The 450,499-nt window shown below is 46.9% G+C and overlaps 14 protein-coding genes and 3 long non-coding RNA genes across 80 annotated transcripts; 8 read left to right on the plus strand and 9 right to left on the minus strand.

Moving 5' to 3' along the window:
* The first annotated feature begins 9,834 nt into the window (after nucleotides 1–9,834).
* Nucleotides 9,835–28,396, plus strand: SMTNL2 (smoothelin like 2). The gene is made up of 9 exons (XM_071447690.1): nucleotides 9,835–10,834; nucleotides 16,754–16,844; nucleotides 17,555–17,797; nucleotides 18,480–18,533; nucleotides 19,586–19,661; nucleotides 21,691–21,861; nucleotides 22,430–22,547; nucleotides 23,862–24,013; nucleotides 25,952–28,396. Exons 1-9 carry the CDS (start codon nucleotides 10,430–10,432, stop codon nucleotides 26,076–26,078), a joined length of 1,437 nt encoding a protein of 478 aa, XP_071303791.1. The 5' UTR covers nucleotides 9,835–10,429; the 3' UTR covers nucleotides 26,079–28,396.
* Nucleotides 28,397–29,296: 900 nt separating this feature from the next.
* TEKT1 (tektin 1) lies at nucleotides 29,297–36,560 on the plus strand. Of its 6 annotated transcripts, XM_071447655.1 has the most exons (10): nucleotides 29,298–29,860; nucleotides 30,005–30,115; nucleotides 31,351–31,430; nucleotides 31,993–32,236; nucleotides 32,609–32,774; nucleotides 32,954–33,082; nucleotides 33,515–33,658; nucleotides 34,898–35,120; nucleotides 35,702–35,898; nucleotides 36,189–36,560. In XM_071447655.1, exons 4-10 carry the CDS (start codon nucleotides 32,047–32,049, stop codon nucleotides 36,346–36,348), a joined length of 1,209 nt encoding a protein of 402 aa, XP_071303756.1. In that variant the 5' UTR covers nucleotides 29,298–29,860; nucleotides 30,005–30,115; nucleotides 31,351–31,430; nucleotides 31,993–32,046; the 3' UTR covers nucleotides 36,349–36,560. The 6 variants fall into 6 exon arrangements, with proteins under 6 accessions (XP_071303758.1, XP_071303756.1, XP_071303755.1 ...); XM_071447657.1 differs by lacking the exon at nucleotides 31,351–31,430 and having other exon boundaries at nucleotides 29,297–29,860; XM_071447654.1 differs by lacking the exon at nucleotides 30,005–30,115.
* Nucleotides 36,561–36,930: 370 nt separating this feature from the next.
* On the minus strand, nucleotides 36,931–42,375 carry FBXO39 (F-box protein 39). 2 transcript variants are annotated; one of them, XM_071447649.1, is made up of 4 exons: nucleotides 42,245–42,375; nucleotides 39,383–40,583; nucleotides 38,433–38,609; nucleotides 36,931–37,388 (listed from the first exon to the last, which is right to left on the minus strand). In XM_071447649.1, the coding sequence occupies exons 2-4, from the start codon at nucleotides 40,394–40,396 to the stop codon at nucleotides 37,260–37,262; spliced, it is 1,320 nt and encodes a 439-aa protein (XP_071303750.1). In that variant the 5' UTR covers nucleotides 40,397–40,583; nucleotides 42,245–42,375; the 3' UTR covers nucleotides 36,931–37,259. The 2 variants fall into 2 exon arrangements, with proteins under 2 accessions (XP_071303750.1, XP_071303751.1); XM_071447650.1 differs by lacking the exon at nucleotides 42,245–42,375 and having other exon boundaries at nucleotides 39,383–42,075.
* Nucleotides 42,376–42,527: 152 nt separating this feature from the next.
* Nucleotides 42,528–50,199, plus strand: PIMREG (PICALM interacting mitotic regulator). 2 transcript variants are annotated; one of them, XM_071447659.1, is made up of 6 exons: nucleotides 42,528–42,650; nucleotides 43,632–43,957; nucleotides 44,761–45,092; nucleotides 45,829–45,924; nucleotides 46,758–46,804; nucleotides 48,003–48,121. In XM_071447659.1, the coding sequence occupies exons 2-5, from the start codon at nucleotides 43,661–43,663 to the stop codon at nucleotides 46,786–46,788; spliced, it is 756 nt and encodes a 251-aa protein (XP_071303760.1). In that variant the 5' UTR covers nucleotides 42,528–42,650; nucleotides 43,632–43,660; the 3' UTR covers nucleotides 46,789–46,804; nucleotides 48,003–48,121. The 2 variants fall into 2 exon arrangements, with proteins under 2 accessions (XP_071303760.1, XP_071303759.1); XM_071447658.1 differs by lacking the exon at nucleotides 46,758–46,804 and having other exon boundaries at nucleotides 48,003–50,199.
* Nucleotides 49,830–87,757, minus strand: PITPNM3 (PITPNM family member 3). Of its 3 annotated transcripts, XM_071447640.1 has the most exons (20): nucleotides 87,301–87,755; nucleotides 79,745–79,950; nucleotides 78,846–78,941; nucleotides 74,905–75,012; nucleotides 73,634–73,710; nucleotides 71,416–71,651; nucleotides 70,223–70,412; nucleotides 68,922–69,041; nucleotides 68,097–68,278; nucleotides 66,628–66,797; nucleotides 64,919–65,089; nucleotides 63,664–63,858; nucleotides 62,747–62,895; nucleotides 61,008–61,124; nucleotides 60,193–60,309; nucleotides 58,893–59,041; nucleotides 57,724–57,873; nucleotides 56,711–56,894; nucleotides 56,196–56,324; nucleotides 49,830–55,809 (listed from the first exon to the last, which is right to left on the minus strand). In XM_071447640.1, the coding sequence occupies exons 4-20, from the start codon at nucleotides 75,005–75,007 to the stop codon at nucleotides 55,501–55,503; spliced, it is 2,748 nt and encodes a 915-aa protein (XP_071303741.1). In that variant the 5' UTR covers nucleotides 75,008–75,012; nucleotides 78,846–78,941; nucleotides 79,745–79,950; nucleotides 87,301–87,755; the 3' UTR covers nucleotides 49,830–55,500. The 3 variants fall into 3 exon arrangements, with proteins under 3 accessions (XP_071303741.1, XP_071303740.1, XP_071303742.1); XM_071447639.1 differs by lacking the exon at nucleotides 79,745–79,950 and having other exon boundaries at nucleotides 87,301–87,756; XM_071447641.1 differs by lacking the exon at nucleotides 79,745–79,950 and having other exon boundaries at nucleotides 55,667–55,809; nucleotides 56,196–56,268; nucleotides 87,301–87,757.
* A 1,083-nt stretch (nucleotides 87,758–88,840) lies between these two features.
* KIAA0753 (KIAA0753 ortholog) lies at nucleotides 88,841–101,581 on the minus strand. Of its 6 annotated transcripts, none has more exons than XM_071447644.1 (16): nucleotides 101,502–101,581; nucleotides 101,051–101,191; nucleotides 99,657–100,266; nucleotides 99,051–99,157; nucleotides 98,701–98,763; nucleotides 97,643–97,858; nucleotides 96,340–96,550; nucleotides 95,079–95,275; nucleotides 93,782–93,933; nucleotides 92,948–93,037; nucleotides 92,678–92,774; nucleotides 92,279–92,452; nucleotides 91,166–91,247; nucleotides 90,396–90,516; nucleotides 90,031–90,255; nucleotides 88,841–89,933 (listed from the first exon to the last, which is right to left on the minus strand). In XM_071447644.1, the coding sequence occupies exons 2-16, from the start codon at nucleotides 101,138–101,140 to the stop codon at nucleotides 89,816–89,818; spliced, it is 2,553 nt and encodes an 850-aa protein (XP_071303745.1). In that variant the 5' UTR covers nucleotides 101,141–101,191; nucleotides 101,502–101,581; the 3' UTR covers nucleotides 88,841–89,815. The 6 variants fall into 6 exon arrangements, with proteins under 6 accessions (XP_071303745.1, XP_071303746.1, XP_071303743.1 ...); XM_071447645.1 differs by having other exon boundaries at nucleotides 92,687–92,774; nucleotides 95,079–95,278; XM_071447642.1 differs by having other exon boundaries at nucleotides 95,079–95,278.
* On the plus strand, nucleotides 101,566–103,798 carry TXNDC17 (thioredoxin domain containing 17). Its single transcript, XM_071447664.1, has 4 exons — nucleotides 101,566–101,749; nucleotides 102,494–102,575; nucleotides 102,846–102,921; nucleotides 103,513–103,798. The coding sequence occupies exons 1-4, from the start codon at nucleotides 101,608–101,610 to the stop codon at nucleotides 103,579–103,581; spliced, it is 369 nt and encodes a 122-aa protein (XP_071303765.1). The 5' UTR covers nucleotides 101,566–101,607; the 3' UTR covers nucleotides 103,582–103,798.
* A 961-nt stretch (nucleotides 103,799–104,759) lies between these two features.
* Nucleotides 104,760–107,048, minus strand: MED31 (mediator complex subunit 31). 4 transcript variants are annotated; one of them, XM_071447663.1, is made up of 5 exons: nucleotides 106,902–107,048; nucleotides 106,477–106,554; nucleotides 105,868–105,964; nucleotides 105,251–105,417; nucleotides 105,023–105,144 (listed from the first exon to the last, which is right to left on the minus strand). In XM_071447663.1, the coding sequence occupies exons 1-5, from the start codon at nucleotides 106,909–106,911 to the stop codon at nucleotides 105,119–105,121; spliced, it is 378 nt and encodes a 125-aa protein (XP_071303764.1). In that variant the 5' UTR covers nucleotides 106,912–107,048; the 3' UTR covers nucleotides 105,023–105,118. The 4 variants fall into 4 exon arrangements, with proteins under 4 accessions (XP_071303763.1, XP_071303764.1, XP_071303762.1 ...); XM_071447662.1 differs by lacking the exon at nucleotides 105,251–105,417 and having other exon boundaries at nucleotides 104,760–105,144; XM_071447661.1 differs by lacking the exon at nucleotides 105,023–105,144 and having other exon boundaries at nucleotides 105,151–105,414.
* Nucleotides 107,049–114,941: 7,893 nt separating this feature from the next.
* LOC139599877 (Na(+)/citrate cotransporter-like) lies at nucleotides 114,942–131,003 on the minus strand. Of its 3 annotated transcripts, none has more exons than XM_071447564.1 (14): nucleotides 130,704–131,003; nucleotides 128,503–128,607; nucleotides 127,273–127,380; nucleotides 124,823–124,951; nucleotides 123,942–124,078; nucleotides 123,320–123,534; nucleotides 121,855–122,026; nucleotides 120,594–120,716; nucleotides 119,843–120,055; nucleotides 118,941–119,062; nucleotides 118,555–118,673; nucleotides 117,254–117,415; nucleotides 116,127–116,264; nucleotides 114,942–115,380 (listed from the first exon to the last, which is right to left on the minus strand). In XM_071447564.1, the coding sequence occupies exons 1-14, from the start codon at nucleotides 130,707–130,709 to the stop codon at nucleotides 115,252–115,254; spliced, it is 1,878 nt and encodes a 625-aa protein (XP_071303665.1). In that variant the 5' UTR covers nucleotides 130,710–131,003; the 3' UTR covers nucleotides 114,942–115,251. The 3 variants fall into 3 exon arrangements, with proteins under 3 accessions (XP_071303665.1, XP_071303666.1, XP_071303667.1); XM_071447565.1 differs by having other exon boundaries at nucleotides 130,601–131,000; XM_071447566.1 differs by lacking the exons at nucleotides 128,503–128,607; nucleotides 130,704–131,003 and adding an exon at nucleotides 128,265–128,309.
* Nucleotides 131,004–133,683: 2,680 nt separating this feature from the next.
* Nucleotides 133,684–268,062, plus strand: LOC139599885 (uncharacterized). Of its 14 annotated transcripts, XR_011682331.1 has the most exons (10): nucleotides 133,684–134,102; nucleotides 135,066–135,215; nucleotides 218,315–218,361; nucleotides 222,045–222,179; nucleotides 245,798–246,015; nucleotides 250,917–251,115; nucleotides 256,675–256,752; nucleotides 257,718–259,051; nucleotides 260,822–260,871; nucleotides 261,468–268,062. It is a non-coding gene; the product is annotated as an uncharacterized lncRNA (long non-coding RNA). The 14 variants fall into 14 exon arrangements; XR_011682339.1 differs by lacking the exon at nucleotides 222,045–222,179; XR_011682333.1 differs by lacking the exons at nucleotides 133,684–134,102; nucleotides 135,066–135,215 and adding an exon at nucleotides 216,888–217,175.
* Nucleotides 180,087–199,104, minus strand: WSCD1 (WSC domain containing 1). Of its 3 annotated transcripts, none has more exons than XM_071448089.1 (9): nucleotides 198,696–199,104; nucleotides 191,535–192,215; nucleotides 188,658–188,772; nucleotides 187,985–188,172; nucleotides 185,304–185,425; nucleotides 183,165–183,330; nucleotides 182,503–182,667; nucleotides 181,629–181,829; nucleotides 180,087–180,611 (listed from the first exon to the last, which is right to left on the minus strand). In XM_071448089.1, exons 2-9 carry the CDS (start codon nucleotides 191,947–191,949, stop codon nucleotides 180,259–180,261), a joined length of 1,725 nt encoding a protein of 574 aa, XP_071304190.1. In that variant the 5' UTR covers nucleotides 191,950–192,215; nucleotides 198,696–199,104; the 3' UTR covers nucleotides 180,087–180,258. The 3 variants fall into 3 exon arrangements, with proteins under 3 accessions (XP_071304190.1, XP_071304188.1, XP_071304189.1); XM_071448087.1 differs by having other exon boundaries at nucleotides 198,377–199,104; XM_071448088.1 differs by lacking the exon at nucleotides 198,696–199,104 and adding an exon at nucleotides 198,111–198,332.
* Nucleotides 260,770–274,730, minus strand: LOC139599886 (uncharacterized). The gene is made up of 2 exons (XR_011682340.1): nucleotides 273,614–274,730; nucleotides 260,770–261,560 (listed from the first exon to the last, which is right to left on the minus strand). It is a non-coding gene; the product is annotated as an uncharacterized lncRNA (long non-coding RNA).
* Nucleotides 274,731–279,402: 4,672 nt separating this feature from the next.
* Nucleotides 279,403–335,177, minus strand: RAP1GAP2 (RAP1 GTPase activating protein 2). 27 transcript variants are annotated; one of them, XM_071447820.1, is made up of 27 exons: nucleotides 334,978–335,177; nucleotides 329,704–329,820; nucleotides 329,014–329,046; nucleotides 318,332–318,367; nucleotides 298,719–298,803; nucleotides 295,951–295,986; nucleotides 295,702–295,746; nucleotides 295,241–295,273; nucleotides 294,706–294,915; nucleotides 294,201–294,304; nucleotides 293,641–293,719; nucleotides 293,217–293,270; nucleotides 292,887–292,970; nucleotides 291,919–292,019; nucleotides 291,157–291,286; nucleotides 290,807–290,962; nucleotides 290,258–290,329; nucleotides 289,771–289,857; nucleotides 289,424–289,558; nucleotides 286,680–286,817; nucleotides 286,469–286,587; nucleotides 286,224–286,337; nucleotides 285,644–285,761; nucleotides 285,015–285,141; nucleotides 283,794–283,873; nucleotides 283,586–283,621; nucleotides 279,403–282,843 (listed from the first exon to the last, which is right to left on the minus strand). In XM_071447820.1, exons 1-26 carry the CDS (start codon nucleotides 335,175–335,177, stop codon nucleotides 283,613–283,615), a joined length of 2,502 nt encoding a protein of 833 aa, XP_071303921.1. In that variant the 3' UTR covers nucleotides 279,403–282,843; nucleotides 283,586–283,612. The 27 variants fall into 27 exon arrangements, with proteins under 27 accessions (XP_071303921.1, XP_071303920.1, XP_071303929.1 ...); XM_071447819.1 differs by having other exon boundaries at nucleotides 329,014–329,049; XM_071447828.1 differs by lacking the exon at nucleotides 334,978–335,177 and adding an exon at nucleotides 331,919–332,077.
* Nucleotides 316,312–319,064, plus strand: LOC139600011 (uncharacterized). The gene is made up of 2 exons (XR_011682382.1): nucleotides 316,312–316,406; nucleotides 317,670–319,064. It is a non-coding gene; the product is annotated as an uncharacterized lncRNA (long non-coding RNA).
* Nucleotides 335,178–337,690: 2,513 nt separating the features above from the next.
* CCDC92B (coiled-coil domain containing 92B) lies at nucleotides 337,691–354,179 on the plus strand. The gene is made up of 4 exons (XM_071447842.1): nucleotides 337,691–337,855; nucleotides 343,128–343,281; nucleotides 345,325–345,372; nucleotides 346,907–354,179. The coding sequence occupies exons 1-4, from the start codon at nucleotides 337,811–337,813 to the stop codon at nucleotides 347,560–347,562; spliced, it is 903 nt and encodes a 300-aa protein (XP_071303943.1). The 5' UTR covers nucleotides 337,691–337,810; the 3' UTR covers nucleotides 347,563–354,179.
* A 499-nt stretch (nucleotides 354,180–354,678) lies between these two features.
* On the plus strand, nucleotides 354,679–387,535 carry CLUH (clustered mitochondria homolog). Of its 2 annotated transcripts, none has more exons than XM_071447536.1 (26): nucleotides 354,679–354,865; nucleotides 366,004–366,200; nucleotides 367,718–367,889; nucleotides 368,051–368,194; nucleotides 368,402–368,529; nucleotides 369,140–369,294; nucleotides 370,101–370,226; nucleotides 371,088–371,235; nucleotides 371,943–372,035; nucleotides 372,256–372,950; nucleotides 373,487–373,704; nucleotides 374,257–374,361; nucleotides 375,106–375,206; nucleotides 376,615–376,767; nucleotides 377,408–377,470; nucleotides 378,152–378,396; nucleotides 379,157–379,241; nucleotides 379,731–379,884; nucleotides 380,169–380,308; nucleotides 380,414–380,494; nucleotides 381,069–381,194; nucleotides 381,679–381,800; nucleotides 383,023–383,116; nucleotides 383,902–384,036; nucleotides 385,040–385,113; nucleotides 385,689–387,535. In XM_071447536.1, exons 1-26 carry the CDS (start codon nucleotides 354,751–354,753, stop codon nucleotides 385,855–385,857), a joined length of 4,038 nt encoding a protein of 1,345 aa, XP_071303637.1. In that variant the 5' UTR covers nucleotides 354,679–354,750; the 3' UTR covers nucleotides 385,858–387,535. The 2 variants fall into 2 exon arrangements, with proteins under 2 accessions (XP_071303637.1, XP_071303638.1); XM_071447537.1 differs by lacking the exon at nucleotides 354,679–354,865 and adding an exon at nucleotides 360,449–361,337.
* A 1,598-nt stretch (nucleotides 387,536–389,133) lies between these two features.
* On the minus strand, nucleotides 389,134–413,881 carry PAFAH1B1 (platelet activating factor acetylhydrolase 1b regulatory subunit 1). Of its 3 annotated transcripts, none has more exons than XM_071448153.1 (11): nucleotides 413,702–413,881; nucleotides 400,656–400,864; nucleotides 400,148–400,232; nucleotides 398,921–398,995; nucleotides 397,878–398,084; nucleotides 397,391–397,559; nucleotides 396,407–396,509; nucleotides 395,475–395,703; nucleotides 393,986–394,087; nucleotides 393,203–393,359; nucleotides 389,134–392,655 (listed from the first exon to the last, which is right to left on the minus strand). In XM_071448153.1, the coding sequence occupies exons 2-11, from the start codon at nucleotides 400,685–400,687 to the stop codon at nucleotides 392,582–392,584; spliced, it is 1,233 nt and encodes a 410-aa protein (XP_071304254.1). In that variant the 5' UTR covers nucleotides 400,688–400,864; nucleotides 413,702–413,881; the 3' UTR covers nucleotides 389,134–392,581. The 3 variants fall into 3 exon arrangements, with proteins under 3 accessions (XP_071304254.1, XP_071304256.1, XP_071304257.1); XM_071448155.1 differs by lacking the exon at nucleotides 413,702–413,881 and adding an exon at nucleotides 413,628–413,646; XM_071448156.1 differs by lacking the exon at nucleotides 413,702–413,881 and adding an exon at nucleotides 413,185–413,330.
* Nucleotides 413,882–450,499: the final 36,618 nt, after the last annotated feature.

Here is a 450,499-nt window from a genome sequence, read left to right on the forward strand (position 1 = left end):
AGGCTGGGGCTAATATACCTCTGACTGTGCCCACCTCTCATTCCCAGGAAAATGGAGGGGGCAAATCCCACCAAGTATAAGAGCCCTCAGAGGCTTCTCTGACTTAAATTCAAAGGAGTAAAGAGCATGATATTGAAGAAAACTCTTCAGCAAAATTACAGCATTTTCTTTTTTGCAGCCACAGCTTTGAGCAAAAGGGCAGAAAACTAGTAAGAAATAAAATTTTACATTTTGGTAGTATAGCTAGATAAATTCAATAATTTATTGTTGACTTAAATAATTATTCCTTAGTGATTACTAAGTAGTGCTCCACGTGCGACTAAGTAGGGTGGAGAAGAATAGTAATGATATGAATGGTGTAAGTCTCATTAGGGCCTCTAATTAGGGCTATCTACATTATAAATGAAAATAAGCATTCTTTTGGTTTTGGGAATCCTGCCCATATAAGGGATCTGAAAAATTGTACTTTTGTACTGTTTGATATTTTGAAATGGGGTAATTGTGATATTTTGGAAATTGATATTCTGGTATTTTGAAATGGAATTATTTTTGTATTTTAGAACTTGGTATTCTGGTATTTTGACGTGGGGTTATTTTGCTATATCTGAACTTTTTATTCTGGTATTTTGAAACTAGATTACTTTGGTATTTTGGAACTTGGGTGAGGTTAAAGTTCTGGTATTTTAAATCTGAGACTTGGTTTGGTACCTTGAAATTGGGTTTCCTATTTTTTTGAAACTAGGTTGTTCTGGTATTTTGAAATGCAGTTTTTTATAGGCTGGTTTGTTTGGTATTTTTGTAGGTCGAGTTTTTAGTTTTTGTTTTTGTTTTTTTTTTTGTCTGGGAGTTTGGTGTTTTTGTAAGCTGGGCTTTTAACATTGTTGTAACCTGTGGGTTTGTTATTTGATAACCTGAGATTGGCAGGGGTTTGGGCACTCAAGTTCAGTGTCCTAGTTTCATTTAACTTCTTCCACTACAATTAACCTGGCACGGGAACTATTAAATTGCAGGATATACTATGTGACGCTTCCTGAAATAGATACAAATTCCAGCTACAGCAAAGCCCACCACCCCATTTAGAAACCCTTCAGCAAAAACATTGCTGGAAAAGCAAAGCTGATGTCTGGTGACCTGGAGCTCCAGAGGATTGAGGGAAACATGGGGAACGAGCAGACAGTGAACAGCTTCCACTGGTTTTTGTTTCAATTGCTACTGCAAGTGTAGCTTCTCCGCAATTTCATGTCCAGCGTGTCTCTTCCAAGCTCAACAGATGAACAATCGAGTACTCCAGGACTGGAAAGAGGGTGTCTTCTGCTACTTGGCTACAGCTCCAAGAGGAATCTGTAACATGCTGACGTTTAGACTCAAGGACTAAAAGCTGTGTCTTCATGACTGAAGAGAAAGAAATGCAATGGGAATCAATCAAAGGAACTTCACATATCTCTCTCTGCTTGGCTCGACTGGCAGAGGTGGGATGGGGAGCTGCTCTGAACAACAGAGGCAGCTTCACTCAGCAGAGAGACCTGTATGCCAGAGATTTTTTTGCTTGTATGTTTTTAAAGGCTATTTAGTGGTTTAATGGGATGTTTCATTGAGTCATGACCCATAAAATCACGTTATAGCACACCTGTGAGTGCTTGGGACTATTCAAAAATGCAAATAGCAGAGGGAAACTCAAGGTGACCCCCTTTTTCTGTTAGGATGCAACTGTGCACTTTTCCTGCTGTGGCACAGAGGGCTTTGTGTTACACCTAGCACTAGGGCCACTGGAGCGGCCTTGGGTCCCGCAGTGACACTGTCTGCTCCGTGTCTCCCCGAGAAGCTGGCCTCGGCACGGCAGCAAAAGACATTTGTGCGGGAGCTTTGCAGAAGCAAGGCAGAGAAGACTGTGTCCCAGTGGTCTCCGCCCATGGCAACAGCACCTTGACAACAGCAGACTCGAGGACCCTGGCTTCTTTGACATCTCATCCAAGTTTTCACTCACTATTTTCAAGGACTCTCAAATGCCCAAATCATACCACAGAAAATTGATAAACGGTGAGGAATAAATACAAACTGGAGCATCCTAAGGCAGCACTTGACCCTGGCTTCTGCCATTCCAAACTCCTGTCAGAGGCATCAAAAGGAATTTGAGCTGACCGCACAGCATCTTCCCTGCTCCAGCCCATCGTGTGCAGCACGGCCAGGTATGGCAGAGTCACAAACAAACGCAATCTTGATTCCTCCCAAAACATAAGGCCAATCCGACACAGGATTTCTGTGAGACCAGGAGTTTGTGTGCACAGATTAGTCTGGGTGGGGCAGTGGTTTTAACTGCATCTCATTTGGCTGCACTGCCCTCATCCAGAGGCAAGGCTGCTATGAGCCTCAGACAACAGTACCTTGCTGCAGGTATCAGGCTTGATCTGGCACGGATTTAATCCCTGAAGGAAGAGGCCGGCTTCCCCATTGACGAGATGGCTCGCTTCCTCAGTGCTTGGAGGCTCCTCACTGGCGACAGTCCTGTGGAAGGAAGAAAGCCCACTGCTCTCTGTTTGGGACAGTATCACCTGGGGCCACAGGACGGGTGGTGCTTGAGCTGCGGTAGCTGCACAGGGTGAGTGGGGCTGGGTCACGCAGTGGGTTTAGCTGCGTCCTGCAGCTGCTTTCTTCGTCTTGTATTGCATTGCATGTAATGATTACGGTTATTTTATGGGTTGTAGGTCTGGATTAAGAGGCTCTGACCTACCTTGGGAAGTCTTAATGTCCATAGCTCTGTGGGGTTATATAAAGCAATTGAGTTGCAAAATGTAAATGTAAAAATACTTGGGGAGGAGATTTTTCTTTTAAAACCAAGTAACTGTCATTTTCACACAATTGCTGTGGCTATGGTAACCTTTGCTGGGAGCAAAAGTGGGTGATTCCAGTGAGGAAGAGGCCTTAGGAGTTGCTGCAGAGGGAAGTAGCGCTTATTCTGATCCCTGACACACCCTTCTTGACGTCACTCTGTGCTGTGCCTTGGCTTTAGACAGAGTCCATGCAATCTAGGTTCAATAGTATTTAGCTTGTGCTGTCTCTTGGACACTGAAAGGAGTTTGCAGGCTGTTTTGCTTGCTGTCCCTTTAGCTGTAAGTGGCCTATTTTGGGATGGGGCTGTTAAACCCAGTATTTCCAAGAACTTTTTCAGTGTATCTTCAGTGTATCTGTCTTGACTTCCACGTTTCCACAAGAGACACCTGCTGAAGTTTGTTGTGTGAGCGAAGGATCCTTCTTACAGAGGCTTTTCTGCATTGCACATTTAGTTAGTGTCTCCACTCTGGAGGGAACCTTCATTTAGAGCCAGTTATTGCCTTTCTTAGAAAAACTGTGACATGGTCAAAGACTGAGCTTACCCTTAGAAGCACAGCATGACTGACAAGGCTATCTGTGGAGCACGTGCCATCTCCAGAGAGGATTCAGTGACAGTTACTTGGGTTGTAGGAAGACAGCTGGTGACAGCTGGCAACTTTTTCCTTTTATCATCAAGGCTGTCAATGCTGCTGTTCTTGCTTTAGTTCTGTTTCTATGCATGTCAGTTCCACAGCTGTGCTGATGAAGTGCTGAGGAGGAATTCACTCACTTGTTATTTCATTCTCTTCCCATTAATGGGTCTACCTGGCGTAGACAAGAGGAGAATTTGTTTGGGGTTTCTTCGTCTTTTCTTCTTCCCTCCCCCAGCCCCTCCCCAACACTTTTGTGATTTGATTGATTAGAGGTAATTCTTCAACTCAGTCTTCACTCCTGATGCTACAGCGTCGTGCTTACTAGGGAAAGCTGCAAGTAATAAATGCACGTTGCATTCAGCTGTCAGGAATAGTTTCCAATCTGTCCATCTGTGGCACAAAATTAGAAAGCGGTCCTTCCAGCATGCAACTCTGCCTCGCATTTCCCCCAACCAAATTATTCAGTACATAAGTTGTCCATTTTGGCATCTTCTCTTCTTCCCAGCCAACAAAATACATGTGAAAAAATAACTGCCTGCAGGCCATAAAAGTGTAGCTGCAAGTAATGATCAAAAGCTGATCTTCCTGATCTTTTCACAACTTTCTTGCCAAACTCTTTGGCTCCACTGGATATCAGTTCTCTATGGGAGAAGGAGCCTATTAAAAGCCACACAGACGCACTAGCTAACAAGGGCAGAATAGCCTTTCCTACCCTCAGCCACAGGTTTTGTTAACCCCTCTGAGCTGCAACTAGCATTACTGCATTTTATGTGCTCCTGCTGTAAGGCAGCCCCTTCTAGGTCATAAATCACTGTGTCATCACAGAACGACCTTGCTGGCCCTGTTATTGTTATTAGGTCTGGAAAGATGAGTTACTGACCTTTACCGAGCGCTATTTCTGTTGACTGCTAAAAACCTTCAGAGAAAAGTTGCGTGTTCCTTAGTTGTGTGAGCCAGGCTCTTTAACTGCCTGTGAGCTTTCTGAATCTTGGCAAATCTTCAAAGATCTCTCAAAGGAGATCCTAGTTTACTCTGCATGTACTCTAAAGAAAGCTAAGCTTCAGGTCCTGACTACTGGTACTAAGTACTACTAGTTAATCCCATTGACAGAGCTTCTGGTTTGCACACAGCAGGAAAGCAAGCTCCCCTGTAGAAAGAGGCATACTGCTGTTGCCCGTGATTGTTGGTGTGAGCAGCCTAGTGCTGCTCTATGCTGTAAAGAAGCTCATTAGGAATGCAGTAGCAGGGTGGGAACCTAGTCATTGTATATTCCACAGGTTTCAGGATAATTCTTGTCAAATGTCTGCTATTCTGCTGTGCATCTCAACACTTCTGGGTATTGCTTGCAAAGTTATTTTGCAAAAAATTTCCAACGTGTACCAAACAGCACAGGATACTCGTAAAGGAGATGCCACAATTATGTAAATTATGGAAGAAAACACTACCTTTCTAAACCTGTCATGAGGAATGGTGGCAGGGGAATTCTAGAAGGATTTGATGCTGATGTTCATGAAAAAGTTTTAAACCAGAAGCTTATGAAAGGTCCCCATATTTTCTCTGATTTTAGGGCGAAGTATGAGGAAGTTGGATAGGTTTACTTCTATTGGGGAAGTCCTAAATATTCCTTTGCTAACGGAGGTAGCTTAGGGTGCTGAGAGACGCAGTTGGCTAGGTGCACTGCCCTGGCATCCTCCTTAAATGGTTGTTGGGACACTCGCTGAAGCAGCAGAGAGGTAAAGCTGAGGCCTGGTGCCAGAAAGCCAGTTGGGAACTGTACAAAGCTGAGTTCTCATTCAGTGGTTTAACCGCTGGTGCAGTAGACAGATCACCTCAGAAAATGCCTCTGTTTTTGTCCTGCCTATAAAGAGAGGAAAAAAGTCTTAGCTTTCTTAAGGAACTTAATGATGCCTTCTGCTTGCAATAAGAAGCATATGCATCTGAGAAATCAGTTATGAGTTCGGCTCTATATTAAAAGAGTCGAAGCAAGGTCATTGTTGAACACACTACTGCTGCCGTCCACATCTCCGTGTTCATTGCTCTGATAATGAATAATAGTTGGGGTAAAATATTTTTGATGAAGCAAAAACCAAATGTTTTCCTCTGCTCCTTTTTGTGAATGGTCTTCTAAGCCTAGATATATTGCCTACCTTTGTTGCCCATTTTTTGGCATGCAAGGGAGGAAAAAATCCAGTACTTGGTATGGGCAACCCTCAAAATCAAGACCAAAGCCTGCGTTCTGATTTTAGAGAGATAACAGTAAATATCAGGTAACTTCAGGAATTTAAAGAATAATTTCACATTAGTGCTAATACAGCTGAGACTGGAAGTTGCCCTGTTAACTTTTAAATTACCAGCATAGCATGTGCGTATTTACCTCAAGTAGGAGCTTCATATCTTTCCTTCCATTGAGCTTAATGCAAGGTCTGGGTTCTATCTGCAGTAAAAGTCTTTCTCAGCCCTTCAGAAACCGTACTGTGATCATTACATGGCTGCCCTTGGCAAATGTCTGACTCTATTGTCAATTGCTAAGTACAGTCAGCGATACAATGAACATTAATGTGTTACCTGTGTCATACAGGCCAAAAGGCCACAGCAGCAGCCAAGGGCTAAAGCTCTCCTGCTGAAGGAAGGAAGCTGACTGGTCTCTGGTGCAGTATCAATTTTGTACAGATTTGAGACAGAATGTAAGCATGTTTTAACACTTGGGATCTCCCTCCTAAAAGGAGGCATAACGGGATCAGTTTCCTGTAGAACAAGAAAGATTGTAGCAAGCCAAGAAGAATAAGAAGTGGGAAAACCAAAGCATTCAGGAAAAAGTGAATCCCAGACAGGAAAAGAGACAAACATACGTAACAGTCAGGCCTCTATCCAAACTGTGGGAATTTTACATGGTACATAGGCATGTGTTGGAGGCTTTAGGAAGGGTGGTTGAGGAGCTCATCAACCAGCATTATCAGACAGGAAAGCCATTACCAAGCCCTGGCCTGATAAATGGTCATACATCACTGATGAATTCCATAACATAATGCAAAGTGAGATAGCAGAGTACCTAGCAGAAGATTACGCAGGAGGAATGAGCAAAACCAGCCTGCTACTGATGTTTTGATATTCCTGAAAATCTCCGGATGGTCGGTAAAGGTGTTTCTTAGAATGAAGACTGTAATTAGCTGATTTGGGGACATTTTAGCTGGAGTTTTGTATGTCTTGGCAACTCCACAGGGGAAGTACCACAGCCATGAAAGCATGCAGCAGCACCCCAGCTGGACAATGCTAGGGTGCTGCTGCCTTCCCATAGTGTTGGGCAATCCTACTCCTTTCAAATGCAAAACCCAAGGGTGAAATAATGCAATAGCAGGTTTTCATCCTCCTAATAAAAGATTTGCTTGTGAGACGCTCAGCCCGAATCACTCCCACAGCGCACCAGATACCCATAAGTCTTGCGGTTGCTTCTCATTTTTACCCACTTCTGCCCTGATCTCAGAATTTCAAGTGGTGTTACCTCTTATCAGATGGGGTGAGCTGAGTGCTCTGGAAAATAAATAATAAGCCACATTGTAAGATGCTGTGCTTGCTGAAGCAGGTGCTAAGGAGGAGATGTGAATAAGGAACTGGTTTGTGTGAAGTGACTGTAGAATTTTTCCACTTCTTCTGTAATAGAGCGCTTTTAGACAGGTGCTGACAAAAAATGTCCTATTGCTGAGGCCTTCCCCTTGGCTGGCAGTCTCGTGTAAGCTGGAGCTAGCCCAGAGTATCAGGTTGCTTTATGCCGTGAAAAGCTAGAACTCTGATCTGGAAAGAATTGGAACTGCCCGTGGAACGCTGTCAGACACATGATCGCACAGTGATTGCTAAGGAGAGGATGACCAGGTCTCAGATACCCGAGATCAGTATTGAGAAAACAAGGTTTGCAGCCATGGCAGCGACTGTTGTCTCTTAAATGTTACCCTTTACAGGGCTTGGCATCCTTAGGTGTAACGGAGACTGTTAGTTCTTCTTGTGGTGAGTGAACACGGCCAAAGGAGCTGCATACCTTGCACAAGTCAGGGAATGGCTGCTCCTATTGCCGCCTTTGGGTGGGTGCGATTGCACGTAGGTCTGCGGACACGTGCCTCGTGCATATGCTCTGATACCTTCTGCCACCGTGATTTCAATGTTACAATAATTCCTGGTACAAGTGAGAACGACACCAAAAAGCTGCCTGTCAGTTATAAGAAACAACTGAGGCTTCTTGGCTGTTAGCCTGCTTGGAGTGATTGTTGTCTTCGGCTGTTTTCAGTAAGCTTTGCAAATTAGAACTAATGACTGAGATAAGTCACTAAGAATGTTAACTCATGTTTTATATTTAGAAGGTTTATCCTTCCTCAGCGTCCTAAGGTGATGTTATGATGCTTGTATCCCCTAAAAAACTGTTGTTTCACATGCAGACGGGCTGTGAAACTTCATCTGAGCAGTGATTGTACCCGTGCACTCAACTGACCCGATTTCAGAATGGGCTTTTGATATTTAAACGATCCAAAATCTTTCTACGTCTAAGATACCTCTTTAAATCCTTGTTGCATAACTACCAGTGGATTGCTTAGCTTTTAGATTAATATGTTTCAGTAGGTTGTGTTTTCTCAAGGTCTGAAATGCGTATGCTTTTAACACAAGTCTAGAAAGAACTTATCAGGCGAGGACTTCCCAGCTCATGGTTTGGCTTCTGAATGCACACGGGTACACCCACCTACATTATACGTGCATGTGTCTTTCTATGGAGACATGTAGGAAAGGAAACAGAGTTTGTTTTAATGAAATTACACGTTGCTGCTGTTCTAGGATAGTTTTCAATTTTTTTCTAGCACTCCAGATTGATTCTAAAAAGTGATAACCACAAGTGCTTAGGGAACTATTGAAACACTATGAACAGAAATGCATCCATTGATCTTGGTCTTTGGTTTGTGGCTCAGACCTGAAAAGAGGCCCTTGACTGCCTGTACTTCAAAAGAAATCTTATTTCCTAATAGAGTTTTGCTGAAGAAGAAAAACCATCAGATATTGAGACAGAGAATCTAGTGTGATTTGGGCATCAAGATATTCTAAATCTCTCAGTTTAAGCTCTGAGAATCTGAGCATTATCTTTCCATCTTTGAATCACTGGTTTGGGCTTCACTTGTGCTATTTATATCCAATAACTGCTTTGAGAGGCTTTTGGAGAGTGACATATTCCCATGCTCTATCCACCTGCAAGAGGTCCAAAGGAGAAGATTTCAAAGGGAACAGAAAGGTGGGTATGGTTTCAGACTGTTGAAGTATAAAGCTAATTCCTTGTTTGCAACAGGACAGAGAGACAGACGGAAAGTTGTACTTCATTTTTTTGTGAAATTAGGATGTACGTTAACTGTTGGTATGCTGACCTGTACTGTAAATTGCTCTAAAAGCATGAATGAGAGGCAGTTTTAAGAACACTGGCAGTTTGTGATTACTCTATGGTTGCCGAGTCTGTAAACAGCCAAACAATTTGATTTGCTTAGCTCTGCTAGACCTAGCTGAGAATAGGTTGGAAATTTTCTTTCAAAACACCTTTTGTCAGAAAACAAAAATGTCTACTAGATAGTTGTTCTGTGGCAAAGTAGAAATTTTCTTTAACAAGTAAAAAAATTGTAAAAAATGGAAATATTTACTAGAGAAGAGTATTTTCCAAAGAATTACACTATGAGTACCATTAGCTAATAGCTATGAGCTGTCAACAGTAATAACCACACACACACACACACGTATTGTTTTTCGATAAGGTTGCATATGTTAAGAAATTGCCTGTGAGCTAATGGTAATTGGATTCTGTTATTATTGTTTTAGAGTTTTACACATACTGACTGGGGCAGAATGCCAACTTTCCCTGCACATTCCAGATTTACAGGCTTAGCTACTTGCTGCTGCAAGTAGGCTACTATTGACAACTGTTAAATGGTACCAAAGAAGTTGTAGCCACCTGACATAAAGTGCTGTCATGTATAGCTACCTGATGATGCAAATTTGCTTAAAATATTTCTCAGATTTCCTTTTTCTGCGGGGCTTTTTTGTCTTGCGCTGCAGTAAAGAATACGCTTGAAAGGGTTCTGCATCGTGGCTCTGGTTAGCTTGACAGAAATGTGTCGCATCCACCACGCACCCAGATTGGATCAGCTGGACGACTTGGCAGCTCAACACTAATGCCCATGGAATTGCACCTACTGTGGGAAACGTGTAAGTGTGAACATGCTGGTTACAAGTTTCTGCCCATGAAAGCGTAGAAATTTGGCAGTTTGTCTAAGGGTGCATGTGCGTGCATTTCCGTCTCTACGCCCTCAAAGACCGTTCTCTCCTCCCCTCGCCTCCGTGTTCCCCGCTAAAGAGACAATCTGTGCATACTTTCACATCGTCATCGTCCAAGCAAGCCGGGAAAGACCTGGTACTAACCCCTCCTCCCCTCGCTCTGTCTCTCTCCGATTCCTTCCCGACCCACATCTCCCATTTCTTCCTTGCTCCACACCGGCGCTGCCGCCCGATTCGAGCCGTCTCGCTCCCGCGGCCCCGCCCGCAGCCCCTCTCGGGCTAAAGGCCCCGCGCAGCTGTGAACGATCCCGTGGCCCCGCCCCTTCCCCCTGCTTGTTCCACCATTCCCTCCCGAAATTCCATCTCCCCCTTTGAAGAAGTGCACGTTGAGCGGGGCACACCGGGCAGCAGCACGACCCGCACCATCCGCGCCGCTTCTGTGCGGCGGCTGCCCCGGGCGCGCCCCGCCGTGCCCCCGCGTCCCAGCAGAACGGGCCGTGCCCGGCGGCGCCGGGGGCCGGGCTTAGGGCTGGCCTAGGGGCCGCCGGGAGGCACGGGGAAGTCTCGAAGAAGTGGAGAGGCTGACGGCGGAGGGGGGGGGACGGTCCGGCGCCTGCCGATAGCCGCTGCCGACCTTCCTGCGTCCCTGCCCGCGCAGCCTGCGGTGCGCGGACACCATGGCCGGCGAGAGCGAGGATTTGAACAGTCGGGAGGGGCAGACTGTCTGCGACGGCCTGGAGCGCTACGAGGACACGCTGCGGGGCGCCGTCCGGGAGATCCATGTGGACATCCAGCTGTTCAAGCAAGGAGTAGGCCGGCAGGTGGAGGAGGTGCTGCGCCTCGCCAGCCCCCTGGCACACGCTGTCTCTGAGCTGCAGCAGGAGAACCGGCGCCTCCGGGTACAGCTGGAGCGCCTGTCTCGGCAGGTGGAGGCCCTGGGCAGGTCGGCGGGGCTGCCGCAGGAGTGGGTGAACGAGGCGGCAGAGAGCCCCCAGGTCGTGGGGCCCGGCTCGCCGGCGCAAGGCTCGGCCGACGGTGCCTTCTCCGGTCATGGCAAGCGAACGGTTGCTGGCCGGAGCCAGGTAAGCAGCCAGGGAGACGACAGGAGGGAGGGCCAAGGGCAAGCATGAAGGGATGCTTCACGGGTGTTGCCAGACTGTGTTGGCACGGGATAATGTTTAGGTACACGGAGTTCCTCTTTTGCCAGGGGTCAGTGGTATTTTGGGAGGTGCTGTGAGAGATGGTCTTAGCTGTGATACCATCTAGAGATCTACCTGATTATGGCCCTCTTTGGTCAGACTGGGAGCTTGGTTAGAGTGGTAGCAACCTGTCAGTGCCCTGTGGTTAGAAATAAGAGGAGATGGGGCAGTCTAGGCTATCGATGTACGTGTGTACGCAAATATTTTTGTATCCTTTTTGGACTCGATTTTGGCAAGCTTGCAAAGGGGAATAGCTTAGCATATAGCAGGCAGTGGTTTCCATAAGATAACATCCCACAGTGAGTCAGTTTTGCTGTCCAGCCACTGTCCCTCACTGCTGCAGCTCGTCCCTGAGAGGTTGACACAAGCTTTCGTGGTGTCCGTGACCTAAACTTGCACAAGTGTAGTTATCCCTCCCACTGATAAAACTTTCTGCAGTGTAATGGAGCACTGTAACTTGGTGCACAGAAATCCCAATAGTGGAAAGCTCATCTGGTACCGAGATGTTTTGTGTAATTCTTTTTCTGTGTCTGTCTCTGTGATAAGAATTGAGAGCTCCTGTGCCACCCTTGACGCCAGGAGAGCGCAACCAGTCAGTGATTGGGTCACATAAAACTAAGGTACTAGAGACTTGGCTTTCACAGATGACAGCCTGTTTCACGTCCTTTTGGTTAAGCATGTCTTAAGGGGGTTTTAAAACTGTTGGAGCTTTAAAAAAACTGGTCTGTGGTCTGTCTAGGCTTGGGGTTAAAGAAGAAAAGCTTGGAAGTTGCATTTACTAGAATTGGTAGGAATGAGCAGAGTCTGTATTGCATTCCAGCCCTCTTCATTCCTACTGACCTGTGTATGGGATCATTGGGCTTCCTACCTCTGGGCAAATGGAAAGGTAAAACTGTTATTTGATACATTCTAGCAACTGCTGCCTTTCCCCTGTGTGACAAAGGTAAGCAGCATCCATACAACTTCCGACTGCTTCCTTTTTGTTCTGCGGAGCTATCCACACTTGCTTGTATTGCAAGGAATTGAAATAAGATGAGTGATACAGAAGGGACAAGGGATTGTGGTCCCTCACTCCATTTCACTCACTCCATCACCACTGTCTACGCTGTGGTGTGCACTTCACAGTCTGTGAAAGTCTTGCATCAATGTTACGGCCAATATCCAGCTTTAAGTATCGGTCTGCCTTAAAGCACAGTATGAGCTTTTGTTTGGATGGGAACCTTCCTGCTTTGCTTTGGGGGTTTAAGGAAGATCACTTAAGTGCTGATCGTTCTTCAGTGCCCTCCCAACAATTTAGGTTGGAGAAGTTCCCAAGTTAGCAGAGCTGACCGAAAGGGAATTTCAGTACTGAGAAGTATGGGAGGTGCAGCTACAGCTATACATGCCAAATTTGTGCAGTGAAAACATGAGTTTGTGGGTCAGGTTCTGATGTGGCTACATGCAAATGACAAAAGACCAAGCCTTGGTTGCTGGGACAGTTGCTCAGATTTTCTGTAATGAACACTGTTCCTGCAGCTGATTCCAATTTCTGGATATAGGACTGAAGAATTTGAAACAGAATACCATAAATGGCACTGTGTATGTTTACAGACACACGAGCACCTATAATAAAACTGGTGACGCTTCTAGTTTTAGGAAATACTTCTATAATGTGAGACACGAGAAGCAAATAATACTGGCCTGGAAATAGTAGCAAATCAAGATGTGCTCTTTTGCTCCTGAAAAGATTTATTGGTTGAGTTCCTTTTTACTGTGCGGTCGATGCAGCATTAATTGAATATCAGAGATTTTGAGCATCTTTGGTATCTCAGCCATTATTTTCTAATATTGCTAGATTATTTTTCATGGTAATTTCATTTGGGAAAAAAATGAATCCAGGGAATTCCAAGCATAGTTCAGAAGCAAGGACACAAATCTCCTTTTAATTCTAATCTGGGCAATTTCTGCTATGATGTCCTTGAAAGCTGATATAGAGCAGTCTAAATACTGGTTTTGGTGGAATTTTAAATGGCCGTTAGCTGCTCTGATTTGGAGGTGAGTCTTTCTGTTATTTTGATACCAGACTTCAACTCAGCTCTCTTAACCACGCCAGAGTCTTGAGAGCTGCTTTCACAAAGGTGGAAAATAGGGGATATTTGAAGAGGTAGTTTCAAAGATCTGGATCCTGGAGCCATACCTGCGCTACTGAGCATTTACAAAGAAAGAGTTTTGATCTTCCTTTTGTTGGTCTGATTTTACATTTTGGCAAGAGCTTCATAACTTAGGATATTTCCATAGTTTTTGTGATTAAGCATGATGCCTTTGTTAAGAGGGAGAACTAAAAGTACTTTAAGGGTGTCCTGTTTTAAAACCATCAGAAGAGTTTCTGTATAACTTGGACAGACAGCTGCAGAGAATCTGCCTGCAGTGGTCAAAGCCACAGAGAGATAGATAGCTGGCTATGACCACCTATGAAGGTCTAAACAAGTATTATTACCCATTGGGATCTCTCCCTGATGACCTGATGGCACCCAGCACTTAGGCAGCCTGTGAGTAACTGCATAAGACGTGACTTGGGTCTATATAATGACCTAAGTATTTCCAGCAAAGATGGGCTGAGAGAGCTGGGGTTATTCAGCCCGGAGAAGACTTCAAGGAAACCTCATTGCGGCCTTCAAATACTTTGGGGCTTACAAAAAAGAGGGTGAGGCACTTGTTTTTGTATGGGCAGATAGCAACAGGACAAGGGGCAATGGTTTTAAACCACTGAAAGTGGGCGGGTTTAGATTAGATGTTAGGAAGAAACCGTTCACTCAAAGGGTGGTGAAGCACAGGCTGCCCGGGAAAGTTGTGGATGCCTCATCCCTATCAGTCTTTGGGGCCAGGTTGGATGGGCTCCTGAGCAACCTGATATAATGCATGGAATCCCTGTGCATGTCAAGGTGTTGAAACAAGATGATCTTTATGATCCCTTCCAATTTAAACCGTTCTATGGTTCTATAATGACAGGGAGATTACATGATTACTAGAGCATTACATACTCTATTTCCAAACTATCTTAACTCCTCTGTTTGATAAAGGAAATATTTTGGTTTATCTTCTTTATTATTCTCTTATACTTCCAGAAGTGTCCTTTTGGAATGGTGACATTTCATGGTTGCCTTGATCCTATCTAGACTATTTTTGTTGTTGTTTGTTTTAATTCACTGTGGCATAGCCACAGGCACCTGCTGAAGCTGCTAAGAGAGAATTGTCCCCTCCTATCCATTTATATCCAGTATATCCAGTATTCCTGTTGTTTTTCTTCAGTGCAATAGTTTTTCTAATATGTTCATAGTGTTCAAGGCTTTTTCTTCATGTAGCAGGGTCAGTTACAGATAGAGGATACTTGTATTGTCTTGTGGACAATGGCTTTCTTGTAGTAGAATTAAGGGGTAAATGTGGTACACTTCTTTCTGGTGTCTAGCTGGCTTGTTTCCATTTCCTCAAAATTTCATTGTTCCCAGTATCTGATATCTCAGTGATCTCTATATATGCAAGGAACAGAGTGTGGAACTTTGCCTGGGTGGCAGTCAGTGGCAATATTACTGTTCAACAAAGTGAAGCAACAATTTCACCTATCATATTTAAGAATGGGATGTACTTCTCCTAGAGAAACAGCATTTCTAGAACCAGAGATTTGTATTGTGACCCTTGTGGTAATTGGTGGTCTTATGAATGACACTGAATGACTGAAATCTGTCATTTGAGTGAGAGTAATATCATGTGTCTGTCATTCTTCTAGAATTTGACCTTGTTGCAGACAAAATCTTGAAGAGACATAACAGACATGTACCTTAGAGGTTCAGCGGGGAAATAACAATTGTATTTCTTTTTTTTTTTTTTTTCCTAATCTTGTGAGCTGGTGCTTATTTTTTCTGAATGCATTGAATTTTTACTACTGGCTTGCGATAATTGCAGCTTACAGTTAGGGATCTCCAAAGTGTAACTTCTTTGCAGCAAAGGAGAAATTCCAGCCGCCCTATAACTATGGAAAGTATTATCACCCTCCTTACATGAAAACCTCTGACCTACACTGAGATTAGTTCTACAAGCCAGCTTTGGATAAGGCATCGAAAATATTAGTGTTAACTTTCTTTTCTTCAACTTCATCAGTTCTTCATTGTGTTGTTGTCACATGAGTCGTACAAATGTGTACTTCTTATTGTTAAGAACAGATACGTGTAGTTATCCCTCTGCTATTTATAATCTATGTAACCAGCACTGACAGAAGTAGTATTTCTAAACACGAGTTTGTCAGAAGCTTGGCATCTCCACAGTGAATTCTGAAAGTACTTCAGTCTGACACTACTAAATGCCCATCAGAATCTGATCTCAGATCCTCCCACTGTTCTGTCAGCACATGGGCCTTCTTCCCCATCCTCCAGCCTGGTATCAGTTTCTTCTTTGGCACTATTAGCCAAACCGTAGCAGTCAGGTTTGCATGAAATAAGGTAACGCAGCACTTGACATTGCATTAGAAAGCAAGTTCAGTGTGTAGAATGCTACGTGACCTTTGCAACAATCATGTCATTTGACAATTTTACTCACCCACGCCTCCCCAGCTTATAAAAGTAGATTCATGTTTACAGCCTACACAGGCATTCTTCACATTCAGGTCATAATGTGACATGAATGGCTAAACAGTTCTAACTGTGTATCATGGGTATATTCTAGGGAGCTGCATTAGCTGTGCTTTACATTTCAGTTCTGGATTTGAGCAGTAATTGTTGACTGGGATCTCAGTTGCACTAAATGCAGCAATAAAGGTTCTGAACCCCTGATTCTGCCTGGTTTCTGTAATTAGTATTTGTTTAATTTGTAATTTTCTCAGTCCTGGCAGCTAGTGATAACCGAGTTTATTCATGCACAGTCCCTTTTCCAAAAGTTTCAAAATAGGGGGTTTCTCCCAGAAAATTAAAACATCTGGATATTACTATGCAATCAATGAACATTTTTGTGGACTGTGTGTTGGGGAATTTCTCTCTACTACTTGTAGCTTGAAGCTAACTTGCTTCTTCTTGGAAACTTAACTGCAGTAATCATGTATCTGTGAAGCAGTTTCTTCTTCCTTTACTTATGCAGCCAAAAATCACATAGTTCCTCACAGTTTAACATGCCCCTTCAACCCCCAAAAAACCCCATCCCCACCAGACAAAAAAAAACCCAATCAAACAAACAAAACCCCTCAACCCCCCCCTTCCCCTTCCCCCAACCTTCTACTAAACCCACAAAAAAATTCCTGGCTGATTTTTCTGGAATTATATTGACAGCCATTATGAGGACAATTTATGCTTTTGCCAGAAAAAAGCTATAAAGCTATCCTTACAAACGTTACAGATTATAAAATAGCTGTAGTGTCCTGGGATTGAATTTACTTTGTAATGCCTGTACAATATGTTTTTATACTGTATTTTCTTTCTGCAGCAAACAGAAAAAAATGCATAGCATTATTCCATGCAATCTCAATCAATTTCTCCACTGTTACATCAAGTCTTCTGTTTATCACCATTGCAGTGGGTGGCGATACCTTTATCTAACAAAAGATAACACTTCCTAGGTGCTTGGGGTCCGTTAAGGACACACGTGTGAAGATTGATTTAAGTTAGGCATTGCCAATGCTTCATTGGCAGGCTAGGCTCCTGGGGTTAGGTAATTGTTCCTTTCTTATTTTGTGGTCACTTGCATGAGGAAGACCTGTTCTTGGCAGGTGTTTCTGGATATTCTTCTCACTTTTGCTGCTGTTTGAAATTTAGCTGTCAAGTCTGTTTTCTTTTCTGACAGAGCGTAGACCTGGATGACCACCAGAAACCTGAGTTTAGAAGAGTTTTTAGTTCTTCCATCATTGAAAATGGGCATCGATCTTCATCATCAGGTAGGAACAGGGCATGAAATGAAGCAGCACTGCTTGTAAAATACCTGATCTTGGCAGTCATAGAGCAGGACTCACATTTTGGAAGGGTTAGAATCTACTATAGTTTCAGGATGGATATTGTCCGGTGCCACCTGTACTTTATTTCATAATTAGGAGTTTAATTTCTAAACTTTGGCTTTACTGTTAAGCATGTACTACGGTGTTTCATAAATTGGAAGCTATTACTCCTGCATTAACTTGAGACACGAGCGATAAGACCTTTTGTGGTGGGTGCCGTTGTAGTCTTCTGTCCCAAAACATGTTGCAAGTCACCCATCCGCTTCTGTCATCCTTCAGTGGACGAAGGACTTACCATCTCCACTTTAGAGAGAGTCATACAGTGTTTCATAAAACCATGAACAAAAATGCTGCTTCCTTAACTGGGGCAGGAGATTGTGAGTGAGGGCTGCGCAGAGGAAGAGAAGCTTACCAAATGCAAATGCTAGTATATTAATGATCTGAAGATATTGCTCCTGCTGAGATTCACGTAGAGTACGTGTGATCGCTGCAAGGGTCACTTGGGCTAGGGTTGTTTCTGCTATGTAAATGGTATAATGTTTCAAAGGGGAGTAAGTCCAGTGACCTGTAAAATACTGTTGCATGAACATTGGTTTGTAGCTTTGTTACAAACTGCAAACAAATTTACTTCCTCTCTCCCATTTTCTACTCAGGTCAGGCAAAAGTCGCCCGTGAACTGACCTGTTTTCAGATGTCAGAATCTTCGTCCCCCGAAGCCCATGCCCCTGCAGTCACTTTACAGATGCCCCACCTTCCTGTTACTGCAGTAACCAGGACATCTGAGAAGTTTTCAGGAGAGAACATCTGTCCAACAGGAACAACTAATACATCTTCTTGCCTGCTGGGACAGGGCAAGAGCGCAAATAAAATGGGAGTAAAATCTTCCAACCAGCCAGGTAAAAGAGAAAAATAACTTGCTGATGCCGCATCCCGTTTCCTTTCTTCAACTGGTGCTATGAGTATTGTCCTGTGACCTAGTGGTCGTTATGAAACCTTGCTTCTATGGCTATATATCCCATTGTGGGACATTCCATTTTGGAATACTGTGGGTCCTAGCTGGAGCCTTCAGCTGTAATGTCACATCTGCAGAGAATTTTTGTGCCTAATGTATTTGAGTTTTTAGTGAAGTGTATCTGACAGCGCAGTTACTGAATTCAGTAAGTTACTGAATCTCTTAAACGTGCCCAGCTCTTTTCATTAAATTTGTGGACATTTTTAGTGCTTTAGGACTGGAGGTCCTGTGTGAAGTTAGGCAGATATTTGGCCAGCAGGTTCCAATGTCATTTGGAAGAAGGAATGACTGACAGCAGTCTGACACATATACACATGTCAGTGATTGCAGAATCTTAGTTATATTGAAACTGAGTTTAAAAAAAAAATTCACATAGAAGCTGTTCATCCTTGGCTGTGACACTTACAAATTGGACTATATATATGGGTCAGAAATTACAGAAGGAGACTGGGATGGGATTGCTAGCAAGAGATAGGGATTATTTGCAGATTATTCTTTCAGTTTTTATCTTACTAAAACTAAAAATGTAGCAAACACTTCCTTTGTCTTTGTTTGTGCTGATACAGTGAAGGACTGGAATTCAATTACCATGAGAACAATGGATTCATCTGCCACTGGAGGTGAGTATTCCTATCTGCATGCCCTTATGTAACAAAAATTGAGAGCGATTCTGGGCTCTTTGGGGGATCTGAGCATGTAGTTTTGACTTGTAGGTACACGGTAATACTAACATTGCTAACAAGTATGTATGCAGACTCATAGAATCACAAACACTTGTTCTACTCCATCAGATTCTCAATGAGTTCAAAGTGAGGGGTACTTACCCTTACTTGCACAAGTGACGTACGTGTGTAACGTTAGCCAATCTCTGCAGTGGAAACCATAGATGCCAGAAAAGTGAGGCAAGCAGACAGCTTGAGCAGTGAAGATTTCAGCTGATCAAGTGAAAATTGTGACTGCACACAAGGCAGTCGGAAAGTGGCATGCCCACCCACATATACTGAAGCAAGTTACTTTGAGCAAGATAAAAGTAAGGCGTCTCCTTTGTCATATAATGTGGTAAAGGACAAAATGCTTTAAGGATTTCTGATTTCAGTTGAAATAGATGAGTTGAGCTCTCTCCAAAAGTACCTCTGATTGCTGTCACCAAGTTGTTACTGTCTGCACAATGTACTGGCATTTCACAGTGGTCTCAAGTGTCGGTTTTTTTAGCAAAATATGTAGCCCTTCCAAACTAAAATTTCCTGGTAGAAATGAGATAATTTAAATTATGTACTCAATTACATTAGACTCCCCAGGGCTTGTCTGCTAGAATGACTTTTGCAAGCACCACTTTTTCCTTTAACTGAAATGTCAGTGGCAGTGTGCCCTGCTCTGAGGGCCTGAAGTGATCTGACCTTCCAACTGCAGTTTTATCAAAGGCATCCTCTTGGAGTCCTTCCTGGTATGCCTACACTATCCTCGCTGCAGTTTTACAGAGGAATTGAACTGCTGGGGAAAATCCTTCCCCAGCTTGTTAGCTCAAATGGAAGTCAGAGGCCTGCAGTTTTACAGTGTGGTGAGTAAAAATCAATGCGTGTCTATCCATCAGGAAAGCACATGAGGAAAGTTTCTATTTGAAAGCACATGAGGAAAGTTTCTGCACTAACGCATCTTTTCTGTTTTTATATAGAGAATGCTACTTCTGTCACCAAGCCTGTCTCAACTGTGAACTATGGGCTGCGTAGTGGAGCCAAAACTGGTGAAAGGTATGCATTTTTCATGACATTTTGTTAGGCCATTGTGGTCAATGTAGTCTCAAGGGACAGATGTTCTGCTGACTTGGAAAACGGGTGAGTCCCAGATGCCATTTTAAGCACTGGATGTATAATTGTACATTAAACTACTTGCCCCATGATCTCTTACATTCACATAGGTAGTTCATTTAATGTATGTATGTACATACATTAAATTACATTAATGTATGTAACGTATGTGCTATGTCCATCAACATGTAAATGGGCATATTCCTCTTAACCACACTTCTACTTTCAGCGAATAACCAATCAATGTCAGTGACTACTGGAATCATCACACTATCTGTACTAAAACCATCCTAGTGATGTACTGTACATAGTAATTTTCATTCAACACAGCAGTGCTTATATACATACCCTGAATGTTCTCAGGTGAAACACACCAGGTTATTTATTGATTGTACTTCTCATGGGAAATCAGCAACCTGCTGTATATATCATGTTATATGTCTAGTTTGAGGATCACTCGTTCCCCCTAAACCCCCTGCATGCCTTGCTCTTTTGTGCCTCTGATTCCTATATCAGGGCCATATCCTGGTTAATCCTCACACCTTTCTTTTCAGGAGGCATCTAGTAGGCTGTACATCAACATCACGCCTGCGATTACAGCTTTGGATAGCCTTAGCACATTTGGCTCCTTTTTTGGTGGGGGGTGCTTCTTCAGGCTGTCCCACCAGTGCACCAAAGAGCAAATGAGTCACTGGTGGTATATTTTAAGCATGTTAAAGGCTGTGAGCTTTCCTCTGGGCTAAGTGGAACAGAGATGAGAAAGGACAAAATTTTACAGAGCACTTTCAAGTAGACCTAACTGTGAATTTCCACACTGTTTTAGTCTTATTGAATAAGATTATTAGTGCTTGATAGTGGTGGATTTTTGTTAGGAGGAGGAAGCTGTCAGATTGTTTGAAAACAGTTTTAAATATACTAATCTGTGTTGAAATTAGTACCTTGGGTTTATTTTTGGAAACCAACATATGATTACCAGCAAATATCCTTAGTTTGGCTTGGCTAGACTAAATTCCTTGCTGAGGACTACTACACATTCTCTATTAACTCAAGTTGCAGTTGCTTAGTAGAGAATTACATGGTATCACAATTATTCCTGGCATATACAGACATGCTTAGCATGCAAAATATCCATCAAGAAAAGAATTGGAGAGAAGAAAGTTTAAATCTCTTAAATTAGGCTTGTATCTGTCTTGAAAAGAATCGCAAATTAGGCATTACATTTCCTCCGAGGTAGTTCCAACATCAGCACTTCAGCATTTGAGTCATGATACAGTGAGCACACTCGAGAACTTGGTGTCATACCCGACCTCCATCTGTACCAGAAATTAACGCGTGACACTGATGTCATTGTTCTTTGCCTGTTTCCCCATCTCTGTGATATGGAGTAATTCCAAATGCAATGTTTGGCTTGCTTCATTAATGCCAATGAAGCAGTATATGGCTCAAACAAACACAAATTAGAATATATTTCTCAATCATATATACAGCTTGCAGTCAGTCAGTAAAGCAACACTGTCAGAAGGTCAGAATTCAGTGTGCTACAAGTAAAAATTTCAAAAGTACTTCCTGATTTATTCTTCAAGTTTCATTTTAAAAATGTCACAGCCTCCAAGAACCCTGAAGTTGGAAATCGATGGGATTTAGTGCTCCTGTGTGGCCACAACTTTGTTTTTTTGTCTTTTTTTTTCTTGAAGGTTTTTAATTGTTGTTCTGCTCAGTGCTATAAGGTGCTTGTGGCTTGTCCAGCTGTGTCCTATTTGTAACAGTACCTTAGGTGCTTCAATACTTAAGTGTTGTTGTGTGTCAATAATAATTTTACTTTTATTAACATTGCTTTTGACTCATGCAGGTCTTCTTGAAATGGATCTTTTGGAAGGTTTAGAGACAATAGTTGAACCTTTATGCTTGCTCTTGTCACTGCAGAGAGTTACTCTTTCATTTGCCACATACTTTTCACGTTATGTTTCTCCAGTGCCATTGACAGTTGCTGTGAGGTGACACCCAGCTCTCCCTCCCCTCCTCCTGCTGTGCATCGCCCAGTTGAAAGGAGGCGAGAATTGGTGCGGTCTCAGACGCTCCCACGGACTTCAGGAACACAGGCCAGGAAAGCGCTTTTTGAAAAACTTGAACGTGATGATGGAAAGTACGTCTCAGTCCTTGTCTCCAGAATGGTTTGTTAATAGAAAACTAATTTGTCAGTTATTACCAGCAGAGTACAGCTGGGTGGGAGAACTCTCTCATTGTAGGATTTGGAGCTAAGGAACAATACGAGGCCCCTAAAGTTTCACTGACTTACAGACCAAGTCTTGGAAATTCACAGCTACAGAATTCTCTGACTTTGGAGTTGGTCAGCTGAAGCAGCAGGTTCCCTTTTATCAGGGAAGAGTTCTGTGAAAGTTGCCTTCTCCATCATTATAGGAGACTGCAAATACAGTGTCTTTCTGTTGCCATTCATTAAGATCAAAATATGGACACTTCTTGATGGAAGTATGATTTAAACAAAAGAGGAATTGGAATTCTGTCTTCCATTTAATTAAAAAAAATAAAACTAAGTTTTTCTTGCAGGACCAACAAGTCGAGGTTTCAGCAACATGTTTCTCAAATATCACCTAGACAGGGGCTGACCTGAGCAAAGTTGTATAGATGTTCCTGACAAAGAGGTTTAAGTTTTTCTAGAATATAATTTAATCTGGTATCTGTTAATTTTCCAGAGGAAAAGGAGAATCCAGAGCTAAGCTGAAGAGGTCGCTGAGTTTTGGGGTTGCCAGCGCTAGCAGCATTAAACAAATTTTGTTAGACTGGTGTCGCTCAAAAACCATAGGATACAAGGTAAAGATATGGTAGTATTTTCATCTCTCTCTTTTTTGTTTCAAGAGAATTTGCCAAATTCCGTGCTCAAAGGCTGAATGTAAAATATGCTAGAGAATTAGTTAACTTCCTCAAAGTCATCAATTTTTGTGTGGGTAACATGAATATGGTTTCTGTAGGCAGCAATTTAAGACTGTCAGTGACTGCATGAACGAGATTCTGTATGTATATTAAAGCAATGCATTAGTGTTTTTCTAAAAGCCAATCTTTTTGTGCTTATGGATAAAAATTTCAGTATACGCTCAGACTTTTTTTTCTTAGTTGCAGGCTGTAATTTTTTATTCACATTATACATGACAAGTTCTGAATACATGGAGACTATGGCCATTTTGCTACATGCAGACCCAAGTACTCTCTTAGTATTCGACAAATAAATTTGTAATAAATGGTTGAGTTTCAATCATACTTTGAGTAAATTTTTGTGAGGTAGCATCAGTGTTACTATAGGAATACAGCAGTTGAGATTTTACTTATTTTACCTGGCCTTTAAACTGGAACTGTCAAAGAAATACAGAATTTTTTTCCTAGGGATTTTTTGCATGTGTTTAGTATGTTTTTCAACATTACTAAATGTGCATAATTATTGCTAAAGTGTAGAGTATAGTGTAAATAAGCAGAATTAATTAAAATTACGGTTAATTGCTTATCAGAAAAGCTGGGACTTGAATTTTATATGATGAGAAAGCAGCATGAGACAAATATGTTTCTTTTCACTGTGGCATTTGAAAGGAACAATAAGAATTTGTTTTGAGAATCAGGTTGTGCAGTAGGCATGATTTTTCTTATATTTCTACCTATCTGTGTGTAAACAGATATTGAATTGGGCAAAGCCAGCAAGCATAGTCTTTATCTAGTGTTATTCACTAAATGAACTGTTCTTCAATTTTAAATCCTCCATAGGGTGATTATGGTTATATATAAGCAGTGTCCTTAGTTTTCCACAGATACTGAGCTGGTGCATCAGGCCTGCTCCAGTGCTCACTGATGTTGATGAGATTCTTCACAGTATTTTCAGTGGGCTTTGGATCAGGGACCTTGACTATATGTCTGCTTTGCATCTGGGTATTGCAGGCAAAGACCTTTTATTGCTTTTTAGTGCCATTTTTTCCCCAGAATGTCAACAATGAAATGGACATACAAAGATGGGAAGAAGAAAATAAAGCCTGTGCTCTTGCTGGTGGGAAAGAATGATAGAAAACTGCATTGAACAAAAGCAGCTGCTCTTATTTGTTCCCCTGTGCTGCATTAACATGTGTATTTTTTTCATCATGACAGCACATTGATCTGCAGAACTTCTCCTCAAGCTGGAATGATGGGATGGCATTCTGCGCTCTTGTGCATTCTTTCTTTCCTGAAGCTTTTGATTATAATAAGCTTGACCCAGCTAACCGCAAGCAGAACTTTGAGCTGGCCTTCACAACGGCTGAGTGAGTACATTAGTGCTCTGGGAAGTGCTTCCAGTTCAAGTCTAATGCACCTGAGCAGCAGTGAAGAGTTTCATTATTATTCTTTTTGACTCTCTATTGATGCCTTGGGAGGCTGCCTAGAACAGAGGCTAGACAGTGTTAAAGGAATAAAGTAGGTATTTAGTAAAAAGGCCTTCAAAGGATACACCTTGGACAGTACAAGAGCCTGGCCAAGGCTACACCCGAGATGGATGATGGATCACACGTTTTCACACTTTTGTAAGTTTTGGTCCATTACATATTGGGGTTAATTGTCCAATTACAGCTTCAGATTACGAAGCCCCATCCTCCCAGATTGCTATCCTCAATTCGCTGCTGTTTATACTTTTTGGGCCTGAAGCTGCAAGGGTGTCCTTGGTTCTCGGACTGGGAGAGGATTGTTTTGTCTGACTAAACTGTGAGGAGAACTTGCTAACACATTATATGAAGTTCAGACTTGTATACTCATGCAGTACAGAATCTGGAAAATATGAAGCTAAAACTTAAGGCATCAGCATTACTAGCTTGCATGTATCATGCCAAAAAAGACAATAAAGCTCTGCAGAGAGAATGCATAGAACATGTGGGAAACTTCATCTCTGTTCTTCTTGAAAAAGAACAAAGGTTGAATTCAGTGTAAGTACAGATCAAGACTGAGAGCTTCTCAGTATCTCAACCAGGTAACTGCATTTCTGAAAACAGGCAGAGCTAATACCCTCCGTCACAATATCCAGATTCTTTTTTATGCTGTATAGCAGGTAATTAAATGCTAACTAATTTGTTAAAGTCATTATGAATGTGAACCTGCCAGTCAGAGATAGTAACATTTTTGAGCTGATATCAATGTGATTCTTAGGGTAAGACCTCTCCATGTGCTATGCAGCTGGGTTTGGTACACTTTTTCCAAATGGTAATAGGCGGTACGAACACATGGCTAATGAGGTAACTTAAAGAACTGGATTTGCCATTGCCCATTCAGAAAAAGCCTTTCACATTTCTTGACATAATGTTGTTTCTCCTTATTACAGCCTCTAGCAAAGGAATTAATTTGGGAAATACAAGTATTTTTATAAGTACACATATATATAAAAAAATTTTGTTGCTTGTCAGTGAGTTGAAGGAGATTCTGTGATACATTTAGGTGATTGATCTCTAAAAAACTGTCTACAACTCTCAAGGGAAAGCTGCAGTGTTCTTCTACCTCAGTTTATATAAACAGTAAGTTTAGGGGAGAACAAAACACACCATAAACACAACACTAAGAAACATTAGGTGAGAGAAAATTACAGAAATTACTATTCATAGCTGTGATTGCCTTTAAACTGATTTGAGTGTCAGTAAAGGCTATTTTCTCAGCTATTGCTGTTCACCCCAGTACTAGCTATGCTGATACAATTGAACCCTGCCCTTTTGATTTTTCATCTTAAGCCTCTGCAGATCTGTTCCTTTCTGCTGGTCCAGATCACTCACATCTTGAAGATATGGGCGTGGTGGAGAACAAACAATACACAGCCACATGGGCCTTCATCAGCACATCTCATCTCCTCCTGGGTTTTTCCATTGTTTTGGAACTCCCTATATATAGCCAAGAACTGAGACATGGGCAGAGTAGTGTGAGATTGGGTTACATGCTACAGATACAAGGAATGTGAATGATAGTGAAAAAAGCACCACCACTCCAGGGCTTTAGATCAGATCCCAGTATAAAGCAAGAGACAGAAAGAACAGGAATATTCTGTGGTCATAAAAAAAAAACAATGTCCAGCCTGACCTTGCTCAATTCATTGTGAAATGAAATGCTGCCAATAAACCTCACGATTTCTTAAATATTTCAATGGTGCTCAAATCAGAGCATCAAATGAATTCTGGAAGCAGTTATGTAACTCTTGATTTGTTGTATCTGTTTTATTGTTAATACAGGAAAATGGCTCACTGTGACCGTCTGATAGAAGTGGAAGACATGATGGTGATGGGTCACAAGCCAGATCCCATGTGCGTCTTCACCTATGTCCAGTCTCTGTACAGTCATCTACGATGTTTTGAATAAAACTATCGACACCTCTCCAGCCAGAAGGGTCAAGTACAGCGTGCTAATAGGAAGACTGACATTTTGCAAATGGAACACAGTATTATTTCTTGCTTTGCACTGTCCCTTTGCTAACGTTCAGCTGTGTAGCTGGCTGACTGAAGTATTTCTGAGCAGTGCCCTGAAGTGTTGATCACATCACCATGTCAGTAATATGGAAATAGGTTTGAGAAAGACAAAAAGACATTGGCAAAAGCAAATATTGTCATTTCGGTGCTAGTAGTAGATTGGATTTTTAGGATTTTTATGTTTAAAGATCACAGGAAGCAAATCTACTTCTCCTGTCTGTAAGGTTAGGGACAATTTTATGCAGTGATTCTGGTATGAAGGTGTTCCATCTTAAAATGCAGGTAAAACTCCAGAAGATAGCACCTTCAGTTTCACTTCTCTGTTGAACATAGTATAAAAGAAACGGCAGACGGACAAGGAAAATTCTGTTTAGCAAATAATGACCTAGAGTACTCAACCATTAGAGCAATCATGCCTATCCTCCAACCCTACCCCTCCACTCTAGCATACACACACAGAGATCAAACAGGCATTGTTTTGTTCTCTTAAATCATAAAGACAGCATAACCTCTTGTCTGATGAGTGTGGTGACGGATTACTACGTTACATAATGGCATTTGTCTGTAATGGTCAAATCTAATAGTATTTGCTGAGAGGGCTGCTAATGCCTCTGCTGGCAGTCCTGGATTGATTTCTTGATCAGACTAGCAACAGCTGGGACTCCTCTTTGTCTGAGATCGTGTGCTTGCATGGTTTAGGATTGCAGGAAAGGTAGGAGCTAGCAAGGTACAAAAGCCTTTGAACAGTTTTAATAGAAACAAGCCTGTTTCTGTAATGTCCTTTTACCTGGACTCAGGGGGAGAGCAGCTCTTCAGTGTGGACAAGAGTGAACTCTTTTCAACTTGTTCAGTACAGATGCTGATTGAGGCAAATGAACAATGCACAAAAATATATATGAAAGATGTGGGAGTTTTGAAATAGTTTCAAAAGCCTTACACTAGTTTCAGTTTTCAGTTAAATTACTATTAAAACCACAGTACAGTTAGATTATTCCAGATTTACTGGACTAAAAAAAGCCTTCTAAAATTATTTCTTCCCTAAGAATAGGCTCATAGAAAGAAAAAAAAATGAAAGCCACAAATCATCTGCTCATGCTAGAGAATGTTTTTTAACCTGCCCTTGTGCTTTTTGTAGATATTTAGAAAGATTAATTTGGTTCTACATTGATGTGTAGATATTTAGAAAGATTAATTTGGTTCTGTGTTGATGACCATTTATAATAAAATATGTCAAGCACTCTTCAGATTTATTGCATCTTTTTAGAATGATGTGACAGATAACCAAGTAAAATCAGTGAAAGCACAGAGCTTTTACTTAAAAGATTTTTGTTCCAGTCATGATTCTCTGTGCTCTGAATTTCAGTTAAAAAAAGTACATAAGTTCAGCTGCATTTGAAATATGATTTTTCTTCAGTCTCCCTTTCTAGTCTAGTTTACTTAAAAACCATGAATGAAGCACCAGCTTTGTTAGCATATAAATGCCATTGCCTTCAGTTCTTTACTTTGTCTTGAATTATTATAATTCTGAGGAGTAAGTGTGTGCCTATAGCTCTGCCAAATACATTCTAAGGATAAACATATCATACTTATGTTTTGGAGGAGTTTTGGTTAAGCATGAGGAGAAATCTGTCCAAAACTGGCACATACAATACACCTATTTACATTCTTACAGTAGAGTACTTTTTATTGAGTCCATCATAATTACCATGAGAGGGTCAATACTGCCTTATACATCGCATTCCTTCACAGTCCGAGGTCATAGATGATTTTACTGTGTGATATGAGTGCTGAAGACGCAGGTAAGTGCTTGGCCAATTTAGGCCTAATAGCATATAATTATATAAAGGAACTTTTAGACTGTAAAATTATTGCTAATTCAACAGGGTGAATCTACATACTTTCTGTAATTTAGCTTGTTTTTGCAGCTATCCACAAGGTATTTGTACAGGTTATCTAAAGTCTTCCCACTTCAGAGAGGTGACTAAAGATATCTGGGACTTAACAGCCACCTGTTTGCAGGAAAGTTGAAGACTGTAAGTTGAGTTGATCTATTGGTGGTTTGTGTGTAAGGGTTTAGGGAGATAGTGCTATGACATACTTCTAAAAAAACTTACAGCTTTCTGCATTAAGAGGTCTGCTCTGTATGAATAACCTCAACTATTTGATTGTATGATTAAATTGAAATTAAAGTATATAATGTATGCCAATTGATTTTTCAATATTTTTATTTTTTTAATGCAGAGCATGTGTGTATGTGTATATGACAGTGTGTTTAACATGAATGATAAAAGAACAATCTATTAAGTTGGCGTAGTATATATTTTACACAAATGGACGGTTTCTTAACTTTTCTAATGTTTCTGTATTACATCTAAAAGTATCTCTACGGTTGTTTATTGTCAACTTGATCCTACTTTTTAAGGCTAAATCAGTTTGTTCTGTGCAATATTTTCAAGATAATGTCAGCAGAGACATCATCTACTTTTTAAGACTATTCTGAAAGGCTGCCAGAAGCTCTCTGATGAGCCTTCTGGAGACTGAACAGCCCTAGCCCTCTCAGCCTTTCTTTATGGATTATTTTGGACTCTAGTGGAACACCACTGTTCAGACCTATTATGTTAGTCTGCTTTAGGATTTCAGCAACATTGAAAGAAAGTAGTTGATGATGCTGCAGTGTGAGCTCAACCTAGAGAACTCTCCTACTTCAACACAGTGGCAGCAGTTCTGCTGATTGATTCTATGACGAATAAAACTATTTATGGTATTTTTCATACACCCAACAAGGAATATGGTAACATACTTAATTTAGATCTAGTCTCATTAATGCTGGTTGGTTAGACTCCTCCACAGAAAACGTGAGACGTTTCCTGACTGAGGACTTGGCCATTTCACAAATAGTGACCCTATTTTCTACATCCAGACAAAATTTACGATGTGAGGAACCGCTCCTTCGTAAAATCCTTTTTAAAGGCATTGCAATGGAACGTGGTAAGCTGGTGTTAGCTTACCCCTACTGCTGTGCAGAAGAGGAGTTCCTTTTTCATACGGCCGTAACTGGGCGCTTACACGCGCTGTGGAAAGGCGGCGCGGGTGTCGGCGCGGCGGGCGGTGCCTCCGCCGCTCTCCCGGGGCTGTTCGTTAGGGCGGGCGGTGCCTCCGCCGCTCTCCCCGGGCCGTTCGCTAGCGCGGGGCTCGGCGGGCGGTGCCTCCGCCGCTCTCCCGGGGCCGTTCGCTAGCGCGGGGCTCGGCGGGCGGTGCCTCCGCCGCTCTCCCCGGGCCGTTCGCTAGCGCGGGGCTCGGCGGGCGGTGCCTCCGCCGCTCTCCCGGGGCCGTTCGCTAGCGCGGGGCTCGGCGGGCGGTGCCTCCGCCGCTCTCCCGGGGCCGTTCGCTAGCGCGGGGCTCGGCGGGCGGTGCCTCCGCCGCTCTCCCGGGGCCGTTCGCTAGCGCGGGGCTCGGCGGGCGGTGCCTCCGCCGCTCTCCCGGGGCCGTTCGCTAGCGCGGGGCTCGGCGGGCGGTGCCTCCGCCGCTCTCCCGGGGCCGTTCGCTAGCGCGGGGCTCGGCGGGCGGCGCTCGGCCGGGGGGCGCGCGCTGGGACCGTCCCGTCCGGTGCGCGCAGCCCCGGCGGCCGTGGAGCCGTTTTCTAGCCCTGTGAGTCGGTAGAGAAAACCATCTGAGGTAAAACTAAAGGGTTTCTTTCGTCGTAAAGTTCATATTGCAGTATGGGTTGTAAATTTCATATTAACAGGTTGAAAGGAAATTGTCTTACGGTAGCTGACATTGGTGAATGGATTTGTGGTTTGTAACTTTAATTTGTGGCAGTGTCGCTACAATCTGGGTCAGGACAGCATGAGATACTGGGTTTTCAGCATGAAGTCCCACAATAACGACGTGGAAAACCACCACTGGGAGTTTGTTTCCTCAGCTTTCAAGGTGACTGAGCACGTTTTCAGAAACATGACAGCTGTTCTTTTTTTTTTTTTTTTTTTTTTTTTTTTTTTTTTTTTTTTTTTTTTCTTTTTTTGAGTAATGTTACTTCTTTATCATTTTGTGATCTTTTGGAACATTGTCGGGTTTCACTCAGAGAAACTGATCTATCTAAACTATAGCAGAGCCATACGGAGGGGACACAATTGTACCGTCTAATGTCAAGCTCTTTATCTCCTTCATCTCTTCTGTCTGGCTCCCAGAATATTTTCTCCCAGGAAAGAATATTGTTGACATAAAGATAGAGCATACTACTAAGGATATTTTACGACTGACATTTTAGATAGCTGGATACTTAATATGCCTCTCATTTGTTTCACAATCTTTATGCATTTCTACAACAAATCAATTCAGAATTACTGTCCACAGCTCTGGGAACTATGAAAAAAATAATGTACAGCGAACACGTGGGTTTCTTTCCCGATAAATCTTAACAGGAAGGGGGTGAAATGAAGCGGACTTGTGTGTGCTGTGCCTCCTCCAGCCGGTGCCACAGCACCAAGCTGCTAGCAGAGGTAGCTGCGCTAGTTCCCACAGCAGCCAGTTTGTTTGCCTTCCGCGCAGTTCGAGCCGCCTCCTGCAGTATTGAGTCACACATTTAAAAAGAACCTGTGCTGCTGCTGAGGAGGCTGAGAGACTCTTGAGGGGTCTCTGAGGCTGAAACACCTTCCTAGGGAAGGGGAGCTGAGGACGTGGCACTTTGCCAGGCTTTGAACTCCAGTTCAGTCGAGGATGGAGGTCAGTCGAGAGTTGTGTGTGAGGGCGAAGGAAGTCGATTTAAGGGTGGCTGTGCTGAATGGACTGTGGGCAGAGCTGTGTGTTGCTGCGCAGTTGTATGCATTTGTGCTCACAAACTGTCTCAGGAACACTGGATGAGCATACTGCAATAGGAAAATTTATAATCAAACTACTTTGTGCAAATTCGGGGCATTGGTTTCACCCTCCACTAAACAAGTTCTCCTCAGTATGCTTTGTTCTTCTTCTTTAATCCTTTCTGGACTTTCCCATATCCTCATTTGCCTTCAGCTTTTCAGGTCCGATTTTGATTTGGGGTTTTGGGGTTTGGTGTTCTGTTTTGTTGGTTGTGTGGTTATGGTTGTTTGTTTTTTTTTTTTTTTGGGGGGGGGGATGTTTTGGGTTTATTTTTGTTTAGTTTTTTTTTTTTCCCTAATCATCATTAGAAAAAGAATCACCTAATCAAGCATTGGAACAGCCTGCCCTGGGAAGTGGTGGAATTCTCATCCCTGGATGTGTTCAAAAGGCATGTGAATTTAGAACTTTAGGATATGGTTTAGTGGTGAATACAGCTGTGCTGCATTAACAGTTGGACTCAATGATCTTACAGGTCTTTTCCAACACTAATAATTCTGTGGTTACATTTCTTTTTATAGTCTAGATTTTATCCATTTCTCCAATCATATTATTGAAAAGTGTTTGCTTCTCCAACCTCTCTGAGGCTATTTATCTTTTATGTTTGTTCACTTTTTTCTTTTGTTTTCTGTGATTGCTTGTTTAGTAATTCCATCTTTCTCCACAGGTCTCCTTTCTCTTCTCCTTCCTATTGCATAGTCCATCCTTTCCTGTCAGATCCATTTCTCTCCTCATAAAGTCCCCTCACAAATTCTTCTGTTTCTTCATTCTCTCACTCCAAACATTCTTCCCTACTCATCAGCAAAGACTTGGGGAACTTTGAGCAAAAACTCTTTTTTTTCATATCAGTGTCATTTTGCAGGTAAAAAGAACAAAATATTTCTCATCCTTATAGACCTGTCTTCTCCCCTTCTTGCTTTGGCAGCCAAATATAATGCTATTTCTGTTTTCAGGTTTGATATTCCAAAAACTGACCTGCATTATATCCAGAAACTTTCCAAATAACAATGGCCAGGCTGTTGCAAGATCCATCTAAACTTCATCCCTCAGAATGGTACACTGCAAACAAGATGCAGTGTGCCAGTACAGAGTCCCAGAAATCCAGGTCAGAATGCATGATAGCTGAGAGTTGGAGGCTGGTGGATGAAATAGAAAAGACAACTCAAAAAACCCAAAGTGATGTCAACAAGAAATTAGGTAATCCCATGTCTTCTGCAAGAGTCAAAATGTTTTATTTGAGCTATATTTTCAAGAAGGACTTAGCAAATTAGTTGATAATGAATAGGAGTATATGTCAATGCCATGCTTGTTAATGTAATGAAAAAATCAAAAATATTTTATAAAATATTTTGAGGCAGACTCTTTATTTTTATAACGAAACACATGAAATCTCTCTTAACCAAACCTCCTGACACAGGGTTGCTAAACTGTTTCCACACAGCCCACAGCACTACAGGTACTCCACTATAGAATAAGTCTATTTTTAGCCATACCTAAGACCTGAGCTGCAGTCCCCTTGCTCATAAAATGGGCCCATAATAATACATGTTTGTTATTTTGATTCTACAGAACAGAGACGGGAAGAGATAAAATTCTGGAAGCAAGAATTAGATAACAAGCTAGAACAAATTGTTCATGAGACAGAGATTTTGTTGACTTTCAAGAATAGGCTGGAGAGAGCTTTGGAGGGTTGCAAAGAGCCCCTTGTCGTTGCCCAAAAGTGTCTCCTGTACAGGTGAGCATTCAAGGAGACAAAAAAAGTCTAGGTAGTGAACCTTTAACAAATAAGAAAAAAGACTGCAAACACAGTCTGATTTAGGTGTTACAGCACTGAGGAAAGTGGAACTTTATCATCTTCTGTTCGATGCAGGCATTTGAACAATGTGGCTGATGGTTTTTCCTTTTTTCATGTAGGCAGAGGCGAGTTGGGATTGACTTGGTGCATGATGAAGTGGAACAGCAGCTGCTGAAGGAAGTTGAAGTCCTCCAGGGGATTATTGCTTTACTTGAACGTACATTGGAACAAACAAATGAGCAAATCAGGTGCAGAGGCAGAGAGCATAACAGAACACTAATTAGATGAAAGTTAAGACAGCCATAATACTGAGAAGTTGTCAGGCTGAACACAGGTCCTAAGTTATCTTCAATGCTAAACACTAGCAGGAGGTCAGTCCTAATTCATACCACTCAATCAGTAGTGGTGAGAGGTTCTGCTTCTAGAATACAAAGTACTTGCACTTGATCCTTGGTCTTCTCATGATCCAGTCCTGTGCCTTTAATTTCAATGAGAATTGTACCATCAATTTCTAAAAAGGCAGCTTCATACTGTAGATTTTGTGACTTGACAACTAAGAGTTCTTACACGACGATTTCTGTAACAGCATTTTAATTACCTAATGCATGTATGCATGCATATTAAGGACACCTGTGAATGCCTACACATGGTCTTAGAGTTTTGGTTGTTTTTTCTCCTAGACAAAACCGTTCAGCAAAATATGACCTGGACATGGATCTGAAGGACAAATTCACAGCTTTGACGATTGATGATTACTGTGCTAGCTTGACAAACGACACTCCTCATATTATATATGCTGATAATGCAATGAAACTGGAAGGAAAGTAAGTGGTTCTTTAGTTCAACAAACATATGATAATTATACAGATAATACGGGCTGTCCCAGTAACAGCAAGATTAGTTTTGTGTAAAACAGGCTTTATCTTTTTGCCATCTTATTCTTATACTTCTGTCCATCACTTCTGTATCTGTGTAATACGTCTGTGAAATAAACCACAATAATTATGCTCCCAGTGAACTGCAGTTTTTTTAAAAGTTTTTGAGGCTCACAGTTAGCTAAGGAAGAATTTCACATATTGCTTAAACACAGAATAGATTACTGATCTTACCTTCTTTCCTCTCCCGGGGTGTCCCAGTGGGGAGAATGCTGGACTGGGACCCATGAGGTGTCTAGTCAGTTTCTGACTTGGACATTAAGCTGTCAAATGTGCCCATTCTGCATGGGCTAGTTAGTGTGAAAGGTTTAAATGCAAAAATAGCTACCACAGAAAAATGGGCTGAAAAGAGGAACTGTACTAGGAAAGCGGTATGTGCAAGAGCCTCATAAAATTACTGTTGCTATGTAACAGCTGGCAAACTTGCAACACCAAGAGGCTGACAGCTCTTGCTGCCAGCACTTAAAACTGGTTATGTAACTCAGACCACACCCAGGATGGTGTTGCCTGCTATGTGCAAATGACAATTACAACTTTATATATTCACCCAATGAAACAAGGAACGAACCCTCTGAAGAACTTCTCAAACACCCGCCTGCAAGCCAAAGCTGCACAAGCATAACCCTCTAATTCTGGGGATTACCTCCTGGGGCTGGGCTTCTCAACTGTTGTTCCAGGCAGGTACTGTAAGTGTCGTATAGGTGAACTCTGTGAGAGAATAAGTGCATGTGTTGTGTAAATAGTTGCCTGCTATTAATAGTAACAGCTTTATTAATGAAAGATGTTCTAAGAAATATTGATTATTATGTGTGTTTCCCACCATGTTAAGTCATAAGTTCCCCTTTGCCGGGAGAAAGTAACAGCAAGGCTCCTCTATCTCTCTAGCAAATTTGTTTTCATTGAACTTTCATCTACTTCATTACAAAATGATTGTGACAGAGTCTTTCTTTTGTATCTGTAGCACTCCCTGGACATATGGCACTTACTGGGACATGCAGTTTAAAGTGCTGCTTTGTTCTTGATTTTGTGGCACAATTACAGATTTATGAAGTCATAGAGGGCCTTCTGCTGGTGACCTCTTATTTTGATTCTGTCTGTTGGTGACCTCTTATTTTGATTCTCTTTCAGTTTTGTTAGCCCTGAGGACTGGATAGATTTCACAAATATAAATGTTGAAAAGGCTGACAAGCAGCGAAACAATTCTTTGGCACTGAAGGCACTTATCGATGGCATCCTCTCACAGATAGCAAATGACATGCGCAAGCATTGTGAGATGGTGAATAATGCTTTTAGAAATAGGGTGAAGGAAGTCAAGGATGCCAAGCACAAGCTAGAGACACTTCTTGCAATGGTAAGTCATAGGGGACAGTCAGTGAAAAAGTGGAAACACAAGGCTTCGGTTATCTACCAGTTTACCCAATCCAGTGGGTTGCACTTATCTGCCATATTTTCCTTTTTGTTCCCTTCTCCATAAAAGTAATTTTAGATTTTTTTTCTTAGCTCTGTGTGCACCACCAAAGAGACGAATTTCTAGAGTCACTCATTCAATCTAAACGTTGCTGTAGCCATCAGTGAAGATAGGATTTTTCTTGTGATTTTTAATTGCATGAGGCTCCTATAGCTTTTTCGAGATTGTGATGTAAGAGCCTGATAACAGCAGGGTCAATATGCTCAAAATTTGACACATGAAAACTGAGTTTTAATATTAAAAAATATTAATTGCTGAGCATAAATTTCTGGATTTACCCAGAACCGTGTCATCTGCTTTCCAATGAAGGAATCATACTCCTGGCTAAGCTTTGCAAAATATTATTTGATGAAATAACAACATATTGATTGCTACTGTGATTGTTGCAACTATTAAAGTAGATGATGATGGTTTCACACATTGTAAGAGGCAGTGTGCAGAATTTCATTGTTGGATTTGTTAAGGTGATGGATGAGACTGCCTCACAGGAGAAGAACATTGCAGCCTTAAAGAAAGCAATCACTGATAAGGAAGCACCTGTGAAAGTGGCTCAAACCCGCTTGGAAGCGAGGAACCATCGCCCCAATGTGGAACTGTGTTATGACACGGTGCACAGCAGCCTGATGGGTGAAGTTCAAGAGATTACCAAAAATATTCAAAGGCAAGTGGAAATTATGCAAGAGGAAAATCTGTGGTATTGGTTAATTTAATGTATTAGCATAACAACGGGTCCCAACTATTCTCCCTGAAAAGCTGGGAATTGCTTTTCTCTTAAGGGCAGGACACTTTAAAGGAAGTTAATGGATAGACTTTAAGGGAAGACAATGGATATTGTCTCTGTGAATCCCTTTCCATCTTTCTTTTTCTTGCTCAGAATTCCTAACCCTTATGAGAAAAAAAACCCCTACCCATGTGTTTTCAACTAATGCCTGCATCTGTTTTCCCTGTTAGATTAAAGGATGCATTGGCACAGGCTCAGACAGAGCTGAAAGGCCTTAGCCGCCGCCAGCTTTCCTTGGAGGAAGAGATCAAGGTCAAGGAGAACACACTGTACATTGATGAAGTGCTGTGCATGCAAATGAGAGAGTCTGTTTGCATAAACAATTACTGAAGTCATTATACTGGGAGACTGTGCTCCAAAGAAGCAGCTCCTGCTGAAATTTTATTTCCAAGCTTCCAAATTTATTGGCTTGGCTCAATGCTGTCTAGTTGCACAAGGTAATTAAAACAGACCTAGTACTTACAGCTGTTTCAGAACTATCTATGCTCTAAAATGTTTGATGAAATCTTCCACTTGGCAATAAAATTCAGAATAATGAGAAATGCCCCTTCTTCCATGTTTCTCTCATGTGTAACTAATGATATGTTTTGCCATTGAAAGGTGTCAAAAGGCAACTGTGTGGAAGCCAGAGCAGGAGTGTCCTCATAAATCACTTATTGGACAGCTGGGCAAGTGGGAGGGGTGTCTCTCAGGACTGGCCATGCGATGTTTTGTTTTTATCTTAGCATCTGCTGCTAAGAACTAGACAGTATGGCCAACTTAACAGGACCTAGCTGATACACTAGATAGTGCACCTGTCTGCATCTGAATCAAGTCAAGGCTGACTTTGGGAAAATCACTTGCTCACCCCATGCCTAAGTTCCCCTATTCGTAAAATGGAAACAATGAGATGGGCTTCAGTGGTAAAGTGTTTGAAGCTCTGCAATGAGAAGTGCTGAAAAAAGGGGAGGGTCTTATTTTTTATCAGAGATGCCTGTAAGGGTGGAAAAGGGATCACTGCTTCCTTTCGTTCTGGCAAGGAAAACCAAAGCAAGGGAAAGAATAAATCATGCTGGAGACAAAAGAGTCCAGTTCCCAAGTCCAACATTTTAATGCATGGAGTTTAAAATTGTCCCTTGCTTCTCACTTGCTGGAATGATAACTCCCTTTTGGAAGCACTGCTGTCAAAATTCAAATCCCCTACTAAAGCACTCCAAAGGATCCATTAATGCAGATGTCACTGGGTGTTCTCTTCCTGTAGTTTATACCATTGGGTAGGTGATGACAAAATAATTAAGTTCTGAGTCAATCAGGTACTTGAATTTCCTGTAAATATCAGCCAGCAGCCGCTCCTCCTCAGTGCTGTCATCTTGGGCCGTATAAATCCTGACCTGTATGCACAAATAGCAGTCATGTCTCTCAGATATAGGGAGCTCAACCCATTACAGTTCACGGCAACAAGAAGCATCTGTGACTAAGAAGGAATCTAGAGAAGCAAAATTCCTTGAATTGGAATAGAATCTTTACTCTCTTCCCACTCCCAGCTGACTGAAAACATCATCTCCTGACAAAGAATTTTTGGGAGGTGTTGGGAGGAACAGGTTAAATAGTGGAAGACTAGCAAGAAGGATTGTAAATCACTCAGGTGACCTTGCAGATGGGAATAGCCCTTAATAAGCCAGTATGAATGCCAGCCAGTGATCCTCTGGCACGGAGCGAGTTTAACTGTGCCTCCATCCCCACTTGGGTGTGTCTGCCTGGGCGTTGCTTTGGGGATGCCTTAGTGAGCAAAAGAAGGGAAGTAAATTTACTCTTTGTCTTTTAGCTGTGGTTTTGTGGTTGTCCCTGCTGTCTGCCTGTGCTGACTCAGACAGGAAGAACAAGGTTCTTTTTACCCCCCAGAACTGATGCATCCCTGGGATCTGCACAGATATGTAAGGACCTACAGAATTCATATTGTAGCACAGAAAGTAGCATGTCAGCATGGTTTACACCAGCTACAGTTGCGGCTTGGCCCCAGTTCAACACAGGACCCCTAAAAGGTGTAATGTGTTTGTATTTTTGCAGTTTAGTGGGATTCAGTCCACCTTCCTTGGTTATTATGTCTATAGCCACCTTCCTTGGTTATAGACATAAGCACTGAGACTGAGAGGTAACTGACAAACCCTGGAAGTGGGAGAGGGCTTGAACTAGAGGTGACAGAGGGAGTGCCAGTCTAGGAAGGGCTTCTGGAATTTTCAGGACTTCATAATAAACTTCTATAGCATCTGTATGTGGCTAAGTAGGGTTGGAAAGCCTCCTTTTTTTGGTACTAAGGCATAACATAGGGAAGATAGTTAGATTAACATTTCTGTAAGTGATCTTTGCTTGGGCATGGGGACCTTTGGGTATAGGAGCAAGAATGGGAATGGGAGTTTTGAAGCACAAAGTCTTACCTTTATGGTAGTCAAAATGCATTTCCTTTCTGCGCGGTTTTGTAGCAGCCTCTCCATAAAGCTGACACTTAGAAATGCCCAGACTTTCAGAAATAACAACCTCTTGCATGATATAATAAGCTGTAGCAGCTCATTGTCCAGCAACTCATGGTCATTGTTTAATTCAAGTGTTAATTTCTTGGAAAAAAATGAACACTGTTAGTACTACTAAACAGATGTTGCATGCAGTAACTAGAATTCAACAAATAGTTTTCCAAGTTAACAAAAAAAAGTCTGATCAATTTTCTACCTTGATATTAGCTGACAATCTGTTTTGCATTATGACAGCAGTGTATGTGCTACAGTAAATCACTCTCCTGTTAAGAGGGGGTGACCCTTATGAAGTTAGAAAACGCTGCACCTAGAGTCATACCATGATCTTATCTGACATAATGAAAATTATTCCAGAGACAAGAGTAGAGCCAATGATGGTTTCTAGAAAGCTTTACATGGTGTTTATGGTGTTTATTCGCAACTCTGCAATGGAAACAGGACTTACAGAAAGCTGTCAGCAGCCATCAGGTGTAAGGCCACTTGTTTCCCTCTGGCGTGCAAAGACCTGAGGCTCACTTACAAGGGTCAGCTGTTGCAAACCTTTGATGACACATCCCTTGTGACACTGAAGTGCTTTGACATGGGCACTAGTTAATTTAGATATGCTATAGGACATTAGTGTATTGCCAAAATAAGCAGCCTGATAGCATTAATGGAGGGTTATAACTGGACAAGGATAATTTCATTAACGACATTATGGATGAAACACTGAAATTACTTATGAAAACTGCCCTCTGATTGTAAAACCAAAGCGGTCGGGAACTTCTGTTGCTGACTGCTGTTCTGCAGAAGGCCTACATGATTGCTTTGTACAGCTTTGTGATACTGCAGTAGGGTGTGTCTATTGTTTCCCTTACCTGCAGACCATGCCAGTAAGCTGGGAGAAGGTTGGTGAGAGTAGGTCTCATTGTCCAGTCTGGGTCACTAAAATAACAGCTCCGTAGGCTGATGCTCCTAACTGGGATCTCCTCTAGCAGGATCCTAGCTAGGTGATCATGCTTCATGACTCTTTCAAAGAAGAAGTTCACATTCAGTTTTGGGGCTCTCTTGGCCAAGTTTGCCCATGACATTCCTGAGACCACTTGCCCATGAGGGTCATGGATATGACACTTGATATTCAAGGTGCACAGGGAATGAGAGCTGCGCTCACGTAGGATGTCCAGCAGTTCATCAGAGATGCAGTTGTAATTAAAAGTCAGGATGGTCAGCTTGTGGAACTTAGACATAGTTTGGTGGAACAAGGCACTGCTGTAGACAGAAAGGTGGAGACTGAAGAAATCCTCAATATTGATTTCAGATATAAAGCTTCTATTTGTCAAACTGCTTAGAGAATTCAGAAGCTCACAGCCTTCTTCCAAAGTTATTCTTGCTCCTTTTAAGTTAAGATAATCAAGTTGATTGCTCATTCTTTTCAGGAAGGCAGATAAATTCTTGATAAACTGAGCCCTAACCACATTTCTCCAGATCAAGCAGTCTAATTCTAGGTACTTGATGCTCAGGGATACTAGGTGACTATTACACTTACCCAGGTGTGAAAGAAGACCTCTCATAATCACTTGAAATTTTTTGATAAAGGGAGTATTGTAAGGATTCGATAACTTGATCTCAAGGTGCTTCAAATACTTGCCAAATTTCTTGGTATACCACAGTGCACTTTGAAACTCCAGTGTGCGTGCCCTTGATGGTTGGCCATAAAAGGTGATGGTTCTGCATCTCCAGAGAGATCCAGACTGCATGGCACACCTCCATTTTTTACAGACCAAGGCAGCCCGAGATCTGTCTCTGTCATCTAACCAATGGAAGACATGCCTCAGACAGACATCAGGTAGATAGGCCCAGAAGCTTTGCTCGGGTTGACTCTCATCTTCCATTGAGAGGATTTCTCTTCTGGATCTTAAATCAAACCAACATGCAGAAAGCTGTGGGTAGATTTCTTGCCAATCCCAACATAATAGGCTTCTAAACAAATGGATGAAAGTTTGTTTCTTCACAATCAAAACCAACAACCTCTGTACTCCAGCTGTCAAACGAGCCCTTGAGTCTAAAGTATAGTCTTACCTAAATCAAAAGAAAAAAAGAGTGAAGAACAATCACAGTACAAACACAGGACACATATTTTAACTTTTGGGCCTTCAAGTGAAATGGTATCAAATGGCACTTGGTGCCATGATCTAGTTGAAGTGTTAGAACATGGGTTGGACTCGATGATCTTAAAGGTCTCTTCCAACCTAGAAATTCTGTGATTCTGTGAAATGCTGTGACAGTAGCCACATTGTCTGCAAAACCTTTGGTTGGCATCAGCTGCAATTAAATTGATCATGGTCTGTGATCTGATGCCTAGCATTTAAAAGTATTCAGTTCTTTGGGCTGTATACATTTGAACAGGACCATCAGTGCAAAATTAGCACTACTGACTTTTCATAGTCATCTGGGGTACCATTCCATGACAATCAGTACCCTGCCTTAGATTAAGGCTGGATAAAAAAAGTTGAAATGGATGAAAACAAGAAGTGCACCATAAGAAGAAGAAAACATGCAGATCCCTGAGAGTCTGTTTACAACTACAAAAGCTCAGATATTTCTATTTTAATTGTATAAACAGGCATGAAAGGACAGGTTGATAGCACAATTAAGCTTCAGTCTGCTGTTTGTCTTTTTGCCTACAGTTCTTATGTCACATAGAATCTCTCTGCCTGTACACACACTCTTTTCAATTAGCACCGTTTCTATTCTTAGGGATTCTTCTGCCCACTCTTGCCATTCAAAGTACCAACCCACACCCCCAGCTATCAATAAAACCCTTAGAAACTGATCATGTGGTCTGATTACTACCTGTCTCTCTCACTCTCTCTCTCTCTCTCTCTCTTATTTAGCACCCCCAAGAAGAGCTCTTTGTTTTGCAGAACTATTAGTCATTTAGGAGGTCTCTAGATCAATTTCCAAAAATCTAAACCAAGTCTTAAAATATGGTGGCTGAAGCTCCAGTTTGCTAGTGAGAAGAACCTGAAACTTTTGCTATAGAGAGTGGGGAGAACACAGGGGAAGAGGTCTAATACTTCAGCTACCTTGAAGCCCTGAAGGCAATGGACAGAGGAAAGCAGAACAGAATATAGGGCTGCAATACATAGAAACACGTCTGTTAATAAAGGATGTTTATTACACTGTACTCATCAATATTAGTGTGTGAATACAAAGCAGGACAAACACCATCATGTGGAACTTTTTTAAAACCAGAGTTCTTATGAATCTGTAAAAAGTATGTTTGTTTATAAGCCAGTGGTGTGATTCAAGAGGTATCCTGCGGTGTTGGGTTGGCTTTTCCATCACTATAAGCGAAGTCTTAGTTAAGGAGGTGTTCTAGCTGTCAGCTCCGAGTTTAACTTGGTGGGGGGAAAACAAATCTTTGGGAAAAAAACGCTGCTACAGTTCTTTCTAGAGCAATTTTTTTTTTTCAGGCAGAAGTAATTTCAAGATAAATGAACGCTTTGCATGTCTTGTTTGCCACTCGGGTAAGAAAAAAAAAAAACAAAACAAAATAAAATCCCCCACTGCTGAACATATACGTCCTTTGCCCTTGGCCCTCTTTGCTTCAGAGGGCATCCCGGATGGTTTACGATCCCATACGGACAGTTACACTAGCTGTCTCCTCCAGCAAGAGCTGCAGAAGCCCGTGGAGTAAAAGCAAACAAAAACCTTCTAAGACTTTGACCGATAATTACCAGAAGTAACAGGAGGTGTGGCTTGGATACCCAAGTGGGCAACCCAGCCCGAGTCCTTTTACTAGTCCAGCTGACGCGGATCTCTGGGCCGAGATCCGCGAAGGCGCCCGAGCCGCGGGCGGGCGGGGGCGCAGCGCAGCCCCTGCGGTTGCGCCGCTGGGCCGGACATTCCCCTCAGCCGGCGCGGGCCGCTCCCTCAGCGCCGGCTGCGCCGCGCGCGCCCGGCCGAGTAACGGCAGCCCAGCGCGCGGGACCCAGCCAATTGCGGCGGGCGGCGGCGGCGCCAATCCGGGGGCTCGGAGGGGGCGGTGCGGCGTTCAAACGCGGTGGCGGCGCACAGAGGAGCTGCTGCGGGGAGGTAGCGGCTCCGTCCCGATCCGGGTCCCGGTTCCGTCCGGCGCGCTGAGTGAGTACTGCCCCGAGCAGCTGCCAGAGCGGCCCAGTCGCGGCTCCCTTTGTCGGAGCCCGTCTCCTCCGGCTTTGGCGGCACTTTTCGCGCTTGTTGCTGCTGTCCCGGTAGGCGCAAAACCACCACCGGCTGGTCCCGCCCAGTCCCGTTAGCCCCATGTGGCGGCGCGGCGGATCTGCCGCGGCTGTCGGCGGGGAGCACGGCCAGTGCCAGCAGAGCGGGGTGCTCGCGGCGAGAGCGGCTCGGACGAGGCGTGGGCCCGGGTGTGTCCAGGGGCCCGGCCGGGGGCTACCCCAGAGCGCCGTGGCCTCCAGAAGAAAGAAGGCACCGCGCTGTCCTGTGCAATACCCGTTTAATAAACAGATCATTGTAATCGTAGGACAGTAGCGGCGCTCTCTCTCATTTCAATCGTATTCGTTAACAAGTGAAAATCAAGAATGGAAAGTATATATGTTTAAATTATCATATGTCATATAGATAACTAGCATTTTAGCCCTTCTCACGAAAGTCTTCTGCCAGTAATAATCCTGTCTGTTTCACGAGTTACGTATCCACAATCATAACTGGGACTGAAGCAGAAGCCTTCAGCTAAGTACAGCAGGAGACAATGGCAGCTGTGTAAACTTGTCTCGCTGTGGAAGGTTGTTTTGATTAAAGAAGGCAAAAATTTGGGATATCAGATATTGATCTGAGATATAAACCAAAAAGATGCACTCATAGAGCATTCTACCTCTCAAACTAGAGTTTTCCAGTGGAATTGCAATACAAGGCTTCTTGGTGGACTTGAGCAAACCTAAATAGCCTTAAAAATCAACCCTGTTCTCTTTCAAGACTCCAACTAAAAGTCTGCTCAGCTCTAGTTTTCTTGTTTCAGGCAAGTGTAACCAAATAAATTCTGCAACAGTTTCCATTTCTCTTTTTTTACACTGCTTTGTACCTTGTTTTGAGTAAGCTTTGCTCTCATTTTCATTGTTTTAGAAATAAAGTTGACCAAGAACTGGAACAAGATGGCATCTGTGCTCCAAAATGTCAAAGCAACAGTGGCGTGGAGGAAACACCGGCTCCTAGCTGACCTCAATGAGGATGAGAGCCCTGTGCCTGATAAATTCAAGAGAAGGGCCTCTCTGAGTTCTCTCAATACCATTCGCATGTCTTTAAGGAAACGGGTACCATTAAAGCCAGTCGAGTTGAATTTTCGAGTTGATAAAACCCCAACTAGGGAAAGACTGGAATCAAGGCAGAGGTGCCGAACTCTTCAGACTATTAAAAGAACAGCAAAATATGCTTTTGGAACAGTGTCCCAGGTATTTTGTCTTTGCAGTAGAACATAGATAGAGTTTAGTTTTTGCTTCAACTCCAGTACTAGGATTTCTGAATTTTGTACTGAGTGCTGTATTCCAGAGAGTCCATTCCCACACACTTGCACAACTTAGTGTTTGTCTCATAGCTACTAACTTTTAAAATCTTTAATATCTTTTTCTAAAGTATAGACAGGCAAATTATGGATCTGGCAGAACATGGAGGAAGGTGAAAACAGTTTATTTTGTTATAAGAGCTTTTCCCCTCCTGTATTTAATCATATATGGCAGAACAGCCTTTACACAGAGGAAATTGGGTAGAAATTGCCATCATTTGCAAAGAATTGTTACTGAGAAATGTGCAGCATTTTGGATTTTTTTTCTTTTAGTTATTCTCCTGTACCCATACCATTTACTCGCATGTTCTTCATTATAGGTAATCTGAATTTAGACTGACAAAACCTGCTACAAGGTAGCAGGGTAGCAGATTCAAGCTTGCACTTCCCTTTCTTGCAGACCTTGGATTTTTAAATGCATGCGTTCTGTGTTGTGGAGCCTGAATTTTTCCAGCATAAGAGCAGCAAGAGCTTTGTCCAATGCCTGCTCTGAAGTCCTTGATGAGTGTCAAGGGTTAGGGAAGCAAGAGATTCCCTATGCAAATGAGTAGAGGTTGAGATGCATTCATGTTAGTTGAAACCTGATACGAACATGGAAGCTAGTAATTCAGCCCAAATATTCCTAGCCCTCCTGGTTCCAAACTCATGGCTAATTGAGTTCATTTAGCCTAACATGTCTAATGCTTCTTTCAGAAAATACAGAAGTCTTGCCAAAGCCCAGTTCGCTCAATGGTGACCTGTCCAGCTGAATCCATCAGCAGAAGATGTGCGACCAGTTCTACCAAAAAAAGAACTGCTACACCTCAAACACCTTGCTATAAGAGTGTTACTCCAGCAGCCAGTTCCAAAGGCACTCCAAAGTCCTGCAAAAGGGCCTTGCTTGGGCCAACAAGGGTGTCAAAACATAGAGAATGGAGGGATTTCTCATCCTGGCTTGGTAAAAATGGTTTCTCTCTCCGGAGATCCAGAAGAGCAGCAGCACTGAAGAGCCCTTATTCATCTCCTGCTCCTTCCAGCAGAAAGATGTAAGTCACATTCTTTTGTAAACTTTTTTTTAAATTTTTTTTTAATTTATTACACTGATTAGAGTATCTGATAAAGTGAAAGGCAAGGTATGAAGTTTTCTATCCTATTCCCCTGAAGCTGTGTGCTGCTTGAATAGTTAAGAAAGTAGTTCCAGCTCCCTGTATAGACAGGGACTGAGCTATGCGTAAAGCTGAAACATAAAAAGTAATTTTTTCTTAGAGACATACCTGAGTTTTTTGCTGGTGCCTTTTGGGTAAAGGAAAATGCTCAGTATCTCACTCTGATTTAATTGTAACTTTTCCAAAGCTGCTATTTGTATTCCAAAGATACCTGGAATACCTCTGCTTATACTGAGTTCTTTATATAATGTAGAGAGATTCCTGCCTCAAAGAACAAACACAAATTAGATCAAGAGTTGGGAGCTAGGGAAATACTTAATAATGTGCACACAGGTTTTTCTTTTGGTCGAAGTCACAAGAAAGGTTAAAGTTAGAAGTTGAATCCAAGCCTTGTGAACCTGAATCCTATGTCTCAGTTGGAAGATAGCTGTTCGGGGGATGAATGGAGACGTGAAGCAGTTGGCCAATGGAATTAAGAGTATAATTTCCACGGCCCTAAACTTCTCTGGGTAAAGTCTAGAGGTAACAAGAGTGGTACTTCAGGGAGAAGGCTTGAGTACTGTCACCTAGTCAGCCTGTCCTGTTTGATCTGTAGCAATGACCATTCTGTTTGCAGAGAGTTTGACTGTGAGCTGGAACTGGTCTCCTCAGGGATTTGCCAGTTGAAGCGTATCTCCCAAGCATTTGATGATGCCATTGTGAAAGAGGAGAGGTAAATACTGCTAAGTGTCCCTCAACTTTACCTGCCACCTGAACATAGCCAATTGCAGGCCAAGTAGTCCCTGTAACTCAGGATTAGGAATAGTTGCAGAACTTTTTCAAGTGTAATGTAAATATCCGCTTTTTCTTAAAGATACCTGGGAAGTTTAAATCTGCAGTTGGATTTGCAGCTTCTAAAACCTGCCAAATGCTCTACTTGTCTTCAGTTTCCTTGTTGTGGAAGTCAGATTTTTATCAGAAGGAGCCTACCTTTGACCTTGTGTGAGAACAATACCTCCCTGACTCTTGTGTAAAAGAGGTGCCAATCCAGACTGGGGGAGGAGGTGGGAAAATTCCAGTGTACTGGTGCAGTCACTGATGTCTGCACATCCATTAAAAAACCCTTTTAATAGGTAGCATTATGTTAACAAACAGTCCATGGTACCCAAATGAAGAAACCTCTTATAAAACACCTTGGTTAATCCACAAGGTGGTAGGCTGCTGTATTTGTGAAGGTTATGCCATTCTGAATTAGACATATTAAGAAAATAAAAATTAAAGGTCAGAAATCTTGTCATAGGGTGATTCCGTAAACTTCTTCCTCTCTTAGACCATGTAAAGTATTCAATAACTAAATGTCAAGCACCTCAAATTCTCTAAAGAGAGTTTAGCATCAAGTACTTTACTTACAAAGAGGTAAGGGCTTAACATCTCAGATAATTGCAAAAATTTGTACCAATGGGACCATGTCTAGATAACTATAGGTTAAAACTTGTATCAAGTTAATTTTATCATACCCACTGAAAGTTCACTAAATCTCACTCCTAATATTCTCCCATCTGCTAGTGATGTGACAGTTTCTCTCATTCGTAACTGAAGATTGTAGCAACCAGGTAAAGCAGTTGTTTACTTACCTTGGCTATGCCTGCATGCATCTGTGGGGAGAAAACCTGCTGTTTATAGAGAGAAAGGCTTATCTCATGCTTCTTTCAGGCAGTATTATGTAGAACCACAGGGTTCTTCCTTCATATTCACTGTGGCCATCTGTGCTACAGCAGATCATTGTGCAGTTGTAAAACTTCACCTCTAAATTGTGGATTAGTGAGTCCTTATGGGTTCACAATGAACCTCCTATGCAAACATCAGCTTTTCTCACTCCAGACCAAAAATGACTAGTACTAATCTTTTTGTCACTCAGGTTCAGTTCTCACTGGTTACTAATGATCACAGAGCATGAGAGAACCAATCATTATCCTGAGCTGTCTGATTTTACAGCCTTTCTTTTCCATCCCTCGAATTTTCATAGCAGTTTAGTCTATGCTATCACAATTAACAGCAGCTCATAATTGTATTGGTGGCATTTTTAAACACAGCAATTGTACCCAAGTGGATGTGACATAAATATCTTCACCCATTATGTTGGAATTGTTCTTTTCGTTAGAGGGAAAGGTACATCCTGAATACTATGTCCCATTTTAGCAATGAAGACAGGTGCAAGACACTTCGTTGAACTTTTCAAGAAAAATGAGAGCAGTTTCAAATGCTGGACTGACGGTTTGAACAGTCATCTGTACTGCTTCCACAATTTGGTCCAGTACTCCTGCATGTGTAGATGCATACACTGTGCTCTGTTACTGCCTAGTTGCCTCCTGGAATAATTGTGAAATGAACTTTTTTGGAGGTGCCTTTAGTCTTACATGAGACTTTCTCTTCTGGTATCCAATTGCCATGAGTTTTAATGTTAGTGCTTCGTTTTCATTTTTTTCATGATGAAGCAAATCTTGATCTCAAATGATTGTTTCCAATTCAAAGTATTGTTCTAATGTTTTGCATTTTAATGAATTAGATTATATCACAAGAAATGCTCCTGTTGCTAGTTAAAATATCACAGTACTTCATTGGTGTACTTGCCATTTACGTTCACTGAAGATAACAAAATATTTTCTTGCTAGTGTTTAGAACAGTTACACAGTGAAAGTGTACCAGACCTCTTCCTTTCTCCCATCTGTTTTCCAGCAATTTGTGGGATAACCAGTTGATTAACTCTACTGACTTCATGCTGCTAATGGTAATCCTGTTGTTCTTCTTCAGGCAGCAAGCAGTATCAAACTACTACTATCTAACGGCACGACATTCACAGTCTGTACATCGATCCCTGAAACCATCTCAAGCTATTAAAAGGCAAGCAAAGAAACTCCATCAAGCACTTGGTACCTAGACAGAGATGGCTGTAACTATTTTTTCATGTTTCCAAGTTTATGAGCATATATAAGGGAGAGGTCTGAATAGCACCTGAAAGGCTGCACTCTATACACTTACTTGAGCCATTACACTTTTTTTTAAATGAAACAGCTCAGGACTTTCCTTGCTTTCTCTTTTCTAGTAAAGAGAGAATCAAAATAGTACCAACCACAGTGTATTATCCCTGCTGAGATGAGGGAACTGTATTGAAACCGTATTTCATGAGGCAGTAAGTACTTAGAAAATGATGCTGAACTGGCCAGTAAGAATGGCCAAAGCAAGGGTGTATGATAGACTTATGAAGGATAATTCTAGGTAAGAGTAGTGCTTAAATTGGTATCCAGCAGCCACGAGATTTAGCACAAATACTTTCCATGCAAAAAAGATTGGTCTATTATTTTGAAAGCCTAACTTGTTGGGGTTTTTTTTGTTACTAGCAAACTAAAGTTATTAATCATGTTAGCTGGAAGTTAATAAAACAGTAGTGGCTTCTTTGAGTTCTAAGCAAAACTGCCATTCCAAAGCAACAGGATTCTGTGGAGTCATTCATGCCACAAGAACAAAACCATTTTAGGAGTCTTACTTCATGGCCTTAAGGATTAGCAATCTAATCCTATCTTAGGTGGTTTGGCTCCAGACAAATCAGATCAACTTTGTAATTTCTTACTGATGCTTTAGATAGCATCTTGGCAGTTGACTTAAACATCGCTTTTGTGCTGCATCTGTCTTTTAGTTATACACAGAAATTTGTTTCTACAATTAATGTAACATCCTGTAACTGCTCTTATTAGCTAGTATCACAGTGGAAGTATTTTGATTATGTATACTTAGCATTTGATACCTTATTTTGCTTCTAATTACTTTTAAAAAAATTAACATTCATTTGACAAGCCTTTTTTGGTCTGTCATTCAGTATAACAAAGTTTAGTCTTTCACATGAAAACAAAGATTTGTCAAGCTTTTAGAATTCAATAGCAGGGCTGTTTTCCATGGTAAGCTTTGTGCAGGCTTCTCCAATTATGTTCACTCTAAAATGAACTTTCAAACAAAAGACTGATTTGGGAAACTTTGCTCTACTTGGTAATTTTTAAAATGTGCATGTGACCTAGTAGCTCCAGTGTTACTAAAATTTTAATGGTATCAGGTATAAATATGAAAAGCATTCAATTATGATTTATGTATAAGTATTGATTTCTAAACTTGCTCCAAATTTTTCTTCTTTTTCTTGTCAAATGAACCCATTTTAAAACATTTAAACAGTTAATGAGGCCTGGAAATATGAAAGCAACCCTTCCAGCCTGAAGACTTCTAGACTTTCAGATGACTTGAGAATTTTAGCTTGTGTTATTTCTTCATCTAGTGTTTGTGTGTGTTTTGTGAATTTTTTAACAACTTTTCTATATGGAAGTATAAGTATAGTATCTCTAAGTTGTCCTTTGTATGTCCTGAAACTACTTCTATAAAGCTTTCACAAATTCTCATTAGTGAAATGCCTTTTTCTATGACTTTTGAAAAGGAAGGAGGGTTGGAGGTTTTTGAAAAGTTGACCTCCAATCCAAGTATTATTTCAGACAGATCAACCAGCTTCTATTTATAATGTTTCCACCAGCTACTTGGACATGTACAATCATGATCCAATATTTCTCAAATTACTGGTAAGAAAAATCAGTGACACTGTTTGTTTAAAGGCAAGAACGTTTTATTTAAGTGGCTAATCTGTTTTAAGATTTTAAAAACCAGCTCACATCAAAATCTATAGCAGTTGTAGAAATCTTACTCCTTATTTCATATTAAGAAATTCATTATTGTACATTTTTGAATCTTTACAAGGCAGCCATAAGAAATATAAACATTTGTCACCAGATAGAACCTTCTCACTGACAATATTTAAAAGTATGCACTTAATAAAACTATAGACTGAAAGAACACCTACAATTTCAAGTTTCCTTGCGTGAATTCAGTTGTAAGGGGACTGCCCCTTTTCACCCCAACAAATAGAAAAAAAAGTTATGCATAAGACTTGGGGTTCTGTGAGAGGACTGCCATTCTGGGCTGTATACCAGTCATCCAGGTATAACACTACCTTTCAAACTTGCTATCTGTAAATCATGTTTCAGTGTTGCAATCTCTAATATACCATCTCCCACCATGTCACATTAAACCTGCCTCTCTCTTTTTCCCCTCCTATGTTCTATACGTCCATACAAATGACAAATGAACTGTGAAATTCATCTCCCCCAACTCCCCAAAATTCCATTCAGTTTCAAGGATAGCTTATTGAGATTAATACAAGTAGTTGGTAAACTGTAATAATCTCTGTTTGGGCTTGACCTAAAACGAGTGAAAGAGCCAACACATGACTTCAATTCCAGTGTCCATGCACATGATTCTAGCTGTTCCAGGCCTTATTTCTGAAAAACAAATATTTTCATCCAGAAAAATGTGTTATTACTTCCATTCTTTATGGGGGTTTTGAATTTAGGCTTATCTATAGGAACATATCGTTACCTTGAGTGACTAAACATAATGGAAGTCTTAATTACCTTCACAAACCCACAATTTCTGCTTAAGCTTTCAACACAGACCATGAGGAATCACTGCTCTTAGAGAAGCTGAGAAGGTAGGCTGGAAAGTTTTGTGTGTATAGGAATTCTATCCTGTAACAGCTCCAGATGAGGATCAAAGTGCCACTTTCTCCCCTGAATGCCTGACATGAACAATTCATCGCAGAAATCTTGAGTTCAGATGCCACAAGTCAATCTCTAATCAGAAAAATCATAAAATTGTGGTGCATAATCATCATCTCTCCATTATCAAGCCAATGAGTTGACTAAAAAGATATCCATGCTCCAATCAGCTAGTCCTATGATGATGTACTCACCTTTCTGCAGCCTAGATGGCAATAGGAAAAAAAAAATGAGGAAAATCCTACTTGTTCAGTAACAACTGTTGGACCTACACATTTTAAAACATAAAATACCTACTGGTTTCAGGTATTGTTTTAAATGCTTATAAAAAAAGCTTTTAGCAAGTTTAAAACAGAAATGGTATAGAAAGAAGGGAAAAAGTTTTCCCTCTCTAAATTTATTCCATAAATTATACTAAAGATTCCATGATGATACTATAGATCTAAGTACTGAGGATTTGTTCAATACACGCATTAGTAATGTCCTGGCTAAAGAAAGACTGCAATGTATAAACAGGACAACTTGTTCACTACTAATGGTAAACAAAGGCTATTTTGCAGAATACTGGGGCTTCTGAAAAAAATGTCTTTGTCCTGCATAAACCAGGGTGTGTAATGTTTTTCCCTCTAGTTTACTGATAATTCCACTTCTACATAATCAGTGAAAGTTTTAGCTGTTTGGAAGTGACTTCCCTAGGTATAGAGGAAAAAGTGAAGTAATCTGTATAAATTAAGACTAGTTTAATGTAAACAAATAAAAATGACAGCTCTCATGAACCCCAATGAATAAGGATTACCAGTACTTTGTCATTTTTACACCTAACAGAATTTTATGCTGAATAGATACAAACCATGCCACAAAACTAAACAGGAATACTTTGGTCGAGCAAAAATCTATACCAAGAGCACTAGTGTACGCAAACAAAAATGTTATTCAAAATAAGCAGATTTGGATTAACATCACTATTCAATTCTGCAATCTATACAATGATATCGTGTTCCAAACCTACCTAGCTAGACAACAAAATTGAACAGACAGCCACTGTTGCTGTGTTTGAGTTGGTTTTGTTCTTTTTTTTTTTTTTTAATGTGTATTGGTTACAAATTTGCTGTGAAAGCAGAACCAAAACTAGTGTCTTCCAGTAGCTATACACACATACACACAGACAAAACCAAAACACCACAGCTGTGAAGGTGTGTTTTCACAATATCTCAAATAACTCTACCACTGCTATTAATCACAGCCATTTTTTACAGTAATTTAAAATGGATCCATATCAACAGGACAAAGAAGTAAATGCTTCCAACTGTGGCATACTTGTACTGTACCCTTAGTACCCACTGGACTAACAATTTTGCATTTTACAATTTCATTTATGCTTCCTCCATTCAGCACGCTAAAAGAATGTGCTTTTCTGTTACACACTGGAGGCACTAAACAAAAGATGGTGCTGAAACAACTGATGAATGTAATGTATGTTCTGTGGGCACACCCACCTGACTTCACTCTCCCTTTCCCTTCTGTGTATGCTAAAACACTTTCATAGTCTGTGTAGTTTAAGTTAAGTGCTGACTGCACAGAAACTGCAGCAATGAGGACTTGAAATCAAGAATAAGATGACTGTAGGATCAAACTTACCCTCAGCAAATGGCTTCCTAGGGGACTGATCTTCCATGAAAACACAAGTGGAACTGAAATCCAATTGCAAGCTGAATGCCTGTGAATGCCTGGATGCAGTTCCATGTGGACAAAGCGTGTAACTAAGAAGCCTGTGTCACTATTTTGCCAAAGTGCACAGCTGGAGTGTGGGATCACAAGATAAACCATTCTAGCCATGAGCAATCAGCAGTGCTGGAATTATGCAAATGCCATATAAGCTCTCATAAATTGTATGAAAAAGTTAAAGGGAGAGTATTTTCAGCTTGATTTTAATACCATGTGTAGAAACTTTGAAATTGTTACCACACTAAATCATATACGCACATGCACGCACACACACTTGTTTTACTGCTATTAGCTCCTAATATTCTTAAGGGAAGCAAGCACAGTGACTGCTGTAAAGGTGACCCAGCTATTAATAGAAATACACAAAATCGGAGTCTTGATGACATGAAATCCTGTAAAATGACATTATGTCTCCAAGAGTAAAAGACAGCCCTTTATAACCTAGGAGATTTTTCTAACCTTGTACTTAGACACTATTTCCTTCAATACAGTCACAGAATTACACACAGATCCCTCTTCTGAAAGGAAGTAGACCTTTCTACTACAGCAATTGAAAACAAAAAAATAGGTTTTCAAGTCTCTTGGGTGATAGAGGTAGATGGCTAAAACAATGGTAGCTTTGAACAGGAATAGCGATTACAGTCAGGAGACATGCTAAACAACATCCAATGATTAAAAAGAACTATTCGATCAATCAATTTAGACCCCTCATCAAACTTAACATTTTCCTATTAAGTTCCTCTCACAAGCCTTGTATTCCCATGCCTATTTAAAACTAACAAGCAGGAGTGTGCTAACAGTAAATTCACTAGAAGGAGATGGAGGCTGGTGCACCTGTGCAACCTCTTCACAGTGCAAAGCAGAGAAGAAACAGACTATGTGACTAGAATTAATACATGCAGTGGGCTGAGACAGAACATGGAATAATTCCTCCAACTTCATGGGTTCAAGAACTATGATACTACTGGGAAAGCATTTGTAAATGCTAAGAGTGTTTCAATGTAGTTTGCAAGATATCTTTCATTTAGCTTTTGTAGCAACAGCACAAAACCCTAGCCCCTTGTAATGTATTTACCTGCTCCCAAAGAGTGTTTGCTACCAAACATTTTACATCTTTCCTTAATCTTCAGCAGAGATAACCGCTTCCCCTAAAGGAAGCAATAGGAAAAAAAAAACCAAAACAACCAACTACTGATGTGCCAGAGATATTTCAGGAAGTTTGAAATAGGTAACTGACAATCTTGCCAAGTAATGTCTGAAAATATAAATCAAACATCTCCACTTATAACCTATTTTGCTGCCTCTTAAGGCAAAAGCTACTCTCTTACACCATTCCAAAAGTCCACTGAAACTTCATGGTTAACAGAAAGTACTGACTTACTTTACTTCTGCACTGTCTCAATAGTTTTCCATTGCATTTATTGTTTTACATGTTAACTTTCAAAATCATTAACTGACTTGGTGAGTGACTCTGTCTGGTCTAGCAAAACCTGAAAGGGGGATGGAGAGGCACCACACCATCTCTACCCCAATTCCCTGAAATAAAAAACAAACAACAAACCTGAAAAAGGAATGTTCTTTTGACTTCAAGCTTTCTCAGTGTCAATAGTATGTTTTTAACTCTAAAAAAAAGGGGGTAGGGGGTTTTATGTGCACTTGTAACTTCATTGTAGGTTTTAAAACATGCGTCAGTTCAGTCATTAAAATTCTCTTGATGAATTTCCATGGAAGTATCTGCATGAAGAATCTGCAAACTGCTACTATGTTAAAGTAACTATAACGCTCTAGAAATATTACTACTTAGGGAAAACATCACACATTTTACTTCTAGTAAGTCCATTGAGAGATCAGAGAGAAATTTAAATCAGCAGAGAAATGTCTATGTGGCACCTGTATTTTTGCATGTCCACTCTTTGAAGCTCAAATGCTATCATTCTGAATGCTACAGATTGTCTTAATGCAGAAGTTGCTGTTAAGCATGAGAAGGTAAACAATTTATCAATTTACTTAATTAGTTTTTTCCCCTCCAGTGTAAATATTCTAGTTCGAATAATTAAAAAGCAATTGCTCTGAAGTTTGCAGATCACTCAGTAAAACGGTTTCTTTTAGCTTGCCCTCTTAGGATCTGACTCTCGGACTGAGATCATCAGAGCCATCTTCTTTGGAGCAGTCCACACAATTTTTGCACAGTCATTGAGTTCCACAAACAATGTGATCTTTGTACAGTTGCACACTACTTTGGTTACAACAACACTAACTGTGTTCAAACTGTGGCTGACATATTTAGTTTTAACATGAAGTTTTTATGTTTGGTTCACAAGTGAAGTTCTTGCATTTATTTGTCCAGTGCCTCACACAAATGAGAGTGCCCATGTTGGAGTCTGTTGACCAACACTGTAGGCTGAAAGGAAACCTTGGGTTTAAGGCACCCAGAAAGCATCTTGTTGTAGAAGTCCTAACCACCTGTTATTGTAGCTTCTGCTGCTGCTTCCCTTTTATCACTTTTATTGAAAAGTGAAGTGGAAACAGACATGACTACTTAATGTTTAAAGTGTAAACCTCCTCTGTAACCTGCAGGACCTACCCTTGATGCTGGTTTGGGTGCAGCTAATTAGCTGATACCACAATCCTTCTGAGTAAAATCAGTATCTTTTCCTCTTACTGCACATATTATATTTGTTCCCAAAAATAACCTGTTGCTATGATGATAAAACTTGTGATAGTTTTAGATTGTTTTAAACTTCCCCAATAAACATGATAAGAGGAAAAGACTGGAAGTGCCCCAGTTGGTGTAAGAAGGCAGATTTCAGAACAGGGAAGACTCCAAGGTACAAATTCCTGTCCACTTCTCTTAATTTGGAGCTGCCTAAATACTACCTTTCAGGCATGCCTACAAGTTTTATGGGGTGCACCCAAAATCTACAGTCCCAATCCTCCTAGGGAATAGATTCAAATTTGTGAACTCCACCTCGAACCCAAGCAATGGAAGGAAAATGCCTCTCATGATCTTTGTCTGATTCAGGCTGGCTCTGAGCACGCTCTGGCTTGGGGTTTAAGGAAGGTGGGTCAGGTTGCTGCACAGACATAGTCCTGCGGAGGTGGTTTCTCTTGCGCAAAAACTCAGGCTGCGAGTGGAGGCCAAAGCTGCCTTTTCTCAAGATCATCCGAGAGTTGTTTTTTTTGGGTCGTGAATGGAGACTGAACTCCAGCGAGGCCAAGTGGGCTGCATAACCTTCACTGAGGAACTGAAATAGGAAGAAAAGAAGGGAGTGACAAATTACTGCTGCCTTGACCAATGAGTGCTATGAGATATTAAGTTTTGGTCACTGGCATCCCAGTTAGACACCTACAAAAATACTAATACTCCTCTCCCCTCAATTTTTTTTTCAAGTGACCCATTTCATTTTGTCATTCAGAAATATGCAATGCATGCACTTGTAGATACAACCTGCAACCACTTGATTCTCTTTACTATTCACCCTTCCAGAAAATGCCTCGTTTGTAACCCCAACTGCCTTTCTTTGAAATACCGTTGCTGCTTTGTGTATTTGTAAGTTTGCACATGCATTCACTTGCATGCATTGCCTTGTCTTCCCTAGGACTTCCTGACTGAATAGCAAGAGTTACTTACTTGGCACTGTGCCTGGTATTTCTTTGTGGATCGTCCAACTATGTAGATCTGGGATGGCGACAGAGCCAAGACACTGTACACAGAAATATCCTTCATGGAACCATATGCGGCACAGATTTTGATGTGGCACTGAAACAAACATTACTTCCAAAGTGAACGCACTATTGAACACCACGCAACTACAAGGCTGGTGCTTGATTTACAGTAAAGCAGCATAGGAGTTCCCTGTTAACAATTTCAATTTGTAAACCCCAGAAAGCTAAATCAATCTGCCTGCATGTGAGCAAGAACTACAGCTATGTGCACAGGAAAGGACAAGCAGGTGATCTACTGATTTTTCATGATTGGAGGTCCCTTTGGATGTTTTATCAGCTTTCCTTACTCTTTTAAAAGTGAGGAGTGGCAAAAAGACTTTGTGATGTTCAGTAAGACTTACTGTTCAGAAAGGAGGGAGATCTCTACTGAATTGCATTCCCTGAAAAGAGGTTTTAAGGCTACAAATAGGTTTCTAGTACCTCTTGCATGAGATTCCGGAGAAAAATGGTCTTTTGTCGCAGTGGGTCATGAACAAGTCCATCTGAGAAGAAGATCATCCCTTGTGGGAAATTGTGTTGGGACAACCATGAAACCACACGCTGTTTCTGCATATCTGGACGGCCGGTGATATAGATAATCAGATATCCCAGGTCCTGCCAATGCCTGTCAGAAGAAGCAGTTAAATTATATAAGTGCAGAAAGAGCAACAATGCTCACAGGTCAGGTCAGCATCTTTTCTCAGACCAGTTAGAAGTCATATGAAGTCCTTCAACAAGTGGAAAGCAGCATGCCTAAGTCTCTGCTCCAATCCAGAAACTAAGTAATAATGTCTACACCTTGGGGGAGATGGAGGAAAGCAAGAGACATTAATATACAAAATATTATCTAAAATATAAGAGCCATTCAAAAATATACTTAGAATAAACCTTGCAACACATCAGGTACTGCTACTTTTGAAATCTTTAATGAGATTTCCTGTCATTTCAGCTGTAAGGAATGGAAACCCTTGAAAACTGACACTTTACATTCTCATGCAAGTTCCAAAATGAGAACTGCCTTTTCCCATCCAGGCCAACATTAACAGACCTGCAAGAAATAATTAAAAGGCCTTTTCATTTTTCCTCCAAAAAACATTCTTGCATTCATGGCACCTGATATTTTTTAAGTACAAATATGTCCTTATTTGAAATTAGTGAAACACAAAATACACATGGAATCATTATTAACTCACTGCACACGCTTCAAGATCATATTCCCAAGAGGCAACTTTTTGTCTTTAGGCAAATTATACTACAAATTTCAATGTAATCCACAGCATTCTAATATTTCTCTGAAATTCAGGCAGATGTGCTGTGCAAGAAAATATAGAAATGTATCTGCAGAGAATCTTGGCCCTTAGAAAATTGCTGTCGGTTTAGTATAACAACCCTTTTTCCTTTCTAGTGTATTCAAACAGAAAGTCAGAGATGTGAAGTGTTCAAATCTCATTTACCTGACAACATCAACGGCCCCCGCTCGGACTTTGGGGTCACTTCCCATAATTGAAACACTTGCTGCAAAGGAGCCATCAATGCTGAACACAACACATTCCATTCCTCGGGGCAGTACAGTCAGGTAACTTGCTGCACTGCTCTGGTCCCCTCTGCAGAGTCAAAGCAATAAATTAATTTAAAAAGCAAAATGTCAGAATGTATTTTCTGCATGTTCTAGTTAAGATTTGAAATTAGATCTTTCTAGACCTACAGCTGTAAGAATCACTGTCAAATATGGCTTCTGATTTCAGTCTTATGTGGGACAATCAAAAATAACACTTTTAGGAAATAGTTTTTCAAAGAGACATTTGGAAGCTGATCTTAATAAGAAATCACATGCATACAAATAACCAAAAGAATTAGAAAAAAAGCCCCGCAAAACACCTTGAAGTACTCTTAATTACTACTCAAACTTTCTCCATAAGCTTAACAATTTGTAATATGGACATTAGCCACCCTCTATTCTTGCAAATATCCCCCCTTGCAATGGGAATGCCAGTTGAGAAAAGTAAAAAACAAAAAACCAAAAGCACCAAACAAATAAAACAAAAACAAACAACCAACCGAAAAACAATGCAGGCATACATCACTCTTGTCATGGAAAGACATGTGAAAACCATTTTCCCCAAGAGAATCGGATGTTAAAAAATGGATACATGACAAGGAAATCCAAAGCTCTTCTCATACCATCACCTCATGTTTCCTAAAGCCTGTAATCTAAAGACCACATAAATGTCTGGTGATGAAGATTCCTACAAATATGTGCTCACAGCCTAATGAAAAGAGGGCAATTTATTTTATTCCTCTTTGAAACTTACTCCTGCACTCTAAATCTTCATTTTTGAATATAATTTTATTTGTGTTTCAGTAACTATTTTCTTGAATTGATTGCCTTTTTTATTTAACTGAGGTAAAACATTTTCTTCTTCTCAAGTTGCACTACATGGGACTGTAAGCTGACTTTGGACTTTGTTAACTGGTGGATAACAACACATTCTATTTCAGCTCAATTCTCCTCATTGATTTAATCTCCCAACCAGGGATTCAAATGACGTTTTTACTCACTTTTGAAGTTCTTTCCTGATCACCACAACCCATCACAGCTTTAGTTCCAGTTTGGAGTTATTACCTGACCACCATTTTGATGGGATACACACCAACTCTCAGTCTCTTCTGTTCAGGTATATTGTAGGATATTCGTCCACTGCTGTTGGATATCTCTGTGTCAAAATACACCCACCTACCCGAAGATGGTTCAGTCATTATGAAGATATCCACCTGCAAAACCAATGAAACAGTAATCTAGTGTGATAGTCAACAAAACACCCCCTATGTGCAAGGCCTGCCAAGCCTAGATAATATTAGTATCTCCAACCATGTCTGGTAGTAAAAGCTTTCAAGGAAGTTTGAAGGAACTTCATTAAGAACTTCAAAGAGAGTCCTCTCAATAAGCAAATGCTTTCTAACATACAAGAGTTTATCGTCTTCATAATTTAAAGCCCTGATCTTAGCACTGCACATGTCAAACATAGAGGTCAGAAATTTGGGAAGAGCCCTAAACTAGGAAAAAGACAATTTTATCTTGCATAGCTATATTACCTTTTCACACGCTAAACCTACAAAAAAACCTCCTGCATCTGGTTCTTGAGACAAAATCTTTCTCAAATCATAATCTCGCCTACAACCAAAACAGTTCAAATTATCAAAATATTTAATCAATATGGTTTTCTTCAACTGAAATATTTAATCAAAATTAACATAAACTATATTAAAAACTTTGCTAGACCTGAAACAAGCCAAGTGAAGCCTACGTGCTTCAGTTTTGCCGTCAGCTCAGCAGCATTGCTCTCTTAGTTTGCTTAGAAACTCCTACAATCTCAGTGAATATGAAAAAATGTGCTCGCTTGATGCTTGGCTTTATTAGCTGTAAGCCTGGCTTCTGCAGGCAGTTTCAGGAATGACTGTTTCAATTGTGTCACATTACTACTAATTTCTAAAACTAATCTTTACTTGCCCATGTGTAAGATACAGCAGCCACCTAGCTTCTAGAATGCCTATTCTTTTATCTAGTTGTTTTACCTGGATAGGATGATACATGGGTTTTTTTTACTGCTTTGTCAACTACTATAAAATCCTTTTTCCTTCTTCCTCGGAAAGTTAATTGTCTCCAGTAGGTGGTACAGCTGGATGGCCGATTCAGAAACCACTGCACACTCACCACTAACCACTAACCAAAGGAGATACCCATAATCAGGTAAGAGAGATGAGAGCTCAGAAACAGGTCAGCCATCAGTAAAGCCCACTTTATAGCATATTTCTGCCTGAGTAGTAGGGGGTTAGTGACATTTCCCCTCACTGTAAGGCTTTCTCTGACATTGTACATGTGTGCCACATTCAACAACTAAGAAAATGGATTACCCAGACTTCACCTTTTCACCTGTTAAAGCCACCATGTCCAGAGGTCCATACATAAAGCGCCCAACCAGTACCTGAGGACCATCTTCTGCTGCAATGACATCATTAGCTCGGTGATTAGCAGTCACATTCTGAAATAAGAGCAGAAGATGAGAAGGGTATGGTTCATTTTTGTCACAAGGCTGCTGTCTCTATTTTGTTATGAACAGTGACACAGAAACACAGTCCTGGGCAGTATGTCTGAGGTACATGAAGTGCAGTGCATTCCCATTTCAGCTGGAGCCTGATTTCCACTTATGGTGGGTTTCTGAATAGACTTTCTAGAGAGAATACTCAGAACGACCAAATAAGAGAGAACATTTGAGAGAAAGCCAATTCTTTTTCACTTCAAGTGGTGCCACAGAGCCACATCATTATGCACAGGGCACATGCATTTTAACTGACATTATTAATTGACTTAGCACCTGAAGAAATTAGGAAATATTTCTGCTTGGCTTATGGATTTGTCTAGCATAAAAGAAAGCTCTTTGCATAATGGAAACTTAGGGCCTGTCTGTTATTTAAAGAAAGAAATATAAGAATTAAAGAATAAATATTAAAGAAAGAAAGAAAGACTTTCTCCCAACATGAAGTGATAAACCAAGATGAAATTGCTCATATTCCCTAACCATTGATCTGCCTGCCTCTGGATTAAGTCATCAGTTTTCAGCTCTTTAGTGATATTCAGTTATGTAAACTCTTACTTGGGGAGATCAAACTCCATTTAAATTTCTGCCAAACTCATCTTCCATCTTCCATGGCTGCCATATATATTCAGTGTTAAACTTACCCTCAATTTGACATGGGTCCTTTTGCGTAGCCATTTTTCTCGTGGATTGGATGGACTTAGTGTTTCTGGATCCAGGTTGTCATTTTCCTTGAAATTTACATTTTCATACCTCATCACCTGAAATTATATTAATATTTTAATAAACAGCTTGAGGCCTGAGGAGTCCTGGTACTTGGCAAAGAAAGAGAAATTACACTGCTGCCCCAATTGAGTGACACTGCAGAGGCAAAAGCACAATGGAAGTAGAGTGGTAAAACCATATATTCACAAAACCTGCACAGACAAAGAAACTGCTTTCACTCTGTTGCCCAACACTTAATTTCAAATACTTATTGAACAGCTTTTCCATTCACAGCAGAGCCTGCACATGCCTCCAGAGAAACAGTGACAACATTAGGATGGTATCAAGAGACAAGTCACATTGTCTTGATTATGGTCTGCAAAGTCAGTAAAGCAGCATAAAACCACAGAAGCATTTTTAATGTCCTTTATGTGGCAGACATCAGATTCCTGACTTCATCTATATTGATTTTCTACACATCTACTCAGAGAAAATGCTTCTTATCCCTTTTGGGTATAACTACTTCAGTAGCTGATAGGTAGGGACCCACAAGGACCCACTGAAGTCCAACTGAACTTGCAGAACCTTATTATGTCATACACATTCTTACAACCTAAACATCATACATTACCAAGAAACTTTCATGTCCAACTCAGATTTCAGGACACAACCTACAGAATTCAGAATCTGGGTGTGGGTTAAGCCACATTTCAATTGAAACCAGAAGCCCTGTCTCACTGAAATCTGTGGGTTGTACCTGCAATCACAAATAGCTATTTTGAATGAGAAATACATTAGCAAATTTTTCAAGTTGAACAGCTGGTTTTCTGTGCTGAAGTTCTACAATCTCAGTACCCTTGCTAAGAGAGTGATCTAGAACTCTTTTAAAAGATGTCTTATATGAAGTCCCTTGAGTAAAATCATGCTGCAATCACAGTCAGCAAAGCAGCTGGTTTACAACAAATTACAGCAGTGTTGAGAAGTAAGCATGGTTTTTAACAAATTGGCATAAATTCTATTCACTAGAGGTAATGTGCAGGCAATATATGCACCCACAGGGCATTCCGGAGCCAGCAGTCTTATTCTTAACCCCCAACAAGGGTAGAAGGTCCAGACTGTATTGGAACTAACTAGTCCTTTATGTAGGGCTGTAAGCTCACATACAGCTTTAGAGATATGTTCTAAATGCTTGAAAGGCTTATTAAATTCTAAAAGCTGTAATGCGCTTACAAGATAGGAAAGTGTCCTGTAAAGGAGAGACTCGACTTTCTTATGGAAGCAGTACTTTCAAACTGGTTTACTATCAGATTTGTGCTAGGAGTTTGATACTTAACAGGGAAAGATATAATTATGTAAGGCAGGAGGTAGCCTAGTCCTTCAAAACCAGGACAAAATTAATATATAATACAGGATTAGACTGATCTGGGACACAGGAGGGGTGAGACATGCATAAAGGCACAATATTACTGGTCACAAAGTCAGCAGTGCTAATGGTGGGCTCACTGTCCCCTTTACCTCTCCAACAAATCCAGATCTGTCACTCCTAAATGCACTTGTATGTGATGCATCCACACTTAGCTACCTAACTGACCAAAAGATTTAAAGACTGACCCTTGGAAAATGCAATTAACAAGCACAAGGTTATCTGTTGCAGAGAGAAAAAAAAAAGATCAGTTACCTGTCTTAAGATGAAGGCCACAACATCTGTTGATTCCCAATAGCTGGCATGAAAGAGGTGTGGCAGGGCCACCGTTGGAAAGGCTGTCAGCACATCTGGGCAATACAAGGCATAATCTATTCGTTTTGTTCCCCACCACTTTGCAGTAACTACAAAAAATGAAACAAAATAGCATAACATTTTTATATCAATAAATTTCTTGCTGTCTTCATTTTAAGCTAGATAATGGAATCACGTCTTCTGCTTTCTTAATCTTGATATTTTAAGTCTGTTAAATATCTATCATTCACAAAAGTACAGTTTTTACTGACTGCATCATCACCTTAACTGCCTAACATCTAAAGAGTTCTTCTGGGTCCAAGTTTTGGGAAGCAGAAATCACCTCAGCATGATCCCCACTGCTTTCTAGTCCATGGAAAATGTACAGTGAAAGATTATTACTTTTATAATCATGTTATAGAGTAAGAATTGCAAATGCCTCCTGAACAGTGATGCAAATATTGAGAGAAAGAGAGATACATGCATACAGACATATATACACACACATGTGACTATAGTCCATAGCAGGACAATATACTGATTTATAGCACTTCTAATTATGAGTAACAAATCTTATTTGCCTACGCTGCTTCATGCCTAGAACATGATCATAAACCCCTGTTACTATGAAACTCCTGTGGCTATTTATGAATAACACCATAATATAAAACTGACTTATTTTCTATTACTTTATCTATCTAATTACAAACAGAAAAGAAAGATAACTTGTGTTATGTAAAATTGCAGAAACTTGGGCTATTCTCATTCTCCCCAAATTCCAAGCAGATATATTTTCTTTTCATAATCAACTTTTTCACAGAAACAGTGCAAAAGGAAAGGCTGTTGCCATATCCAATAGCACAGGGCACTTCACTCACTGTTGGTGAGGCATGCTGATGGCAAGCTTTCAGTTGACCCGGAGTTTTCACTGTTTGTGCTGGCCAAGCTCAGCTTTCTTGTTTTCCCTTGTGGTTGATCAGATGTATTTGGAGATCCAGGACTCTCCTGAGAGAAAGGTATGTTCAAAGAGCTATTCTCAAGGAACAGACCACTGTGATTGTGGAGAGCATCACCTGCAGGTTACAAAAGTGAAAATAACAATTAAAAAAAAGGATGCACACCATGGTTTTGAAACTTTTGCATCCGTGTATATCTTATTTCCTTATTTATTCATTTATTTTTAAATACAGGGCTAATGAACGTTTTCCTGAATAATATCTCATTTAATGCCCATGGATGAAACTTCCTCCCTCAGAGTGTGAATAGCACGACACAGCATGACTGCATAGAGAAAGCACACACCCTACTGCCATGAACGTGCAATGGCAGCTGGGTGCTTTGGGCCAGGATCTTCCAAACTGGGTAGTGATGCTGGGATGCTACTTTAGTTCACACTCAACCCTACTCATTTTAAAGTAATTTTCTGAAAACTACATAGTCCTGGGAGTCTGTGATACTTCTCTGGTCCTCTTTCTGACATGAGCAAAATGTTCTTTTTTGTGTAACGTGACAAGTCAAAGATACTTCATGCCTATATGATTTTACCTTATTTTCTATTAAGCCAAAAAAGCACAATTCCTTCTACTAGCACCTTGCTCATCCACCCCTTCCTCTTTCTTCCCCAGAAATCAATCCATTTCTCTTTGGTTTTCTTTTCCTGGATTCAAATCTTTATTACCAACATAACTATTGCTTAGTAATCCACCCAGGAGAAATGCAATCAAGACTGCTCAGTAGTCTGATTTGTCCTAGTAGATATCTACAACAAACCAACCATAAGTGACCAAAAGAAACAACATATGAAGATCTAGGCAAAGGCCAACTAATTGAAAAAATAAATTGTTTAAAATGATAGTCAAGGACATGGAATTTTCCAAGTGATACTTCAACTAGAACAGTGGTATCGCCTTCAAACTCCTCTTTAACACAACTAGTATCACAAACCTCATGCATAAGAAAAATTTTCCTTAGTAATTTTTGGTTCCACACTTGCTAAATATGTCTGTGCTACTCAGTCCCAGAGTTTGTTTTTAGCATGCTGGCACATTGCTATTTCAAATTCTCTTGAGCTGTATAAGGAGAGGACATTTAAGAGAACAACAGGAATGAGAGCTATGAAAACAGGCACTATACCTAACTGGTGAGATCTTCCATCCCCTAGTGGGTATCTCTGGTACCGTGGGACACTGAATGGAGGAAGAAGATGGAATCTTTTCTCCAACAATGGTTCAAGTCTGCAGGCAGAGGGGTCAGCAGAGTGAAAGAAGCTGTAAACTTGGCTGCAGGCTGGTCGGACCTGGCATACTTGGATGAGAACAAGACAGAGAAAAAGAGGCCAGTATTGCTGCTTTACAAATTTCAAAGAGTCTGTGCAGAAACACAGTTAACAGGGTATTCTGCAAACTCACAGCTGGCCAAATTGAATTGGCCAGCACACATTGAATTGATTAGCACACAGCTGGCCAAACTGAATTGTTTCTTATTTCATATGTAAAGAACACTTCACTGCACAGGAGTTTAAAGAGACATCACAATCTGAAATGCAGGCACATATGAAATGTAAAGAGCAGCAGAAGAGAAACAGAAGGAAGTGAGAAATGAAAAAGAATTTTAAAATCCTGTAAATACATTATTGAGCATTATAGCTGTGATGCTCAGCACTTCAAATATATACCAGCAAAACAATCTGATGGGCTTTTGTCATCCCGAGGACTTAAACCTAGGGGATAGCAGAACCTTCCCTTATATTATAAAAACTAATTCTAACAAAACAAATAAATACATCTGAATTTTACTTGTCACATTTTCAGGTAGCTTTCTACCATTTATTTCAGTAAAGAGGGCACCTTACTCTTCTCAACTAATTTCCAACTGTCTGCATGATAGATTTAAATGTGTCTGTTTTCCTCTCAACAGTGTCACAATTATCACTTTAAAATGGGATTCTTTTATCATATGCACCTCTAAAGACTAATTATGCTTCAAGTAGACACTGCTCACCTCAGAATGTGTTTGAAATGCCCATCAGTTGAGCTGCTTTCAAAGCATATTCCTTTGCAGAATATTCAAGGAAGAATGGAAGTGAGAGCTAATTTGAAGAAAATAGTTTAAAATCCTAGTAATTAACATGAAATTTTCCTTTCAAAGTGCCTGGAGGGTAACAGAGCAGAGACTGTGGAAAGGACTGGCTAGGAAAAAAAAAACCTTGGAGCTCTGAGTTGTTGTCTCTTCTCATTATTGCAACAGATTTTCTCCCTCACCTGTTAATAACTGAATGCATCATTTCCTATAAAGATGCTGCACTACGAAAAGCTCATACCATGCAAAGAGACAAAGCATGTGCTGAATAATGAAAAGTAAAGTAATCTTTTAACTGAAAAACTTAAAAATTCCAGATGCTTTAGAAATAAAATTTAAAAAATCCTCTATGTGTCTGATCAGTAGGCTCTGTGACTAGAGAGGAAGAATGGCTCACAAGCAACACACCCAAGGGCCAAACCCACCCGCGAAGCCAGACATGAACAAGAGGTAATGCTGAACCAAGAAGAGATGTCATTTTTTGGTATTGTTTTCAAGGACTCATCCTTGGTGAAGTGTGAGCTTCATGATGTATGACACTGGGTATATAATTAACAGCAGAACTTAAGATACACTTTTTTAAGTGAGCAGTGACCTCCCTAGAGCAATCCTCATCACCTACATTAACATTACCATCTCTTAAAGGAAGAAAATTACCTCAGTCCCTGACTTTAACTAGGCTCCTTTGTTTTCCTCCTTGTTGTGTGAGCCTCTTTGTTTACAAAGGTCTTTATGCATCTTGCATTTTAACCCCAAGAACTTACCATCCAGACCAGGCAGAACTGTGCTCCTCATGGCCAGCACCAAACCAAGCGGTGATCCAAAAAGGAAGAAATCAGACACCTCAAATTCAAATCGGCCCAGGTTTACTTCTGAGAAACTGGAATCCACGGGAGGAAGTTCTGCACCATCTTTCAACACGCTTGAGTGGATGCTGAACAAATAAAATATTGAATCAAAAATAATAAAGAGGGCATTCAGAAAAAAAGAACAGTACCAAAACAAGATACTTAGAAAGTTCTAGCAAATGGCATTTAGATCCAAGCCTTAAAATTGTAAAATGATACTGCAGTATAGCAGCCATGATTTTCAGTGTGGCTATTCAGTAAATTTACTGCCTTCAACAATGCAAGAGTTTCCTGCAATTATTCTACACAATACTTGGTAAAGTTTTGCAAGGACCATGAATATTTAAGTTTACTGTTTTAAATATAACACTGTATTTCTCCTATAAAAGTTCCTAAATGTGACTGACCAAACAAATCTTCATGTTTTCAGTTGCAGACAAGAGAAAAACAACCATTCTGTCTCAGAGGAAAAACAATCTACAACACATTGATATCCAGAAAATGCAATGGTTTCAAAATAAATGCAGAATAGTCAAAGAAAACAAAGCAAAGGACATTCCATCACAGCAAGACTATAGAATTACCTTAACCTGCTACTAAGAAAAATGCCAGACTTGATGTAAAGCACAGTAGTAAGTCTGCACTATACTCAACTTGAGCAGAACTGAAACTTCAACACACAGTAAGTCTAGCTCCTCTGCATCACTCACAATGAAATACAGGAAATAAGAAGATAGATAGAGGAAACAAAAGCCTGAATAGGTCAGGTAAGTAAAAAATCAAATAGCTTAGAACCACCAGGAACAATGAGACAAAGGGAATGGTTATGTTCCCATCCCATGTATATCAAAGGTTTTTTAGGATAAAGGAAAACTAAGTTAACTTCTCCCCCCAGTTCCCTCCTCATTTAAGCCAAATGTTTATGCAGGGCTTTTTTTCTGTTGTTGTTTTAAAGCTGATCTGAATAGCTTATAGATCAACGGGAGCACCTAAAGCAATCATCTCACTAGAGAATAATAAAAGTCCTGAAAGTGAAGTCAGAGGGATTGTTAGAAAGAAATAGGTAACAGAAATTTACAATTATCAAGTATTCACTCATCTTGTTTTGAGTGGGGTGTACTGAAAAAATAGAACTTTGTGCATTCATTTTTGCATGTTCAAAACCCTCACAACTGAATAAAGATCAAATAAAAAACTCTCCAGATGTGAGTATGTTCATACTAGACCCACTAAATCCATAGTTTTCTTTGAGGGAGAGACAAGAACTTTAGGCAAACCTCCAGAAACATACCACAAACAATAACAATGCCTCTATGCTCTGCTGCTAGCAGGTTCCTTTCAATGGCAAGCCCACTTCTCTGACTCAGTCATCAGGCACTGGTTACCTGGACAGGAAGGCATGATGCTGGGTTATGGTATCACACTCATAAGTGGATGAGTCACTCTGCTTCCGAGGCAGCTGTGGCCTTTGCTTCTCATCCTCCAGGATTCCCGAGATGTCAATATTGCTTTTGCTCAGGTGTTTGCTGTCACCCAGACTGGAGTCCTCTGCTAAGAGTGGATTATCCTTCACAAAATTAACAGAGCAAAGGGAAGATTTAGACAGATAACAAAATACAAAGAGCTTATATGAAATGCCTGCATTTATACATATGATCTCAATCCAACTGGGGAACGAGAGGCTGGAGAGCAGCCACACAGAAAGGCACCTTGGAGGTTGTGGTCAATAGCAAGTTGAATACAACTCAACAGTGTGCCCTGGCATCCAGGAGGACCAACTGCATCTTGAAGTGCATCAGGCACAGCACTGCTAGCCAGTTCAGGGAAGGTGACTGTCCTACTATGCTCTGGTGTGGCCACACTTTGAGTCCTGTGTGCAGTTTTGGGCACCACAATAACAAGAAAGATAAAAAAGCTATTAGAAGGTGTCTGAAAGAGGGCTATAAAGATGGTGAAGGGTGTGGAGGGGAAGCCATATAAGGAAACAGTTGAGGTTTCATGGCTTGTTCAGGCTGGAGAAAAGGGGACTGAGGGGAGACCTCATAGCAGTCTATAGCATCCTCATGAGAGGAAGTTTGATACATGGGTAGAATCCCATTTTATCATGGTAATTTACCAAATCCTTAAATTTCTTCTGGTTTATATGAAACTGATTTCCTCCATGGAATGCATCTATGGGGTTTCAGCTCTGTGTATTTTTTTCTTTTCACCTGGATGCTGTTGATGCTTCCTCTCCTGCTACTGTTCCGACTCTCGTAAGCTGTATTAGAATTATAGCAGATGGCATCAAAGCCCAAAATTCCTCCAATGCAGTCACCTATAAGACACACCTGAAAAAAATTTTTTTTTAAGATGTAGCAAGTGTTTTCAGAAGAGACAAAAAGCATCACAGTACTGCAGAAAAGTTTCTATCTTACTTCTTCCCCTTCTTACTGGTTTCTACACTTTGGTTTATATTGCAGCTACCTTTTTCTACTTTCTTTTATCACCAGAAATATGCCCTATGCAAAGAATATCTGTGCCAGGAACTATTTTGATGAGTGGGAGTTAATTTGTTCCACATACAATATAAAATCAAAAAAGGCAATCTCTGATCTAATGAACTTGGAATGCAAATTGATAGAAGAGACAAAAATATTATAGGAAATATCCACATAGGGTGCATGCCAGGATATATGATATTCAGTCAGTACAGGGCTTATCTAAGGAAGAAAGCAAAGCACTTTAGAGAGCACAGAGAAGTCACTTGCATTTTAATTGTGCTGGTAGCTGATGGTGAAAATTCTGTGGCATATACAGAGGTCAACCAGTAAGTACAATATATTATTTGTAAACCACAAGAGAGAAACTTTTTTGTAGCTTTGCCAAGGAAAAAAATCATAACACTAAAGTTCTATTGAGAAAGTTTTCATATTATTTTTGTAACTGGTATCATTCTTCTTTACATAATTTCACCTTTCATAATGTTCTGTCACTGCAGCTGGGCTGGTTTTATGCTTTAACCAAGAACAGTTTACTGTGCACAGTAAAAATGGCTTACAACCAAATTATAGTCTAAAAATACTGATATATCACAGCATAATCTTATTAGTGCCATGGAAAAGAATTTGTGTAATAAGACACATGCTTCCCTTCAAAGTTCACACTGTACTCTATATTAAATGTATTTCCTTTCTTTTTCTGAAGTGTGGAGGTCACTGTACTTAAAAGAAGTGCATGTTTCTGGCCATTGTAGATGGCCCCATTACAAAATAATATCAGTAACTCACATAGGGTATCAATATCATATTTCTATGTAAATCCACGTGAGATAATGCACAGGATTCCAAAAGTGCCTGTCTTGTGCTGGACACAGAGAAGGCATTTTGTGTATATGATCCCATGCTAACATTCATTCATCGTATTTGTAGTGTCCCACACTCATAACTCAAACCCCTCAACAAAATGGCTTAAAACCAAACAGCCTTGCTCTGAAGAAATTTTACTTTGATGTAAGAGAAAATAGTCCTACCTGTCCATTAAAACCAGCCCCATCAGTAGATTTGAGAAACTCATTATAAACTTGATTGGCTCTACTGATCACCATGGCAACTGCATCCTGGTACTGAGGAGATGAAACAGCCAGCAAAGGCAAGGCAGCCAGTGGGATGTGGTCTTCACTGCTGCTGAGACAGCTCTCATCATAGCTGTAGGGATTTAGGCTAGAAAAGGACATGTTATCATCAGGAAAACTGCAAGAGGCAGCGCACAGCATCAGAGAATGAGAAATTACTAACAGAAATGGGTTGGGCTACTGCAGTTCACAATAAGCAAACACAGCAAGGATCATTTTCTCAGAGAATTCAATTCCTTAGAAAAACCAAAGCATTACTGCTTCAGGTGAATGGGATCACACTAGAAGGCACTTCTGTAGTTCAACGCACTTGATGCAATTGTTCTACATACGACTAGACATAATTTTAAATGGCAATGACATGATTACATTTCAGCTTTTGTTCCCCCCCCATATAATAACTCACTGCACCAGAGAGCAGAATCCAACCATCACAATGGAATAGTTTCTGAGAACACAATGACAGGTGTATTGTTCAAAAGCATATTAAGACATTTTTCCCAGTGTCCAATGTTTTCAAAAAGATGAAACAAAGCTGCACACGATCTGAAATCATGAGCTTCAAATGTAACCCTGGGCACTATACTGAAATAAAAATACTGTAAAAGCAAGTATCACTTAAGGAAGCCCCAGACAAAACCAAGAGAAGCAACTCTTTGCTTAGAAAAACAGAAACCAAGAAAATCTGATTCTCTTCTCCCCTCACCAGAGTTCAGCAGTTAATCCTGGTTTGCACTTGTAGAAGAATTGATGCAGGAGTATGTGTTTCTTTCATCTTTCTCTATCGTGCCATTTAAAATACTTATGTCATGGAAAGTAAGGTTACTTCAAAATATTCTCTCATTCAATGACTGAATTTCAAGACTGAAAAAGCAGCTGAGGAAGAGCCACTTCTGAAGTGGATACATCCAATAAAAATTTATTTTAAAACAAATTAATCCACTTTGAAAAGGATGAAAGATCGCTGCAAGTCTTCCAGTCAGCAGAAGATTAAGAATGAATCACAAAATTTCATTTTGAAATATATAGATCACAGAAAACCATTCAAAACCACAATGCATAACCAACACTGGGAATGCAAATCAACTTACCTGGAAACAAGAGAGAAAGCTGCTGAACAAATTGCTGGGCAGGGAACAAGTCTCATTAAGATGTGGCCCAAAGAGGCAGGGAAATGGGCTCGGGTCACTTTCTCAAACACAGAACTGAAGGTGTTGATGTCTGCCAGCTTGCTGCTGTGGTCCCCACTTCCAGTGTCTAATATGTTCCCCCCATGTAGGATCAAAATTAACACATGAGTTTTGCAGTTTTGGTGTTGAACTCCTTCCTGTGAGAAAAACACGAAATAGGAAAGGAGGAGGCATTTTTACAGGCTTTGTTAGTTTACCTGGTGTCAACATTAGCAGTGATTTTTTTTTTCTGCCACCCCCATTGTGATAATTTTTTGATATTTGCTTTCACTGGAGTGGGTGGGGGCATGTGTGTGCATGTGTGCATGTCCTGTGCTCCATTTAATTCAAGTATGTCTGAATCATGCAAAGCCCACTATGCTCTGACACAAACTCTGTGCAGCACAGATGTAGGTTTCAGATCAACAAAGATTAAGACAGCTTTGTGTACATCAGAAGTTACTTTAAATACTCTGAGATTGGAGAAAAAATTCCAAACTCCACAGGCAGCATAAGTTATTATCTGTCTAGGTATCCTAGTGATTGCTTAATTTACTGGCAAGGTTCTCATTCAAATCATCACAAGTCCAAAAAAGACAAATTCCTCTATCAATGAAAACATTCAGCAAAAGCAGATGATGCAGTTATCTCAGGCTTTTGAGACTGGTAGCTTCTTATTAAAATGAAAGACACTTACTGAAAAAGTAAAAAAAATGCATTATTGCTGATATCCATAAAATTCACAAACAAATTTATGAATATGTGAATAGATGCATACACAGACAATAATCAGCATGTTTTGTAGATAACCAACATGTTTCCTGCTTGAAACCAGAAAAGCATTTTGAATGTCTCACAATTTCACCTTTTTTTTCCTCTTTACCCCTTGATATTCACGTGCACTCCAAGAACTCAGTAATACATGAAAAGGTTAGATTTTTTTGTTGTTAAATCTTGACTGCTATTTTCTTCTTCACTTTGGATGACAGGATTCCTGAAGATTTCTAGTTCCTGACCAAATATGAACACACTGTAAAAATAACAGTAATGTTTTTTGACTAAGGATCATTTAATGCTAGATTGGGTGATTTACTCAGAATCAGGCAATGTTCTGGACAGTTTATTCTTAAGTTCTGGAATGAAAGAAATTGATAACTTTAGCACTTGTATTATGGTGACAGAGAAATGGCCGAAAATGAGAAAATTGTAGGTTATTCCACTGTCTCTGTTCAGCCCATGAATTTTAGTATCCAGTAGAAGTACTAATTCTGAAGGCTTTTTGCTGACCTGACTTGTAACTGCTTAAATACAGGAGAATCATGTAAGCATTTTTCAGGTTCCACTTTTCCATGAACCGATTTACAATTTCCTTCTCCGTAAGGTTTCATTCCAGTTTTCAGAAGAGAAATTTAATTCCCTTTAAAAGCTAAATATAGTTCCTTCCATGGACAATGTCTGCTTGTAAATAAGCACCACCACTGAGGAGTTGATGAAACTGAAAGCTTCAAAAAGAAAAAAATCAAGTGGGTCAATATTGCTGAAGTCAATGGTATGAGAAGTCTCTCAGCTGAATTTAACTGGTATCTTTTACAGGAACACTCAAAGAGAATAAAATTAATTTGTCTCTCAGGAGTAGCTCAGCCATGACTTAGACAGGTGGTCAAGGACTAATTGACTGCAGTCAATCAATGACTGTCATCATTTTATGGGGGTTGTAGGACTGAGTTCTTCAAAAATGGTAAAGTAGATATTTCCATTACCTGTCCTATGTGTGGACAGAGGACCTGAATCAGTTTTCTGGAAGGACCACTCGTTGAGATTCTTTCCTGCTTCTAAATAAAGGCAATTCTGTTACTATCAAACTCATGACTGCTGCTGAATCTGCTTCACAAAACCTGCATTTCCAGTCAAGTACTAAGCAGACATAATAATTTTTCTTGAGAAAACTGAGTCCTATTTCCATGTAAGTATGCAATGTCTAAAAATCTTGTGACGATTTTCAGTGAGTACATGTGCACCTACTAAACAAGGGAAAAACACACTAAGCCATCAGATGAGTTTACAGTTACATAACACAATATGAGAGTATTTCCACATGTCTACTCCTTGAAAATCAACTTGTTTTAGGAAACAATCTCACCTCATTGTCCTCATGTATTTCAATACTGCCTTGTGCAGGGAACCTTTGTTTTCTTAAAGAGGTTCTATATAATTCACCTGAAAGGAAAAGAGACATATTAGTCACATAAATATTTGTCTGTTACATCTTTTACAGACATCTGTGGACGTAAGGCCCATTTATGATTTCAAGACAGAAAGTTCTGTTCACAGGAAACCCTGTCGACAAACAGAACAAAACACGTTCACCAGTGATTCAGAGACACTAAGCAAGTTCTGCATCTCTAGCTTTGCCTGAAGTAACTTGTTGCCCTGCCTCTTCAGGTGGAGTACATCAGATCTCAAGATCACCACAAGAAGAAAGCCAGGTGAAAGGAAAAACACTGAGTGATTCCACATCCTAAAGCAGGCATGAAAGGCATGGGTTTGATACATGACCAAAAAAAGAAAGTTTGTACCCTGAATCTAGAAGACAATTCATATGACCACTCCTAAACTTCTGAGATCATGAGGTAAAGTTTGAACCCATACTAAGAATCAAGACAGGTCCTCTGGTTTTTTTTATTACACAGACCATTTCAAATATCCCTAATATTTTGCCATGCTAATTAGGGAGAGATTTAGAGGGGAAAAAAAAGAAAAAGAGAACTTGTGTTGGCTACAAAGCATAAAGGGGTGATAGTCCCAAAAGAAAACTGCTATTTCCATTATCACGCTCTCATGAGAAATGATGCTGTTTCTTGCCATCTGCTTCACTATTGCTAGCCCTTCATAATGACAAATCTGTCATGAGAAATATGTTCACATGAAGGCTGTGACATATGCTTTCTATTAACAAATGAGAAAGAATACTGTAAATATACTGCAGATGCAGTTTTGCAGACTGCACTGTTTATAGGAAAATAATGGCATGCATCACTGAGTCCAATCCTGCTCTGAAAATCACAGCATGAGATAGTTCCTGTGTTAAGTTCCACAGTTTCTTCATTGAATGAGTCTTACACATACACATGCCACCAGATCTCATAAATTTCTACTACAGAGCACAGGAGAAGAAAAACACACAGGATTTAGCTGTGGATCTCAACTCAAAATGCTCCACAATTCCAGTTAAAAGACCAGGCGAGATGGAAAAAAGTATGATTTCCAAAAGGGAAGGAGTTGGCACCTAGTGACAATGTGCTTATGAACAGAGCTGCGGGAATAAAGAACTGACATTTCACTGTGAACTGCTTCAGTAGTCAGATGTTTTTGTTAACTCTTAAGCATTATGTAACACAAGCTAAACATTACCTTGATTTTCTTCAAGCTTCCCAATTGTTTCTATCTGCTCAACAAGGTCATTTGAGTTCCACTGGCTCATGCCTATGAGAATAGCATTTTTTCCTTCCACCATCTCTTCTGTAAGAGGAAAAAGAACAGAATAAAAAAAAAAGAGAAAAAAGACAGGGTGAGAACTAGTAACCAAGAGAGAAATAAACACTCATTAGAACCCCTAATGGGAACATGTAACAGGTTATGCAGGACTATCCAGGAAAGCTTCTTGCCTACTCATATGCTTTTTAGCAATCCTATATGCTTCACAGATTATGTGCAGGAAAAACATGGAAAAGAGAGGACTGTCTGAATCTTTCCTCTCTTGAGCAGCCACTGCAAAACAAAGTCAATAATAATCACTTTGAATGTTAGAGTAGTTGGCTGGTTTTGGGGTTTTTTTATTAAACTTTTTTATTAGAAGAACACTGCCAGGTGTGTGCAGCAGGCACGAAGACCAGTGAAAAGAACTGAAAACAAATGAGAGGGCTGTTATGGAAGACTTTTTTTTCAGCTTAAAGGCTGTGGGGCAGGCATGTGGGGAGATCGGTATAGGGGTGTTTGCCTGTCTGCTGTTGAAGTCTGATAAAACAGCCAAATGGGAATGTGCAGGCTTCTCTGAGCAGCTTTTCAAATCTGAGGAAAAAAAATGTTAGTCAACCATGGAATTTCATATTCTGACAATTTTGTGATGATGTATTCAGCTGTAACTTTCATCTTCTGTGATCAGAGGTATGTTGCAGTTAAATTATAAGGTAGTTTCCTGCATCAAATGTAATTTTACATGTTGACACTGTAAAATTCCTGCCTAACTTATGGCATGTCACATGGAAAGCAAGAAACAAAGGAAAGCCAGGCAATATAAAACAGTAAAATATTACTTCTCCCTCTCCACATGGATTTTACTGAATTAAGTAGTTAGCCATGACAGATGAATCAACAGTCAAAACATGTACAGCTGTTTCATCTCAAACACAGGTGCTTGATTCTCTGTTTACAAGGCAGCCAGCCAGAAACTTCTTTGTTTGAGAAACTGAGATTTGACCCCAGCTGTTTTTCAGCATACAAAAGCAGCTCACTAATGTTATGTTTTAATGGTGCCTACTGCAGTGCCCACTGTTTCCTACTTCAGCCTGTCTATGAAGTACAAATTACAGATGGGTAGATGTGGGATAGCTTCCAAATTCTCCCATGAAGAAATCCCATAGTACTCAACTCCAGCTGCACTTTGCAGCTGCAAGAATATCAAACATTGATGAAGCACTCTGTATAAATTACAGAGAATGGGTGAGGAATATAGGTAAGAAACACTGCAGAAAATTTTATGCTGGAGACAGAAAAAGGGTATCAAGCCACCTCATTTTTAGGAGGTGAAAGCCACAGTCTCTGTCCTGGACAGGTCTCTCTCACTCCAGCAAAAACTCCTCTTGTTTCTTTGGTGCTAAATTTAATCTACTGATAATGCCAATTACTTCAGCCCACACATATGTTTTCCTCTACCAAAGACACAAGTTCCCTTATCACCAAGAGAGCTTCTGAGTGTAGAAACGCTTTCTCCCTCTTTTGCTAGTATTTATGCTTCTGTGTACATTTAGTTTCCTGACACTTAAACACTTTATTTCTGAAAGGCTGGTCAGGAGAAAGCAGAGATGATACTAAATTAGGAGGACCTGTGGACTGCCTCAAGGGTAGTGAAGCCTTGCAGAGAGATACGAATAGACCACAGAGCTGGGCAACCACCAGCCATATGAAATTTAACATACGCAAGTGCTGGATTGTGCACCTGGGATGAGGTAATCCTGGTTAGACCTACAAACTGTGGGGGAGGGAGCTAAAGACAAGCCATGGGGAAAGAGACCTGAGGGTTTAGGTTAATGGCAAATTGAATATGAGTCAATGGTGCATCATGGCAACTAGAAAGGCCAACAGTGTCCTGGGGTGCATCAGGCACAGCACCCTAGCCAGCTGAAGGAAGGTGACTGCCCTGCTCTGCTCTGGCGCAACCTCACATGGAGTCTTGTGTTTAGTTTTGGGTGCCATAATACAAGATCTAAAGCTACTAGAGAGCATCCAGAGGAGGACACTCAAGATGCTGAATGGCCTCAAGACCAAGATTTATGAGGAGCAATTGAGGTCCCTTGGTTTGTTCAGTTTTTTGAGGGGAGACCTCATCACAGTCTGCAACTTCCTCAAGGTGGGCCATAGAGAGGGAGTTGCTGATATTTCTCGGGTGACCAATGACAGGATATGAAGAAATAAAAATCTATCTAAAGAAAACTTAATTTGAAGAGCATTTTTGCAAGCTAACTATCAAGTAATCTAAACTTGGAAATACTTGTGTTAACTCAATATGGACTATGTCCAGCAAATTCAGCCTACAATGCATATCTTGCCAGGTCCAAAAATGCAGGCACCAAACTGACCTTCAAAGCACTACTGGACAATGGATCTTGATGATTCAAAAGAATATTCCATCAAGCACAGTAAGTGATCATACTGCCAAAGACAGAATCTAGTCAGACTTTTGATCTATTCACACCAAAGAAAACTATGCCATCTAGAATGTCTGAAACATCATCATTTTAGTTCTCTTTATGGAGAAAAAAACTCAAGTATGATTTGGTGCTCAAAGTTACAACTGCAGCTTCACGCGGAATTTGGAAACATTGCTGAAATCATCAAAACAGCTATTTTAAGCACATGGTAGAACATTGCAAAGCACAAAGGCATGTGGAGGAAGATCAGCATAGGGTATATTTATTTTCTATTTCCAACTCTTCCATTCATTAAAGCTTAAGATTTAAATGCAGCTTAAACAATTTGGGTATCCTATTCTCACTGAATACCCAGTGGGAAAAGATCACCATCTCTCATTCTCTTCATGCTTAGATGTCTCCCATGCACATTTAATTTTGATCCACAGAAGCAATTTATCACGTATTATTATCTCTCACTAAAAGTCTGTTATTAGGGGATTAACAACACAGCAACAGATGTTGTTCATTATCTTTACATAGTGACTTTTTATTTCATTATAAAAACTATAGCAACTGTCATTACAAGCATTTCAGACTACATGGACTACTTTTGACATTAAAACTTAGGTATTTAAGGAAAGCTCTTTCAGAAAAAGACAAGTGAAATGTGTTAGAAGAGTGTAAATTTTTGTTCCTGGAAACAGAACCAAAACCAGAGCTCCAGCCTCCCACTGGAGGTGGGAGTTTGTGTATGCACACAACCTTCAGATTCTTCTCCCACTTCAGAACAAAACTTGGCATGCAACCAACCATGTCAAGATTCAGGGCCTCCCAGATGACGTAGGGAGTGCTGCAGGTACCTCAGCTGGTTAGAGCACAGTGCCATAGTCACAGGTTTGATCCCCATATGGGCTATTCACTTAGGAGCTGGGCTCAATGATCCTTGTGGGTCCTTTCCAAGTCAGAACATCCTGTGATGAAATCCGCAAGCATTCAAATACTGCTCTTTGAAGGAGCAGAGATCCCAGTCCCTCCAGAAAAAGTTTTGATAGAGTGGAAAACCTAAGACATTGGTCTTTAAAGCTGGCCATCAGTAACATGGACACTGATGGCCTTCATCAGGAACTATGAACAAGAACACTCCCATTGTAACCTCATACACCGTCTGAGCTGGGAAGGACCAGGGTCAGACCCCATGAGCTCTGCACTGGTGGTGTTTTGCTGCTTCTGATTCCAGACTCAGCTCAGGGCAGCTCACTCATCCACCCCAGCACCTCAACAAACTCCGGTAAATTCAGGTCCATGCACAAATCCCGGATAGAATTGATGGGAGGTTTTGTCTGATGAGGACAATGATGTCAGTTCACCCATGAAGGAGTTTAGTTAGTTGTTGTAAAATTGGGGGAAAAAAATGGGGAGGGGAGGACAAAAATGTGTACTCACCCCGCGCATCAAAGAATTCATCATCGGAGCTCTCTACAGAGTCTCTGAGAACACTCTGCACGTGCCGCTGAGCACCACCAAATCGGCATGGGCCAGCTGAAAATACAAGGAGACCCACATTAACACAAGGGAATGCCCACCTCTGCTCCAGAAAAGACCCTGACCCAACACATTAATGACCAGTTTGTGTAGGTGCCTCAGGAGGATGATCATCAGGCACACTTTAATCTCAACTGTCAGCCAGCCAGAGCTCTCAGGATGGCAAAAAAATACTTCCACTTAATGAAAGTGATTAAAACAAGTTTGTGTTAAAGATATGCCTGAATTCAGCTAATGCAGTGATCTCAAAAGATAAACTCTTTTTCTGTTGAATGCATCTGACTGTTCCATTCCAACACTCAAACTGCACATTGTTTCTAAGACACAAAGCAGCATTTCCCCAGGACACGACAGTAGCTCCCACTTAAATTCAATTTGACTCCTAAAATAAGTGCCATCTTATTTGGCTCACAGATTTGCAGACAAGCTACTTAATTCTCACTCACTGAACTGGTTTCATCAGAGCTCTGCTGTACTGGGGCCTGGGGCTTTCACTTGAAGCTTGCCATTTGAAGATAGGAAGGGAAAACCACATTACAATAGGTACAGTAACAGATATAGTCATGACAGCTTAGATGGTCCTCATGGATTATCATATTCAAACTAATTTGTAGTAAGTAAGCCAGATTTGTCTAGGTATCTGAATTCTCCTTACATCTAAGCAACCCAACACTAGAAAGAAGCAGTGAAATATATTCCTTATATTAACAACAAAGTCTCCCCACAATCAGTGGAGAACCAGGGATCAAATCCACCATACCCCTAACAACACTATTGTAGAAAGGACACTCATTACCCACCAGAATAGTGTCCTTCGTTTTATTCATTTCCGCAAATGATGACATCAGACCTGATTCTAATATCCTGAGCCCCTGGCCACAAAAGCATTCTTCTTCTCTCAGCAGTAAAAGAGCAACTCAAACAGAGGATGCATCCTTCTGTATTATTCTGGAGAAAACATGCCACTAGGTCACAGCCTTTTGTTCTTCATTTACTCCACCTATAGCTGAATTAATCAGAAATATAAGTGAAGGGTGGTAAGAAGCAGCAGATTTTAGCTGGCCAAGATGTGAGTAAAAACAATAATCAATTAATAGCATTTTAATAGGGTTAAAAAAATTGGTTATTAAGAAGTAAGTAAAAATAATAGTCAATTAATAGCATTTTGATATGTTTTTTTTTTAATGGCTATTAAGGAGTCAGTATTCATTACAAGAGTACAGCATGTATTGGGAATATGTCCAGTGATATCTGGCAGCTACTGGAGCCCCTCCATTCAGATACATATCTATCCTAAAATGCACCACTACAGTCATCAAAATAGTGGTAGAAAGAACACTATTCTGAACTTCAAATGAAAAAAAATCTGCATGGGGTCAATGCTTGGAACAGAAGGCATTCCAAAATTCCAAAAGCACAAGGTGGGAAGCACCACAAAATACCAGAGTGATGAATGGAGGGTTGGACCGAAAGAGGGAGGGAGCAAGGGAGGGAGCAAGGGAGGGAGGAAGAACAAAAGGAGGGAGGAGGCTATAAAAATGAAAAATTGTAAAAACTTCAAAGGTACTCCAAAGCAAACAGCAATTCCCTGGAGAAGAACTGCCACTAGCCTGGCAGAAAATCAATAATAGTACTCACCCCACAAAAAAAGCCCATGGTTCCAGGGACCTTGGAGTTTGATGTAGAATGTGAAGGGAGGGCAGGGAAAAGTGTGACAAATATCCAGGCATAAATTCTGGCTTATGAGAAAAGATCTTGGGAGCATAAGTTTTATTATATTGCACTGGGAACGCTTCTAGATTTAGAAGCAGCTTAAACATAACCACAGTCAGCAGCACAAATATGCGTAAAGCTCACAGCTCTCCACATCTAGATTGATTTGCTGGCTGGACTGCATTGCATTGCCCTAATACATTGGTCCTATTGAGTCTGCTTTCTTTTGTGCCAGCAGATTAGCATTAGGCTAACCTTCAGAGGACTCTATTAACATTTCTTGATTTTATTAGACACTGGCATTTCCCGGACTCACTGATTTGATTTACACTGTCAACTGCTGCATATCTTATTTTATAATTTTGTTTCAGAGAATGAAAAGTCCAGCCCTACTTCAGAGCACAGGTGAGCTCCTCGGTAATGACTTTATGCTTCTACAGCAGTGAACCTACCCTTTATCAGATCAGTCAGCTGACTCTTAGCAGATTTCAGAAGCTTTTGCACCCGGGTAGCAACTTCCATTTCATTTCAGTTGTTCAGTATCACAATTTCTGATCGAAGAAGGGGAAAGCATGGAGAAATGCCTTGAACACTACATGACCAATTTGTGAGTCACAATAGTTGAACTGGAAGCACATACAGTAGTTCCCCACAAAGCTGTCGGGGCGGCTTGTGGGGACAGAGGGATAGTAGGATATAAGAGTAACATTTCCCAGAGGTGGAAGGAGAGCCCACAGAAATGCACAGGTGCTTTTCTTCTAGAAGAAGCGGAAGGAAAGTTTCCTATCTAACCTGTTCTCTGCACAGGACTGCAAGTTGTGACAGTCACCTGTCACAGAGGGAGCTGGCAGGGGCTTGCCCTGGGCACAGAGGCACAGTAAAAGCAAGGGAGAATACAACAGCAGAGCCATTGTTGCAGAACTATGAACAGAAGCTCAATGCTCTAGTTAGGCTAGCACTAACCTAAGTAATTGTAATTAAGAATACAATCATGGATTTTCCTCAGGAAAAAAAAAAAAAAAAAGTCTTTTTTTCTTCAACAAAGAACAGCTGGAATTTCACTGGTACTTTGCTGCATCAGTGACCTGGTGACTGATGGAGGTGCTGTGATGCATGTTAGATATTGATTTCCTTACCCCTACTATGTATAAGTAAGGATCACAACTGAAATCTATCCTGCATAACAGCTTCCATAAGGGGAAGAGCCACAGATGATAATCGGCTGCAACCTCTTGTGATAAGCAGCAAAATAGCCAGGATCTTATTTGACTAAAAATTTCTACAGAAATAGTTCCATGTTCTGTTATGCAACACTCACACTTCGGTTGAAGGCAAGTCAGATTGCACCTCTGTACACGTCATCCTAATTCAGATGCAAGACAAATTTAATCCTTGGTGTTTAGTGAGTGTACGTAATTCCAGCAAACAGCAGAAGAAAAAGTTCCCACTCACATACCAGCAGCTTCTAATACTGTCCATCCAGAGAAGGAACAACCCACTAAAATGATGCAATCTCTGATATGTTCCACAAATAGACCAAAGGAGCGGAACAGTCATGGAAAATGCCAATTCTACTTTCACCCACAAACACCAGCAAGGCTCATTCTTCCATAGCTCCATAAGAAATCACCAGCAGTTGAAAAGTATATATAAGAGAAGAATCAGCTCTAGCTTCCTCAGGTCAGGAGGCATATACCCAAATTCTTTCCAAAGGTGTCTCTTTTTTTTACAAGCTGGCAATGATATCACAATAAAGCAGTGCATGAGCACGCTTCATTACATGTGATATGAGGGTGATTCTAAAAGAGAGAAAAAAAAAGAAAAACACAAGAGGAATTAAAGTGACCCTACTGGTCTTTAGCCAACATTCTCAGGACTAAGGAAATGGAAACAGAAAAACAGGTAAGAAGTGAAGTAAGGCTGAAGAGGCTCTGAAAAAGTTTAAAAAGCAAAGGTTTTCCTCTGAAAACTGAACAGCTAATGCTGTTGATTCCCAACTTTATAATCACTTTCCCATATCCTTTGGAAGGCCCAGTGTCCAAAACACACTAATCGTAGAAGTCCCAAGCATCCTAAGACAAAACAGCTCACCAGTGTCACTCAACAGTATGCACATGTTCTGCTACCAGCACCAAAAATGCTGCTTCAATATTACCTGTTAAGAAAGATAGTATTTAAAATACACACCATGTCAGGAGAAAGAAAAGGCATCTACTTTCCATTTCCATTCCAGTAACTGGCATCAATTCTGACAGCACAAAGCAACACCATACAGTACGGGCCCCAGGTCCTTAGGTGGCATACACCTAGAGGTGAAACATGTGAGAGCACAAGAATATCTTCTGGGAAAAGGAAGGAACATTTTCCTGTGGAAATGATGTCCTCTTAGCACACCTTACCAAGGCACAGGGATTGAATCTACTACTGGATCTAACAGACAGAAAATTAATTTTCAAATGCAGCAGGAAGTAAGCCTAGCCCTGCTGCGAAACCACAGCCATGTTACCTTTCTTCACTGGTTCTGCCTTCCCCTAATTTTGAAATAGCTTTTAAAAACTCTTACTGAAACCGAAAAAAAACCCCATTACTGGAGTCATCACATCACTGTTTACAGTAGCACTTCATGGGCAGGACTAGCACATACTCTTTGGGAATGAGAGTACATTGATTTCATCCCTGAAACATACTTGTGAGGGCAGAGCACCAGCACAGTAGGGTCAGTCTAGAAGCATCAGCCTAAGAGTCACTCCAGCATCTCCCTCTTCTCCTTACCAGTGCATGTGTCACCGGCCACCTCGTCGGGCAAGCAGGACAGACGGAAAGTCAGCAGGATGACCCAAATGCCAGCCATACCAGCCCCTTGGGTAGTGGCAGCATCACAGGCTGGTTCCAGAGGCCATCCCAGCTCAGGTGTGCTCACACCAGACTTGCCAGGAAAATGCATTCAAGCAGATTGGGGTAAGAGCTGCAGTTTCCACTGGATGCAATTACAGCACTGGGCTTTGCTGTGAAATGAATTCAGTATTATTTACTTCACTGTCATATTATCACAGATTTCAAGCTTTGCAGGAGGCCCAGCCTTTTTCCACATCTTTTGCTTGGTAACATTTTCCAGTTTCCAATCAAGCCCAGACATAAGCACATGCCAGAAGACAGGCAATGATAAAGAAAGCACTCCTGACTACTATCATCACACCTCGGTAGAGATGAAACAGCACCCAGTGTTCTCATAGCTACTGGAAACTCAGTCTTTTACAAAGTCAAAAATTGAGGACTGAATTAACCTCAATTAAAAAAAAAAATAGACTCTATTACACAGATTAAAAAATTTCAACCTGTCAAAACTTGTTTTAGAAGCACACTATTTTGAATTCAGGGGCAGTTGTCCTAATAAAATTTAAAAGCACAAGTCATTTTTCCATTTGGATAGAGATGCTGGGTAGGAGGAATGACCTTTGCTATTGCTACCAACTGTGGTTGCATAAAAATATTTCCTTCTGTTTTGCTGGTTTCATGCTTCTTGCCTATCCATTAAGTGATTTAACTGAGCTACCCACACAGTGTTACCTAGTGACTATGAAGTTAAGACTTACTGGAGGCCAACTTCACCCACTATTATTTCCTACTTATGTTTTATTTCTTATTTGGAAATCGTAAAACTGAAGATGAACATTACAAGTATGTGAATTTAACTACTGGAGGCACTCCTAAGAACTCAGGATCTCATACAAGACAGAGGGAGATGCTGATCAGAAGAAGTCCTTGCCTGCACACTGACCACCAAAAAAGATGGACCATATATGCCATCACTGATAGCAGGCCTCCTCATCCAAAATCACAGAATGAATCTGCATCAGAGACTGGAACTGAAATAAAATCAATTGAAGCTGAAATGGAACACACTCAGCAGAAGGGGCTGAGGAGGGGCATGGAGTGGGAGGCCTACAAAACTGTGAGGCTAACGGAGAAGAGGAAAAAAAATAACACTGGGAGGTGAGAGGGAGGGTAGAGAGAACATAAAATGCCAAAGGGGATGGGGAAGAAAAAAGTGAAGATCAAGTCAAGAGGTCAAGCTCCCTCGTCAAAATACACAGCTGACAAAGCCAGACATAGTTACAGATAGAAAAAAGTCCACAAAGATTGCAGGTTCTCTTGTCAAGAAGTGAAAGACCTAACTGATAGCCACTGTGGTCAGAAGTGGCCAACACAACCATCTCCTCTCTCCCATTCCTCATTCAGTGTCTTTCATGTCACAGCAACTTCACAGTGAAAAATCCCTGGTTGTCTACTGTTTATATCTCTCCACTGGCAGTTCTGCAGCAGATGGTAAGGATAGGCATGTATTTGAATATTGAGTAAAGAAAACAAATCAAGAAACTAAGCCATGCATGTCTTAAAGCCCCTATTTTAAGGTACCAGTGACATTTGCAGTCTTGCACTTTAAAGGATTACTAGTGAGATGGAGGAAGAGAGAAAAGAGGTTTAACATGACTGTTCAGACTTCAAATCCTAGATCAAACTTTCCTGTAAACATTGTACATCTCCCAGAGCTGTTTCTTGATGCTTCAGATGCCAGCTTCCCCACAGCTGAAATTAACTTCACCCTCCCTCTCAGCAGTGTCATCACCTCCTCCAAACTGACTCCCCAAAACCAGAGAAGATATGAATATTCTCCAATCTTTTCCTGCAATGACTGTAGGTGGACTGCTTGCAACACATCGCAAAGTATCTACTTTCATAGTGCAGAGATTCTGGCTTTCTGAGGAGGCTCTGGCATTTTTGAGTCACTGTGCTCTGTTAAAAATGAAGTCAGAGCTGGAAAGCAGATACTCTACCACTCCCACAGGGACATGCCAGGTGGTGATCTGCAATTGTCTTTATGTGGTTTTACAATCTACACTTGCAAACGCCCAGGCATTTCTGCATAGGGACGACTTCAAGTGCTTAGGGTCTGGAGTTCACCAGGTGAGATCTGGCTACTCAAATGAGTCAAGTGTGGACCATGTCTAAAACCCTTTTACAAGCACATCTATCATTCAACAGTGAGCAAACAGCACATTTTCACTACAATTTTGATCTTCCTTTCTATTTGAGATAAGGCTACAGCACTAGCAGGGGCTGCAAGGTAGCATATATACAAGCAAAACAACTTTTTAATATTTGTGCATATTGCAGCTCACATTGGTAAACTCAGTAAGCTCAATTTATAAAAGCAGCACATTTTCCCTATGCCTAGACCAGATAGTTTCTTCCAGACCTTCTTTCTGAATGGTCTCTTCTTCGCAATAAGTATTGCCATCACAAAGCTTCTTTCAAAATACATACTTTTTCAGTGAAATCACATCCAAGACAAGTACTATGTTTTAAAATTCCTGTGCAAAATTGTACTTGAATATGCAAAGTATGTATGCAGGCTGCATTATTCATGTATCACAGAAAGAAAAAGCAATGCCCTCTTCTTATTTTCCTATCAAACTTAAAAGAACTGCAAGCTAATGCCAAAAAAAAAAAAAAAAAGCCATGAGACTTTTCACCTATTCTATTACTTCTTCATCTTCCAAAGACAGAAAAAAAAACATTTAGTTCAATCCTATATTTGCATCCTCTGAAATTATTAATGCTGTCATGTTTCTGAGTGTTACATCTCTGGGCTGCCACCAATCCATGTTTATTTTGGGGGAGTAAAGAAATAAACAGTGCTGGAAAAAAACACCCTTTTGGGTTTAGCTTTAATACTGCCATGCTGCTGTCAAGCTGTGTCCAGACCTGGCACCAAACACCAGAAATGTCACATACTGACCATTCAGTCATAGCAGTTGAGCCTTCACCTGCAACGGCAATGGGTTCTGTGTGCAACGTAGAATAAAACCACTTCTGCATCAGCAACTGCACTCTCATCTGTTCTGGCTTCGTGCACACAGAACACATGCTACCTCCTTCAGGCCGCACCTGCCACCGGGCACGGGACATCTGGGCGCTGCTGCTGCTGCTGAGCATCCTCAAGCCTTGCTCTCAGCCCCAGCCAACCGACCTCCAACCTCCACACTGCTCAGGCTCCAGAGGAAGCAGAAGTTACATGAATGGGCAAGGCTCAGGGCAGGCTTTCGTCAAATTCCACCCAACTGCACACCTGTATTGCTCTCCGACCACGGCTGCCGCCTCTCGGTCTGTTCCTCCCGAGCGGGCGGCAGCGAGCACCGCCCCGACCAGGCAGCAGCCACGGAATTCCCCGGGAGCTGGGAGCGACCCTTCCCGGAGCAGCACCGGCGGAGCGCGGGGAGGAGGCCGCGCAGCGGCGATGGGCGCGGGCGCCTGCGATGCCCCCGCAGACCCGCACGGCCGTGCCTTGACCGCGGCAGCGGCAGATGCGGGGGCCGAAGGCAGAGCGGGCCGTGCTCGACGAGGACGAATGTACCCGCGCCTCGTTCACACGAGTTCGCGTTCACCGCTCCGCGGGGCCGGCGGCGAAGGACGCGGACACGGCGCTGCCACGGAGCCGCGGGTGGGCGGGGAACGGGCCGGAGCTTCATCCCCGCCGCGCCCCCGGGGCCCCGCGCTCCCCTCGGGGCCGCCCCATCCCGCCCCGGGGGCCTCGCTCTCCCCTCGGGACTGCCCCATTGCGCCGCGCAGGCTCAGCACCTACCTGGGAGTGGAGATTTCGCCATTTCAGGGCTGCCCGCCCGCAGCCAAGCCGTCCTCAGCCGTGTCAGGTGCTCGCCTGCTGGGCGCTCCGGCACCCTGCTCTCCGGCGCCCCATCGGCTTTCGGCAGAGGCCCCGCGCCGCCCCCTTGCCTGCGGCGCTGAGAGACGCGGCCGGGAGACGCCGCCGCCGCCCGGTGCCGCCCGCCCGCCGCTAAAGGCGCAGCCGCCGTCGCTCAAGGCGCAGTGAGCGGCTCCGCGGAGAGCGGGGGCCGGGCCGGGCCGGGCCAGCACGGGGACGTGGCTGCGCATATACGGCCTAGAGAGAGCGGCCGCGCCGTGCGAGCAGCCCCCGTCCCCGGCAAGGGCTCGGCCGCGGGTCTCGCCGCGGCGCTGCCGGCAAGGACCCTCTGCCTGGAGCTCGCCTCGCCCGCAGCCCTCACGACACGCCTCCCGGGGAGGGGTCGCGGCTCCCCCGCCGTCCTGGCGCCCCTCGGAGCTGCGAGCCCGCAGAGCCGGAGGGGGCTGAGACCCGCGTCGTGCCCTCAGCTCTTCGGGGCCGAGAGGCGCTGTCCCTGCGCCGGCCCGTGGAGCTGGGGCGCGCACGGCTCGGCTGCTGCTGCCGCACTGCCCCTGCCAAGCTGCTCCTGCGAGCGGCTGCTCTGGATTTGAACAGCAAAATTCCTCCGGGTGCTGCCAAGCCCCGTGTCAATGCAGTGGCGGAACAACTGCAAAGCTGCCTTTTAAGTCAGCCATAGGCAAGTGGCTTAGAGTCTGCTGAAAGCTGAATTAGGGAACTTACAGGGTTCGTCCCTCTTCAAGAGGCTCATTAGCAGCATGTCTCTAAAAGCAGAAAAGCGAACTTCTCCAGAACCCCCAATAACCGGGAGAAATTAATCTTAAGGAATGACTTCAGTCACAGCCCTTCTTGTAGAAACGATGGGAGGAGGCTGGCAGAGATCTTAGGAGGGTTTGTATGTTACTGCAGTGTGTCGGAATACCGCTATTTAAAGGGCAGTGAACAAAAGTTTTGCCCCAAAAATCCTACAATTAAAGAACTAAGCAGACATAATCCAACCAAGTCCTAAAGCAACTTAAAGGCTCTGTGCCAACACCGACTTGGTAGGTATAATTGCATGATTTGCTAGGGCTATTGCTTAGTTCATTCAGGAGCCACAGCAAATACCCCTGAGAACATGGCAAGCTAAGTGGTTTTGCTTGAGCCTTGAGTGGAATAGCCAGAACACCCAGCAGTTCCCACCTCCAGAGCCAGCTGCAAGTAAACTATGTTCACCTTCCCCCAGCTATGGGTGACAGTGATAGTATACATGCTGTAGTTTGCCCTCGAGCCACACTGCCGCTGCTGCTGGACACAAGTCCTGTTTAAAAGATTTGACAAGGATTGCTTTTCCAAAGGTGCTACAGTGTCACTAAGCCATCAAAGAAAGCAATCCTAGAGAAAGACCATGGATATACAGAATCATAGAATATGCTGCGCTATTCCAAATGGATTCAGAGGGAGGTTATCTTAAATTAAAACTGTGTTCAGTGATAATAAACAACTGTTTATTAAAAAATAAAACATCTTCAAAATACTTTCACACATATGTATACATAGACACACTATTGCTTTAGTGTTTTTGACTTACAATTTTAGAAATCAGCTGGTTTAAGTTATAGAAATCACATATCAGCAAAGTTCCACTTCAGCAGTAACATCTACATTTGATGTAAATTTGAAGAAAATTGAAATAGTAAACAAGGCTTCAAGAGAAACTAAATTACTTTTAAAATATATGTTCTAATTGGAGGAAATAAAAATAATCTTAGAGGATTAAAAATGAATGTGTTATAGATTGAACAATATTGGAGAAAAAAATTGACAAAGGAAACAGACTGTCATATGTTCTTTGGGTTACCTCAAGTTAATTATTAGTCACTGCTCTGACTCCAGACATAATCCAAACCAATACCTTGATTACTTGAAACAAGTTAATTTAATGTTGCAGAAATGCCAGTTGCTCATTTATTTTGTTGTTCTTGATTTCAATGGGATTCTTAAGAGAAAGGAATGTGGGGTTGAATCGCTCACTAAAAGCTGATAAAAATGTAACATTTTAGACTAGTTTAAGAAAAAGAAACATCTCTATCCCGTGCTTCTATTGGAAGGTCTCCTTTTGCCGGTGCATTAGCTACTAGAGGTACTCAGGAACTCCCTTCTGAAGCCGACGGCAAGAGCCCAAGCAAGCCTGCAAGTAGCCAGTGACAAATGTTTGCATATTTGTGCTCTGCCATGAGAGTCCTTCACTGGATTGCTACATCTCCAAAAGAACTCACTCCAGTGTAGCATGTGCTAAGGTGATTAGCCAATAAAAGGAAAAGTAAGGAAGTCCTTTCTGAAAAGGAAAACATTATTATAATGGCTTTATAAAAAAACCTAAGATTAATCTTTGATGGAGATCCAGTGCAGAAAATCTCACAGGCTGAGGCTGATGTTGATGGGACAGGTGGGAAAGAATTCACTGCACCGGCTGCAAAAACTCTGATGTGAATACAGCTTCTGCATAGTCCTCACAAACATCCTGCAGCTCTGCTGCCACGTCACACAGGGCTTCTTCTGTCAGTTGCTCTGCAAGACTGAGGGAGAGAGAAGGCAAAAAAAAAGAGAAGGTTCAGAAAGTCAGCTTTCAAATTCCAGTCTTTCACTTCCAAACCACAAAGACAGTTCATATACCTCTCAGCAATCTGCCATGGATCGAAACTGCCCACAGCCTCATGGGAAATAAGCTTTAAATGATGCTTGTATCTGCTGTTATAATCTAAGATGCTCTGGAGCACATTGCTTGGCACAGAGAGAGACACAGAATATGCTTTCTGTAGAGAATTCCGAAGCGAGGGCTGCAGAATATCATTTCCAGTCTGCAATTTCTCCTCTGCTTCTTTATTTTCATCAATATCACTGAAAAGATAAAACAATCATCAAGACAGAGCTAAATTTTTAAGTCTCTTTTTGAAGAGTTAGTGAAATGAAAATACTATAATGAAGTCACATAGATCTTATGCACCACAATTTAGCGTAGGGCCAAGTATTCCACTTACGTGCTGTCAAAAGGTTTCTCAAATAAAATGTCTGTTTCTAGCTCTCCATGTCTGATTAATTTGGTTATCTGAACTGGATGAGGAGGTGTAAGTTTTTTAGCTGTTGATGCCATTTGTAGTTCTAGAAGGAAGAAAATACTATTTTAAATTGGTTTTTTGAAAGAGAAAAACTACATCTACTGCAGGTTAAGTCCTCACAAAGACTTTTGTTTCTTTTAAGGGGAAGTCCTCCAGGTAAGTAAAGTATTCAAAATTAGAAAAAAACATAAATACAGCTCAGTGTATTAAAGCTGAGCATTTTAGAAATACTACCTTTAGTATAAATCATTTGTGCTGCCAGTGGGTACTTCTAGCAGAGAGACAGAAAATACCACTGTAAAAATAGCACAGTCTCTCAAATTCAATGGTAAATCCAAGACATGGAAAAAGAATCTATAAAGATTTGGGGTAAATCTTCACCAGTCTTACTGGGAGATTTTCCAACTTGTGTTTAACAATACAGTTTCAGTAAAGTTGTATGTGATCCAATGGAAAATCAATGTAGCTTCACTGTGCTACTCAATCAAACCACAGGATAAAGAAAAGGAGTGCTGATAAAGTACTGATTTTAGAACTACATCTTAGAAACTGTCCTCTGAAAGAATCACCTATGGTAAAAAACGTGTCTAAGTGGTGCTACTTGAGCATACATAATCCAATTACCTTGATTTCAAAACACCTGAATTTAAACCTACAGATTACAGGGAAACCAAGTTGTATTAAACAATTACCCATGTTGTCTTGCTGGGCCCAGAAGTGGGAGTCACTGTAGACAATCTGTGTGACTCTCCTGCGGACAGCCTCCTGGTACATCTGTGGTGAACACACACAGCAGTCAGGCACGGACCTGGCAGCCCAGCTGAACTGATTACCACTGACAGCAAAGCAAGCCAGGATCCTCCTTGGGCTAAGCAACCTTACTTTGGCCAGCAACACAACACAGAAAAGAGGTGGGGGATTGAAAACACAGACTATTCTCTTGTTCAAAGTATCATTCTCAAATACAAAACTAATTGCCAGTCCCATGGGAACTCCTCCCATTTCAGACCAACAGCCCTTAGCCAAACAACTGAAGGGCCCTCAAGCTGCTCCTGCCTCACCAACAGTGAATCCAAGTGTGTGCTCCAGTGCCTCAGGGACAAGGACACTGCAACTTCACACTTCCAACTGATGAACAGATCTCTAGGAGCAAATGGCACTAAACTGTGTAGTTCTTAGTCGTAATAAATTTCAGAGAACAGGAAGGTCAAACTGGAACTCAAACCAGACACTATGAAAAAATAGAACACTTTTCAAGAAAGCAATATATGAGAAAACTCAAGTCAAGTAAATGATAACCTTAAGAATATTTATATAGAAAGATGAATAAAGGCAAAGATAACCATGTATTTGTCTGACTTCTCCATGTTGCCCTGTGAAATATTTTGGATTGCCAGAGCATATTTCCTCAAGATGGTCATGCTGCTAGAATACTGAGATTCTATAGCACACAAAAGGGAAAAATTCAAATTAATATTAATATACTTTCCATTCTGCTAGACAATCAACATAATCACCATACTGATTCTCCCATTCACACACAAAGATTTAAGCCACAAAGTATTGAGATGGGATGCAAACTCAGGTCTGCCAACTTTACAGGAACACATTAATCAAACCCTCTGCTTTCTGTCCTTACACTGTGTCTTCTGGAAGCACAAACTCCATCCAGGTCTTTGATCTCCGACACTGATCTAGTCAGACCTTGCTTCATTTAAGAATGTAGATACTTACAGCTATTATAATTCATGAATAGTAAATAAGAAATTGACACTAATGAGACTAAGCAAGACAGAAAATCTTACTTCAATTTCTTCCATTCTTTGCAACATTGACTCCAGGCTGTAAGTGTCAGCCACAGGTAGGGCCTCAGCCTGGAGTCTCTCATGCTGATCCATGCTCCACAGTTCCTGAGCAGTATCTTCCAAAAGATCATCCAATAGTTTTTCACTCAGAATATCTGCATTTGTTGCAACCTGCTACTTAAAAAAACAAATCCCAAAAACAACTGTTACAGAAAACAAAAAGACATAAACCCAATACAAGAAAGAAAGAAAGAAAAAAAACCCAAACCAAACCAAAAGTGATTAAGTTGAATTATGTTGAAATTAATTAAGCATTAAGTTGAAAATGAACTGTTTGCTGCCCCTTTACAAATGTTTGCCAGCTCTCAAGGCATCATTCACCCAGTGGCATGAGCTTGCCTGTACCACCTGTGTCCTGTCAAATGGAGGCTCTGACCACTCCTGTATCTCCTTCTCAGCTTTGTCTGCACACTGGTCTGGAGAAACAATTTGTGACCTGCACAAAGAAGAACACAAGACAATGCCATTCTGAAACCTGGTATGCCAACAATAATTTTAAATACCAAACTACATAAATGTATTTTTACATTTACTCCCATTGTTGGGAGTGGGGAGAAGTTCATATCAGATCTGTCACCTCTTATGAGATTTTTCAAAGAAAGTCATTACCTTAACTTCTGTATTTTTTCCATTTCTCCTCTGCAAAGGTCAGTTAAAACCTTCACTCCTCTTGAATTTTTTGCTTCAAGCCTTGCTAGTCTTTAAAAATAGCACAGTAGCATAGAGAGTTACAAAATGTACATTCTAACAACTGAAGAATGAAATAGTGTCATTTCCAGCATTAGTTTGGAAGAGTTACCAGAAACTTCGGAGAGAAAATTAATAGACTTTAAAAACATAAAATACAGAAAATTCTGTTGAGAATGAGGGATCTTGAATCATGTTTCTGCTCTAACAGGAACTACATGCTTATCCACAAATACTGTCCAGAGAAATGAACTCCTCATCTTACCATGGACACTGCCTAGGAGATCTAGCACCTGGATCTCCTGGCTTCAAATGCCACAAACACCAGTCCCAAACCAACCTAAATTTGGAGAGCCCCTGTCTAACAGTATGTTGAACAGAGTTTAGAGTAAACAAATCTACACTTTATTATTGCCTGGGACAAATATATGTATCTTGTCCTTCTGAAACAGGGAGATAATATTTACCTTCTTAATGCAGTGCTGGGAATACCCACTCCTCCTCCTGTGTTTTGTCACTGCCCCACCTTGCACAGTTTGCTCTTGACTCCCAGGCAGCAATTCAGACAAAAGACTAAAGCCCTGGCTCTTCCCAGGCTTTAGGGAATAGGGCTGCTCTGGGCCAAGTGGGAAAGGAGAGGAGCTATGTGACAGCAAGCTGTGCTGGGCCAACTCCATCCTAGTCACTAGCACAGATCCAGAGGCATTTCCACTGGGAAGCAGGGCAGAGGTGGGTGCCAGGGGGCTGCAAACATACCCAGGTGCAGGCTTTGAAGGCACGCGAGGCATTTTGCTCTCCTTAACAGGTCGTTTGTTCTCTTTTAGCTGGAAAGCTATAGTTGGCTCTTGAAATCGGGCATGCTTTCCTGGAGGGTGTGCCCGTCTTGATTTTAAAGATTTCAGCATTCCCTTAAAATTAACATGATCACATTAAAAACGCCTATTCCAGTTGTTGAATTTTTAAAGTATTTGGCATTCTGCTTCAGACTTTATCTTGAAATCAGGCCTGCTGGCTTTGCTGCAGTTGATGTATGTGAAGGATTTACAAGTGCTTTAAAGGGAAGCAAAGCTGTGCCTGAACAGAACACATGCTTAATCCTGCAACTATTATTTTTGCAAACAGTTCCAACCTTTTCCAGTGTTTCTCTTCATGGGGAAAAAACTTACTTTTGGTTTTTCAGAATTAAACTCTATGTTAACTATTTATAAATCTATTATAAATAGTTAACTATTCATGAATCCAAATAGAAGGTTTCCAAGGTAACACTGTATCCAGCCACAAAACTATAATATTCCCACATCTGTTACAAGGTCACTTAGGCTCGTCCCCTCTATATCAATTGCTGAAATGCTTAACCTTCCTGCCCATGATCCTCATGGATCCCCAGGGATAGGAAGCAGTAAAAGTTACATAAGCATATACCTATGTTACTATGTCAGATTTGATTTTCCTAGTTAAAAGTGATACTCTGAGGAATGGATAAAAGAAAAATACACTTCTTAGCAAAATATAGCCCTAGTCTTTTAAGAATTGTTTTCTTTCCACTACGGAGCTTCTTTCTGGTTGCAAGGACTTAGCGGAAATCAGAACTTGTATAGTGAAGTTTTATCATTCCTGTTATCAATTAAGGAAGCCTGAGTAACTTATATTCTCCTACTAACCTTAGCACAACATTCCTGCTGAGTGCATTTTTTGTGATAGAGGATGACCATAGGAGGAAGATACTTCAGCTTTAATTTCAAATTGAAAAAAAACACGTTAATTTCAAACATTAAACTAGTTTCAGTGAGCATTTTCCTTACCAATTCCGTTGTTGTTTCTAGTTGTAGAGTATACTTCCAAGGAACAGTAAATACTGTTTTAGAAAAACATTTTCTAAAACAGTCATAACCACTAGCAATAACAGGCAGATGACATAGTTTATCCCCCTATGTCTCCTAGCTCAAAATAACAATATTGTGAGGAAGTGAAAAGCTTTGACAGTGTCTTATATTATACAACAAATCCCAGAAAACAAGTAGAAGACAGCATTAATGATTTATCACTTCCATACCTGTGGTTTTGCAGGCAATAGCACACCTTTCTTCTTCAAAGCAGCACTTTCAAGGACAGACTCTTTTTTTACAGCTCTAGCTCTCACCAGTACATCTGTGCTTCCTTGCAAAGTGGCATTTCTCTCTGAAGTAGGTGGGCCACTTTCTCCTTGGTATTTATTGTGTAATATATGAGCACAACTGTTTGCCTGTTGAACTGCTGAAATATTTGCAACATGTCAGTGTTTATCTATACTAAACATATGAACTGTTAACTGTAAGTTGAAAGGGGCAAGAATTGTCTTTTTTTCTACATTCGATACCTCTGTTATGCTAGGTATACCTTATCATGAATTTTTAAGCTCTACTATAATTTAAAAAAAAACCCAAAGACAAAATGAAAAATTCTACCCTTGTATTTCCTGACAAATATTAAAGAAATTGTCTTTCTTACATTGTTTTGATGAACAGGAAGGTTTGGGGTTTGTGTGCATATACATATTTATACATACAGAGATATTTGAAAATATACATACATATGCAAGTCACAGGAAAGTCTTTTGGGAGCAATTTTTATATGAGGTCTAGGTGGTGATAACAAAGCATCCTCTTTTAGACATGTGGAAACCATTACATGTTTATACACTGTCTGCCTGGACTGCCAGAATTCAGTATACGGAATTCCTGCTCTTGGGGGTAGTAGGGAATACTCACTATTGTAGTACAAACCAGCCTGAGGTGTGAGGAAGTCACCACAAAGAAGAGAAAACAGTTAATATAGTTTATATAATAATGTAAGAACTTACAGTGGCTTTCATGAGGTGCCAAAACACTTCAGGTATATTTATCTCACCTTGAGAAAGAATAAAGCTCCTTTCCTTTCATATCCAAAGCAAAAGAATGATATAGAAAGCCAATTCCAAACAGTTGCACTGCAAGATAGTGCTTAAAACCCCCGAGTCTTCAGCTTAAGTATCAGCTCATGTGTCTCTAGGTACAAAAGCGTGACTGTTGTGCAAAAGATATTAACAGTAATGAACTGGCCAGGATAAAACAGCCACTGCTCCCAGAAGTAGAGAAATTGTACCAACCAAGGGAATTCTGAGCCAAAGACACAGAACAACTTTTCACTATGAACAGTTAAACAACTACAGCCTGGTTTTTGTTAGACTGATTTGCTAACATCTAACCAACTTCTGACCAACAATACCATACTAAAAAATTGCACTGCAGATGGCAAGTTAAGTGATAAAAATGTATTTAGTTATTCAAAATACAAACCAGTCAAAAGACTCCTGGCACATGGAGGTTTTTTAGACTCTTGTCCATGCTGTCTCTTTAAGGTGAGAGGTTTGTTTTCTCCTTTTGGAGACAGAAAGTGCTTTCTGTCTGGATATGTCTCGGTGTTCCTTGGAGATTTGGCCTGAGAAGCTGAAATGCATTTCTTCACTGTTTTTGGTGTTTGCTTGCTTTCCAGCAGTGAATTCAGATCCTGCACCAAATATTTAGAGTTTTAATTACTCTCTCAGTAAATCTGATGTAATGAAAAGCAAATTCATTCTAAGCAGGTGGAGCTTTTTTGGTCTGGTTTTGTTTTGTTGGTTTTTTTTCAGATGATAACTTTCAGGTTTTTTCAGACTGATACCTTGTTCATGTAGAAGCTTTTTCACATTATTTATTTCAATCTCCCTGAAAAGGCTTATATTTTTGTATTTACAACTGACTCCAGCAAACTGTTTGCTTACAGAATGCTCAAAAAGAATTGAACACAAGGGCTACAGACCAACAAAAACTTCATGGCCACATGACTATGGTAACACAGACACCTCTTCCAATGCTATGTCCAAACTTAAACCATTACCTTCTTTTCTGTTCTCAGGCAGTTAGCACTCTTACTGTTCTCATAAGCAAGTCATAACACTAAAATTAAAAATGTACCTCTTACAGTTTTAACAGTATTTTAAGGAAAGTATCTTACGGCTCTGGTATTGCTTTTTTAAATTTATGCAGCAGGCAACATGAATCAGAACTTTTCTGTGATACCAATGACATGTATAAGTCATCGGATATCTGTAAAAAAGATATTTGAAGGGCACAGAGCCAAGTAACTCTTGTAGCCACAACTTTATCTTCTGCCTGGACAACTCTGCACGCAACACCGTACGAGATGCTCAGGTGCTCGCCACTGATGCTGATGACTAAAGCATGCATCCAGAGTAATAAAACACTTAATGCACACCTATGTATAAAATTAATTCTCTCTGTCCTGAAAATGACTAATGAATTAGAAACTGATGCTTTGTTACGACTATCACTACTAGTCCTCATTCTACCAGGACAGCCAAGAAAGCTAGGACCAGCATCAACAAGACCAGCAGCAGGTAGCTTCTGTGTTTAGTATGCATGTCTCTTTTACACCATCATTACTTAGGAACATTAGAAGTACATTTTTACATTAGAAAATATGGCCTTTAAAAATAAAAACAAACCCAGTAATATATTCTGCCATTTCATTAACACAAACACAATCTCGTATTTCACAACCTCTTTCCTGCCTTAGCAAAAACAAATGCTTTTTTCCTACCTCAACTTGCAGCAAAATGTCTATGATAGCTTCAGAAATGGAAGAATCCCCTTCTAGTTTGGCGGAGCAGAGAGACAGTTGACGAATGAGACTGCCCAGTTCCTTGTAATGGGCAGGAATCTGCTCATCTGTTTGATCTGTAAAGTGATTGGCAAATGCCTGCAAGGTTCGTACAGCTCCTCTATGTGCTGCTGCCAACCTGGATACTGCTCGGGACTGGAAAAATGAAAAATAAATAAATGCTTTAATATCTATAGTTTCTATGGATACTTATACTACTGGAAGAATTGTTGCTGCAATGTCATGCAGAAACACTCAGGCTTGGAATAATTTTAATTGATATTAATCCATTTGTGAGACGAGACAAAACAAAACAGGCATTGAAGTAATTTACTCAAGATTCCTCAAAAGAGTACTCCTATTAATGTCATGCTGGCCTCAGGTAAAACAGCCTGGGTATATCAGGTCATGGCGTTTCTACTACTGTGCCAACACAGAACTGTAGCTATTTACAGTTGGCTGGAGTCTAATGTACAACAATTGCACAAACAAAAATATTCTCAATCCTCCTTGTTTTGTTACAGAAGAAAATGCAAGTGATTGAAAAAGCACAAGAGAACAACAGGGCAACATTGGCTAGACTGTGGGCATGATCTCAGCCATCCCCCTGAAGACTGCTGGGCAGAGAAGAAAATCAGAAAGAAGGCTGGTAAGACTGAGTGTCATCAACCAGAAGTCTAAAAAAAGCAGTCAAGAATAGAACACATTGTTAATTCCTTGCAAAAAGAAATTGGAATGAAGAAGAATTAGAAGGCACATAAACACAGAAGACCAACCACCTTCCTCTCATTTACTGCAGACAAGACCTGAGAAGAAGCGGCAAAGGCAGTATCAGACCAAGTGAGCCATACTTCTCAAAGAATGAGACGAAATATGTAAGATACAAAGGAAATCTCCTTTCTGGAGAAGGCTTAGCTGCACCCTAGACAATCAAACTCAATTATCCAGAAAACTCTGTTGATAAGTCACTTACAGCCTGAAGGATAGCTATATCTTACCTTTTTAGTATGTTTGATTGTATGAGGACTCAGTTTCTCTAAATCGTCCTGAATTTCTTTTACCTATTTATCAAGAAAGGAGACAGAGAGGAGCAAGTCAGTCAGAATTAGTTCCATGTCTATAAACGAACAATAGATCTTCACTGTAGCATCTGAGATTTTCCAACAGTGATGCTCCCCTCTCTGTCCAGCCATAAGGGAAATCAGTCACACCATTCAGATCTAAACTAGAATGCCATGGAAGTTCAGAGATAACCCAACTGACTGCCTCTTGTTTCAGTTAGTTTCTGACAAATTCATCACAACAAACTAAGCTCCTACGCATCCCAGTTTAAAATCATGGTTCCTACCTGCTGCTGGAGCACATAGAGCATCCGAGCTGACCGTGCAGCTTGTTGCTGTCTCCTAGTGCAAAGCCGCTGCTCGTTTTCAGGATCTAGAAGTTCTCTCTCTCTCCCTAAAAAGCACAGAATATAAAGTTTTATATCTTAATTTAATCTGTGAAAATGCCAATTAAGTCATGACAACAGACAATTTAGTAATAAGCCTTTTCCATTCAGACCCAAACCACATATTTGTGGGGGTTCCTTTAACAGTAATGCAAGTTAGTTATTGTAAACTCTACATCCTGTTTCTATTTAACAGTCTAATACAACATAGCTCATTAGTTATTTAAAAAATCTTTGTCATAAAAACTACGATTAGTTTTATGACAAAGTTGCAGATAAAGCACTCAAAATTACGAATGGTTAAACCTCCTGCTAGTTATTACAAAAAACCCAACTGCTTAAGCTGGCTAGCTATTCTTTTATTTAGTTTTCAAAAAAATAGATGGTTCTCAAAAGTCCAGCCATAAATACAAATTCTAATCCAACCCAAAAATGAGGGGCAAAAAATCAACAAACTAGTGTACATTTATATCATTTATATAATATAATCACTGTTCACTCTTACACCTTTTTTAATAAAATCTTCAATTTTCTGGACATAGCGCCTCAATTCTTTTTGCAAACGCTGAACTTCTTGCATATTTTGATGTTCTTTTTTATTTAAATTTGGCTTGTGGTCTGGTCCTGTGTCCTGGCTGGGAGGAGAGTTCAAAACAGCTGCTACTGGCTTTCCTTCCTTAACTAGGCAGAGATGAACATTGGTGTCAGAGCTGGCAGACTCTCCTTGGGAAGGCTGGGCAAGCCTCTGCTGACACATCAACTGAGTCTGAGACTTCGGGGTATTTTTATTTTCTCGACTTGCAAATACTTCAGTCTTCTGTGGTTGTGATTTCTGGGTCCACAACGGTGTGCTGACATCTCCAAATACCTGCTGTTTTACTTGTTCTTCGAGACGTCTTTGTTTGATGTCCCTTTTTGCCAGCTGAACAGCCAATTTAAGTCTCTCTTCAGATACCACTGAGAACATCCCAGAGCTTCTCAGGCTGAGGTCCTCACTTCCAACTAGATTTCTCTGATCACTGGATGCCTTCAGTTTTTCTATTATAATTGGACGGGGGTGAGAGAATCTGACAGCCAAGTTCTCTGGGACTGCAGGAACATTTCTGTTAAACTGGAGCTGTTGAAAAAAAAATCCCTGATGTTATACAGAATGCTATACACAGGCGATACAACTCTGTCATGATGGCACTGTTTTGGATTTGTGATGAACACAGTGCTAACAGCACACCAATGTTTTCATTCTTGCTGGGCAGTGCTCACAGAGGTCAAGACCCTTTCTGCTCCTCACCTGCTCACCACTGAATAGCCTGGGGGTGGGCAAGAAGCTAGAGAGGAAACAACTGGATGGTTGATCCCAACTCACAAAAGGGATATTCCACACCCTGTAGCATCATGCTCAGCAGTAAAAGCTGCAGGGAAGAAGGAGAAAGGGGAGACTGGTGACAGCATTTGTCTTCCTAAGTCACTGTTATATGTGCTGAAGTCATGGAAATGGCTGGATTCCTGCCTGCTGATAGGATGTAGAGAATGAATTCCTTATTTTGCCTTGTTTGTGCACAAAAACAGGAAAGCATTTGCTTTCCCTGTTAACCTGCCTTTATCACAACCCATAACTTTTCATACTTTTCTCCTTCCAGTTCTCTTCCCCATCCCAACTGAGAGAGGGTGAGCAAGTGCTCAGCTGCCTACTGGGATTGAACCACAACAGATAATTAAGAATAATTACACATAGTTTGTGATCTCTAGCCTTACTAAAGGACAGTGTCAAGATAATGTGACAGCGCAAGGAAAGCTAGTATGACACTCCCTGCCGGGCTGTCTCATGAAGTGGGTCAGAATCATATTTTTGTTACAATCACGAAGAAAACCAATTCAGCATTGCTACAGACGGCAAATGGTACCTGTGTTTGTAAAGCTTTAGCTTCATTCCTGTATCGCTGGTTGGTGAATGCAAACGCATCATCAGACACCGCTGTCTTGCTTGGTAGCATCTCATCGGCTCAAGAGCAAATCCCACTATTATCCCTTGCTTGTGATCACAGCTGTGAATGCGAGAACAATAAACCGTTATTTCAGACTGGCAAAAGCCATCCCGGGTCTGATGTGAGTAACAAAGGGAGAACCAGCCCGAGCAGCCGTGGACAGATTGGGGCGGCCTCTTCGCAACCGCCCAGGACCCGCGGCTGCTCCCGGCCCGGGCCCTCACGGCGTCCCGGGCGGCATTGGCACGGCGGGCCCTGGACGCTGCCGCAAGGGAGGGACGGACGGACGGAGGGAGGGAGGGAGGGAGGGAAGGAGGCAGGCAGGCAGGCAGGCAGGTCGGACGGGCGGCCCGGACCGCGGCGGACGCACCAGGCGCCGTTCGAACCCGGTCCCGCCGCCGCACGGGCCGCCGGGAGCGCGCCGAGCTACGGCGGCCGCGCGGGCCGGGCTGGGCGGAGCCTCCGCCGCTGCCGCCATGGGCTGGGAGGAGAGGCAGGTCCGCGGGTATCCCGAGTTCGTGCGGACGGCGCAGAGCTACCACGGCCGGCCCATCTTCGCGCTCTTCTGCGGCGATAAGGACGCCGAGGGCAGGAGCTGGTGTCCCGACTGCGTGACAGGTGAGGCGCATAGGGGCGGCATGGGCCGTGTCGGTCCTGAGGAAGCCGGAGAGGCCTCGGGTGCCTTTCCGGGAAATGCCGCGCGGGCACAGCAGCCCCAGAGCCGGTGCCAGGCTCCAGGCGCAGGTTCCCCTGGTGAACTGAAGGGGCTGAGCGGGCTGTGAGCCGCAGCTGCCGCGCTGCCCCTTTGGCTGCGCACGTGGAACGGCGCGGGCTGTTCGCGAAGGCTCCTAACACGGCCCAGCAGACAGACAGACGGACAGACCTGAACCCTTCCGTCAGCTTCACCTATGCTGCACGTGTCGAGGCGCAGCGATGGCTTCCCCGTGTCCAGCGGCAATATTTCCTTCTGAGAAATCACCGCACTGAACTGCTGGGCTTTACGCGTCTGAGCAGGTCTGAAGGTGCCTTAGGGAACCGTCACCCTGCGGAAGGGCGCTGTGCTGGGCTGCCACACCCAGGACAGGACAGAACAAGAGAAACAAGGGTGTTTCTCTTCGTGTTAGAGAAGAAATTCGCCTTTACTCCAACACAAGTCCAGTCAGCGTTCAAGCATGTAATAAACTCCGAGAAACTTGTGGAATAAACTCTGAGAAACTTGTGGATAGCCAGGTGCAACCGAAATAGAGATCTCTAACTAAAGCAGACAAAACATTAATTAGTAGCCTTGCCGGTCCAAGTTAATCCATGTGATTCTGTAGCACGACTATTTAGTACTAACAGATTTTAAAAATTATTTTCTAGCTGAGCCAATTGTGAGGAAGGAACTTCATAACCTGCCTGATGAGTCAGTTTTCATCTACTGTCTAGTTGGAGATAGAGCCTAGTAAGTACCTGAATGTTGACAAATGGGATTACTTTGTTCTGTTGGTGGACTGGTGGTTAACCTGTTGAAAAAACTGACTGAGCTGTCCTTTTCTGTCAAGAGTCAGTCATTTTTTGAGGTCCTCACTATCTCTGACATAATCAATCTGCATGCTTGTTTTGATTAGGACATTGGGAAGGTATGAGGCAAAGGCCTTTGAATAATTTTGAAGCTATTTTAACTTCAAAATGCCCCTCTACAAGCTGTGCTTAACACTTTCTTTCTGAACAGCTGGAAGGATCCCAACAATGAATTCAGGAGGAATCTGAAACTAACAGGAGTGCCTACACTGCTTAAATATGGAACAGTAAGTGATTTATGTTCTGAATCTACAGGCATTGAGATGGGGACCTGGCAGGAATTTAGGGCTGAATGAATTAGTCACTTGTATTCTCTGAGAACCCTCTCTTGTTCAAGGAGACCAGAGCATTCTAAACAGCTCTTCTGCTCCCAGTTCCTCAAGAGAGAATCATTCTGCTTATTGTGTAATGTCTATAATAAATATGCAGTAAAGGGAATATGTGCACTTGCCTCATAGTGCTTGAGGGGTCGAAAAACTTCTTAGCTACATATTGTTACTGTTCCTGATTTGCAGCTCCTCAACTTTTGAAAATTCCAAACACTGAGCTACAGGAGTGAAACAAGTTCCAAGCACTCTGCTCAGACTGCAGCTCAAGTTGTAACTTGTACATGTTAGTTAAATTAGCACTTACTTTCTTAGAAACGCCTCTTCCAAGGCCAGAGAACCCTCAGGAATGTTTTAGTTGTAGTTACCTTTCTTGTTCCACCCCCACTACCTCACTCCCCAGGCCAAAGTTGCTGGATGTGGCTAATGTTAGTATGTACAAATGGCTCTCAGCTAGAACAGGTTTTTTAATTATGAACTTTTTTCTTTCAGCCTCAGAAGCTGGTTGAAGAAGAATGCTTTAAATCAGAGCTTGTGCGTATGTTGTTTACTGAAGACTAAAACCCTCACTAGTCAATCATTGATGAAGATGGTAGTCTCAACTACTGCACTGTCCTTTCAAGGAATGACTGACCTTTGTTAAAACTTTAATGATTAATTACTTTGGACTAGTTAAGATAAATGTCCTGAAATTCTGGGTCCAAACCTTACACTAAAATCTTACAAGAAAAACTGTATCTTTCCTTTCATGTCCAAATAAACTTGAGTTTGTGAACAACCTCTTTTCAAAGGAGCTGAGCTCATGTTAGAAATTCAGATTAGCTTGCACTTACTGAAGTGTAACTACAAGTTACAGTGAATAAGGAGGAAGGGGAGAAACAGAAAGACCTCCTTCCTAAGCCTGACCACATAATTACTGAAACTGTTAAGATAAATTTTCAATGCCAAAGATGTTTAATGGCTTATCTGTTCAGTCTAAGTGTGATAATGTGATGGCTGGCAGCTAACCATGTTAATGGTTAACAGTTGGGAGTACCTGCTCCTAAAAGGACAGGAAATACAACATGAATGCACCAGAAATACAGTCTAAAAATATGAAAATTAAAACTCTGGCAGATGCCAAGAGCTATGTTCTTAGAATAAAAAACTATACAGGAATAAATGGCAAGTGCTTCTCCAATACTCCAAGCAATGGCATGTTTCCCCACACACCCTGTTCTTGTTACATGGAGTGTAAAGAGACTCCAGAGCAGCCACTGCTGCACGGGCAGAGGCCAAGATTCAAGGAAGCTGAGTTTAATAGAACAGAGACAGCTACAGCTACAGCTTGTTTCCTTCTCTGTCCTGGAGAGTTTATCAGCACCTATCTCTGCTGCCCAGACCTCACCGTGTACAGTCTGATTTCTATCTGTACCACATGCTGTAAGGAAAAATAACTTCCATCAACAATGACTGCCAGGGAAACACAAGTGACAAGTAATAGCTCAGCTTGGTTTCAAGGAAAAACTGCACAGTTTTGACTCTATCGTCACTTCACCTTTGCTTGTCCCAGAGCTGTAAGTAGCAGGGAGTTCTCAGTACACTTTGAGACACATCATTATTCTCCAGGGAAAAGGCTTCCTAGGAACAGCCTTTAGAGCTACATTTCTTTGTAGACAGTAAATAACAAATCTAGATTTTGTTTTCAAAATTAAGAGGAATCAATAGCTAGTGAAGTAAAGCTCTTACAAAATTGTCCATGCTGTAAAATAAATTGCAGGTGTTTATTAGTCTTCAAAAGAGTTGATGAAACAAAAACAACCCCAGTCACTTGATAAATTCAAATAAAAGGGACACACACCCAGAGCCAAACTTGCAAAAGGGTTCATTCAACTTCTGTAAATACTTCACTATCACAAAGTACACCTCATCACCACTACTGCGTGTGCTTTTCATTTTACAGAGGCGTTGTTTTGTTGCTGCTGCTCAGCCAGTGCCTGCTGGAGGCGCATCCTTTTCCGGGAATAGTGCTGCCAGTGGAGGATCTGTTGCTCATCAATAAATTTGGCACACTGAGCATTGACCAGTTCTTTGCGGAAATGTTCATACTGGAGCAGCTCTAGCATGTGCAAACATTGAGGATACCTGGGTTAAAAATAAACACGCTTTAATACAGGTTTTTACAAGGGAGACTAGATCTAAAGTCTCCAGTACTTCTGTGGGTCGTTAATTTTGACTCGTATGTCTTTACCCAAGTGTGAAACGACTTCAGCATCCACACTGTGAGTTGGTAACTGCAGCATCAGGCCAGGAAACAAGGAATCCAATCCCAGTAATAAATGCACATTCCTGCCTTCTTCCCCAGTGGCTTGGTTTGATAGGCCAAATCCATCCATCCAACAGGCTTTACAGGGCCTGCTTCCAGAGCCCAATTAAAGATGACTGAAACCATTTTCCCAAAAACGGAAGGAATTTGCACACTTGCAAAAACACAAAATCACCCTTTGCCTCATGTAAGCATCAATAATGCAAAACTGATCTTAAAATTCACTTAACTGCTTTTTTACCTTAATGTTCAATAGTTTGATTTTAAACCCATAGAAAGTGCAGATTAAGGTTTTAAAGGAAGACTCTATGCAAAACTCATGAATTTTTTATAATTTTGCCCATTGCTGCTACATGTGGACTATTGGAAACAAGAAAATCTACATTGCATATAACCATGATCTTGCATAATCTCTGCTGCGGGGAGGACAAAAGTAATGTTACAGGCAGAAATGAAATCCTAATGTGGTGCTGTACAGTGTGTAAAATGAGGTCAATGGCAAACCATTAAAATGCAGAAACTTAAGGGAATTTAGCACTTACTTCAGGTATTTTGCATATTCAGGTTCTTTCCAATAAAGTAAATATTTAAGATAATTTACAAAAGCTTTATCTTTGAAGTAGCCTCTTTGTGCAAGAACTGAAATAAAAAGACAAATAAGGAATTGAGAGTTACAGATGGGTGTAAAATATCAGCACACTTGAAAAAAAACACAAAATCAAAACTTTCTAATTACAATCAAATTTCAATAATTTATATTTGGCAAATTAAAAAACCACTGAGCAAAATAAGATTTTTATGTCAACAAAATAATAGATTGGTCTCATTTCCCTTACAGTTTGCATCTTTCATTGAATGGAACAGCTTTTTGAAACAAGAAAATTTGACTGCAGCATCAAAATTAGCAATGAGTTATGTATAGTACCTAAAACTATTCACATTAGTAAAATTCTGTTTTCAGATAAAGGAATGCTGTTAAATTGACATTACTTTTTAATAACAGACTGGAACTTGTTATTTTCTTCTTTACAGACTACTTTTATGCCGTGAAAAACCCTTTTCTTTGTTTAGCTCTCTCTCAAATTACCAGTAATAAACATTAATACACTGTGTTAACTCGTGCGGGTCCTGGTATTTATTTAAGTACTCACAGTTGAGGTAATTTGGATTTGCCAGACATTGAACAAACTCCAGCTCCAACTGGAATCGAAGTCGATTTCCTGTATCATCTGATTAAAGAAAAAAAACAGTAAGAATTGGACCCACACAACAGATTGAAAGTAATCCCAGTCGCTATGCCGCCCGGGAGCAAAGCGGGCCGGGGTGGGCGAAGGGCAGCGAACGGCCCGGCCCGGCCAGGGCAAGCACAGGAGGGGCCTGCGGGGCCTCGGGCTGCAAAGGGCCCCAGCGCCGGGCAGCGCCTCTCGGCCTGCGCGGTCCCGTCACACCCGCCGCTCTGGGCGCCTGGGTAGCTCCGGCAGCGGCCCCGCGGGCCCCGCACCGGCCCCGCACCGGCCCCGCACCGGCCCCACGGGCTCCCGCACCAGCTCCGCACCGGCCCCGCGGGCTCCCGCACCTGCGTCCATGTCCGGGGCGCGCACACCCGCCGGCGACAAGCACGCCCCCTGCCGACGGCCCGGCGAAACGCAACGCTAGGCACTCTGGGAACTCAGCGGCTGTTGCATAGCAACGGCGGCGGAGGCGGGGCGCGGCGGAGGCGGGGCGCGGCGGAGGCGGGGCGCGGCGGAGGCGGGGCGCGGCGGAGGCGGGGCGCGGCGGAGGCGGGGCGCGGCGGAGGCGGGGCGCGGCGGAGGCGGGGCGCGGCGGAGGCGGGGCGCGGCGGAGGCGGGGCGCGGCGGAGGCGGGGCGCGGCGGAGGCGGGGCGCGGCGGAGGCGGGGCGCGGCGGAGGCGGGGCGCGGCGGAGGCGGGGCGCGGCGGAGTGTCCGTCTCCGCTCCGGACGCGGCGCGGGCTCGAAATGGTCTTTAGAGCCCAGCGTCGCTCTTGCGCTGGAGGCGCCGTTCGTTCCCGTCCCCGTCCCCGTCCCCGTCCCCGTTCCCGTTCCCGTTCCCGTTCCCGGCCGTGTGCCCACTCACAGTCCTTCGCACTCGGCCCGGGACACTGACACGGCGCGCCTTGCACACGTGCGGGTCATTTTACGGGCTGGGTGTGCGCGCACTGCTCGGAGCGCTTCCCTCGTGCCTGCCCCGCAGGAGCAGCCTGCAAACGTTGCGGTGTCGGGAGCTCAGCACGGCAGACACCATCCCCTCACTCCTCGAATATGGTCTGTACAAATTCCTTCCTTTTCACCGTGCTCTGCTGCAGCTCACGGCAAACCCCAAAGAACTCGGAAATCATTAAAGTACAAACCAGTGTATTTTTAAACGAGCAGCATTCCGTTTTACATCAGTCGCTTTGTGCGGCGGCTGCCTCCGGCCCTGCAGAACTTCCCCATCGGAGGGGAGAAAAGCCCGGTCACACAAAAGCCCTGGTGCTGCTTGTGCCAGGGGGTCCCAGTGCAAGCTCAGGGTGACATTCCTGCGGCACCAGCCCCTACGACTCCTCCCGAATGTGAACATTCCTTCTGGGAACGGGTACTGGAGCACGGGTACTGGTTTGTCCGTTTGCCACAGAGGCCGGGCAGTCCCAGAGCCATTAGAATTTGGCTTTGGGGTCAGTGATCCAGGCATGCTTTTGCCCCACATAACCCTTGAGCAGGGAAGGATAAAAGGAGGATGTAATTTTGTTTGTATTTGCAGAACATTCATTTTAGCTTTGTACTAGACAAAGACACTGTTCATCGTTTCCAGAGCAAAAGGAAGTGGAGAGAATCAACCCTAAAATACTAAAGTGTATTTAAAGTTTAATGGTAAATATTGGATATTGGACAAAGTTTGGAGCTTTGCAGGTTTGTTTTGTATAGTGACTTTACAGTCAGCCACGGAGATTTCTGTCAACCTCTAACCTTAATTCTTCAGTAATTAAAACACAGTAGTCTCAGAGTAAAACCATTCATAAGCAAATGCTCCATGAGTGAGCAGCAGCAGTGGAAACAATCTCTACAGACTTACTGAAACCCTTCTAATTTCTTCCTTTATTTGTTGTTTAATCATTTTCAATTTTCATTTGTTGAAGTATTTTTGGCATCCAACATTGCAATTTTCTATAATACTATATTTTCCTATGCAGTATGAATTTTTCCCTGGGAATTGCATTACAAAAAACATATAAAAAGGATCCATGCATAGTTTTTTCTTAATAAAAAAAGGGTGGCTTTCTTAAGCTACATTTTAGTGGTTGTGGAATACTACTATTACTATATCAAAACATAACAAGTCACTCCCCAGTAAACACACACTTTGAGCTAAAAGAAGAGATCAAATGGATCCCACGTGTCTGCATTGCTATTCTAGAACAGGATTTCTCTCCCAAGAGTGACTTCAGAGGAGAGAACCCTAAAAAAGGATTGGTCACAAAAATAAATTACTATGTAGGTTTGCCCAAGTTAAGTCAAACATCTCAATTCTTGTTCATCAAAATTAGAAACAAAATTGAAAATCAGGATTTTAGTATATGAGATTTTATAGTATAAAGGATTTTATATATGGAACATTCCCTAAGAAAAGTTTGATTTTTGTTGTTTTGTTTTTAAATGTTGAGTGACTTGCAGGATGTGTTAATATAAATGCGAGCCAGAAATTTGTCTTATTGTCATAGAACCAGAATGACATTGCTGCATCAGTTTCTCCTTTCATAGAAACTAGACTGCTATCATTGCTGTTGACTGCCCAGAAATGTCATGGTTTAGGACAATAAATTTATCTTAACTCATTAGAACTGGCATAGAGTCACAGGTCTTAAATAGAGCCACTTCTGGGACCTGAAGCCACCAAGGTTTTATGAGACACAGAGAAAATAAAGTCTCATCTGGCATGCTGTTGAATCTTGAAGGTAAACCCTGAGGAAGAGAAATGCTGCAAAAGATTCCTCTGTGACACCAGAGAGAAAAAAGGTCCAGCAATTTCATCACTGAAAACTGATCAAGTGAGATGAAACAGGGACATATTTCACACCAGTGCATGAAACCCAAGACATCCCCTCTTGTTCACTCCCCGTTTGCCCACTGCTTTGGAACAGAATGCAAACTGATGCTAACATGGACATCTGACAGGATTTTTACCCACAGAATGCAAGACAGCTCCTGTAGACTGGAGAGCATCCTGCTTCAAATATGGTTAAATAACAGAGAGCAGAGTATGCATTATGTTATATATATAACAAGCCAGCACAAAGTCTGCAATTTTTTTACTCCAATGCTATAATTGTAATTCAATAGAAACAAAATCATAGTTTTCAGCAACTAAAACAATTGTCAGAACATATTTAATTAAAGGCTTAACTCTTCACAAAGTTTTCTTTTTTGAGGTCAAGGAACTGGCAGGTAATGCGCATTTCAGAAGGCAGCCAATAACAGTCATGGTGGAACCACTTCATCTGCAGATGCCAAATACTATTCAAGCAAGCTGCAAATTGGATGAAATGGTGTAAAAAGACTGGTGTATTGAAGGCACTGGCACATGTACTTCTGTGACTGTGGTACTCTTCCAGCTTCAGACAAACACTAGAATTCAAAGATAAATTCAAGATTAAATGTCATGAGTCAGAAAGCATTTTATGTTTTTTATTAATAAGTTGGTTAAAAATATCTGAGGGCTTCTATTAGGACACCTGGACAGCAGGTGAATTTGAAGTCAGCCATTTGTCAGGAGCAATATACATTCCTATGTTTCTGATTTCTAACCGTATAGCCAAGGCAAAATATTGAAGTAAAACAGAAATTTCCTCCAGAATAATAATTCCTTAATTGAAAGGTTATGTTAACTTTGTTTCTGGTGGAAATTTGATCTTCAGCTGGCTTTCTAAAATATTTGCAAAGACCCAACCCAGGTTATTGTTCTCAAAGAATATCTCAGAAAGGAAATGACAATAAATTAGATTTAGTATCTGGAACATTCAGTTCTTTCAAGAAAATGGTTTGTCTATAAAAAAAAGTTCTATGAACATTTTAATGAGGCTCACAGTCTGGCCTGAAACAGCTTATGAAAACTCATGGAAGTGCCATGTGCCAAATAAGACTGGGAAATAATTTTGTGTGGGTAAATAAAGCACTGAAGTAAACTGGGGAAGGATAACATCTTTTCTCTGACAGAAGAAACAGTCTCTTTCTTATGGCCAGAATCTACAGTAAATGTAAATCTACGTTTACACCAATATAAATGGGCAACTATTGACTAAATGCTCTAGAAAAACCTAAATGGGCAAAAATAGCTTCAGTATAGTCAGCTCTATTTTAAAATAACTACCAAACATGATATTAAGCAGTCCCCAATCACCTGAGGGCAGCATGGCATGCCTACCTTTACTCTGTGCTCCCAAGGGTAAGGGCTGTACTTCCCTCAGAGTTTCTGTGCCAAGCAGAGGCAGTCTGCAGTGCATGGCAAGCCCTCTCTGGCCACAGACCCTTCACTCAGGGCCAGCAAAGATACACAGAGGGGAAGGTCTGATCTGACACGGAAGAGCTGCCACTGGTATGGTTCTTCTGGGCAGAGGAGAATCAGCACCCTGCCATTAAACCACACAGACAAATGCTGAGCCTAAGTCTTGCAGCAGAGTGGTGGCTTTGTGGTGCAAAGGCACAGAAGTGTTGAAAGCCTCTCAATGACACAAAGAGATTGATCAGACTTGTCTAAAGTCACACATTTATTCACCCACACTGGAAAACATTGTGAAAACTCTGTCACTTGATCCAAGGGCTCAGGGTTCATTACCACTCACCTCTTCACATATTTAGCACAGACACTTGGGGGGGAAAAAAGATGTGAAGTATGTAAAAATGTATACAATATGTCACTACTGAAAAGGAAGAGGTGGTATGTTAAGGAACCACTGCTGCATTTTGGCTAGGTCTGATTCAGTGATCTATTTCTTTTTCTGGACTGATTTCACCAACTGTCCAATTCCAACTTTGTCAGCAAATGTTGGGTTTGGCTACAACCAGGTTATTGCTATTTCAAGTGGCAACACACCTGAGCTGGAAAACAAAGGCTGAATAAGCCAAACACTGAGTTCAAGTGAGAACAGAACTCAGCTGGAATGCAGTACTCGCTGCTCTGAACTCAGTGGATGACACCAACAAATACTGAATACTGAACCACTCTTCAGACTGGGGACTTCTGATCATGTAGAGAATGCTGAAAGGTTTTTCTTCTCTATTTCACAGATCTAGATGTTCTGTGAACATGGGCAGGAAATACCTGTGTTCTCCCTTTGTATGTTTTCTTGTAGTTTGATAGTTCATGAACTCATTCACAGTTGTGAGACCATTCCCAAGCACTAGTACACTGTGGGAACAAGTTTGCACACTGGTACATGACCAAGCAGGAGCCCTGTGCAACAGCAGCCCAGATCACAATGCTGCAGGTTTAGGACGCTCAATAATTGCAGAAACAGCATTAGCAACTTGGTATTTTGGTAAACTGGTATTTTGAGAGAAGAAAGGAAAAGCCAAGGATCCATAGAAAGTGGGCAGAAAATAAGAAAGCTTTAATTTAGCTCCTTAGAGGTGGCACTGCCAGCTGGCCAGCTGACAGACTCACTGACCACAAGGAATCACACTCTGCCCTCGGATGGTAAAACGGGAACTGTTTGCTCACTCAGGGTGGCTGAATAGCTCACCCTGACAAAGCCCACACTGAGGATCCTCCCATGTTTTTTGTGGGTGCTGCGGGTGCGTGTTTGAAAGTGGGGGGCAAACAGATTCTTTTATGCCACTACCTTAGCACCATCACAACTTCTGCACCTACAATAATATTCCTTTGATGAGCAACAAAACAATTGCTATGTCTGGTAAGTTTCTATGATACCTGTCCTGCAGCTGAAGGGGCTGTAAACCAGATCTAGTCACAAAGCAATTGTCCTTGCACTGTCCACTGCAAGTAATATGTATTTACTCAGGGCACTGGAACAGGACACCATGCATGCTTGCTGCTGAAGAAAAGCCCATTTGTGCCTGTTATATTGGAAAGTTTGTACACATCTATTCTTAAAAACTGGTTGTGTTTCTTAGAGTCTTATAATCCTTTACTCTGAAATGAATGAGACAGTTCGTAGGGTATGCCACCTGATTTGGTCCCACCTAAATATCTTCAGGGATGCAAACTTGAGTTATCACTTAGCTGATTAAAGAAGAGAAACCACTGATATTCAGGTCTGAAGACACTTAAAAGTGGAGTCCAAATCTCTGCTTTGTATTATTCACTAGAGCATGTACCTTCTGGGATCTTTGGGGCACCACTGTGCTACAGTGGAAGCTAATGCAGAAACAAGTGGTCCACTATGCTACACAGGAGGGGAGACAGCTCTAGTAAGTTTTTATTTGCCAGGCTCTAATTATGCAACCCACCCATTTAAATTAAATATTAATCAATCACAGGATGTCATAAAAGTGTCTCAAAAAGAAACTGCCATGAACGGTACAGAGAAGTGACACATCCAATAATTCACAGTTACAATAAACTCAACTCTCTTTATTACCCCACAGGCACATTGCCCTGGCCCAGCACTCCTGACCATGAATCACCCTGTGTGACTCTTGATGAAAATAGCATTTGCTTCCTTCTTGTCCAGCAACAGAGTGAAGCTCTTCACTGGCTGAGGTGAGGGCAATCTCTCCCCTTCAAGAAACTTTCAGAACATTCCTTTCTGCAAACAGGACAGTGAAGCGTCTGTCCTACAGCTTTTAGCTGGAACTGGTTTTAAAGGAGTTTCGGTCTGCATGAACTGAGATCGCCAAGCTCAGTATCATCTACCCATGCAAGCTCCCCTGAATCTTACTTGTCAGACAGAGCAGAGCAAGCACCATGTATCTGGCAAAAGTAACATGTTCTCACACTGTGAAGTCCATCAGAAAGCAGAGGAAGTCCCTTTCTCAAATGCATTTAGATACCTAGAGATGCAAATCAGCATTAAGTGGTGACTGCCAAAGGACAGAACGTGCTCAACTGTTCCTGGTTTCACTTTCTTCAAAAAAATACTGTCATAAGTTTCAGGTGGTGACAAATATCTGTGAGCAGTATCTCATCTGCCAATTCTTGGCACTAGAACTGGCCTCTTCCTTAGACAGACTCTGCAAGTGGAGTGTGTTTATCCACATGCTCCACCATTCCCTGAAGAAGTGTGAGGCTGCACTACCTGCAGCCATCTGGGAAGACAGGGAGCCATTGGTGGCTCTTGGGAACAACATTAAGTGGACAGTTTATGGTGCTTACCACCATGAGAGAGCATAAAAGATAAAGGGATGGAAATAAATTCTTAAAGCAGTTTTCTGCTCAAAAAAGCACCTGGTCATTTTGTGGAAATAATATTTCCCTCACTTCTAGATAAAAATGTATTTTTCCAGTTCCATAAAGAAAATTTACATTAATAACAGAACTACTGAATATCCTAAACACAATACTATGCTAAATGCCAGATCTTCTACGCAGAATTCTATCATTCTAAAACGTAACACCTTGCACCCATTATCATGAAGTGGGAAATCACTATGGCTGCAGAATTTTACCTTATGTCCTCACAACACCTTGGTGAGGTAGATAGGTTCCATAACATCTTCTTTAGGAGGGGGAATAAGCACAAAGAGGTGAACTGACTTGCACGGGGATATATGGGAAGTCTGGAATCAAATCCCAGGTCATACCCACAGATCTTTCCACTGTAAGACACTGCTTTACCTCCCACCCACTTCCATCCCCAGGGCTGAAGGGAAAGCATCCATGTACCACTGACAAAATACGCCCAGACCAACACCAATCATTCTGTAGACTACTTCTGCAACAGAAATGGCATAATTAGGTTACAAACTACTTTTCTTACAAGATATGAATTCCAAAGTACACAGGACAACTCCCACTGCTGTCAGCCAGCACAAGCAATAAAATCTGGGCCCCTAAATTTTTCCCAGGTCATCAGTTAGAGCCTTCCTCACGTCTTGACTTCACTCAAAAATTCCAGAGTTAATTAATAAGGCACATCAGGGGCTAATTCAGGAACTTCTGCAATAGATGTGAAGTCCCAAGGGCCACTGGTCATTTCCAGGCTGGCCCTCGGAAAACACTAGTTGGCATGTGAAATCACAGCTGTGACTGAGGGAAAGGCTCCCTGCCCTCTAATTGTCACAGTGCAAGAAACACAGAGCCAGCCTCAGTGCATCGTTGTCCGAGATATCAGCTGAATCATGGCCATCATGGAATTACATTATCTCAACCCTCAATAAAGGTGTCTAAATGCAGTGAGATTTGAGAGTGAAAACAAGGCAAGAGAAAGTGTGTTGGATGCTGACTTGGAAGGATCCCACCACATGGCTGAGTCCCAACTAAAACATAACATAGCACAACATGGCATACCCCTTCTTCACTAGACAAGTGACAACAGGGATTTCTCTGTACAGTGCTGACTTGTAGATGTAAGGAATAGGTAAGGAATGTTCAGCCCCTTCCTGAGTGCAATATTCAATGCTAATGATATACAAGTACATACCAGTGATATAATAGTTCAAACCATTTGAAACAACAGTCTCCCCTCTCTTTATTGAAAGTTTGATAAATCCTAATCCTTGACCTTGACTGGAGGTACAATGGATCACTTGAACCTATGATCCTGACACAGAGGTTGTATAACTGCAAACACTTTTGGCTCCAGCACAACTGGAGTAGGATTGGGTTGCTTCAAACTTGAACTGATGTGTGACTGCTGGAAGGCAGCAAACACCCAACACTGGATCTGAAGTGGTGATGAGACTTTATACGGGACTTTAGGCAACAGGGAGCACTGAGGGTACTTTCCTAGTTCAACACATGAATTCTTCACAGCTCACTGGTTTCTTGTGCTGTTTGCCCAGGCTGGGAATGTGTCCAGCTGAAACATAGGTCTTCCCCACGTGTTGATGGCCAGTGTGACACAGCAGACTGCAATGACGTTCATCATCAGTCCAGCTTTAACCTGTGAGGAAAAAAATCCAAACCAACAATAACCAAACACCAGCACAGCAAGTCCGAACCAGCAACACCCAAACACCAGCACAGCAAACTGCAGCAAGACCTACTTGTACATACACAAGAAAGATGGTCAAATAAATCACAGAAATAGCCACTCTATCCACTGCCTTCTGCCCTTGCTTAGGTGGAGATACCAGGGAACACACTGTGCAAAGTCTTTGAGTGCTTTGCTATGTATATAACCAGTCGAGGAGCTTTAAGGCATGTGTAACACGTCGTTCTTATTAGTTAGAGAACAGCTTATGCCCTCTTCAAGTATCCAGTTAGAAAACCAGTAATGTTTGTGTGTTCCGCCCAAAACCTGCCCTGTGTGGTCTGGCAGAAAATCAGAGGACCAGAGCCAAGGGCTACTGATTGCTACCTTCTGCTTTCAGCTCCAGTGGAGACAAGGCTTTAGACACTTGCCAAAGCCCCAGAACTCTGCAGGGCATGCCTGGACTTTAACCCTTCAGGTTTCAGAGACTTATGACTTGTCAGTTTTTCATTTCACTTGGGCCAATCTGTATGTCTGCCAAAGCCCATGAGAGAAGTACTGTTACTTCAGAGATGCAAATTTTTATCACAATATTAATGCTGCAGAAGAGAGTGGCATAGAGCTGGAAATACTATGCTAAGAAAATTAAACTCTTACCATATTTCAGGAAGAAAGCAATGGAGAATTTCAGATAAGAGAGAAGGCAATTATCTTACCATATCCAAAACACGGATGTGGCCGTAAGAAAACACTATTGCATTTGGTGGTGTTGCAACAGGTAGCATGAAGGCAAATGAAGCACTGAGAGTACCAGGCAGCATAATATACAAAGGGTGGATCTTGATAGATTCAGCCTGCAATGAAATGGAGAGAATATCACTCTGGGGGTGTTTGAAAAGAAAAGCATAAAGGATCAATCTACCCCAGACCAATGAGATACATAGACTTATTTTGTTGCCTCGTACTACATCACCAAAATATTTCACAAACATTTTATTCTGAAATCCACATGTGCTTAAAGATAACTTCCTGTTGTTTCCTGTCCAATGATACTTAAAAACAAGGCTTGATTCTTTCTTGTTGTTTGTTTTGCTGTATGGTATAATTTAGATTTCTGGTCAAATATATCCAACAATCTTTTCTTTGACCTCGGACCACCCTTTTTCCAGGAATGGGAATTATAATTACTAGGCACGTGGAGTGACACTCTTAGACTTTACATAAATTCTGTGGCACTCAAAACTTAAGTGCCAATTTAAGTCATTAATAGCTCAGTACCTTGATTGGGATAATTTTGCTTTGAGGAAATAGTCTAGAATAAAGTGTTTGTCCTTTTCTAATTAAAGAACAAAGTAATCTATTTTTCTCTTTATGCCACAGTTTTGATTCTGCTCAGAAAAGGCAGCAACACTTAGCAGGTTTTCCTCCTTAAGTTTTAAAATTGTTCTGGGTTCCTATGAGAAATTGCACATTCCTAATAATCAGGCCTACCACTTTGAGTATTTTAGCACAAATGTGAAGATGAATAATTCAAAGGCACCATCAGAAAGTGCTGGATTTTGTTTTGGTTTGGGTTTTGTGTGTGTGTGTGTGTTTTTCCAGTTCTAAGCTGATGGTTCAAAATGACCAGAAGTAACTGATGTTTGCTGAACTGTATTGAAAAAGTGACTGTCACTTCACCCTCTCCAGGGCCAAGGCACACACCTTACAGAAGGCATGACCTGGCTTCCTTTTAAGTACACTGGAGCAACATCCAAGACAATAATTATAATATTGCTTTTAACTCTCGCAGTTTAACTCTGATCCTCCATCTGGCAGGGTAACAGGACAGAAGCAATCTTACCAAGGATGAAAAGACAGGCAGGAAGAGGGTAGCTGTGGCCACGTTACTGGTGCATTCAGTGAAGACAGCTGTAATAAGGGAGATCACTGATGCAATGGCCCATGGTGGGATAGATCCCAGTGGTGTCATCTGACGACCCATCCAGGCTGAGAGCCCAGAGTTCTGCAAGAAAGAAAGTGGGTTTCAGTGAGGTTTAGAACCCCTGACTCACAAACAGGGAAGCCATGTTATGGGCAACATTCCTGACAAATAGTACTAAAGGACTCCAAAATTATACAAACACCATCCAGGAAAGTACAATTATCTGTCACAAAAACTAAAAAAAATTCCTTGCCAACTGGACATCACACTGAATCCCACTTTTCTGATTCTTCCAGAAACCAAATACTTGCTCACACACAGGTTACAAAATTATTGGTTTTCTTGCTGAACAAGAAAATTTTTCTGAGGTCATTGCAAATACTTAGTGTATGGCCCAGAATCTTCTTGGCACATTTTTCTAAGGTTTTTGAAGGTTATGTATTCTGTATGAATGCTCTATTGTAGGAACACAGGCAGTAGTTGATACAAACAGGTTACAAAATCTGACTTGATAGGTTTTAATGCTCTGGAACTTTAATAATCTATGTGTGTTGTATGTGGATGAATGTCAGGGCCAGAGCTTTAACTTGCCCCATGGTTTAAACCTAATTAGCCACAAAACTTGACTTTCCTCAAAATATTGCACTACTGACAGCTAATGCTTGCTTTGATTTAGATGCATCTTAGCAGTGATGAAAGAAACAATATGGTTCACCTCAAGATTCCTTCCTGTTTTTGGAATTTAGCTGCCTTTTCTGTGAATTTATAAACACAGCATCAACCCAGGATTTTCTTTCTGACCACTTCAGCAGTGGTTTTGCTTTAAGTCTGAAGATATATAACCCTCAAACAAACCTCAAATGGTACTGAAAATCTGACAAGTGCTATCTATATTTCTACTTTTCTAGCCAGGGCTGGGATCGGGATGATTACAGAAATAAGAAAGGATGCTCTTCTGGACTGTCCAGATAGTGAAGATCCCAACCTACTTGGGAGTCTCCAAGAGGTGAGATAAATTAAAGAAACTTTAAAGAACAAAAAGTCCTGAAGAAGACTCAGAAGCATTCACCTCTCCTTGGTTTTTGATAATTTAGATCTCCCTTCAGATCAGAACTTTGCTACTGGGTTTGGCTTTGGGTGCATGCCCAGTAATACAGGACTAGATAACAAACCAGGGAAGTTTGCCTTTGAGTCAGAGAAAAACAGATGTCAGGACATACTGCGCTTGCATCAGCCAAAGCAAAACCTCCTCCCAGCAGCAGCACAATACTCCAGGGCATCTTCCTTTGAACCACATTCCAGTCTAGCAGCGGGGCTGATAAAAATTGCTTTTTCTTATCTGAAGTGAGAAATAAAAAGTAGAACATGTTTTAGGAGAGCGAAGACACTTTGTCTTCTGTTCTGTAAGATAGCGGTGGGCAGATGCACAGCACTGAGAAATCTGCACAGGGTGAGGGTAACACAACGGACACGGACTGGGCCCCAGGGCTGCCCAACAAGGGAGGTAGGTGAGATGCTCTAAAGAACTGCATGCAAATCCAGTGCATGTTTCTGCCTTGTTGGCTGAGTGGGTTAGATGTTTCACAACAGTCCCTCTTTTAAATACCTTCTTCAGTCTGTTCAGGGTCAGACATGCTTGTATTCCAGCCTATGCATTTGGGCTTATGAGCAGGAAGGACAAACAGTAACAGGGCAACAAACATAGCAGGAACAGAATCAGTGATATACCTAATGAAGAAAAGACAATACAGGTTAGAAAATGGACACCTTTCTCCTAGCAAAGGGCTGTCTTCCAGCATTCTAGTCACTGATCTTTGCCATCCCATTTGGGGCTTGAGCAAAATAGGACGTCAGTTGATGTCTGAAGTCTCTCAGATCTGCCATAATTTAAACACAATAATAAAAGAAACAAGCTACAATACACATTAATAAATAGAGTCCTGGATGACAACTCATCCTTCCTGGAGGAGGGTTCTTTCTCTGCACTGAAGCCAAGATTCAACAGTTGTATCTCAAAGACAGACATCTAAAGAAATGGCCTGAATGATAGTCCCAAAATGTATTTTATATTCCTAACATGCCATGCACAAACACTACACAAAGAGGCCATTCCAAGCACAAAATCAATTTTCCAGTGAGTTCTAAGGTGTTGGTTAAATGTGGTATTACCAAATATTCAAATGTCACTGCAACTGATTGGAGCTCATACAAACAAAATACCAAGGTATATGTCAGGGTGACTGAGACCAACATTACAGAATTTTCTCTTCTTTTAGAAAGTTCAGCTTGCTCCATGTCTCAGTCTCCAGCCTTTTCACTGCAGCACAAACAGTCAAATCACAGATGATTGGTAGTGTCATGTACAAGCCATTGTATCAAGCCCAGCAAACATGTGAAGTCAGGTAAAGTTGGAATTAATGATCCCACATTCTAAATGGAATGTATGAGCAAGGGAATCTGATTAATAACCAAGTGGGTAAAAGATGGAAAAAAAAACTAAATACTTACTTTTCTCCTCCTTTGAAGAGTATGCTAGCCCAGCCTTTTATAAAGCCTGGGTTTCTGGAAAACCACAAGACCACCAGCAATATAAACAAAAGGAGGACATTTATTTCAGCATAAGACATAGGGCCTAACTTCTTCATTTCTGCCTTCAGCACACTGTATGCAGCTTTTTCTTTGTCAGTTTTCTCTGTCCCAAAGCCCCAGTTTTTTTTTATGCTTTGAAAAAAAGGGAGAAAAAAAAATACTGTAAGTATGAACGTATTAGAGGGATCTAGCATCCTTATCACTCTGCAGCTGCCCCTCTTGGGGACAGGCACAGACAACAGCAGAGGCCATAAATAAAGAAACTACAACAGTGCCAAAGTATTTTGTGGGGACACACCAGTTCTCACAGAAGAATGTGGTCTATCAAAGGATGGCAATTTGGAGTAACACAGGATGAAAAAGTCAGGTTTGAATCAATGGCTGCAAACCAGCTATGCTAGCTCTCCCAGGGCTGAAATTCACAGGCAAGAGATTGAAAAATAAAAAGGTAATTTTGTCTGAAGATTAAGAATGTATATGGCTTTTGCCTTAATATACCTCCCATGAACACAAAAGGTTTCCAGACCTCAAAATTTTTGTGAAATGGCCCTGCTCTCTGCTACAAAATTAATAACTTGTCATTGCATTTGTTTTAGCCAGATGTCTCAGTAAGCTGATCTGCACTAACTTACTGAGGGGTTTACACAACATCATGTAGATAAATACTCACTTGAGTCCCATGAAGGAGCACTGTAACCAAAGCCAAGCTAGCGCCAACATCAGGACCATGTTTGGGAATGAAAATCCAAACCAGGAAGCAAAGTCCACAATATCATTACTGTCAGGGTATAACCTGTAAATAAATTATTTTCTGTATGAATGTCAAAACATTTAGCAATCTAGTCTCCCTTTAATATGTGCTACAGAAAATTATGCATGTAAATCTAGGACAACCATTACAAGCAATCAGAGGTAACATCCACAGCCTAATTTAAGTCATGAGAGAAGGCAGCCTGATTTCAGAGCAGAACTTAAATGATTGTCAGTTTTCCCTGTGTTTTAATTTGATGCATACAGGAGCTTATGTTGATACTTTAGGTCTCAGTCAGACAAGCGTGGCTGAAAGATCTCCCATTCATTCTGGACACTTTTCACTTCTAACACATCTGTTCATTTATCCCAAGAAAGGATATTTTTTTCTTCCTCCCAACTCATTCTAGTAAGAGAACAAGGAATGTCTTCCCTGAAATTAACGCCTGTACTTCCGCTGCCTTCAACAGATGAAGAAGTTGCTAGTTGGCTTGAAACAATGATGACAGTGTTTTAAGAAAGGCAATTTTTGTTATTCTCTGTGCTTGCCAATAATGATTGGAGGAAAAATATCAATAGCAAACTTCCAGCTGGATGTTAAAACCAAGAGATAATGTAGCAGCTAAGGCTGAAGTACTTGCAACACAAGGAAGTAATGTTGGAAAAATTTCCACTGCAGATTGGGCTCCATGTAGATCAGTTCCCAACCTCAGTTTAGCAATGACAGAACAACACAACTGCACAGTTTCCACAGGCACAGCATGGAGGAACAGTGTTACAGGAGGGGCCAAGTTCCTTCTAGCTCTCTTCAGTGTGCTTATGAGTAGAGTTAATCTACATTCTTCTGGTGCTCTTTACTGCAGCTCCCCTTCCGGATGTGCTGCATTTCAGTTGAAAAAGAGGACACAGAAGAACCAATATCGCATAATCAACCACCTGCATGTTGATTGCCAACAAGTATTTCCAATTTTCTCAGAAGACCTTAATTCCATCACATAGCTTCCTTTTAAAAGACACTGAAGCAAAAAAAAATGAGGCCCAACACTTCATACACATTTCTCAGTCTCAGTTCCTCAACTAATTGCTTGAAGTTCACAGCTGAAATTGTCATCTAAGACCAGTCAATTGGTCACACAAACAGTATGACAGTGTAACTAAAAGAAGCAGCAAAAATTACTTACTGATTCATCTGGCCCTTCAGTACCACATTTGGTCCTGTTCCGGTAAGTGTTGCAGTTCCTCCAATGCTGGCAGCATAGCATACACAAAGTGTCATTCCCTTGCATATACGCTTCCTTGTTTTACTTTCCTCAGAAGATTTGGGGTCATCAGTGACTTGTTCATTGCTTACACCTAGACAGAAAGAAAATTATTTGCCTCAGGTAAAGTTAGAAAGGCAGAGAGTTCAGGAGAGGGTCTGTAGGCTTAGTACTTCCAGTTTGTATGTGCCATTTATTTTAATTAAAAAACTCACAGATATCTACCTAAATACTTCAGACTAATGTTCATGAGGAGCAGAAGAAAGAGGCTGATGGACTGGGTTTACATGATCCAAGGATGCTGTTGCCCACATCAGTGCCACAACTCCTTTTCAGTAATGTCTTGTTTCACAGAGAGGCTCACCACCAGCCAAATATTGTAGTCACTGAAACCATTCCAATTCCACAGCGAGAACCCAACTAGCTTTAACAGATGTGAATACAGGCAGGAAAAAAAAGCCCACTGAAACCCAAATCCTTGCTTGGCATTCTGTCAATTTACAATAACCACAAAACTTTACTGCTGTGTCCATTGTTCTCTGAGGTTAACACTCTAATCTTGAAGTCTGACTGGACTAATGAAGCAGGACAAAGAATTTATGGCAATTGCAACCAACTCACCAATATTAAAGGTATTTTTTGCACACTCTTATTATCTTCACTACACTTGTAATCTGATCTTTAATCATATTTAATAATATAGCCCTGCGTAACAGCACGGCAGAGCACTGAAATGAGAGGGTCTGAGTTTGTGCACATATTTAAAATGAAGTGAAACCTATTGTAGAACCACATCAGTAGCACAGGACCTTGAGGAATCAAGCATCTGGGTAAGATCACACAAAAGAACAGTTTGTCTAATGTGAGTCAAATTACAGTTCCTCTTTTCCATGTGGCTTTTAAAGTAGTCCTCTTTTTTCTCCCTACCTCCACATACCATCTGGTCAATAAAGAGATATTTATTACCTTATAGCCAAAATAGATTGTGTTTACATATTTTTTTCAAATAGTCCTACATGGCCTAGAACCTGAATCCCCACTGATAATCACAAGATTTAGAAAGTGGGATGCTGGGGGCTTGGATGGTTATTTCCCACAGGATATGCTCTTTACTTCCCTAAACAGGCAGTTAAGTATAGGGAAACTGGGAGGATAACTCCAGCTTGAAGGAAAGAACATAACAACTTGTCTGGGCTCTAGCACCAGCATACAAAATGGCAGCCATCAAAATTAAAAGCTATTTTGTAAAACCTAAATGTCATATATTTACAGGATTTCAGTCAGATTACCATCCTCTTTCCTTGGAAAGGGTACACAACACTCCTAGGTTGGGGAGCTGAGTGTAGCAAGCTCAGTAGCATCAGTTTATTGGTGAGCAGGCCCTTACCGCTCACTGCAGTGGACCCTGATTTGGTCTTTTCCTCCAGCTCAATCGCTGTATTTGTTTGCCCAGTTGCTGGTTCCACCGTGGCCAAGTCATGCTCTGTGACGTCCAATTGATCCAGGACAGCTTGGACAATGGGAACCATCATGGCAGTGGTGGCTGTGTTGCTTATCCACATTGACAAGAAGGCAGTGACTATCATAAATCCCAGCATCAGGCTGAAAAGAAAGACACAGAGGAGAGAGGAAGAAAGTGAACAGATGCTGCTAGGCTTTGTAGTCACTATAATTTGGAGAGCAAAGCCCAGGCAGGGATGTGTGCAGCCACCAGTACAGCCAGACTCCCTTCTAGGACAGCTCTGCCACGTTCACTGAAGGAATCCCAGCGCATAATTAAGTCTGTCATAATTTTGTCCCCAATGGCAAGCCTTTAAAATTTAGTCAGATGCTAGTTTTGGATAAAGTACAAATAAACTGCTCCTGTTGCTAGACTTCATTTCTGGATCCTCTGCAAGTACAGCTAAATTGGCTCTCGAAGGATCCTTTCTCTGCTGACTGTTAAATATCATCCCTGGGCCTTTGCTAAACTAACAAGAGGTAAGAGAAAACCAATGTAATACTCTTACAGTGCAGGTTTCACCCCAAGAATCAGAAGGACTCTCAGTGCAATCCTTTTGTGAAGATTCCACTGCTCAACAGAAATTGCGACAATCAGCCCTCCAAAGAAGAGCATGTTTGTGCTATTTAGGTACTGCAAGCACACCTGTAAGACAGAGAAGATAAGTCAGGCCAAAATACTTGCTTCACTAGTACAATTTGCTTACCACCCTCTCAAATCCATGGACTAGCAGGCCCCAGCCAACACTAGAATAAGAGGCAGCTGTTCCCTGCAGTTTCCTGAACCCTTGATGTCCTGTGTAACTGCTGACTTGCCTGTGCAGGAGCTCTTTGTGCATCATTGTGCAAAATGACACCAGTTTCCTAAAATGCAGCTAGGGGTTCAAAGTATGGAAGGTGCTGGAAATATTGAGCTCCAAAAGGGCTTTCTCAACACCATCAGCAACCTGCCTTTACCAGCTTGTTGGGCAGTGGTGAACCTGGGCTACAGATCCCCAACACAGCCTGTGCCTTGTGCCTCCAGCACAAACAACCCAGGCAGAGACCTGGGGAGCACACAGCACACCTGCCGGCACTACGGGACAAACTCCCACAGGTTTGTCCCATGCATTTTGAGATCTCCCACAAGACTGTCAGCTCTACTTTCACTTCCTCTTTGTGGTTGGGAACACACAAACTGCTGGCACTAGTGGGACGCTCTCCAGCAGAATCCATGTCCAAAACAGACCCTCCCCTCTGCCACCTCAAGAGCCCCACTGTTAACACTTTGGGCAAATGTGTACGTAGTTCAGCATCTTCCCATATAATACAGACTTGTTGGCTAAATACTGATGAGGGATCAGAGCACTGGATTTCTCTGTATCAGACCTGGATTGCAAAACTTCCTTACTTTTTTAGAGGTCTGAACTCCAAGCAGAGGGAAAAATACCACTGGCATGAGGGAAGTGACAGCCAGGGGGATCACTTCAGTGCACCAGTACACAGCCATGATAATGATGATATATGCACATCTGGCCTCCTGCAACATAAAAGACGACACATTTAAGCATTTGAAACTGTTTTTAAAGATAAGAAACACATTGGTAGCTCTTAAAAGTGGCTCACACGCTCCACTGTCTGTATCTTAACAAGTTATGCTGAATGAGGACTTAAAGTTGTGCTTTTAAATCATGTTCTGAAGTCACTTGTATAAAAAAGCTCTTTTTGACCAAGAAGACCATAGTGTTTGCTTTAATACAACCACACAAAATAGATGCTGTGAGAAAAACAAATCTTCCACCACTAGGTAAGTGCACAGTTTGGCGTGTAAAATTACTCTTGGTGGTTGAGGTCAGCAGATTTTACATCTAGGAGCCAAGAACAGCAATATAGAGTTAATTTTTTTAAATGGAAGGCCAAATTTCCCAGTGTGGATGATTAGCTTTTCTGAAATTCACAAGTCTTTGATGTATGTCCAGTAACACAGTTGAGCTCAGAAACTATTTCACTGAATAATTTAAAATTTCTTTGCTTTTTAAAGTAACTCCTAAAGTAAAACTTTTTTTTTTTTTTGTGACTAAGCACATTAGAGGTATTAAACTATTTTCCCATATCATACTGTCCCTACCTGCTAAGGTGATTCCCTAGTTTAGAATTGTTGTAACCTGTCTTTTTGGACTGTTGACCAGGCATTTCTGTATCCCAGCCTTCTGTGGTTTGTACTCTAAAAATTGTCAGGAGAAGCAGGTATTCATTAGCTAACAGTGAACTGCTTGAAAGCTGAAGTCCGTGTTCTGTAGCTCACTATTTGCTCCTATTTAGGGCATGTGTATATGGGATTTTACTCTAATACAACAAATGTGACTTTATTGCTAAAATAAATGGTGTGACAGTGACACTTAAAAACTGACATCAGGTGTTATTAGTAAGAAGGGCTGTGTTTTCATTAATTTTTTTGAGTGTTGGGGAAAAAGTTTAAGAACCAGAAAACACCTTTTGTAAGTAATGTGAAATTTTTTCCCTCAAGTTTCCAGGTTAATTACAGCACAAGTTTTGAAAAGAAAAATTCTTCAGAGACTAGACGATATCAGGCAGATCCTGTAGAAGTCCCTTCCCTTTATAAATATGAGGTCAGCTCATGTTACAATTCATGCTGTACTGCAGTAATGCAGGGGTAGAACTGACTGTGGTTAATCTGTTGCTAGTATGAAAGACAGATAAACAACTCTAAGTGAATAAAATTCAAAATCCTGGTTTTAGAGAGTAGAGAGTAAATAATTTATGTGAAGTTCAAAAATACAGCCATGCTTATAATTTAACTCCAGCAACTGTGGCCAATTCAAACAACAAAAGATTTGGAATTAAATACATATTTGTATTTATACCTATATATATATATATATATATGTGATTTATGGAAACAGCCACAGAATGTCTCTTTGGTGTTTCTGTGCAGTTGACACAAAACACAGTGACTTGACTCCTGGCTGAGAGATGAAAAAGCAGTCACTGACAGAAATATTGCCTTCCCATTGTGAAATATTGTAATTTCTTAGGTTAGACTAATGACAAAATATGCCTACAAATAATGGCAAACTGAAGACATACTTAATTTTTTTGGAAATTATCTTCCCTAGCTTTGATCAAAGTGGAGCTTAACAGTCAGGAATTCCTCATTGTATAAAGCACCACCATTCAACTGAAAGGCCAGGCTGGTATAACTTAATACCAGACAGGTAAACAAGAAGGGTTGGCAATTTGGTTTATAAACACAGATAAAATTTTCCCGTACTTTAAAACAGATTGAGCGATACAAGTTGCTCAGAAGAAAGGCTGGCTTTGGCATTAGAATAGCCTCCAAAGCTCTAGTAGGCTAAAATACTGCAAACTCAGCTTTCACACTTGATCAAGAAGGCTACAAGGCATTAAAGCTCAAACTTTCCTGGGTTATTCCAATTTTACGCTGGTGTAACTCCACTGAACGCAAAGGAGTTGTGCCATCGCCATCCCTGGAGTAAGATGGATTAATTGGAAGACATGGCATTTGAAATCCTGACCAATTCACACAACACAACGCTGACTGCATCAGGATGGAGAATGCCACCAAGCAACATGCTGGGAGTACCAGACCCTCAGCAGAGAGCTGGGGGAAGCACTCCTGCCCTTCAGCCCACTCCAATCGCTACGACCTAATGCAGGACAATCCCAATGCCGGCCAGCTACGCCCGGGTTTGTCTTGGCCCAGAATGAATTGCATCTAATTGGCACGGTGGGTGGGTGCCACCGGGAGCAGGCCCGGAGCCGGGCGGAGTGGGGTCACCCGGGGGGCAGCAGGCCCGGAGCCGGGCTCTGTTCACCTACCTTCGTGGTCACGGCGAGCGGCAGCGGCAGCAGCAGCAGCGGCGTGAGGAAGAGGATGGCGAAGGAGCGGTACCTCAGCAGGGGCTGCAGGCACGTCGGGGCCATGCTCTGTGGGGTGACACGGTCAGGGCGCGAGCGCGAGCAGCGCTCGCCGCCGCCGCTTTAAGTACGGGGCGGGAGGGACGGGAGGGACGCGGCCGGGGGCGACACGTCCCGCCCGCCCCGCCGGGGGCCGCCCCGGGCAGCGGCGCGGCTCAGCCCCGGGAGCGAACGAGCTCGCCCTCCCTGCCGGGACACGGCGCGGGCCCGTGGGGTACCCCCTCCCCTACGGCCACCCCCGCGCCAAGGAAAGCGGCTCAAGGGCTGTGTATCAGCTAGCAGCGCCGTCGGGAGAGCGCGGTAGCAGCGCTCTCCCTGCTCACAGAGCGCACAGAGAGGTGCCGGCACGCACAGGCTCCCACAGCGTGCAGGGACCGGTGCTGCCGCGGCCCCCTTCGGGAGCTGGGCTTTCGGGAGGTGCTGGTGCCGCCAAGGGAGCATCGCCCCCGCTCATTCACACCGTGGTGGGGAAGGACTGAGCTCCTTCGGGGAAATGGAGAGTTAAAACCACGGTGGGGATCTCCCCAAAACAAAGGTCTGTGCAGGCATGCATGGCTGTGTTTTGCTATTATTTTGAGAGGCATTGTGCCTCTGGATCTGGGTTAAAAATAACCCAGGAAGGTTAACTTGAAAGGTTATTTTTGACGTTGTTGACTTCAGTGACTTTGTCTACAGCGCAGCCTTGGAATCCAAAGGGACAGCCCTACTGATGGTGGCCAGCACGACTGGGTGGGCAGAAAGGGACAACTAGACAGAGGACAAACAAATAGTTGATATTTTAGGTTTCGCTTCTGGAATGGCAACAGACACCTGAAATTGAAGTCAGCATAAATCATATCTCAACAATTTGATCCTGCAATCTCTTAATACAGTCTTACCAAGCAGTTACTCACAGGAATAAAGAATTTCAGATTCCACAGCAAGTAATGAGGGAGCTCTGACTACAGCTTGAACTCTTTGTCCTCTGCTGACCAAAGGAGCTTGAGTGACAGAAGTTCAAAACAAGACACTCCAATGTTACTTTTCATTTATAAAAGCAGTGAATGCCCACTAAGAAAAAAAGTAGCTAACCGGATCTGGACAGATTCCAAATCTTCAAACCTTTCTGAGCAGTCCCTCTGGGTAACTTACCAACACAGAGGAAACACACTTCACACCAGTGCAAAGTCTAGCAGAAAGTGGGGAATTGGCCAAAACTTGAATTCCTGTGGCCTGTCTCCAATGAAAAAATGGTTCCTAGTCAAAAAAAGAAAAAAAGACTAGAAGCACTTAAATAAGAAAATGCAAATTGTTCACTCTAAAGGAGCTGTTCTAAGGTTAACTCTGATAGACCTGTGCAAATATGATTTTTTGTCTTCTTGTTTCAATAAGATGCAGTGAAGAAAAAAAAAAATAAAGAGAAAGACAAGAAATGTGTTGATACCTTTAGATGGCCTAATCTTGTGAAAGGAGACTTGCTTGTTTTACCTGGGGATGAGACATGGGACTCCATGGGCAATTTAAACTAGCTAATTCATGCCTCAGTCCTTTTTTTTTTAGTCAATACAGAAAAGGGAATCAATATTCTCTTATTGTGCAGAATTATTGCAAACTGGCCTTCATATCATTTGATTATGAGCTTCCTTTTCACTGTGCCAAGGAGAGGACAGATAAAGTTTTGGCTGCTTGCTTTACAGAACTGGTCTGACAGCTGGGTAGAAGAGAGCTGCAGAGAGCTTAAGCACTTGCAAAACATCCAGGATGAGTTTTAGGTGATCCAAAGAGCATTCAAACAAAAACCTCCCACAGCCTGAAATTCAGCTCATGCTAACTGAGCACCAATTGCTCACCTTCAAGAAAAAGGAATCCCTTCCTCTAGTCTCTGAACGCAATAGGTTTAAATAGTGCTTTAGAAGCAGTGGGTAAAACCAGCTTTTGGTTGCAGACATCATTTAGAAGCAGGAGACTGTAGCATCCTTAGATACCCTAGTGTTGAATAATGTACTTTTCTTGTTCTTCTTGATAGTAAGTTTCAAATCAGTTTTCAAAGGAACTCAAATTTTTGAGTTACAAAGAGGCTTCGGCATGGGTGGTGATGTGAGGTGGAACCAGAAGCTGAATCAGATCTCTTGTACTTGAAATCCCTTTTCCTGGTGGCAAGATACCATTTTTTCCATTTGCTGTTCTGCTGCCCTAATAAACCCCGGTATTTTGAAGCATGTCAAGAATTAAGGGTTTGAGTAACAGAGCCAAGCCCATCTTGTGGCTCACTGCCACCAACCTTCCCTGGCCTTTTCAACATTTCTCAGCTGGTGGCTCTGGGGTTCATTTGATTTAACTTGACAAAGAAAGCAGAACATTTTTCTGCTGTTCGTGAGCTGAATAGGTTCAATGAAGTGTTGAGTGAGCACTAGAGCCAGCTCAAGAGACTGGGCTAGTTATGGCTGGGCAAGGAACAGCTGTGGCAGGAACAACCGCAGCTTTCAAGACAGAAAATGCCTAGGTGACCTTGACAGCATTGTCAAACCACATGCAGAGTCTTGCAATCTTTCCTTTTATACTTCATATACCAGAATCAATTACGTGAACCGTGGCCAAGAGTTGCAGTTAGAAGTGGGACACTGCTGAAGACTAGTAAAGAAAGGCTGACCTGTATTATTTCGTAGAGAAAGGAACTGAAAACCAATCCCACTTAGAAAGTAGAATTTCCAGGGTCTGTCCAGGTAGAAAAATTGTAAAATGCAGATTTTTTTATAGCTTAGTTTGTTCCTGAGAAGCTGCTTTTCTGATATATTGCACTCTCTACAAGGCAATCATCCCAGTTACTCCAGTTATTGGAGGATAGGAACGGTCTGTAAAAAGGTGGCTTTACAGGCAGAAGCTGGTTCATTTAATTACAGATAGACATATTTTCTGCTTCTAATTCAAATGCTGCCCAAGCACACAAGTACAGTTTACTTGTTCTAAACAGTCCATTTGACCTAGATAACTGCTACTCTCTCTCGAGACAAAAACTCCTCACATTCTTTTTAAAGTTCTTTCATGTTTCACGCTCCATGCAACAGCCAGAGGTACAAAAGTTTTAACAAAATAAAATTAAACAAGGATTGTAAGTTGTATCATACTTGACACTGAGAAACAAAAATTAAAACAACTGACCCTGAGATATTCTAGGATGTAGCAGAAAAAGAATGTTTTCTACTTGGGCTTTTGAAAGTCATATTTAAAAAACACCCAGCTCAGAACTTACCTCTATCTGATTCTTGCCTTCAAAAGGTGCCTAGAAGAGGTCTTGTATGGTAATGTTATGTACTGGAAGGTTCACACGGAATTTAAATAGAAAGAGTTATTACCAGCATTCACTCCTTCATTGCTCTCCATTTTCCCTCCAGTCGGTCCTTCCCAGTTACTGCCAGCCCACTGTCCTGCTTCAGGAGTAGCTTTCAACTAAGTTCCCAGTGGAGCATCTGATATTTTTCCAGGAAAAGCTCTCAAGACTCTGAATGAACAGTCCTTTCGGCACAATCCCCGTGCCCAACAACATTCTACATAAAAGCCCTCATTATGAATTTTGAGTCAGTGGGATTTTCTCAGTCGGTATATGTTGCTGATCAGTCTTTCTTGACCTAGAATTGGTGTTTCCCATATAGTTTGTGCCCTAAAGCCCATTCAAATGCTGTGCAGGCTAATGACCACAAAAGAAAAAAGATCCAAAAGAAAATCACATTAAAAATTTGTGTCAGAATTGGCAGCTCTGTAACCTCTCCCTTAGCTGCCATCTCATTAACATATTTGTTCAAAAGCCTTTTCTCTGCTTCATTACATAATTTGTGTTACAAAATCCTGATAAACGTTCATTATTCCCAGATCTAAATAATGGCTTACTGCGCTTCCTTTTTCATCTTCTTTCATTTTTCCCAGAGAAAAATGGGGCACAGAAGGGGCTTGTTTAGATGGGAAATGAACCACACCAATTTCTGAGAAACATCTGTGGCAGCTGTTGTCTATGACATTATGATACATTGTGCAAAGACTAGTGAATGATTCTTTCTGATACTCCTGCAAAGTGAAAGAATTATTATTAGTGCCCCTACTTGACACACTAAGAAGGTTAGTTAATATTTTCTGCATCTCCTGTATCCCATTGTTCCACAGTGGGTAGGGTCTGTCACATCAGAGACACCACTTGCATTGTAGAGCTATAAGGGATCAGTTGTAGCAGCAGGTACACAAACGCTCCACCTTCCTTCAGAAAGTCTTGAAACTTCTTGGCATTGAAAACATGAAGTTCTGTTAAATTTTCTCTCTAATTTATGTATCTTCTGAAGTTACCTATTTAAAAATGCATTGCTGAGGTCCAGGAGGAGACAGGACGTGCTGTTCCTGGGGCCTCTGTGCTGTCAGTCCATCCCAATCACAGCAAAGTATCCCCAGGGAGGAAAGACAGTGCTGGCTAATGCAGGTTGGAGATTTCACCTGGAATGTACTAGGATACCCCAAATGCTTCAAGGGCCACTGTGGAACCAGTGGGGCCTGGGCATGTGCTGAGCACGGCTGAGCAGCCCATGTGCGCCCGGGGATGAGAGGCTGAGGCCCGAGGAAGGGTTTCTCCCGGGTGGAGATGGAGGGAAAACACCTCCCATGAGCTGGCAGCTTTTGTCCAAGGGAAGCAGCACTGCCCCAGGGAGGCCAAGGTGCATTTGGGGGCCAAATACTACCATGACCATCCCTCAAGAGGCAAAGGGGATGGCAGCATGCCCCTACCCTCCTGCTCACCACAAGCCAGCCCTGAGGCCCTGCAGCCTGGAGGGCTCTCTCATGCCATGCCTCCCTCCTCAGGGTGCCACAGGCTCCCTCTGCTCCTGGGCTGGAGCATGCCTGGGTGCTGGGGGCAGAGGCCAGACAGGGTGGGGTGGAGGAACCCTGCCACCTGCTGATGTAAATCAAACTTATATGGGAAAAAAGGAAACTGAGATCCCAGAGTTTCTCTAAGGATTAGCAAATTAATCTGTGTGTGGAACTGCCACTGAAAATCAAAACCCAATACTGGTCTGGCAATGCTGCTGTTTTTCCTTTAAAAAATGTTTTGGCTAAACAGCTGTTTGGGGTGGAGTTACTGCAACAGAGCCTTTCAGTTTCATGTTTTTTTTCTCTCTGCTCTTAGAAGAAAGGATATCCAGCAGAATAAAAAGAAAAATGTCAGGAGAGAGCAAGTTGTGCAAAAATTGGAAATCAATCTTCACTCCTACAAAGTGGGGATTTCAAGAGTTTCTAGGATTTTCCTTAGTGTTATCTGGGTCTCCTGTAAGAGAGGCAGCAGAGGAAGAACCACATGGCAGGAGTATGCTAGCCATTGAGTAAGAAACAGAAGTATTTTGTATGCATTTCACATTCCCGAGTTCCTGCTCTTTTGCTGCTTTGCTGTGCAGAGGTTTCTTTCACAGCCTTCTCTCATGCTGCATGTTCTCTCTTTTCAGAACACCACTGTGGGCGATTTTGCAGTATCTGGCAGAGAGAGGTGTCAGGGCATAGACAATGGCAAACCCAGCAGCTGCCTCAATTTCCCTCCATGACTGATGATTATTTTTCTTTATATGTTTGCAATTAAGTGATAAAACATTCATCTTTTTGTTCAGGATAATTGGCCACCTCTCATAGAAGAGAAAAATGAAAGGGGCCATGAGGATCACAGAACCTGGTGTGTTTTGAACAGTAGCAAGGCCATTGGACAAACTCTGCAAAAGAAAGATGAATAGCTTTCCCTCTCCCAGAAGACACTTCCTATCAACCCAGGGACTCCAATGCCACATGTTCCACATCACCTCAAGCTCTTAAAGACTCAGTCTTTTGACATGCTGGTGACCTGTGACTATTGCAACATTCTGCTGCCACTTCCAACCCTTCAGGAACATGAGAAGTGACACACTGGCCTTGGCTTCCTATGTGCAAAGGGCTATACTTACACAGTCACAACTGACCTCCCGAATGCCCAGGACCCTGTAGCAATGGGGAACAAAGGGGCACGGACCTCCTTACGGGTCTGAAGAAGACCCCGTTCCTGCAGAAATCGCAATATGCCTCTAATGTCCACCGGACACAACTGAAGGCCAACTGAGGCCAACAGAACTTAACCGAAGAAGGGCCCCCATTGGCTGGCTCAGCTGTCGCGCTGCTGCCCAGGCGTCCTATCACCCAATCAGCTTGCCGCTCATGGCTGTCCGTGCGTTCCTCCAGCCAATCACAACCTCACTCAACCGACCCGACCCTCTCCTCACTCTAACTGCCTCACAGCCCCCAACCGACCTCCCCCGCTGCGTCCGGCCTGCAGCTGGGCCTTCCCACAGGGCCTTCTGCTGAAGCTCGGCCCTAAAGATGGTGGGGTGGATTCAGCTATGCAGGTGTTCAGCATGGTTTCAGGTTTGCTGTGGGAAGGGCTGGCTGGCTGGGTGCTGGGAATGCTGTGAGAGATGTTTGTGGACAGAAGACAAAGCTCCTTTTTGCTGAATCAGCAGCCTTGGGCTGAGCCCTCTCAACTAGAAAACATTAAACCCTGCATTCCATGACTTCAGTGAACCACTGAACCCAGGACCAGCACAAACACCTTCATCTCAGCAGATGGCAGAAACATCCAGGGATAACTAAGGATTTTTGTCTCCTGAAATGCAAGTGGAAACTGATAAGAGTCCAATGGCAGGAAAGTTAAACGTGCAGGGAGAGTGGATGCTCACGGGACAGCAAATGGGCAGGAACAGGTGGGTAAAGCAATGATGCACACACCAGCCCTGTTACCCCAACAACACTCCACACTATCTTTGTGCTCCGTCACAAGTTATTGTGAGGGCACATGGGGTCACACCTCGTACTGCAGCACCAAGGTCGGTGTGCCTGAAAAGGGCCGCAACACTGCCTCAGATCACAGGGCCGGGCTTTAGCCTTCCAGTCCTTCCCTTTGGAGCGGCGGGAAAACGTGGCCTCCTAGAGAGGTGTTTCCTCCGCGACGGCCCGCGGGGTGCTCGGCGCACGGTGCTGCGGCGCCACCGTGTGGCTGTGGGTGGCATCGGCTCCCCCGCGCGGCGCCGCGGCTCGGGCTCGGGCGGGAGGAGAGCCGGGAGCAGCCTAGCCAGCCCGGGCGCGGGACCATTCCGTAATTCCTAACGTCAGGTCCCAGCTGGGTCAAAGACAACAGCATCTGGAAAAAGAGAGCAGAGAGCCAGGCGTCCATGGCCTGGAGCATTCTGCAGCCCCCTGGCATGCTCTGGTGTCTTGTGTGCAGGTGTACCAGCTGCCAGGAGTCTGTCTCAGTACCCAGAGAGCCTCCAAAACAAAACACATCTCTGATGGATCTTCAAAACACCTGTAAGCAATCTGTCTCTGTACTTGTCCCAGGGTGAGGAGATAGATGGCTGTTACCGTCTGATGCCACCCCAAATGTCGCTCTGGGGCCGGATGTTCTGCCCAGCGTGGCGACCCTGCTCCCAAGCTCGGTGTATTCCCTGGGGACAAACCAAGGCTCCTTTGGCCTCTGTCTAAAGTGCCTGGTCCTGGTGGGAGGGCGAAGGGCCGGTTCATTTGCAGAGTGGCGGGACTGTATGAAAGCAGCAGTTCCCACACGTCTGCAAAGCTAAGGCCCAAGGTCCGTAAGGGATGCGGGTAACAGGGTGTCACGAAGTTCAGGTTGAGAGAAAAGCAGCGTTTGTCGGTCTCCAAATTCCCAGGTGTGTTCGGTGTGCCAATGCGCTCTCCTCCGTCACTAGATGGCAATAAAGACCCAACGTGCTCTTCCCTGGGCAGCAGCGGAGGATCGTAGAGCTCGGCCTGGATTTCCCCAGGAGATAGAACTGGAAGATACTAGAGAAGACAAGAAAGTAAGTGTGCCGTCGTTCTGCTCGGTAATGAGGATTTGTTTTGTTACTGTATGTTTCTTTAAAAAAATAGATAGGCTGTATTTACCAAGCACAAAACTATTATCAGATTAAAAATATATTTCTGTGCAAGAAAAGGAAGCTCAGCCTTATCAGGATAGGTACTCAGAGGACATGGCATCATACTCCTGAAGCACTGCTGAAGTTTCAAATACTCTGGGATTTCAGTGTTTTACCTCGAAGCTTAAGACACATTTTTATACTTGTCAGGGGCAGGAGACAATCCATTTCTGTATGGCCCTCCTTCCCTAGTAAATCCTTACCTACATGCCTCTCCATACAGTATTTTTTTAATCAATCCTTTCTTGTAGTGACAATTTTAACACCAATCTCTGAGGCACCAGAATGAAGAACACCTTGTATTTCTCCCTTTCCTAGGTGCTATATGCTTGTGACTGCTTCTCACTATGCTGTGTATATTAATTTTGTTCAAAGGTTAATCTCATTTGAAGGCAGGATTTTTGTGTATATACAAAACACTGCAAAGCCAGCTGGCATATCCTACTCCCAAACACTGTTGTGATTCAAAAGCACTGTTATGGGAAGCAGAAGGAACTAAATGAGGAAATTAAACTGACAATATACCCTGCAGTGAGCTGATGGGGGGAAGCTGAATGACCTATTTTTGAATTTGCCCACTGCTGCTTCTCAGTGGTTCTGTTGCAAAAGACCATGCAGGATCTCATTGTCTTACTGTTGTCTTCTATGATTTTCAATAATCCAGAGGGTAAAAGTCATCTGTTGAGCCAACACAAGGCCCCCACACTGCCTCAGCACGTTAAAACAAACCGCATGTATTTTATGAACCATACCCAACTCTGTAACTTGCGTAGTACCTCATAACTGACATCCCTTCATTTCCTGCTGAAGGTCTTTCTGGGTGCCTTCAGTTGAGTCACATTGGGATAAAATTTGGCAGAAACTTGAGCTCAAGTCCTTTATTGATTATTTAGAAAAAACCCTGCAAAAAGTAAACTATTAGATAGATGACCAGGACCATCTTCTCCTATGGTATATGAACACATGTCCCTGAAAATCAAAAGGAAATGCAGTGAAAGTGCGAGTAACCAGCAGGGGAGAGTGAGTGGACTAAGGGAGGCAGAAATGTCTCCAAGGGATGGCAAACCTTGCAGAGGCAGCAGAATAGAGCAAATTCATCCCTGTGCTGTGGAAACTGCATAAATAGTGGGGACTCTGTTGTCCGCCACATTCTAAAATCTAGAACAGAAGTGGCAAATAATAGTTACATTGGAGTTCCAAATTAGAAGCCTGAAGAATGGAGACATAGCTTAAATCTCCATAAGATTGTTCTGAACTCCTTTTTAAAAATCTACCTACATGAGAGAGAGAAAAAAAAAAAAGAAAGAAAAGGAACTGTAGAAAAATGAGAACTGGAGCTCATTCTTGATTTCAGAACTGACCTAAATGACTTTGATCTCTGCAAGCAAACCTGCTTCACAGATACCTGCAAGTACTACTGCTACCCTGCACACAACATTTTACTGTCAGGCAATTATAAGCTACAACTGTGATGCCACTTCAGCTGCAGTGTTTGCCCTTTTAATTTTCTCTGTTGCTATGGCAGCAACAAATGATTGCGATCACTGCTGTTTATATTGCAGTCCAAGTCACATCAATAGACATCTTGGAAACTAAACACTAAAAATCTGACTTAACTGTGTAATGTGTGTGTTGTTGTACATAATGGTTGTTTGCAATAACCAGGATTCTTCAAAATCATTTTTCCTGTAGCATTTGGAAAATTCCTGTAACTAATGGTTGTGAAATAATAATTTACATTTAATATGTGCTTACTCAGTGCTCTTAAGGTAGCTGGACAAGATTTCTTTCTGACTGTTTCCTATATCATTGAAAACAAATATTTTAATGGTCTTTCTGGTGTTGAAGAAAGGCTACTTTATCTTTTTGGCTACTTTATCTTTTTGGCGCACTGTATTAATCATAGTAGTACATTAGGTCTGAAATAATACATCTTTTAAAAGATACTTCAGTACTTTCTCTCACATTGTTTTGTCAATTTAGACTGTCCAGGCTGGGGCCTCAGCTGGAGCACTGCTCCCATCCACCCCAGCATCAGCCAAACAGACAGCAGAGCTGGCAGGGCGCGAGCTCATTTCCTGGGACAGTGAGGAGTACCCCTGTACCCCCTGCCCCTGCCATGCCCTCAGTGCACTCCTGCATCTGCCCTGCAGGTGTCAGATGCCCAGCACAGCTGAGCTGCAGGGCTGAGCCTCGCAGGGCTGGGACTCCTTTGCTGGGTGATGTGGCTTTTCTTAGGCAAGCTTCAGTCTCTACGGGAGAGCCCAGGAAGGCAGTTTGCTCTTTAAATGACCCCAATGCACATTGGATGTATTGAAGAAAAAAGCCATTTCCTCATGACTAAATCTCATTAAAAAAGCAATTTTCCAATCAATTACAATGCAATTTAGCTGCTAACTGTTTAATTATCAAAAAAGAGGCTATTTTGTTCTCTCTTCTTGTATTTATGAGCCATGCTTTAAAATTTCATCTTCAGAGTTTTGTATGGAGGAATGTGACTGCTCTATTGATGCAATTATAATAAAATTACAACTCTCACTTCAATGTATTGTATTAGTTCAAGGAAATATTGTTTGCACAGAAGCTTTTGAAATAGGAGAATCATTGATTTCTACAAGAGCTTGAATCTTTATTGATATTTTCATGCACTATGAAAAATGCATTATCTTATGTGGATTTTATTAGAGGACCATTGGGATTATTTTGTTTGTTTGCTTACTTTTTTTCTTAATCTTGTGCATGAATTTTACTTACACAGAAACTAGGGCAAGGTTCCTCTTGAAAAAAGGACTTGTGTCTCTGGAGAGACTGAAAAGGGACATTGCAAGGGTGGCTCATGAGAGCTGGGACATGGGCCTGGTTGTGACATCCTGTCTGGTGGTGAGTACCTTGGTGGAGCACACAGGGCTCTGTTTTGAAAACAGGAAAACACTCAAGTAGCAGGGCTGACAAATCTTGCAATTTTTATTTAAAATCTTGCAGTGCTTGCTGTTTCTCCTAAAAGCTCTAGTTCCCAGAGTTATCTGAGAGGAAGAAGAGATCTGAGACATGTGGGGGTGGAAGGGCTCCTAATTAGGAGGTAATTAAATAGTCATTTCTCCAAGATGTCATGGGCATTAAAATGGAGTTTAATGGTGGCAGTGACTGGATGCCTACTTTTTGTTCCCCCTTCTCTCACAACTTTTAGATTATTGCAGGAAATTTGTTACATAAAACTCCTACACCGGTCAAGACCCCCATCACTACTCCTTGGCGTGTCATGATCACTTTGCTCATGTTTGTGTGCCTTTGTGCATGTCTGGTCAGTTTTAAAATTATAGTGCAGAAATAATACCAGAGATGAATACCTGATATAAATTATCAGTTCACATCTCTGGCACTTCACAAATCTCACTATTACACACTTAGAGAAAAAAAAGCAGCTTTTGTGAGGAATGTCTGTTTTCCTTTCTTGCTCATGTCCGTGTGGCTGTTGCTTATTTACGATGTGTCTGTGTCTGGAAGGTTCTGTTTATGAGCACAGTGGTATGGCACAGATAATTATTTATTGATCTAGCTCAAATGATTAACGATTCAGCTTTAACAATTCTGTTCTATTACTGTGTGTATAGAGCATTGAGGTAATTAAAGCAGTTTGATTGCCCAGGTGCAGCACAGCCTGTCACTGAAGGAGCCCTGTGCTGACTGCAGAGCACTGAGTTGGGAAAGGCACATGCAGCTTTCAAAGGGAGCTTTAGGGGCAAGTTCCCTCGTGAAACTCTACTGATGGAGTTTAAATATTGACTGGAAAGACAGAATTGCTGGTCACAATGCTCTACAGGCTTATTCTCAGTTTTCCGGTTTCAGGGAGTGAGTCATCCTCTTTGTGTGAATGGATGAGTCCTGTGTGCAGCACCAGGATGAAGCGGCTGCAAGATCTGAGTGCAGCCATCAGAATGTTTGCTGTGGAGCTGAAAGGGACAGCTGTGAGAGCTGCCCGTGTCTCTGAGTGAGAAGAGAGCTGTGGTTTGCAGGTTATTCTGGCTGAATGATGAGGACCACCCCCGAAGCCTCTGCTCTGTCCCTCCCCATGGTGCTGATGATTGCACGGGGGCCATTGGCCTCCTCTGCCGTCACTACTGGGGGAGCTGTGGTGGGATTGTGGGGTGCTGGGGAGGGTATTGCGCTCCACACCAGGCACCAAAGGTGCTTTTTAACTTCATCTTATGCTGTTTCTGAGGAGTGGAAACAAATTTGGAAGGTGAAATGAGTCCAGCAAATGGATTTTCTCTGTGAAATGTGACTTTTATCTCTGCTGAGCCTACCTATTTAGATTATAAAGCTGAGGATTTAAATGGTTTGTTCCAGTTTCTCTGCTACCAAATGCCTGTTTAAATAAAAGGTTTGCTAAATAATTCATATAAATATTATTCAATAATTGATAAACTTTGTAATAAGGATTGAAGCCTAACCCAGTGAAACTCTAAGTGCCTTTATGTTCTTTATTAGCTAATTCTGTTGAGGAAAGTACTGTTTCTGCATGCAAGTTTTTGTGTTGGTTGTTTGTAGGTTTTTTGGGTTTTTTATAATTGTTTGAAGTTTTTCTGTTTAATTGCTTTCCTTGTCCCCTTTCAATTGGCCTCACAGGAAGCAGGGATTAGTGATTTGGGATCAGTAACAAGAAAAGCCATGACTCAGAAGAGGCACCAGGCTTACCTGGTCTCAGCACAGGCACAGCTCAAGGGCCCTATTTGGACCAACTTCCCTCTAAAACTGCAGGAGTCAGCCCATAGGTGCAGTGTCTCTTTGGGTCATTGAATAAAAGGGCAGAGGTGTTTCTGTCTGTTGGAGGATGTCAGCTCAGCTTGGCCCTGTGGGGAGGCAGTCCTTGAGAGCTCCTCTCCATCTCCCTGCCCCATGGCTCTGCAGCAGGGGTCAGAGGGGCTCCTGATGCAGTTCCAAACCCTGCATTACAGCTGATCTCTGCATCAGTGTACAGGAAAGCTGAAGCAGGTCCAGCTCAATTTGAGGTCACTATGCATATTTTAAAACACATTAGATCTCCTGCAGATGTTTTTATTCAAAGACAAATTAGCTTTCATCTGCTATGGAGGAATAAGGAATGACAATTTAAGGCCAATTCTGAATGAGGGCCTTCAAGTAAGCATCTTGTGCATCCTTTTCATGTTTTTTAAAGATTTGTGTCTGGCTTTCCAGCTGGCCAGGTGCTGGGAGTCTTGGGGGTCTACAGGCGCAGCAGTAGCTGTAACTCACCTCTATCTGTTACTGGTGTATTGAAAGCCTGCTCCGCAAGGATGCACAAGCAATTGATTTGGATGATAAATTGGTTTTCCGGTATGAAGTCATCACTACAAAAAGAAAGTCACAGAATACTTAGGGTTGGAAAATGGGTCTGAAGAATTGAGATGAATGTAAGAGGCAAGAAGGAGAGAAGAGGGTCGGTGGCTTTTGTACTGGGCTCAAAAAAGAGAGCAACTATTTCTGGTTCTATTTCCAGAAATTCTCAGCAAGGACTGTGATGCTTGGCAGCACTTTGAAAAAAACAAAAGCCAAAAAAAGGTGTAGGGAGTAAACCCTTTCAAGCTATAACATTTCTCTGGGACAGAACAGAGAGCCATTGAATTTCCAGGTTCCTGATGTACGCTGGGGTAGGCAGGCACGTGAATGGCAAGTAGAAGTGTGTGTATATAAATATATCAATTTGCATGTATTTTTTGAGTTGAAATGATGGATTTTCAGAAGAGTCAATTATTAGCCAAAATTTCACTGAAATGACTTTCTGCTCAAGTGAGTAATACAGGAAATACCATTTGCAATAATTACATGCCTGACTTGGATTTACAAAACCACGATTACGTTATATATCGTTTGGAACGACTTTGATAAACTTGTTCATTTTGTGCTGTCAATTTAGAGAAGACAAGAACCATTTGTTTATGAAAATTTACCATAAATAAACAATGAGACAAGACCTAGATTTATGGCTTAATATTGTAACTGGGTTATGCTGAAGAAAAAGCAGTCTTTTGAAATAGCAAACTTATAGTTATTTGTGTACACAAGGAAGGTGCAGTATATTGCAGATGGCTCATGAACTGCCTGTCAGCTTGTTTGGGTGGGAATTGCATTCACTGGGAAGACAAAAAGTTCACACAGTCCATTGCAGATGATATATAAAGAGTAAAAAAATGTAAAGGCTTCTGTGTATAACTGCATGTAGACACTCACTGAGTGAGGTCAGTGGAGCGGGGCTCCTTCTTTCCTGGCCGGACCACGTGCAGCGAGTCGCAGCCTGGTTGGCGAGGAAGGATTTAATTTATCTTGTTTTCAATGCCAATGCCTCTAGGAAGGGCACTGTCCTGGGAGGTCCCTCCCAGCCTGGGGGATTTACTGCAGCGCAAGACAAAAAAGCCTCACAGCAGGAAACATTTCATCTGTGTCCTGTTGCAGTTCCTCTTTCAAGCTGTTAGGAAATTCCCATTTCCTAAAATGAATTTTTTTCTTGTTTTAGGAAGTGCGGAGGTGATACAGTCAGAGGTTTGTTCCAGCCATTGGGGAAAGGGTTCATCTGTGTGTTAAAATTTTGCATGTCCTGAAGTTCTGGGTGCAAAGAACTTCCCAAGGAAACAGAGTGGGAAGGAAATCTGTACCTGCAGAAGCCATGAGGGTGAACTGGCAGAGCAACCTCTGCCCCTGGACATCCAGCCTGTTCCATCATCTCCCTGTATTTCCATTATTTTCACAGCAAAGCCACCTCCAGCACTGTGGGGGGACCCGTGTCAGCCTGGAGGCTGCAGTGTTGGGATTCCTGGCCGCTCCAGGAGGCTGCTGAATTCCAATATGTTCTCCCATATGTTTTAACACTTTTGCATTTCTTCCATCTGCTTATGGGAAATTTGAAGGAATTTAATGGTCTTTTCTAAGGTTATTAAACCAACAGCTGTTGTCACTAATAGAGGACATGCTTTATGGCAGTGTGCAGATTCCAGTGATAAATCCAGCCCTACCACCCTAAATTTCTTTTTATGAATGCAGCATTTTTATTGAAAGTGAGGTTATGAATATAGGCAGTTCTTAAAAATATTATTTTATGATATAGCTTTGGCATAAAAATAGGATATTTTTCCTTCTTCTCTAATTCCTGAGTGCTTTTACTATGAAATACATTTTATGCTGGCTGAGACAGAAATTTTTTTTGTTCCCATTTTCCTTCCTTCTTCTATTTTTGTTCTCCCTGACAAAAAAGCAAACTAAAAAACTGAGAAAAAGATGCTCAGAAGAATGGAATACATCACAATTGAATAACTATTTTTGGTGATGCAGAATGAAATTACCCTCTGGTACACCAAACTGATGGTGACTTTTGCTGTATTTGGGTAGTTTTTGCTTCCTGTTTGTCTTTCTGTCCTGAAGACTGTAAATATCTGCTTGGATATATCTTATGTCTAATTACACACTATCCTGTTTTTCAAAACTTTAATTTAATTCTCCATAGTGAAGAGCTTTTTTAGCTGCATCACTCTGTTTTTTTCCTAGTTTTTAAAATGCAATGTAACCCAAAACAATAATTAGGGTTTTGAGCTCAGTGAAATACCTGATGTAAGGTAATTATATTTTATGTACTTGCATAGTGGTCCCATATATAATAATTTCAATATCTTTTCCTGAATATTTATTGTTCACTTGAGGCTTTCAGAGCCTCTGGTATCTGTGAGTGGCAAGGCACCAAGGACAACACAGTGGGACCATAGTAGATTCCTCTGTCTCATGGTTTAATGTGTTGTAATGAAAGCAAATAACAGCAGAAAAACAGTCTGCTAACATCACTCTCAAAGTATTTGAGGTATATAAACTGCCAGGAGTCTTCTGATGGATATCACTTAGGAGTAATCATTGTATTTGTGTCATTAAAAAACAAAGCACAAGACAAAGTAGTTTTTCATCTTGACTGAAATGCATTTTAAAAATAATTGGTTTACTGGCTTTAAAGCTTCATAAATTGGATTACAATCCCATATATATATACTGGCTACAGGTAATGGGTGATCTAGCCTGTTTGATATCTTTTGATTGATTTTCTCACCTACATTTTAATTAAAATAATCCCTTCACTGACATCATAGGCAGAGGTGGCCAGAAGCTGAATGATTCTCTCTGCCCTGTGAGAAGATTTGGGCTCAAATTACCAATTTAAGAGGGATTTATCAAACCTGTACAAAATGCATATATTGGAGCCTGAATTAATTAGCATGGAAATGAGTGAGCACAGTTAAATACATATGTCTTGTTAGTATTCAACAGTGCTACCATGAAATGAAAGAATAGGAAATTAAAAAGATGGAATGAGTGATAAGAGGAAGCAAAAAACCAGATGTTTCTTAATCTGTGGTAGTGAATCATGACAGTTTCCTTGTATCATATCTATGTCCAAAGGCTTCTATCTATATTAGAGGTAATTAATAAATTATTATGCATCTATCTAAGGGTTTTATGCTGTCACTTAGCACTGCAAGTATATGCCTTCTTTGTGAAATGGAAGCAATAACTGAAGTTTAGGGATCTTCTTACACTTTGGTATAAATACTTATTTTCTTTTTTTTTTTTCTGAGCCAAAACTCAATGTTAAAAGTAGCAATCCTTTCCCTGAAGGGGAGGGGCTCATATATAATGATTGTGAATATCCTGTAACTTCATGGGTATATGGATAATGAGATAGACATACAGTGACACGGAGGGATGAATTAAATACTTGACATTCACCTGTGCAGAGAAGAATCTTGACCTGGAATATCGAATGGAACTGAAATAGAATTGAGCCTGTGTAAAGTTTCAGCTCTGGTGAGCTTTCAAGAGCAATATTTACTACTTTTTTGACAAGCTGGACTTGTAGCCTCATTCAGTTCAAAGGAGAAGGAAAGCAAAAGGAAAAATGTCTTTAAAGAGCAGCAGGGACTTCGGATCATTTATTCCTTACAGCATTTCTTCTCAACCAGAACTTTTCTGTGGTTGCTTCAGGCTGAGTTTTAAAAATTTGGGTTTCGAACGTTATTTTCTGCTTCCTAGGGAACTCATTTGGAAGCATGTTTTCTGGCAAAAGTGTGAACCTTGGGAAGAGGGTAAGAAAGACACTTGTTCCCCAGGAAGTAGGGACCCCTCTTCCCTGCTGCTGGTGCCTGTGCCTTCTGCCCCTGGCTGGCAGCATTCCCTTACAGCACTGGCAGAAACTTTGCCAATGTAGTGGGACTTTGAGTTCTGATCTCTGCCGGACTGAGGGGCATTAATTGCCCCAACAGCCCGTGGCCAAGAGCCCCTGCTTGTAGTCAGGCAAGTGCCTGGTGCTCCTACCCTTCCCCAACATTTTCATAGTCCTTCCCTCTTTTAAAGTGAGTCTTGATCCCCAGTATTGTCACATTTGTGAGGAAAAGTTACATAAGATTAATTGCATTTCAGAAATGGAGAATCCGCCCTGCCTTTGAAATACATCTGGTCTTGGTAATATTTTAAGTGTAGCACTTACAGCGTTTTTCACTATCAAGGTGACAGTGATTGAAAGATAGAAAGATACTGCAACTTTGGCATTTATATTTTGACTGAGAAAAGGTCAACTTCTCCATGGAGTCTTTTTTAAAGTGGTAGAATGGCATGGAAAAGTCATATTGTCTTTCTGCTAGTGTCACCAGTGCTTTGATTAACGCAAGTTTAACCTGCACTGTCGAATGAAACACAAATCGCTTCAGAAGAAACTAGTCCAAAGTGCCTGAGATCAGCAGAAATATTTTACTTGATTTCACTAGTTCTGGGATCTGGTCTAATTGAAACATCAAGAAAAAGATAAATTGTTGCAATTATTAAGAAACATACTGGGAAAGGATCACTATAAACTTACTACAGCTGTGTCGCTTTTCTGTTGTGTATCCTGTAAGCATCTGCTTTGCCAAGCTGCTTGTCATGAGGTTTTTCTGCTTGACTGTCTTGGGAGTCAGCAGAATGAGCGGGTAAGTGCAGATTTGCTGGTCATCACCAGATCAAAAGGACTTACTAAAAGGAGTTACTATTCCCTTTGAACTGAAAGGTCTGAGACTTCCTGCTCTTTTACACTGTAGCAGGTCTATTAACGCTTGACTTCTGTACCTCAAACGTTATCAGAATGATAAATTCCTTGACAGCTGCTTGCTCAGATTTTTAACCATCATGTTCTAGTAAGTTGTTGAGAGGTACTTGATGTGGACTGTATAATGTATAATGCCTCTTGCTGCAGGTGAGCAGGACTGTTCTGTTCTTTTTATTTGAATAAAATGCAGCAGTCCTTTTGGAATCATTTGCATAGACATGGCTTGAACTGGAGTTAAGATCCCGAGGTCTGATTTGAGTTGCTCTGAATTTATGTCTGTTCATAGACCAGAAGCTTGCTTCTATTGAGATGATGCTTCTGACTTTCTAGAAGCCATTTTCTTGTATGAGTGTTTAGCTCTAATTTAAGACATGCATTTGTTTTCAGTAGTAGGGTGAATGACTTGGAGCATAATCCTGGCAGAGTTTGATATTTAGTAGGTCTAAATGTCTCTGAAAAGAGCCCTATAATGTTAATGTTCACTGCTTTTCCACTCTGTTACATCTGTACCTGATCTCCTTAGTCTGACCTTTCTTAGACTAAATTGTTCTCTCACCTGTTTTTCCTAAGCATTTTTGAGACCTCAGATCATTCCCCTCTGCATTCTCTCCCGTTGATATTTTGCAGCAACATCATGAGTTGATTCACATTCCATCTATAATCCATGATGATCATAGATTGCTTCCTGTAGGATGCTACACAGGCATGTTTCTTACCCAGTGTGTTTGTCCAGCCTGTTATTCTTGCCTTTTCCCTATTGACTGACTGAGGGCAGCAGAGGAAGCAGAAAAAACCTTGGTGCTGTGCCTCAGTGTTCAGTAATAGTTGAGATGCCCCTGTTCTATGAGTGCTGCTTTGGCCACAATTCTGCACAGCACCATTTGGGTTTAGGGTGTCAATTTTCCATGTCTTAAGAAGATCCAGAGTGAATAATGGGCAAGACTTTCTGTGTCTCCTGTATGCTTCTGCCTGTGACACACTTACTGTGTTAAGCATTGCAGGTAATGAAAAGACATTAATTTGGTTACAGAGGTGTGATGTTCCCAGACACCCTGCTTGTACCACGAAGGATGATGTGACCTCCTGCCTCTTCCTCCTTGTGAACCTCCCTCCTCAGAGGAGGAAGAGGGCTGTTCCCAAAATAGCAGTGCCTGAACAAGAGAGTGGCTTTGATTTGTGATCCTGAAAAGCAAAGAAATACTAGGCAGGGTGTCCTTTGTGTTCAGCATAAATGTGCTTGCCAAAGAATTGCTTTCAAGGCTGAACTTTTAGCTGAGGATTTATCTGCAGCACTGTAATACAGATGTGTTGAAGTTTAAAACCAGGTAATGCCAGTATTATCTCAGCACAGGGAAAATAGATAATTCACACGGTATTTGGCAAATGGTTTGCCACATGAAGTTTCCCATATCTGTATAAACACAGCTGACAACATCTAAGAACTAGTTTTAGAGGGCAAGCCACAGTTGCTCTAGTAAACACAGCTGTTGGAGCACATGGCTTGGCTTTAATTAAAGTGTTTCTGAGCACAAGGACTGGGAGAAGACAGCCCATGAGTGTTGGTCACACAGGAGTAAGAGTATTTTCTAGAGGTTTTTTTCCTTCCATCAGGGACTCTGTTCTGCTGGTGAATATAATGTTCTAGATATTGGCCACTGCTCTTCAAATGGCAGAAAGGTGTGTGTAAATGTCACATCTGAACATCTGAAACAGCAATTCCACCAGCATTCTTTAGTTTTCCAAGTATGTATGTAAAAAGGCAATGTTTCCTGATCTCTTTTTTATGCTTGCTTTTTTATGCTAGAAGGGTTAGGGAAGCTAATTAATTTTCCATCCCTCTGATCCTGCTCATGAAAAGAGGAGAACAGAACCATGGTGTGATGTGCCTTGGGGATAAGGATTCAGCAGTATTCTGGTAGGCTGAAGAACCCCATTTTTAAAATTTTGAGGAATAAATGTTGGCTCTATGTGTTGCTTCCCACTGGCCACTTGGCTGATCCTTGGATCTGATCCTCATTTGTATCAGCTAATATCTATCTCTTGCTGAACTCAGCAGAGCCTGCAGATGGTCTTTGCATTTCAACAATTATATGAAAGCATGACACTTTCTTCTGAGACTGGTTTTGCAGGGAATTTTTGTTAGGCTTTTTTTTTTTTTTTTTGTCACAGAGATGATTCAATTATGCTGTTGAATTTGCCCAAGGGAATCACTAGTTCTTTCCATTAATAGCCATCTGTGTTTTGTATCCTTGCATCCACTAAAATTCTTCATTCTTCTTCTTTTTCTAGCATTGGAATAATCTATGGAACACTGTCTGTCATTAGGTGAAACTGAGTAAGAAATAGTTCCTGCAGCTGCATCTTGTTTTCCAGAAAGCTCAAAGGCAGAGAAGATACATTAATGCATATTCCAAGTAAGAGATGTGTCCTCCAACCATAGCAGGAGTTAAAAACATAAGGCAGAGCAATAAATCCTGTACTTGGAGCAGTCAGGAAGTATGGGCACACCCATTCCAATTTTGTTTCACAAATTGAAAATCTTAGCAGAGTCATCAGGCTTATACCTACTAATTTGATCATTATGTCCTTTTTATTGTTGGAAAGAGGGCCTCCAATGTAGGTATTATCATCACATATTGCTATTATGAGATTTAGATGGTCACTGTGGGATAATAATTCACACCTTGCTGGGACTTGAAGCTGAAGTCTAATATGAAAGTTTCTTCTGTGAGGTTTAGATATTGATAGCACATTGAGTTCAGATGTTTGCTGAGTGGGGTGTGAGGCTGGGACTGTACTCCAGTGGGATACCTTGAGTGAGGTGCTTCACCACTGCAAGCCCATCATGGAGCCCTTGTGCTTGCTGAATGTGGGCGAAGAGGCAGGGTGGGCATTAGGAGACACTGGGGGAAACTGATCTGCAGGAAGTGACAGCTGAATGTGGCATCATTCACTCTCTGGGCCCTGCCGTGGAGCTACTTCAACCCAGTGAAGAGCTACTTCAACCTGTCCAAGCTGTGGGCTGCCAGGTTTTCCAGGCAGGTTATGAAGTAAGGACTGCTATTAATGCCTTCCTACTGATGCAGTTATCCAGAGTGCAATGCCAGGGTCTGACCCAGAAAGGTTATTTACCCCTAGGGTTTCCTGCAAGACCGGGTGCTCTGCTGGGGGCAGATTCTGAGCAAGCCCCTGGCTGCCTCATGCTATGGCTCTCAGAAAGCTCCTGTGACAGATGGGAGACTGCTCATGACAGACAGGGATTTAGACCATTCAAATGGAAGATGGTTTTGATTTGCTCAAATTCTTCTGTTCTCACCTGCACATTATTTTTTATTGGCATCAGCCATATTGTGACTTGGGCCAGCAAGCACATGGGTATCAGGTATCCTATTTCCTGCAAGTTGGCATCTTTTCAAGATGTAAGGTTAGGACAGAGTTTGTAAATTTATAACCATACAATTTGTACTGACTGAGCAATCAAAATTAGGATGACTCATGTTCTCGATCTCAGCTAAAGGTTAGGCTTTTGCTGTGTATTGTCTCAAAAGTGGCAGGCTTGGATACTTCAGCCCAGAGATGTCTGCTCAGTGTCTTGTTAAAGCAGTGAGAGAATGCGTGTTACATCATTATCAGGTAAATCTTGAATTTTCTTCTGGTAAACATGATTGACAGTTAATTTTAACCTTAATTAATAACAAAGGATTTTGTTTGCAGAAGTGATTCTAATTATCCTTTTTTTGGTAATAGCCTATCCCTGAGACAATTAGTGCCATCGATTGTAATCTTAGATTCAATTATTTCAGAGAATTCATTAGCATGTTAATTCTAAACTGCTCTATAGCATTCAACTTTTGCTTTCACAAGAGTATGGGCTTTGGTTTTAGTAGCTGCTAGTGGCTGGGAAGCTGAAAGAGGACGGACAGGAGAATTACCTCATTTTCAGAAAGACAGTAAGGAAGGATGTATGCCATGAATTTGTGTTGAAGGCTGGAGGAGAACAAAACCAAGAAGGTTTATTTCAGCAGGACTGCTGACTCTGAGAGAAGTAGAAAATATAATCCTGAATAATATGTAAAAAAATTTCCTTGGAGGGGTTGCTTTATCGACAGTCTTGTGGAAAATTTTGCAGGGAAGTTGTGGTGACTTGGCTCTGTCTCTCTGTCCCATGCAGGCAGTGGGTGCCAGTAGGGCCAGCTGTCCCCAGGGGTCTCCTGGCCCTTTGCTTCGACTACAGGGCCATTGGAACTGCAGTGATACAATGAAATAAATCCTAAGCCAAAAAACAATTTAAAAAGGAATCAAATTGCAAATAACAAGTGACATTGTCATAAAAGCCAGTATGAATTGTGAGATGTCTCACTCTGCTCCCCACAAGGAAACTATATAACAGTATTACATGGGTCCTCTTAATTCCATTTTGTTGAAGAGCTGTGGCATAATGATCAATCAATTAGGAGCTAAATGAATTTCCATTTATGAATAAGTCTGCCACAGGGAAGCATTGCTGACTGTGTGTGTGGTAGAGAAAGTATTGTTCAAGGTTTAAATTTTTTCATAAAGGTTCAGTAGTTATTAAAATACATTCTAAGTAGCTGTGGTTTTAAAAAATTCAATCAAAATTATGTATTCAGTAAATTTTTTCTCCTGAAAAGTGTGGTTCATGGAAACATCCCTCTTCACTTTGCCTTTTTTTACTCCTTAGGAGAAGCTTAGCCCTGCTGGGAGTGTAGGATGTCTTTTGGATGCAGACAGTTTGCTGGGGTAACTGAGCTCTGAGGTATTTAATCTCTCTCATTGTAAAATCAAACAAAAAAAATCCTCAAAACTAAGACTTAAACCTAACAGGTCGGTGATATGATTTTGAGTTTTGCTTTGGAGGCAGAGTGATCTCTGTGGAAAGAACAATTTTGGAAAAGTAAATGAATGTCTGGATTACAGCGACAGCAAATTACAGCCTCACTTATAGTTTTGAAGAATTGTTGGATGAATGCTTTATGACAGGATCATGTGTTTTCCTTTCAGTGGAGTTAATGTACCTCGGGGTCGTTTATTTACGTAGCTTACCTTGCTGTGAATACTGCAGGGGGAAAAAAAGTTCAGTACCGGAGCCTTGGCAATCAATCAATCATTTTCTCACCATGCTGAAATGAGGTTACACTGTGCGGCTGTGCGAGTCAAGGCTCTGTTGAACTCAGTAGCCAACAGATCTTGTATCTGCTGGATGACATTAACCCAGATGTTGAAATCATCATTCTTGCTTATCATCACTGCCTTTTCCCACAAGAAGTTATCCATGGAGCCAGAGCAGCTGAGGAATTTGTGTTTTCTTCTGTTTTACTCTTTTGCTCCTTTCCTAATTCCCACCCCCCGTGGCTAACAGCCCAGAGAGCCACAGATTACTGCACCCCTCCTTTTTTTTTCTTTTTGTAACAAGACTGCAAGTACTTCTCCTGGCATATTTATCAAGTATGTCTTTTATGAAGATTTGTCTGTCAGCTTGCCAGACAACCCAGTTGGAGACACAGAAGCAATTTAAGGATGAATATTTCAGTCTAAGAATAGGTCCAAGGAAAAAAAATGTTCGTGGTTTCTGCTGTCCTGGAAAATCCCATTCCCTAGAGCTGTTCTTTTCACATAAGTGCTTAGAGCAAGGCAGAACTGCAACCCAGGACCTGTGATCTGAGGTTTGGATAGGTAACCTCAGAACTGACAGCTGAGATAAGGTATTCCAGAAAGACAGCTGAAACATTTAATTTACCAAATTTTCTTCTGCCTTTGGCAGCCTGGCTTTCTGGCTATGGAGAGTTTTTTGATGGGACATTTTCCTTTTGGGAATTGCTATTTCATTAACACTGAAAATGGGGGTGTATTGATATCAAGGAAATAGTCAGGGACAAACAAAACACATTGTCAAAAAAGCACTTTTTGAGAGTTAAGTAATGCATCTTCGTATTTCATACAAAAGTTTACTTGCAGTTTGTAGTATAATAGATTGAAATGTTATAAAATATCTTTGTGTTAAAAAGAAAAGTAATTTATTACTTGGAATTAGCTGTCGTTCGAAACTGTACAACATTGAGAAATACAAATTCTGATCCCTGCATAACTTTATTCTTTTTGCAGCTTAGGTTCTATTTTCTGGTTTTTTAATTGTAATTGTTTCACGTCCTGGCTCTTGTTGTACCATTCTGTGAACTACTTGGATGTTACACTATATTTAAATCCTTCTTTATTAAGGGTATGAATTTGGCAATCAGTTGAAATGGGGTCATGTTTTTGCCATGAATCTGCAGGGGAGGTGTACCAATGCTAACACTAACTTCAGGTTTTCCAAGTCTTGCTGAAGGAAATGCAAGTCAAACGGCAAAGGATGAAGAGATCATATGTAATTTTGCATTCCAATCATAAGCCTGAAGAAGTTACAGCTATCAGAATTCATCATTGTAATTCTAACATAATTATTATAAATGCAATCTCTTTAGTGCCCCAGGACATTTGTCCTGATGGGCAGTGAAGTGGCCCTATGGACACACTGGAGACAGCGTTTTTGTGCCACTCTATTTCAGATGTTGTTTTACAAAATCAACATGCCTGTCATTCAAAGCCATGCTTCTGGGAAGGTACTAGGGTATAATTTCTGTAAATTAAACTGCAGCCTTTGTACCCATTAATGGGAAAAACAATCTCTCTTTGTGTATTCTGAAGGCCCAGTTGATCATCTTGAATGGATGCCATTGCCTTGGCTCCATGGAGAAGCTTCTGTGTAAAGCTGTGGTCACGATGATACATTTCCTAGCAGGTTTTTATGAACAGACTGTCATCAGTTTTCAGACAGCACATGATAGCATTTTTAATTATAGCCAAAAAATGAAGTGCTTAAGATGATATTGGAGAAAGCCTCACACAGGAGATACAAGAAAACTTAGAGCTATGGTCTGTATTTAGTTGAGCTATTATTGGTATCATTGATTTTCAATTAATATTCAGTATTGACCATTACCATAAAGAAGACAGCGACATAGTGCAGGAGATTTATGGAGTTTTTACAAGTCATTGATTTAGTTTTTTTCTTGCTATGCAGCTGTTTGCATTAATAAGGCACACATGGAATTATTCCATAAGAATTTGTCTCTCCCCAGTTCAAGGAGACAGTGAGTGAGAATCTGTTTTCTCTGGAGTTGTCCCCTGCAGTACATGGCTATTTGTCTCCTTTTCACAAGGGTGGAACAGCTGGGCTCTAGACAGGTTTTAGAGTAATATCTGTCTGTTGATCTCATGGCTAGAGCTTTAAAATATTTTTGATCCAGAAAAGATCTTGCTCTGGCTCTGTGCTGATTACTAACAGAAGCAATGCAAATGGACATGGATACAGAAAATAAATTTTTTTGTGTCTTTCACTGTTAAATGCACTTGCCTTGTTTCATCCCTGTCACACCATGGATGCATTTTTTCTTGATTAGTCATTTAATTACTCAAATGAACCTTTTTTGGCTTCTTTGGATCTCTTTTTGTCTTGTCCATCATACTGTTTCTACAACTGGCAGATGTAAGCTGTGTAGTGGGGATACTCCGTGTAGGATTTCCATCCAGCCAAGTTATAGCACTACTTTTGCCTTAATGCAAAAGATCCAAATTAAATCCATCTTCTGTTTTCTGGCTGTCTGGTATTAGAGACAGTCCCCAGAGTGATGTAAGACTTGCACAACACCCAGGTGACATGGGACTAGATATTAAGTACTCCTCCTTTCATGTTAGGACTGCACACCCAGGTGGCTGCTTATCATGCCTAACATAGGAAGTGAGCAGTTCAGCAGCCAAAATTCACAGCTAAATAACCAAATATAGCTAAATACCCAGTGGAGCCAAAGTCCACTGCTAGTGTTAAGAAACTGCTTTCAGGACCGTGCTGTAATTCACTGGAATGGATTAGTGCCTGCTTCACATCATTCACTGCTTCTCTGCTGTGAAGGGAATTTATGAGGTGACACAATATTGGCAGAAAAGCTCGCTTATTTTCTCTATGCAAACAACATGGGAAGGCTTAGACTGTATTTGCTTCCTTTAATGGATGCCCAACATGGAATAGTGCATTGAAATGTTTTTGTGCACTAACTTCTAAAAAGCAGATCAAACTTTTAAGCTGTCACCAGTAATGAGCTGGGAGTGATCTGTGTGGCCTGTGCCATGAGCTGGCAGCTGATGGCTGTGTTCCTGGGCTTCCTCCCCAGTGGTACTCTCAAGGGTGTCAAAAGAAGCAGGAATATTACAGGAGACACTAATTCCCCACCATCTCATTTCCTTTCAGAAACATGGCACTTCATTGGGCTCTGAAGCCTTTTGCCCCATTTTACTGATCTTTGGATACATTTTTCAAGATCTTCCCTCTCTGAAATTTGGAGCCCAGTGTGAAGAGTGCAGCAGTTGTGTGCAGTGCGAGTGCTGTGTGTGTGGGCAGGGACTGCCCTTTACTGGTGTCAGGAAAGCCAGATGTTGACTCTGCTTTCCCGAAGCCAGTCTCACAGGGAAGCTTGCTGGGAGAGAGCTGTGTCCTCAGAATTAAGCAGGTACACATTACTGAGCTGGCACTTCAGGGTCCTCTCCATTATATGAGGCTGTAAATGCATTTTAAGAGATTGCCTATTAATGTTGCAATAGATTATCTATATCTTACCACATTACTGTAGCATTAACTGTTCCTAAAATGCTGGGACTAATTTCCTAATTTTTATTAACTAAAGAAATACAGGAAGTGTTTTGACAACCCATGTGAGTGTTGCTGCTGTACATTGCATTAGTTGCCCTTGGCACACTCTCATCCTCCACACAGAGGCATGTGCTGGGCTCACAGCACTGACCTCTCAACACTTCTATTAACCTGAAATAACCAATTCTGCTAGAAGCTTAGAAAGCTCTTCTAAGCTCTTCATAAAGTTGAGGCAGAAATACAATGTGCTTTGTCATGTTTAAATTTAGCATGCAACAATTGCTGAGAAAAAGAAGTCATATATTATCACCGTATTGTCGGCCCTATTCACTCTGATTCATATTGTTTGTGTGCAGCAGGACCTCAGGTTCTGAAAAAAGGCCCTGTGGCTTTTTGGCTGTCCCTGAAGGCTGGAGTAGGGGAGGGGGCAGAGCCTGTTGTCCGGGGGCGGGAACGTCCAGCCTCCCTGGACCTGGGGCTGCTCTGCCCTGCCGGGGCTCTCCCTGCAGCTGGGAAGCTCCGGCGTGTGCTGAAACCCCTCTGCACTGCCTCTCCTTCCCTCTTGTAGGAAGCACTGCCAAGCACAAGGCATGTGCCTAATGAGCTGGACACTGAGCCGGGGGGTTGGAAGCAACCTCTGGGAACAGACAAAAGCTGAGGATGTTGGAAAAGGCAGCATTGTGCTGTTTGAAGACACCTGTGTGAAAGCTTTATATTTTCCCTCATCTGTGGATGGAAAAAGACCCTTTATGAAAAGACATTTCTGCTTTATTTATAGCTCACAAAAATTTAATAACTACCTTTGTAGCTCATTCAGAGCAAAAAGCTTTTTTGGCCACTGCCTGTCTTCTATAATGTGTGCCCAGCACCAAACACTGGCTGATCCATCAGCGTGCCTGAGCCCTTGCTCTCCATGGGAAGTAATGCCTGGGAGTGCAGTTTACAGGTGTGTCTTTTCTCACCTGAAATTCCACATGTACCAAAGTAAGCCCTCTACTCAGCAGGCATGCCACAATGCCAACATGAACAGGGATGGTGCTGAGGGGACCCTTTCCTTGCAGGCTTAGCTCTGGATCACTGGCAGGTTGATGTGGTGAAGCAACTGGGTTTCGCCCTCTGCACAAGTTATTCTCAGGTAAGCAAACCTTGGGCTTGACAACAGCAGTGCAGTTCATTGCAAAAATCCTTGTAATGAAGAAAGTTTGAAGTATTTTTAAACTGTTGTGATACTAGAGTAGGCATGGAGTTTAAGGGTCAAAGTCTCCTAGCATGTCTCCCATGGAGAAGCAGTGTGATGTCAGCTCTCTCTCTTGGTGAATCTGTCATCAGCCTCAGGTGTTGTGACCTGCTGGTGCCTCACCAGTGTTGGCTGAAAAATATCCTGTCTGTGGATGGAGCATAGCAGTGGGAAGTTTGGTGCTTAATGCTGCGAATTAGTGTTTGCACCTCTCCCAGTTATGTTTGATTTCTTTATGCTATTTGGAAGTTCTATGCTGTGATGGCAGCATTGTTCTTTCCCCCATAATGATGGTCCTATCTCCTGTTCCCTCAGCTCTAACACATGCACTGCCTGGCTTCAAATGGAGCTGGCATCTTCCAACTGATGTGTATTTGTGTCAGTCAGGAGGGTGAGAAGCTCAGCTCATGTTTATGGTCCATTACTCACCCCTGCATTGTAGGAAGGAAAGTCACTTCCTTCTGTGCTTTTCTCTGGGCAATTGTAATTCCACAGCTCAATAGCTTTGAATTTATTCAGCCTTGCTGGATATTACCATTTATTTTTATATACGTGGAGAGAGACAGCCAAGGAAAGAAAGGGAGGAGGAAGAACCCTGTCATTCCTGTAGGGTTTACAATGGGATTTACACTGAAGCATGAAATCCTTCATATAAATATTTCAGGACTCTTGTCTCTGCAGAGATTAATCTTGGAAATACTCCCGGGGAAACAAGGGTGACTTGTTCTCAGCTCTTCTTCACCTCCCCCTTTCTGGCTGCATCTCTGGAGGCTTTTGCCCCCAGGCAGGGGTGGGCTGAGCATGGAGCAGAGCCAAACCCCTTCCCAGCAGCTGAGTGCTGCCCACAGCAGCCCTGCTGGCTGGGCAGGAGTGGTGATGGGTTACCGTGCCCAGGCTCCCAGTCTGTGACCAGGCTCAAGCCAGTAGAGGCTGCGGTGTTGGGCTCCTGAGGTGCGACTGTAGCAGCACTGATGTCTGCATGGTCACGTTACCTCCAAGACATGAAATACACTGCTGGAGTTCCCAGTTTTAAAAGGACCTTGGAAAGCACCTTTGCATGGAAATTCTGCATCAGGGTTATTGATGGGTTCTGATTTATTCATGAGTTGAATACTGTCTGGGTTGTGCAATCCACATAGTCGCGCTTCCAAGAATTCATGGTTCATGGTTGTCTTCTTTCATGCTTTATAAGAGGAGAAAAATGAGCCATGTGATGGAGAAATCAGAAATAATATTAGAAATTTTTCAAGGATTTAGTGAGCATTAAGAGCTTCAAGCCCTTTGTACCCACGCTGTATAATTACCAATCTGGAGCAAAGAAATTTGGCAGTCAGGTGCTTCATTCTTTTGGTGTTTTCCGTAAGAATTCTATTTGCAAACAAGAGAAAAAAAATAAGACTAAAAGGATAAACAGAGCAAAAACCAATTTAGCCTAACTGTAGCATAAGGATCTGACGCAGGTGTTTTTATGCAGGATTGCAACTTAGTAAGCAGCTTGGTAGGAAATTATTCTGCTCACAGGGGTGCACTGAGTGCATTTACATGTCTGGGTGTCCCAGCTATGGCGTCAGCTGTGATTAATGTACTGTTTTGCTCAATTTCACACACCTCACCAGAGATTAACATAAAGGTCAATGCAGAGTTGTGCCTGTAGTGATCCTGGTGCGTGAATGATTTGAAAATGTCATTTGTTTGGTGTCACTGGAAAAATGCTGCAGCAGGTACAGGGACCAGGAAAAGGTGTAGATGGAAATCTATTGTACTGCTGTTCGGCCTCAGGACTTCAGAGTCTTATCTAGTGTATGTTATTTCCTGTTCTAGCAAGATATTTGTCCCCATTCTTGAAAGTTTTCCCTTTCTTTTCCCTGCCACTGACAGTGATTATTGTTCAGTGATCCAAAATAACTGATTAGCATCCAAAGAAGCAGGCTTGCTACAAAGTGCTGTGATCACAACTCTGCAGTGTCTGTTACAGACCATGTGCATGCATTTGCAGCACTGAAGGAGCCATAAAAATACTTGTCACAGCAGATGATCCCCTTGGAGGAGGTGATGGGCAAGAGCAAGAGGAATTCAGGCTGGGGCAGAACAAGCAGTGAACCACATCCCACTGAGACTGAACGCAGCTGTGAGGTGTCTCATTTTTTCAGGTCTGCCTCCCAGAGAGTCTAAGCAGCCAGAACAGATGGGAACTCACCACAAGGTACCCCTGAAATTTGTTTGTGTGATAAAAGAAAGCACCTTGTGGGTGCTCAGCCCGGAGCTGGCTCTGGTGCAGGTAGAGCAGGTGCACCCTGGGCGGCGATGCAGTGCTGAAGGAAGCACAGTCAGTACATGTGCATTTGAGCAACTTTGATTTGCCCCAGGAGAGCAGATGGCCTGTGTTTGCATTCATAATGAACAGCAGAAGGCAAGGTTTGTCAAAAGTGAAGGTGTGTTTAGTTGGTGTTATGCCTAGGAGAAGCTACTCTGTACCTTGTGCAAGCTGCTCGTCTCCTGGGTGATTTGACCCTTGGTAGACTATGGGGCTGAGGAGTGTCCATGTGTGGAGGGCATAAGGAGATGCCAGGACAGTGCTGTTAGTGAAATGCTAATCATCAGTCATGGCATTTCCGAGGGAGAAGCACTCCTCTGGCTACATTTGTCATTTTTTGTGGGCTTGAGGAAGCTGGCTAGGCTGAGTCAGCTCACAGCACTCATTTTGCTAACCAGAAGGCAAGCAAAACCCCAACCAAACATAGGAAGCAAGTATTTAATAAATATGGTGTTATGTCTAAACACCAGCTGCTTATAGAGGTAAACATCACAGTGCAGATATTGAGGATTAACACAGTTTAAGGTCATACTTTCAAAACACAGATGTTTGGAAAAGTTGAGAGCTGCTTAAGGCAGAAGTTTACGTGACCTCTTTTCCTTCTTCTTCAGGAAACCACACTCTTAATTATTAAATTTGTAAAACACCTTTACCACTGGCCCACTTTATGCCTCCATTTGCAACAGTTTGTCTTTTAGCTCACACACAGCAGAGAAAACTCCTTTCAAACAGCTGTTTTTCAAAAACAGGAATATCACATAAGAGCAAAATTGATTGCTAAAATGAAGGGTGATAGCTGCAATATTTTATATTTATACGCTACTTCCGAGAGATCTGGAGATGAAGTCAGAAAATCTGAAAAGCACGTGCAGTTTACTGAAAGGTGGATCATCTTTCAGTGTTTGCAGCACTATTATTTATTAATGATGTTTTTCATCCATTACATTGAGCATTTGCTTATTGAAAGCTGCTTGCTGTCTGGAGAGTGGAGCCACTCATTCAATGACATACATGTTTGGTGGAACAATCCCCATGTACACAGCACTGAATAAAGTCATGTCAGTTTTCTAACTTAACAAACTGGTTGGAGAATCTGTCTCCTGGTTTTTGGTGATACCCTAACTGTGCTATCAAAATAACTGTCTCCTGGGAGCCTTAAATAATTCTGTTTAAAACACAGCATTATCATAATCCCAGCTCGCTCTCTTTTCCTCAATGTCATTTCATCAAAAAGAGCCTGAAGAGACTGAAAATCTGACAAAAAATTCCAGATAATCTCCAGGTCTGCTGCCACACAGGAATATGAGAGTAGATATGGAGAGAACACCTGAGCTCCACAGGGAAAAGGCATGTTTCAGCTATTCTTTGGGTGCTGATCTGGCTTCTTCAGGCTAAAGCCACACATTCTTTTTCTCCTGTAGATTAACATCATTTTTCTTGTTGCAATGATGGGCATGTGCATTCCAGGCAATGGGAAATATGGACTCTGTTCCTTGCTGCTTACAGGAAAGAAAATATTTCTTTCCAATTCACTAGCTGGACCACAGACTCTGTGCATTCTGTGTGTTCCAGAGGGGAGGGGGCTCTAAAGGACCTCTGGCCTGTGTACACCTTTGAATTGTTAAATTAAATCCCTCAACACACGTGTGTGCTGTGAAGAAGGGTGACAATTTCCAGGTGTGTGGGGCTGAGGTCAAATGTTTGTCCTCTGTGCCACCGGGCGCTGTGGGGGACGCATGGGCACCCAAGGCAGCCTGCAATCACTGCCAGCTCTGTAAACAGTGAGGTTAAATGGAATTGCTTAAAGCTCATTTTCCATTTTAATTTTGTTTTGATTTGACTTAGTTACTGAGTATTGACTACTTCATGCATTCCTCATTTAATGAGCTAATGGTTTGGGGTAAATAACACATGGTGGAGTATATCTTCATAGTATTACATTTTTCTGTTTCACAACAGTTTTAATACATCTGTGTAGACGACAAATCCATTGTTTATTCCTGATTACAGTGATTATTGGGCTTCTGCCTAACAGAAAGGTCCCTGCAGCAAGCAGCAGACTGGTGAAAGCCAGCTGAGAAGAAGGTGCACCCCAGCAGTATCTAGTATGGCTTGAAGTTTGATATTTTGGGTGAGCGTTGGTTGGTGTCCTGGTTTAGGGCAAATTTGGGAGAAATTTGCCCTAATTACAGTTGGGTAAATGTAAGTTTCAAAATCAAACTTTTATTTTTTGACCCTGCTTAAGAAACCTGGAAAGCTGAAAATACTGCTCAGTCTGGAGACAAAGGTTTTGTCTGCTCATATGTTAAAATGGAGAGAAATGCTACAAGCTTTGTGTAACTTTGAACCAAAGCTACCTGAAGTTGGTCATTGGTTACTGAAGTGAGGGCACAACCTGGGAAGAACAAAGGACATGGGGACAACTTGACTTGTTCAGGATGGGTGTCTGGGTTTGGGAACTGCTGCTGGCACACACCAAGGTGGAGGAGCAGATTTCCTCTTCTATTAATGCTCGGTCTTTAGATCTGTATGTTGTATCCTAGTCTAAGCTCTTTGGAAAGCACTGCATGACAAATAATCTTATACATCATCTTGTCAAGAGGACTTCTTCTAAATAATTTTAAGAGTTATTCATTTGGAAAGTCAGATGTTTCTTTCCCTGAGGCATATCAGCACACAGCACAGCTTGTTATTAACTGTGATACAGTGCTGGTAATAGAGGGGTAAACACACAAGCCAGGCAGACTGTGGCACAGAGGACAGGCACCTCCTGGCACTGTGGTGACAGGGTGAGTGCCCTGTGCTGGGGCCTGCTTGCCTCTGTGTCCATCTGGGCTTAATCACAGTCCCATCAACCACAAGTAGTGAGCAAGAGAAAAGAAGAAAGAACGAAAGGAGATAAATGAATATACAGGAAGATTGAGACATGGATAGGAGGACTATATAATTCCACTCTGAACAGATGGTGTGTTGTGTTTAAAAACTACAAGATAGATATCCTATTGGCAAATAGCATTCATTCTTGTTGTCATGTTTTGGGAAGAACGTAATGCATTTTCAAATTTTTACTGATAAATTGAGGACATTCATTAACGTTTGGAATGAAATGAAAAATTGATGTTTTTTTTCACAAGTCTAAAAACTCTGCTTGGGAAATGGCCTGGCCCTTGCTTAGTACCAGGCTGCAAGGTGCTGTTACTGCAGTCTGTTGCAATGGAGCAGGCAGTTCTGTTCAATGATCAAGCAGCTCAAGTTTGAGTGAGACATTGGAACATAGAGAAACATTTGAAATACTGTGACCTTAGCTCATTCTGAGGCTGAAATCCTTTCTTTCCAACTTGCTTCTGGAAAAGCTCTTTACCTCATGTTCACAGCACGTTGCAAGATCCCTGTGTCCCTTAGTGATGCTGTGGCAGCAGTGGCAGCATTGATCTTGGCTGACAGCTTCTGAGATGAGAATGACCATGGCCATAATTTCTCATGGCAGTAGTAATGCTATTGGATTTGTTTCTATGCTTTGATAAGCAATTAGGATTAGACAGCTGATGGAAAATATATTTCCCCCTTTTCCCTGTGAAACTGGATGCTTCTTTTAATCAGGTTATCTGTAACAGCACACTGGAACTCCTTCTGTGCTGGTTGGAAGGGCCAAGGAATTGGACATGGTTCCTCAGAATTCAGGGAGGTTCCTCACCCAGGAGCGAGTAGTTTTCTTGTGGTGATCCATGGGAATGCATAGGCTCCTCCAGTTTTAGATGGCCATTGGAGTTCTCTGTGAATCACCTCAAAAGACACTAATTCTGCCTGTACTGGTTTTCAGTGATGTAAAGACTTCATAGCACTCAAAAGGAGCATAAAAACAGGATTAAATGCCACTTACATCCATTATTACCCACAGGATAAATCAGAGTTCTGTGCATAAGGTCAAGCTAAGGTAATAGATGTTCTGCCCCATTATTTTTCTTAAGAAGGCAGATATCCATATTTCTCCAGAGATGTGAAACTTCCAGTCATCTGAAGTGCCCTGTTGCACAGACTGCTGGTAGTGACCACAGCTGGTAAGCACTGCAGGTCACACGAATAAATATCAAGTAGAAAGCTTGAATTAAGACAAAGATTCTTCAACATCTTGAATGTATTGTTGTATGATGCCAATAGGATTACTTCAGACTCACCATCAAACTCTTAAAATGCAATTTTCTATGTAAGAAGGTAACAGAAAATCTTAGTGATGAATGGCTTCATAACAATCCAGATGAGCCATTTTGCCCTGCAGGAGCCAAATGCAGCAGGTGGAAAATATTTTTCCACTTTCATTGTGCTATTTATCATTATAAGAACACCCTGCATCAAGAGTTAATTAAGATTTGTATCTGTGCTGTCTGAGCAGGTGATCAAGAGCCAGGCATTTGCTCGCACGTTTTGGGCTGGCACAGTTTCTGTTGTCTGTGGCACTCCATGGGAGGGTAAGTCCTCTGAAGACATTCTGGCCTGTTTTCTGTTTGTTGCCTCATTGGCTCAGTTTGTGCCGTGGCTGGCTGCTGTTGCAGGGGTGGCACGGGCAGCCCTGTCCCCTGGGCTGGGGCGGTGCAGTCCTGCACAGCCACGACACCTCTGTCTCTGTGCCCACTGTTCCCTCCCCTGCAGCACTGAGGGGTAGCAATGCCTTTATTGAGCTGCACTGTGTGTCGGCAGGCATTCGATAACAGAATGAATTATTTCTGCATCCTCTGGACTTTTCTGCTCTACTAATCTTGCTGCATCTTCTATTTTGGTCATTTGTCCTACATTTTAAAAAGCAAATTATTGTCCCATATTTAATCTCCATTGGGTTGAAAGGGCCTGTGCTGCTGCTCTCTAGTGCTTCCACTGCAGGCATTTTACATTGCTCTGCTCTACTAAGTTGCTAGACCAAGGATCAGACAATACCTGCATGAGGCTAGAATTCGGTTCATGTTCACTTATACTTGTTAGTTATTATTTACATCTAGTAAATCTCCTGATTAGTTCTGCCAGCATCCAAGATACCTAGGACACTGCTATTGCAGTCAGATGCAATTTTAACTTTCGTCCTAACCCCATGAGATCCTGTTCAGTAACTGCTTTTCTTTCCTTTCTTTTTCTTTCCTCTGGAACTAGCAGCTGGGGAAATTTGTCTTGAAGAACATGTCTGACAGTGACAGAAGAGGGGTTAATAGAGTATGAACTGTAACTCCCTTGTCACATAGTAACCCTGGGGGGAAAAGCCTTTAATTGTTTAGGCCTGGGACCTATTTATGCACCGCATTAACATCCTGAAGCCTAGACTCTCATTCACCAATTCCTATGTCTAGTGATAGCGTGTCCATTTAAACTAACATGCATTTTTTCAAAAGAAATATTATCTTTAAAAACTCAAATGATGAAAAATTTACCATGTCCCCTGCTTATCTGTTGCTGTATTTAATTACTTCACTGTTTACAATTGAACATATGTCTATTCTTTTATACATTAATAATAATCTTCTACATAAATTCTCCTGAAGAAAACAGGAGTATTACATATTTATTTGTTTCAGTGGGGATCACAAGAATGAGGGGCTTTGAGTGTGGAAAGATGGGAGACTGCTGTGAGCAGCTGGATTGTGGCTTGAGGAGGTGTTTTGAGCATGTTCAACCATAATGGTCTGTATCTGGCAGCATATTAAAATAGCCCCTATTCTTAGCTTACAGAGAGAGGTACAAGGGACCATGCAGCTCCTTGTGATAACTGGTAAGGCACTGCATGTCTTATTATTTTTCTTTTCAGTTAAACAGAGTGTGTCCCTTTCCTAGCAAGGTTGTGCCTGTGTTGCTGAACTGACAGAGGAAGTGTGGCAATAGGATGGCAAACTTCTAGGCATGAGATGTCTCAGACACTTTTCAGCACTTTTCAGTGCTCACAGGCACTTCATGATATGGAATATCCCTTGGGCCCAAGGGGTTGCCCTGTGGTCATTATCTATCAGGGCTTCAAAAAGTGTTACATACTAGTTTAATTGTGTCTCTCTAATAAATAATTACTTCACTGTGCCCTGTAATCCAGTTTGTATTTGATGTGTCACTTTTAATAACCTGCAGAATTTTTTATTCAGGAGGCTTTATTCATCCTGCTTCTAACGGAGAGCTCATATCTTTTCATTAAAAACAGGTTTTTCAACTCACTGACTTAAAAATAAGAAATAAAAATGGGAAAAGAACAGAATCTGTGCTGATGGCTTTGTTCCGTATGGGTGAGCAGAGCACAGAAGGAAGAAACAGCAGTGCCCAATTTCTGATGATGCACAGAACTGCAATGACATGATACAGATAAGAGGACTGGGCAGAGAGGGCAGGAGCTGGCCTTGGTTGGTGTAAATGCAGCATAACCACATCCAGCTCTACCTTGATGCTGCACCCAGGGCATGAGTCAGTGTTCGGTCTGTGTTATTTCTGTGTAACTGGCTTATGCCAATGGCTTTTGCATGGAGAAGGGAATGGTGTGTAATCACCTCTCATTGTGTATATATTCCTAGTGGAGTAGCTAATCCTTTGGTTTTGACATCATAATTAGTAAGAGAGAAATTATTATGTCCCCAAAGCAAAGGCAATTTCAGACGCGAGGGAAAAAAACCCTGCACAAAACCTCAGCTAGAACTGTTAGACTTTGAATGTAGAAATCCAGTTTTTATGCAAATGACCTAATTAAAGAAAGAGTAAGATCTAGAAGGAAACTGGGAGTGCTTTAGTTTTGTATGATGTGGTGGGATGAGCTTTAAAGATCACGTAACCAGCTGCTGTCTGCATTTGATTTCTCCATCTTGAGTGTTTAGGTCCAGTTTCTCCCTATGCAAATCAGCCTGATATAATTTTTTCCTTCCGAGTGACAGTAACTGGCATCATTTCAGGATATGACCTGCATTTACAGACTCTGCTGACCTTCTTCAGGGTGTTTATATATTTATTTAAATGATTTGTCTACTGATATATGGCAGCTCAGTGAAATGAGTTGTTGGCACATTAACCTTTCAAGCATCTAAGTCCAGTTTAAGTGATTATTAGATCAACTTTGACAGGATACTGGCTATTATCACAATTTATTTTATATCTACTGTAATACAGCATTTGATTTTTTTCCTGTAACACTCTGGCATTTCCACGAAATTTCCCATCTTCTCCTAGTTTTAGAAGTTTCAATCTCAAAGCAGTGCTATTACCAGACTGCCACCTATGCGTGAGCTTAGAGCTTCCCAGCTCTAGCAGACCTCAGCTGCTGCCTGCAAGCACGTGAGCCCCAATCTCTTTGTTTCAGTTCCCAAACCCACTGTCTGACACGGGGACAGGCACACCTGCTGCAGGGTTTGTCTGGCAGTGGTGCTGATGTGCCAGGGCTGGGCACCCCAGCAGCACCCCTTGCCCAGGCCACCTGCCTGGCTGGTGCATGCTGGAGCGTGCTGGCTGTTTTCTCTGCTAGGGTAAAAGCCATTTAGTCCCTTGTACTTTTCTCCCTGTGAACTTATTAATACCCTGTAATCAAGCCACCTTTCACCTTCTTTTAATAAACTAAACAAATTGAGCTCTTTAATCACTCACTATAGAGCATTTCCCACAGATCTTAATAGTTCCTTCAAGTCCTTTCTGAGTTTCCTGAGCCTTTAAAAATATCTGAGTATCATCTGTAAGCCTCAGTCACATTTCATGAACTATGCCTGGCGTTTAAGGGATGAAAAAATAAGAGAGAAAAAGAAATGGAGCTCCACACTTGTACATGGATAACATTAGCTAAGACATCTGGATGAATATCATTGCTTGAAGCGATGTTCATACTATTGCTTCTGGTATCTGAGGAGCAAATAGCCTCCCGTTTAATTTATACTGTAATAAAATCTCATATTGATTTTAATAAAATTGAAGACAATAATTCTGAATGAAATCCCTGAGGCAGCTTCTCCATAAAAACTGACTCTTATTTTCTTTGCACATGTACGTTGCAATTCATGTGTGAAGTGAGCTGGGACATTGTTTTATGAAGAGCTGGGAATAGTTTTAAGTACAGTGTGAAGAAACCCTTCTCTAGAAAAGAGGTGTTTGAAGAGCTCAGCACAGACCAGCGTCCTGACATTGTGTAAGTGCTGTACAGCTCACAGTGATACATTGCTCTTGCTCCTGTGCCCATCTTCCTCTTCCTTGAGATGACAGCATGTAGATGACTAAAGGTGATAAAGGCTCAAGCAGACATTAGGATGCCCTGGACAACTCTGGTGAGTTGGTAGGTGTTGGTATTTACTAAACTGCTGTGGAATTTGCATTTTACAAATCTTTAGTGTTTGCTGCCCAGCCTGCACATACAAATTTCTTCTGTTCAGCCCTGGCAGTAAGTTTAGTTGTGCACGAGAATTTGCAGCAACGAGATGTACAAATGAGATCTGCTGAGGAAAAAGCCAACTGCAATATAATGAATATTCACCTTGATGTTCAAATCTCACTTTGGAACGTGTTGCCCAGAAGAGCTGCTAAGGAGATTTAGGATTTCATTGTTGAATGAATATTCAGTATGCTTTTAGTGCTGCTTCCTTCTACTCCCTGAAACCAAACTCTCCAGTGCGACATCTCTAATCAGTTTTGTTTCTCAAGTGCTAAATAGCAAAGGAAAAATGCAATGCAACAGGAGGGAGATGCTGCAAAAGAAATGCAGCCCCGAGGCTGCACAATTTGTTGTTGTCATTAAAGTTGGGTCCAGGGGAGATAGAAGTCGTGTTTTGAAAGGCAATGCCTCTTTCTCTGCCCAGGGGCCCTGCCTGCAGAGAGGAACCTCCAAGAGAACAAACCAGAATAATAACTGCAATCACCAGTCCCTGCTTGGGCACTCCATAACCTTCCCACAACTCATGGTTGCGGGGCTGGGTGGACACGTGGCCCTGGTGGACATGTGAGCTGGGCTGCAGGGAGAGGCCTGCACAGCGCTGCAGTCATGGCCAGCCACTCACCTGGCAGAGAAGATGCACAGGAAATGCCAGGCCACAATGAAAGGTGCCAGGGCTCCACATTCCAGAACCCATTCCCTCTCCTGGGAAACGCAAAGGGCTCCTGCATGTGCAATCAAAGGCAGGTTGTTTTTTTTCTGTCCGTGGACTTCACTCACAGCATGTTTCTGAAGCAGGGCTTATTTGGGGTAGATGGAGAGTGGTTCTCTCTGCAGGTGATGTGAAAACAAGCGCTCCCAGTGATTGGATTGCTCCTTTACAGCAAGTCCCATGGGCAGAGCTGCTGTGCCTGTGTCACAATCTGAGCACATTAAGCACTCCAAAATTTATCTTTCAACTTTGTGACTAGAATGGATAGAAACCGAAATGCCGAACATTACGTTTAGTATCAGAAAAAGCTTCTTTGCTGTGAGGGTGGTGAGACCCTGTGATGGGCTGTACAGAGGGAGGGTGGCTTCTGTCCTGGGAGATACCCAAGCCTGGCTGGTGGTGGTCCTGGGCAGCATGCTCTGGGTGATGTCCTTGAGTGGAAGTGAGGACTGGATTTTTACTGGAAATCACATATGTGACAGTCCTTTTCTCCTTCCCACCTCCAAATCTGCCTCAGTCACTCCTGAAAACAATACTGAGAGTTGCCTCAGTTGCAGGGAAGCCCTTTTAAGTGAAGTATATTCCTGACTTTGGAAGATACACCTTCCCAAGCAAACAATGAGATCAGCTGTGCTGAGCCCGAGTTCTCAGTTCTTCTAATTAGGCTGATCTGGCTTCACCAGCAGGGTGTTTCTGTTACAGTCAGGAACTGATGCAGTCAAGCTGTTCCTACAGCAGGGTGCATCCCACTAGACTGGGGCATCTCAGGCTGATAATGGGAACTCTGCCAGGGCTCCCAGGCTCAGCCCTGCTGGGTATCCCTCCTGTCCAATGTGCTTTGTGTCTCTCACTCCTTCATCCAGCTGCAACACCTCTGCACCAGTTTAACCCTGCACTGAGCCTGGTGGAGCTGCCTCTCTGCTCCCTGCAAAGTGAGTCCTGCCTGGAAGGAGGCCAGAGACCCTCAGGAAGAGATCAGTGCTGCCTGGGAATACATCTCTGTTAGCAGCAGCATCAGGGAGGGGGATTTTCTCTGACCCAAACAGCCTGTCACCTCTGCAAGCAGCAGGCTTACTTGGGGTGAAACTTACCAGGACGTGGGTAGCTCAGAAGCCTTGAAGATTTTGCCAAATTCCTTGGAAGGAATAAAATAAAGGATAAAATAAAGGATAAAATGTATTGAAAGAAGGTGCAATGAAGATGAGGAGGAGAGCTGTAAGGTGATCCCCTGACCAGCACAGTTAAAGAAGGTGATTTTCCTGATTTTCTGAGGAACTCAAGTCAAAAAGTTGTATCACTGAGAGTCAAAACGTTCCTCTCACATTCACTGAACCCAGAGAGTCTGCAGCACCTGGGTCTGAGCACTGTCCTCAGCCAAACCCACTACGGCTGGCCAGGCCTTGCCTTCCCAGTCTGGGCAGCAAGTAAATAGCTTCTGCTAATGAAGCCTTGGCTTTCTGAAGCAGGCTTTATTCCTTGGCAATGGGTTGTTTGTCAGCATGCTGAATGCTGAACAGGCAAGCTGATCATGTCCTTTTTCCCTGGCCTGCCATGTCAATCAGGAGGTGGCACGTTCCCAGTCTCTGAGGAGCAGCGGCAGGAACAGAAATGGGAATTAACAGCTTCAAACCGCACGCATGTGAATGCAGGGAGAAAGGGAATGTGAAATTCTGGATGATAGACTATTTTATTTTTTTAACCCACTCAAGCAGCAGCTGCATCCATGGAAACTGCCTGCGTGAGATCTTCCTGTTTGTTTTTCCCCAGGATTTCTGTGCTGGCAGTGTCTCCAGACGCCACGTAACCAGTTAAAATTCACTGCTTAGTTACACACCCTGCCATGGGAGACCTTGGTGCTCTGTGCCCCCTGGCCATGGCAGAGGATGGGCAGCCATGGGACTGGCCAGAGGTGCAGATGGGCAGAGCAGGGGCAGAGGGTGCCCAGGGCAGCAGCAATGCCCCTGCTCCTGCTGAGGGCCCTGCCACCCCAGGGCTGCAGGGCACAGACTGGCAGGGAGAACAGAATCTTTCAGCTGGTTTTCCCCCTTGAATCATTGAAATTGTGCCAGTCAAACCCTTAAATAATGACCCAAATGTGAGCTTCCATCTCATGGGAAAGAGTATTTATGGGGGGTAAATAATATGTATGGAGACAAAGAGAAACAGAGAGGTGTTACAGAGCAATGGACGGGGCAGATAATTAAAAAGAGACAATTGTGCTCCAGGAATAAAGAGAGTGTGATTGACAGCATGCTGCCTTGGCCATGCCACTCAGGTTCCATGTGATACAGCTGTATGGAAGGGAAGGAAGCTTGCAGGGAAGAGGACTGAACAGAATTATTCACAGAAGATTCTCTGGAGCTGAGAGGTGACATTTTCCAGGGGAGGAGTGGACTGCTGGGCTGTACAGCACAGCCAGGTCCTGCTCTGCTGCAAGTGGCTCTGTGCTGGAGATGGAGCAGGGGTTGGGACAGCATAGTTTATTTACTGGAGAGAATTTTTCAGAAGAATGAGTGAGCTGTTTTGAATGTGTCTTTCTGGTGTATGACCCTAAATGGGGATTCAGGTGAAAACCAGAGACACCCAGACTCCTCTCCATTTGTCTCGTTCATGAAAACCAATTTCCTTCCCTTGCTTTATGTAATTGTCTTGTCCTCAATCTAATATTCCAGGTTTATGAGGAACAACAAATCAATACCCTCTTTTTTGAAAACTGCCAATTAATTAATTGCTGGTGTCTGCCCGCATGCTGCAATCATACTAGATGTCAGCAGTAATTAATTTTTAAAGGAAATTGTTCTTGCTGAATTTTGAACACCAGCTCAGATCCCATCTTTCCTGCATGTTCACCTGAAGGGATGCTAGGCTGTTTCCCACAGGGGCATGTTCCTGACTGGTGGGGTGAGGAGCAGGTGCAGCTCATGGGAAAAGTGGACAGTGACACATCTCCACTGCAGCTCTGGGGGCATTCTCACAGGATTTTTGCATTAAATATGTTACTTTGGCTTATAAGAAAGTGAAAATACATGCAGAAAGCAAAGAAAAAAAAATATGCCTTTTGAAAAAGAATAACCACCTTTATCAATGTAGAACAAAAATACCTGCAAGGTCTGCTTCTGCTGTTGAACAGACACATTGGCTGTTGTATCATATAGACTTAGAAGGAACATCAAACCTCAGCTTTTCTCCTGGAATACAAATTATCCTCATTAAAAACCAAACTATATTAAGCTCTCATTGTAAGCTTTTAGAGAGACTAAAGGATAAACAGGAAGGAAATGGCCTCTCCTCTGCTCGCTTTTTTTCACCAGTAGGAACATGCATTTTTTAAAGTTTTAACAGATCACTTTGCTCCTCTGAAGGTCAAGTGAGGAAGCTCAGTTGCATCTCACTGCCTTCTCCCTGCCAGGCCAGCTCCTAAAACATCAGCCTGTTCATTCAACGTTGACTGCTTCTTCACATCCCTGCTTGGAGCCTTCCCCTCCCTCTGGGTTATCATGGATTATCTGACATTCCTCTAAGTGCCCACAGGAAGTACACACCTTAACATCTCTGGCAGGCACAGAGATGACTTGTGGCTGTCACTTTGCCCTCACCAAAACCCAGTGTCCCCTGGCACTGACTGACCAGTGCTGCCATGTCATGGTGGTGGAGGGCAGAGAGAGATCGTCCTCCCAGCCAGCAGTGCAGGGGCTGCAGACTGCTGGGGTGCAAACAGCAAACTGCAATCGGTCCAGGACACCAGGGTTAGCACACAGTGTCTAAAACAAATGTTCCAAGGAGTCCAGGTTCACTGCAGATCTGTTGGCTTCACAGCTCAATGACCAGCACCACCAGCCCAGGAGCATCACCACAGCACCAGTGCCTGCTGCAAGCCACAAAATGCTTGCAAGGTGGCCTCTTAGATGGATCTGCTGAAGTCCCCTGGCTCTAAGCAATAGAGAAGAATACCTCTTGTCAACTCATCAGTGTGCTTTAAAAATAGCCCAAGAAACTCTGGTGAAACCTTAGCTGATGAGCTTTTCAGTGGTTTCTGAATTTAAATAGTTTCCTAATTCAATGGCTTTTCCCTCTCCCTTTACATGTTGCCTCAGGGTTATTTTTGCAGAATCACTTGAATTTCTTGTAACATGAACGGATTCCAATGCCAGCAGCATTGATTTGCTGTATTATACTGAGAATTAAGGGGTTGTTTTCCAGTACTGTTGCCTATCCCAGTCTGTTCTCTGAGGGCTGAGCTTTGGTTTGCAGCCTGCAATAGATAGGGAAGGCAGGGGCAGTGCTGGGAGTGAGGGGGATTTAGTACTGGCTTCCTGTTTATTTAACTGTCCTTGCTTTTTTGTCTCATTTTCCCCGCATTGACCTCTCTGTGCTTTCAGCAGCATCTGCCACACCCAGGAGGTGAGGGGGTGGCATCTGGCAGGAGCATCACCTCAGGTTCTGGACACAGGTACTGTTGGGGCAGGCACACAAACTACGTGAACTGTCTTCCACCAAAGCTGTTTTGGACAGCGGAGGAGGATAGAGCCATGAACACTCTTCTGACCTCTTGTTTAAAAGCGTTTGGAACAGCAGCATTCAAACAGTCTGGCAGAATATTTTTCAATAAATCTTGAATGTGGCAGTTACATTTTCTATACTGTGCTGGAAAAAGGATTACAGTATACTTACTGCAGAGACAGGAAAATTGATTCTCACTTGGAAAATCTGTCAGATTTCTTGATTTAGAGAGCTGATGATTGGTGGAGTGTTTAGGCTTGATTTATATCAAGTTTTCTTTCTCACTTGCTTGCTTTCTCACTTTTTTCCCCCTGCATGTTGTTTTAATGTTAACATGAGTTAGTCTCATTCTGAATGATGTTTTGTTTAACAACTATTGAGGGGAGTTTGGATGTTTTTGATATTCAAGTCAAAACTCTCTTCTCTAATACTTGTTTGGTCAGAGTAACATGACCGAATTTCACTTTCATGAGGTCTAAATAAAGTCACTGTACTTTATGGTGACAGACATTGGAATCCAACCCTTTACTCTAAAGAATGGATAGATGCTTATTCCCTGTGGAAAAGCCTTCTTGGCCCCAGAGAGCTCTGCAACAAATAGTCTAGACCTTTAAAGATTAAGTTACTGTTTTCTTGGCCTAGCCATGGGAAGGAAGGTGGATCACACCCATAATTCCTCCAGGTCCTGGTGTTGCTGTCAGCACTCTGAGCAGAGTTTGGCTCACATCTAACAGTGTATGATAACCCTGACTGCAAATGAACACATGCGTGTCAAATGTTTAAAGATGGTCCTCCAAAAAATACCCATTAGAATTTAACATTTACACTGTATTTTGAAGGGAGATTCTTTGCTTTATTTTCTCCTGCTCAAACACAGCATGTGGCTGAGCAGGGCAGTGAGTGAGTCACAGCTGTATGTGCATAATCTGCGTCTGATTGCATTGGTATTGAATTGCAGGTAGAGCATTACAATGATTTAACAAAAATATCTTTGCAAGTATCTAGTATTGATGGGAAGGACATTGTACATTTGCAGTGAAGTTATATCTCTGCAGTGAGGTCAGCTCATGACCAGTTTAGTCCTCTTGGCACCAGGGATGGGTGGAAGCCAAATCCAGCATTGACCAAACACCACCTGGTGCAGGTGGGAATTTTTCCCTTCATACAGCTTTCAGCTAATTAGCACACATCTAGATTCATCTCTTATTAAATCTTTTGTGAACCTCTAACAAAAAATGGATTTATAATTAATGTAGGCGTTCTTATCAAATCTATATTAGGGTGCTTGTTTGAGACCACTGACACTTAATTGGAGGTGTTGCTAAGTGCTTCTCCTTCTACAACAGCAGTTGTGGTTCCTCCCTGAAAGCATCAGACCTGAGGCAGATACACCCATCAGGAGGCTCCTCAGCTGGTGGTGAGCTCAGAAACTGAACAAATAATTCAAGCCCACTCCTCCTATTTTTAGTGGCTGTGTGCAGTGTGTCTCTTGGTGCACTGGGTGTTTGAAGGCGATTTCAGGTTCACATCCCAGTTCACAGATTGCTCTCAGAGCATGCCTCTCAGTCACTAATCATCCCTCCCTTAAGGAAGTGGGAAGCTATTTGGATGTGTTCTGGCCATAACCAAATTATAGGCAAAACACACTGTTCAAACCCTGCCTCTCACAAGCGAGGCCAGATCCTCAGCTGCTATAGCACCCTTTTAATTATACATGTGGAAACAGTTCCCCAAAATCCATCTGGTTTCCTTCACTTGCATCTAGAAACCTAGAATTACAATCAGCACTAAATTGTAGCTGGGATTGTATTACATGATTGCTTAGATTATTGGTGCTGTTTCTGAATTTTCTTTTTCTACTCTTTTCTGAGGATGTGACAAGTAGTGCTCAGATAGAGTCCTATAGCTGCAGGGTGAATATCACCTTCTCAAATACAGCCTAATGGAACTTTCATTCCTTTTGTACTCCCATGGAAATAGAAGTTGGGCTGGAGAAGATCACACATGACTGTTACCATAATTTTGCTCTGTGTCAGATACGATCTCATCAGAGCTTGACAGTATCACTAATTTGAGAAAAGGGCACAAGCATTAGAGCTGAGATACGCACCCTTTAGCAATCCTTCAGTTTCTGGGGAAGGTTTCTGGAATGCAAATCATTGGGCATTATGCTCTGAAACGTTCCAATAACTTTTGAACCACAGAATTATGTGACTGTCAGAATTGAGGTCACTTCTACCCCTCCTCCTCACACTGCTCCCCCGTACCTGAATACAAATCTGAAAGATGTAAGCTATTAGTATTCCAATGGATTTCCTTTTCCATATGAAAAATGAAGGCTTCATTTAAAAAGTAATTTTAGTGTTAAGTTACCTATTTATGGTGGGTCCTGCACTCTGCTTGCATGAAGCAGATGTATAAATATTCTTTCTAACCAAGGGCTAAATCTTGGTCCTGGCTCTGAGACAATGCACAGGAAATAGGCCCGTGTGACTGGATAAAATTCCAACAGAGGAATTACTTCTCTGTTTTGTTAGGTCCCTTGGGGTATGTAAGTTCTGCCCTCCTGGGCAATAAACCAGGATTTGCAGAAGTGCCTCGAGAATTTAGGATCCCAAATCCTGCTGAATGATATGGGGGATTTCCAGCACTGATTTCCTGGGCATTCAAAAGGCCCTGGTGTTTGCTCCATGGGAGGCAGGTACCCCACCATGGCTCTGGATTCTCTGCCTCCCCATCCTGCCCAAAAGGGAGTGAAGGCTTTTCTGTTACTCTCTCTCTCCACAGGGAAATCAGCACTATAGAATTATTAATAGAGTTTATGGAGGTGGCTAAGCATGATTGAAAGGATGCTTGCAAATATAGGTAGAACTTGTTAGTGGCTCTTTAAAAGTGAGTAATACCATTTTAATTGTCATCCTTACTGCTATATATCACAATAAGGTTATGTTGATGGAACCATCAAGCATAGTAAATGCTCTAAGTACAATATGTTAGTACTAATTATAGAGTAATTTAACAACAATGTATATGGAGAGGGCAATTTTGCATGCCAATTCACCATGGCAAATTTAATTGTATGGAAGTAGGGGAAAGCAAAATATTTTCAATAAAGAGTAAAATGACAGACACTGGGTGGCTTTTCCAGTGTTGGTGGCATTCCTGACTCCTTTTGAAAGGGTTGCTGCCACCTCACCCCACTGAGCATCCTTCTGGTACATGATTATTCACAGAGCACAGGAGATCTCAGACAGCTTGCTGGCAACAGCTCTGAGTCTCCTCAGCCAAAGCAGGAGTGTGTTATTCCTCATTGAGGCAGGTAAGCTTTGAGTGGAAGTGATGTGAAATGGTAATGGAGAATGCACAGATAGAGCCCTGGGTCATTTCCTTTTGATTAAGTTGCAAGAAATCAGAAGCTGTTACTCACTGAAATAAATCATCTATCAGCATTAAGCGTTTCCCCCTCTTTTAATTATTGCAATTTATAGAGCTGCAAAAGGGCTGAATTTAAGAGGTGTAAATGTTTAGAGCAGTGGATGCACTGGGCCTTCTTTGCCAGCATCTGGAACTTGCCTATAGACTTATTTCAAATTAAACCATAAGCATTTGCATCTGTAAGCAAACAGTTGTTAAATTTGCACAAATAATCAATTTGTTCCATCCCAAGGATTTCCAATCAATATTGCATTCCAGCAGAGAAATAATGTAATAAGCCATTATTAGAATAATGTTGTGTTTGGTTGTTGATGCTCACAACTGACTTCAAATCTTTAATTAATTTGTAGATTAGTTAAATAAAAGTTTAAGTTAATAAATAGAAGTTAATTAGTTTTCATTCTGGTCTTTTTATTAAAATAGTTTTATTGTACTCCTAGTACAGATAAAATTGTCAAGTTTGACCAGAAATGGACATAGCTTTTATTTCTCCACACTGGGGATGCAGGCCTTTTATTTTTGAAAGCAATTTATAAATAACAATATGAGTTTTTGTAAGATGCTGTGGAAACAAGTTGTTTTGGAAGCTCCTCTCTGCATGGTTCTGATTAAAGGTATTTTGCATATATGCTAATGCTTCAGCGATTTTCAACTTGGATGTATTAACACTTAGCATATGTCTTGTAGTGAGTGATTAAAAGTAAGGATTTTGGCTTTTCTGACTTGAGAGAAGTGAGCCGCTCCTGGTAAGCAGTGTTCTGTAAAACAAGAGTCTTCTTTACACAGTTCTGGAGAATGACAGTCAATGCATGGTTTCCATTTTCTTGGCTAATTATAATTAGCTATATATTTGCAGCAATAGCAAATTAAACATCATTAACAATCCTTGGTGAAATAATGCAGAAAGTACATTGAAAGTAATTTTGTTGTGCCTCATTACATGGAGAGTGGGTAGAAGTGGATTAAGCGTTTGTAACAAACCTCTATGTTTACAAAAGCTCAGAACTTAATTCTGATGCTGCTGTAGATTGAGCAGAAGATTTTGTTTCGTGACCCAGAAGAAATTTGAAATTTCCATTTATTTACCCCTTTTACTCTCCCATATTGCTGCCACATAAGAGAGCTGAAGAGAAAATTTCTGGGTGCATGAGTGTAAATAGTCTGAGGAACAAAACAGGCCCAGGAAGGTTGTTGGCTTACCTTCAGTCACTCAAAAACAACCAACCATGAACTGGTTTTGTAAAGCGGAGGTAGTCTGAACTAAACCAAGTCTTTTATACAAAATTAAAATGCTTAATTCTTCCCTCCTTTTTGGAAGACTTTATGCATGCATGTAGTCTGATTGTTTTCTGGGTAATGTGTAGATGTTCCATACTGATGAGAAAAGTTAATGCTTGTTTTATGTCACTTTTTCCCCTATGTGCTGTTTAATATTAATGATGTAAGTTGCTGTGTCAAAATATTAAATAATTGTAGCCTGTACAGGAAAGGAGTTTTATTTTAACCTTTGAAAACTGTATTTACATGTTTTAGTATATATGAATAATGCATAAAGTTAGGCACTAAGGTTATTTTCAAAGTCAGCCATTTCAGGATTAAGCTGTAGAAAAAAATAAAAGAGTGGTTTCTTTCCTCTTGCTCTCCCCCTTTCTTTAAATTCCCCAGGATTCAGGCAAAAGCACTGAAGTCGAATGCCATTAGGATTTCTCACTAAACTTCAAAGCTTAATTTAGTCTCTGCTGGAATAAAGAAAGGCATAAAACAGGCACAGTGGAATCCATTTAAATGAGTGACTGTGGAAAAAAAGAGTGTTTCTAAGAAAACAAATGTTCTGCACATTCTTTTAACAGAACTCCTCCACCAGAGCACAGTGGCTCAGGTGCAGCTGTGCCCCGTTGCCTGGGGCGGTGGGTGCTGTCCCAGCTCTGCCCTCCCTGCTGCAGGGTGAGGTGCCAGCCCCGTGCCCCCGGGGCAGTGCAGAGGCTGCTCCTCTGGTCTCCATTCAGGGAGTGTCTCCATTCACTTGCAGTGCCTAAGTGACCCCTGTCTCCAGGCAGGGACTGACCTCCTGCTCCCTGCCTGGGGGATGTGGGACCAGCTGCCCATGCAACCACATACGTGTGTGTTTGGGTGTGTTTGACAGTTTTCCAGAACATCATTGTAATAGGGTAAGGCAGCATGGAAGATTTGCTTTATTTTCCAGCATATTTGATGCTTCCTGAAAGATGCAGTTGTACTGCAGACTGCTCCTTTATAACCTCACTCGTCAAAGAAATGTTCTTGTCATTAGCAAGGTGTTGCCTTTAAATCACTTCCCTCTCTGTGTTTGTCATTCACTGTGACTTGATTTTTTTTCTCCTATGAAATGAGCTGTATAATTTTGCTATGGTGGTACTAAATGCTTTATTTCAGAAGTATTATAGGTTAATGCAGCTTCTGACATATCTAAAAATTCAAGGGCTGTGATTGTCTGTTTTGCCTTCGGGATAAGCACTCATAATCCAGTCACTGTGTGACTGCAGCAACTGCTCCAGATAATGCAGTTTGCTTCCAACCCACCCCACCGGTGCAGAACAGACCTGGAAAGGTCTCTCCACTGTGGTTCATAGGACAAAATTATTTTCGTTATCAGTACTTTTAAGAGCTTGTGATTCCATAGCCTCTCCTCCCCACACACCTTGGAGCCCTCCATTGGGCATGCTGAAAGGCAACAGCAGCAAAAGCCATGTGGGCAGCTGGATGCTGTTCCCTGCACTGGGGCAGCACCTGAAGGAGCTGTAGCCAAGACTTTGGTGAGCCTTGAACTGCAGAAGAATCCCAGTTGGTGTCTCCAGGGTGGGCAGGAGGCAAGTTGGTACCTGCAGACCACCCTCCTGTAGGCCAGCGTGTGACAAACAGGCTCCAAGAGCAGGGGCAGGACACAACTCTGCAGCAAGAGGGCAGGGAGAGACTGCATTGATGAGATCACATTTCCTCAATCAGAGTTGATTTCATTTAAAAATCTTTGAGCCTTTCACATCATCTTAACTATTGCATAAATATTTAATGATTTGCATAATAATTTCATAAAGCATTTAATAATGCACTTCCATTGTATTCCTCTTCATTTTGCTTGACAATGATTCATGTGATTAAGAGAAGCCATTCTCCTCTTTGCTGCTCTTTCAGGTAGCTTGGTCAAAACCATGCAGCCATTAGTGGTGATCATGCCCCATGTCTAGAAATGATACACTTCCCAATAAGATTTTAACATTTTCTGTGAATTGCTTTGTTTGTATGCATGATGGTGCATGATGGTGCAACCTGAGGGGCCTTCAGACTGAAGAACCAGGGTGTGTGGATGGTAAGTGGAGTCCTGTGATGGGAAAAGCTCCTGGTCTGGGAACCAGCAACTGAAGATAAACAGGTGCTGTGTGGATGGAGCTGAGAGATGGATGTGTTTGCTGGTCTGAGTGTGCAGGAGGCTAAAAAATGTAACATCATGGTTCAAAGGCGAAGAGCTGATTTACAGTCCATTGTATACATATTTTGTACAAAATGTATAAAAATAAAGAGGTAGCCCCTGTGCCTCAGCTATTAAGAAATGGTTGGCTACAAATTCTTTTTTTGTTAAACAAGCTGATTTTTGGCATTACAGAGCTAATGCACATTCATAATTTTTGCCAGCTCTAATTTTAGCCACCTAGAGTCTTCATTACAGTACATATGTGTAATTAAATTGCCTTCTTGAGAATTTACAGGCAGTCCTTGCTCACTATTTGCAGATTTGAAATGATCAAAATGTTTTTAAAATGATCCTGTAATGCTAGACAAGACTGGAAAGGCGATGTAATAAAATGTCATTCTCATAATCTTAATGTTTTGTGGTGGGCCCAAATCCTGGTTTGTGGTCTCAAGCATGTAATTCAGGTGGGCTAAGAGCAGTTTCTTTCTGTGAAGTATCTGTGCTCTTTCCATAGGCTGCGCTCAAACTTTGTGGGATGTGACCCACATCCATCAACAGCAACTACTGCCCAAATGAAACTTGGAGGACCTTTAATGCATAATTTCCAAAAGAATCAGTTCTTTACTAAGTCAGAGTGGAGATGGTGATAGTCCTGTTCTGTAGCATCCTTATTTCTCTGCTTTATGGGAATGTTTCTGTACCTGGGTGTTTCTGTACTGTCTGTGGTGTTTCGTACTGGCACAATATTATTTGGGCTTTTTTCCTTGGAGTGCAGGGGTGTGTGAGCTGTGCTCCTGCGTGGGGGTTGCGTGGTGTCCCAGGGAGGGCTGTGCCACCCTGCGCAGACACCTCAGTCTTTATCTGGGCTTACAGCACCCAAACTGGGTTTTTTTGAGCTGTATCTCTTGCATAAACAAAAAGAATTCCTGTTTTCCTTGTGAACCAGCTCAGTCCACCGCAATCCCTCACACCTTTGTGGCCCATGAGACCCTTACTGCCAAGGAAGGTACTGAGCATTAGAGATAGGGGTGTGATAGCCCCACAACAAGCCCCATACCAGGCAGGTGGCACAGAGATGAGCCACATGTGGGGTGTAAACAGGGAGAGGCTTGGGTTGAAGGGTGCTCCATGTCCTGTATTGTTTTTAAAGCACCAATGATACATAGGCAGAGGAAGTTCAGCTCCCTTTATATAAACTTGTTTTATTAAAATTAGTATTTTCACTCAAATTTTTAAGAAATCCTTTACTTCACGTGAACAGAAGCGTCTTGCAGCAGGGCAGCTCCTTTGGCCACAGGGATTAACCACCTCCAAGCTGCCCAGTGGCCCAGGATCATGGGCCCAGCTGCCCTGCCAGCCCTGGGTGCCCCTGTTCTCTCCCCACTGCACATGGGAGGATTCTGTCCCCACGGGCTCCTGCAGGGTCAAACACACCCAAGGTGACTGCAGGAGTTAAAAATCAAACCTGTATGGCTGCTGGAAGAGGCTCCAGAGCGCAGCTCTAAGTAGCTGTGGTTTTCCAGGTTGGACTGCCTTGGAGTTCCTCCAGGGATTTCAGGGATGAGGTAGGGGATGTGATCCTACCCCTGCTGGGGCCAGAAGGACTGGGGTTCACACCCCCTTTGCCCCTATTCTCCAGGTCTTCCCAGCTGACCATTTCTAGAACCAAGAGCACTGACCATGGTGACATTTGTCTCTGGTGTCCCCCCAGGTCCACCATGACTCTCCAGATGAAGAGATGGAGATGCAGAAAACTGGGTCAAGCCCCTAGCACAGGTGGCACTCCCTTCTCTGCCACCCCTCTGGGGTCTCCTCCATGCCCCTGCAGCCAGGTTTGGGGCTCTCTGGGGCTGACAAAACCCAAGCATTCCCAACTGCTGCAACAGCTCAGCAGCCTCCACAAGTATCTTTGCCATAACTGCTGAAGAGGTCTGGTCTTATTTTTTTGTTTGTTTGTTTTTGTTTTTGTTTTGTTTTGTTTTGTTTTTTTGCTTTTCTTCTTATTTGTCTGTGGGTTTTGGGTTTTTTTTTTTTCTTTAGTTTTTTTTCTGTTTTTTTAAGAAAAAAAAAGAACTTCATTTTTAACCACAGCAGTGTGATACCAGCCTATCATCTTGGCACATACTCCCTGGGCAGCCCGGAGAAGTTTCTTCCCTTTAGGGCTTCATCCACTGTCAGGATGTATCTGTTGATAAGATCTTTCATTTCCTGGGTGAATGGCTCAAAATTCTTCTGCTTAGCACCAGACCGCTTGAAATTCCCGTCCCTGTTGTTCTCCACACAGAGCAGCCGGTCCTCTGTCACTGTCACATTCAGAAACTCCACCATCTCCTTCAGCTTGGGGATGAGGCTCTGCTTCAGGTCCTCATAATGGACAACGAGCAGGCGCTTCCCATACTTCAGCCACTCCAGGACATGGGAGGCCCACCAGGAGGCATAGCTGTTCACGAAATCTGGCCACTCTGGACCACCAGGAAACCAGGAAAATGAGACAGTTAGAGACAGTTAGCCATGCTGCATGTCAGCAATTTTCCTCTGCTTTAAACATTAATGATACCTTGATCTCTATTTGATCTTTTTGATAATTTAATTTCCTGAAGTCAAGACAGTCCTAGTGAAAGCTTTTGGGCTGGACAAAGAGCATTTTGGCTGAAATGTAACAATTTGCAGTTTGCAGTATGGGAAAGCCATTCCCAGCAGACTTTTTCTTTTTTCTGGGGGCTATTTTGTCAGTTTTTGATGAATAGGTCTTGAGTTGTGACTGATGAAAGGTGATACATCAGCTTGGGAAAGAAATGTGCTGTGACACAGGACACTTCCCCCCAGCCCTCTGCCAAGCCACAGCTGTAATGCCTAAAATATGTACAAGGAGAAAAGGAAGCCAAGTGGCTTTTCTGCTGCAGAGTCTGAATGCAGTGGGGAAATTGCAGTCACCAGCCAGTTGCCAGTCAAACACCTGAAGTGTGGCAGGCAGGTTCTGAAGCCTTTCCATGTGTTCAGGGGACACTGAATTTCAGGTCCACTTATTGCTATTATCCTTATTTTTCTGCAGTGCAGTAGCACCTGTGCAGTGCTGTAAAATATCCATCATAAAATGTCATGCTCCATTGGATCCTCCAGATTTAAGTTAGATTTCTTATGGTTATTACATGCTGTAGGGGCAAATTTTCTTCACCTCAGCCTGGCAAATGGGCTGTGCAGAGGAGCCTTGTACATGGACATGTTTTCTATGCCCAACAGTGCAGTGATGCTCCAGTGTGCCTGTGGTAATGGTGCTGCACTCCCTTCCCCTCTGGGGGTGGACATACAGCAAGACCACAATTGCTCCCACTGTGCAGGTGCCAGAGGTTTTGCCAGCTGTAGCAGGACTCAAGTCCCACTGAACTTGTTAGCAGCACTCACTCAGGTGTTAGTGTGTCCCCCCTCCCCAGCACACTGAGGAGATGGGTTCAAACCAGCTTGTGCTGGGTAATGCTCACCTTTGCTCTTCCAGTTGCGGTCAGTGGCATAGCCCAGATGCCCGGCGTATTTTCTGTTGAACTCTGCCATCAGTGATTTGTACGGGTTCCTTATCAACAGGATCGCCGAGTCGAACATTTCAATCTCTGTCTTGCCACTTTCATGTGTTTTCACACAGATGGTCCTTCTACTTCTCCAGTGGTCTTTTTCTCCTTTAAAACCTGTTTTACAAGACAGGATTGTTGGCTGTTTTGCCTGATTATATGTCTGTGCCTTTTCCAGCTAAAATCTTCCCCTACAGTGGTGTAAAGCTGGTGTGACAGTACCTGTCAGCTAAACGATGGCTGGAGCCCCAGCCACCACTCTGGACACGTGCTGGCAGCCAGGCTATCCCTCTGCTGGGGGAGGCATCCTCAGCCCCACTCTGCAATGAGGCAGCTTTTCACAGCGCTAGTGCTTGATGCTTGCTGAACCTCTGCCACTTCAGGATACTGTTCTCCCAGAGTAATTAGTAATGTTTGAAAATTTAACGTACATGTTTGCTGAAGGGTCTTACCCGCAGCATTTAGGTAACTGGTCTTTTGGACCAGCTTGTCAGGTGGGAGCAGCACGTGTGTGTGCATGGGGCAGCAGTGCAGGCAGTGTGCCCATTTGCAAATGGAGAGCCTGGCTGCTGTCTGTGAGGGCAGCTGCCTGTCAGAGCAGCGCGCTGCTGGAGCTGTCCCTGCTGCCATCTGCACTGCAGGAGGCTGCTCGGGCCAGGCATGTTTAAATTGTACCAAACATGCTGACAGCAACAGTCGTTGCTGGCTCAAGCAGAAGTATGATAGGGCAATAAGTAAAGCTCTGTGCTTTGGAAGGGCTGCCTGTGTCCCATCTCTTGGGCCCCGATACCTTTGTTGTAGAGGGCTCCATCAAAGTAATAACTTCCTGTGTAGTATCCTGTGGCGTGCTCTATCAGATGGCGTGCCCATGTATTCCCAGCCCCAGGAAAGCTTGACAAAGCAACAAACACTTTGGATTTGGTGGTTAAGAATTTCCTGTCTGTGCAGCGGGTGTCTGTGAGGAGAGAAGATACTTCATTGTTAGTATTGTGGCTTTTTAATAATTCCACATACAGCTCTTGATTATAGTTTATTGCTTCCTTCTTCTCTCTCTTAGTAGTATAGCGCATAAATTTGGTCTGGTTGTGAGTCAGCTACTTCCTAAAATTAATTCAGCTGTATGAGGCGAAAGAGATTATCCTCAAAGAGGTTTCTGCTGGCTTTGTGTAAGGCAATGATTTTTTGATAAAGCTGCAACAAACCATTGTACTTGCCAGCAAGTTGTCTTAAAAGGTGTTGCATAATGAGAGAATGGAAAGATGCATCTTCACGAGCATGATTGCAAGAGGGGAATTTAGAGAAAGACTGTTTCCTAAATTGCTGCCCGTGTGGTGATACCCACTACTGTGGCTCCGACTGCTGTAAACGAGGTCACTTTTACCCACTGCAGAAGGGGCACAGGGGCTGTTCCCAGCAGCGGTGGCCCCGGCACAGCGAGGCTGGAGCTTGTACCTTGCACAGGTGTCTGATAGACCAGGCAGTAGCGTCCCCCAGCAGCGCTGCTGGCGTTGTGGCTCCCGCTGCAGCGCCGCCCGTCCGTGCCCTCGCGCAGCGAGAAGCGCCTGGTGGGGTATCCGCAGTAGCATTCCTGCCCTCGGATCACGGCCAGCGGGAACTCCTGCAAAAGAGGGAAAACAGATCAGTGTGTAAATGCCATGGCATCAGCAGCCTGCAGGGAATGCTGCTGCCATGCAAAGAAAATAAATCTTCACAAGGCCACTGCCAAGATCAAAGCATTGTCATTCTAAAGCTCATGCTACTTTCCTGTTACTGTCTTTGTATTTGTAAATTTTGAAATTCACCTTGCTTCTAGATAGGAAGCCTACTAAGGTGTGCAATCATGAGAAAGTTAGTGTTGTTTGCAAGGAATAAATTCCTAAGGAAAATTCTTGTCTGTAAGAAGTGTTTTTTAATGGATTTGATGCAGAATAAATCAGATTTTGGTGTACCAATATTATTAAGGAAGGGTAACAGGCTGCAAAGCTGTGTAGGGGTGGGGTACTAAACCCTAGCTGATGGGCTAATACTGGTAAAAATTAAAACAATTTTGAGGGAAATGTGCTAAATATTTGCCAAAGAAATTAGCAGTTGCTTACTGGCCCTAAAATTCAGGGTTTTTACAGTTTACCAGAAAGATTTGGGTTGCCTTAGAGTCCCCCATGGGCTCTCTTGGTGGCATGGGGCTGTGTGGGCGGGCTGAAGGAAGTTCAGGGAGTATTTGAGCGCAGAATGTTCCAGTCCATCTATTCCATATCAACACTTTTTGCCTTTTAAAAGTCTTTCGGAGTCTGGGAGCATGTGACAGGACTGCTGAGCAGCTTATCTCTTGCTCTTTCCCATGCATTCATCCTCTGATAAGGAGTCGAATGCAACTCGTGTGCTATGTGTGCCCAACAGCCAACATTTACTTAGCGAATGAGATATGACATTGTCAAAAACTATTTACAGATTTGATCCAAGGGCAAAACAGTTCTGGGTTTGCTTGCAAACAGAAATTTTTCCTTTACAATGAAGCAGTGTTTCTCAGTTTGAGAAATTAGTAAGTGTCCCGGCCCTCAAACAGAGCCTAGAATAAAAGTGTTCCTTATACCTCATGCCAAGCAGCCTCTGCAAGTAATGAACTCTTCTGGAAGGGTGGAAGTTCTGTGAGGCAACAGAATAACTGCTCCTCTGTACACCTGCATCTTCAGAAGGTGATCAGTGCAGGGTGCCAGTGGTGCAGTGTCTGTCCCCAGGGCAGGCTGACCCTCACCTGCACAATCTTCCCACAGGTTGGGCAGCACATGAGTGAGGAAGGAGAGAAATCTGGAGTGGATTTTGCATGAGAAATATCAAAATTTTTCTAATATCCAGTCTAAACCTCCCCTGGTACAACTTGAGGCCATTTGCTTATTCAGTGGGAGAGGAGGTTGCACTGAGGCCATGGGTCCTGGTCAAAGCACTGTAATCAGCCAGGTAATAGTTTTAATCAATTTTGTGATGCTGCAAAAAGTAATTGAACGTTGAGTTTAGTGCATGAGGCTGAATGAGGCTGCAGGCAAAATCTGACCATTTAGTGAACCCTGTGTAGAAAAAACCAGCCCCATTAGAGTGGGGAGGAAGGGAAGGGAACCAACAGCCACTAAGGCAGAGGTGCCCTGCCTGTGCCCTGTGATGGCTCCCTGAGTGGAGCCGGCTCCCTTGGAGGGCACTGGAGCCAGGTTTGGGATGCTGCCAGCCCACATCCACCCTCTGGCATCATGTCTCCCTATGAGCTGCAGCCACCTCCCCCGGGGGCAGATGTGGCTCAGGGCTTGATTGGAATGTGACACGGAAACGGTATCGATTTCCTCTCGGTCGATACTCATTACTTAGAGCAGCTTGCCTGTGTATCATGTCTGGTGGCACCACTCTCATGACTTTCCCTCCCGCCATCCCCACTCTAGCAGTTGGACCAGATGCATCACTGGGTATTTACTCTGATGAGTTTTGTCCTTTAGAAACTCATTTGCAAATTCAAAGCTCTAAGGCACTAATCTCTGTCCTTCCCTCAGTAGATTAGAATTTAAAATAACAATAAAAGAAAGGATGTGAAATGAGAACTGTTCTTACTTTCTTGGAGCAAAATTCAGAGCACATCTCCACCGTCAAATTGGGCTGTATCAAAGAGGCTGGAAAGGTGTCTGTTAAATTTTCTGGAGCTCTAAAACATCCTCGATAGATAACATTCCTTCCTGTGGGGATATGAAATAGGTTTCTCTTAAGAAAACTATGTCCGTAGTATCCTGCCTCTTTTAAAGAATAATATTAGGTTCAGAAGTCAAAAATAATAAAATAAATTTTATATCACAAAGGCTGCAGAAATAAGAGAAACTGTAATATACTGTATAAGAAGGTGTTGCAAATCGTGTGGTATTGAAAGGAGCACATGCCTTTATCTCTGCCACGGGAAGCAGCGCTGCAGCACCGAATTTGAGTTAAATTCCACCAGTGGAGGGCATTGCTATTGTTTGCAGGTCCCAGTTTCCTCTGAAGACCTGCTTTCCCCTCCATGAGTTAAAAGCCCTGATAAAAATCTACAAAACTTCTGCATCAGAAAAGGAAAGGAACGGAAATGACTCCTGAAAACCCCACCACGCCACCGGACCCATTTTCCTCTTCAGCTGCCCCTCTGCTCCCATGCCTTTTCGGGCCAAGGGAGTTTGCTGCAGCCTTTCAGACCCTGAAGCGAGTTTTTGTCAGCTGCCTGGGGAGACCAGGCAGCTGTGTCTTCACTGTGTCTTCAGCACCAGCCTCTGATTTCACCTGCTTCTGTAGAAACACCACAGAGCTTGGCACTATTGCAGTTGCTCCCTTAAACGGTATTGCCAGAACTGATGTGGGAAGTGAGTTGAATGACAGGAGAGACGTGGTGCAGTTACAAAAAAAAATTGGTTCTGCATTAATTTCTTGGCAGAAATTTCTCTAGCAAGAGCCTAGAGCAATCTAAGGAGAAGCTGCTTAAATTTTATTCTTGTAACTATTCAGATAATTTACTAGAAGCAGAGCTGGATCTCTGGGACGATGTGAAAATAAAATAACTCCACCCAAGCTGGAAGGAACAGGAGTCGACTCAGGACCAGGTCCCTTTGAGCATGGCACCAAAGAATAAAAGGAGTGTTTGGACTTCTCAGAATGTTCTTGAAAGGTCTTCTACTAAATTTCACACTGATATATAATTCCTGAAACAAAATGTTTACAGACATGTTTAGCGCTTTCTCAGCGGTCAGGAAGAAATCTTAACCTGCCTACAAGCGCATCGGGAGGGAGCAGGATGCATCCGTGGATTACACTGGAAACAGCCGGATCTGTGTGGTCTGCCCACGTTTTTGGGGGGAAGGACACCCTGAGGCACGCAGGACTGTGGCACTCTGGCTGCCACAGCTGCACACTCTGGGCTTCCTTACCATGGCATGGGGGCAGGAGTCGGGGGAGAGACCGAGAGGGGCGACAGCAAACCCTGTCTGGAAAGGTTTAAGTGGAGATGTCACTGAATCTGCTCCCTGTAAAAGACTTATGTGAGGTCTGTGCTCTATAGTACACAGTGTAAATCATGGGGGCCTTTAGAGTCTCAGAGTTACATTCTAACATACTTGTTCGCTGTGATTAATACTTCTGTTGGCCCCTCAACTGGTTTGTGTCAGGGGGATTCTTCAAACAGGCAACTGTCAGGTATTACTAAGGGCAAGAAAATTACAACTCTAGCTTCAGGCTAGACTAATTTGAGGAGTAATTAATTAATACTTTAAAAAAAATTAAATGCTGTCTTTTCCTGAGGAATGTGTATATATATTTCATACTGGAGGTTTAAACAGTGATGCATGTCCTGGGAAACCTGCCAACATGCCTGTCATCCTGACAGTAGCAATTTAGGTCTGTGTACCTTTGATATATAATTTATATGTAGCTGGTTGGATTATTGTACAAACCTTGACTTGTCTTTAAGAAGAAATGAAGGACCATCAATACTGGCACAACCTAAGGTCTTGGTGCTTCTTCTCAGCAAATAATATCCATAAGGTCTTGTGAGCTTGCCAATTGCAAAGAGTGATCAGCAGTTTAGATCTCTTATGTGGTTTGTGTTTGCCTAAAGGTTTATCCACGGAGTCCCCCATGGCAGCTAACTGAACGATGGGGTAACGATAGATTATCTAAAGATGGAACAAAATTCCCAACTCCTGCTGAAACAGAACTCCATGGAAAAGCAAAACTCTGGTCTCATTTCTCTCAGAAAAGGGATTGATGTGGCTTTTTCTGGCCCCTGCTTATTCCTCACAGTCACAGATTACTCATTTTGTTTAGGATCATCTGAGCATAGGGTGGCCTTGATCTGAATAATTTTCTGCCCTCCTGTTACAGGGCACCTCTTCCAAGGCTGTTTCTTAAACATACATGGGTTTGTACCCCTTCAGCAGAAACCAAAGGGAATGGGTTTTTCAGCTGTAATTGTGCTTCTGTTGCAGTCACTCAGCACTGTGTTGAGTTTCCTCCCTGGTGGCAGGAACCTCGTCTGTGGCAGCCCTGAGGCAGCGTGCCAGGCACATGTCCCTGCTCTGGGGTGCTGAGCAGCACTGCTATTCTGGGTAGGAGCCAGGAACCAGACCAGCAGCAAATGGACATTGTGCCCTTCAGGCACCTTTGTTCTTTGCCGCTTCAAACTCTGGTGACAAACGGAGTGAGACAAGCAGCAGGGACAGCCTGGCCGTGACATCTGTCCCTCGTGGCCTCCCCTGCCCGGTCGCACGCCCACTTACGCAGTGGCCTGGCTCCTGCCCGCAGCTGCTCCACGCTGTAGACCGAGAGCCGGTTCAGCCCTCCGCACACGGAGCCCTTCTCGCCCTTGCACTCGCTGCTGCACTCCTCGGCCTTGGCGGCGGCGGCCGGCAGCGTGTTCCCGCAGTAGCACTCAGCTCCGAACGCCAGGCCCGCGTAGCTGTAAGCTCTGCAAGCAGAAAACCGGCCACTGGCACAGAGGGGCCCGTCTGCTCCCCGGCCTGTACCTGAGGGCACGAGCCTGTCCCCGTGTCCCTGCATACAGCCTGTGCTCCTGCTGCCTTGCTCTGGAGCTGGGTGCATCCTGGAGACAGCGTGGCCTCCTCAGCAGGGCAGCCCCTCAACAAGACATGGGCTAGAGACCAATGTCTATCAAAAGATATCTATCTTACAATGACTCTTTAACCAAACAGTAATTTTTGTCCAGGACAATAGAGAATATAATGTAAGTAGCCACGGTGCCATAGAGAATAGAGAGCATTGTAGCAGTCTGCTTCAAGCAGAGAAGCAGACCTATGCTGTGCCTGAAAGTATGAGATAATAATTGTTGTCATAGATGCTGTATGTTTAACATAGGAATGCTTTTCCCATTTCAAATTCAGTTCCACTTATTGTCAAAGAAGAGAAAACTTGCAGTGAAAAAACACCACTCACCTCTCAGCACAAGCTTCCTGACAGTGACCTACTGTCATTTTTCTTAAGTCATAAAAGACAGCTCCCTTCAGTGTCCTCTCCCTCGAATCGTGAGTGAAGCAGCCCATGTAGGTGCCTGTGTGCATGCAAGACCAGGGTTAGGCAATGCATATGGGATGAAAGGGAAAAACCCATCCCAGGCTTATCCAGTGCCTCAAGCTGCAAGCAGGACTGCATTTGGTCAAGTCCCAACCTGTCTGGGGTCCCACACCCTCTGCAGACCGCTCCATTGCTGCTGAACCTTGGTAAGGGGTCAGTGCCATTGTCCCGTGGAAGTGGGCTAAAAGGAAATGAGACTCTCCCTTCCACAGCGGTTGCATACCCAGGTCCCCAACCCACCCAGGACTGCAGCTCCTGCATGCAGCTGCTGTCTGCTCAACTCCCTCCTTGGGGTGACAAAACATGGCACTTCTCTAAAGTACGGGAGAATGTCGCCTTCAAATGCTAAAAACTTCCAGAAATCCTGTTGGATTTCTCCCAAGTGTTCTTTAAAATCTCTAGTTGATAATGAGATGGTGCAAGAGAAATATTAAGAAAATCAATTTTCTTTGGATATATAGAGTTACATTAAAGCTGTAATGGAAAGATAAATTCACTTTTAACTAGGCAGCACAATGTAGCCATCACACTGAGCTATCTCCTCCCTGGTGCAAAGGAATCTCTTCAAATATGTCTTGCTTTACTTAGCATAGGAAAGATAAATGTTTCTCTTAGACTTGCATTCAGTGCTCAGCCTAATTTTTGTTGTCATGAACAAAATACTGTAAAAATCCAGGCCATTTTTTAATATACAATTGCAACGATGATGTGGAGTCCCACTATTATACAGCAGTTGTATGTCTATAAGTACATTTTATCATCAAAATATGAAGGAAAAAAGGAAATTTTATTTTAGAAATAACAACATTGAGATGATAACACAGGGAAATTGACTAATGTAAGCACACATTAAATAATGTGGATAGGAAAAGAATGTATGGTGAAAAGTGAAACTAAAAAACATTTTATTAACTAATTCACAAGAAAAAGGAAGTTTGAGTTGCTCCATCAGGGATTTTGGAGCCAGGAACAGTAAATCAAACGTTTCAATATCACAAACACCACAGTAGACTCAAAGACCTGCACACGGTAATTTGCCAACATGTAATTAGAAAATTCACAAGCTGTGAACACACACCCCCAGCACACCATTAACGAGGTGGGAGTCATGCACTTGCAACGAAGATGCTCCACATTTTACTGGAGACTTTTGATTTGGGCACTTTGACTCAAACCTGTAGCAGCAGAAAACTGAGGATGTGGGGCCAAAGAGCCTGAGTGGGGGTCCTGGGCAGGCCAGCCACCATGTGCCCTCCTCCCTGTGTCCCTCCCACGCCACCACCAGTCTGGCAGCATTTCTCATTCACATCCTCCCATGAATGAGTCACAGAGATGCCACAGTCTCAGAGCAGCATGTCATGTTGTGTCAGCAATACAATCCCTGTCACCTCTGCATCCTGTTCAATGGCAGAACCAGGCATGGGGAACTGGAAAACTCCATCCACTGCGAGCAATCAGAACAGAAAACTCTCACAGTTGTACTAACAGTATTTGTCAGTGTCTCTGTCAGGAAAAGTGTGGTCCCTACCCTGAGCCACTTGCAATGTCAGCAGGTGAGAGCCTGACCTGGAGAAAAAAAGGACTTGGATTTTCTCACCAAAGGGTGCGTGCTCCTGGGTGGAGACAGAGTGAGGTAAAGTGAGCTGGGAGGTTCACAGCAGGATGGGGACATGCCATGGTTTGTGGCTTGGGTGAAGGGTCTGCCCAGGGAAGCCTTTGAAGGGCTGGCTAGCAGCCCCTGGGGCAGAGCTGTACTGCCTCATGAGGATGACGCCTCTGGGGTGCTCAAGCCCAGCCTCCACGGTCAGCAACGCTGCTCTGCTGAGCAGCAACCACAGGGCATCACTGAAACATCATTAAGCATTATAAGCACGGAGGAGTTCATTAGGTCTTGAAAGGGATCCATAATGAAATAACAAGCCTCTAAGTTTACTAGAAATGAATTGGAGAAGATAACATGCTCTACATAGGTAGTTAAGTTTTAATTAATTACCTTCAAAGGCATTCCAGTGCTTGTTAACAATATTGTTATTAATAATGTCCCTTCATGTTCAATCAGATATTCAAATGATGTATATTTGAATCTACAGTTCAATATGGTGAGATGTACAAGTAAATAGTCCTTCTGGCCCCTCTCATCAGTAGCTAGAACCTCAGCAATGCACTGGCTGAGCAGTTCTCAGTCTCTCTGCCACCAAAATCTGCCACCAACAGGGTGTTCTGAAGCATCTGTGGAGCAGTTCCAGCTTGGAGCTTCAGGTAACTCCAGCAGTTCAGTTTGCCTCACTCACACTGTATGACTCATCTCCCACCACTATCACCTTCTCATTCCCATTTCTAGAGACAACTCCCTCAGTAAGTAGCACAATGTGGCACCCATTTTGTGGGATTTTGTGCCCTTCTGTTTGGGCAAATTTATTCAACAAACTAAAAAGCAGTTCTGAAATGTAGTGTCTAGTCATCCAGATCCCATTCCTGTTTTATTGTCAGTGAAACATCTCCAAGAACAACTAATTCTAAAAGGCAAAGCATCAAAGATTACAACTCATACTTTGCATCTGTAGTGAGGGCACAGCAGTCACCCAGCATGGATCCTTTGTACTTTGGCCTAGGGATATGCCTACAAGCTGTTTTGAAAGTGGTGATGAGCAAGGAGGAAGGCAGACCTGCAGGGCTGGTGGGGATCAGCAAAGTGCAACCTATGTGTGTGCCAGGAAACGGGCAGGGTCCGTCCCTTACCTTTGTGCTCAGCAGCGTGCTTCATTGCTTTAAGCCCCGCTGTCTGCAGGGGCTCCTGGTCGCTGCTGAACCTGTGGAACCACCTTCTCCTCAGCTGCCTGAGCTCCGAGTTGCGGGACATGAGCCAGTGCGGGCCGTGCTGCTGGCCCAGGGCTGCCTCCTGCAGCGCATCCGTGCCCACCAGCAGCCGGGGGTTCTGCAGGCTCCTGGGCTCTGTCATGCCAACCCTGCTCATCTCCTCGGGCACCGGCAGGGCCTGGTTACCGGGGGTCCCACGGGAACCTTGCTGGAGAACCAAGCGGGTCCGCTGCAGTAGCAAGAGGCTGCCAGCCATCAGGTAAGCTGCTGTGAGGAAGAAGAGCAGAAACTGGATCCGACGGAGAAACTTCTGTAGCCTGAAGAAAGCTTTGGCCATGCCCTTACTGAAACTGGCCCTTCACGCTTCCCAACAGGCCTCCAAAATCTTCGCCTGGCCAGACACTCATTCCTCCCATAAGTTCAGCCCATCACTTGGGTGCCTTCTCGTGATGAAAAGCTTCTCCCAGCTGTCTGCAGCAGAGACCAGCCTGCTGTGGCACTGCTGCCAGCCTCAGGCACCTGGCTGCCCCAGGGGCTCCGTGGGCACCCGGGCTGGTGCCTTCATCGTGCCCTGCCGAGCTGCCGAACCGCCGATGCTGAAACCTGAAACACCAAGGGGTGTAAGGCTGGTTCACATCCAAATTGAAAACATCCACCATCAGGGTGACTTTCCCCCACCCACCCCTTTTGGCTTTATCTGAGCATTTCTCCATCTGTTGTTTATAATTATGCACGTTAAGAACTATAGTCGAATGAGAACGATTGATTGAGCTCAACCAAGTTTCAGATCTTCAGACTTTTTTCTTTTCTTTCTTTTAACTTGGAATGCACAAGAAATACCTTAATGATGAGGTTATTTCTCTTGGAATGTTTGGAAAATAAGTTCTTTATTTTCTTTTATCAATAGCCAACATCTCCATCCTTTGTCACTGGATGAACAGGCATCTTTTTAGGGAGGTATTACCAAATTCCTTCCTTTCAGCTAAACAGTAGCTCAGCTACAAATGAAGATCAGAAGGAAACAGAAGTGTGGGTGTGTGGGAGGAAAAAAGAAATTGCATCAACTCACAATAGATAAGATAATAATTATTAATCTCTGTGCAGCACAAAGAAGTTGGGCTTTATGTTGGAAGGATATTTGGAGGTTCTGTGTGTGTTGCTTTAACAGAAACCAGAGATCCTGCTATATTTTTTTTAGTGAATTCATATTGCCAACTGTTGATGTGGGAATGTGTGTGGAGAAAAACTAGGGAATGTTTGAAAAAATTTCAGCTCAAGTTCAGCAGATCTCTCTTGACTGTTGCTGAGCCTTGCAGCTTTAGTTGTGCTGATGTGTATCACGATGGGATTGTCTGGGCAAGAAAAGCTCCTTTGTACTCTAGGGAACCTTTAACCTCCCGTGGCAAATAAAAGCTGGCATATCCCCATAAATTCCTGTTTTCCCAGTCTATCCTTTCTCTGTGGAGCCAGGCAAGTGTTGAGAAAAGATGCAGTGTTTTCCAGAAAAGAAAATATTATGACTTTTGCTTAGCTTGCAGTTGGGGCACACTCCTGAAATCCACAGTCCTAGCAACGAACATCTGCTCACTTATGCTGCTTTATTAAATAAATGTTACCAAATTAGTCTCCACCCATTCAATTTTTCATTTGGTTGTGCAAATTCTTTCTTTCTTATATAGCAACCAAACCAAAGATCCAAAACTTCTGCGACAAAAATAAATTAAGGCTCAGTTAAATCTTTTGTCAGTTGAGCCTGAATTTCTTTTTGTGACTTTTAGCCTCAATTCCTAAATGAGCCTGTCACAAGCCAGGAGTCTCTGTCTCTAATTTTACAGTTCAGGTGATCTTGAAGACCTGATTTAGGTACTCTTATTACTGGTATTTTTTGAAGTACATGTATGCTGATTTTAACTGTAGAGGACTGAGTAATATCCAGAAGTATTCAATGTGCTGATTGCTACTCTTTCTCCAAGGGCTGGTGAGCACAAGCAGGTGCAAAGCACTGCCAAGCTGTAGCATCTTCAGTGAATTCTGACTGCTCTCTCTACAGCAGAAGTCACACACCTCCCTTCGGATCAGCTCCAAAGCCAAAGAAAATGCATTGATTTACACCAGCTCAAGAGCTGACCCCTAGAGTTAAATCTCTGATCAATGTTGTGAGTGCTCAAGAATTGCAGTAAAAGGGTCAGATGTACCGAGACAAATGAATGGAAAATTAGCCATAATTAGATCCTGCAGGATGTTACTGCACTAATTCATCTGAAGCAATACTGTCTATGAGCATAGGTGGGATTTGATTCACTAGTTGTTCCTGCCGGTTGTTCCTGCCACGGGGCTACTGTAAACTCGAGCTGTTCGCAGTGGAGGCTGTGTGATCTGAAAGCAAGCAGCGTGCAGGTATCAGCCAGCTGGGATTTGGGCTGGGGATGACCGTGCTCCGTGCAGAACCTCGCGCTGGGGCTGGCTCTGCAGGGCAGGTGCCCGCGGGGGCCGGGCTCTGCACGCTGCCCAAGGCAGCGCTGCCCAGGGGAGCTGCTGAGAACCTCAGCGGGGAGGGGGCAATGGCTGCACTCACACACCAGCTCAAAAGGTTTAAGATTTCCCCCTGCCAGCAGAAAGATAAGACTGGATGAATATATCAGATTTGCAGTCATTTCTGCCCATCTGTAATTGAGGGTTTCACAGCTTTTTTGGTTTATTCACCTAGAGAGAGATGCTTCAGGCCCAAGTTCTCAGATGAGTCCTTGTTGCTGGTGTTGGAGAGGCTGTGCTGGGATAGCTGGAGCTTTCTGGCTCATCAAGCAGTGCCCACAGCTTGGCTGGAGAAGGGCCATCAAGACCATGTAGCAAAGGTCAGGCACATTATGCTTGAAACGGCATCACCGGGCCAATTTAGTCCCTTTTAATGCCACTTGTGTGGTTGGTCAGTGGATTTTGATAGAGTTTCTCCATGCTTGCTGTGATGTAAAATGGAACAGCTGGAGGTCACATCAATGCCAGGATGAGAGGATCTGGCACTTGCCTGGGCAGCACGTGGCAATGCCTCCTGGAGCCAAGGGAGACTAGTCTGGCCAATGCCTGCCCAAACATCACCTGGGCAGGGCATAATGTTCTGCCTCCACATGAACAGCATGGAAAGCTTGCTGTGCATCAGCAGAACTGGGGAAAACACCCAAGGTATTGGACCTAAATGAACTGTGCAGCAGGCTCTGCATCCAAGCAACAAGAAATGTTTGTCATTGCTCCTAGTGCTCTGCCAAGTTTGTTTATGTATTTGTTTGTTTAGTAAGGAGAAGCTGTTTCGGAGTCTCAAAGGGGTAACTTTGCCCTTGCCCAGTGGCTGAAAAAGTTTAAATGGCACGATGCAATTTTGCTGCATTCAACAGGATGTGTACGAATTACCTCCAGATGCACTCACCCTTAGAGCAGTTGCCATGACAGTACATCCTAGTAAAACCCAACCAAATAAATAAGCAGACTCTCCGCCCACAACCACTGCTGCAAATGTGCAACTCAAAAATTAAATGTTGCTTTTTAGTAGGGAAATAGCAAACTGCTGCTGAAAAAAAACTGTCATTTGATTTTTCCATAAACTGCATATTGCAATATCATCAAAGTATGCCTAAAAGAGCTGAAGTGCATCACTTCTGATGATTATATTTAAAAGGAAAGACTAAGGAGGAAATAACTAGTATCTGTAATAGAAAATGCGGCATTTGTCTTTTTCATGCGTGTTTCACCTAGAATGAATTAAGCTAAATGAAAGAAAACAAGTCTTCTATCCCTGTTTATCAGTTCTCACAGCCAAAGGGTCTTAGAACCATAAGAATTGGAAGTTGTAAGTAAAATCATAAAATTATAATTGAAAGGACAATGATGGATAATTGATGGGCAGTCAGAACTGTTAAATGGCAGAGGAGACCTCTAGGTGAAGAGGGCAATGAAAGGGTTAACACTGCACTGAAAAAAGGGCAATAATTAGCACTGGAAATTATCAGCTTTGGGCATGCTGAGTGGAAGCATAGATCTACAGGGTGCTGGGACTTCAGCAGGGAAAGGATCTCTTGCTACCAAAAAAGTTGCTATAAGGAAAAGCAGATCAGTACCTTGCTTCCAAAATGAACTTGCAAAATGTGACAGAGGATATCACACTAGGCAGCTGCATTAATGTATTTGTAGAGAGAAATAAAAGAAACATCATAAAGTTCTTGGCAATTCTACTTTCCTAGCTGAAGGAGCTTTTTCAGTCTTTTTAAGGGAAGACTGAATATTTTCGGTGAATGCTGGTAAAGGCTGAAGACATTGAAAAACAGCCCCAGATTTGCAGGTGAAGGGTTGCTTAACTGAGGACTGTCCCTTGATGTGTGCTCAGTGCAGAAGATTAAGTCAGTGCTGCATTGACAGCTGCAGGTCATCAAGAGTTGGTCCTTGTCTAAAGACCAGCAGGATTTTGCAAATTCAGAGTTGTTGGCAAGGAAGCAAGATGATTTTTCCTGTTGTAAACTGAAGGGAATTGGACTCATGATTACTATTTTTAGAAAAATCCATCCCTCTTCAATGTCTCTCCTTTCTTTTGTCAGCTTTCTTTGAGGACAAATGCAGTCAGGCCTCAGCTGAAGGATTCTGTCTTGCAGCCTTTTCCTTGGATACACACTGCCATTTTCTCAGTGTTTTGGAAAGTCAAGACAAATATCGAATTGTGTGAATGCACATAGGAAGTAAAACGCTTAAGAAACCACAGATTTGATGTTGGGACCCTGTCAACTATTTGCAGTTCCCTTTATTCCAATCATTCTGAGAAACTTCAACCACTTTTTACAATTTACAAAATTTTCCTTGCTAGACGATGTGTCTCTGCTGACCCCACAAGTCTCCCAACAGGGGAGGTCTGCCAACAAGCTGGAAATTAGGTAGAAGCACCCAAATTTCTCCACATGCTGTGGTGACAAGTCTTGCAGCTTGAGAGGGCTCTCCAGTGAGTTTACCATTGCTTGCTACACGTGGGCTTGATACAAGATGTAATCAGATTGCAACGTTATCTTTGATGGTGAGATTGTGTTAAAAACCTTTAATAACACTGAACTGTGATAAATAAGAAAAAAATACTTATGTGGAGTTAGCAGAAAGATGGAGAAAAACTCTATAGTTCATGAACTGGTCAAATCAAGTTGAAAGTAACACAAATTTAAAATATATATTATACCATTTTACAGAGACAGATAATTGAGCTTTGGAAGGGAAAGGCAATGCCACAGAGCAGAGCTGCAGCCTGAGGCTGGAGAAGTTGGCACTAACTTGTGCAAATCCTATCCCAGTGGCTCTTTCACCAAATATTTGGCTTTTTAAGACCCATTTTTTAGCATACATAGGTATAAATGCAGACAATAATGTTGTTGGTGAGCCTGAGGTGAGGGATGCAGAGGAGCCTGTGGGAGGCAGATGGTCCAGCACGGCTTATTGTGAGAGTGCTGACTCGGAAAGTGCTAAGGGACAGCTTGAGCAGAGATCACACCATGGCATTTCTCCATTAATCCCACACTTTTTACCTAGCTCAAGTCATAATGCAGTAACCAGCAAGACTAATTCCATGCCAGTATGGAAGAGTTGCATGCAGACACATGCATACACGCATTTCAGGTGCACATGTGCATCCACATCCATGTGTGTACATTCTGTAAACAGAGTGATGTGTGCTCCAGAGGTAACACACAGTCTGCTGTCACCATTCTCTGATAAACTGAAAGCTTTCAGCAAACTGTTACTGTATTTCAAAAGATTTAATTAGCAATAAAACATTCATGTATGATGTACGTTCTTAGGTATTAAAAGAGATCAACCACCGAGCAAATGATTCTCTATCTGCAGTTTCCAAAAGCTCCTATGTGGTCTGTGGCTGAAGTTTTGCACAAGAATGTTGTAACAAATGCACCATATATTTATGTATATATTTATGTTTGCCTTAGCCCACAGGATCTACAGATGAGATCTTTCCCTGTGTGCAAGGAAATCTACTAGAATTAAAATAACATACAGCTCTGTAACTTAATCATAGGTGTTTTAGAAGTGTCTTTCATAAACCCTTCAATATCTGAATTCCTGCAACATTCATCTACTAAACATTGATAGAGTCTACTTATTCAGCACAGTGATGCTCCAGAAACTGTGGGAGAAGCTGAGCATTCCAGCCTGCCTCACTAGGCTGTCACACACACACACACTGGCAGTATCCATTGCTGACTTTTCAAGTCAAATGTTCCATGGATGCTGGGGAAGGGCATCTCGAGAGCAACCTGCAGCCTTTGTAAATAATGCCGCTCAGCCCCTTTACTTAGATGCTGTGGATTAATTTAGTAAAACAAATAGTCATTGAGACTACAATGAATGCTGATACCTCAGCCTCGAAAAAGTTGTCCGGTTCCTGCTCGTGCCCAGGCCAGCTGGCACACGGCTCGCAGAGGCAGATACTGAACGGTGTAAGAAAAAGAGGAAAAACCTCACCTTTCTTTTGTGGCTGAGGAGCCCCTGTTGTAGCCAGGCAAAGTCCTGTACAATCCAGTGAAATATTACAAAAGGCCGTAATGCATATCTGAAAAGCTGATAAATCCTGCTCCCTCTGCCCTTCCCTACTAATCCTGCTGCTGCCTCCCGCTTCCAGCGCCGTAATCCTGCGCGCCGCGCTCGGTGCCGTGCCCGGGTCTGCGGCGCTGCGCTCCCTCCCGCTGCCCTGCCGGGCGCTCGCCCAGCCCCTCTCCGCGCCCGCTCACCGCTGCCGCCGTGTCCCTCCAGGGCTCCCCGCGGCTCTCCGGGCTCCCTGCGGCTCTCCGGGCTCCCTGCGGCTCAGCGGGCCGGGGCGCCGGGGTCCTGCGCCCTGCGGGAGCCGGCCGGAGCGAGCCGCTCCATGGCCTCCTGCGCCAACAGGCAGGATGGAAGCGGCGTCCGCGCTGCGCTGCCAAAATCCTCAGGCACAGCCAGTGCGCTCGTGTTTCATAACGCTCCCCTGCCCGGGGAAGCAGCCTCTCCTCTAAGGCTGCTTCACAGCAGAGCTCTGCAGCCTTCTGCAGCTGCCGACGGTTGCAGACCTACCCATTCCCTCTGCCTGGCTGTTTGTCCAAACGCACGGATGGCTGCATCGGCAGAGAGCTGAGTGGCAGCAGCAGCAGCAGCGAGAAGCCCTAATGCGATCAGCTGAACGGATGCTCCGTGTTTGTTTCTCGTGCCTCTTCCCACTAGGGGCACATCCCTTCAGAGCTGCCCCTCTGGAGACCCGGGCCCCTTCCCAACAGGTCGAGAGGGTCCCGGGAAAGCGAGCCCCTGACCGCCTCCCAGCACCAGCTTGGAGATTTCGGGCAGAAAATTGTTATTCTGGGCACAGGTGGCTGGAAATAAATTATTTATAAATGTGAGAGCTGAAAGGCAGTTGCCGGTGTGCTCAGGATTGCCTGCACTGCCACCTTCCCCGCATGTTCCAGCTCTGTCCTGCTGCTCCTTCACGCAGAGATTGAGCAACTGATAATTATTCTTAAAGCATCTGCATTTAAATGGGTGCTGGCTGCACCCCTGCTAGGGTTTTGAAAATACCCTATGGTCTACACATATTTAATGAAACCTGTGGAGATCCATCTCTGGGAGTCAAAACAGAACATGGTTATGGGACCAACCTTTGGTTCTTCTCTGTGCCAGAGAGTGTGGATCAGAAACATCAGACCCAACACCTGCCTGGCTGTAAGAAAACAGCACTCGGGGTTTCTTGGATGTGGGAGGAAAGAGGGAATAGGAATGCCACCTGGGGACTGATCCTATTTCCTCTCAGTATGCTGCACATTGCTTCATGCTCTGACCAGTCCCATGGACTTGAGTGATGCAGGGGTGTGCCTGTCTCCATGCAGTGCACCCCATGAGTGGGGTCTGAACCCCACAATGGGATGCTGACACTATTTAAATGACACTTGGCTTTCCCATCTCCGCATGACGTTGGAGAAGAGGAACCTGGTTGTTCATCTCAACATGAACGACTGAAGTGCTTTTGCTCATAACCAGTGTTCTCTGGGACCTGATGGACTGAGAGGGCTGCAGTCCTAGAGTGATTTGGTGAATTTTGATTAACAGAAAACCCTGAGGCTTAGCAGTGTAACACTCAAATTTTAAAATGCTGATGTGTGGAGGTCTATTCTCAACCCTAAGAAGATGTGCGTCTGTTAGATTGCAACCCATCCAACCTTCATGTAGGTGTACAGCTTTAAGGCTGAAAAATTGTGAAATTAATTTAGTTTTACTGAAATTAAATTAATCAAATGTTAAATGTAATGACATTTTTAAATGTGCTGGGTTGGGGCCTAAATCAATAGAATTGCAAGACTGTGCCCAGGTGAAGCAGTGACAGAAAATGCAGTCAGCATTCTCAGTGAGAAAACCTATGCTGAAAATGTACCAAACTCCTGATGTGCCCACAGCACGTGCGTGGGCAGCAGGGCTGTATGAGGCGTGTGGGCAGGTACGGGACCTTTGCTGCAGGAGGGACGGCTGGCGGGATGACCGGGCTGGTGAATCCAAAGGGTGTTCTGACCAGGGTGCAGACATGGAAAAATGATACCCAATAGTACTAAGAGAAAAGGGGCAAAACACAGGGAAAACAACCTGTGTGCATTATATGGTCATGCTGTGAAATGAGTCACTGATGGGAGAAGTGGCAGCTGGAGGCAGTCTGTGTCTCAGTAAAGTCCTGGGCACTTTCTTTCTCTGCTTGATGGTTCTGCATGGTTGTTGCACAAAATACAGCAAAGAAATTTGGAATGAGTGGCATTACTTTTAGAATCCTGTTGTGGGAGCAGTTCTTGTGCTAAATGACTCAAACTTTCAGTCGCTTCAGAAAATAGTCTCAATTGTAACAGTAAGGATCAGTTCAGAAAAGTGACAGGTTTTGCCAGTGCTGTTTCAAGAAGAAATATCTAAAAGACTGTGTGGTTTCCTAAAGAAATGTAATGTAGCAAAGGGTCTTGTCCTTTTCATCTAATAATCCTAAATACTCAGGGATTAGGCATTCCATGTAATGCCTACCTACCATTTTCAGCTGTTTTATGAAAGAACTGAGCAAACCAGCTGTTAAGTGACACCACGCTCTTTTCACAATGACTGTCTTTATAACATACATGCCATGTTGGTGTATCATAGGGAAAACTGTGAAGTTTAATACGATTATTGACAAATCTTCGCATGATCTCAGAGAACCCTATAAATATGCCAGGCACAGAACATTTGTTGAAGATTGTGCAGATCAGTGAGGGATCTTACACTCCAGGATATCTCTCAGAGTTTGCTTTGGCTGTTGCAGTAAAGGCAGATGCTACAGTGGCAGTGCCATGTGCTCTGTGCAAGTGACACTGCAGCACAGGGGCTCATGTGCTGCTGCTGGCTCAGGTGGTGGTGGAGGGTGGCTCAAAAGGGTAGAAAGAGGTGCTGGGAGGTGCTCCCATCTTTACTATTAGCATCATCAGGTGTCTCAAACAACATTTGACCACAGTCTTTCTGTTAAGGCTTTTAGCCAAGATGTTTGAACCCAGCCCTCAGCACCAGGCAGCTCAGGACATTTTGGGGGCAGAAGCTGCCCGGAGACTTTTAGGACAGTGTGAGGTTGTGAAGTTTGGGGCCAATTCTCTTCACCAAATGGGGGGAAATAAAATATCTCAACTCTTTGTCTTGGATATACACTTAGATTTTTTTCCAGCTCAACTCATAACCTAAATTAAGTGCATGTTGTGCCTAATTCCCATTTAGAACAGTAATGGATGTAACAAAACAACTCATGATTAGAAAAGTGTAATGATAGCCTTGTGTGGAGTTAATGGAATGAAAGCTTTGGTGAAGCTCTGGACCCAGGCAGAGTTGGGGGTTTTTCAGCCTGGAAAGGTTGGGTCCCAGGGCATCTGTTTTCTTTCCGCTGCTATATCCCTAGGCTATAGAAAATCCTGCAAAGCACTGCAGTGTGCCCAATGAATATGAGAACAGTGAATGTTAATTGACAATTTTGTTTGCTGTTTGCCTTCGTTTTAGTAATATACATCAAATTATGCTTATAGTTGCACCCACATACACCCAGAGCTCTTCTGCTGCAGCTACTGGGCTTATTTCAGATTTTCCTGTTCTCCTTGATCTTCCATCCTCTGTCAGTGCAACGTCTCAATTGTTTTGCCACGCTCACTTCTTCCAAAGGCCCAGCTAGCTCTGGAGGCCACGCTGGGTGGAGGGTCCTGGCTCCACACACTGTGGTGTGCCAGCTGTCCAGGCTTGCACTCGCTGTCCTGGGAGGGCAGAGCCATGGGCTCTGCCTCCCCCGAATTCGGACGCACTGCTGCCAGCAGAGCAGGTTGCTTGGTAACTGCAGCCACATTTCAAAAATGTACCCTTTTACAGCCAGCTTCCCAAACTAATGTCTTTGAAAGGAAGAGTTGTTCTTTCAGGATCATTTTAATTTTGTTCTTGCTTTAAAAAAGGGGGAAAAAAGAGCCTTTCAGCTCCAGATTTGCTTTTCTTCTCTCCTCTTTCCCCGCATCTGGTACCACAAAGGGGAGCAGTGTCACATGCCCAGGAGCGAAGCCCTTTCATCGTCCTCTCCTTAGGGTTCAGCCGTTATAATTTCTGACTTTCAGACTGAATGGAAGGAAACGTTGAGCACTTCCCATAACGTCTGCATTTGGCATCTTCTCTTTCCTGAGCATGGTTTTCCTCTTCTAAGGGTTCTATCTTTTTCTCTTTCCATGGCTGACATGTCAGTATGAAAGGTGGAACTGGTGTCATAGAAGTGTTTGGTGTCTGTTCTCAGCTCTTGTGACGGTTTGCTGGATGTCCCCGTTGGACATGTCGTGTACTCCTCAGGCCTTACTGTCCCTGGCCATGCAGGGGTGGGGACAGGTCACATCTTTCATGCAGATTCAGTGCTGGTGATCTGGAGGCTGGAGGAAGAGCCCACAGTCATTCCTTGTGCACAGGACAATGCAAGTTGCCAGGACGTGCAGGGAGCAGCAGCTCCACTGTCAGCACTGTGCTGAGAGGGCTCCTGAGCAGAGATGCACAAGCCCTGTCCAGTGGTACCCGGACCTCTGACCAATGTCCTGTGCAGTAGTAGGACAAGTGAGATTATCCCTTGCGCTCTGAAGGTCAGTGCCACGTCTTGGGCTCAGAGGTCAGGTCAGCCATGGTGCTGAAGCCATTTAGTGTGTCCAAAGAGCTGCGCTCATTTTGTGCTGGCTCCATCTGCTTGAGAATGGAAACGACGGCGTCATAACAACATTCAGTGTAGGCTGTCACTTCTTATTTCACCACTGCTGCCCTGTCACATAGAAACACAAACAATTGCAAAAGAAGTACAACACCCAGAAAAAGAGGCTGCTGACACAATGGGAGTATGGGACACAGACAGAGCCTGAGAACACGAGCTGGGCCTGCTGGGCACAGAAACAGGAAAGCTGTGGTGATGAACGTGGTGTGAAAACAGAGCCGGCAGAAATCATGAGGAAAGGAGTGAGTGCTGATAAATACTGCATTAATAACAAGAAAGGATGACTCACAGCTCAAGCTGACTGTATGCTCATCTCAGCCTTCCCAGCAAGTTCAGAACCACGCACTCGTTACCGGGCTTTGTTCTGCCTGTTTGCTTTTAATTTCTGATTCTCTGTTCTGGATGGCTGCAGTCATCTGAACCTTTGGATGCATTAATATTTAAACAGGATGGGCAACAGAAGACTGTGAAATGTCAGATGTGTCTGAAAATCAAGAGGGATTTGGAAGTAGATGATGGGTAGGTGGCTGTCTTAATTCAGCAGTGTAACAGCAGAGCTAACACAGACTCTCTCCTCTCTCTCCTCCCCTCCCACATGCACTCACTGAAAGGAAAATAAAAGACATTTGCGTTTGTTGGCAGCTGGTGATGCGTTCAAAAGGATCCTTATTGAGCAGATAAACAGTCATGTCTCTCTCCCCTTCCCCAAGTTCTAGGTTGATGACTAGTTTCCCTTTTTTTCTTAGTTGGATAAGGCTCTTCAAAACATAAGCATTGATGTAATAAATCAGAGAAAGGAAAAAGTGCACACTCATACTTCTGTATCTCATGGCTTGCTCAGGGCACGCAGAGCTGAAGTGAAACGGCAGCTACTCAGAGCTGGCATTTTCAGAAAGCTGGAGTCAGACCTTCCAAGTCCACTGTTAGTGTCCTTTTAAGAGCTGTTCATTTATCAGGGTATTTCATATAATCTGACAGGAAATTATATTTACGATGCTTTTAGCTCCATTTGGGACATTTTTTTAACACTACTTCTGGGATGTAAATTATTTAAAAATCATCAATTTAGTTCTTCACATGAAGAGATGAAAGCTTAACTAAAAAGCTTTCCTGTTCATGGCAGTCTTAAATTCTCCTGCAGATCTCTGGATTTTTGCTTAATTGAACACCTAAAGAATAAAAAGACCTTGGCCTCATAACACTTTTAGTAGAAGTAAATTTTAGATTTATTTAGCCCCATTGACTTTTGAAATACAACCACTAACAGCATCTGTTTAAGCACCATCCTTGGGAATGGATAAAGTGTTTTATCACCAGGCATTAAATTCCCCAATAGATCATTTTATGTACCCCTCTGCCCCTTGCACAGCTCTCCCGGCCACTCCAGCCCTGTGTTCCCAAGGGATGGGTAAAGCCACAGGGAGGTGGCTGTAGCTGCTCTGGCCCGGTGAGGGGGTGGCCAGCTGGGCACACCCAGCTCAGGTGTCCCAGCTCTGTCTCTGGCTGTAGCCCAGGGCAGTGCTTTGTGCCAGCCCCCAGCAGCCAGGCTGCTCAGGATGACAGCAGGGCTTGTCCTCTGGCCTAACCTGCTGCTCACACATCCTCCTCAGGTGGCACTTTTGGATGTGTGGGATTCCTTTTGTCTTGACAATCCTTTCAAAGAACTAGTGTGAGTGATGACTAGGAAATACTTGAACTCCTGGCAGATATATTTCAGCTCAGTAAACAACCTCAAAGCCCAAAAATAAGTGTAATTGAAATGAAAATTGAAAATAAAAATGTCTGTATGGATGCCATTTTCCTCCCTGAAAAAGTTCCAGTTAATAGAGTTCCAGCCCTAAACCAATCTGCAGGAAGATGCAGGATGAAGCCACAAAACCAAGTGCTCCCAGAAAAGGGGCCACTCTAATCTCACAAGGGAACTGCAATGAATGGTTTTGACATTCTTTTAAAACCAAAATACATCTGTCATGCATAGGAGTGTGGAAACTTGCTAAATATTCATGAATCTGGGATTTCCTTTGTTCCAGTTGTGCTTGGGGAGTATGGGATGTTTCCCCCCTACCAATTACTGGCTGTTTGATCCCTGTCAGTGCAAATCTGAGGGCAGAGGGACACGCTTCACATCAAGGTGTTGTGCCTGATGCTAACCTTAAAATCAATATGTGAGCAGTTGGTGGTTGCAGGTGAGTGACACTACAGATGCAATGGAGACACTGGGATTCCCTGTCGTAATTAGCATTGATTCCCCTCTGGTTTGTTGTCTGTGAACTCATTAAATTGTGACCTGCATGTAGGACTTGCATTTCTGCCCTGGAAAAGTCAGTGGATTTGCTATCGGTTATTACACCCCTGAGGCTGCAGTTGTTTAAATGCATGTGATGAGAGGATTGTTGAAAAATATTTCAAGTAAGAACTATAAAAGCAGGTTCCAAGTGTACTTTTTTTACAGCCAGAATCTGTTCTCTTGCCTAAATGTGACATACTAAAAAAGCAGTACTCCGTTTATCAAATCAGTGTGGAATTTCAATGCCTGCACTCATTGTTCCTGATGAATGGAGGGTGGCAGCAGGTGGAGCTTACGTGGAGGCTGATTTGGCTCAGTTCTTGCTTTCTGTAGGAGGACTTGGCTCTTTTTTTTTGGTCCTGTTTTGACTTCTGAGCGATGCTGGAAAACCCAGGTCCAGCATGAGGTGCAGCACATCAGTGGGGCTCTACAAGGTGCTTTTCCTCATCCTCCAGAAAAGAAACAGCCATTGTAGAAGACTAAGTAATACAGTTTCCAAGCATTCCTGGTACACAAAAACTGGGCTGTTTTAGTCTTGAGTTGCAACTCTCAACCACCACTGCTGGTTCGATGCTGAGGCCACTGGAGTTTGCCTGTCCATCACTGTGGTAGCTCCAGAGCTGGCTGAACAGAGAGCTCTTACCAGACCTGGTGCTCTCAGCTGTCTCCATGTGCTTATGTGCTAATCAGTGTTTCTTCTGAGTTTCGGGGACTTTTTTTACTGTTGGATTAAAAAAAAATAAATTCACACAGTAAGGCAATTTATTGTCCCCATGCTTAGTCCAGTATTCACCAGGGGGCCAATTAAAATAGTGCAGTGCTTGTTAATAATAATTCAAAGTGACTTTTCAGTTCAGTTTTGGTTTATTTAGGGATGCATGCTGGGACATGGCCAGCACCCTTCAAAGGACCAAGCACACAGACCCAGCACAGCTCAGGATCTCCACTCCTTTAACCATGACTTATCAGGGCAGCTGAAGGTCAGTTTTACTGCTCTCCGTGGGGATATTGATAATTTAAGGAGAAATTAGCACAAAGTTTATATATTGTTTGTGTCCCACAGAACTCCTGAGAGCTGATGTGGAATTTCAGCTAAAAAGCTGTTCTGGTTCTTTGCAGCTCTGATGGACAGAGTCTCTACATTAATGAATACACCACCTAATAAAACCCTGGCACGATCTGCATTCTTTAGTAAGTAAATGGACACCCATCCGGAGGTCTCATAAACTAGTGAAGCTCCAGTGACTTTACTCCTGCAGTTAATGAGTTGCTGGAATTAATTACAAATCTGGTTGATGATATTCATGTCTATACAGCTCTATTTAAAACTCTCCCCTCCAAAAGGTAAGCACGCACTTGCATTACTGCTGCAGAACAGGATTTGGGGCTGGCCATGGGGGACAGTGAGCAGAGCACAGGGCAGGAGCCCTACCAGGGCAGGAAGCAACACATTTCCAAAGCTGTAGTTTGTGATAAGTTTGGATGAAGTATCACTTTCTGCTTCCCTGAAAACACAGCCTCCCTCAGGGCTGTGACCTGCTCTCCCTCGGAGTCCTGTGTCCATGAGGTTTATAGGACATTTGCTCTATGAGCTGGTGTAGTTACTCCATAAGGGCTTATCTTAAGCTCCACCATCTTGATACACTGATAATTTTCTTTAAAAAGTGTCTGTAAGTGTGAATTTAATCTACTTATTTTTGATGTCCAGTGAAGCTTTAGACAGCAATTTAATCATTATTATTGGTACTGTACAGCTGCTCCCTTGAGGTGCTCAAGCCATGTCAAAAAGGGAACCAACAGAATGAGTCTGACAGAATTTCAAAGGGAGAGATTAAATTTAGGATAATGAGTTCTGATGCATTTTTAATGTTATTGTAACAATTCACACCACTGCATCCTGTTCATCTCTGGACTCAAAACTAAAATGTCAATTGGGAATTAGGCTGTGCAGATATATTCTTTTTCAAGTCTTTCCTCTTATAAAAATTAAAAACAAGACAAAAGGAACACTACATCTCTTCTGAGATGGGGCGGAATAAATTCTGTCTGTGTAGGAGCTGGAGCAGCCTCTTCTTGTTTCTCTGAATCAGACACCAACTTACAGATTAACTTGAGCTTTGTGAACTCCACTGGTGGATTTTTAAACCTCAGTGGTTATTCCTGGGTTGCACCCCGGGTTGCAGTCCTGCATGTGCTGGGGAGCAGTGAAAAGTGTGAAAAGTGTGAAAAGTGAAAAGTGAAAAGTGAAAAGTGTGTGTGCCCACCCAGCAGGAGGGCTCAGACAGGGGAGCCTGGGGAGCTGGCTGCTCCCAGGGGAGAAGGCTGTTTTTCTACAGCCAGAGCTCCAAGCACGGTTTGGGGCTCAGGAGAGCTGACAAATGTCCCTTTTTGCTAGTGGAGTGTTACTTCTGGAATTTTTATCTCTCACCCCTCTCTCCTGACAGGAGCGGCATCATTGTTTGGTATTGAGAACAGTAACTCCCTTATCTTGGGAGTTGAACAATGTGATATAATTAATAAAAGTAATGACAATTCATTCACTGAATACCAATTAGTGTTCAGCTTTCTAAGGAATGGAGATTGGAAATGGAAAACAGGTTGGATGATACTGGATAAAGAAATCATTTCTTTGATGTAAAGGACATTAAGAAGGCGTTTCATTCATGACAGGATGAAAGATGAAGCAAGCTTTGTGGCAACTGTGAATATTTTCATCTGTCAGTGCGCATGCTTTAAAGGAGACACGAGCAGAGTCCCACACGAGTCCACAGTGCCCACGGCTTCCCTCATGGTGGGCCTTGCTCTGGGGCTGCCATCACTGGAACTGGATTTCTTCTGTTGGAGCTGCACTGGCTGAGAATGCTCGACACATAATGGTTGCTTCATCTGTTGTGTATTTTTTATGGTGTGCTGAAATGCCAGGGTGGAATCTGGAATGCCTCATTTATTAGCGCAGTATTAGGAAGAATAAGGATGCAATTAGGGATTGAAAAAATTAGGTTAAATACCCATTTCCTGATACAGAGAGATTAGGGCTCCTCCTGTTTCATATTAGGAGGGCAGGCTGGAGAGCAGCCCTGTAATTGGTGCAAATGGCACAGGACATGCTTGGGAGCACCTCTAGAATCCAGCTTCATCTCATCGCATTCCTGGAGAGCTGCAGTTGCACATCCTCATGCTTTCATTACATTCTGGATTGCTCTTGTCCTCCCTTCTCCTGTTTGGCTAAGTGTCATTTGCAATTCAGGTCTCTCCAGCTTCTTGACAAAAGGGTTCTTGACAAATCTCAATTGCTGCCTGTCCTGCTCCTCTGGTTCTTCTCCATCTCTTTTCCCAGTCTCTCACATATCCATCAGAACTGTTCCTGTTTGTTTTCTGATGCTCTGGCACATGAAATGAACTCGGTGCTGTTGTGAGAGGGGCATGCTGCTCCCCTGCAGAACCTTGAGAATGGGTTCCAGGCGTCAGCAGCCATCACTTTGCAGCAAAAAACCATCCTCTGTGAATATCCATCATATTTCCTCTGAAATACTGATGAGTTGGCACAGTGTTCTTGTACTGATGAAGTTTTGCAGTTATATGATCCCCAGATAATTGGACTTCATAGTAAGACAAAGCCTTTGTCCCAGATAGCACTTTTAGAAAATACTTTTTTCTTGAAATTACAATTATAAAAATACCCCTACTTTTCACTGTGTCCCCTGGCAAATGGAGCATGATGTTTAAGTGCTCTTTGAAAAATATTCCTGAGATAAGATCATTAGTATATGAAAATGCTTTCTTAACAGAGGAAGCTTTTGTTGAAAAGCCTTCATGGGTGGTGTATTGGGAGTAATTAAGTGAAATGCAATGACTCAAAATAACAAACAAGCTCTGCACTGCTATTTATGAATACCCAGTTCTCCTGGGGAAACCTAATCTGACATGAGAACGGAGTCTGAGGTGTGCTGGTGGTCATGGCAGACAGGAGGGACATTTCTGAGCTGCAGAGTTGTGTCAGTGGCTGCAGAACAGGTTCTGTACCCCACAGCAAACCCATGCCAGGCTGGCAGCTCCTGCAGGGAGTCTGGGAGCTCACTGGTCCCACATGTTCAGCTTGATCCTGACTGCATGATTCACTTTTGTCTCTCCTGTCGGCAGCTCCTGGGGACAGGGACCTTCACACAGCTCTGGTTTTGCGTGTGGCTGTTACTCTTAGAGCTGATCTGAGCTCCTGTTGCCACTAACACTCCTATCTGCCCATCTCTATCTCTATCTCTATCTCTACCCATTTTACCTATATCTCCTCTCTGTGTACCTCCCAATCCATTATGTTCTGCTAAATGCAAGTGGTGGAGGTTCTGCACCAAAGTGGAAAAACTAAATGAAAATGAGAAATATCCTTTCCAGTGCTTTATACTCAAAGTGAGTCTCCAGTGTGTGTCTGCCTCACCCTGTGCAGTGGTGTCCCAGGGACAGGCAGTCCTGTAGTGATTTTTAAAACCTCTTGGAAACACACAAAGATAAGAAGTTAATTTTCATGTCTCTTCTATGGCTGCTTTATAATTAATTTCTCTGAACCAGTTTGTTTTTCTGCTGCCAAACACTTCAACGCTTATATGTAAATTATCAACATCTGAAGCCGTCTTTCCTTAGAAAGAATACAAGGCAATCATCAGATAAAAGTCATTACACATTCACAGCTCTTCTGCTCCACTGATAATAAAATATTCTTAGGCAAAGGTGACCTTTTTACAATAGACTTATTAATGTCAGGACTTCAGAATTGTCTTTTCTCATTACAAGTCTTACCAAAAACATTAAAAAGAGTGAAGTTTATGGTCTTAAAGATGTGTCAAAACACAGCCATTAAGGACATTTTCACAGAATGTTATTTATATAACCCATTTTTTTGTATTTTATGTGGAAAATATTGAGATAATACAGACATTCTTGACAGAACTTTGTATTCATGACTTCTTTTGACTTCTGATCATATTCTAGATAATCCAGATATGATTTCTAGCCCTCACATTTATGGCCTTGGATATCTCCCTGGATCCAAGATAAAGTTACTCCCATACACATGAGAACATCAGCTCCTTCAAATGCAGAAACATTTTTATGTTGTCTTGAGTTTTTGCCCCCAATGGAGGGCAGATCCCTTAAAATCCAAACCATCCCAGAATTTCCATCTGCTTTTCCCAGTCTCCATCCCACCCAGCAGAGTTGGTGATGCTCATCCTCGAGCTGCTGTGCCAGCAGGATTCAGTCCCATGTGCCTCCACTTTGGTATCTCTCCAAAATCAATATTTTAAAGAAACTGAAATTATTCCTCCTACAGGAGTCATGATTCATGCAATGATAGCATCAATATTAATACAATAATCAAACTTTAAAGTCAGCTGCTAAGCAACCTGTCATGCCCACGGAGCAAACTGGGCTCAGACCAGAACAACTGGAACTGGAGAAAACTTAATGTGAAAAAGAAAATACTAAAGGAGGGAAAATGTGAGTCAAGTAGCAGATTTTGCAGAGCCACCCTCTGGGCTGGGCTGGAGATGGAGAGCTGCCTTTTTGGAATGTTCCCATCCTGCCTGGTGCCCAGGCTGCAGCTCAGCCCCAGCACTGCAGGCTCTGAGCTGGCCCCGCTCCCCAGGCACATCCACTCTGCTCACCTTCTGTGGAAATAAAGAATCGAGAGAGGTACAGGAAAAAATCTTATTCTCTTGCTTTTTTCTTCCCGCACACTTCTGAAGGCCCATTCAGCGTTTTCCTTCTGGCAAACTATTTAGTAGAGCAATTGCAGAGAGCTCTGTTTCTGCCCTCTGAAGGTTTTCTAATGGCTTTCAGTATGGCCAGTTTCGGATGTGTCTTGATGTGCAGGGAGCTGGGATTAACAGAATAGAGGGAAATTACTTATTCCAATAGCTTTTTAAATAAAAAAGCAAGTTGGTTTAAAAGAGGAAAGGCCATGCCAAGTATTTCCATTATACTGGTTTTTTCATTATCTTGAGGAGCCTGAAGAAGTCTCTGGGAAATGAGATACTGTTTGGTAGAAGATGCAAGGGCAGGTTGGGAAAGGGTATTGGAGCCAGCTGGTGCAGAAGGAAAAGAGAAAAGAGGTCATTCATTATGATGTTTTTCCTCATGGTTGCCAGCAAAACAGAGGAAGAAACATGTCCTCTGGGATATCCCAGCTGGCAAGAACATCCTTAAAGGATAAATTCCAACCACACCAGCAACAGAAAAAAATAATTTAACGAACCCTGGAGACCTACATTTTTGTGGATTCACCAGAGTATTGGCAAGCATGCTGGTTGTTTTAATCTCTAGAGTTGCATGGTAATGTATAAAGTAGAAGAAAAATAGGATCTCAACTCTAGGAACAGACCCAAATTGCTGTTGTTTTTGTGTTTCAAGGCTCAGGAGTGTTTCTTTGCCTTTTCTCTCTCCTTTGCTGTGTTTTTATCCTCCCACAAAACACTTCTACCTGTTGGCCCTGCATGGTCCCTGCACTGAGCACAGCCTGGTCATGGAGGGACACCTGGCAGGTCTGGCATGGGCAGCAGGAGGTTTTTTTCCTTTCTCAAACATCAACTACCTCACTTTCCACTGACTGTAACTTCCTTCTTGTCTTTTTAATTAGCTCACCTAACACATTGGCTGCAAACAGCGACCCAGGCTCCTCTTCCTGCTTTTTACATGTCAATACATCATCCACTGTGACTGATAATTTATGCAGCCCCAGCTGTGCCCCTCCTTGCCTTTCCACTCACTCCCTGAGTTTGGAGCTGCTGGATGGAAGCAGCAGCCTGGCAGCAGGGCTATCAGCTCGTGCTCAGCACCAAACACACACTGAGCTGGACCCCAACCTGTGCAAATCCATTTCTGGGTCAATGGTTGTAACAACTCTCTCTGGCACCTGTTTGCACAAAAGGCAGTTCAGGCAAGTCTTTGTCACTCTTGTGAGTCCACTGGTGCTCCTGCTCCAAAAAATAAAGGGTTTTGATTAAAGCAAGCACAGGAGTAAGCCAGGGATATTTAATTGTAGGGACTATTGACATAGTCTTCTGAACACTGAGGGCAAATTATCCATGGGAAATAACTTTGATTGTTGCCTCCATTATTTAATCCTAATTTAGTCCTTAATCCTAATTCAGATAGGTATAAAATTCAGATAGGTACCTTCAGATAGGTATAAAATTCTCCCTTTGCAAACAAATGATACTTCTTTTCAGCCCTCCCTGCTGAGGGTTTGGGTTGTTCTTGCCAACATGATTTTTGGAAGTGGTCTTTGCACCTTTTCTGTCAAACAGTGCATTTTTCATGGTTCCAGTTTTTCTGCAGCTATTTAGTTTTCCTTTGATGGAAGTAGAAATAATACCTAAATAATCACTTTGATTTTTATTTGAGGCAGCTGTGCTGGGACAGAACTTATTGTTCAGATCCGTTACCTTTTACACAACAGAGATAAATTAATTACAGGGCTTTCCCCTGACATCCAGGCTCTTGCCTGCAAATGTTCACATAAAAGATGAATGACAATGAGGTTCTCATTACAGCTTGATGAATTAGGCTTTTCACTTCAGTTCCAGGAAAGTCTACTTCATGGTCAACACTCTTGTTTAGGCCCTGCTGTGTTTTTTTCTCTCACTGAATTTAAATCATGCAGCTGCTGTCAAACCACCTTTGTTGGAGCAATCCATTATTTTGCCCTGCCCTTTAGAATTCTTCTCTTTTCCAGAGAATTTGCCTCAGTGGTTTGCCAGTTAGTCAGCAACAGCATCTTCCTAATTTTCCTTTGTGCACATCACACACCTGGGGCTGCAGGAAGAAGTGGCAGCTTTGTGTAAAACAGCAAAAGGACCAGGAGAGCATCCCCTCCTCAGTTCAGGGATGATCCTTGTGCTCAGGGCAAGCCAAGCTGCACAGTCTGATGTTCTCAGCCTACTGCCACCTTTTCCTTGTGTGTCCACACAATGATCTTGTTGGCATGTAACACACAGTTTAAACTGGAATATAAATGGGGCAGGAGGGAAATGTGCAGAGGTGTTTGCCAGGAGTTGCACACACGTGGATTCATTTCCAGTTTGTGAGAGGGTGGGACAAATGATGATGGACCTCCCTTGTGTCCCCTACATCTAGCAATGCCCAGAGCAGGGACACCCTGTGTCCCAGGGCACGAGGGCCATTTTGCCTGCCCGTTCTGCTCTGAGAGGCCAAATGAATACCTGAGTAATTTGAAAGCTGTTGTCTACACAAAACAAAGTCAAAAGACTCAACACTGCCAGGTGCTATTTCACAAAGAAAGAACATTTTTTTTCTTGCTCACAGTTCTTGGCAGTTTATCATGTTCCTTTACTTGTATCTTTAAGTGTCAACACCTTGATCAACTTTATTACACCTGCCTGTGGTCAGAATATTACAAATGGTGGCTCTGGTTGGTGTCTGGGAACAAGAATAAGTCATTAGTAATGACTGAAGAAAGTGGAAACATCAAAATATTGGTAGAAGAATAATTGCAGTAGTGTGAAGCTATCATTATTGAGGGGGCAATATTTACCTTTATATATTTTCCTAAAGCTTCCCAGACCACACTGACTTTTCTGGTTTCTCCCAGGTTTAAGAGGTTTGGGTGCTTTTGGAAGTGCTATCCCAAGGGGATGCCAAGGCAGAGCGATGGGCAGAGTCACCCAGTGACCTGGCATTGGGTGGCAGTGCCTGTTGCCCCTGTGTCACTGCCCCTCTTGAGCAGGACGGGAGGTGAGTGTCAGCCAGCACTTCTGTGAGGAAGTGTCCTCAGCTCCTGCACAATTCTGTGTCCTGGCATGCCACTGCTGCTCCAGAGCCCTCTCGTCCATGAGAGCCCAGCAGGGACTCTTTTCCTTGCAGTTTGCTGCTAGAACAGGAAAATACCTTGGGAATTTTCTCTGCTCTGCCTGCCAGCTCTTCAAGGAAAACTCTGATCTCTCCAACCATGAAATAAAATTGAGCAAAATATCACTGAGCCATATGGACACCAAGCAGCATAACACCCCTGTGGAAAGTCCTCCCTGCTGTCTCTGGTGCTGATTATCACCGCAGCTTAGAGCAAAGCTGAGATTTTTAATGCCCCAAGCGTGATGCGCTCCCCTGACCTTGGGAATTGTTTTTATTGCTATTTTGGCTGGCTCTGTCCCTGGCAGGTTGCTGGACTATAAGCAGATACAACAGAAATAGTGGAGATAGCTAATTTCAAAGGTACACAGAGTCCTTCCACAGCACATGGGAAAGATGTTTAATGTTTGGAAATCTTCTTGTGGCATGGGTTGAATTTGGAACTGCAAATGGAACAGTAGAAATTCCTTCAGTCATCTGTTCTGATAGAAATTATACTAATGTCTGTATTTACATTGTTCTGTGGTATCTGTGCTCCTGCTGCCTGGATTCCCTGGGGTTTTTTTCCCAGCAGCAGTGGTGGACAGAGTGTTTTGGCCAGGGGAGCACAGGGCTTAGCTGGGGCTGCTCGCCCTGGAACGCTCACTCCCTGGGCTGCAGAAGCAAACCATGCACTTTATTGAAGGTTGCTTTGCCTCCAGGCCTTTATGCTTCTTTATTTCCCCTTAAATGGATGTTTCCCCAAAGACAATCTTTTTAAAGCAGTTCAAACAGGTTTCCAATTACTTTTCAACATTAGTCTTCTGTTCTAAAAATCTCAATCTCAACATCAAGTCCATTTTGAGAACTCGGGAAATAGTTTTTTCTACCTGTTCTATTTTTGTAAGATGAGCATTTTAACAAAGAGCTTCCCTCTCTCCTCTCTCCACTTAGAAAACCTCAGTGAATTGGTTGAAAAGAGGACCAGTCTCTCTGCTCTAATAACAAGATGTTCTTACCTCTCCCAGTTCAAGCTCTGGATACTTGCTGGCAAATGAACTCATGTGAGAGAAGACTCAAATATTTTGGGTGAGACATTTAAACACAGGAACTTCAGAGAAGTGCCTCATATGGAGCAGGTCCTTAACCTGTGCTTATGCTAAGTTGTATCCAGACAACATTTAAGCAGGTTTTCTGAAATCAAGGCTCACAGAGCAGGTATGGCCCAGACCTGTGTTAACACTTGGGTATCAGCCAGGCTGTGAGGTGGGATAGTAACTTATTTCCCATTGTTTTAAATCCTGGAACAATCTAAGAGTAAAACAGATTACTGAATAGTTGTTACATTTCGGACTCCAGTGTGGTTGTTTATTTGCAGGTCCTACAGAATTGAGGTTCAGTGGTACCAGTGTTAATTAGAGGTCAGTTTTGGCAATTGCTACAGAAGTGTTTCTCTTCTCATTCCCACCTGGACATGGAATGAAATCAGCTCCACGTCACTCCAACAGCCCATCTTGACAAAGTAATCATCATTCTCATGCAGAATATTCAAATAATTCCCTGAAGTGCAATGTAAGGAAAAAGAAAACAAAAGATAATTGTAATTTGCTGTTGGACTTCTCACAAGTTGGAAGTTGAGCTACCCTTCAAAGCCCTGTTTTGATGTGCAAGCCTTGCCCTCCGGAGGGTGCAGACACTAGCACAGTGCAGCTGTAGGACAGAGGCTCTTGTTCAGGTGCGTGCCAGAGGCCACAAGCCCCAGGAGCTCTTTGGGGGTCACTGGCTGAAGGACACATCCCCTCTGGGTCCTCACCCCGTTTTTTGGAACTTGTTTCACGGTTAATATTTGCAAAGCTTCTGATTTCATTGTTTAATGTAATTTTATTCAGTAAAGCTTCCTCATTGCATAAAGGTCTTGGTATTTAATATTTAATAGCATAAATCCCACGTGAGTCTCAGGCAGAGGATAAAAATTACATTTTAAATTAATGTGCAGTCAATGCCTGCTGCTCTTTCTGCATTTAAAGGCCAATGGCCATTTCAAGCCCAGCACCATCTTGCAGGGGCAATGCCTGTGTTCTCTGCCAAATGGCCAGTCCCCATCACAGGACGTGTAGCATTTCCCTGTACAGGTGCTGTCACTTGGCTCCCTGGGAGCCCTGTGCTCCATGGCCATTTCAGGATGGACACCTGGCATTCATCCACACAATCTTGTCACTCCATCAGTCTGGCAGCTTGTGGCACAGGGCACTGCTCCAGTGCAGAGCCCTCCTGCATAGCCTCAGGTGTCCGTGGTGCTGAGCACGCTGACACCAGCACAGGACAGCCTGGACACACAGCCCTACGGTTCGAACCACCTGTACCCCACATCTGTGCTGGCCATCAACAGGTCCTGGCTTCTGCAGGAAAGGGGTTTGGGCCAGATTTTGCAAGGATTCAGCATGTAGCACATACCTGGAATTCCACGTTTGTTTACATGTTTGGTTATTTACACTGCTGCTTTCATAGTGATAATTTCTGACGTTGTCTTTTATGACTTTTAGCATTTCCTTTTTCCTTCTGCTGGGAGAAGGTTTGACATGGAAATCTGCACCTAAATTTTTTGCTCTTGAGACATAGCAGCCAAAAACATGTTCAACTTGTCAGATGGTTTACAGACCCCCCACACAACCAGCCATACACATTGTCCCTGCAATGTAATGTCCTATTGCCTCAGTGAAATTTATTTTATATATATATACACACGCATATATAACATTTCAGATTATGTAATGTCACCATCTGCTGCTTTACATAAACAGTGCTCAGCTTCCACCTCTGCTGCTTTATGCAATTGTGTCCCCAGCCAAGCCACTGGGGTAGGGGATGGAGGAGGGAGTGCTCTGTTTGCTCTCCTCTAACTGAATACCCCTCCCTTCACCAGGGCAGAGGTGGGGAGCTTGCAGCCATAAACACCACACATTGCAGCAATGCCCATTTGTTTTCCACTTACTGTCCTTATTCTTCCATATGCAAACCAGGCAGCTGATGTTTACTTTGATGGGCAAAGTTGCTGCAGGGTCAAATGGAAAGAAGAGATTGGCAGGAAAGGAGCAAATCCTCCTTAAATGAAATGTCTGCAATAATTAGCAAATGTTGCAAAAATGAGCTGATAAACAAGCAAAAGGTAAGAAGGGAAAGGTAAGCTTCAGGGCAATTAATTACGATGGTAAATAAAAAGAGACCCAACATTTTTGCAAGAATTTAACAGATGGGAGGGTACACTGGGAGCATGGTATTTGTTCAAGCAGTGAGAAGAAGCTGGAACTACAGGGATTTGGGACCATTTTTAAAGAAACTGGCTTGTTTTCCAGGAATAAGCCTCAGGGCAAGCAAGACAACATTTAATTTCTTTGCCTACATTTGTATTTTTGCTGTTCATGAAGTCCAAAGAAATGGAGGTTCCTGTGCAAAACTAGAGAACCCACACCCAGCCCTGCTCTTCAAGTGCAAGCACCAAAACAGGGCATTAATTAACCTGCAGTGCAGCACACCTGCACAGATGGATTTGGGATGTAACCTGTATCCTGCCATGGAGCTGAGCCTTATTGCCTGTCCACCCTCCTGGGGTCCCTTCCTACCCACCCTCAGCAGGAGCCAAGTGCTTGAGCTGGTGCCTGAATTCCCTCGGTACCACAGAAATGTGAGAAGCCTCTCAGGGCCAAGCCCAAACCCTCACCCAGGCTCAGTCATCCTGCCCAGCTGTCAGTCAGTGGCTCAGGGAGACACTCCCAGAGGGGAGGGATCAGTGGGTGCATAAATGCAGGGAGGTGACTCCCGCTCTTACGTTGTCCCCATCTGCCCTGAAGTTCTGTAGCAGGCTGAGACTGCCCAAGAGATTTGGGTAACTGGAATCTGGCTGGTGAAGGGGGGGCCATCATCATTCTAAAGCTCCTCTGAGGACTCCTAAAAGACTCAGCTCTAAACTCCAGAGCTTTCTTGCTCTTAACCCTGGGAGAAGTCATACTTTAATGACTATATTATTACCCCAGTTTATTTTTTTTATGACTGAAGCACACTTGACTCTTTGGGGTGGGCAGCTTTGTAACAGTTAGTGTTAAGGGATTTGGGGCAAAGGGATTGGGGTTGCTCCATAGAGGCAGGGCTGCATTCTGTATTTCAATTTTTGATGGGTTTATTTCTGATGAAGAGCAAGGAAGTGATGTATGTTATGAGGAAGTGATCAATTACCTGGCATGTCTGGAGCACTGAGGATTTTATCACATCAGGATGATGGTGATTGATTTTTTGATTTTTTTTTTTCAGGTCTGTAGCAGAGCAGCAATCTGTGGATGCCTGATTGCAGCTGACAGGTAAGTTGTGGAGCCAGCTCACCAGTGACTGTGACAGGCATCCCTATCTCATGTTCCCACTTCTTTTCAGACTGTAATGGCTTGATGAAGACATGCTGTCAGGGTGATAGAGATCCAGAGATTATTAAATGAGGACACCTTTGACTTGCTAAATTGCTTTAATCTTGCAGGAGGCTCTATTAGTTCCTATTGGTCCCACTTTGTAGGGGTTAGAGAAAAAAGCAAAGGGGACGGGCTGCAAAAATGCAGCAATGTTTGCTCTCCTGAAAGGCGGAGCCCAGGAAAAAAAGTGGGAATTGCAGCTGGCTTTGCCTGCCTTGCTGGCACCATGCTGTGCAGAGGATTGATTTAATTTATCCCAGCAGGTGTTGGGTGCAGAGGGCTGTTATTGGCTTGGGGGGCTGTGAAGCACAGCACATTTGGTGTCTTGCCCCTTGCTGGCCTCAGAAAGGATGGAGAAGTTATTCCTGTGTCAGGCTGCTCTTGCCTGTAGCTGGCTGTGTGGGCTCTATCCTGCTCCAAGGGAGGAGAGGGTTGTGGCATGGGGGCTGGAGTTTGTATCCAAACCTTGAGTATCTGTTTCTCTGGAAATGAGGCTGCAGTTGCAATTTGTATAAAATCACTCTTTGCCAAAAGAAATGATGGGGCTGGTTTGATCTAATTCCAGAGTTGTTCCGTTATTTTTGCTGTGACCGTGTGACATGAAATCCTGTGTACTCCATTTCTGATCACCTGTAGCATGAAGAGGGAAGGAGGCAGGAAATAGTGAAAGGTGCCCAAATGAGGCAGTGAAAAGGAAATGAAACCAAACAGAAAGGAAAAGGTCTGTTCGAGGTGCAATCATTGGAGAAATGCTGCTATCCTCAGATGACATGCACTGTAGATGGGAAGGCATGTACCTGAATTCCCAAAGTGAAGCAGGCAATAGTCTGTGAGTGTCAGTGGGTTATTGCACTTGTTGGCTGCTTGCTGAATTAAGTTCTCTGTTGGTTGGATGTCACTGCAGAGAGGGTGGCAGTCAGCTCTGGTTGGATTGTGGGTGTCCAAGACATGGTTGTTGAAGACATTGAAAAATGTGCTGGTGGAGAGGAGCTTCTCCTTGCCAGGTAGGACAGCCTGTACAGACTGTTTGCCCAGAAATGGTCCCAGCTCCAAGGCCTGTGAGTATTTTAGGGTAAATGCTTTCAGGCGACTGAACTTCTCAGTGTGGGTTAAACGTAGCAGCTGAGCAGAAAGAACTATTCCATGTGGTCTCATCTCCTTTCCTCTTCCCTAGTATCTATACAATTTTAAAAACCCTAAACAAAACAAACCAAAGCCAAAATAATAAAAAACAAACAAAGCACCTACTCCCCACTGAATAACCTCTGACAAGATTGGCATTAACAAAGCTGAATTTTTTTAAGACAGTCATTGGAATGAAATGAGCTGATTACCAGTAGGAAGAAACTTAGTTTATTATCTGATTTTTAAAAGCCTGAATAATTTTAGTCATTGGCTTTATCAGGCAAAATAATTATTTCAGTTATTATCTTTAATAACTTTGTAGGAAATCTTTTAAGTTCTTTTCCATGAATCCTACTTCAAATGCACCTGCGGAGATAAAAGCAGCAAACTTAGCTCAATGAATAACTGATAAAGCAGAAATATCACTGCCTTGCCTCAAGAACATCACAGCTCCAAGTTCATCTCGTGCATGTAATCAGGGTCTGTGCTCTCCCTGGCCTCTATTGGCGGCAAAGCTCTTTTATGATATTCTGTCATTTATGACAGCTCCTCCAGAGAGTTCATTAGGGTGAACATTAATGTGGCTGAATCCAGGAAACTGCTTTTCCTGACATAATGCCAACATCTATTACAATGCTGTGCAGTGCAGGGGGGAGCTTTATGGTTGTTTAATGTGCGTGTGTGTGTTGCAAATGGCATCACTTTTTAACTCTCTCCGTAAAGCAGTGTCTGTTTTCTGGATTGCCACCACTATAAATACATGTAATGGGGAGCCTGAGCAGCTGTTGTGTTCAGCAGTTGTCTGTGATGATTATGAATTCATGGTTGTGGCTCCCAGGACTAGAGAGCCACAATTAATCTATACTATGATTCAGATCATCATCGTGAGTGCTGGTGTTTCCCCTGCTCTATTGGTATTTCTTAGAGTTCCTCATATATAAAATCTGTATTAGGAATTGAGGCAAAGGAAAGCAGCAATGGCAAAGAAATATCCAGTGGTTTTCCCTTCTTCCATCTACGTCCACACAGCTGTGTAGTGCAGGAGCAGCTCCTGAGTCTGAAGTTGGGTCACTTGTTTCCACCTTAGGCATGGAGGAGTGTGGAGGGTAGGTAGGATGGATGTTGTGGACTTGCTGCTCCCATGCAGTGCAGACCATGTGTGTGCTTGGTTTTAAAAGAAAAACAAGAAAAAGCAAAACTAAAACCCCCAAGTCCACCAAAGAAAACAGTGTTTATGACAGCAGGAGAAACATGGCTGAGGATTATCATTCTTTGCGTGCTTGGCTCAGATGGAGAACACTGTAGCTGTAAACTACCTCATGCTTTTTCCCACAGCCTTATTCTAATCTCCTTTCTGGGTTAATTCCCAGGTAAGAGAGCTGTGCCATTCCATTTTTAATTGTTTTCAGCTCAGTCTCCTGATTGCCAGTACGGGGCTGGCAGGGCTGCCAGGACATGCTGTAACGTGTCCTGTACAAGCATCTTATCTGGTCAGAGCTGCCGTGGGTACCGAGCTGAGGAGGCTGCAGGGACACGGGCATTCATTTCAGTCAGCTGTGATGAGCCACAGCTGCAGTGGATCCAGACTGGCTCCATCTCTGGGCTGCCTGCCCCGTGGGCTGGGATGGACAGGTCCAAGTGGAAGACTTGGCTAAAAAGCAGGAGAATAACTCTGGGGAAGGAATTCAGGGCTGGTGAATTGCTGCCCCTGCCAGCCCGGGGAAGGGACAGGCACAGCCCTCGGTCCCTGCCAGCCCGGGGAAGGGACAGGGACAGCCCTCGGTCCCTGCCAGCCCGGGGAAGGGACAGGGACAGGCACAGCCCTCGGTCCCTGCCAGCCCGGGGAGGGCACAGGGACAGCCCTCGGTCCCTGCCAGCCCGGGGAGGGCACAGGGACAGCCCTCGGTCCCTGCCAGCCCGGGGAGGGGACAGGCACAGCCCTCGGTCCCTGCCAGCCCGGGGAGGGGACAGGCACAGCCCTCGGTCCCTGCCAGCCCGGGGAGGGGACAGGGACAGGCACAGGGACAGCCCTCGGTCCCTGCCAGCCCGGGGAGGGCACAGGCACAGCCCTCGGTCCCTGCCAGCCCGGGGAAGGGACAGGCACAGCCCTCGGTCCCTGCCAGCCCGGGGAGGGGACAGGGACAGGCACAGCCCTCGGTCCCTGCCAGCCCGGGGAGGGGACAGGGACAGGCACAGCCCTCGGTCCCTGCCAGCCCGGGGAGGGGACAGGGACAGCCCTCGGTCCCTGCCAGCCCGGGGAAGGGACAGGGACAGCCCTGGGTGGCAGCGCTCCCATCCGGGCTGCGAGCGGAGCCGCTGCTCCCTGCCCTGCTGTCCTGGAGGGCTGCAGGAACCGGGCTGGGGAGAGGCAGAGAGGAAAAACACCAGAATAAAGAAACCCGATCAGTTAATTGGTGAAATTCTCTTTCTCTGGTTGACTGTATTCATTCTGACAGGAGCCTCTCCTCCTTCCCTGGAGTGCTCTGGCAAGTGAGACTTGCAAATAAAGCAAAGGATCTGCTGAATGCACAGCCATGCATAATTTAGGAGTGCTGGAGTCTTCTGCGCATCTCATCACAAAATGGCATTCAGTAAGTGCTAACACAACTCCTTTGTGGATAGGCATTTCTGTGAATTTCTTGTTTTTCAGTAAGATTTGGACATCAGACCCCTGCCAGGAATTAAAAATTGACCATCAGGAAGTACTGTAGCAGGGCTAACACCTAACTGAAACATTCCTTCATGTGTGCCCACAGTCAAAATAAAGAAATGATTGTGGATTCTTGAGTGGGTTGGCTTTGAAGGATAGTATGAATAAATGATGGAAGACTACATTTTCCTTGAATTCACACTTTTCACCCATAAGTCATAAAAATAAATTTGATGCTAGAGAAAATAGCTGGAAGGGGAAGCAAGGACATCTCTTTCATTCTAAGGGTGTGGAGAGAAAGTGTTTTATGTCTCTGGAGCAGGTGTGTGAGAGGAAAGAGCTGTAACTCTTTAACTTATGTGTATCTGTTCCCATCAGGTAGATGTTTCATGCAGGGAGAAGGACCAAATGAATAATTAAGCCTAGTGTTGATATTTACATGGACTAATAGAATGTTGTGCAGCATCACCTGAATGAAAATCAAATTTGTGATTAGTAGGTGGTTCATCCTGTTCTAACAGTGTACAATGATTAATTCTTCTTTTTCATGCCACAAATAGTAATTAAAGAGAAATATTACACAGGTACACCTGGTTTTCATTATACAGTTGCAACAGTGTGTAAACCAAATCTTTTATTGATGAGAAACGCCTTAAGTTTGAAAACTGAGGGAAGAGCATGAAAACCCCTCTGAGGCTCCCTAGAGACATGTGAGAAATCTGAAATTATTAAAACATGTGGTGGCACATACCGATTACTGACAGCTCCTGCTGCGGCTGTGAGCCCTCATTCCTCTTTGACTTCCAGCTTTTCTAAGGACTCTCAGCTTGCTTGGCTCTCCGCCTTCCCTTGGTTAATCTGCTGTGCCAGGGAAGCCGTGTGCCATGCCCTGGACAGTGAGACCCAGCTGATGGACTGTCCTGCTGCAGGGGCAGTTTGCTGGTCTCTGTTCAGCAGCATCCCCTCAGCCCCTCCCCTGTTGGGTGATGGGCAGTCTAAAACCCCACTTACCTGCACGGCCCCTGAATCACAAGGCTTTATTCTACTGCAGTTTTTAAAAACCATTATTGTGTATCTGATATTAAAGCTGAGTGTTTACACCTGGTATTGAAGCCCCAGAGAGGGAGGGAGTATATTTGTATATCTGGTTTATATATTTATGCTGTTTGCTGAGTCCCTGTGGGCAAGGATGTTCACCATCACTCTGTGGCCATCATCTACTGCCATTCTCTCTTTGTGTGCATATGTATTTACTGATATTGATTAATATTTATTTCTCATAAATAATACATCACTGTGATTTTGTGTGTGCCACTGCAAACTGCAGGAACACAAAGGGTAATGAATGTGGTGGTAAAGCTGCTGCATCCCTGCAGAGCTGCCCCAGGGCCTGGAGGCTGGTTCCTGCCCTCACATCAGCATCCCTGCCCACCAAGTTCTGGGCTCCAGCACCACCAAGCAGACCCTGCTGGTGTCTGTGCCCTGCTGCTGCTGCCTGCTTTAGGAGGAAAGACTCTTTCCTCTGCCCCAGCTGGAGCCAGCCAGGAGGGAATGTGGCAGCAGCTCTGTGCATCAGCTGCAGGTGCCCTGTGCCAGGCTCCAGGGGCAGCAGGGATGGAGTTCTGTCCCTGCACAGGCAGAGCTGCCCTCCTGGTGCCTCGCTAGTGCTGTGCCCTGCTGGCACACGGGGACAGAGAGCCAGGGCTGGGGGCACGGTGCTGGCAGCTCTGGCTTCTCTGAGGAACTCGAGTTATTCACATCAGTACCTTTTTGCCCAGTAAAATGGGCAGATTCTCCCCAGACCTCACAGCCCCATTGTGCCAACCACAGCATGAGTAAACAAGATAAAAGCTGAGCCCCTGGGCCCAGGTTCAGTCAGCTCTGACGGGAGGGAAGGAGGGAAATAACACTGAGAGGTGAGCACATCAGCAGCTCCTCCGATGGGAAAAGTAGGTTATTCTGAAGCAACAAACAGGAGAAACATAAAACAAACAAAAGAAAGAGAAAAGGAAGATGGGATTTGGACAGAAGCTGATTTATCGAATTCCAGCTGGACAGTGATACCAATTCTGGGAGCACTCTGCAGTGCATTTGGCACTGTCCCCCAGTGCTGGGATAGGGACCAACCCCACTCTCCCCAGTGAGTAGCTATGTGTGCCCAGCTAGGGAATTCTGGAGAAAACTGGTTGTTCCCAATGGGCTTTCAGGGAGCCCATGTCCTTGTGCTCACAGAATCCTAGGCACCCCTGGGAGTCCTCATCTGAGTGAATATTTGCCAGCAAACCCCAGTCAGTCAAGGGCAGACCCGTGCTCTACCCTGCTGGTTGCTGTTGCTGTGCAAACTTTGGTATTTTTTGGAAAAGGCTAATACCAGAATGGTTTGCTTTAGGAAAAAACATTCCTGAGAAATGGGACTGTTCTGCTTTGAGTAACACGGTGGTGCTGGGGTCACAGCTGGAGCCTCTCATCATAGCAGGGGGAAGGCTGACCTTGCTGTAGCATAGCAGCCTTGCAAGCAGTTTCTTTTTTTCCTCCCCTTTCCTTTGGTGGGGATACAAAAGGATGGAGGATTCTGTGCCAAAGCCAGGATGCTGAGCCCTGGGGAGTTCTGGTTTGGCCCGTGCCCTAATCCTACTGCTCTGTTCTTAAGTGTGTGCTTTGATGATTAAAGGCAGTTCAAATACCAAACAGCACTTTGCTACCCCAGGTCTCCAAATGCTTTTTAAAGAGGACAGGAACATGTGTGATGCTTACAGCTTGGATTCAGGGAGCTGGCTGGTGTGGGAAGTCACTTGTGCACACCTGAGGCAGGTGGGCACCGAGGATGTCTGTGCATGAGAATGCCTTCTGCATAGCCAGGAATGGGTTTTACAACACAGAGTGGTTCTTCCAGGCACAACCTGGGTATTGCTAGTATGTACTTAAATGCAGGGGACCATATGTACCTGCTTTTGGAAACTTGTGTAGTCCCTGTTCTTGGAAGCACCTATAAAGTCAATATGTTATCGACAGTCACTCCCTGGTTTGTCACGTGGAGTTATCTGCCACCCCAATGGGGCAGGGAGCTACTTTTGCAATGATTTTTGGTGCTCCATCAAAGTTTGTAGCTCTGAATCAGTTTGTGTCAGCTGAGTATCATCTTTTACAGATGATTTTCAGCAGTGAGTGTTTTCTGCAAAACAATTATTCCAATAAAATCCATCAGTTCCTCCCTCCTGGCACTGCTTTGGTCAGCCCCAGAGCTGGCCATGGCCAGGCTAATGCCTCTGTTCCTGGCATCTCTGTGGGAATTCCACTGCCAGCACAGCTCAGGGGTGGCCTCAGACAAGCATCTTGGTGGGGCAGGGAGAAGCTCAGCAAGCCTGGGTTGCCTGGAGGCATATGGGATCCCATCTCTGCTGTCCCTTTTTTGGACAGAGCACTTACCCCTTCCCACACCACCCAGGCTTTCTCTTGGTCATGGATGATGGACCCTGGATTTCTACTTAGTTTAGTGCCCACTAGTTTTCTGGATTTGTCCTTGTACATTTGTCTTATTTTTACTTATCCTTAGTGACCTGACCCAGTTTCTGCTCTCGTGTATTTACTCCCTATGGCAAACCCCAGAGTCCACAAGACATCAAAGATAGTACATATCCTCTTCCAAATTTGTTGTGAAATGATTACCTGGAGGCAAATGATAATTTCCTAAGACTGCAAAAAATTGAGAAAAATCCTGTTTCAGATGGCAGCAGCCTCAGCTCTGCAGTAACTGGTGTCTTTGGCCACTCTGCATAAGCTCCCAATGGTTTCTGACCCCTTGTTTTTCAGGACCATTGGCCAATAGTCACAGCTTTGGCAGCTACGTGATGCTCCAGCTTTGTCTCTGCACCATGGCCATGGAGAGCTTTTCTAGGAGGGGTGACACAGAGCCCTCGGTGCCTTGCCCAGTGTGGGGAGTGTTTTAAGGACTGGGTCCAGGGGACAATGTTAAGAGTCTAATGAGTAAGAGAAAATTTTACACCAGTGGGAGTCTCTTATGTATCTGATGTTATTTAGGAAAATATGCAGAGAGAGATTCTCTATCTTTAAATAGACTTGCATATTTTATCTATCAAGAGAGCAAGTCTGGTGTGTCAGAATATGTAAATACGTTGAGTAGCTCTGAGGCTGGCAAAAGAGCCAATATTAAAAAAAAACAGATTTGAATCTCTGGCTGCCTCATATCGTCTGCTGTAGATGCCTACCTCCTTAGGAAATAAAAGATATTGTTTAACACACTCTGAGCTGTCACAGTTAAGTTCGATACCTCCGGTGTCTGGTGCTCCTGAATGTAATTGGGATGCTGTACATTTTCCTAGTCATTACTTGGGAATGATGCCCTACAAAGTCAAGCTGAAAATCAATTGGAAAGCTGACTTCTTGCAACTTCCATGGCTTCTTTTCTTGAAAGTTGAAGTATTTTCCTGCAAGAAAATTGCATTGACTGAATTCCTGTGCTTCCCTGTTATGTCTTGCTTTCTGGGTTTGTAGCTGCTCCATCTTATCAGAGTGGAGATTTCATTAGGGAATTTTTGAGAGTTCTTCTTTTAATTAAAGGAGGTATTATACCTCCTTGGTCAAACTACAGCTGCTAATTCCCAGCTGTCATTGTGGCATTTGTTTAATTAAGAACAAAATTATCTGCATGACTGGAGAACCATGAGACAGATTTTTGAACATTTACAGGGTAGGATCTGTTGCTGGGGTAAATCAGCTCTGTTTCAGGTCCATGGCAAAAAAGCACATTCTACTGACGGGGGACAGGTTGAGTAGCAGGAGAGGGGAAGAACAATCCCAGCTCTTCCTTGGCTTTGAGCTGGCAGTAGTTAGGCATTGCTACCCATGCAGATACAGATGCCTTCTACCAGACCTCTGTCCAAGATGCACCCTTCACCTTCACCAAGATGCTCCCATTCTTCAAGACAAAATTTTTGAAGGAAGAAATCCCTGCAAAACCCCATACAAACCCCCAGAGGTGGGTGGGTGGGTGCTGCAGGGCTGCTGAGGGATGGCCCAGGTGTCCCCTGCCTCTGGCAGCTCCTCGTGTTCACAGGATTTGTTTGGGCACAGGCAGGACTGGCAGGCTGGGCTGGATGAATTGTGGTACCAGGAGAGTCTGAGATGTTCATCACAGCTGTGCTAAATGGGAAATTCCTAAGTGACCTGAGGTGATGATTTCTCATAACCTTTGGGGTTTTTTTCTTTTTACTGGATAGACAGAATGGAAAATTGACAAGTGCAAGCCACACTTCTTATCCTGCTTCTGAGCAGACTGGTGAATCCACTGGATGATAGAGTTGATGTATTGAGTTTGCCCAGACCTTCATTCTCAGCTGTCAGTGTGTCTGGTTTGACTTGAAACCATCTCAAATAAATTCAAGGCTGTAAAACTGTAAGAGGATCCAACAGCAACCTCCAGTTCCTTGAATTAAAACATTTTTCAGAGATTTTTGGAAGGTATTGATCTTTACTATGCTTAATGATCGCTATTAACCTTAGAATTATGTATGATAAAATGAGAAACAGAAGGAAGGAGGGAGAGACAATGTTTGCCCTGCTGAACAAGAAGACTGATTGCTCTGGGAAGAGGCTCCTGGTGCCTGCTGCCCCACCATGCTGTGGGTATGGGGCCAGAGGGTGCAGGGACAGTGACACAGCCACTTCTGCTGTGAGAGCCCCCTTGGCTGCTCTGCACTCTCTGAGCAATCATGTCCCATGGAGGGGCACAGGAATTTAGGTATAATTCTGCTTTGTGAGAGCCAGTGGGATGAAAACAGCACAGCAACAAGAGTTGGGGTTGCTTGTGAGGCTGTCTCCTCCTCCCTTGAGGAGTTTTTAAAGCCTGGAAAGGTATCAACCCATTAAAAAGCTCATAACAAAAGGTGAAAAATTCAGAGAAAATTTGACCTATTAATAAAGGATTTAGCTAAACATTTGTGTAAATATTCATACTGAACTATACCATTAGCTTTCCCAGTTAATCTGCTTTCTGTGCTAAGGGCTCTGAGTAAAATATGTTCCCAGAGTAGTTTACAGAAGAAATTAGTGCTGTATCTGGCCTATTCTTCTTCTTCTATAAAAGATTAAAAAAGATAGATGCAAAAGTCCATTTCTGAGGGACCACTGATCATTTTTCTCTCTTACAGAAAATAAAACCACTAAAAGGCAGCAGGAAGGACCAGTTTCTGGGAAGTCTGCTTGGTTTGCTTGTCATTTTGCAAGGCAACTTCTATTTGCAAACGGAAAATTCTTAAGAATTTAAAATGTCACTTAGAGCATCTGCAATTGCCCTGTAGAAGAGTTTGTTCACCTGTCAGCCTTTATAAGCATATGAACATGAATTTCTTTTACTCCTGGGAAATCTTGTCCAATTTTAACACTTTTCAGTGTGGTTGGTGAGAGGGTAGCCTGAAGTTAAACACAGGAATATATTATTGCATTTGACACTTTTCACAAGCGTTGTGCTTAGTGTATTCTGAATTTTGAATGTGGAGGATGGGCCCTGCAGCCCATGGATAAACCTGGTCCATGCCAGGAGTCCAGTTAGTACCAGCAGAGAAGCTTCTGGGGAGAGGCTGCTGAGGACCAGCTTGGGCTTCTGCCCCAGAATAATGAGATGCTCTTCAGTGGCATGGGAAGAGTTGAGCCCTGGCCCCTTTGCTCCTCTCCTGCTCTGTGCTCAGCCTGTAACACAGGTACTGACAGCTCTGTGTGTTCCAGGGCTAGGGCACAGCAGCACTGAAGAGTGAACCTTCCAGGGCCCGTGTAAAACTTTCGTTTTCCAGATTCTCCTCAGTCAGCCATAACTACTGGCTGAACAGGAGCAAGTGTTTTTAGAAATGCTGAGACTTATAAAAATCCTGTGTCACAAAAGCACCCAGGGATCACTGGGAAGACTTTCTTGTGGCCACAGAAGCATGGGAGGTGAGTGCAGCCAAGGTGGCTGGAGTAGTAGAACACATCCACCTGAGACAGAGCACCGAGGGACCCCAAAGCAAGGCATGAAGACATTTCCCCCTCCCTTGTCAGCTGGAGTTACAAACACCAGAGCACTGTACAGACCTTCTTGGAAGCAAAAGGTCTTTCTCAGTCTGCCTGGAGCTAGAGTGTCTGGGGAGGGGGACAAGCAGGGATGGATAAAGACAAGGAATTTGTGGCCCCTCAGGTTTGAAATTATCAGTTTTGAAATATCAGAATGTTGTCAGAACTGATGCCTTGGCTGCATTCACAGCCCATTGGTATGGCAGGCTCCCTTGTATCGTGTTGCTGCAGCTGAGCCTGGATTTCCCCCCCCAGCCCCCCCAAAGACAGAAAGTGGCTTTCAATGACCCTGTTCGTACTTGAAAGGTTCAGCCTCCAGATCCTGACAGCAAGAACACGAACTAAAACCAAATTCTCAGCTTGAGTCCTCACCGAGAGCGAGCACCGAAGCTGCAGCTGCAAAGGACCCCTGTGCTGGGTGCTGGAGGGATCTGTGTGGGGCTGGATAAACACGGAACTTAGCAACAAAGAGCGAATCGTGCAGGGAAATGCCGGGGGTTGACATCCCCTCCCCTGTGTGAGGACACCCCTCCTCTGCCCCGGCCGGCTGGGCTTTCCCAGTCATTCAGTCACTTCCCCTTTGCCATGGGTGCCATAAAAAGTGATTGTGTCTGTTTGCTGTCAAAGGGACTTGTCACAAGCAGAACTCTCTGTGTCTTTTCCCACCTCTTTCTCAAAGTAATGAGCAGTCCGTTGAGCCAACAGAGTTGCACTATGTATCTGCAGGAATTCTCGTAACAGATGTGCTGAGGCTTGGAAAACTTATTTTAGATAAGCCAAATAATCTTTTCAATTATCTTTTGCTGAAAATATTGTATTTTTGTAGGCATTCAAGAGTGTTATGGCATAAAATACCAGCCTAATTATCATTAACTTCTCTATTATGTTTGCTGAAATATTTTTTGGAGTTGTCAAATATGCAGCTATTTTGTTATTTGGGAGGGAGGTTTTAGCAGCTGGATAGTTTATTTCTTGATTGTGCAATTTGATCTACATATTTCATTTCAAGAAGATGTTATCTAAAAGGATAGCACCAGCAGCTCGTATTTATTAATTAGGATTATTCCATCATGGTGGGAACAGCTTCCTCAGCTGGGTCCTGCAGTTCCCAGGGCTGGCACAGCAGGGGCTGGGGGCCAGGGCAGTGTTGCCCCTTCCTGGCTGCCTGCTCCACCCCCCTGGATGGGTGATGCCACAGGCAGCGTCTAACACAGATCTGGGCTCTGCTGGCAGCCAAGCCCAGAATGAGGGAGCAAGGCTGTGTCCTTGCTTCACAGTGTGTGTGCACACCTCAGACTCCCTCAGCTCCTACCCAGCTCCCGGAGCACTGAGCTCCTCATGCTGAAAAACAGGTTTTTCCCCCAGATTTGGTCATGGTGTGGAAGGCTGATGGAAAATCCCTCCAGCTGCTGTTGCAAAACACCATTCCCCTGAAAGGAAGGGAAGTTTTATTGCACCGCAGAGCCAGCAGAGGGGATGCATATACAATTCATTCTGGTTCCTCCAGGAAATTCTGTTTGGCCCTGACATGTCAGAGCTGTGACTGCTCGGGGGCTACTGAGACTGTGAGAGAGGTACTGCAAGTGTGGGTTCAGTCGAGATGGGGAGGTGAAGCATTGTGCTTCAAGCATTGGTGTAGCCATTTACTTAAATTATCGCTAAACCTAATGTCACCCCATCTCCTCCACTGCCTGTTATTGAGTGCTCCAGCTGGGTAATCTCATTAGAATTTGTCTTGTTCTCACCTCCAGCAGTACCCATGTACACAGCCTCACAAAAGGTTATTCACACAATATTGCATGACCTTGATGAAAGGCTAATTTGATAAGAATTCAATTTAAAATTCCATTTGTACTGACAAACCAGGATTTTATTGATGTCACAAATTTTCAGCAGTAGAAGTGACATTAGGGGCGAGGCTGCCTTGTTTGCAGGCCTGGAGGTGGACAAGGCAGAAGATTTATATCAGAGGGTCAACGTACCTTGCAGCAGTTTAGTTTCAACGCTTCAGTAAACTGTTTGTAAGTTTTCTTTCCTTTACTATCCTATTTTTCTTTGCGGTTTGCTTAAACAGATCTTTGCAGTGGCAGGGACGAAGCAGTGGTGGCTGATAAGGAAGGCTGTTTCCCTGTGCAGTTCAAAGCTCATTTCCTACGTGCTCTTTCATCCTTCAGTCTCCACCAGGCTGAGCCAACAGACAGGATAAATAACCAGCCTGATCTGCTCTCAGGATGGGTGCTCATGCCGTGAGGTGCCTGGCCCTGGCAGGAGCTGAGGTGGCTGGGGACACACCGGGCTGAGCTGGGTCTGAGGTCCAGCACCGGTGTGCGACACGTCCTAGGAGCAGAGGGGCAGTGCAGCCAGTCAGCTGCTGCTATCCACCAGCTTGGTTTGGTGCTGAGAACCATGTTTAATGCTTCCTGTGTGTGCCCAGGAGCTGCTGGTGCTGCCATCCCTCCCGTGCCTGCTTCCCTCGTTAACCTTTCCTGGCAGCCCGCGCGTGCTGTGCCAGGGCAAAAGTGGTGCTGTGGCAGCCCTTGCCAAGGGCAGGAGGGGCACAGAGAGGACAGCAGCAGGTGGCCAGGGGCTGTGGGAGTCCACGTGTGCAGAAGAAAACAGTGACCGAAGTGGCAGTAGCCCGTGCCCGTGTTCCAGAGCCAGCAGGGCTCAGCAGTGTGGTAATGTGTTGTTTGTATGAAACTTGTCAGGCTGTGGCAGGGCAGGAGAGCCTTTCCCAGGCAGCTGAACAAACAGTGCTCCAGTGTGGAGACACCTGGAGAGGAGGGTGTGGCACCTGGCAGAGGCTCCCCAGGCGTGTGCAGGCTGCTCACAACAGCCTGGCTGGGCCATCCTGGGACAGGACACTGCCTCAGCAGCCAGCCTGTGTCCCTGCTGCCACATGTGACACCCGAGGCTGCGCCAGGTTCTGTGCTGCTGTTCCAGGTGGCAGGAGGTGGCACAGAGCAGGACACCCATCCAGGAAAGGCAAGTCCTGTCCCCTGCTGCTATAAGCTGTGCATTGGGGCCCATGCTGCAGTTACAGCATCTGGAGAGTCACAGCTCTACAGCAGACCCAATATTATAATTACTCTGAGTTAGTACCTTGGAAAAATCAAATGTGCTCTGAAAGGAATGATATCCTCAGAAAAAAACCCATGCAAAGTAAAAAAAACCAGCCTTATCTGACTTAATTTCCTTTTGCTTTGATAGATTTTGCAATAAATTACTTATTTAATGGATAGCATGAAACATCACACAGTGATATTTCAAACATTCAAATGCCTTGATCATTTAATACTATTTTCCCTTCTTTATTATGCCATAGGCAGAATTTTAATTATAATATTTATGCAAATTATGTTTGTATAATCGTATTTGAAAGACTGTGTGGATCAAATTTTCCAGCCAATTTATCTAAATACAAGCCTTAAACTTTCCCTTTATCACTGTCACAAACACTCTTCCTCCTAATTTGTCATTTTAGGCACTTCCTATTACACTATCACAGAAGGCTCAGTGTCATTTGCGGCCTCCAAAAAAATAACTCAGGAATCATAGAAAACCCAAACCCATGTTTGTGTACATGGGTGAGTAGAAAATCTTGCTTTGTAAGCCAAATTACTTATTTTTGAACTGCTTGGTTTTCCCTTTCCCTGCTGGCTCTCTGAAGTCTTGTCCCAAAAGCTCACTGCCCCTAACAATGATATCTTTCCCCTTTTAAATCTGCTCAATGTTCCCAGTAAATCCTTCTGTTGGTGTTAGTGGGTGACGGTGTTCGTTAGCAAATGACTGTCTAAATAAGAGAAGCAATTAGGCAGATTTGTGAAGGACAAAACTTGTATCGATTAATGTAATGATGACACATGTGGAATAATTTTGGACTCAAACAGAAAGTAAAGATCAAAAGGAAGGGAAAAAACAGGTGTCTTCCAATTAGAGCATAAATCAACAATTAGGAGCTTTCACTGACTGCCTTTTGAAACTCCTGGCATTAATCACTGCTGCTCTGTGCATAACGCTCCAAAGAAAGGAAGCAACCAATATTTTCACATAATTAAAGGAAATTATATATCCAATACCTTTTAATGTGATTAACAATGATAGGATGAAACTGTTTAAGAGCAGCAGTTAAGAGGAATATTAGCTGCCATTATGGCTGAGATAAATATTCAAGGTTATATCTGCCCAGCTGTGAATTTGGAAGGTTTGCCTGGTAGGTAAGATAAAACTCTTCACTCAGATAATGAAGCAAGTAGTACCTGGGAAAGATCATAATTGGTGCTGTGAAACAGGGCCACAGTGTTACTCGGTTACCAGCTGTCCCTGGGGTGAGCAGTGAATGTGCACAAAATGTCAGTACATCACAAAGATGCCAATATATAAACCAGACATATTATTCTGCAATAAAAAATGGATCCACTTCTGAATGCATTATGCAAAAGAGACCGATGAATGTCACAGCCCAGTGCTCTGCCCTGGATTCTGAAAGAGTGTGGAATCCACAGAGAAATCAGCCCGGCAAGGGTTTTCCCTGGGCTGTTTTGGGGAGGGGGTGCTGCCACTGAAAGCCTGTCAGGGCACAGAGGGCTGGTGGTGGACAGACAGACTGCCTGCACGGGGTGTTCTGTGGGTGCTTGTGCTCCTCTCTGTGACCTGTGCTCTGGGCCAGGAGTGGCCGTGCCCTGGCACTGCTGGGCTCCACAGAGGGGCTCACTGTGCCCCGTGGGGCCTGTAGGGGTCTGTAGGGGCCCTGATGAGGGAAGCTGAGCCAGGAGAACAGGGCGCTGTGAGTCCTTGCTCCAGTGGCTGCCCGCAGCTCTCCTCCCCGTGGGGAGCCAGAGCATCGCCCTCTGCTCCGTGCCTCTGGCCCTGTGCTAAGCCCCATCACCCCTGCTATCCTTAGCAGGCAGGAGACAAAGCATGCCACCAGCTGAAAGTGGGTTTCTGGACAAAACATTTGTATTTTCTTCTTAACGGTCCGCATGAAAAGACACGTCACAGAGAGGGACAGAGCACTGATGTGCATGAGAATTTCTGTCCATGTAGAGTGCTCGACAGCACACACGTAGATGGGTTTTCATGGTGTTGGTGGGTGTATTAAATGAAACAGTTACATCCTGGCACCAGCTCTGATTTCTGGAGGGATAATTTGTTGTATGAATTTAAGGACCTGTTAAATTAACCAAGACCCAGTAGATGAAGTATAAATTAAGAATTCTTGGGTCCCCTCCTGTTCTCTGTCTCTGTGAAGGCACCAGTGATCTCACAGAGCAGAGTGCTCCATTAGAGCTTGTGCTTCAGTGAGGCAAGAGGACGAGAGCGCTGGGAAATCCGGGTTGGAAGATAATTGTGTTCCTGTCTCCAACGCTCAGCAGTGTTATCAAAATCCTGGGTAATGAGCTGTTCCCCGAGTGACCGGTGTGGAGAGCGTTACAGCTCGGTCTCTGGTGCCCCGAAGGGCTCAGCGAGGAGGATTCTGTCAGCTTGCAGTAGCACTGGCTAAAGCCATAAAGCCCAGCCCTGGCCGGTGGGCGAGCACCTCGGCTGTGAGTTAGGACACAAGCATGGGGCTGGGGAGGAGAGAGCAGTGCTGAGCTGCTTGTGCAGGAAAGCCTGCTCATCCTGAATCCTAATGACAGCAGCCTAAACACCAGTGTCTTTAATTATTTCCTGGTTTAATTAAGCAGAACCAGTCAGCTGACGATTTTTATTTTAATTCAAGCAGAAAGCCTTTCCCCGTGCCTGAATTAATGCCAGCCCAGCGGCCGGCTGCACAGATGCCAGAGTGCTGTTTGTTTATCCGGACACAAAGCCTCCATGGACTGGGTGTGGATGATTAGTGACTGCAAATCTTCATTTTGAAAAATCTGCTGTGGATTTTGCTGTTGTCCCCATAAGTCTCTGAGTGGAGGAGCAGAGTAGACAGCGCTCCTGCCCACGATGGGCGCTGAGCTGAGCACTGTCCCAGCGGTGTGAGCGGGGATGTACACACCTCCTCCCTGCTGCTGATGACAGGCGATAAGGGAGGCAGATGCTGGTGCTGCTGGGACAGCCTGATGTGACTGTGTGCTCTCCAGGGCTGGAGCAGGTGCAGCTGTGTCACCGGGGGGACACTGCAGTTACAGGCTGCCGCATGCAGCAGTTGGGAGCAGCCCTGCAGAGACCTGCTCTGCCTGGGGACAGCCCTGCACCAGGCTGCTGTAGCTCGGGGCTCCCCAAAGGGTCATTGGAAGCCCCTTTCCACCTCTTAGTCTAAAATACCCTGGTTGTGTGCCCTTCGAGGAACCACAAAAAAAGGCGGGTGGGGAGGAGCAGGGCTGCCTTAAACCTGGAGGCTTCAAGCACCCCAAGTTTTTCTAATGTATTTTAAAATACTCTGTCATCTTAATGATGTTTTGATATGTCCCACTAAATTACGTTTGAAAACCCTCCACTAAAATTTGGCCTAAAAAGGTGGAAATCAATTCCTGGATAGTGAAATTTGCCCGGTCCTCTTCTTTTAAGCAGTTAAATGACTGAGTAATAGATCCATAAATGAACATCTTATTAGCCTAATCCTGAATGGAAGAATACACAAATCAGCCATTTGCTTAGTGGATATCACTTAAGTTTGCCATCCATCTTAGTCAAAGGAGGTGCCGAGTTTAATTTATCAGTGACTGGCCAAGAACTCCCAGAGAGGGAAGGGGGGAACAGCAGTCTCAAAGTGGTGCTCTCCTGCTGTAGATTAGCGTGCCTGTTGTTTAATTGCACCTCACTGAAATGCAGGGATTCCTTCAGCTGTGAGCTGTCCTGCTGCCATGGGAAGAGCGGTAGGGTAAGCAAGAATATCCAGTTGTCCAAGCATTGGGCTTGGGCTGTGAGGGCAGCCAGGAAAGAGAAGCAAGCCCTGTTTGAGCAGGGTGGGCACAATGGTGAGTTCTTCAGGTGGCAGAGGAGTGGGACAGGAGCTGCTACAGGTGCTGAGACCCAGCACTCCTTCACCACCTCCTAAGGAGCAGCTCCCCTGGACTCTGTGGTGTCCTTGACAAAGCCTGAAGCTGAACAAGAGACTTGTGCTCTCTTTAAAAATGACTGATTGAGATATCATTTGGATGCAAAATTTGTCATCAGTATTCATGTCCTCAGTCTCAGATAGCTTTTATTGAGCCAAATTTGAAATGATTGGAAATCAGAGAGTGGCAGGTTTTGAGCCAAGACTTAGGAGGTCAGGCTGGACTTTGTAGAGGTCTCTGCCCAAGAGGGCCAGAGCCTGGTCATGCAGAGGATTTGTGGGTTTCTGGGTTTGTATTAAGCTGTGTGCTTAATAAAAGAAGTAGTTGCACAAAAGGGATGGGACAACCCCCTTTGCTGAGTGTTGGTAGCTCTGGGTAAATCAGTGTGCAGTTGTTCTCCAGAATCAGTGTTTCGTATCTCTGGCTGCAGTAAGCCCAGAACTGTGGCATTAAGTACATCATTGTCCCGTGACTACAGAGCCAGTCTGCAACCTCCCTGCACCTTCCAGACCCACACATTCCTTAGCCTGAACACACTGTAAGAGTTGGAAGCTCAGGACACAAGGATGTGCCCATTCCCCAAACTCATGGCATTCCACAGGGACACTAAGGAAAGCAGAGCTCTGGTGCAGTTTTAAAAATACCTCTGAAATTGGGCAGTGCTTGTTGGGTTTGTTGCCCAGTTAAAACCCGAGAGGAACCTGACAGCTGTGGTTTGAGGAAGAAAGCACCTACTCATGTGTGGAGTCTGCTGCTCCCCAGCAGCCAGAGTGGTTTAAGCTGTTGAAAACAGGATGAAATCCTGCCTTGGGCTGCTGTGCTGGGAGCAGAGCCGCAGTGAGCCCGGGCCCCAGCGCTGCTGGGCTTCCCCCGGCCCTCCTGTGGGTTTATCCAGATATAACTCAAATCATAACACAGCTCCTTAATGTTGCTAACTGTGTGATTTAGGCTTTTGATCAGCAGAATAGAGTGATCCTGAACACTTTTAATGAACTATATATTTATCTGGGGAGTCGTACCACTTTCATCCTCCACACAGCTAATAACCATAGCTCAAAAGAGCCCGCTGGCTCTGCATCTCATTTTCAATTCGTGCCTTTTTAAAGAAGATAATCATGGAAAGAAAAATGCAGAAGTTCAGGGAAATGGCTGTGCTGTGTCCATTAGTGGGAGGGGTGGGCAGGAGGTGGTGAGAGCTGGCTGGATCCTCTGCAAGCCCCACGTGGGTCTCTGCAGCCTCAGGATGGGAAGGGAAGGCAGAGGTGGAGCGTGGGGGCTGCAGGTGATGTTGTGTGACACTGCAGCTGTTCCTGGTCTGTGTGAGCCGTGGAGGCCATCAGCAGGAAAAGCAGCACAGAACCAGGGCAGTTCGTTTCCAGTTCCAAACGGTGCACAGGAGCCACCCAAGCTCCATCCTCCCCCTACTTTCAATACCACAGTTTTCTTTTGACTTTTCCTTTCTCTCTGGAAGAATTTTTAGTGCAACTTAGAAGCTGTTCAAGCCAGGCCAAGAGTTTTAAACCATAATACCAGAATCACAAAGAAACATGGAATTACTCTCATAATTCTTTTCATTCTAATACATTGTTGTGCCTAAACCCTCTATGGAGTCAGGGTAGTGTTTTGCCTGCATTTGTAACAGAGACATGACTTCCTGGCAGCACCACAGGCAGAGTGGGCTGAAATTCCTCCCTGTCCTGAGTAGCCCAGTGCCAGCAATGGTGGCACAGATGGCTGCTGGCCTCTGGTGTCCTGCAGCCCCTCTAGTCTTTCAGAAAGGAGCAGGAGGCCCAGAGGTAGGGGAGGCAATTGCTGCCTCAAGACCATGTCACAGAATGCTTCAGGTCTTTATGTATTAAGCTTATTTGAACAATGTGTTTTGTTCATAAATCACTGGTGACAGAAAATGTACAACCATGTATATCACATGCTACAGAGGGTGATAAACAGGAGGTCTTAAGTATCTGAGGAAATTTCATTCCTCTGGCTGGTCTGGTATTTAGGACCATTTTAAAAATTGTTCTTTGCCAGTAAGAGCTGCAGAGAAATTACCATCAATCTAAAGCATCTGGGGCCTGAGCTCAGGCTGGGGTTAGTGGCTATTTTGCATTATATTGACCTGGTGAAATGCCAGTTGGTTTTTCTGAAATAAAAACAGCAATAGCCAATAATTAATGTTCCCATAGTTAATTAAATTGGTCCAGCTGGTAAAGTGAAGCCATGCACTCTGGCCTCAGAGATTTGCTGCTGTGGGTCACGTCCACGTGCATGCCTCTAAGGGCTGTGTGAGTGCACGGGTCATGAGTGTGGTGCCCTGCTCAACCCTTCCCACAGCAGCTCCAATAACACCAGTGACATCCCCAAAACCACCCTGGGGACTTGCTGCTTTCCCTTTCTGGAGCAAACTGGAGCAGCTGAGCACCACTGACCTCTCCTCCTCCTGTGCCAAGTCATCACTCATCTGTGGGTTTATTAGCTGTTTATGAACATGCTCTAATGTTTTAGGGAACAAAGCTGACCTCAGCTCTGTGCAATTACCCCGGCTCAGTGCTGTGTGACAGTGCAGAGGGATATGTGCACCTCAGGACATGACCCCTCCCCGCGGGGGCAGGAGGTCTTGACCAAAAGGGATGGATGAAATAGTGACAGTAAGTTTAATGGGATGTTGCCAATGGTACAGAAGCAGCTCAGCAGTTCCCTTAAAGCCCCTGTTTAGTGCAGTGGGACAATTTCTGTTCTGGCAATGGTCTGGTGCCACTGGATTACAGTTTGGCCCATTTCTGTTTGGGTTTTTGCTTTAAATCTGTTGTATTTATTTTCTTCTTATCAGGGCCATGTTCTTGTAAGAATGGGACTTCACAGAGCCACTACAAAGCTTTTGGTTCATCAGTTTTTAATTAAATTTGAATTGGAGATTCTTTTTCCTCTAGGCTAATTTTCAAGTGACAAACAAAATCCCCTTAAGTGCCTTTTCTTTTCTGCCATAAACTAGTAAAGATGCTGTCAAATTCCCTCAGAAACTCAGCTTTTCCAGCCCCAGAAGAGTGCAGATTATTGTTCTATTAGAAACAGATCAGAGCAGTTCTTTAGGTAAACAGGTGAAATAAAACCAGTGCCAGACCCCTCAGTGCTTGTGCCAGGTGACATCACTGGACCCCTTGAACAGGCATCGCTCACCAGGACCATCCTCTCTAACCTGTTTCCTGTGATTAACTTCAATTAGAGAGAACAGGCTTGATTAGACTGCGAGAGTAACTTCTCAGAAAGCCACTCACTATTCTTTCTGGGGCAAGGGAAAAGTGCAGGGCTTAGTGAAGGAATAACCTCTGCAGAATTAACTTACTGCTCTTTTCAAATGAATTTTCAGGCCTCTGAGCACTGCTGTGTGGATCCTGTAAGAGATAAAAAGGTTGATTTGGACAAAAAATCGTGTGTGGTACCTCCTGTACCTCCTACCCACTGATGCTCAATGTTAGAGCATTGATGCATCTGGTACAGTTGTGTTGAAATTGCTGATAATTACCTCCATCTCACTGCGTTTCAGTTCTCGATAACAATGTGCAACAGCTCTGTGTCATTTCCTTTCTTCCCTGTACACACCAATCTGCTGGATTCATCTTTCCAGAAGTACAAGCTGAGGATGATAAGGATAATTGATGATTCCCTTCTGGACCGGGTCATTATTAATAGCTGTGCTCACTTAGGCTGTCAGCTAATCTCTGCTGCAGAGGGTTTATCTTGGTGTGCTCACTGTGCTCCCCACTGGCGGGGAAACGTGCTGTGCAGAAATGACATTCCTTCTTAAGCTCCTGTTCTGTTATTCAAATTTGAAATTTTTGCTTCAGCCAGACAAACCCAAACTCTCAAACTCATCCCGCCAGCATGGTTGGAGCTACTGGCAGTTTCCATGTTAGCTTCTATGGCTTGAATAACCCACGCTCCCAGGGTATCCCAGTACCTCTAGTCCCTGGTTTGACATCCTTCCCAGAGTGTTGGGAGGCAGGACAGTGCACCTGCACTGCTGCCAGTGTGGGCAGAGCTGCAGCTCAAAGCTGCAATGCTCAGCATCCCCCTGAGCGCAGCGCTGGGGGTGCAGGAGCTGCTTTGGGGCAGGGCTGTGGCACAGGGCCAGCACCCCTGGGAGCAGAACGCTGCCTGGGGAGGCAGGACCTCGCACTGGGGAAACGGGGAATGGGAGTGAAACAAGCAGTTGCCCTTGAAATATCAGAGGGTTAATACTGTTCCCCAGTGACATCTATGCTTTGGCTTCTGCTAAAATGAAACTGGTTGAGATTTTCCTTTCTTTTAATCTGAACAGTTAAAGGAAAAATCTCTTTGTAGGGATTGTTTTGGAGAATTTAAACAAGTGGCATTTTCGCATGCTGAAGAATGTTGATATTTTGTCATAGCTCTTCATATTTCATCCATTAAAAAAGAGTTCCCAGACCCTCCACTGTGACTAGCTTTGTGATGCTTTGGTCCTTGAACCAGTTGTAGCAACTGGAGCAGAATCTGGGTCCCTGGGGTGGGCTTCACCCACAGAGAGATCTTGAATTGTGTTCATGGCTGAGGGGCAGCAGTTCCAGATTTTTCACCACCTGCCATGATAAATCTCCTTCCCTCCCTCCCCTTGCACCTTCAAGAAGTTGTTCCTTTTATTTGCGAAGTAGAAAAGTGATTTTTAAAAGGTGAAAGAGTATTTCTGACTTTGATAGCATGATTAGCTGGGCTCAGAATATTGTTATGGCTTATCTCGCTCTTCTGTGATAACTCAGAAAAACAATAAATGTCTTCTTACAGCAGACTGACATTCAGTATTGAAATTGGTCTCCTAATCTTTATGTGATTGCTTTCTCTGTGATAGAAATATTGCCTCTTGTAGGGTATTTATTGTCTAGTTCTTTCCAAAGTATTGACTTTATGTAACCGTTTGATATACATCAAATCCCGTAGAGATTTAATAAACTCTTCTGGTCAGTCTTCTGTTGTAAACACATTGAGATTTATGGTCATCTTAGTGGAAAGCCCTTTTTTGCTGAAATTCTCTGCTTCCAGATATCAAAAGATACGAATGGGAGCATAGATCACTGCAGGAATCGGAGCTCCCAGCTGTTGCATGCTGCTCAGGAGCTGTTGATGGCTGAAGTGTGTGTGTGTGTTGGGTGGTGGTGCAGCTGCCAGGGCTGGGGTAGGGGCACCAGGACCCTCCTGTGCTCGCTGGGGCTGGGGCTGCAGGGCCCGGAGAGCCAGCTGGGCTCGGCTCCAGGAGCATTCCTGTGGAAGAGCAGCAGGAAAGGAAAGATCTACTGTTACTCAATTATGCATAGTCAATGTATTGGTGCTGTGCTGCCGCACCTGGAATTGAGAGAAATGGAAAACTGGGAAAAGAAACATACAAACCTCACGAGCAGCTGCATGTGTGTCATTTCCTTGCCAGGTTCCTTGTGCTTTCCCACCCTCTGACTCCCTGGAGCCATTCGTTCTTATTCTGAAACCAGACCATAGGTATTTCAGAATGAAACTTAAAAAGTGTCCTTTGCTTTGGGATTGGAGAGGGGAGGAACACACTTGTTTTTAAGAAGAAACTTTTCTCCATACAGGAATCAGCTTTCTAGGGACAGCCTGCAAGAAATCCAGCCGAGCTCTTCAAATTCACTCATTAAATGCAAATACTCTCTTTTTCATCTTACATTAACCTCCCTTTAATGGTGTGTGAATGTCTTTTCATTTCACAGCTCAGCATTAAAAGACTATATAGTGAGAGGTTTCTGAAGTGTTATAAATCAATAGCAGCTAGAGAACAGAGCAGGTTCCTGCTTTGCTTGCAGTGGGGAGGAGCTGCTGTTCCTATAATGTCCAAATCAATCCCCTTAGGCTGGCAGTGCATCCAAACCGTGCCCCTACCAGCTGCTGGAAGCTGGGGTCTGAGGTCGGGCTCTAGAAAGGAAGTTCTGGATTGAGGCTTTCCTCTTACTTTGGTGAGATGAATTTCAGTTTCCCCTCTGATGGTGCAATTTAATGGGCAAATGCTGTTTGCAGACACCTCTCCACAGACTTTGCATTTCCTGTTGTTGTTGTGGTGGTGGTGGTGGTGTTCCTGCCCTTCAGCTCTTCTCCCGGGCAAGAGTGAGAGGCAGCAGTGAAGATAAAATGTTTTTCCTCACCTGCCTGTCACAGAAGGTGCCTGTCTTGCTTCTCTGGCTGCTTCATGGCTTGGGGACAGGTAATTAGTTGGGGCGGTGGTGAAACCTCAGATAAATGGTGTGATACCATGGCTTCTCTGCTGATGGGAACACTTAAGGGGAAACTTACTGGGAATGATAAAGTGATGTATTTAAACAAGCTAAAAAGAGAATTTGGGTGATGTTTTGAGGCAGCATGACAACCACAGCTCTCTGGCAGCTGACTATTTCCACTGTGCAAGCCTAAACCTAGAACTGGGGGCTGGTGGGCACATCACTGTGCCCAGGGCTGGACCTGGTCCTTGTCCTTGTCCCTCATTTGTGTGTGGTATTGCACCAGGCTGGAATCTCCCTCAGAGCAAATATTGGGAACAACTCCCAGCGTGCTGCCAGCCACCCAGTTTGCTCCTTGGCACATCAGGTTGTTGCCATTGGAGCAGCAAGCAGAGCATTCATGTGGAGCTGAAATCTTGCAGTGTTATTTCATCTCCATTATTTTTCCCTCCTGATCTATTGAGCTATAACCACTTTCAAAGACAGGGACAGATTATGGTCACAGAGATGGCTTAGCTGGGACACAGCTAGTCATTTTTCCTTGCTGATATTTTATTAATATATGTTATTAACCTTGATTCTCCTTCCCCACGGTGCTTTATCATCTGAACTAATTAATTCTTCTTGCAAGATGTACAGGGAAGGGATGGGCATGTAAAGGAGATGCATCTCCAGGTGGCCACAGTGGTAACTGCAGTGAGGGGTGATCCCAGCTGAGGAGGAGCCCTGGCACACAGCAAACAGAACCTGGATACATGCACCTGGAGATTGGCTGAATTTGTCCTGTCCCTTTTAACTGGCACAAACACTGAGGGAGATGATACCTAAGGAATAACAAAGCTGGTTTTCTGCTTTTTAATGAACATGAGATAGCCAGGAAGAATAAACAGTTTCTTTGGTTGGTGGCTCACAGCCAGCACGGTGTCAGGATGTGCAGCACTGACCAGCCCCCCCAGATCCCCCTGGCCTCCCTGCTCTCCAGAGGCCGCTGTGGGTGATGCTCAGCCCCAGCCCAGCCATGAGGGCCCAGCAGGATGGGACAGGGCTGTGGCAGAGGGTCCCCTGTCCCTGCCCCTCACACCACGGTGTGCCAGGGGCTCCAGCCCCAGGAGCTCACCAGCGACTCTGTGCTCCCAACAGCTGCTATTAACACTCTTCCTCCTTTCTTTCAATTCCTCCCACCCCTCTTTCTTGTTTTACTCTTTCTTTCTATCCCACCTCCCTGCTCCAGGGCTGACATTTGCTAATAGCGGCACATTGGTAGAGAAGCATTGGAAGTCTGAGCGAAACTGGGTGCCTGCTATAGCCTGGCAGAGTAAATGTAATCCTGTTAGCAAGATGAAAATACCATATGCCAGGGAGAGATGGAAGGAGATCAGAAAGGATGACTGTGCTTGCAGAGGGCAAAAGAAAATACGTACACAAATTCATCCAAAACGAAATAAAAATTGACTGGATTTGAAAACAATCTTAATGTCCTGAAAATGGCTCATCTGATTCATCCTACCCAGAGATCTCATTGCACTGAGTGACCTCCGCGTTCCAGCCTGGGTTTATGCTCTTTATCTGCAGGGTCCCTGGTGCTGGTGAGAAATGGCGCTTCCAAACTGATGCGTTTGCTCCTGAGCCACTGCAGGGCTGTGGAACAGGGGGGAGTCGTGTGTCCCACGGTCTGAGGGGCTGTTTGTCCATTCTCGCTGGGAAATTCAGAACCTCCAGATGCTGAAGGGGAGAGAAGGTTCCAGGGAGATCTTCCTGCAGCTTTTGATGCTACTTTATATTCAGCAACAAAGTCTTCACTTGGATAAGCCGGTGCTGTCAGTTCTGCCCACGGTGTCCGAGCATGCAGCTCAGCGAGGGCTGGAGTCAGGCACTGTCCTGGGCTGGGGACAGTGGGGACAGTGGCCATCCCCCTCCTAGGGCCCATGGGCACCCACGTGCTGCCACAAGCCAGTGTGGCTGGGAAGAGGGAGTGGAAGCATATTGTCCTTGATGCCAGGAGAGATCTGAAATCCAAATGTTGTTTCAGGGAGAGCATCTCTGAGAGCTGCCTACAGCGTTTTACAGGCATTTGAGTGTTCTTCCCTTTGAACTAAGCTGCAATTTGTCTTTGTAGATGTCTCTAATACATTAATACAAATGGTGTAGTAGTGGAAATGCATTATAATACTGCACAGTGTTGCTCTTAGTAATTCTCCTCCTTCAGCAAGTGAACACTTCCTCGCTCATTTGTATTCATTGTTTTGATGCTTAACTTGAAAAATGTATATTATACAACAGGCTGAAACCCATGACGAATAAAAGGAAAGAACCCAAGGGGATAATAAGCATCTCAGCACTGCTGTGATGTCTCCTGCTGCTAACATCAAAGCAACCAAAGGCATCACTGCTGTGTGCAGAGGACAGGGAGTTCCACGGAGTTCCATCTCACCATAGGGATGGGGACCCTGACACCAGGGAGCAGCACCAGGGCCAGCACCCGCAGGGGCTGGTCCCTCCTGTCCCGGAGTCACTGCAGCCCCTGTGCTCTCAGCAGAGGCTGCTGCCTCCTCCAGCAGCTCATCCTGGGCTTGTCCCTGCACAGCAGGAGCCTGGGCAGCCGTGCTCCAGCCAGCAGCTCATCCTGGGCTTGTCCCTGCGCAGCCGGACCCGGCTCTGTCCCGCCCTGTGCCCCTCAGCCTGCTCTGAGTGATCTGGGCTGTGCTGCTCCCGAGGAGCAGCTCTCATGGAGTCTCTGATGTGTAAGGGGAGGTTTGGGTCATTCCATATATTCTTATCTCCAGTTACCTCGTCTACATCTTGCCTTGTAATTCAGACCATAGAATCCTGGATTTAGTTTTGAGGGTTTACTGTCATGGATTTTTACCCTGTGAGTGTACCTGTAAAGCCATTGATATTCAAATAACTTCACTAAATAAGCAACTATGCCAGAGTAGTTATTTATTACTATTTATGATGAGACTTATCTAACTGATTTCTCCAACACATTTCTCCAGAGGAAATTAGATACATTGCTTAGTTAAAGCTGTGCCAGGGAGGAAATGTTTCTATAAATACTTACCAACTCATCTGGAGAGATGATAAGTGCTGGTGTGTCCTTCACAATGTCACGTTAGTTGCTGAGTCTGGTTTAAAATTCAGTTGTTTATGTTCCTGGGAGAATAAAAAACCCGATGGTTCTAAAGTGAGGAACAAAGTATATGCAAAAAATCCGTCCTGAACTCTGAAACCTTGAATCTAAGGACTTTTTTTTTTTTCTCTATTAGATTCAGTGGGGAATAAATTGCCAGACAGGCTAACATAGTCTGCTCGCTTAGCTGGCACCGGAGGACAGAGTGACACATGGTGGCAGCCAGGGTGTGGTGCCACCAGTGCAGTGCTGGAGCAGTGGCTGTGCCCAGCCCTGGCATGCCCTGTGTCCCGTGTCCTGCTCAGCAGGAGGAGGCCCCGTCCTGCCCATGGGACTGCAGCACCCTGACAACAGGTGAGTACGAAATTACACTTCACTTACACTGAAAATTGTTACAAAAAAGGAAGTTTAGTTGTGAATCAGGCTGAGGCACTGTATGAAATACATTCAGATAAGCAGATGAGTTAACTAAATCTCAGATTTTGCCAGTTACGAAACCTCCTGTGGTTTTCAGCAGGCCTGGGAAATAGAAACAGACAGCAAATAATGAAAAACATTCCTATAGGCTTCTACCTATGGATTGCAGGAGGGATGCAGGGAAATTGCATCCTGGTTTACATGAAATAATACACAAAGAGCTGGAATGGATGAGTGAGATTGGGGTCCAGCCTCAGCATTCCTCCATAAGCAAACAGAAGCTCTCATTTCCAGTGCCAGCCCTTGTTCAAGGTGACTCTTTAGTTCTGTTGCTGCTTCAGCCCCAGAAGTGACCCGGGGGCACCCAGTGTTTTATTTGTGATAACTGACCACTCAGAAATAGCTGTGGGTGCCAGCAGCTCCCCAGTGCCCGCGGGGGATGCTGGTGCCCCTGCACGTCCCCTTGTTCCCCTTGGACCCATGGCTTGATTTATTTATTTCTTTGAGTATCTTTCCTCCTGATTTTTAAAAGCTCAAATATGGACACTGTTTTGCTGCTGGCTCTGAGGTAATGGGGTTTTTTGCCAGTTACCTTGTTATACAATCTCAAATGTCAAGAAATCCACCTACCAGGCTGTCTCTGTCTTAATAGCTCTATTACCAGCTCTAGCTAGTTTCAGAATAAACTTTAAAACGATGGCTAAACACACACATTGCATCTAGCTGCAGCAGTTAAACAAGCTAATTCCCTCTCTTGCCTGGAAAATTGTTCACTCAACAGCTCTTTGGACCTGTCAGGTTTATTTTTAGCCACAATTAACACACCAACATACAATGTCATAGCACCCCTTCTGTTAACTGATGTGCCAGCACTTTTTTATCCAGTAAACTATAAAAAGTTTTAAATTTTTAGTATTTAAAGCCTTGAAGGAGAAAGCCCCCCCCTAGTATTGATGCCTGATGACATTTAGTCAATGAATTAAGAAAAAAAGAGCGGTGATGGTTCTGACTGTCTCCCAGCTCTTGCTAGCACTAAATTACAGAATTAATAGGCTTTTAGAAGAGACTGACACGCAGTTACTGTGGTAAAGACAATTAAAAGGAGAAAGCCACTTTTCTCACCACATTTAATTTTAACTGGAGGCTTTGAGACTCAATAAATCTTTTTCTTATTTCATTCTCACATTTTCCACAGGTATTCAAGTTTTTAAGGAAAGCTCCTGCTATAAACAATTTTTTCTTTCTTTGAATCTTTTGCTATTCTCTTTTTTCCCTTCCTCAATAAGGAGTTGAGGTGCTTTCCCATCACCAGCATTTTACTTTCTTTAGAATTGCTGTTACTAAGATGTGGCTCAGGTTTTATGAAAATACAGTGGGGCAGGAGTCTCAGTCCCATCTGGGATTTTTCTGGCAAATCTAGCTGGTGGAAAAAAAAAGCAGACAAAGCCACTTGTCTGCAGGAATATCTCAGGGCAGTGGGACTAGGGTGTAGAAGAGGGTTTTTTTTTAAGAAAACAACAGCATCATGAAAATGCAAATTTTTATGACAGTTTTGGAAACAGACTCAGAAAATCTTTCTATTCCAAGAGCTTGGGCTTAATTAGCCTTTCCTTAAGATAATGGTATGAAATAGAAATGTCAATTTTGTTTAAAAACAGTTTCCTAAGAAACACTTCTTAAAGAAGTTGCTGAGAATGGATTTATCCAGGCTCAGTGGCTGTTCAGAGGATGCTGCAATGATTCAGCATTTCCCCACGCAATGGCTCTCTACAGGGTTTATTAGCACAGCCTGCTCCAATGCCTCTTGGAAAGCTCTTGGCACAGCACACTGTAAGTCTCTTCACTTGCCAAAAATTGTTTTAGGCTCTTGTTCAATATCAAGTTCATATTGTGACCTTGGGTGGAAGCACCAGGAGACACAGTGCTGCTGCTTCTACCAGTCAGTACCTTTAGGGCAATTTCTGCGGGGGAGATGAGCCGTGAGTCAGGCACATCTCCTGGTCAGGGCCATCGTGGTGCTTCTTGGTGAGATACAGCAATCCCCACCCTGTGAGCAGTCTGAGGGGCAGAGCTCAGCGTGGCAGCTTAATGGAGATACCCACATTTAGCAGTCTGAACACAAGTTCATTCTGATGGCAGCTTTAGTAGAGGAAGCAGGACTCTGGAAGACAGGAGAGCTTTAATTCCTTCCCTGCCCTGGTCCTTCTGACAGGTGTTGGCAGGACCATCATGACTTGTGGTTGTCTTCCACCTTCCCCAGCTCGCGGCCACTGCAGATCTGCCCTGAGCTGATGCAGAGCAGCTTCCCTCGCTGTGCAGAGGCAGCAGCATTAATGTCAGGTGACATTTATACCTCCCTCTCCACTGACTTAACATTGTGTGAGTGATTCAATGTCTCCACACAGATTGATGGAGCAAATTACCCTTGCGAAGGATCTATGTCTCTCTGACTGTAGGGACTCGGGTGACTAATTCCAGCCTGACACTTCCCTTCCAAGGCAGCAGCACTGAGACGTGTCCTGGCCATGCCCCCGTGCTGCTTCCCAATTGACTGGTTGATGAATGGCCTGGCCTTGGCATGGCAGCAGTGGTGATGGATGCACTGCCCGGCTCTGCGGCCGTGCCTGGCCAGCATCTGGCACAGCCTGCTGCTGCCACCTGCTCCCAGCCACCTCACCCCCTCAGAGCAGCCCCACGTCCCTTAGGGACCTTGTCAGGAGGCACTGGTGGCCAAGGGGTTAAAGGAGCTCCACAGCCAGGGCCCTGTGCCTCACGGTCTCCACTGGGTTATAGTCAGTCCCTGTATGATGTTGTCAGTGAGGGTGAAATGAACTTGCAGTAGCTGAAAGCAAGATAGGTTAATTAAAAACCTTGATCAAAGCATCATAAACCGCATAAAAGGTTCTATCTTCTAATTATTTTTAAATGGTCTCTCAGGCAGGATGGCCAACAAGAAGTCCCTGTTCCCAGGGCCTGTGAGCTATGGAATTGTGTCATCGTGTCAGATTCAGTTATCACTTGCTGTCCAAACGAGAGGAGGGCACGGCCCGGGATGGTCCCCCTGTTGAGGATGACCATGAGGAATTGGTGATGAATCCTCAGCACTGGTGTGAGGGGTCGGGCTGGGAGCTGCACAGACCCTCCCAGCTGGGGCAGAGCCGTGCCTGGGGCGAGCCTGGCCGAGCTGGCCTTGCATCCTGTCAGTGTCTCAGCTCTGAATCTCACACCAAGGGAGGGAGGTTTCAGCACCCGCTGGATGTTTTGGTTCTCACAAGCACTTTGTGCTGCAGAGGGAAATCAAAGCAGTCAGCCCAGCCCCAAAGCATCTCTCCGTGCTTCCCAGCACACTCTCCTTCAGCAGGGAGCTGCCACCTGCCCCAGGCTCTGTGACAGCTCTGACTTCGCGAGGGCAGAGGGGCACAGGGCACAGCAGTGATTATCCAAGGAAGATTTCAGTGGGAATTTTAGGTTACAAATGATAATTCTGCACTCTGTGTAGGAGAGCTGGAAGATGCAAATTCAAGTCATCCCCACCACAGCGTGGTGTCCAGGCACAGGTACCATGGGTGTCAGCGCAGGGATGTGCTGTAGTGAGAACAGCAAAGGTTCTTCCAAATCCCTTCTCCTGGCATGTGAAACAGGACCAGAGTAGCATGTGCTTCCTCCTGCCCTTTGGCTTTTGTATCTTTCTCTGCTGTCAGAGGCCTGTATTTACCATACATAATACACTTAGAAAATGACAGGCCTGTAAATCTGACTGAAGGCAGTTACATGGTGGTGTGAATACAAATAAATAGCATTTCCAGTGCAATACTGGGATAGTCTGGGCTGTCTTGGGTGGGGTACTGCAATTGCAAAGACTTCCTTTCTTGTGTTGATTTTGGATTTCATGCAAACATTGTTTCTATCCTATTATTTAACCCCTGGGATAGGACTTTTGGAATACAATGATTTCTTGTATAAAGGCCCAGGTTTGAATCCAGCAGTGTTCCTTTCCTGTCCTATGGTTTTGCTGTGAGAGGGGAAAGAAGTGCTGGAGAAAAGAGCAGCACACGCTCACACAGCTAATGAGAGCAGGGTGTGAAAGTGTCCTGTCTTTCCTTCCCACCCAGCAGTGATGGACCCCAGAGCAAACTGCAGCACCGAGAGACGTGGGAGGTGTCGCACATGGTTTGCTCATCACCCCATTTGCTGCAGAAGCAGCTCATCACTTCTCCCTGCAATGAAAGAGAAGGACAAGGGCACCTCAGGTAGAGGATTTGTGTGGCCTTGGTGACCTGGGCTGGAGCAGTGGCCACTGTGCCTCTGGGGCCAGCCAGCAGGAGTGGGGAGGCCGGAGCATCTCAGCCCCTCGGGCAGCCCAGGACCTTCAGAGCACCACGAGGGCCGGGGGTCACTCCTGGTGCAGCTCTGAGCACACCCACCCCACCAGCCCAGAGCTGAACTGCGTTTGGAGAGCCCAGTCCTGTGTTCTGCAGTGAGCAAGGGGGCTGTTCACAGCATCCTGCCATGAACTGGCTTCAAGTGGCCCCTTGAGCTCTCTCAATTAATTAGTTTGACGAGGAGCTGGGTTAGTTACCAAGCACATGAGCCTCAGAAGCCAAGTTACAGAGCAGCTGTGAGCTGGTTTGTACTCCTAGGCCAGCACAACCAAGGCTGCTCTGCATCTCCCACATGCTTCAACAGTCTCATGCCCTTTTCCCTTTCTTTCCTATCAAATCCCCGTCCCTGGGCAGCTCTCCCTCCTCCTCCAGTGCTGCAGAGGACAGCTTTTCCCACTTCCAGTATGGTTCTGCACAGCCACTCACCTCTCAGTGTCAGTGTGACCTGTGTTACAGAGACATCAAAGCACAGCATCCTCTGGGAAAAGGAGAGATAAAGAGAGAAGAAAATGTTCCAGAAGCAGCAACAAGCAGGAGTTGTGTTCAGCCCCTTTTGGAACAATAATCTCCCGAAGGTGTGCGGAGCGCTCCAGCAAGGCGCAGCGGGAGCAGCCGGGGCTCTGTGCGCAGCGTAATCTGATCATGCTCTGTTTGGGTAAGAAGCACAGCTTCATGCTTTTCACTTGCTAGGAAAGAGATTTATTATGAAAATCAGGTCCCTGCCTCAGAGCACATAAAAAACAGTTGGCTTCATAACCTTGGGGAAAAAAAATAAATAAAGAAATCCCATGAGACACGTGTGAGAACTGAGTAAGTATTAAAACATATGTTGGAACATATTGATCCCTGAAAGCCTCCTGCAGCAGACATGAATCTTTTTCATTTCCAGCCCCACTGATGGTTTAATGAGGATGGTGTGTGCCACTCACCTGGATCAATAATTTTTGCAGATTCCTGCCAAGCCCCACCACAGGCCCTATCTCAACCCAGCAAAGAAGACCTTGCCATGTTTCAGCTGAGCAATATCAAAGCTCTGCAGGGAGCACAGCACAGCCCTGGCCAGGCATCCTGTCTCAGGCTCCAAGGGCTGCCACCTTCATCAAGGGACATCCAAGGACCTACAAGTGACCTGTGGGTCAGCATCCCTCCTGCTAGTTCTTGTCCACAGTAATGTCCCAGTGGCACCTGGCTTGGTGTGAGCAGAGTGCCTGAAATGGACCCTTTTATTCCTCTTTCAGGTGCACCAGATTTTTCCTTCTTCTCCTCTCAAAGTGTATATGTAATAAATATAGCACAGGCCTAGGTGGATGAAAAGATGAATCACAGCTATGAAAATATTTGACTATATTTTAAGCAGGACTCCCAACAGGTACAATCATAACCATCTACCCTGACGTGCTTCAGAGGCATCAAAAGATGGTTTTTCCACCACTGAGTTACCGTTAATTATTCTTAAAATAAAGTGCTACCATGCAGCATTAATTCAGAAGAAACTGTAAGTTCCTCGCTATTTTCTACAGCTTGTTTTCACAATGAATTAATGGGAGTTAATTTAGCAGTTCACAACAAACAGGACCACTGCAGGAATACAAACTAGGTGTTGCTTCTTGAATTCTTCCTCCCTCTTGTTAGTGCTCCTCTTCAACTTTTATTAGATGTAGCACAAAAGGTCTTAGTCTGGCAGAGAGTAAATTTGCTGGAAAGGCAGAAATAAGGAAAAATACTGCATGATTTTCTCCTCCTGTGGGTATTATCGGTTTGGCACAGATACATTGCTCTCACAGTGGAAAAAAATGGTAAAAAATGGGCTCTAATTCTTTGCAGTATGTTAATATTAGTATCTATAACCATGTGGTGTTGTCATGTCTGTGTAGAATGTCCTTTGTCCAAGACTGATCCCAGTTTTCTGGAGCAAGAACCATTTCAGCCCACAGGTGGCATTTTGACTGTCGATCACTTTCTCTAAAAATGCAAGAGATTTTAGTCCTCACTGAGATGGAAAACTAAAATAAGCAATTTGGAAAGCATTCTGCATCTTGGAGAGGCTTTCTATAATTTATTCAAACTCAGCTTGAAATAGAGAAATGGTTTTACCCCCAGAAGCATCCAAAAATACATTGTGTCAGCAAGTGCATTGTGTAGGAAAATCACCAAATCTTCAAAAGCTGCAGGTCGAGGTCCCTGTGCTAACAAAGGGCTCATTTACAGCTGCAGCTCCTGTGGATGCCTGTGCAAGCCAGATGCTCAGCAAGTGTTGGGGTCCAGCTGGTGTGTGGCCAAGAGGCTCTTCAACAGGAATGTCCCCACAGCCAGATACGAATTTTGGGATCCCCCTTAGCCAGTGCAGAAGCTGTAGGGATGCACAGAGGTCCCTTGGGCATTCCAGGAGAGTAGGATGCTCCTGCCTCCTTGCTCAGGCTTAGTTCTCTGTGGTGCCAGAGATGGGAGGTAATGTTTACTGCAGCGCGCATCCGCTCTAGAAGGTCACGAGGAACAGGAGGAAAGTCCCAAGCTGTGTCAGGAGAGGTTTAGGCTGGATACTGGGGAAATTTCTCCATGGAAAGGGTGTCCAGCCCTGAGCAGGTCGCCCAGGACAGTGGTGGAGTCCCATTCTTGGATAGATTTGGGAGACATGCAGGTGTGGTACTTAGGGACAGGGTTTAGTGGTGGCCTTGGCAGTGCTGGGGGAACAGTTCCACTTGGGGGTCCTAAGTGTCTTTCCAACCTCATTAACTGTGATTCCACAAAGCTATTGCTTGCTTTTTTTCTTTGAAGGTGCTTCTGTCCTTCTTGGAGACCATGAGTAGAGCAAGTTGGGGTTTCATTTCCATCAGGAACAAAGCAAGTCAGTCTGGAAATGCTGCCTGTGTGTTTTAAAGATCGGTAGCAGCAGTTGTAGAGACTGGGGGTGGGGAGAATGGCACACAGAGAAAATTTCATTGAAGCAATTAAGGAATCACCACACTTTTATGATTAACTTCTTGTTCCCAGGCTGAATGCAGAAGATGTTAGTGGGGGCATTGCTATTCCATACCTGGCACGAACAATGGGAATATTTGTTCTGCCCGGGAGGATTACACCTTCCATTAATCTAAGTTTTATTGAAAGTTTAAATAACAGACAGACAAAATTTGATCAATTAGCAGTGTAATTCCAAGGAGATGTCACAGGGAAATTAAATCTCGAGCATTTTCAATGCAAAGAAACCTAGGAGCTCCCTCCAGTTTTCTTTCTCAGTACAGTGTTTAGATTTTAATTGAAAGTTTATTCTGCTTTGTGCATCTTCTAGTAAATTTTAATTTCAGACTGTAATGAGAACAGTTTTCTATTACAGTGTTTGTAGCATTTCTCAGATAGATCAAAGATGCCTCATAAATGAAGAAAACAAACAGGTTTGTGTAGGATCCACTAGCCATGGAAATCTCCAGGAGGAAAGAGATTTATGTGGGGAAAAGGAGAGGGAATTGGTGCTGTGGTGAGGAAGGATGCATGGGGAACCAGGTGGCTGTGATTATTGTAGCCACGTGCTCAGACCGTGGGGGCTCACTCGGGGCTCCTTCAGGTCCCACTAGTGCCAGACAGCCAGGGCTGTTCTCTTGCTCATCCCACCCCAGACAAAAGCTGCTCCTCTGCTTCCCAACTGCCGTGGTCCCCTTCCTGCCATCCCTCCATTTTGGCTTTCGTTTCCTTATATAATTTCTCTGTCCCCAGTGAAGTGTTATTGCCATCATTACTGCTCCACATGCCTTCCATTTTTCTTATCATAAATGTCATTCTCATACTGCAAATACCAAAAGTGCCACAACCTTCCTGTGAATCTATCTCAGTACCATCTTTGGAGACATACCTCATCTGAAAAGAGCTAATACTGAAAATAGCTGTATATTTTTGGATGTACATTTTTGTCTGAATGGATGTCAGGGATCAGCTTATCGGGCAGCTGAAGCAATGCAAATCCCCAGTCTGCACAGGTTTAGTTTTGTTTACACAATAAGACTTTCTGGTCAAACCTGGGCCTTGATACCCTTACAAAAAGCTTCCCAAAAGTGACAAAGACTCCAGATTTAACAGAAGATACTGGTGAGGAAAGGTTTCTCAGTGATGGTGGAGGCACAGAACACAGCAGCAGGACTGAGCTGCCGGGTGTGCAGCACACAGGCTGTGATGGCAAATCACCCTGGACTGTTCCCCTGTCAGTCACCGTCAGATGAGCAAATACCAGGAGGAACTGGTGCTTGTGAAAATTAATAGACGTGGCTGCACATTCCCAACATCAGATTATCTTTAACTGTACCTGCCAAACCAATCTGTTTGTGAATCCTGAGGCACCAGGCAGCTGGAGCCCTGGCTGGGGCACACCAGCTCTCTGTGGCATAATCATGCCTGGGAGGTGAGGATTTGGGGTTTCTCAAGAAGTAATTTTTCTTAGTAAAAGCAGTGATTAACCTTGCTTCAGTCACGAGCAGTGGTATTTAAAACAACAACAAAAAAAAGGCAGCTGAGAGCTGCCTGCAGCTTGGCTCGGGCAGCCGCTCCTCCATATGGCGTGTGAAATGCCAGCACATGAAATTAACTCTCATAAATAAGTAATAAGGGCTGATTTGCCCAGATCTGGATGGGCTGACTTCCTGTGGAACACAGCCCTTAACCATGGCATCATTGTAACTGCAGGTGTTGGAGGCCACAGAGTTCCAACAAAACGTGTATTCCAGGGAGAACTTGGAAAGAAAAAAACACTTTGGGAAGGGGCCAGCATTCCAGCCTCATTCCAGGATGCTCAAGAAGGAGTGCCTGTTTGTGTTTTCAGAATTGAATGTTTCAGTTTTATGACATTTTCCACAAGTCAGGCTCAAGTGAAATTATATTTTGTTCAAACAGAGCCTTTGAAGTAACCAAAATTTTCCCTCTTCCAGGCGACTCCTTGTATGAGAGTTCTTTTCCCTCTCCAGAATGTGAGAAAATTGAAATAATGAAACTTCCTCTGAAAAATCAGAAAGATTTGTGCCACATCACATATCTCATGTAATCTTTCACTGACGGTACAGGAGTTCTGACTGAAAGCCCTATTCCTGCTAGAACAGAAATTCAGTATGCAAGAAGGTGGCAAGATTTTAAGTAGAACTCTAGGACTTAGAGTTGCCCATCTCTGACAAAAAAAGTGATACACAAATAGTCAAGTTTTCACAGACCCTGGTGACTTGAGAGAGCAGTTTTTCAGCTCATCTGCAAGAGGCCTTCCCAAGTGCCTGGTGTCCACTCGCAGCAGGCATTGGTTCAGGTACTGACCCAACTGAAAGGGCCAAGCACCAGTGTCTGAATCCCCCTTTCCAGCAGCACCATGGGTTCCTGGAGGCCTGATCCTGCAGAAACAATGGAATTTTTCTTCAGTCACCATCAGTGAAGTGGGAGCAGTGTCACTGGGAGTTGGGGATTGATGAATGGTCCCTGAAGTGCAGCAGCACAATCTGTCAGGGCTGAGGTTAATGGGGGGAATGGAAATAGCCTGAGCCTGCACAGCTGACATCATCTGCTAAATTAGCTGAAACCAGCTCACAGTGTACTCTTGCTCCTCACTTCTCTGTCATTGACCCAGGTGCCCAGCTGCAGCACAGCCAGCCTGGGATCCACACGGAGCCTGGGCAGCTCTGGGGCCGGTGTGCTGGGCTGGCACTGCCCGGCTCTGCTGGGGCTGGGGCACCACCCTGGGCACTGCCATGGCTCAGGTCACAGCGTGACCCTGCCCTCATTTCACTGGGACACCCGGCTTGGCTTCAGTTTGTCCTCTGACACTCTTAGGGCACAGAGGGGGACTCACAGAAAAGGGGGAAATCCCACTCAGAATTCGTTCCCATTGCTGACAGAGTGTCTCACAGGGGAGACTGACTGTGCATCCCTGTCACTTCTCCAGGGTCTGGGTCCTGCTCACAGCTGGTACCACTGTGGCCTTCAGAACCAAGCTCACTCTCCTGCCAGCTGGGAGTGCTTGAGAAATGTTCCAAATGCATTTGGTACTGCACTGCATAGTGCCACCCGTCCTGGAGACCAAATTAACCCACAGCTGAGAAAATGGAAAACCAGGAATTTCAGTGTTTAATAGCTTCAAATCCTTTACCACTTAATTCCCATTTATAGCATAAATACTGAAGAAAATCAAGGTATTTTAAGAGGAAAAACAGATCCTAATTTCTGTCGATGTCTTGTTCTCACCTTACAGGAAGAAAGGTCCATTCAGAGGCTGGGTTTGGCTCGGGAGGCACCACTCTGCAATGAGAGGCTCCAGCTCTTCCCACAGGTGTGATAATTCACAGTTTAAATAAGTTTTTTCCTGTCCTGAAGGTAAAATACAACACAGAAACTGCCATGAGCAGTTTCTTTGGTTTGTGGTTGCAGCATGGCCTTTTCTGCCCTTTGGACATATGCCATGAATGCTTTAATCCTGGCAAGGGTTTTATCTTAAACAGATACAATGAAGGATCTGAGAAGTAGGTCAGGGGACATTAGAGGCTGTTTGATTCATTGAATTGTGTGCATAGCATGGCTTTCAAGCCTGAAATGTCATTACTTGGATGCAATGAAGCTGCTGTTTTGTTTTAGAAAATAGTCAAATGGATGGTTAGTAGGAGAAAGGAGAGAGAAAGGACTGGATTTCTGGGGACCAAACCCGATTTCAAGCAGGAAACCACCACCCCAAGCAGGTGCTTGAGCTTTGTGGTGGCAGCAGGGACCAGCAGCACCCCAAAGGTGCAGGGTGAGGCTCTGGGGTGGCGATGGGGTTACAGACTTGGGAACAGGAGAGCTGCAGCTGTCTCCTCTGCTAGCAAAACAGTGCTTGGGGGACACTCCTGAGATCCTTTCCAAAGTATGACTAATATTTTTTTTCCCCTCACAGTGCTTTACCACCCTGTGTGTGTCCAGGGTGCAGAGTTTTCATTTCTTTTAATGGTTCTCAAGAAATTATTGAGAAATAAAAATGCATTTCAAAGGTATCTTCAAGGCTTTCTGTGGTTCGGATGGTTTCCTTATATCCACAGTGCATATGCTATTTTTCAAAGCTCTACTGGTCCCCAAATGATTGTAATGGCATATTGACTGGCTTTACTGGGGCCTTGAGAGTTTAGGAAGGAAAAAAGTAACTTAGCAAGGGAAAACCCTTTAAATATTTTTAAAGTTCATCTAATCTGTCTGTAGTTTTGGTATTTCCAAACCAGACACTGTCATCAAGGTTAACAGCACTTTCCTGTTCTGGGAATGTTGCAGCCGCCAGTTGACTGGAGCTCCTTGATGCCTTAAGAAAAAAACCCCACCCATCTCACAGGGCTGGTGCACCCCTCAAACTGCTGAAATCACTGCCAGGAGCGAGAGCTTGGCCTCACAACACTTCCCTGCAATTGCTGGAGAGCCTGGGATCCTGAAATGTCCACATAACAGCATTAATACAAGATGGATATAGCTCCATACCCTGGATCTGCTTAACCTGATAAATAGTTTCAGTTAATGGACAGCAAAAGGAATGATGCTCAGTAAATTTGATTTTATGAGCCTTTCACTTATTTGCTGTGCCCATTAGGTCGGAAGTTAGGTAATGGTGAGTGTCCATTAGTGCATTAGCTCAGTGATGAGGGAGCTGAGTTGGAAAAAAAAAATGGTGGAAAACCCCCTGAAGCCAGGTGTATTGATTAAACCTTTGTTCGTTGGTGGTGGCTGGGGTGGACACTGAGCTGGAGAGGCATCGGAGTTTGGTTCAGGTGGGAGGAACAGCAACCCCTGAATCCCCTTCCTGCTCCCACAGCATTTGGTCCTTGTTTCTCCTGCCGTGGGGAGCCTGAGGAGCCACAGGGGCTGTGGGGCAGGGGTTGGGCTGCTCATGTGCTCCTGTCCCTGGAAGGTCTCTGTGCAGTGCGGGTGTGATGGGCAGGCTGGGGCTGCTCCTTCCAGTCACAAATACATGACCCAGCTCGTAACAACCACAATAACCATTTCACTGATAACCCTTTCTTTTACTCACTTCCTTTGGAATTTTTTTCTCTGCCCAGGCAAATTAGTTTTTAAAATCTCTTTTCCCAATTTCTTCGTTACCCTGGGATTATTTACACAGCCCACAAAAAGCTGTTTACTCTTCTGGGTAATTCAATGAACATTCTCTTGCTTTGAATTAATATGCAGTGTTGTTCCAAGTGCTGGCAATTTAGTGGTAATTGGAACATCTCCTTAGCCTGGAAAAAACATCCAGCCTCCCAAGTTAGTTTTCACAAGTGGCATTAATGCAGCAAGAGAGCCAAATTCCCTTGTTTATGTGCTAGAAAGGAAATATGGGGCTTGTTAGCAATTACAAGGTAAATTTTCTTTCCCTCACCTCCTGATGGTGCTTCCTCTGTAGCTGTGAGGGCTGTTCAGGTGACTGGGGTCTGTGTGCCACCACTGCCAGGGCTGGGTGAGTCCCTGCTGTGGTGATTAAGCAGTTTGCCCATGATGTGTTACAGGTGCTGGAAAAGAGTTTGGTGGGTAAAAGGGGTTTGCAGCAGTGTGTGGAGGAGCAGGCCACAAAGAACCTTTTCAGCAGCAGTTTGATCTCACCTGGATGCACATCAGAGGTATGTGTTGAAGCTATTTGTGAACCAGGTGAGCCCTGCAGAGAGCTTTGCCTGCAGGATTTGGTAGGGATGTCTGTAATTGCAGCAGCCCTGGCTCAGCTGGGGATTGAGCTCCCTCAATAACAGCATCAGCCCTCAGCAGGCATTTCCATTTCAATCTGCTGGGTGCACTCTGACCACAGACAGGCCATGGCTGTGATAGAGACCTGTCTGTGGAGCTAACAGAACCTGATTGACAGAAAATGAAATCTGTTTGCTCTGCTCTGTTGTCTGCTCGCTTCCCTAATTTGGTTCTGCTTACAAGGGCTGCTTAGGATGCTAACCCTTCTCCAGGGCTTTCCCCAGCAATGGAAACAGCTTTGTTAGGGACTGAAGGCGGGGAAAGAGACAATGAGTTGCATTTGTTTGACACAGTTTTGAGGTCCCAGTGGGAGCACTTTGAATCTGTGCAATCCAAAGTGAGGGTTCTGTGCCTTTCAGAGCCTTTTTCTTAAGCTTTTCACCCCATGTATAACCTCCTGCCTAGGTAGGACATGGGGCTCAGCCAGAAGGGAAGACAAAATGTTCTGGGGTTAGTTAAACTCCCAGGTAGGGTTTGCTGCTGGATGTGGCTGTGAGAGCAGCTCCCCTGTGGGATGACAAGTCTCAGAGCAGCAGCCTCTCCCTCCAACGGCCTCTCCTGCTCTCAAGACATTCTTTCTCTCATCACATTTACTGTAGAACTGGTAAACTAATGATGAAAATATTTTTGTTGATTTTTATGCTTTGCTTTTGACCTGTGAAAATGTGTTTACAGCAGGATTTGCGTTAACACCCTGAGAATAAACAAGTGTGAATATGGCACTGATCATGCTAGCACAAAAATTAATGTTGCATATGCAACATTAAATACCACTAAAGAATTTAATTTAATTAGGGAATCAGGCCTTATGGAAGCCAGCAAGCTGACAGCCCAGAGAGCTGAAATCTTCTGGCCGTGGCACGAGCTGAGCACACAGGAGCTCACTGGGAGATGCTGCATGGGGCACACCTGGCCCTGCTGGCAGGGGGACAGAGCAGGGTCCACGTGCTGCCAGCCCTGTCCTCCTCTGCATGAGCAGGGGCTGCAGTTACAGAAAGGGACCCAGTCTGGGACAATATTCAACTTTACAAATGCTCTGGGTGGAAATAGCTTCCAGTCACTAGAATTGGCCTGGGGGCAATGTAAACCCACAATCTAGAGAATAAACCCTTCATAACCAATTAGAAGGCTCTTGAGCTAACAAGTACACTCCAGACTCCCTGACACCTGCTCATCGAGGCAGCAGAGCTCAGGGGCTGCCAAGGAGGTGTCCTCCATCCCCTCCTGCCCTTCACAGCCTCTGCAAGCCCCCAGGGGTTCGTGGCCCTGTCTGCAGCCCCTGTGCTGCCGTGGCACCGGCTCTCCTGCGGTGTGGTCCCTGCCACAGCTGGCATCTCTGCTCTGGGCCTCAGCCCTGGAGAAGGTGTGGCTTGTGGGCAGTCCCCACACAGCTCACATGAGGAGGGATGTCTTCCTCCCACCCAGCACGGTCCTTGCCCCCCGAGACTGCATTCACAAAGGGTGATTAATGCAGTCTTTGGGAGAGCACATTGACTGAGACATCCTATTTACAGAGAGCTTCCTAGTGGTGTCCTCAGGAGAACAGGGAGCCAGACAGCATAGTATGTGTTGTTAGTAATGTAAAAGGACACTGTTATTTGTATTGCATCACTGAACTCCATTATATCTTTTATTCTCCTTGTTTCCAGGACAAATGCAGTTCCCTGTGAAGCCATCACCAATTGGCACCCACTGGCAGGTCAGCAGTGCAGGTTTTATGCCACGAAGGAAGCAGGCTGCTCTGAATCCCAGCAGTACCTGGCTTACAGTGCTACTGACTCAGCATGAGCCACCTCCTCAGCTCCCACAGCTGCCCTGGTCCTCCCTGGCCACCCTGGGCACTGCCAGCAAAGCCACCTGAGCTGGCAAGGATGGGAATGCCCAGGGACGGGGCCATTGGCAGGACCTTACCCTCAGGCCAAGGTCTTTTTCCTCTGCCAGTTCTCAGTGGAGCTTTCCCTGCTCATCCCCTTGCCTGCTTGTTGCTAGAGCTTGTCACAAGCATGGGGGGGTCTCTGTTGGTCACTTGGTCCCTGTCCCCCCCTCCCAGAGCAGGTCCTGGCTGTGGGGCCATCCCTGGGGCAGGGCTGGGACCACCTCACACGCATTCCCTGCAGGTCTCAGGTCCCTTGGCAGAGCTCTGCAAGCAGCTGCTTCCCTCTCTCTCTGCATTAAGATTAATGTTTGAACAGCAGGCATCCCATCCATCTCTCTGGGAGGCTTCCTCCAAACAAATAGCAGGAGGAGGTGGCATCTATTTGGGAATGACAGGGCTTCAATCTATTTATTCCACAGGTAACTGCTCTCTCCTGAAATGTCAGATTGACTCTTCATCTTCCACGGGCTGGGTGTGAGCGCGTGTGGCGGGTACAGCCCGCCTCCCTTCATCTGCAAGGAAAAAGAGTCACTGAGATTGATTGCACAATTGAATATGCAGCATGGTAAACAGTTATTTGGAAATTATTGTTTGTGTTTAATTATGACATACAGAAGTTTAACAGTCATAAATTTTTCATTGGAGTTGGAATGCAAATGTAAGCTTTAACATGCATCAAGGAAAGACACAAATCAGCACTTCCCACAGTACCTCACAGCTCTGGGGCCATGAGCACACTGCTCTTGGGCATCCCCCTCCTCAGAATGGTGGGCCAGAGCTGTCAGTGAGCTGGAGTGGCTTAGAAACCCGAGATTACTTATTTCTGCTTGGTTTGCTCTCTGCATAAAGTCCTTAAGGCAGAGCAGAGGCTTCAGGGCTTCCCTGCCCCTTGCACTTTTGGGGTGCAGCCAGGGTGGGGAAGGGCCTGTGGGTGCCACCTCCATCCTGGCAAAATAGGAAAACTTTCTGGTTTCATGAAAGTGTCTTTTCAGCACTTTTGCTGCTGGCAACAATTCTTTCCAACAATTATCAGATTCATTTTCCCCATCTTTTCTCTCTTTTTATTCCTTTCTTATCTCTTTCTTCTCCTTCCCCCAGCACATGCACACGGACACATGCTGTAGCTCTTGGCAATTGAAGAAAATGAAAAATAAGATATGTAGAGGGAAAAAAGTTTAACAGCAAGACAAGATATGCTAGAAAAGAGGGTGGTAATAAAGGAATCTAATTAAAATGGAAAATTTCTGTGGGAAAAGGAAGCAGTGTTGGGGGAGGCAGAGGTAGAATATTGTTTCTATCCAGCCTGCTCTTTTGGGGGAAGGAGCAGCATTTCCCAGCTGATTAAAAACTGGCATGATAATGACAGTTGAGTATTTTTCTGTCTTTGTATTTCTGAAGCAAATCTCTCGTGGGACAAAACACATCACTCAGTGAGTTGCATAACGTTTAATTCTGTATTAGGCAAAGAACAAACTGTGTCTATGTTGTACAGTTCACACGTGAGCAGAAAGGTGAGCTCACGTTTTCTGAGCAGCCACTTGTGCCTCCAGAGACAACAGGTTTGGGGAGGTTTTTAGGGAGAGACAGGAGTCCAGAGGGTCTTGTGACTGTTTCAGGGGTTAGCAAATGGGGTATGGAGAGCTCAAAATAGATGTGCAGAGAGGGCTGACCTGTAGCTGAAGGATGTGTTTGAGCAGTGCTGACCTCGTCATCAAAGCTTGAGATGAAATATCTCCCCAGACGAGTTCTGTTTATGATGTTCTCAAGCTATTTTAACAACAATACTGCAGCCAGTGGAGCTGTGATTTACTCCACAATGGCAGAGGTGTCCTCGGTGCCCCTGCAGGGTGGCCACCCTCGGCAGGGGGAGAGCAAGGGTCACAGCGCTGGGGACAGGGCCTGCAGCCAGTTAGGACTGAGCTGTGGCAATAAGGGACTCACTTCTTCAACACAGAGTGGCCCAGACACATCGCAGTGGGGCAGGGGCGTGCTGACAAGGTGGATAAATGGCACTGGGCTGTTCGTATTTCTGCATATTGTGACTCTGCGTAGCTGTCAAATGTCCCATGGCTCATCTCACTGATTTAGGCATTTCTTTGTTCCTTGACTGATAAGGGTGACAGGGGAATCTGTGGCCCTTGGGACACAATGAATCAGTTCTGGGAAAACAAATGCTCCAAAGAGGAAACTGTCTGTGGGAAGTGGGGTGGGAGTGCTAAACCAGAGATGTGGCAGTGGGAATGGCTTTCCTGGGCTTTGCCTTAAGATTATTCCTTGCTGTCTGTCACTTCTTGGTCCTCTTCCCATGTTCTGGTTTGAAGGACACCTTTGAAATGAGGGATGAGTCATAATGAGAAAATAAACGCAAATTAATCAAAGATGACACTAGAAATTATGTGAAACATAATTTCTTTGGCATAGTGTTCCAACGTGGGGGGGTCTGTGTGTGTGTGTACACAGGCACACAAACATGAGCCATCACCATTCATCATTACAGTGCTCACAAAAGGCTTTACAAATATGAACACTAACAGCTCCCACACAGAGGTGTGGGTGACCTTCACTTGGGGCTCTGGAGCTGGATTCAGAAGCCATTGGTTTGTTTGCTGTCTGTCAATTCTCCTTTGTGCTTTCAATCATGAGTGGCAGCAGCAGTGACAGCAATTCCGCAGTGAGCAGCAGGGCCTGAGGACCAGGAGGGTGATGGTGAGAGACACCTGAGGTGGGCTGGGTGAAAAGGGGTAAGGGAGGAGTAATGTGGGACTCAGGCTGTATCACTGCAGTGGAAGGGAAATGCTGTTAAAGAATTGGGTGTGGTTCTAAAACGCCAGACTGGGGGTATTTAATCTTGGAATGCAATTCCATTCCTGTAAAATCTTTCACTGGCATGATGCTGGCTGTGGAGGTGAGCACCAGAGACCTTCCACCCACAACTTTGCAGAATTCAGTCAGCTTGTGAGTGAGCAGTGATGCATGAATAACCAAGAGACAATGTGTGTCCTTTCATGAGCGTTCATGCTAGATCTGTCCTGAGAGGAAAGCAATGTTTGGGTCAAAGGACAGGGCAGCAGGAACCTTAAATCCCACGGGAAATAAAAATGAAAGAAGCACTGAGGCTGAGAACTTCCCCAGTCAGAGGTGGTGTATCACAGTTGTTCTCTGTTATAAACACCACCTTGAGCTCTTGCAGGTCCAGTAAAGAGAAAAGTAAAATGAAAACATTGTAATGGGTTAGAAAATGGTAAACGAGACAGCTCCATTCAGCGTCAGTCTGCGATGTGTCAGAACTGGCAAAATGTTTCACTGTGCCAGTTATTAAAAATGAAGAAATTGCGCACAAGGTGAGGTGTGATGATGATTGATTGTGTGCTCAGAGCTCGCCGGGTCAGCCTGAGCCAGGGCATTGCCCACTCAGTGACACGGCAGGAGCCGCAGCCATCGCCACCACGCTCAGAACTGTTTTCACTACTCCGCTAAAATAAATACCTCAGTTCTGCCAAAACATATTAAAGGTAACATGAGTCACCACTAAGGCAAACGGAAAGAAAATTCCCTTGAAGGAAGTGAGCACAAACATAACTAAAAGCAGTAGATTAAAGATTGAAATATAAACTGCAGATGACAGACAAACTTCAGCTTTTTCTTGGTGGTTTTCCAGAGGAAAAGCATTTATCGTGTCTTTTTCATTGTGCACTCTGCCTTCCTCTTGCAGCATCTCACACTGCCCTCACAGCCTGAGCCCTGAGAGCTCTGAGCCTTTATTTGCCAAAACTCCATCCCCATGTCCTGCTGGATGTGATTATACCCACACCCCTATAAAATGTGCGTATGTTTCTAGAACAGTTATGCACTTTTTTTTTTCTTTTTGTTTGGGTGCACATATGCCATAGGGCGGGCAGTTAATGGGCTGCCCTCTGCAGTCAGAGAGCTGCAGGGTGTGCACACGTGGACCTTTGCTGCCAGGGTCACCGGCAGCGGTGGCACTGCCGCCTCCTGCCAGCCCCGCGTGTCCCGCTCGTCTGTGCCACCCTGCCAGAGGAGCCCTGCGTGCTGAGTCACTGCTTCCTGGGTAAATATCAGGGTAAAAAGACATGACATTTTCTGGGCCGTTCTTCTGTATTAATAAGATTCCAACTACAGGGTGACCTTTTCACAAAGGATTTGTAAATGCCAAAAGCTGCATAAAAATCTCTCTTTCTCAGGCAAACAGAGGCATCATAACTTTGCATTTATTTCTTAAATGGTGTTTTCCTGTCTTTTCCTCTTTGATCATCTCTTTCCCCTGAATGGATGTAGTGACAGCTGTACCTCCAATAACAGCTGTGAAAGGGAATGAGAGAAAATCAGTGATTGAATCACTGCCTGCTCGGGGGATCATTCTGCTCAAGAGGCTGGATGAATGAAAACAAACAGGACAGGGATGATGCCCCAGCAGGGAGGGATCAGCCCCTGCAGGAGAGGGACCACAGAGCTTGGGCATGGGGGAATGCTGGGTGCCACTCTCAGTTTGTGTAAGGAGAGCTGACACTGTTTCTTGCCACTGAACCGCATTCACACACAGAGAGCAGGAAAATCAGCTCAAACCAACCACACGAGGCTTTTATGTTACATTGCATTTACGGTATCTGATTTATCAAATAAATGCTGCCTTTGCAGCAGGCTTTACACCCTCTTTGGGTGTATTTCCAAACATAGGAAAATAATAACAGCCAAACAAAAACCCAACAGAACAAAAGGCTTATAACTTTGCCAATGGAAAGCTGAGGCTTCATCCAAGAGCAGGGCACTGGTATACACCACCACCACCCCCCTGCATTGTGTCAGAAGGCCCCAGGGCACGGACCTTGCCTGACCTCTTTGGTCAGACTTTGAGTGAGCTTAGAGTCGCCCTGAAAATCACTGCATTGCCTTAATTATTACATTGTGTAAGGAAACTCTTGTACCTTTTTGTTTCACCTTCATGGTTACCTTTTTCCTTTGTCCTCTTTCTGCATTTCTCATGTCTTTTCATGACTAACTAACATAATTTAATTCTTTCTCCTTTTTGCAAGAGTCCAGAGCCTGCATTTGTCACTGGCAACTGTTCAGCTTTTCCTAAACTGCAGCTTAAAAAGGAAAAATTGAGGCTGGATCTGAGTCAAATGCAAGTTTCATATTTTAATGTTTTATCACCTCAAAATATCATCCTGCTTTTAATTTCCTGAGTGATTCTTGTGCCCAGCTCAGCAAATGCTAATATACTCCCCCTGATTCCCACTCTGGTTCCTCCCAGGTTTTCTCCTTTTCCCTCCCATTTCCATGAGAAGTGTATGATCAAAAGGAGCAACAAACTGTAGGTGGATTCCTAAGGTGTCACCTCAAATATTGAGGGTTGATACGAGAGCAGGAAATATGTCCCAAATTGAATGGGAATATATGCCAGGAAAACATGAAATCAGCAAAAACTTTTCCCTCGTGTACTGGTGAATTACCTGGAATTCTGCATATCAGTTGCCTGAACTCTAGACCAGGTTCTTCAGTCGAGCCAGGACAAACCTTCCCCTGATGACTCCTTCTGTGGTGTTATCCTTAGAACTTTTGCATCAGAGTCCAGATTTCCCTTCAGCAGCACACAGCATTACTTCTTGTTCTGCTGCTCTGACTAATGAGAGTAATTGGTCTCTGTCCTCTTCATAATGTCCCTCTAAGTATTTGTAAAGAGTTATCATGGCTCCCTCCAGTCCTCTTTTCCCTTCACATAAAGATTCTCAATTCATTTTAATTCGTCCTCCCTGACCCTCCCTCCCACTCCCACTTTATATATCAAATGATGGAACCCAATTACCTTGCAGACATGCCACGCTGGGAGGAGAGAATGGAGGAGGGACGGCAGAGCGCACTGGAAAGGCAGCTGAGGGCTCTGCAGTGCCCAGCAGCCTCCCCTGGGTGTGAGCCCCTGCCCAGGCTCAGCAGCTCTGCAGCGCTCCCCGTCCCGCTCAGGTGCCGCTACAGCACAGCTGGGAACTGCTGGGCACTCTGTGCCATGCCAGGACATGCAGCACCAAGGGGTGCAGAAACGCAAGCAGACGCCCAGATTCCCCTCCTGCTCTCTGTAACGTTAAGATGAGGTTAATTTGGATTAGCAAAATGGAAATGTCAAGCTTCATTTATATTCTGGCACCCAGTGTTAATTACCTTTCCCTTTTTTTAGTAACCATTCTTGTGTTCTGTTTCCTCACTTAAAACTGATAATAACCTGTCCATCTATGTAACCACTCTGCTGACACAAATCATGATGGATATGGAAAGAAATAAAATGAAAATCTAATGAGACATTGCTCAGAATGAGACAAAAAAATTGAACCATGTTCTTTAATCATCAATGTGCAAAGCCAACCAGAATGAATTTGTTTCAAGGAGGCCTCATTTCTATTTAAATGTAAATACACGGAAATGTTTTAAGAACCACAGAAAACTATGGATTTTGAACAAAAGGCTAAGTATTAGCCTTGTAATCCTGGCCAAAAAAGGCCCACACCAACCAACAAACAAATTCAATGCCCTGGTGCTGTGCAAAAAGGCCAATGGCTTCTCTTGCTTAGATTTCCCAGAGGGTAAAGCAAAACTCCTTAGACATAAGGTCACCGAAAACTTTAATCACTCATTTGCTCTGCAGGACAAAGACTCATCAAATTGCCAGCATCATCATAAATACTGGTAGAAAAAGCCTAACTCTGACCTGATGCTCTTATAAATAAGAACATCATTGCATAAAGTCAATAAGAGGTCACGAGCATTTTGAAAGGTTCAGTCCTCTAACCTTCCTCCTTCCTTCCCCCTCCCTGTTATCATCTCTTCCCCCATTTGTGTTTGAAGCTGCATTTCCAATCACATCCAGTGCAGAGTGAGATACACTGCCTGGCTGTACTGCACTGCCGTGGTCCAGGTGTTCAGAGCATATTCTAAACACTGTGATCCTGAAGGAAGCTCTGTAAGAGTGAGTAAATTTAAAGTAATAAAGCAAATCTTTGAGAACGAAGGGGGTCTTTGTTTACCTTCTAAACAGAGGTTTCAGAAGATACTCAGACCTCATCCCTCTTCTTTGGGCGTAAAGAAATTTAAAAAATTAAAAACTCATTAAGAAAAGGAAACCAGACTCCCAGTCCTGTGCTCAGAAAATAAGGCTTAAATAAGCATCAGATGTTGTGGAAACCCACAGTGAGATATTGTGTAAGTGGTGTGAGGAGGGTGAGACTGGATGTCTGTTCCTTATGCTTGCTGCAATGGGAAGGGGTGCCCCTGAAGTCCCCAGGCACTGTGTAATTAAATGGTGAGATGTGTGACAGCCAGAAGGATAAATGGGTTCAAAAAGAGATTTAATTAATTCAGAGGAGAAACCTATCTGTGGCTATTCAGGCCCTTGTTCCCAACACAACTCGTGGCCCAGGAAGTCTGTAATCTGCTAATTACTAGAAACGGAGAGCCTGATTTGTAGGCACAGATCTGGCCAGTTTCTGCTGGAGACAGGGCGCTGGCTGGGTGGTTTGAGGTGCTCCAGTGTAACAGGACTTTTGCTTGGGCCGGGTAAAATCTCCCCAGAGCCTCGTGGTGCCCTCCCCGTCCCTGCTCCCCCAGGCTCTGAGCCTGTCCTGCCTCAGCCCTGCCCCTGCAGGATCTGTGGCACACCCAGCTGGGCTCCAGAAGATCCCAGCATTATTTTGGGTTTCCATTTCATGTTCATCTGCCCTTTAGGTTTTTAAGGGATTGTTTTTCCCTTTGTGTTTCTTCAATTATTTGGATGATATTTTATCACTGCAGTCAAGTAATTGCACTGGCACAATATGAACATTAACATTTGCAGTGTGAGTTGAGAAAAAACACCATCTTTAAGCCTCCACAGCAAAAATGCTCCTCAGCAACAAATGAAGGTGCCACAGCCCAAGCTTGCCTGCAGCAGAAATCCCTGCTTCTCCTCCAGGACTTTGAACTTGAACCTCCACCACCAATACCACTAACAAACAGCAAAGTCAAACACTTTTTTCTCAACAGACACCCAGTCCTTGTGATTTCAGATGTGATTTTGTTTCCTGATTTTATCTGCATGAGCAGTTTGAATGGTTTTATAATTTGCCTGTGCTTCCATTTTATCACATCTGCCTCCCATCTGTTATTTTTATGGTTTGCATTCCCATTCTCCTCTCCTAATGCCAGCAGCTTGACTGTAAAGCTGGTGGCACATCCTAGAAACTTATCACCTCTCTCAAAAAAACATGTCTTGTGCAGGATGGCAAGAGAACCACTTGGAGAAGGATGGGTGGATCTGTTATTAATGATTTTCTTTAGCAAGAGCCCACAAAACCACTGTACTTGGTGCAGGTGCATGTTCTCTTCTCACTGCACCTTGCAAAAGTCCCACTGAATGAACAGAAACCAAATGTAAACAAAACCTTAGTGATTCAGGGGTGTTTATCTGTTATATCCCACTGCACTGGGAGCAAAACAGGAACAGAGTGAGCATTCCAGGGCTCCAAGCTCTTCCCCAAGGCTTATCCCAAAAGACAGGGATGTTCCATGAGCTGCCCAGGGCTACAGAAGGGAGGGGGAAATTAAAAACCAGCCTCTGGACCCCCAGGCTGAGCAGTGCCCTGTCACACTCAGAAGATAAATAAGTAATTTGGTCACTGTATCATGACAGCAATCCTCCTCCTGAGCACTGCAGTGCATCCCGGGGCAGGGGTCCTGCCACAAAACATCTTTGAATCAAAGTCAGTTCATGGCAGCTCTCACAGCCCTGGCTCTGGTCTGCAGAGCCCACAGAAGAAATGTGAAAGGGGCTGCAGGACTTGTGCATTGATGCCAGCTTGGCATCAGGTGGAAGAGCCATAACATGCAAAATAAATACAGAATTTCCCTAATGTTGTCTCCAATACTCAATGCTCAACCTCCTATAAACAACAGATGAGTCCTGCACGCGCCACAGGTTTGGGCCAGTTAAAATTTTCACTTATTTGTGGCAACACAGACTTCTTCTTCTTTTATAATTTTCCAAGCACATGTATAATTGGCTCTGGCCTGCTACCAAGAGGTTTATTAGAGCGGCAAGGGATGAAACTAATGATTGTTAAGAAGATCTAATCCAAGGATACTGAGTTGTTGATTACACATTTATGGCTGCTAACCAGCAGCTCTCGAATAAGGGCCTGTGGATTTGTTTACCTTGCCAAGGCACCAAGATGTAGCCAGTCACTAAAATTCAGAGGTTGAGGCAGAAATCAATACAGAGCTGCTGAACACCCTCCTGTGCAGCTGGGAGAGACTAATTGCTGATGAACCTATGAGTCCAATAAAAATGTGCATAATTTAAATTATATTAAAACCATAAGCTGCTAAAACATCAATATTTAAACACCATCCCACTATCCCCTGCAGTGTCACCAGGGATCTTACAGGAAGAACAGATATTGCTGAACATTAAAGCGACAAAGGCGAAAGAATTGCCTGAAATATTTCTTTCACCAAATTTCTGACATGGATTTGAATAAAAGTGCCTCACGGAAAAATGTGGCCCCTGGTGTTCTTCCTCCTGGTGCTAAGAACAGGTGCTGCAGCTGCAGCTGCAGGAGGATGTTCACTGAGGGCTGACCTTCCACAGCAAGGTCCATTCCCGGTCTGTTGACCATCCTGGCACTACTCAATCCAGAGCTCCCCTGCTGAGAATAATGCATTTATCACCACGATTCTACCTGTCCGTGCTCTACAAGGTGTGCACGTGGCAAACCTCCATCGTTTTCTCAGACACTCTGGGATACATACCATGAAATTTAACAAGGTGTGTCCTTTACAGGGCTGTAACATCGCAGCTGTGTGCACTAATTAGATAACACTCATTATTGTTCGTTCAATTTGCATTTGCAGAGGCGGTGCCAGCCTGGCTGCCGGCCCTGATTGATTGCTCCCACTTTGCATTCATTAGGAAGGTGGCCTCAGCACAGTGGTTTTACAGCGTGTTTGCTACCACTTAACTGGATGTGCCAGTCAAATGCCTTGAACTGTGGCTCTTGATTAACAATATTTTGCAAATGCAGTGCAGGCTGTTTGAGCAACCTGACAGGCAGTGGTGGGGCTGGGAGAGCACTGCTCCCACTCGCTGCAGAGCCCTCACCTTCCTGCAGAAACACCACTGTGACACAAGGGCTGGTGACAGCTCACCTGTACATCAGGGCCACCAGTGTCCACTGCCCATCTCCTCCACTCAGACGTGACTGTCAGAGGGTTTGGCTTTGTCAGACAATACTGAGCCCATGAAACTGGGACTCGTGCAGGTCTCAGTGACCTCTGAGATTTCTCCTTCATGTTCCCTCACAGCTGCAGAGCAGGGTTTGCTCTGGTCCATCCCATCTCCCCCTCCACTCCAGGCATCACCTCGGGGATCAGTGGAGCCAGGGACTCATCTCTTGCCTGGGTTTCTGTAGCAGCAAAGAACAGCCTGGAAGCACCCATTGCCCCAGCCCAGGGAGCTCCAGACCCTCTGGTCCCAGAGCCCCTGCCCTCCTGTCCTGCCCAGCTCAGCCCTTTGCCACCAGTCACGTAGATGCCAAAAGGAGGATGCTGGGCTGGCAGGGAGCCTCCTCTCAGCACATCCATGACATGGGACAGCTGCTTCCCTGCCAGAGCAAGGGCACTACATGGCAAGGCGATGCCATTGAGTGCTGGACTGATTTTGGGGGATTTTTCCTCACGCTCAGTGTTGCTAGGCTGCTGACACAAGGCAGCTCCACAGCCAGTGTGTTCAGCAGATGAACTGTCACTCCAGCTCCTTCCAGGGTGAAACACTGTCACTTTTCCCTTTTGCATATGCAGCACGCACTGGGGAGTTCAGGTCTGTGCACAACAGATTTATTCATCAGTAATCGTTTCATTTCTGCAAAGGAAATATGTTCCACTGCTCCTGCAGCTGACAGGCTCTGGCATCAGTTGGAGGCTGAGGATCCAAAAGGAGGCAGAATATGTTTATGGGATGAACCACAGCTGTTTGCAGTATTCCCCTGCCCTAGCAATTATTTTAATAGAAAGAATTCCTGGAGGGTTATTTGGCTTCACATGGTGCACGTCATGTTCACAGTCACTGGTTCAGGTATCAGGCGAGAGAACCTCTGAAGACAGTTCTGCTCCTGTAAAGCATTTTTTAAAAAAGGCAGCAGGTTGAATGCTGCAGCCTGCTCACACACCAGAAAATACTTGCTCCCATGGGTAGCACAAGAAATGATAGGAAAACTGGTACATTTACATAATCTGCATTATCATAAAGTTGTTTATCAGCATGGCTGAGCTGCCCAGCACTCCCAGGGTATGAGAAGAAATGCTGCCCAATGCAGCCAATGCTGTCTAACCTAGAGACACAGAAAAGGTGAGCAAGACACATTCCTGCAGAAAACATGAATCCTCTGGCTCCACACATTTTTCCTTGAGGGAGAAGAGGTGGGACCTCCCCAGCCTGTTCATGGTGCAGTGGTTTCCATGGCTGCCTTTTCTGCCCCTGGGGAGCAGTTCCTGCAGGAGAAGTCATCTCTGGCCAGGCTGGCTGCAGGAGTACAAAAGGGAGTACCTGCTCCAGTGCTGTATTTCCACCATAAACTGGAGTCCATTTAAAATTCAGCAGCATCGTGTGAATGTGCTACTGCTTTGCCTCAGAAATAATCAGTCAAGACAGTCCTCAGACACTGCTGCTCATTAAATAAAACACCCGGAGTCCTCCCTGAAGGGGAAGGTTCCTCAGGGACTGGCAATATTTTAGCCTGCTTACCATCTGAGGGCTTTAAAATACTTCAGAAGCATTAATTAAGTCTCAGGACATGCCTGTGAGATGGGAGATTAGCATTTACTCAGCAGTGAGCAGCACTGGGGCTGCAGGCTGGGGATGCTCTGGGACTGTGGAAGTTTGGATCCGGTGCTGTGAATCCCAGAGCATTCCTGGCGCCAGCACAAGGGAGAGTTCCCAGGCTGCAGCTCCTGCCCTGGCCCTCTCTGGGGAGGAAGGGGAGTTCCCAGGTGGGGATGCTCTGCTCCTGCAGCTCCTGTGCCAGCTCGGGGCCCTGCCAGCCTGGCAGCACCCGCGCCCTTCGCTGAGAGCATCTCACACAGACGCTGCCATTTGGTTCAGGTGGCTTAATGAGAAAGTAAATAAATCCCTTCCTGGGTTTTTATGTTCAAACCAGCTGTCCAGAACATGAGATATCTGAATTCCTTACAGCTTTAGAATGTTAGACTCTGTTTTCTCTCTGAAAATGCCCATTTTTCAGTGCACAGGAGAGCTCTCGCTGTTCATCCCACCAACAGGACTTTAGTCACACACTTATGAAAGTACAAGTGGAAGCCAAATGCTTTAATAGTTCTGTGGAAATAGATATAAGAGAGGAAAGCACGAATAAATAAAATCTGCCAAGTGATGCTTCAGAAAGTTGTCCAGAAAAAAAAAAAAAAAGAAAGAAAGAAAAACTGAACAAATATCCTGTAACTCAAAGGAGAAACAGGTAAGGGTTTGTGTCACCAAACAGTGCTGTTCACACACAGAAATGCCATTTCTTACCTGGAGATTTAGATGAGAAGCTCAGTGATTTTTATCAGTGCCTTTAGTTTCTCTGCAGAGAATATGAGCACACTGCTACTGGCAGAACATCCATAATGGGGGAGGTAAACACTTCCAAAGCGTTAATTCTCTCAGCACTGTGAGATCCAACATGTGCATCATCACTGTACGTCAGCAAGGGATAATGTGAGCAGGCACCACGGTCTAAAATACAGCCATGCAATCTGCTTCTGAGAGAGGTTTCCATGTGGGAACAGACAATGTTTCAGCAGTTTCCCATAACAACACCACGGCCCAACACAGCTCCTGGCTGCTGGAATCTGCCTTTGTCACAAACAGCTTTGCAATAAATGCCCCTGGTGTGGATGAGCACAGCCCTATGGCCAAGCACTCAGTAGCCATGGGAAGGGAAAAGGCAAAGGCAAATGGGAAAATCAAAGTCATTGAACCACCACAAACCATGCAAACTCACCCTGAGCAGCACTGGAGGCAGCTTTCCCTGACTTCCCGGGGCAGACCTGCGCTCTGGAGGTCCCAATCATTTAGGCCTTCTGAATACTTAATTCCCCCTTTAATTGCTTCAGTCCCTTACTGCATTTCCTTCATCCCAGAAGGAGGTTAAAGAAGGCAAAATTATCTCCTGGACCATCCTCTGGACACAGAACCTAGGCTTCTGTTTGGGCTCATATTGTGATCTCTGACTCTCTAACAAGAGCTGTTAAAGAAGAGATTGAGCAATCTGTGTCTCTATCTGCCTTCCATATGTTTATCCAGGACACTACTAGATCTGGACAAATGATTATGCACAAATATTCCTTAGATTATTTTTTTAGTCCTGACCATTTTCTCACTTCTTTTACATGGGGTTTTCACTTCTGTGACTTTATTCTACCAGCTCTGTTTAGTATCAAAGTATTCACTGAAGCAGCAAATTATACATGATTATTGGAGATTACTCACTGAGAGTGAAGTGATAAATGAATAATTAATTCTCATTATTAGCACTGTCTCCCTGTTGCCTGAGGCCTCTGTGAAATCAGGACCCCATTGCTTTAGGGACTGTGCTAGCAAACAGGGACAGGCAGTTCCTGTTCCCAAAGGGCTCAGCCTGGAGCAGTGGCACAGCTCAGGGGAAGGGTGGAGAGCTGGGCTGGGCTGGGGCAGCCTTCCAAAGCCTCGTGGGCTCTGCACTGAAGAAATGCCCAGAGGTTGCCCCATTTCTCTGTGTGGTGGGTTGAAGGATGCTGCCCCTCCGCTGCTGAGCTCATCACCCCTCACTCACAAACACCAGGGACAGCTCTTGATGCCCTCTCACTCACCAGCACCTCTCACAGCACCACTGATTTTTCTGTGACCTCGTTATTTCTTTGGCCTGTTCTGCTCTTTGGCTTGGAGGGTTTTTGAGCCTCAGCTCCACCTTCTAAGTCAGGAAGGTGAAACAGGTGCAGAAGCTGCTAGGGAGAAGGCAGGAGGAGCAAAAACCCCACGGGGGAAGAGTTTCCTCCCTCTGCCAGGGCTGCCGTCTGCAGACAGTGACCAGTATGAGGTATGACTGTGGAATCCCCCAGAGCACACACAAATAAAACAGGGAGCAGGCTGTAAAATATGTTGGAGCTGGAAAATGAATGATCTCTGACAACTATTTAAAAGCAATCCAGTAATGTGAACAATCAGAAATGAAGAAAAATCAATACACTTTTCATGGCACTGAAATGGAAAATAAGTGGGATTTTACTCTGGTAAAATCCATGCAAACAAAACCCAACAAATTAATTCTACTTGTCAATGAATGTGGTCATGTCTTCAGCAGCTGCAGCACCTCCCAGAGTGCTGTCTTCAGCCCCAGCACTGTGCAAGTGATGTAGCAGAAATCCCCACTGGACTCAGTGGTACATGACAGAGAATTACGAACCATTGTGTGTTATTCCCAACACATTCAATTTGTTTAACAAATAATTCCTCTAGGAAGACTTCAGGGAAAGCAAACAGACAACAGAGCACAGCAGGCACAGCCCAGTCCCTGCTCCTGCACACAAAATTCAGACAAAGCACCAGAGTAAAGCAAAGCATCACCGTCCCTGTCAGACATTAGAGGCACGACTGGAGTGGCCAAAGTGGCCGTTTCTACACTCCAAATTGCAGCCAGGTTCTGACCTCAGGTAGCAGAGGGGAATGGCCTTGAGGGTACAGGGAGAAGCTCCTGTAGCAGTCAGGAGGTGTGGGGGCCCCTCCCAGAAAGAGCTTGATGGGAACTGGGAGAGGGAAGGACCCAAGGGAGATGGATCAGTGCGTGGAGTGAGGACTGCAGAGCTCCAGAGAGCCACACAATTTCTCCTGCAGGTCTCAGTGCCAGGCATGCACAGAGGCAGATCTATCAGTTTTCCTTTCAAAACTTTCCTCTCCTACCGGACACAAGAAATAGAGCCAGAAACAGCACGGAAATTCAAGACCATGGCACTGGCTGTAAGAGAACTGCCAGATGTGCAGCTTCTGAGCCTTGGCCAGACCTGTGTTTGGCACTATAAAGTTCACAGCTATTCAGCAGCCTTCCCTCTGCATCCCAGCAGCAAAGGTTGTGGCTGACTCCGCCTAAGGTGGGACTTGAGGTAACACAGGAAGAATTTCTAGCAGGCCTAACTCGTTTCTTCTCGTTGGGACCACCATTCTTTAAGCTTGTTGCATTTGGCAAAGTTGTAAAGGAAACATTAGTAGGACTATGAACACGAACGTGCCTTTTGCAGCTGAGCCTCTCCCGGCAGCAGCTGCTCCATCCCTGAGCAGGAGCTGCTGTGAGACGTGAATTTGAGCTCTCCTGCAGCGCCTCCAACATCCCAAAGAAAGAAACGTTTTTCCCATTTAGTCAGCGTTAAGCTCTAAGCTCCTACGAGTACAATTATTTATTCCCAGGTTACCTCCAGAGCCGGCGCTCCGCGGTCCGGGCGGAGCTGACACAGCCCCAGCCCCGAGTCCCTCCAGCCCCTGGCGCAGCTCCTGCCCATGGGGAGCTGGGATGGGCTGGGATGGGCTGGGATGGGCTGGGAGGGCCCTTCATCCTGCCCATGGGGAGCTGGGATGAGCTGGGATGGGCTGGGATGGGCTGGGAGGGCCCTTCATCCTGCCCATGGGGAGCTGGAGAGGGGACAGCGCTGCTCAGCTCTCGGTCTCAGGGACGTCTCTCGCCATCCTGGGCGTTCGGGCTCTGACAATTCCCATCAGAGCCCAGCTCATCTGTGGGGCTCAGACATTCCAAATGTGTTCTGTGGTAGCTGTGCTGGTCACCTGGGAATTAACCCTCAGCAAGAGGCAGGACCGGACCCCACTCGTGAGAGGGGGAGCACTTGGGCTCCCAGCTGTTCTGGCAGGTGCTACCCAGACACGACCCTGTTGGTAGAGTCAAGCAGATGATGACATCTCATTCCTGTATTTCCAGTGCCACCTTCTGTACAGAAGGGGAAACTCTGAGTTCAGCAGCTCCGAGGAATGAAACTGGAAAATTCTTCCCCCACCCACGTGGAAAAACTCAGTCACTATTGAAATTAAACACTGAAGGATTTACATTTTCAGTAGCTCAACAGCACACTGAGTTGTGTGCTAGAGACACCCACAGGTGCCAAAACCTTCTAATTTTACAAAGAAAGTACATCAGCCTCACTTTGTGTTTGTCATAAATTTGTGCAGTTTCTGGGATGGGATGTAATGGGTGAGAGAAATAAACATCCACTATTATAAAAAAAAGTAAAGCATAAGTCTGGCTATAAATATCAAAACCACATGCCAAATAAATTCATGGGGCCATGATTAAAGTATGTGATCAGGAATAGTTGTTTTTCTTTCCTTTGTCATCCTGAGCCCTTCCCAGAGGTTTTCAGCCCGGGACTGCTGTGGGGCTGCAGTGTCCTGGCTGTGCCATGGAACACACCCCTTATCTTTGGGGACCACGCTGCATCCAGCCACACAAAGGCCTGCAGGAAGCATCCAGCTTCTTTATATGGTATCAAGAGTTTGCAAGCATTAAAAAAAAACCCAAAACAAAAACAAGTTGGATTTTCTTGTCCCTAATTTCAATTTCAAATATTAAGAACAAACCTGGTTTTTATCAGTTGGTGCCCTGCTTGGTTGAGCCGCCCAGAACCATTGTCAAAGCTGGATCCAGAGCAGCAGCTCAAGGCCAGACTGGATCAGGCTTTGAGCACCTGAGCCTCGTGGATGTCCCTGCCCTTATCAGGGGTGAGTAGGTGATCTTTAAACTTCCCTCCTACCCCTAAGCATTCTGTGATTTCATTCGTCCTTCTACTTGCTTACAGTGCCTAGAAAATTACTTGATTGCTTGACTAATTACATTCAGGAGGTTTTCCACTAAGCACTATTCAGCATGATTATCTGGTACCTCCAGACTTTCATTAAAGAGACAGACAAGGTCTTATCATCTTTCCTAACAGCTGCCCCATGCTGCCCTGCCAGATCTGATAAGCTCTCAAGATTATTTGGAACAGCCTTAGAACATCCAACCACTTTTAATTGGGGTCAGTGTCTTTATGTCTGCGGATGCTCCTGTCCCTGAGGGATCAAACCCCTCCCCTGTGACCAGGACAGGCAGTCTGTGGCACCGTGGGCATCCCTAGGACACAGAGAAGGTGCTCAGGCAGTGAAATCCTCCTCCCGTGACTCTGCACCTCCGCCAGGGCCGCCCTGGGCAGCACCACCGTGTCCCCAGCCCTGGCTCTGGGCACAGCTGCCATTTGCTGCCAGAATCACTCGGGGACGCTGCTCTGAAGGCTGTGCAGAGCTGGAACCGAGTGAATGAAACACACAAACTCCTCTGAAACCTGGATTTGGGTTCTTGTTTCCACAACACTTGCAGTTTGTTTAAAAGCGAGTGAAGCAATTCTGGCTGAGCAGCCTGTTTTGAGCTTGTTTTCCAGTTGTCTGCTGTATTTGAGTCTCCCTCCCACCAAACTTAGGAGTTCAGATTCTGTGGGAAACTTTCCAAATTCTGGCTGGAATACTCAGCCATTAATTCCCAACTTACCCATCTGCCAGGTCTAGAAAACATTTCTTTAAATCCTTAAAAACATATGTCTAAACTGCTTGTTTATCTGTCAACATTGTCTCACACTATTTAATTTTAAAGCTTAACTTATTAAACTTCTCAAGGCTGACCCTGCTCTCAAGGGGAGAAGCTGTCAGTGGGTTTGCACCATGCAAGAGCTGCCTGTGGCACCAGACAGGCTTTGTGCCCACTGACCATGCACCAAGCTGCTCAGGTTCTCCCACAACAGCCTTTTCCCTGTTAAATCCCTGTTAAAATATATTTAAAAAAAAAAAAATTGATTTGAAAGGAGGCTGAGGAGCTGGAGAGAGAAAATGCAATTTCCTTGTTAGCTCACCTGGCCTGCCCAGAGGCCTGATGCCCTGAGGGGAGCTCGGCTGGCACAGAATTGCTGCTGGCTGCTGACAGGACCCGGTTTGTATGGAGCTTTATGGGACACTAATCTCAGTTCAGACGGGACAGTTCTCTTGGTTGAATGGCTGAGGGTTTGCAGAAGAGTGCCTGGCTCCTCCTGCACTGCTCCAGCCCCAGAGCTGGGAGCACCAGCAGAGATTTCCCCTTTTATGTCGCTGTGCTTCAATATTCCTCTGCTTCCACTGCCAGGTTTGACTCCCCAGGAGCTCCCCAGGCTCCCACTGCAGGGCTCAGCCCCGTTCCACGCCCTCACCTGGTTTCCAAAAGAAAGTTCCCCAAAAGCTCCTCTAAAGCTGTCACTACATGGCCACACACACAGAGCATGTATATGGACACAAAATATGTTATTTATTGTGAATTTTGCAAAGACACATTTAAGCAACAAAATATACATTTGTGAACCTTTAGTTTTATACATAACAATCTGCTACCATAGCAATAAATTAAATATACATTATTTACAACAGACATAGGTCACCAGAAACTACAAAGCACTGCCTCTCTACATCAAAAATAAACTTTGTCAGATACATTTCTCCAAGATTCATTTTCACTCTATAAACTCTCCTCACATTCTCTGCTCTAAATCCAGCGTTCCCTTTGCAGGACACGGGCAGCGCTACATTCACCGGCGGCGATGGGAGCGTGCAGGGGCTGGGCAGAGGCTGCGGCGGAGCAGCCCCGGCACCGAGCGCCGCCCGCAGCCGAGAGATCCCAGCCCAGGCACGGCCCTCGGTGGCAGAAACGCCCCGGGCCCCTTACCTGCCGCTCCTGAGGACCCTCAGATCTCTGGGGAGAAACGGAGTTTGTGCTTAGGATGCCCTGCTTCCCTCAGAAAAAGCCATTCCTGTTGTGCTTTGGCTCTGTGGGCTTTCGAGAAGATGCGAGTGCGTGCCAAGAGCTTTGCTGAAGGGAAGCCCAGGCAGGGCAGACCGGCCCCGGTGGAGGCGGCGCCGCCGGAGGGGAAAGGCAGAGACCCCCAGAGACGCCTCCATACAGCGGGGGCTGCCCCATCGCCCCCCTAAGGCATTTCTGAGCCCCCTCTGCCCCCTCTGCCATGTCACTTCTGAGGAGGGCAGAAGCTGTGTGCATGGAAACAGTGGAATCAGAAAGGAAAATGCACTGCCCAGTAATTCTAGTGTCAGTTAAGGATCCTCTCCTTTATATATATAAATATACATATTTTATACATATATATATATATATTCCTTTTATATATGTATAGATGTGTAAGTGTCACTTAGAAGCACAAAACATTTTGCGAAATATCTACAGGAGCACGTCCAGGGCCGCTGGCAGCGCAGAGGTGCCCGGGGTGTGACTGGAGCCCTGCGGAGCCCGGAGGCGCCCCGGGACCCTCGGGGCCGCTGGAGCGCGGCCGGAGCGGGGCCGGCAGCCGAACCCAGCGGCCGCAGGACGCACAGCGGGCTCCAGGCTCTGGCGAGCGGCGCTGCTGGAAACGGCCCCGGGCCAGAGCCCGGCCCCAGCGCTGCTCCGGCGGGCTGGCACAGAGACAAGCCCACAGCACTGCAACTCTCCCTGAGGCTTCACGCTGTTCTGCCTGATAGTCCCATTCGAATAATTGCCAAATCAATCTAGGTCAAAAAGGAAAGCCACAGTTTCAAGTGGAAAAAAAAAAAAAAAAAAAAAGAAAGCAACAAAACAACCAAAAATGGCAAACCAGCTGACAGTAGCCACTGCATCATCTGCTGAAAGATCTCACGGAGATCAACACCCACAGGAATGACAACATCTACAGAACTGAGTGACTTCTCAGAGGAAAAAAACCCAGAGCAGACCCTGGGAGCAAGTCATTGCACCAGTCAGTGTTTCACGTGCAGCCTCGGGAAATCAGACCAAAGCTCATAAGAGAAGAATTGGGGGTGGGTTTGAAAGTGCTACTGAAGCATCATCAGACAAGTGCTGAGCAGCAAAGTGTGTGATCCTGAGACACCTACAGCTGCAGGCTGGGCTGAGCACATGGCATGCTCCTCTTCCAAAGGAAACTCAAGGCTTAAACTCTATTGAAATGCAACTGGCTGGAGCAGGAGGGAGCATCCCCACGGGAGTTATTGGTATTTACTAGTCCTACACAGCACTTAGGACAGTGAAACTGTTCACAACTGTTCCCTGCCTTTTCACAACTGTTCTCCTTCTTTAACCTGGTTCTCCCCCCATCATAGCTCAGCCTTTCCCCATGGATTAATTCCAGCACCTGTGTGAACCAGGTCTAAGGCTCTTGGAAAGCACCTCCCTGCAGGACCAGGGTGAGCAGAGCACGTCCTGCTTGGCTGGGCTCGTCTCTGGCCAGGGAGATGCCAGGGAGGAGGGCAGGTAGTGGCTGAACCCTATAAGCACTTGCCCAGGAGAGGGGAGCAGGAGCAGGCACAGCCAGGGCGGCTGCCCAGGGCTGCTCCAGGAGCACAATTCTGCCCCTCTGAAACCTCTGTCAGGTGCTTTGTGCCTCTTGGAGCACCCACGGGGGAAGTGGCTTTGGCACTCAAAGTCCTGCTTTCAGTAGGAACCACAAACTTGAAGAACTGTGTTCACTTGAGATTGAGAACCTGATTTCATGAGGGTGTCCAAAGGTCACAGGCTGGGGGGACAGGGGGGAATATCTCTGCAGCATCATGGCCTGTCTTCCAGAAAATGGGTGAGGGAAATCTATGAGCAATGTGAAATTTACGGACAGGCTTCAGGAAACTTCACATGAAGCTCCATAAAAGAGCAAAAGGATTTCTTGGCATATTGAGAGAGGTATTTTCTGGGAAAGGGCATTATGGAAAGTTACCTTGCAGAATCTATAATCCTTTCATAATAACAAGAGTTTGCTCAAAAGCAGCAGGACAGACTCTGTAGGGCTGGAGCAGCCTAATGCCTCCCAAATCACCAGAGTTTTATGCATTTGCCTGCCTGGTGATCCAAGCCATAGGGAAAAGCAGAGCCCACCAGGCAAATCCCCTCTGGTTCTAGTTCTAGTACTAAGAAAAGCTAAAGCTGTACTACAGCACAGCTTTGGGTCACCTTTCCCAGGCCTGTGCCCAGTGTCAGGCAGGGACAAAGCAGGGAGGATGAACCTGCCAAGGAGGATGAGCTGGCTGCTGTCCCCAGCTCCACTCCCTGGGCCAAGTCACTCACCTGCCTCTTGTGCAAGAAACTGAGCACGTTTGGAGCGAGGGCTGCCTCTGCCCCAAGAGTTTTGGGGTGTAGGTAGGAGCTGGGGGATGGCTGGAGGGACCCTGCAGACCCCACTCCAGGGAGAGCTGCCCAGGATCCCCCCAGGGAGGTTTTGCCCCATTGTCCCCAGAGAAGAGCAACAGCAAACGATGGTGGAGGGCAAACTGCCCCAGAGCCACTAACACCTAACCTTGGCCTGACCCCCACCTTCAAAAAACAAACATAAACCCCTGTTTCCCCACTGATAACTGCAAATAAAGCATGGAGGGACCTAAACTATGTGGAGGTCTCTCCTGCTGCCCCTCTGCCCCCAGGGACAGGGGGATGGATGGTGCCCAGCAGCTGCAGCACACTGGGCAAGCACAGGGTGACCAGAGGGGGACGTGGCCCTGGCCCTGTGTGCAGCACAGGCAGGGGCACAGGGCGTGTGCTGCACAGCGGGTGGGAAGGTGGCTGTCCCTGTCAGGACAGGACTGCAGCAAGGTGAGAGCTCTTTTCTGGTGTGGCGGGCGAGGGCACCTCGCTGCCCATGGCTGGGGCGTGCGTGGTCCCATGGGGTGTTGAAGATTTTTCCCTTTGTTGAAACATTCTGTGCAAAGAAGAAAAGGATAAAAGTCAGGAGTGTGGAAGGAGAATATTCTCACCCCTGAGATGCTGGCTATGAAGCACCTGTCCCAGGGAGGGAGCTGAAGCCACGGGAGTGCCCTTCCCCAAAACACCAGGCCACCTATCACTCCCAGGTTTTGGGAGAAGGAAACCCAGTGATTGGGTGAAAAGCTCAGCTTTTTGAGACCCATGCTTTCAGAAATGTAACTTTCTTTCATTCCAAATTCTATGGGCTCTTCTGCTCAGTTTGGATCTTCCTAATGACACCCTTAATTTCATGGAACAGAAGGAACGCAGGTAAATCCCACTGAGTTCCCTTTATGTCTGCCCACGAAATCCATCTCGTGTATCATCTGTTTCCCCTTGGATTTTCGGAATGGGGAAGGGCCTGCACTGCCTTTCCACCCCAGTGCCCAGAGCACAGCACAGCAAATCTGGAGATGGGCACCAGTGTTTGACAGAGGTTAACTGGGAAAAATGCAACCTGCTGGGCTGACCTGGGAGCAGTGCAGGAGCACGGTGCTGCAGAAAGGAACAGCAGCACTGCCGGGTGCAGAGTGCCACGGATCCCTGCCCTTTCCCCCCTCACCTACAGCAGCATCCAGGTGTTCTAAGGCACAGCATGGATCCCACAGCAATAACAAGCAGAGTGAGCAGCTGTGGGTAGCTGAACACAGCTGGCCCCCGAGCAGCCTTTTTGCACAAAGCAAAACACACCAACTCACCTGTGACAAGTTCATGACTTCCTCCTGCTAGTGGCTCTATGTGAAAGAACAGAACACGGGGTGGGTTGCAAACAAAGGGGCAAGAAGTCACAAAATCCCTTCCCTTTTCTCCCTCATGGCCCCAGAGCCTCCCCCAGTGCCCAGACGCCCATGCCAGGCAGGGAGGGCACGGCTGGCAGCATCCCACAGTGAGAGCCCTGGCACCTACCATGCTGGAGCTGCCATGGCTGAGCTTGTCAAAGCGAAACTTCAGGTTGGACCTTGGAGAATTTCTGTTCTTTAGATCTGCTGGAGGGAGAGGACAAACAAAGAACAAAAATAATAAACTGTGAACAAAAATATTTGCTGTAGTACTGGCTGCACTCGCCCAGCTAGGCACTTTAATAGGCTGTCAGGAGTGCTACCAATATTTAGTCTGCCTTGGCTGAATGTTTGGCAAAAGCTGTACATTAAGTGTTTGCAATGGAACAAATTGAGGCTTAATTACATTTCACAGTCTTTCTCCTGGAAATGCCACTGAAAAGGCTACAAGGAATGACTGATCCATATAATGTATGGGTGGATTTTCATGTTCTTGGCAGGAAAAATACAAAATAAACACTTCAAGCATTAAAAGGGGCTGGTTTAAGGGTTCAGAAAATCACTTATGAAGTAAGGAGGAGGACCTGTGGGGTGCTGAGACACAAAAAGCCTGCCTGCACTCCATGGTCTCATTTTGCCTGCAACACTCCCCATTACAGAGCTGTTTGGGTCTATTTGTGCTTCCTGGTATTTCAGAAACAGCTCCTCAGCTGACAGTGTGTCTCCACGTGGCTGCTGGTGCCGTGTGGCAGGCTCTCTGTGGCTCAAGGAGCCAGAGCCATGGGGATTTGTGGGTGACGGGTGACTGTGGCCATCCCCTGTCTCACGGCACCCTCACCACAGAACGGGCCAGCAAAGAGCTTTTCCTGCCTGTTTGGCCCTTCTGAGCTGCAACTCATTGTGCAAATCACCCGACTGAAATGGATGGAGCTGGTGAGCGGGTTGGCAGGAGAGGAATGGAGCCAAGACCACGGGAAGCTGATTGTTGATTAAGTAATTGTGAGTCATGGCCCAGCCTCTGGAGACAGAGTTTCCACGACGACTGCACATGCCTGTCAAGGGAGACAGAGGGAACAAAGCCACAGCAAGAGCCACCTCTGCACTCTAATTGAGAAAGGAAACCAGTTCCCCATGGAAGTGACCACAGCACATGGGGCCATGTGTCCAGAGCAGCCCTGTCAGGATGGGGCTAACCCACACCCCGTGGGTGCACGGCTGCTGCTTCACCCTGGGACAAGGCTGGGAGGGGGCTCCTCCATCCCAGCCCACCCCACAGGCACCCCCAGGCACAGGAACCGGGTGGCTGCAGGAGAGGAAGGCAGAGGTGGTGCCTGCTGCCCTGACCCACCTGTGGGGCTCCTGCTCATGATGACGGGGGTGGCCGTGGCCCCCGCGCCGGGGCTGTCGCTGCCGGGCGAAGCGCTGTACACAAACACCTCCTGCTTGAACGGTGACGCCGTGGAGGGCTGGCTCCCCTGCTCACACAGACAGCACATGGCTTCTCCTGCACACAGGCCTTCCCCCACACCCTGCCAATGCCCCACTGCACCCGGGCCCACTGCAAATACTGGCCTGGACAGAGCGAGCAGCGCCCAGGGCATTCCAAGGCTCGCTGGGGTGCCACGGAATCACAGGCTGGTTTGGGTTCTTGGTTTGGAAGGGACCTTAAAGACCATCTAATCAGACCCTCCCTGCCATGGGCAGCGACACCTTCCACCGGACCAGCCTGCTCCCAGCCCTGTCCAACCTGGCCTCAGACACCTCCAGGGATGGGGCAGCCACAACACCCCGAGTCCCCCCAGGCACAGCACCCCTGCTCCTCCCACAGCCTGGGATGGTTGAGCCTCTCCACCTCAGCAGTGAGGAGGCACCTGGGGGCTGGCAGGCACTTGTCCCCCTCAGAGCCCAGAGGTCTGGAGGCAGCAGGGAGCCCAGGGGAGTGGGGATTTTGTGCCACGGGGAGGGTTTGGTACCTACCACGCTGTCGTACTCCTCCAGGGTCTCGCTCTCCCCCGCCGTGCTGCTGAAGCTGCTGGTGCTGGAGGAGGAACGGGAGATGTTCGACCGCCCGTTCTCTTTCAGCTTGATAAAAGGCCTAGAGAGAGGCGGAACGAAGGAAGGGCGCGTGGCTGTCACCAGGGCAGCGTGTCCCTGGGACTGGGACGGGGACAGGCCCTCCTGCACACCCCCGGAGCACAGTGCTGCCGTAGGAATGAACCTTTTGGGGTGCTTCAGCACATAACCACTTCCAAAGGCGTGGCACAGGGCACGGGGTGGGTGCCCAGCAGGAAACCCTAGGTGGAGCTGACTTCGCCTCGGCAGGGAGGAACAGGCACAGCCGCCTTCCACGTCCTGAGGATTCGGGCAACCTCGCTCTAATGCTGCTCTTTGCTCTTCTTTGTAAGACCAAAAAGGAGCTGGGCTCAAGAATCACCAGAATCTTTTCTCTCTTAATATCAAACTTATTTACAGTGAAATTTAGATATGGTTTTGTTTGACAAATTCCTTGGTGTCTGCTGAGCTGTGGGGGAAGGAGGATGGGCTCCTCCTGGCTCACCTGTCTTTGTTGGGGCATATTTCAGGGGAGCTGGGGTTGGATGAGGTTTCAGATTTCATCTCTTGGGAAGAATGTCCCAAATCTGGTGTCTTCTGGGCTCCAGAAACACTGTCACTGAGGGCACAAAGAGACAAGTTGCATGAGTTATACAAGAGACTTTAAAAGGATGGTCAAATTGTACTACCTGACACCAACTATAAACTGTGAGAGAGGCAGAGGCTCTACAGGCACCACCACAAACTCACCACCTTGTCCTGCTCTCCGCCTGGCTCTCCGATGTCGTGTGCAGGCGAGGGAACAGCCCTGAGCGGCGCTTGATGGGGCTCCTGGACTGGTTCTTGGCAGCAACTGCTGGGACAGGGGGCTGGGAGCAGAGAACAGCCTGGGCCTGAGAGCCTGTCGGGCTGAGGAGGGGTGGGAAGAGGCAGGGACAGAGGGACATGTGGACATGCTCACCGAGAAGGTGGTCTTGGTCACCTCGCCGCTGTTGTGGGCAATGCCCCCACTGAGGCTGCCGGGGATGCCACTGCCATGGTGCTTCTTCTGGCTGCCCACCATGGTCTCCATGGAGTGGCTGCGCACCCGGATGGCTCTCTGTGCCAGAGGGGACAGCAGGTCATCACCACCCAGCGGGCTGCTGTCCCCAGAACTCCTCCCCAGCTTCAGGTGCTCCCCAGGCACCAGGGAGAGCCACCTGTCTGTGCCTCCCCGAGAGCAAGCACACCCCAGCAGCAGCACAACTCGTGACAGCAGCCCTGGCAGGTGCAGCTAAGCACGGCTCCCCTGGGGAGCCCCACAGCCACCACAGGATCAGATTTTCCCCCATTGCTCTGTGATATCAAGGACTCCATCTCTGGGACCAGGAGATACAGACACAAGCCCCAAGCCCTGGCCAACCTCGCAGACCCCTTGGCAGGAATGGGGACCACAGCCAAGCCATAAGCCATGTTTGTGTGCATACCCTCCACAAGTCTGCCTGGACTCAGAGAGAACAGATCCTCTCCTGCTTTTCTTGCACCTCTCCTGCACCTCTCCAGCCTGCCCAAAACAGCCCCTGAGCTGGAGGCTTCACAGCCACATAAAAGCGCTTCTGCTCTTCAGCAAGCTGCTGCCTGAGAATACATTTAGCCTGAACCCCTGCTGTGGCTTCTGGTTTGGTTTATCCACCTCTGGAAGGGACTGGAGGTGAACTGTGCAGCACTGGCCTCACAGCAGCCACAGGCTCTCCCTGCTCCCGTGGATCTTCATTTCTCCACGTCCCTTCCCTCACTCCTCACATCAGCAACCTTCTCCATTCTCCTCTCAGCTATTCCCTCAGCCATGGCTCCTCCAGCCCCTGAACCCCAGCCCAGGCTAAAGGGCAAATGAGCCATGGCAGGCCAAATTCCCTGGGTGCCAGCACTGCATCTGCAGCATGCAGGCTGTTTGCTGCTGGCTCTGGGGCTCATGGAGCCACAGGTGGACCTGCACAGGGTGAGAGGAACTGCAGCCCTGAGCTCTCACCAAGCCTCCAGTGCTGCAGACCACAGCCCCAGCAGCCCCTCCTGCCCAGCCAATAATGAACATCAGGCAAGAGTCCATCAGACTGAATTTATTGGGGTCAGCAGCATTGACATACAATTAGAAGTTGTTCTTAGGTAAAAGTGATCAGTTGCTTTGCTGCAAAGCAGCAGCCACAGGCACTCCCACTCTGCAGGCTCCTGTCCAGGGCTGTGGAACTCTGCAGGGTTCCCCAACACCCCAGCCCTGAGGAGTGGCTCCTTTCCCCACACAAGAGGCAAAGGCACCTCTCACTCACTCAGAGCCCAGCAGAATTGAGCTCTGCTCACCACTGAGAACTGGTCCCCTGGCCAAGGGGATGGTTCTGTAGGCTGGGTCGTAGGTGCAAGGCAGCGGGCAAAAAGGTACAGTGGGGACCAGGTGTGAGCCCTGCAGCCCCCCTTTTTACCATGGGGACAGGTGTGCGCCCTGCAGCCTTTGTGATGGGCACGGGTGTGCGCCCTGCAGCCGCCCTTCCCCGTGTGTGCTCCCCATCACTCCCAGAGCACGCGGTGCAGGATGTGAGCCAGCAGGCAGCCCAGCAGCGCGGGCACGAGGCGCCCCACACGGACCATGGGGCTCACCTCCCAGCCCAGCACTCCCTGCAATGCCGAGAGAGCACGGTCTGTCTCCTCACACACACAGAGCGGGCCAGAACATCCCTGCTCAACCTCAGCGTTGAGACCTGACATGAACGCTGCGATGTATGACTGACTGTGCCCTTCCTACACGTCTCACACTGGAACAGACACATCTGAGCCTCTGCAGCAGGGTCTGGGGCGCTGTGCACCCTCCTCCCCAGTCCCATCCTCCGGGTGCAGGAGGAGGTGGCTCATTCACCATCTCACTTCTCTGTGCTACAGAAAGAGCCATGCCTGAGATAACGGCAGGAACTGTCCCAGCAGGCCCAGCCAGGACAGGCCCCTGCCCAGCCAGTGGCAGCCACCCAGCGCCAGACCCTTCGTGCTGCAGGGCAGCTGCACCACAGGCACCTGGCAGTGGCTCACACCCTCACACCCAGGTGCAGCCCCTCCATCTCCAGGGGTGTCCCTGCTGCCAGTGGCTGCTCAGAGTTTCCTCCACAGCACTTTACCCACTCCTTTTCCTCCAGCCCACATCACCTGCTTTCCCTCCCACTCACCCAGTCTCCCTGGCACACTCAGCACCCCTTCCCACTCCACACCCAGCACGTTATTTCTGTTTCAAGCACGATGACCACCACCCCCACCTGCTTGCTGTGGCAGCTGCCCCAGGCCCCCCTCCTGATCCCTGTCCCACAGCAGCGCCAGCCGGCAGCCAGAACACGAGCAGGACACGTCCTGCCACAGCAGAGCCCAGCTACAGGCACACTCTGTGGCAGGGGCCTGAACTGAGACCCCTCTGGGGACACAAAATGCTGCAGCACAGTGGTAGAGAGGTGCTCAGGAGCTCTGGAGAAGTCACTCCAACGGGGACGCTCACCAACAATGCAAACATGCCAGCTTTTGCTTGCTCCCACTGGGACCAGCTCGGGCACTTGGCAGGCTGAGCAGGCAGTGGTGGCAGCAGCCCCCACCTCCTCTTGCCACCCTACCCTCAGGGGACATCTCTTGTCCCCCAGCGTGCACTCTGCCAACCCCAGGTGCCTTTTAGCTCTGCTGCTGGCAAGGGCAGGGCTTTACCTTGAAAGACTCCAGGAAGCCTCCGTGACCCCCATTCTCCAGCTTGTCCTCCTCGGGCCCCAGCCCCAGCATGGTCTGCGTGTGCCCGTGCAGCTCGTCGTGCAGGTTGTCCAGCAGGGCAGCCCGTGTGCGGTCCTGGGGAGAGCCAGGGCTCAGCCAGGGCTCTGGGAGGAGCAGCGGCACTGCCCCATGGCCCCAGCCCGTCCTCTCGAGGTGACAGCCACCCACAGGCACCACGCTCTCGTCCCTGCGAGCACTGACCCAGCTCAGCAGGGAAAGGCGGCTTTGAGGAGGGGTGGGACAGCTGCCCAGAGCTGCTCCAGGCAGGGACACGTGGGCAGTGTTACCTCCAGCTTGGCAAACTTGTCGGACTTGCAGCAGGCGTTCTCAGCATTGATGAGCTTGGTCAGCAGGAACTCCCTGAACTCGGGGCTCTGCGGGGACAGAACCGAGGCAGAAAACACCCTCCAGTTTAGGAGTCTCTGTGTCTCTGGTAGCACAGCTGTACCAACCCAAAACCCAAGCTCACAGCACCTGGCAGTGCCTCCAGGTGTGGAAGCACTGGTGGAAACCCCGGTGGGTTTGAGGTGCTTGCCTGCACCAACACAGTGCCCCAGCACCAGAGCTGCTGCTGCTGCCTTGCTCAAGTAATGCCATGCTGTGGTGCACGGCCACTCACCCTGCCATAAACACCAGAGGCCCCAATGGAAACCAAAATTAACGCAGGCCAATTCCAGCAGTCCTGTTTTCCCCAAGCCAGCGTGCTTGGAAACACCTCGGACACGCACATCTACATTTCTACAGCTTGGAACACACTTCCGTGCCAGTCCCTACCTTCTGGAACACCGGCGGGCTCGGCAGGGGTGGGCCGAAGGAGGGAACGTCTTCCCGGGCTGTGACTGACACCTGAGGAGTCAAGAGACGTGTTATTCCCACGGGTGCAGCAGGATAACAGGGTTTATGCCACCTACACCCAGGTGATATGTCAGACTGTTCCAAGGCACATTCAAATGCTGAGGATCATCAAAACTCTTTAACAAATGAGCTGTTTTACAAACATGTATTTCATGTACTGCTGTCTGTGTACACACACATTCTGTCACAGTGCATACATAACCACCTGTGTGCACACGTGTGTGTGCTCAGCACTCAGGTACAAGTCCCCACCAGGCCTAACACTGACTGCATCACTGAGCACAGGGTAAGTGCCCTGGGCAGCCTGTGCCAGGGCTCACCACCCTCAGAGGGAAGAATTTCCTCCTAATCTCTAATCTAACCCTACCTTTGCAAGTGGGAAGCCATTCCCCCTCGTCCTGTCACTCCATGCCCTCCTCAAAAGATGCCGAAGCAAAACTGGGTGGGTGACAGTGGGACTGCCCTCACCTTGTATGCTGCATTGTCTGCCTCGGGGTTCTCCACCTGCACCACGATGTAGGCGTGCAGGAAGTTGGAGGCAATCATGTCTGGCACGAATGGCGTGTTCTCCTCTTGGAAGATAATTGCCACTATGTCGTTGCCAATGTGCCTCTTCCTCTGGAGCTAAACCAGCAGGGAGAACATTGGGTCAGTAAAATCAGGCAGCTCTGCCCCAGCAGCAGCAAGTGCCAGTCCCGTGCTGGGGAGCCAAGCAGCCCCATCCCACGGGGCCAGGGCTCAGCAGGGCCCACGGCAATGGGCAGCGTCAGGGCATCCCCACTCAGACCCCTCTGAGCAAGCAACCACATCTCTCGTACTTGTTGTGTATCTCCTTCGGTAAAAGGCAGCTTGGTGGAGACATGAAACATTATCTCCCTGTCCCTGAACACCGTGTACACAGACTCCACTCCCGTCTGCCCATGGCTGACATCCAGGCCTCCTCGAAAACTGGAGATCAAGGGAAAGGCGGAGAGAAACGAAGAGATGTTAATTGAAAGCTTCACAGAGAGCACCAGCGGCTGTCAGGGGACAGGCTGATGAACAGCCCAGCTCATTTATCTTTATCTAGCAGCGAGCAAATGGGAAAGAACAAACCGTGCGTCATGTGCTGTAACCAGCCATCGCTGTCACCAGCCTGAAATACAGGCTGCACACCAGCAGGGCTAGTCAGCAGGGCTGACCACAGCCATGGGCCAAGCCATGGCCTCACCACCCCTCACCAGCAGTGGGGGTCTCTGCCTGCACTGTGGCTGCTGCAGGGACTGCCCCGGAGGCACCCGCGGCTGAGCCGCGACACCGGGCACAGCACATTTCCACAGACTGCCTTCCATCTATGGCTGAATATAGCCAGATTTTATCACAACCTCAAAGCTGCAGGAAAAGAAATTTTTCTCTCTTGGCAGCTCCAATTTTTTTTTAACTCCCCCAGCCTTGAAAAACAAGCCAAAACTATATTTGCTTCTGCTCCGCACATCCCGCTCAAGAGCGAGATGACTTCTGTTCTCACACGTAGATATTTTTACATATGACATGGTCTCTTGTTAATGTATTTGTAAAATCATCCTTTTTATTTAACTTACCCTTTGAAGTCCTGGAGAGTTATGGTGTCTCCCAGAAAATTTAAGAAGTTCTTGAAGGCAGTGCTCTCTTCATTATTGCCAAACAGCTCCTCCTCTTGTGTCTACAAAACACAGGGTGCATCTGCTGACAGCCCCAATTTCCCTGCCTGTCCAATCCCCTGCCACCTCCAGCTCCACCCACGGCGTCCCTGGGGCCTGACCAGCACCTTGTTCCATGGTGTCCTGCACAGCCACAGGCTGCTCCCCACCCCTGCTCCCCAGCTGGCACCAGCACATTCCCCACCAGCCACCAGCACCATCCTGAGCTGCACAGCCCACTCAGCACCCAGCACAGTCCAGGGCAAAGCTGCTGAGAGCCTCCTCTGAGCCCCAGCAGGAGCCTTAGGATAATATCCAGGAAATACCAAACCAGAAGTGAATCCTCTGTTGAAAAATCCCTAATCATCTCCTGCTTGCTGTATTTCAAAACAATGAAACCCTAATTACAGCCTTACATGAGTCACTCAATCCAACCCAAAATGCAATATGTAGAGTGCCTGTCAGAGTAATTTTCAGTGAGTTCTGAGGCTGAGTTCTGCACTCCCCATCCAGAGTCCCCCTGCTAATGACAGCACTTTCAGCAAGCGCCTCTCTTCAGAGCCCACAGTCCCTCCAGACAAACGTAGCTGCTTAGCTGTCTAAACATATATCTGATTAAAATACCACGCCTGCTAAAATCCATTTTCACATCCGCTTTTCCCTACAGCAGCTTGTGGGCTGATTTCCATACTGAGACTTTTCAGTCATATAATTTTTTAATGAGTGGGGAAAACATCCGAGCAAAGAGAAACACAGTCAATGAGGACAGACAGTGCCACGAGGTGCTGCACATGGCAGAATTAAGGTCAGAGTTGAGCCTGTGCTCGTGAAACGTGGATCTCTGGGATCACTGGGACACGCTCCATGAAAGCAGCATGGGGACAGCTCACCTGCCTGAACTTCTGATAGATCACACCAAACTTGAACGTGTTGTTGACCTCATGCTCATCATAAGACACTATCATCTGGGATGCCTGCAGGAAAGCAAAATGCCAATTCAGTGGTTCAAAATGTGATGGCCAAAAGATCCATGGAGAGGGGTGAGGAGAGCCCACCAGAGCTGCAGCAGGGTACAACAACCACTGGGCAGCATCAGGGGAGTGGAAGGGGAAAAGAAGCCAAATTCCCACATAATTAGGCTAAAAGTTTTCAACAGTGGCCCTGGGTGTGGTTCTCATGTCCCTGCAGAACACACAACCAACTTGGGCAAGTTACCTCACCTTGGGGTAGAGAACCGGGTTAAATTTCAGCCCAGAGGCATCGTCACAGAAGGCCTGTGGGCAAGGGGAAAGAACAGTCAGTGCCAGGTCCTGGGCCAGAACTTCAGCCATGAATGTCTTATAAAGAAGCCAAATACAGCCTCCAATAGCAGGAGCTTCCCACTTCACATCCTCTCATTGGGACGCCCCATGGCCTGGCTGGCCCCAGCTGAGGATGCAGCAAGCCAGGTCCCAGGTCCCTCCATGTCAAAGGAGAGGCACTTGCTCTCCTTGCAGGAAAACAGCAGCAGGGCAAGCCACAGCACCACCCAAGCACCCCTTGACCTGAGAGCCCAGGCACTGCTGCCCAGCACTGCCCAGCACTGCCTGATGTGCACTGGCACAGGCCTTGCTGCACGAGCTCCAGCCAAGGCAGGCAATTCACCTTTGCAATCTGGGGGATACTCGGGAGTTTGCTGAATCCTGCCAATGGGATCCTTTCATGCAATGTCTTCACTTTGGACCTAGCAAAGAAACAATGAGCAGACAGATGTCAGAGAGTGTCTACAGCAAAGCAACAGCCGCTGTTGGGAAACACAGTTGTGCTGCATTTGTTGGGCCTGGTTAGTGAGCAAAGGCTCGATTTGTCTTCTCATCTCTTAAAATATTCATAGTTTGAGGGAAATGACACAATGGTTCAGACATGCTGGGTCCTGTCAGCTTATGGAGGGATGGTGAGAGAAGTGACTGGTGTTATCCCAGGGAGGATTAAACCCACAGAAGTTTATGTTCAGTTCCAGCAGGTTTAGTGACAGATCAAAGTGGCACATTCACAATCAGGTTTAGGCAGTCCCAGCACAGAAACACAGGGATGCTGCCTCCCATCCCACCCAGACCCCCTCCACATGCTGCCCGTCCAGCTCAAGCACCTGCTGTAGAAACAGAACCAGGGACTCCCAAAGAGAGAATATTTTGTTAAACAAAGATTTTTTTTTTTTTCTGTACCTGAGTATAACCCTTAAATATTCTGTGCCATCTGTCTCCTCGCATTTAACAGAAAGGATCAGATTTCCAAGGCTGCTGGCTGTACAGTAGAAATTTAAATGATCCTAAAAATAGAAAACAGCATGTTAGCAGCCGGGAAGCAACTCTCTGATGGCAAGGACACTGCCTGGACACTCACCTGCTACCCCACACCCTCCCACCACTCGCCCTGCAGCCCCTTGCCACAGCAGGGCTGTGAGCAACAGGGCAGGGGCTGCCCCATGTCTGGTTGAGCCCAGGTCCCCGGGGCAGGAGGCTCAGAGCCAACACCCTCACTGGTGTCCCAGGAGACCTGTGCCCGTGGGGCCAGGGGCAAAGCCACATGTGCGGCCATCACTGCCGTGCTGGGAACCCACCAGTGCTCCATTCCCTGCAAAGAGGGAAACTGTAAAACTCGCCCATTTTTCTCTCAACTGGAGAATTTTCTTGGCCAAAGGTTTGAGCCCCGTGGGGTGGAGGAACCGACCTTCCCCAGGAAATGCTTGCGGTAGGCTCTGGCCTCTCCCTTGCACTCCAGCTTGTAGCCATAGGTGCTGGGACTGAGGTTTTCCTCCTCCTCCTCGCAGATGCTGCTGTCAGATGAGGTGGGCGTGCCAAGGTTTTCTGGGTCTTCTATCCAGTACCCCCCAAACTGGGGCAGGATGATCAGTGGGTATGGGCTACCCTTCTCCAGGATCTGCAGAGACATGTGCCACAAGGAATCAGGCAAGACTGGGGTGTGGGTGTGGGATGCAGAGCTCATTGCTCCATGTTTTGCCCCTCTACTGCAGCAGACCCCAGCCCTGCCACCAGGAGAGACAAGTCCAGCCCCTCTCTGAAACCTCTTCTCTGTCACAGAAGAGGGCACATGCTACTGAGGAAAAGCCAAAAACCACAAAGGTAGGGAGGAGAAACATGCTTTATGTAGCTCCTCTCAGAAACAGTCTCCACCAATTCCTCTGCCCTCAGCAGTTTTGGAAAGGCATTCACCAGAAGGTGCTCAGGGGGTTCAGGGCACCCACCTCATCGATGCTGGGGTATGGGATGTAGTCTTCCTGGAAAAAGGAACCAAAACATCATCCATGACCATCTGCTCTCCCCAGCTGTCCCCTAAAACGCCAGCCCTGCCCCACCCAAGCCAGGGAGTGCCTCCAGCACCTGCTGGTCCCTTGCAGGAAGGCACCAATGCAGGCTAAGCCCTGCCTAAAGGGAGTTCCTCCACTGGTGCAACTTGCCAGTGCAGTGGCAAACCCCAACCCTTTTGCACAGCTGGGAGCTGAAATGCACTGGGCTGGGCATAAAGCTGGATTAGGGATTTACAGGCACCATGCTCCCATCTCTGCAATTCAATCAGTGCCTTGCTTTTAGATAACATCCAAATCCTTTCCAGCCCTTTGAGTGACTGTCTTTGACAATCACAATAAACCTCTGAGATGGGGGGGACACTCGAAGAGATGCCCCCAAGAAACAAAAATCAACCAACCTTGTGTTTTTGACTTCCAGACCTCTGTTCTTCCAGTTTTGGTGCCTGTTTGGAACAAAATGAATGCATTTTAGATGCTTTTACCCACACAGGGGGTCAGTCCACCAACATGAGGGTATTTTGCTACATGGAGATCACTCCAACCCAAGTGGCTGGAAGGTGAGGTCTGTTCCTGGGACAGGCCCTCTGCCCTCAGGGGCTGTGCTGGGGCAAATATCCCGAGTTACTGGCATGCACACTGCTGCTCACCTGCATTTTTTCCAGCATTTCAAAGAATTCTGCCGACTGAAAAGAAAAGAAGGAAATCGACTGTTCGATAAAAGCAGACACAAAGCAAGCCAGTCCAAGCCACATGACAGCAGGGACACTGGACCCCCACCCTGAGCACTTGTCCTGCTCCCTGAATGTGACCAGGCAGCTGGGATTCCCATCCAGCCCCATCCTTGCTGCAGCTGCCCTTGCCAGAAGCCCTCGACCCCCAGAAATGCCGAGCTTTGAGCACGTTTGATCAGGGGTCTTGACTCATTTATTTTCACAATCACAGCAGCATTGGCAAAGCCGCTGCCTGTGGTGCTGGGTTGCCCCGTGCAGGGTTAATCCCCCTTGCCACAGGAACTGAAGAGATTACTGAGCCGCTCTATTGGAATCCCTGTTGTGCTGCCTGGCTCGGGAGTGCCGGGGCAGGAGCCACACACAGGGCGGGTGGCCCCGCGCCCTGGGTGACACGGGGAGGGCTCAGGGACAAGAACCCACACCAGGGCGGGCTGAGCCCACGCACCCCGCTGCCGGCTCTGCCTCGGGAGCTGCAGGTAACCCCGCTCCCATCCACCTGAGCTGCCCCTCCCGCAGCGCACCCCAGCAGCCGGGCTGCCCGGACAGTCCTGATCCCCCTCCCAGCTCCTGCTGCCGTCAGGTACGCACAAACAAACTCCCCGGCCAAGCTGCGGCTGTGAATGCGGCACTCCGGCTTTTCTGGAGGCGCGCCGCCCCCGCCCCGTCCCTTCTCTCTGCCCTCCTTTCACCGGGCCGGGGCTGCTCCCGGTGCGGACCAGGAGCGGCCGGGCCACGGCGGTGCCGCCAGCCCCAGGGGCCAGGGAAAAGCGGGAGCAGCAGCTCCCGTCCCACCGGCCGCCAGAAACGGTTCGCGGGAGGGTCATGCGTGATTTGGGGCCAAAAAAAGGGGTCATGGTAACAAGGGGAAAGGCAAGGGGGATGATTTTTAGTGAGCCCTTAGAATAGACTGAATTTCTCAAAAGACAAAAAAAAAAAAAAAAAGGAAAAAACAGAGGAGAGGATGAAGAAATGAAAATCAAAGGAAAAGTCTGAGAGACATTTTTTCTTTTATTATTTGTGGTGAGCAAAGGTCGGGTTTACAGCACGAGCAGTCTGTGGCTGCCAGCACAGGTGGGGCAGCTGTGCCTCGGACACAACCTGGCTGTTTCCAGCTTTAGACCATGCCCCTCCTCACCTAACACACCCGAGGGAGTCAAAAAAGAGAAACCCCAGGCTCAGATAGCTCTGTGCCCACAGCACAATACTCTTTAAAAAGTCTTCCTTAGTTTGAGCTTGGTTTGGATTCTGTTTATCTCCAGGCACAAATGTTCCTGGGTAGTTTCAGGTCCTGCTCTACCAGTAGCCAGAGCCAAGACCTGACTCCACAGCGGCACCGGACCCAGGTGCTACAGCGAGTCCCACAGAAAATGCCACACGTACTGAGCAAAGCACGCAGCCCTTCAGAGAGCTGTGCACACTTAGAGCCAGCTTTGCTGGGCCACAGAGGAAAGGACGGAAAGAAAACTCTGCACCAGGCAGGAGCAGAGCGGAGGGCAGGCAAGCAGAGCTGGGCACCCTCCCCAGCACTCTCCCCCACATGTCGCAGCCCTGGAAGAAATCTTTTACCTTCCTGGCATCGCTCCCCGCCTGCATCAGCCGCAGCGCCCGAGCTCCTCACGGGCACAGCAGGAGCCGCAGCCCGGCCATCCCCCCCAGCCCCGCCTCCCCTCGGTAACGTTTCCCCAAGCCAGAGGCACAGCAGGACAGCCGGATTGTTGTTCCAGAGGGTGGCTCCCCTGGGAGGCAGAGCCCGGAACAGGCTGGGCGGCAGGTGCGGTTTGCGGGAACAGGCGGGGTTTGTGGGGACAGGCAGGTGGGGTTTGCGGGGGACGGACAGGTGGGGTTTGTGGGGACAGGCAGGTGGGGTTTGCGGGGACAGGCGGGGTTTGCGGGGGACAGACAGGTGGGGTTTGCGGGGACAGGTGGGGTTTGCGGGGACAGGCAGGTGGGGTTTGCGGGGACAGGCAGGTGCAGTTTGCGGGGACAGGCAGGTGGGGTTTGCGGGGACAGGCAGGTGGGGTTTGCGGGGACAGGCAGGTGCAGTTTGCGGGGACGGACAGGTGGGGTTTGCGGGGACAGGCAGGTGGGACGCGCAGCTCAGGGTGCCCGGCCCCGCGGCGGGCACAGCGCCTGCCCCATGCGGGCACAGAGCGACGGGCACGGTGCTGGGAGGGTCACCGGGAGGGAATCACACTGGGAATCACACAGAGCCACCCGGCACGGGGCTGGGGAGGGTCGCTGGCAGGGAATCACACTGGGAATCACACAGAGCCACCCGGCACGGGGCTGGGGAGGGTCGCTGGCAGGGAATCACACTGGGAATCACACAGAGCCACCCGGCACGGGGCTGGGGAGGGTCGCTGGCAGGGAATCACACTGGGAATCACACAGAGCCACCCGGCACGGGGCTGGGGAGGGTCGCTGGCAGGGAAGCAGCTCCGGGACCCAGCGCCCCGCCTGGCAGCGCCTCTCGCGGTGGCGGAACGGGAGCGTCGGTGCGGGATGGGCCGCACGCACGGCCGGCACCGCGGGTGGAGAGGGACGGAGCCGGAAGGGGCTGCCGGCCGGATTCCAGAAACCACCTACTGCTGCTCCTGAGGGAACAGCCCTGCTCCGTGCAGCCGCTGCGCTGGCAGCGCCGCTCCCCCCCAGCCTGGCCTCCAAAGCCCGGCCCGCACTCTCACCTTCATGGTCGGGGGCGCCGTCAGCGGGGGGGACAGCGGCCGCTCCGGGACGGCCACATCCGTGCTGTTCAGCAGCTCCTGCTTCCTGGAAAACCAAACACAGGCATGTCAGCTCCGCCGCCCGGGCCAGCGCACCAGGCAGGAGATAAGGGTTATCTCCCTTGGCAAAGCCGCGGTGTGCAGCTGCCTGTACAGTAATATCTGGAATCTGAGAAAAAACCCAGCAGACAGTGTGAGAAGGTGATAAAATAATCAGAAGAGCCCGCGCCCAGGGTGGGCTGCGAGTCCCCATGTGTGGTGCGGTGGTGCAGGGACAGCAGGGCTGTTCCTATGACAGGAACCAGCCGTCCCCACGGCTTCGCTCCCTCTGGCACCCTCCCCACCTGGGCAGGACCTGCGGCTGAGCAGCCCTCGGGCAGCAAAGGAGGCTCAGTGACACCCAGGGGCACCCCAGCACGGCTTTGGAGGGACCCAGCTGAGGGCACCTTTGCCAAAACGGCACCTGGCACCGGATTTGGAAGTACCAAGAGCCATCATGAAGATGCAAGACCCCAGGAAAGCAAAAAGCAGCCCCTGTGCCACGGAGCTGTCAAGACAGCCCCCCGAAAGTCCCCTAAGCTTTGGAAAAGTACAGCCTCAGCCCTCCCCTGAGCAAAATTCCCATCCCTGTCGCCCGGCAGTTCCCGGGCAGGCAGCCACACCATCACACAGCGGCACTGCCAGATGCTCCTCCGGGAGTCAGAAAATCTGAGATTTAATTTAGTTTCCTCTCGTCCCTGCCAGGTTAGTCCTGCAGAAACCGGGCCAAAATGTCCAACTGTTTATCTCTCCGTAACGAGGTTTGGTTCCCATGGCAGCGCGCCCCGGGATGGCTCCGCGCAGCGCCGGCACCGATCCCGCCGGGCCTCTCCAGCACGCAGCTCCTGCCACAGGGCACCCCGTGAAACCCCTGCCCTCCCCACAGCCCCAGCACCCGGGCTGCCCTCCCAGGCCCCGGGATTCGGGACAGCAGGTGACAACCACCTGCTGGTCATGGGCACCTGCAGCCCCTCCTCAGCAGCCGCGGAGCTGCTGGGGGATGCTGGGGAGGCAAAGTGGGACCAGCAGCATCATCCTAAAGGGATCACACCCAGGGGAGTCATGGCCCCACCTGGGCTGTGCCAGCAACATGGGCTTACCCAGAGGCACTGGGGGCAATACCCACTGCATTGTGCCCAAATGTGAATCCAGACCAAGAGCTGGTGTTTCACATTACATTAAACCAAAGTAAATCTTCTTTCTCTCTTTTTCATATCACAGCAGGTTAAATTTACATTATTACACCTCATTTGAGCTCCTGGTATCTTCCAGTTTTTCAGTGCAAGAAATTAACTGGAGCAATGAGGGGCAATAGCAGAATTCCCATCCTGCCCACCCATACTGTTTATCAAGCTCCTTCCCTCTCTGCTCTCCACAACCTCACCATGTCTCTACTGCTGAAAAATGCCGAGGATGACAGATTTTCCTTGTTTGCTCTTTGACTTTCTAGGACACTAAAGCACAGCCTGATCTGGAGCAAACCACTCATCCTCTGCTCTCCTTGCTTTGAACCCTGAGCTCTGCCTGATTGCACTCAACTGCACAGTGGCCTCAAAGGCATAAAACAGATACGACTTTGAAAAGATTAAAGTTACAGGGATGCGCACAAATAATTTGATTTGATCTGGGATTTGTAGTGGGTTGCCATAGCATCATATTCTAAGTATTATAAAATCACCCAACTTAACAACATGTTCCTCTGTCACATGCTGGCTGCTTCTTTGGGGCCAAACTGCTGGAACTGCTCCTGCAGTTCCGGGAGAGCAAAACAAGCCCATCCCCAACGACTGCTAGGAACGGGCCTCTGCGCTGAGAGTCTGTTATGGTAAAGTCCAGCCACAGACGCTGATGATTCAGCCCGCCATCAGCGCTGGGGTCAAGGGCCGGCGCCCGTTTCCCAAACTGATTGCCCTCGGGGATGGTAAATGAATCAGGAGAAGCTTAGCACGCCTTTGTCTGTGCACTGGGGCTCACAGCAGCCCCTCTCCGTGCCCCAGCTGGCACTGAGGGCGCCTCTCTGCACAGCCTGAAGCACAGCAGGGGTGGCAGGCGCCCACCCCAGCGAGGATGGGCGCTGGGGACGCCGGGCAGCTCCGCGCGCCTCTCCCTGGCACCACAGGAGATGCGCGGCCCCAGCACTGACAGCCAAAGGTCACAGAGCTGTGTCCGCTCCCGAAGGGGGCAGCTGGCAGCTGCCAGGGGGCTCTGCCTGCCCCCGATGCCCCCGGGCCCGCCCTGGCCACGGCCAGGCACCAGCGCACAGGATGGGCCAGAGCATCCTCCGGAGCCGGACACAGCCTCTCCAGAAGGAAACGTGGGCATCGCCTCTGTAATTATTTCTTTGTTTTTCTCATTAGGCAAATTAAGAGAGAAGGAAAAAGAGAGAATTAGAATCCTGCATTCTTAGTAAATCTAATTAAGGAAATACCTTAATGCGGTTATGGCAGGGCCGACTGCAGGGTTTCCGAACGGAGTCTGAGATCACCCCAGCCGTCCCAGCCCCCCAGGACTGTGCTGGGGGACCTGTTGCCAGCTCTAGGGAGGCAAATCCCACCTGCCAAGGGCTGCTCTCCTGGCTCCTTCTAAAGAGGGAGAAAATGGGGATTTTTCCCCTATTTTGGGGGCAAATCATGGAGACTGGTGAGCTCCCAGCACAGCAAGGGCAGGTGAGGTCTTGCTCTTTAAAGCATCCCTGATCACCGTCCTAAAGCACCTTCAAATTAATATCCTGTATTTAGTAAACCCCATTGACATACTGAAATTCTGATTTAAAAGTCCTGCTCAGCACAGAGCCAAGGTTGCCTGGACCCTTGGTGTGTTCCCATCCAGACCCTGACTCGGGATGCACACTTCTCTCATGCTCTCTCAAGCCAAAGCCTAATGTAAAACCCCCGGGGCATCCCACCTCCTCATTTTGTCCATCTGATTTGTTTCCCAGACAGGCTCTAAATCAACACAGTGCATTTAGATAAATCACAGGTGGGGAGGGGAGATGCCAGCATATTACCTGACATGGTGAAATGCTCCACACGTGGTTGGCTCTACTCTGTCAGGATGTGCAAATGGGATGGGAGCACCCCAGGTTACCCGTATGCCAATGCTTAATTCCACAGATCAAACCTGGCCTAAGGAGGTACCAAACTCCTGCAGCAACAAGTCCTGCCTGTCAGATGCCTCATCCTTGAGAAGGTCAGCAATGACTCTCCTGTAAATTAACAGCCTCTATTTTTGGACTCATAATTTTTTATCCTTGATGGGCATCACCTTGCCAGCTGCTTCCTTTTTAGTTGATTTCATATTCCATGACTGATCTCCTAAGTTTCCAGAGGGGACTGTGCTTCCCTATCACTTTGCATCCTCCCCCTAGCAGGCTCAGCCCTGTCACAGCGGGCAGTGGGAGTGGGGCACAGGCTGCTCGTCCCCCCTCTGGGAGGGCTCCTCTCATTCATCCCCCACACAGCTGGGGCTGACCCCTGGCTCCCGGGACACGAACACGAGCACCTGCTGACACACCAGGCAGAGCAGCGTGGCCAGGGGCCCTTGCCAGCTGCTCACAAATTGGAAAAAAAAAAAAAAAAAAACCAACCAAAAACTGTGGGTTTTTTGCATCACAGACAAGGGCACCTTGCTGTGAGTTTACACCTGGAAATCTGCAGTGAGTGCCTGAATGAAGAACCTTGCCCTGACTTTGAGCAGCTCTCCACCCAATCCCAGGATGCCAGGCAGGCAGGATCTCGCTGCATCATCACTCATCCCACGGAGGACATCAGCAGAGGACATGCACTGCTGCAGGCTCCCACTGATGTCAGACAGTTGTGGGGCTCCAGAATCCCCCCCAGGCATGGGGTGCAGCCCAAGCACTCAGTGCTGCAGAGCTGCAGGACCCTTGGGCAGAGCCCCTGCTATGGAACATCTTCCCTAGAAACTGATTTACCTTGTTATGTCCTGGCTCAGCTTAGCCCTATTCAGCAGCGTTGCCTTCTCACATGGAAGCCTGAGAGTCAGCAAAAAAAAAAGTGCAGCATTTTCTCATCTACATTTCTTGCAATAAATTACATATTTGCAAACTGCCAGCCTGCACCTGCACACACGCAGTGTCCCCAGCACTCCGTCCTCAGCCCTGCTCAAGGAAAGGTGACATTTAACTGCCACTGGAGTTGGCTTTAACTGCCCCTCCAAAAAGCAAATAAACTTTGTTGAACAGTTGAGAGCACCGTGTGCTTGAGCAGGCAGGATCCCAGCTGCCTGCACTGGCCATGGGCTCCCTGCTGCACACACATTGCCCGTCCTGCTGGGCAGGGGGGCCAGCAAGAACTGACTCCTGCTTTGCCTGCACCTCTACAGACACTGGAATCTTCCCAGCTGGCCAAGGGCTTCCCACTGGGCCAGGCCAGGACAGGCCAGGGAGGCTCGAAATGCAAGTAATGGTGAAAAGAAGTTTCTATCTTTTACAAAATGTGCTGCCTACTCTGCCTTGCAGGAACAGAGAAATTTCCTGCAGATCTGGGTAAATCAGCCAAGGCACTTGCAGACATTTTCAGACCAGAAGGCTCGTCTGATCCTATTCCTGCCAAACCCAAGCCAGGAACCTCGGGCAGCCGTTTCTGAGCTGATTCAATAATTTGCAAATTGCAGAGAACAGCTCCCAGAAACCTGCGTCTCCAAACGCCACGGCACTGATGCCAAAGGGCAAGGGGAGGCTGCGAGAGGAGGAGTGCCCCACACCAGGGCACCCACCCACCAGCTCTCCCCTGTGAGAGGACAGCCACCACAGCATCACCTCACTCGCACGTGGGACAGTTGGGAAAATTCATTTAAATATAAATACAGTTCCAAATCCCAGGCTTTCAGAGGAAAGGAGGAGCCCACAGCAGCAGCCACCCTCCTCAGAGCTCCCTGCTCCTCCCCTCCAGCTCAGGTGTGCAGGGGAGGCACAGGTGAGAAGAGTGCAGGTGGAGGGGCAGGTGAGCATCACCCAGCTCTGCCGGGGGAGCCTGGTGTGCTGCGCTGCACTTTGCTGGGTTGCTAACGAGGAGGGACATGGGCCACCACAGACTCTGCAGCTGCCACTGATCCTGCCAGGCTTGCATATGGCTCATGGAAAGCAAAATTCAATTGCAAATGCAGAACAAAGCCTGAATGTAGGAGGGAAAAAAAGCAAATAGGAGCAGGTGGAGGAACAGAGTCCCTTTTGACGATGCCGCTAGCAGTCCCTTCCTTTTCCTGCAGATTATGTCACTTTGATGGCCCTGGCAGCTTGCATAAGATGAAACAACCACCGTAAAGCACTGCTTGAGTTCTTGCAATCACTCCCATGGAGGCTCCTCAGTCCATGGCAGACAGAAAAAACCTCCTCAGGGTCTTGTTCTCCCCCTGAGAAATCTGTGTGACTCTTGCTGCACTCAGTAAACCCTGCAGCAAGAGGTGCACTGAGACGTTTTGTGCACAACATGATGCCGGGGAAAAAATAAAAAGGAAAACCAGGCTCAGACATCACGGGGCAGATTCCAGTGCAAGTTCAGAGCCAGGTTTTTTCTAAGCACTCCAGTGCCATGTTGAGCTCATTCATAAAAACCTGGTACCTGGGGGAAAGACAACTCTCAGGCAAAGTCCTCCTTGGTGTCCCCAGTAAAGCACTCCCTGCCCTTGAGGCAAATGCAGGATTGGCCAATGAGTTTCAGCAGGTACAACATCCAGAGGATCATTTGGGTCCCCCCAGTGTCACTCTGCACTTGCACAGTCCCCACACCTGTGACAGCAGGAGGAGAGGCTTCAGGTCCCCCCCAGCCAGCCAGGCCCTCCAACACTTGCTGGGTGGTACTAGAGCCCAAGGTCCAAGGGCAGAGCTATGGCCAGAACAGGCCTGGGCTAAACAGGACAAAACCCAAGGAGCAACAGCAGGGCAGGAACAGTCAAGCCCAGCAGGAGCCCCAGCACAGTCCCCACATCTTCATTCCAGGGGACCCAGCCACGGCTCAGCTCAGGTGAGCAGACATTGCTGCTGCTCATTCAGGACCTGCAGGTTGGCTTTTTCCAACTGTTCTGCTTTGATGATCTACCTAATAGCCCAGCAAGGGAGACAAAAATACCTTGCTGTAAATACCAGCAAGTGACACAGGAACTCCCCAGGAACACCAATGCTCAGTCTCTAGTGCATCACTAACATCCTGCTCTCCATGGCACCAGCTGTCCAAGGCAAAGTCCCAATGCCGGCAGCACTGAAAAATGAGGCACAAGCCCTGCAATCCACAACTGATGGCAGAGAAAAAGCTTCATCCTCAGTCACCTCACTCTGATTTTTCATGCTTATAGATCAGGGAGTGAGGGAATATTTTACAATAACGATTCCAAATAATCATTTCTTCACTCATTTTAGTTTGGTACAAAATCGCAAATTGAACCAATAAAAGGAAAGAAACAAAAAAACCCTCAGCCTGCAGCAGTGCCCATGTTGCTTCCACCCTGAACCAGAGGTACAGACACTGTGAGGTTCGGGTGCATATTTCTGACTATTTTTAACACCAAAGTTGCCAGAGCAGCAGAGTCCTGGAGGAGCAAACTCCCTGCCCGGGGCAGCCCGCATGGATCAGCGCGGGGTCAGTCTCCGAGGCCAGCACGGCCCCGGCGCGGAGCAGGGGGAGCGGCCCCGCGGAGCAGATGCCAGCTCGCGGAGCGCTGCGAACCGGCCATTCCTACGGCACAAAGTTGAGCACCAAGTACAGCCCATGGCTCGGCAATGAAAGATGAAACCGTTTGTCAGCTGTTCCCGCCGCAGACAAAGCTGCGGAGCCGAGTCACGGCAGAACCGCACGGGAGCCCCCCGAGCACCGCGCTGCTCCTCCCGGTGAGCGGGGGCTCACCTGGCCCGGTGCGGCCCCTGCACACACGCACCGACCGAGCGGGGCCGGTGCGCGGCTCCCGGCACCCCGCACACCGCGAGCGGGTCGCGGTCACCGGTGCCGGCCCCCGCTCCCCGGCACCGCTCCGGCACACGGCGCGCCCCGCGAGCGGGTCACGATTATCCCGGTGCCTGTTTCCAGCTCCCGGTGCCGCCGCCGCGGGCACCCCCGCCCGGTAATTCCCTCCGCCGCCGGCCCCGCGTCCCCCCGCAGCCCCCGGCTCTGCCCGGCCCACGGTACCGAGCGCTCCCCGCGGCGTCACCTTCTCTCGCTGCTCTGCCGGGAGCGGTGCAGGAGCCCGATCAGCACCACGGCCGCCCGCACCCCCGCGCGCCGGGACCGCGTCCTGCCGCCCGCCCGGGACATCGCCGCTGCCGCCGCCGCCGCCACCGAGCGCCGGCACCGGCGGGGGCGGCGGCGCGTCCACGGCCGCGACCGCCCCCGCCCCGCGCCGCCCCGCGCGCGCCCCGCGCCGCCGGTAACGAGCGCGGGGCCGGTAACGAGCGCGGGGCCGGGAGCGGAGCCCCGCGGGAGCGGCTGCGGAATGGCGGCAGCTCTGCCCCCTCCCCGCAGACCCCCGGACACCCCCGGGCCGGGCTGCGGGCGGGCGGGGCTCTGAGCACGTCACGGGCCCGGGGAGCGGACGGTCGGCGGCACAGCCCCGGGCACCCCGGTACCGAGGCTTTCCCGGCTTTCCCGGCTGCCGCAGCCCGGGCTCCTCAAGGGGCGAGGCGCCAGCGCAGGAGCTCCCCCAGGGAGGGAGGAGTCGCTCCTGCCCCACAGACGGGTTCTCACCGCAGCAAACCCGCGGGAGCTCCCGGCTGGTCCCAGCCCGGCCCTGCCATCCCTCCCCCCGAGCCCGGGCTGCGGCACCGGGACAGCACGGGGCCTCGAGCCTGTCCCTCACACCGGGAGCTGACACACAGCTCCCTCCAGGAAATGAATTCTTTTTTTTATTAAGTAAACTGTAAATTATCTACTTCTCACTTCAGCACCTTTCCCTGGAAGTCCTTGTTGCCATGGTGATAAAACATCCAGGGCCCTCTGCCCCCCCTTATCTCACCTCTCTTCTCTACCGGTTCAATTTTCACAGGAATTAGACACAGGACAAGCTACAGCACTTTGAGCTACTTCCCAGTCCAAGGGATGGAGCACCATCCCTGCTGCCAGCAGGTGTGGGACCATTCATGAGAACATCCACCCAGCACAGGACAGGACACAGGCACCTGCCCAAACCTGCCGGCTCTCGGTACCCCTGCAGCCACTGGGAGCAGTCAAACATTGCTCCTGCAGCTGGTCCAGCCCACTGCTCTGGGTTGGTGCACCCAGCCTGGCCTCAGAGCAGGGAGGGCAGGGCCTCCCTGGCAGTGGCACACAGGTGCAGGGGCCCTGGGGTAGCTCCAAGTGCCACAGCCAGGTCAGGGTTTTGGGGGGACCCTGCCACAAACAGGAATCTGTTGGGGGGCACACACAGGCTGCAGGCAAGTACATCCACCATCCATTCCAGCAGGACCTGAGCAACTCCCACGGAAGGACGGCCAGAAAGGCCCCTTGCTCCCCACGCACAGAGCAAGAGCCCAGCACAGAGCAGGAGCTGCCTGGAAACCCCCAGCTGGGGCAGTCAATCATTAACAAAGCATGGGGCTCCCCTGGCAAAGCCTGTAATAAATGTGTTTGCTCAGGAGAAACAGCTTGCAGAGGTCACAGAGCACATCTGGCAGGGAGCAGCCGCTCCTGCTGCCCCAGCCTGCCTGTGACACTCCTGCTTCACCCACCGCCCCTGCCTGTCCCCTCTTGCCTACCAGCCTTAAGGAGATCAACACAACCCCAGCTCTGGCCTTCTCTGTCTAAATGTTTCAGCAGAATCTCTAATCCGATGGATTCCTTAAATGCCACAGTAACAAAACCCCTATCACTGCTGTTATTTCTTTCTGTATCCTACTGTAAGCCAGATAAAAGCAGGTGTGATGTTATTTTTGTTAACACACCACATGAATTCACCCCAGATGAGCCAGGCAGCATTTCAGTGTCACCACAGCACCCATCCCGACCTACACCGTGCACATGGAGCACTCCAGAGAGCCAAGACCCAAACTGAAACCCAAGATCAGTATTTCTGTGTTTCACCAGATCTCGAGGTCCCTGGGGAGACTGAGGCAGCAGCAATTGCAGCAGACAAGTTTTAAGGTACCCACTACCCCCCAGGAAAAAGTCCAACTCATTCTCCAAAAATTCCAAAATGCATTTCTGTCTCCTCAGAACAACATCAGATGATGCCAGACTCTGAGTGGTGGTGAGAATACATAAGTTGGTAAGAGGAATGAATCTTGCTACACCTGGGTGCTAACCTGCACTGCCAAGCCTTTCAATAAAGTCTTTGATGGATCAACAGATCTCTTCCTGCAGAAAATACCTGTCAGCTTTCCTCCAAGCTGAAGCTATCAGTCTGACAAATTCCTCAGGCACAGAAAAAAAAATTAGATCCTATTTCTGTGCCAAATTACACAAATTCACAAATTCATTTCCAATTAATGGAGGGGGAGGGGGTTAATTTTAAATCTTTTAGCTCTCACATTAAACAGGCAGATTCGAATTTCATTGAGTCTCCCTCTCTGGAGACATTTTCCACATCTCTCCTCCCCTTTTCCAGACAAGCTAAGTATTAATCTCCTCTTGGTTTATGCTGAAGTGGCTTTGTATTGATTTTTAAAGATGTTCAATTCTGTGCTATTTGGAAATAGACAAACACTGAGCAGAAACTCAGGTTCCCTCTCCACCCAAACAGGGCCCAGCCCACAGTGGATAGCAGCATCTGGACTCACTGCAGCTGATCTGTAATTTATAGCCTGAGGGCAAGGCAGTAGATGGTGAGGGCTGAGGTGGGCTGGGGGCTATGGACTCCTGGGGGGGCTGGAGGCTCACACAGGGAAAGGAGCCAGCACCTCCTGCCCCACAGGACATCCCCTCTGGCTGAGCCAGGCCCTGCAGAACCTGCCCTGTGTGGCTCTGGCACCCGGGAGCTGCTCCAGGATGGAGAGGGCAGATGACAGGGCAGGCACTCAAGGTGGCAGGGCTGGTGCAGCTGAGAGCTCCTGCCCTGCCCGTCCTCCCATGCCTCACCCCCTCCAGCTCCATCCCGCCTCCTGCTCCTGCAGTGATGCCACCAAGCATCCATCGCCTTCCTGGCTGTTTGCAATAGGAATGCCCTGACAGGGCCAGCACCCCCAGAAGCTCTCCAGATGTCCCAAAGGACATCTCCTAAGAGAGAATGCTGCAGCTCAAGACATTCCAAGCCTCCATCCTTCCTTTAAAACACCAGTACCACCCTGTCAGTGACTAAATTACCTCCAGGCTAAGCAATTGCCCCTGTTTTTTGAAGAAATATATATCCCTTGAAAAGTGCCCTGACATTTTTGCTCCAGACAAAGCAGTTTGGCAGTGAGCTAGGAAGCCTGAGGGGCTGGAGGGAGTGCAGGACAGGTCAGGACAATTACACACGGTGATTAACTCATCACCTGGCAGCCGTCTGGACACTGCTGGGAGAGAAGGACCTGAAAAGGCCAGACTGGGACAAGACTGAGCCTTTATCCCTAGGAGTACTGGATCTGCCATGAAAAAATGACACTGTCAATATTATTGTGAAGCCATTAATTTATGTAATAACTTTGGCTTTTGTATAGATGCTGCTGTGAGATGAAGCCCCCATAGGTGAGCAGCCCATCAGTCTGCCTCAGCCCCCTGCTCTCACCTGAGCTGCAGCCACAGCTGAGCCCAGGTCTGGTGACTCAGGGCTTCTCTGGCCAGAGCTGTGGTGCTGCCTCATCAGACAGTGCAGGACATGTCCCTGTCACCCTCCGTGCCTCCCTGGGCAGGAGATATTTCTGATTCCCTCACGAGGGACAGTGCCAGAAATACACAAGCTATGCCAGGCATTTGCCACAGCCGGGCTGGAGGCACGGCCAGCCCAGCCTGCCTGAGCTCAGGGGCTGAGGAGAGCCCAGAGATCTGCCCAGGCCCTTCCCCACCACCCTGGGACCCTTCCCCACTGCCCAGGCACTCGCCCAGAGCCCCAGAGCACAGACACCTGCCCTGCCCAGGTGGGAGAGCTGAGATGGGGCAGCTGCACCAGCACCAAGGACTGGGAGCCAGAGAGGAACAAAAGGAGACAATGCAACACAGCCCAAACCCCAAAAATAGAAACTGCTTCCCTGCAAAGGAGCAGTCACATCCCAATTTCCCTGGCATGGCAGAAATGGATTTGGGAGCTTGCAAACGAGGGAGAAAGCGATTATAGTGCTTCAATTGGTGCTGCAGGAGGAGGATAAGAGGGCATCCACTTTTACAGAAGTATCACAAGAAATAGAGCTTTAGATTACATTACATCCAGCCCCAAGTAATCTGATTAGAAATTTATTTTATGGCTTCAGTTAGAAAGACATGAAGGCAATCTCAGGAAAGCACAGAGCCAGCTCTTGCATGCAGACAGTGAGAGACGGAGCACAGTGAGCCCATCTCCCCAAAATGGTGTGAGACAGGTGTGACACGCCACAGCCACCCCGACACCACGTCAGTTCTGAGAGATTGGACCATGTGCCAAGGTATGGGGCAGCCCCAGCTCCCACCCCACACGCTGGCAAGGCCCCCCAGCACAGCAGTGCCCCAGCCCCGACAGTCCCTGTGCCCCAGCACTGTGGCTCCTGTACAGAGGAGCAGAGCTGAAGGGCAAGAAAGGAGAAATGTACCTGCTGAGCTCAAGGAGGAGCACACAGGGGTGGGCTGGCCCTGTCCAGAGCCCATCCCTGTGACAAGTGCACTCCAGCATCAGCCTTCTGCCTGGGCTGTGGCCAAGAAGGGCCCAGGAGCGTCCATTTCCCCAGCACAATTTCCAGCCCTCCCGAGCAAAAAGAAAGAGTTGTCAAAGAGTGGTCAAAGGCACAAAGAGTGGTCAAAGCCACACCAAAAGAACAAACACAAAAGAACTCTCACTGCAGAAAGCAGCTGAGGCCAGGTGAGTCTTGCCACCTCCCCTGGGCAGAGGGGATGCTGAGGAGCACAGCTAAGGAAGGTGCTGGGAGCAGCCCCTGCCTGTGCCCCCCAGGCCGCCCCTGCTCAAGGGCACAGAGCCTCCAGGGCAGCCCAGTGAAGGCTCCTGGCTGCAGGTGTGCAGGGGACACCGAGCACTGTGCGTGACAGACACACTCAGCCAGACCAGCTCCAGAGGGGTAAGACCTGAGCCGTAGCCAAGAACTTTAAGAAAGCCACCAAGGAGCAGTGACCCAAGAGCAATCAGTGACAGCAGCCTGGAATACTGACCATGCCATCAACACATCAATGCACGAGTGGGTGGTTTTCCAAGACTCATTTATCAAGGAACAAAGAAAGCTTTGGGTACAAGGAGTCTCTTATACACCTCTCCCATCCATTGTGTGCCATTGGCTATGAACCAAACCCTATTTTGTAATTGAGAGAGCCCAAGTGAGTCACCTTTGGGCTCTTCCTGCCCAGCAGCCTGGCTGTGTGGTGGCAACTGGGGGCAGCATCAGCCACAGCACAGCTGACACAGAATGAGGTAGTCATGGCCATGACAGCAGCACAATTACATGGAAATTGTATTCCTGATAATTTGGGGTATTTCTCCCTGTGAACACAGGCCTCCTGAAAAGATGAGCTCCAAGATTTCAGCATCCAATTAAATTAGATCAAATCAGCAGAGGAAATTAGTCTTTACAGCATTTGCAGATCCTCTGAATTTTACTAGTAAATCAGTGAGCTAAATGTCAGCATTGATCATTAACATCACTAATAAAGCCAGATTTGGAGGCACAGCCACTAACATGTGCCACTCACCCAACGCTTCCAGCACCTCCAGCACCATGCTCAGCCCCAGCCCTTCCTGTGCAGAGCAAAGACCATCCCTGGAGCCTTTATGCCAACCAGTCACCACTGGAATCCTGCTGGGAAGCTCAGGATTAGCCCAGACTTTAGCCTCAATGGAGCAGTGCCCTTCCCGAGGGTGCTGCAAGGGATGTGGGAGGAGGAGGTGGGCAGGGAGGGGGGCATGGGGGTCCCAGTGCCACAGGGGGTGGCAGCAGCAGCACCTGGGCCCCAGCCACTATTGCAGAGATGACACCATCTCAATTACCCGCCTCCCTCACACACCTTGTTTGATGTGAAAGCATTAAAAGACATATAATTTGCGGAGCTAAAACACAGGTATTATCTCTGACACATCCATACTACAGGGAACGTTCTGAAGTCAATCACATCCAGGGGTTTCTGTTGCTCTACAGATTTTTCATTGCCTCTTGCACCAAATAAGAAAAGATGGAAAATGAAGCAGTTTTTAGCTGCAGACCCATCATCTTCCTCTTCAAATCACCTCACACTGTGCAACCTTATCAATGATCGGGAACAGGAGACCCAGATCAGCTTGTCAGGGCTTTAGAAAGTGGACTCTGCGTTCCAAACTGGAAAGGATTAACACTCTATTGTTGTAGCAGAAAGGAGCTGTCATGGTCCCTGGTGTGACACCAGTAACATTTGAGAGGAACGAGACAGGACAGTGCCTGAAAGGACTGACCTTTGAGACTTCACAGAGACACAGAATATAGCTCTGACCTATTCAAGTACCTGCCAAGCCTCTAAATGTCTCTTCTGGGTGGGAGCCAGAGATGAGCCATGTTTCCACGATGGGCTTTGGAAGAGATGTGAGTTCCTTGGGTATGGCACGGGTCACGGAGAGCACCACAAGCCCCACTGGAACTGCCACAGGCGAGGTGGACAGGGCCATTCCAGAGCAGGAGCGTGGCACGGGAGCGCCACTGGGTGCCATGGCCGCCCGTCCCTGCCAGGCCCGGCCGGAGCCAGGCCCTGCCAACTGGCAGGAAAAGCAACAGCCGGCGGGAGCGTACAGTAATTAACAAAATTATCATCAGGAACAAACCACAGGCTTTGGCAGAATGCCTGCACTGCCACGCCGGCACTGCCTACCCTGCTCTGGGCTCCTTGGCCCGGCAGACGCGGGGCTGCTCACGGTCCCCAAATCTCAACCATCTTGGCCAGGGCGAGGGGAGGCCAGGGGGAGCATGGCCAGGCCAAGGGGAGGCCAGGGGGAGCATGGCCAGGCCGAGGGGAGCCAGGGGGAGCATGGCCAGGCCGAGGGGAGCCAGGGGGAGCATGGCCAGGGCCAAGGGGAGGCCAGGGGGAGCATGGCCAGGCCGAGGGGAGGCCAGGGGGAGCATGGCCAGGCCGAGGGGAGGCCAGGGGGAGCATGGCCAGGCCGAGGGGAGGCCAGGGGGAGCATGGCCAGGCCGAGGGGAGGCCAGCAGCCACCCAAGTGGGGCAAGAGCCCCTGCAGACCCTGCCTGGGTGACCTCAGTGACTCTGCAGACAGGGAGTGAACCCAGAGCAGACGGGGCTCAGCCACCACAGCCATCATGGCTCCCTCCACCCATCAGGACAATATTTGCTCTCTGAAGGTGGCTGCTCTCCCAGCAACCGCCCTCCGGCTGCAAACAGCTCCCAGCCTGACAGGCTATAAATATGGCAGGAGGAAAAACCAGCACACTTTATTAGTTCTGAGACAGAGCTAAAAATAGACCCATGTGGGGCTGCTCAGTCCTCTGGGCAGATGTAATTGTGGATAATCTAGCTTTAAATATGGGAAGGCTGTCTGACAGCAACAACAACATTTCAGCATATGGACGGGGCGGCACTTGCGCCGCTGCGCCACCTCCAACGTCACCGCCTGATCCCAGCCCACCTCTCTGCTCCCTGCCTGGGCTTTCTGCAGGAACAAACCCTCACATAAACCCAATATCTACACCAGGCCACTGGGAGGAAAGCATAGAGTCAAGTACCAAGGGAGAGCATCAGTGGAGCTGTGCCAGTACCCATTCCCCCCGCCTGAAATTTTATATAGCTAAGGCTTACCAGATTAAATGGCTGAACCACTGCAAGTCCTCAGAGCTGACAGCACCTTCCTCCTCCTGTGAAAGCTTCCTCTGTCCCAGGCAGGCTGTGAAATGTGCTGGGAGGATGCTGTGTGGGTGCAGGGTTGGGTGTGGGCAGGCAGCCAGGGCGATAACTGCCCTTCCACGAAGAGGGAAGCGCTCCCGCCTGCCTGCCAGAGATAGCAGGGAGACGTTGGGACTGGCTGGATTTTGTAAATCTCCCACCAGTCCTCGGGCTGACGGGGAAGGACAGACCATGGCCCTGCCACATCCTGGCAGGCAACTCAAGCAGGTGATGGTGAGCAGGGCTGGTGGCAGCTCCCAGCCATGGCAGCAGCAGAGGCCTGTCACCATCCCTGGGCACACACCTGCAGTTCCCTGGCACTGCAAGGCGCTTCATCCCAGCAGGAACCCAGCCACAGACCTGCTTCCAACACAAGGACTCATTTTTCCTGGCATGCCATGCCCAGCCATGGCTCTCCTGCACTCTGCTGGGTGCACAGCAAACACCCACCCAGCACTGCCCCATGGAGACAGACAGCCCAGCCTCATTCTGCCCTCCAGCTCAGCACTGGCTTCAACTGAGTTTAAAGTTTTCTGCAAGTCCAGAGCCTTCCTTGCACCCTGGCCCTGCACGCTCAGTCCTTCCCCAGGCACTGGCAGGAGGGGGGCACTGCCAGGCTCTGAACTGGGATAGCCATGCAGGGCAGGCTGCTGGGGGGCATTGCTGGGGTTGGCACTGGGCTGGCTCCACGCCCATCAGCAATGGAGAGGAGCAGTTCCACAGACACGGAGATGGGAAACCTCCCTGTGTGCTGCAGCTGGCTGCTTGCAGTAGTTCTGACACCATTTCCTTTGCATGCGCTTCTCCGGCTAAATATAATTGCAAAACATACATTTACATGCAATTATCCATTTATGAAGTGCTAATAAGTCAAAGGAATTTACTTAGATGCAATCTGCTCGCCAGACCTTGTCCTCACAAGACCTAAGATCAAACCTTCAAGATCAGTGCAATAGTCACCAGCTCCAAGATGCTAAATCATTCCCACATCTTCCCATTAACTCAGCTCCAGCCCATCAAATATTAAAGAGCCTCAAGCCTGGACACAGCTCTTTTTACGAAGGTCGAGTAAATCTTTCATCTCTTCCCACCTTCATCCTCCTGCTGCCATCAGCAGAGGAGCATCACATGCTCTTTCATGTGAGTTCTGACTGCACACACACTGGCTCCCAGTAATTGCTGTGCATGGCTCCTCCATTCCCCAGAGACATGATTATTTTGGTGCTATTTTTGCTTTATAAGGCTAAAAGAAGAGGTGACTCTGCCTGAAGGGGGGGCTTTTTAACTGATCTTTTTGTTTAATGCTCTGTGGTTTCTCAGTACATCCTATCAATACCAGTGAGCAAATAACCAGAGCACAAAGGCTGAGGAGCTGTCAGCAGGGGAAGGGCTGGTGACCCCCCACGGGACACCACCCTGCCACTGTTCCACAGAGGAGGAGGAAGGGCCCCACGAGTCCCCATCCCACTTTTCCACCTCCAGCATCCCCAGTCCAAGGATTTTACAGGGCCAAGGGGGCTCGAGGGTCTCTGCCTGCTTTCTTGGGGACTCCTGCACTTGCTGGGCTGCTGTGAGAGGCAAGCAAACCCACCTGGCTGGCTCACCTGGCCAGAACTGCTCTTTGACATGCAAAGATCCTTTGCAGGCTGATGTTTTCCTCCAGGGTGACCTTCCCACCAGGGAAGCAGCTTAGCTGCCATCTGGCTCAGGTCTTCCCTTCCCGGCAGCACAACCTGACCTCAAACACCCCACGTTTGACCAGGACTGCATGGAGCTGTGCTCCCAGGAGAGCCAAGGGGACCCCAGGAGCCTGGAGACACTTCCAGCTCCCTACAGAGACTTCATGTGACACAAGAAAACACCAACACCAAGCCAAGGCTGGGGAGCTGCTCCTGGACACAGCTCCCCTTCTGCCAGCCCAGGGGATTCAGCAGCTCCAAGTGCTTTCCCCTGAAGTGGGTAAGGAATAACAAAATGTAACAGAAAAGTAGGGATCACAATGGAATTGGTCCAAACCAAACCCAGGGTCTGCAAATGCCAAATCCCATTTACTGCCCAAGTGTCTCAGTCTCCATCCCACAGCCCCAGTCCCAGCAGCTCTCAACAGCCGCAGCACCCGAGCACAGCAGTACCAGTGCCTGCCGCCACCCCTGGGGACGTGCACCCCCAAAAACACTCAGCAGAGTATCCCCAGGCCTCTCCCAGACCCTCCATCCCCCAGAGACTCCTTCGGGCAGGAGCAGGTCTCAGCCCTCACCCAGAGCTCAGCCTCCTCCTCCTGCAGGACAGGGGCTCCAGAGCCAGGGCTGGCCCGGGGCCGGGGCACTCAACCCCAGCGTGGCCCAGGGCACGGCAGCTCCTGGCTGGGGCTCCCGGGTTCCTGTGCCCGGCAGGCACGGGCGTGGCGCAGCTCCCGGGGGCAGAGCCAGAGCCGGGCTCCAGAGCTGCGCGGGAATGCCCGAGCCCTCCTGCAGCCCTGGCACCTTTGCCTGTCACCAGCGGGCTCAGCTGGCCCTGCCAGCGCTCCCCCCATCGCCTGTCCCGACGCTGCCCCTCCGCAGCGCCTGCTCCCGCTCTCCGGTCCCTCAGACACATCCGCGGTTACCATAGGAACCAACGAAACCCGAGCTGAGGAAGAAAACGGAGAGGCGGGCAGAGGGAGAACTGCTGTGATGCCCCAGTGCCACCTGCGGGGGTGAGTTTACCCTGACTGGGTGCGGGCTCGCCCTGCATCCCTCACCCTCCCGCCCCGGCCAGGTGCTCCGGGGCCGGGCTCGCTGCCTCTGCCGAGCACTGCTGGTGTCTGCACAGCACGAGGCTCCCTGAGCTGCTCCAGGGCATGCGGAAAGCAGCTCCGGTTTTCGGTAGTAACTTATACAGGGAAAGAAAACTTCCAATGCCTGGTGCCTCTATGCCACGGGTTAAACCAGGACACTCCGACAGAGGCTGCGGCAATAACAAGAGGGCGCTAAAAACCCAAAAGTTTGGGTTTATGATGTTTTTATAATTTTAAAAGCTTTTACACATGTGAAACGTGGCTCTGGCGGAGCCCCAATTACAGAACCACTTAATGAAGCAGCCTACCCACAAAGCAGAAGCACCGCGGGGCTGTGGGAAGCATTCGCTGCAAACAGCAGTGGATGTCATCAAAAACTCCAAGGAAACTCCCTCCTCTGGCCAGGGCAGGAAAGCAGAGAGAGAGGCAGAAGCGTGGCGCCAGTCCTCGGCCTGCCCAGGCAGCAGGAGCATGGCAGCGTGCCCGCAGCACTGGCACAGCATTCCGGGCTGCCTGGCACGGCGGAGAGAGGGGGGTACAGGGGGGCTCTGCTGCAGCAGCCCTCGAAAAAAATCAGGGCACGGTGTACAGCAGAGTGCAAAGAGCAGCTCAGTCCTTCTCAGCTTCACGGAAAAAGGAAAGTCTGCAGAGAATTCCCTGCACTCCCCAAACTGGCAAGCATTGATTTAAACTTCTCATTAGTTGAGCACAACCTGAGCAGTGAGCGTAGTGCCAGCAATTCTGCTGTGCCATTTACAACGGGCATTGGGCTCGCTCAGGCAGCAGCTCCCCCAGGCTTTCCAGATACTTTTCCATTAATGAATAATTTGCACTATGATTATAGAGGGAAACCGCATGAGCCATCACCCTGTGCATTGCCTGGAGCCCAGGGGAGGCTTGGCCAGAGCATTTCTGCATCAGCACAGGGTGCAGCTGACAGCACTGGAGCTGCACGTGTGCTCACAAGGGGGAACCCCAAGCCGGGGTTCCAGGAATGCAGAATCCAGGAGAGGAGAGGATGCACTACACTGGGAGGGAAGGGATCAGTACCCAGGATGTGCAGCCAGGGGAACAAAGCTGGTGGGAACAGGAGGCAGGTCCCAGACAGCCAGGAGTGCTGGGGGAGCAGAGAGCATCGGTGCCACCACTCCCAGACCTTCTCCACCTTCTCTTCCCCATCAGCCGAGGGCATTCCCCAGCATGGATGGTGACTTCACATGGTTCACTCCATCACAGCACAGGACGTGGCCCAGCAACCACCAGAGCTGCACAAGCCACACCACCCACCAGCGTCCAGCAAGTGGCAAATCCATGATGGACCCACCAAGGAACACTGCCAGGCCACAGGCTTTCCTGGACCCCAGCAGCATCTCCACCCCCTCCAGAGCAGTGCCCAGAGCCCCTCAGCAGCACAGGAGAGGAGCTGGGTCACCAGCACTCACTGTTGCACTGACACCACCTCTCCAGATGGAAAAACAAAATACAAAACCTCCACACTTCACTGGATTTCCACCCAGAAGCTCAGTGCCAGCCTGACCTGCTGATTCCCACCCCCGAGGCAGAGCTGGTGCCCTGTGGGTTGCCCCGTGCACCCCTCAGCCCACTGATCTCACAGCACTCGTGTCACCGTGCTTGCTGCAATCTCCCAGCGCCTGATTCACTGCAGGCCTCCAGGAGAACAGATTGTGGGACAGGCACCAACGCGTGTCCTGGAGTGGGCGGACGTGGCTGGACTCCACTGCACCAGCTGGAGCCCAGCTCCCAGGAGAGCATCCCCCACACGCCGAGCCAGCCCAGCGCCAACCCCGCAGGAAATCACGGCGAGGGAAGAGCCAGGTACTCACTTGATCTTCAGGCTGGCCAGCATTGTCTTGTCGATCCTGAGGAGAGAGCAGAGGAGGCTGTTACTGCAGGCACGGGGCTCCAGATGTAGCTGGGGTGGCACTGGGTACTGGGGGCTGCTGCCAAACACGACCTCAGCACATCCTTTGGAGGTGCCAGCGCCCCGGCTGATGTGACAAACGCCACAGAGAGATTTCATCGGAAAACAAAATCAACCAAGATTTAACCCAAAATGAAGCCTGGCAGCAAGCAAGAAAAGATCCCCTAGTTCCTTCCTGGTGCAGAAGTGCTGCCCCCCAGTCTGGAATGCAGCTGGGAAGCAGAGGAGGGCATCGCCTGTGTCCCAGCTCTCTCCAAAGCACAGCTGCCACAAACCGGGTATTTGGAGATAATGGACCTGTGGAGGCCTGACGGGCTGGGAAGATCCCCCCAAACCCCACACATTGCAACCCAGCCCAGGCAGACAAAACACAGAGCAGCCCCATTGCTCCCAGTCCTAGCTAGCTCATGTGGGACCAGCAGCCCCAGTTGCTTCACGCATTTCCCTGGCTCTGGTAATGAGTGCTCATCTCCTCAGAATCATTGTGCTTACAGTCATATTAATATTAATTAATGCAAATCATAGTAATGTCTCAAAATGCAAAATAATGTCTTTTGGCAGTCACTGAAAATGCTCTGTTATCTGCCACATGGAATCAATTCCACATCTCAAAAAAAGACCAAACAGCAAAATAACACCCCCAACACCCTCCTGTTTTGCACTGTGATCACAGAGAACACAGCATGGCCGCAGAAATACAGCTTCCCCCCACTTGCAGCTCTACCTTGTCCCATCCAGGCTGGGCTCTGCTGTCAGGAGGGGGCTGCAGGGCTGGCACAGGGGGCCGGGTCCCTGGCACTCTGTGCCACAGGCTGAGCCTGGCAGGCACGCAGGCACAGGTGCCATCACCTTGCCCAGGGTCCCTCACCTGCAGCAGCCCCACCCTCCCAAAACCCCGTGGCCACGGGAGCTCTGTGCCAGGCATTTCCCCAAGCATCAGCTTCCATGCGCTGCTCTGGAGAGCCAGCATGCTGCTGCTCCTAAAAATAGATCTAGGGCACCTGCTATTGTGACTTAATACCTTACAAGCCTGCCCAGACCTTGTTGATCATTAAATCACGTTGAAGATCAGAGCGTGCTGGGGAGCAGAGCTGTTTCCAAGCTCCGTGGCAGAGGCAAAGCAGCTGAGGGACAGTGGGTGGCTGGGGCAGCTCCCATGGGACCTGTCCCTGAGTGAGAGCTGCACCAGGGGCTCCATCCGGAGCCACAGCAAGAAAAAGCAGTTGTTGTTATTTGGCCTCTTAGAGTGAGAAGGGGAGAAAAAGAAACAACAACAACAACAACCAAAAAAAAAAAAAAAGCCACAGGAAATAAACTCCCATATTTGGGAAACCGCAGTCGCAGTGTGACTGTGAGAGCCGTTTGTGTGCCCTGCCCTGCCCTGCCCCAAAGGCGGCAAAATGAAACTGCCCACACCCCACAGCGCTGGGGCAGCACCCACAGCGGCTTTCACACCTTGTGCATCCCTACAGCCGCACTGGGGACACCACAGCTGTCCCCTGGTCGAGCACGCTGCTCCGGGACCTCGCTGGCAGCAGATGCAGCTGCTGGAGACTTTAAAAAACAGCAATTTCCAGCCCAGCAGAGGCTGGAAATAGCGAGTGCGGCCACAGCAGGAGGCGGCTGGGTGTGCCCAGGCACCTCACACGCAGCCCCACAGGAAGGGTGGGCCGGCCGGGACCGTGAGAAGAGGCAGGTGCAGGTACGGGGCTGTGGCAGGTCCCTCCTTGTCCAGGGCACGCCCAGGGAAGGGTCTCCGGCAGCGCGCAGGGATTTCCAGGCGCCGCCTTCCCCGGGGAGAAAAGCACAGAGCCCCTGGGAGCAGCCCCCAGCTCCTGGAGGATGGGGCTCCCCTGCCACTCTCACCGCGCAGATACTGGCAGGGTGTCTAAAGGAAAGGCCCTGTCCTGTTCCCCCAGCCCCAAGAGCCGCCTCAGCCCCCTCCAGCTGGCACAGCCCATTTTCTTCATTGACTCTCCAGATCGTGATTTTCTTTCCCTTGCAACTGCCAAAGCACAGCAAGAAAACAAAATCCAGAGCGCAGCTGGCCCTGGGTGCCCTGCCAGGGAGGGTCACGGCTCTGCTGCACCGCAGAAGCTCCTGGGATGCCCCCAGGCCACCAGGGCCCCAGAGCCGCTGCTCTCAACAGGATCGTGGGACAGAGCTGCCCAAGAGCTGCCATCTGGCCACCCCAAAATGAGCCCGCATATCACAGAACTTATTTGTACGGAGGTCTATCCAAATGCTCCCTTTGCCTTTGTAAGTAAAGGACACCCAATCCGGCCGAGGCAGCTCTCTTGCTTCAGCGAGGCTCTGCTCCATCCCAGGGAACCCTGCCAAGCCTCGGCGCTCCAGCTGCCCTCCCGGTGCCCTCGCAGTTGCTCAGCATTTCCCCAGCCGGTCTCAGGCACCACATTCCCCTCAAAGCCCCGGCGCTGCCACTGTCCAGCCCCTGCAGCCCCTGCGGAACCGGGAGGGTGCAGAGCAGCCTTGTGCCCCAAGTACCACCACAGCCACAACACACTTGGAACAGGCATAAAACACCTCGGAGAGGGCAGAGGGAGAACCGTGTCGTTTCCTTGAGCTGTTTCCCTAGGGATGAACGCCTCTCAGAGGGAAGAGACAGGAGCAAACAGTCCCGCCGAGCTCGGGGTGCAGGCAGCAGCCCTGCTGAGGACAGACAAGGAAGGGATGACTCCTGGAGGTGCCAGGAACCTGCCCTGGACCAGGAGGGAGCTTGCTGCACACGCCAAGGTGCCCAAGGTGGCTGCAAGCATCGCTGTCTGTGCGCAGGAGGAGCAGGCAGCGGGAAAGCAGCGAGAGAGGTGCGGGGGCAGCCGCTCCTGCAGGCACCGAGCCCACCGGAGCCCCGGGGCGCTGCCCTCGCTCCATCACCCGCGGAGGGCACGGGCGCCGCTCCAGGGCCGCAGCTGTGCCAGGCTTGCTGCGGGCACGGGGCAGGAAGGTCCGTCCCGACGCCCGCATGCCTGGGCTGGCACTGCCGAGGGAGGGCTGTGCCCGAGGGCACCGCGCCGGTGATTCCTGCTCCGCCGGGAGGGGAGGGAAGCGCTCACGCGGCTCCAGCAGAGCGAGGGAGGCAGACAGGGAGGGAGGGGAAGGCACCCACCAGCCGTAGCCGCCGAAGGAGACGCTGCGCTTCCTCTGGAACATGCTGGGGGCTCGGTGCTGCGGCCGCGGGGACAGCGGGCACGGGACAGCGGGCACGGGACAGCGGGCACGGGACAGCGGGCACGGCCGAGCGGAGCTGTGCCGGGCGGGGGGACCCGAGCACGCCCCGTCCGCCGCCCCCAGCGCAGCAGCGCATGCACACGCGCACACAGAAACACCACAAAAAAAGTCATTTCCTTTTCTTTTCGTGGCCACAGGCTTTTCGCAACCTGACGCTGCAAATATCGTATTTCTCCTAATGGCAGGACCACCAGCAGCGCCGCACGGGCAGCGGGGCTGAGCCACGGCCACCGTGTCACCCACAAACCCCGTGCCCTGCGGCTGCCCCGGCCAGCGAGGCCCCATCTCGAGGGTCACGGGTGCAGCACGGTGCCCTCTCTGCCTCTTGCTCTCTGTCCCCGGAATGGCAGCGCTGCAGTCACAGCACCAGGCTGGCTCCCTGCCCGGGGAACCTCCACCCACCCCTCCAGTGCCCCTCAGGGGACATCCCACCAAAGGCATCAAAACCCCATCCTTCATCTCTCATGGCAAATCCCACCATCCCAGAGCCCAGCAAGGCAGCTCCCACTAGCTCCCATGCTGCTGCCTGTGGCACACGTTTTCCACCCTCTGGTTCCCTGGCAGCTCTGTAAGGCTGAAGTGGCATCTGCAGCCTGACCACCACCCAAACTCCCCTGTCCTTTAACAGCCAGGCTTCAGAAATCCCACAGGAATGGAAATGCTGACATCTAGCTGGGTATGAGCTCCCATCCATCACAAATCCCCAGAAAACAGATGCTGCTCCCTGCACCACGCTTTGGGCATTGTAGGGCACAGCAGAGCTGTGGGGAGGTGAGCCTGGTTACAGGGTGGGCATGGTGCCCAGAGGCTGAGTGTGGTGCTCAGGTGTCCTCACACCTTTCACCACCCCAAACCAACCAGTGCCCACCTGCACCCACTCAGAGCTGGGCTACGCCGGGGGATCACCACCACAAAGGCCAGAAAAAGCCTCTGGCTGCCAAGGTCCACTCACCTCCTACCCCAGTGATCCAGGCCAACGCCTGGTGTGGACTCGCAGCATCCCCTCGCCCTGGCACTCCATGCAGTGCTGGCTCCTGGGTCAGAGGCAGCTCTAGCCCAGCGTTCTCACACAAGCACCCAAAAGCTTTAAATTGAGAAGCATTTGAATTCTATCTCATGTGTGAAAAAAAGGGGTGGGGGGAGAGAGGGTATAGCGAGCTGGAGAGAGAAATCACTCAACTCCAGGGAAAAAACTTGGACTGAAATCCAGCGATTTCAACTCCTACTTTCTGCCCACAGCCTTAAAGGGATGAAACGGTGGAAATTCTTTTAATTTTAGAGCTCTTAAGGACATTATTAAAAAAATAAATGCTGCAGGCTTTGAAGCCATAATTCAGGTGCTACAAAATATCTGGAGCAGTCATTTGCTTGGAACACGTTTGTTCCTGGCCTGCATGATCTGTGTCAAAGCTCTGCACCAGCAGCAGTGTGACGTTATCCTCTCGCTTCATCTTCCCCCAGGTCATGTCTTCCTTACACTCCTCCCAGTTGATTTCTGCCCAGCTCTACCGAGCTGCTCACAATTAAAATGTCTGAAAACAAAAGCTCTGGGTGTAGCCAGGCTCTGCCACACACTGGAATGAGACCCAGTGCGGCTGCTCCAGCAAGGCCCTGCCTGCAGAGGTGTGGGACACAGGGTGACAGTGGCTGTGGGAAGCACTGACCTTGGCTGGTACCACACCAGGAACAACTGGGAGAGCCCCAGAGACACGGCCAGTTTTAGACCTGTCCCCTTTTCCCCTTGCAGCACCATCTGCTGCACCTTGTTCTGCTGCTTTGGCCTTGCGGACACAGGACGGGTGACAGGGACACACACAGCAGAGCAGGACAGCAGGGGCACCCAGGGCAGGGCAGGGTGACAGGGACATGCACAGCAGGACAGGAGAGCAGGGGCACCCACGGCAGGGCAGGGTGACAGGGACATGCACAGCAGGGCAGGACAGCAGGGGCACCCAGGGCAGGGCAGGGTGACAGGGACATGCACAGCAGGGCAGGACAGCAGGGGCACCCAGGGCAGGGCAGGGCAGCAGGGGCACCCACGGCAGGGCAGGACAAGACAGCAGGGGCACCCACGGCAGGGCAGGGTGACAGGGACACCCACAGCAGGGCAGGAGCTGGCTCCCCTTTGCCGGGAGCTCACAGCAGGTCATTGTCACCATTGTCACTCCTGCAGCTCTTCCTCACGTCACGCTAAAGCACAGGGTGACCCCCCTGCCTGCCCCAGGGTTTCAGAGCACAAGAGGGCAGGACCCTGGATGGCCATAGGGAAGTATCTCCATTCCCTGCTCCAGGAGGGAGTGGGACAGCCCCTGCACAAGCCCACCTCACCCTGCTCCAGCACCTGGGGATGCCCATGGCTGGCAGTGATAGGAGTGGAGCTCTTCCTGCTCCCCATCCCCACACAACTGGCAGCCCCCCAGGGCCACATCAGCTGCCACAGATGCAGGTGACAAGCTGCATTTGAAGCAGGCAAAGGTTAAAAACACACCAGGGCCCAGCCTCAGCTGCCCCAGCCTCCCTCGCTCCGGGTCCCACACCACTGCCTGCCCAGCGCCACCTCACCCGCAGGGGCGTGCCTCCAGAAATAGTCTCTGCAATGACATTTTCTCACTTCCCCTCTTCCCCCCGAGGTATTTCACACAGGCTCAAAAACAACAAGGAGAAAACCTTCCTACTTTCAGAGCAGGCACAGGCAAATCATAACCGAGCAGCCAAAATTAGGGAACAAAACCCTGGGGGAGGACGACTCCTCAGTACCATCTGCACCAGTCTAAATTAACATCTCCCAGGGGCCTCTGCCAGAACCAGGATCCCATTGCTCCAACCTAACCTGGTGAGCAGCCCCTGCCCACTGGGAGCAGTGCCACACTGCTGGTGACACCTCAGAGCAGGATTGTGCCCTGCAAGGGCAGCATAATTCTTCCCTTTCTTACTGGGACTGCATCATTAGTGCTTTAATATTGCCTGCGGCACTCTGAGGGCATTCAGCTTCCTTTTATGATTCTAAAGAAGGTTGTGGGCACCCAGAAATATTAGATTTTGTCCTGACAGGAAGAACATGCCGTGCGCATCATCAGCTTGACCTACAGAGCAAAGGAAAACAGCGTCCAAATTACCTCTGACTCAGTTCATGGAATATTTAAGCACTATTTTCTCCCCTTTATGGTACTGCTGAAGTGAAAAGAGAAACTCCATATTTTAAATGCAGCTTCCCACAAACCCCAACTTTCTCTCAGGGGTGGCTCTTCACTGTTCAAAAGCTTCAGACCAGAAGGACTGGGCGGCTCCTTGGGGCTCTGCAGGGGAGGGGAGGCTGTGTGTCACCCAAGAGGACAGCTTCAGACAAAGGATGGGAAAGCAGAGCCCTTCCTGAGCCCAGCTCAAGCTGCAAACCACGCTCCAGCTCCTCTTCCACATTCTTGAGAAACCACTGATGGCTCATGGACTCATCCCTACGTCCAAAGCGATCTGACCACTCCTGCTCATTTCTGTGGAAATGGCTGAAAAACAGATCCTGGAGGGAGCCACCATGCGACCTGCAGAGCATCACTGCTCAGGCAGCTGGCACAGAGGATACTTGCACCAGGCATGGCAGCACCAGGAAGCACCCAGCACAGAGGAGAGGAACCCAGGAAACCAAGAGGTGCTGGCTGACAGCCTGGGCCCCGTGCTGGCCAGGTGCCTGTGACCCCCAAAGCCCCACTGGCCTCTCCCACCATCACATGAACCAGCTTTTTGCTGCAGAGGGACACAGATCATGTCTCATCACAGCCCTGTAAGCAGAAACTCATCACACGGGCTCCCAGGCTTACTGAATTCTTCTCAGCCCACTGAATTTAATGCACAGAGTTGTTTGTTTTCTCAAGGCCACCCATTTTAGAGTCCTGCCTTGATAGCAAGGGCATGAGGAATTCCTCTCTCATGAAAAGGCATGAAAAGGCTCTCTCTAGGAAAAGCCTCTTCAAGCACACAGATTTCTGGGCCTGTTTTCTCCCCCTCTTCCAGCCACCCCCTTCCCATGCCAGTGGAGCCTGAGGGAGGATGCAGAGGGAAGCAGAGGCTCACATCCCCGTGCATCCACACAGTGCCCAGTGGGTGCCTTGCACAGGATGCTCCAGAGGCAGGGCAGCCTCCTGCCCCTGCGTGCTCCTCGGTGGCTGTGGCATCCCTGCTGCAGGCAGAGGAGCAGCTGCCATGCCAGAGCAGGTCCTGGCGCTGTCACCATGGCTACCTGCACATCCCTGCACGTCAGTGCCCACTGCCTGCAGGGATGGGAGCCCAGAGCTCGCCTGCCCAGGCAGCGCAGGGGCTGCAGGAAGGAGGGTGCACTGGGGCAAACCTCCACAAAATCCTGCTCCCAGTGGCTGGCTGGCACTGGCAGCTGTGCCAGGAGCTGGAGAGGGTTTGGCCCAATTCACACAGCAAACACAGAGCAGGGGGTGGCTGCAGCCAGTGAAGAAATTGTGGAGAGACAGAAAAAGAACAGCTTAAACTGAAAACCAGGGCTGGGAAAACGTGGGGGTGGGATGAAAGCATGGGAATGAGAGAGACCTGAACATGCTTTGGCTGGAAATTAGGAGGTTTCTCATTTTCAATACAATCAATCTCTGAGACAGTTTCCTAATAACAGAAATAAAGGAATCAAAAATTCCCCAACCCCCTCATTGAGACTCAGAACATTTAAGATATTACACAAGGTGGTAATGTCTCGTGTCCCTGTCCACAGGAGGGGGTTTGGAACTGGATGACCTTTACAGTCCCTTCAACCTAAACCATTCTGTGATCCTGTGATCCTGCAATGCCCTGAGCAGCAGGGCGCTGGGGTCACTGACCCAGCACGTGTCCTGGCACCTTCCCCTGCCCAGGGCTGCTCCTCTCCTCACCCCTGCCCTGCAGCCCGGCCTCAGCAGCAGACAGGGAATCTGCGCCTGCCCAGGGCTGAGCTGCACTGGCACAAGGTCAGACCTCAGCAGCCAGGGCTCAGGTTTGAGGCCAAACCCGTATGTGGACACTCTGAACATTGCAAACAAGCCACGTGGGGCTTGGACTTGAACATTTCCTAATCCTGCTATTTCACCTGTATTTTTCAACCATTTTGAGTGGGCTTTTCAAGAGCCAGGCTGAAACCAAATCACAGTCAAGCAACAGTCCTTCTGGCATCCAGCTTGGAGGCAGATGTTAACTCCAAGCAAGGATTCATCTGCCCCCACAAAACTGCAAAACTGTCTGTGGAGAATGAGCTGGTTTTAGCTCCTGGAAAAAAATGTCTCTCCTCCTGTTGCTGCTGAAGTCCTGTTCCTGTTTCCACAGCAGCAGCAGCAGCCCCCAGAGCATTGACCAGGTACACAGCAGGCAGCAGCAGCAGAGGGCCTCTCTGAGCAGCCCTTGGGACGCTGCTACCGCTCAGATATGCTTAGGGATGAAGGGAAGGAAGGATGATAAAACAAACAAGCAAAGAAAAAGGCATTTTTGCTGCTATGGTTATCCTCTCTAGTGGGAGGAACCGGCAGCAGAGGGAGAATGCAGTATCTGTAAAACGTGGTGTGTGCAAGCGCGAGCCGGCTGCCTGCAATCACACCGCGTGGTGGATCTGAATTTAAACTCTTTGGCATGGTTCCAACCTTCAATAAATCCTGCCTTGTGGACAGATATTATGTCCCTTCTGCTTCTAAAACAACAAGCAGTCTCAAACAAAACAGCAGAGCCTAGAGCGTGCAGAAGATGGCACAACCGGTCAGGATCCATCTCAGCCTGCATTCGCCAGGGATGCAAACAACATCTCACACAGCCCTCACAGGCTCTGTGCAGCTCCACACCAGGCACATCGGTGCTCTGCCTGTGGGAATGAGCAGGATGAAGGGAAACGCTCAGCCTGGTGGGCAGACATTGCACCGCTTTCCTGTCAGGGCTGAGCTGCAGCCCCGCACAGGGGCGGCGGTGTCCGGAATTGCCCCAGCAGACTGGCGTGGGGCACGCAGGGAGGCTCAGACATCGCCTTCTGCGCAAACACCTGGGGCTCCCAGCCAGGAGGTGCCCGGGGGAGGCAGGACAAGGCCCCCCGCACGCCTCCGGACCCCACCACCCCGACCCCCGGGGACAGCAGGCAGAGCCCCGCACGGGCTGCTGGAAATCGCCTCCTCGAACGGTCAATATCCTAAAAGCGGTGCTGGCAGCCGCTTCACTGCCCTCCCACGCACGGGTCCCGGTCCGTCCCCAGCCCTGAGCCTCCGAGCAGCCCCCGGTTCCCGGCCCCCAGCCCCAGCAGCCGAGAGCCGCGCGGGGCTGCCCCACCGGAGCCCGTACGTACCGGGGATGGAGCCGCAGCCCCGCGCCGTGCCCGCCGCTCGCCGCCTGCGGATCCCCCGCGGTGGCGGAGCCGGCCCCGCGCGGGGCGGTGCGGGGCGGGACAGAACCGTGCGGGGCGGGGCGCGTTCCCCTCCCGCCGCCGCGGCCCCGGGATCCCGCAGGCTGCGGGGGCAGAGCCTGGAGCCGCCGCCCTGCCCTGCCCTGCCCGAGGGCGCTAACACAGCCCCGCCGTGGCTGTGCCCTCGCTCCCTTCCCGCCGAGCCGCAGCCGCAGCATCCCCGTGCCCGCAGCGCCCCGGTGCCCGCACCCTCTCTGTGCCCGCGGCTGCTCCTGCCGAGCCAGAGCTTACACCTGGGCTGCCCTGGGAGACAAACATTTGACTCCCATGAGAGAGACACAGACACCACTCATAATTGGTCGCTGGTGTCCGACAGAGTCTCCAGAGGGCTCCAGGTAACTTCCCAGGGGAAGCTTCCAGGTAACTTTTCCTCTGGGAAATCAAACGAATCCAGGGAAATTAACGCCCTCAGGAAATCAAATGAATCTAGTGAAATTAACCCCAACAGCACTTAACATTAATTATAAATGATGTTACACGCATTTCAGTTGCACGTGCCAAATGAAACATGCACATCAGGCGCGAGGCTAACACAACCTCTGAAAGCAATTTGCAAAAATTAGTTAAAATCAATAAACAGCACAGTCATTCCAGTTTCTGGAAAGCCTCTCCAGCGGCAGGCAGAGGAGTTCCCGTCGCGGGAAGCAGATGGCAGCAGTCAGCGCGTATGCCGTGGCTCCTGCCGGGAACAGCCGGCACCTCCCTCGCGCCCCTGGAGTCTCTCCCAGGTGTGAATGTCACCTGTCCCAGGTGTGAATGTCACCTCCTTCCAGCCCATCCGGCTTGCCCTGCATGAAAAGTACCCACAGCCCTTCCTGTCCTGGGAAATCCAAATCTTTTGGGCACCTCCTTCCTCTCCAGCCACCCTCCCACTGCTGTTCTCATCCATGCAATTCCAGGCAGATAAATACCTCAGGGCTTTAAGGGCTCTTGGAGCAAAACTGCTGCTGAAACAGAGAGGGAAGAGCTTTTAGTGCCGCAGCCACTCAGGGACTCAGCATGTTCCAGAGCTCTTTGCAGGCCAGAGAGCAGATGCTGCTCTGTGTGTGTCTGGAGGCCCGTGAGGCTTTTATGTTAATGGTGTTTTATCATCAAACACGGGGTGGGAACTGACAGCAATGCATATGCATCAGCAGGGAGAGCCACAGCATGTGCCTGGGATGTGACTCCCAAGGGGAGAGTTTAAGCACCGACCAAAATCAGGGGATCAGAACAGATATTTTCCAATGATCACTGATGGCTGTGGGAAACACAGCCCCTGGCTACCATCTGTTTTTATGTAAACCTAAGTGCTGCCCACATAAAGCAGATCCTCAACCAAAACCATGGGGACGATTACAAGAAGAGTTTGGGCAGGCAGGTGATAATTTGTCCTTTCCACTGCTTTAAACCAAACAGCTCTTATGTGGTGTTTGCAGCTCCTGGTGCAACCACTGTGCCTGGCACTTGATTTCAAAGCAAAGCCCAAGATGCTCGTGTGTCACAGGGCTCCCAGAGAGGCTCAGAAGGCCCGTGTCAAACCACAAGCGCTTGTGAAAGAGCAGCAGCAGGGTGTGCCCGCGCTCCCCACAGTGCCCACCCTGCACCCGCAGCCCCCTCACCTGCTGGGGGAGCCCAGGTCTGCCCTGCTGACGATGCGGTGCTGCTGGGGCGAGTAGAGCCACTGGAAAGCCGTCAGCGTCCTCTCCTCGATGCGAAAGCGGCCCTCTCGCACGTACCTAAAAATAAACCCAGGGAGACTGAAATATTCATCAGCCCTGGATTGCAGGAGGGAGCGCAGCACGCGGGAGCGGCTGGCTCCGCACCACCACCTTCCCCAGGGGCAGCAGAAAATCCCTTTACAGCCCCTCATCTGCCTGGTCCCTGTGCCAGCCCCACGCTCACTGCCCCAGCCCACGCCCCCACGGCCGTGTCTGGGATAGGGCATCCCCTGAGACGGACCCCAGGGAGGGGTCCCTGCACCCCTTGGGTGCCTGTGGGGCTGCTGCCAGCTGCAACCCCTGTGCAGCCCCAGGGGACAGAGCCCCAGCCCACCCAGGGCCCTCAGACCAGGGCCCCCTGACTGCCTTGTGCGTGAAAGCAAAGCACAAACATTCCCACAGCAGCACAGGACAGTCCCCTGTACAGCCCCAGGGGACTGAGGCACAGCACACCCTGCTCAGCACCATCGTGTTGGGGTACAGCCCGCCCCAGCACACACCCACCCCCAGGCCAGCCCCAAGCCCAGGCTGTCCCTGGCTCCAAGGCCTTTCTAGCATCACTTCAAATGCCAGGCCAGATGTTGAGGCTTATCCAGTGATAGTTGAGTGGATTGATGGTTATGAATTTGATTAGAAGAGTATGGGTTCCCTGTTAAGTGAGCAAAATTCTGATAACTGCAGTTGTTTGCATCTTTTGGAACAAAATTCTGCTGCCTGCTTCCATGCCAGCAGCCAGCTGCACTTCATACACACTCCTCTGAATGTGAAATTTCATCAGCAAGTAATTAATAAGTTAAAGCCCCTGTAGTACTGATTGGAGACACATGCACACACAGCTGCAGCAGCCATGAACCTCAGCCAGAGCTGCAGAGAGCTCCCGTCCCTTCCTCTGCACATGGATGCTCCAGGAGGTTCATTCCCAACGTTAACCCCAAGGATGTGCCCACACTGGATGGGGCTGAGGGGAGGTTCCAGTGTGCCAGGAGCTCCCCAGGTGCTGCTGCTGGGCTCTGTGACCTGCCTGAGCCCACCCAGCCCAGCACTGCGGGTGCCGTGGAGCTGGGGCAGTGACAGTGCAGGAACTGTGACCAAACTGCAGCTGAAGGAAACCCAAAGGCTCCCTGAGCACCCCCAGCACAGAGTGACCTGCCAATTTTCTAGTTAAAAGCAACCAAGCATGGTGCAATGCCAGTGCTCCCTGCAGCTCTGGGCTATGATAACCGTGCACAGAGCAGGGGCAGGGAAGCCAGGGTGTCCCTTGGGAAGTGAGGGTGAGGCAGTGGGGATGCAGAACCGCCAGGCCAGCAGCTGCTGTCACAGTTTGTTCAAGTGTGTGAGGGGAAAAAACTGTCCTTGGCTGCAAGGAAGGGGGGAAAAGGAGGGAGAGAGGAAAAGAAAAAGCCTCAGTGATTCCCAGTCTTCCCTGGTTTGAGGGGCTCCCACCCACCTGGGGCACCCAGCACCAGCCTGGCCCGGCTCTGCTCCCGCCCACGGCCCGGCCCGGCGCTCCCATCAGCGTCCCCAGCCAGAGCCTGGCATCCCCAGCAGCCGCCCAGCCACAGCCTGGCATCGCCGCAGCGCCCTGCTCAAAAGTCACAAGCTTCGGACGTCACGAACTGCACAATTGAACATAAAAGAGCACAGACAAAGCTTGTTCTCAATGTCAGCCCGTCCCGGCTGCTGCGGGCACAGACAGTGCCCTGTTCCGAGCCCCGTCCCCGCACGCCAGAGACCGGAGCAGCCTCAGCAGCCACGCGAGTCCCGGGGACTCCCCCGGAACGAGGAGCCCTGGGCATCCCGGCACGCTGCCGCCCCCACGCTTCCTGCTCAGCGGCCAGGACCCTTTCCCAAGTGCACAAACTCTTCGGATCCCCCTCCCTGCACTCCCTGTGTCCCCCCGGATGGAGCAGGAGCCCGCCGGGACCCCCGCTCGGAGCGCCCCGCACGTCCAGACCCAGGGCGAGGTCCCGTGTCCCCCAGCCCGCGTTCTCCCCCTCTCCCGGGCTGGGGGCATCCCCACGCCAAAGCCCAGAGCCCTCGCAAGCGGAGCCCCTCCGCTCTCCAGCTCGGCTCCCGCTGGCCGAGGGAGCCGGGAGCCCCGGCCCGCCGCACTCACCAGCGCACCAGCTCCCAGCGCCGCTCCCCCGCCGCCTTGCCCGAGGCCATCCCGGGGGTCCCGCCGGGCGGGGCGAGCCCGCAGACCCCGCTCGGAGCCGGCGGCTGCTCCTCAGCGGCGGCCCCGGGGCTGGGGCGGCTGCGCCGGTTCCTGCGCCCGTTCCTGCGCTCCCGCCCCCTCCGGCGCCCGCGGGACCGGGGGGGCCTGGCCCCGGGCAGGTGCGGGGGGGCCGCACCGCTGGCCCGGTTATGTAAAGCGTTATGCAACGTCCCCACCGGGGCGGCCCCGAGGGGGGCTCAACGCCCCCGGTACCTCCCTGCGGACCCCGGAGTCTCGCACCGACCAGCTGGACCCCATCCAGGGCTCCAGGGAGATGAACGTTTGCCAGCCTCTTAAACACTCAGAGCAAGTCGGGCTGAGCATCCCAAAGTGCCTCGGGAGCAGCCACGGGGGAAAGCAACCCCAGGATGGGGCCCCGGCACCCCGGTCCTCCCCGAGCCCCCCACTCGCCAATCCCGCACAGGTGCGCGGGCCGGGCGGGGGCCTCACCTGCCCAGCCGGGGCTGGACCCGCCCTGGTCCTGTCACGGTCCTTGCTCGCTGTAAGAGCACCCACCCAGCTTATTTATGTTCTCCCATAAATTCAGAGTAAAACCTGCCCGAGCTGGAGCTTCCCTCCCAGAGCCCCTGGGCGCTGCGGGGGGCTCGGGAAGCAAAGCACACGTGCAGCCGGGTGTTACTGCAAGCAGCTTTAAACCACACGGAAAGCTGTTTCCCAAAAGTGGTGTTCTGGCCCTAAATCCTCACTTTTCTGGTCTTTAAGAACTCAATTTCACAGCTCAGCAAACTCAGGTGCTGCATCCACAAGCCAACAGCTTCATTTAAAGCAAGTGGTGTTCATTACTCAAGTAAATTCCTGTTACTGGTAATTCTGAAGTCCTGCTGTTGTTGAGTGCAAAAACACATCTGAAGGGCATTGATGCTTCCCCGCAGCTGAGGAGCAGAGGTTGCTTAGCCATGCTAGCTGAGGAGGCTGTGCCTTGCCTGGGCCACAGAAAGGGAGCTCAGATTCTCCCAGATCTGGGCAGTGGCCTGCCCTCCACAGGGGCTCTCATCTCCCACAAGTCAAGGGCTGAAGGCTGGACAGAACCACCTGCCCAGAGAGAACACGGAGGGGATCCCCCACGGGAGCCCAGCCTTGGCCCTCCTGTGTGTACCAGCAAACGGCTGGCACCCCACATCTGATGCTTCACCATAACAATTTTTAAAGACCTGGGAGATTTAAAAATAAAAGCAACCTTCATTAAAAGAAAGTTTTTAAACAATGAGAAAAATTAAAAATTGGATTATTCACATATATATGCATTAATACAGAGGAACAAATTGCATTGCTCAGCTCAGGCAAATATCCTTACAAGAAGATATTTTCCAATCCCTGTGGAAATGTTAAGCTAATGTTAAATTTATTAAAATCTTCCAGCTTTTAGCCTTTAGACTTTAAGGAGCTTCTTATTAGGTTCTTCAAAGCAATTAGAAGGCACACACACACTACATTTCAATTAGATTGAAAAATAATATCTGAGGCAAAGTTAAACTCATTTATAAATTAAATGGAAAAATCCCCCTAATAATTGACTCAGGGGTGGCAGGGGAAAGCTCTGGTCTCAAAGCACTCCCGTGGCCAGGCTGGAAGGGCACAGGGTTCAGGCTCACTCCAGTGCATGTGGGATGCAGCTCCCATTGGGAATCAGCTGTTTGTTCCAGGAACCAGCCACCACTGAAGGGACCCGGGCTGACCCAGCACAGGCCCTTGGCCGCGTCCAGACCTGCGGGCAGAGGCTCCATCCCTCAGCTCCTCTGGCAGCCCCGGGAAGGAGGGATGGCGGCAGAAGCAGCCCCAGGTACTGCCCGGGGCCTGTCCCTGCCTGCTGACTGTGGCACGGAGCGAGACTTGGGGCCCTCTGAGGACAGGAGGAGGCCCTGGTGCCCAGCGCCCCTTCCCCCTGCAGGGCAGCACGGCCCTGGCCCTGCCCAGCCCCGGGTGCCGGGTGTCCAGCATGGCCACAGCGGGAGCACAGCCTGGGACAGCCCGAGCCAGGGCCACGGGCACACAGACACACACAGACACACACAGATACACACAGACACACACAGATACACACGCGTGTACACACACACAGACACACACAGACACACACAGATACACACGCGTGTACACACACACATATACACACACACAAACACACACAGACACACACAGACACACACAAACGCACACAGACACACACAGACACACACAGATACACACGCGTGTACACACACACATATACACACACACAGACACACACAGACACACACAGACACACACAGATACACACGCGTGTACACACACACATATACACACACACAGACACACACAAACACACACAGACACACACAGACACACACAGATACACACAGACACACACAGATACACACGCGTGTACACACACACAGACGCACACAGACACACACAGATACACACGCGTGTACACACACACATATACACACACACAGACACACACAAACACACACAGACACACACAAACGCACACAGACACACACAGACACACACAGATACACACGCGTGTACACACACACATATACACACACACAGACACACACAGACACACACAGACACACACAGATACACACGCGTGTACACACACACATATACACACACACAGACACACACAAACACACACAGACACACACACAGACAGACACACACAAACGCACACGCGTGTACACACACATGTACACACACTCATACACACACACAGACACACACAAACGCACACGCATGTACACACACACACAAACACACACATGTGTACACACACACATGTACACACATGCATACACACACACATGCACACACATGCAAGCACACACATACGCACACACAAACACACCTACACACTCATACACATGCACACATACATACACACACACATACACACACACATGCACACACATGAGACGCACGGTGCTGCCTGTACCGGTGCCGCTTATCCTTACCGCAGCCGGTCCCGCTGTCTGCCGCTGCCGGTGCCGCTGCCGGTGCCGCTGCCGGTGCCGCTGCCGGTGCCGGTGCCACTAGAGGTCAGTACCGGCACGGAGCAGCAGCAGCGGCGGAGCCGAGCCCAGCCCCGCTCGGAAGAGCCGCCGCCCGCAGCCCCATCCGCAGTGCCCGCATCCCGCATCCCACGGCTCCGCATCCCACACACTTCATCCCTACATCCTCACATCCTCACACTCCCCATCCTGCATTCCCCAGTCTCCGCCAGCCTCGGAGCCGGGGAGAAGCCACGTTGCTGCAGCAGAACCCGGGGCTGGGGCACCTGGCGGGGCTCCCCACGTCTGCTGCCCCAGGGGTCCCCGTGAGCAGGGGCTGCCAGCGCTCTCACCGAGGCACATGGCAGGGAGACGTCTCCACGCTGGGTATGACAGGCGAGGAGCTGATTGCCTCTGCCCAGCAGGCTCTGGAGCTCAGTCACACATCTGAGGCAGAAGCAGGGACCCCCAGTTCCTCCTGAACTGGTATTCCTGCCATATTTGTCTCACTGTATTGTAACCTCAGAGCTGTTTGAGCAGGAACTCCTGTCTCTCAGAGCAAGCAGGGAGTGGGGAAGAGATGCAGCATAACTGCAGTGCAGGACATCACGGTGGCTGGAAGCATCAGCAAAGGGACCATGTCATGTCCTGCTCAAGAAAGCTGCCAGTGAAACCAGTTAATTTTGGAGCTGGTGATGGGAAACGTGAGCAGGCTGCGTGCAGCAGAGTGACCCCGAGCAGCCGGTGATGGCTGTGGGGGCAGCTGACATTTCCTGCGCCGTGCTGGGTGCAGAGGATGCGCTGTGCTCTGCTGCTGTCCCGCCCGCCCGGCAGGCTGCATCCCGAGCAATGACCTCATTCACAGAGCAGCTCTATGTCCCCGAGTGCCTGACCTTGACTCTTGCAGGCTTGTCTTTTATCCAGTGGAAAATCAATGAAAATTGTACAAACCTTGTGAAACATGATGCGCTCAGATGTTCCCCTCTCTCCTCTCCCCACCTCCTGTCTGTAGCTCACTGCTGCTCAAGCTAGCACACAAGTTAGGGGAAGACACAAGGAGACATGAAAAACACCCACACACCCCAAGCATGGCACACTGCCCCGAGAGGGACAAGTGACACCTTGGCAAGCGTTGACCTGAGGGTCACAGATGGGCGAGAGGGGCTCCACGTGAGACAGCGCTGCTCTGAACAAGAGTGGCTGCACTCTCCCCCTTCACACAGCACCTGTGACCCCTCAACAACTTCTTGTTTCAGGAAGAACTCATTTTTCAGAGAGCACAAGTTGAGAGGAGGCCCACATAGGACTTGGTATTGGGAGGCTCTGAAGTTCTCCATTGCATTGTCTGGTGCTGCAAGCAGATCTGTCTGAATAACTTACTGCGAATTAGCTTCCTGTGTGTGCGTGTACAGACCTTCAGACCACACTGTTCATCTTTTCTCCTGATTCAATGATTTCTTTCTTTGTGTGGACTAAACTTAGTCTCCATAGATGAGCCCTAACACCAAGCCCAGCCTTTCTCAACTACCAGAAACAACAGGCCAGGCTGGACCCCACCACTGTGCATGAGGCGAGGGTCCAGTCCTTAGCCATTACTGTGCAGAGATGTCACAAACCTTCTGTATCACACCTGGAGCACGTGCTTTGCTGCAGGGACAAGGCAGTCTATTGGCCACAGCACTCCCTCGCTGGATCTGTGGAGCACCAGCCCTCACCCAGAGCCTGGAAGCATTCAAGGGGAGGGAAGGATGTGGGATGGCACAATGATACCACAGACCACAGTCTGTGAGCTCCCCTACAACTCCTCTGTGTGCTGCCTGCACACCGGGAAAAGCAGGATTGCAGTAGTTTTAACAGGAGACGGCAGCACGATTCAGCATCAGAGCAGGAGCACGGTACTCTGTAGGCACATTTGGGTTTAGGGGAACGGGAATCAGCAGACTGTCAGCTGACGGGGAGGACGCTACCATTTTGCTGTGCCGCCGTGCAGCGTGGAACAGGCCGGCGCATCCCAGCTCCCTGCCGGAGCACAGGCACAAAGCATTGAGTCATCCTTCAATGCGAAGCCCCAGCTGGTCTGGGCACCACAAACAAAAGGCATGAAAAATCAGTAATCACTCGAATAAACAAGTTTTTATCCCCATCTCTCTGACCACACCCCGCTGGTTTGACGGTTTCCCGGCTGCAGCCGGTCCCGGCCCGCATTTGAGCGGCGGTGACACCGCAGCCCCCGCAGGGACACACGGCCGCCGCCTTCCCCGCAGATACAGGGCCCCGCTCCGACCCCCGGGGCTGCTCGGGGGTCCCCGCGCCCGGGGCCGAGCGGGCGGCGGCCGCGGGACTCGGGGGCAGCTTCGGCCTCGGCTTCAGCACCGCGGACAGCGGCGGGGAGCGGCGGGGAGCGAACCCGGCCGCACCGAGGGTCCCGGGCACCGGCACCCCGAGACCCCCGAGGAGCGGGGCCCGGCCGCACCGAGGGTCCCGGGGAGCGGGAGCGGGGCCCCGAGGGTCCGAGGAGCCGAGCCCCGCTTCGCCGAGGGTCCCGGGGAGCGGCGCCCGGCCCGATGCGGCTGCCCCGGCCGCGGCCCGGCCCCGGGGCAGGGTCTGTGCCCGCCCGCCGCCGCCGCCCCGGCGGAGCTCCCCAGTTCCGGTCACGTTGCCGCCTGTTTACGGGCGGCGGGGCCGGGCCGGGCGAGGCGGGGCCGCCGCAGGCAGCGCGGGCAGCGCGGAGCCGGCGCGGCCCCGGCCCGCCCCGGCCCCGGCCCCGGCCCCGGCCCCGGCCCCGGCCCCGCCGCCCATGACGCCCAGCGGGCGCCCCTTGGGGCCCCGCCGCTCCCCCCAGGTAAGGCACCGGCCGCGGGCCGCGGGGCGGGCGGGCCGCGGGGCGGGCGGGGTCCCGGGGCTGCGGGCCGGCCCCGCACAAGTTCCCGCAGCCCCGCCGTGCCCGTTCTGGAAGTTGCCTCTCGCGGTGCGTGACTCGCGGGCGCTGAGGCTGCCCCTGCCCCGGCTGTGCCGCCCGCCGGCGCTCGGTCCCCGCGGCCCCCCCGAGCCCGCCGGGCTCTGCCGCCCGCTGCGGAGCGCGGCACCGGCACCGGCACCGGGCAGAGTCGCTGCCCAGCCCCAGCGAGCGGCGGCACCGCGGGGGCCCCGCCGGGAGGAGGATCGGCCCGGAGCGGCGCTGAGGGCCCGGTTCCTCTCCCGGAGCAGAGCTGCATCCATAGCGAATTCCCTCGGAGCCGGGAGGAGAAAGCACGGACTTGCCTTCAGCCTCCGCAGCCCCCTGACGAGCGTCACCGGGGCTGTTCCTCAGGCGGTTGTGCTCAGAGAATTGCAAGAAACAATAATTTATAATCACCATCTGTATTGATTTTATCTGTAAATAGATACTGACAGATAATGAATAGCAAACAGCACTCCGAGTGTAATTCTGCCTCTGCTGAGATCAGGGAAGGTTTCCCACTGACTTTTCCAAGGCCAGGATTTCACCTCAGCTTTCTATTCCTGGCATCGCCACTGCCTCTGTGACCTTCTGCAAGTTTCTGAGCCTCCTGCTTGCCTGATTTCCCTACATTTAAAGATACACTAGCTTAGTGGCACTGCTGCAGTTTGTATTATTTGAGCTGTAAATACCAAGCACTATGGATTTCTAGTGTGTATCAGTGTTTATTCCTGCGTATGTTTCAATGTGATGGAGAAGAGGTTGCTGGCAGCCGCAGCAGGACAAATTATTGACCTGCTCCTGCAAACCTCATGCCCCCTGACTCCCAGCTAATTTGCCATTTATGGGAAATAATAATCACAGATAAGGGCCAGACCACGGTGTGACCATGGTGTGTGTACAGAGGTACACGGATATGCAATACTGCATCTCCCTTTCAGATGCGTCCTTGGGATGGAGGGTTTTTCTTGGGTCAGAGCTTTGGGATTCTGATTTACATTGAACAGCAGACTTAAGCAGAGTTTTGCTCTGGAAGCAAACTCTCAATCAACCTGTCTGTGCAAAGGTAATCATCTCTTTGTAGACTTGCAACTGAATTGGTCATTGTAGTTGCTCCAAGAGGCTGCTTCAGTCATTTTGGTTTGTGAAATAAGAATTTGATAAATTGGGATGAAATTGTAAATCTCACTGGGGTTTTCCACCAGCATTTGAAAGAAGCAGCTGAGATCAGGACTCTCAATATTCTTGTGCCAAAGGTCATGGTTGCATAGTGAAAGGACAAGAAGTGTGGAAAAAAACGTGGTTTAGAGGCAGGTGCACAGGAAGGCTCAGCAGCTGAGACCATGCCCACGGTCAGTCCACGTGGGGAACTGGAGGGGGCTGAGCCCAGTGCCACCTCACCAGTTCTGTGCTCAAAATCTTGGAGGATCAGCAAGGGAACCTCATTCCTGGAAAGCTCCTGGTGGTGGAGCAAAGCCTGTGGATGTCCAGTCCCCAAAGCTGGAGAGAACTGTTTAGCCAGAGCTCTGCATGGAGCAGGGGCCAGCTCAGGCTGTAGGTGTCACCTTTGAACAGGGGCAAGCCACGCTGCTCAGCTGACTGCTGCCTCCTTTGCTGCTGGGTGTGCACACGTACAACTCTCAGAAGCACAAGGGCACGGAGCATCCTTCAAGCTAAAGAGGACTGCTATCACTTACTCCTGGCTTTTATTATGAATGAGATTGTTTTCTACGGTTGTAACCTGACACATAACTCATCAAAATCACAGAGTACAGTCATTGTGAGAGCTTCCACCACCAGTTGCCTTGGCATCTTAGAACTACTCTGGAAAGTGACTACAGCATGGCTACAGCACAAGGGAGGGATCAGAGTGGGACCCCAGCCGTGTCCCTGCTCCCTGCAGTACACCCATCCTCCTGGGAGCCACACTCAGCAGGGATCAGAGTGGGACCCCAGCCGTGTCCCTGCTCCCTGCAGTACACCCATCCTCCTGGGAGCCACACTCAGCAGGGATCAGAGTGGGACCCCAGCTGTGTCCCTGCTCCCTGCAGTACACCCATCCTCCTGGGAGCCACACTCAGCAGGGATCAGAGTGGGACCCCAGCTGTGTCCCTGCTCCCTGCAGTACACCCATCCTCCTGGGAGCCACACTCAGCAGGGATCAGAGTGGCACCCCAAGCAAGTCCCTGCTCCCTGCAGTACACCCATCCTGCTGGGAGCCACACTCAGCAGGGATCAGAGTGGGACCCCAGGCGTGTCCCTGCTCCCTGCAGTACACCCATCCTGCTGGGAGCCACACTCAGCAGGGATCAGAGTGGGACCCCAGGCGTGTCCCTGCTCCCTGCAGTACACCCATCCTGCTGGGAGCCACACTCAGCAGGGATCAGAGTGGGACCCCAGGCGTGTCCCTGCTCCCTGCAGTACACCCATCCTGCTGGGAGCCACACTGGCCCAGCTGGGGCAGCAGGAGCCGCTGGCAAGGACAGCCCCACTCACCGTGCTTTGGCTCTCGTGCCTGTGGCACAGGGTGAAGGTTCCTGCCACGGTTCACTGCACAGTCTTTTGGACATCACCATTGTGGGTGTTCTGAAGCCTCGGCACAGGGAGTTTTGGTGTTACCAGCTGGGAGCTGGTGACCCTGTAAGTGTTAAATCAGCCAGCAGCAGCAGCTAATACTTATTAACTCCCAACACCGCCCAGGATGGAACTGTGTGAAATGACAGAAGGCACACATCAAACTAAAGGCTCAGGATGCTGCTGCAATCCCACTTGCCTTCAGAAGCATTAGAGGGAGGATACCAGCTGTTGAGAGTTTGGTTCTGAACTCCTTTGGGGTAAAAGGTGGACACTGCCCCAGCGACGGTGACGCAAATGTTCATCTACTGCCCTCGAGTACAGTTAGGGACACTCCAACACTGATGTTACTGAGGCCTCAGGATGAGATTGCATCTTCCTTAACAGCTCTGGCTCTTGCATCATCACCTGTGAGGCAGAGCTGTGGGACCTGCAGAGGGGACAACACGGCCCTGCCATGGGGCTGCAAATGGTGAACAGAAGCAGCCTCAGGTCCCTGGAATCTCTGGAGAGCTCCTCCTCTCACTGCTCTTGGGCAACAGCACGACTGTTTCCAGCATTGTCCTCATTTCCAGTGAAGGCAGCTCCTGCCCTGCTTGCCTCTGTGTCCCACCCCTGCCTTGCCCCATGCCCTCAGTACTGGTGGGAGGGTCATGGCTAAACAAAACGAGGCGCTCGCTCCCTCCTGTGGGGCTTCAGATGTTCCTGCCACAAGCTGAGAGCTGCTTCTCTAGAGAAAACATGAAAGTCATGTTGGACAGGCAAAGCTGATTCAAACCCACTAAGGATTTCCCATTGCAATTCTGGAGACAGACTTCTCTTCCTGCATACACAGGTAAATTATGAAGGCTCTTTGCTTCCAAATCAGAGACAACAAACAGATCTCAAGCCCAGATTTTTTTTCTTTGACTTTTTTTGCAGCTTGAAATCAATCAACTATTTTTAAAGGAAAACATTTTCATTGGTTTAAAAAAAAGAACAATTTCCTACTTAAGGGGAGAAGCAAAAGTTCAACGGAAAATTTGCAGCCATTTCTACTAAAGACATTTCTACTAGACAGAACAAAGTGCTTGAAAATAGCAGTATGTGTCCCCCGGGCTTTGGCCAACCTACTTTCTGATGTTTCCTGAGATGAGGAACACAACTCCCATCAAGAAGCTCAGCCCACCATGGCCAGGGCTGGCAGGAGGATGTACCCATGGTGTGGTTTGCATTCCTGGTCTCTGGCAGATGCCAGATAACTCTCATAACTCTTGCACTGGCATCAGGACATAAATCCCTCCAAGGAGGATGGCCTGGCCAGCCCCAGCCCCCTGGCACAGCTGGGTTTGACACCTTCCATAAGGACAATGCACTTTGGATCATTTCTTTACCAGCAGGTTGGGTGCTCAGCTGTCCCCAACCAGCCTGCACCCCACACCTCATCGAACACAGGAGATCTGACTGTAGAATTGCCACAAATCTACAGAGCCTTTGGCAGGAACAAAGCTTTGACCTTGGGGCACTGCCAAGACCACTTACTGAGAGATTGATCTTAAATGCATTCCGGGTGCAGGAATTGCAAAATGCCCTATGTGACCATGCCAGGGGTGCTGGAACAGTGAGCCACAGTGCTCGCTTGGTTCTGCAGTGTCTGTAGAGAGAAAACTGGAGTTAGATGTGGGAAACAGCTGCCCAGGGACAGGATGATGCACTCCATCCCTCAGGCTTGTGGCACATAGAATCATTTAGGTTGGAAAAACCTCTCAGGTCATTGAGTCCAGCCACTCTGCCAGGTTACCTTCATTTGCTGCAGCTTCCCTGCTTCTGGGCTGTGTGTAGGGAGCAAGGACAGATTCCACACACCACAAAATGGTATTTCCTGGGATAAAGGGCTCTTTCAGGGGCTATTTTTATCTCTCTGTGCAGCAGCACAGGTGGGCACCTTTTGCAGCTGCTTTGCCACAGCCACTGATGACGTGGGGATGGACCCCCAGCCCAGCTCAGCCCAGCTTGGCTGCCTGGCACAGCCTGCCAGCAGCTCTTGTTTGCCAGGCAAATTACCAGGGAAGATGTTCCTTCTCCTGGAAGACAACGTGACTCTCGCAGCCATGCAGTGCTGATCGGGTTAGACACAGCATATTGTATTTTTCATGTGCCGGATCGCTTGCTGCAGTCGCTGCTGTGTAATGTGGGGCTTGTCAAGTGAGAGCCAAAATCGTCTCTGGTGCAACTCCCACCTGGGGACAATGAGGAGCAATCCTGTCCCAGATGCATCCTACTCAGTGATAAAGTATTTCCTAGGGCCAATTCAGAACAGACATGCATGCTGTGATGCCAGGGTTCATGCAGCAGGATTTCCTGCCTGTGCAGTCTCAGAGCAGGCAGGACAGGAGCTGGCCCCAGAGGCAGTGGAAGGTGAGAGGGCTGAGGCCATTCCCCGGGGATCAGCTGAGCAGGGCTGCTTTGCCCACAGCCACAGTCCCCGTGGAGAGGGTTGAGGAGAGGAGGCACCACCCTGCACCTCTGTGAGGGGCTCACACAGGGGCTCTGCCCCTCACAAGGGCTCCGGGGCTGGGGCACTGCTGCACGTTTGATCACCAGCCATCTCCACTCCCTGCAGGCCTGGACTGTGAATTTGGTTGCGATGGAGACCGTGTCCCTGGAGCACCAGATCCAGAGTGTGCAGCGGCACATCGCTTTCCTGAAGAAGGAGCAGATGGAGCTGCTCCACGACCTGCACCTGGAGATCCTGCGCCTGCAGAAGCACTGCTCAGGTGAGCGCTGGGCGGCCACGGTGCTGGGAGCTGAGAGCTCCCGGAGCTCCTCGGGCAGGAAGGCTCCTGCTGGCAGCCTGGGGTGCTCACAGAGGGGCGCAGAGGAGGCTGCAGGGCGAGGCTGGGGGCCCTGCACAGCTGCAGCAGGGTCACAGTCCCCTGCAGCCACCCCTGCAGCAGTGATGGCTGCACAGCCTTCTGCCACCACTGGAACTCATTCCAGCTTGTGCTGCTGCTCTCATCAATAATTCAGCCATAGCTAATTACTCCTTGTCTTCCAGCCTCTCATTCTCCCAGGTTCCTGGGAAACAAAGAATGTCTGCACTGATAAAATTGGCTATTTTTCACCATCCTTTCTGAGCTTTTGCTGTTCTGTTTCATTGTTTTAATGGTTTCATCTACAACCTCTTCAGGCAGACAAAACAGTGGGGTTCTCCTGCCTAAATCAAACTTGGGGGGTCTGTCCCCATGGGCTGAAATGAGCCACTGAATGGTGATCTCCCCTTCCCAGTGTGGCCCAAGGACAGCTGTACCTGACCAGAGGGGTCCTGTGCTCCTGGGTGAGGTGTGTGCTTCTGCCAGGAGTGCCAGGCAACCCCTGGGCAGTTTTAAGGAGCCTTTCCTGACATTTGAGTGTCATTATCTGGGGGCCTGTTTGCAGGAGGAGAGTAGAGTCTTTAGGTCAGTTTTTCCTCAATGTGGCCCTGTGGAGCCTTGCCTGCTGCCCTGGCACTGTTGTTTCTGACTTTTTCACTATCCCCTTGGTCTCTCTGAGGTATCCCTGTGGGAAAGGCTCTCCCTCCCACAGAGGTGGTTCTCAGCTGCCCCTCAGGGGTCATGGGGATGGTACTGAAGCAGATCAGCACCAGCCCCCTGGATCCAGCACAGAAACTGGGACTCCAGGCTGTGCATCATCCCTGCACTTGCTCAGCAGGATGATGTCTTTGGAAATAGGCAGCTGCTTTGGTTTTCATTTGAAATATATCTGAGACCCCAAACCTATTATTTTAGCTTCAGAAAAATAGCACAACAACGGCCATTGATTCCCACTGGGGCAGTCAAGAGTGCTGAACGCTTTCCAGAAACTGCATTACGGTCTCAGGTACTTCTGCCTCCTCACTACAGATTTGTTTTCCAAGACAGACAGGCAGAGCAGTCTGAGACAAGCGTTCGGTTTCAGAAGGATGGCAGTGATGAGGATTAGAGTCAACACAAAAGCAGATTAAAAGAAAAATGTAGGGCAAAGATTAACCATTTGAACTCATTTTCAGTGGAAAAAATAGCCCCCAAACAGCTGAATGCTGCTGCTACCACTCTCTTCCTCTGCTCAGGGCTGTTAGTGGTTGGGTGGGCTGTGATAATTAATTCAAAAGGGACTGTCTGTAAGAGTGCAGGGTAAAGTGAACTCCAGAAGGTCCCTGAGCTGCACTGTGTGACCTGGTGCTGTAGCCTGGGGCTAGAAAGTGAGCAGGCAAAGGGCAGCAGAGAGGAGGCAGCGTGTTGGGGCTGAGCAGGCAGGTGGGTGCTGCAGCTCCTGAGATTTGGAGGGGATTTGGATGGTCCACGTTGTCCTGGAGCAGGGCAGCATCCTTCTGCAGGCACATCGTGCTGGGACGAGGCCATCCCTGCTTGCGTCACGTGCAGAGGCAGTGATCAGCCTGGAGCAGTAAATTATGAAATGCTTTGGGTGGCAGCTTACACTTTGGTCTATTTTCAATCCATTGCTCTGCTCTTTGTCCTGGTTTACAGTACTGAAAATGGTTCAGCAGCTCTTTCAGAAAAAGGAAAGGCAGAGGAGCAGAGCATCCCGCAGACAATGTCTTAGCCATGAGGCTGCTTAATACCATACAAATTGCCAGAATTGCCTATTTTTAGCTCAGCCTGTGGCTGGTGCTCCAAGATGGCCACACTCCCATGAAGGCTGGGCAGAGAAATCACTGCAGCCACAGTGATGTCCAGTGCCCCAAAGGGAGCAGAGGAAGACATGGGGAGCACAGAAGGGGTGGGATGCTCCTCCTCAGTCCTGCTGGATTTCTCTTCCAGAGCTCACCCATGACCTGGAAATGAAGGAGCTGGAGGCCCGCCAACAAGGTGAGAGCACAGCTTTGGGCTCAAGATAAGGGGGAGCAGGTGTGGGTGCAGAGGGGCCCATCAGGGCTGCAGGGGCGGCACAGGACCGTGCCTGAGGGGCAGGGGGCTGAGGGCAGGACTGGAAGGCAGCGTGCACAGCCTGCTGCTGATGCCTGGGAGCCCCGCGGCCGGCAGGGGCTGCTCTGGGAGCAGCCTGGCTCCTCTCCCTCCTCTACCCACAGATGAAACAGAAGCTCCTCCCTGGCGCTGCCTGGGCACGGTGCCTGGCACCGAGCCCCAGCCTGTGCCCTGTCCTCAGTGCCAGGGCAGCCGGTCCAGGGTGGGTGCGGGCTGTTCCCACTGGGGCCAGCGGGGTCCTTGGCACCCTCACGCAGTGCCAGGGCTGGCTCCATGGCAATTCCAAACTCCCAGCCCCTCCCATGGGGTCCCTTCTCTGCACCCGAGGGCTTTGCTGGCAGAGGGCCTGGTGCCCAGCCCACCGGGTGCCATCACCAGCCACAACGCAGTGAGTCTCATCCCTGGTGCCTGCCCATCCTTCAGCCTTTTCGAGATGCACAATCACTTTGCCACATTTATGGGGCAGCACCTCATTTACGATGCCATCAAATGATTGCTCTTCTAGTGCCGTTCATGCAATAATTACTGCCTGCAACTGCCTCCCTAAGACCTCATTATAAAGCTGCAGAAACACTGAGGAGCTGAGGCTGTAAGTGGCTGCCAATCACATCATAAAAAGCAGATTATTGCAGAGGATGGGAGCAGGCCTGGGCAGGCCTGGGAGCGTGGGCAGGTGCCAGCCTGCACCCTGCCAAGGGCTGGGTGCTGGAGCAGGCAGCCAGGGCTGGGGTCAGGAGTCCTCATCCCTCCTGCTGCCCATTGGGCTTGGCTCCAGAGCCCCAAGCTGCAAATTCCCCAAGCTGCCAATTCCCCAAGCTGCCTGGCCATCCTGCCCCAGGACAGCATTCCCCAGAACACGCTCCCTCGTCCCAGGATGGAGGCTTCTTCCCTGCTGAGTGCAGCCCAATTCCTCTGTAATCGTGGATTAGCATCTCCATCCTGACTAACCATGCTTTGGAATCCCAGGGCTTGAGGCCAGAAGTCCTCCAAACTTGGGCTGATGGTTTCCCTGCATAATTTCCTTTTCTCTTCCAGCCCGTGTGCTCCCCCACACTCTCTGCACACATTCAAAGTCACTTTTAGGGTGAAAAGCTACTTACCTAGGGAAATTTTAAAACTGCAGCAAGGTATAGGCAGCAGGTTCCATGGCAACAACATCCTCCACTGAAACTGCCTTTGCTGTCACCCCACGTTCGGGTGTTACACATGCCGGGGTTCCTGTGCCTGTGCTGGCAGTGAGCCCGTGCTCGGGCAGCTCAAAGGGGTTTTTTCCCGACTTCAAGAAGCACCCAAGCAGCCTCAATGGCACTGCTGGGACATGCTGGCACCAGGGAGTGGTCAGCAGCCACGTCCAGCCAGGAGCAGTGGGGCTGAGCCCCCGCTCCCCATCCTGACCCTTCTGTGCCCTGACCCACAGATGTCCTGGACCGCGAGCTGGAGGAGAAGTGCCGGGCGATGGAGGCGCAGCTGCAGGAGAAGGAGAAGGACAACCTGGAGCTGCGCAAGGAGCTGCAGCACAAGGAGACGCTGGTGGCTGCGCTGCGCTCCAGCCTCCGCAGCAAGGAGCGCCGGTTCCTGGAGGAGCTGAAGCGCCGGAGCCACCGCGTCACCATCCTCGACACCGAGCTGCAGAAGCAGACGGAGGCGGCCGCCTACCTGTCGCTGCAGCTGCACGCCACGGCCCAGCGGCTGCCAGGCCCCCGGGCGGGCGGGCGGCCGCCCCCCGAGCAGGCCCCGGCCGAGCCCCGGCCCCGCCGCCGCGGCCACAGAGCGCCCGCCCGGCGCCCGCCCGGGGACGGCGCCCGGCCCCGAGACCCGGCGCCGGAGGAGCACGACGCCATGCCCGACCCGGCGCTGTTCCTGTACGCGCCGCGGCCGCGCGGCCCGCAGCGCCCGCCGCCGCCGCCGCCGGAGCCCCCGGGCCCGCCCCGCGCCCCGGCCGGCGCCGCCGCGGCCTCCCGGGGCCAGCGGGCCCCCCGGCAGGAGCCGGCGGCCAGGGCCAGGTCGGCCAAGGGCGAGCCCAGCAAGAGGCAGGGCTCCGGTGCCCACGGTGCCCCCCGGGCCCAGGAGTAGCGGCGAGGGCACGGCGCGGCCCGAACGGCCCGAACGGCCTGAGCCCGGCGGCACCGGGCGGCGCCGGCCGAGGCTCCTTCCCCATTCCCGGTGGAGAGGAAGGGGCGGCCGAAAGCGGAGCCCTGCACGCGCTTCCCACCCACCGGCAGCCAGGCAGGGTCCCCAAAAGGTCTGAGCCAGGGATGTCACCGGCGATGCCGCGGCACAGGGGAGCATCCAGCGCTCGGGCTGCGAGGGGGACACATCCGAGCGCCTGTCCGGAGCTTGCGAGGAAAAAGGAAAGAAAGAAAGAAGAGGAAGCGTTTTAGAAATGAGATTTTCCCGCTGCTGCTGCCCTCAGTAGCGGGCGCCGGGCTGGTTTCCGTGGCCCGGGCTGCTGGGAGTGGGCACGGCAGCAGCAGGCCGTGCAGCACTCGGCTCGGCGCCGCGGCGTGAGCCCAGCTTGCCATCCCGGCACCGGGCACAGCACCAGCAGGGCTCTCCGGAGCGCAGGCAGCCGAACGAGCTGGATCCCGTGGGTCACGGAGGGATGCCCTTCCACAGGGACAGTGCTGCTGTGCTGGCCAGCCCTGTCCCACGCTCCCCGTGCAGCAGTTTCGCTGTCTCCAACGCGGATTCCCCTCATCGCGGTCGCACGCAGGACTCGGACAAGGCAGCTGGACGAGTGCCGGGATTGTCCGTCCTGCTGGACACTCCGTGGCTCCTCGGCCGCTGCAGCCGGGCTCCACGTGCTGCCGGAGCAGGGCTGCACCCCGTGCTCTCCTCGGCACCAGCATTGTGGTTCTCAGTCTCATCCGCAGCCAGGTCTGGGCTCGCTGCTGAGGGCTGAGCAGCGCCCGGTCCTCCCGCATTGCCTCCCGTCCTTCCCAGCACAGCGACCATACCCAGCTGCCTTCGCCCCGCCGGGGCAGCCTTGCCCCATTTCCACCAAACCGTCAGCTTTACAATCTCTCCCTGGGTGTTGTGAAACACCACTGTAGGGGCAGGGCGAAGGTCACTGTGCTGCGGTGGTGCCCAGGGCAGCTCCAGGGCAGGTTGCACCCTGGCGTGTGGGCTGCCCGCCCGGCTGGCCGGCCGGGAGCGGCCCTGCCTGCAGCCAGCGCCCTGCCAGCCCCTGGGCAGCAGCCTCCCGCAGGACCTCCCTGCCCCGCGGCTGCTGTGGGCAGGAGGGAGCTGCAGGGTGGCATCCAACCCCATTTCCTTCCAGTTCAGTTTGAAACCTCTTGAAGGACATCACCCTCATAGACTAGCGAGGCTTGGCCTGCCCGCACTCACCCTCAGTGTGCCCGTGCAGTCAGAGCTGTCTATTTTTGTAGTCCAATATTTATATACTCTATTAAAATGCTTTATGAGATTTACAGCAGCAGTCGCCAACCAGCTCTTTAGTAAAAACAAACCCCAAAGCATATGAGCTGCACTAGCAGGGCAGAAATTAGTGGCTTTTGTACCTTTTCTTTGGCTGTTATGTGACTAGTCAGGCTTTGGAGGGCAAGACCTGAGGGTTGGGACTCCCCAGCTGCTCCCATGGTCCCTAACACAGCCCTGGGTTCTGGGTTTGGGAAAGAGCCCAGCAAAGCCACGCTGGGCAGGGCTCCCCTCACAGTGCCCAGGCAGCAGCCTGGCTTCAAGCCAGGCCGAGGTGTGCAGCTCCTGGGGCACGGAAGCTCCAGTGGGAAATGTTTGCAGCCCCTGAGGTACCTGGAGCTGCTGCCTGGGCGGTGCAGAGCCCCAGGAGCCCCAGCTCTCCTCGCAGACTGCAGCAGCTGTGGGAGGCTGCAGGGAGCCCAGCAGGGCGCTCACAGGCCGTCCCTGCAGAGCTCCCCATGCCCAGGTTGCCCGCACAGCTTGGGCAGGTGCAGGGCAGCACGGGGGGCTCTGGTAATGCCCTGCTGGGCTCTGAGGAACAGCTACATGAGGGAGAAAGCCCTGAGCTTCCCGGCAAGGCTGCAGAATGCATCCCGCTGTTTCCCTGTGCACAGTGACCCAGGCAGGCTCTGCCAGGCCCCGCTCAGGGCGAGCTGGGTGTGCTGGGGCCCTGCTGTCACCCACCCTCGGGGGCACAGAGGGCCGGTCTGTGAGGGGAGCAGCCCCAGGGCTCCAGCGGCACAGTTCTGGGAGTGTTGTGCCCATACTGGCCTCTGGAAATCGCTGTTTCTCTCAGGTTCTGAGAGGTTCTGCTGCAGATTTGTCTCCCCTGTCCTGGGGTGAAAGAGGCGATGCCTGTCCCTGTGTGCTCGGCTGTTGCTGCAGCTGGGGTGTGCACAGCTCCTTCCCGTCCTTCCTAGACAATCCTGATAGACACAGTGTGTTGCATCCTTATTACAAACTTCTTCATGAGATCATGGTGTTTATGACTGAGCATTGAAAAGTGGAGGGAGAAGTATAATCCTTCTCCTATGTAAATACCTTCCTAGCAATCATCATCCGTAGTGCCTAGTATGTAAATGAAGCAACCCTGTCTGAGCTGCAGGGCCCTTTCCTCTCCAGCAGTAATTAGCAGCTTGCTCAAGGAGTTGATCTCATTGCAGTCCCCCATGCCGGTCCCTGCCCAGCTGGGCGGGTCTGGAGCCCCGCGGGCGGGCAGGCAGAGGGGGCTCCCCAAGGGAGGGAGAGCCAGCACCCCTGCTTCCCCCTTCATGCCAATGTAATGTGCTTGGAGATGAGTCGTCAGGGTGAGCCCTGCACTTTTCCTTGGGCACATTTGCCTTGGAGCAGGAAGGATCAGCTCTTGCGTGCTGTACCTGCTTCAGTCACTGCTGCTTTTCTTAGGGGGGAGGGAAGCTCTAGAGATACTATATATACACTTATATATATATATATACACACACATACGTGCACTTGTTTTGAAGGGAAAACACTGTATGATTGTAATAGAAATAATGTTGAGATAAATTATTTTAATCTTTGTATTTATATAAAATGATCAAAGAGATCAAAATGATCCAAAAAAAATCAAAAAGACAGTATTCCTATTTTTTACTGAGAAGGCTGCTGGAGCCACCGGGAGCCTGAGAGCCCCTGGGGCCCAGGCAGGGCCTGCCCTCCCCTCCTGGAGTGGGGGGCTCTCGTAGCCTCTCCCCTTAGCCTGTAAGGTGTCACAGGGATCTGTAGGTGCATCAGTCAGTGCTCTGCACTCCTCAGGAGTCCAAAGGGCGGGCTCAGCTCCGGCCCGCGCCGCGCTCCTGAAAGCACAGACTGAGGAGCACAGCCGCCCACAGCGACGGAACGGGCAGGGCTTGGTGCTGTAAAGCTTAATGATTAGACTGGAAATGGAAGCATAGCAATAACGCTCGGTTGTTGAACAACGTCCTGTGTGTGTGAACCACCACGTGCTGAGAGCTGTCTACAGAGCAACAGCCGGGCTCCTCTCCTCTGCACCCCCTTCTGCTCTTAGCTCTGCAGAGGCTTATGGATTTGATGTGTTTGGTTTGCTAATATCTCTTTTCCTTATATTATTATTATTATTATTATTATTATTATTATTATTATTATTATTATTATTGTCATCATTATTTTTCCTAATGCTGTCTGAGATAGGGATGTCTCAAATGCACCTTGCAGCAGGTGTGAGGTGAGCAGTGGATGGGGGAAGATGCACCCACTGCACTCGCTGTGGCAGAGCCAGTCCTGCAACGGGGTGCAGCTCCCCTGGACTTATTTAACCCTGGGAAGATTAGTCAGGAAGTTCTTCTTCTTGACCCTGTTAACTAAAAAGCCATATTTTCTGAATGTGTTTGCTGGAGCTAATCTAAGCACTCCCAGCCATGTCCTTCCCATCTCCACTAGGCTCCCAGCCTTCCCACTGCTGCATGGCTCTGTGCTGAGACAGTCTGACCTGGGCCAGGCCCAGGAAAGGAAGCTTTCTGTGAATTGCCTTATGGCAGGCCAAGCCAGGTTCATGGCCCAGCTGATGGGTGCTCTGGAGGGACTGAGGGGTGCTCTTTCCTCGGTGCCCAGGAGAGGTGGCAGTGGCACAGCAAGAAACGTCCTGCCTGAAGTGGCTGGAGCCAGCAGTGTGAAGGGGTTGCTCTGCTTTTCCCAAGTTCTCCCCAAGCTCTGCACACTAGGAAGGTAAATCAGCAGCACAACAAAGGACTTTCATTGTTGGGAGTCAGGTGAACCTTTCAGAGTCCTTGTGTCCAGCCTGGTGAACTGGCTCCTGCTGCCCCAGTGAAGCCACACCACCCTGCCTTTCCTAGAGCAGCAGCCCTCGTGTCCCAGCAGCCCTGCTGAGCCAGTCTAGCTGTAGTGACGCCGCAGCCGCCTCGCTGCACGCCTGTTCTTGTCACCCTCTTGCACTGTCGGCGCCTGGCTGCCAACAGGATGGCAGAGAACTCCCTTACGCCTCTGGGTTGCCTCATGCAGGCATCTGAGATCTGTGGATAAGATCAGCAGTGCTGAGTGTGGCTGTGTGAGCAGGAGGAGCTCAGGATCGATGAGCCCAGCAGCTGTGGAGGAGCACCAGACACCATGGCCAGTTAAAGCACAAGGATCAAAGCACCGTGTGCCCTCGCCATCAGAGCTGCCCTTTGCTCCCCAGGGCCCCATTTCTGCCTCTGTGTCCTCCTTGCCAGCTCTGGCCCTGCAGGGACGCTGCTGTCCCAGCCCCATGGAGGGACGGTCCCCCCAGGCAGGACACGGAGGGTGGCACTCGGTACTGCCACCACATCTGATCCCTTCGTGTCACCCTCCCTCTCCTCGCACCTTCGGGCAGGAACAGGGGGCGAAGCTACCAGGGTGTGTGAGAGGTGCACCCAACCCACACCCAAACAGTGCCCGGTCCTCCCTGGCCAGGGTGTGGTCATGCCTCCTGGCTCTTCCTGATAGATTTCAGTCATCTTGCAGCTTCCAAGAAAGCTCCCCTTTCCTGTTGTTGCAATTATCGCAGGAATTAGACTACCAGGCCCTGGGAATGCCCCAAATCTTTGCATGTCTGAAGCAGCAGAGGCTGTGGGTACAGCCCTGAGCTGCAGCCCCCTCAGCCCACAAGGACAAGCCCCGTCTGTGTGTTTCGAGGCCACTGTCACCCCAGTGGGGTGGGGACATCACCTCTGCCTGGCCAGAGCTGTGCTGGGACCCCTGGGAGGGCTCAGGCAGAGAGATGGGGAGGACAGCATTTCTGGTCTCAGCTCCCCTGGTCCCAGAGCAGCTGTGGTTTCGTTGGAGCAAAAACATTGTCCTTGGCTGAGTTTGTGGAGCTCAGTGAGAACAATAAACGCCTGTGCCTCGTGCTGGGGAGCGCCACCGCAGAGGGACAGATGCCAAAGGTTTGACACTGCTCTGCTTCGTTTGAATGTTCATTTTGCTACATGCCACCATTTTTTGCCAGGATGATATTCTTGTCAACTTTGCTTTTTAACCAAGTGCTTTTTAGAATGTGTTAACACCCAGAGACTAGAGTATGGAGCTGTACTTTAAAAGTTGTTGTAATATGCCTTTTTCTTAATAAAGAGACTGAAATCTGCAGGGTGGTACTGTCCTACCCCAGAATGCAGGACCTCCAGCACAAAACAGAAGCATCTCTGTCTCTGTCCCAGGACTGGCTCCTACCTCACCCCCCCAGAGCTCTTCCACAGCTCTGGGGAGTGCTCAGAGGGACACCCCAGTTCTTGCAGGGAGCCTGCAGGTAGATGGGGGATCATTATCAGGATCTGAGTGCCAGGCCAAGGAGGAATGAATGGCTTCCCACTGCCAGAGGGCAGGGTTAGATGGGGTATTGGGAAGGAATTGTTCCCTGTCAGGCTGGGGAGGGCCTGGCACAGGCTGGCCAGAGAAGCTGAGACTGTCCCATTCTTGGAAGTGTTCAAGGCCAGACTGGACAGTGACACAGAGAAACGGGAAATAAATTCTCCAATCAGTTTGTTTGGTTAGAAAGTTGACATTATTCAGTGCTGGTCACATGGGGGATTGTTCCGCTTAACATGTATGGCAATCAAAACTTTTAACAATTTATACATTTTAGCAAACAAAGGAATTAGTGTGCATTGGCCACAAATTACGTAGTTCTCCTATTAATTAGTATTCTCTATTGGTCAATGATTCCCCGCTTCCCATGCTGATTGTCTTTCTCTTCTTTTGGGTCGGTTGATTTCTAGCATCAGTGGTCTGTGGGTTGATGGCGACAGATCCCCCCCTACCAGAATTACCTTCTACCCTTTTGGAGCTGATTTCAGCACAATCACTGAGTCAGTTGTATTAGTTGGTCCTTATCTTGGGGAGTCCAGCCAAACGTCCTTGTGGCCCATAAATTCTGCACTCTTTGTGTCCATTATTAACGGTAACATCCTTCCGCTCAAGCTATGTTAACTTCCTCCCCCAGGTCTTAGATCACTGAATCATGTCAAGCCCTAAACTTGGTTTTCTAACACATGGACATCACTTACAGCTTGCTGGTTAGCTACTATGTGTTTCATGGATTAAATATCCCTTCTTGTTGGTTAGGATTGAAAGTGACAAAGATCAAACGTTAAAGAACATCCTTCCTTTATTTGGTTGGAATTTTTGTTTTGTGTTGGTTGTGATTTTTGTTGGTTTTGTTGTTGGTTTTGTTTGTTTTAGTTTTTTTACCTATCACCAACCATTATTTATTACAATTAAAGATTTTCCCAACATTTCCATCCACGGCTGCAGACTCCTGTTTAAAGGAATATAACCTGTTGGGTGCAGCGGGGCTCGGAGCCGCCTACACTGTGGGAAGGTGTCCGTGCCTACAGCAGGGAGTGGGACCGGGGGTCCCTTCCAGCCCAAACCCCGCTCTGCTGTGTCCCCTGAACGCCCCGGGCCGTGTCCGTGTCCGTGTCCGAGCCCGCCCGGCGGGGCGCGGTGCTGTGGGGTGGACGGGCCCGCACTGCCCGCTCCCGGCTCTGCCCCCCGGGCAAGGGGGCACCGCGGGGCCTCCGGCGCTGCACGGTGACCTTGCGGCCTCGGGCGGGACGCCGGGGGCCAGTGACCTTCCCCGGGCTTTGAGGGGGGGGTGTCCCTGGGCCGTACCCCGAGTTCCGCGGGGCCGAACTGAGCGGGGCCGGGCCGAGCGGAGCGGGGCCTGGCCCGGCGGGCGGTGCGCGCGGCTGCGGGCGCGGCCCCTTTAAGGCGCTGCCGGCGCGCGGGGGTTGGGCCCTGGCGGGCGCCGTAGCGGCGGCGGGGCCGCACCACGTGGGCGGGCGGACGGCGCTGTCCTTCGGCGGGCCCATGGTCATCCGAGCGGGCGAGATGCCGCCGGCCGCCGTGCCGGCCGCGCAGGGCGCCGAGCAGCAGCAGCCGGCACCCCGCGACAGCCGGCCCGCCGAGACGCAGCAGCGCCCCGGTAAGGAACTGGGCCGGGGCCTGCGGCGGCAACGCGGGCCGGGCTACGGCGCGGGGGATGCCCGTCCCGAGGATGCCCGGAGCAGCGGTGCGAACCCACCGCTCCCTCTCCGGCGCCGGGGCTCTTAGCTGCCGCCGGAAAGGTCGCGGGGGTCTGCGGGAGCGGGGCTGGGGCCGCGGAGGGGAGCCGGGCCGGTTACGGCAGCTCGGGCGGCTCGTCCCACCCGGGGCCAGCCCGGCGGAGCGGCCCGGGCGCGCCCCGCGGCGGGGCCGTGCGCCCGCGGCCCAGGGGCTCCGTTCCTGCCGGGGAGTCGTGCCGGGGCCGCGCGCACCTGCCCGCCTCGAGAATGCTCCCGGCGGCCCCGGAGCTGCGCTGGCTGCCGGGGCCGGAGGCCGCAGCGGGGCCGGGCCGCGCGGTTCCGGGTGCCGTCCTGTGCCGCAGCGGGGCCGGGCCGCGGCCGGGGCCCGGGGGAGCCGCGGGGTCAGGCGGGGCCCCGGGCCTGGGCGGGCCCGTCCCGGCGCAGCGGGAGCCCCGGGCCCGGTGAAGGTCACCTTCATGGGGCCGCTCCACCGCGCGGCCGCGGGGGGGCCCGGGCCGGGAGCGCCGTGCCCGGCCCGCGGGGAGCGGCTCGGCCCGGGGGCCGCTCCCGGAGCCCGTGGGCGCGGCGGGCGCTCCCGGCCCGGGCTGCGGGAGCCGAGCTCGTTCCGGGCACCGCGTGGCGCTGCCGGTGGGCGGACATGCCGGTCCCGGGGGTGGCGGGCACAGCAGAGGGCTGGGTCCTCCTGCAAGTTCGGGCTGCGGCCGCCACTGACACGTTAGACAATACTCATGAGCAAGAGCTTTCCTGGAAAGGGCAGAGGCTTGTTCGACATCTCAGCTGGAAATTGCAGGTTTAACCAGTTATTTGCTGGCTGTTGTTGCTCTGTGTCGGAGCCTGAGTGGCTCAGGCCAGGCTCGGGGACAGCGTGCAGCTCCATGTCCTCACTGCTCTCAGCGCCAGCTCCTGGGCTGGCACTGACCCTGAGATGCCTCCAGCTGCCCTGGGTTTGCTCCGTTTAGTTGTTTGTACTTTCAAGAACTTAGGAGCCTGAGCACCCATCTCAGGCTCAGCTCTTTTCTCTGGTCTCTAAAGCAAAAGCCATGGAAGCAGTGTGGCTTGTGGCTGGCCTTCGTCCCGAGGCACGTGAATCCCCTGACTGACCCACAAATTGCTTCCATCCCCCGCTGTTTTTATGGTATCGAGGTGGATTTTTGAAGTTTGTCACCTGAAGCAAAGTTCACTGGCGTTTGGTAGTGGAGCAGGTTGGATGCAGTTCAGCAGTGGGAAGCTCAGTGCTCGTAGCCTCCCCCTCTCACCCCCGCGTTGAATTTTGAAGCAAGCATCATGCCTGCAGTGCCAGCAACCAGGTTAAAAAGTTATGTAGTGTAATCTCTGCCTCTCCAGCCACAATTGATTGCTGAGGGAGGGTGGAAGGTGGAAGAATCCTTTCGGCATGGCACGTGGAATTTGAGGAGGAGCAGAGGAAGGTCTCGCCTGGGAGCAGGGCCATCCTGGCCACCTTGGAATCGGCCTCACAAGCTCTGGCTCCTGGGCTCTGGTGTTCCCACTGCTTGTGTGCCCTGCAGAGCACCCCTGTAGGGGGGCACTGGCTGTGTCTGGGGGCAGCTCTCGGTACCTGGAGCCATGGGCAGGCTGTGAGTGGGCTCCTGGTTGCAGAACCCCCCTGAGCTGTGCCAGGCACCCAGGCTGGGGTGCTGGGCTCTGTGCCAGATGAGAGGGCTGATGGCTGCTGCTCTCTTCCCCCAGCCTAGAAACTGTTGAGGCTACTCTGACCTCCTGAGTGCAGAAACACAAAAGCATGGACACTTGGGGTTCCTGTAATGATTTCTGATGGGCTCAGTTTTGAGTTGTTACCTTTGCTATCAGCTGATGTGAGATCACACAGCCATTGTGTACAGCCTTTCTTGGATTACTTTTATTCCTACAGTCTTCTCTGCCTTAGAACAAGTTTCTCACGTACAAGTTTAGCAGTGTTTCTAGCTGCTGTAAAATGCCTTTCAACCTTGCCCTGCCCAGATTAGTTTTCTCCTGGCTCAGTCCCTCTGTCCCCAGCTCTCCAGACAGCCCTGCTTTCAGATGCGTCTTCTCTTGGAGCAGCGGAGAATGCAGGTGTTAATGGAAAAGTGCTGTGGAGGCAAGTGTAGCTGTGCATTAGCAACAAGGTCAGAAGGCTGATTCTTAATCTGGGGATCTGCTATCGCTGTCTGTTGCCCAACCTTGGAGGTTCAGTGGTGTTTTGGAAAGGACTGAATTGCTGGCAGTCGGGGTTTTTAATACGCAGCTCTAGCAGGCTTGGGGGGGACAAGTTGGAGGAAAGTTGTGCAAGAGAAATCTGATCACTGCTACAAGGTTAAGAAGAGGAAAGGAGTGTGATAACACAGCATCTGCACGGCAAGATGAGGGAGGGGAACCCGAGGGAATCGTGTTCGGGGCGGTTCTGTCAGTGGGATAAGAGCTGAGCTCGCACTGGAAGCTCTCTGCTCTGCCTGAGCAGCCTTGCTCCTGGGTTTCCCAGCTGAAAAGTGGAAGTAAGTAGGTCAGGAACACGCACTGAGATAAATCCACCTGCAGACTCAGAACTGCCTCCTGCACAGTAAAACCAGCACCATGTTGCAGAGTCCTGTGTTTACCTTCATTGTCTGTACATGACTAAACTTGGCAGCACACCCCTCTTCTGGCACAGCTTCCCAGCACTTGCTTTACTTTCCTGCATTGTGCTCCATTGGTTGTGCTGGAAAGTTGTTATTTCTAGAAGCTTTACAAGTCTGAAGTTCATGCATTTTTTTATTTGCATTTGAGAAGCAATGCCAGTCCTTGGGGCAGTGCTTGGACAGTGTGCCAAAGATGAAAACCAGCACGTGGTTCCTCCTGTGGTGGCATTGGCTGTCACTTTTGGCAGTAGGTCAGGTTTTTGCCATAGTAGCAAGGCTCTCTCAGGATTAGCTTTTGGTTGGCATGTTTTTCTAAGAAAGCATTTCCTTAGTTTGTCTTTCACTTTAAAGAGAAAGTCTCTACTACAAGCTGTTGAAGAGGCCGCGGGCTCAGAGAGGTTGTATGTAGTTATGTGCAATGACATAAAACTGCAGGATCATGAGTCTTGCCCAGAACTCCAGTGGGTTGGATTAGCCTGGGACTAGCCCTGCTTCCCAGGCTCCCCACTAGCCAGCCTCCTGCCCTTGGGGTTGGATGAGACTGGGGGTGGTAATGTGGGTCCTGTGGTAATGTGGCTGGTAGCAGGCCGTGCCGTGCTGTGCGTGCTCGGTCTTTGCTGTTGTGTCCCTGGAGGCTCAGCTCGGGTTGGGCTGTGGTGCCAGCCGGGGTCAGGGCACTGTGCAGCCGGGGTGGGTCACTCGGTGTCCCTGGGGAGGGGTTCCTGTGGGGCAGCAGCTTTCCTGGGCTGCTGCTGGCAGCACTCTTGCAGAGCTGCGGGAGCTGCCGTCCCCTGAGCCGTGTGTGACCCGAGTGGCCACAGCTGCACTGCAGGGCAGCCCGAGCTGCTGAGGCCATCACAGCTGCCAGACTTCCCCTGCAAACCCTGCCCACAGAACAACAGGCTGGTTCCCTGCTCTTGCTGTCCCACTAGCTTTCTGAAACTAAGCTATGTGCAAGGGTAAAGCACAGGGACTCGGAGGATTATCGGCTGGTCCTTGGTTTCTGTCTGAAATACAATTCCTTCAGCTCTCTTGAAATTTGAGAAACGTGCTCTTCCTGACACAGTTAATGGTTTTGTTGGTGCTGGTCTTTGCACTTTGCATTAGTCCTACTCTTTGTGCCTGATTTCTGTGATGTTTGAATTGCGTGTTATTGTAGCAGGGTCACCCAGACAGCCAGTTTCAAGGCTAGGTTCATGAAAAGTTTTGGCCAGATAGAAAGTTTACAAATGAGTTTAAACATAGTTCCCAGATGTGGAGAGTGCAGGGTGGGTAAGTCAGGGTGCCAGATGCAAAGCACAAGGCATTTCAGCACCTGTAAGTGCCCAAGCCAGCAGCTGTGGGAACCTCTGGGTGTCCTGGGGCTTGTCCTGCCCAGAGCACTGCAGGCTGCAGCCTCACCATGCTCTGCTCTCTCTCCAAGCCAGTCTCAGTGGTGTGAAGCTGCTGAGAAATAAATGCAGAGCTTGTACCTCTGCCCACAGATGTCTTAGAACCAATTTGAGTTTAATGATGCCAGTAGAGCAGCTCTAATGTTTCACTGTGGGCTCTTATTAAAAGAAGTCCTTGTTGTACCTAAAGTGGGAAGTTCCTTGGAAGCTGTGGTTTTGTGGTTTCCACTAGGGAGGCACCTCCACATGTCTCCCACTTTCCCTGACAGGATGTCCTGCAGAAATGTTTTCATTAGGGCCATCTCTGGAGCTAATGCCTATTCATTTAGTAACTTTATTTGGATTCATTAAACTATTTATTTAGCTTCATTTATTATCCAGCTAAAATTTAATTTGCATTTGCTGTACTGACACCAGCCTTCACAGGTTAGAGCTAACACGTGAGCTTGCATTGGCTGTAGGTGAAGAAATGCAGCTCAGCTTCATGAGACCTGACCAGGTACTTCCAGGAGATTCCTCCTCTTCCCAGAGGTCTCTTTGTGAGGAAGAAGAGTTGAAGCTATCAGTACATATGAAGTCCTTCAAAAATCACAAATCACAAGAAAACCACAATGCTCATGTGATCTGAAAGTTGGTGCTGGCTCATGGGCCTGAGGCTCCAGAGCTCGGGGGCCTGTCCTGTGCCAAAGGAGTGAGACCTGGATGATGCCAGCGATGGCGGGTGAGGAGCCCGCGGCTGTGGCACGGCCTTGCTGGAGGTGTGAGGAGTGGCCTGCTTGGCCACAGCCTCCTGGGCCACCTGGTGCTTGGAGAAAGCTCCAGCTCCATAATCCCTGCTTCAGTTGCCATGGTTTTCTTTAAGTAGCATGGAGAGAGGAGAGGTGTTAGGGGATTGTGTGTGTGGTTTTGTGGTTTGTTGTGTTTTATATGGCAGAGCAGCATGAGAGCTAGAAAATTCATCTAGAAACTACTGACTGGTTCACTGCCTGAATGCTTTGTGCTCGCCTGCTTAGTATGGATGGCTGTGCCGGGCCCAGGCGTGCCATAGTAACTGCTCTGGCCTTGTAATTCAATGCATCTCACTTGCTCAGGTTTGGCACAGCGCTCATCCCAGGCTGCACTGGTGTGGCACTCGAGATCAGGCTATTTATAACTGCCCGGCCCGGGCGGCATCCCCCGAGTGAGCCCGGCTGTGCTGGGGACCGGAGAGCGGAGCCGCAGCTGGGGACAGGGCCGGGGGCGGCCTGCGTGAAGGTGCCCAGGCAGCACCTTGGGGAAACTGCTGCAAGCCCAGCATCCAGTTCTGGTGAGCACACGGGGCGTGGGATCCAGCTGCTGCTCCTGTGTCCTGCCACGCTGGGGCCACGCAGGCATTCTGTTTGGAGAAAGCGCCCGACTGCGAGAAGGCAGCGCAGGGCTCGGGCTGCGCGTGGGGACTTCGGTGTATGTGTGGAACACAGCTGACTGTTCTGACCCGGTGCTGCACGAGCCAGGCATGGGAAACAGCCTTTTTGCAAACTGCTGCAGGCAAGTCACCGATCTCCTCTTCCAGCCACGCAGCTCTGGCTCACCCGATGAGAGGTCGCCTCTCTTGCCAAAGTCTCCCACAAGCTGCAGTGTCGTCCCGGAGATGCCAGAAGCTGCTCAATGTGCTGGGCTGTATCCAGACATCATCCCCAGTGAGGCAGTGACTGGAAGCCTGCAGAAGGGCACTGAATACGTCCAAGACCTCTCTGAGACCAAGGACAAAGAAGGAATGATGACAGTTTGTGATAAGAGCGGTTCGAGACCTGGCGTTGGCACGGTTGGCCTGCTCCAGCGGACAGAGGCATCCCATGCAGCGACTGTCCTTCCAGCCGACCTTGGGGACAGGCCGGCAGGGCTGGTTGATCATGCTCAGTCACTTGAGGCCTGCCAGAGCTGTGTGAAACTTGAGGACAGCGGCTTAGCCCACAGATCCTGCCGCCGGGAGGAGCACGTGGCAGCAGCTGACGGCAGAGCGGGCCCTGGAGCGCATTCCGCTGGCCAGGGGCGAGCGGCCGGGCGCCTGCACGCAGCCTGGGTGCCTCCGGACAGCGCGCTCGAGTGCAGAGCTCCTGCTCCCTCCCCAAGGAGCCCTGGGACACCCTCCTCTGCCCTGCCAGACAGTGCACGCAAAGCCCTGCCAGCTCAAAGTGCAGTTGTGCTGCCTGTTCCCCCTGGTGAGGTGTCACCTAAGGCTCAGAACACAAGTGCTGCTTTTGTGACAGAGCCTACTGCCTGCCCCAGCAGAAGCTCAAGCTCCGATGCTGATTCCCAGGCCCCGGTTCTGCCCTCAAAGCAGCAGCAGCAGAAGAAGAGGAGGAAGAAAAAGAAGCTTCCTCTCCCAGGTGCTCTGTCCTGCTGCATGGAGCCCCCACACTGTGTCCTCCTCACAGGGGTGGGTGGCTGTGTGTGCCTGTGGGATGGGGCAGCACAAAGGAGAGGGAAGGGATGCAGAGGTGATGTTTTAACTTCACAGGTGAAGGAGAAAGGTGACGAGGTATCCCACCTGGGTGTGTACCGCAAAGGGACCTGTCTGTGCCTTGTTCATGTCAGCAAAGCAAACTTTAGGGCGTTTTGCTTGTCTTTTTCTCAATTCATAAGCTAAATCCCTCTATTGTTTGTGACTGCAAACGTGGTCCTTGTAAAGGATGGGAGTGGATCTCCACAGCCCAGCCTGCAGCAGCTTGGTTGGAAGTGTGCAGCTGTGAGGGACCAGCACAGGGAGCCTTGGGCTTCCTTTGGCTGTGTGCAGGTTGAGGACAGGCCTGAGCTGCAGGGCTGGAGCAGCTCCATCAACTGTGCTGAGGATGGGATGTTCCTTCTCTCCCTTCACCCAGTGCATTATTGCAGTCCAGTGGGAACAGTGGCCCCAGCCAGCTGGCCCCTCAAAATGGCACTGGAGCTGATAATAGGAAATGCATTCCAAAGGTTGGTGCTGGTAAAGTAGGGGGTTTAATTTTTAGTTTTGTCCCTCTTAAGAATTTCTCCAGTTACTAAATGTAGGGAAGGAAACTCCCCACTGACAGAGCAGTCCCTGCAGACCAGGCTAACTCCCAGCAACAGAGTGTCGCTGACTTTTGGATCCGATAATCTTTGAAAAGGATTTGTGTCTGACTTTGGTTTAGAAGATTTGTTTGAACATAGATCAGTTATTAACTAACCCTTCCCAGGATCCGTACTATGTGCAGCCAGCAGGGTTCAGGTGTGCGCCCTCCCTCACGCCAGGATCTTTGCAGGGGTTTGCCAGGTGCCGCTGCCACAGCCTGGCTGTAAATAGGAAGTGTGATTAAAGTAGGCCCTGTCACCTTGGCGTGTGAACTCCTTGTCCAGGCAGAGATGAAACCTAATCCTGCATCTGATCCTTTGTGCCAGGTGTGAGTGCAGATGGGTGGGTGCGGGTTGGTGCGGCGGTGCCCGGCCACGCTCTGCTCTGTGTGCAGGGATTGCTGTGCTGTGCTCGGTGCCTGGCCATGCTCTGCTCTGCTCTGCTCTGTGTGCAGGGATTGCTGTGCTGTGCTCGGTGCCTGGCCATGCTCTGCTCTGCTCTGCTCTGTGTGCAGGGATTGCTGTGCTGTGCTCGGTGCCTGGCCATGCTCTGCTCTGCTCTGTGTGCAGGGATTGCTGTGCTGTGCTCGGTGCCTGGCCATGCTCTGCTCTGCTCTGCTCTGCTCTGTGTGCAGGGATTGCTGCGCTGTGCTCGGTGCCTGGCCATGCTCTGCTCTGCTCTGCTCTGTGTGCAGGGATTGCTGTGCTGTGCTTGGTGCCTGGCCATGCTCTGCTCTGCTCTGTGTGCAGGGATTGCTGCGCTGTGCTCGGGGCAGCAGTGAGAACATTGTGTTCATCGTGTTCTCACCGTGAGAACAGCACAGGCCAGAGCTCGGCAGCCTCCACCACACCTCGGGTACAAGCTGCAGCTTGAGTGCAGGAGGAGGGTCCTTGCTGGGACGCTGGCACATCCCTTGGAATGACAGGGGAGACCAGAGGTCACAGCCTTTGGTCGAGACCACAAACCCACGTGTCAAGGCTGACGTGACCCGGCAGGGAGCTCCATCTGCAGCAGGAGCAGGGTGGTGAGCGGGAGGAGCGCCGGGTTTGCCCCCGGAGCGGGTGGAACCGCTTCCCTGTGACTCAGACACCTTCCGTGAGCCATCTGGGGTGCAGCGAGAGCCTGCAGCCAGACACAGCTGCCTGCCTGCTTGGGACTTGAAGTGGCAGCAAGGAATGGGAGAGAGATCTCTGCAGGTGTCCCTAACGTGTTCCTGTGCCTCCTCCTGCTGTCTCAAGTAGGCTGAAATCCTGTGAAATCCATGAGTGCCCCATGATGTACCTCCCTCTGTGCCGGCGCAGTCGGTGCAGAGGAACCAGTGACCCACTTTAGGGCAGCTGGGTGCAGCTCTGCTTCCCTCGGGGAGCACATCAGGTGAGTCAGCACCCAGCAGGCAGCACGGCCTCCAGGCCAGCTCGTGCTTCCTTGAAACATACCCACCCACTCAGTGCAGAACCCCTCTGGAAAGCCTTGCCTGGCTCACATCCAAGGGTTAACCTGCTGCACGGCAGATCTTTCTCAGTCCAGACTTAACTTTTGTTTCTAAACTTAAGACTGTGCTGGCTGGAGCTTGATCCTCTAGCATAAGGAGACATGAAGGTGTTGCCTCTACATGTCTCTTGACACAAAGTGCAGAGTTGTGCCAGCCCTGCCTTCACTCAAGGAAAAGAGAGATGGAAGGTGTGAATGTGTTGTATTTCTGCAGACTAGGAGCAGTATTCTGATTTCTGAAACACTAAGTAGTTTGGGGATCTTACACCACTGAGCAGTGAAAAGCAGAAGTGTGGTCCTGGCTGGTGGCTTTCCCTTGCTGTGTTTGGATTTTCCTGTTTCACTTGGCTTTGCTGCTGAAGGTGTTTGCTGTTCTCCAGACTGGCGTGTGCATGGGTTGCAGTGCCAGCCTTCCTTTCAGCCAAGTTCTGTCTCCTTTCTGGCTAGCACAGCAGGAACAGAAGTTGAGTGATCCTGCCCTGTTGGGTGGGCAGGGGCCAGGCCAAGCCTGGCTTGGGCACCTGGCAGGTCATCCTGTCTGCAGTACCAGTAGCCCCAGGTGTAGCATTTCCCTGGTGGCTTGTCTGCACTCCCTCCAGATCCCCACGTGTTCAGGCAGCCCAGGACTATGGCTGTGCTGGCTGCAGGGTGTGACGAGGGGCTCTCCCCAGCCCTTTAGGCATGGTGTGGTTTTTCTGAAACCACATCTCTTGAGGCACTCTTGCATGGAGTGTTTCTTCCTCCTTTCTAGCATGACAGCAGCTTGCTGGAGCCAGAGCCCAGCCTCTCGTCTGACTTGCCCATGGCTTCATCTGTCAAAGAAATGAGCAGTGAGTGCTGGGGACATACGCACAGTGACAGGGACCATGAGCAGCAGCTGCTGAGCTGCTGCCTGAGGTTGCTCTGCTACCTGCTGCCTTTGGAATGGGTGTGCTCTCATTGCGTTTTTCCCTTTCACCATGTCCCAAGTCAGCCCTGACAGTCATCTCTGAGGATTTGCTGTTGGCAGTCGTTGTCTGGGGCAGGGACATGACTCTCCATGGGTGCTTTTGCAGGGCTTGTTGCTGCAGCCTCATGTTGTGCTCCAGAGGTGTGCAGGGGGGTATGGTGTTGCCATCCCTTTCTCGGGTATTGTGAAGGCTGGATGACTTCTCTGGGCTGCAGGAGCAGCTGGGGCTGATGGAGAAGAACTGGCTGTGACAGCTGTAGGTCCTCAAGCCACAGCACCAGCCTATGAGGTGAGGGAGGCTGAGTGGGGACTGGTGCCTTGCAGGAGGTGAGGATGAGGAGCGACACCTGCCAGATGGAGCTGGCTGCAGGGCTGCAGCCTCGAGGCATTAGCCTGGCTTGCAGCTGTCCTGGCCCTGTGCAGCCTTTGGAAAGGCTGTTTCTGCTGCCTGGGAAAGCACCCCACCTGCTCCATCTGTGCTGCCTGCAAGTGGGTGCCTGAGAGCACCAAGCTGGCAGTGCTGCGTGTGACCTTGGGGTGCAGCTGAGTGTGCTGGGCCAGCCCTGCTGGGAGCACAGCCTGAGGGGCACGATGCCAGCTGTTCTCCAGCACCCACTGCCCCAGGTGTGCGGGGTGGGGTGGTGCCCTTGGGGCACGGGCCTGGTGCGCTGTGGGGGAAAGGGGTACTCTGCCATCTCCCAGAGTTGCTATCAGCAGCTCTTTCCACTCTTCCAACTTCTCTTGGCAGCCCCTTGGTCCTCTTTAGTGTGGTCCCCAGCCTGGTTCAGAGGATGCAGGCTCCTCTAGGAGACTGGCAGCTTCTTAGATCTAATCAGGTCTCTGATGCTATCCAGCTTATTGAAAAAGAAAACAAAGCATTGCAGAGCTGTGAGGTGGGTGCAGAGAGCTCCCCAGCCCTGTGACACATCTGTCTAAACGAGCACTTAAAATGTCGTCACCATTTTCTTGAATAAAAGTGCTTAGGCAAGGCCTCACCCTGGCACCATGGGATCTCTGTGAAGTATTTTGGAAATGCAGAGGGTGGCCCAAGGTGGGCAGGGCCATGGGAGCTGTTGTGTGCCTGTGGAGTAACCGGGCTGCCACGTGAGCGCAGCGGTGCCGCGCAGCCGCCGGCCTCCCTCTCCCTCTGCTCTCTAACGTGTTGGTGCAGAGGTTACAGCTGCCTCCAGGCCGCAAAGCACCACACACCCTTTTTTTTTTTTTTAATTAAGAGGCTTAAGACAGCTCAGTGTAGTGTACACTGACCCATCCTTCCTGCTCTCCTTCCCTCCCCTCTCTGCACATGGTTTGTGGAAGATGCAAACACCGCAGGCAAGTGAGAGCACCTTCATTATGCTGTGAGGAAAGGGAGGGAAGGGCCTGGCACACCTCTATCTAGTAAACGGCAAGTGCAGAATAAAACCCTGCCTTTTAGCCCCTGATTAGCTCGGGCTTCGCAGTGTCCAGGCCAGTCTCTGCAGCCCATTGGAGAGGACCTTGTCTAAACCCCTCTGTCCTTGCCCAGAGCACCCGTCTGGCGTGGCACTGATGAATGGCAGCGGCCCGCATGACAGCCTCAAGGGCGACAAGGATGCCAAGCAGAATGGCCACGAGGAGGCCGAGCCGGGAGAAGATGGGAACGACCAGGAGGTCATCGTCATACAGGACACGGGATTCACTGTCAAGATCTGTGCACCAGGGATAGAGCCCTTTTCCCTGCAGGTACCTGCCCTCACCAGCTGGGGAAGGGAACAGAGGTGGGGAGTATTTGAGCCAGATCCTTTCAGCCAGGCAGGCAGGGAAGGAGGCAGTGCCTGGAAGGCCCCTGTTCAGCCTCACAGTCTGCACAATACCTCCAGGCTGCTCCCTGACCTGTCTGTCTTCTGACCAGGGCTACGTGGGGAAGGAGGCAGCAAAGGATGGAGGGTGCAGGAGACTGCCTGGCCAGTGCCTTGAGAGAAATGAAGGAAGAAGAGACATGAGCAAGAGGCTGCCTGGCCCAGGCCTGCCTGGGCATTGCAGGGACAGGGAGGGTGTTTCATTCTGGATCCCAGGTGTGGAGCAAGGGGAAGGAGAACTCACTGTGGTGTAGCTCTTTGTCCATCACAGAGGGGCTTGGCTGTGGAGCTGAGCACAGGGAAAAATGGCCTTCCCACTCCTGGGCTGTTCTAAAGCAGTGTTGTGAAAACGTGATTTCTGGGCCTGAGTGAGGAAGGGAAAATCCCTTGGTTGCTCAGCAGTTATGACATGATGCTGATGCTGCTTCAGGCCAGCCTGGGTTTGGTACAGTGACAGGTGCTAACACAGCTCAGGGAGCTCAAGCCTGAAGACCAAGGGAATGATGCAGTCTCCACTCCCTTCTGCATGGAGAGCTCTGCCTCATGTCATGTGGACAGTGACATGCTGTCAGGTCAGGATGAGCTCTCACAGGCCTGGTTCATAGTCCCATTTAGCTTGATACTTCACCAAAAACTATCTGAATGAAGGATCTCTTAATTCTGGGGAGAGGCATATGGAATCTAAACCCAGTGGGAAGTTCTTATCTGCCCAAGACTGGCAGAGAGTGCAGCAAAATCCCATCCCCTGTGGAAATAGCTGCGTCTCAGACTGGCTTTTTGTCTCCTTTAAATCCCCCTGGCTGTTAGTTTTAATGGGCTAATAATAGCAGGCCTCGTTGTTTACAGCAGCTTATGTAAACTACCCCTAGTCCTCTGGGTTTTCAGCAGTGTCAGTGGTGCTGGAGCAGAGCAGGGAGTGGGGGAGCAGCCCTGGTGCTCAGGGTGGGTCTGGCCTCCCCTGAGCCCTGTGGAGGTGCGGCACTGGCACAGCTCACCACGCACGGGGAGGAGGAGCTGGGCTGTTTTCCATGGGCAGCATCCAAGGTCTCACCACTAATCTGGTGTGAATGGATAAGGGAAGAACCCCACTTCCCCCACCACCTGCTGTTCCTTCAGTGCCCTCTGTCACCTCTGTCGCATGCCAAGTGCTTGGTGCAGTGCCTGGCTCTTACATCTCTGGGTGCCAACCCCGTGGGGTGGAACTCAGGTGGCTGACCCTGCCAGAGGTGACAGTGCCCTCCCAGCAGGAGCAGGAGAGATCTTCCTGGAAAGGGAGGTAGAGTCTGCCTTTCCAAGCCTGGAGGGGGAGGTCTGAGAGGTTTTTGATATTGCAGCTGAGGGGCAAAGTTTGGCAAGAGCATGTGGGAGAGTAAACAACAATTGTGTTCTTACCTTCTTAAGGTTTCTCCTCAAGAGATGGTGCAAGAAATCCATCAAGTTTTGATGGACAGGGAGGATACCTGCCATCGGACCTGCTTCTCCCTGCAGCTGGATGGCAACGTCCTGGATAACTTTGCTGAGCTGAAGACGATTGAAGGACTGCAGGAGGGCTCACTGCTGAAAGTGGTGGAAGGCAAGTTCCTTCAGACATGGGAGGGAATGAGTGAGGGTTTTCTTAGGGAGTGATTTTGGCCACCTGTCAGCTCTTTCCTCTGGTTCCATTTTGAGACCTGTGTGCCGAAGGAGTAAGCAACTGTCTAATTCCAGTTTCTTTCCTCACTTTCTGGTCATCAGAGCCATACACAGTGCGAGAAGCCAGGATACACGTGCGCCACATTCGGGACCTTCTGAAGAGTCTTGACCCATCAGATGCTTTCAATGGTGTGGACTGTAACTCATTGTCCTTCCTGAGTGTCTTCACTGAAGGAGACCTGGGAGGTATGGGTCGAAAAGACTTCTCTGGTGTGGTCAGTGGTTTCATTCCCTGACTCCTTGCTCAGTTAAACACACAGTAACAGTTGGCTGTCCTGTGTCATTTAGGAGTGCAGAGAATACTTGGAGTACTTCTGCATCCCTCTTTGAATGATGACTGGGGGAGGGACTGTTCACTTTTCAGAACTGACTTTATGTCTCTGTCTGTTCTAGACAGTGGAAAACGGAAGAAGAAAGGTACCGAAATGGAACAAATTGACTGCACCCCTCCTGAACATATCCTGCCAGGTAGCAAAGAGAGGCCCCTGTGTGCCCTTCAGCCCCAGAACAGAGACTGGAAGGTAGAGTTTTCCTGTGTCAAACAGCTACTGGTACATTCCTCACAGCAAACTGGTGGTCAGGGATTGAAAGCTGAGCTGGAGTGGACTTTGGGATTTGCTCTGCTTGGTGCTTAACAAGAGCTGGGATAGCACTGCATAGCCAAAAGAATAAAGTCCAGGAGCTGGTGTGCAAAACACTGGACATGGAGTCTGGACATCTGCAGAGTGTGGAAGGGCCAGGCTTGCTGGGATGGGTGGCAGAGAAGGGAAAGCAGCATTCCTCTGCAAAGTCCTGGAGACAGGATCTGCAGGTCACTACAGATTGCTCTTAGCTTTCCCATGCCCTCCCACTTGGATTCTGGTTTAGAAGCTGCCATTTGAAAACAAGTACAGCAGCCCAAAGGCCCAGGGTGTCTGCTTTCACCCGTGTCTCGTGGTGTGAAAGGCAAACTGGTGGACTGCAGAGGGCTTGGGAGGCTGTGCTCGGGAGACCAGGTGCGTTTGTAAGCTCTGTTTCTGGAATCGAGCAAGGGCAGCAGGTAAAAGGGATCTGGCATCTACACTGAGTGACTCTAACTCAAAGAAATGAATTCCTGCTGACAGGAGTTGCTTGTGTTGTGTTCTGCTGTAGCCTTTGCAGTGCCTAAAAGTATTGACGATGAGTGGCTGGAACCCTCCGCCCGGGAACCGCAAGATGCACGGGGACCTCATGTATCTGTACGTGATCACTGTGGAGGATCGGCACGTCAGCATCACGGCCTCCACACGGGGATTCTACTTGAATCAGTGAGTAACTGAGCTTCTTCCTGTCCTGCCCCGCAGCAGCCAACTGGAAAACAACTCATAAACAAACAGTTGCAGCCCTTTTTTTTTTCCTGTGGCAGAAACAGCCTATTTTAATTCGCTGCTCACATGGGTTTGTGGGAGTTGCTATACTGGATTGGGCTGTTCAGTTATGCCTGGTACCACTTCTCCACAGTGGCTAAATGCCTGGTGCTTTAGGGAAAGTTCAAACATCCCATAATGTCATCAGCTATTTAGAGCATTTTCAGTTGGAGGAAATTCCTTCCTGACTATTGCAACTATCTCATTTTGCCCTGAAGCAAAAGCACAGCCTGTCAGAACTCCCTGAGCTGGGTGCAGATTTGACTACAAATAATTTCTTTTTTTGTTTTTCTAATGGTAACTGTGAGAGCTGTTGTGGATATGCCTGTTGGAGTGGCTGTGCTGAGGGATTTCTCTGTTAAGCAAAGGCACCTTTGGTGTGTTCCGGAAGTTCTGTGAAATCAGTCCTTCCCAGCTATAAAAATAGAAGCCTCTCTTGAGCGTGGGAATGGCTGAAAAAGGTCTAAATTTAAAAACCATCAGGGACAGGTACAGGTTTACTGGCTGTGGGGAGACTGGATAAGGTCCTTGCTGCCCATCTGCCTCTTTGCCCCATGGTCTCTGTCCCACAGGCAAGGGCACATGGTGCAGCCTTTGACAGTGTGCAGGTATGAAGAGCTCTCGGTCATGTTCCACGTTCCTAGAGTGTGGAAAGTTTCAGGTATGACAGTGGCTTTTGACTGTGTCTTTTTTTTTTTCTCTTGCAGGTCTACTGCATACAACTTCAATCCCAAACCTGCAAACCCTAGTTTTCTCAGTCATTCCTTGGTGGAACTACTTAACCAGATCAGCCCTACCTTCAAAAAAAACTTCTCTGCTCTGCAGAAGAAACGGTAGCAGTGCTTCTTCCTCTCTAGCTCCTTGAGCAGCCCAGTGTGAAGCTGGGGAGGCTCAGCTGGTTCTGGGGAGCTGGATGCCACCGGTGCAGCAGGGATTGCAGTACCTGCTTCTCTGAGCTCATGTAGTGGTGGGTGGTTGGGACACGTCAGGGGAAGCTGCAAGGACCAGAGCACCTGACTGAACAACAGGGCAGCACTCTGAGGATCTCCCTGATCCACAGAAGAGACTGAAGCATAAATATCAGTGAAAGTAACACAAGAGGGCTTTGTATAGGCTTACAGTGGCAGGAGGTTGGTTATTTTAAACATGTCTGTGCATGCTAATATTCTGTAATTTCCTCTAGCTCCTATAATAATAACACAACAATAAGGCATTGTTTGATTCTCCCGTCCTTGCTGCAGGGACCATTTGTTCTGCTCCAGGACAGTGGGTCCTGTGCAAAAGCCTGTCATTCTTCAGAGTCACTTAATGAACTGCCTCGGCTCAGCAGGGTGTGGATTGATAGGCACATTGTGTTTGGGAGCTCTGCTCCTGCTTCATTAAGGAGATGAAAGTGACACTAGATGAGGGCTGAAATTAGCAGTGGCCTCCAGCCACCACTGTGACCTATCTGGCCATTTAAAAATGGCTGTACTGTGTTGCCTCTTGGGCCAGAAGTAGCTACAGATGAGCCCCCAGCCCCTGCTGAGAGCAGCCAGATTACACGAGAGACCTTTGGCGGTGCTTGGGTTTCCACTGCGCGCCGCTGTTGCATCGTGACCTGTAGGGACCAGTGCGAAAGCACAGGGAAATTCTCTTGGAATAGAAAGGATTCTTCCTTTATAAATGTGTAATTGTTGTTTGTCCCAAACTAGGGTTCAGAGACACCCCTTTGAGAGGATAGCCACTCCTTTCCAAGTGTACAGCTGGACGGCCCCGCAGGCAGAGCACGCCATGGACTGTGTCCGGGCAGAGGACGCCTACACCTCCAGGCTGGGCTACGAGGAGCACATACCTGGACAGGTACTGGTCTTGCTTTGCCTGATGACACTGGCAAGACTTTTGCTGCCAGCTGTGCCAGGAACAAGTTAACTTCCAAAAAGTAACCTCTGTTATTTGTTGGGCGGTTTTGATCATCAAAGGAAAACTTGCAGGAGTCCTTGTTCTTTACAGGGCCCTTGACTACAGGGGCTGTGCTGCTCAGGCTGCAGGTCCATGAGCACAGAAGTGACTGAGAGGAGCAGCTCCTGCTCGGGTGTTTATAAATTCCATGTCCCTTCTCTGAAGAGTGCCACTGCACAGGAGGCAGACCACTCCTCATGCCATTCAGGCCTGGAATGGCTCTTGTATCTCTGAGCAGACTGCTCCAAATGCTTCAGCTGCAGCTTTCTAGCACAAAGTGCTGCAGGGCAGCAATGGCCAGCTGTGGGCAGCACGTGCCTGCAGTGTGCCCACAGCACTGGCTAATGACACCTGCACCGTGCTGCCCCTTCAGTGCCCCTGCACTGGCTGGGCTGATGCAAGATCTGTCCCAAACTGCTGTTGAATAAAGTCCCCTCTTGAGGTGTGTTCATTCCTGCTGATAAGTCACTTCCTCTGAGCCCCACAGCAGCCTGAATTCTTACCCCTTCCTTCTCTCCCAAAATGCCTTGTGAAGCAGGAATGCTGCCTTGCCAGCCCCTTCCCACACAATGCATTGCATCCCACAAGGCTTTCCCTCCCTCTTTCAGACCAGAGACTGGAATGAGGAGCTGCAGACCACACGGGAGCTGCCACGCAAGAACCTGCCTGAGAGGCTGCTGAGAGAACGAGCCATTTTCAAGGTAATTTTGGGATATGCAGGCAGCTCCTCACACAGCCCCTTCTTTGCTGCCTGTGTTCTGGCTCCTGGGACTTGTATTGAAGCCATTAGCCTGGCTCACAACAGTAAAAGCCAGTGACCTGCCTGCCTGCTGGGAGGAGAGGAGCAAAGGAAAAATTTGCAGGGAGCTTTCAGAGCATGGGGGCCCATCCTGACCCTGCTTTCTCTCCATGTGCCTCCAGGTTCACAGTGACTTCACTGCAGCAGCAACACGAGGTGCTATGGCTGTCATTGATGGCAATGTCATGGCCATCAACCCCAGCGAGGAGACCAAGATGCAGATGTTCATCTGGAACAACATTTTCTTCAGCCTGGGCTTTGACGTCCGTGACCACTACAAGGACTTTGGTGGAGACGTTGCTGCTTACGTGGCTCCCACCAATGATCTCAATGGTGTGCGGACCTACAACGCTGTGGATGTGGAAGGGCTGTACACGCTGGGGACTGTCGTGGTGGATTACAGAGGTTACAGGGTGACAGCTCAGTCTATTATCCCTGGCATCTTGGAGCGGGAGCAGGAACAGAGTGTCATCTATGGGTCAATAGACTTTGGCAAGACAGTTGTGTCACACCCCAAGTACCTGGAGCTGCTGGAGAAGACCAGCAGGCCACTGAAGATCCAGAAGCACAAAGTTCTCAATGACAAGAATGAGGAGGTGGAGCTGTGCTCCTCAGTAGAGTGCAAAGGCATTATTGGCAACGATGGGCGTCACTACATCCTGGACCTGCTACGCACTTTCCCTCCAGATCTAAATTTCCTGCCTGTTGAAGGGGAGGAGATGCCAGAGGAATGTAAGAAAATGGGGTTCCCCAAGCAGCACAGACACAAGCTTTGCTGTCTTCGTCAAGAGCTTGTTGATGCCTTTGTAGAACACAGGTGAGCAGAGCTTCTCCCTTCCTCCACGTGCATCTGGTCATGGTTCAAGTCAGGACCTTGCTGCACTGTCCTGGGAACATCCCAACAGAGCTCCCAGAAGTGAGCAGCTAATTGCCCTATTGCTTGGCTATGTAAATGCAGTTAGAGGAACTTAATTAACAAGAGGTGAGAACAGTAGGGATTTCAACAGGGAGCCAGGGAAAGAGATGGTTTGTGTTTTAGTGTCCAGATCTATTATTGTTGATTCCTGTCCAAACATCTAGAAGTTCTTTTCCTGCAGGCATCCTTTCCACTTGATGGCCAGGGAACGGGAAGGATTTATGCTGCTTTTTAAGGCTTTCCCAATGTCCCGAAAGTTATGTTTGTTTCTAGAGGCTGGAAAAAATCCTGTGGGCACTGCTGTAGGCGTGTTTGTGGTGGGATGTTTGGGTTACTTGGTGCTGGCGAGGCAGGGGAGCTCAGGGGGTGGGACATGTTCCAGACGTGTGGCGCTCTGGGATTCTGCTGTGCTGAACTGCCCTTTCCCTTTGCTGCAGGTATCTCTTATTCATGAAGCTGGCTGCACTGCAGCTGATGCAGCAGAAAGCCAACAAGCAGGAGAGCTCAGCTGCGCTGGAAAATGGAGCCTCTGCAGAGAATGGCGCGGCAGACAGCGAGAGGCCTGAGTCAGAGGACGGGAAGATGGAGGACAGCGTGACTGGGCTGGACCAGGTGAAGGAGCTCGCGGAGACCATCGCGTCCGACGATGGAACAGGTACTTCATCCATCCTTCATCCTGGTGGGAGCTGCGCCAGGCTGGGCTGGTTGGGGTGACTGATGGTGGTTAAACAGGACAAGCACTGGCTGCCTGTCCGTGTTGCCTGGCCTCTTTGTTAGAGCTGCTCACACCCTGATGAATGACTCGCCCCTGCAGGCAGGGGGACTGAGGTGTCTGAACCCAGCAAGGCCACCAGCCCCTCAACTCTTCCCTGGGAGAGAGAGCCTGGCCAGGCTGGCCTGTGGAGTGCAGGGGAGGGCTGGGGCCAGGCAGGAGGCCAGCAGTGCACAGGCACCTTTGGGAACCCCAGGCTTGCATTTCTGAGTGCATTTGCTTGGAGGTGGGGATATCCATGGGATTTTTGGGTCATCTTATGTTCCCTTATTCAGACTTTGCAGCCATTCTCCTTTACAATTGATTGTTTTTATAATGGATTTCTTTAGAATGTGCCATCATTGCTGTTTTTAGTAACAAAACTTAATTTAATAGCTAGGAATGTCATTTCCTGAGCTCCACATTCATTTGTATTCTGTTTTTTTCCTGCTCCAGTGGATCCCAAAAGCAGAGAAGTGATTCGGAATGCTTGCAAGGCTGTAGGCTCCATTAGTGACACATCATTTGATATTCGGTTTAACCCAGATATTTTCTCACCAGGTACGTGTACCCAGAGCTGGGACCAGCCCTTCTGAGGGTGGCTGTGTCCAGCCAGCTGCAGATCAACACTGTGCTGAGGCCAAGACTGTTGCTGGTTTTGTTAGGCTGGGCAGGGCCCTCTGTGAAGCACAGAGATGCAGAAGAGAGGAAGCAGCAATGATTGCAGTGCTGGAGCTGCCAAGGGCAGCCAAGGGGAGCCTCTCCCACCCCGGGGGAGGGCTGTGGGGTGCTGCCAAGAATCCTCCTGTGATTCTCCAGCATCCCAGCTCTGAGACCATGTGAAAAGAAGATGAGGGAGGGAAAAGATCAAATTTGATCCTCATGTAGTAGTTTTCACAAAAAATAACACTTGTAGTTGAACGACTGATGTTAGGACCTCAGTGAAGGGCTGGGTTTGTTGTAGTAACATTTCAGTGAGCAGTCTCAGTGCCCTTTTACATGCACACATCAGGCACAGGCATGAATTTCCATTACTTGGAGCCATATTTTTTATTGGGAAATTGAGAAGCTCCCAGAGTGCTTCTTGGGGTGAATACTGGGGCAGTGTGCAGGCACATTGCAGGAGAATGGCCAAACCATTGAGTTTGAGCAATTCCAGCCTCTGCCTGAACACAGCAGCCAATGCTCTTCCCATCAAAACATTTATAGTTTGAGATAAGTTTTTGAAGCATCCAGCATTCCAGGGAGACAGTTGGGTTTCTGTGAGTTGCTGTGGTTGATGTTCTTTCTCTTGTCCTCTCCCAGGTGTTCGCTTCCCGGAGTCGAGCAGAGAGGAGGTGCAGGATCAGAAGCAGCTGCTGAAGGACGCTGCTGCGTTCCTGCTGTCCTGCCAGATCCCAGGCTTGGTAAGGAGCCCAGAGCCAGTAGTGATGCTGCCCTCAGAGCCTGGCTGCTCTGAGCAAGCTGGTGACCACTGGGACAGCAGCTTTACCTGAGCAGCTGCAGGCTCTGGCACTGCTGGGGGACCGCAGGGTGAACAGCATGAGCATTGCGTGCAAGGCACGAGGGGTTTTCCTTTGCCCATCTTACATCATGGCACAATTTTCTCACCTCAATCCAACAAAAAAATTTTGGCACTGGTAATTAAAGCTATTGCTAAGAGTTTGGAACAATAGAGAGCACATAAGCCATCCTCCCTAGCCCTGGGCATCCTTCAGCTTATTGTTTTAGCTGACCCTGGCTGTGACTCAGTCAGTGACTAATAATTTGAAGTGAACTGGGAAATTGTTTTAATTAATAGCAGTCATTAAAAACTCCTTCTGTAAGTCTTAAGCATTTTGGACATTACCCATGCACCTGGCCACGTAAGAAATCCCAGTTTCTCCCTTCCTGGGATGCTTGCTGAATTGATGGCTTATGCAGCTGTCAGAGCAGGCACTGGAACTGGCAGGAGAGAATTCATGAGCTCTACTCCGAGAGGTCCAGGAGTTGTTGGTCTTGTGTTACAAGAGGGTTTTCCTTGTTAGAAAGTTTCTTCTGAACTCTAAATCCACTAATTCTGTAGTCAGCACCGCCTTCAGAACCAGCTATTCAATCTTTAAACAAAAAGTAGGTAAGTGAGTCAGAAAAGGGCTTGGTGATTGTTGATTACAAGGTAGTTGATACTCCAGTATATAAACCCAAAACACTGCACAGGCCTGTGTGAGAGCAGGTTGCAGACCAGCTGCTGTAGCAGGTAGTCCTGTGCATATCAGAGAGGAGCTGGTGTTGCTCCATGATGTGAATTAAACAACTGTTTATCAGCACTGCAGCACAACTTAACATGCAAGTGACATTTGTCCTTATCAGCTACGTGTGCACAGCTCCACGTACTCTTTTAATTGGAAATGGCAATTAGTGACTGTGAAGCCCTTAAAGAAGGGTCAGTCTCCTAGTTGCACAGGTAGGAGTTGTTTTGCCTCTGCCTCTGAGAGAGTGTAGTGCTGCTCCTTCCCTGCTGAGACAGAGGAGTGAAACTGGCCCCAGTGGCAAGGACCTGGCCCAGACTGGGCTGGCTACTGCAGGTGTCCCCCCTGCCTGTGTTACCACGGTGGTCCCTGGTGTTACAGCAGGTGTTACTCACCAAAAGAGTCTTGTTTGGGGTCAGGGCCTCCTTTCAGGGCAACCCTCAGCCCCAGGTAAGGAGGTGTCTGAAGTGGCATTGGGGAATGCCTGTCCTGCCTCCTGGTGGGGGGTTTTTTAAATATTTTTTTAAATGAAAGTTCTTTCCTTTGTGTTTGTGTTCAGTAACCAAAGTCTGTCCATACCCTGCAGGTGAAGGACTGCCTGGATCACACGGTGCTCCCCATGGATGGGGCGACCTTGGCTGAGGCCATGCACCAGAGGGGCATCAACATGCGTTACCTGGGCAAGGTGATCAACTTCATCACCAAGACCCCCGGCCATGCACAGCTGGATCACATCTTTGTAAGCATCAGGCTTAACATCAGACAGTTCAAACCACTCTGGCATCATTTGTCCCAAGGAGATTCCCACTTGGCCAGTTGTTCTCTCTGTGTAAAAATATACAGCTTCAAGAACAGGGGAGGAGGGAGGAGGACCTGTAAGTGGTGGCTGGGGAGGTTTTTTTTTCCAAATCCTTAATGGATTTCATAGTGTTAGGAACTGTAAGTATCTTTTGGGGTAGAGAATTGCTTCAGGGATTCCCAAATGTAATAGTAAGTAACACAGTTGGATTTTCAGCCATGTATTTTTTAAGCCTCTAAGACACATCTGGGCTTTGGATCAGACTCTGAAGTGTTGTGTGGCTGCCCAGGAGCAGGCAGGGGCTGGGCTGTGGCAGCCCCTGAAGCACTGCTGGAGCTGTGCTGAGCTGCACCCATGGCTTGTGGGCACAGAGGTGCCAGGGGCTCCTCACTGGCTCCAGGAGGGCTGTCAAATGCTTTTGCAGTTCTGTTTGAATAGAGAATAGATACACTATGCTCCCTTGCTGCAGAGAGAATAGTGTATCTTCTGCAGATCTTGCTAAAAGACCATTTCAAAAGCCCAGTTTATTTTTCCATATTCTTGCCAATGCACTCAGTCTGTTCTTTATTCCTTTGGGTAGAAAATTGGAATCAGTGAATTGATCACTCGATCAGCCAAACACATCTTCAAGACGTACCTCCAGGTATGACCTGCAATCTGACCTCTTGCCTCGTATGTCCTCCCTAATGACTTTTTTCCACAAACAGAGCTGTTTGGGGTTCTCCTCTCATTAGGCAGTTCCTGGGGTTGCATGGCAACGAGAAGTACAAGCTCATTAGCACTGAAATAGGTACAGGCTCATATGCAAGGGAAAACAAGTTCCCACTTGAAGAAAGCTTTCCCGGAGAGCAATCATTCATGCTTTTCCTCCCCAGATCCTCACTCATTATGTTGGAGGCTTTTAAAAGTGAAATCACAGCTTGTTTTCCTTGTAGTACTTTTTCCTCTTAAACAGTGTTGCTTTTGCCCTTCTAAGAAGCCTTTTTAATTGACTCAACACTACATATCCTGGTAGGCTGTATTCACACACAGCCTAGCAATACGCCTGGCTTGGTTCCAGTGCCAAAACCTTCTTTGCACTCTCTGCTCTCTCTGTCCCAGGTAGCAACCCGAAGCGTACATGCCTGCACTGCATTCCTGTGTGTAGGCACACACTTAATCCTACGTTGTCTGTGCTAGTGCCACTTGGACACGCTGCCTTCCTGTCCCTGTCGTGGAAGGTGGCCCTGTTTGTGTAGGACTGGGTGTGTGTGAGGCTCAGGGCTGGAGCAGTGCTGTGGGATGGCAGGTGTCTCTCCTGACTGACTCTGGTGTTTCCCTGTAGGGTGTGGAGCTGTCAGGTTTATCTGCTGCCATCAGTCACTTCCTGAATTGTTTTCTGAGCTCCTTCCCAAATCCCATTGCCCATCTGCCAGCTGATGAGCTGGTCTCCAAGAAGAGGAATAAGAAACGGAAAAACAGGAACCTTGGCAATGCTGATAACACTGCTTGGGCAAGCATGACCCCTCAGGAGCTATGGAAGAATATTTGTTCAGAAGCAAAGAACTATTTTGATTTCAATCTTGAATGGTAAGTGGAGCAGGTGACCCTGGCTTGTCCCTGGATTCACCAAACTTCTGTAGCTCTTCTTCATTAACAGGACCTCCCTTTTTTATTTGTTTTCTGTTTGCATAAAATTTGTACCCTTGAGGGACTTAAACAGATCTTTAATGGAAAGAGATTGGGCAAAGAGTAGGAATGGGGAAGTGAGACTTTGAATCAGATGAAACCTATGATGCAAAGGCAGCCATGAAAAGCAGAGGAGGAAGGCAAACCTTTCCTAAGGGTACAGAAGGGATCAGAAGGTGAGAAGCAGAAGTAATATAGTCAGAAGATACTTGTCTATATCAACAGTGATTTAGGCTGAAGGGAGCTTCAGCTCCAGAAAAAAGGACAACTGCTGCTGTACATGAGCAGAGATGGGGAATAAGGAAGGGGCACATTGGTGCTTCCAGTATAGCACTCTCAATGAAATGGCCCAAGAGAAAAACCAACTTTTGGCAGTTGGAGAATGATCATCCCCTCGTGACAGGGACTGCTCGCTCCTCACCAAGAGCTGAAGGTACTCAGCCCAAACACCGCAGTGGGCTTTGAGAACACACAGGATTTCTGTAAAAGCACTGCTGTGCTCTGGAGGCTTTCACAGACTGTGGGCAAACTCTGCAGTGTTCGTCCTTGGTTTGGGTTAGACCTGGCTGTACAGGGACCTGTGCCTCACATACCCACAATGGAGCAATGGCCTTGAGCAGAAACTCCCCTGAGAGCTGAAGCTTGTGTGTACTTTCTGCAGTGAGAATGCTGACCAAGCAGCTGAAGTGTATAATCTACAGAAAATCACCCTGCTCCGTGAAATCTCCCTCAAAACTGGAGTCCAGGTAAGATCCACATCCTCCCTCCCTTGCCATCATGTCCTGTATGGAGGAACATGAAGAGTTAATGCAATGTGTTTTGCAGGCACAGCAGAGCCCCAGAGGGTCTTTGTGGTGTACATGTTGGAATACAGGTCCCAGCTCTGAGAAACAGATTTCTGATCCAGTTCACTCTTACAGTAATAAACTTGCTAGCATGTCCCTTGGAAGAACAGCTAGCCTCAGTACAATTGCACTCCCTTCTCACTCCTCTGTGGGCTGTGGGACAACAGCTGGAGGAGCTCTCCTGTCACGGGTTCAGTGTTGTCACCATGGTGCCATTTTGCCATGTACAGGTGGTGGTGCACACCTACATCTGACCTTGGAGACTTCTGTCCCAGGTCATGGTACAGGAGATGTTTTGACTGTGATTGCACATTCAGAATTTTGCCCCTTTTCTTGCCAAGTGCCTGTGGAAGTGGTAACTGTGCCCTCCACTCTTTTTGGTCCCTCCAGATCCTGCTGAAGGAGTACAACTTCGACAACAGGCACAAGCCCACTTTCACAGAAGAGGATATTCTTAACATCTTCCCTGTAGTGAAGCATGTAAACCCCAAAGCCTCCGATGCTTTCCACTTCTTCCAGAGCGGGCAAGCAAAAGTTCAGCAAGGTACAGACCCCATGTGCCTCTGCCTCTCATGATGATCCCTGATAATGGGAAGAGCAGGGTATTTGGGGCATGGCCACCAGGGCACTGCTGCCAACCCTGGTGTCCAAGATCTACTCCGGCTATAAAGCCACCAGCAATGAGCAAGGATGGCTCAGGGCAGTGATGTCCTGTGCCCAGGGCAGTGACCTGTGTCTGTGTATCCCACCGTTGGTCTCACTTCCTGTCTCCAGCAGTGTTAGAGGTTCTTTTATATGTATATACATATGGAGATACTTTCTTTTCAGGTTTCTTGAAGGAGGGCTGTGAGCTCATCAATGAAGCCTTAAACCTGTTCAACAATGTGTATGGTGCTATGCATGTAGAAATCTGTGCCTGCCTGAGGCTGCTAGCTCGGCTCAACTATATCATGGGAGATTACTCAGAGGTAAGCAGGGGCTCTGAGGGGATCTCCTCAGTGCTCTCAGTCCTTCCCCATGCTTCCTCAAGCTCACAGCGTGGTGTGACTTGCCCTGGGTTCTGTTCTGTTCAGGCCTTAAGCAATCAGCAGAAAGCGGTGCTAATGAGCGAGAGGGTCCTGGGCATCGAACACCCCAACACCATCCAAGAATATGTGAGTATGGGGAGCTGGGGGAGCAGCAGCACCCCAGGGGTCTGGCTGCAGTCTGAGAGCCTTAGTTCATGTCTGCAGCTGGAAAAGTTGCATTTTCCTCTCTTCTGCAGCTTTCTTTCCAGAATTCTCCATTTCATCGTCTTTTATGATCCTGCAAAGTGAAAAGCTGAGTGTGTCCTGTGTGCTTACCGTTTGTCCTGCTTAACCTAGGTTTCTAATGTTTGTCTGCTGCGTATTTATTTAGATGTATTAATTCTCCTCGCTTCAGCCCTGGGCTTATGTCAGAAATTAAAAGAGGAAAGAATCCCCTCCAAAACAGAGTCAGAATATGACATACATATGTAAGTCAGGTTGGAAATATTCTGTGAGGGGTGTTAAGAGAAACTGAAATAAAACACACAGCTTCCTCAGTGCTGTGTCCTCAGGAACACCTCAGTGGTACTGTGCATCATTTCAAAGTGACTGAAGTCCTTCTTCAACCAGTGAGGAAGACTTCTTATTCACGTGCAGCTAAGGAAGGTGTGTAGAGATTAGTTTCTTTTAGATTAATGCTGGGTCCCTTCTCTTGTCCTAGATGCACCTGGCTCTGTACTGCTTTGCAAACAGCCAACTCTCAACAGCACTGAACCTGCTGTACCGTGCACGCTACCTCATGCTGTTGGTATTTGGGGAGGATCACCCAGAAATGGCACTCTTAGATGTAAGTAATTTGTTTAGGAGTCTTCAAGTTCCTAATCTCTGAGAAACCTCTTGGCCTTTAAGATGCCCACATGATGGCTGTTTAAAGCATTTAGGCAGTGCTTTTCCTCCCTGGTTGTTGCTGGTTGGTGCCATGAGATGAAGGAAAAAAGGAGTTTGACACTTTAGCTGGGAGGGTCAGCCTCTGTGCTGAGCTCTGCACTGGGACACTGCAGATGGTTTTGAGACCTGTAATCCTTAGGAAAACTCCTTTGTTTATTGTGTTCTTGTTGCACTGGCATAAACTGGAGAGTTTGTTACCTCCCTTGTGCCTGGATTGTTTGAGCCATGGGGGACAATGGTCCCTGTCCAGTGTTACTGCTGCAGGGACTGGCCAGGGTCACAGCCCCTCTGGCAGTGACACACCTGTGGGGTCCCACTGTTCACAGAGCAGGAACTGCAGTGTCAGTGTGTCTTTCCCAATGCCTGCTTGGTTCTCTGTACAGAACAACATTGGCCTGGTGCTCCATGGGGTCATGGAGTACGACCTGTCCCTGCGGTTCCTGGAGAACGCCTTGGCCATCAGCTCCAAGTACCACGGCTCCAAGTCTCTGAAGGTTGCTCTGAGGTGAGGCAGGGTGGGGTGCTGGGCTGGGTCACTGCTGTCAGAGCGAGCACACTCACTGAGCACTCACATGGGAGGGTCTGGGCTTGAGAACTGCATATTCAGTCTTGTCCCAGAACCAAGGTCATGGTGCAGTATCCAAGTTTATTTCAAAAGATGGAGATCCATTGTTCTTAAGGTTAATGGGGAGATCTGCTGTGATGCTGCTTGCTCAAAACTCGGTCAAGATAAGCCTGGTCCCTGTGGACTCTCAATAGAAAAATGTATGTGGGAAGTAAGGGTTGGAGAGCCGGTAAGGGAATTACACTGGGAGACAGGGACAGTATGTTAAATGCTTATGTTTAATTGTTCCAGCCCTCAGAGAGGGATCTTTGAGAATCATTTAATGTGCTTTTGTCTTTTGCCATAAAGTTCTGTATTTGAATAAAAACCCTGAGTGGTTTCTGTGTGTTCCCAAGGGAGCTGGGACTGGTGACACCTGTAGGATCTGCTCCCAGTGCCCACTGCTGCAGTGCTGGATGCCCTCTGTCCTTCAGTGCAGAACTGGTTCTGTCAGCCAGGCATGGCCCACTCCCAGTTCTTGCAGCCATCTGTTCTCCATCAGGCTGCAAATCAACCTGATTAAACACCTGCAAGAGCCTGCCTTGTTTTCCAGTGGCTGATGAATGTGCAGGCTCCAGAGACTCTTCAGCTGTCCCTCAGTGGACTGGGGTGCTTAGAGAGACCCGTCTCCTCCCACAGAGAAACACTGCCAAACCCAGCAATTTCTTTTTCATTCCAGAAGCACTGAGGCCAACAGTCCAAGCCAAGTCAGCTCTCCCAGCTGGCGAGAGCCCAGAGTACTCAGGCCTGGCTCTGCCTGAGGGCTGCAGCCTTCCTCTCCAGTTAATAAATCCAGCCCCAAGGTATTCCCACGGATCTGCCTCTCCCTTCAGTTCACTGTTGTGGCCTTCAGCTTTCCTGGGTGCAGGACAGAAGATGCCCAGCTCAGTCTTTACCTCTGTAGGTCACTTCTCAGCATTCCAGCTAAAATCCAACCTAATTAGTGTAGTATTTGAATCCTCAGCTGGGCTGGGAAGAAGTAACTCCCAGGGTGCTGCATTCAGTCTCCTTTGACACGTGTGTTAAGACTTTCAGCCCAGACACCAATGGCACAGTCACGCCCACTATAGCACAGAAATGTTTCTTCTTCAGAGAAGTGACTCAGCCCTTTTCCTTCCCTCAGCCACCACCTGGTTGCCCGAGTGTACGAGAGCAAAGCAGAGTTCCGGTCGGCTCTGCAGCATGAGAAGGAAGGCTACACCATCTACAAGAATCAGGTGAGGAGTGGCCCCACTGTGCACTTGTGAGCTGTCACTGCAGGGCCAGAGTTGAGCAGTTCTGCTGCAAACCAGTGCCCAGCCTGGGCCTTGGGGAGTCCTTTCCTACAAACAGCTCGGACCAGATGCCAGGGAGTCCTTGTAGGGCCAGGGCAGAATTGCTGCCCTGTGCAGTAACTGCCCACTGCTATGCCAGAGTCTTTGCTCAGCTTCCTGCAAATGTGTCCACGCTCCACCCATGGCTGGACAAGCACTTCTCCTGTGGGATGGCCCCACGTTCTGGTGGGGCTTGGAAAAAACTGGTCTCTTCTCATGTTTTGTGCCACTAATCTTTAAATACCAGCTCCAAACTGGTTTGGTAGTGAGCTCTCAGCCTGCTGAGCTTTCAGGCTGCTGCTCAGTGAAACTCCTGCCCCAGCCCGGGGCTGTCTGAGCAGGTCTGTGGCTGCACGGGGTGACTCAGCTGAGCTGGCTGAGGGCACAGCCCAGTGTGGGGAATGCTGGAATACTGGTCCAGGTGGGGGGATGCTGCACCTGGAACAAGAGCCCAGTGCAGGGAATGCTGCTCACCCAGCAAATATGCTCCCACTTGATGAAAATGTGAAATGTTGATAAGAAGGTTCCCAGAGGAGCTATTTTACTTCTTGAATGCCAAGGCAGGTAAAATCCATTTTGCTGAGTTCCTGTAGGGGTGCTGAGCTGGCAGCAGCCGGGTGTGTTCCCTGGGTTGGGTCCTGCTCTCACTTGTGATGTTGAACCTTTTCTTTTTTCCCATTTCCCATCAGCTCGGTGAACACCATGAAAAGACCAAAGAGAGCTCCGAGTACTTGAAATACCTGACACAGCAAGCGGTCGCTCTGCAGCGCACAATGAACGAGATCTACAAGAACGGCTCCAATGCCAACATCATGCCCCTGAAGGTAACCCAGAGCTCTGGGGATCGTGCTCTGCCAGATAGAGTTGTGTGCAGCTGCTCCTGAGGGACACGGACTGTCAGGAGGGGGTAGCAGTTGTCCCTTCCCAGGCAGAAGCCCTTGCTAGGGCAGTGGCTCAGACACAGGGTGGTGTCTGTCACCTGTGTGGATGGAGCACAGCGTTGCAGGGTGCCTGGGGAAGCAGCAGGGTACAGGGACAGCTCCTGGGGTGAGAGCCTGGCACACCTGCACACAACCCTGCCCTGCTGCTGACTCACTGCCAGGCAGCAGGTTGCTCAACCCAGAAATACTTTGGTTTCCTCATCCTCAGAAATGCTGTCATCTTTTACCAGATGCTTTGTTCTCCTTCCAGGGATGTTGTGCTTGGGGAGGCTGCACAGAGAGCACAGAGGGGCTGTCAGGTTTACCTTACATGGAGCAGCAATGACTGGCCTTCCTGGGCCAAACCCAGCCGCTCCTGCCTGCCTCCACACCTGGCAGAGTACCCGGCCTGTGCCATGGGCGCTCTCCCTGCCACGCTGTACCCCAGCAGATTGGGGAAGAAGGTTGCAGCTGCAGGGAGGACACAGTGGAACAATGCTCTGTGTGTGGGTGTTCTCCCTGTGGAGAACTGGCAACAGACCTGACGAGTTCATGGCAATGAAGGGAGAACAAGGACCTTGAATCAAAAGTCCAGGGATTTGTGGCCAGTGAAGAGGCTCAAACCCATAAAAACATCACTAAGGGGTTTACCCTTGTTAAAATACTTAAAGGAGGGTAGAAAACCCAACACATTTTGGAGCTGGCACTGTGATGTACTTAACTGAAGTCCTGCAGGGTTCAGCAGGAGCTCCCTGCAGGGAAGCTCTAGATGGTGCTTTCCAGCTTACAGATACACAGAGATAGATAATGTAAATGATGCCGTTTTCTCAACTGTTGGTAAAGAGACATGTTTAGCAGTTCAGTGTCCTCTCTAGGTTCCTAAAACTTCTTTTCCCTTGTGATGTAGTTCACAGCTCCCAGTATGGCCAGTGTCTTGGAGCAGCTGAACATTATCAATGGAATTCTCTTCATTCCACTAAGGTACAGTGATTCTTCTGGGTTATGCCTTTAGAAATCAAGTCTGCACTGTCACAAAAGAGCACAAACCAGCTCCCCAGGACTTGTTTGTTTTAGCCAAGATCCCAATTGAGGCCTTGATTAGCATCAAGAGCACTGCAAGCAGCAGGATTGTTATTATTATTATTATTATTATTATTATTATTATTATTATTATTATTATTATTATTATTATTATTATTATTATTAACTGTCTTTTATACTTCTAGTTGAAAATTTGATTGGGATGATGGTGGAAATAGGTGACCTGAGCCAAGACTGTTGTTCTAAGGCTGCAAATATCATTGGTGGTAAAAATGCAGCATCAGCAGCTGGAGGCTGTGAAGCCCCTGCTCTGCCCCAGCCCCACTGAGAGAGCAGATCCTGGTGCCTCTTTGTTCAAACCCAGGCAGCAAACTGGGCCCTGGCTGTGCTCAGGCATGGCTGAGCTGTGGGGGAGGGAAGTGCAAGCAGTGTTCCCCCGTTGAACGTGACCTTGTCCTGCTTCACCATTCCCACAGCCAGTCTCATGTCTGCTCCCCTTCCTGCTTTCCCTTCAGCCAAAAAGACTTGGAAAACCTTAAAGCCGAGGTGCAGCGACGCCAGCAGCTCCAGGAAAGCATGAAAAGTGGGGAACAGCTGGAAGCAGAGGACAAAGCTGTGGAGGAGAAAGAGGCTGAGCCGAGCATGCCTTCTGCTGCCATCCCCTTAACACAGAGCTCTGCTTAACGTGTACCTCGCTTTAAAAAAAAAAGTTTAAACCACCCTTTTCTGAATCTGGCCCAGGGCCTTAGCTGCCCTCGGAGCAGCTCCTCCTTTTTGACAATGTTATTGCACTGGTACAATTAATACACAATGCAAAGAACTAATCTGAGCAATGTAATCTGTGTGCCCAAGGCTGTGTCTGCCACGCGAGGGGAGGTGGCCGGAGGCAGCACAGACCCGTCCTGGCGCGCGGGGCCCTCCTGCCGTGTGTGTGTCCGTGTCGTGTGTGTGCGCAGCAGTTATTTCTACTTTGTACATATGAATTCCAAATGAACTGTCTGGAGGAATGTAACATTTCTCAGGTCATTTTTATGTTGACTAAGGACACTGCTTTGCTAAACCAGTAAAGAACCAGCCCCATCACTGCTCCACGTTCCTGTAAAACGTGGATTCCAAGCCAAAAGATTGATTTCCCCCCAGTCACTATTCAAGCTTGGGCTGAGAACAGCCATATTTGTGTCACTGAGATGACTGAAGCCTGTGACATGTGGAAGTGGGGGATGTACAGCATTTTCTACATCAGGATATAGCCATGGGATCCCTTTAACCATTTTTTTCTATGTTTGGTTGGCAGTTTGGCAATTCAGTGGGGTTTTGTAACATTCACATTCTAATTTTCAAGGTAAAGATATAGATAGATATATATATATAGATATATATATATATATATAGATATATATTATATTCACCGTTCCACCTCTGCCTCTGCTTGCAGCTGAGTAACTTGGGATACTGTATCCAAAGAGTGAGGGCTTGATCTTTAAAAAAGCGCACAAACTTCCATTGCAGTGGAAACCCCAGTGCCTCGGTGAGGTGGGAATGCAGCAAATGAGGGCTGAGCTAAGGGGAGTGAGGAGGGTATCACAGCCCTATTTGAGGGCAGGGGAGAGGGCAGGAAAATAGAGACCTGGTATCATTTGCAACAGCAGCTGTTGATACAGAGCTGAGGGCCCTGAACCTGACAGAATCACAACCAGAAAGTACCAGGTTTTGGGGAAGGGGTTTAAATAAAACTGAAGTTCCCCCAGCACTGAAACCTCTGGCATTTTTGCTCACTGGTTTTGGGACTGGCGCTGGGAGCTGCCATTGCTGGCAATGGACGGTACTGAATGGCAAGTGCCACTAAAGAGCTCCTCCTGTCCCCTCCCCTCCCACACACATCCTGTGGGGTTGTCACTGTCCTCAAGCAGGTAAGATGTGGCTGCTGCAGGCCCTGGGATGCCGACAGAGTTGAATGTCCCGTTTTCCAAGCAGATCAAGCTGTAGAAGAAGGTTGGGCTGGCCGCAGCTGGTGCCCAGCCTCTCCCTGCCTCGCGTTGTCCTGGATCGTGCCCCGTGCTAATCCGTGCTGCTGCTCTTACTGACCCTTGGAGCCAAGTGCTGTCCCTGTGCTCTGTACCCTCGGTTTCCTGTCTGACCCTACAGGTATCTGTAACTCGGGGCTGGCGGGGGGGAAAGGAGGGAGCAGCCTCTGAGGTGCTGGAGACAACAAAGCAGAGTCTTCACTGCAAATGAACTTGCTCCTATTAGAAAAATTCTGAATTTCCTGGAAAGCAATCAATAAATGACTACAGTGCATCTTTCCTACAAGATTTTTCTTTTACTAGTGTCTTACAGTCCATTAAAAGCTTTTTAAACTCTTGGAGGTATTTTTTTTTGTTTCTTTACTGTTTGGTGCAAAGTGTTGGTACCAGCACTGGAGCCACCACTCCTGTTCCTTTGAGCAGGAGCTGGGGGGAGAGAACAGGACCAGCTGACTCAGAGGCTTTAAAATCAGTACCAGAGTCACAACCCCAGCCCAGAGGGGGTAGGACCCACAACCTCTGCTGTCAGAATCCATTTGTGCTCAGGGAGATGAGTCACTTTGCCCTCTCATCCCAGGGGAGCTGTGGGAGCAGGGACACAGCTCTGGGGATGTTGTACCCATGTGAAATGAGGCTGAAAGAGACAAGTCCTGGCTACTGAGGCTCCACAGCTAAGCAGCTCGAAGGACAATGCAGGCTGGTAAGTAACTGCATTTGCCAACATCTGTCTGTACCTCACTACCTCTTTTGGGTTCTGGGGGTTCTCATTACTCTCTTCACAAGTTCTTACGAGTGTAAAAACTGATTCAAATGGGCCCTGGGCCCCAGCTGAGCTGGAGGCAGGCAGGTACTCAACCCATTCACTGAAAAATGTTCCAGTGCCCATCAGTGCTCTGCTGGGACTGGAAACACCTCAGAGCTGCTGTCAGCGCAGCACTGCTGCACGAGCAACAACTCACCCAGCTAAGGGGGAAAATTAAATTTAGCTGCCCATACTGTTCTTACAACTCACACCTGAACCTGCCTTGTGCTCCCTGTGAGAAACTCACTGCTTGTGGACATACGAGGCTTGCCTTTCAACCGTCACCCCAAAAAACCACTTCTGTGCCACCCTGTCACCCCATCTGGGATAGCCCATGCATGCACTGACTCTGGCAGAACACTGACTCAGTTTTTTCCCAAATGCAAGTGAGTCTCATCCAATGTCCATCCCGTGTCTGTTCCCACTGCAAAGTACCACCCCACCAGCTGCTCCCACAGACCTCAGCTGGCGGGAGGGCCCTTTCATTCTCTCCCCACATCAAGCTCACAAGCACATCCATGCTCTTCCATTATGAAGATGCACCCATTCCAGTTCTGGCCACTGACCCATCTCTAAACGGTACTTGAGGCAATTGGGGCCAAACCACAGGGAAGAATGAAGCCAAAGCACACACAGGCACAAGACCCTAACAGCAGCAGAGATGTTGCCAGAAGCCCCCAGTGCCTGCTGCTCCACAGCAGAGCGCCTGCCCCGAGGGTGGGCGGCCACGCTCAGCCACCGCCCCCGGCTCCAGCGAGGAGCACTGAAGGCAGCTCCTGCCTGCGGCACAGAGACAGCGTCAAGAGAAGGGAAAATCCCACCAAACCCAACCCAGCCAGGGCTGGCCTGTGCCAGGCACAGGGACAAGGCTCTCCTGCCCACCTGTGAGTCCAGCTTAGCCCACCTGAACATTTCCTGTAGCAACTCATTGCATCGGATCAAACAACAAAACCTCTCACTACTCCAGCTGCCATGGACCAGCTCAAAACCACTTCCTGCAGCCTCAGGTGAATAAAAGTTAAATTAAAATCAGAGCAAGGGCAAAGCAGGTGGGAGCAAAATCTGAGGGTGAAACACCAATAGCTTTTTTCAAAATAGTTTTAATTCTTGCATCCAAGGAAACAAAACCACATCTAGTTTTATATGCATTTAATAGTTTACCAATTGGTACAATAAGATTTTTTTAATATGCAGAAAACATGAATAAATTTTGTTTTACACAGTCTGAGAGCAACAAATCTTACTGTAAAACACAGAGCAGTATTATATACATTCCTTTACCGATTTTGTTTTAATTGTGTCAATGCTTCAGTTACTCCTACAGCCTGGGAACTGTTCTCTCCAATTGCAACCTCTAACAGCGCTCAAACAAACATCTGACATTTGCCTTCTCGTCGATGTCGGGATCGACTCTAAAGCGTGAGGATTTTGCTAACTTCTCTTCAGAATGAACTCGGGGAAGCCTGAGGGACAGGCAGGACAGGAAAGCAGCTACTTACATGACACAGTGGAAAGATAAAAAGGCCAGTTAACGCCAGTTGTGACTTGCAAATCCAACGCGACCCCCCCACTCCCCCCCCCCGTCCATCCCACCCCTCTATGCACGTGCTCTTGCTACAGGACTCTCGGTATTGATTTCATACACGGACGTTATATACAGCTGGACACAACAGCTCACTCCAAGGGCGCTTCTCCTTTACTCCACTCAGCATTTGCAATATTCAAATCATTAAAGGATTACCAAGCCACCACTGTCTACAAAAACAAAGTATTTTTCCTTTTAACCAGCTCTCAGGGGAGTCAGGAGCTGTCTAAGAGTGATTTCTCAGGCAGTTCACATGGACAGGAAGCGGCAGAGGAGAGGCAGGGACCCCATGCCCACAGTCCCCACTCACTACCAACCAGGGGTTGTTTTCCTTTCCTCAGTGTCCTGGGCACACATTGGTCACACCACACACAAAAGCAGGACGGGTTTGTTTCACCTTCTAAAGTGCAAGATGGTACAAAACACCAACCTCAGCTTCTATCTAAACCCCAGAAAATGTTGCACTTTCAGAGGCGTGTGGCATGCCGCAGGCTAGGCTAAGCCCAGGGAGCTGCAGTGGTGCTGGGGACAGGCCAGAGCTGGGTCCTGGCACGTGCTGCCAGGTTTAGTCAGCAAGTGCCAAAGCACCAGTGACCCTCTGGTCCCCTCCAATGCATCTAGTTCATTATTGACCCAGTAACCTCACTGTGGCAGATCTGACCACAGCAAAGGCACAGCACAAGCTGACAGCAACAGTGGGAACAGTTCCACAGCATGGCCCAGAGTGTCCCCCTCACTCCCATGCCTGTGGTGTGGCTCCCTTCCAGCCAGGGCTTCAGCTTTGGTCCGGTCAGGACCATCCCTGAGATTGTTCCCTGCTGCCCCACAAGGCTCACTCTGCACAGGAGCAGTGTTGAGTCTCACACAGCAGTGACACTGCTGCCAGCACTGGGGCCGGGTGGCCTGGTAAATTGTGTCTTTGCTACAGGGAAAAAATGCAGTAGACAACTTCCACATCACAGGTACCTTTAATTTCTCATTCAGGTTTTGAGTTATGTACATGAGGGTGGTTTATTTTAGACTTAAATAAAGTTTCTAGGTCCTACCAGGAATTAAACAGATGTTATTACTTTACAGTTGCAGATGCATGGAGGGATTTAAGATGCACTACTTGTGTATCTGGAATTCTCCAATAGGACAAAAAGCAGCAAATTTTTCCAGTCCAAGCAGCTATCGAACAAAACAGATTTTATTCGTGCATGCTTATGCAGCAACACACACTGAGAATGACAGAAACCACTGGATTTAAGAGATTAGCCTGGATCTTAAACTGTCTCTGAAAACCCCCACATCAGAAACCCCGCTTCTCCACTGCTTCCAGAGGATCCCACACCCCAGTCCAGCTCCTCCCACAGAACAAAGGCTCCTTCTGGGCTGACTGTGGGTTTCCCCCTCACCAGTGCAGTGCGTTCACCCTCCAGCCCACCCTATGCTGGTCAGGGACTCTCAGGGGCATTAAAAGGGACATTTTAAAAGCCATGGATTAAACCAAAGGAATAAAATAAAGCACAAATTCACCTGTTAAAACATCAGCCTGGTACTTCATTGTATTGTCAATTTTAAAGTTGATTTTTAAAAACACCTGGTTAGTTTGATAAGTATTGTAATTCTTGGTTATCTACAATGGAATCTGTCACAAAAATGCTGATTAAAATATCAATTTATAATATTTTCATTCATTTCAGATCAAAATATGTAACTTCAGGGATATGCAAATTAAAAATTGTGTACACCAAACAACATAAATACTAATAACTGAGCTGGGCTGGTTTTGCTGATAGGTTTGGTTTTAATGTTTATTATCATTCCCACAGATGGGTGTGGCCTTTGTTCATGGCATCTTTGTTTTAGAAGCCCGCATGGATCTGACCCGCCATTGTCAACTGATTCTCAAGATACTCAGTGCTTCCTTTAAAGCATTTCAATGCTGCAGCCCAAGGTTTTTCTCCACATGCAAACCCCAGGATGTTTTAATTGGAGCCACATTGCCAAGGTGAGGATCACCTCATTGTCCAAGGAGCACTAAGGAAACCAAAAAACTTTTGTATACCCCAATTTCCTGCCAGTGAATGAGGGAAGTGTCCTTTGATCCTGCTGTGTAAATAGGAATTGCACATCTCTAACAAACATGGAAAGCAAACAGCAAGTTGGACCATGGCAGTCATTTGGGAGAGGAAGCTCTACTGGAAACTGGATCACTAAACTCTAGTGGGATGGACAACTCCTCCTGGAAGTTCGTCTAGCATTAAAAAAAAACCAAACAAAAAACCATTTAAACTTAGTTTAACAGCACAGCTTAACCATTGAATGACCAAATAAAAAATAAATACATTTATCACATCAGCTGCGACTAAGATTTGTTGTCTTATTTCAGGTTTACAGTCAGTTCTATAAATATACCAACCCTTGCGTGATAGGAGGCCAAAACAAATGTTTTCTGTTGATTTGGCAAATGTTTCATGACAAATATTCCAGAGTTTAATTAATTTCCATTAATTACATATAAGGTTCAGAAGATTCTGAATTGCAGCCTTATTATCTAGTATTCTTAGAGAAGATTTATTAAGCACACTTAAGTGATGTTACATAGATACACATTTCTGAAAGAGCCCTACAAAACTTTTCCCAAATGAGGTCACCAATTCAGGCACCAACAGACAGCAGAAAGAAAAACAGGTATAATTATCCGACATAACGACACTGTCAACTATTCAGTTAAGTGCCCTATTCCAATCATCCCACTTCTGCCTTCTCAGGTCTGATGTGACCAATGCCAGCCCATGTTCTTAAACCTATGGTACTTCTAGACAACGTATGTAAATTTACAGTATACAATTTGGATTCACCATGCATGAATACTTTGTGTGTAACATTTAATAAGCTCAATCTACATCCAGAATAATTTACATGAAAGGACAATATTTATTTAAACAGAGCTCAATGGGTAACCATGGTATCTGAGTGCATCCAGAGGAAAAGGGGTCACTGTGAACTCCATCAGCGGCACTCCCACACTTTTACTGTTTGATCTACACTCCCAGTCACCACGTACGGGGCTGTCTTGTGGAAATCTGCCAGGAGACAAAAGCTCTCGTTACCAGTGAACCCAGAACTTCAGCATTTCCTCCTCTCACTGAATGGCACTGCTTTTTCAAAACAATTCTACCAGCTCAAAGGCTAAATTCCAAAGCTCCTGGCTATACTTCTGTAGCCAAATTCTCTCGTGCCGTTACCAAGATCTGGTAACACAAACCAGGAATGTCCAGGAATTCAAAGTAACTCTTTTCTGACTGCTGTGCACACCCTACTTTTCCTTTTGCTGGGCAAGCACTGACACTAGAACCCTCCCCACGTGCCTGCACGCTCTGGTGACAGGTTCCAGAACTCCCTGTCAGTTAACATTCTTATCCATGAGCAACACTGGCAGCAGAAGTGGAAAAATCCAGCACACTCCAAACTCTACAACTCACGTGGGTGGGGGGTTTGACTAGAAACTGGAGTTAATTTCTAGTTCATTTCTTCTACACAGAGAGCACAAGGTGCCACTAGGGCCCCAGGGTGCCCAGCTGCAGCAGCGGGGAAGCATCAGCTCTGGCACAGAGAGCAAGCAATACGTACCCAAAGAGGTAACAAAGTGTTCGTGCGCGTTGAGGGTTTTCATGCATCGCTTGTTCTTGAAGTCCCAGACACGGAGAGTCTTGTCATCAGCACAGCTCAAAATAAACTTTCCCCCAGAATGGAACAGGACGCCACGTACCCAGTTATCATGGCCCACCTTGTGCACAAGGAGAGATCAGTGAGCAGGCTGAGAGCTGAGCATCCCACACCTCGCACTAGGGCACACTGGGGGACCCTGCCTGGCCCCGCAAGGACAGCACTGAGCTCCTGAGACCTCTGAGAACTCACAGCTTATCTCCAGTTTCTATTATTACACCTCTATCAGTCCTCCCAACAATGCAAGTTCCTGTACTTGAAGGCAAACAACCAGCAGTCCTCATGTGATCTGCACCAATTCTGCTCTCCACTTCCAGCACCACCACCCAGAATCTGAGCTGGGAACAGGAGGCCATGGCCCGTGGGAAGTCCCACATGTGCCAGCAACGTGATACTTCACAGAAGACACAATTCAGACGATTACCAGCATTTCTGTAAACAAACCAAGCTACTCATAACAGAACCTACACCACAGTACTGCATTCACACTATGATTTTGGAGATTGTCAGTATTTCTTAGCAACAACAAGATCTGAACTATAGAAGCCATTAAAGCTGTATTTCCAGCATTTGGATTATTATAACTCTGGCTTCTCTTGAAAACATGACATGCAAGATAATACATTTCATTAAAACTGGTTGTACATATGCAGCTAGGACTGCCAGAAAAAACACCAATGGACTTACAAGTGTCATAAGGCACATGCCAGTGCTAATGTCCCACATCTTAATGGTCTTGTCTCTGGATCCAGACAGCAGAAAAGGCCCAGGCTTGCCACTCTTCTTAGTCTACAGAAAATTATGTTTTAAGTTATGGTACGCATAGGATGGAAGCAGCAAGAAGAGGAATGAAGCAGATCCCTTCCCAGTGATATTGTTTAGTACCAAAATCAGATCATACAACAGCTTACAGTGAGTAAACCCACACTGACAAAGCTGTGTCACAGGCACTGGTACTAATGCTAGGAGAATTACACAATCTGTTAAAAGAAATGGTTGCTTGTCCTGCTGATTCCACAAGCCAAGTAACACTTTGAATACACACTTGCCTACTGCAAGACATCCTGTGTTAACAGCCGACACAGCTCAAGGGCCACATCTCGGGACAAACGAGGATGCAGCTCACACATATTTTTGTGCTCACATTCTTCATAAAATGTAATGAAGCAGGGTCAAGAATTCCTGAAAACTTCCTCCTGTGAAGTGATTTCTGTGTGTGCCCATGCACGGTGTGACCACGGCCAAGCTCTCAGCTGCCCCAGGTGTGCAGGGAAGGTGCTCCCCTGCGAGCTGTGCCCGATCCCTCCAGCAGGGGGCAGGGGAGGCACCCCTGCAGAGCCCACACGGCCACAGGAAGGACACACCGACTTTCCTTTTCATTTCTTATCATCAAAAGATTATACGGATCTTTAAGCGATTCAAGTAAAATTTGACTGAAATAACCTGTAAAAGCCATCACTAGTCAAGTCCCTGTGTTCAGTGTGGCTACTTTTCCCCTGGAGTGTCCATGGCCTTTGGAGGAAGAGGACAAAACAGCAATGCCAGGCAGGGGGCTTGACTAGAAACTGGAGCTTATTTCTATTTCCTTTTTTCTACATTTTAACATCCTTAGAACGAAAATTTCTTCAGGCCTTTAGGTTTTCCTGAGGCTCACTAGAAGGGGTATCAGTGATCACACAAACTGGAATTCATTTTAGTTAAGGAATGCTTTCCCCCATTAGTAGCTCTACAGTAAATCACAGCAATCGGTGCTTGACTCCAGCACACTGCACTCTGCACCCAAGACAGCTTCATTCTGCATTCCTGACTGGCTCCTTCCCCCCTCTACCTTCCAAGTGCTAAGCATCCTTATAATCTTCACATTCTGCCAGAGAAGCTGCTTTACACATTTCTTTGCTGCAGTACAAGACAGCAGTCCCACTCTCACCCCTCTCTGAACAGAGCATCTCCCTGAAGTTCACTTTCACTAGTGCAAGGATAGGTCCTAAACACAAAAGCTGGATCCTGTGAAGCCAAGACGGGGCTTAGCTGCACACCAAGATACTCGGACCAAAGTCCTCATACACCTGCTGTAGCTGCCAGGCCCTTGAGCCCAAAGCTGAGCGGCTGTCAGTGCTACACAGAGCACGGACAAAGATCTCCCTGTGCATGCTGGTGTAACAGCCCAGAATGTTACCTCTGATCCTGTAGCTTCTGATATGGTGGAGTAGGAGCTCTCAGGAGCCCAGGAAATGCACTCTACCACATGCTCGTGCTCTCGGAGCTCAGCTTTGCACTCCTTTGTCGCCACCACCCACACGCGCACCGTCTGGTCGTTGGAGCAGCTGGCAATCAAGGTGCCGTCCTGGTTGGGCCGCACCATGCGCACCCATTCTCTGTGCCCCGTGAAAGTCTTCACGCAGTAACTGTGCAAGAGACACAGCATCACCAACTGCTGGCACAACCACCCCCTGCACGGGCCTTGGAAAGCTCAGGACACCTCACCTACTCAGTGCTTAAGATAAAATATTTTAGTGCACGCATGTTCATCCGGGCAGGTGATGGAGCACGCCATGAGTTTGTGGAAAGGATGCTGATGTGAGAAAGCAGCAACAGCTAGGAGCTAGCTAAAACTTGCTAAGGTAAAAGCAGGAAACTTGGGGGAAAATTAAGTTGACATGACTACTTGCATTAAACAGGTATTTTAAGAACAAGTAGAGATTTACAGGTCATTTAGGTTATTAGAGAGACAATTGATAAATGAAACAAGCAAGAAGACAAAAAAAATCAGGGGACACCTTGATCTGTGTCAAGAAAGGTAACAGATACCTTCTTTAAACTCATAGTTAACCAATGAATTTATTTTCGTAACTGGTCATGAGCTAGAGATCTACCCTCATAGCTTCTAGAAAGACAAAACCAGTTAGCTTTAACTAGTCAGTATTAACATCTAAACCCCTCTACCTAATGACTGGGGCAGAATCTTTCAGTGAATTACTCTAAACAGCAGAACATCATTTCTCAATCCAAAGAGTGCCTGCTGACATTCAGATTCCTGTGTCCCATTTCTACACACAGTGGTTTCTCCTTGCTTTTGTTCTGGTGCTGTTTGCTCACAAGTGCACTTACCCTGTCTGGACTTCCCACATTTTGATAGTTTTATCCCTTGAGGCAGAAACTATATGATCTCCGTTGGGCATGATGGCTACCGAAGAAACGTTATGATCATGACCTAAAAACAAAATAAAGCCTTTATTAAGTGGCACTGGCAGAATTTTCACAGAGCACACAGGACTTCCCTTTTGTTTTTTTATCTTGGTCAAGTAGCTACAGCAGCAGAGCATGCCTTATTGAATAATCTTTACATGTAAACTTGAGGTTTTATGAAATAATCATCCATACTTTTAGAACCCACACAGTCCAGACACTGAGCATCCTTAAAGGTGCTTTTCGTTTACTTGTATATACCTATGGGTGGGTGTTTATTTTTTTAAGTCTCAAACATTCTCTATTTCTACTCACCCCTTCTAAAAAATGATCCTAAAAGCACGAAAAAAGCTCTAACATAAGACTATAAAAACAATTTGCTGTCAGTATTAGAATCTTACAGCTGTGGGTGTTGTACTTTCTCATTTTTCCTATGGCTTTCAAACCCAGTGCAAAGGGAATGTTCCTGTGTGATCAAACACATGCAGCCAAACCCCACATGGAGCAGCCACAATTCCTCTGGCACTGATTCCTCCCTTCCTCTGGCCCTGCATCAGGAACTGGGGGCTGAAGAAATCTTTCACTGATTTGAAGGCAGTTTTACTGTCTAGCAAGCATTTAATATTTAAAGCTAAAATCCCTCAGTCATTTTATTTCAGAGATGCTTCCTACACCATCATGCATAGTAGATTCAAGATGCTATTTCATTCCATAAACACTGCATGTATTCCCCTATTTACAGAGCACTCAAAGTATCAAACTATATCCCCCCTTTTTCTTTTGGAAAATACTCTGGTCTATAACCCCATTCCACATCAGCAGTTTTCCTGGATAAAAAAAAAAAAAAACAAACCCAAAAAATCTCTTCACTTTACAGACTGCTAAATCAATCCCTTAATACCTTACCATGCATAGTTCTGATGCACTCAAAGCCCTGGAAATCCCATAGCTTAATGGTCATATCAGCAGAACAGGAGGCCAAGAGTTTGCCAGTGTGGTCAAAGGAAATATCCTGCACAGAGTCTGTGTGCCCCTTCAGGGTTCTCTCAAAGTCTCCTGTCTCATAATCCCACACCTGACAAGGGAACAGACAGCCTGTTAGCAGCAGCCCATGACTCTTTGTATTCCCCAGGCTCACATTTGCACTCTGCAGGCCAGTCTGGCACCTTGTTCAATAATTAAGCAAGCAAGAGACAGACAGCCCTAAAAAGCTAAACAGTAGACAAAAATAAATTTCTTTTTATGTGATTTTGTTACTTATGAATTAACAGAATTAATGCATTTTGAAAACTATTTTCAGCTAACTTTAAGCATTATAAGCCCAGCAGGAGAACATGTTTCACTGTATTGATGTCACCTATTCCACAGGCAGTTGTCTGGAGCACACACATACCTTTATTGTGGCATCCTCTGAAGCAGAGACCATAACACTGAACACTGGATGGAAAATGACTCGGGTGACAGGACTCCTGTGCCCACTCAATGCATACTTCTCTGGAGGACGAGGAATCCACTCTTTAGGGTCTCGTTTCTGACCAAGAGGTCCACCTGATGTAAATTCTTCCTTAGCTTCATTCAGCTTCGATTCTAATTCCATTACCTAAGTGTAAGAATTTTAAAGAGACCTTTCATTTCCAGTTCTGTACAAGATCTAATTCACCTTCTTCATTAGTAATCCAAATAACAACTGACTCCAAAACTCACAGAAAAGCCAAGATTGCATGGACCGAAATTGATAACCAACATTCAGTAGCACTGGTTTTAAAAACCAAACCTAAATTAATAATTTATAGTTAATTCTTAATAATCTAATCATTAATCATTTATTCTTTTCAGATTCTCAAATATTTTCACAGGAAAAAAAAGTTCTACAAAATCCCCTTTACTCACACACTGTACAAATACATCTCAATTACTATTGTGCCAAACTACCAAAGAAGGTTGTGCTAACAAAAAAGGAATGCCACTGCTGCAGGAATTCTGTGTCCTGTTGGAGCTAGCACACACATTAACCAACAACAGAAACACTGGAGGGCTAATAAACCCTCACTGTATTAACCTGCAAAAGGGATAGGACTTCATTGTTAACACACTGATTTTAGGGTTTTTTTTGCTTTTAGTACACTCTTGAGCCATTGAAGCATGACTAAAAAGCGTTTTGTACTCTCCACTTGCAGCACAATCCCCCACTGGAATGCACTGGAGCTAATGGCTCCTTCCCTCTAGGGCCATGGCCAAAGACAACAGGCAGCACTGATTTTCCCTCCGTTCCAGCCCAGCCTGACCCTCAGCACACAGCAATTCCACCTCCCTGCTCACCAACTGCCTCAAGGCACCTCCTGCCTCTCCAGCTGCAGGGCTGCACATGCACGTTCAGTGCTGAATGCTTTCTGGGCTAACTTTGTATACGTCTACATCCAGCACACCTCTACTTACCTTCTTTTGTAATCTTATAACAGATGTCCATTTCTTTTCCAGAAGTCCAGCATACTTCTTATCTAACTCTTCATTCTGAGAAGAGGCATTTAAAGGAAGAGGAAGAAAAGCAACAAAAACGTCAGAGGTGCAGAAGTAACTAAGTGCTGCACATCCTTCCCATTACAAAATAACAGTCTCATACTACAATAATCCTAAATGTGATGAAGATAACAGACATCAGAAAATAACCATGCCAAGGCTTACTCCACAGCAGACAAAAGCTCTGAGGACTTGCTGCCTTGGTCAGAGACAGATGTTAATCTACTGTTATAGGGGGGCACTTATGAAAGCTGGAGTAATTTGCATGAATGATCCATACAAAAATTAAATCTCTCTTTGTAGAGCTACACATCTATCATTCCAATTTACTCAAATATTTTCAGCCTTTACCTTTTCTTTCCACTTTAGTATAGCCCACTCCAGTTCAGATTTTCTTGTATAAAAGTTGTGAAACTTTTAGCAGCTGTGTTTTCTCTTTCCCTCAGGACCATCTAACCTATTTAGATTGCTTTCCTAAGCTTTGGGAAGAGGAGACTAAATTAGGTTGATAGATAAGGCAGATAGGGAAATGATATTAGGATTTTCAATTATAAGCATGGTATTTCAATTTGTCATTTCTACTTATTTATTCAATACTAGTAGCAAATTGGAGAAATTAAGTCAAACTTCAAGCATTTTGGAAAAAGAACAATGCAAGATATGTAACAAAGAAAAGGCAATGTAGCCATATGAAATGCACACCTCCTATGCTAATAGGTGGCAAAGTTAAAAATTATACCAAATTATCTGTGACAAAGGCAAGTCAACAGAATGAAGTAGCAAGAAATGACTGGTCTGAGTCATTGGCATCTGTAGAGTCTAAGCAAACAGAGCTGCTTACCAGAGCTGGTCACACAATCACAGAATCACAGAGTGGTTTGGGTTGGAAGGGACCTTGAATCTCATTTTGTTTCACCCCCCTGCTGGGGGGAACACCTTCCACTAGAACAGGCTGCTCCAAGCCCCATCCAACCTGGCCTTACTGGATGATGAATCTCTATGAACTGTTTCAGCCTGCCCTCCTACTACATGGTTACCCAAGAGGTATGGAACAGACTCAGGCAATGACTTAACTCCTCATCCAACTCAAATCTCAAAAGGACTTTCTGAACTGAAATATAGATGAAGAATCTTGTTTGAACTCACCACATCTAATTCAGCTTCCTTTTTAAAAACCGAGTACGCCTCCTCGTAGCCATTGGAACGGAGGTAATCTGCTATCGCTCGATTTCTACAAAACAACATTTCCAATACAATTGAAGGACTCAGGGAAATATTGTCATCACAACACAGTGCATTCTGATCAGATCCTTGTCTATGTTATAAAGTAAAATAGCGAAAAATGTCCAGAATTTACTCAAGATAAATGAAGAATTCATAGATTGCAGCTTATATTGCAATGTGCTTACTGCAAATTGAAGAATCCATTTTTTATGCCACCAGTAACTTTGAAATTATATTTTCATCATTTCCCAATTCTAGTTTCAAATACCATCAGTTCTAGCAAAAATAAAGAGTAGAGAGATCCAAACCACAATACACAGTACTTAAAGGGCATGTCAACAGAGACACTCCAAAATCTATTTTGAAACAAATGCTAATAATTGAAGTTTAATGAAAATGCAACACACACTTAAAAACAATGATCCCTTACAGTTCATCTCGTTGCCTTTGTGACAGCACCATCGTGGCTGAGATGTCAGGTTAACGTGATCGAGCAGTGGCTTCTCCTCAAGAGCTAAAGTCTTGGGAACCCAGGATCCACAATTCAGTCTGCCACAGTGGCTTAAATCACAAGTATTTCCCCAGATGTCAAACCCAGTAGGAAATCCAGAGGCATTCAACACAGAAGATTCAATCCATCTACAAGGAGGAGAAAGAGACATCATTTGTTTCCTTGAAACAGGCATTGCTCAGGCAGGTTTCTTAAATTTATCCAAACAGCATCTTTAAAGACTCTGGCTCTAGCCCAGCATGGGGCCCTTGCAGCTACAGTGCTACACAACTGCAGCGCACAAATGACTTTTCCCACTCCAGTACCACCACCTGAGGGAGTTTGGAAGAACCTTTGAATAAGAGACAATACTTGTTCTCTTTGTTTACCTGGAGTTAATACTTCATCTCACCCATGTTCAGGGCACAGCAAATTTTTAAACAGTCCTTCAACCTGGTCAGAGTGGCCCCATTAGCACGGGTAGAGGTGCCACAGGCCCATGACTGCAGCTGGGCTCAGGCAGTGGAGCGATCACAACACCTCTGGCAAGGCCAGCCAATACAGCTGAAACCCGACACGCTCGAGGTGGCTCAAGCCAGTGGGGCTGTGCTTTTCCAAAACACAAACTCATTAGTATCCTTTGATTCAGAAACATGAACTGCAGCATTCTCAGTGCACAACCTGCTTCAACTGGGCAGCTTCAACCTCTGCTCAGTGACATCTACAAACCCACACTGCCTTTGCTTTCTGCACTGCAGGGACCTTGTGAGCACCACGACCATGGGAAGTGCTGAAATGGCACTCCTTGCACACCTGGCAGGTTCTGGACAGAACTCATCATTCACTCAGGCTGCTCAGCAAGTCTGATCAACCAACCAGCCTTCAGCACCGAGATAAGCTGAGGCAATGCACAGAGCTCAGAGACAGCAGGTGGGTTTGTAAACTTTCTACCGACTGCTAGAGGACTGCACACTCCCGTGCCTCACCTCTGCCCCTCCGTAGACACACGGGTACACTGACTGCAGTATCACAGCTCAATAACCATTTCAGTAAGGAGCCCCCTCTAAACAATAGCCTGCTATGAAAAAAGCAAGGAAAATACCAAGTGTGTATCATTAATGGCTACTTATTCATCACAGGGGATCAGAGGCTTCTTTCTAAACCTATCTAGGCCCTGCTGTCTGCTTCAAAATGAGCTTAAGCAGCAAGTTGCTTGTTTCCATGCTGTTGGTGGATCTTCCACGTTAAATGCTGCACACTGTAATACTGCCAGCTAGCCAGTTACGATAGGAGCACTCTGAACAGGCAATGCCTCATTTAATTAGTCTTACCTCTTCCCCAATAGCTATTTCAGAAACAATTCGGCTGAAAACTAACAGCATAGGCTTCAAGCTTTCAGATAACAGAAGCAAGCATTTCACCTCCTCTTGTCCCATAACCAATTCATGCCAGGTAAAGAAACAACTGGGTTTCAAGAGATGTTCGGTGCTCAGTACAGAGCAGAGTACCACATGCAGATTGACGGAAATTCAGTTAACATCAAAAATAAGGTCCTGCAGTGCTGAGAGGCGCCCGCAGAGGGCGCGCCGCGGGACACGCGGTGCCGAACCGGGCTCGGCGCGGCGGCGGCAGCGGAACGGGAGCGGGCACCTCCCAGCGCCCGGCAGCGCCCGGCAGCGCCCGGCAGCGCCCGGCAGCGCCCGGCAGCGCCCGGCAGCGCCCGGCAGCGCCCGGCAGCGCCCGGCAGCGCCCGGCAGCGCGAACACACAACGGCCAAAATCTGCCTCCAGGCCTGCCAGAGGAAAAACCTGGAGTGGGATTTGTATTAGGAACCGCCACTATGCAGTGAATGCCTAGCAAATCCAGTGCCAGCGTACTGACCCCAGTAAAAAAGCCCAATATCTCATCAACTTTGTAGTGGCATCTGGGAGATGCAATTATAGATAGCACTAGTCTAAAAATAACAACAACTGTGTTTGTAAGGCCATCTTTCACATGTCATCTATTTAGAAATGCATTTTCCCTGTCAAATGTAAAGTAACCCCAAACTTTTCCATATCCCATATCCGCTTCCCAACACCTGGGCTGCTGCACAATCTAACTCTGAATTGTTAGTGGGAAACAGATCCTAGTACTAGATAAATTCCAGTAGCCACATGGCAAAGTAGCTACTCCTGCTATTAGCAAATTCCAGCTGAGCTAAAGCCACCAACCAGCTGATCTACAGCTTGCTCCTCCAGAAGGGTCTGTTCCACGAATCCTGCTCAGCATTCCTGACTTCACTAAAAAGCCACCTGAATAGAAGGGGAAGTATTTTTAGGACTGCCTCCTTCATAGACAAAACCAGAAAAACAAAACTAAAACAACCAAAGCCCACTGTAAACAAAGAAAAAACCAAAACAAACAAAAATCCCACACACAAAGAACCCACTCAAGCACAAGTGTTCAAACCCCAAAAAACCAAAAGGACCACCATTAATTACACACCTGTGCCACTACGTGAACTACCTTTTTTTCAGCTGGAGCAGACTTTGTGACATACAGGCTTCAGCACAACAAGACTAACCAGTCCTCCTCCATCACCTATCAGCCAGCACCGTGCTACCCTCAAACAGCTCAACCATGAGGGGCAGCTGGAGCTCTGGGGGAACCCTGGGGAACACAAACAACCCACAGAGAACTGCCACCTGTCCAATGGTCACTTTGTATCAGCATATTAAGGCAGTGTCAAGACAGAGTTAGATATTCTTCTGAAAGAAAAGGTGTCTTGGCATTAGAATTTTACTCTGTCCACTATTAAATACAGGAAAAAGCACACCGAACTTAGCCACCCATGGAGTAACAGCTACTAATTTAGTGTGAACCAGGATGTGCCTTTTAGTAATACCCACTTACACTCTTCCAAGTTGTAGTTTCTAACTTAAAACCTATCTGATTCCCTATCAATAGTGTGCATATACAAAAGCACCAAGTGGCAAACCTCTGCATAAGGACAGGAACAGAGGGCTACAGGTGTTCCCAGCAAGATCAGGTGTCACTGTAAGCCTTTTAAAATTGGGAGCTGGCAGAGACCTGAAGCTGGCACAGGTACGACACATGCAATGGGCACCTCTCACTCCTCCTGGCAGCACAGGACCTGCATGGCTTTTTACAACACCACAAACCATTCCTTACCTATACAAAACATACTCCTCAGCTCCACTAACAGCAGCAGACCCTCAGCAGGCAACTGCACCTCATCCCAAGCTGCCCACCTTTCCACTCAGCTACAGATCAGCTTTTCGACTCAGGACTGGCAGAAACATCAGAGACTACAGAGAGCAAACCTCCTTCAATCCTTTGGTGCTGCAGGACTAGAGAGTGGCATACTAAAGCATAATCTTTAAAAACAAATCAATTTTAAAAGAGACAGCCCTGCACCGAGCTGGCATGGACAGGAACACCCTCTGCCCCAGGGTGGCAGAGAGGATTCCACACACCACTGCTGCTCCCTGCCATCAAACACTGGGCTCTTCCACTGATGCCTAGCAGTGTGGCTCAAGTGCTTCCGAGAGTACTGGAAAACTTCACAATAACCCAATGAGAGACCTGCAAATGATTCATAAATGCACCAACAGCAAAATGAACTAAGTTCAGCTCCGTTTGTTAGCTGAGACAGCTCTACAGGAGGTATCCAAGCACAATAGCTACACGCTCAGTCACAGCAATGAGGTAGGGAAAAAATAATCACTTTCAGGCAAGAGATTCCCCTCAGCTCATGGTACGCTATGCCAATAAATGATACACCTTGCCTTGTAGGTATTTCTATGACTGAGTTCATACCTGCTTCAGGAGACACTTAACTGACTAACAGTGCCCATTTCTGCTGCTCAGAAAAAGACACAGTAGGTTTGGGCTCCACAAACAGTCTTCGCGACAAAAACACAAGCTATGTACACTAAACATGTAACTGTAGCTCATGATATTAAAAATTAGAAGTGATACATGGCATCAATTACAGAGCTAAAGCCTCAGCAGATACAGAACAGACCAGCAGAGTGCAGCTCTGAAAGCTCAACAAACCTTTAGCTCAACACTGCTGTGCTTTAGGAATTGTGTATTTTTACAGAATTCTAATACTTTAGTTAACACAGCTACAAGACCACTTTTTCCATAAGTATTATTATGACAACATTTTAAATTATATTCTCCAAGAATGTTTATTGAAGGAAACAAAATCGGGCATCACTTTTGCAGACTGCCAGCTAAGGCACACCTAATACAAAGTATTGGGTGTTAAAAAGGCACATGAGCCATCACCAGCATCAGGAACACAAAACTGGGTGAAATCAGTTAAGAGTTTTTTATTACTCACATTAAGGTTCCAATTTAAATCTTAGCTTTTCATTAAAAATGTCAATAACCCATATAAAACTTAAAACATTTTGAAGTGTCCAGCTACATGCTAGCAACTTTCAAGTGGTTTCTCTAACACATTCTGTCATTCTTAAAAGGTTTTTTTACCTCAAAGAAAACTCCTGGAGTTTACTTCTGTGTTGTTAATATACGCAAAATCCTACTTCAGTTATCTCCCTCTCTTCTGCTAATTTTATAATCCCAGTGAAAGGCCAGTCATTTATGATAACCAAAGGCCACCAAAAAGAGTAACTGAATTGATATGATCAGAATTAAATTCCACAATTCTTTAAAGCTGAAAGGATCCATTTGTGCATTACCAAAGGCGAAACTCTTGTTGCATTGTCTCTTGCTACTTGCCTGGCACAGGAGGTCCTTGCAAGGTTCTTCGACAGTGTATCCTGTTTCATAACATTAACAAGAGAACTTAAAGGGGTTATTTGGGAGTAATTCCCAGGCAATTAGAGCTACAGTCCTTATGGAAGAACTAGACCACATGAATTGCTCTCTTACACCTCTGGATTAGGCTGCTAAATTCTATCAAGTATATAAGAAAATTTCCTTTTAATTTAAACTCATTTTTAATGGGTCTGATATTGTTTGAAAAGCATAAGCAAAAAGCTGCTCTATCAAACTCAAACCACAGAATAAGACAATTCTTTCCACAATGTACTCAAAACCAGATTCCACAGAAATGAAGTAATATCCATGGTTCCTAGGCATAACTATCAGGACCTGAAAAGGGTTCCTAGATATGTCTCTATCTGTTGATAGGAAAGAAAAACAGTAACAAGTAAAATAATTCAGTTCCTCTCCTGCTTGCATGACTGCAGGAAAGCTCATCCACAGTAGAATCACCCAGGCACAGGCATGCAGCTGCTCTTAGTGCAGCAAACAGACCTTATCCTAGAAAATGTTGGAATCCATCACCTGCTAAGCCAGCAGGGATGAGTGGGGAGAATATGAGAAAGCTACTCATTTATGAGCTGGGTTAATCTTTTTTCCACTTTTCAGCCTACATCAGTAAAGCTGGCTGAGGGATTACGATGAAGTGAGCTCCAACAGCTATCTGATTTGGGAAAAACAAAACAAGAAGCAAATCTGATCTGAATTACAACTCTGAGCCTTATTTTTAATTCATATGTTTAGTAAGCCTGTTATTCTGCAATTAAGGCAAGTCTCAAAATGCCTGTAGGTCAACACTTTGCTTGATACATCAATGTAGTATCCACAGAGTACACAGAGCATTCTGTGCAGTGCTTATAATAATTCATAAAAAACATTTTCCGTTTCAGTTCAGTTACAGGTTTATCAAAGGAAATATATTTTTAACATGAAAAAAGTGAAAAATTTTATGCCTCTTCTCCATTTCACCTACTTTCACTGCTTTTGCTAAAAACCTGATACAGTAGTTTAGTTCTAAAAATAATTCAGCACAAAATCCATGGGGAACCAGAAAGCAATCTGTAGCAGATCAGATATAGTGCCTGTGTTCCAAAGACTTGGAATGCAGTTTGCAATTACATCTGAAAAATAAAGCTAAGGAATGTCATCAAGAGGCTACAAAGCAGGAGCGAGTCGGGTGCTGCACGCAGCATGCTGCCGAAAGAAACGCCCATGCACTCTGAAATCAACTCCTATGCCCGTCTGCTTTCCCATGGTATTCCAAGCTAAATTTTTAACACATCACTGGCAGTCACTACCCACCTTTAGGACTGTAAAACAACAAAACACATTTCTGGCCTCGTTACCCTTCCCAGGCACCAACACCAAATGACTTTGAGGAATCTGGGCCAAATTTGCTTGGGAAATATTTTTTTAAAAAAGAATACTTTAAATGAATTCAATCTTGACTTTTTTCACCATGTATCACTCCAGTTTTGCAATTCTGATAGAAGCATGATACAATTAATTCTCAGGAGAAACATCTTGAATGAGCATTGTCATATCATCTCATTTTAGAGCCTTTGAGCTTCCTCCAGGTCAGCTCCAGCCAGAGGTCTGTGTGTAGGCTCTGGTGGAAAATGGGAAAACATCCTTCTTCTAACCTGCCTGCTCAATTCTACGTGAAAATGCAGGTAACTTCAGCTACCAACAACAGGAAGAATGCAGGCTGCAGCAGAAAATAAAGCTCTAACACGTGTGAGAAGGCTCTGAGCTGGCAGTCCCCCCTCTGTGCTCAGGGTGCTGTGAGAGCAGGTAGGGGTAGTGTTACGGGCTCCACGTTACACGCTGCTACTCAACACTTGCTTAGGGCAAAGCACATCAGGGTCAGCTGGACGACTCCAGCAGGGTATTTTTCAGTATCATTACTGCTAGGTCAAACAACACACACATATTTTGGGATAGCAATTCTAGACCACCAGAAGAGTGCTGCACTCAGATATGTCTGTCAGCAGGCATGCACTGGATTCGAACTTGGTTGTTTTCAGTTCTTCCTCCCATACTTCTCCGGCTTGAAAAATTAAGTAACAGATTTATAACTGTAAAAGAGGTGACAGGACTATAATCAAATTTAAATAATTCAATCATTAAACTGCCTGTTATCCTGGCAATGTGATATTAACAAAAACAACCACAAATTGATTAAATTTATAAATAAAAATATCCAGAAGGAAACTTAAAGGAACACCTATGTTATTATTTTAGAAACAGGGGAAGGTATAAACCACAAAGAAATCCAAACAAGAAGTTAGACAGAACTTCCACTCTTCAATCGTGAGAATACTGTTGGTCCTTTATCCATTTTCAAATCTTGTTGACCAAAAATGGTTTCACTTGCCCAGAGGGGGGAGAAAACCAAAAAGCTCATCATAATTGTGATCTATAACATCTTATTCTGTTACAGGGTACAGTGTTCAACCTTTCATGAGACTAGTACCAAAAATAATGAAATCAGGGTTCTGGTAGAAGGTATCTCATCTTTCTTATCACCCACCTTCACCTACTACACTCCTGCCTCTAAAACAGAGCTGAAGGTGAGAGACCAGAAACTTCTACCATTACTGATTTAACAGACACCATCTGTTTAAAATACATAGACACTCATTAATGACATCATCCTCTTAATAGATTGCAAAGACACGAGCATTTAAACAAACCAAATTGTTTATCCAATCTCTTTCTTCACCCCAAAAAGCAGGTGGATCCAGCACAAGACAAGCCGCCAGTGTTGTTTAGTTTTGGAAGAAACAGTCATTTATCTGCAGCAAACAGCCTAGCTGGGTCCAGCTGATTTTCCTCTAGTCTTAAAGAGGGATAAACCTAACACCTTTGCTTTAGCGTTAAGCAGAAAAACAAGGCAGAGGCAATCTCGGGGGGAGTGGGGAGGGGAGCACTTGTCTGTCTAATTAAACCAAAGGAACTTAAGGTTTGTGGAGCACAATGGGAACAATTAACATGGATACAAGAGGCAAGGTATAAATAATCTCAGTCATGAATGCCCCTGCGCTATCCCAGATGCAAACCAGTACAGCACCACGCCACAGAGCCTGTCACCTACCTCACAAGAGGTGTGACAGCTGAGTCACCAAGCAGCCCCAGAACAGGAGGTGCCTCTGAACAGCCTTCGACCAACTCCCTCAGCAGGGACCTACTTAACAACGGATCCGAGGAAATTACAGGACAGACACTCCTGCTGCACCACCTACAAACCTCAGCCATGGATGGGCCCATCTCTGCAAACACCTTCTCAAAGCTGCAGCAAGTACTTTCAAGCCAAGCTGCAGAACTCACTCAGAAGCAGCACCATTAAGGAGGAAATGGCAAAAATAATTCCAAATGTATTAACTAGCAAGTACTTTGAATTAATAATGTTGATTTTTTTACATAGTTATATATGCATCCGTGCTCTTGGTATTGGTCAGTGTGGCAACGCCGTGCACAACATTAGCTTTGAAAGGATTGTATGTTTATAGTCACAAGGAAATGGAGTTCAGCATACACTTACTTCGTACATAACATTTTTCTTTGAAATTTCCTGACACTAGATGCTAGCAGGAAGTGAAATGATAGGTGGCTTCCAAGACAGTGAACTAAAAGCAAAAGGGCCTAAATCACACCTATCTAATCCCTTAAGGAGAAAGGAGGAGGTTAAAGAAAAAGAAAACAGAATAAGCTTTTAAACATTATGAATGAGACAAACATTGTCTCATCCAACTTCTGCCTCAACTTAGAAGAAAAGGCCCTTTTATAAACAACTGGGATAAGATACAGGTTAGCAACAGACATCTGTCGGGCCAACCCGCAGCAGCTGGCATCTCCAGGGTAAAACTGGAATTCTGTGTCTCATCAGATAAAATCCTGGTTCTGCCAAGGCTTTTAATGTGTACTGTTCATCAGGAGGTCCTAGAACTAGGTAGGAATGAAGAAAATGGTAGGAATGAAGAAAAGTTTTGTTCTAAAATAACTGTAATACATGAAAATCAGACATTTAACCCAACTTAGGCTCAGAACCCCACCAATAAGCTGATATGACAGAGCTACAGCTCCCACCACACCTCTGCACCACAGTGGTGTCATCATCCTGCCCACAGAGCACAGCCCTCCCCACCCCCCTAGCATGGACAGCATTCAGAGCAAGAATTCTGAGGAAACAGCTTTATGCACTTGAAAACTGAGTTTAAACAGGTCAGGATTGTATCTTAGTGTAAATGCCTACTTCTAAAAAATTAAAAGTGTAGCCTACTCTGTCAGGCAGATCAAAAGATAAAGCAACACCACCATGAATCAAAGCCTCAAAAGCCACATTAGGAGCCCCATTTCCCTCGTGTCAGGTCATAAAGTAGCTCCTGAGAAAGCCCCGGAACCCAGGCAAGGCTTCCCCAGTGCAATACATTTTTAGTAGTCAGGCTGTCCTGCCAATGATACGTAAGCTCTTATAAAAGGGAGAAAGAGGAGCCAGTTGTAACGTCACTGACAGATCTGCAAGTATGGACAGTGCTTAACGGAGCGACTTCTCTGCAACAAACCCCACAGGAGAGTCCCAGCACCATTCCATCAACACACATGGCTCTGATCCTTGGGAAACACCTTCAGTTGCCATCACAAAGTACATGTTAGAGGCTGGAAACTCCCCCGCACCCTATAGGAAATCTGAAATTATTATCATTAATAATAATTACAGATTTCTATTGTCCTCTTGATTTCCTGAATTTAGGCCTACACAGCTCTTATTTTCAGCCTGAGAAGTATTTCAGTGCCCACTTCATGGATGCTTCAGCTGCTCTCCCTGTCTTTGCCTTTAGTTTAGAAAATGGGCCTCAAGTTCACCAAAGTAGAAGAGAGCTGACCTAAACCAAACTGTTCCAATGTCATTCTCCTTCGTACTGGTAATTGCAACCCCTCTAGCTCAGGAATACAGGGCAGCTACAGAGGGTCGTAAAAAAACTTACAAACATATGCAGTCTATACCTGAGCTACCCTGAGGCAGAGGGGCCCAGCTATTGTCTGCCCAGAATACTCCACAAGAAGCATAAATACATTATAATTAATGATGGACATGGGCTATGGAGTTCTTCATGGAAGACAAGGCTGCAGTAGTGGACAAGGCAGTCAGCAGATGTTAATTCTGGAGCTGTCCCATCCACAGCAAGTTGAGAGCAAAGACATAACCTGAGCTCTCTCAGGCTGGGAGGAGCACAGGAGCCAGGGCAGGCACAGGGGTCAGCAGGACGGGCAAGACAGAGCCTGTGGGCAGCCAGAAAGGAACTGTTGATGCCTTTTGGTTCTGCAGAACCCAAATGAACAGGTTACTCTTGTAGAAAAAGTGACTGCCATCATTTCAAGGGCAAAAATCAACCAAAGCTGTTAAGATGGAAAGTGTTTTGCTAGGTTCTTCATTGGCCTTAGCCTGGATACACATTAGACTCAGGTATTTGGCTCATGCAGCCACTGAATCCTGGAACATCTACTCCAAGTGAATGAACTAGAAATAATGCAGAAACCACTGCCTCTTATTTTAATTTTGGGCATACTAAGAGAAGCAGTCTCTTTCTTGTGTGCCCATCTCTGTGAGACCCCCACGAAAAAGCAAAACCTCAGACTGCTTCAGAACCATCCATGTTCAATGCTGCACTTGCTCCAATCAGCACTGAAATCAGATGGGAATGCCATGAGGCACATGTGGAACAGGAGAGCACTTCCATAGGCAGCCTTTCCTAGGTGCTTCCTCCAATCCCTATTGTATTCCCCAAACCCTTTGTTCAAACGCTTTTCCCACATAACTTTAAGCAATAGTATCCAAGAGGGACAGCAATGCTCCTACAGAGCTACAGTGCTCAAATGGGCTTCCAAAATCCTGAGATGTTATTTTACAAGAACCTGGCACATGACGAAGGGCACTGCAATCCAGTCTGTACACTGACAGCAGTCACTCCACTGTGGTCACCAGAGAAACCAGGGATTGTCTTTTTCTGTGTGCCCACCCATAATCCGCTCTAACCAAGAAGTTCCATGAACAAATAACAGCATGAAGCCACAATACAGAGGCTTCTCCAGATCCCAGAAAATCTTGTGTGCAAAACACCGGCATAAAAATTGCAATTCTTATCTAAAGTGTAAATAAAATCAATTCAACAAGTGCATATCTCAGTGGATAAATTGAAGCAGTTATCAGACAAAAAAAATCCGGCTTTGCAACAGTGACTGGTCACTTCTCACTGCCAGACAAATCAAAATCCACCCTGCAGAAAAATCAGTCTCAGAACAGAATGTGAGATTTGTTTCATTTCCGAAGCTTCCTGCACCATTAGATTCTTCCCTAAAGAAGAGACTTCATTGTTACGGCAATTAGTATTCCTCCACCCCGGCAAAGGGAGGAAAAAAAAGCTCTGAAAGGGTAATCGAGCCATTTCGCAGCTTTGCCTCCTTACTCCACCCAGTCTCTTCCCTGCTCAATGGCTGCTCACAGCATCCACAAACATGGGAACAGCAACAGAAACACACAAAAACGAGATGCCCGAGAACAAGCCGGATATTTGCAACGCATCTTACAGTTTAAAAATATTTTCTTTGTTTAGTTCCCCAACATAATTTTCCTATTTAATAAAATTACTCTAAGGGCAAATAACATTCTGACAGCAGACCCTCCCTCTCCCGAAAACCAGCCAAATGCTGCACAATCATTTACAAAATGATCATCACTGAACGGAGGTTCTTTAACCACCACCTCCTAATGCCATGAACAATACTGTCATAGGAACATATACTTAAAAGAATCACCACAAAAATACATAATTTAGCCAGGTCAATATGCCCAAACATTTAATTATATTAAAACGGTGTTTATTAAAGATTTTTAATATAGCTTAGATTAACCTTCCCCCATCCCTAGTAGGCAATTCATTATGAAAGGACTTGACCTGCACCAACCAAGCCCACTGCTGCAGCACTATTGAAATGGTTCGAGTGATACCATGGCAAAGAAAGGGAAGGTGTCACATTATTATCGGTATTAAAGGTCAAGTTTAATTGCATCCACCTTAAACAAAAAGAAAAAACAAAACAAAACAAAAATTAAAAAAATCTCACGCCCACAGAACTGAACAAACCCTAAACTTTTCAAGGGAGGCACCACTCCCACCCCCCAACTTCCATCAAAAGCCCTGCCTGCCTATAACCTCCTGTGGAAACAAAACCTCGGGAGCAGCAATTAATACAGGATTTAAGCAATATTGTAAGGTTTTCACGGGAAGCCTGTGCACCTGCAGCCATCCAGGCAGAGATATGACCCCCAGAAGGAGAGATCAGACCTCCCTCCCCCGTTTTACTGCAGCTGGTTCTGAAGGTCTGAGCCACCTCCTATCGCTGCTGCCCTGCTGAGCACTGCAGGAAAACTGGGGATGCGAGACAAATTCTGAAACAACACCTACTCCTTTCCCTGGATTATTAATTCTCGTCTTGTTTTCGGTGCCTCGGCCGCGCTGGCCATTTGGGCCATCGCCCGACGCCCGGCCCTGCCCGGGGAGGGGTGACAGGGAGAAAGCCCCGGCAGGAACCGGGGAGGGATGCTCGGGGTCCCCTCCGCGCACAAACCAGGCCCGTCGTCCCTGAAGGCTATTTTATCGCTATTTACCCTGGCCCATCGCCTCCTCCCGGTATTTGCTAAGTCACGAACGGAGCGGCGCGGCCCGAGGGGTGGGGGGGGACACGGGCCCGGCGGCGGCTCCGCGCCCGCCCCGCCGCTCCCACCGGGCCCTGTTTTCCTGCAGAGTCACCGCGGGAGTGGGGCCGGGATCCGCGGGGAGCGGGGGAGCCGCGCCCCGGCCCGCAGAGCCCCCCCACACCGAGCCGGGGGGAGGACACCGGGCCGGCCCCCCCGCCGCCCCCCGCCCCGCCCGGTCCCTCCTCACCAACGGGCGCGGCCGCCATTTTGAGAGCGAGGAGGGGGGGGGGGGGGGAGCGGGGCGAGGGCGGGGAGCGGGAGAGGAGGGGGAGAGCGGAGAGGAAAGCGGCGGCCGCTCGCGCCCCAGGCCGGGACAACCCGCGGGCCAGGGGGGCGGCGGGCCCCGGCCTTACCGAGCCCCGCCGGCGCCGGCGCCGCCGCCTCGCTGCGCTGCGCGGGTCTGGCGCCACCCGTCTGTCCCACTCACCGGCGCGGCGTCCCGGTGCGGCGTCAGGGTCCCGGTGCGGGGTGGCGGTCCCGGTGCGGGGGTTCCGGTGCGCGGTCCCGGCGCTCGGGGACGCTCCGCTCGCTCCGCGCTGTCAGAGGCGCCGCGGCCGCCGGGAGGGAGGGCGGGAGCGGCGCGGCCGCCGCGGCGCTGCGCATGCGCGGCCGGGGGCGGGGACGGCCGCCCGCCGCCATCTTGGGCGGCCGAGGCGCCGGGTGCGTGTCCCGGCGTGCCGCGCGCGCTTCCCAGCGTGCACTGCGCGGCTGCTCGCCTGAGGGGGCGGCCCGGGAGAACCGGGAATAGCGGGACTGTCCGGGAACACACTGGCAGAACCGGGCACAGCCTGCAGGCCACGAGAGTCAGGCACACCCGGAAAATACCGGGCGCCGCAGCAGTGGCACCGGGCACGCCAACACCGGGCACGGCGAGTGTCACCGAGCACCGGGAGGACGAGGCACCGCCGGTACACCACACCGCCCCTGGCCTCCCGCAGGCACCGGGCGCTGTAGTGCTTTCCGAGCGCCCCTCCCAGGAATCCCTTCCCGGGACAGCTCCGTTTTAATGAGTGACCTTGTCCCTTAGGTCAGATTCATCAGCTGAGAGAAGGTTCGGATCCTTTGTGTCCATCACCTCCGTGTGAGGGGAGCTCTGGGGGCTCCCTTGTGCACCTCCCAGAGCCCCTTCACAGGGGTAGCATAGAAATACTCGCATTTTACACTGGGAACTGAATGTTCGCATTATCTACAAACCCCATTTAGTTAAATCTCAAAATGTCCTTTGTTTGGTATCTCAAAGTGGTAGTTCCTGATGATAAACTGAGGCACAGACCAGTGCTGCTTTAACCCATGCACTCACAGGAGGCGACAGCAGAGCCTTGGCGCTGCCTGTCCCAGCTCCTGTGTGGCTGGCACAGCCGAGCAGCTCTGTCCAGCACAATTCTGCCATCAGTTTGTAGTTATCAGTCCCCATGCTCTACAGTGATCTGTGTCAGGGGCAGCAGTGCTTGCCCAGGACTCTGCACAGCCCAGCAGGGTGAGTTCCCAGCTGCGCTGGCCAGGGACAGTGACCACAGCCACGTCCCGCGCTGGCAGCAATGCAGTGAGAGTGGGGCCACACAGCTCTCTGAAATGCTGACCCAAGGAAAGAGGTAATTCCATGTGAAAAATTATCCAGAGAGCAAAAACTGAAAGAAACTTCAAGGGACACTGAAAATTTCATAATCAAAACTTTCTTTACAGTCCTGTTACTCCTGTGAGTAGCAGTGGAGGTTACAATGTAACAGTTACCTAATGGATCTCTGTGTTTGTACCCAGAGCACCTGAGGGTGCTGGTGTCAGCCTTGCCTGTGCTGGGCCTTGGCCCCTGGCTTGCTCTTGTTTATTTTATACAGCAGTAGACAAGGCAGTGCTGTGCAAACCCCCTACAGCACACTCGTCAGGGTTATTTCACAGACAACATAAGAAACAGGGGACTGAAATTTAGGGGAAGATTTTCAAATGGTTGCCCAAATTACCTTGGCCTTATTTCCCTCTACTTGCAAAGCAGATAAAACTGTTTTGACAGCCTCAAAATTCAAAATATTTCAAGTATTTTGGGGTGCATATTCAAGTGATAATTAGCATGTGCCCCAAAAATTAAATCTGGTTCATGGGAATTAATGAATTTTCTAGAGATTGTTAGGACACTGGTATTTTATTCTCCTTTTACAGCTGGCCTTCCTTGTAATATCATTGCTTGATACTAGAGTGGAAAAGAAGTCCCAGCTGCCAGCACAGCTGAACGGTGAGGAGTCTCAGAGCCCATTTTTCTTGATCACGTCCTTGATTGCCACCATGTACCTTGATAATAGCAAACACAGACCCTGCACCTCAGTGGGGACAGGCAGATCCAAATTGCACAGCTCCCTCCGATCTCAACTTCAGTTTTTCCCTCAGAATATTCCTAAAGGTAGTGTTTGCAGCTTGCACAGCTCTGCTGCAGCGTGAGCCAGGCTTCTTCAGGGGAGTTTTTGCCATCTGGGGTGGCACACACAGCAGTAGCTACTACAGCTGAGATTATGATTCCAAACGTTCCGTCAGCCCTTGCCACACGCTTCCTGCTAAACACGGAAACTGGATTCATTGATAATTCATATGTTGCCTCTGAATGAAAGTTGTCATTAATATTCTGCGCGTGTACATATTTGTGTAGCAAGGCACCTGCAGTGACTGTACTGCTGCAGCCAGCTCATGTACACGGTTCACGTCCGTCGTGGTGCCTGACCTACAAAAGATGTGAGCTGTTACAGCCACGCAGCTCTGGAAGGGAAAGAGTTGCATGAAAATGCCTCCACAGATTTGAAGTGAAAGATCAGTGCAGTTTTAGGTCGGGACTGAATTCCAGTGACACAAATACTGTCATTACAAGATGCCTAAGCACATACCAAAGGAAATTGACTTGTAGCTATGTCTTGCAATTCAATTTAATGAGTCAATGGGCATGTCTACCTGTGTCATTAACCCTGTCACTGGGATAAATCACAAGAAATGAGCATTTTTTTTCTTCTTTTTGTTCACTAGTGAATAGTGACTTCTCTGTGGCTCAAGCAAGATTCTAGAACTGCAAGTTTCCACTTTATTGTTCTTATAGATGCAAAAGTTTCAGAAATTCCACTCACAGTACTCATGTGGCCTTTCCTCTACATTAGAAACATAAGGAAGAGAACAATCTCTAAGTGTGTCCTGCTCTACGTGACATTCTCAATAGCATTAAAAAGAAGATAAACAAATCCTGCCTCTGAGGTTCCTGTGTGGGGAACCTTGGCCCTGTGCAAAGTCTTCCCTTGCTGCAGTAAAATTTTTCACTGAAGTAAGCCCCTTTTCTAATTTGGTATGAAGGAAATGAAAATTAAATTTTCAGCAAGTGTTCCTATTTTACTGCTAAAAGTGGCCATGCCTGTCTTCACTCCATTTTGTGTCTCACCTGGACTGCTGATCGCATACAGCTTATAAAGAGTTTATGTTACTTTTGATGAGAATGTGTTTCTGTATCTCGATTCAATAGTCTTTGATAGTTCAATGCTATTCTGATTATACTACTGTCACATGGTTTCTTCTTTAAAATCACGTGTTAGTTCTTTTCCTAGAGCCAAAGGGTGAAAGTCCAGGTACAAGAAGCATTTCAGCCACTTATCAGTTCTGTTTCCACTGGTGTCCCCTGCCAGGCCCTTATCCAAACCTGAGTGCTCACCCTGGAGGTGCTGTGTTCCCTGGCAGCCGTGGGCCTGGCTCCTGTGCCAGTCCCGGGTTATCTGCTGGTTCCTCTGTGGTTTTGTGAGGCTGTAATTGGTGTCTGCTCGGCCTCACATTCACCTTCTCTGTCCCCATACAGTCAGTGGGATGTTAAAAATATCCTTTTTCTGGGAGACTGTGAAAACAAGTGTTTCCTATAATAACTTTGTTAAAGTTTTTAACATAGGAGTTTTAATTGCAGGTATTTATTATCAAACGAGATGTTTTCTGTTCCCAGAATTTTAAAATTTATGAGAATTATATTATTCAAGGATAAATATGCTTACTTAAAAACTTTTATTCAATAGTTTTAGTGAATTATTTCTTATATCTTCAACATATTTTTCAGGGTTATAGTGAAAGCCAGTAACATACACATTCCAGTTAAAAGGATGGTAAAGTAGTGCAGGGATAATAAAGCATCCACCTCTTAATCTAATTGGGGCATGCACTTTTGCCTGCAAAAGCTGCACATAATTCTCATACTAATGCTGCAGCTGACCATGCAGATCAGGTCATCAGGCTCCTGTAGCTAACCAGGATAATTTGTGCATTAGTACCTGATTTGTGTTGAAAACTGCTGCAAAGGTTCATGCAGGTATTTGGGATGGGATGCATCGTTCCTGGCTCTCCCAGATGTGCTGCACAGCTGCAGTTCAGCTGCAATTAGCAGTTTGATGGACTCGAGCACAAGCTTTGCTGTACCTCAGCATCCCTTGTCCACTCAAGCTTGCTCTTTAAATTCTGCTTTTACAGCACAAATCTGTTGTTCATGGTACTGTAAAACATCGGAGAAGTGTGGCCTCTCCTCCATGGGTGCTGCAGCATTCCAAACACAACTTTATGGGACAAATTATCTTTATTTAGTTAATCCACGAATACTGGAGAAAGATGTTATCCATTATGTGATTCCTTTGTAGGTGTGGGAAACGGGCAAAGTCCCGCAGGAGCTGTAGCCGGGGCTGTGCCAGAGGAACGACTGCCGGCCCTGGTGCCGTGTCGCGGTGACACAGCCCTGTCCGTGCTCCGCAGGTGCGGCGGGGCCGAGCCGGCCGAGGCGTCCCGCGCTGACGGACTCTGCTGCTCACGGTGCTGCACCGGAGATTTGCAACTACAGGCTGAGGTATGCAGGGAGCCTGGTCAGTGCCTACGGGGAAGATGACTTTTAATCTTACCTGTCTTCTAAACAACAGTATAATCCCGAGCAGAAACACTTCCTCATGCAGAAAAATTAATGCTCTTTTCTAATGCACAATCTGTTCAGCTGACAAGCCTGCACCAACTTTAATAAACTCACAGTATATCCCCCCCATTAAAAAAGCAACATTTTACAACAAATAGAGCTATTCAGAAATGTAAATGCCATACCGATGCTTTACTTTTTACATTTTAGAATATTTGCTATTACCAGAAAATGAAAATTGTCTAGTCTATTAGATTAGAAGCTCTTGTTTCTCAGCAACATCATGAATATCACTTGTCTAACAAAAAGGCTGGGATGTTGAAATAGATTGTGTGCTGAGAGCCCCATCAACTTCTAAAGAGCTAGTCCAGGTTTCTTTCCAACAGGACAGAATATTGCAGCTTCCCTACAAGGAGGAGGTAGGTGGCTCAAATGCTGTGTGATTCATGGCCGTAAGAATGCACCACCACCAACCCATGCATGGATACTCACACGCCCTGATCAAATTATATGTTTGACACATTCTTAAACTGAACCTTTCTGCAAGCAATTACACACGTTAGTGATGCTGTGATTCAGTGTGGTGCTGGCTGATGATGAAACACTGCAGGGCTGCACCTCACGGCACATGGCACCAGGAAACAGGAACCTTAGCTTGCCTTTTACCACTGGCTTCCCTCTGGAGAACAGCTGTAATGAATATTATTTTAAATGGTTGTGAAAGGACAACTTTGAGACATCCCCTGTTGCAGTAGGTATTTTCTAGTAAATGTACTCAAAATTGTAAATGGGAGAAAATACTTGAGCTTTAAAACTTTTGTCAGACAGCAAAGAACAGACACAGTGTGGGACAGAGCTGGCTGTGGCTTTGGGGGGCTGCAGCCCTGCCTGGGGAAGTGCAGCTTTAGGAGCTCTGAAGGACAGAGGCAGTGAAAGGGTTTGTTCAGTGGTACATAACAGGAGCACTGCTGCAGTCAACCCCTTCTGGGTGCAACTGTGAGTCCCAAGAGGGGGAGGGAAGGAAGAAGGAATATCGGTCCATTTTTGGAAAATTTACAAATTCTTAACACTGATGCACTGTGATATCCTGTGCTTTGTCCTCTCAGGAACTCCTCTTCTTTGGGGCAAATAATTTAATGTCTCTTGAATACTTGTTAAAACAGTTCCAATGCCAGCATTATTCATTTACGTTTATGAAGTCTGTTTATATTTGGGCTTCAGTAAATGTCACTATAAAAGTAATATTATCAAGTATTGGAAAAAATCTTTTCCCAAACCAGTGGTAAAGCTCTTGGTGACTGTGATGGAATTAATCATCCAACTGGTCTGCAATGTTTATAGAGAACAGTGGATATGTCTCCACACTCTGCTGGCTGAAAAGCTCTCTCAGACATTCGGTGTACTTTTGTTATTTGTTCTAAGCATCATTTAGTGCCCTCTGTGACCTTATTATGTTTATATATATATAATTAGAAAAAGATATGTTTTAGGATGTGGCATTTTTGGCCAGGTTAAAAAATGCACTTAATTAAAATTGATTCAGAAAGGATCAATTGTCCCTGACTCTCCACTGGATTTTCTGTATTCATTCCAAATAGGAAATTCTAAAAAAATTTCATTAAACTAATGTGTATTACCTAAAAAATGATAAAAGACTGAGTTCTGGGGTTTTAAGAGCTCTCTATGAAAAAGGGAATAGAACTTTACCTCAAGGTAAAAAATCAGCATCCAACTGTGACATAAGAGTTTGCAGGCAAGACTTCCACTGGTGCCAGTTAGAGCTGCACTGTAAGGAGATTATAGTTATGTAATAGCATGTTTTAGTGGATAGTTTCATAGTTCAGTAAACTTTCTATGACTGGGAGAGACGTGGGGCAGAGTGGGCTCTGAACATGACAGGACATGATTTTCATAGTGTTTACCCTTTATTTTACAGCAGTACTCCCTCTGACTTAGCCAGGAGTGATCCACAAATCTAACTAGGAACAAGATGTCAGACTTGAATTGTAAAAATTACAGTTGTGAGTTTCAGTTTGTTCTCATTTTAATCCATGGTGATATCCTTGGTTAGAAATGGTGTTAATAAATAATGACAATATGTATTTGGAATTGAGAAGGATTTCTAATTGAGAATGATTTACTAATTCTTAAAAACATAGGAATGAACTCCTCTTTGTTTCATTTAGAGTCCCAGTAGATTTCCATTTGGCCTGGAGAGTTTTTTCTGTCCCCGTTTTCAGGCTTCATTGCGTTATCTGTATTCACTGCTCTATCTCCTATGGCATCTTCTTCATTATTAAGCAGGGTCTGAGAAGGAGAGATTGGATTAGAACAATTTTGTCATCTCACGGCACAAGACAATACAAAGTATCTCCTAACATTTTTGACATACTGATAAAGCAGATTTTTTGATATGAACTCTGTCTAACACATCTGATCTGTACAGTCTTCCGATGCATTGTATTTGCACAGCTACTCTGTGATTTTTCAAAAACCTACCAAGCAACCAATTTTCCTCTTTTAAGGACTTGTGGAGAGGGGTGTAATGCAGCCAGGGATGCTGACCTGCCTATAAAAACTGAGAACTGCGTAAATAAGGAGCTTGAGTTTGCAATGTTTTTTCCCATAGCAACATTTGCAAGGATTCTTTTTTCTCTTAATAATTATTTTTTAGAATTAATCAGCCTGATGGTACATAACACAGCTGAAAGAAATACCCTTTGTTTTCTTTTAAGTTGCCAATGTAACCATAATTAAAAATAAACAAAACAAAAAAAACCCCACCAAAACCAATAAAAACAAAACCGAACCAGACAGTGTTGGGAAGGGTGACTGATTGACAATGTGCCAGAATAATGGACTTAGGTAAGGCTGTTAGAAAGCAATCGAATTATGGTGAGACAGTAATAACTACAATGGGAGTCTGGACTGTAAAATTTTCAGCTGTAATACCTCAACAGACAGTTCTGAAAAATTTGCCTTTGTGCCACATGCACATCTGTAGGAACAGGCATAGCCACTGCTGGGGAATGCCAGGGTAGGAGCTCGGTTCTGGAGCACTTGTGTGTGCAGTTTCCGTAGATCACAGAGCTTCTGTTACAGAAGCAGGAAGAAATTAGGCTAAGAGTTACTCTAGTGAGTTGAAAAGAAAATGTAAGGTATGAGGAATAAAAATGGATTTGTTTGGGAAAAACTCCCATCTCCTACCTTGTCTGTCTGCTCAGGAAACCTTCACCTTTTATTTTCAGGTGAGCAGAGCTGGGCTCTGCCAGCGGAGCTTTTAGAAGCATTCTTTGAATGCAGAGAGATACCTGTAGGCAATTTCAGCAACACAGCTCTTATTTTAGTTTTCTTGACAGAAAAAGACCAAGCACTGAAAAAGGTGGTGATTGCATTTTAATAACCAAGAAATCAAGTAAGTTTCAAATGGCTAAGAACAGATTCTCTGGGGAAAATAAACCAAAAGCATTTCCACCTTCAGCCTGAGAGATCAGCTTTCAGAGTGTGTAACCTGCCAGATTCTGGGTTCACCATTAGGTACATTGTACAAACCACCTTTTTTAATTCAGGGTGGTTTCCCACAAGGGAATCTTTCCATGCTCCAAGTTAATTATGTTTCTCTCCTCTCGAGTTTCTTTACTACCTAGAATTTTAAGCTAATGTAGTCTATTTTAGGTTTTTAAAAATTCTCAGTGCTATGATATCTATGTAGTCATCTAAAAAAAGATTTCTTAAAATCTGAATACAGGACAGCTAGGGATCATCCTAGTTCTCACAGAACATAGTATCTTTGGGCTGGCTAGAATAGTTGTTCTCAAGTAGTCCTGCTGTGCAAAATGTGTACATTTTAATGAGGTGAGTTAATCCCTATGTTCTAGGAACAGACTTTGATAGTATTATCTGTCATTACTTACAAAACTGTATGAATTAGAGTGCACAGAGCTATTCTGGGGCTGCCAGACCGGTTAAGGAAAAACAGTTTTTTTATAGGACACTAAAATTCAGTTGCTTACAAGCACTCAGCTACAGTTGGGGTCAATATCAGCAGGGACTGCTGTACAGAGAGAGGGCACATATTGTCCTAAGATAGTGCCTGATGCTGAGGTTTTGCAATAAATCCCTTGCCCCACAACTTCCACCAGCCTTGTTTTTAGCTGGAAGTCTTCAAAGCCTGTTAGCAAACAGCAACAAGTGTTCTACTGACACCTAAGATGGGGAAAATAAAACACCAGCAGTGCTAAATGTCACACTTGGAAATGGCAATCGTACATGTTCAGCAGCCCATTACCCCCTGAATATTAAAAAATTATGTGGCTCCTTGCTGGAGGGATGCATCACCAGTCAGAAAATGGAAAGCACTGAGCTCAGAGAGAGCAGAGCCCACGGAACGTGCGGGCAGGAGCCTGTGCCAGTGAGCTGTTACCTAATAACTTGGTAATTCAAGCTCAGATACAGAGTCAGGGAGCACAAGGGAGCCTCTTGTAGCCTGACATTTAGAGACCTGAAACTGAAAATCAACTGAAATCACTCAATTTTTTCTTAATATTAGCCGCCCAGTGTTTATGTGAGCTCTGAGACATAAGGGGAGCAAAGTGGAGCTAAGCATGGCTGTAAAGCCAGAATGGACAAGTGGGGTCAAATAAGCAAGCAGGAATCTTTCTGGTGTCAGCCTTGAACAGTAAGGGCTCTTAGTCCAGCAGTGGCAGGCCAGTGTCCCCAGGAGCAGGTACAACACTGCATGGAAGGTGCTGGAAATGCAGGGAGGTCAGCAGGTGCACTAGAGCCAGGTGCACACAATGCCTTTTGTTCCCATGTCCCAAGGGAGCATTGGAGTGACCTGAGAGACAACTGCAGTGGTGACTGCAGAGGGGAGTGATGCTGCTCTGTGGGAAGAGGCTTCTGCACGACAGGGAAGCTCCTTCAGTGGCTGGTGGTGGTTGTGGTTTGTCATGTGTGTTCCTGACTCACCCATAAGTTTGTGTGAAGATTGGCAGTAATTTGATTGGTAGGGGCTCACCAGGTAAAGGACAGTAAAGGCTGCTCAGGGGTAGTCAGAGAGGATGCTCAATCTTGTAAGGGCTCCCTAAAAAGCAGTAAGAGTTTCCTGAAATCTTCTCCAGCATGGATGCAGGAAAATCAGTTGTCCAGCTGAAAAAAGGCTAAAAATAATGTGAAGACAGCAACTTGATTAGTTTAGCATTCGTGCTTGCCTTAATATCTAAAATGCTTTCTTCCACCTTCTATAAGCTTATGGAAAGCCTCCCCTGAATTCACTTGGAGCAGGTGCTTCAAGGTGCAAATGAATCTTTGTTTAAAGAAGGAAGTACCACCAGTGAATACAGCTGGCTCCAAGCAGTGGTCACATTTCTGTGCAAAGATTTCATTAGTGAAGTACATTCTTTTCAGATCATTTGTAATGGGTGTAAGAGCTTGACATTAGCTACTTACTGTATCCCCAGGCCGGCTTAAAACCACTGTGGAGCCTCCTTATGGTACGTTGGAAATGGAGAAGAAAATGTGAGGACTTGTAGTAAGTCCTTTAAGATCTTGTAGTAAAATTAACTCTCATGGAATTTGGGTTGTTTCACTGAGTGACACAAACAGCACTCTACATTTGTACTGATTTATTTTTGTGCACTTCATTCTTCATTTTCAATTGTCTTGCTTCTTGTGGAGTAATTTACATATATGCAAAATGAATGTAAAAAAAATTAAATCAAAACTGTGTCCTTTCTCACTACGATTTTGCTAGTGCTAATAATAGAACAGGGTGCAAGGCAAGTGGAGAATCTTGCCTTCAGGCATGAATCTGATTTCACTGCATTTTTGTCCACTTAATTGTTTTGATGTTATTCTTAATTTGTCAGTATTTTTACTAATTAGAAAAATACTCAACAAACTGCACCATTCAAAAAATTGTTGTGCAACTCAACAACTAATGCACATTTTAATCTGGAGTGTTGAGAATTATGGTGAGAAGCAAGACAAGATGGAGTGGGGGTAGGGAATTTGGAATAATTCAAAGAAATTGGAGAGAAGGCAAGTAGCTAATTTTATTCCCATTTATCAATTAAGGCAGTATTCAGTGTTTATCCATTGTGGCAGACAGAGGGAGGGAAAGAGAAGAGGGTGTCATGAGTTGGGTGTTTGGCTGTCGGCACAGCAGCTGTGATGGGAGAGGTGAGCACAGCAAAAGAGAGAAGCTGCTGGTGGTGTTCATGCCCAAAGAACGTCTGAGCAGGGCAGCGACGGGCTCAGCAGAGCCTGTGGCCCCTGCAGCAGCCAGAGAGAAGCTGCTGGTGGTGTTCATGCCCAAAGAAGGTCTGAGCAGGGCAGCGACGGGCTCAGCAGAGCCTGTGGCCCCCGCAGCAGCCAGAGAGAAGCTGCTGGTGGTGTTCATGCCCAAAGAACGTCTGAGCAGGGCAGTGATGGGCTCAGCAGAGCCTGTGGCCCCCGCAGCAGCCAGGTGGCCAGTTCCCCACTCAGTCTGCCAAGTGAGTTGATCGTGAGCTCGGAGCAGACAGGATGCCAGGTGGCCAGATCCATCCCTCAGCATCCAATTAACAATGACACTGGTTTGGAGCCAAGCGAGAAGGCGGCTCTGTGATAGGGACAGGGAGCATCACCACACCACCACTCGGGGCCCTATGGCAGCTCCTGCTCCTTTCCATTCCTCTAGAAAGCTTCTCAAGACTTTGCTTTGAGTTGTTTTGGTTGGTTGGTTGGTAGGTTTTGGGGTGGTTTTTAAGCAGTAAAGCTGTCCAAATCTTTTGGATGTCTCAATGTTATTCTTTTCTAGCACTTTCTCCATGGCTCAGAGCACAGCTGTGCCGTGCTGTGAGCAGTGAGTCTGTCCACACAAGAGGGGAGCTACCCAGGTCATTTAACTTCCAAACTTCATCGGAGTACTGATCCAATTTAGGGAATGTTAGCCCCTGTCTGGTAGTGGGATTGTGGCACAGGTGGAACACACCTGATTATACCTGAATTGCTTGGCAAGAAATAATGATCCACTTAGTTCTCATCAAGAATTTTAGAAATAAGGACAGTTTTCAAATTCTGCTTTTCACACTGATTCAACATTCAATAAAGGCAATTGCCCTTAAAAGGTTTTTTCACCTCAGTGGATTATGCAAGATGTTCTTCATTATTTACACATTATTTGATGGGTCTGCTTTTCCCACTCTTTACATCTGTCCCAAATTTTCCATAGCTTTAAATGGAAGTATAAAATTCAAAGTTTATTGTGATTATATTGGCATAATAATGGATTATCTGAGAAAGCTTTGAAAGACAGTCAGGATATGGGAGATGGAATGGCCCAGTGAGGTTGTGTTCAAATGATGCTGTTTGCCCACACTAGTGGCTCTCTGGAGGCAGTACATGTGGTCTCTTCTCAAGTCTTACTGATCTGTCATAGGAGCAAAGCCAAAAATTTTTGAAGTCTTTTCCACTCCCTAGGAACCAGGTTGAGATATGTAAGTAGAGAAAATCTGTCTGTTTTATTTGTATGTTGTGAATACATAGTGGTCTTCCATTTGTAGCATCTTGCGTAAGTACTAGGGTATTAAAAAATAATGGTAAGGGGAGTATTTTAAAATTTATCTCTCTTTAAGCTTCTCATAGGCTGAAAATAGCATTCCACCTTTAGGCTGGCAGTTAGGGCAAGATAAACATTTCAGAATCAGGCAAATGGGCTGGCTGAAAGTGAGATAATAGTTTATAGGAATAGAGCTATTTATAGCCTGCAGGATGCAGTGGTTCAGCCTCAGCCCCATGACTCACGGTCAGCACGGGGAAGGTGCTCCCAGGGGAGAGGCCTGGCCAACATCTCAGAGCTGTCACCGCAGTGGCACACGTGACAAACTGGCTGAACGATGGCGGGGGCTTCTGGTTCTACCTGGGCAGCTACAAATAGTGACATTTAAAACTCAATGGCCAGGTATCAGATTGGTCACATCCCACTGATTTGCTATATATCAGTACAAGGATATGCATATGAGACAATCAGCTACATCAAGCAGGGTGGCATCTCCTTTGGCAGGTGGAATACAAAATACCAGTATTTGTTTCGAGTTCTCAAATACTCTATTTGTTAAGTCATGTAATACTTCTCTGTGTTAGACTTCTCAGTGATGAGACAGAATAGCAGTTTTGATCCATAACTCCCTAAAGCCAAGGAAATATCCCAGCATTTTTGGATGAAGGGGACAGTAACTGATGTACTGTGATCCTGAGTTGACTCGGAGTGGCCCTGTGACCTTGTGTGAGCCTCTCTCACCAGTTTCCATGGCAAAACGGAGCTAACAGTGCTCAATTATCCACTTTATCTACTAAATAGGGTTAAGGCTGGGGACGTTACTACCATTTAATTACTCTTTGTAATGAGCTCTGAAGAGAAGTGACTAAGAGCCGGCGGTGGTGGAGTAAATCTCACAGCTGCTGGATAAACGGTGTGGGTAGGGTGGGAGGCCCGGGCAGCAGCAGATGCCGATGCTGCCGTCCCCGCGGGCTCTGCGGTGCCAGCCCGCCCGGCGGGGCCCCGCGGTGCCGGTCCCAGCGCAGCCGGCAGAACGGGGCTCCGGCACAGCGGGGCTCCGGCACAGCGGGGCTCCGACACAGCGGGGCTCCGGCAGAACGGGGCTCCGGCAGAACGGGGCTCCGGCAGAAGGGGACCCCGGCAGAACGGGGCTCCGGCAGAACGGGGCTCCGGCAGGGCGGGGCTCCGGGCGGCTCCCGGCGCCGCCTCCCTCGGAACGCTGCGGTCCGGCCGCCGCCGGCGTGATGCCGAGCGCCTTGCATCATCCGCCCGCCTCCGCCTCTCTCCGCCACAGCTGCGATAGTCACAATTACGCTGGGAGGAGTGTGTCCGTGGCATTTCTGCCCGTTGGATCCCTCGCAGGCCATCCCACGGAGGTGGGGTTTCTGCCGTGCTTACGTGTCTGTGTTTTAAATCAGGCTCTCCTTGTGTAGCCGCCCTGCGGCCAGCGTGCCCCTCTGTGCCCTGCTCGCACAGGGCTGCAGAGCGGGGCAACTCGCGGCCGTCCGACCCCAGCGCGGCCCCGCTCGCCCCCGGTGCTCCTCTGCCCCCTCCCCGGCTCACCGGCCCTGCGCACGGCAGGGAGGGAGAGGTTCTCAAGGGAACTTGAGAGAAAAAAGGAGCTTGGAGAGAGAAAAGGCTGTATGAGACCAGGTTTTTGGTTATCAGTGGCGGGACAGGTGCCCAGTAGCAGGCACGGTAACCCCCGACGGACCTTGCTCGCCGCCGTCCCCTGCCCACAGAGGAGCCCCACGGTGTGCACCGGCTCTGCCCGGACCGGGGCCTGCTCACACAGCTACACCAGCAACCCAAGCATCACTGTAATTTCTGGCCAGTACACAATGAACTCGCTGAGCAATTTTAGTCCCTGAAAATTATTTATTTCGAAAAACAACTTAAAACAAGAATCTTTTGATTGGTGGCTAGGTTCAGAAATGCTTTATTGTCTTGTTTTGACTTTAAATGTTTGTAAAATATAAAGAAATCATGACTCTGTGCCTCTTTCTTGTATTCTGACATGATTGCTTTTAGAATACCTCCATCATTTTGGACCAGCAGAAGGATGTTTTCATGTCCATTTCTAAGGGCAGGAACTAATATAGTTGTATTGATGAAGGTGGTGTTCAGTCAGAGAGAAAAGACAGAGAAATTAATGGTCAGCTCCATATTTCAAAACTGAAAGTTCTAGGTAGGGTCTTCCCCAGATAATGTTTTTGCATTTTAATTAATTCTTCAATCTCTATTGGCATTTTTTATCAGCATCATCAGACTTTACAGTATTTACATTTGGGGGGCTTTTTTCAGAATGTTGGAGAACAACATGTGAAAGAATGAAACCCAAATTATATTCTCTTCAAAGATGTTATCACTTTGTCATTAATGTAATATAGGTCTTGTTTATCAATGACCTCACGTTCGTAGACGCCAGTTGAAAACCTGCTGAAGGACCAGACAGTTGGAATGACTGTCTATAATTGAGCTGTCATCAAGTCAGCGGCCATCCCCAGGATCATGGAATCCTGTTCCTAAATGTCTATGACACACAGAGTTTTGTGGGCAGTTTTACCACAAGAAGATGAGAATCTTCTCCAGGTTCAAATAGCCTCTCTCTCCTGGCCCTCTCTTCTCCAGTGATCCCAAATTGTGCTGTGGGCAGGCCCTTGGATAGGCAATAGGGAGGATTTTGCAGAACTTATGAAGTGTAAAACTCTTTGCTTTAGTTGCAGGTGGCTTTCACTACAGCACTACTAGATTCATGCTAATTTCAGTGTACACTAGATGTTAACCTCAGTGTATTTCTAATTTCAACTTTCCTTGCTCTTGCTCCAGCCCCTCTGTTGCCCCCCTTGACACTCTCATACCCAGTAGTTGACAGCCACACCTGGCAGTGTGCTCAGAAAGAGCTGATGAAACACAGAGAGCCCCTGCCAGACACCATGAACAGTGTTGCCCCAAGGAAACAAAAATTGCCTGTCTATTTTACACCCATGTGCTGTGCAGATTAGGATATGGCTTCAGGTATTTGAATGCTTTAAGCCTGACTGTAAGATTTTTTTTACCCCCATAATAATGAAGTGGAACTAAATGCTCTGTTTTCCAATATGCCACAAGGCTGATTAAATAGAAGGCTGGGAAAGGGGATGAAGAGTCAACATTTAGCTTTGGGTATTCTTTTGTTTGTTATTTTGGAACAGTAGGTTGGAGCAGATTACAAAGCTTGAAATGAATATAAATAGTTTCCTGATTTAAAAAAAAAAAAAAAAAGAAAGAGAAAAGCAGAAGAGTACTTAATTTAAACCTTGCCCTGAGGAGCTGGCAGCTCAAAGCCAACACGTGGACTTGTGTAGTGGCACTGTAAAGAGAAATTCCAAACCAAAAGGAAATTAAACTCATCTAGTTGGGTTTGCTTCAGTGTTCCCCCAGCCCAGTTGTCTGTAGAGCTGTTACCAACATATTTGCTCTGGGAATTAGGATGCTATTATTTGTAACAGCAGTTATTTGTAACAGCTCTCCTCCACCGCAGAATGCCTTCTTGGCACCAAATGATTTCTGCGACAGTCCTGGAATGGCAACAATCCTCATAATTTTAATAGTTCTTATCATCTGAGAAATATCAATCCATTTCTGGGGTCCTGGATTTACTTATAGCATTAAGATTAGTTAATAAATATAGTAACAGTGATATGATTGTTACCTGTATGGCTTGCATGGGCAGAAAGCTTCACTATCTGACAGCTGGGTAGAACAAGGAAGGAAGGGCCAGGTAGGGCATTAGGGCAAGTGAGGAATGGAACAGCAACCTCCTCCTTCCCAGCTCCTGCAGTGTGACCTCCAGACAAGCTCTTCCCATTCATCCCAGCACTTGGTTTTCCTGAAGAAATCTGGCAAAGGATCAGGCAATGCATAATGGAAAGGCTGCTGCATGCTGCAAGTGACAAACCCCACAGCGTTTGGCATTCATTTCTGTTGCATTTGGAGACGTGGACTGGGTAATCCAATATGTCTTTTGTGTCTTATCTGGTGTTGTTTGCAGCAGGCCTGTTTAGTGAGCGTGTCACCTTTAGGCATTAGTGATGAACAACAGCTGAAAATGAAGCCCTACCAGGCTGCTGCTTAAGCAGCACAAGAGCACAGCTCATGCTCCCAGGCAGCCTGGGCTCCATGGCCAGCGCTGCCCGCCAAGCCACGCTCACCAAGGGGCTGTCCACTAGCTGTCCTTAAGCCAAAAATATGAACTTAGCAGTTTGGAAGTATCAGTGGGAAATAATACTCCTTTATTTATCCCAATCTTCTTATTTACTTCTTATTTACAGGTCTGTGCAGGCATAAATAACATATCATGTATTTGCTTACTTCATGTTGCACCTGCTAATGACCAGGTACAAAATATCACTGTCTCTGCCAAGTGCATTAGGAATTGTAGAGAGTTTTTGGACTCACTAATAAATACAGATTTTATTATCTATTGAGAACAGGGTTGAAAGAGGACTTAGCAAAAAAGGCCCCATGGATGCTGTTTTTATTGCTGTCCTTGAGGGAATATCATCCCAAAGGATTTCAGCACTATACTTTGCCATCTCTTCTAAGCAGAATACAAAATTATATATAAATATATATACACTTAAATGTACTTTTGCAGCACTTTGGGGAAGATGGGGCTAACTCTGACCCAATTTTTCACTGAAGTGATTAGCGGTTCAATGTGCCTCAAACTGAAATCCATTAAAAGGTGCTGCTTTGCTAAAGCTTCATCTCTGGTGATCAAGTTTCTTTGAGGAGTCTGCAGTTACCTGCTCAAAAATAGACTCACTAACAGTCACTAAGTAATTTTTGAATATTTAGGTCAGTTTTCATTTCTAGTTTTCAGCTTTGGAGGCAGAACCTGGTACAGGTAGTTATTGCTCTGAACTCCCCCTTAAGTAAGGGGGAATTTCACCATTAACTTCAGTAGCCAGGACTTCTAGATCTGTTCAAATTTAAATGTATGAAAATTTCAGCGTTGCTGCCATCACAGTTCCATGCTTCAGGATGGTGTATCACTTGCTTCTGTTCCAATTCAATCCTTTTGGTTGGTGAGGAGCTCCTTTGATTGAAAAGGCCGTGTCAATGTAAGCCCAAAAAGGTTGAAGAGTTTGGTATACTTCTTTCCCTTCCTTTTATGTGATTTGAGCCATACCTGGATTTGGGGATTTGCTGAGCTTCAACAATCCCATTATAACCAGAGCAATGCAATTTGTCTGTAGACAAGCTCTTAATGTCATTTACAGTGATTATATCTGTGCTAAAATTACAGTATTGGTTCAGAGCAATGTCATTATTTTAAATAATTATTTAAAATAATTGTTAAACAAATCAGTCATCCTTTTTGGTGGAATTGCTTCAAATTACTTTTCTTCAAATACTTCTCTTGGAAGGAGGCCTGTTCTTGTTGTGTGTCGGGGACTGTCAGGTGCAGTCAGCCGTGGCTCACGGCAGTGCCGTGACAATGACACTGAGCACGTCGGGCGTGGCACAGGTGGCATCGACTGCTCGGAGCTGCTTGAGGGGTTTCCTGCGTGCTGAGGCTTTCCTGCAGCACAAGGAGCATTGAGCGTAGAGTTGGGTTGTTTATTATCAGTATTGCTTTTATTAGGATTATTTTCTGGATTTTCCATGTTCATATTACACTTTTTGCCTTCTCCAAGGATGGATTCTCCATTACCTTGTACTTGTTCCCTGATGTTATGCTCGTTCTGGCAGGTTGTTCTCACACCCTACAGTCACTTGGCCAGAGCATCTTTTCTAACCCTTTGGAGAAATGGCTCTTCTGACTTTAACCCTACAAAGAAGAACCTGAGATTATCTTAACTTGCTACTTCAGTATTTGATACTTGAAGATTTTAGGAGAAAAATAATAAAAGTTTCCCTTTCTCCACTCCTAACTCAACAGGGTATCATGACAGCTCCTGTTTGAATGTTTTGTATGTTTTGTGTCACTGGGACTCTGGACAGTTTACACAGGGCGAACCAGACTTGGAAATGAAGCTCTCAAGGTGTGTGTGTGTGCTTGAGGCAGCTGAGTCGGGAGCGCTTTGCCGGGCTATCCATGTGAGGGAGACAGGGAGCCGGGCCAGGATGGGCTCTGCACCCCGGGCTGGCCCTGCCTGGGAATCACCCATGGCTCAGGACACGAGGGTACCGCCAGGAGAGGAGCGGAACCGAGAACACACAAGGTGCTATCAGCTTCATAAATGAGTCACCAAAAGAGAGAAAAGAGCCCTTATTAAATCAGGCACTTAGACTATCAACTTGTCACAAGTGTGAGACCTGAACAAATGCTTTCAGCATCTGAAGAGATGATCCCTCTGCAGTGCCCTCGGTTTCATCCTGATGATGTTTAAAGACATCATTTCATGTCTCTAAACATTTTCTAATGCCAAACAAATGCCGTTTGCGTTTATGTGCTCAGACTAACAGTGACATCCAGTGGCTGAGCGACCCAACCACGGGAACAATCGCTGCGAATGGAGCGGCCGAAGGGATCAGTCATGGTGGCTTAGATCACATGGACTTTAGAGTGAATATGTAATACGCCATTCTCGAGACTTGTGTGACAGCCAAACCCATGCCACCTTCTCACTTGTTCTCTTGGGAAGAGCTGGAGTGTCTACAAGAGGGATTGTTGTGAGCTCTCCTTGTGGTGGTGGTGGCTTTAGGCATAGATTGACTCCTCGTTAAAAACCTCCTTTTATCTCTGTAAACAAGTCTTGCTGAGGCTGTAAGCACTTCGGGCATGAGCAAAGCTGATGGCTGTTCTGAGAGCTGCCTGGGCACTGGGGAACAAGCAGGGCTGCAGCAGCAGCACTCATCTAAGATGTAGAATATTGTTTCATGTGCTCCTGAGTCCTCCAAAGCCTTTAGAAGGAAAAAACAACAACAAAAAAACCAAACAGAAAAGGTGACTAGAACTGGTAGTGTCATAAACAGGGCTGGGGGTTTCTCTGTGCCCCTAAAGCATCTGATCAGAGGATGTGAATGCAGATCCCAATGTTTTATTCCTCGGATGTTATTTGTTACTGGCCCTGGTCCCAAGGGCAGCCCCTGGAGCCACCATTGTGCAGTCAGACCCTGGGCCGTGGGCACGTCACAGGTGGAGGATCACCCATGGCTCTTTGGGATGGCTGCTGCTCCCTCCTGATGGCAAACTGCAGCGTCTTCCTCTCTTGCTGCTCAGCTTCCAGAGAGACATTTGTGTTTTGTTTGTGGTCTGACAGTTAACAGAAATCTTAATGGCACACAATTCATAGAGCTTTAGGATGATAATTACAACAGCAGTGCCACATTCCAGGAACAAACTCGGGTGTTTCAGAGAAAACTCACACAAAACCAGGAACAGCTCCCAGAAGTCTTCTGACATTAAGCGTACAAATAGCTTGATAGAATAAATGGTTGCTTCCAGCATGAACCGAACTAATTTTAGACAGGAATCCCTAATGTGCCTGTCAGTGCTTCCAAATGAATGATTAAAGATAAAAATAGATTTATCATGTTTTTGCTTGCATGGGGCCTCAGATCTGTGAGCAATACAGAATCACCTACTGGAAACAGCCATGTGAGCCTGCCCTAATGTACTGTGGAAATGATTCCACAGTGTCCATTGAGCACAGCTAATTTCATTGTCACAACTGGAGACGGCCGGGTTGCAGTAACAAGAAGTGCTTGGTAAATTTGTTTGGACTTTGCTGTTTCCTGATTAATGTAAAAGTGCCAGTGCTATGAGGCCTGTTCTGCACTATGCTTCATTTTCTTCTAAGAGCCTGCCAGTGAACTACACACACAATGAGAAATGTGTTTTGTAAGGCTGACCTGAATGTAGATGTTGTCTTTTTTGTTGGTTTCCCCTCAAAGTTTTGGTTTTATCTATTTGTTTTTATTGACTGTATAATTGAATTTGCATAACAGTTTCTATTTAGCAAGCATTTTTCTTTTAAAATAACTCCACTTGCCTCTGTCTTGTGGCCCAATTTCTAACAAATATATCAGAAATATATGTTAAAATATTCATAGTACCAGTAATACAGAAATATTGCCACAATATCACTGGATGCCTTAAACACATGCACTTGTAAATACTGTCTGTGTCACAGGGGTGCAGTGTGGCTGTGGCAGCTCCTTCCCAAGCATCCACAAGCATTGGCAAAGCATCCATTCCCAAAATACCTGATGAGAAGACGCCTTCATCACACCTGCTCAAAGGCCAAAGGATTTGACTCTTTTTGTAGGCACATCATTTATCAGAAGAATTAACAGATCTTGTATTCAAGTGCTTAATTCTCAACTAAACAGTAAAGCCAGAAAAAAATAGTTCATTATTTGCCATGGACACAGAGTACATTTGCTTCTACTATGTAGAGTAATACATTTATAGTAAGACTTTATTCTTCAAGGTTCATGGGTCAAGATTAATCAGTTGTGACCTTGGCACACAGCTCATCTCTTCATGAAGTAAAAGCTGAGCAAGGGAATCTGAAACAAGGATCCAAACGTTTATATAGAGCTGAGTCTGACTGAATGGTTGAAATGTAATTGAACAGCAAAAATAACATTCCTTTGCAGAGGGAGAATTAAAGATCTTTGGAAAAGAGAAGTGAAATATGAGTAATTTTTCAATGAATTGACATTATGAATTAATCTCTAACATGGCTGAGGTTGATGGTTATGGTTCCTTCCCTAGTATAACCCTTTCTCCAGAGCAGTTTTCCATGCTTAAAATATTCAGAGAGAAAGACATAAACATCAACATTTTAAATGCCAGGTGCTTTATTGACAGAGTGTTTGCTGTTTGCTGCCAAACAAAATTCATGTTTGTTTCTGCTTGGCATCTTTACTCACAGGAACTTTTATTTTATTATCTACTTCACGAAATCTGTAGTAGCAAACCAGACTATAACTGTGTAATAGGTTCCTGCAGTCGCCCTGGCAGTTCCATCCACAAAAATGCTGCCTACACAGCCAGGACCAGATTCCTGTGTCCAACCTCTGTGGGGACACTGGGAGAGCAAAGCTCCTGCCTCAGCTGTCTGAGTTCACAGATCTCACTGTGTGCATGACAAGGAACAGCTTGGGTTTATATGCTGACAGGGACTTTTCAGTGATTTTTTTAATCTAAATATACTCTCCTTTTTCATGTTTTCTTTCTTTTTTTACAGCCATCAGAGCACCCTACACCTCTGCCCCACATCACCAATATGGTTTCCCTTGATAAGGGGAATTCCTCACACACGAGGAATTGTTTTTGGCTGGTTGGAGATTATTTTGTGTTTCTTGTCAGGCTTAGCACATGAAACAGTCTTGACTTGTGTGTTTGTGTGATTTTTATTTGTTCCTCTAAAAGCAAAAGGCTTTTGTATTTCCATGCATAATGCTGGCCTGAAAAGCCATGTGCTGCTCAGGATCTGGCTGCACTGTCCAAATTGTCCACTCTACAGTTTAGCAGATCTTCACCTATTTCCACAGATGTAAAAGCAATTCCTAAAAGGAGTATTTTTGCTTAGTGATGTAGTTTTCTCTGGCTTGCTCTAGTCTACACATTATCCACTAAGTTTACATATGTTTACAGAGAAAATGCACAACTGCCACCATCAAGAGGGATTATTTTGAGCCACAACTTTCCTCCTATTTTCTTCTGATTTTATGAGTTTCCCTGCCAAGACTAATCAATATGTAAACCTCTGCATGTTTGTAGCTGATCTCATTTTTGTATATTAAAAGTTGTATTTCATAGCTTCCAGGTCTCACAATTTCATCATAGCTTCCATAATACTCACCTTTTCGTTCACTCCTGCAGGCATGAGTTTTGTTATTTTAAATATTCTATTCATTTTTGCAGTTGTTGACAGAAACTTGCAAATCTGACCCTGCAGGCTTGAAGATTATTAGGGACATTGCAAAGCACAGAAGCTTAAAATGAGGCACTACTTTAAAGCTTGGCTCGAGAGAGTCCTCATCCTGGTTCATGCCTTTGGAATTGCAGAACTCTATCTAAGCTCCTGTTCATCCTCGCTAATACAGATGTTCCAGCCAGGGGAAGGACTTGGGAGCCAGCCTGTTGGTGTTGTGGCTCTGGGGCAGCCCAGGAGCAGCACCTGCACCCCGGCCACCAGCCTGGGGCAGCCGGGGCAGCACCGGCAGGGCCAGGGACAGGCAGTGGCGAGAGGAGCCAGAATCTGGCGGCTCCAGAACCACACCTGCTGCAGCTGCCACTCCTGTGCCCAGCACAGGGCTCCACAGTACTGGCAAGTATGCTTTGAACCTGACTAGGACTTCTACTGCCTTTCCATAAATCCACTGAATCGTTTATGTTTGTATTGAGGTTTATAATCTTGTTTTTGAAAAAAGAGCGCTGACCTTTGGCCGATGTCATTTGCCAGACTTCCTCCAAGTGGTGCCATCAAGAATTACAGGGATAATGAGGTGGAACAATTTATTAATCTGTCATCCCTGAGCAAATGGGCTACATTTGTTTTGTAGCCTTAATGTAGTGGTCATGGGTTAACCAGCTTGTAAAATCCCTTAGGCATTTCTTTCCAGGTAGGAATAAACTGGGATCTCACTGACTTACCATATATTAGAGAAAATAATGGGTGATAGCTATAATTAGCATCAAAACTTCTTGGATTTTCACTGGGTCAGGAATTCACTGATGGCTTCACTGCTGCAATTCTTTGCACCCAGAGAGCTCTGGAGAGGCTTTAGCAGAACTCCTGCCAGCACCACAACCTGCGAGAGCTCAATTGAGAGATTTACCCATGGAAATACTCAGTGGTTGGTCTGCGTTCTGTTCCCCATGCGAGGGCAGAGCTGAGAGCCCTGCCTGGTCCCTAGCCTTTCCTGGGAGGGCTGTGTTTCTCTGGGAGGGCTGTGTTTCCCCCGGGAGGGCTGTGTTTCTCTGGGAGGGCTGTGTTTCCCCCAGGAGGGCTGTGTTTCTCTGGGAGGGCTGTGTTTCCCCCAGGAGGGCTGTGTTTCTCTGGGAGGGCTGTGTTTCTCTCGTGAGGGCTGTGTTTCTCTGGGAGGGCTGTGTTTCCCCCAGGAGGGCTGTGTTTCTCTGGGAGGGCTGTGTTTCCCCCAGGAGGGCTGTGTTTCTCTGGGAGGGCTGTGTTTCTCTGGGAGGGCTGTGTTTCCCCCAGGAGGGCTGTGTTTCCCCCAGGAGGGCTGTGTTTCTCCGAGAGCTGCTCTCCTGATGCTGTCTGTTCAGCAGGACTGTTCCTCCCTGCTCTGCACCTCAGGAGGGTCCGGGGCAGCAGCTCCTTTGCCAGGCCCAGGCCCAGCCCATGGCACAGCTGGGCTGTGGGGATGTCATGTTGCTGGAGCTTGTGGGGTTTGGCCAGATATACCATGGGCTATTCTCCACGTTTTGGGAATGATGAAGCTGCAGTTCCTCAGTTAATCCCTCCTACACACCTGAGCACACCTGTGGACTTTCATAGACATTAGTCAGCTTTATCATGGCTGGGATAGGCAAAGGATTTTAGTCCAAAAAACAAATAATTGGATACTCAAGTTGAAATTTGATTTATCACATTGTTTTCCTCTCTTGTTCTAACTTGAATCATATCAAAAGTGACTGATGTAACAGACTTTCAGGTTCAGCCTGTAGGTACAAAATGTCTGATAGCATTGTTCAGGGCAAGCAGATTAATCAAATCCTGTAGGCAAGGGCTGGCATTTCAGACTCCAGAATCCTTGAAAGCATTTAAACATCCAATTCAAATAAATGCAGCTTACAGGAAGAATTCTACCTATCATGTTTAGGGCAAAGAGAAGGTCTAAGTTGGGATATTGCTGACACCACTGCTGTACTACGATTAAAATATGGCTTTTGATTAGTAAACAGATGGATTTTGATCTGCATCATGAGCCTGAATGAATTTGTTGCCAGTTCTTGAAGCGATTTTTGTTCTTGGAATCAAACTACCAAACAGTAACAGATGTGAGTACACTGAGCTGTCAAGAGCTTAATGAAGTAAAACCGAGATCACTACCCAGTTTCACAGAAGGGTTAAGGGGATCCCTTTTTGAAAGCTAATTATTTAGGACAGCACACCTGTCATTAGGCAGCAGAAGATACCAAAAATTAACCATTATCTTGCATGAGTTCTCACTCTGCCACATGTGGTTGAAATGATAGACAGACTTGTAGCTCAAAATTAATTGAGCTTTCAAATTGGGAGAAAGCAGGAGAAAAAAATTATCAAGGGTTATTAAAACCAGTTGAAATCACTAGCACAGCACACTTTCCAGTAGTATAAACAATTTCCTTTCAATCCTTCATAGCGTAAAGACAATTTGGTACACAGAACACGGACAGTTAAATCCAGCAGACGTGCAGCAGACGAGACATCTGCTTTCAGCATGGTGTGGGAATAGAGAGCAGAGCCTGGCTGTGCAGGGAGGCGATGCAGGCAGACCCAGGTTTGGGGTGCTCAGGGCTCTGACCACAGGCAGGTCCCTGTGTGGGGAACCTGGAGGAGCGGGAGCCCCGTGCCTGCCTCCTCAGAGACTGCGGCCTTGGGCTCGACCTGGCAGAGGCTGCCTTGGAGAGGGCCCAGCATCGCTCGGCCCAGGGCTGCTCGGGGTGACCCAGTGAGCAGAGGAGGCTCTGGCACAGCCCTTGGTCACGTCAGCTGGGTGCAGCAGGAGCTCCTCTCGTGCTCACATCCCATCCCCAGGAGCCGGCCCATGGCGCCCAGGGCTGCTCGGGGTGACCCAGTGAGCAGAGGAGGCTCTGGCACAGCCCTTGGTCACGTCAGCTGAGTGCAGCAGGAGCTCCTCTCGTGCTCACATCCCATCCCCAGGAGCCGGCCCATGGCGCCCAGGGCTGCTCGGGGTGACCCAGTGAGCAGAGGAGGCTCTGGCACAGCCCTTGGTCACGTCAGCTGAGTGCAGCAGGAGCTCCTCTCGTGCTCACATCCCATCCCCAGGAGCCAGCCCATGGCGCCCAGGAAGGCAGCAGCTGCTGCCCTCCCTGACTGCAGATGTGCATGCAGAGTCACCGTTAGAGCTGAGAAGATGCCGGCTATCACTTTTTGTCCCAAGTGGAATGGGATGTACAAGCTCACCCTTGGGGTCAGGCCTGCAGAATTGCCCAGAGCCCCCATGAATCCCACAGCCCACCAGCTGCTGGCAGCAGCCTCCCCTCCTCTCCCTCCATTAGATGTGGGAGCACCAGCCAGCCCAGCCAGGGGAGAATCACTAGTACTTTCCAAGGAGCACTGGTTCCATCCTTGTGCAGGCTGGTGACCAAGGCAGTATGTGTCCAGGGATGGGAGAGCTCTGATGCCAGTGGTGGTTCTTTGCAGGTTGCTATATGCAAGTAGTTTCACTCATGCAACTCATGCTATTAAAATCACTCACCTGGTACCGGCAAGCAGGAGGGCTCAAGAACCCAAGCATGGAAAGGAGACACGATGGCTGGCACTGGAAGTGCAGAAAGGAGGGAGAAGTCTTTGTTGCTCTCCATTTTTGTGGTAGAGGATGTACAATGCTGACCCAGGGGCTCCTCTGCAGAAAAGCAAATTTATAATTCTTAGGAGATTGCTTCATATTAACGGGGGATTTGGGTGAATATATAACTGCCTCCATAGGAGCCTTTCATCATTTAGCATCCTACTGATGCCTGCTTTTCCTCTCCACAGGAATCCTGCCCTGGAATGATTGTAAATTACCAGGCAGAAATCTTTGATCACTCACCAATTGACTCCCTTCCTTTCAACATGTAAAGCTCTGTACAAGGGAGCTCCGGTAACTTCAGTATGGAGAGAAACATTTAAATTCAACATTCTGGGAACTTGGTTACCTGCTACTTATTCCCGAACAGAAAATTTCTTCTGTGGTTCTTTTAGACTGTTCCTTTCAAGTAGGCACAAATCCAGTGTATGAATAGTGATGCTTTCTACACCTGCTCTTACAAAAACTGAAATCTTCTAGTCAAACATAAATCTTTGAACTTCGTAGGTTATTTCAGTGAGAAATAATACATTGTTGTAAGCAGAGAGAGCGAGATGGAGAGAGGCCGCTCACTTCTTACCTTAAATTTCTTTTTTCTTGGGCCATAGTGAGAAGCAGTGAAATAATCAAGGTCTGCCTCAGCTTTGGGAGTGGGCACGGCCTTGGCTTTAGCCCTGCCCCTGTGCTCGAAGTCACAGTCCCAGCTCTGCTCAGCTGGACCCCAATGCTCTCAGGGATCACCTTCCTCCTGCATTTTAGATCCACAAAGAGAAGGATTTGCTTTCCTTCTAATGAAGGATTTCTCAGTTGTAATTCTGCATGATTTACATATTTTTAAATATTATTTTGGTACTTTCCAAAGGGCAAACTTCATTTCTAAGGCTGAGTGTCAGCATGGCTCCAGCCAACAACAAGGGGCTGAAGGCAGTGGTGAGTTCCCTCTTGACGTGAGCCAGGGCAGCAGCTCGCCAAGTGGTCCTGTTTGCAGAGTTAGCTTTGCTGTTTGCCAGTTTTTGACCTTCTAGAAATTATTGTTCAGTTTTAGCACAGTCTCAAGTTCTCATTTTCTAGTAAGTTTAGGACTTTAATTTTTTTAACTCTACACTATTTTACTCATTCCTTTCCAGCGGGAAGTGCCCCACATACTGAATCCAGCAGTGGCAGCCACAGAATTAGACTCTCACTTCCCCTGTGAAAACATCACAAAGTTTCTCTTGAATTTTGTTCTACTTTCATTAAACCAATGAAGTGATTTTTAGCTGTAAAATAAGTTTTACTGACTCTTGCTCTCCCAAAGCAGGTATCTAAAATAAACCCAATGATTATTAGCTAGCTATGTTACAGTAACTATTAAAAACCAGGGGGGACATTAGTGTCACCACTGAAACAGGCAGATCTTGTCACAGAAAACAAGCTTTCAAGGTAGAAAAAACCAGACAGCCTCAAACAAGTGGTGTCAGGGTAAACAGAGAAGGGTGTGGCCTTGAGGCCACAGCAGATGCAGGAATAAAGCCGGGTGTCACTCTGGAAGCAGGTTCCCTGTGCCCTCCGGAGCTCTGCAGAAGCCCTGGCAGCACTGAGGGGCTGCCTAGGTATGACAGGCTGCTGGGCATGGGGGGCTGCTGGAGTCCAGCAGCTTGGGAGAAGTATGGCCAGACCACCCTCTTCAGCCATTTTTAAAAGAGTAAAACAGTTCCATTTGTTCTTCATTTTTCTTTCACTCAATATTTTACAGCAAAAAGAAACCTTTTCCTGCCTAAAGTAAATGTATTGTAGGAATTTGGGTGTTATGGGTATATCTTCATTCACAATCAGTAGAAAATTGCATTAAACTCTCTTTACCTGGAGAGACCTGAAATTATTTTAAACCCCACAGTCACATCACTGCCCAAACAACATAGATCACATACAAACTGAGATGCTCCCTTCTGCCCTCAAACCAAAAGCCCTTTCAGAAGAGAGGTGTTACCACCCACCACCTGTCTCTCCAGCTGTCAAGATCCGGAGACCATTCATTAACCACGAGCAGCTCTTTCAAATTATTAAATTATTAAACCTGATTGTACATGTTCCAGAGACCATTGAGCTGAACTGACAAATATCGTCTCCATGATGGTGTCTGGGTTATGGGTTCTATTTTGGAGGAAAAGGCTTTCTCTATCATTTTGGTCACATTCCTTTAACTGCCCTGATGGAGCTAGTGCTTGGCACAGGGCGTAGGGCTGGCATGGGCCCAGCTGTCTGTTCTCTCATGGCTGTGTTATCCTGGGCTCCAAGAACGTGGTGGAGGATTCTATCCAGTGGGCAAAGCTGGGTACTGGTTTACACTAGCCTGTGCCCAAACGCAGTTTCAAAGGTCTATTGTGTTTAGGGTTTTTTTTCTTTAGAAGTGAGTCACAAAAAATTACAGTAAAAATAGGGTGAAAGTGGTCTTTCTTCCTGTTGTTAGATTGATTTTATTTACAGTCCATTTACTGCATAACAGCGTGCTGCATATCCAGGAGGCCCCTGGACAATCTACAAAAGTAATCCAAAAGAAAAGAAGCAAGGGAAGAAGGAAAGCAACTTGCCCTGTGGTACAATTAAAAGTGAAGCCCAAGGATAGCATGTGATCAGGGAACACAATAAAGCAAAGGCTGGTTCAGTAGAGATGGCACATGTCACATACCCTCTGCTCTTCAAGCATCCCAGAGGGCTCTGCACACATGGATGACCTGCATGCCTTTGCACCCCACCGGGGGCTCACCCTTTTACAGATGAGAAACAGGAGTTTCTTTAAATCAAAGGTGGCTGGAATAATTCAGCACAAACATTCAATTTCAAAGCCACTCTTCCTCCAGCCCTCCCTGCCAGGCTCCCAGCAGAAGGCTGGGGTAGGTGCTGCTTGGGGCAGGCTTGGGCTGCAGTGCCAGCGCTCTTCCCATGGCTGCTGTGGTCAGTGGGCTCCCCGTGTGGGGTCTGCCAGCCACAGCCCGTGCTGGCTCAGTGGCTGTGCTGTCCCTGTCCCTGCGTGGGCCCTCGTGGCCGTGTGCACATTCCCGAGGCGGTAGGGAAAGGGCCTGGTGCAGTTGGGGACAAAATAACTGCAAGTTGCTGATGGAGCCCTGGGCCGCAGTGGGCAGGAGCAGCCAGAGCAGGAGCCAGCTAAGCAGAAATATTGGCCTACATTTGTTTCTCCGCCTGGTGGAAGGCATGTGAGTTTCTATGGCAACTTGTGTTTTCTGTTCGTCAGGCCTACTGACTCACTTCTGAGGGAGCTGTGAAGAAAAAAGATTGTTTTCTTTCTGTGCCAAGTCAAGTGGCTCCTTTCCTGCAGCCCACAGCTCTTGTCTGAGGGCTGCTGGTCAGGGTTTGTCACTGGTGTGACTTTGCAGCATCAATTTAGGGCCACAAGAAAAGACAGTCGAATGTGACAACCCTCATCCCCTTGAGAATACACTGGCAATGAGTTAAGTTTATCTTCATTACAAGAGGACGACAGCCCAGCTGGAACCCTGGGACAGTCGGGCTGGTGCTGGTGCCAGCTCAGAGCTGTCTGGGCAGGAGGGCAGCATGGTGGCTCCCAGCACGTGCCTGTGCCATGGGGTAGCCCAGAGCACACGTCCTCGGTGAGCTTGTGAGTGCAGATGGGATAAAATTACCAGAGAGGCCCAAAAGAGATATTGCTGAGGTTGGTTCTTGTAGGGGGAATCAGAGCTGGCGAGAGCACAGCTCAGTGGGAGGAGTGGACACATGTGCCAGGCAGAGCAGAACATGTTGTAACTTCAGCTTTTCTAATTGAGCACCTCGTCACCTCAGCTTTTCTAACTGAGAAACTTTCCTGCATAACCAAGCTCAATTTTCCAGCAGAGACCAGGGATGCTGAGTAACCATTTTTCCTTGAAATGGAGGGGGACTTTGCATGCACTTCTCTCAGGCTCCACTGAAACTCCCAGCTATTATACCCTAGAGAACACTGCGAACACTCGCACGACCAGCAATTCTTCTGATGCTTTTTCTTTTGCCTAATCACAAACATATGGTACACTTTAGGGGAGATTATCCTGACATTGTTAGCTTTAAAATGCGGTTTTCTTCCAGCTTTCCAAGGTCACAGCAGCTATCCAGTTAAAGGCTAGAGAAGAAATAAAACGTTAACGCAGCATGACCTTGGTCAATCAGTTAATCTTTCTCTACCCTATTTACTCCAGCAAAATAAAAATCCATCCCCACACACTGCAGAGTGCTTTGAGATCCTGGGGTGAAAGGTACATCATAAGCTAGAGTATTAATTATTGAAGGCCTGATCGAGTGCGTGGTGCTGGAGGGAATGTAAATGAATTTTCTGTTGGTGTCTGTTTGTGCGCAGCTGCGACGCACGTCGGTCTCTGAACCATGGCGAGGTGTGTGAGGGCTCCAGTACTGCTACTCCAGGGAGTAAGAACAGTGTAAAAGACTTTGTCACTGTTTGACTTAGAGCTCCTTGTTCATCACCCTGCTAGGGGAGGTCGGCTGCAGGCAGCTCTCTGCTGTCACCTGCAGAATGGCATGTGCTACCTGTGCATAACATGCAGGGGCAGAGCCTCCCGCCTCTTGTTCCTGTTGCTCTTGCAACCTTGAGGTTTTATGGGAAAACCTATTCTAAAATTGCTCATAAATGGGTTTTCTGGCTGTTACATTAAGCTGGATTACACAGCACACAGCATTGATTTTTAGATTTGAGAGTGCTGAATAATTTATGTGCACATTGCCTCCTAAACCAGGCTGTGGCTGTGATGGCCCTGGCCCTTCCCAGAGCAGACACAGACAACTGTGGTAGGATATAGCCAAACTATCAACTCTCTTACTTTCTAGTATCTGCTTTTAGAAAGGCAGGTTATTTCTAACATCATTTTGTTACTGAGGTTTTATTTTAAAGTGTCCAGGAGTGTTATCCCACTGCAAGCACAGAGCATGATTTTTAGAGCTGCTGTTCCTTAAAACGTGCTTTTGCTATGATTCCATTTTAACATGGCCATATATTATGATATCCAATTGTTTGATACAAGCATGAGTACACAGAAACAGCAAAAGGAAAATTGTCTTTTTATGAACCATGACGCTGTTTATCATATATCTAAATAAAACCCCTTTTCAGACCTTTTATGAAATTGAATTGCCTTGTGCCATTCAAGCACTTCTATTTTTCACATGTATATTGTAGAATACATTTAAAAATAAAAATGGATGTTGGCACAGAATTAAGCTGGTGTTTGCACTGTCCTTGTGCAGAGACGGTCTCTGAAGAGCTTAATACACTCCTGTGTGGTTTAAGCATTGTTCAGACATTGATAAGTTTGTAATTTTTCTAACAACTTCAGTTTATTTTTAATATTCTGCATCTTTACTGACTGTAGCAAATGGAGTGGAACATGTCCATTTTTCCCTTGCACTGGTCAGCTTTGGTCAAGTCATCAAAGGCAGGAAACATTTATTAAGTGTTCTTTTGCTGAGTCCTCAATTTAAATGAACTTGCAGGGAGCAGCAAATATTTTTCCTCCTGTTTTCTGTAGCCCAGTTCCTGCGTCCCTCGGAGGTCACACTCGGAGGTCGCAGCCTCCCTGGAGAGCAGCCTGCCGCTGCCGAGCCCCAGTGCCGCTATTCAGCTGCCTGTAATAATCTCCCTTAAATACACCAGAGATGCATCCTGCTCCCAGACATCAGAAGGCTGGGAGCCTCGGGAGATGGTGCAGGATTGCTGCGGGATCACTGCGGGGACTGGTGCGGGATCTCTGCGGGATCTCTGCGGGATCTCTGCAGGATCTCTGCTGGGATCTCTGCGGGATCTCTGCCGGGATCTCTGCGGGATCTCTGCTGGGATCTCTGCGGGATCTCTGCCGGGATCTCTGCGGGATCTCTGCTGGGATCGCTGCCGAGATCTCTGCGGGATCGCTGCGGGATCGCTGCAGGATCGCTGCAGGATCTCTGCGGGATCGCTGCGGGATCGCTGCCGGGATGCGGCTGCACGGGGGTCCCTCTGCCGGCCGCTGCCGGGAGTGCCAGGCGCCCGCGGGCTCGGAGGAGGCGGCAGCCCCGGACCCCGGCTGGGAACGGGCGCTGTCAGCGCTGCCCCGGGGGCCCGGCTGGGAACGGGCGCTGTCAGCGCTGCCCGGACCCCGGCTGGGAACGGGCGCTGTCAGCGCTGCCCGGACCCCGGCTGGGAACGGGCGCTGTCAGCGCTGCCCCGGACCCCGGCTGGGAACGGGCGCTGTCAGCGCTGCCCCGGACCCCGGCTGGGAACGGGCGCTGTCAGCGCTGCCCCGGACCCCGGCTGGGAACGGGCGCTGTCAGCGCTGCCCCGGGGGCCGGCGCTGCCCTGGGTTCTCCTGGCCCTGTCCCGAGCGCACCCAGCGCCGCACCAGGGCTCTCAGCCCACCCAGCGCTGTCGCGGCGGTTCATTTACGCAGAAGAGCGGGGTCAGGTCAAAATCGCTCGGTAACTGTCGTCTCCAGGGTGCATCACTTGGCAGGGCTTTTAATGCAGTCAAAAGTGACTCCAAGCCACGCAGAGCCCACTCCAGTTCTCAGGGGAGAAGAGTTATTTCTCTGTGTATTGTGTAGGTTAAATTCTGTCATTTCAAGCAGGTGTTTTAGACACAGACCATACTTGCAGCAGACTGTGGTGATGTGTTCGGCGTTTGTTCCGTCAGCCATTGCTCCAGACCTGGGAGACCTCAGCATGCAGCCTGTGGACTTTGGATGGGCCTTTCCCTCCCACTGTTCCTCAGCAGTTCACAGCAGGGTCTGCGGCTGAGTGCAGCCCATGCCTGCACAGTTTCCCTGCGCTGTTGCAAACCACACAAGGTCAGTTCTTACCTGCTGAGAGAGGCACAGCTGGTGCTGCCCCGTGTTCCCACACCAGCCCCATCTGGAGCTCAACCCTGGGCCTGCTCAGATTGCACAAGTGAAGACCATGGGATGCAGCAGAACACCAGGAAAAGCCAACCCCAGGTGTGAGCCCCGGGAGCCCAGCAAGGGTTTGGGTCTTCCCTTGAGCTCATCTGTAGCAGCATGGGCTGTTATAGTAGAAATATTAAGAATATATTATTGGTATAATATAAACTGTTCTTATGTCGTGCTGAAGTTCCTGGGCCAGTGCAGGGATTCCTGGGTAAAACCAGGAGGAACAGGGGAGTGTCTGAGACCCCGTGAATCCGGTGTCAGCCCTGCCCCAGGGTGGATGTCAGATGCTGCTGTGGGAGGAATGGGTGAGTTTGCAGCCATATCAGCAGATCTGTGTGAGACCTGTTCATCACACATGTCCTGCTTAACCACTCTCCATGATTAAATATTTACAATAAGAATTTATTCATAATTAAAACCCTAAATAAAAGGATTACAGAGAAAGTCAGAATGGTTCAGTAAGAAACAGCACTAATTATTTTCACCCTTGTGGGTTTTTCTGCGTTTGGTGCTTGAATTTCAAAATGAAAATATTGAGATAAACTCCTGCTTTCATGTGAGCACAGTTGGGGGTGATTTCTTATTTGGTGTGAAGCCTGAAAAGGGAGAATTAACACTCATTTAATCATTTATGTTCAGTTATAATTTAGGCCCTGAGCAACAAAGTATTTAAGTAGGAGAGAAAACTTTAGGCAGTCATATATTCCAGTGACTTCAGACAGATTATTCAGATGCCTGAACTGAAAGTTGCTTATTCAGAGTGAGGGAAGAGCAGAATCCCATGTGCTGGAAGCTGAGCTGTGGAGCCCAGCTGTGGCAGATGGATGCTGAGAGTTTTCAACCCAGGGTGCAAACACAGAGCTCAGTCCCTGCACAGCCACCAGTGCTGGGGGTGATGCCCTGGCTCTCAGGGGCTGTGTGACTTCAGAAAAGTCAGGAAATTAATGAGCATCATTTCTGAGCTGGGGGAAAAGTCACAGAGATGAATGCTGCCAGAAAGCTAAACTCACTGCCGGTCATGAGATGCAGAAATCCTGAGGATGGTTTGAGCACAGAGAAGCTGTTTCTGCACAGCCAGAAAGGAAACAAGCAGGAGAGCAGGAAGGAGATTGTCAGATCTCCAGCACTATTGCCGTTACTCTGCCAGGCCTGCACAGCTGAAGTGGTTTTTTTAACATCCATCACATCCCTAGTATAGGATATGTGTAGGCTATTAGGTGAGCCTTGTGCCATTGCAAGACAGTGTCATCCTCAAATGGAAATTTGTCATCTCCTTTCAAATCTCGTCTGTTTTGTGGGGGGGAGAAGGAAGGAAAGATGATGAGCCTCATAAACACTGCTGCTTTTTTCTGCACTGTTTATATATGAATATCATCATCATTTTATCTAAGTAAATCTAAGCCCATTCAAACTTTATATAATGCCATCAAACTCTCAAAACAAAGAAAGGCATTTACAACAGCCCAGCTTCATGATTAAGGTATTATCCAAATTCACCACTCAGAATGTTTCAGAGTGATTTCCTTCAGGCTCAACTACAGCCACAACATCATAGAGATCAATATCTGTGCCATCTGAGTATCACCCAATGCAATCTAAAGGACTGACTAGACAGGAAATAATACACAGATAAAAAGATAAAATGCCCCCGGCATTCCCTCAAAACAGGTAAAAAGGCTCACCTTGGAAACTGTAGATGCTTATAAGGAGACCAAAGGTCTGAATTCTCCTAAGTTACATCTAATATTTAGAGAAGATTAAAAAACATCAGTCAAAGGATTTGACTGAAAGTTTTAAAACCACAGATGGAAACTGAAGAGACCCCTGTTCCCCTAGTGCAGGGCTGCATGTGGCAGCTCCAGCAGTGCCACCTGCTCAGGAGCCCTCTCTCCCTGGGCAGAGATTCCTGCCATGGGTCATTGTCAGGAGCAGCCCAGGTGAGGAGGACCAGCACAGCCCTGAGCAGAGTTCCCGAGGCTGGGCAGCCTGACAGGAAGGACAGCTCTGACTTCAGACCGCGCCACTGAGGTCTGTGTCTGGCAGGGTTGTGGATGTAGCCCAGTGCCTGCTCTTCCCAAGTGTGGAGCACAATGGAGTAGAAATTGGACCTCTTGGTACTTGTAACACACACACAAAGTTTTAAACACAGTCCCTAAAGTGTTCACAAAGTCAACCCAGATAACGTAAGTGCTCTGGTTCATCCCTGTCTCCAGTAACAGTGTCAAATGATTCAGTGAAAACCCTTCCATAAAGCCTTCCAGAGGTAGATGAATATATACAGTTGATGGATTCTGGATGTGTACACAAGCTGCTCTGTCAGCCAGGTCCAAAAACTTGCAATAAGTAAATTTAATCAGGAAACATCACTCAGATATGAATGTTTAATGATGCTGATTTCTACTGTGAGCTGCCAAAGCTAGGAGCCAGCTTAGCAGTCAAGAGCCCACAGGGCTCAGGGTTTCAAAACAAACAACTCTCCTTCGAGATTAGTGTTGCAAAAGATGTGAGCAGGCAGAAGAAGGAATGTTTTGCCTCCTGCTAAAGCATTAACCCAGCACAGGACTAAACTATTGTATGGCACCTGAAAATGTTTCTTTCAAAAGCTGTGTTCAATCAAGCACCCTCAGTCAGTCAGAGCACTGTCTCTTGTATGCTCCATAACCTCCTCTAATGACTCATTTCTGTTGCCTTGTTTGGGATTTTTTGTCTTACCCACTAAACCCAGAGTCTGTGGCCCTGCAGGGCTGGGGTCTCTGGGCTGGGCTGTGGCACTGCAGGCAGGGCTGGGGAAGGAGGTGCAGTTTGTACAGCAGGTTTGATGGCAGAATAGCAATTCCTTCCTCAAACTGAGTCTGTCTAGAAGAGCACAGTGAACCCAGGTGGTTTGCAGGATTACAGAGAGAGCTGGCTGGAGACCCCCGCACCTTGCTGGTGCATACACAGACCTGGAGTGCAGCCCTGCAGCCCACAGCAGCAGCCTGGACTGCCAAGTGCCTGTCCCAGCCGTGTGCTCCCCTCTGACAGAAGTCCAAGGCACCTTTCTGTCAGGATGTCCAGCTTTTTGGAGTGCCAGATGAGCAGCCGAAGCCCTGCAGCATGCACAGCACAGCCAGCCCAAGCTGTGGGCATCCCAGCTCTCTGCTGCTCTCCAGCTACTTGGCCAGGGGCTGGGCTGTCCTCAGCTCCTCTGCTGGGATCAGACAACCCGGTTATTGAATCTGACTGAACACAGTCACACACAGCACATGCAACAGACACCTGAGTACATCCAGGCTGCACAGGGAAAAACCTGGGAGATGTCAGCTCCGGGCAGCCCTGGAGTGGCTGTTACTGAGCTCCCCAAGGCCACGTGCACCGTGTCCCGCTGCTGTCACAGGCTGAGCTCAGCACAGCCCGGGCTGCTCTGGCGAGCTGGGCTGGCTCATGGACGGCATTCCTGGTGTGAAACTCCTCCATTCATTGCGGGAGCTGGGAGGAGCCCGTGAGGCAGTTTGCAAGATCACTGGAAAGCAGCTGACAAGTTCCATGAGAAATGAGCTTGTCCCTCCATGAGCTACACCTGCCCAAAGCTACCCCGAGTGAGTTCTTTTGGCCAGACTTCATCTATATCTGTATTTTATCTACCTCTTCTGCTCATGTGTGATGATGCTCCCCTCATTGCTGTTGTGAGGAATTCTGATAACGCAAGGATGAGTTCATGGCAAAGCCCAGGAGGAAATGACTCCTTGCATCTGCAGAGGAGGATCTGAGGAACGTGCAGTGCATGAGGCCACCAGTCACACGCTGAGCAAGGATGAGGCATCGCCCTGACCGCCCAGCACGGGCAGTGGGAAACAGAAGCACCTTGAGAGCCAGCCCCAAGCTCCATAAACAGTACAGCCCATCCCACAGGGATTTGGGCTTGCCCCCTTCAGTGGCCATTCCTCAGGGCAGTTTTAGGTTTGTAAATTCCTTAATGTTTGTAGGTAGAATGAAAATTCTCATAAGAAAATCTCAGTTTTTTTAAATCCCATTCCTTCTGTGAGAAGCACTGTTTTTTCTAACCAGTTTATTTTCCCTTTACTTCAGTATCTCTTCCCAGCCAAAAACCAGAAGTCAGTCAGAGGTAGATAGAATGGAAATTAGAATGGAAAATTTCCTTGTGGATAACTGAAGTTCAGTTGAGTTTCACAAGCTACTGACAAAGGGGCTGTACACAGGAAAACGTTGCTCAAGGTAAGCGTAGGCAGCCGCAGTGCGAGGTGTTTCCCGGGGAGCTGGCACTGCTGCGCTGACCCTTTCCAACGGGCTCCCTCTTCCTTGCTTTTATCCTTAAAAAGGGTTCGGCTTTTCCCTTCCGTGCAGCCAGCCCGCGGCTGCGGGGCAAGGCCGGGCAGAGCGCAG

The sequence above is a fragment of the Agelaius tricolor genome, unplaced genomic scaffold (genome assembly GCF_023055355.1).
Source record: "Agelaius tricolor isolate 1412-34295 unplaced genomic scaffold, bAgeTri1.0.p SCAF_25, whole genome shotgun sequence".
In the NCBI taxonomy this organism is placed as follows: Eukaryota; Metazoa; Chordata; class Aves; order Passeriformes; family Icteridae; genus Agelaius; species Agelaius tricolor.

Coding starts and splice junctions, on each gene's coding strand:
- TEKT1 (XM_071447657.1), top strand. CDS start 32,047: ATGGCCAGGCTGTTGCAAGATCCATCTAAACTTCATCCCTCAGAATGG. Junction 33,083..33,514: donor CAAACAAATGAGCAAATCAG/GTGCAGAGGCAG, acceptor TTTTTCTCCTAG/ACAAAACCGTTCAGCAAAAT. Junction 35,899..36,188: donor ATTACCAAAAATATTCAAAG/GCAAGTGGAAAT, acceptor TTTCCCTGTTAG/ATTAAAGGATGCATTGGCAC.
- WSCD1 (XM_071448089.1), bottom strand. CDS start 191,949: ATGGCCAAAGCTTTCTTCAGGCTACAGAAGTTTCTCCGTCGGATCCAG. Junction 188,173..188,657: donor CAGGAAGCTTGTGCTGAGAG/GTGAGTGGTGTT, acceptor TTCTGCTTGCAG/AGCTTACAGCTACGCGGGCC. Junction 182,668..183,164: donor CTATCAGACACCTGTGCAAG/GTACAAGCTCCA, acceptor CTCTCCTCACAG/ACACCCGCTGCACAGACAGG.
- KIAA0753 (XM_071447642.1), bottom strand. CDS start 101,140: ATGCTACCAAGCAAGACAGCGGTGTCTGATGATGCGTTTGCATTCACC. Junction 99,158..99,656: donor TGAAGATTTTATTAAAAAAG/GTGTAAGAGTGA, acceptor TGTGCTTTTTAG/GGAGAGAGAGAGAACTTCTA. Junction 93,934..95,078: donor TATTGCCTGCAAAACCACAG/GTATGGAAGTGA, acceptor GTTAATTTTAAG/GGAATGCTGAAATCTTTAAA.
- RAP1GAP2 (XM_071447812.1), bottom strand. CDS start 321,963: ATGGGGCCTCGCTGGCCGGGGCAGCCGCAGGGCACGGGGTTTGTGGGT. Junction 295,747..295,950: donor AAATGCTGGAAAAAATGCAG/GTGAGCAGCAGT, acceptor TGTTCCAAACAG/GCACCAAAACTGGAAGAACA. Junction 286,588..286,679: donor TGACCAAGACCACCTTCTCG/GTGAGCATGTCC, acceptor CTCTGCTCCCAG/CCCCCTGTCCCAGCAGTTGC.
- PITPNM3 (XM_071447639.1), bottom strand. CDS start 87,322: ATGGCGAAATCTCCACTCCCAG. Junction 73,711..74,904: donor GAAGCTTGAAGAAAATCAAG/GTAATGTTTAGC, acceptor TTTTCCTTTCAG/GTGAATTATATAGAACCTCT. Junction 55,810..56,195: donor AATACCAGGCACAGTGCCAA/GTAAGTAACTCT, acceptor TTCCTATTTCAG/TTCCTCAGTGAAGGTTATGC.
- PIMREG (XM_071447658.1), top strand. CDS start 43,661: ATGGCATCTGTGCTCCAAAATGTCAAAGCAACAGTGGCGTGGAGGAAA. Junction 45,093..45,828: donor GCTCCTTCCAGCAGAAAGAT/GTAAGTCACATT, acceptor TTCTGTTTGCAG/AGAGTTTGACTGTGAGCTGG. Junction 45,925..48,002: donor GCCATTGTGAAAGAGGAGAG/GTAAATACTGCT, acceptor GTTCTTCTTCAG/GCAGCAAGCAGTATCAAACT.
- PAFAH1B1 (XM_071448153.1), bottom strand. CDS start 400,687: ATGGTGCTGTCACAAAGGCAACGAGATGAACT. Junction 393,360..393,985: donor GCATGTGCCTTATGACACTT/GTAAGTCCATTG, acceptor CTTGTGCACAAG/GTGGGCCATGATAACTGGGT. Junction 392,656..393,202: donor ACACTTTGTTACCTCTTTGG/GTACGTATTGCT, acceptor GTCTCCTGGCAG/ATTTCCACAAGACAGCCCCG.
- TXNDC17 (XM_071447664.1), top strand. CDS start 101,608: ATGGGCTGGGAGGAGAGGCAGGTCCGCGGGTATCCCGAGTTCGTGCGG. Junction 102,576..102,845: donor CTAGTTGGAGATAGAGCCTA/GTAAGTACCTGA, acceptor CTTTCTGAACAG/CTGGAAGGATCCCAACAATG. Junction 102,922..103,512: donor CACTGCTTAAATATGGAACA/GTAAGTGATTTA, acceptor TTTTTCTTTCAG/CCTCAGAAGCTGGTTGAAGA.
- FBXO39 (XM_071447649.1), bottom strand. CDS start 40,396: ATGGAAGATGAGAGTCAACCCGAGCAAAGCTTCTGGGCCTATCTACCT. Junction 38,610..39,382: donor CTTACTGGCATGGTCTGCAG/GTAAGGGAAACA, acceptor TTTTTTTCCAAG/AAATTAACACTTGAATTAAA. Junction 37,389..38,432: donor GCATTTTGACTACCATAAAG/GTAAGACTTTGT, acceptor TTGTGCATACAG/GTCAGGATTTATACGGCCCA.
- SMTNL2 (XM_071447690.1), top strand. CDS start 10,430: ATGGCCGGCGAGAGCGAGGATTTGAACAGTCGGGAGGGGCAGACTGTC. Junction 16,845..17,554: donor GCATCGATCTTCATCATCAG/GTAGGAACAGGG, acceptor TTTTCTACTCAG/GTCAGGCAAAAGTCGCCCGT. Junction 21,862..22,429: donor CTTGAACGTGATGATGGAAA/GTACGTCTCAGT, acceptor TTAATTTTCCAG/AGGAAAAGGAGAATCCAGAG.
- MED31 (XM_071447660.1), bottom strand. Junction 105,965..106,476: donor AAATCCAAATTACCTCAACT/GTGAGTACTTAA, acceptor TTTTTATTTCAG/TTCTTGCACAAAGAGGCTAC. Junction 105,418..105,867: donor GAATATGCAAAATACCTGAA/GTAAGTGCTAAA, acceptor GGGCTCTGGAAG/CAGGCCCTGTAAAGCCTGTT.
- CLUH (XM_071447537.1), top strand. CDS start 360,464: ATGGGAAACAGCCTTTTTGCAAACTGCTGCAGGCAAGTCACCGATCTC. Junction 367,890..368,050: donor ACTGCTGAAAGTGGTGGAAG/GCAAGTTCCTTC, acceptor TCTGGTCATCAG/AGCCATACACAGTGCGAGAA. Junction 380,495..381,068: donor CCAACACCATCCAAGAATAT/GTGAGTATGGGG, acceptor CTCTTGTCCTAG/ATGCACCTGGCTCTGTACTG.
- CCDC92B (XM_071447842.1), top strand. CDS start 337,811: ATGACGCCCAGCGGGCGCCCCTTGGGGCCCCGCCGCTCCCCCCAG. Junction 337,856..343,127: donor GGCCCCGCCGCTCCCCCCAG/GTAAGGCACCGG, acceptor CACTCCCTGCAG/GCCTGGACTGTGAATTTGGT. Junction 345,373..346,906: donor GCTGGAGGCCCGCCAACAAG/GTGAGAGCACAG, acceptor CCTGACCCACAG/ATGTCCTGGACCGCGAGCTG.
- LOC139599877 (XM_071447564.1), bottom strand. Junction 127,381..128,502: donor AGTGTGTTTCCTCTGTGTTG/GTAAGTTACCCA, acceptor GTCACCCCACAG/AGCATGGCCCCGACGTGCCT. Junction 116,265..117,253: donor TGCCTGTCTTTTCATCCTTG/GTAAGATTGCTT, acceptor ATTTCATTGCAG/GCTGAATCTATCAAGATCCA.